Source organism: Lissotriton vulgaris, chromosome 2_2 (genome assembly GCF_964263255.1).
Source record: "Lissotriton vulgaris chromosome 2_2, aLisVul1.2, whole genome shotgun sequence".
NCBI classification, from domain to species: domain Eukaryota; kingdom Metazoa; phylum Chordata; class Amphibia; order Caudata; family Salamandridae; genus Lissotriton; species Lissotriton vulgaris.
In genome coordinates, this window is record NC_141688.1 from 279,853,236 (window position 1) to 280,429,951 (window position 576,716).

Here is a 576,716-nt window from a genome sequence, read left to right on the forward strand (position 1 = left end):
ACCCTGGTTGACAACTATAATTTCCTCCAGGGAAAATTCTACAGAGGAAACTCACTGGCACCCCCTCCCTACGTCATGATTGTTCTCCTCTGTGTGATTATGTAGGCCTTTACAATGGTCATACCTTTGTTCAGGTAAGAAAGTTGTGCCAATTTTTAGGGTATTAGTGTCCTGGAAACACAGGTTGTTTATTATTTTCCAGAACGCCATCATGTCCCTTCTCTCTGCTGCGTCCCTTAAGTCTTCCCAGGCTTGAAATTGAAGGGAGGGCTTCCTGCATTTAATCGCCTTGGTCTCACCATTAAATAAAGTAACCCTGGCAACGCACTACGCTACGCTCGCATAGTTTGCGAAGTTTGCGCTACTTCGCTCTACGCAAACTGCACGTAGCACAGTGTAAACACGCGTACTGTAACATAGCGTAGTGCAGTGGTAATTTTTTGCTTGCTCGTGGTCCTCAACGTCAAGTTGGCGACCGCGAGGAAGCAAAATGACTTTCCGGTGAGACTTTTTCCTTGTTCACAATCAGCAACATCAAGTTGCTGATCGCGAGCGTGAAAAATAAACCCCCCGGCGAGATTCTCAACACGGGTTTCTCATTGCAAGTAGTCGCGTATGCTCGCGACCGCTCGCGATGAGAAACTACCAGTCCGCGTTCAGAAAGCTGCAGCTTGAGTAAAAATATACTCGTGCAGCAGAAAACTACAGCTCGCACTGTGCAAGATGCCGTTTTCAATGATTGCACAGTGCCGGATGCTTGTCCGCACTGTGCAATCATTGAAAACAGCATCTTGCACAGTGCGAACAGGGTACTACGCAGTTCGCGTAGTGCTATTAGCAGCTCGCATAGTGCGAAGTGCACTTCGCGTAGATAGGTGTAGCGCTACTTTGCGAACTACGCCCAGGGTTAAAATAAAGCTCAACTACTTCTTTGTGTAGGCCTTGCTAGTTCTTTGTTGAACAGGCCTAATTGGAATTGAAGCCCTTATTGCCTATCTCTGCTTGTAGAATGCTACAAAAATTGTGCACAGCTATCTCCTACTCAATTTTGAAAAACAAATTTAATGGTGTTTGATAACTTTAGTCAAAACATTTCAAAACGCACTTTAGGCCGTCTGGACCATAAGTGGCTTAAAAAAAACGTAAGCCACTCCTCACACGCCCTATGCACCTATGCACCCTTGCTGATAAACAACTCTGGCTCAGAGGACACTTCTGTGTCTCTAAGCTGAGGAGGAGCAGATGAGTGTTAACTGCTGATCACATTACAGGCAGTAGCCATTGGGGAATGAATAGGAACAGTTGGAAGAACAAAGGGAAGTTTTAGCACTACCTCTTTTAACCTAGATATTCCAAGGAGGGCTTCTCCAGTTCATTCATAGGACCTTTGACCAGTTTTGCCTTTATTAGATGGGAGGAGAGTGCATCTAAATAGGGGAGTGGCCGAGGAGCTGAAGAAAGGCCTGCCTATTGGCAGCTGGGACCTGCCCTTTTAAAGCAGGCTATTAGATAATTTTAAAGAAAGTGAAAGAGGAAGTGATACAATAGAAAATGGAGGGACTGTCAGAAAATAGTTTTGGGCATTAGAATTTCTCCAGCCATTGGCGATTGCACAGGTAAAGCTGGCACCTCAAACATCACATCCCCAGATCATTCATGGACCCGGGAAGGCTCCATCTGAAGAAGACTTGTGACTCCTGACTACGGCTGAAAGAAGAAAACTCACACAAGGACTCCTGCTAGAACTGCTCGACAAAAGTGTGAGGATGGCGTCCAATTTACATGCTTCAGTAAACAAAAAGCAGCAGGACTCCTCACTCCAAGAGGGCCCAGGTGACCATAGAGGACTGTGCGCTGCAAGAGACTTGACTGAAGAGAGCGTTGGTGCCCCGGAGCCTGCTCTGCGGAGCGAGGGGCTGCGTTACTGTCCAGAATGACCTTTCCCACCAAAGGGAGGCAAAAGGCCTGATTTAGAGTTTGGTGGAGAGAATATTCCACCACAAACGTGTACACTGTCCGCCAGACTGACAATCCTCTCTCCTGACACAGATCAAATGTGAAAGGAATGTTGGGAAAGCAAATGTTTCTAACCACTATTGGCATCAAAAGAACAGTTTGTTCTGATAGCAGACATGGTGGCGTTCCACAGCTTGAATGCACTCCAAGAGAAAGAATGCTTAAGAGTTGTTGTCTTTCTATGTGTAGTGTCCCAGAGTGGGAAAACGTGTTAATGACAGTAAGCCTGAGTGTATGGTGCCTTAAGTGGGTGCCTTGTCATTGATAACAAGTTTGATTTAATTTGAGAATCTGTGGTAGGAAGACAATGCCATGTGGAGAGGACTCTTTCATATACAGATCACTGTCATCAACATAAAGGCTTTACACATATATCAACAGTCAAAAATGATAACGCCATTCAATTGAAGAAAAGCTCCCTTAAGGCTGTTAAATATTACGTTGTCTCAATCCTTGACTCAATAACTCCTTGATACCGATATCATTGACCAGATTATCATTAATAAAACAGAAATGACCATTGAGAACATCCACAGCACAAAAGAAAGAACCAACATCCAACTCACCTCTTCAAAACATTCCAAACTGCACCATATTACAAATGCCCACATGCCCAGACTTTGTGCTCATACTTGCACCATTCAAAACCACAGTGTTTGTGTTTGGCCGTCTCCCATCCATTATCATGAAAATTCTCATTAGGCATACACTTACACCCCTGCTAAACTAAATCAATGCCTACTTTGCTCAAGGTGTTTATTGCAGTACACTCACAGAGAAAATCCCACTACTGAAACAAGCCAATGTCTCCTGCAATCACCTGAAGAAGTCCCAGACATTCGCACACCTACCCTTCCTGTGAGAAACTAAAAACGCAGTCATAATCCAACTAAAAAACTGGATAAACAACAACTCTATCCTTCATAATTACAACCAGGCTGCACAAGGTGCTGTGGCACAAAGACCCTAACAATTCATGTTGTATATGATGCACTTGGCAGATGAGAGCAGCCCTTGTCTTCAAGCCCTACGGGACTCTCCACAGCATTTAACCCAGAAAACCATCCAACCCTACAAATAATCCTGTTTAATCACTGTGAGCACAACTAAGAAACAAACGACAAGTCTTGCATGAAGTGTTCATGAACTGTTCTTTTATTTTCTTTGATCAAAATCTTCTTCAGGGATAGGAAAACGTATACAATGTTTATCACAGATACATTTGTCCAATATTTCCAAAATTCACATAACCATAACCAGAAACCCAATAGTGATTCTATCTCGAAGATCCCCACATAAAGTACTTCAGACACCATATGTGTATATAAGCATTTGTTTGTGTAACAAAACTTTATACATTATTAGTGAAAGTAAATTTCTGTCCTATATGTGTGTCACATTAAGCTGAATGTCAATCCCATTTATTGCCTCAGTTAAACATCTGGGGTCCATCCATTATGTGAGAGAGATCCCAGAAATAATAGCACTAAAATGTGTCCACACCCTATCCATTAATTGACGCATTGGAAAAGGCGTACCCTTTAGTTATGATATACACAGGTAGTCATACCGACCTTTAAAAATCAAAATCCCTTCCTTAGTATCATTTTTATCCATAAGTCATAGATTTTTCACTGCGGTAATAAGGCCATTGATGTCTTTATCCCGTTGCGAGCTTCTGTCGGCCAACGGTCGTCACGCGCACTACCTGCGTAGTGCTGCGCACGTCCTGTGGCCGACTCGGCCCCACCCACTTGATTAAACTGCCGCACTGCAGCAGAATTGCCGCCGCGGTTAAGCGGTTATAATGCTGCAGAGTAGTAGGAGACCCAAGTTCATAATATGGCCACATCTTAGAAATGGAATAACATACTGCAAGCTCCCAAGATAAATTACTTAAGAGTTAGAGTCCTCACATTGTGACATCTTACAATCACACAAATCTACAAGACCACAGAAACCAACACAGCTCACCCAGTGAGCAATGGGAGACAGGAATAAATTAGAACTGTGTGTACTGTCCCCAAATCTGTACTTATATCAAAGATGAGCAGTGCACATTGGTCAAGTGACAGGATCAACAAAGCAGCACGTACTAAAATATTTCCAAAGACCGTTTCAAATCAATACGCAAATGGCCATACTGTAGGTGAGATATAAAGTATCATGACCGTAGTAAAATATATTTTGGTAAGAGTATTAAGGAGCAGATAAGGTTCCTATATAATGTTACTCAAAATGCCCAAGTCCTCGGCCTACGCCTCACAGCACTGAGCATACTGGCGTTCTACTCAGATGCCATTTTATGGATACAAGCATCACCATAGAAATGAAACAAATGTCATCCAGTAGACAGAAAACACTGCTTACATGCTAGTTTAGTCATTGTTCAAAGATGAAGTAAGGCTGGAACATGTCCAGCTTAATATTATCAATAAGTAAACATTAAAAGGCCAACAGGTAAGGCCAAAACTCCCTAAAATACTATTAAGGCAAAGATAAATCCAATAATATAGAGTTACCACTCTAAAACATTGAAATCATACTAACTACATGTAAAAAGCAATGTAAATATATGTCATCTACAGTGGTCATTGTTTAAGTTGAGTTAAACTGGCACCCGTTCAGCTTGGCATTAAAAATAATTTAGTCCATCAAGAGGGAGGATCTAACCTCACAACTCCAACAGTAAACAAAGGTTCACCAAATATAATTGTGATCAACTAACTCATGTAAAAAGGGAGTACTTATGTGTCTACGTTTACACAGAAGCTACTGAAAATTATAGTAAAGGCCAAAGTAAAATCACCCACCCAAAAGGGACAGTTATACAAAATTATGGGTACTGACAACTCAACATATGTGTTTCATCTACCCCAATACTGTCACTGTGGTGAAAAATAAGAAGCATTAAGCATGACTATTTTGGGAGCCACTCATTACAAAATAAATAAGTTTCGGTGGTGAACTCTCTCTACACTCCACGTTATGCAGAGCACGTGGAGTGCTCGCGCTCGTCAATGTCAAGTTGGCAAGCGAGGAAAATCCGCCTACCGGCGTCATTTTTCCTCATTCGCGATCATCAACGTCAACTTGGCGAGCGTGGAAAGTCAACCTCCCAGCTACATTTTTCAACGCGGGCAGTCGGATTTCTAATTGCGAGTGATCAAGTATGATTGTGATCGCTCATGTCGAAAACCATCCGTTCACGTTGAGAAAGTTACTGTTCGAGTAAAATATGTACGTGAGCAACATAAGGGAAGCAGAGCCCGCTAACACTGTGCATGGTGCTGTTCGCGATGATTGCACAAAATGGAACTAGACCCGGCACTGAAAATCACTGCGAAAGGAATTTATCTAACACACTCTGCTGCTTGCACAGCTACGCGTAGCGCGGCAAAGGTTACTTTGCACTTCGCAGAGTTCTGCTACGCAGAACTCAGCGAACTCCAGCCAGGTTTAACCCCTTTAACGCGACAATAATTTGCAGAAGACATATCCCTAGACCCTTGTTTTATAGGCGATCGTCACCGCATCATAATAGGGCGAAATACACATCCCTATACCCAGGGTTTCGAGGTGATCGGCGCCGCATCATATTACGGTGCAACACATAACCATAGAGTTAACAAAGACCAAACAAGGGAGGTACCCTATGAACCGATACGGGACAGGTGAACAAATCTTGAAAATAAAAATAGTCCCTAAGTTTGAGGATATCCCTTATGTCGTGGTATCCCTGGCCTTAGCTAATATGGTAAGACACCACCTGACTTAAAGAACAGCCCTATAGACAAATTACAACAATACAACTCAGCTTAACCTAGGCTGAGCGTCGGTTTCATTGGGTACTCAGTATTACATAAAGTCCTGCAGCATTCCAAACAAACTTATATACGAAAGTGATAAAAACAGTAGTTTATTTTAAAAAAAAAATCGTTTACAATACATGGTATCAATATTACATAATTATACAACAAACAGTTACAGTAAAAACCAAAAGTCGACGCGGCGTTTCGGTGTCTTGCATGAATAGGTACACCTTCTTCAGGACGGATTTTTTTAAAAACACTAGAAAAAGAATACCACAATTAAAAATAGAAACAGACTTTTGACAGAGTCCCAATTCATCCTGACAATTACAACTATACATTTAGGTATTAACCACTTTATAACACAGTATTTTGGTCTAATCTAGGAGAACTCGTATGGGTCTTACGAGTTCTAGACTTGTAACATGGTCATAATTACTTCCAAAGATAGCATCAGACCGTTGATAGTCTAACCCCTCGGCCCTTATTCCATTGGGACACAGTGTTCTCTTGGTGGGTCACATAGCATCATCACTTTTAATCATTTATCAATCAGTTGACTTTCCATATTTAAAGCTAATGGCATGCATTGATAATCTAGGCCGGTGCAGACAGTTTTTTTGACCTTGTCTACTGTTGTGGAAAACAGATTTTAAGTTGTCCCACTGAGTTCTCTCTTATGTGATGAAAAACACATGAGTGTCTTTAATCCTCAACTATACTTAGTTGTCTAACAGCTCCAATTCAATTTCAAAACACAATTTACTCACATACCTCCAAATTTCGATGGTATCTAGTTGCAAAGAGATATACTTTAAGACAACTTCTTATTCCTTTAGTTGCACATTTTCTGATTGGTGGATTCTATTTAAGAAGTTATCCACCTGCAAGGTAGATGGTGTGATATTTTATTACCTGTTCAATGAAAGGGAGCTAAACATTATAATACAATAATGGTACTGCCTCATACCTGGATCCAGATGTTTAAATGTACTGGATGTATTCACTGTAGTCAATGGGAACTTAGAAGTTAGATTTAGAAGGATTTAGGACACTTTCTGTTTAGCTAGGAGGAAACAACTAAAAACCTAGACACTTGGATAGTCAATACCCTTGGGAGCACCAAAGTACTTGCGTTACCTCACCCACGGACGGCGGATGCATAGGTGTGAAAATATGTCGGGTTTGGCTGTTTGAGTCCTATGGAGCCTTTGAAGAAAGATGCTGCAGGCGACCAGGAGGAAGATGTCCGGGTAGGCTGAAAGCAGAGGGGACTGAGTCTGGGTCACTAGCCAGTGACCGGGTGGAACCAGACGACTTCGAGGAGCAATCAGGTGCTGTCTTGTAGCTTGTATTTGCAGCCACACGAACCAGGAGGCATCGACGACGGCCAGGTGCTGGAGAGGAGCTGTCCCACAAAAGATATCGCAGATGGAGGGGTCAACTTCCGGAAAGGAGTCAACCGGCCTTGGAAAAGGCAACCCACGCAAGATACGACAAAGGCTTCTGCTGCAGACCAGCTAGGTCTGAGGGGTTTCACCTTTTCAAGGAAGCAAGGGCCAGTCTGGAGCAACCAGACCAGCAAGGTGATTCAAAGGGATTGTCGTCACAGAGGCTACTAGCCAACGGGCCCGCAACAGGACAACGCGTCGAGCAGAACACAAGCGGAAGGGCCCAACGCAGTACTCGTGGAGTGTGGAGGGCTGATCTTCGGTGCAGGTAGAGCTCGGATTCCGGGTTTCTAAGTCCCCAGTGTACAGCTTTGAGGATGCCTCAGGAGCTGCATAGTTAGCAAGTTGCAGGCCTTCCAAGATGTCCATTCCCACGTGTCTCGGTGCCTCCACGGATCTCAGCTATGCTGCAGTCGTGAAGAGAGGGTCAGAGAGGTTTGGAAGTCTGGGTCTTGTCAGGCTCTGTGCTCGGGTTCCAGCTGGAACGTCGACAAAGCAAGCCAATGATTTGCTGGACGGTGCCTGGTTGCCTAGGGTGGTCACTCCTTGGCCACAAGGAAGATTCTTTAGTCTTCAGCTTCAGCAGAATGTCGAAGGTCCAGAGTTTCGTGTCAAGTCTCGATTCAGGATTAATCTAAAGTCTCAGGACTCAGCTCCTATCTTTATACAACTAAAAGGGGCAGGATTACTTTGTAGGTCCCACCTATGGGTGGGACCAGGACGGGGGTGGTTATGATAGCGCGCGCAGGTCATCCGACTCTTTATTTTACCAGAACATACACACTTGGGCCCATAACGTGTTTACTAATTTTATAAATCAGGTAACCTACACGCTACTATTCAGCCATTCGAGTTTCCCTTCTATTTATTTTGTGTACCCAACGTAACAATCCTCATCACAGGTACCTATGATCACGACAGATCAGGAGCTAGCAGGGGTAAACAGATAATTCTAAACAAATAACTTGTACATTTGAATAATGACGTATACTTTCAATAACCATAAACACAGGAAGTTTTGAAATCTTTATCTAGTTATCAAAATGTATTTCCATATGCCATGAGACTGAAATTTACACAGATCAGACTATCAATGATTAAGAAGGTATAGCTATGAATCAAAACAAGCAACATTTGAGATTTTCAGGATTCTAAGGTTGGAAATAAGGAATATGCTATAATGTACTATAGACTTCTCAATGTTACTAAAGGCGGGTAAAGAAAGGGAACATACTAATCAAGGTGATTTCTAATATACTATAAGTCTAAGGAACCACGTTATTATTATTATTATTATTTAATTACTTGTTAAGCGCGGCTGCCACCCAAAGGGTATCCTGGCGCTGAGACTGCGTCTGTCCTGCGGGCATGCTACCAATTACATTGCTCTAGGGAACACAAAGGTCTTAAGATCCTTTTTAAAAGGGATAAAATCTTGTCTACCCCTCAGTGTCAACGGGAGGGTGTTCCAAAGAGTGGCGGCCGTAAAGCTAAAAGCACGTCCACCCATCCTCACTCTATTGATCCTGGGGACCGTCACCAGAAACGCAGAGGAGGATCTTAGGGGTCTGGCAGCCCGATACCAGGAGAAAAGGTTTTGGATCGGTACCGGCCCCTGTCCGTGCAAGGCCTTGAAGACGAGACAGAGCGTCTTGAAGGAGATTCTCTCTTGGATGGGTAACCAATGAAGGTCTGCTAATGCGCCAGAGGAAGAGGCAGATCGAGGGCGGGATAGAGCCAATTTCGCCGCTATATTTTGGATCCTCTGAAGCTTTAGAATCAAGGTTGCAGTAATCTAATCGACTAAGAATAGAACTGCGCACTACCTCTGCCCTTGCCTCCTTGGGGAGAAGCGGTAGGATCTTGCGTAGGGCACAAAGTACGCCCATACAGCCCGCTACGGTTCTGTTCACAGAGGCCTCAAGCTGCAGATTGGATTCAAACAAAACTCCCAAATTGCGGGCCGACTCACCAGCCTCTACCATACCTGGAATAGATGTAGGCCAAAAACCGTCCGGAAGCGGACGAGGGGTACGGTCTAAGGAGCAATGGAGAACCTCAGTTTTGGATCCATTAAATTGAAGCGAGTTGGCTCGCAGCCACTCTGCTGCGGCTGCCATGCAGCAGTGGAAGGCGTCTCTCGATATTGCCCTGGTACCCTCAAATGAAAAAAATCAATTGAGTGTCATCGGCATAATTGATGACAGATATGCCGAATTACTTTATCAGGGCAACCAGAGGTCGCAAGTACAGATTGAACAGGATCGGGCATATCGCCAACCCCTGACCCACTTGCTGCATGGCATAGCGTAAAGGTGGTAATGCCACTGCCTGCTATCTGTCACTGAGATAAGATGTTATCCATCTCAAGGCCAGGCCAGTTACTCCTGTGCTCTGGAGACGGTCCAGTAGTACTGCATGGTCCACCGTGACGAACGCGGCCGACATGTCAAGCAGCACTAAAAATGCTGACTTGCCCATGTCGACTCGCGCTCGTAGATCGTCCAACACGGTGACCAAAGCAGCCTCCAAGCTATGAGCTGGCCTAAAGCCAAACTGTGAAGTATCCAGGCAGGAGTTTTTTTCCAGAAAGCTGGTTAGTGTTTTCGTGACCCACTTCTCCACAACCTTTATTATAAAAGGCAGAAGCGAAATAGGCATGTAATTGGCCGGGCTTGAAGGGTCCAAGGAGGCCTTCTTCAGCAATGGAGTAACAATTGCCCTCTTCCAGATATCTGGAACTACTGCTGTGCTCAATGACTGGCAGCAAATGGTGTGGAGTGGTGGAAACAGCTCAGTTTGAAATGCCTTCCAGATCTTGTGAGGCATAAGATCAAGTGGTGATCCTGAAGACACACTGTTCGCCAGAAGGCAGAATTCCTCCAGGGAAGGACTAGGAAAACAGGACAGCTGGGTTTCCGCGGGAGGAGGTTCTGCGAGGAGGGGCAGAAAAGATGTAGGCTGACCAGAGATCTGAAGTCCACTCAGGATTTTCTTAAACTTCTCCTCAAACGCAGAGGCCACAGCGTCACACAATTTCTGGGAGACGGGGATAGCCGGAGCAGTACAAGATGGATTGGCTAGGTTGTTGACCGCTTTAAACAATGCCTGCGATTTGTTAGGGGCCTTGGCCAACGTGTCTGCCAAAAATTGAGCCTTAGCCTTCTTCAGCTGAATCTTATATTCCTGCAAGGTCGCTTTATATGCTACCTTATCTGCCTCCCTATAGTCTCTCCTCCAAAGTCGTTCCGCCTGTTTACAGCGAAGTTTGTGCTGTCCAAGATCCTCAGTGAACCAGGCATTAGTTCTTCTGGGTCTGTCCCTCACTTTCCTTAAAGGAGCCAATTGGTCCAGCGATGTCACAATCTGCTGGCAAAGGACCTGATAGCTTTCATCCACCCCGTCCTTCACCGTAAATGGGCTGGGCAGCAGGATGGGTCTAGTTGGAAGTTTCAGAAGATGAGACCATTGCCTACTAATCTTAGTGGCACCTGGGTCGCCTATCCTTAGTGGACCAGGCAGAGAGATAGACAGTGGAACTAGTGCATGATCAGTCCAGCATTGCTCCGTGACCTCTCCCACTACGACTAGATCTTTGTCGGCAAATACAAGGTCTGGAGTATGCCCTTTAACGTGGGTAGGTGCTGAGACCAACTGTGCAAGTTGTATGTTGCTACATGCTTGGCAAAGTTCTCTATATGCCAAATCTTGAGGGCCAGAAGGCCAGAGGTTGAAATCACCTAACACTAGTAGTCTAGTATGGGAGTTTGAGAGGTCGTAGATAAGATCAATCAATGGCTGAATGGCCGTGGTGGTTGATACGGGAGGCCTATAACATAATAGTCCTGATACCAGTGTACCACTGAGGGCCGTGATAGAAAAGCCCATGGTCTCGAATCCCGGTACATCCTTCACCTCCAACTGAGTGAAGGAGATAGAATCTCTAAATATGTAACCTATACCGCCCCCCCTGCCAGTTGTTCGAGGGGAGTGTTTTATAAGATAACCCGGAGGGCAGGCCCACCCAAGTTCCACAGCACAGTCAGACTTAGGCCAAGTTTCGGTAACGAAAAGGACATCTAAATGTAAAGAGTCTATCAGAAGAGCAATTTCCGCATGGTGTTTTACCAGAGATCGCACATTCAGAAGACCACAAGAAAGGACTAAGGAAGGAGAACAGTCCTTACCCCCATTGGTGTCCGACTGGTGATCTTGAGAATCTGCGGGAGGGTCCAACGTCCGGTAGGTGGTCGAGGTAAACGCACCTGAAGCGCCCGGGACGCGAACGGGCGCAAACGGGCTTACCTCTGGCGCATCTCCGGCGCGCACCCGCTGCGCGTCATAGCTGCGCTCCGACCGTCTACCCAGAATTTGTAGCCCTACATGTGGGAGGAGTGTGAGGGGAGGAACTAGTTCCCAACAAAGATGGTGCCCGTAAATCGGCTGCCACGAAGCCCTCTCAAAGATGGCGGCCGCAAAAGCCCCCCGGTCTCGGTCCCTAGCTGCCCTGATTCCTGCAAGTGCAGGGTGAAGAATCATATTTAATCACGTTAATCCTAAGAGTTTTCTATATCAACAAGTACTTATTCTCTAAAGGAGGGGAAATAATGGAACATACTGCATAAGAAACAGATTTTAGAAGGTTTGACTAAAGGTAAAGGGGAAAATATGGAACATGCTAGTAAATGCTTTGCATGAAGGCAACTTTTATATGAAGACAGAAAATAACATTGGCAAGATTGCTTTATTTGGAAAGTAGGAGAGAAAAGATGTAGAATAGACGAACACCCACACAATTATATTTAACTAAAACAGGACGGAGACTAACCCTGGCCACTGGTTAGTTGGGAAAGGCGGGAAAGGACACTCAAGGACTTAGGATGCCAGTATGCGAGCAGGTACAGCTCATGGACAGTCAGGACAGGATAACCCCAGGATTTGGATCAGGACCAGGCTCATCAAAGGGTACAACCAACACCTGCAGCTTCGGATGCAACGCCTGCGCTACGCCCTCTCTGCAAGGAATCTGCCAATAACCCCGATTGGGTTCTCGAATCTCCCAGCAAAGTGCTTTGCCAGCACTTAAGGTTTCTCCACCCCAGACTGAGTTTGTGGAAAATTACGGACAGAGTGCTCTGCAGCTCTCTGTATCAATCACCTATAGAGTTCGTAGGGTCAGTGACAGGTCAGCTACTCGGACAAGTCGGACAATTTCTCCAGCTAAAACTAGACTAGTTATACTGTTTTTGGGTCAGTGGACCACCCACAAATGTTGCAAATGAAAGGATCCCCAACTTCAGATTGGACAAGAGAGGTGGTTAGGTCATTGTCACCACCTAGAATTTGGTGTTCTCATAATTAATATGTAATATATTGAACCCACCCCTTACATTCCAGTTCCCATGGCATAGGAAGGTATAGTACAATAGGACACACATTAATATATCAAATTTGTATCAACTTCAGATACAGTCGAAGTCTTCTCCTGGAGCAGAAGTCGCTTTCCCAGGAGCATCTGAGCTTCGGCAGCCAGCTGGCTCAGTTCCACTCCTGCGCAATTCGTTTTCTCCCTCATCACATGGTTAGGGTGACATGGGCTTCAAAGATGGAGTGGCGCACAGCTCACAGGCCCCCAAAGTGTGTCACATGAAAAGTAAGCGAAAACAATTTAGAAACACAGAAAAATTGAATACACTGTATACCATGATTAACCTATATTACACCCCTTACTGTATAATAACTATAGCGTTAGGGTTTAGACAGAAATAAACAACAGTGCGAAAGCAGCGGTGGCAAGCGAGTTGCGTGCTAAAACAAAGTGGCCATTTTTAGTACTACAGCGCATGTGCGAAAAAATCCCTCCAGAACTGCGAGTGCGTCACATCACGTGAGTATAACCGACGCATGCGCAGACTAGAACCCTGCGAAGCAGCGATCAGTCAGTAGGCAAGCGTTGTTAGGATTAGAAACCACATAGGCAAGCGTCTTTGAGACACCCGCGTGTAGTGTAAAAGTGCAATATTAATACACAAAACAAGTATATTATAACATTAGTGATTATTTAAGGGTCATGAGTCCAGCAAGTCGCGTAACATGCAAATCCTTGCTCTATAAATCCCCTCTTTGATGATATTTACTATCATCACTATTTATGGAACCAGATGCCAACTTCTCTCTTTCACATCTCATTCATCACAATTTCAACAAATTTATTGTTTATCCTTTTTTCTGCATCCTTATTAGGATGGAAATTCTTTGCTCTTTTATATATTTGGTTTTTCAGCTCTTCTAATTCAAGTTCATCAACATTCCTTTTCATTCCTCTCTTATTCACAGCATACTTCTTTCTGCATTTTTGACATTTGCAGCAAATTATTATGATCAGCACAATTAAACTTATTCCAGCTATTGGCATCAGTATTGTACTCACAAGACTTTTACCTATGTTAGAAAACCAACTACCTACAGAGGAGAGACCATCAGTTAGTCTCTTCCAGGCACTATCAACCTCCAGTGGTTTGAGTTCCTTTTCCAAATTAGTAATATTTCTCACATATTTCTTAATTTCAACACTCTTATTAGGAATGTAAATGCAACAATGTTGCACTTTCAACATCCTGCAGACTCCGCCCTCTTTTGCCAATAAGGTATCAAGAGCAAGTCGATTTTGTAAAACCATTGATCTGATCGCAACCATTTCAGTATTGACCAGTAGGAAACCAGCAGCAGTGTCAGTAGATAATCGATCCACTACTGTAGACAATTGGTGAGTATTCAAAACCACTCCCACTCCAGGTATCAGTGCACTAAATATATCACCTATAATTTCTCCTACACTTTCTCTTCTACTACGTACTAAACCATTAGTATTTTCATTGCTTCCAGCGGCGTCATTCACATGGTATATTTTCGGGAAGACAATGCCAAAATAGCAGCTTCCATACCAGTGATCCGGCAATTTGAAATAAGCCTTGTTCCCACATATATAATAAATTCCGGGAAACACAGGTTCTGACCCATTTTTGAAACCCCAACCTCCAATTACCTTTGAATTGTGTTCGCATTCACTGGAACCGAGGAATATATTATTATAATAACTAGTCTTTTCGAAGTCCAGCAACAGTGCAGCATTAGCTTCACCATTTGAGGTGCTTTCCATGTTTTCTGCCCATTTAGGGGTTTTCTAACTTTTATCATTTGCCTTTCACTGGAAACTCTCCCTTCTTTTCTCTGCCATGTTTAAAAACATTTTCTCTTCTTCATGTAATGAACAGGTTAAATTATATCTGTGTGCTTCACCTAAATCTATTTCACCTATTGTTAGAAAGTATTCTCCCATATAACGAGTCACGTCACTCTTGGTGTGTACAATGTTCAGGTTTCCTCGAATAGGAAGTTCAGAAAATATTATGTCAGTGTTAGACTAGTAATACTGTAAAGTTCCTTCATAAAATAAGCTTGCAAAATTACTACTACAAATTCCATAGGTTAGGGGTAAATGGTGATAGGTCACACCTTCAGCTACAGAAGTGGGTAGCTTCATGCACACATAACAGTCCTCTATTTCCATAGCTTCTACATATTTCACTAGAAGGTTTGCGAATACATTTAAGTGTGTTCTGTTTTTGATCCTGTGATAATGTAGTCTTCCCTCATCTGATGTATCTAAGTCCATTTTTGTCTGTCTAAGGCTAAGAGTTCTCTCACATCTTTCTACATTTCGTGGTGTTTCTTCTGTTTGTATAGCTTCTGTGTCTTGGGTCACTTGTTTAGTAGGGTACAGGTTAGTGTCTTTACTTATCATGAACAGAATGGTAATTGTTAGTCCTATCCATAATATCAGGTCTACTGCTACACTACACAAACATACTTTGCAGCATGTTTTACAACAGTTTCCTCTAGGTCTTCCATTCACATTTGAATCAGACATTTTGGCTCAAAAAAAGATTTCCAACCCCTCTTTGTAACTATACACAAGAGGCTTACATAGTTTTCACTTTCAGGTTGGGTCTTCTTCTTCGGAACCCTGATCAGCAATCGATTCTTTGTCACTTTCGTCGCTTATCTCGAGATCTTCAAATTCTTCTAACACTAGGTAAGTCCACTCGGGACCCTTATAATTTTCGTTCTGTCTCTTTAGCCTGCTACTTCTTCGTTTGGCTTGGGTTCCAGTTCTCTCCCTTTCACTGGCAGCCCTCTTCCGGTCTTCTAGCTTTTCTTCTACAGTTTTCAATCTTAATTTCAGTATTTTTATGAATCTGGGTTCACTCTTTTTCTTTTTGAGTCTTTTAACTGGCACTGTGATCTGGCTTTCTTCACGTGCTATTTTATTTTCGTTCAGTTGTGGCTCATTTATTTCAACCCTTTCTTCTTCCCTTCCTGTCTGACTAGTCCCAGGTCTTACTTCAGTTTTTTCCGCCTGGTTTCTAAGCTGGCCTGGTTCAGGTGTATGCTTAGTTGGACTTTTGCTTGTTTCAAATTCCGTTTCCTGAACACATTCGTCTATTTCTATCTGATCCGGCCCATGCACTTCAAACTCTTGATTTTCTTCCGCATGGACTTCAGCTTTTATTTCTAACTGTCCCTTCTCAGTTTCTGGAGTAGTTGGATGTGTGTCAATAACCTGTCCTGTCCCTATCTGACCTTCCTCTTCAGAGTTGTCATGGATTTCGATTATCTGATTTTCTCCTCCTAGTCCTGTCTGATCCTCACTATCCCACTCTCTATCTAAGTAGGTGTATCTCCTGGTTCGTATTGGATCAAAGGTCAGATCATCGGCAGGGAACCACTCGTCTTGACTGGTGTCGGTTGTTCCTCATCAGCTATTTCAGGACCCACGTCTGGAGATCCCTCAGCTGCACAACCTACAGCCTCAGTTGCTTCTTCTTCTGTCACCCTCTTGGTATGATGGCATGTATCCACTTGGGCACGCCGGCACACTTCACCGCAGTTGTGGTGACAAGGATTACTTGTCTTAGTTTTCCCCACTTCAGTGCTAGGCAACTTGACCGGGTGTGTTTCTTAAGAGCGACCTAATCCCCTGGCCTCAGATTATGGACTGGAGTTGTTGGCCTGGCAACGGCGTGTTCTCCAATCTGGTGAGAGATAGAACGCACTTAGTCACCCAGCTGCTAGTACCAAATCATCAGAAATACTTAGCAGTTTGTGTCCTGGTACCCATGCCTGCTGCATCACTCTTCCCATTAGTATCTCATGGGGGCTCAGGCCTGTCTATCAATCTGGGATGCTTCTCGGTCCCATCAGGACAAGGGGTAAAGCGTCTATCCAATTCAATCCAGTTGAGATACACATTTTTCCCAATCTCGACTTTATAGTGCCATTCACCTGTTCGACTACTCCAGAAGCCTCTGGATGATATGCACAATGCAGTTTTTGATTAATTTTGAATGCTTCATAGAGCTGTGTCAATATGTCGTTGGCAAAATGCCCACCTCTGTCCGATTCAACTGTGACTGGGAAACCGAACCTAGGTATCAGTTCCCTTAGTAACAACTTGGCTACAGTAATAGCATCATTTTTCTTTGCTGGGTAGGCTTCCACCCATCTTGAAAATAGGCAGACTATGACCAATACGTACTTATATCCCTTGCACATGGGTAACTGAATAAAGTCAACCTGTAGTCTGATATAAGGACCCTCTGCCTTTCCAATTGTACTTGGTAACACTACTGTCTTCTTCCCCGGTTTAAACTGTTGACAAGTTAAGCCCCTCTGGCAAAGTGCCACTGCAATGTTTCTGAACTTCGAATTGTACCACATTTGTTTGAAAACATGGACCATCGCATCTCTCCCTATGTGTGAGTCTCCATGTATTAATCGGACCATAGGAGCAATCATGCTATCTGGTAACACAGGCAAACCATCAACATGAAAAACACCATCCTAACTCCGGGGTTGACAATCATCTTTCTCCCATCTTTCCTACTCTTCTGGTTCTGCAGCCTGTTGCAACCCTTTCAGTTCCTCCCAAGTTGATACATCCTCAAACACCATAAGTTGGCAGCTGTTTCCGACTCCCCCCAATTTGATATTCAATTACATTTTATGTCTCGCACAATATTGGGCTACTTGGTCAGCATATCTGTTGCCAGCTGTCACATCGTCATTGCCGGATTCGTGAGCAGCACATTTGACCACTGCCAATTCTTTTGGTAACTGAATTGCTTCCAGTAGGTTCTGTACCACTTTTCCATTTCTGATAGGGGTACCTGAGGAAGTCATGAATTCTCTTTGCAGCCATAATTGGCTGAAGTCATGCACAACCCCGTAACCATACTGGCTATCCGTGTATATGGTTACTCTCTTATTTTTCGCAATTTTATAAGCTCTTGTTAATGCAACCAATTGGGCTATTTGTGCAGATTTTACTCCAGATAGGCAAGAGGCTTCTATTGTTTTTTCTAGGGTAACCACAGCATAGGCAGCACTTAGACCTCCATCCTCATGTCTTAAACATGACCCATCTACAAAATATTCAAGGTCTTCTATTGGCAAGGCTGTTTCTTTTATTTTTTTTATGTCTGGGCGGGGCTTGGTGCTCAATTCCGTCAGATCAATGCAATTATGCTCGATCTCTCCCTCAACCTCGGCACCCTGTGTACTATGTAAGGTAGCTGGATTCAGTATGTTACATCGGGCAATCGTTACATTTGCTGCGCCCACCAGAATTCTTTCATACTTAGTCAGCCGACTAGGCGTGAGGTACTGGGTTTTGGTTCGGGTCAATAGGATCACAATAGTGTGTCGGACATACACAGTTACCGGATGTCCCATGACAATGGATTCACTTTGTTCAAGACTCGTGCAGGTGGCAGCTACTGCTTTCAGACATCCAGGCAATCCGGCAGCCACCGGATTTAAGGTGGCAGAAAAATATGCCACCGGACGTCTAGTTAGACCATGGATTTGAGTCAGGACTGAGAGTGCACAATTGTCTTTTGTGTCACAAAACAAGGCAAAGTCTTTTGAATAGTCAGGCATTCCTAATGCAGGGGCTGAACACAGACAGTTTCGTAATTTTATCCAGGATGTCATGCTTTCATCATCCCATTCAACTGGATCCTTAGCTCCTTTCTTGGTCATTTTTATTAATGGATTTGCCAGGACTGCAAATCCACAATCCACTGTCTACAATATCCTAGTACTCCCAGGAACATTCTGACTTCTTTCTGAGTATGTGGCAATTCCATGTCTCGAATAATCCTAATTCTTTCTGAAGTAACTTTCCGGATGCCTTTCTCTATCTGGTGCCCCAGATATTTCACAGACTTTTTACAGAACTGTAATGTGTCTGGTGATACTTTAATTCCTCCTTTACCTAAGTGATTCAATAATGCAATGGTATCAGTAACACAGTCGTTCCGACTTTTAGACGCCACCAAGAGGTCGTCTATGTACTGGACCAAAACCGATTCTCTATGCAAGACTAAAGATTCAAGGCATCTTTTTAAAATTTGATTGAAAATCGAAGGACTCTCGGTGTACGCCTGAGGGACATGATTCCAGACGTAGACATGACTGTCAAATTCAAATGAGAAAAGAAATTTGCTGTCTGGATGCACTGAGATGGAAAAGAATGTGTGACACAAGTCAACGACGGTAAACCATCCAGCATTCCATGGAATTTGGTACAAAATCACTGCAGGGTGTGGCACAATTGGGCAACAAGGAACAACAATCGTTTTTACCTTGCGCAGGTCCTGCACTACCCTGTACTTCCCACTAGGCTTTTTGATTCCATTTATGGGCGAATTACAAGGACTGCTCATCACTTCTTGTATGATGTTTGCTTCTAGCAACCTTTTTATTTCAATGGCAACTCCTGCTTTCACTTCTGCGTTCATTTTATACTGCTTGGTATTTGGGTAAACTGCATTTGGTTTTATGGCTATTTGAATCGGATATACATTTGCCATTAATCCTACATCTTTTCCGGTGAAATCCCACACCTCTGGTATCACTGTCTGTTGGAGCTCTTCAGGTAAGTCCTGTATGGTTAATCTCTTCATTTCTGAATCAGGCTTTAGTAACATTAATTTGTAAAGTCTATCTTCATCGGGGGTCTGAATTTCAGCGCCTTTTGGTGTGCAAAAGATGATACAGTTCATTTTGCACAATAAATCACGTCTTATTAAGTTTACAGGACTGGAATCACAGACGACAAATCTGTGCATTTCTTTAAAATTCCCTATGGAAATCTCCATTGGTTCAGTTACTGGAGTACTGATTATTTGATTTGACACGCCCACTACTTGGATGGCTTCTCCCGAGAGAGTTGAGTTTGGAACATCTGCTGTTCTCACAGTAGAACTGGTAGTACCAGTGTCCAACAGAAAGGTGACATCATTTCCTTCAACCTTTCCTTCAATGTATGGCCCTGTCTGGTCTACCGGTAAGGAGGTGCCAAGTACACACTCCTCGTCCTCCCCTCTCAGGCCCTGTCAGTAAGGTTCATCACAGAGGAATGTATCATTCAACAGGAATTGCGAGGTTGCTGCATTTCTATCATCTCTTCCTTCCCATACCTCGACTCCCTCATTCTGCTGAGCTTAGTTCTTATAGTTAGGTCTAGGGCTCGAGGCAACTGATTCTGTTTTACCTGTTGCTGGGTCTTTCGTGGTCCCTCTTTCTGCACCTGTGGAGTTAAACCATTAATGGGGACATTACCAGCCTGTAAATTTGGACATTCATCTCTCCAGTGCCCTATCTGACCGCACCCGTGACAGGGGAACTTCTTCTTGGCCTCCTCTCGACTCATTTTTACTCGGGGCTTCCCCCCTCCCCCAGAGTTTGTGTTCTGGGTATTATTATTCACTTTACTTAACTGTTTTTCTTCCTGTTCGGCCAGTTTCACTTGTGCCCACATGACCTTCTCCTTTAGGGCTTTTCTTTTGTTCTCCATCTCATCCTCGCAATATTTTGCGTACTTCAGAACCTCATCTATGGGTTTTCCCTGCCAACAGATTTTATTATCCCTAATCCACTGTGAGATTTCAGGTCTCAACCCCAACACGAATCGGTAAATGAAATGAGTCATATCCTTCATTTAAATGTTATCGATTCCACTGTAGGTTTTGAATACCTGTAGCAGTCGTTCATAGTAGGAGTGAACAGTTTCATCACGATTTTGGGTAGTTCTATCTATACGGGTACAATCAGAATCTTTTGCTGGCACTTTCTCTTTTAAGTATTGTATTACTTTGTCATATTTTCTCATCACCTCTGGCGAGGGAGCTCCGGTTCTGGAGTCTCTCTCATACTCTTCACTGGGCCAATCAACTGCAATTTTGCATTCTGTCCACAAATCTACAGGAACAACAATGTCGAAGAACCCATCCAGGTCCTTCAGGAGACATTTTTGGTCCTTAACGAATCTCTCGACCTGCCTATACCACTCTGCAGGCTTCTCTCGTATTTTGGGAAATAATTGGTAAATGACACAATATCCTGTTGGGACCATGGAACATGTACATATTTACCACCTGGTACTTCTCTCATAGGATACACATTTTCTGCCTTTTCAACCTCCTTTAGGACATATTCAGAAGTCTTTGGTCTGGCCTTACTGTCTTCCTTTTTCTTTGCCCACTTGGCTTTCCATTTGTGTAGATCTCCCCATTTCTGCAGCAAATTCAACAATTCTTTTATCTGTACCTTTTTCCCTAACACATTCATGTTCTCCAGGTCCTTATCTGAAAATTCGGTTCTGTATGGCTTTTTTAAGACTTTGGATTTGCTAACATCTCATCCCATATTTGCTGCAGTGTCCATTAGTTTCTCATGGAACACTCTGGTGTTTCGGGTAAGGCTCTTGCTTATAAACAGTAACTCCTCCTCACTAAGAGTGTTCAATCTGTCTAATCCCACATTTCCGGCTATTAGTTCCTCCATTTCTAATCTTAGTTTGTAAATATCTAAAGGTTTGGGCTGGGGAGTTTCTTTTTCTAATTCTCGGGTCCATCGATCTAGTTCGTCCGGAGTCACTACTGTGGCACTCCGGCTCCCTGAAGCTGTTTCTATCAGGACTTCCTTGGCCCTGGCCTGATTTCGCATCCGTGGTATACTACTTTCTGGCTCTCTTATGGGCAGATCCATCAGGGAGATTACAGATTCGCATTCGCTTGCCTGATCATCAACTATGAGAGGCTCTTTTCTGGGCTGGGCTACAGGTGGTGTAATGACTGGTGGTTTTGGACTAGCCGGTCTATCCCCATAAAGAGGAACAACGGGACCAATAGTCACTGCAATTGTCAGGGCTTCAGGACTGGGATTTATCTGAGCTATGGTCTGAATGAGTTTATTTCGCTGTTTTATCAATGCTTCCTTTTCTCGTTCATGTAAAACCCTGTCAACTGATGTATCATGTAATACTTGTGGAACTAAAGGAGGATACAGACTCGGGCATTTGGGGCTATCCCACAGGATCATTCTTCCCCGAACGGCCTATAATTTGGGACAGTAGGGTCAGGTCTACAAAATCCATCTCCACCAGTTTGCCTATTGCCTATACCGGCTGTATCTGTTTCACTAGCAATTCTCCTTCTAGGAGATCTGAAGAATGGATTTTTCGAGCTCAAAGACCTAGATTCCTCATCATATGGCGGTGGATTTTTCATAAACAAATCCTCCAAATATTCGTCTTCCGAATCACCCATAGCCATTAGGTGTCGGGTTTTCTCTGTGCTTTTTCCTCCCTCGGGCTAATTTATCCCAAATACTGGAAATAGTCCCTCGACCATCATATTCTGTCTCCACTGTTTCATCTTTCTCTCCTTGGTTTCTCGCTGCAATTTTGGATACTATTTGCTTACTCCTTTATCCATTCAGGGTCTGTCTCGCTCTAGAGCCTCAATTTCCCATTCCTCTAAAGCCTCTTACTGCGTTAATCTGGGTCTGGGGTGTAGGTCATTCATTCGGGTCCTCAAGTTAAACCGGATTCTACTATTAAAGGTACCATCAAGAGGAAACGCTAGGATTCCGTCATCTTCGGTATACTTTACCCAGTTCTCCAACCATACACAGGTATGATACCCTTTGTCAAACATCATAAATGATGCGGGAGTATTAGGTGGTGGAATAATCACACCCTCTCTAGTTCTGATAGGTTTGTCTTTCTTGAAATAATTCTTGATTTTGTCAGCGAATGACATTTTTCTCTTATTTCCGTACATATTGTAAGGTCTACCTTTTAACATCTGCTCCTTATGAAACCCTAGATTTTTCGGATCAGGTAAAAATTCAGGATACCACATACACCTCGTCAAGCTGTATTCAAGCTCAGAGTGCGTAATTTTGTTTATAAATGTGCTTCCAATGCTAGCGCTTCTTTCAATTTTCAACAACCAATCAACACGGAGGTTGCAAATAATTTTGACCAATAGGTGTGCGGCCTTTTCGCGGTCTCAGGCACCGGCACTCACCCCTCCTTTACAATACTAGCTCCGTGACACACCCGCCGCCTCAAACAATACCAGCGCGGCACGGAGTGATGTCAGCGCAGCTCCGCAACTGACTCCCTCACAAGGTAACGGAAACTTTGAATTCTTTTTCTTAAAGTGCAAGTGCTCTATTTAGTTTACAACGTATAACATTCGCCACTGTACTCGAGTGTCTAAAAGTAAGATTTGTTTTACTGCAAGTAAACCTCTTTCGGCTACTATTCATATACTACGGATAGACCATACTGCCTACCCTTCACACAAGCATTAGAGAACCCGCTACTTCTTTTGACTCATCCCCTCTTTCTGGGATATATACTAAGTCTAAAGTTTCACCAGCGAACTCCTTTGCTACCATTCAAGCTCCGATGAACCTACTACTCCTTCCGCGTGTGACTCTTACTAGGTTATATCACAACTGAAGTTTCATTAGCGATCTCGTTACTATCATTTATTCAATACTTCATACAGAAAACCCTAATTAGCGCTTCCAGTTCTGCCTAACCATGCACTAATCTTCCTCGAGCCACTGACCTCACCGCTGAGTGGATTCTACTCACCACCCGCTCTTCTACCCCTGGGGAATTTCCAGACAACATATAACAATCACTAACCATTTAGTAATAAACACTTACTATAGCAGCATTTCATATATTATAATTTTAAACATTTTTTAACATTTTTCAAAGCAATATTTCCGATCGGCTTTAGCAAAAAATATTTTTAGCAGCAATAAAATTTTAGCAGCACATGTTATAGATTCACAGTTTTTTCACAAAACATCTTATCTGCCTATCTTAACTAGTCCTAACCATTCCTCTGCTAACCAGAAAATTACTGATAGCGCGCGCAGGTCACCCGACTCTTTATTTTACCAGAACATACACACTTGGGCCCATAACGTGTTTACTACTTTTATAAATCAGGTAAACTACATGCTGCTATTCAGCAATTCGAGTTTCCCTTCTATTTATTTTCTGTACCCAACTTACCAATCCTCATCACAGGTACCTATGATCACGACAGATCAGGAGCTAGCAGGGGTGAACAGATAATTCTAAACAAATAACTTGTACATTTGAATAATGATGTATACTTTCAAACACCACAAACATGGGAAGTTTTGAAATCTTTATCTAGTTATAAAAATGTATTTCCATATGCCATGATACTGAGATTTACACAGATCAGACTATCAATGATTAAGATCAGAAGCAAGGTATATCTATGAATCAAAACAAGCAACATTTGATAATTTTCAGGATTCTAAGGTTGGAAATAAGGAATATGCTATAATGTACTATAGACTTCTCAATGTTACTAAAGGCGGGTAAAGAAAGGGAACATACTAATCAAGGTGATTTCTAATATACTATAGGTCTAAGGAACCACGTTACTCCTAGGAGTTTTCTATATCAACAAGTACTTATTCTCTAAAGGAGGGGAAATAATGAAACATACTGCATAAGAAATAGATTTTAGAAGGTTTGACTAAAGGTAAAGGGTAAAATATGGAACATTCTAGTAAATGCTTTGCACGAAGGCAACTTTTATATGAAGATAACATTGGCAAGATTGCTTTATTTGGAAAATAGGAGAGAAAAGATTTAGAATAGACGAACACCCACACAATTATATTTACCTAAAACAGGACGGAGACTAACCCTGGCCACGGGTTAGTTGGGAAAGGCGGGAAAGGACCCTCAAGGACTTAGGATGCCAGTAGGCGAGCAGGTACAGCTCATGGACAGTCAGGACAGGATTACCCCAGGATTTGGATCAGGACCGGGCTCATCAAAGGGTACGACCAACACGAGCAGCTTCGGATGCAACGCCTGCGGTATGCCCTCTCTGCAAGGAATCTGCCAATAACCCCGATTGGGTTCTCGAATCTCCCAGCAAAGTGCTTCGCCAGCACTTAAGGTTTCCTCCACCCCAGACTGAGTTTGTGGAAAATTACGGACAGAGTGATCCGCAGCTCTCTGTATCAATCACCTATAGAGTTCGTAGGGTCAGTGACAGGTCAGCTACACGGACAAGTCGGACAATTTCTCTAGCTAAAATTAGACTAGTTTTCGGGTCAGTGGACCACCCACAAATGTTGCAAATGAAAGGATCCCCAACTTCGGTTAGGACAAGAGAGGTGGTTAGGTCATTGTCACCACCTAAAATTTGGTGTTCTCATAATTAATATGTAATATCTTGAACCCACCCCTTACATTCCAGTTCCCATGGCATAGGAAGGTATAGTACAATAGGACACACATTAATATATCAAATTTGTATCAACTTCAGATACAGTCGAAGTCTTTTCCTGGAGCAGAGGTAGCTTTCCCAGGAGCATCTGAGCTTCGGCAGCCGGCTAGCTTAGTTCCACTACTGCGCAATTCATTTTCTCCCTCATCACATGGTTAGGGTGACATGGGCTTCAAAGATGGAGTGGCGCACAGCTCACAGGCCCCCAAAGTGTGTCACATGAAAAGTAAGAAAAACAATTTAGAAACACAGAAAAATTGAATACACTGTATACCATGATTGGCTATATTACACCCCTTAGTGTATAATAACTATAGCATTACGGTTTAGGCAGGAATAAACAACAGTGCGAAAGCAGCGGTGGCAAGCGAGTTGCGTGCTAAAACAAAGCGGCCATTTTTAGTACTAAAGCGCATGTGCGTAAAAATCCCTCCAGAACTGTGAGTGGATCACATCACGTGAGTATAACCGACACATGCGCAGACTAGAAACCTGCGAAGCAGCGATCAGTCAGTAGGCAAGCGTTGTTAGGATTAGAAACCACATAGGCAACCGTCTTTGGGACACCCGCGTGTAGTGTAAAAGTGCAATATTAATACACAAAACAAGTAGATTATAACATTAGTGATTATTTGAGGTTCATGAGTCCAGCAAGTTGCGTAACATGCGTATCCTTGCTCTATCAGATACACCCCCTTTCCTTTGTCCAGTTTCGCGCCATAGCTGGGGCTGGAGTGCCCCAGCAATCATTTTGAACTGGGGTATGTATGAAGCACCTAGTGTTTCTCTAATCGGGTGCATTGTATAGATGATATTTTTTTAATATAGAATGGAGGGGAAAGTGATCTACTCCAATATCGCAATTGGCTGAATTCATGCACAATGGACATTAAATTCAGTTTGAATCATAACTAAAACAGGATGACATTTCTGGATGTTGAGGTAATCGTCTCAGAAGGAGCATTACTAACGTCGCTCCATAGAAAGCTGATGGACTGAAATAACGCAGTACATTATACAAGCCACCATCCACAGATTCTCAGGGATAACCTACCATTTGGTTAGTGTTTGAGAATGAAATGGAATTGTTTGCAAAAAGCAGACGACATGTCCCACGCAAACAAATTATTGGTTAAACTGAAAGCACGGGGTTACCCGAACAGACTTTTAAAACATGCCATGGGTGCATGTTGCCACCAACCATGGAAGGATCGCTGTTCTTGTTTAAAGAAATCACATTGAAACATGATGTATTTTTAAACTGCAATACAAGAAATGTTATCTATGGCACATTATGCCCATATCCAAAATTGTATATTGGAAAGGCAAACCAAAAAGTGAGACAGCGAATAACACAGCATATCGAGGATCCGTAAAAAAACTGCTAATGCTCCATTAGTTAATCATTTGATGGATAACAACCATACCGAAAATGATCTGAGATGGACTGTATTATTTGAAGTGGAGAAAGACTCTTGTGGTAGAGACTTTGAGAGAAAATTTCTGCAGACAGAAGCAATGTTCATTGTTAAATTCAACATTGCTGTCAAGGGCCTTAATGAGCTATCTGAGATTTTATAACTTGTAAATGATTGTAAAAGACCACTTTATCTGATCTCTGATAATAATTTTCCCTCAATACTATAAATGAATGTGCATTCAATCAGATATAATGAAGGATTTATAGCTGCCATCCCTTGAGATTTTCCAACCAACTCCAATACATCCCCTCCAGGTGATGAACTTCCAGAACAATACTGCCAGAAACACAACTGTTTACCTTATTCCACCTTGAACCTTGTATTCACGTAATGACTGACACATGACTGTTAGAACAACTAAGTGAAATCCTTGCATGTGTTACACAGTAAAGGACATACCCCTCGCTATATGTGGCATTGCCTTTGCGAGTTTACGGCTAGATGTAGGTAAGAAAAATTTACCAATTCGAAAATTCCGAATTTTACTGATTCGGTATTTTCGAATAGGTAAATGCTATGTAGTTAAATAATTGGTAAACATTGCCGAATCGTGAAGATTCTGTATTTACCGAATCGGTATTTACTGATTTGGTAATTGACAGTCATTCCTATGGACATGAATGGCAAATACCGATTCGGTAAAATAGGGAAAGAGTCAAGGGTGGCAGGGTGTCACATTGACACCCTGTTGCACCCCTGAATAGTGCTTGTGTACATAAGTGGCACACATACATGTCCCAAGGGCATGTATGTCTACCAAATGGTACTGGTGTAAATGCACAGATTTGCATTTACAGAGGTATTCATCATTTACCACCAACTTATAGTTGGTGGTAAATACTAATACTAAGACTATAGGATGCTGCGTTTAGTTGTTTTTTCCCAAACAAACTGTGTTGCAAATGATAACACAAGCAATTGTCTTTCTTCTTCATTTTTCATTTCGTCTAATTTTTTTAGCTCTTCCCAGTTCTAGGTCCTGAAAAGAACCCAATAAAGTGACTTCCTAGGTTCAAAACGCATTGATCATAATATGACCTTTCAAGTGAAAAAACAGACTGTCGGGCCAACCTTCTTTTGCATGTTGGAATGAATGGTTGTAAAAAGATTGACTAAATTACCTGGTTGCCCTGGACGGTACACTATTTGGTCCTTGCCCAAGTGAAGGTTGTCAAAACCCCACTTGTTCAAAGCATTATTACCAATCTTTGGGCTCTGCCTTTTTTTCTTGATTTTTCAGTTTCGTATTTTTTAATTTTGAAGGTTTTGGAACTTGAGCTTGTTTATTCGTATGTATAATTTGTTGTCTATGTTTTGTCTTTTGTTGTCCAATAAGTGTGACGTCTAAATATATGTTAACAATTGTTTATGGATTATATGTGGTTTATGAAAATATTTGAGTAACCATGTTTTTGTGTTGACCATTAAAAAATTGTTTGTAAAATGGACCGAGAGTTTTCTTTTGAAAAAATAAAAAGAAATTGATTATCCAATCACAACTGAGTTTTACGTGTGAACTTATTGAATTAACTTTGACTGAGCATCAGTATTGGCATTACTTCTGTTTTGATATTGATACTATTGGCCTAGCCTTACTGATTAAGGGGCAAAACCCTCTCTAGTTGAGCATAATCACAGACTGTAGCACACACCATACGACCATGCTTGGAAGGAAATAGCAGATAAGTCTTTCCAGTTTTTTATTATTTGTTTAAAAGCAACAGCAAATATTAGATCAATAACAGTTGCATAGGTGGACAAGTTCCATTCATAATAATTGACTACCAAGAAATATAGTCTTAATTGGCATGAAAAATATGATTAAATTGAGAGCATACTTTTAACCAAAACTAATGAGGGTGAGGACATGTGAGTAGAGCATGGAATAGATTTGCATAAAAAGCTTTACACAACCAGCAATCAGAGGAGATAGGTGCATTTATGTTACTTAGGGATTTGGATGTTAAAAAGAGTGTAGAGTAGATAGATAACAGAGCATAAACACTATTTGCCACTCTAGATGTTTTAGTATTTTAATCCAACTTTTATTTCACATTGAGGTTGACAATGAGACATTCAAATATTGTTCCTATTGGAGTTCGATTGAAGACTTAGCACTCAAAAGAGGGGTTGCATGAAGAGCTCTGTATATTTTCATAGCTGGAAAAAAGGATAAGATAAGACTTGTAAGATGTGATTGGAAACAAACAGGAGTGCTAGGAGAGGAAAGAGACAGTAACATTTGTGAAATGGTTCCTGTGAGTTGGAGATATTTTGGAGTATAGGATTGTGGTAAATTGAAGCCAGACTAAACCTGCTGAAAAGGCAGCGTAGTATTTCCTTCAACGCATTGTTTGACCCATAAGAGTCCCTTAGCTCTCCAGGGTTTCCCGAAAACAGTTTTGCCTTTGATGGTAATTAACTTATTATATCACAAGGATGATTCTAAAATTGTGTCCCTATCAAATTAATATTAGGATGAAAGAGATCTAAAACATTTGGCAAATTAAAATGGGGTAATAAAGGAAAGTTCGAGTTTCACCCATAAATGAGAAGGATGTGTAATATTGTCTATAACTAAAAATCTAGATTTATTAAGGAGGAAATCAGTGTGATAAGATTAAACAAAATTAGAATATATGTCCTCCTAGCTCTTTAACTAGCTGAAATCTAGCAAGAGACATACAAGGTGTTTTATTGTTCCAGAAGAGTATATAGAATTGAAATAATGCTGTGGTATCCATACAGGTAAATGAGCTAAGTTAAAGCGGATAATAGATACTAAAATCAACTTGATGAGATGTGATTTTTGTGATTCTAAATTTAAATTAACAGATATTGTGTCTTCAATATTTTAGTAAACCATAATTCCAAAGGCAAACCATAATCCCACAGACAAAATTAAAGCATAAAAAGTCTTGTTTAAAGAAGAATTTAGTGAGAGGGAGAGTTTCACAATTATCAATGTTAAGTTTAAATCCAGAAACAATAACAAACTTGCTTACTTCGCTTAAGAAAGCTGGTAAAGAGGAAGCCGGATTAGATGACACAAACATTAGGATATGATCTGCATATACAGACATTTTAAACAGTTTGTCATCATATGGAAGGCCAGTAATTACCAAATTCTAACTTATATTGAGCAAGAAAGGTTCTAAAGCCAAAATTATTAGTAAAGGTGAAAGACAATATCCCTGCCTTACTCATCTATGCAGTGGAAAGGATTGTGATAGCGACCATTTACAAAAATAGAAGCTGACGGAGAGGATTTTGTTTTTTATTCTGTTTATTGATTTTCAACAACAAATTAAACCACAATAGAGTGGTTCATTACAAACATATAAAAGAACATAGGCCTATAAAATTCTTGCATTCTTCCTCCATGTTTAAATGGTATATTCACATTGCATTAGTGTATCAATAATTAAAAACAAAAGAAGTATATAAATGTGGCAATGGGTGTTACACAACAATACATCGCTTCGACAAATGGATAGGGTACAGTGACAGTTCCGCTAGGTCGACTTGAAAAGCTATTGACATGGTGGCGGTGTCAGGGAGACAGCGCCATCCATATTAGCATATCTGCGGGGACATGCCTCGCCACCACGGACAGGCAGGCGGTTCTCACAATTGGGGGCCCGTTGAGAGGTGGTGGTTGCTCATGGGGGGTACCATCTGCAGTTCCTAGCACAACATGGCACGAACTGTGCGGTGCCTGCCACGTTGTACATGGAACTGTATGACACGCCTTCTTGGAATTGCGGCGGGCGGTGCTGAGAGCACCGCCCGCCGCAATGTCAAAAATGCAGGATGCGCCCGCCAGTGTGACAGGCAAATCCTAATGTCACCAGCAGGACCCCTGCACCAATGGCGGGTGGTCCCATTCCACGAAACGATGGAAGGCGGACAAAGTCCACCCACAATTCTAGTGATGCCCTAAGACTATGGGATGCTGCTTTTAGTTGTTTTTTTCCAAACAAACTGTGTTGTAAATGATAACACAAGCTATTTTCTTTCTTTTTCTTTTTTTCATTTCGTCTAATTTTTTTAGCTCTTCCCCGTTCTAGGTCCTAAGAAGAACCCAATAAAGTGACTTCCTAGGTTCAAAACTCATTGACCATAATATACCCTTTCAAGTGAAAAAACAGACTGTCGGGCCAACCTTCTTTTGCATGTTGGAATGAACGGTTGTAAAAAGATTGACTAAATTACCTGGTTGCCCTGGACGGTACGCATATTTGGTCCTTGACCAAGTTAAGGTTGTCAAAACACCACTTGTTCAAAGCAATATTACCAATCTTTGGGCTCTGTCTTTTTTTCTTGATTTTTCAGTTTTGTAGTTTTTTAATTTTGAAGTTTTTGGAACTTGAGCTTGTTTATTCGTTCAAATATGTATAATTTGTTGTCTATGTTTTGTCTTTTGTTGTCCAATAAGTGTGACGTCTAAATATATGTTAACAATTGTTTATGGATTATATTTGGTTTAGTGTGGTTTATAAAAATATTTGAGTAACCATGTTTTTGTGTTGACCATTAACCACTTGGCTGCTAAGGGAGTGCAGCTCCTCTAATGAGATTTCCATTGAAATCAATGGAAACTCCATGACGAGTTACCCTTGTCATTAGCGCTGAAGAGGTTATAAAAATGTTTGTAAAATGGACCGAGAGTGTTTTTATTGATATGAAAAAATTAAAATAAATTGATTATCCAATCACAACTGAGTTTTACGTGTGAACTTATTGAATTAACTTTGACTGAGCATCAGTATTGGCATTACTTCTGTTTTGATATTGATACTATTGGCCTAGCCTTACTGATTAAGGGGCAAAACCCTCTCTAGTTGAGCATAATCACAGACTGTAGCACACACCATACGACCATGCTTGGAAGGAAATAGCAGATAAGTCTTTCCAGTTTTTTATTATTTGTTTAAAAGCAACAGCAAATATTAGATCAATAACAGTTGCATAGGTGGACAAGTTCCATTCATAATAATTGACTACCAAGAAATATAGTCTTAATTGGCATGAAAAATATGATTAAATTGAGAGCATACTTTTAACCAAAACTAATGAGTGTGAGGACATGTGAGTAGAGCATGGAATAGATTTGCATAAAAAGCTTTACACAACCAGCAATCAGAGGAGATAGGTGCATTTATGTTACTTAGGGATTTGGATGTTAAAAAGAGTGTAGAGTAGATAGAAAACAGAGCATAAACACTATTTGCCACTCTAGATGTTTTAGTATTTTAATCCAACTTTTATTTCACATTGAGGTTGACAATGAGACATTCAAATATTGTTCCTATTGGAGTTCGATTGAAGACTTAGCACTCAAAAGAGGGGTTGCATGAAGAGCTCTGTATATTTTCATAGCTGGAAAAAAGGATAAGATAAGACTTGTAAGATGTGATTGGAAACGAACAGGAGTGCTAGGAGAGGAAAGAGACAGTAACATTTGTGAAATGGTTCCTGTGAGTTGGAGATATTTTGGAGTATAGGATTGTGGTAAATTGAAGCCAGACTAAACCTGCTGAAAAGGCAGCGTAGTATTTCCTTCAACGCATTGTTTGACCCATAAGAGTCCCTTAGCTCTCCAGGGTTTCCCGAAAACAGTTTTGCCTTTGATGGTAATTAACTTATTATATCACAAGGATGATTCTAAAATTGTGTCCCTATCAAATTAATATTAGGATGAAAGAGATCTAAAACATTTGGCAAATTAAAATGGGGTAATAAAGGAAAGTTCGAGTTTCACCCATAAATGAGAAGGATGTGTAATATTGTCTATAACTAAAAATCTAGATTTATTAAGGAGGAAATCAGTGTGATAAGATTAAACAAAATTAGAATATATGTCCTCCTAGCTCTTTAACTAGCTGAAATCTAGCAAGAGACATACAAGGTGTTTTATTGTTCCAGAAGAGTATATAGAATTGAAATAATGCTGTGGTATCCATAGAGGTAAATGAGCTAAGTTAAAGCGGATAATAGATACTAAAATCAACTTGATGAGATGTAATTTTTGTGATTCTAAATTTAAATTAACAGATATTGTGTCTTTAATATTTTAGTAAACCATAATTCCAAAGGCAAACCATAATCCCACAGACAAAATTAAAGCATAAAAAGTCTTGTTTAAAGAAGAATTTAGTGAGAGGGAGAGTTTCACAATTATCAATGTTAAGTTTAAATCCAGAAACAATAACAAACTTGCTTACTTCGCTTAAGAAAGCTGGTAAAGAGGAAGCCGGATTAGATGACACAAACATTAGGATATGATCTGCATATACAGACATTTTAAACAGTTTGTCATCATATGGAAGGCCAGTAATTACCAAATTCTAACTTATATTGAGCAAGAAAGGTTCTAAAGCCAAAATTATTAGTAAAGGTGAAAGACAATATCCCTGCCTTACTCATCTATGCAGTGGAAAGGATTGTGATAGCGACCATTTACAAAAATAGAAGCTGACGGAGAGGATTTTGTTTTTTATTCTGTTTATTGATTTTCAACAACAAATTAAACCACAATAGAGTGGTTCATTACAAACATATAAAAAAGAACATAGGCCTATAAAATTCTTGCATTCTTCCTCCATGTTTAAATGGTATATTCACATTGCATTAGTGTATCAAGAATTAAAAACAAAAGAAGTATATAAATGTGGCAATGGGTGTTACACAACAATACATCGCTTCGACAAATGGATAGGGTACAGTGACAGTTCCGCTAGGTCGACTTGAAAAGCTATTGACATGGTGGCGGTGTCAGGGAGACAGCGCCATCCATATTAGCATATCTGCGGGGACATGCCTCGCCACCACGGACAGGCAGGCGGTTCTCACAATTAGGGCCCGTTGAGATGTGGTGGTTGCTCATGGGGGGTACCATCTGCAGTTCCTAGCACAACATGGCACGAACTGTGCGGTGCCTGCCACGTTGTACATGGAACTGTATGACACGCCTTCTTGGAATTGCGGCGGGCGGTGCTGAGAGCACCGCCCGCCGCAATGTCAAAAATGCAGGATGCGCCCGCCAGTGTGACAGGCAAATCCTAATGTCACCAGCAGGACCCCTGCACCAATGGCGGGTGGTCCCATTTCACGAAACGATGGAAGGCGGACAAAGTCCACCCACAATTCTAGTGATGCCCTAAGACTATGGGATGCTGCTTTTAGTTGTTTTTTTCCAAACAAACTGTGTTGTAAATGATAACACAAGCTATTTTCTTTCTTTTTCTTTTTTTCATTTCGTCTAATTTTTTTAGCTCTTCCCCGTTCTAGGTCCTAAGAAGAACCCAATAAAGTGACTTCCTAGGTTCAAAACTCATTGACCATAATATACCCTTTCAAGTGAAAAAACAGACTGTCGGGCCAACCTTCTTTTGCATGTTGGAATGAACGGTTGTAAAAAGATTGACTAAATTACCTGGTTGCCCTGGACGGTACGCATATTTGGTCCTTGACCAAGTTAAGGTTGTCAAAACACCACTTGTTCAAAGCAATATTACCAATCTTTGGGCTCTGTCTTTTTTTCTTGATTTTTCAGTTTTGTAGTTTTTTAATTTTGAAGTTTTTGGAACTTGAGCTTGTTTATTCGTTCAAATATGTATAATTTGTTGTCTATGTTTTGTCTTTTGTTGTCCAATAAGTGTGACGTCTAAATATATGTTAACAATTGTTTATGGATTATATTTGGTTTAGTGTGGTTTATAAAAATATTTGAGTAACCATGTTTTTGTGTTGACCATTAAAAAAATGTTTGTAAAATGGACCCAGAGTGTTTTTATTGATATGAAAAAATTAAAATAAATTGATTATCCAATCACAACTGAGTTTTACGTGTGATCTTATTGAAATAACTTTGACTGAGCATCAGTATTGGCATTAATTCTGTTTTGATATTGATACTATTGGCCTAGCCTTACTGATTAAGGGGCAAAACCCTCTCTAGTTAAGCATAATCAAAGACTGTAGTACAAACCATACCACCATGCTTGGAAGGAAATAGCAGATAAGTCTTTCAAATTTTTTATTATTTCTTTAAAAGCAACAGCAATTAATAGATCAATAACAGTTGGATAGGTGGACAAGTTCCATTCATAATAATTGACTACCGAGAAATATAGCCTAATAAGAAAAGCGTTAATTGGCATGAAAAATATGATTAAATTGAGAGCCTACTTTTAACCAACACTAATGAGTGTGAGAACATGTGAGTAGAGCATGGAATAGATTTGCATAAAAAGCTTTACACAACCAGCAATCAGAGGAGATAGGTGCATTTATGTTTTTTAGGGATTTGGATGTTAAAAAGAGTCTAAAGTAGAAAGAAAACAGAGTTTGAACACTTTTTGCCACTCTAGATTTTTTAGTATTTTAATCCAACTTTTATTTCACATTGAGGTTGACAATGAGACATTGAAATATTGTTCCTATAGGAGTTCGATTGAAGACTTAGCACTCAAAAGAGGGGATGCATGAAGAGCTCTGTTTATTTTTATAGCTGGAAAAGAGGATAAGATAAGACTTGTAAGATGTGATTGGAAACTTACAGGAGTGCTAGTCGAGGTAAGAGACAGTAACATTTGTAAAATGGCTCCAATGAGTTGGAGATATTTTGGAGTATAGGATTGTGGTAAATTGTAGCCAGCCTAAACCAGCTGAAAAGGCAGCGTAGTATTTCCTTCAACACATTGTTTGACCCATAAGAGTTCTTTAGCTCTCCAGGGTTTCCCGAAAACAGTTTTGCCTTTGATTATAATCAACTTATTATATCATAAGGATGATTCTAAAATTGTGTCCCTATCATATTAATAATAGGATGAAAGAGATCTAAAACATTTGGCAAATTAAAATGGGTTAATAAAGGAAAGTTTGAGTTTCACCCATAAATGAGAAGGATGTGTAATATTGTCTATAACTAAAAATCTAGATTTATTAAGGAGGAAATCAGTGTGATAAGATTAAACAAAATTAGAATATATCTCCTCCTAGCTCTTTAACTAGCTGAAATCTAGCAAGAGACATACAAGGTGTTCTATTGTTCCAGAAGAATATATAGAATTGAAATAATGCTGTGGAATCCATACAGGTAAATGAGCTAAGTTAAAGCGGATAATAGATACTAAAATCAACTTGATGAGATGTCATTTTTGTGATTACTAAATTTAAATTAACAGATATTGTGTCTTTAATATTTTAGTAAACCATAATCCCACAGGCAAACCATAATTCCACAGACAAATTTAGAGCATAAAAGTCTTGTTTAAAGTAGAATTTAGTGAGAGGGAGAGTTATACATTTATCAATGTTAAGTTTAAATCCAGAAACAATAACACACTTGCTTACTTAGCTTAAGAAAGCTGGTAAAGAGGAAGCTAGATTAGTTGATGCAAACATTAGCATATGATCTGCATATAAAGACATTTTAAACAGTTTGTCATCATATGGAAGGCCAGTAATTACCAAATCCTAACATATATTGAGCAAGAAAGGTTCTAAAGCAAAAATGAATAGTAAAGGTAAAAGACAATATCCCTGCCTTACTCCTCTATGCAGTGGAAAGGATTGTGGGGCATATTATCAAGGACAGGCGATACATTATCGCCGCTTTTATCGGCAGGAAACTGCTGATAAAGCAGCGATAATGGCCTTGATCATATGCTCTATGAATTCCAATCGAAGCCCATGTTAGATGTGTTCACATCTAACATGGGCTTCGATTGGAATTCATAAAGCATATGATCAAGGCCATTATCGGCGCTGTATCGGCAGTTTCCTGCCGATAAAAGCGGCGGTAATGTATCGCCTGTCCTTGATAATATGCCCCTGTAATAGCAGGCCATTTACAAAAATAGAAGCTGACGGAGAGGAATTTAGTAGAGAAACTAGATTAAGAAAATATGGACCAAAATCAAACCATTTATGCTTGTGGAATATGAAAGACCAGCACATACAGTCAAAAGCTTTCTCATAATCCAGAGAAACCGCTGGTAAGGAATGGGCATATCTATTGGATCTGCTTATTACATTAAAAAAAAGTTGGGTGTTATCTGTTAAGTTTCTGCCTTTACCAAACCCTGATTTTTCTCGACCCATCAGTTGTGGTAAGAGTAAATCAAGGTAAAGAGTAATGCTCTTTGCAAAAACATTATAATCTAAGTTAACTAAGGAAATAGGTCTATAACTCTTGCAAGTATGAGATATTTACCTTCCTGTGGGACAAGCCAAATTAAAGCGTCTTGAAATGTCCCATTTTCCAAGGTATTTGTCATAAAAAAAAAAATTTAAAAAAATACTCAACAGGATTTTTGACAAGCAAAGATAAAATTCAGTTATGAATCCATCTGGTCCAGGAGCTTTCCCTTTCATGAATAACTTCATGGATAAAAGACTTTCCCAAATAGTGATCTCCATCTCAAGGGGGACAAAATCAACAGAGGAGTCGTGTTCCTGACAGATAGAAGAGAACTAATGTGAAAGTGAGTTAAAAGAGGGCAGCGATTCAGGAGTATACAAAGTGGATTTTAGTTTGCCTGCAATATCAGCATCAGTTAGGAGAGGAGTAATTTGCTTGTCAAGCAGGGAATCCACACTAAAACATTTCTTTTGAACCTTGAGTTAGTTGGCTAAGAATGTGCCTACTTTATTTTGTCCACCATAGTATTTGGCACTAGATTTAAATAAATAAGAAGTGGTATCTTCTATAGAGAGTTTAATAAAATGTAATTTAGCTTTAAGTTACTGATCAACAAGGGATTTTGACTTAGAGGTATAATAAAGATTTTCTAAATATTTAATATGCTGTAAGAGTTCAGTTAACTTTTGATCATTACTTGTTCCTATTTTAGAAAAATAAGAAAAAACTAAGTCTCTAGCCGTAGTTTTGAATGAATCCCAAAAAAGTTGTGGAGATACATCAGGAACATTTTTAAGAATAAAAAATTCCTCAATAAAGGTTTCAAACTTTAAGAAAAAGATGTGTCTAAAGGAAGATAACTATTATACTGTCTTCTTTAAATCCCTTTAGTACAAGGAATAAGATCTAAATCTGCAAGGACTGGAGCATGGTCAGAAATTAAGATTGAGCCAATTGCAGAGTTTAAAAGTAGTGAAGATAAGGTTTTATAGACAAAGAGGTAATCAGTCCTCGACTGAGAAGAATGAACTGTAGAAAAGAATGTGTATTCTCTCAAAGTTGGGTTACAGAGTCGTCCTGCATCCACCAGAGAAAGTATTTGTCACTTTTGTGTTGGAGTATAAATAGCAAAAATAGTTATATAAATGCTATTAATGAGTAGCGTTATAATAATTCATCTCCCCTCTTCAACGCATTCTGGTGAAATTGATTGAATGTTGCATGAACAAAATGGCAGCCACAATGGCACCAGGTAATGGAGCCGAACTGCGCTGCCATATCAGGTGGGAAAAGTAGAGCTGGAGTGAGCAGAGTGTATCACTGGTTCTGTGGGCAAGTAGACGACGGTCATTTGCGCTTTAATATGTGACTGGACCATTTTTCTTTAGGAGCACTGCAGCGCTCCGTTCCTGCTTTCAGGAGTACAGTAAGTGAATCAGCTCTCCCTTACCCCCACTTCCCTTACAGGTCGAGCAACGTAGCTCCACAACCAAATCCTTTCTTTTACCATTTTTAAAGACTCATTGTCATTCCCTTCTACATTTTGGAACTCCCTTCAGGTAAATTCTAGATGCTAATTACTTTATAGCGCACTTTGCCCAAAAGCATCAAAACGTCCATCATCTTCTAAAAATCTTTTTTTTTATTTTCAACCTTTTCCTCCAACATTAGTACATTATTAGATGGGCCAGACAGATTAGAACTTACATCTGCGTACATTAATAAATTCTTTTTTGAGGTAAGACAATAGTCATTCACTATCTCTCACCCTCTCCTGCTCTCCCACTCGTTAGTTTTCATTACCACTTGGCCTCATTATTTGGAACTACTGGATGCTCAGTCCTATTTGATCAAACTCTAAACTTTTTTTACACTACCAATGGATATTAAAAGCACCACAAACACGCTCTTCTGGAACGGCCCACAAGACATCAGCCTTCACTCTGTCTCCTAAACACATCTAATGTTTTTATCACGCTTGCTTTGCACTAGTTCAAGTTTGCATCACCTTACATTCCACGTACTATCACTCTTGCTTTGCACCAGTTCACAGGTGTGCATCACCTTACCTACTATGTACTATCACACATGCTTTGCACCTTTTAACATGTGTGCATCACCTTACATACCACGTACTATCACTCTTGCTTTGCACCAGTTCACAGGTGTGCATCACCTTACCTACTATGCACTATCACGCTAGCTTTGCACTAGTGCACATGTGCTCATCACCTTACATACCACGTACTAGCACTCTTGCTTTGCACCACTTCACAGGTGTGCATCATCGTACATACTATGCACTATCACGCATGCTTCGCACCGGTTAACATATGTGCATCACCTTACATACCATTCACTATCACATTTGTTGTGCACCAGTTAACATGTATGAATCACCTTACATACCACGCACAATTGACCTTATTTGCAACAGTTCGCATGTGTGCATAACCTCACTTACTATACACTATGATGCTTGCTTTGCACTAGTTCACATGTGTACATCACTTTACATGCCATGCTCTATAACGCTAGCTTTGCACTAGTTCACATGTGCATTACCTTACATATCATGCACTATCAAGCTTGTTTTTTGTTTTTTTGTTTTGTTTGAAAGTACTTAATAGAGCGCACTGCGACAAGCGGCTTCCTGGCGCTGGGGTTTGACAGAAGCACACAGAAGCACACAGAGGCGGACCTGGGGAAATTTAAGAGGGATAAGTGCTTGCTTGGCACTAGTCCCCATGTGTATCACCTTACATGCCATGTACTGTCACACTTCGGTTGCACTAGATCATTTGTGCATATCACCTCATATACCATATACTATCACACTTTCTGTGGAACACCTGTGTGACCAGACCAGTGTACACGAGTCTATTATCAAAAAAGAAATAATAAATGTAACATATGTGTTTTAATACTTGTCAATCAATATTTTAGCCTTGAAAAAGCCCCTAGCCTGTACATCTATAGGTGGCAAAACATGTGGTGGGTCTCGGATGTAGTCCTTCTTTACACTTGACTATCAGATTACATTTGTTCTCATTGCTTGAAATGCAAGAATAATAATACATATGTTATATTATCTTTCTCCTTCTACTGTGATATACTAAAATAAAGAATGTAAAATATATTTGTATATGAAAAATGATTGCCGGACCTGTTTATGGAATGTCCACGAACAAGTGAAGGAATTGTCATAACCTCAGTGCTGGCATCTCCTATATGAATTGACCCATTCCTTGGTTTGTGTGTGTGTGTGGGGGTGCTCCTTCCAGGTCTTGAGGACCACTTTGATGACGTTATTACAAGGGTAAAGTGGGCTGGGCAACATATTTCAGGTCAGGGTGTGTGTGACACCTTCTTTGCTGGGAGGGGCTTCCAGGAACATTTTCATTTCCAGGTTTAAGGGGGGTATGTGCAACTTTTAGTCTCCAAGGCACCCTGATGAACAGGGCACCTCTGGGCAACAAGGGCCCAAAATGTATGGGTTAGGTGCAGCAACCTGGTAGCACCTCTTGGGGCAGCATCATTTCTGGTAAGTGATTTCTAGATGAGGACCAAATGGTGTATCACTTCCAGCCCCCTGGCACTGGATGTGATGAAGCTTCTTGGTAGTGACGTCCAGGACATGGTACTTGGCACTTTTGAGTTTGATGAAATAATTGCATTATTCTAACACTTACCAGGGTTTAATTAGATGTGCACTCATTTATACTTGGATGCTGTGACATCTTTTGTCTGTGGAATAGTGTGGAAAGGCCTACACATTTTTTTAATGTTACCTGCAGCCAGTTTTACAATATTTGTAATTTGTCTGGAGAGTTTGAGAACTAACTGGCAGAAAGAAATGCAGTCTTGTCTGCTTATAGACAGCTGATGGAGACATTGCTGAACTCTCCTGGCATTACCGCTGCAGCTACAGGTAATCACTGGAAATGTTTATAATTAGGGCTCCCTGTTTTTCGTTTTTACTGATTTCTACAGATAAATAATAACGGAAAATATTGTGTTTCCTGTGTGTATTCATTCATTTTCAAAGTTCAAAAATACGGATAATGTATTTTCTTTTGAGTGTTTCTCTTTTCTAAGATTAAAGACTTAGCTGCACATATTGGCAGCACAGGGACTAACAAAGCTTGCTAAACTTTGCTTAAACTATGCATATCTCAATATGTATTTGTGCTATTATGCAATTTTTTTATGTGGGCTTATTATTTTTGGCTGTGTAATGTGCTAACATTTGACAGGCATCAATATATGAGTGCATGTTTATCTTTTAAATAAATGTAGAAACATATGAGTTATCACCTCATCTGTTCACAAAACTCAAAATAAATATGGATAAATACCAATAAGATGGAAAAAAATAAATATGGATACATAGAGATGGAAATGTTTAAAAAATAAATACCATAAAACCAGGAGCCTTATTTATAATGTATCGGAATGGAGAAAAGAGTACTTAAACCTTTTCCTCTTCATTTTTCACTCTCCAGAAGTTTAAATGTTAAGTTATGTGTATTAAAATAGCAGTCAACTCACCACAGGAGGATATCCTGGCACTGAGCCGCGCCAGGGCCATGGCTTAGTGAAGAGCTAGGTCTTCAATTTCTTGTAGAATTCAAGAGTTGAGGTGGAGGATCTGATGAGCAGAGACAAAATGATCCAGGCTTTAAGAGTGAGTTAATAGTTTGTGTCTGTGATCTGCAGCTCATCCATTTGTAGCATGGCTAGCTTGGTGTTTCATCTTTCTCAGGTTAGTAAATTGAGACCCATTAGATTGGGCCACTGTAGAGCAGGGGTCTCCAACCTTTTCTGTAACAAGAGTTACTGATGTTCAATGAAAACCATCCGGAGCTGCTAGTATTATTAGTGTTGTAATAAAGACCACACCAGACAAGGCTGCATAAGTGGGAACTACATGCAAGATGAGTAGCAGTGCAGAGTTTCCAGCAGAAAGGTAAAAAAGATCTTGTTAATATCAAATGCCTGTACATGGGTAATACATAACCAATGTCCCTGGCACCAAGGTTATGTTGATAATTATAAGGCTGCCTAAAGCCTATAAAACATGTAACTCCATGTAGATGTTATTCTTTTTCGAAAGTCCCAATGCATTTCGGGTTTATTAGAAAACCCTTCGTCAGGGGATCAGTTGCATGTGTATGGAGATCTTCAAAGGTAGAAGTGTATCCACAGTAATCTAGAACACAACAATATGCAGTGAATATACTGCTATATTTGTAGGATTTTCACCCAGAGATGTGCTGTTTATATTAAAAAGAAGGTAGAAAAAGTAGAAAAAAGTAGAAAAGGGTGTACTCAACCTTATAGTGCCAATCAAGACCCTTAATTATAATGAAAAGCACGTAGCAGGTAATGTATAGAAAAGTACTAGAGGTCCCAAGAAGTCAAAAGAAACAAAGTTAATCACAGGGGAATGAGCTTGCCTGAGCACTCTGTGACTCGCCGTCTGTAACAAGAGGAAACTGCCAACTCAGGGGTGGGTCATGAAAATAATCTGTCAAAAATAAACTAACACTAGTGAGAAACGCGTATTCAAAAGGTGCGTTTGGGTAACATGAAAGGGAACGAATGTCGAGGCATGCTTACCAATGAACCTACAGGAGTTCTCGTCCATCAATACTCGGGGCGAGAACTTCAGGAGGAGTCAGTGAACGGAGTTCTAAGGTCTACTCGTCCGTCGATGCTCGGGGTGAGAAGTTTAGATAGATAGGATCTGAAAACAAATCCGAAGTGCACCGTTAGTAAACTGTGCGCATAAGAATACATAAAAAAGGTTTGGCGTTAATCAAGTGTAAAACCTACCCGTAGTGTAGAATGTCGAGGAGTCGGTGTACCTGTGTTTTCCCAAGCCGAGAGCGCATAGTATGTGTATGCTATCCCAGAATGCTACGCGGATTTAAAGGGGACTTACCCTACGATGAGAGGAACATGGGTTTTCCCACAGCTCTTCTTGTAGTTATAACAGGGAAACTAGGGTTGTTTTCTAACATAGGGAATAGCACGCAACTTCCTTACATACCCAAAAAAAACCCTATACACTTTCAGGAATCTAGATAAAAAAAAACTTCCATTATTAAGGTGTGCACCTGCACAACCAATTTTTGTTGATCAGGTGTTAGGCATTGATAACATGGGGGTGTGGATCTTAAAGCTGAATCCACCCCCCCCTTATTATCAAGGCACACATTAGCGCGTGAAAACAACGCTTGTTTTCATGCGCTAATGTTCCCTATTGCCGACTATCGCCAGATTTAATTTCGCCTACGTGTTGCGAGTTGATAATTAGGCGCTATCACAGCGATTAAATCCGGCGATAGTCGACGATATGGAAATATGCGATGTGCTTTTATTATCGCACATCTTATTATTATGCCCGAGTACTTTTCTCAAAATGTTAACTTATGAGTTCTGAAACTACACAAAAAGCTTATAATTTAGTAGGCTGGGTTGCTCACAGGAGATCTACTTACAGGTGGCTGGAGAGCAACCAGTAGCTCACGAGCTATTCACTGGAGAAGCCTACTGTGGAGCCTAATATTTATAGTCAGTTTTTAGAAATGGCAGAAAAGCAGTGCAAAGCACCATACGTAAAGCAATGCATTACCATTTATTGCAATGCGTGCTCTCCTAACATCTGCAGTTATTCTGTGTTTGTGCTAAATTTCAAAGGATCAAAGAAAAGATTTGAAAAAAAAGCCTCATATTGGAAAGTAATCCCATTTCCTCAGGCAGGCTCTTGGAATGCCTCACTGGAGCCTGGTCGTGCATGAAGAGTGCTACGATCCAGGCCTTGGGAGATCCTAATCAGAAAGAATGGAGGAGATGCTCTGCCAGACAGCTCATAAATGAAGGTCATTTTTATTCCTTGTTGTTACAAACAAATATAATTTGCAGCTGGGAGCGGATTAAGGCACTAACCACATAAACACCATATCATGGCAATTAAACAAATGCATTTTTGGAGAAACCGATGAGGTGGTCTAGTGGGATTTCTATGAAAACCAGGAAGTCGGAATCGATTGCTGTTATTGGCTGCCTTCACAATAAGAAAGGCGTACGTACATCACTTGTAAATAGCAAATTTAGCTGCTACAAAGCTATGGAGCTATACAAAAGGGGATGATGGACGGAGCGTTTGAGCAAATCAAACACTCACCCCCAGTCAACTGATCTGGGTTTAATCCATCACCATTCTTTGGCTCACTCAGCCACTCCAGTTCAGACATGGCCATATGCAAATCAGTCTGACCCTGTGCCTCATGGGAACAGTCCAGCCCGAACTGCCAAGCCATGTCTTCCCTGGACCAGAAACAAGCATCCTGGGACCGGTTTCGGATTCATAATCCTCATCAGCCAGGCTATCTTGAATCCAGTGGCCAAGTGAGCAAGGGACTCATTTCTGATCTGCATATGGCCATGTCTGAACTGGGGTGGCTGAGTGAGCTAAAGAATGGTGATAGATTAAACCCTGGTCAGTTGACTGGGGGTGAGTGTTTGATTTGCTCAAACGCTCTGTCCATCATCCCCTTTTGTATTGCTTTGGCCGCCATAAGTGTGGCAGGGTATGCTCAGACGTGAGTCCCTTGCTCACTTGGCCACTGGATTCAAGATAGCCTGGCTGATGAGGATTATGAATCCAAAACCGGTCCCAGGATGCTTGTTTCTGGTCCAGGGAAGACATGGCTTGGCAGTTCGGGCTGGACTGTTCCCATGAGGCACAGAGTCAGACTGATTTGCATATAGCCATGTCTGAAATGGGGTGGCAGAGTGGGCTAAAGAACGGTGATGGATTAAACCCAGATCTTTTGACTGGGTGTGAGTGTTTGATTGGTTCAGGTGCTACGTCCATTACCTCCCCCTTTTGTACCACAAAACTACGGGGGGAGGTACACATGGGGGTTCACAATAGGTAGAGAAAACAGTGTTAAAGCACCTGTGCTTCCCGCCTAAAATGAGCTGTGCAATGAAACCCACTGTTTGGTTCATTTAGCTTCCATGAAGTCCATTATAAATGGCGCCAAAAGTACACCTATAGCACAGTAACTTTAATGTCAGATGTAGGCCCCCAATGTGCATTAAGACACCGACATACGTGACACATATATATGTCTGCCATGAGTGCGGCTGTGCTCTGGCCGGGATGCAGTGTAAAAGAACTGCAGAGCTACATGACAAGAAAAAAATGCCTCAGCCAGATAGGCAGATCGTCTTTTATATATCCCCCCAGCCCCCATAATTTGCCTTGTAAGCCCACAGGGCAGACAGCTAATGTATACAAATAGGGCATAGTGCATATTGTAGCTAACGTGGTCTCACAGTTCAATCAATCAATCAATAATCCTTTATTTGTTATTTAAAAAACACCATAAAAGTACGTATTTATACATTTAAAAAAACAATTAAATACAATTCATAGAAATCACCTGCCCACTAGAGTTAAGAATAATGATTGACGAGCAATTAATTTAGCATAACCCTCTTGTATTCCTTAGCCTTAAAGCAACCTTAATAAAATGTATAATACAAAACAGCGTTAGAGGATCATTGGCCCTTTGCAAGAATGATAGGGCGACCTTGGCATGTCTAAACTTAGCCTGTTTTAAAATACCTACTAAGAAACTGCGCCCGGGTAATACATAAAATGGACATAATAATACAAAATGAAGGGTGTCCTGCGGAGACCGGTTGTCGCAGCCGCAGGCACCCTTCTGTTCAACAGTTAAAGTAAAACCTGGCGGATCGGCTAGTAAATGGTGTAAAAGGTTGGGACTAAAACGAGTAATTAAAAATCTGTCCTGCGCATTAGACATGAGAGCGAGATAAGGTTTCATACCCTCCACTGTATTGACCATACTGTGGGCGCAGACTGTGGGTTTACCTCCTTCCACTACTGCTCTACGTGAGGCTACCTGCTCCAGAAAGATTCTCTTAACTCTGGTTTTGTCTAGAGGGATATTTTCCGCTGGTTTTGTGAAGAGATCATTACAGCCAATTCCTTCAAGAGAAGTCTTCACATACTTTAACCATGGGATTCTCATTCCTTTATCCCTATCTAGGCAATCTCTGATAATTTGTCTACTCAGGTCTGCCTCATTGTTGGTCCAGGTCTTTAGCCAGGCCATAAGGGGTCTAACCTTTATCAAATCCTCAATATAGGGCCTGCCCAGTTCCTCATGGGCAATCAAAGCCGGTGTACTTTGTGGGGTTTCGAGTTCCTTCCTCAAATATTTGTTCTCCTCCAGCTGTAATTGCTGGGTATTTTACAAAACCCCAAACTTCTGACCCATAAGTCACTTTTGAGCAACATATTGAGCTGTACAAATTCATGATATGCTCCTGTGACCATCTACCCAGCCTACGCCCATAATTCATTATAGCACCGATCGAGGCCACTAACGTGGTGCACCGCTCTTCAGTTAGCATTTTAAAATGTAAAAGCCCATAAAATAACAGGCCAAGATAGGAAAAGGTTTGTACCTGTCCTAATTTGTGTGCACCTATTTTGTAGGAAAACTTCGTGCATGGTTTAGTACCAGCCAACATGACAAAGGACTTATTAGCCGATAGATCTAGGGTATCCATAAAACTAACAAACCCATCTATCAAACACTGAAGTCCCTTGGGAGTGCGGGCTAGCAGTACAGCGTCATCCGCTTACAGCAGCACTGGAACGGGTCGAGTGCCGACTCTTGGGGAATTCACCTTTATCTTGCCTAGCCCCTGATCTAAATTATTTATGTACAGAGAGAACAGAAAGGGATATATCCCTGCCTGACCCTGCTAGTACAGGGAAAAGGTTCTGAAGTGCCTCCCTCCAGGTTAAAGCGCACTTTAGCAGAGGTGTTCCAGTGCAGTGCTCTCAAAATATTTACCAAGCCCAGATATACTCCTAAACTGGTCATTAGGGTCCACAACTTCTCTCTGTTTACATGATCAAAGGCTACAGTGAGATCCATGAACCCTACATAGACTGCTTCATTTCTGACTATGGTATACTTACCCACCAATAAATAAAGGTTCAGACACTGATCCGTCGTCGATCTCCCTGTCCTGAATCCATAATGGTCATTGGTAATAATTTGGTGTTCCTCAGCCCAATCCATAAGACGCATTAGGACCAGTCTACCTAAAAATTTAGCTGTCAAGTCAATCAATGAGATAGGTTGGTAACACTGGGGGTTGTCCATATTCCCTTTTTTAAAAATTGGGACTATTGTTGGCGATGACCATGAACGCGGGAGGCCAGTTGCGACAGCCGCGTTTATCACCCTTTTGAGGATGGGGGCCCATAACTCAACGTTACTTAAAAAAAGGTCTGGTGGGATACCATCTGGACCAGGGCTTTATTTCGTGTTAAACCCTGGATGGCAACTATAATTTCCTCCAGGGAAAATTCTACAGAGGTAACCCACTGGCAACCCCTCCCTACGTCATGATTGTTCTCCTCCGTGATTATGTAGGCCTTTAAAATCGCCATACCTTTGTTCAGGCAAGATAGTTGTGCCAATTTCTGGGGTATTAGTGTCCTTCAAACACAGGTTGTTTATTATTTTCTAGAACGCCATCATGTCTCTTCTCTCTGCTGCGTCCCTTAAGTCTTCCCAGGCTTGAAATTGAAGGGAGGTCTTCCTACATTTAATCGCCTTGGTCTCAAAGTTAAATAAAGTAACCCTGGGCAATGCACTATTCTACGCTTGCGTAGTTTGCGCTACTTCGTACTACACAAACTGCACGTAGCACTGTGCAACCACGCGTAGACTAGCATAGCATAGTGCAGCGGTCAATTTTTGCTTGCTCGTGGTCCTCAACGTCAAGTTGGCGACCGCGAGCAAGAAAAATGACTTTCCGGTGAGACTTTTTCCTCGTTTGCAATCATGATCGTGAGCGTGGAAAATAAACCTCCCGGCGAGATTCTCAACATGGGTCTCTCATTGCGAGTAGTCGCGTATGCTCGCGATGAGAAAGCTGTAGCTCGAGTAAAAATATACTCGTGCAGCAGAAAACTACAGCTCACACTGTGCAAGATGCCGTTTTCAAAGATTGCACAGTGCCGGATGCTTGTCCGCACTGTGCAATCATTGAAAACAGCATCTTGCACAGTGCGAACAGGGTACTACGCAGTTTGCGTAGTGCTACGAGCAGCTCACATAGTGTGAAGTTCACTTCGCGTAGCTATGCGTAGCGCTACTTTGCGAACTACGCCCAGGGTTAAAATAAAGCACAACTACTTCTTTGTGTAGGCCTCGCTAGTCCTTTGTTGAACAGGCCTAGATGGAATTGAAGCCCTTATTGCCTATCTCTGCTTGTAGAATGCTACAAAAATGGTGCACAGCTATTTCCTACTTAATTTTGAAAAACAAATGTAATGGTGTTTGATAACTTTAGTCGAAACATTTCAAAAAGCACTTTAGGCTGTCTGGACCAGAAGTGGCTTAGAAAAAAATGTAAGCCACTCCTTACACGCCCTATGCACCTATGCATCCTTGCTGATAAACAACTCTGGCTCAGAGGACACTACTGTGTCTCTAAGCTGAGGAGGAGCAAATGAGTGTTAACTGCTGATCACATAGCAGGCATTAGCCATTGGGGAATGAATAGGAACAGTTGGAAGAACAAAGGGAAGTTTTAGCACTACATCTTTTAATCTAGATATTCCAAGGAGGGTGTAGCGACTGGATTTTTGGACCAGATGGGATCAGCTCCTGAGATCCCCTCTAACCCAGCCGGAACGTAACCACCTCCCTCCTCAGGACCATCTATCCAGGCACCTGGGTACCTACCTGAGGATGGGGAACTCGCAATATACAAGCTCATATCATCAGAAACACCACTAAATCTATAGGGATACTAAGAATACTCACTGATTACTAAGGACATCCATGCCCTACACCACACTCATACCTCATAGTCTCGCGACCACATGGGTCCAGACTAATCTACCCTGGGGCAGTTCTGATTATCTACCATTACACACTGATTCTCACTCAGTGCTCACTCGACACGTAATCTGGCGTGCCTACACACTGGGTTGCAGCCCCAGTGCTCACTTTTTATCCGGTCCGCAATCCGGCAGACCTACACACCCTCTATCTTAGGTGCTCTCATTCACACACGGTCCACAATCCGGCAGACCTACACACCGTGTCCCTCCGGTGTTCTCATTCACACACGATCTGCAATCCGGCAGATCTACGCACTGACCACAATCAGTGCTCTCACTAACGCCACTTACCAATGACGACCACTTTCCTATGAATACCTTCAGCTCTCTGTCTCTATGTTGGGAAGTCTCTCTCACTATTCACTAAGGGCTCGCTACTATAATAATATTATGGGATGGCCGAATTACTTAGTGTTAACAATTCCCTAGCTCAAGGGCTCCTTTTTCTCCCTACTTGTTCAGACTTACCGGATCAGGGGCAGCATCTGTTCTGGCTGTAACATCTGACTAGAAGAAAAGGTTACCTGTTCTCTGAAATAGGAGACACTGTTTGCAGGAATAAAAACGCTCTCTATCATAAAAACAACAAATACACACTAGTTCACTAAGAACTGGGGTCTCTTTTTATTTTAACAATGATAAAATGCAATACACAGATCTGCGGGGTCTCTATAACTAACAGGAACTTTAACACACCGCTGAAAGAAAAGGATTAGGCATACAGTACAAGGTTATCTGCGGGGACAGGAACTTTTAACACACAGCTGAAAGAAAAGGATTAGACATACAATAGCCTAGGGAATAAGGACAAGATTAAGGGGTAAGTATAAGAACGAGGTCACCTTGGGAGTTTGAAGTCTTGCTCTAGCTGTCATCTGGGCTCCTCTCTCGTCTGTGTCTTGGCTCATCTCAGACTCTCTCTCTCCTGCACTCTTGGATACACATCTGCGCTGATCACTTTGCACTGGATTTTTCTCCCCCACGGACTCTCTCCACCTCCCAACTTCAATCTAATGGTTTCTGCCACTCTGATAACTGTTCATTCCACTAGCTTGTTCACTCTGTTTCAATGTTTCTGTGCCAATGTCCAATTAACTCCAGCTGCTCCCACAGGTTAATCCACGATATAACTTCAGTCTCTTCTAAAAGGCATTACTTCAGACTCCAGCTATTCACAACTCCTCCTGATAAGAAACTGCGTCTGACTGCTTCCTTCAGTTCCAGCTCACTGACTGTCTGTTTGTCTTCTCTCTGTTCCAAGCATTTTCTGTCTCTTCTCCTCCTGCAATTCCATTCCTCCAACTCTACCAACACTCTCTGCTCCTCCAATTCAACTAACTGCAACTTCAGCTCAGCTCTCTCTCGCTCGAACTCTTTCTGCAACTCCAACAACTAACCAACTCCGCCTCTGCACTTCACTAATATAGAATGCTGTTTCCTCATGGAAAGTTCCAGCCATCAGCCTGCCGCCCATCAGATCCCTGCACCACTCCGCGTCAAGGACACACACCCAGCCGGCCGGCCTTTTGTTGTGTCTTCCACACAGAGAATAATACAGCCTACCGATAAGGGCTGGCCCAGACCGGTTCTCTCCAAGTGAACAACAGCTTTAACTATAAACTTTACCTTTACCCCTGAAGCCTCTCAGCTCCATCAAAATAGAGTCTGTCTAGTTCTGGACCTTGTAGGCCTAAGAAGGATGAAATAACCCTTAGCTCTGTCAGAGTACCTACATAAACCATACCAATGTGTAATATAAAGTCAGGACCACAGGATCCAGCCTCTACTATAAGCAAAAATGACAGGCCAAAGCCAATAGGCAATAGATGGCCTCTTCTATGTCTTAAAGAGAGGGCCTAAAAGGGCCAACACAAGCAAGGAATACATATCCTAGATGTGAGCAAGATTAAAGTCTATATCACTGCCAACTAGGGCCAAAAAGCCTGTCTAAACAGAGGGCTTCTCCAGTTCATTCATAGGACCCTGGACCAGTTTTGCCTTTATTAGAAGGGAGGAGAGTGCATCTAAATAGGGGAGTGGCTGAGGAGCTGAAGAAAGGCCTTCCTATTGGCAGCTGGGACCTGCCCTATTAAAGCAGGCTTCTAGATAATTTTAAAGAAAGGGAAAGAGAAAGTGATAAAATAGAAAATAAAGGGACTGTCAGAAAACAGTTTTGGGTAATAGAATTTCTCCAGCCATTGGCGATTGCACAGGTAAAGCTGGCACCTCAAGCATCACATCCCCAGATCATTCATGGACCCGGGAAGGCTTCATCTGAAGAAGACTTGTGACTCCTGACTGCGGCTGAAAGAAGAGAACTCACGCAAGGACTCCTGCTAGAACTGCTCGACAAAGGTGTGAGGATGGCATCCTATTCACATGCTTCAGTAAACAAAAATGAGCAGGACTCCTCACTCCAAGAGGGCCCAGGTGACCACAGAGGACTGTGCGCTGCAAGAGACTTGACTGAGGAGAGCGTTGGTGCCCAGGAGCCTGCTCTGCGGAGCAAGGGGCTGCGTTACTGTCCAGAAAGACTTTTCCTAGCAAACTGAAGCCAAGGTCCTGATTTAGAGTTTGTTGGAGAGAATACTCCACCACAAATGTGTACACTGTCCGCCAGACTGACAATCCGCTCTCCTAACACAGATCAGATGTGAAAGGAATGTTGGAAAAGCAAATGTTTCTGACCACTATTGGCATCAAAAGAACAGTTTGTTCTGATAGCAGACATGATGGCATTCGACAGCTTGAATGCACTCCAAGAGAAAGAATGCTTATGAGTTGTTGTCTTTCTATATATAGTGTCCCAGAGTGGGATAACGTGCTAATGACAGTAGGCTTGAGTGTATGGTGCCTTAAGTGGGTGCCTTGTCATTGATAACAAGGTTGATTTAATTTGAGAATTTGTGGTAGGAAGACAAGGCCATGTGGAGAGGACTCTTTCATATACAGATCACTGTCATCAACATAAAGGTAATACACATATATCATCAGTCAAAAATTATAACGCCATTCAATTGAAGAAAAGCTCCCTCAAGGCTGTTAAATATTACGTTGCCTCAATCCTTGACTCAATAACTCCTTGATACCGATATAAAATCATTAATAAAACAGAAATGACCATGAAGAACATCTACAGCACCAAAGAAAGAACCAACATCCAACTCACCTCTTCAAAACATTCCAAACTGCACCATATTACAAATGCCCACATGCCCAGACTTTGTGCTGATACTTGCACCGTTCAAAACCACAGTGTTTGTTTGGCCGTCTCCCATCCATTATCATGAAAATTCTCACTAGGCAAACACTTACACCCCTGCTAAACTAAATCAATGCCTACTTTGCTCAAGGCTTTTATTCCAGTACACTCAAAGCCAGAGAAAATTCCACTACTGAAACAAGCCAATGTCTCCTGCAATCACCTGAAGATGTTCCAGACAATCACACACCTACCCTTCCTGTGAAAAACTAAGAAAGCAGTCATAATCCAACTAAAAAACTGGATAAACAACAACTCCATCCTTCATAATTACAACCAGGCTGCACAAGGTGCTGTGGCACAAAGACCCTAACAATTCATGTTGTATATAATGCACTTGGCAGATGAGAACAGCCCTTGTCTTCAAGCCCTACGGGACTCTCCACAGCATTGCACCCAGACAACCATCCAACCCTACAAAAAATCCTGTTTAATCACTGTGAGCACAACTAAGAAACAAACGACAAGTCTTGCATGAAGTGTTCATGAACTGTTCTTTTATTTTCTTTGATCAAAAACTTTAAGTCAACACATGTTTCATCAGGTTCTTTTGCCTAGTCTTCTCCAGGGATAGGAAAACATATACAATATGTATTACAGATACATTTGTCCAATATTTCCAAAATTCACATAACCATGACCAGAAACCCCATAGTGATTCTATCTCCAAGATCCCCACAATAAGTTCTGCAGACACCATATGTGTATATATGCATTTGTGTATGCAACAAAACTTTATACATTATTAGTGAAAGTAAGTTTCTGTCTTATAGGTGTGTCACATTAAGCTGAATGTCAATCCCATTTATTGCCTCAGTAAAACATCTGGGGCCCATCCATTATGTGAGAGAGATCCCAGAAATAATAGCACTAAAATGTGTCCACACCCTATCCATTAATTGACTCATTGGAAAAGGCGTACCCTTTAGTTATGATGCACACAGGTAGTCATACCGACCTTTAAAAGTCAAAATCCCTTCCTTAGTATCATTGTTATCCATAAGTCATACTTTTTTCACTGTGGTAATAATGCTATTGATGCCTTTATAATGCTGCAGAGTAGTAGGAGACCCAAGTTCATAATATGGCCACATCTTAGAAATGGAACAACATACTGCAAGCTCCCAAGATAAATTCTGGTTACTGAAGAGTTAGAGTCCTCACATTGTGACATCATCCAATCACACACATCTACAGGACCACAGAAACCAACACAGCTCACCCAGTGAGCAATGGGATACAGGAATAAATTAGAACTGTGTGTACTGCCTCCAAATCTGTACTTATATCAAAGATGAGCAGTGCGCAATGGTCAAGTGACAGAATCAACAAAGCCACACGTACTAAAATATTTCCAAAGACCGTTTCAATTCAATACACAAATGGCCATACTAGAAGTGAGATATAAAGTATCATGAACATAGTAAAATATATTTTGGTAAGAGTATTACAGAGCAGATAAGGTTCCTATACAATGTTACTCAAAATGCCTGAGTCCTCGGCCTACGCCTCACAGCACTGAGTATACTGGCGTTCTACTCAGATGCCATTTTATGGATACAAGCATCAACATAGAAATGAAACTAGCTGCATCCAGTAGACAGAAAACACTGCTAACATCCTAGTTTAGTCAGTGTTCAAAGATGAAGTAAGGCTGGAACATGTCGAACTTAATATTATCAATACGTAAACATTAAAAGGCCAACAGGTAAGACTAAACCTCCCTAAAATACTTGTAAGGCAAAGTTAATTCAAATAATATAGGGTTACCACTCTAAAACATTGAAAGCATACTAACTGCATGTAAAAAGCAATGTAAATGAATGTCATCTAAAGTGGTCATTGTTTAAGTTGAGTTAAACTGGCACCCGTTCAGCTTGGCATTAAAAATAATTTAGTCCATCAAGAGGGAGGACCTAACCTCACAACTCCAACAGTAAACAAAGGTTCACCAAATATAATGTTGATCAACTAACTCATGTAAAAAGGGAGTACTTATGTGTCTAAGTTTACACAGAAGCTACTGAAAATTGTAGTAAAGGCCAAAGTAAAATCCCCCACCCAAAAGGGACAGTTATACAAAATTATGGGTACTGACAACTCAACATATGTGTTTCATCCACCCCCAATACTGTCACTGTGGTGAAAAATAAGAAGCATTAAGCATGACTAGTTAGTGATCCACTCATAACAAAATAAATAAGGTTCAGTGGTGAATTCTCTCTACGCTCCACGTTATGCAGAGCACGTGGAGTTCTCGCGCTCTTCAACGTCAAGTTGGCAAGCGAGGAAAATCCGCCTACAGGCGACATTTTTCCTCATTCGCGATCGTCAGCGTCAAGTTGGCGAGCGTGGACAGTCACCCTCCCAGCGATATTTCTCAACGCGGGCAGTCGGATTTCTAATACGAGTGATCAAGTATGATTGTGATCGCTCATGTTGAAAACCGTCCGTTAACGTTGAGAAAGATACTGCTCGAGTAAAATATGTACTTGAGCAACAGAAGGGAAGCAGAGCCCGCTAACACTGTGCAAGGTGCTTTGGTGATTGCACAATATGGAAAAACACCTGGCGCTGAAAATCACTGCGAAAGGCATTTATCTAACACACTCTGCTGCTTGCACAGCTCCGCGTAGCGCAGCAAAGGTTTTTTTGCACTTCGCAGAGTTCTGCTACGCAGAACTCACCAAACTCCAGCCAGGTTTAACCACTTTACTGCGGCAATAATTTGCAGAACACATATCTCTAGACCCTTGTTTTCTAGGTGATCGCCACAGCATCATATTACGGCGAAATACACATCCCTATACCCAGGGTTTCGAGGCGATCACCGCCGCATCATATTAGGGCGGAAGACTAAGCATGGGCGGAATTTGCGAATTCGCGTTACACGAATTCGTGGATTTCCCCTGGAAATCGCAAAAAAATCATCGAATTCGCAAATGTTTCCGCGAAGTCATGGATTTTTTTCGCGATTTGCCCTCGAGTACTTTCTTCTGGCTAATCCAGTAAGTGCTCCCTCATTGGGTAAATGTATAGTGCTATTACTACACTGCAGCTGCGTAAAGGCCCTTTACGCAGCTACAGTGTAGTAAAAGCACTATGTGTCAGATTTCCAAGCCGCTTGCTCCTCTTCTGCGCTGCAGTTGTGTCACTTTTGTGACGCAGTGGCAGCACACGAGATGCGACATGGTGCTGGGTATTAACAACGTGACGCATCTGAGAGATGCGTCACGTTGTAAAGCCCTGCGCCATCAGGAGGCGTTCCGGCGCAGGGGAGGGCGTTCCTGCGCAGAAACGCCTCCTAAAATTGGCTGAGTGAAATCCAATAGATTTCACTCGGTCACTTTGCTGGAGCTGCGTCGCGCTTGCGACGCAGCTCCAGCAATGCGCTGCTTTCACAGCACAGATGCGTGATGCATCTGTGCAGTTTTTGCCACATGGTGCGCCGCATTGTAAATGCGGGGCACCATGGGTGGCGGAGCTGCAGCGCACAATAACTGGCGCATCCCTGGGGATGCACCAGTTATTGTAAATCTGCCCCTATACATTTAGCCAACGAGGGAGCACTTACTGATTAGACAGTAGAAAGTACTCCAGTTGAGTGGAGGTATTGCACAAAAAGGTGGCATCTTCGTGGACAAACACGCAGGGCAGGATTCATTCTGCCCCCGTTAGACTCGTTTTTTGCGTCCTTCTGCCCTCTGTTAGACTCGTTTTTCCCTAGTTTTCTGCCCTTCTGCCTTCTGTTAGACTTGTTTTTCCCTTGTTTTTCTGCTCTTCTGCCCCGTTAGACTCGTTTTTTGTGCCCTTCTGCCCTCTGTTAGACTCGTTTTTCCCTTGTTTTTCTGCCCTTCTGTCCTCTGTTAGACTGTTTTTTGTGCCCTTCTGCCCTCTGTTAGACTCGTTTTTCCCTTGTTTTTCTTTCCTTCTGCCCTTTGTTAGACTGCTTTTTGTGCCTTTCTGCCCTCTGCATCACCCCATCATCAATCAGCGCTACCCCAGCAGCACTGAGCACCGCCATATTATCACTCAGCACCACCACATTATCACTCAGCACCACCACAGCACCACTCAGCACCACCACAGCATCACTCAGCACCACCACAGCATCACTTAGCACCACCACAGCACCAATCAGCACCACCACAGCACCACTCAGCATCACCACAGCATTACTCTGCGCCACTACAGCATCACTCAGCACCACCACATTATCACACAGCACCACCACAGCACCACTCAGCACCACCACAGCATTACTCAGCACCACCACAGCACCAATCAGCACCACCATAGCACCACTCAGCGCCACCACAGCATCACTCAGCACCACCACAGCATCACTCAGCACCACCACATTATCACTCTGCAGCACCACTCAGCACCACCACAGCATCACTCAGCACTACCACAGCACCACTCACCACCACCACAGCATCACTCAGCACCATCCCAGTATCACTCAGCACCACCACACCACCACTCACCACCACCACAGCATCACTCAGCACCATCCCAGTATCACTCAGCACCACCACACCACCACTCAACATCACCAAAGCACCACTCAGCACCACCACAGCACCACTCAGCGCCACCCCAGCAACAATCTGCGCAACCATTCAACAACAACTGGTTCAAATATGTTCTCTCAATGTTTCAAGTTTTATTACAAATGTCACAAAAAGATGTAAATATTTCACTTCTGTTTTTGGATTTTCGTCACGATAAAATACACTGAACATAATCTTCACAAAAGTTATTTACAAAAGTTTAAGCTATTGCCATTATAAATTAAAATCACTTTTATTTAAGTATTCATTATTTAAAAAAATTAAAAGCCATTGTAATTTGTAATATCAATACATCTAAGTCACGTATATACAAAACATGTTGCATTACAAATGCTATTCGTGTCACATTTGTGGAAGTTATAACTATTGGCATTGTAAATGACAAAGCGATTAATGTAGCTATTTTCAAAACCAACACATAAATAAAAAAAGTCATTTACAAGACCAATAGCTCAAACTTTCCTAATGCGAGACCTATTGCATTGCAAATGCTTGTTTTTATATCTGTCAGTGCTTCCTGTTGAGGTTTAATTTTCGTGACAGGCGCCTCATTGCCTACTTATAACTATTCTCTGACCCTGCTTCAAGGGTCAGAGCGGGGTCAGAGAATATTTGCAAGTAGGCAATGAGGCGCCAGGAAGCACTTACAGGCTTACAGCAGCAGGTGCCCAATTGAAGTTAATTTCTTTGTAACCCTTTTGTAAAAGGTTACAAAAAATTAGGTTCAACTTTTGCACCTGCTGCTGTAACCCTGTAAGTGCTTGGCTGAAAATTCGTCCCGCTGATTCGTGGATTTTACCGCGATTTCGCGAGATTCGCGGAAATTCAGCAAATTCCGCGAGCGGAACGAATTTTCAGCCCATGCTTGCAGAACACATAACCGTACACCATGGGTTACAAGGCGATCGCCGCCGCATCACAATAGGGCAGAACACATAAACCTAGGCCCTGGGTTTCAAGGCAATCGCCGCCGCTCTTTCAAGGCAATCGTGCCGCATCATAGGGCTGAACACATAACCCTAGAGCCTGGATTTCACGGGGTTGTATGACGTTACAACGCATACTTTTACAACACATACATTTACAATGCACTTTTTACAACGCAACAATTATTACAACGCATTCCATTACAATGCATGCCATTACAACGTATTTTTAAAAACTACCTTTAAACGCATTCCATTACAACGCAAACTACCTTTACAACGCATACCATTACAAAGCATAACATTACATTGCATGTATGGTAAGTATTGGATGGTGTAGGGGTAAAAATTACTATTCTAACTCCAGGAGGTGCAACAGTAGGGTAAGTGTTGGATAGTGTAGGGGTAAAAATTACTATTCTAACTCCAGGGGGTGCAACAGTAGGATAAGTGTTGGATGGTAATGGTATGCGTTGCAATGGTATGCGTTGTAATGACTGCGTAGTAATGAGATGCGTTGTAATGGTATGTGTTGTAGTGTCATGCGTTGTAATGTTTGCGTCGTAATGGCATGCGATGTAATGGATGTTGCGTTGTAAAAGTATCATTGTAATGGTAGTGCATTGTAAAAGTTGCATTGTAAAGGATGTTTCCCTTTTCAAGGTGATCGACACCGCATCATAATAGGGCAGACCCTGGGTTTAAAGGCAATCACTGCCGCCTTATAATAGGGCGGAACACATATCCCTAGACCGTGGGTTACAAGGTGATTGATTTACATCATAATAGGGCGGAACACATAATGCTAGACCCTGGGTATCAAGGCGATCGCCGCAGCATCATAATAGGGCGGAACACATAAACCTAGACCCTGAATTTCAAGGCAATCGCTGCCGCATCATAATAGGGCGAAACACATGAACCTAGACCCTGGATCTCAAGGCGATCGCCGCCACATCATAATAGGGTGGAACACATAATGCTAGATCCTGCTTTTCAAGGTGATCGCCGCCGCATCATAATAGGGTGTAACACATAAACCTAGATCCTGGGTTTCAAGGCATTAGCTGCCGCATCATAATAGGGCGGAACACAAGAACCTAGACCCTGGGTCTCAAGGCGATCGCTGCTGGATCGCAATAGGGCGGAACACATAACCCTAGATCCTGGATGTGAGAAGTTGGCCTGGTATATGTTGTTCACTATTCTAGTGATCACCTTGCACCCGTCCAAACAACCCTCATGGTGAAGGTTGTAAGTCAACCTTATAGGCCAGCTATCCTAGTGGTAGCGTGGACAGAACAGTCTTAGGCTAAAAGACTCTTGAGGGTGTGTAAAGCCAGCTGTTATACCATATGTAACCCCTTGAATATCAAATGAAAGCACACCACACAGGATATATATCAAATATAAATGTATTTATTTACTCCTCTGAACTCTTTATGAGATCAGAGGCAAAAGCACATAACAAGTTACTGAGAATATATAAAGTTGCACAATTTACAGTGAGGCCCTAGGGGGCGAAGCAAACGATATATTAAGGAAGTGGTATAAGTACCACGTCAAGAGAAAAGGAAAGGCCTAGGGAATCGCTGGGGCTACACTATCTGAACCTTAGTTTAGAAGTAGGAGGCCCACAGGCAGCGAGTGCAGTGTCTTTACACACACACGTGAGTGTTCTGACATGGTTTTTGGCTCTATTTCGGAGTGATGATGACTTTAAGCTTGCTAACATCTATAATCTGTATTCTTACCTTGTGTTGGCTCTTTTAAGCACTTTCTTCCAGACCCAGAAGAGGATAGCTGCTTTATATGATGATTGATCCCTTATTCTTGACTCTAATCCATCTATTGCCTATTGGCTTTGACATAATTAAGTGTCCTTTCATTATCCTGCCTATAGTAGAGGGTGGATCCTGTGGTCCTGACTTTATATTACATATTGGTATGGTTTGTGTAGGTATTCTGACAGAGCTAAGGGTTATTTCATCCTTCTCAGGCCTACAAGGCCCAGAACAAGAGAGACTCCATTTTGCTTTCTGTCCCTGCAGAGCTGAGATGCTTGCAGGGTAAAGGTAATGTTTATAGTTAAGCCTGTTGTCTGCTAGGGGAAAACCATCCAGGACTGGTTCTTATCGGAAGAATGTGTTTGTCTCTTTGGCCCAGACGTAACATGCAGATGGCCACTGCGGTTGCGCGGAGAGTTCTGGAGCTAGCACAGGAATTTGGTGGGAGGCAGCCCTCTGTTGGAAATTTCCATGAGGGGAGAGGATTCCATATTAGCGAATTGTTGTCAGTTTGGTTCTTGAAGAGAGAAGAGTAGAAAGTTTGCTGGAACTGAAGAGTATAGTTCAGTTCAATTGGTTTTCTGGAATGGAGAGAGAAGGCAAATTATTGCTGAAGCTGGAGAGAGCAGTCATATGAACAAAATTGGAACTATCAGCTGGGGCTGCCAGTTTATCAGAATGCATTAAAGCAGATGGAGGAGTTGACGCTGCCAGCTGGAGCAGTTGAGCCAGAGGAGTGAAGCTGTGGTGACGGAGGGAGAGAGAGAGAGCCCTGATTCCACCAGAGAGAGAGAGAAACATTCCTTCTAATAGGTGAGGTAGTCTGAACTAGTTTGCTTTACACTTACACCTTAACCTTGTCCCTACTATATGTTTAATCCTTTTTCTTTCAGCGGAGTGCAGTCTATTTGCAGTTCCTGTTAGTTACAGAGACCCCGCAGATTTGTGTATGTGTCTATTCCCATTTTATTGTTATTGTAATAAATATACCCCAGTTCTTAGTGAACCAGTGTGCATGTGTTGTTCTTATGATAGAGCTAACCTTTCTTCAAAAGGAAATAGGAGCGCTTAAATCAGGGAATAACTATTGCATACAGTGTGTGTCTCTTGTTCTTAAAGCGCAGGTAACCTTTCCTTCTAGTCAGGTGTTACAACCAGAACAGAGGCTGCCCCTGATCAGGTAAGTAGCCACTGAATAATTAGGGAGAGAGAGGAGCCCTTGAGCTAGGGAAATAGGTATACACTAAGTAATTCAGCCATTCCATAATATTATTGTAGTAGTGAACCTTTAGTGAATAGTGAGAGAAACTTCCCAACATAGAGGGAGAGAGAGCTGAAGATATTCATAGGAAAGTGATCGTCGTTGGTAAGCGGCGTTAATGAGAGCACCAGGTGTAAGCCTGGTGTGTAGGTCCGCCTGAAGGTGGACCGGGCTGTGAGTAAGAGAGCATCAGGTGGAAGCCTGATGTGTAGATCCGCCGGATTGTGGACCGGGCTGTGAGTAAGAGAGCATCAGGTAGAAGCCTGATGTGTAGGCACGCCAGATTGTGGACCAGGCTGTGAGTAAGAGAGCACCAGGGGTGAGCCTGGTGTGTAGGTCCGCCAGATTGTGGACCAGGCTGTGAGGAAGAGAGCACTAGGGCTGCAGACTAGTGTGTAGGCACGCAGGATTGCGACTTGCCGAGCGAGCACTGACTGTGGTCAGTGTGTAATGGTAAATAATCAGAACTACCCCAGGGTAGATTAGTCTGGACCCATGTGGTCGCGAGACTATGAGGTATGAGTGTGGTGTAGGGCAAGGACGTCCTTAGTAATCAGTGAGTATTCCTAGTAATCTCTATAGATTTAGTGGTGTTTCTGATGATATGAGCTTGTATATTGCGAGTTCACCATCCTCAGGTAGGTACCCAGGTACCTGGACAGATGGGTCCTGAGGAGGGAGGTGGTTACGTTCCGGCTGGGTTGGAGGTGCTCTGAGGAGCTGATCCTATCTGGTCCGAGAATCTGGCCGTTACAGTGAGTCAATACAAAGTCAATGGGAACTTAGAAGTTAGATTTAGAAGGATTTAGGATACTTCCGGTGTAGCTAGGAGGAAACAACTAAAAACCTAGATACTTGGATAGTCAATACCCTTGGGAGCACCGAAGTACTCGCGTTACCTCACCCACGGACGGCGGATGCATAGGTGTGAAGATGTGTCGGGTTTCGCCGTTGAGTCCTATGAGCCTTTGAAGAAAGATGCTGCAGATGACCAGGAGGAAGATGTCCAGGTGGATCCAAGACTGGATTGAAGATAAAGAGGACTTGAAAGCAGAGGGGACAGAGTCTGGGCCACTAGCCAGCGACTGGGTGTAACCAGGAAGGAACGAGACGACGTCGAGGAGCAATCAGGTGCTGTCTTGAAGCTTGTCTTTGCAGCCACGCGGACCAGGAGGCATCAACGGCGACCAGGTGCTGGAGAGGAGGTGACCCACGAAGGATCTCGCAGATGGAGGGGTCGACTTCCGGATATGAGTCAACCGGCCTTGGCAAAGGCAACCCACGCAGGATACGACAAAGGCTTCTGCTGCAGACCAGCAAGGTCTGAAGGGCTTCACCTTTTCAGGGAAACAAGGGCCAGTCTAGAGCAACCAGACCAGCGAGGTGGTTCAAAAGGATTGTCATCACAGAGGCTACTAGCCAACGGGCCAGCAACCGGACAACGCATCGAGCAGAACACAAGCAGAAGGGCCCCACGCAGAATTCGTGGAGTGTGGAGGGCTGATCTTCGGTGCAAGTGGAACTTGGATTCGAGGTCTCTAAGTCCCCAGTGAACAGCTTTGAGGATGCCTCAGGAGCTGCACAGTTAGCAAGTGGCAGGCTTTCCAAGATGTCCAGTCCCACGTGTCCCGTCGCCTCCACGGATCTCAGCTATGTCGCAGTCATGAAGAGAGGGTCAGAGAGGTCTGGAAGTCTGGGTCTTGTTAGGCTCTATGCTCGGGTTCCAGCGGGAACGTCGACAAAGCAAGCCGATTATTTGCTGGACGGTGCCTGGTTGCTCAGGGTGGTCACTCCTTGGCCACAAGGGAGATTCTTTAGTCTTTAGCTTCAGCAGAATGTTGAAGGTACGGAGTTTTGTGTCAAGTTTCGATTCAGGATTAATCTAAAGTCTCAGGACTCAGCTCCTACCTTTATACAACTAAAAGGGGCTGGATTACTTTCTAGGTCCCTCCTATGGGTGGGACCAGGACAGGTGGTGGTTACACCCCCTTTCCTTTGTCCAGTTTCACACCAGAGCTGGGGCTGGAGTGCCCTAGCAACCGGTTTGAACTGGGGTCTGCATGAAGCACCTAGTGTGCCTCAGGCAGTGTCTCAATCTATTTAGCCCTCCCTGACCAAATACACAAAGTCCTGTCTGGAGTGGTGCTCGCACCTCCCCAGGCAGGAAACCTTTTGTCCAAACCTCTGTGAATGGAAGGACTCCCAGCAGCTGGACCTCAGACTTGTGTCGGTGGCAGCAGAGTCCATTTTGTGACGCTGGGGCTCTGGTTAACTTTAACCGGGATAGTCAGTAATAACATGTCTTCTCCCTCTAGAAGAGTGCGATGCTACCCCCGTCGCCAGAATTGGTGAGTGGGTAGTATTCCACAGCGTATGACACCTTACATGACATGTTTGGATAAAGCCAAACCAAAGTTAGCATTTAACCGCAAGGATTATAATACACTTAAGCATATGGTATGGCGATATCATAGAACAGCTATAAGGACATGGTTCCGAAAGCTGCAGACAGGCTCAGCTCATGCTAGAGCGCCATCTCACACCAAGCACTCTGCCTCCAGGATTGTTAACACCTTGGCTGCTGTGGTTATTTTTCCCCTGTGCTGGAAAACTCTTGTTGCCATATATTCATGACGAGCTCAGCTCGTCATCAGCACACGACCACCGTGGCTGATGACGAGCTGAGCTCATCATCAGCATCAAAGGGGTTAAGGCCTGCCATAGGAGTGACTTGTAGGTTACTGTGTGTCTATATATAAGGGTAGATATATGAATACTATACCTAAGCAAGGGGTGATTACACGACCTTGCCCCAGCTATGTGATCAGCCAGTTGTGTCAGTTTGGATGGCCAGGCAGGGGTGGCATAATACATGCTGCATCCCCTGGTAGGCCTTGGTTACACCTATGCCCTGGGCACCTATGGCACACTTGTACAGGGGCTGATAAGGTGAACCAATTCCCAATTGTGGATGTACCTAGAGTACATGGTGTAAATTTAGAGAGAGTGTGTTGTATCTCTCTTATGTCACCCCCCAGTGACCCAGCGCGTGGTACATTCTCCTTCCCTGCGCGTGAGCTCCCTCTGAGTTCTTCCCTTCCCCATTGGTTCCCCCAACATTCCCTTCCTCCCGAGTTGACCTTCTGCGACATCATCTGTCACAACTGATGTTCTGCTGACCCACGCATCTCCACCGGTGCGGGGCTGTTATAATAAACCTTCTTTAGAACTGCAACTGCTTCGTGATTACTTTTCAACAGAGTGCATCTGGGCTGTGGGTCTGATCAGAAGGCCCACAGCCACATCTAAGTCAAAAATCAGAGAAGCAAAAGCAAAAAGTGGGGGGTGACCATAGGAAGCAGACTGTACACTGTTTTTCAAGGTGATCGCCGCCGCATCATAATAAGGCAGTACACATATCCCTAGACCCTGGGTTTCAAAACAATCGCCATCGCATCATAATAGGGCGGAATGCATAATTCTAGACTCTGGGTTTCAAGGCGTTCGCCGCCGCATCATAATAGGGCGGAACACATAACCCTAGTTCCTGAGTTTCAATGCGATCACCGCCGCGGTATCAAGGCGATCGCCGCCGCATCATAATAGGGCGGAACACATAAACCTAGGACCTGGGTTTAAAGGTGATCGCCACCGCATCATAATAGGGTGGAACACATAAACATAGACCCTGGGTTTCAAGGAAATCACTGCCTCATCATAATAGGGCGGAACACATATCCCTAGACCCTGGGTTATAAGGTGATCGCGGCTGCATCATAATAGGGCGGAACAAATAATACCGGACCCTGGGTTTCAAGGCGATTGCCGCCGCATCATAATAGGGCGGAACACATGAACCTAGACCCTGGGTCTCAAGTCGTTCGCTGCCGCATCATAATAAGGCAGAACACAGAACCCTAGATCCTGGGTTTCAAGGTAATCACTGCAGCATCATAATAAGACAGAACACATATCCCTAGACCCTGGGTTTCAAGGCGATCGCCGCCGCATCATAATGGGGTGAAACAAAAATCCCTATACCCAGGGTTTCAAGGCGATCGCCGCAGCATCATAATAGGGCGGAACATATGAACCTAGACCCTGGGTTTCAAGGCGATCGGCGCCGCATCATAATAAGGCAGAACACATATCCCTAGACCCTGGGTTTCTAGACGATCGCTATCGCACCATAATAGGGCGGAACACATAAACCGAGGCCCTGGGTTTCAAGGCGATAGCCGCCGCGGTTTCAAGGCGATCGCCGCCGAAACATAATAGGGCGGATTACATAAACCTAGGCCCTGGGTTTAAGGCAATCGCCTCCACGGTTTCAAGGTGATCCCCGCCGCATCATAATAGGGCATAACACATAACCCTAGACCCTGGATGTCAAGGCGATCGCCGCCGCATCATAATAGGGCGGTGCATATAAACCTAGGCTCTGGGTATCAAGGCAATTGCGACCGCATCATAATAAGGTGGAACACAAGAACATAGACCATGGGTTTCAAGGTAATCGCCGCCGCCTCATAATAAGGCGGAACACATATCCCTAGATCCTGGGTTATAAGGTGATCGCCGCTGCATAATAATTGGGTGGAACACATAATGCCAGACCTTGGGTTTCAAGTCGATCGCCGCCGCATCATATTAGGGCGGAACACATATCCCTAGATGCTGGGTTACAAGGTGATTGCCGCTGCTTCATAATAGGGCGGAAAACATATCCCTAGATCCTGGGTTTCAAGGCGATCGCCGCCGCATCATAATAGGGCGGATCACATAACCCTAGATCCTGGGTTTCAAGGCGATCGCCACCGCATCATAATAAGGCAGAACACATATTCCTAGACCCTGGGTTTCAAGGCGATCGCCGGCGCATCATAATAAGGCAGAACACATATCCCTAGGCCCTTGGTTTCAAGGCGATCGCAGCCACGGTTTCAAGGCATTCGCCGCCGCATCATACTAGGGCGGAACACATAACCCTAGACCCTGGGTTTCAAGGAGATCGCCACCGCGGTTTCAAGGCGATCAGCCCCGCATCATAATACGGCAGAACACATAACACTAGACCCTGGACGTCAAGGCGATCGCCGCCGCCTCATAATAGGGCGGTACACATAAACCAAGGCCCTGGGTATCAAGGCGATCACCACCGCATCACAATAGGGTGGAACACATGAACGTAGACCCTGGGTTTCAAGGCAATCGCTGCTGCATCATAATAAGGCGGAACACATATCCCTAGACCCTGGCTAATAAGGTGATCGCCGCTGCATCATAATAGGGCGGAACACATAAACCAAGGCCCTGGGTATCAAGGCGATTGCTACCACATCATAATAGGGTGGAACACATGAACTAGACCCTGGGTTTTGAGTCGATCGCCGCCGCATCATAATAGGGCGGAACACATATCCCTATACCCAGGGTTTCAAGGCGATCGCTGCCGCATCATATTACGGCGGAACACATACCCCTAGACCCTGGGTTACAAGATGATCACTGCCGTATCATAATGGGACGGAGCACATAATTCTAGCCCCTGGGTTTTAAGGAGATAGCTGCCGCGGTTTCAAGGCGATCGCCGCAGCATCATAATAGTGCGGACCGATCGCCTCTGCATCACAATAGATCAGTAAACATGAACCTAGGCCCTGGTTATCAAGACGACCGCGAATGCATCATAGTGGGGTGAAACACATGAACGTAGATCCTGGGTTTCAAGGCGATTGCTGCCGAGGTTTCAAGGCGATCATCGCTGCATCATAATAGGGCGTAACACATAACCCTAGACCAGAGGTCTTCAATCTGTGGGGCGCGACCCCCAGGGGGGTCGTGGAGTCCTGGGAAGGGGGTCGCACAGTTCCTGGCGTCGGGGTCGGGCTGATTGAGGGTGCTCACGGCAAACATTAAAGCCTCATTAACAAGTAAAGGTCCTTTGAAGACCTGTGAAGTACTCTGGTGTGCCTTTGTGTGTGTCCCTGAAGCTGTTTCAGCCGGGCTCACATACACGAGCTGGGGGGGACTGGGGCCGGAGGCTGTAGCCCTTTGACTTCAATGGACTTAGCTGTGGGGTTTATTTTTAACGTTTTATATAGCGCTAGTTTAACCCTTAGGTATCAGAGCGCTTTACAAACACACAGTAAACAGCAGAAGGACATTACAATCATTGGTTCAAGTCCCACGAGCCCTCAACCTGGCGCCTGTGCAGGAGAAATGTGGCTGAGAGTCTGTTCTTCACGGTAAGATGTTTATACAGCCTGTCTGATCCCCCCCTCCCCTCCGCAGGGTGGCACAGAGATTCCCTCCCATGAGAAAGGAAGAAGGAAGAAGACGCAGAGATACTGACCCCCCTCCCCTCCATGAGAGAGGCACAGAAAAGGTGGGTGGATGAATGGTGGGTGGATGGATGGTTGAAAGGGTGGATGGATGAAGGATGTATGGATGGATGGAAGGATGAATGGGTGGGTGGGTGGATGGATGTATGGATGGAAGGAAGGATGCAGGATGGATGGATGTAAGAATGAAAGGATGGATGCATGTGTGAATAGGTGGGTGGATGAATGATGAGTGGATGGATGTAAAGATGAAAGGGTAGATGGATGGATGAAGGATGGATTGATGTGTTAAAAGGTGGGTGGATGGAGGATGGATGGATGAAAGGGTGGATGGATGAAGGATGGATGTATGGACGGATAAAAGGTTGCATGGATGAATGATGGATGGATATGTGAAAAGGTGGGTGGATGATTGATGGGTGGATGGATGAAAGGGTGGCTGGATGTAGGATGGATGTATGGATGGAAGGATGAAAGGGTAGATGGATAAAAGATGATTGCATGGATGGATAAAAGGTTGCATGGATGAATAATGGATGGATTTGTGAAAAGGTGGGTGGATGAATGATTGGTGAATGGATGGATGAAAGGGTGGATGGATGAAGGATGGATGTAAGGACGAAAGTGTGGATGCATGTATGGATGGATAAAATGTTGCATGGATGCATGGATGGATGTGTGAAAAGGTGGGGATGAATGGTGGATGGATGGATCAAAGGGTGGGTGGATGAAGGATGGATGTATGGATGAAAGGGTGGATGGATATATGGATGGAATAATGAAAGGGTGGATGGATGAAGGATGGATGTATGGATGGAAGGATGAAAGGGTGGATGGATGAAGGATGGATGTATGGATGGATAAAAGGTTGCATGAATGATGGATGGATGGATGGATATGTGAAAAGGTGGGTGGATGATTGATGGGTGGGTGGATGATTGATGGGTGGATGGATGAAAGGGTGGCTGGATGAAGGATGGATGTATGGATGGAAAGATGAAAGGGTAGATGGATGAAAGATGATTGTATGGATGGATAAAAGGTTGCATGGATGAATGATGAATGGATTTGTGAAAAGGTGGGTGGATGAATGATTGGTGAATGGATGGATGAAAAGGTGGATGGATGAAGGATGGTTGTAAGGATGAAAGTGTGGATGAATGTATGGATGGATGGATAAAATGTTGCATGGATGCATGGATGGATGTGTGAAAAGGTGGGGATGAATGATGGGTGGATGGATGGATGAAAGGGTGGGTGGATGAAGGATGGATGTATGGATGAAAGGGTGGATGGATATATGGATGGAATAATGAAAGGGTGGATGGATGAAGTATGAATGTATGGATGGAAGGATGAAAGGGTGGATGGATGAAGGATGGATGTATGGATGGATGGATGGATGGATAAAAGGTTGCATGGATGAATGATGGATGGATGTGTGAAAAGGTGGGTGGATGAATGATGGGTTGATGGATGGACGGGTGGATAGGTAAAGGATGGATGTATGGATGGAAGGATGAAAGGGTGATGGATGATGGATGAAGGATGGATGTATGGATGGATAAAAGGTTGCATGGATTAATGATGGATGGATGTGTGAAAAGGTGGGTGGATGGATGGATGGACGGATGGATAGGTAAAGGACGGAAGGATGAAAGGGCGGATGGATGAAGGATGGATGGATGTGTGGAAGTGTGGGTGGATGAATGATGGATGGATGGATGGATGTGATGAGGTCTAACAGGCGCATTTATGTTTTTCGATAGTTGTTGATGATGAGGAGTACCAGTTTCTAGAATCTTTTGTCGGAAGGGGGTCCTTACGCCTAAAAAGGTTTTACAAGGGGGTCTCGGCATCAAAAAGTTTGAAGACCTCTGCCCTAGACCCTGGATGTTAAGGCGATCGACCCAGCATCATAATAGAGCAGTACACATAAACCTAGGCCCTGGGTATCAAGGCGATCGTGACCGCATCATAATGGGGTGGAACACATGAACGTAGACCCTGGGTTTCAAGGCAATCGCCGCCGCATCATAATATGGCAGAACACATATCCATAGACCCTGGGTTACAAGGTGATCGCCGCTGCACCATAACAGGGCGGAAGACATAATGTCAGACCCTGGGTTTCAAAGCGATCGCTACGCATCATAATAGGGTGGAACATATGAACCTAGACCCTGGGTATCAAGGCGATCCCTGCTGCATCATAATAGGGCAGAACATATAACCCTAGATCCTGGGTTTCAAGGCGATCACCGCCGCATCATAATAGGTCGGACCACATAACCCTAGACCCTGGGTTTCAAGGCAATCGCCGCCGCATCATAATAGTGCGGAACACATATCCCTAGATCCTGGGTTATAAGGTGATCGCCGCTGCATAATAATAGGGTGGAACACGTTAATGCCAGACCATGGCTTTCAAGTCGATCGCCGCCGCATCATAATAGGGCGGAACACCTATCTCTAGATGCTGGGTTACAAGGTGATTGCCGCTGCTTCATAATAGGGCGGAACACATATCCCTAGATCCTGGGTTTCAAGGCGATCGCCACCGCAACATAATAGCGCGAAACACATATCCCTAAACCCTGGGTTATAAGGTTATCGCTGCTGCATCATAATAGGGCAGAACACATAACCCTAGATCCTGGATTTTAACAGGCGATCGCCGCCGCATCATAATAGGGTGGAACACCTAACCCTAGATCCTGGATTTCAAGGCAATCGCCACCGCATCATAATAGAGCAGAACACATAAACCTAGTCCCTTGGTTTCAAGGCGATCGCTGCCGCGGTTTCAAGGCATTCGCATCATACTAGGGCGGAACACATAACCCTAGACCCTGGGTTTCAAGGCGATCGCCACCGCGGTTTCAAGGCGATCAGCCCCGCATCATAATACGGCAGAACACATAACCCTAGACCCTGGACGTCAAGGCGATCGCTGCCGCATCATAATAGGGCGGTACACATAAACCAAGGCCCTGGGTATCAAGGCGATCACCACCACATCACAATAGGGTGGAACACATGAACGTAGAACCTGTGTTTCAAGGCAATCGCTGCTGCATCATAATAAGGTGGAACACATATCCCTAGACCCTGGCTTATAAGGTGATCGCTGCCGCATCATAATAGGGTGGAACATATGAACCTAGACCCTGGGTCTCAAGGCGATCTTCTGCCGCATCATAATATGGCAGAGCACATAACCCTAGATACTGAGTTTCAAGGCAATCGCCGCCGCATCATAATAGGGCGGAACACATAAACCAAGGCCCTGGGTATCAAAGGCAGTCGCTGCCGCATCATAATAGGGTGGAACACATGAACGTAGACCCTGGGTTTTGAGTCGATCGCCGCCGCATCATAATAGGGCGGAACACATATCCCTATACCCAGGGTTTCAAGGCGATCGCCGCCGCATCATAGTATGGCAGAACACATACCCCTAGACCCTGGGTTACAAGGTGATCACTGCCGTATCATAATGGGGTGGAACACATAATTCTAGCCCCTGGGTTTTAAGGAGATCGCTGCCGCGGTTTCAAGGCGATCGCCGCAGCATCATAATAGTGCGGACCACATAACCTCAGGCCCTGGATTTTATGGCGATCGCCTCTGCATCATAATAGAGCAGTAAACATGAACCTAGGCCCTGGGTATCAAGACGACCACAACCGCATCATAGTGGGGTGAATCACATGAACGTAGATCCTGGGTTTCAAGGTGATTGCCGCCGCAGTTTCAAGGCGATCATCGCTGCATCATAATAGGGCGTAACACATAACCCTAGACCCTGGATGTCAAGGCGATCGCCCCAGCATCATAATAGAGCAGTACACATAAACCTAGGCCCTGGGTATCAAGGCGATCGTGACCGCATCATAATGGGGTGGAACACATGAACGTAGACCCTGGGTTTCAAGGCAATCGCCGCCGCATCATAATATGGCAGAACACATATCCCTAGACCCTGGGTTATAAGGTCATCGCCGCTGCATCATAACAGGGCGGAACACATAATGCCAGACCCTGGGTTTCAAAGTGATCACCGCGCATCATAATAGGGTGGAAAACATGAACCTAGACCCTGGGTCTCAAGGCGATCCCTGCTGCCTCACAATAGGGCAGAACACATAACCCTAGATCCTGGGATTCAAGGCGATCACTGCCGCATCATAATAGGTCGGACCACATAACCCTAGACCCTGGGTTTCAAGGCAATCGCCGCCGCATCATAATAGGGCGGAACACATATCCCTATATCCTGGGTTATAAGGTAATCGCCGCTGCGTAATAATAGGGTGGAACATATAATGCCAGACCCTGGCTTTCAAGTCGATCGCCGCCGCATCATAATAGGGCGAAAAACATATCCCTAGATGCTGGGTTACAAGGTGATTGCCACTGCTTCATAATAGGGCGGAACACATATCCCTAGATCCTGGGTTTTAAGGCGATCGCCACCGCATCATAATAGGGCGAAACACATATCCCTAGACCCTGGGTTATAAGGTTATCACTGCCGCATCATAATAGGGCAGAACACATAACCCTAGATCCTGGATTTTAACAGACGATCGCCGCCGCATCATAATAGGGCGGACACCTAACCCTAGATTCTGGGTTTCAAGGCGATCGCCACCGCATCATAATAAGGCAGAACACATATCTCTAGACCCTGGGTTTCAAGGCGTTCGCACTCGCATCATATTAGGGCAGAACACATAAACCTAGGCCCTTGGTTTCAAGGCGATTGCCGCAGGGGTTTCAAGGCAATCACCACCGCATCATACTAGGACAGAACACGTAACCATAGACCCTGGGTTTTTATAATAGGGTGGCACACATGAACGTAGACCCTGGGTTTCAAGGCAATCGCCGCCTCATCATAATAGGGCAGAACACATATCCCTAGACCCTGGGTTCTAAGGTGAACGCCGCTGCATCATAATAGGGCGGAACCCATGAACCTAGACCCTGGGTCTCAAGGCGATCAGTGCCGCATCATAATAGGGCAGAGCACATAACCCTAAATCCTGGGTTTAGAGGCAATTGCCGCCGCATCAAAATAGGGTGGAACACATAAACCAAGGCCCTGGGAATCAAGGCGATCGCCACCGCATCATAATAAGGCTGTACACATACCCCTAGACCCTGGGTTTCGAGGCGATCGCCGCCGCATCAAAATAGGGCGGAACACATATCCTATACCTACGGTTTCAAGTGGATCGCCGCCGCATCATAATAGTGCGTACCACTTAACCTCAGACCCTGGATTTCAAGGCGATCGCTGCTGCATCATAATAGAGCAGTAAACATAAACCTAGGCCCTGGGTATCAAGACGATCGCGACCGCATCATAATGAGGTGAAACACATGAAAGTAGATCCTGGGTTTCAAGGCGATTGCCGCCGCGGTTTCAAGGCGATCGCGGCCGCATCATAATACGGTGGAACACATTACCCTAGACCCTGAATGTCAAGGCGATCATAATTGGGCGAAACACATAATGCTAGACCCTGGGTTTCAAGGCGATCGCCGCCGCATCATAATAGGGCAGAGCACATAGCCCTAGATCCTGGGTTTAGAGGCAATTGCTGCCGCAACACAATAGGGCGGAACACATAAACCAAGGCCCTGGGTATCAAAGCGATCGCCACCGTATCATAATAGGGTGGAACACATGAACGCAGACCCTGAGTTTCAAGGCAATCGCCGCCGCATCATAATAAGGCTGTACACATACCTCTAGACTCTGAGTTTCGAGACGATCGCCACCACATCATAATAAGGCGGAACACATATCCCTATTCTCAGGGTTTCAAGGCGATCGCCGCGGCGATTTCAAGGCGATTGTCGCAGCATCATAATAGTGCGGACCACATAACCCCGGACCCTGGGTTTCAAGGCGATCGCTGCTCATCATAATAGCGCAGTAAACATAAACCTAGGCCTTGGGTATCAAGATGATAATTTTTCTAAATTTTCTCTATCGCCTCACGTATCAGTCCAGCAGCTACCTTCTGTGAAACCTTTCGAAGCTCATAGTCCACAGCATATAAAAAGCATTTATGACGTGGATTACTGGGACCTAATAAAATTCCCGTAAATCACAGTGTTTTTTCATCTCATCAGAATGTTGTTCCCATGGAAAGCATAATCTTCCCACGCTGTGTGTTGAGGCGTCTGCAGGTACTCCAAAATACAGCAGCACGCTTGGTCCTAAAACTCCCCAAAAGAGCAGCATCTAAACCCTCTCTTGCTGCTCTACATTGGCTCCCTATTAAGAAAAGGATCCTGTTCAAAGCACTCTTAATGTGTCACAGGATTATATGGCACAAGGCTCCACAGTATCTTCAGGACCTTGTGCATACATATGAGCCAAATAGAGCACTCTGCTCTAAGGGAACAGGCCTACTTAGAATTCCCCGTATAAAAAAAGCTAAACTGGGAGGCCGCTCATTTAGAGTGCTAGCAGCCAATAAGTGGAACCAACTCCCTGTTAGCCTTAGGCTAGTAGAAACAGAAGCTAAGTACAGAAAACTTGTAAAAACTCACCTATATAATCTATAGATTAGAGTCCACCTGTCACGGATCTTTCTCTTCTCCACAGCGCGGGGACACGCCGAGATGGTGTCACCATGCGATTTATAAACCTACTTTATTATTATTATTACAACTTCTGAGTGTTGTGTCTGCACATAAAGTGTGTCTGGTCTGTTTGTTCTAAAACCTTCATGCTAAAATATGTGCTTGACAACCATTAGTATTCAATGGCCATCTAGCCTCCCTTCTGTACTGGAATGTGAAGAGTTATCTATTACAATGTGAAGCATACTGTTGAGCTGTTCCTCTGTATGATTTTTGAATTGTTGCCAATGATCAAAATGTGTACCTGTGGAAATGTATGGCGGTTGCAAATCCTTTATTCTATCCAAGCCCAAGGAGAATGTTTGCTATACTGTCTTGTTAAGAAAAATATATTTCCGGTATTAGACATACTCTAAACAAAGAATTATTGCTTGAATTTGACAATCTTATATATATATATATTCACTGAAAAAACCATAGGTTAGAGACCATATATAGTTAGCTGGACATTTTATTGACATAAAACCAATGAAATTCCATATATAGTTAGTTGCACTAACTATATATCGCGCACCCGCAATCCACTGCTGATGATGTCACATATTACATCATTCATGACATGGTCAGTGACATCACTGATGACATCACTGATGACATCTCAAATGACATCACTGATGACATCACTAATGACATCTCAAATGACATCAGTGATGACATCATGACACACCAATACCAGTTACTACATACGCACTCACTGATTCCTACGTCTACACACACATTCACTCATTCACCCATACAATCACTCATACATACAGTCACTCATTATTACAACACTATCATATGCACTCATACACCTATGCAGACACTCACACACTGCCACTCATCCATGGAGTTACTCACACACCTAGTCAGTCCTGTACAGAATCAATCACACTTCCATTTCCTCATCTATACAGTTAAACACAGAACACCATACTTCAGTGACATCACTGATGACATCACTGATGACATCTCAAATGACATCACTGATGACATCTCAAATGACATCACTGATGACATCATGACACACCAATACCAGTTACTACATACGCACTCACTGATTCCTACGTCTACACACACATTCACTCATTCACCCATACAATCACTCATACATACAGTCACTCATTATTACAACACTATCATATGCACTCATACACCTAGTCAGTCCTGTGAAGAATCAATCACACTTCGATTTCCTCATCTATACAGTTAAACACAGAACACCATACTTTTCACACATATACTAACACATACTTACTCTCTTATACAATCACTGATACAAGTACACATTGATATGCACAGAGTCACACACCTCCCAGCCAGCCACACACACACTCAGTCTTCCATACATCCACTCATTCTTCAATATGTAAAACATATTTAAACTTTACAAAAACACACAGACACTAGATGATGTCATCAGTGATGTCATTTGAGATGTCATCAGTGATGTCATCAGTGATGTCATTTGAGATGTCATCAGTGATGTCATCAGTGATGTCACTGACCATGTCATGAATGATGTAATATGTGACATCATCAGCAGTGGATTGCGGGTGCGCGATATATAGTTAGTGCAACTAACTATATATGGAATTTCATTGGTTTTATGTCAATAAAATGTCCAGCTAACTATATATGGTCTCTAACCTATGGTTTTTTCAGTGAATTTTCAAGGTTTTGTAAATGCAAATTCCTAACTATATATGGTCTATAACCTATGGTTTTTTCAGTGAATTTCATTGGTTTTTTAAAAGCTAATATCTATAGCTGTAAAATATATTCTTTATTACGTGACGTATCACGTAGCCACGTGAGACGCCTCATGACGCGTCGCATAACCGTGACGTATCGGTTCTGCAGCGCAAACAAAACCCGTAACGTAAGCGTGCCGGAGCACGCTTACAGATATATATATTTTTTTTAACCTTAATTAGACAAAATCCACACGTGCACATATCTTGAGGCCTTGCAAAGGCACATCAAACAAACAGTCCCTACAATTTTGCCAAGTTTGCTGGAAATCTATTCCCTTCATTTTTTTTTTACTGTTTCTCTTGGTTTTCCCCTTGTTACGCTTACCGGGACGCTACCCGGTACGCGAACCGGACTCTCCAAAAACACAAGATGGCGGACTCCCATTACGCTGCCGGTTAGCTGCCCGGTTCGCGTACCGGGAAGCGCCTCTACCGCGAAAAATCGTGGGGGACTTTAATATCCCCCTCATCAATCCTAGGGGGTCAGGAGGGGTTTACCTTGCCGCCTTTCCTTCATTTCCCCCTTCTTTTTTCACCACATCTTGTCTCTTGAACCTACCAAGAGACAAGATGGCGGCCGCTCCGGACTGTTTACAATGTTGACAGCTACGCTGCCGGTTAGCTGCCCGGTTAGCTGCCCGGTGAGCTGCCCGGTTCGCGTACCGGGACGCGCCTCTACGGCGTAAAATCGCAAATTTTTTTGCCCCGCGGGGCACTTTAATATCCCCCTCATCAATCCTAGGGGGTCAGGAGTGGTCTACCTTGCCCCCTTTCCTTCATTTCCCCCTTCGTTTTTCACAACATCTTGTCTCTCGATCGTACAGAGAGACAAGATGGCGGCCGCTCCGGTTTGTTTAGAATGTTGACAGACACCGGAGAGCCAATCAGATTCGCTTCGCGAAGTTCCGTTACGCGTCAGGTACGCGAACCGGGGCGCTAACCGGAGCGCTGTCACAGATATATATATTTTTTTAAACGTTAATTTCTCAAAATCCACTCGAGCACATATATTGAGACATAGCAAAGGCACGTCGGGCAAACCATATCTACAATTTTGCCAAGTTTCATGTAAATCTATTCAGCCGTTCGAGCTAAAAGTGAGTCCAACCGCCCTATGGAAAAATGAATGGGAAAAACGCGTTTTGGGACCCCCCTTTGTTCTCGGCCCCCCCTTGACGAAACCCCACCAAATTTTCAGGGTGTGCCATGTGCCATTTTCCTGAACATTTCAGCCAATTCCGTCCACAAACGCCAAAGTTATTAGACATAGAATTTTCAGAAATCCCATAGAGAAAAAATCCTAACTATATATACCCACTGGCTATCGCCAGTAGGTAATATACATATATAAACATATGTAATCTGCATATCTATATAAATATAAATGCATGCATACATATACATATATGCATACATATGCATGTTATTTACATGAAAGTTTTAAAAACACTAATAAAAGCAAAGCTAAAAAGCCACCTCATTACAAACAGAATGGCTTTAACTTAAACGAGGGCGAGATCTATTGCATTTTCAATGCTTGTTTACTTTGGTTCTATCAAGAAGGCATTCAGATGTGTCACACATTTGCCATAAATTCTGAATGTTAGCACTCTAGTTGCTCATTAGATCACTGTAGTAAAGCTAGTGCTCACCAGGGAAGTCTGCTGCTAATCATGGTTTGCAGCCATTTTCCCGCATTTTTTATCCCGCAGACTTTCAGTCCGCATACCATTATCCCGCAAGGTCATTGAGCTCGCATAATATTATCCCGCATTTTTTCAAAACGCATGTGCATTTATCGCGCATGCCTTTACAAAGAATTACGTTTTAAAGGCATGTATGGTAAATACATTTGCGTTGTGAAAACCACGATGACGAGAGAGGTAAGTGGGTTTGTGTTAATTTTTTCGTGGGTTAGTGATTGTGTAGTGTAGTGTAGTGTTGTGTAGTGTAGTGTTGTGTTAGTGTAGTGTAGAGTTGTGGGGGTAGTGTTTTAGGGTTTAGGGTAGTGTTGTAGTGTTTGCGTAGTGTAGGGTCATGCTGGGGGTAGTGTTTTAGGGTTTTGGGTAGTGTTGTAGTGTTTGCGTAGTGTAGGGTCATGCTGGGGGTAGTGTTTTAGGGTTTAGGGTAGTGTTGTAGTGTTTGCGTAGTGTAGGGTCATGCTGGGGTGTAGTGTTTTAGGGTTTTGGGTAGTGTTGTAGTGTTTGCGTAGTGTAGGGTCATGCTGGGGGTAGTGTTTTAGGATTTAGGGTAGTGTTGTAGTGTTTGCGTAGTGTAGGGTCATGCTGGGGGTAGTGTTTTAGGGTTTTGGGTAGTGTTGTAGTGTTTGCGTAGTGTAGGGTCATGCTGGGGGGTAGTGTTTTAGGGTTTTGGGTAGTGTTGTAGTGTTTGCGTAGTGTAGGGTCATGCTGGGGGTAGTGTTTTAGGGTTTTGGGTAGTGTTGTAGTGTTTGCGTAGTGTAGGGTCATGCTGAGGGTAGTGTTTTAGGGTTTAGGGTAGTGTTGTAGTGTTTGCGTAGTGTAGGGTCATGCTGGGGGTAGTGTTTTAGGGTTTAGGGTAGTGTTGTAGTGTTTGCGTAGTGTAGGGTCATGCTGGGGGTAGTGTTTTAGGGTTTAGGGTAGTGTTGTAGTGTTTGCGTAGTGTAGGGTCATGCTGGGGGTAGTGTTTTAGGGTTTTGGGTAGTGTTGTAGTGTTTGCGTAGTGTAGGGTCATGCTGGGGGGTAGTGTTTTAGGGTTTTGGGTAGTGTTGTAGTGTTTGCGTAGTGTAGGTTCATGCTGGGGGTAGTGTTTTAGGGTTTTGGGTAGTGTTGTAGTGTTTGCGTAGTGTAGGGTCATGCTGAGGGTAGTGTTTTAGGGTTTAGGGTAGTGTTGTAGTGTTTGCGTAGTGTAGGGTCATGCTGGGGGTAGTGTTTTAGGGTTTAGGGTAGTGTTGTAGTGTTTGCGTAGTGTAGGGTCATGCTGGGGGTAGTGTTTTAGGGTTTAGGGTAGTGTTGTAGTGTTTGCGTAGTGTAGGGTCATGCTGGGGGTAGTGTTTTAGGGTTTAGGGTAGTGTTGTAGTGTTTGCGTAGTGTAGGGTCATGCTGGGGGTAGTGTTTTAGGGTTTTGGGTAGTGTTGTAGTGTTTGCGTAGTGTAGGGTCATGCTGGGGGTAGTGTTTTAGGGTTTAGGGTAGTGTTGTAGTGTTTGCGTAGTGTAGGGTCATGCTGGGGTGTAGTGTTTTAGGGTTTTGGGTAGTGTTGTAGTGTTTGCGTAGTGTAGGGTCATGCTGGGGGTAGTGTTTTAGGATTTAGGATAGTGTTGTAGTGTTTGCGTAGTGTAGGGTCATGCTGGGGGTAGTGTTTTATGGTTTTGGGTAGTGTTGTAGTGTTTGCGTAGTGTAGGGTCATGCTGAGGGTAGTGTTTTAGGGTTTAGGGTAGTGTTGTAGTGTTTGCGTAGTGTAGGGTCATGCTGGGGGTAGTGTTTTAGGGTTTAGGGTAGTGTTGTAGTGTTTGCGTAGTGTAGGGTCATGCTGGGGGTAGTGTTTTAGGGTTTAGGGTAGTGTTGTAGTGTTTGCGTAGTGTAGGGTCATGCTGGGGGTAGTGTTTTAGGGTTTAGGGTAGTGTTGTAGTGTTTGCGTAGTGTAGGGTCATGCTGGGGGTAGTGTTTTAGGGTTTAGGGTAGTGTTGTAGTGTTTGCGTAGTGTAGGGTCATGCTGGGGTGTAGTGTTTTAGGGTTTTGGGTAGTGTTGTAGTGTTTGCGTAGTGTAGGGTCATGCTGGGGGTAGTGTTTTAGGATTTAGGTTAGTGTTGTAGTGTTTGCGTAGTGTAGGGTCATGCTGGGGGTAGTGTTTTAGGGTTTAGGGTTGTGTTGTAGTGTTTGCGTAGTGTAGGGTCATGCTGGGGGTAGTGTTTTAGGGTTTAGGGTTGTGTTGTAGTGTTTGTGTAGTGTAGGGTCATGCTGGGGGTAGTGTTTGAGGGTTTAGGGTAGTGTTGTAGTGTTTGCGTAGTGTAGGGTCATGCTGGGGTGTAGTGTTTTAGGGTTTTGGGTAGTGTTGTAGTGTTTGCGTAGTGTAGGGTCATGCTGGGGGTAGTGTTTTAGGGTTTAGGGTAGTGTTGTAGTGTTTGTGTAGTGTAGGGTCATGCTGGGGGTAGTGTTTTAGGGTTTAGGGTAGTGTTGTAGTGTTTGTGTAGTGTAGGGTCATGCTGGGGGTAGTGTTTTAGGGTTTAGGGTAGTGTTGTAGTGTTTGTGTAGTGTAGGGTCATGCTGGGGGTAGTGTTTTAGGGTTTAGGGTAGTGTTGTACTGTTTGTGTAGTGTAGGGTCATGCTGGGGGTAGTGTTTTAGGGTTTAGGGTAGTTTAGTTGTTTAGTGTATGCTAAAGGCATATTCGTTCTAAAAGTTTTCGTTATTTTAATTTGCGGCCTAATAGTACATGCGGGATTTTTTTTGCGGACTGATGGTATGCGGGATTTCGTCATATATTCGCTAATCATACTTTCTATGGCAAAATGAACCCCCTCATTTTGTTCCTTTTTAAATTAAATGTTTTAAGAGTTACCACTTTATTCCAATCAAGATGGCTTCAGGTGTGCCATACCTTTGTAATAAGTAGGACTGTTAGCACTCTAGTTGTTCTTTAGAACACTCTGGGACAATCTGTCATTGGGCTATAGTTGGGCTACATCTGGCTGAAATTTGGGCTACATTTGGTGGCCATCTTTGGGCTACATTGGGCTACATTGGGCTACATTGGGCTACATTTGGGCTCCAACATATATATAGCCCAAAGTAGCCCAATATATATTTTTCAAAGTTAATTTTCGTAAAAACCACTGGAGCCTATATCTTGAGACATAGCAAAGGCACATCGGGCTACCAGTCCCTACAATTTTGCCAAGTTTGGTGTAAATCCATTCAGCCGTTCAGGCTAAAAGTGAGGCCAACCGCCCTATGGAAAATTGCATGGGAAAAACACGTTTTGGGACCCCCCTTTTTTCTCGGCCCCCCCTTGACGAAACCCCCCCAAATTTTCAGGGGCTGCTCAGAAACAAAATGTTCCATTTTCCTGAAAATTTCAGCCAATTCTGTCCTCATAAGCCAAAGTTATTCGACATAGAATTATCAAAAATCCCATAGGAAAAAAATCCTAACTATATATACCTACTGGCTATCGCCAGTAGGTAATATATATATATATATATATATATATAGCTACTTATACACAAAGTGAAACACTAATACATATATTTAAAAATTTAAACATTACTCACTAATATTTATTTTTCAGAAAGACACACATTCACTGGATGGTGTCATCAGTGATGTCATGAGTGATGTCACTGACCATGTCATGAGTGATGTAATATGTGATGTCATCAGTAGCGCATTACACGCGCAAGTTTTAGTGAGTCCAACTAACTATAACGTGGGAATTTCAATGGTTTTATGTCAGTAAAATTTCCAGCTAACTATAACTGGTGTGAAACCTATGTTTTTTTCAGTGAATTTCATATGTTTTTTAAATGCAAAATTCCTAACTATAAGTCTCACTTAATAAGTAAGACTGTTAACGCTCTAGTTGTTCTTGTACATTCTATCATTGGGCTATAGTTGGGCTACATATGGCTGATATTTGGGCTACATTAGTATTTTTTTGTCTCTGGTGGCCATCTTTGGACTACATTTGGGCTACATTTGGGCTGTAACATATATATAGCCCAATGTAGAACAATATATATTTTTTTTAAAGTTATTTTTCGTAAAAACCACTTGAGTATAGCAAAGGCACATCGGGTTACCAGTCCCTACAATTTTTCCCATTTTTAAAAATGTTTTTATTTTTTTATTTTTTTTCTTCCTAGGAGCGCTCCCGGAGAGCGCCCCGGTGACCGCCCCAGAGAGAGTCCTCGTTTGAAGCGCCCCGGGGCGCGCCCCGGGGAGCGTCCCATAAGCGCCAATATCGCGAACGATAACATGATCGTGACGTATCGCGTAACCGCAGGATGCGTCATATGACGCACAGCGTAAGCGCTTCCGGAAGCACGCATGCGTATACGATCGCAAAACGTTTTGACGCACTTACGCTATGTGCCCCGGGGCGCGCCCCGGGTCGCGTAGCGTAAGCGCGTTGGGTCATGTGACCTGAAAATAACACTTTTCATTGGTTCACAACACTTTTGGTTTCTAAATGATGAACGCCCTGCTCATGTGACTTGAAAATTACACTTTTCATTGGTTCAAAACACTTTTGGTTTCCAAATGATGAAAGCCCTGGTCATGTGACTTGAAAATAACACTTCTCATTGGTCCAGAACAGTTTTTTTTTCAAATGATGAAAGCCCCCTCCTTTTTTCTTTATTCTGACTTTGTCCTTTGACTGTAGAAGACCTGTTTGGTGATCTGTCTCTAAAATATTCTTCTTAAAAATGGCTACAGTAGCAGCAGCTGCTGGAGCATCTGCCCCACCACCACCACCCCAACCATCAAAAAGACCACCAGAAGATCACATTGGTGGTCAAGAAGAAGAGGAGGAGGAGGAGAAAGAGGAGGAACGCTCAAGGCAACTCCTGCAAAAAGTTCATCAGCCCTACAAACCAAAAGAGCACTTTGTATGGCAGTTCTACAAAATCCCAAGGGGTTTCAAAAAAGTCAACGCTGCAAAGGTGACTTGTTTGATTTGTGATGCAGAGCTGTCCAGGGGGAACCCTAACAAAAAATATTCCTTCGGGAATCATACCATGATTCGGAACATGATCCGTTGGCACCCAATCAACTATTCTGCTGCAGAGGTAAGGGACCTCTGCAGTAAGCTACCCCCATCATCATCTAGACCCTCAACAGCAAAAGAACCAACTCCATCGGGTTCAGAGGCAACAGAGACAATGCCTATCATACAACCCAAATTTAACAATTTTAAAATCATGTGCAGATATTGTGGTAAGTTAATTTGCTATGGTGAGCAAAGTGTTAAACTTATCATCTGTGCTGGGGAGAACCATAAGTGCCCGAAAAAAAACCAAATTTTTTGCACAATTTTTTTTGCTCCAGTTGAGCCATTTACAATTCCCTGTTTTTTGTTGCTCCCCCAAGAAAACACAAAAAAATATAAAACTGTTCAGAAAAGCCATAAAAAGTTAAAAATGTTCAAAAAACAAAAAAAACAAATAAAACAACAAAAAGAAAAAAAAACAGTTCTTTTCAGAACTACCTCCCATTTATATAAAATGACTTAAATTTTTAAACTCTGCCATTCTCTTTTCTCCCCGGTGCGCTCCCCGGTGCGCTCCCCGGTGTGCGTACCATGGGCTCCCCCTACGCAAATCGAAAAAAACATATTTTTTTTCCCCGCGGGGCCCTTTTATAGCCCCCACATGAAATCTAGGGTGTTAGGGGGGTCTACTCTGCCCCCTAATTGTCTTTTCCCCCTTTGTTTTGGCCACCTCTTGTGTCTCGATCATACCGAGACACAAAATGGCGGCCGCTCCGGACCGTTTGGAATGTTTACAGACACCCGAGAGCCAATCAGCTTTCCGTGCGCAAGTCGCGTAGCGCGCCCGGAGCGCTCCCTGGAGCGCGTACCGGGGTGCTGCCATAGATATATATATATTTTCTTGAACCTAAATTACTCAAAATCCACTGGAGCACACATCTTGAGACATAGCAAAGGCACATCGGGCTACCAGTCCCTACAATTTTGCCAAGTTTGGTGGAAATCCATTCAGCCGTTCGGGCTAAAAGTGAGGTTGACCGCCCTATGGAAATTAACATGGGGAAAACGCATTTTGGGACCCCCCTTTTATCTCGGCCCCCGCTTGACGCATCCCCCCCCAAACTTTCAGGGAAGGACCGGAGCTCGACGAGGTCATTTTGAGAAAATTTTCAGGCAGATTCTTCAACCGGCGCCAAAGTTATTCCAAATAGAATTTTCAGATTTAACATTGAAAAAAATCCTAACTATAACTACCTACTGGCGACAGCAGCACAGCACTTACCTGGGCACCAGAGGACAGAAGCCGACACCGCCGAAAGTCCAGGGTATAGCGCAGAGGCGCACAGGCACGGACACCCTCCAGTAGCCGCCACCGCCGAGAGTCAGCTGGGTAGACATCGGCGCCGCCGTTCCGGGACTCCAACTCCCGGCAGTCAACGCGGCGGCGCGCATCGCTGACGCTGCTGACCCGCGCCTGCACCAGGAGGTGCTTCAAAACGGCGTTGAGGTCCACGTCGCGGGAGCGCCCGGGGCTAAGCCCGGGCAAAGGGCGGGCCCTCTACGGCCCTCATCGGCACGAGTAGGCCAGGCTAGGCCACCCCCCTAAAAATTCATCACTGAGCACCTGGGATCAGTTCCAGCCAGCTCACTGACAGTGGAAGTGTTATTGCTTTTGGTTGACCGCCTCCCAAGTCCTAGTTACCAGACGGGGGTCGGTAAGTAGTCTGTATAGCTGCCACTGAATCGCCCAGGAGCTTGGAAAGAGGAGGGGGCCTTCGATGAGAAGTTTATAGCAGATATAACACCACTACGAAGCAGGAAATGAGTCTGCTGGATACCTGTATAAGGCGCTGAAGTAAGACATTTGCTTTTAAACCTTGAGAGTTACACTTTGTCATTTTATTGAGTTGTGGGTACAAGACTATCACACCCTTTTGTATAAATATGCCTAAAAGAAATAATCACATGGCATCTGAAACACCAAATAACACCATGGATAACTTCCTTGTTCAAGTGGTCAATAAGATAAACAGTGAGTGCAGACAGTCGTTGGGACTGAGTCAGTCACCTATTTTCCCTCCCATGAGCCCACCCACTTCCTCACAAACAAATGAGTCTCTGCTATTAGACTCTAATAATGATGCTCATGAAACAAACTCCCCAGTAAATGTCAGTATCGATACCAGCGCAGCAAATGTGGCGGATACTGAGCCACATGTGAACAATGATTCAGATACACATGCTGTCATTGTGGTTGAAGAAAAAGAAGAAGTGGAGGACGAACCACCTGTAAAGCGGGCCACGAGGGCAGTTAGAGCCTGTCGTAGATTACAAAACAAACGTGGGGGGCACGCTCTGGAAAAAATAAGGTTACGTCACCACCAAAGACAAAAAGCACTCGCCAGAACCATGAGGAGGACAATTTGAGGGAGATATCGGATGAGGACCTAATGTCAAGAATAGCAGAGCTGTTAGAAATAAAAATTCAGACACTTATCAAGCCACTTATTAGCAAGATTGATAAACTTTCTGCCGACATAAAAAAATTGGCAGGTCCACAAAATGTATTAGTAGATGTGATAGGAAATGTCTTAAGTAATGTTAACAAAGGCCATGATTGTCCAAAGGAAGATAACGAATCTGGGTCAACATCAGATGTTACCCCACCAGGGCCAACTCTTCCGGAATGCCCGCAAACTGGCCCCAATATCAATGATTTGCCACTAGAAGCCCCAATTGCTCAATTAACTGATCCACCACATGTTACAGTGCCTCCTAGTTCTGAAGAAGACTCAACACAATTTGTAGTTGAAGCATCGCCATTGGTGTTAGTTCTTGCTAATACACCAACCCTACCACCGGGTCAAACCGAGTCAACACCGTCACTAATAAGTAAGGCACTATACTGGCTGTCAAATAATATGCGGATAGCACAAGGGGGTGAACAGCGGCTGGCTGACGAAATCAAAATGGCAAGGAGGGTTAGATGGATAGGAAATAAGCAAAAAAAATGGAAGGGCGACTGTGTGGTACTAAATCTTTTAAATCCAGCTGCTCTTCCCGATATTCTATCCAATATTCTTCCACCACAAAGAAGAAGTAGTTCTATAATCCCCCTTACACTAGAATTCTTTTACAATGAGTCGCAAAAAGCCAACAATCATAAGTCCCTGAAGCCAGCTTGGTTAGCGAGAAATAATGGATGGGGTGGGGGACCTACAATGTTTGACATGAACTATGCTTCTAAAAATAGGGCTGGTCCATGGCAAGTTAATCAACATAACATTCCTTGTTTCACCACTCCAGGGCAAAATTGGAATTTAATGGGCAGACGAGGGCCGGGCACATCTGCTAACAATTGTGGGGCCTTTGGTAATGGCAACTACAACGGAGGATGGCCAGGTGTGTAGCAGAATTTATTATATCCCATTACCCCTGCACCCGTAGGCAATGGCAACCATAACGGAGGATGGCTAGGTGCTCACCAGAATCTAGCATATCCTATTACCCCTGCACCTAGATGGAATGTACCAGCAAATGGTTGGCGTCTTGGGGCCCCATCTTATAATTGGGGAGTTAGCACCTCAAATAGGTTCGGGGCCCTAGCTGGTCTAGCTGATTGCGATTGACTTGATGGAGGGGCTTTGGCAATGTCATATGGTATAGAATATACACATCCTAGTTTGCATCCTGAAGCTGTACCAAAGCAGATCGCACTTGTTAAAAATTCTCAACAGCCACTGCACTATGTTGACACAATGGCACAAACACAACACTTAGATGTAAATGGGTCTATTATACAACAGCAGGTAACAGGAAAACCAGGTGTTTTAGAAATAGCAAAAATAATCTGTTGGAATATTGCAGGTTTGAAAAAAAACCTCTCAGATCCGGCCTGGCATGACTATCTGGCTAGTGGGGATTTAATCATGTTCCAGGAAACCTGGGGGCTCGAGAATTATTTCAAGGTTGACTATAGATCTTTTTTTATCCCCGCAGTTAACACAAATGGGGGAAGACCTTCTGGCGGCCTAACAATATGGGTGAAAATCACAGGCGGCCTGTCCTTTAAGCAAATTGACACAAATAATCCCGACCTTCTATTACTTGAGTTAAAAAACACTAAGGGTTGTAGCATTTACGTGATCAATATTTACAGCAGACCACACCGATCGTGTAAAGAATCACCAGTTGTAACCCATTTGAGTAATATTGTGGAGGGGCTTGATCAAAATGCAATAATGATTATAGGTGGTGACTTCAATAGAGGTTTTAAACCTATAATAGGCCTAGAAGATATTCACAAGGACGAGGACAGTGTCAACAATATCTCCTTGGTTGACACAAATTATAAAGCACCTTGTACAGTGAGTGCCCTACAACTATTGAACTTAACTCTCGAGCTAGGCCTACGTGCCTGCAATGGGCGGTTGCCCTCAGACTGCCCCAGTAAACCAACATTTACCAGAGGGGCGAATCCCAGCCATTTAGATTATTTTATAGTTTCTCTGAATTCATGGCCCATGATCATCGACCTAATGGTGGATGACCGCACGGAAAGTGACCACTATCCATTGATTTTATCTGTCCAGACTCAGATCTTTAAAACCCTTGATAAAAGTGCTAAAAGCACTGTTTCCTTACCACAAGACCCTTTAGTGGCAAATAACCGTAGATCTCTGAAGTGGCCAGTGGTTTTAGGTAACACAACAATCATTAGTCAAATCTATAATGTATTTGTGAGGCACAGGTTTTAGTAAAGTTTTTAAGATAAATAACAAACCCATTGAAGAAGTCCCCAAGTTTAAATACCTGGGTATCATTTTAGACAGTAACGTTACATGGAAAACACAATTGGAGAACTCAAAATTAAGGCTGACTCAAAATCAGTGTCCGATTTTAAAGAGGCATAAGAATAGCCATTTTAAAGCAGTCTCACAGCCATTGAACTATTCAAGTACAAAGTGCAATCATCTTCACTTTATGGCGCGGATCTCTGGGCTTATGCTTTAAAGGATACTTTCCGAGTGAGGGAAAATTCCTTTATTAGGCAACTCTTAGGGATACCTGGGTCAACACCACTCACACCCGTATTATGGGACCTCAACTTTCGACGTACAGATGCTCTATTGGGTCCGCTTATGGTCCACTGAGGAGCTGACTGATTACAGAGAAGCATTGAAAGAGATACTGGCTATAAGAAATATCACGCATTTGCCATGGTTAGAGTACGTCAAAAAATGGTTTGAAAAACTAGGGCTAAGCGACTTTTGGTTTGACCCTGATTCTCTTACAAATAGTTCAAAAAGGATCTTGAAACAAAGGTACTGGGAATATATTAGAGACTCAGTGCTTTCAAACCCCAGAACAGGGACCCTAACCTCAAAATTTTTTGAATTAAAAGTGACCATGCAATTAGAGCCCCTTATGGACGAAATTTACCCTCCATTGGCCAAAAGCCTATACTTAAAGTTACGGTATGGTATTTTGCAAATAAAAGAAAGGACAACTAGCTGGAACTGCAATAAGGGGTTGGCCGGGGCCGCTGGCTCCGATATATGTGAGTTTTGCGAGATGGGGCTGAAAGAGATTGTGTCCCATGTTTTATTTATATGCCCAGCATACCTTAAAGCCAGGAAAAAATGACTAAAGCCAATCTGTAAAAAGCTAGGCCTCCGACAAATTAAGGTTGGGCTCAGAATTTTTAAGGGAGACACTGCCCAACCGATTGTGTTCAGGCTGAGCCGTTTGCTCTTATGCGTAGCCTTGATTAGGAAGATGAAAGACCAAAAAACTTAAGGAAATAGGCTAGTTTACCATGTTACTGTGTCAACTGTTAGCTGCTAAAGTGCTGCTTGCTTTACTGTTCTGGTGTACACTTTTAACAAAAACAGATGTTTAATTTATTGTTTTATTCTGTATATTTATTCAGTGTTCTTGTACATTAGAGGGGCCGACTAGGACCAAGTTACCCCCAAGTGGACAATCTGGGAAATTAATTGAATTCTATGTATTATATGCAAAGGAAGTGTGTCGATATTTTTATCCACCCGCTATTTTTATGTATTCAAACAAATTTTCTTTGTTTATTGTGATATGATGTATTATGATCAAATGTACTGTATCGTACGAGGTTTTTTAAACCGAATAAATATTGAAATGAAATGAAATGAAATATATATATATATATATATATATATATATATATATATATATATATATATATATATACACTGAAAAAACCACAGGTTTCAGGCCCTATATAGTTAGGAATTAATATTTAAAAAACCTTTAAAATGTACCAAAAAAACTATACATTTTAGGGGTGTTATAGTTAGCTGGACATTTCACTCATACAAAACCATTGAAATTGCTCCAATGTAGTTAGTTGTACTAACTATATTTCACGCACCCGCAATCCACTGCTGATGATGTCACATATTACATCATTCATGACATGGTCAGTGACATCACTGATGACATCTCAAATGACATCACTAAAACTTATAGAACTATATAGGGCCTGAAACCTATGGTTTTTTCAGTGAATTTCAAAGTTTTTTAAATGCTAATTCCTAACTATATAAGGCCTGAAACCTATGCTTTTTCAGTGAATTTGCTAGGTTTTTAAATGCTAATTCCTAACTATATAAGGTCTGAAACCTATGTTTTTTCAGTGAATTTCAAAGGTTTTTTTAATGCTAATTCCTAACTATATAAGACGTGAAAGCCCAACAGGAATCTCCAGTATGCACTAGGGTCCCCTAGTATTGCTGAGAGGTGTAATGAAGCCACGCCCCTTTTTACACCTCTCTGCAACGCAGCCCCCGTGCATGTTTGAAGAGGGGGAGTTAATTCCCCTTGCATACTGGGGGCCCCTGGGGGCCAACTAGCCCACCTGGAACCTCCAGTATGCGCCATGGGGCTGCATTGCACAGAGGTGTAATGAGGCAATCCCCCTTTTTACACCTCTCTGCAATGCAGGCCACTGGCGCATTTGCAGAGGGGGGGACTAATTCCCCTTGCATTCTGGGGGTCCCTGGGTCATATCTGCCCAAACGCCGATATTCCGTATGATTGAAAATAACTTTTCTTGAGAAACACTTGGATTTCGATTATCATGTCCTATACTTTGGAATTTTTGAAAGACTGACTTTGAGGATGCTATAAATTACTCAAGTCTGCCCGAATTGTGTGGGTAAAATTGATACTTAGTCACTTTGAATAAGAATGTACTTACGTCTTGTCTAACATTTGGAAGAAATATCTAGTTATATGACAACAGGATACTGACATAACTTGAAGGAAATAAGAACACCCTGAAGAAGTTCTGTTGTACTGATCGAAACGCGCTGGCTGGCTGTGGTACATAAACTTAAGGAAAATAAAAGCATTTGAATATACACTAAGATTCAGCGCTTCAATAAGGACTTTAAGTGATATGATTTGATTGGACTTATTGTGCAAATGGTGCTGTGCCAAACTTTGGAATATTCTCCACTACTCTCTACTTCTTACTCTCTACTGCTTCAATACTCTCTAATACTCACTCTCTACTACTCATTCTCTACTACTCTCTCTCTACTACTCACTCCCTACTACTCACTATCTACTACTCTCTACTACTCACTCTCTACTACTCCCTACTCTCTACTACTCACTTTCTACTACTTTCTCTCTACTACTCACTCTTTACTACTCAATCTCTACTACTCTCTACTACTCACTCTCTACTTCTCACTCTCTACTACTCTCTACTACTCACTCTCTACTGCTGACTCTACTTCTCACTCTCTACTATTCACTCTCTCTGCTACTCACTCTCTACTACTCTCTACTACTCACTTCCTACTACTTACTCTCTACTACTCTCTACTACTCACTCTTTACTACTCTCTACTACTCACTCTCTACTGCTCTCTACTACTCACTCTACTACTTACTCTCTACTACTCTCTACTACTCACTCTCTACTACTCTCTACTACTCACTTTGCTATTCACTCTACTACTCTCTACTACTCACTCCCTGCTACTCTCTCTACTGCTCTCTACTACTCTCTACTACTCACTCTCTACTCTCTATTACTCACTCTCTACTCTCTACCTCTCTACCTCTCTCTACTTCTCTCTCTACTAGTCTCTACCTCTCTACCTCTACCTCTCTACCTCTAGACATCTACCTCTCTACCTCTCTCTACACGCACACATATACACATATATATCTATGCATATATATGCATATACATTTATATATAAACATATATAATCTGCATATCTATATAAATACAAATATAAATGCATGCATACATATACATATATGCATACATATGCATGTTATTTAAATGAACGTTTTAAAAACACTAATAAAAGCAAAGCTAAAAAGCCACCTCATTACAAACAGAATGGCTTTAACTTAAACAAGGGCGAGATCTATTGTATTTTCAATGCTTGTTTGCTTTGGTTCCATCAAGAGGGCATTCAGATGTGTCACACATTTGCCATAAATTCTGAATGTTAGCACTCTATTTGCTCATTAGATCACTGTAGTAAAGCTAATGCTCACCAGGGAAGTCTGCTGCTGGTGTTCAAAGTGCATGTTTCAGTCTGCATGTCAGAATTTTTTTAATGAAATAGAAGAGGATTTGAGAAGCCACTCAAAATGTGCCCTAATTTTTCTTTCTGAAGCACTAATCATACTTTCTATGGCAAAATGAACCTCCTCATTTTGTTCCTTTTTAAATTAAATGTTTTCAGACTCACCACTTCATTCCAATCAATATGGCTTCTGGTGTGCCATACCTTTGTCATAAGTAAGACTGTTAGCGCTCTAGTTGTTCTTTAGAACACTCTTGGACCTTCTGTCATTGGGCTATACTTGGGCTAAATCTGGGTGATATTTGGGCTACATTTGGGCTCTTTTGTCTCTGGTGGCCATCTTGGGAGACTGCATGTCAGAATTTTTTAATGAAATAGAAGAGGATTTGAGAAGTCACTCAAAATGTGCCCAGATTTTTTTTCTGCAGCACTAATCATACTTTCTATGGCAAAATATACCCCCTCATTTTGTTCCTTTTTAAAAATAAATGTTTTAAGAGTTACCACTTTATTCCAATCAAGATGGCTTCAGGTATTCCATACCTTTGTAATAAGTAGGACTGTTAGCGCTCTAGTTGTTCTTTAGAACACTCTAGTAGGCTACAGTAGAACACAAAGGGGGGGATTCGTCAAGCGGGGTCCGAGATAAATGGGGAGTCCCAAAACGTGTTTTCCCCATGTTAATTTCCATAGGGCGGTCGAACTCACTTTTAGCCCGAACGGCAGAATGGATTTCCACCAAACTTGGCAAAATTGTAGGGACTGGTAGCCCGATGTGCCTTTGCTATGTCTCAAGATATGTGCTCTTGTGGATTTTGAGTAATTTAGGTTAAAAAAATATATATATCTATAGGCGCGCCCCGGTACGCGCACCGGGGACCGCACCGGGCGTGCCACGCGACTTGCGCACGGAGAGCTGATTGGCTCTCGGGTGTCTGTAAACATTCAAAACAGTCCGGAGAGGCCGCCATCTTGTGTCTCGGTAGGATCGAGACACAAGAGGTGGCCAAAACAAATGACCATAAGGGGGCAGGGTAGACCCCTCTGACCCTCTAGGTTTGATGTGGGCGCTATAAAAGGGCCCCGCGGGGCAAATTTTTTTTTTTTTTCGTTTTGCGCAGGGGGGGGGGGGGGGGCGCCCGGTATGCGCCCCGGGGAGCGGACTGGGGAGCGTACCGGGGAGCGTACCATGGGGAAAAAAGATTGACAGACTTTTCAAAAATTGTATGTTTATTAATTGTTCTTTTTGTTGTTTTTTTTTATTAACTACCAACATGTAGGTACCAATGCAGAGTCTAAAATTTAATATACACCGTCACCTTTGTAGATATCTTGCATGTTGTTACAGAAGTTTTTGTGGTATATGGAATTCATACCATAGTCTGTCAGGAAAGCAGAAACAACATGGAGGCAGGAGATGATAAAGAGATGTTAAATACACATTGGAGATAATATAGTGGGAGAAAGGAAGTAACTATGAGCAAACTTACTATGTAACACAAAAAAGTTGCACAGTATACTATAAGTCTTACTTAATATTATAAAAATTTGAAACTACTTGATGAATTACATATAAAATGAATAATGTCTCGTACAATTTTTGATTATTAAATATACATTTATTTTTCTGATTCTTTTTCAAAATTTAATAAAACTTCTAACAATATATTGTCTGGAATGTCCTAATTTTCATTCTGTGATTCTATTGATTCCACACACTGAACGAATTGATGGTCCAGAGACTAATCCATAAAATCAAAGTTATCATTCTCAGCAATTTTTTCTTCAGGGTTGTTGTCCAAAACAATTTCGAAAGAAATATTCTGTTCTCCTTCCATTTTGTTGCTGTAAATTGCATAAAAAATAAATATATCAGTAGAGATAGGGCACTGTTGGGTTTAAGTTCAGACAGGTACTTGTGAGTTTTTAACAGTGAAGTTATGTTTGGGCAGTGTATGGTTTCAGGCAGGAAGTAGAACTATTAAAAAGTGCCTGTGATGAAGCCTAAGTAAATTCATAATTATACCAGAGAAGCCTAACTCAATCAATAATTATAACAGAGAAGCCTATCTCAATCTCTAACTCTTACAGAGGGACAGTAAATAACTATCTGAAAACGTTTTCGAAAATTAATATAAAGTGCATAACATAGTTCTCCTTACAAATTAACAATTTACCTATTTCAAAGCAGTTGAAGTTTTCTGTCAAAATTCTTTCCAAATGTACCTTAGGTAGTGTTAGTCAGTTCAGTTTATAAACTTTATTCGACAGTTTTAAAAAACGTCATAAAAGTACACAAGATAAAATCGTACAAATATCATAACACAGGAAGAGTACATATCATCGTATGTTGTTTCGAAGACATACAAAAGTCAGTAAATGGGGAACACAGTAAAACAGCTAAAAAACCATACTCTTCCTTAGAGCAACAGATTTCAGGTTAAAAGTTGCAGTAAAAAAACACAAATCCGGGCTAGCAAGCGAAAATAACAGTTTCATGGCATTTGAAGTAGAGAACACAGAGTATTTTTTAAACAACGGTTTCAGGTAAACAATACGTAGGGCTTTATAGAGGGGGCAAATTAACATAAAAGGAAGGGTACTTTGTTTGGTCAGTCCATCACATGGACAAGCAGAAGTTGGATAATTTTTCATCTTTGGGAAGGCCACAAGATTGTGGACAATGCCAAGTCTAAGTCTGGATAGTACAAATTGGTGAGATTGTCTATAGATTATTTTAAGGTAGGTCGGCAAACCAAGACCCTCATTTACATTGGAAAAATAGAAAGCATGGGTTGAATAATTACGTGTATCTGCTTTCCGTTTACCGAGTTTTACCCTCATAAATTCTTCTTTCAACCCCTTTTTGGATAAAGAAGTTGCAATCTCGGGATCTTTACGTACATCCAAATGTAAGAGTTCCTTAAAAGTAGTGGTCACATACTTTATCCATGGTATATTCGCAAATTTATCCAAAACCAAACTATCTTTAATAATGCGCTTTGTGAAACTTGTTTCATCCTTCAGCCAAATAGACCTCCAAACCAGGAGGGGTCTCAATTCAATTAGATCGGCTATATGGTCCAACCTTAGTTCCTCGTGGGTCAGATAGTTGGATGCCGTAGGGGGTAAACAAAGTAGCCGTTTCAGAAACAAATTTTCCAATATTTGCAAGTCTTTGTTAGACCCGTACCCCCATACCCCCGATCCATAGAGCGCTATAGATAAACATCGGTGTCTATAAATATTTAACATTGCAGGAATCCTGCGGCTGCCCAATTTATTGGCAAAGCGAAAGACACCTAGAGAAGCCTTCCCCATCCTGGCTTTTATGTTAGTGTGTTCAGGTGCCCATGAGCCCAGACTATTAAAAGTAATGCCCAGATAACAAAAATTATCTACAGCCTCAATTCTGTTATTTTTAAAATAGAAAGACTTATGGTAATTCGCCTTTTTGCCACAGACCATTGTAAATGTTTTGCTGTTATTAATTTTAAGTTTTTTACCCTGAATGAAGTCATAAAAACAATTCATTAGCCGCTGCAAGCCAATTGGAGTTCTAGATAATAAAACAGTGTCGTCCGCGTATAACAACACTGGAATTGGTAGGCCCCCTGCTTGTGGTGCATCAGCCTGGACCTGTTTTAATTCATGTTCCATGGAATTAATAAAAAGAGAGAAAAGCAGGGGGGCCAGTACGCACCCCTGCCTAATGCCTGATTTTACCTTAATCTTGCTCGTGCACTCTCCAGCTGGACCATATCGAATCTGTGTGGACAAATTGGAGTATAACCTAGCTAGGAAATGGATAATAGCCGGGGGTGCCCCCATATCAAGAAGGGTTGTCCACAACAGGGAATGATTCACCAGATCGAAGGCACTAGAGAGGTCCGCGAAACAAAGGAATAGGGAACCGGATTTGGCCATAGTATATTTACCTATTAAAAGATTAAGGTTAATACATTGGTCAATGGTCCCCAAGCCCTTTCTAAAGCCATATTGTGATTGTGCCAGGATATTATTATCAGACGCCCACTCCTCCAAGCGTAACAATAATACTCGGCTCATAATTTTAAGGGAGGAGTCTAGAAGGGAAATGGGGCGATAGTTTTTGGCCTCCCCTCTATCTCCCTTCTTGTAAATCGGGATGATAATGGATTCGCTCCAAGTTGCCGGGGTGGAAAGATCAGTGGCAGCATTGAAGACCTGGGTCAATAGGGGGCTCCAGAGGGCCAAATCATGTTTGTATATATCTACCGGGACCCCGTCGGGTCCTGGGGCTTTCCCACCTTTACTAGATTTGATTGCCATGTCCACTTCTCGAATGGTGATTCCCAAAGGTTGCGGACGCAGCTGGGGGTTCATATGGGTTTTATCATAAGTCTCCTCAGGTGGATCGAAAATTCCTGAAAAATATTTGACCCAGCTCTCTTCACTTACTAATGCGGTAAGTACTGGGAAATCATCATTCTGGAGGAATGGGGCATTAATAGTACTCCAGAACAATTTAGAGTCCCGAAGGGCTGCGGCACAATCCAAATTATCCCAGGCTTGTTCCCGGAGTTCGTTTTTCCTACGTTTGAGTTCTGTGTTATAAGTTGACCTTAAGGTTTTAACCATTTCCCTATCTCTAGGGAGATTTGACAGTGCTTGTTTAAGAGTTTTTAGCGCTGTGGTACAAGCGCGGTCAAACCAGCCAACCTTGCCCCGTTTAGATGTATTCTTATTATTAGTAAAGATTCCATTAATTATAGTACCAAGATCCTCAAAGTCCGTTATAATGCCCGTAAGAGGGGCATTGACTTCCAGACAGCGAAGTATCTGTTTGAAGCCGCCTGCCACAACTGTGCTATGTAGTTTTTCAGATTTTTCGGTACACCACTTTATCCTGGTTCCATTAGGCCTACTTGGGACGATATTGTCGACAACCCTGCCTGTGGGCATAATTTTCGGGCCCCACATAAGAATATACATAGTTAGGGCATTGTGGTCGCTCAAACATAAATCCTTGGTAATTGGCACTGTACAAAATGGCACCAAAAGGGTTGAGATTAGCAAATGGTCTATGACCGACTCAGCGTCCCTCCCTGTTGGAACGATATTGCCCATAATGTCGAGAGCTGGTTGGTGAATAACTACATCAAATTTTAACAGAAGACCATTAAGGGCGGTCCCATATAGGGAGTGTTGGAAATGTGCTAGATTCTCCCCCGATTCCCCATCAAACCCACAAACTGGGGTTAGAGAGTGCGGGCATGTTCTAATGTTGAGGTCCCCTCCCCATATGATGTCATAAAATGAGTGGGGTTTGTTACAGATTTTATTTAAAAAGGCTTCCAATTCATCCACAACCAGACTACTGTTAGAGTCAAATGTATTATTGTAGTGATTGATCAATAGGATGTTCCTGCCCTTTTTAGCTTTTAGTTCCAGAATTTGTGAATGTGTGCCCACAATTGCATATGTACCAACAGTTATCGGGAGGTCAACTGATATCAAAACAAGCAGGCCCCCTTTTGCCCTCCCCATAACAGATTCCTGGGCAACACAATTGTATGAAACAAAACCATCGACATAAATTTCTGTAGTGGACCATGTTTCCTGTAAACATAAAATATCAAACCCAAGAACTAGTTCCCTCCACCCTAAAGCCGGAGCTTTCTGACGCCAGCCAGCTATGTTCCAGCTCACCATAGAATACCCTTGATCACTAGGGGGAGATAGCTCTTCTATGGGAGAGATCATGGTACCTCCTTTATCATCAATAACCTCAACAGGTGGTGAAAAGTTGGACTCGTTTGATTTATCATGAGTTGGGGGGGTCCAAACAGGTGTATTGCAGGTTATTTTATCTCTCATTGCTGGTAGGGTTTGATATTCCACAGTGACTCCGCTATCGGCAAGGTTAGTCTCGTTGGGTAGAGGGGGGACAGTAGTATGGACATTGGATAGTCAGTCAACTCCTTCGAGCCCATCAAGACAACCATATCGATTATAATCCCAGAAGATGTTCTGCGGGGTCTGAAATGGGGGGAATCTGGTGTGACTTGGGCGAAAAGGCCTTCCCCTACGTTCGACCCTAGTCCACTCGTTGCTTCCATCATAGTACAAGGGATTAGTCGGCGGTGGGGAGAAAAAGGAAACAGGGAGGGTCTGGATAGTGGAATCAGGTGACCTATTAACACCCGCACATATGTAAGATACTGTGCGTGTGTCTCTAAAACTGACAGTGATACAATCTCCCTTGATAGATTTAGGGGTTTTACCGATCCATGGTACCCTCCGCACCATGATAACTTCATTGTGCAGATGTACCGGCAAGGGGCGGTTCCAATTAAGCCATTTAATAACTTGATTTTTAAGGGAATTGAAAGTTTCGGTTTCACCCCTGGCTAATGGAGGTGCACCTGCCAGGATTACCATAAATCGGTTGGCCTCCGGTGGGAGGTTGGGTCGTCTCGTTCTTGGAGTTTTAAGATCTTCTGGTTGCGGCCCTTGGGTATCCAAAGACATAAGTGCGGGTGGGATATGCAAACCTTGAGGGGGGCCTTGAGTAGACTGTGGGGCAACTAGGCTAACCGAGCTAGAGGCTTGGGGAGCGGGTTGTGTGCTTACGGTCATAGAAACAGGGATTTGGGGCACAATAGTCGGAGGAATAATGTGGGGAGGGGGCAAACTAGGAGGAGGGCCAGAACTATTAGGCTTAGTTGAATTAGCTAAAAGTATAGCAGTTGATTTCTCTATATTAGACATTCTGAAATCAAGCCTATCTAGTTTGGCCTCTAGAGGAAAAATAATCGATTTAAGTAAGATTGCTAATTTATCCATAGACATATCATTACTGGATGAGCTCCCTTCCCCGTTGGAGTTCAGCAATAAGGGTGCTCCGTCTGTTCTGGCTGTTCTAGCTATTTTAGATGTCCTCCCAGTAGTTTTTCCCTTGCAATTATATTGTCTCTTCCGTTTCTTGGTGGCCCCTTCATTCCCCCCCTGAGTTGTAGGGATAGTAGGATTCCCATCATTAACAGCGGCAGAGGATACATTTGCACAATCAGATATATGGCTAGAATCAGCTATGGTGATGGAGGGGTTAGATATAACAGTAGAATCTATGCTTAGCGGGGGGGCTGAGTCTGGAAGCGGAAATAGGGCATCCGACAGAGGCAAGCAGTCAGAAGGTCTTTCAGGAGTTCTGGCATTAGCTAAAGGGCCCATACTCGAGCGTTTAAGAGACATTAGCTCCTTGGACAGTCGTTTCTCCAGAGTAATAATTTCTTTGTCAATGATGGTGTTAGCCCTAGTAAGAAACTTCTCCATACCTCCAGCGGCAGATTGAGATCCTCCTGCCAGCGAAGATTTGCTCCTCGTTTCCCGGCCAACCATGGTCCACAGACGATCAGGCAGCAGGAAGAGGTAGGGGGGTAGCCCGGTCCGGTCACTGCCGGTCACGAACGGGCACAAACGGGCCCGCTCTTGGCCCGGTCTTCGCCCGCTTCGTCGTCCGCGCGCGTCCCGCGTACGCGTTCCAGGCGGGGTTAAAATAGAGGAGGAGAGAAGGGGGCGGGAAGAGGAACCAGGTGCGCGCGATGGACGGCGCTAGCTCTTCTGGACCTCGCAGTCCCGCTCCCAAGGCAGATGATGGTTTCCGGTTCTCCCCCTACCGTGGTGACCGAGCCGATGTGCTCCCAGGTCATAGGGTAAAAGGAATCGAAGGCTCCGCTGTACTTCAAGCCCCCAGGGCGTCCACAGGCACAGGACAAGAAACTCCACGCAGTTCGAGCGGCACCCGCGTCAGCGGGGGCCGCGAGGAGTTTTAAAGGTATCCAGCAGCTCAGAGCAGGTCAGAGGGAGAAGGGGGCGGGAAGAGGAACCAGGTGCGCGCGATGGACGGCGCTAGCACTTCTGGACCTCGCAGTCCCGCTCCCAAGGCAGATGATGGTTTCCGGTTCTCCCCCTACCGTGGTGACCGAGCCGATGTGCTCCCAGGTCATAGGGTAAAAGGAATCGAAGGCTCCGCTGTACTTCAAGCCCCCAGGGCGTCCACAGGCACAGGACAAGAAACTCCACGCAGTTCGAGCGGCACCGGTAGTGTTAGTCAAAATGGCTGTGTTTCCCTCTCATTTTTCATATATATTCATGTACTTAACCAATCAAATGTCAGCACATAAAATTACAAAATGCAAGTAACATTTTAATTGGTTGAAAATTCAAACAGTTTCATATGTGTTTTTGTCTAGTAATTTACCCCAGAATATTTAGACAGGGCTACAGCCCAAATGGCTCAATGGAATACCACCAAATGTGGGTAAATGGTAGGGACTGCTATGTAGTAGGGCCTATTCTATATTTGGTGTAAGTGTCTCCAGTGGTTTTTATGTAAATTACTTTCCCACATTTTTTTGGAGAGCGCTTACCAGTGCGCGCACCGGTACGCGCACCGGCAGCGTTACGGGAGTCCTCCATTTTGTGTTTCGGTAGAATTGAGACACAAGATGGAGGACAAACAACGTTGGGAATGGGTCGAAGGGGTCACGGTAGACACTTCCTGCCCCTCTAGGTTTTCTGAGGGGGGTTTAGGAGGCCCGTTTATGTCCCCCCAAAAAAAACATTTTTAAATTTTTCACGGGGGGAGCCCCCGGTACGCGCACCGGGAAGCGTACCAGGGAGCGTACCGGGGAGCGTACTTTGGTGAAAAATAGTGAAAAAAGCCTGAAAAGAGCTTTTGGGTTCTGTGGCTGATTTAAGTACCTACAAGTAGGTTCCAATGCACAGTCTTAAATTCAGGAGGAATATTCTATTCCCCTCATCTGAGAAGTGAACACCATCTCCTCTGTAGATGTCTTGCATGTTGTAACGCAAGTTATTGTTGTATATTGAACCCATTCCATAGTCTCTCATGTAAGCAGAAACAGATGTATTCACATGTTTTCGTGCTTTCTCAAATTGTGGACAAAATTGGTTGGACCAGTTCCATTTCTGTCTTTGGCATATATTGGAATATACCAAGGCAGTTTGTGGAAAAAGTGTCATCAATTGATCAAAGGTGTCCTTTAAAAGCATTTCCAGACCTACCCCAGTCAAAGTGCCCAAGTGTCATCCTCATTTAGACTCCTTTCCCTTTCACTCATTTTCCTTTTACTTTCTTCCCTTTCCTGATTTCGTGTTGGTATCTCAAATTCTTTTAGTATCTTACTTATCTTCAGTAATTTGTTCTCCTTCTATTTCTTTTTCCCTCTTTTTTGTCTTTTGTACATTACTTTATTTCTGTTTTTGTATCTTTCACTCTTGCTTTATTTCTTAGTACACTTTTTTTGATTTTTTACCTCTTGACCTGTTTCTTCTATTTTAAAATATATATTTTACTAATTATAACTTGTTTTTTCTTTTGTCTTTCACAGATACAACGTGTGTTTTAAACATGCAAGAACGTTTTCATTAATTATATGGTAAGTGTGACTACAAAATGTATTTTGTCATCACCCTTTGCTTTAACCTCACTACTTTTCTCTCATGCTACCTCACCCCAGTTTCCTTACTCTGCTTCCCTCACCTATTCTTATCCTCCATGTTTACTTCTCTTTTCCTTACTTTCCTACCACATTCAACTTCTTTCAGTGCCCCTGCTCATCCACACTCCCTCACTTACCTTTTTTTTCTGGTTCACTTAGTCCCTTTCTGACACTCCTTCCTTTACTCTCTGTTCTTTCTTTCTGTCACTCCCCATGTCTTACCCTTATTCACTTTTATCCACCCTCTTTCACTCCTCTTTACTTACACTTTCTTTCCCTCCGTCACCGCTGTTCCTTTTCTCTGGTTCCGTCACTGCCTGTCATTCCCCATGCTTTACTCTCCTTCCTTTTACTTTCATCACCCATTCACATTCTCCCAGAACCTCTGCTTTAGTCTTCTTCCTCTTTCTTCTCTTCTTTTGCTCCCTTATTCATTTTCCTTTTTTCAGTTACTTCCTCTTATACCTTTTCTCTGTTTTACTATCTATTACAGAGTCCCTCTGTGTTTCTCCCTCTAGCTTTCTTTCTCTTTACACCACTCTCTTTGTCCCCATTCCTTGTGCTCACACCTTCATTATTTTTTATATTTTTTTGGGGGTGGGGGGCGCTGACGGAACGCCCCCCGGTACGCGCACCGGGGCGCACACTGGTACGCGCACCGGGAGCGCTCCAGGGTGAAACATAAACAAAAAAATGAATATACTTTAAAAAAAGATATTATATTAATATACAATATAGGATTCATTTTTAGAAAAAAAATACCTTTCCAAGCTATAGACATTTGCTAATAAATAACCTTAGAAATTCACTAAAAACACATAGGTATGAGGCCCTATATAAAGTTAGGAATTAGCAGTTAAAAAACCTATGAAATTCACAAAAAACCATAGGTTTCACACCAGTTATAGTTAGGAATTAGCATTTAAAAAACCTATGAAATTCACGGAAAAAACCATAGGTTTCACACCAGTTATAGTTAGGAATTAGCATTTAAAAAACCTATTACATTCACTGAAAAAACCATAGGTTTCACACCAGTTATAGTTACCTGGAAATTTTACTGACATAAAACCATTGAAATTCCCACGTTAAAGTTAGTTGGGCTCACTATAACTTGCGCGTGTAATGCACTGCTGATGACATCACATATTACATCACTCATGACATGGTCAGTGACATCACTCATGACATCACTGATGACACCATCCTTGTGACAGAGTGATAGACCTCCTTTCACTGTAAAGTAACCCATGAAACACATATTCAAAAATAGAAACTAACATTTTCAAAAAAGTGGAAATACCTATACCAGTTACAACAACCAATTCAGTAATTCCACCATTTATATACACATCCACTCATTCACCAACAGTTCAATATAGTCATTCATACATATACTCACTCATCATATGTAGTGATACACCTATACATCCGTTAACACACCGACAGTCTTCCAAAAGTTGCTCACACACATACTCACACATGCAAATACACTATTGAACATCCATTTTTTTGCATATACAGCTATACACACACTACCACCTTACTTCTAAGGAAACTTACACTCTTAGACAATCACTTATAGAAACACATACTTATTAAAACAAGAACTCTTTCAATCTCTCACTCTCACATATACTCACTTATATACATCAATACTCACATATACTAGATTAAAATATATGTAGTTACTGATAAAGACACTAGTAAGACAGTCATTCACTTACTAACACATACATATACACACTCATTCACCCATACAGTCCGGCACATATGCTGTCTTCAAAACACATACAAACAGTGAGTCAGTCATTGATGCATCTATGTGCAAGGTAACACCCCCACCAAATCATACAGACACTTATACTGATACTAAAAAAACATCTAATAACCCATATACACACACATGTAGCTACTCACCAACCCATGCAGCCACTTATACACAAAGTGATACACTTAATAAGCCAGGTAACCAATCAATTTCTTTTTTAAAGAACATCCATTAAGACACTTATTGAAACATTTATTCTTCCATCAACCTTTACATATACATATATAAAACATGTTTATTTTTCAGAAAGACACACATTCAGTGTTGCCCCAACACTGTGATCAAGACCTGCGGTCAAAACGCGTAGGTGAAGGGGGCTACCTGTGAGTCTCCGATTCAATAAAACCCAACTAATGCAACTGGGCGAGTGCGGACATTAATTCTTTGTTAGTGAACGATATATATATATATATATATATATATATATATATATATATATATATATAGTTAGGAGTTTCGGCTCTATATATATATTTTTTAAAAATTAAAATCACGGCGTACGCGTACGGAAATCTGTACAATTATGAGCACGAGCTGCATGCTGATTGGCTGTCAACACTCCTAACCAGGAAGTGTTGGCAGCCATCTTGTTTGTTGCGCGAATCGAGTGACAAGAAAACAGTAAAACAAAGTTGAGAAATTAGGAAAGGGGGCAGGGTAGAAACATTCTGACTCTATAGGCTTGCTCAGGAGGTGGTACATGGATCTTTAGGCTCAATTTTTTTTGTTTTTAAAACAAAAAAATTGCGGGGTACTCGTGCAGTACTAGTTCGCGGTGGAAAAAAAACTAGAAGTCAGTTTTATTCAATAGGTCGGGGGGGGGTAAATTTTGGGGGCATGTTCTTTCCATAATGGGGGGCTTGTAAGGTGCCCGAGCACTGGGGAACGCCACTCGTCTGGTTTTATTTTGAAGTATGCGGGGGTTACGGTTCTACCCCTGCAGTCAAGGGGAGTGGCACCCCTCGGGAATTAAAAAAAATATATATGTTTTGAGCTCTCACTGCCTCTCTCCCCGTACACGTTGCAGGGAATGCCACGTTTCTGGGGCAGTAATATGTAAAATGACCTTCCTGCTCCGGGTACCTGCACTGTCTGGGGCTTTTTATTAATGTTGGGAGGGCGTCGCGCAGCCCTCTTAGTGGAATCATTGATGGTCCTGTGGAGCACTATTTCTCAGGGCCGGCTCTTACAGTGTGTCGGGCTGCATACTCCAGGGACACTGCTGTTGGTATGGTAGGGCGATACCGTTGCTGCTCCCACTTTACCACAGCAAACCGTTTTTCTATTTCTAAGAGAGAGCAAGTTGATCTGCTCTCTCTTTCAAGTAGGAAAGGAGATTGGAAGGACGTGGGGAGCCAATTGGGATTGTGGGGGCATTGGGGCTAAAAGAAAAAAAAAGGTGGCTATATTATCAAGCAAGGGCGATACATTATCGCCGCTTTTGTCGGTAGGAAACTGCTGCTAAAGTGGCGATAATGGGCTTGATAATATGGCCTTGTTAATTCCTATAGAAGCTCGTATTCTGGTGTTAACATGGGCTTCTATGGGAAATAACAAGGCTGTATTATCAAGCTCATTATCGCCGTTTTATCGGCAGTTTCCTGCCGATAAAACAGCTATAATTTTAACACTGGTCCTTGATAATATGCACCTAAGTTTACTGGCTAATAAAGAGGTATATTTCTATGATAGTATGTACATCTTTCCGTTTGTTTTTTTGCGCAGCAGTTGTACTCTCTACGCATACGCAGCCTCATTTCGAAGCCCAACTTTTTTTTCTTTTTCTTCAAGTTCAACAAGCAAACCTTTCTTTATTTCAGGTATTAAATTTGCCGCTTTCTTTTTCCGGGTCGTGTGTGTCATCCGCTGCTGTACTTTTGTAATATATTAATAATCATACTTTATCTATTACCTATTTGAAACGTAGTGCTGAGGCACCAAAAGTTGATTACGTACTCCGTCCACCGCCATTTTAGTAGTTTTTCACCATTATTTTTTATTATATCAGTTACTTTCATTTTACCGTCCTCCTATTTTCTGTGATCAATGATATTTCCTGCCACAGACACCACATTGTTTGTCCTAGGCCTCTGATGTTATCAGACTTGGACACACGTATATGTAAAAACTAATTTGAAGGACGTAAGCCACAGCCATTACAACGCGTGTCCGTCAACACAAAGACATTATTAAGATTATGTGTTTATCATGCGTGGTAAATGCAGAGGAGTTTTAAAAGAATGTGTGGTAAAGGCATGTGTGGTAAAGCTATATGTGTGCTAATTGCTTCGTGGTGACGATCACGTGTGCCTATGACCGCATTATAATGGCTGTTTCCCCCCAGGACACTGCAGCAACCGGGTCTGGGCGTCATGGACTTCAGGGCAGTAGGCGGAGGGCCATGCAGCTCCTCATACAATATAGAATTCTTTGTGGGGTGATTGTTCCCGTGGTTTGAGGGGCGTGATTGGGGTCTGCACATTTAATTTTGAAGTGGGGTAAGTTTTGCACGGGAAAATGTGGCATGAAGTTTGTAAACGTGGTACAGATTGTTTCGTATAATTTTGATTTCTTTTGTAAGTTGTAGTCTATCCAGAGGAAATATAACTCAGTACTTTTCAATCCTAGTCTTGAACATCTTCCTATAGTATTTCAACATTATTTTTATTGTGGACCGTCATACCCCCCCACAAAATAAAAGAAGTATGCAGTATTTTTATTGACTTTTATTAAAACAATAACTGTAAACAAAACTTAATTATAACTATATTAGAAGCAACTAGAAAAATAACTTTAAAAAAGAACAATATTATAAACAAATTGTGAAATGGAGTCCAAAAGATGTCGGATTGGTAATCTGCAAAACAAAAAAGAAAATTAGAGTTTAGAATTATGTAGATGTTAGTAAATGAGCTGAAGCATTACAAGTCAAAGTAACTCCACGGTTTTACTTGTGCAGTGTGCCTGGTGTAATTCACTTCTATTATAATGCCGCCTTTAAGTGGTGTCTATATGGAAGTGCCTACTGCGTTACTGACAGAAAAGTCGCACAACGGGATTGTAAAATGCGGACTTATTTCTAATGCATTGTAATGAAGGCTTTGTAGATCTAGGCCTCTGTGCAAACCGTTGTATAAACACTGTGGTGAAACACTTCGGCCAGTTGAATTCACAACTTCTTTTGAACAATTCTTCTACATGTCCAAGCAGACAGCAGTGTCTATAAGTTTAAGAGAGAAAGATAAATGATGTCACAGAGAGTGAGAAAGAGAGAAAACAACATTAAAACTGTCTCGCAAAGTCTGGAGTTGACATTTTTTTTGAAAAGTCAGACGTAGATTTACAAGCTCCTTGCTTCACTTTCCCCATGTTAAAAGTGATAGAAAAGTGGCGTAATAAGTTTGTAGATCTGTTTGTCAGACTGTTGTAACCTATCTGTTGTCACTGCTCGTAGGAAATTATTCATTTTAGACAGAGAAGCTGCTGCAAACTACGCATTCTCTGCTTTCAGAAATAAAGGGAACACTACGGTTTTACTTGTGCAGTGTGCCTGGTACAATTCACTTGTTATAGTGGCGTGTTCAAGTGGTGTCTATATAGAAGTGCCTACTGCGTTACTGACAGAAAAGTTGCACAACGGGATTGTAAAGATGCAGACTTATTTCTAATGCATTGCAATGAAGGCTTTGTAGATCTAGGCCTCTGTGATTACCGTTGTTTAAACACTCGGCCAGTTGATTTCACAACTTGAGTTGGGCTGTTCTTCTACATGTGCAAGTAGACAGCAGTGTCTATAAGTTTAAGAGAGAAAGAGAAATTATGTCACAGAGAGCGAGAGAGAGAAAGAGAGAGTAAAGAACATTAAAACTTTCTCGCACAGTTTGGAGTTGAGATTTTTTCTTGAAAAGTGAGAGGTAGATTTTACAAACTCCTTGCGTTAGTTTACCCATGTTAAAATTGACTCAAAATGGCGTAATAAGCTTGTATATCTGTTTGTCAGACTGTTGTAACTTATCTGTTGTCATTGCTCGGAGCTAATTATAGGTTTTATAGAGAGAAGCTGCTGCACACTACGCATTCTCTCCTTTCACAAATAAAGGTAACATTACGGTTTTACCAGTGTAGTGTGCCTGGTACATTTCAGTTGTTATAGTGCCGCGTTCAAATGGCATCTATATGGAAGTGCCTACTGCGTTACTGACACAAAAGTGGCACAATAGGATTGTAAATATTGCGACTATTTCTAATGCATTGCTATGAAGGCACTGTATATGTAGGCTGCTGTGCTTGCCTTGCATTAACAGTGCGGCCATCGGACTTTACACCTTGACTTGAACTCTTTTTATATACGTCAAAGTTTATTCAATACGTTGCAGAGAATTCCATTTCTGGTGCTCGACGTGATTGCTTCTGAAGGATGTTTCGTGAAGGAAACAAAAGGACATTTTGATTAATCATATTAAACTGAGTTGCGAAACTACTGTTAAGAGTGAATTTTTATGTGGTTTTTAATATTCCGTACTTAGACTGTTGCAGCCCATTGAGTCTCAGAATTTGGAGTTGAGAGTTTTTCTTGAAAAGTCAGACGTAGATTTACAAGCTCCTTGCGTCACTTTCCCCATGTTAAAAGTGACAGAAAATGGCATAATAAGCTTGTAGATCTGTTTGTCAGACTGTTCTAACCTATCTGTTGTCACTTGTCAGAGGTAATTATACATTTCTACACTGTGAAGCTGCTGCAGACTATAGAGTCTTTCATTTCACAAATAATTTGTTGTTGTTTCGGAAAGAAAGGGCCATATTATCAAGCAAGGGGTATACATTATCAGCTCTTTTATCAGGAGGAAACTGTCAATAAAGCGGCTATAATGGGCTTGGTCATATGCCCTTGTGAATTCCCATAGCAGCCCCCCAGGTTAACACTAGAACCTGGGCTGCTATGGGAATTCACAAAGGCATAATATCAAGCCCATTATCGCCGCTTTATCAGCAGTTTCCTGACGATAAAAGTGTCGATAATGTATCGCCATTGCTTGATAATATGGCCCTCAATTCTTTGTCACCTAGTGCTATCGGGGGGATTGAAAGATGGTGCTGTATCTGTGGAAGAAGTATTCACTGTAATCAAGATAGTTAACTATTTAAATTCAGATAAGGTTGTATACAGCAGAGTGGAAATAGTATTGTCAAAAACGTTAAAAAAGGAAGAGAAACAATGTGAGAGAGTAAGGAACAGAAAGGAAAAAAGGACTTTAAAACGTGGGAGACAAACACACACGATAGGGGGGTGTATGTGAAGCCAGAGGCGCAACCACAGTCAAACTTTTCGGGGGGGAGGGGTGCCTTAGTTCAAACAAAAAGAAGAGTGTAGCTGCAGGGGCTGTGAGCGGGGGGATCATCAAAGCCTCATTAACAAGCAAAATGTCTTTAAAATACCTGTGACGTACTCTGGCGCAACTGTGTGTGGGCGCAGGAAGGTATGTCATCCTGATAGGGGGGTGTACGTGAAGCCAGAGGCGCAACCACAGTCAAACTTTTCAGGGGGGGGCTTAAGTTCAAACAAAAAGAGGAGTGTAGCTGCAGGGGCTGTAAGCGGGGGGATCATCAAAGCCTCATTAACCAGCAAAATGTATTTAAAAGACCTGTGACGTACTTGGGTACGACTGTGCGTGGCGAAGGAAGGTATGTTATCCTAGCTGAAGCCTTGTTAGCCCAATGTGTGTTTTGCGCACCTGCTGCATACTATAGATTGTCTCCTTTTACAGATAAGTTGTTGTTTCAGAAACAAGCTTCTTTGCTCACCTTGTGCTATTGCCGTCGTCATTGTTACAAGATCGATCGTGAAGTTGTACATCTAAAAGGAATTAAAAGAAAGATGTTATGATTGATAATTGTTGCTAAATTAATTTGGAGTTAGAAAATATTGCGGTTTTATAGACTTTCATTGTCATATTTGTACGTACCAGGGGGCATATTATCAAGAACCGGTGATAAAATTACCGCTGTTTTATCGGCAGGAAACTGCTGATAAAACGGCGATAATGAGCTTGATAATTCGCCCTTATTAATTCCCATAGAAGCCCATGTTCTGGTGTTAACATGGGCTTCTATGGGAATTAACAAGGACGAATTATCAAGCAGATTATCGCTGTTTTATCTGCAGTTTCCTGCCGATAAAACAGCGATAATTTTAACAGCGGTTATTGATAATATGTCTCTGTTTGTATTGTGAATATATTCTGGACATTTCAGTGATTATAAAAACATTAGTTCTATTGCGAAAAAAATTATACATGTAAATTAATAGATTATATAGGAGTGCATTCTTGTAAAATATTAAGTCGCATTTTTGTATTTAGTCAGCTACAACCCTTTGACTCCTTCTGATGCTTATTCAAGTGTCACTGCTCACCTTTTGGGAAACAACAATTCTTCTTGATGTAGTCACGATCTCCAACAAAGACGTCTCATATATGATGCCAAGTCTTGATATCTCTATGGCTAACGACATACTCGCGCTCCCATCATCATCATCATCGCAGGTTCTTGACCCGCTCAGTGCTTTGGGCACTACTAACTCAGTGATCAAAGAGGCCACGCATGTAGTGGTGGGCCCCTAGTTTGGTGCTTTGGGAACAACTCTAAAATGGCATACAACACGTGCGTTCCGTGCGTTCCGTCATTTTTATAGTTAGGGTCACGTGTGTAGTGACGAATGCCCTGGATGTGTGTGGTGTGGGTGTATACCAGCCATAAGGGAGTGTGTGTGTCGATCTGACAACTAGACCTGCAAATAAGAAATCACTACAATCGAAGTTTAGTACTTGTACTTTTGTTGTGTTTTCCTAGTACCGTAAGAGTGGCCTTCTTTTTTCTATGTGACGTTATAGAGTCAGCATGTATTTAGCTTATCTTGTGACACATTTTATTGTACAATGCATTTCAAAAACTACTTGTGGTAGGGTACTTTTAAATTAAACTGTGTACTCTGCTTACAAGTGTTTTGAGTGTAGAAGTATATACATTTTTTTCTATTTTGTATTCTATCATAATTGTGCTGACTTTTTTGCTTTTGCGTGCAGTACTATATTATTTTATAAATAAGAAACTGTTGAAATCATGTATGAAATTAGAATTGAAGCATGTTAGCTGCTCTCTGTGAGGAATAGCAATGCCGGCTCCCGCATGAAGTGGGGAACCGGCTGGGATCGTGGAGGCCTTGGGGCTCTTTCCATGATCCGCAACGTTAGATTTTAGCCCCGGGAGATGGGGTCCTTGGGAATTAAAGAAAATTAGTGATAAAGGCTATTTTTTATATGGTAAATTTATCGTTTCTATAACAAGCACGTATGGACGACGTGCAGCTGGAATATTGGTAGTCGTCCAGTAAGCGTACGTAAGCAAGAAAAATAAGAATAATTTTAGATATTTAACAAGTTTATGTTTTAAATGTTTTAAATGTTGGGTGGCTCTAAAAAGAGCCCTTGTGTTTATTGGGAGATTTTAGTACCTACAAGTAAGTACCGATGCAGAGTCTTAAGTTTATGAGGAAGACTCTGTTCCCCTCATCTGTAAAATGTACTCCATCTCTCCTATAGATGCCCAGCATATTGAAACGCAAATTGTTGTGGTAGATGGACCCCATTCGATAGTCTCGGAGAAAAGCAGAAACAGATTTCTTCACCTGTTTCCTAGATTTTTCAATCTGTGGACAATAGTGTTGGTACCAGTTCCATTTCTGCCTTTGGCATATATTAGAATAGAAAAAGTCAGTTTGGGGGAAAAGTGCCATCAATTCTCTAAAGGTGTCCTACATAAGCATTTCCAGACCTACCCCAGTCAAAGTGCCTAGGTCATTGCCACCACAGTGCACAATTATGAGGTCAGGGTGTTGGAGATGTAAAAAGGATTTCACCAATGGCATCAATTGATGCCTTTTTAATCCTCTCTGTCCAATCCATTTAATGTCTACATTTGGTAAACGTAGGTCTTTGTGAATTATTTTCTGTTGTGCGCACCTTTGACTCCAGAAAATGTAGCTGTGTCTTACAATCCACACTGTTAGCACTTTGAAGAGAGGTCTGGATGCACTCTGATGGTCTGTAAATGAAATGGCAGTTTGAACAGTAACATGTTTCTAAAATGGTGAACAACATGCAGTTTTGAAAAAAGAAAAGAAATGATTGGTTGTTTGACAACATTTTACAGAAAACTAGGGTGTATGTTTCGGTTTTTTAAAAGCCTTATTTTAATTGGTTAAGAAAAACTGATAGAACAGAACGTTACATAGGATAAGTTGGTATATTCTCAAGTCAAGAATACTTGCTGTTTTAATTTGCAACAATATATGATGAACTTTTCACCTGTGTGCTGAGTTAGGTGTTTCCTAAAGTGTTTCTGACAACTGAGGGACAACGTGGTTTTGCCAGATTCCTGGCAAGTGGTTCTCTTGCTGCTTTACCCCCTGATGTGCTGGTGCCGCTCGAGGCTACGATCACTGGGTGACTCCCTGACAGCGAGAGGAGCCGCCTGAAGACGCTTTTGCCTCTGCGGGACTGCGAGGACCAGCGGGCGCCGCGCATACAGATTCATCGCAGCTGGTCCTCTTCCCGCCCACCTCCCACCTGCATTAAAGGAACTGAGGGCTGGGCGTTCAGTGTACCACTGACAACTGAGGGACGACGTGGTTTTGCCTTATTCATGGCCAAGTGGTTCTCTTGCTGCTTTACCCCCACTCCTCGCGGCCCACGTTGCGCGGGTGCCGCTCGAGGCTACGATCACCGGGTGACTCCCTGACAGCGAGAGGAGCCGCCTGAAGACGCTTTTGCCTGTGCAGGACTGCGAGGACCAGTGGGCGCCGTGCATGCAGATTCGCCCAGCTGGTCCTCTGCCCGCCCACCTCCCACCTCCCACCTGGATTAAAGGAACTGAGGGCTGGGCGTTCAGTGTACCACTGACAACTGAGGGACGACGTGGTTTTGCCTTATTCATGGCCAAGTGGTCCTCTTGCTGCTTTACCCCCACTCCTCGCGGCCCACGTTGCGCGGGTGCCGCTCGAGGCTACGATCACCGGGTGACTCCCTGACAGCGAGAGGAGCCGCCTGAAGACGCTTTTGCCTGTGCAGGACTTCGAGGACCAGCGGGCACCGCGCATGCAGATTCGCCGCAGCTGGTCCTCTTCACGCCCACCTCCTATTATATCTAGACAGTGCGCGATGCGTACGCGGGACGTGCGCGGGACAAAGCGCGGAGCAAAGCCCGGGCAAAGGGCGGGCCGTTTGAGGCCGTTCGAGGACCTGAGAGACCGGGCCCGGGCCACCCCCCCCGGCCGGACCACCACCATCGTCTTACTTCCCACGGACCTGGCCCACTAAGTCTTCGTGATGAGCACCAGGGAAACAAGAAGTAAATCCGCACAGGCCGGAGCTGGAGTTCCCAAAGGTACTATCGATAACTATTTCGTTAAAGCTGATTCAATGTTGATAGACGAAATCTCCGTTCTTGAAAGTCGTATCTCCCAAGAATTTGACTGGGTAAGGAGATCATCAATGGGGCCAATGGCTCTGGCTAAAACCCCTAAAGGAAGCCCAGAACCTCTTAGCACCAATCAGAAGGGCCCAGAAATACAACAGTCAGCTACCAATCCAGACCTCACTATGGAGGGCCTAAATGACCTTGAGGATATGAGCCTCATGAACTTACCATCGATTCAAATAACATCTGTCCCAATCTCAACTTTTAGTAAGGACCTAGTTACTCCCTGCACTAGTGAGAAGCCCCCCGATTCACAGAGGGGAGCAAGGGAGGGAGCTATTCAAAAAAAGAAGAAAGGGGGGCAAACCAAAGGTGGTAGTAAGCCAAAAACATCTGAGCTTTAGCCTGTGAGCGATGCTGCTAGTTCTGGCGGTAACACTCTGGGGCAACCACCTATTAACATCAGGGATACCCAAACAACTACCTCTCTACCTGCAGATATCACCTCCTACTCTACTAATATTTCCATAGACTCCACGAATGAGGACATTACTCTTGCAGATATAGGCTCACTGATCAGGTCACTCCTAAGCCCCTTGGAAGCCTGGCTGATAAAGAGCGAAGCAAGGCTGGTCATTATAGAAAAATCAACAGTCCAGTTGGCAGACAGTCTTAAGACAGAAACCAAGGGTGCCAAAGGAGGGTCAGACAGTATGCCTAAAAAGAGCATAGATTACACAAATCTAACGAAGAAAACTGGTATACCCATCTCCCAAAATATAAAACCCAAACCTAATCAAACCTAACAAGATCATGCAAACCCCTGTTACTGTAAATAAAACCATATCATCCATACAAACTCAATCATCCACACAAATTCAGGCATCCATACCTACACCATCATCTATTAAACCCACAGATAAGCCCGCTCCTCCAGACTCAAAATCAAATCCATAAACTTACCACCTGAGGCGTACCCCTATACAGTGATCTTGGTGGGTGTACCTGAACTATCTCCCAATTCCATTGAAACGACAGCCTCTCTTACGAATAAAGTCATCAACTGGTTGTCTATATACAGACCCCTACCGCAAGGAACAACTAGCGATGTACTCATGGTAAGACGCGTCGCCTGGGTGGGCAACCTGAGAAAGACAACTAGGGGTGATTGCATTGTGGTCAGTTTTAGAGAACCAAGGACAGCCTCATATATTTGCAGTTGGGCCCCCGACGATCAAGGGAACTTAATCCAGGCTCTCCCTTTCTCATCCTTCTACCCATCAAGTATCTATCTATCAGAAGATCCAAGATGGGGGCACTATCAGGAGTTACTGGGAGAGTGGGAGAGCAATAGTATAGGAAGGAGGGAGCCTTACTACCATAGGAACATGCTGCCTAAATACCCCCCGTCATATAGAGAGGGCGAGGGTTGGGAATATAGCACTAGAAGGAGGGGGGGATGGGGCGGTAGACCGAGAGGAGTCCCTGGCCCACATAGAATGCACCACCCAGTCTAGCTTCCAACTTCGAACAGGTATAGCAGCCTCGAAATGGTCGACTGACTGGTTGACTGCAACGCCAGGGTGGTAGATCAGCTTGTTATAATAGATCATAGTGAGGATAGATCCATCCCCTGGGACCAAACCCAGCTAAAATAGAATTAAATACTGCTCCCGACATATTTAACCAATCCCAAGATCCTGCTAACTGCACAGTTGATGGTGGGAATAATATTAGCAACCTGGAGGTTGGACAGGGCGAACTGTCATAAAGCTTAATGACAAATCCTAATCCTGTCCCCACAGAGAACAACCTTTCTAATATTGAGCTACCACTCCCAAGACCTGCTGCGCTTAATATAATCTCATGGAACGTAGCTGGCCTCGGTAATAAAATGGAATGTCCTGAGTGGTTGTCATTTATCAGCTCAAAAAAGCATATGCCTCTTCCAGGAAACCTGGGCAAGAGAGGAGTTTACATGCCCAGGTTTTGAAGTCTTTTCAAAAAAAGCAAAATGGGGGGGAAGGGGACGTCCGTCCGGAGGGTTGGCAACATTGATTACCTCCTATTTATTTGGGCTTCAAGGCTAGGTGTTTAGCTGAGGATTCTGGGGATATATTACCTGTCTTGCTAGAATGGCCAAATTTGGCTAAATTGTTGGTCATAAATGTCTATTCGAGACCTGTGGCTACATCAGGTGAATCAAAAACGATTGAAGATCTTTCAGCTTTTCTGAGTGATATCCCAAGGGACCTTCCGCATATGGTACCAGGAGACCTCAATTCCCATTACGAGCCACTCTCTGGCCTGCTTGATGGACCTTCCGTAGAGGAGGATAATAGCTGGCTTATACCAGACACGGTGGCTCCCCCACCAAGAGCCTGGACCCCCTTGCATTACAGATAACTGCACTGACCCTTAACTACGGTCTAAGAGCATGTAATGGGCGCACAAAATCAGACAACTCAAGTAAATGCACGTTTAACAAACCAGGTAGTGAGTCCAGACTCGACTATGTTCTAGTTCAATTATCATGCTGGCCACGAATAATTGATTTTAGAGTACTGAGTAGAGAGGATAGCGACCATAATACCCTCGAACTCGAATATGCTATCCCAGGCATCGAGGATATGGGTCTGAATAATGAAAACACTGGGTTACTCCTAGAGAACAACAGGAGGAGAGTGAGGTGGGGGAAGCTGGTCACTAATGACATAAAGCTACCCAGGCTCTACGCCAGAATTACTCCACTGCTTGAAAAGGCATTCGGTCTTGCCGATAAATTAGATGATCGAGCCAACATAGAACTATTGGGGCAAACCCACAAAGAACTACTTAATACACTGGAGCTAGCCCTATTCTCTAAAGTACCAGCAAAATCCAAAGGGTTAAACAAAAAATCCTGGTATAATGCCACATGCAGGGACTCAAAACGAGAACTCCTATCTGCAATAAAGGCGCGCGGATGCCGTGAGATAATATAAAGGAAAAGACGGGCCTATAGGACTTTGCTTGCAAATGCTAAGTCGAGTGGGACCAAAAACACTGGGAAGATCTCTCCGGGGCACTAGCCAATAAAGTCTCACGTAAATTCTGGTGATTGGTTAACCATGGGTCAGAAGATCTCCCTTCTGCTATTGAACCTAACATTGCCCCTGGCCTATGGCAGGAGCACTATCAATCCCTATACGCAATGGAGAATGAGTCTCAAAGCAATACTAATTGCAGTATTCTGAGTAGTCAAGAGGGTGAACCATTCACGGAAAAACAAGTCTGTGCTGCAATTGCGGGGCTGGCAGGAGGAAAGGCACCAGGGTTGGATGGGGTTCCTGGGGATCTCTTTCAAGCAGGAACCAGAGATATGGGCACCGTATCCCCTGTTGATATTAAATGCGGTTCTTGGGGGGATGGAGGTACCCGATACTTGGCTGGGCGCAGTGGTGGTCCCAATATTTAAAAAGGGATCCCCTCTGCTCCTACCCAACTACCGCCCCATAAGCCTCATTGATGTCTCACAGAAGCTTTTTGGTAGATTAATATTGGATCGCTTGCAGAACTGGCTGGAGGAAACGGACACTCTCAGCCCGTATCAGGCAGGACTCAGGAGGGGTGTCTCCCCAATTGACCAAATATTTAGATTAAATCTTATATATTGGAGGACGGCACTCATCGAGGGCGGCACCTTTATACGGTCATTGTGGACATTCGTGCAGCCTTCGATTTAGTGCCAAGAGCAAAATTGTGGGAGGTAATGGCAGAACTAGGCGTCCCGAAAGACATCCTTGCAATCTTGATTAAATTACACCATAACAACTTCGCAAGGGTCAGATGTGGGAGAAGTGGGAAACTAACTGAAAGATTCCGCGTTCGCAGAGGGGTGAGGCAGGGTTTTGTGCTTGCACCTACCCTGTTTTGCCTCTTTGTGAACGGGGTAATCGCACATCTGTCCGGGATTGCCAGCACAGAAGCCCCAAAACTGACTGGCAGCAGGGTGCCCGATATTCTGTTCGCGGACGACACCCTGCTGCTATCTAAAACTCCGATGGGCATACAGAGAGTGCTTGATGGCTTCCTAGATTTCTGCACAGAAAGGGGCCTCGAAATGAACCCCCAAAAAAACAAATTTATGATCCTAAATCCCAAGTTTACAAAGCGTCCAAACCCTCTACTTGGTTCAGTACGTTTGGAAAGGGTTTATACCATAGAGTATTTAGGGATAACCCAAAACCAAAACCTGACGTGGGGGGCTCACCAGATTAAAGCTAATATGAAGCTGGCCCAGAAGGTGGGGGGCATTATGAGAATTGCGTCCAAGTCAACTTTCTGCCCACTGTCCCCCGCTATCCAAATTTACAAAACGCAGGCGCGGGGCGCTGTAATCTACGGGGGAGAGATGTGGGGTTATACCTCATCCTCAAACCTGCCGGTGACGGAAAACAAATTCATAAGACAGCTCACCGCCCTCCCACCAAGCACTCCACTCCTGCCTCTGAGACTGGATTTGGCTTTGAGGCCCATCACAGAAGAACTAGGGCTCAAACCCCTAACATTCTGGCGCCGCATTTGGAGTAGCCAAGACCTTATCTCCTATCGAGCTGAGCTGCTGGAATTTTTTTACTTTACCCAATGCCACCAAGACTCCTTGGCTAAATTACATTAAGACAACATGCGAGACTCTTGGAATATCAGAACTGTGGTCACACCCAGAAAGCACAAGTACCAGGATTCCAAGGAAAGCGCTCTCCAGAGCATACTATGAAAAAATGCTTACCCGAGTCCTGGCCAGTGCGCAAGAGAGTTCTCTGACACATCGTTTCATTGTAATTAAAGACTTATATAACCTTGAAAGCGTCTTGGATGTAATGGCTCCTGCTTTAACAAGAAAACTATTCCTGCAATGGAGGTATGGGACTCTCCCTCTAAAGACTTTCACCAAAGCATGGGCGGGTCAGTCTTCTACTGAGATGTGCCCTGCCTGTGCCCATAATAAGGAGAATGAAGTACATGTCATATTCTTCTGTCAAGCCTATCATAAAAGCAGACGACATTTGCTGGTCCCATTGCTTAAAAATCTTGGATTCAGAACATTCCTTCCTGCATTCAGAGTTTTAAAGACAGACTTATCCCCACCAACCGTGTTCGCCCTGGCTAAATTTCTAACAGCGATGTGGCATGCCAGATCTCGGTACACAAAGTTGGCAGGAGACTCCTGATAATCCTTCATGTTGATACATTGTTACTCTTGTTTTAGCACTATTAAAAAAAAAATTTAAATGATGTGTTTTTGTATATCTTTTATGATCAACCGATCGAAATAAAGATTTGAAATTGGTTTCTATGGTAACTGGCATATTGTGGAATGGAGAAAGAGTTGAAAGTTTTGTCAGTTGTAAAGGGTGCTTAGGGGAATTTAGAATGATCCCCAAGGTCTAAATCTTTGATGGCCTTTGTTGAGTCTTTGATGCAGGGCACGGAACGAAATTCGTTTTATTAATTTATTTGCTTACTTACCTGCAATCATCCAGATTCCCTTGTTTATCACCCCCATCCTGCCCCTCCCCCGCCCCACCTGCCTGCCCCACCGCAACTCCCTGCACGGGCCGCGGCTGAAAGACACGGTAGCGATCTAGTCATTTACCACAGACTTGTGGATCTATCTTATCTTGGGCTGCCACAAGACGGGGGGGGGGCTGAAGCCCTGTGAATTCAATGGGGGTTGCACACCTGCTGTCAGTTCATTTTCCTTATTCTCCTTCTTCAGTTTCTTTCTTTCAACTGTAAATTCTAGTTTTGCAACTATTTTTGGTATACTGAATAAATGCTATATGAAATGTGTTTAAAACAGACAAGAATTATTTGAGTGATTTGGAACCGTTTTTATGTAATGTGCAAAGTTGGTTTAGAGATCGAGAAATGGTATTAGCAGAGACACAGATAGTGCAGGTACAGAGAGAAATGGTAGATTACATGTGATACCGTCGTCATGTGTCTAAGATTACATTGCGAATTAAGTTTACTTTTTAAATGAATCTGGTTGAATAATTATGTCAGTTGATGTGTTAAGTTGTCATTTTTTGAAGTTAGTTAGTCTTCGTAAATTGTACTGGTACAGAATGTTAGGCATGCAGGTCTCTTACTTGCCAAAAGATGCAAGGTGTGGTGTTGAAATGAGAAAGGAATGTTTTTTCGTGCATACATATATATGGTGTATTTTTTGCTAGTAAAGGTAGTGAGATGTTATGAGTAGAGACACATATAGTGTAGATAGAGAGAGACATGGTAGATTGCATGTAACATCCTGGTCATGTGTATTAGATGAAACTGTGAGTGAAGTTTGATTTTAAATGAATCTGGGTGAATAGTTTGCTTAGTTGATGTGTTAAAAAATCAATTGTTGAAGTTAGTTAGGCTAGATGGTATGCACTGCTTGAGAATCTTAGGCAGCATTTTTGTTAGGCCTCGTCGTTGACAAAAGATACATGGAAATTCTTTTTGGCAAGTAAGAGCTCTAACAGACTGTGGCAGGGATTCCGTGCTTAGACAGAACTCTGCATAGAGGCATGGAACCTCAGTGAATTACGATGTCCCCAAACTCACCTTAGTACCCAGAAATCCTCCACCAGAGTAGCAATCAGTGACTTATTGGTCATCATAAACTGCCAATGCTTAGGGTACTCATAAACTTTCTCTCGGGGGCTAAATTTACAGTGTGGTTTGTGGCCGAGGGCCGCACTGGTGGGGGTGGGGTGAGAGGGGGAGGGGGCCGACTAAAGTAAAATGAAAACTTGTGACCATGAGGTTGTACACAGGTTCGTGGAGTAGATGCCTACATACATTGAGGTACCAGACTGAGCATACATAGATCTCTCTCCCTCCTGCCGTCTGTCTCCATTTATATCTCCCTCCTGCCTTCCGTCTCCGTCCCCCTCTGTTATCTCACTGTGTGTGTGTCTGTCCGGGCTGAGACAGTTTGCTCTGCGGGCACACACAGATAGTCGCATCAAAGTACTTGGCATTTATATAATTGTGATGCTTTGTTGAAGTGCCAGTGAATCTCCACTTTCACAATTACCGCTCGCTCGGCTCCACAGAGTAGAGGGTTTGTCGTATTTCACTTCTTAGTGCCTCTGCATCTCCACTCTGTTCTGTGGTGGCCGGGGGAGAAGTAGTTGTCAGAGTGGAGATGCAAGGGCGATAAGAAGTGAAATACGACAAAGCCTCTGCTCTGTGGGGGCCAGGGCAGCAGTGATTATCAGTCTGAGTGAGCGCTGCTGCGACGGTGTTTGGTAACACTAATAAATAATTTTTTTAGCTGAGGTACAATTGTCTGCATGATCCGCGGGCCGCCAAGAAAGGCTTGCCGGGCCGTCACCGGTCTGCGGGTCTTACTATGAGTAACTCAGGTCGACAAACCACAACATGAACTTAGTACACCTGAGGTTACGTGGAACACATGAATACTCTTTCAGTATACAATAATTTCAATCTAGAATATGGATTAAAAGAGGGACATTGCATATTTGAAATGTTTATTCGCTAATGCAGTGCTTTCAAGCACAGTATCTTATCTAATACAAGTAAACATATTATAAGAAACAAAGTAATCGGCATAGTTACTAGTCCATAGAACACAAACGGTGTAAGCATAGTATGATGCAAAATGAATAGGGTTTAACAAAACTTATTTCACAACCTCCCGAGCAAGTATATTATATTATATTATATCTAAGAAGGTCTCTTTTGAGTTTAAGTAGAGCGACCATAACTCAAAATCCTAGTGGTTAAAGATCACATCATTAGCAACCAGCTCTCTGCATGTGAAGCAACATCAAGTTTGTGTTATGGTCTTGTGAAAGGAAATAAAAAACGCACCAAAAGCGAGAACTTGGCTGCAGCTGCATGTATGTTATCTGTAGGGACGTTTGTAGATCAGTGCTCATAACAACTACTGTATTGAGATATCTTTGAAGGTTTCAGTACTCGCTGTACAGATACAGCTCGGCAAGCAAGGCTGATATCAGTGTAACAACATATTATTCTCGTATGAACCAAAAACATTTCACTAGGCGGAATAGTAAAGCAGCAGATGTGTGTCAGGCGCAAAAAAGCAGCAGAAAGGAAAAATGTTGTTTAAACTCATAAAAAGCTCATGCTAACTTAACACAGTAATCAGGGCACATTTATCCATATATTACCCTGCCTTGCTCCGAGCACGTATCAGATAAGATAAGATAAAATAACATAAGCGACTGAATTGTTGAAATCAGAGTTCAATAAAATGCTTAGTAGGTGAGGAAAAAAAATGTAGTCCACATAAAAAACTAAAATCTCACCAGCACGAAATTGTAATGTCCACTGTTAGTAAAGCCAATAGGTCAGTTTGTATAAAAAAAGTCCATAAAAGTACAGAAAAATAGTGAGAGAAAAAAAAATTATGACGTCAATGGCTTCCATAAGAGTCAGCCTAAAACTGAGTAGGCGAAATAAGCAGCAACCGCTTCTAAAAGGAAGTCACTGTTATCATCCGAAAACAACTCAGCCATCCAATTCAATAGAGGAAAAGAACATACATGCTCTTCAATTACCGGAGCCTCAAGTACCATCAGAGGACAACTCGGTGGGTTTTCAATGTAGCTGAGTGCCAAGAAATCTTGCGCCGCTGCGAATATATTCCAACGACTCAGAACTCCATGTATCACTGCAAAGGCCATAATCCCTCCGTCAGAACAAAGCAATTCATGATCAATTAAAGGATTCATGAGATGATTGTAATTCACTTCAGGAGATACCAAGTTGCAGAGACATAAGTCCAGGGCCCACATGAAATCACAGCTCAGGTAATGAAATATATGCTGCACACAGGTGAAATAGGAAAATCAAAATGATAATCCATATGATGCACTCAAAGTCGCGAGTGGCAGGATCCCATAGTACTCAAGCATCCTGTGGTGAAACAATCCTAAGTGCTCCAGCTCGTTTGCGAGACAGGACGGACATCCATTTTGCAATAAACAAAATAGGAACAAAAAACCAGCAGCCAGTGCTAGGAAAACAGGAAGTCCACAAAATAGACCGGAGAATATGGAGTGAAGGATAGCAGGAATGACTCCAAATATTTTCGGCAAAGAAGTCACTAAACCATTGCTCACTACTTACAAAAAAAATGAGCCAGCCCTGAAGTGGAGGATGCGTTAAAGATTATGTGAGTCAGCTCAGCAAGTTGTAAAGGAAGGTCACTATTTAATAAGGCATGTGAGTGTTAGCTAAGTAAAGGAGATATGTTCGCGTTTTTGTGACAATAAGGCTGTTGTTCATCTCATGTGATTGAACTTTGAATTCAAGGCCGGAATTCGCGGCCAGATGGAAACATCAAGGTTCCCATGCGGGGGTGGATAAAGTACATTCTTACAGGAAAGCATATGCTGAGTGACTATTACAACGTAAGTTGTGTCGTTTAATAACTCATAGCAATTCTCATTGTTTGAAAATAAATAAGCACCGTTGACGAATAAGGTAAAAGTCGGCATTATAGCAGGCACTGGTGTACCTTTGAAAACACATGCTACATTACAGTGGTTCTGGTTATATGACTCATGCAATTGGAAGTGCCTACACATCAACGAGTGATCCAGTGTTCTGTACACTCATATCTATTCAGATATAATTCTTTTCCGTCTCAAAGGCATTTATAAGTGAAAGGGAGCGACTTGGGTTCATGCAAGTGGGAGGTACTGAGCTGCTCGTATCTACTCATGTCAAAATAATTTATGGAATTTCAAAACTGAAAAAGCGCGAAAGGTAGAGTAATTAATCCGTGGATTAGCCACATTGCAGCTGTGGCTTCTGATACTAAAAAGGGCAAAGTCTCTAGGCGTTGAATATGGAACATCGAAAAAAATTGTGTCTCATGGAAAGCAAACGTTGTTTGTCAGTCAAATTTAAGGGTGCAAAGAGGGAGGAGACATTAACATAGCTTCAGGGCTTTACGTTGGCCGGGTCTTTTTGGGTCTGAGCACCGGCAGTTTTTTTAAGGCAGGCTCGAAACGGGTCTCTATCGGGCTCTGTTTTGAGCCCTGGCACAGGCAGACTGTTTTTTTTGCCAGCCTGCAGTGACAGCCTGCTGTTACTGCAGTTCAAGAAAAAGTGCCAGGGCATAAAACAGAGCCCGATACAGACATGTTCAGAAACTGCAGGTAGATTATGTGCGCGGCTGACGCTGCTGACACTGCTTAGTTGTGACTAGTGGAGAAGTGACAGCATGAGGTCATGCTAGGTGAGCGTAGTAAATGAAGGGAAATCCTTTCAAGAGAGTCATTTTCTGTGTGGATTTCCCTTCTTTTTCTGAAACTCAGGTACAGCAATATTGTTGTGGCGTCACCAGGACTGTAATTAGAAGTTTTCTGAAGATTATTGACAGGCCAAAATTTCTGTTTATTTAACTTGTGCAGCTATGAATCATTCTCAAAGCCAATAGTTATGTTAAGGTGTGCTTGTAGAGCGTACTGTCACCGTGGGTTTCCTGGCGCTGATCTGATGCTGAGGGGACAGAGGGATTTAGCTGGATTGTGGGAAAAGCCAAGTTTTTAAGGATTTACGGAATTGAATAATAGAATTGGAGGTTTTGAGCGGGGGAGGGAGAGAGTTCCAGAGTTTAGGAGCCAGATGTGCGAATCTCCGACCTCCAGATCTACAGAGTTTGATAGAGGGGACAACCAGGAGATTGAGGTGAGAGGATCTGAGATTACGTGAAGGACAGTAGGGCCTGATGAGGGATTTCAGGAAGGCAGGGCAGGGACCGGTTAAAGATTTGAAGGTGAGGCAGCCCATCTTAAAGGCTGCCCTCGAAATGACAGGGAGCCAATGCAATTTGGTGAGGAGAGGTTTGGCGGATTGCCATTTCGGGATCCCGAAGGCCAGTCTCGCCGCTTGGTTCTGAACAATTTGTAGTCTGAGGAGAAAAGATTTAGGCAGACCGTGATAAATAGAGTTCGAGAAATCCAAGCGGGAGAGGACAAGGGCCATGATGACTTGGATCAGGGCTTCGGGAGTCAAGAGATAGGCCACCTTCCTGATCCTGCGCAGCTGATGCATGCAGGAAGAGACCACCATCCCTATCTGGGGTTTGAGGGATAACTCGGAGTCAATCGTGACCCCGAGACTTTTCACCGAGGCCACAGGGGTGGGGGAGGGGCCAAGCTCTGCTGGCCAGAAGTGCGGACCCCAGTGGGTAGAGCTCTTACCCGGGAGAAGGAGCTCCGTCTTACCGGGGTTCAGTTTGAGTTGGTTCTGGCACATCCACTGGAGGATATGGGACAAGGCCGCCTGGAAATTAGGGATAGCAGAAGAAGAGTTAAGAGGAGAGATGAGTTGCAGGTCGTCAGCGTAGTTGAAGACGGTGACGTCCCACTGCCTCAGAGAGAAAAGAAGAGGTCGAAGGTAAAGATTGAAAAGGAGAGGAGATAAGGAGGAGCCCTGGGGGACCCCGCAGAGTGAGCGCTCCCTAGGTGCCCTAAAAGTGCCCAAGCTGAGTGTCTGAGACCTCCCGGTCAAAAAGGATTCGACCCATGCCAGCGCCAGGCCCTGGATGCCGGCCTGCTCAACACGGTGGAGAAGGATGTTGTGGTCCACTGTGTCGAAGGCGGCCGACAGATCTAAAAGTACCAGGGCCTGGGGGGTACCCTTGTCAGTGCAGTCTCTCAGAGCATCCAACACGGCCAATATCACTGCCTCTGTGGAGTGGCCGGGTCTAAAACCGGCCTGGTTGGCCTCGAGAAAGTTGGAGCTCTCGATGAACTGTGAGAGACAGGCGGTGACGTGAGCTTCCAGGATTTTAGAGAAATAGGGCAGGAGGGAGATAGGTCAATAATTCGCCAGGACTGCGGGGTCGGCTCCAGGCTTCTTCAATAGAGGCACCAGGACAGCCTCCTTGAAAGAGCTGGGCACCGTGCCAGAGGAGAGAGAGGAATTCAGCAGGGGCAGGATTGTATTGTATTGTAAGGGACATTTATAAAGCGCGCTGACACCATGGGTTTCCTGGCGCTGGCAGACTGCTGGGGGGGGACTGGGAGGAATTAGCCAGATTGAGGGAAGAGCCAAGTTTTTAGGGATTTACGGAAGAGGGTAAGGGAATTGGAGGTTTTGAGAGAGATGGGGAAAGAATTCCGAAGTTTGGGGGCCAGAAATGCAAATCTCCGGCCTCCAGATCTGCAGAGTTTGACAGGGGGAATGAGTAAGAGGTGCAGATGAGAAGATCTCAGGTTCCGAGAGGGGCTATAAGTCCTGATGAGAGATTTCAAAAAGACAGGACAGGAACCAGATAAGGATTTAAAGGTGAGGCAGCCGATCTTAAAGGCTGCCCTCGAGGTGACGGGGAGCCAATGCAGTTTTTGAAGGAGGGGTTTGGCGGATTGCCATTTCGGACTCCCAAAGGCCAATCTCGCCGCTTGATTCTGAACGAATTGCAGTCTGCAAAGAGATGTTTTGTGCAGACCATGATAGATAGCATTCGAAAAATCTAAGCGGGAGAGGACGAGGGCCATGATTACTTGCAGGAGAGCTTCAGGGGTGAGGAGATAAGCCACCTTCCTGATCCTGCGCAGCTGGAACATGCAGGAGGAGACAACTGTCCCCACCTGAGGCCCGAGGGAGAGACCGGAGTCAATAGTGATCCCAAGGCTTTTTACCGAGGCCACAGGGGTGGGGGGGAGGCCAAGTTCTGCCGGCCAAAAATGCGGACCCCAGTGGGTGGAGCTCTTACCCGGGAGGAGAAGCTCTGTCTTTCCGGGATTCAGCTTAAGCTGATTTTGGCACATCCACGATAGAATGTGAGACATAACTGCCTGAAAGTTGGGAATAGCAGAGGGGGAATCAAGAGGGAAAATGAGTTGCAGGTCGTCCGCGTAATTGAAAACGGTGACGTCCCACTGCCTCAAGGAAAAAAGAAGGGGTCGAAGATAAAGATTGAAAAGAAGGGGGGATAGAGAGGAGCCCTGAGGGACCCCACAGGGCAAGTGCTCCCGAGGAGCTCTGAAAGTGCCCAGGCTGAGGGTCTGAGACCTCCCGGTCAGGAAGGATTTGACCCATGCCAACGCCAGGCCCTGGATGCCAGCTTGCTCGACACGGTGGAGAAGGATGTTGTGGTCCACCGTGTCGAAGGCAGCCGACAGATCTAATAAAACCAGGGCCTGGGGGGTACCCTTGTCGGCACCGTCTCTCAAGGCATCCAGCACAGCCAAGATGACAGTCTCCGTAGAGTGGCCGGGTCTGAAGCCGGCCTGGTTAGTCTCAAGAAAGGTGGAGTTCTCAATAAACTGTGAGAGGCAGGTGGTGACATGGGCTTCCAAAATTTTGGAGAAAAAAGGCAGAAGAGAGATAGGGCGGTAATTCGCCGGGACGGCGGGATCAGCCCCAGGCTTCTTCAGTAGAGGCACCAACACGGCCTCCTTGAAGGAACGGGGTACCGTACCGGACGTCAGAGAAGAATTCAGCAGGGGAAGGATACAATCAGGTAAAGAGTGGCAGATATTTCGTAATATGATGGGGGGACAACAGTCGTCTGGGGATCCAGATTTAACGTGGGTGGCCAGTGTGGACAAGGCGGAAGGGTCTATGAGCGTGAAGAGAGTAAAAGAAAGAGCATTATGGGGGGGAGAGGCAGAGCCAGCACCAGGGGGGATAGTCGGAATGGTATCCTTGATTGAGGCAATTTTTTGAACAAAGAAAGTGCTCAGCGCGTTACATGATTCTTGTGTGGAGGCCTGAGTCGGAAGTGTCCTAGGATCGGAGGTAAATTCATTGAGGATTTTAAAAATCTCCTTGGACTTGCAGGGAGCAGATAAAATTTTGTCTGAGGCATAAGCTTTTTTGGCGGCGGAAATGGCTATTTGGTACTTATTCCGTGCAGCCACATATGCACTTCTGCTAGATAAGCAGTAGTCTCTCCTCCACCTGCGTTCGAGTCGGCGGAGTTCTATCTGCAAAGTCTTAAGGTGAGGGGTAAACCATTTATGGGAATGACAGTGTCGGGATCGGGGAAACTTGGTTAAAGGTGCGAAAGTATCGCTGGCTATAGTGAGCCAGTCAGAGACTTGTCCCTGAAGCTCGTCGGTACTTGAGTCTGTGGGAAACAAGGGACGGGTAAGAGAGAGATGAGATAAGAGTTTGGAGGAGTCGGCGACTCTCCACTTGCGTGCGGTGCCACCCTCCTGCAGTGGGGTCCTGATCTGGCCAACGGCCGAAAAGGTGGTGTCAATTAGGGAATGATCGGACCACACACAAGGTGTTATAAGTGGGTTGGAGGACTTGACCCCGTGAACCCAAATGTGGTCAAGAATATGGCCCCCGCTATGAGTGGTAGACCTGACTAGTTGTGTAAAATCCAAGCTCGAAAGGGCCTCGAACAGTTCGATGGCATGGTAGCCGGCATCCTCTTTCTGGAACCAGTAATTAAAATCCCCGATAATGATGGTACGGGGGGAAGAGGTGGCAAGGTTGGTTAACTGTTCAGTAAAGGAGGAAGGGAAGGAAGGCATGGGGTAAGGGGGACGGTAGAGTACCATAAGGGTAACTGCGCCTACCTCGGTCCCAAGACGGAGGACCAGATTATCCACATCGGGGAGGGTCAGATTGGCAGAGGCAATGATCTTAAGATTCTTCCGTATTACCGCTGCCACCCCTCCACCGGAGCGGCCTCCAGGGCGGTTGGTGTTCAGCAGAAAGTAGTCAGGAGGTAGTGCAGCAAGGATGTCGGGGAGGGAGTCGTCAGTGAGCCAGGTCTCAGATAGTAAAAGGATCTCTGGCTTCTCTGTCATAAGAAGATGGAAAATATCGGCTTGATGCCTGACCATGGAGCGAGTGTTGAGGTATAATACCCGAAGCTGCGACTCGGCAGGGACAGGAAGGGTGGGAAAATGACGACGGTCCAGCAAAGGGGAAGAGTGACCTGGGATCCCCAGTGAGGAGATCCTGGTCCAGGTCTCGGGAGATAGAGGGCAAGCAAAGGTTTGTAGTCTCATTAGAGTGGAGCGGGAATAAGAGATGGCAGAGGCAGCGTCCCTGGCCCCTGCGCCCGTCCGGCCGCGGACGGGCGCAGACGGGCTTAACTCTGGCGCAACTCCGGCGCGTCTACGGCGCGCCCGCTGCGCTCGTCCGCTGCGCTGACGCATGGGGGACGTTTAAATAGGCGAGTGACGACGGAGGTGGGAGGAGTCAGCAGGGTGGGATGGGAGGGGTAAAAATTGAGTGAATGGCGTCCAGCGCTAGTGGTCAGCGGGACAAAAGGAAGCTGCTCTCAATCAGCAGAGAAAAAGGTATTTAAAACGAAAACACAGCGCCCAGCGCGCGCAAGCCCTCTGCCACAGGGCTGCTCGACTGCACAGGAGTGCAAAGGGGCGGAGCCTAAATAGGAGAGTGACGACGGAGGTGGGAGGAGTCAGCAGGGTGGGATGGGAGGGGTAAAAATTGAGTGAATGGCGTCCAGCGCTAGTGGTCAGCGGGACAAAAGGAAGCTGCTCTCAATCAGCAGAGAAAAAGGTATTTAAAACGAAAACACAGCGCCCAGCGCGCGCAAGCCCTCTGCCACAGGGCTGCTCGACTGCACAGGAGTGCAAAGGGGCGGAGCCTAAATAGGCGAGTGACGACGGAGGTGGGAGGAGTCAGCAGGGTGGGATGGGAGGGGTAAAAATTGAGTGAATGGCGTCCAGCGCTAGTGGTCAGCGGGACAAAAGGAAGCTGCTCTCAATCAGCAGAGAAAAAGGTATTTAAAACGAAAACACAGCGCCCAGCGCGCGCAAGCCCTCTGCCACAGGGCTGCTCGACTGCACAGGAGTGCAAAGGGGCGGAGCCTAAATAGGCGAGTGACGACGGAGGTGGGAGGAGTCAGCAGGGTGGGATGGGAGGGGTAAAAATTGAGTGAATGGCGTCCAGCGCTAGTGGTCAGCGGGACAAAAGGAAGCTGCTCTCAATCAGCAGAGAAAAAGGTATTTAAAACGAAAACACAGCGCCCAGCGCGCGCAAGCCCTCTGCCACAGGGCTGCTCGACTGCACAGGAGTGCAAAGGGGCGGAGCCTAAATAGGCGAGTGACGACGGAGGTGGGAGGAGTCAGCAGGGTGGGATGGGAGGGGTAAAAATTGAGTGAATGGCGTCCAGCGCTAGTGGTCAGCGGGACAAAAGGAAGCTGCTCTCAATCAGCAGAGAAAAAGGTATTTAAAACGAAAACACAGCGCCCAGCGCGCGCAAGCCCTCTGCCACAGGGCTGCTCGACTGCACAGGAGTGCAAAGGGGCGGAGCCTAAATAGGCGAGTGACGACGGAGGTGGGAGGAGTCAGCAGGGTGGGATGGGAGGGGTAAAAATTGAGTGAATGGCGTCCAGCGCTAGTGGTCAGCGGGACAAAAGGAAGCTGCTCTCAATCAGCAGAGAAAAAGGTATTTAAAACGAAAACACAGCGCCCAGCGCGCGCAAGCCCTCTGCCACAGGGCTGCTCGACTGCACAGGAGTGCAAAGGGGCGGAGCCTAAATAGGATGCAGTCAGGTAGAGTAAGGCAGATATCCTGTAGTATGGAAGGTGGACAGCAGTCGTCCGGTGATCCAGACTTGACGCGAATGGCCAATGTGGTCAGGGATGCAGGGTCTAGGGGGGGAAGTGTGTGAAGGAGAGAGCATTATGAGGGGGGGAGACAGGGTCAGCGCCAGGGAGGGTGACCGGGATGGTGTCCTTAATCATAACAATTTTCTGTACAAAAAACGTGCTAAGCGCATTACATGATTCCTGCGTAGGGGCCTGGGTCGGGAGTGTCCTAGAGTCAGACGTGAATTCGTCAAGGACTTTAAAAATCTCCTTCGACTTGCAAGGGGCTGATAGAATTCTTTTGGAGGCATAAGCTTTTTTGGCCGCAGTGATCGCTTTTTTGTATTTGTTGCGAGCGGCCACATAAATGTCTCTGCTTGACGGACAGTAATCTCTCCTCCACTTGCGCTCCAATTGGCGAAGGTCCAGATGTAAGGTTTTAAGTTGGGAGTCGCACCATTTATGAGAGTTGCTGTGTCGAGAGCGGGGGAACTTAATTAAGGGGGCAAAGATATCGCTAGCTGACGTGAGCCAGTGAGAGATGTTACCATCTAGCTCATTGGTGCAGATATCGTTGGCTGTAGATATGATGTTACTTGTTGTATCATATTTAGATGCAATGATATGGGGCAAAATTTACAGTGTGGTTTGTGGCCGAGGACGCACTGGTGGGTGAGAGGTCAGAGAGGAAAGGGGCGGGGCTAAAGCAAAACAAACAGTTGTGACCATGAGGTTATACACAGGTCCCTGCAGCAGATGCCTTCATGCACTGAGCTACTAAACTCAGCATACATACATCTGTGTTCCTCTTTCCCTCCCTGACCATCTCTCTCTTTGTCCTGCCCTCCCTTTATATATCTCTCTCTCTCTCCGGCTCGCCCTCTGTATCTCTGTCTATTGTGCAGTTCCTCTCCATGTTACCTACCCTCTGCTTTCTACCCTTCCTCTCCCTCATGCACTCTCTCTCTATCCTGCTCTCGCTCTCCCTCCCTCTTTGTCCTGCTCTTCCTGTTCCTCCTGCTCTCCTTCTCCCTGTTGTCCTTTTTTCTGCTCTTTTTCTCCCTTCTGTCCTTCCTCTCCTTTCTGGCCTTTCTCACCCTCTTGCCTTCCCTCTCCCTGGTCATCTCTCTCTCCTTCCTGCATTCCCTTTGCAACTCTCTGTGCCTCCTGCTCTCAGTATTTCTCCTGCACTGTCTCCATGCTGCTCTATCTCTCTCTCCCTCCTACCCTTCCTCCTCCTCTCCATCTCTCTCTCCCTCCTGCTCTGCTTCTCCATGTCTGCGTCCCTCCTGCCCTCTCTCTCCCTCCTGTCTTGTTTCTCTGCTGCCCTCTCTCTCCCTGTGCCTCCTGCCGTTTGTCTCCCTCCTGCCCTCTTTGTTCCTCCTACTCTGTGACTCCCTTTCCATCTTCATTTCTCTCTTTTTTGTGACATCCCTCTCTCTCCTGACCTCTCTCTGCCTCCTGTTCTTTTTCTCCCTCTCCATCTGTGTCTTTCACTGCTGATCTCTCTCTCTCTTGCGCTCTCTCTCCCTCCTGCCTTGTGTCTCCTTCCTACTCTCCCTCTCCCTCCACCTCTGTCATTAGTTTTGTGCAAGTAGTGATTGTCAAAATGTTGGAAAGAAAACAAATCACTATAATTAGCAGAATCTAAATATAAATCTAGTAAGCAAATTATTCACCCAAAATCATTTAAAAAGAAGCTTAACTCACAGTTTGATCTTGGTGTTCCATGTTAATTTCTATTGGCAAGTAAGATGCCTAACAGATATGCTACGTAAGATTCTCTAGCAGTACATATCATAAAGATTGCATGTAGCATCCTGGAAATGTGTGGAAGATCACACTGTAAATGTAGCTTAATTTTAAATAAATCTGGGTGAAAAATGTGGTTATTTGATGTGTTTAAAAATCATTTCTTGAACTTAGTTAGGCTTCAGGATATCTACTGGTAGAGAATCTTAGGGAATATATCTGTTAGGCTTGTTATTTGCCACAAAAGCTGTATGTTGTGTAATAAATATGTGTTTCATATGTGAATAAAATTTGAGGTTTTTTCTATTTTACAGTGTTTGCTGCTGAAAAGCAAGACTCTTTAGTGTACTCAATAGAGTTTTCAACGTTCAAAACCATTTATAAAGGTGAGATGGTAATTTGTAAAGGGAATTTATTTTTGTGCAGATTAAAATAATAAGCAACATTTTTCAGAATATTTGCACTATTTCTCTTCTGTTGTAGCATTTTATCTTCTATTTGTACCTTGTCTGCATCTGCTTGCACTACATATGTATGTTGTCAAACTATTTTACTGTCTATTGGCACTATCTTTTTATGGGCCTGGTCCATGTGTTCTTTTCTTTGCAGTTCTGCTTCATATATCCTCTGACTGTAACAGTTTACTGTCTGCATGCATTAATTCTTGCTAAGTCTGCATTATTCTCTAACTCATGCTGTACCATCTGTCTGTACTCTTTCTTCGGTATTTGCAGAGGCGTATTATGATATGGCTGTTGGTGTGTTGGGCATCATCTCTGCATATCTGTGGCTATATCATCTGTCTGCACCCTTTTATATGAATTTGCAGAGGTCTATTATGATATGGTTGCTCATGCTTAGCATGAAATTTTGTACATGCTCTGGAATTCAGATGCTGAGTGTGCTGTTGAAAGGCAAAATCAACTGTCTCTGTGGCAAGTAGTAATCTGTTTAGTGAATTTTCATTTGTACATTGTGAGTCACACCTTCAGACTGTATACAGTTTGAATAGCTATTTATAGTGGTAATCTCAGAAAATCAATCCCTAGAAATAAATTATAAAGTCTTTCAACAGTTCTACAGTCCAGAAAACCTAAAAACAAATCTCACAGTTAGATCTCTTTTCACTGCAGTAATTATTTTAAAAAATTAAAAGGGATAGTGTTATTATCTAGGATCACAGTGTGAGTCTGTTTTCAAAGAAGAGGAAGGTGCTACCTTCATCTATGTAGTTAATATATTTAAAAGTATGATAATGTATGTACTTTAAAAATTAGTAAAGGTAATTTTTAGTTATCTATTCATAAAAAAGATATAATTTAGTCTTCATATTTTTTTGGAAGGACCAGCAAGATAATCTATTTCCTAAAATGGAAAACCATCCAGAGAGCGTTGATTTGCATTTTGAAATTGCAAATGCATTAATAGAGGAACTCATTGATGGAGTTTTTGAAGAGGATACTGAAAGTGGAAATGAGGATTTTATGGATGAGACTTTGGGCAGTGCTTATTTAGAAATGGTGGAAGATTTGGAAGGGGAAGAAGAGTATTTGGATGATGAGAATTTTGATTATGAATGAGATAAAGTACCTGTTGAAATTATGTTACAAGTGTTATTAGAGTATGAATTTTTAAATGAATAAATTTATTTTTTATAAAAAAACATTTTTCGAGTCAGTCTTCTTGTAGTATTCATCACTGATCTGCTTAATGAAAATGAGAATAAATGTTTTGATGAAGTGTGTTAGAGATTATAGTTAAAAATATTAATTGCACTATGATCACCTACAGCGCCTGAAAATCAGTGTACTGTTCTTAGCCTGAAAAATTATTATCAGAAAATACGTCTATAATGTTGACACAGCAATGGACTGTCATAAAGTTAGAAACAGTATTCACTACATGATTTCCTACTCTGTTCAGAGACTGTTGATTTGTCTTTATTTTACTTATAAAGTAAACCAGTGGTTATAATTTCTATGTTATATGCTAGCAGAGGTCTATAATTTTTTTTTTCTTTTTTCTTAACAGATTGTCAATTTGATCACAAACAAAATGGAAATGGGCGACCACTCGGTCCCCCCGAACGTATGGTTGGGTACCCCGATTCTCCCGGGAAACCATTTTGAGCGGGGGGCGTGTCTCGGCTGGTATGCCCGAAGCGGTGTAGCCGGGGCGCGCCTTTTCCCGCCCAGGAGGGGTTGTCCTAGACACCTACACCGATGGCCACGCCCAGTAGGCGTACCGGAGGAGGGTACACGCCCTCCCGAAGAAGGATAAATAGAGCGGGAATCCGAAGAAGCGTCCTCTTGTTCCTGTGCTTGGAAGGCTGCACCCACTCGTTGCTCGTGAGCCCTTGACGGAACAAGGAGCAATTTTGAGAACTTGTAATTCTTGTGTTTCTCTTTCAGTGGTTTACAGCGAAGGATCCAGGATTGTGTTGATCGACTCGGAGTGAATAATCGAAACCATGTCCGGCAAGAAGGCAGGAAAGGGTTCCGAGACTGACAAGATGCTTCGCATGTTGGTGAACAGAATGACGAGAATGGAACGAAGCATGGGACAAGTCCCAGCGCTTGGTCGTGATTTAGCGGGCGTCAAGAAGCAACTGGCCGCATTGAACAAGCCTGGTAACCCGAAGAAGGTAATAGGCCCGGCATTGCCGGGAGTCGTCCCCGAGGGTAGAGGGTAACGGGTCAAGAGGAGGGCGGTTACAGGGGAGGTTCCTGTCCCTGAGGTGCCCCCGGTCACCCCTGCCATACCAGCTGATGACCCAGTACCAACCCCAGACGCGGGTCAACCGATTCTGGTTGTGATTACGCCCGCTAACGATGAGGATATGCCTCCTGAATTGGCCACCCAGTTGGCCGCATGGCTCAATAAGAAGGCAGGGGGTGCTACAGCGCCCGGCGACACGGCCGAGGAGGCCAAATTACTAATTCAGCAGTTGCGGCAATGGCGAGATGCCGCAAAGGCGAATCTCCCTCTTGTTTCCCCACAGGTGACACCGGAAGGACCGGCAGCTGGTCGCGAGAAAACGGCGGGAACAACGACCAAACCGGGTAAGCTCGCTTTGCCAGTGGCGGGGGAGGGCTCATTGCCCTCAAGGCGGGAGAGGGTGGTTCAACATATCCCGATGGCCACGAAAGAATTGATATGGGCAGACAAGTATATCAATATGTTTTCGTTGTTGACTGACCATCGCGAGATGGAATATGCTAAAACACAGAAAGATTTGTGGCACCCGAGCGTCTGGCGCGCCAAGATGGCGGAGTTCAGGGTGGAAGAGACGATAACGAATTGGGCGAAGGCCTTTGCAATGTTTACTGCGATTATTGGTGAACGTAAGCCCGAGGTACTGACCGAACTGTCGTGTTATCAGGCACGTATAATGGATTTTTATGAAATGTATGAGGGGGACGAATGGAAAGGTTACGACATGAAATTTCGTAAAGCGAAAGAGTATGATTCCTCTCTCACATGGGATTGCCTCGATTCAATTTCTTGGCATAAGCAGCTCCTGCCTGGGACGGCAGGGACATCCTCGCCAGGTGGGAATGGGTCGGGGGTTTCCCGCCAAAAACCCGCGGTGCCCTTTCGAGCAGGCACCGGTGGTGATCACCAGCTGAAAACCGGCGGGAATGGTGGAAAGCGGGGGGTCTGTTGGGGCTTCAATAGAGGCAACTGTAACAGACCGCAAGGTACATGTAGGTTCAAGCATACGTGTGCGGGTTGTGGGAATTCCTCACACCCGGAGAGTTCATGCAGATCGAAAAATAGCGGGTCGGGAGGTAAGGGAGGGTCCAAGCAGGACTGAGGTGGATCGTTGTGTACAACTGCCTACTCCCGTTGATCTCATGGCTATGACTCCTTGGTTAAACACATACCCTGATTATGTCTCTGCTGGGGTCTTGAGGAAGGGATTCTTATATGGCTTCCACATTCCGGCAGGGGATTTTCGTGGGGAACCTTTTTGTAAAAACCAGCTATCAGCGCAACAGAATGCTAGTGTGGTGGAGAGAAAACTTGCTAAGGAAATAAGCCTAGGCCGAGTGGCTGGGCCTTTTCGGCGCCCGCCAGTGGCAGGCTTCCTCTGTTCCCCGTTGGGGGTGGTCCCCAAGAAGGACCCGGGGAGTTTGTCTGTCCCAAGGGGTTTCTCGGTAAACGATGCTATTGACCCAGAAGTTTGTTCGGTGCGGTACGCATCATTCGATGATGCCGTCACCATGTTAAATCGCCTGGGCCCCGGGGCACTGATGGCGAAATCGGATATTGAATCAGCGTTCCGGTTGCTCCCGGTACACCCACAGGATCAGCGTTTGCTAGGATTTGCATTCCAAGGGAGTTACTACATGGATAAATGCATGCCGATGGGTTGCTCCATTTCTTGTGCCTATTTCGAGAAATTCAGCTATTTTTTAGAGTGGGCATTTACCGAGGCTACAGGGCATAGGCATGTTATGCATTATCTAGACGACTTTCTGTTCTTGGGAGCAGCCGGCGACTCGAAATGTGCGCAGACGCTACAGGACTTTTGCATCCTCATGAGGGAGTTTGGAGTGCTATTGGCATCAGGTAAGACGGTTGGACCATCTACTTCACTCGAGTTTCTGGGAATTGAGCTTGATTCTGTGGAGGGATGTTTCCGTTTGCCAGTAGAAAAGGTAGCTACCTTTAGGGCTTCTCTGGGACTTTGCCTTGGTAAGGAGAAAGTGACCCTGCAGCAGTTACAGCAAACAGTGGGTCAGCTCAACTTTGCCTTGAGAGTGATACCAATGGCCCGCCCCTTTTCACGCTCTATTGCACAAGCTATGGTTGGTCTCAAGGAAGGACACCACCGCACGAGACTGTCAGCAGAGGTTCGCCAGGATATGCGCATTTGGTTGGCATTTCTGGCGGACTTCAACGGTCGAGTAGTGTGGAACAAGCCGCCAGCGTCTTCGGGCCAGCTAGGCTTGTGGACTGACTCAGCGGGGAGTGTGGGATTTGGCGCCATCTTTGGTAATCGATGGTCGGCGCAAACATGGCCGACGTGGTGGCACACCAGCGGTCTCACAGGTAACATAGGGTTCCTTGAGCTATTCCCTATTTTTGTTGCTCTGATGGCATGGCCGGACGAGTTCAGAGACCGCTCTGTGGTATTTTGGTCGGATAATATGACTGTCGTCGAATGCATTAACAATCAGGCAGCACGCTGCAAATGGATCTTGAGATTGTTGAAGGAAGTTGTGCTACTTTGCATGAGACTGAATGTACAGTTCAGGGCGAAACATGTGCCAGGTGTACTGAATCATGCGGCTGATGCACTCTCTCGTTCACATATGCAGGCGTTCAGGGGTTATCTACCTACAGCGGACCTAGCGGCGGCACCATTCCCCGAAGCACTCTGGCTAATCGGTGCCCCGGATTACAAGACCTCGTGGCAGCAAGCTTAGCCCCCAGGACGAGGAAGGCATACGAAGGAGCGTTTCGTTCCTATTGTGCATTTTTAGGTCCGACAGGGAATCAGAACTGGGGTCAGGAGGATTCCTTCCTAGGGTTCCTGTTAGCAATGCACAGGGAAGGCCGATCAGCGGCATCGGCCAATAGACACACGGCGGCCATCTCATTCATGGCGCAGGTACATGGCATTAAAGACCCAACGGGTTCCTTTTTGGCGAAAAAGGCCCTTCGCGGCTGGCAGCGCCTCGAGGGTCGCAAGCAAGACATGAGGCGCCCGATTGGCTTAGAAAGATTGTCCCTACTCATGGCGAGACTAGTCACGACTTGCTCCTCCCAATTCGAGGCAGTTCTGTTCCGGGCAGCTTTCGCATTAGCATTCCATGGGGCTATGCGGGTGAGCGAACTGGTCGCAAAGAATAAGAATGATGTGGAGGGAGGCTTGTGCAGGGATCACATCCTAATTAGGGGTGATTCGATGGTAGTCTCGATTGCTAGGTCCAAGACTGACCAGGGAGCTATGAGAAGCAGTGTGGTTGTCCAGCGCGTGCGAGGGTCCCCCACGTGCCCGATAATGTGTATAGAGGAATACTTGGTACTGACGGCGGATACATGGGGGGGGAGTTTGCTGAGGCACATTGATGGCACCCCACTGACGAGGTTTCAGTTCCAGAGGGTGCTTGCACTGACAATCGCTGCGGCGAGCATGGACCTGTGCGAGTTTGGGACCCACTCCTTTAGGATAGGGGCTGCTACGGAGGCTACAGCCAGGGGTCAGAGTGCAGAGGAAGTGAAACAGTTGGGACGATGGTCCTCGAATTGCTTCAAAAGGTATGTGCGATTGCACATGTTGTGAAGTCAAGTAACATGCACTCACGCTTCTTGTCTTCTGTTTGATTTACCGTTTCGCGAGCATTTCATGCAGGGCTAAATTTGCAGTCGACCCAGTACCAGGGGACCAGCGGTCATGGATCACCGTCTGAGGAGAGAGTGGTTTGGGTCGTGGGCCACTCATACGTGAGGCGGGCCGGGGACGTATTCAAAGCAGGTGACGTGACTCGCGCGGCTGGGGAATACGGGTACAGAGTGGCCTTCCACGGAAGGGGCGGGCTCTGTATTGACGAATTCGAATCTTTTGTTGAGGGTCTGTTAGGGCGGCAGAGGTCACCACCATCTGTAGTCATAGTACACCTGGGGGGCAATGACTTGGTGACACTGGGTAGACGGGTATTACTCGAGCAAGTTTTGTCTACCGTTAGATGGTTGGCAAAAAGAATTCCGGGGTGCACGATTGCCTGGTCCCACATGATTCCCAGGAAGGTATGGAGGGGGGGCCTTTCAGTGTCAGCACTGAACCATTCGGTGAAGAAGGTTAACAACAAAATTGGTAGATTGTTTCGCTCTGCGCAGTTGCATTGCATTCCTCATGGGTGTATTCGGGGTGATCACATGTATCTGAATGATGGGGTTCACCTGTCCCGGGAGGGGAATGTTTTACTCATATGAGACTTCATAGCATGGCTAAGGGGTTTGAGGACGCATGACCTTTAGGAGGAGTTTGGGGGGGCTGGATAGCCGGTCAACTATCCTGCCTGTGGCGGTAAGGTCATGATCGGTGAGCAGTAATTTCAAGGTCCCTAGAGGGGGGCGCCACCCACTATGGATGGGAGCGCCCGGGGGGAGGCGGCCATTGGCCCCTCCCACTGGGAGGCGGCACCCACTAAGGATGGGTCGCCTAAGGGGAGAAGGCCATAGGCCCCTTTCAGGGGAGGAGGCGGATATATGCCCCTCCTATGAATTTCCCGGGACCCGGTTATCCGCGACGGTGGATATGATAGAGAGTGTGGGGATGGGGGGGAGTCCACGCTGTCCTTCCTACAGATACCTCACACGGGAGCTCGGATGACCTTTAAGATGGCGTCGAGCGGAAAGGGGGGCCCCCAACAAGACAAGCGAAATTAGAGTTGGCAAGGAGGGTACAGTCCTCTGCGCGGCCGCCACTCACACCGTGAGGGCGAGAGTTTTTGGTAGTAGGGATCTGACACCGGTTAAGACCTTGCCGTTGGCCCTTAATGCTAGGATGTACAATTTTAATTTAGAAAGTATGCATTTGCAGGATGTTAGACTCGGCTAGGAAACCTTTGTATTAGAGTTTTGTTAAGGTTAGTCAAAGAACATGTCTTCATCGAAATGTATAAATGAAAATTGTACATGATTATGAAACTTTTATTTAATGTTTTAAATTTTGTTTCATATTTTAATAAATACGGCCGGGAGGGTGACTCCCTCCCGCCTTCCAAAAGTTCAGAACTGCGTCCGACTTCCCATCCTTGGGGATTGTGTTGGGAGGGGGTGACGGGCATCCCGGCCATATGGAAAGGAGCGACCACTCGGTCCCCCCGAACGTATGGTTGGGTGCCCCGATCCTCCCGGGAAGCCATTTTGGGCGGGGGGCGTGTCTCGGCTGGTATGCCCGAAGCGGTGTAGCCGGGGCGCGCCTTTTCCCGCCCAGGAGGGGTTGTCCTAGACACCTACACCGATGGCCACGCCCAGTAGGCGTACCGGAGGAGGGTACACGCCCTCCCAAAGAAGAATAAATAGAGCGGGAATCTGAAGAAGCGTCCTCTTGTTCCTTTGCTTGGAAGGCTGCACCCACTCGTTGCTCGTGAGCCCTCGACGGTACAAGGAGCAATTTTGACCCACCCACCAGCCCCTGATAGCAATGTTTGGTTTTGCAATAAAGTTTTTTGGCTCTGATTGACTTCTGTCTGTAGGATACTGTTTTTTCTTTTTAGGAGTAAACAGTTGTTGATACAATTAGACATGCTGATATTTTCTTCCTTAGTAGGTGAACAAATGTCGTATTTATTTTGGTCGGGCGGTAAGGTCATGATCGGTGAGCAGTAATTTCAAGGTCCCTAGAGGGGGGCGCCACCCACTATGGATGGGAGTGCCCGGGGGGAGGCGGCCATTGGCCCCTCCCACTGGGAGGCGGCACCCACTAAGGATGGGTCGCCTAAGGGGAGACGGCCATAGGCCCCTTCCAGGGGAGGAGGCGGCTATATGCCCCTCCTACGAATTTCCCGGGGCCCGGTTATCCGCGACGGCGGATATGATAGAGAGTGTGGGGATGGGGGGGGAGTCCACGCTGTCCTTCCTACAGATACCTCACACGGGAGCTCGGACGACCTTTAAGATGGCGTCGAGCGGAAAGGGGGGCCCCCAACAAGACAAGGGAAATTAGAGTTGGCAAGGAGGGTACAGTCCTCTGCGCGGCCGCCACTCACACCGTGAGGGCGAGAGTTTTTGGTAGTAGGGATCTGACACCGGTTAAGACCTTGCCGTTGGTCCTTAATGCTAGGATGTACAATTTTAATTTAGAAAGTATGCATTTGCAGGATGTTAGACTCGGCTAGGAAACCTTTGTATTAGAGTTTTGTTAAGGTTAGCCAAAGAACATGTCTTCATCGAAATGTATAAATGAAAATTGTACATGATTATGAAACTTTTATTTAATGTTTTAAATTTTGTTTCATATTTTAATAAATACGGCCGGGAGGGTGACTCCCTCCCGCCTTCCAAAAGTTCAGAACTGCGTCCGACTTCCCATCCTTGGGGATTGTGTTGGGAGGGGGTGACGGGCTTTCCCGGCCATAATCAATATGCCGACCAAAAATGAAAAAAGAAAGCACTATAAACGGACATACCATTCGAAGAGAAAAAAATTAGAAGAATTACGTAATCAACAAAGGACGGATAAAAACAAGAGTGCTCCTGGTAAGACAAGCAAGGATTTCATAAAAAAGTTGTCTCAAAGGAAACATTTTTGGATAATGTTGAAAAGGAAAAACAGTTGCCAGGATCTACAAGGAGAAATCAGAGAAAAAAGAAAAATGTTTCTCAACTCTGCGGTGAGGAAAATGTGTACAGTAAAAGACGTAGTAATCAATTTGCGGAAATTCAGGAAGCGCATGTTTTATAATAGAGTAGTTTCGAATTTATTAAAAAAGGAAAAACTTTCTATAAGGAAATCCGCTCTTTATAAGGAAAAAAAATATATTGAGGATGTTGTTGAACGCGCGTTTGAGACAAAAAGAAGTTATTTATTTTAGTAATTAATGGAATAAATACACTGAATAAGGCAATCACAGTTTTAAAATCTAAGAGTAAATGGAAAGGACACATAAATAGAAGTAATTTTTGTAAAGTTTTTTCTGGAAAATGGATGCATACTTCAAGTTCTGAGCCATTTTATAATGAAGAGAGTTACTTTCAAAGTAACGATTTGTTGCATGGAGTTGACACCAGTGGTCGAGCATATGAGGTGAAGGATGGTTGTCCTATTGAAAAAGAGAAAATTGTGCTTAGAAATGCAGAAGAGGTGATAGCTGATGAAGTTTTAGAGGGAAGTCCTAACGTTCCTGTGTACAGTTGGAATTGTAGTAGTATTTGCAGTGTATGACAGGATTCAATTGATTTCTTTCGCAATTTCTTACGTAAGTATACTAAGGAAAGTCTAAAAAAAAAAGATTGTAATGTTGCAAGAATTAGACCGTTGCAGAGTGAGAGAAAAAACATGTCTGAAAGGGCATTCTCTGGCTTGTCTTTGTAAAAAAATATGCCAGAGTGTTTTTCATCTACAGGATATTAGCAGTGCATCATAGCAAAATGAGGAAATTAGTGAGAAAGTTGTATTATGCAAAAAGCCCAGCACTTAAACTTAAACAGTTAAATAGTGCTCTTTTGCATGGATATGAATTAGATGTTAAGAAGTTTGGTGCAGAAATTGAGGTTAGTTACTTTGGTCCAGAAGAAGACAATGCAGAAACGGATACAGTTATAGCGGGAAATGTGGTAGAAAATGTCGGAAATTTTAATACTGAACATTTTGAACAGGAAATAACAAAGTTTAAGGTCGTTGCAGGTGAAAAACCAAATTTTCCTTGTGTGTGTTGTCGACGCAGTCATTACAAAAATCAAGCTAGGTTAGTTGATTTATATTTAAAAACTGAAGAGGAAAATAATAGTCAGTGGAAAGATTTTGCGACTTATTTGTTGGTAGAAAACTGTTTTGATTTGGGTTTTGATCAACGTATTTGTAAATATTGTTATAATAAATTAAATGAAAATAGAATGCCTGCTAGAGCTGTACATAATAATCTTGAGTTGATAAATATTCCATCTGAACTGAAGGATTTAAATACCTATGAGACTATTCTGATTCAATGTGTACATCCTTTTCAGGCTATTGTTCGTATGGAGCCTAAGACTGGGAAATTAAAATCTTCAGATTTATAAAGAGGATTCAAGGGTAGAGTTGTATATTTGCCACTTGATTTAAAGAAAAATTTTGAGACAATTGGTGTTGAAAATATAGAAGAGGAACCTCTAGTTATTCTACTTAATGGTGTACCTACAAAGAGTAAGAAAATCTGGCAAGATTTAGTGGATGTAAGAAAAGTCAAAAAGGCAATGTTGTATTTAGTCAAAAACAATAAATACTATAAAAATGTATACGTAGAACAAGAGTAAGTAAGTGAAGAAGAGGATAATGATTTGTCTATTGGACAAATTGAAAAAGTGGATCTGTTCAGAAGTGAAGAAATTTATGAACATTACAGTGTTCATCCACTGCATTCCAAAGTAGCAATGGGGAATGCTATTGAATTATTTCAGTTGAAAAAAGCAAAAGGAAGTCCTATTAGTGTATGTGAAGCAGGCTTGGAAGCTCGTTGTTTTCCACAGTTATTTCCAACAGGTCAAGGTGCACGATATGATGACCGACCTATGCAGATTCCTGCATCTGAATACCGGACAACAAGATTATATGCAGAAGATCCGAGATTTCGTCAATGTATTCCATATTTGTTTCATCTTATGTTTGAGAGTAACTTATCTGGACTTTCTTATGCAGTAAACCATATCTTTAAAAGTGGAGTGCATCTGCACAATGTTTCAGAAAAGGAATTTATGGATAAAGTGCAACAGAAAAACACTGTTTTGGATTCTCATCTAATTAATTTAATGGCATGTCAGCATGGTACTAATGAGTATTGGTACCATCGTCATGGAGATTTGAAATGCATGCTAAAAAACTTAGGAGCACCTACATGGTTTTTAACTCTAAGCTGTGCTTGGGAAGATTTACTTGAATTTCTTCGGGAGGCGAATGCAAATATAGAAAATATAGAGTACAAGACAACTGGAGAACTGTGTTCTTTGGATCCGGTTAATGTTTGCAGATAATTTAATCATAGATTTGAAGCTATGATGTCTTTTATTACAAACAAGAAAAATCCTCCTCTTGCCGAAGTTCTAGATATCTTTTGGAGAAAAGAGTGTCAAGCGAGAGGTGCTCCTCATATTCTATGCTATTATGGATCAAGGATGCTCCCAAATTTGGAACAGACACAGATGAAACTGTACTGACTTTTATTGAAGAATATTCAACCTGTGAGATAAAAGTACAACTGATAAGGACTTAAGAAGAGAAGTGTTACGATTTCAAAGCCATTGTTGTGGAAAATATTGTTGGCGAAAATTCAAATCAAAGGATAAATTCTATACCAAATGTCATTTCGGATTTCCACGACTGGTACTTTCAAAAGGAAGAGTCAACAATTTTATGTCATCTTTGCGACATAATATCACAAGAAGATCACCCAAAAATACCTACAATTTAAGAAGAAGTGAAGAGTACAAATACATAAATGACTATAACCCAGTCATTTTGTCCATGCGGAATGCTAACATGGATATTCAATATGTTGCAGACAACTCTATTGCTGTGGCTCGATATGTAACGTCTTACATCACCAAATCTGAAGAGACGGAACTAAAGGAAATGTGGGAATACATTTCTCATCAAAGAGCCTAAGTAAGAAATTGTATACCTACAGTTAGAAGATGTTATCTCATCGAGAAATTGGAGCATATGAATGTTGTGATCGATTATCATCAGCAATTCTTTATGCGAAATCTAGAACTATCCTGTGGGTGAGTTTAGGTCTTGCAGGAACACAAAACCGTTTTTTGAAACCTGTTAAAGAAATTGAATATTTAGCAGAGAAAGAACCAAACAGTACAGACATTCTGAAGACAAACATGTTGGATACATACTATCCAAATAGAAGTAATCTGCTTGAAAACATTTGTCTGTATGAAATACTTCAAAACTACACTTTTAAAAGGAATATTACAGAGAATATCGATAAAGGTGTATATGCTGTGATTGGACATGAAGGATGTCTGGTGAAACAAAGAAAAGGACACATGATTAATCACTGAAAACTGAGTTGCGAAACTCCTGACAAAAGAGAATTTTACTATTTAGCTGTTTTGCAACTCTTTAACTACAGAAGAGGAACTACTTGGTGAGTTTGATAGTTATGAAGATTCATTCAACGCATCTAAAAATAGTATAGAATGTCCTGTTTTTAGTAATTATCACCAAATGTTGAACGACGAAATAGAGCAAGAAGCAACATTTGCATCGGAGTTTGCTAGAGACAGTTCTCAAGATAGTCAAAGTTCTGCTTCGTTGAGTCAAGATCCACTGGGACAACCAATTATCCAAAATGAAGCAGCCAATGCCATGGATGAGGTGGAAGGAGCAATGGAGCAATCTCAAGAGGATGTAATAAACTTAGAAGAATTGGAAAAGCAACTTAATCTTGAGAAAAAACAGATATATGATGAAGTGACAGAGCAGATTGAGCATGGTTTTCGTCGTGAGAAAAAAGAATGCTCATGTATGTCATTTGAACCTGTACGACTATATGTAAGAGGAGAAGCTGGAACTGGTAAAAGTTTTCTGATTAAAGGAATTACCACATATCTATAGCAAATAACTCAGTCATCACTCTCTTGTGTTGTTACTGCTCCAACTGGATTGGCAGCACATAATATTAAAAGTATTACTTTACATCGTTTATTGATGCTGCCAGTTGATACATGAAAATAAATTACAATATCACAAGCTATCTGGAGAAGCTATTTGTGAAGTTTCTATAATCCTTAAAAAAATGAAACTTCTCATTATTGATGAGGTAAGCATCGTATTTAATGCTTGCCTTTGTGCATTTAAGAATGCAACAGATTCTTAAAACAGAGTATGATGTGTTATTTGGAGGCAAACATGTCATAGTTTTTGGAGATCTACTGCAGCTAACTCCTGTAAAAGGACAACCTGTATTTGAAACTGTTACACATGAAGACACCAGAAAGTGCCTGGGCAGTATTGGAAATGTTAATATATGGTTACATTTCAATATGCTGAACTCATTCAAAATATGTGACAGGCAAAGGATACTAAATATGGAAATATTCTTCAAGATATAAGAATTGGAAAACTAAGTGAAGATGTAAAAGAAACTTTACAAACACGATTACTTTCCAATTTGTTTCCCAATGAAGATAATGTCGCTGAGAAAATATATACTAAAGAAGCAGAAGATAAGTCAGTTATATGCTTGATGCTAACTCTACAAGAATGTTCGGTTTTCAATGAAAACATGTTGAAGTTAGAAAATCAACAAATTAAGAAACTGGAAGCTAAAGATAGAATAGAGCATGAAGGAAGTACTATTATTGTGTCAGAAAGGTTGAAGTTAAAATTGGATTCTCTACAGAAATCTATATCTAAAACTGCTGGCTTAGAAAAGAATCTGTATGTATCTTTAAATTGAAATTTACATGTGGGAAGAGGTTTGGTGAATGGAGCAATGGGTAATGTTGTTGGTTTTGTGAATTACCCAAATAGAGAGGAGATTGAATTTTTAAGAATCAAATTTGATGGAATTGAGGAAGTTCAACAATTCAGTCGTTGTTCAACTAGTTTTTTTCTTGTGAAAGACTTATATGTCAGTCGGAAACAATTTCCTATTTGTTTGGCATATGCAGTGACTATTCACAAATCTCAAGGTTTGCGCTTCGGTAAATATTGGAAGAACTGTGTTTAAAGAGGGTATGGCCTATGTTGCTTTATCCCGAGTTAGAACTTTATCTGGACTTTATCTAATTGATTTTGATGAGACAAAGATAAGTGCAGATCTAAATTGTGTGAAGGAGTATAATAGGTTAAGAAGAGAATATGCTCCAAGTTTACCTCAATATCCTTTCATTGAAAAGTGTGTGGTAGGTCGAAAAAGGAGATATGAGGAAAAATGTAGTGAAGTAGTAGAGAAACGAAGAAAAAAAGATGAACCTGTCATTGGTAGCAAAAAGAAAAAGGTTACTATTGAAGAGATTGTTGGATTTAAATTTGAAAACAGTTCTGGTGTCAACTGCTATGCAAATGTAGTGGTTAATGTTGTTTTTTTTCTTAAAACTTTACAGCAACAGATTGTAGAAAATCGGGAGCAAACATTTTGTTGTTCATTAAATTCTGCCTGTGAAAAATGTAGCAGTGATAATAGTGAAGTAGCAAGTGTTTCAGAACTACGAAATGTTTTAGACATATGTGCAGGACTAAATCAATTTTCTCAGAATATTCAGCAAGATTGCCAGGAATTTATTATGTATATGCTTACAGTTTTGGAAGATGAAGGTGCAGATATTGATAGTCTTTTTGGCCTTTCTTATAAATGGCAACATAACTGCGATAATTGTTCATTTTCAAGTAGTACTGACATACACGCAGAAAGATTTATATATTTAACATTACCAGACTGTAAAGCAGTGTCCTTTAAAAAACTAGTTAAAGATGTGCATCAAAACATGGTCTGCTCTCAATGTAACTCAGAAATGTTATCAGCATTATTTATCCATAGATATGGACAGTATGGCATTTTAATGTTCCAACGATACAGAGCTGATGGAACTAAGTTGCCAACTTTAATTAAAGATTTTGTGGCTTCACAAATATCTATTTCTAGAAGAACATTTGTAACTGTAGCAATTATCTTTCATGAAGGACCTTCAACATCATCAGGACATTACACAGCTTATTTGAAGTCTCCAACAGGCTGGACACACTGCAATGATAGTCAATTGACTTTTAAGAAATGTTTGCCTTTTGACAGAACAAATTCTTTTCTGGTGTTTTTGCAAACCAAATTTCAGTAAAATTACTTGCTGTAGGAAGATTAATGCTGTAAAGAAAAGAAACTCTGTTGTTTAGAAGTATCGTGCGACTGACGGTGTGCAAATTTAGAAATGAAACTTGTATTTGGCATAGTGATAGTATCAGGTACAGCTTTAATTAATGTTTGATGGTACAGAACACATTGGAACTCTTTATACGAAAGCTCGAGAAAAGAATGGTTAAGAGTACAATTAAGTAATGTGGAAAAATAAGGAGTTTACTCATGCTATTTGGCCACGCGGGAAAGCATGAGACAACAAAATGAGTACTTGAGATAAATGTTCTTAGAACATACTTGCACGGAAGTTTATTGAGAGATATTTAAAAGTAAGTGGTATTGTTTTATTAGTTTGTAACTGTTGAAGATGTAGTGTCCTTACTCAAGAAACTGCGAATTAGAAAAAAACATTTAAGATTTGTTTTTTTCAAGTAATTACATTATGTATACAGATGTTGTATGGGTTTTTAAACACAATCATTTTGATTGTGTTTTTTTTTGCCCGCTGTCATATGATGAGTAGTATTGAAATCACTGCTTATAGTGAAAATCAATATATTCTGAGGACAGCAAAAATAAACTATGTAATATGTTGTCCAAGTTATTTTGTTAGATTGGATTTAGAAATATTTATTATAATAGATTTGTTTATTGTCTTCCACAGATATTACATTTATAAGGTAAGTACGACTAATAAAAAAAACGTTTTCATTAGTTTCTTATTTCTATTTCTCCCTATAGTTCCCTCTCTCCCTCTCTCTCATCCTTACTCCTTTCATCCCCTTCCTTTGCCAGGGCCGTTCTCTCACGCTCACTCCCTTTAACTCATCCACATTTGGTTGTTTACTTTTCTTTCCTGCTTCCCTGATATCTTTTCTGTCACTATTTCCTTTACTCCGTCTATCTCTTCAGTTTGTTACTCCCGTTGTCTCAGGGTGACTCACCTTTATGGACCCTCTATCAGCTCTGTTTCCTCAATCTTAATTCCCTTTTCTTACCGTACCTTAATACTTGTTCCCTTACTCTGCTTCCATCACTTATCCTCATTTCCCATACTTAAATCTATACTTCAGTACCCTTACCCTACTTTATTTCTGTTTATCTGTCCCTCACAGTCCTTCCTTGTTTCTGCCCCGTTCATCTTCTGTTACTCACCTTTTTTTCACTCTGCTACTCTTAGTGTCCTTCCCTTATTTTATCTATCTGCTTAACAACTGTAACCTTAGTCTGTTTGTTTTAGAGACTGTTTCTTTCGTCTACTATCACTCATCATACTCTCCTTTTCTCCCTCACTATACTTTCCTTTACACAGTTATTCCTTCAGTGCCATTATCTCTTTCACTTAATTATTTTAGTCATTGATTTATATACTACACATTCTGTCTCTGTCTCTCTCTCCCTCACTCTTCCTTTTCTTTCACTTTCTGTTTCATTCACTCCTACTTTGTTTTGTTTTATGAAATGTAGATTATAACCCTATTTTTACTTTTCTTCCACAGATACTATGTTTTTTAAAGAAGTTTACTATTACTTTGTTACTATTTCTTAGGTAAGTATGACAAATAAAAATACTTTTCCATCACTGTCTTACTTCTTTTTCTGTCCTGGTCAAACCAGTGTCATGTTTTATGTGAGCATTTCCACACAGGACAAGAACCCCCTTAAAAAGTGATTCTATGAATCTACAACATTTTACTGGGTCACTTCACCAATGCTGATGTGTCAAAACATTGGAGCTATTGACGTAACTGTAAAGGTTGATGTACCATGTTACAGATAGAACAAGTTTGCAAAGTGCTGGAGTTGCGTCGTGCATGAACAAAAATTAAACACTGTGTCAACTTTCAGCCCTAGATCTGATACGCATCTGTTTATTCCTCCGACATGATAAAACCGATTTGGAAATGCGGTCCATCATGACTGGTACAAAGACTAACTTGTATGTCGTGTTTTTCCTGGCGCATCTATGCTATTTTTCATAGATGTGTTGGGTAATACAAATCTGTGTCTCTATTGTATTCCCTCTCTACGCTTTCCTTAGTCCCTTCATTCCTTTAATCAATTTTTAAATCAGTTATTTCCCACTTTTCACTTTCACCTACCTCCTTTTTATCATCCTCAAATCCCCTTCCTTCAACATCTTTCTATGTGTTTTACTTTCACTCCCCTAATCCTACTCTATATATCTCTCTTTCTACCTTAGTCTTCTTCCATATGTGCATCCTCAGTCCCCTTTTGCGACTCCTTCACTTTTACTTTCTTTTCCATACTGCTTTTCTCATAATTCTTAATTTCCCTTAATTCACTACCCCATCTTTAGACATCTTGGGGTACATTTACAAGTCCTTTATGTCTCTTTTGCACAGCGATTGCGTCACTTTTGTGATGCAGCAGCGGTGCAAAAGATGCACCATGGCGTGGACTATATACAACGTGATATATCTGTGAGATGTGTCACGTTGTAAAGACCTGTGCCTTAAGGAGGCGTTCTTGTACAGGGGGGGGGGGGCGTTCCTGCACAGAAACGTCTGGTAAAAGTGGGTGAGTGAAATCTAAAAGATTTTACTCAATCACTTTTAGGCCAATGCTATGTGATCACGCATGTGTTCTGTTTTTCACCATGGTGTGCCACATTGTAAATGTGATACATCAATGGTGGCGCACGGGTGGTTTTTCTTGTTGTAGGTTACTTGGTGCATCTTTGATGATTTGCAGAGATGCGCCATGTAACGTACATTAGCCCCTTTGTTTAGTCACTCTTTTACTTCACTTTCTTCAGTCACTACACTTCTTTTACCTCACTCATTTCGTCAGTCTCTTGCTGTATTTGTTGTCATTAATTTCATTTACTCATTTAAACACTACACATTCATTGATAGGAAAGATGACACAGGGGCATATTAGCAAGATGTGTGTTAAAGAACGCACATCGCACATTTGACTATCGCCGGCTGTCGCCGGATTTTTTTGCTGTGTTAGTTAGTGCGTTATTATCAATGCGAACACATAGGCGATAGTATATCCTGTGATAGCCGGCGGTAGTTAACATTAGCGCGCGTTGCTTTCATGCGCTAATGTGTGCATTGTTATTAAGGGGGGGTGGATTCAGTTTTGTGATCCACACCCCATGTTAACAATGCCTAACGCTTGATCAGAGCTGGCGTTGGAAGACCTACGATGAACATGTTTATCCCAGCTCTTTTTCTCTCAACGCCTGTCTTGGTGATAGGGTGTTTTAACCTCCAACCACATTTTGCATGTCATTAACGATCTGTGTGGCAGACATGCAAAGTGGTCTTATGGCAGGCATTGTAATGCCCTTTTTAATAAGGCGCTGTGGGGCATATTATCAAGGACAGACAATACATTATCGCCACTTTTATTGGCAGGAAACTGCTGATATAGCGGCGATAATGGCCTTGATAATATGCTCTATGAATTTCAATCGAAGCTAATGTTAGATGTAAACAAATGTAACATAGGCTTCGATTGGAATTCATAGAACATATTATGAAGGCCATTATCGGCGCTTTATCGGCAGTGTCCTGCCGATAAAAGCGACGATAACGTATCGCCTCTCCTTGATAATATGCCCCAAGTATCGCCACTTTCTTGGCAAATTGTGCTGAGAAAGCGGCGATACTTCAGCTTGCTAATAGAGCTCTTTTTGGAAAAATGAGTTAGTTCAGAAAAGTACTTTTTTTTTCTTTTGTTGTTTTATTTATTTATTTATTTTTGAAAAGTTTTATATTGTTTTTGATTTTTCCAACAGGCACCGAAATCTTCAACTGCAAAACTGTTCAACAGGAACAAAATAGATCGAAACTTTGAAAAAATGTATCTTCTCTGGGAGCATTGATGTTCATTAATTCTTTTCTCAATCAGAGTGAGGCTCTGCTCCCCGTACACAATAATTTGAGAACACAAGTTGCATTTCATATGCACTTTTGTTCAAGTTTGGTCTTAAGTCCAACTCTGCAGTGGATGATGCAGGTCGTCCTCCAGATCATGTGCAGGCCACAGCTGGTGGTAGGTGTGTTGCCAGAGCTCTTGTAGATGCCTGTGCAAATTGCACAGGGTGCACTTGTCTGACATGCCTCATCATTGTATGTATCGAAAAGGAATACTTTTTTTTGTTCCTCAGGATAAGTAAAAAATTTCCAGATGAAAGATTCCTTCCTTTTTGTTTGAGGCAGCCGATAATTTTCCTCAGATTCAGAAGATGAATTCTGTGTAGCAGCCATTTCACAAAAGCCTCCGGAAAGATGTAAAGGGTTCTTCTCCCGTGAGAGTAAAAAAGATAGTGAGGGAAGTAGTTGTTGAAAATTCCAGAACAGAAACTACTATGAACCAATAAAAAGTGTTGTTTTTGAGTCACATGACTTGACGTGCGCTCACCAGGACGTCTACGCGGTGGGATTACCTGGTCACGTACGTTCTTTGAAAATGGCGTATCGCTCTAATTAACATACAAGTTTCAAAACGTGAAAAGGAGGCAAGGTAGACACTCCCTGATCCCCCACACCTTCTCAGGGGATCCAAGAAGAATCTCGATAGACCATAAAACCCTTTTTTGAAAAAAAAATATAGCGGGGTGCACGCACCCGGTCGCGCACGGCAGTTTAAAATGGCGTTCTGCTCCATTTACATAAAAGTTTCAAAACGTAAAAAAGGAGGCAAGGTAGACACTCCCTGACCTACTACAGCTTCTCAGGGGTTCTAAGACGAATCTTGATGGGCCGAAAAACCCAATTTTCTTTGGAAAAATATAGCGGGGTGTGCGCACCCGGTCACGCACTCCGGTTTAAAATGGCGTTTTGCTCCAATAACATAATTGTTTCAAAACTTAAAAAGGAAGCAAGGTAGACACTACCTGACCCCCTAGAGCTTTTCAGGGACTCCCTAAACAACTCCGCCAGTCAAGAAAACTTTTTTTTCTGTTGAAAACATTTGCCGGAATTCATTGAAAAAACTATAGGTGGCAGCTACAATATAGTTAGGAATTAGCATTTAAAAAATCTTTGAAATTCACTGAAAAAAACATAGGTTTTACACACGTAATAGTTAGGAAGAATCATTCACAAAACCTTTGAAATCAATTGAAAAACCATAGGTTTTACACATGTTATAGTTAGGAAGTTATTATTATTATTATTAAATTGGTTTTGTACAGCGCCCAGTTACCCAAGAGCATCCCAGCGCTTTGCCACCAGAGAGTGTCAGAAATAGCGAGGACAGAAAAGATTAGCAGAAGAGGAAAGTTTTAAGTTGTTTTCGAAAGCGCAGAAGACATGGTTCCGCGCGCAAACATAGGGGGAGGGCATTCCAGAGGGTGGCCACGTCGACTGAGAATCTCCTTCCTCCTGATCAGGCCTTTTTTACCCTAGGGACAACAGTCAGGTGTTGCTGGTCTGAGCGTAAAGTTCTGCTGGCTTTATACGGGATCACCATCTTCTGAAGGACGGGGGGGCCTTTGCCTTGCAAGATTTTGTGTGCAAGGCATAGGGATTTAAATTTCACTCTTTCCCGTATTGGCAGCCAGTGTAGGGCCCTCAGTGCTGGTTTAGCAGAACGAGACATGGGGTTGTAAAGCATTCGTGCTGCCGCATTCTGAACTTGTTGGAGTCTGTTCAGAGTGCTCTCAGGGGCACCGAGGTAGATCGCATTGCTGAAGTCTAACCTAGACATAATCAGACCCTGGATTAGGAGCTTTCTAGATAGAAAAGGGATGAGTGGTAGTACCTTACGTACCGATCTGAGGAGACCAAAACAGACACCTGCAAGTTTGGAGGCCTGGGTTCTGAGGGAGAGATCTCGTTCCATCCAAATGCCCAGGCTCTTGTTCTCAGCCTTAGGTTCAGGAAGAGGTCCTAGGCAACTGGGCCAGGCCAAGCAGGGAAGAGCGGGATTTTTTGGTCCCATCAACATAATCTCCGTCTTGGACCCATTCAGTTTAAGTGCTGAGTCCCCCATCCAGGAATGGACCTGTGAGTGGCAGGCATGGAGTATCTGGGAGTTTTCCGAGGATTGGGAGAGGGCGAACACCAGATGGGTGTCGTCGGCATAGCTCACGATCTTGATGTTGAATGGAGCCACCACTTCCTCCAAGGGAGCCATATACACGTTAAATAGTGTAGGACTCAGGGAGGAGCCCTGAGGCACGCCACAGTGGAGGTGAGTGGATGCCAATCGTGCGCCCCCTTCCCACACCTGGAAAGATCTTTCGCTAAGGAATGACCTAAGCCAATTTAGCGCTGTCCCCCTTACTCCGGCGTCCGATAGTCTCTGGAGTAACACTCGGTGGTTAACAGTGTCGAACGCTGCACTCAGGTCCAGGAGGATCACTGCCATTGATCCCCCCGAGTCTAAAATGCAGCGGGCCTCCTCCATGACTGCCAGCAAGGCGGTGTCAGTGCCTTGGCCCGGGCGAAAGCCTGTTTGAGAGCTTTTTAACACACCATTGGACTCCACAAATTTGGATAACTGAAAGTTAACCAATTTTTCCGCGATTTTACTCAGCCCTGGGAGGAGCGAGATAGGCCTGTAATTGGCCATATCTAGGGGGTCTAGGGAAGGTTTTTTCAGGAGGGCTTTCACTATTGCGCTCTTCCACTTAGGTGGAACAATACCCGTGCCTAATGAGGCATTGATGACTTCAGTGATGGGCTCCACAATGGAGGGGGCAACCTGTTTAATGATCCTCATGGGGGCAACATCCCGAGGGGAGCCACTATTAATTGAACATAGGGCTTTAAGGACTTCATCCTTAGTGACTGGCCCAAAGGATTCCAAAGCTATCTGAGGACGACCCTCCCCCTCTAATAGCTCAGGTCCTATCTTGGGCTGGGGTAAAGAAATGAGGATTTTTTCGATTTTTGTGTGGAAGTATTCTGCCAGGTTATTGCATTTAACCTCCAAGTTCTCCGTGGGGGCAGAAGGTGTAGGAATCTTCAAAAGTTCTTTGACCACCAGGAAGGTTTCTCTTGAGGAGTTAGAGGCATTGCTAATTTTCTCCTAGAAAAACTGAGTTTTAGCCAGGCGGATGGCGGTTTTGTACCTCCTCATTGCCGTACGGTATTCCATCTTACTAGCTACCTCCCAGTTTTTTCTCCAGGAACGCTCTAATTTTTTGCGTGCCCTCCGCATAACCCTTAGCTCAGGTGTATACCAAGGGGCGGTGTGTAGTCTTTTCTCCCTTATGCCTGTCGATCTTATAGGGAGGACAGCATCTAAAGTGTTCGAAATCCATCTACAAAGGTCTGCTTCAGCTACGACAGGGTCCTGTGAAAGTGATGGGCGTGAGGCTTCCAGGCTACAAGTGAAGTTTTCCACTGATAGCCTGGCCCATGGTCTGTCAGGTGCACCAACACTAGAGGGGGGGATGCTTTCAAATGTAGTTTCCCAGGTAAAAGGGATCAGGAGGTGATCCGTCCATGGCAGAGGAATAGGGGGGGCTGCTTTCATGATGGAGATATTTGCAAAGATGGGGTCTAGCAGGTGGCCTTTGTTGTGGGTAGGCTCCAGGTTTATAAGGTCCATCCCATAAGTTTTAAGGTCATATAGGAGGGCAGTCACCAACCGCTCTTCCTGGTCATGAAAGTGGAGATTGAGGTCTCCCAGGGCAATGAAGTTTGTAGCAGAGGCAGCACAAACCATTACCGTTTCCATAAAAGAACTGGTAAAATTTCCAATATTTCCTGGGGGGCGATAAACTAACAGCCCCGACATAGCAACAGTAGGTGAGACTTGGAAGGAGAACTTAAAGCTCTCACAGTCTTCCACTTCGCCTTTCTGAATTCTGCAGGTCAGTGAGTTCTTATACAGAATGGCGACGCCTCCTCCTCGACCCAACGGTCGATCCTGTGAAAGAATAAGAAAGCCAGGGGGAAGGACGTTAACCATATCTGCTTCTCACCCTGCGTAAGCCATGTTTCTGTTAGAAACAAGATGTCTAACTCCTGTTCCAGAATGAGTAGATTAACCTCAAGCGAGTGCCTAGGGAGAGATCTACAATTCAAGAGACCGAGACGTAATGTGTATTTTCCCGCTGCTTGATTAGGGGGATGGCATAAGGCACAATAAGTAAAAGGTAAAGGATCTGTCTTGCACAGGGTACAATATGAAGGTGGCAGGGAGCGTAGATGAAGTAGTACTTCTCTGGAATACGTGCGAAGGGTACCTGGTAAAATCGGCAGAGTGTCTGGCCCTAGGCTCGGACGGGCGCAGACGGGAATGACTCTGGCACCATCAGCAGTGGATTGAGGGTGCGCGAAATATAGTTAGTACAACTAACTATATAGGAGCAATTTCAATGGTTTTTTAAATGCTAATTCCTAACTATATAAGGCCTGAAACATATGGTTTTTTAAGTGAATTTGCAAGGTTTTTTAAATGCTAATTCCTAACTATATAAGGCCTGAAACCTATGGTTTTTTAAGTGAATTTGCAAGGTTTTTTAAATGCTAATTCCTGACTATATAAGGCTTAAAACCTATGGGTTTTTTCAGTGAATTTGCAAGGTTTTTTAAATGCTAATTCCTAACTATATCAGGCGTGAAACCTATATTTTTTGTCAATAAATTTCAAAGTTTTGTAAATGCTAATTCTATTAGCGGATGAAGTTTATATATGTTATTATCCTTCTGGGACCACCTAAGCAGCCATCTTGTTTCTCAGGAGAAGTGAGGCACAAGAGAGCACAAAACAAGAGTGGAAAACGTGAAAAGGGGGCAGGGTTGAGACCCCCTGACCCCCTAACCCTTCTCAGGGGGTCCCAGAAGGACCACCAAGTGCAAAATATATATATATATTTTTTAAATCGCGGGGTACGCGCATGGTACGCGTACCATACGCGTACGGTGCGCGTACCCCGCGATTTTTTGGATTTTTTTTTTTTTGCCCTTGGGGGTCCTTTTGGGACCCCCTGAGAAGGGCTAGAGGGTTGGGGGGTCTCTACCTTGCCCCCTTTTCGTGTTTTCCACTCTTGTTTTGGGCTCTCTTGTGCCTCAGTTCTCCTGAAAAACAAGATGGTGGCCAACACTTCCTGGTTTGGACAGTTTGGAATGTTGACAGTCGACTGCCAGCCAATCAGAAACTCGCTTACGCACGTAAGGGTACGCGCACATATGCGTACGGTACGCGTACCGTACGCGTACGGTGCACGTACGGTGAGCGCATATAAATATATAATTTGCTCAAATTCAATTTTCTCAACAACTACTGGAGGGATTTTCACCAAATAAAGAAAAGGCACTACTGCATACCTGTCCCTACCATTTTGCCAAGTTTGGTGTAATTCCGTTCAGCCGTTCGCACTGTAGCCGTGTCTAAAGGTCCCATAGAAAATGCCATTTGAAAAATTTCAAATTCAATTTTCTCAAGAACTACTGGAGGGATTTACACCAAACATAAAAAAGGCACTGCTGCATACCAGTCCCTACCATTTTGCCAAATCTGGTGTAATTCCGTTCAGCCATTCGAGCTGTAGCCTTGTCAGAATGTCCCTATGGAAATTTACATGGGGAAAACACGTTTTGGGACCCCCTTTTTTCTCGGCCCCCGCTTGACGAATCCACCTGAAACTTTCAGGGAAGGAGCGGAGCACAGCGAGGCAAATTTAAGGAAAATTACAGGCAGATCCCTCAATCCGCGCCAAAGTTATTCCCAATAGTAGAATCTTCGGAATTTCCTATGGTAACTAGGTCCTAACTATATATACCTACTGGTGCCCGCCAGTAGGTAATATATGTATATATATTATATATATATATATATATATATATATATATATATATATATATATATATATATATATATATATATATATACTAGCAGCCCCAGCGTTGCCTGGGGGAAATGAGGCTTCAGGGCCAACCGCCTGCCCAGGCCCCCGCCAGCCCCGACATTGTCCGTGGTAGATTTTGAATGTATGCAGTATTTGCAAGGTCTCTGTAGAACCAAAAATGTCAAATCGGACCTTATCACAAACAATGCCATCCGGGATGGGAACTGTAGAAATATTTACAAGGGAGTGGTCTCATCGCACTTTGAGCGATGAAGAAAAAGGTTTCTATACCTTGCTTACCAGTACAATAGCAGAGCATTCTGGGAAATAAATAATGTCCATTCAACAGCAAAAAGAATACTGTCACAAAACCAATCCAGCTGACAAGGAAAAGCAACGAGATGGAAGATGGAACAAAGTATGGGGCATATTATCAAGAACGGAGTTAAGATTATTGCCGCTGTAGCGGCAGGAAACTGCTGTTCAAGCGGCGATTATGGGCTTGATAATATGCAAAGAGAATTGCTATAAAAGCCCATTTTCACACCAGAACATGGGCTACTATGGAAATTCACAAGGGCATATTATCAAGCCCATTATCACCACTGTAGCGGTCGCTAAAGAGGTGATAATTTTAACGCCGCTTCTTGATAATATGCCTCAAAGTCTCTTTGGGTTAAATAATAAATGCACGAGTTCCATGCAGTGGTTGGTCGGACAAATCTGAGGAAAAGTCATCAATGACGGAAAATTGCCAGAGACAGTCTGTGCAAAAATAGGTACCTCACCTGCTAGTGGAGAACTGGTTGTTAACTCCAAAAAGCAACGCTATTGTTAGAATGTGTTGTGGAAGACTGTGAATTCACATTTGGTATGTGTATGGTGTTGATAGATGTAACTGGACGTTGCAATACTTCAGTGTCAGATATTCCCTACCAGGGAACAGAAACTTCTGTGTTTGTTAATTCTTGCAAAGGGATTTTCTGGACGGTAGTGAGAGGAGGCAGGTAACTGCTATGGAGCCCTCGTGGTCTACTGTGTAGGACAGGTCACATGGTGCAGTTTGATTCAGGGAACTCAAATCTTTTCTGTACTGTGAGCTACTTATGTTCAATGAAACACATTTAGAGCTACTAATATTAGTGTTGTATAATTTCAATTTTGTTATCTGTATATTAATACACACAAGCAAAACCTTTCTGATGGAATAAGCTGGGCTGCACACAGATGAGCTACTCAGAGGTAGCTGGAGAGCAACAGTATCTCACGACCTACTGGTTGAAGACACCTGACCCTGCTCCAGCCAGGTTGCTCCTCACGCCGCGTAGCTCCACCTGACTACGCCCATGTAACCCCCCTGCTCCTGCCAAGGCCTTGGTCCGCCCGTATTTTCGCCTGTAACTGTGCTTTTTTCAATTGTGAGCTAGTGCTCTGTTTTCTGAAAAATGTGTGCTTCTGCCCTTTGTTTGTCACTTTTGTGCTCCCTGCTGTGCTTTTCTCCCTCCCCATGCCCTCTCGCCGGTCCTGCTTCCCGCTGCTTCAACCCCTGCGGCTCTGCCCCCCAGCTCCCATTTGTCCGCCGCCCCCACCCAGCTGCACCTCCCTCCCACCTCCCCCTCTTATGGCAGCCGCTATGTGCCACGCTGAAGGCGCGCCTAAGGCAAGCCCATCTGCACCCGTCCGCGTCTGGACCTCGCCCAGCGCCAGCACCCCTGGACCCCAAAGACACCACAACACCCGACTGCAGTACAACGCCAGCACCCTCCATGCACTAAACCCCAGATGTGAACACACCCAAGTGCCCTTCACCTGCCGGAACTGCAGTTTCTCCAGCATCTGACCTGCAAAACCACCAACCAACGAACCCAACCACCTGAGGTGCATCCTCCTCAACACTCGCTCTGCCCGCTAACAGGCCATCGAAATCTGGGACCTCCTCGACTCAACAGCCCCAGACGTCGCCTTCCTGATGGAAACCTGGCATACAAGATCGCCTGCAGAGACCGCACCAACGGAACAGGAGGTGGAATTGCCATCGTCCACAAGAACACCCTCTGCGTCTTGACCAGCAACAACAACACCCTCATCACCGACGAACACCTGCACTTCCAGATTCACACCGACCCCAACACCACCCTCAGAGGAACCCTTATCTACAGACCCCCTGGACACAGACCACAGTTCAGCGAATCCATCACCGACCTTATCAGCATCCACGCCCTCGCCTCCACAGACTACATCCTCCTCGGGGACCTGAAATTCCACCTCGAGAACAACAACAACATCAACTCCACCACCCTGATCGAAAACCTCGCCACCTCGAACTCAGACAGCTCGTGACAACAACCACCCACGCTGCCGGTCACATACTAGACCCCATCTTCTCCGCGAGCCCCCACGTCTTCTTGAACCACACCACCGAACCCCACTGGACGGACCACCACTGCGTCCATTTCACCTTCAGGAAGCCCACCAGGCACCACCGCACCCAACAGATGCCTCGTCGCGGCTGGGGCAAAATCACTAAAAAACAGCTAGCTACCACCCTCGCCCAGAGCCCACCAGCCGACTCCACAGGTGGAGCTAACGTGACACCGCCGCACTTAACCTCCGACAGTGGATCGAAGACTGCGCCAACACCCTCGCTCCGCTCAAAAGACCCACCGTCAGCCACACCAGCAAGAAAGCCACCTGGTTCACTGAAGACCTCCAGGCCTCCAAGCATGCATGCCGGAAACTGAAGAAGAACTGGCTACTCGACCGATCACCAGACAACTACACAGCCCTCAAGAACACCACCCGCAGACACCATCAACTCATCAGAAGCGCCAAAAGGACCGCATTCAGGGACCGCCTGGATAACAACGCACCCAACAGCAAAGAGCTCTTCAGCATCGTGAAGAAAGCCACCAAACCCCAGCTCCAACACCAACGACATCCCCCCTTCACAGGACCTGTGCGACTCACTGGCCACCTACTTCCATCGCAAGATCGCAGACATCCACGATAGCTACAATGCCACGACCGCCCATCCAACCACCGAGACCTCCACCCCGCGTCCACCAGCCGCCTGATCGTATGGTCCAATGTCAACGATAATGACACCATCAAAATCATGAACACCGTCCACTGAACACCGTCCACTCTGGAACCCCATCTGACCCATCAACATCTCCTTTGAGACAGCAACCTTCCCGGAGAGCTGGAAGCACGCCGAGATCAACGCCTCACTCAAGCAGCTCAAGGCGGACCCCAAGGACCTCAAGAACTTCTGCCCCATCTCCCTGCTCCCGTTCCCGGCGAAGGTCACCGAGAAAATCGTCAACAAGCTACTGACCAGCTACCCTCGAGGAGTACAATATTCTGGACCCATCCCAGTACGGCTTCCGCAGCAACCACAGCACCAAAACCACCCTCATCGCCGCCACCGACAACATCAGGACCCTGCTCGACAACGGAGAAACAGCAGCCCTCATCCTCCCGGACCTGTCAGCCGCCTTCGACACAGTCTGCCACCGCACACTCTGAACATACCTACACAATGTCGGAAACCAAGAGAAGGCCCTGGACTGGACCACATCCTTCCTCACCGGCAGAACTCAGAGAGTCCGCCTCCCACCCTTTCGCTCCACTGCCACCGAGATCATCTGCGGCATACCCCAGGGCCCTTCCCTCAGCCCAACGCTGTTCAACATCTACATGACACCGCTTGTCCACGTTGCCCCACAGCACAACCTCAACATCATCTCCTACGCTGACGACAATCAGCTAATCATCACCCTCACCAAAGACCCCCACACTGCCAAAACCAACCTCGACGAAGAAATGAAGGCCGTCGCCGAATGGATGAGGAAAAGCTGACTAAAGCTGAACTCAGACAAGACAGGTCCCCATCCTCGGCTCCACCCCTTCAGCCTGGGACGACTCCTGGTGGCCGACTTCACTGGGAACAGTCCAGACACCCACTGACCATGCACGCAACCTGGGGGTCATCCTCGACTCCACCCTCTCCATGACTAAACAGGTCAACGCCATCTCCTCATCCTGCTGCAATATCCTATGAATGCTCCGCAGGATCTTCAAGTGGATCTCGACCGAAACGAGAAGAACCATCACCCAGGCCCTCGTCTCCAGCAGGCTTGACTACGGAAATGCCCTCTACGCAGGAACATCAACCAAGCTCTTGAGACGGCTGCAATGCATCCAGAACACCACAGCACGACTGATCCTCGACATACCCCGCCGCAACCATATCACACCCCACCTGAGAGACCTACACTGGCTTCCCGTCAACAAGAGGATAACCTACAAGCTCCTCATCCACGCACACAAAGCCCTCCACAACGCCGGCCCAGTGTACCTCAACAGAGGGCTGAGTTTCTACACCCCTACCCGCAAGCTCCGCTCCTCTGGTCTCGCTCTTGCCACAGTGCCCCGCATCCGAAAAACGACTGGCGGCGGCAGATCCTTCTCCCACCTTGCCACCAAGACCTGGAACACCCTCCCCACCAACTTACGGCAGACCCAGGACTTACTGGCCTTCAGAAGACTCCTCAACACCTGGCTCTTTGATCAGCAGCACCACCCCAATCCCCCCCGGGCCTTGCGACCCTCATGGGTATGTAGCGTGCTTAACAAATGTCCTGATTGATTGATTACAAATCTTTTGTAATATTCTTTAGGTATTTTTTAATGAGAATTCTTTATTCATTTTTATCCTTTAGCACATGGCTTTTAAGTTGCATACTAAAGGAAGAAAAAGAATAAAGAATAATAATTTTAAGTCACTTACCAAAGGAAGAAAATTAAAGAAGAATTATAAAAAAAATGCCTAAAGTATTGTGTACTGTGAAGAATATGGACTGTATGTGTGTTTTTTTCTTTTTTGTCTGAACTCATACAAATACAAAGGACACGTTTTTCTAGAGAGCTTTACCATTATAGATTTAATCGATAAAATTGTGTTTGCGACTTGATTATAGTAAATTTTGTCAAATACCTCCTTTCAGACTCTATATTTTGGCAGAAAAAGCCAGTCGAAATGTCTAATGATGCTTTGTATTTTTTGCGCACAATATTGTTCGCTAGTGCTGCGCTGTGTGAATTTTATGCGAGTGCAACCGTTTAATTGAGTGTAGTCTGAGACTAAGCAGGCACAATGGTCTGGTTACGCTACCCGAAATAAAGGATGGTATATTGATGAGATACAAGACTCAATTATGCCTTCATATTCAAGCTGTGTTAGAATTTCTCTAACTTAGTATTTAGCTTCATGTTTAATTAGGTATTGTATTTACACGTGTGGGCTGGACCTTATGGCTATTATATTTTAAGGTGAATCTTCATCCCAGCCCACATAGTTGCGTTATAATACCAGGGCTTGTGCAAAAGCCCACTCCTTGACATTTGCTTGTTAACTGCAATAGGAACAAGGACAGAGAAGGATGGTAATATTATATTTTCCTCTAACTGGAATATTTGTACAAACTAAAGTGGCCAATCTTTTATAACTTTTTCTCTATTTTTCTTATTATCCTAGTGGTTTTTTTCAAATATTCTATGGCTTGCTTCTGGGTGTCCTCTTCAAAATGTATCTTTAATTGAGGTTTATTAAGTCTGACCCTCAAATTATCTCGACCTACAGATGTGTAGGTTTCAGAAATAATTTTAGGTAGTTTGCGCCCTTGGTCTGCCAAAGCGACCTGCACATGCCTTTGGCATACTGCCAGTGCTGCTGCTTCCCCTTGATTATTACTGAAAATGATTGAGGCTACTATGGTATAGTTGCCTCTCACTTTCATCCACAAATCCAGAGCAGGGACTGTCCCCTACTCGTTGTGCACATCAGGCAAAACAGATATGGATTGTGTACCATGAGTGTTGGTATAGATTGCAGCAAGTACTAGGCTTCAAGTGGCACATCCTTCTACCTGAGAAACCATCCCCGAAGGTCAACACATTGTGAGACTTCTGTGTTTATCTTGGGGTCCCATATGTGGAAACACTGCTTTAAGCTGATTTGTTTAGGCGCAATACAGTACGGAATCTTTCCATGTCCGTTAGGAACCTCACCCATAATTGCATAAATAGTGACTGGACTAATTGCTGAGATTACTAAATGTGGATGCGCTGCTTGAGCAGCCCTCGATGGGTGTGTTGTTATTGTTCACATAATGAACTGTGTTAAACGTTTGTATAATCTAACTAGATCGGTGTAAAGTGTGCACAGCTGTCCTGCTGGGAGTGCTTCTAATTGTGTGTATGGTGTGTAGATGGCTGGGACTGGCCATTTTGCCACATCCTTGCTGGGGATGTGGTAGGGCACACTGGATAAAGTTTGTGTGTTCCTGAAATGTAAATGCTATTTCTAAATCTTCATTAGGTCTGCAATTGTTAGGAATTAATGTTGTAGTGTATGTGTGAAACGTTCCAGTGTTGGTGTCTACTGCTGGAATTGTTACCCATTAACAGAATAACTGACCCCTCTTTGATCTCTACCACTAAGATAGTATCTCCGCCTGCAAGAGCGAGCCCAGAATGTTGTAACCTCTGTGTTACTACATGTCTGCAGTTTTGCGGTTCAACTGCTGGTGTTGCGTTAGCCATTTTAATAAATGGAATTCAGAGACATAAAACTATAGTGGGGTGATCCTTTGAACGGTTATTATGGGTTTCCTATTTTAGCTGAGAAAGACTTTTCGCTAACACCGTGGACGTTTCCGTTAAAAGGTGACTAGGGGCTTTGGGCAAATGTGAGAAAACTACTCAGGAAACAGATTAAATAAGTACCTGACCTATAACGTTGTTGGAGCCATGTCGTATGGTTCCTACTAATTTAATAACACTGTGTGTTTGCACAACATTAGTGTTAAAACTATGGAGACCATGTCCACTCATACCATCAGAATATGTTTACCTGGTTCCTTTCTAGCTCACATTTTGCCATCTGGACCCGTAAACCTATCAGGGTACCTGATAGTGTCTGAAACCTCAGAAAATAACATCCCTAATTCCCCAAAGCAAATCGTGGAAACCGTTCATCCTTTTGTTGTTATCTCAGGCATGCTTAAAGGGAGACACAAGGAATACGCAAACTGGCATTTTAAACATTTATTGAGCAATCAGCTTATTGTTTAAAATACGTCCGCTGTAATGATTAGTAGAAGGAAACAGAGCATTGTAACCAGCATAGCTAGAATGGTAAAAAAAAAGTAAATAATTCAACCATTATAATTATTGCATTGACTATATGAATAGATATAATTCTTATCCTACCCAGCACTACCTATCCTAGAAAACACAGGATGAATGTGTTTCTGCCTCATACCTAGGAGCGGTCCAGCTCCCCGTTTACCATTGTGCGTGTCTCCTGCGGATCCCAGTCTGGTGTAGAACAGGCTGCCATTCCTCACAGGATAGCACACTGGGATTGAATTGAGGAACATGGTGACCACTACAATCCATGGAAATGCTAGTCAGCGGAACAAAGCTTGGGTGAGTTTATATAATAAAAACTGGAACCATTTGCACTTTGCCTGAGTTCAAATCCAGCTGTCATTGTCAATTCTACCAATTCAGAGCTGTCTCCGAGCACACAATAGTATGGCAAGGGCAGTTTTTACGGTGTACATGGTCCTTGGACAGATTGTACCATGGTCTGATAAGGTGTCTAAGAAGAAATGTATATATAAGCAAAACAATTTCTGAGTACACTATTGCACGTGAGCAAAATGTGCTAAAAGTCATTGTCCATAAAGATGTCAGCTGGAAATGTGGACATATAAAAATAGGAACATTTGTGCATGGGCCCTATTAAACTCACAATAGCACAGACAGACGGAACAAGGGAATGCGCACAGTGGGAAGGGGACTTGAGAACATGGAGCAGGTAGGCCAAGACACTGGGTGTGAGACATCAAAACATCCAGGCAATGCAGCAGGCAGATGGACACAGAGACTGAAATCACCGTCAAAAGGCGATGGCACTTGCAGACACTGCTTACTGTTTACAAATGACCTCCACAGAAAGGCTTCTAGATATTCCTGAGACTTGCTGCAATACTGCTGTCCTCTCAAACCTACTAGACACATTTTCCTGCTGATCTTTCTTTTTTTCTAACAGGCAATTTAAAATCATGAATCAGGATAATGGAAGAGAACAGTCTAGTGATATGCAGTACTAAAGCATAATGGGTGTTTGTTATAATGCTCACCACCCGCTTGTCTGATCCAGTTCAACGGAGTCTGCAGGACTAAAACAGCAGTTGTTTCGAAGAATGTGTCCCCTTTCTGGTGAACAATACTGCATTTCCCCTTGTGCCAGCCAGAACGAGAAAGTAAGACATATGACTGATGTGTCCTTGCACAGGAGGTTTGAGACAAACATGACTACTGTTAGTGCATACAATGGAAACCCATTTCCATCTTTTATGATACAGCTCTCTTGTACTGTTACCTTAACTTATTTGTCAGTGAGCACTGGTTTGGGAAACACAGAGGCTCTTCAGAAAGTGCACCTGCAGGAGGTAGCATGTTTTAGAGTCTTCATGATTAGAAGACATTGTTGAAATTTTAGGGCTAACCACTTTCTCCATTGGTGTGATGCTGTTCTCTGTGCTCACAGACAGCAGTTTCATTGCAGTGAGCCTGTTTATCTGTATAATATGTTGACGTGCCCAAGCCCACAACAGAAACGAAGCTGGTGAGCCGATGATGTGGCAGTTCTTACATCAACTCCCACGGAGGCTATTCGAAGGGTGGAAATAGAGGCAAAAAATTTTGGAAGGGTTTCAGGGTATTCTCTGAATACTAATAAAACACAAATAATTAAGAATAATAATGCAGTATGTAATGACCATAGGGTTGTACAAACAGGTGTTTAACTTGGTATTACAATTGCCTCAGAATTGGACAAAGTGGTGGAATTGAATATAGTTCCTATTATAGCTAAGGTTCGAAGGGATTTATACAGACTGCATAACCTCCACCTCTCTTTAGTTGGCGGAATAAACATTATCAAGATGCTAGTGTTACCAAAGTTTCTATATATATTTAGGGCAATCCCACTGATGTTTGACAACTCCTGGTTTAAAAAGCTAGAAGACATGATTACTAGGTTTATATGGTCCAAAGGAAAGACCAGAAGAGCACTACGTTTCATGGCACTCCCAAGACAACGAGGAGGATGGGCACTACCAGATTTGAAACTATATTATTGGGCCGCCGCCTTGCAAAATATGGTGGGTTTAATTGGCGGTGCAGAAATGGAGGGGGATGATGAGTTAGGAACCCTGGCAAAATTTGGTCTCCTGCTGGGAGAAGATATTAACAATGTACTTGATATTTTGATTCTGCATACTATAAGAGAACTCGTTTCAAGACACATATGGCAGCATACAATATCTGGAAAGCCTTCAGTAAGAGATATGGCTTAGGTAAAAATAATAGATACACAAGAATGAAGAATAATTCAAATTTTCCGATCTAGCATTCACGGTTTGGGTACAAAAGGGAATTATTAAAATTGGAGATATGATGGGATCTGATGGTCTCATGCAGTTCTCAGAGATTCAAGCAAAATATGGGATAGAAACAAGGTATTTTTTTAAGTACCTTCAAGTAAGACGTTTTTTGTTAAATAAAAGAGGGGGAACTGCCGGAGTTGAGAAAAACAATATTTTGGAGCTGGTACAGGAAGAAATTGATTGTAGTATTAAAAGGTTTTACTATGAATTAATAGAATCAAAACAAGATGACTTGGAGAAATGGGGGGAAAGCTGGGCAACTAAATTAGATGCTGAAATAGATTGCTTTAATATATCATTAGAGTTGGGTCAGAATGTTTTGTGTTCTACAGCTTTCCAGGCGCAACACTACAAGACATTGTATCACCTGTATTATACTCCGGCAAAAATTGCTCAATGGGGAGCTACAACTGGTATTAATTGTGCAAGATGTGGAAGCCTGCAAGCTGATATTATACATGTTTTTGCAACATGCCCATCATTATCTACAATTCTGAATGAAATAGAGACTTATATGCAAAAGGCGTTGAGAATAACAGTTAATTTAACCCCCACTTTAATCTTGTTGGGTGTAACCTCCGACGGTATACAGGTGGAAGAACGTTATTTTATTTTTGTGGCCATGGCAATATTAAGGTTATGTATTGCATCAGCTTGGCTGGACCCAATACCATCGACATATCAACAATGGTTGGCAAGGATTTTAAATATATATAATTTGGAAAAAGCAATCTATGCTAGAAGGGGAAAGAAAGGGAGGAAACTGGGATTGAAAATATGGGAACCAATAACTAGATGGAAAGATGAGATTTAGGATAATTGATTTAGGATATTGAACTGTATATAGAGACGTATTGATGATCAATGTTAACAATTATTGAGATAAGATGTACTAGCTACAATGTATTTATGTTATAACTTTCTGATTTTCTATTATACCCTGGCCCTTGTTTATATATCTTTGGGATTCATGAATTTATTCCTCAATTGTGTATGTACAAAGCAAATTCATTTACATGTTATGTTGTGCTTCTTGCCCTCGGTTTAGGGGGTAAAATGGACAAAAAAACCTCAATAAAAAATATTAAAAAAAAAAAAAGAAACGAAGCTGGTGCACATGATCAGTCCAGAGCCTAGTGCTTGCCCATTAACCTGACACACACATCAAAGACCACAGGGTTCTCCTGAGCGAACTGTTCCACTGTATTCTTTTGAAGTCTGCCTGAGGATCGCATCTGCTGCTGCAAAAAACCAATCAGGTTGCCCAGGTTAGGCTTGGTGGCTGGAGATGTAGATGCTGTCTGCCTTTCCATCTGGCTCTGCCTGGTCCAGCTGACTCCTTCCTTTTGCCGCCATCTCGCCTTCTATCGCCACCAACACTTTACGGATCCTCTGCATTCCTATGGGTAAAACAGAGTGGATGCAGCAGCTTAGAAAGTTCTACATGCCATTTTACAAGATTTTCAACCATACCGCACTGCAGTCACAATCCTGGTCTACAGTGCGGCACCATTAATGGGACCTTTACCTGCGGTTAACCAGAGGCTTGTGTTACACCGAAAAACGGAGAATTAGATATCATTTGGACCAGCTTAAAAATTCGACACAATTTCACAATATTCTAGGGAGATGCACTTATAAACAAAAAGCATCCATTCCGGAACCAACATCAAGAAATCCCCAATTGGCAAAGATGATTTTCATCGACCAATTTAAACAAAACATTATTAAAACAGATTACTAGTGGCATTTATAGCCATATTTTATATGGCAGCTATCATGAAGCTTATATACATAAGAAGGGTCAGAAGGGAATATTTAATGACCATGCATTGCTATCATCCCTAACGTATAGCAAACTAATAAATGGAATAGCAATGGGTCAGATAAGGTAGAACTATCTAAAATCTGTGTGATCAAATCAAGTATACAGTCACGAAATCCACAAGGAGTAATTCGTGGTGAAAAATAATTTTTCCCATCAGATACCCATCCTGTACCGCCCTACATCATTTGGGAACCTTCACCCGAAGGAAGTGGTAAACATCCACTGTAGATTAGGTAGACTGTAGCCTAATCTGGTGAAAGGAAACTAGGATGTAGTGGCAAATTGAGTGGCATCAGGGAGTAGTCTGACTAGCAGTGCGAAACTTAAATGATAGTGGTGCTAAGTGCAAAATGAGTGAGTAAGATTGGGTTGTGGAAGTGGAAGGGGACAATTTTAATAGAATCCTATCCACACCCAAGGCTAAAAACAGAGCAAAGTAGTGTTCAACAAATGACTACTAAGATGGATTGTAGGTCGACATGTTTCTGCAGTTGGTGTAGAGTCAAACGATCTCTTCCTGCTTCATCAGGACCTTAACATAATGCTACTGCTTAGTGTACAAAAAGTGAGAAAAATAAATGAAATTCATACCTCCCACGAAGACAGCCCAGACGGACGTCCGGAGTACCGACGGACAGAGCGGTGCTCCATTTATACCTGAGCTGCAGCCAGGTGAGGTGGAGAGTGTATTCCCCACAAATTGGGTGATATGAATTTCATTTATTTTTCTCACTTTTTGTACACTAAGCAGTAGCATTATGTTAAGGTCCTGATGAGGTCATGTACTCAAACCTAGTCATCCACTGGTATACAGATTACAGGCACTTGATTCCCTCACAGTGATGAAGGAAGGGTACATGAATAGGACAGGAGGTATTCTAGAAGTTATGACCAGAAGGACAAAGAAAATTCAACAAGGCTCAGAAGAAGTAGAAAAACAGTCTGCAAGAAAAGACTATAGGAACAGGCCAAGACACCCACCTAATTGTAAACGATGAATTTTGTCGGCAAATATGAACCGAAACCAGCCCGGTTCACAGCACTCAAATGACTTTCCATATAAGAGAAAGACTTTGTTATCCAGGAAACGTCTCCACAACTTAACTTCCTCTTCAAATGTGACCGTCTGTAGGTACTGTCAGGTCAACAACAAAATAAAAGCAAAGATAAGAAATGATGGTAGGTGACAAGGATATTCCCTCTATAACTACTGTCAACATAAAAGCAAGGAGAGCAGTCTGGATATAAACAATGAAAACAGTGTTTAACCAAATGTATTTGTCACTCGACTGGACCTTCTACTTTCTGGGAGTAAGGTTAGGGGAATCCTATTGCATCGGTAAATCCCAATGGTATCTTTGGGATATATGTGTTTAATCTTACGTAATGAGGTCAGTACACAGTGGGCTCGATTCACAGAACTAACTTTAGACATAATCCTAAACTCACTACCATTTTGGTATTCACAGAAGGCACTTACACATCAATGAGTAAATGGCTTCTGTGAATACCAAAATGAGTAAATGGTAGTAAGTTTAGGATTTTGTCTTAAGTTAGTTCTGTGAATCGGGCCATATATTACTGGTGCAATCTAAAAAGGGACAACATTCTAAAGATATAATTGGCAGTTTACGTTATGGCTTAAAAGAGATGAGAACCCATGTAGCATCCTGGTAGAAATATAGGACTCCAACTACCCTTAACAATGCCATTAATACAGCTTTGGCATTCACCCCAACTTCTTCCTGGAACATTTTGTGCTGATCCGTCAAGCGGGGGCCAAGAAAACATTATAGTTTACTGAAGTAACTGTAACTTTGACTGCTTATGACCTCACATACTACATTACTCAAGACATTTTCTATGACATCACCGATAGCATCACTTAAGTTAACAATAACTGTTGAATTTTAGTGGTTTTTTTCTAGTTTATTATATTATGTTCAAATTGACTTCTTCATCAACTATAACTTTATTTTAACCTCAGTTTTTTCAGTGAATATATCATAAACCTTTTCCCTGTATACCCTTATGACATACATGCACACCCGTAATGTTCCGGACATGGTTGCACAAGATCAGCGCAAACATCTGAAAAGGCATTGAGCATAGTAGCGGACAGAGACCCCTACAGTGAAGAAGTTAAACATCTTCTGGAGATCCTCAGGTTGGAAAATATCCTATCCCCTTCTGGGTTTCACAAGTCTGTGTTCACCATCCAGATGTATCCCTAAGAACTGTAGATATTTCAATAGAGTCATGGCTAGCCCACTGAGAGGCTCAGCTCTGTCTGGAACTCCGGCTGTGCACAAGTACTGAAGCTCCTCCTAGTAGTTATATATACAAATAGGGTACACGTATTGCTTATCTTGTCTTAGGTTGGCCTTAAATAGCACCAGACATTGATAAAAACTCTTGGCAGTGCACTGAATGCAAGGACTTAATTCAGACTTACAGTTCTTTAGGTAAATCGGGAAATTAAATGAGACTTTTCCTCCAGATCGACTGGAAAAAAACATCACCTTGTTTCAGAGCTGAAATCCAGCTCTTTAGAATCACTCTACAACAACATGGCTTCCTTATGTATTGGTTTAATTTCCTTAGGATGAAGCTAGAACATCAGCCTCAGGACTTCTTCGGTACGACAAAGTAGATGCGTTCACCCCTTTGTTGCACTCACTAAGGATAACTGTTTTCACTGCCCATTATTCCAGATGTTGCTCCACTTTCTTCCTTGGTATACTCCACTGTTTATTACTGGTAGGAGGGGTCTGTGTTGCCCCCCCACAAACTCTGGGTTGTATAGAGCTGACTAGGTCCATGGGGATAATCTGTTTCCAAATATCAGTGATTCCCCTTACTTAGGTGTAAAAAGTTTGAATAAGTACTACTCAGTAAAAAAATTGTTTAGAATAGTGAGACCAGCAGATGTTTTGTACTGCTAATACTGTCCTCTCTGTTTCAAAGGGAAAGCAGAGAACAATTAGTAGTTGATAAATTGATGGATATCAGTTGGTGTTGAAAATCTTTTCATGTTACCCTTAAAGGGACAACATCCTGAAATGATGACCTTGCCTTTGGTTTGAACCCAGCTTTGATCACCCAAGTTTCAGCTTAAACTAACTTTGACTGCCCCCTGCCCATGTGATGAAAACACGCTACAGACATATTGACAAAAGTTGTTACTGCTTCGGTTACGGTCGTCTATCCCTCCTTAACGTGACGTAAATATAACATGTGAGTTTGTAAAGCACTTATTGGTTTCTTGGTGCTCAGTGACAGAGTTATCGCTACCCATCATAATGGAATTCTTTTTATCAGCCTCAAGAGAATGAAGGCTGTGTGGACACAAAGTCACAGACTTATCCCTGCAGTGAAGGCATTAACCCATTGAGCCATTATACCCGGCTATAACTGTGGCCTCTTTCAATTCCATTGTTAGGAGGAAAGACAGGTATTGGCAATGTTAAAATGTCTGGCCTTGGTAACTTAGGGCCCGATTCACAGAACTACTTTTACCACATCGGTGCTCATGATGAGCTCAGCTCGTCATGAGGCACTGTGGCGCTGTGCTCATGACGAGCTGCGCTCGTCATAATGGCCGTGGAATGCCCATGCGGGGATAATTCCCTTGCTGTGCTGGGCGTTCCACTAAACGGGCGTGGTCATGACGAGCTCAGCTCGTCATGAGCACAGTGCCACCGCGCAGCCTGACGTGCCGAGCTCATCACAAGCACCGCACCGCCGCGCGCCGCCCCTTTTCTCCTTGCGCACGGGGGAGATAGCCCCGCAGCGAAGGGGTTAAGACAAAATCCTACACTTACTACCATTTTGGTATTCACAAGAGGCACTTACTCATTTTGGTATTCACAGAAGGCACTTGCTCATTTCGGTATTTACAGAAGGCACTTACTCATTGATGAGTAAGTGCCTTCTGTGAATATCAAATGAGTAAGTGTCTTCTGTGAATACCAAAATGAGTAAGTGCCTCCTGTGAATACCAAAATGGTAGTAAGTTTAGGATTTAGTCTTAAGTTAGTTCTGTGAATCAGGGCCGATGTGTGAGGATTTTAAAACATTTTTTATTGCAAAAATGCCATCACACAAATGTGCTTGCATAAAAAGTTTTACATATAGAAACATTCAGTGATTTGGCTAAATAAAAAAGTGTTAAGCCTTTCAGCTTTGCCATGTTATTTCTAAAATATTATTATTGTTGTTTCTGAATAAGACAAGAGTAGATCATGTCCTAAGCAAAGAATCAAATCACACGCCACTATAACGCTTTAACGTCACTTTATCACTTTAAAACAACAAATATGAAAAGGAGACAGAAAAATAATGGAACTGACACAGTACAAAGAAAATACATAACCTCTATTTGAGGATAACATTAAAATAAATAATACAAAAAGCACACTCTTACTCTGTTATTGATGATACTGATGAGAAAGTAACTTTTTTAGGCATATATAAACAATGTGCATACTTTGTGCTGTCACTCATAGTAAAGGAAGCCAATGGTAAAGCGAAGGGCAATATAACAGACCTCTGTATGTAGTCCCAATGACCTTCTCTCTTTGTATATTATATAAGATGTGTGTGAAAAACAAAAACTTGGCAAACCAACTAAATCTTTCTCTAAGACCAGACGTATAAAACATTCATATACCTTTCACCCTTCTATCTGGCATTAAAAGACTGAGTAAAAGGTATTCATGTTCCTCCATTTTAATCTAAAACAGGGTCACTCTTTGGCTGTAATTTTGCAGCCACTACCATCCGTAAGACAGAAGAAAAAAGGGCTGATGTATGAACACATTTAGTGGTTGCAAACTCTGTGATTTGGTAAATCATATGGTTTGCAACTAGTAAATGTGGCTTTGGATTCCTCAACTCATTTACCCCCAGATGCATCAAGCGTCCGTTTTGCGATTCCTTATTAGCGATAAAAAAACGGATTAGCTAATAAGGAATAGCAAAAAGCTATGCATGAAGAAATCACTAAAAAAACTGTGATTTCTTAACATTCCGTAATTGCGACTCGCAAATTGCGGGTTGCAATTAAGGAATACCTCCCTATTCATTCCTATGGGTCTACAGGCCCATAGGAATGAATAGGAAGACAATCTCAATTAGAGAATCGCAAATTGAGATTGCAATTTCTAGGGTGCCAGGGTGTCAAAAGGACACCCTGTTGCACCCCTGAAATCTGCATATGGGTACATGGTTTTCATGGGGTGCATGCACGTGCTGTCAATTGTCATTGGGGATTGGCTTTTGCAGGCAGGGTTGACGTTGATGTCTAGTGGGAGCTCAATCATTGTGATTTTTTCTTTGAAGAAGTTGGCGAAGTTTTTGCACAATTCATTGGAGGCCTGCATTGAGGATTTGAGGGGGTTGGAGGTTTGTTGCTTGTTGCTTGATGATTTTAAACAGTTTGTTGGGCCTGTTTTTTGCATTGTCCAAAGCAGAGCAGAAAAAGGGGGATTTTCGCTGTTGATGTGTTTTTTGTACTTCCTTTGGGCTGCTTTGAGTTGTTCGAGTAGGCTTATGGAGGGCTGGCTCCTCCATAGTCTTTCTGTAGCTCTAAGTTATCTCCTTTCGTAATTAATGTCCGTATTGAACCAGGATCTAGAAGGGATGTTCCTGTTTTTTTTTTTAGTTTGGGGGGGGGGGCTACTTGGTCTAGAATGGATGTCAAGGTTGTGTTGTAGCGGGCAGTGAATTCTGTGGTGGAGACATCATTCGGGAAGGTGGTGAGGAAAGAGTTAACCCTTTCTACGAGGTCAGTCATGTTGATCTGATTGAGGTTTCTGGTCCATTTGGGAAGGTCTTGGGTGGGGGATTGGAGAGTGATCGGTTGAGTGAGGTGGAAGAGGATTAAGTGGTGATCTCACCAATCCACAGGCAGGGTGTGGTTTATCGTGATTGTGTCGCGTTTGGTGCTATTGACATCTAGGATTGCTCCTTTGCTGTGAGTTTCCTCTGTGCAGTGTTGGGTAAGGTTGTTGTGAGGCAGCTCATTAAGGTTCTGGATTAGCAGGTTATTTTCTTCATTCCAGTGTAGGTTGAGGTCGCCCAGAATCAAATTGTTCGCATCTCGGAGAGAGCAGTGGGCAATCAGGTCAGACAGGTGTTCAGTGAATGTGGTGGTGTTGCCTGGGGGGGGGGGGGGGGGGGGTGGTAGATAAGGTAGCATGTAGTTGGCGGAGGTCATCTCTGTTTTGGGTTTTTGAGTTTCTTCGCTCGTGGGGCAGTGGGTATGATAGTGCGGGTGGCTGGGGATCTGGGGGATTTCGGAAGGGCCTGGTCTTTTCCAAGTTCAGTGATCACCAGGATTTTGTATTGGAGGATGACAGTAATAGGGTTCTCGTACGAGGAGGCGAGGTCTGCCGCTTCACTCTCAGACATTGCAGCTCTAGTTCTTTTGGGTCTCTGTGTCTGCTTGGAGAGAGGAATAGAGATCAATCTCTGGTGAAGGGCCTTGGAGGACCTTTTTGTGTACAGGTGGGGAGGGAGGGTATATGAGGAGGCTGATGGGGCGGACGAGGTAGGATAGGATTTCGCTAAAACCCTGGATTATAGTTGCCCTCTGGGTGTCAAGCAGGGTGAGCCGCTGCCCAGTATCTAACTCGGTGTGGGTATTCTGGGCGCTTTTGTTAGACCTGGGGGGAAGAGTCCTCATTGTTGGGTTGCTTTTTTGTGGGTGTGTTGACAGTGTGGGTTCTGGGCGAGGCCATGAGTGCAGGGTTGTGTAGGGTGGTGTTGGGTGTCGGTGTTTTATTGCAGCTGGGTATGGGGAGGTGGTTGGGAGTCAGAGATTGTGTGTAGAGGTTGTTCGAGGTGGGTTGGGGTGGAGGGGAGGTGGCGGGTGGGGGTAAAAGCCGGGAGGGGGAGTTGTGGGGTCTTGTTCTCTCTGGTAATGGTGAGGGTGAGGTCGCGTGGTGAAGGGCGGGTGTAGTTACTAGGGAGCAACAGAGTGGTAGGTGAGTTCTAATGGCGGGTCCGCTTCTTCGGGGGAGGAGTAGGGGCGGGAAGGGGGGAGGGCGTGAGAGGGGGCAGTCCAGAGGAATGGAAAGAGGGCGTCAAAGGACTCTAGATTGTTGTGATATTTTTGTGATATTTGTGGGGTATTTGTAGAGCGCGACGTTCGCTCCGGAGGGAGCATCTTGGCGCTGGTGAACTTAGAAGAGCCGGTCCAGGAGGAATTAGATGGAAGCCTTCGAGTAGTCATCCGGGAGTTGTTGTTGGCTTGCATCAGGACTGAGCCGTTGGACTAGATGGTCACAGTGGTGTTACCAGTATGCATAGTGCGGTTTGGAGCTGATAATGTCAGTTTGCAGCTATGTGAAGTGTAAGTTGTTTTGGAGATATTGAGCTGCGATCTGAGAATGGAGTACCATATTTCGGGTCTTTCGATGTAGAAAATTAGATCCTTTTTTACTTGTCCTTTGGAGGAGCAGCGGTAAATGTCCGCGAATAGTGATTCAGGATGTTGTCTGATCAGTTTTTGCTTACAGTTTTTTCCGCTTTGGGTGAGTGGTTAGGTGGGAAACTGATCAAGAAGGAGTTTGAGCTGTGCGGTTTTAAGTGCTTCGCAGAAAAGGGGATGGTATGGGCTGACATGGCGGAAGGCATTGTGTCTAGGTAGGAAGGGATGCCAACTCCCTTTAGGAAAGGTGGGTAAGTTTTTCCAGAGCTGTCCTTAATATAGAGATGGGCTAGTTGTAGAGAGCAGACTCTGGAGTGGCGGCAGATTGAGGTGAGGGCGGTGGAGTTTGCTGGGATCACCACTGTGTGATCCCCAGTTAGATATTCACCTGTGTGGGGAGTTAGATGTTGTAAGTAATGTGCCTCTGGCGAACAACTTAGGATCTGGCACAGTAGGAAGGGTGGCTGCTAGCCATGAAGGTGCGTGGGCTTTTGTCACATTGATGATGAGGCCGCGAGGCAAGATTCAGGAGCGGAGGAAACTATTCTAATAGTGAGTGACTCACCGAAGTGGATTCAGGCGAGTTATGACCCCGGGCGTCTATCTTAAGGTCAGGCATATTGAGTGGCAGTCTCGGGTATACTTAGGCTCTCTGCACTATAGAGTTTGGGATGGTTCTCAGGGTAAGGCAGTTAAGAGGGCACCAATCTCCAGGTGCCAAAAGTAGACTGTGTGGGTTCCTTGGAGGAAGTCTTTGATGTACCTGAGACCTCCACCAGAGAAGAGCGGGCAAGCCAACAAGCCCTTGGAGGGAAAACTGCAGAGTGCCACACAGCAACATGTAGTCAGCACAGGCCAGCCACAATTCAGAAAGGGTGTGTAGTTTCTTTCATTGGCGTTAATCCTCCTTGTGCACAACAGAGTCCTCAGGCAGTGTGCACCATATAGTACCAGGTTCTCCAGTCCCACTTCCCAACTAGTGTTACTCTACCTTGCTGAAGTATGTCACCAGTAGATACTCTGGAGTGTGCCTGTGAAGGCAGAGGTAGTTGTGTACCTGCCCTGCCTTTCACCTACCACTAGCATCACCCCTCAGGACTAAACATATGGGGGCTTTAGTTGCAGTAAAAGGTCACCTCTGGACTGGCTAGTGATTTAGCAAAGCAAGCCTGAGCTTAAGTGCAATGGCACACACCCAGGCTTGTAATGTGTCAGGACTACAGTAGCGGTAGCAAGTCTAATGGGTATGACAAAGAAAAGGAGCCAGCATTTTAGGAACATAACAAGTTATCCACGATGGAGAAAAATACATTTAGTCACAAAACTTATAGTAAGGCAATGTATGAGGATATTAAAAGATTCTTGCCGGAAAATGGCCGCCACTGGCAGAAACCGTTAAAACTCAGGAACTAGTGTTTTTGGACTCGCAAGCAGGAGAGAGCCAATGAGCATGTTCCAAGTAGGAACTGCGCACTTAAACTGAACTCCTGTAGAAGACATAGTGTCTCCTCTCTGCGCATGGTGAATTCTGTGAGGAAACGAGTTTCAGTGACGCAAGTAGCATCTTAGTCCAGAGTTGTACTAGAGTTCAAGTGTCTCAAGCAAGCGCATGCGCAACGAGGGAGAATTTGACGACAGTGAGATTACTGCAGTGCCGAAGCATAAAGAATTGAGGTAACGCGTTGTGCTTCACCCTGGGTGACACAACTTTCAGTGTCCTTCCCATCTCCTCTAAAGGTATTTTGACTAGCGGTAAGCCGTATTGAGGCAGTTCATCTATGGAATATAAGGTATAGCACAATTTAACGTATTAAAAATGTGACTGTAAGGTACCTTTGTGAAATGCAGTAAGAGGAAGAGAGATAACGATTAATTTATCACTATTGATGAAACAAAATGTCAATAGAACATTAAATGCAGAATTACTGACTACAAAGTAAAGCAACATTGAGTTATCAGATAGAAGGATGCTGTATAAAAGAAAAGTCCACGACTATTCAGACTAATACGAGAGAGGAACAATAGCCTAGGATCAAGAGGGTAATTAACAGAGAGTTTTGATCCTAAAGAGTTAGATTCATAAAGGAATTGTATGTTCATGGTCTTTGTCTCCCTTTGTAGATGCAGTTCTAGAACACGCTCAATCAATTGGTTCCGAAGTTAGAGAGGACTCCAGTGCTCAACACGAAGGCTATCTCTCTCTCTTTTCCACTACCCCTTTCTCTCCTCTTTAGCAGAGACCCTAGAAGATTTTTTGGGTGGCAGTTGAGATGGTGGGTCGTTGAGACCATCGTCAGCTCCTGTGGATTTGGTCTTGTATGTGATATAACGGGAAGCTGGAAATATGTATAAAAACACCATAGGTGCAAGAGCGCACCCACAGAGCTTCAATGTTAGGCTTGACACATATTTCAAAACATCGTGTAAGCACCACTACCTACCATGTGTAGGAAGGGAGTGCACACTTCTGCACTGCGTTTACAGTGGGACTGTGTCCAGAGCCCTATGGCCACTACAAGATTATCAGCAAAACCCAGGAGGAAAAGGCAAAATGTTAAACAAAACACTACCTGAAGAGATTCGGATCTAACACCCTTCTAATCATATATTTTTATTTGTATACTTCGTGTATTTGCAGTACAGAAATAGCTTTTCATGATTGCATCAATGCTGTCAAATGGCTATCACAAAAAACCCAAATTAATTGAGACCATAATGTCAGAGCACGAATGCCTAGCAGCAGGTCAAAACACGTGTTTTTAGATTATCATTTATTTGTTACTGAAGCTTTATTTGAGAAACAAATACCTGGCCTCTATAAAGGACTTCTTAATTGGCTTGACGTAAAAGAATCGGAAAGGATTCAAAGACATAGCCTATGGCCATTCACTCATTAGCTGAGAGCTTACCAAACCAAGTATGGCTAAGTTACTAAAGTCTATGCTTATATCCTGCTATTCTATAGCTCAGCTGGACAACACAAAATATTTAGTAAGAGCATGAATGGCTGATAGAGGCTGAAGGACCATTGATAATAACAAAGGACAACAAGTCCTCCTACATTCCAATAATGTAATGTAATGGTGCATTTGTACCGCGCAGCTGTCGCTCCAAGGAGCATCTAGGCGCCACTGTTGACCAAAAGATCTATACTACGGTCAAATTGCTTATGGTAGTTAGTCCAGCTATCAAACTAGTGCTCTAGCACGGGTGTCCTGTAAATTAAAGTTCCAAGTTTTCAAAGCCTTTCGGAATTCTACTTCCCGCTCTAGTGCCCGAAGATGAGGGGGGGGGAGAGTATTCCAGGCTTTTGACCCTAGAACTATAGTAATTTACCTCCTCTCGTGCTGAGTCTGAAGGCTGGAACAGGCAGCAGATCAGCATTTAAGGACCGCAAGGTACGCGTAGGTTAATACCTAGAGAATTTTCCCCTTAAATACTTCGGCCCTTGGGAGTGGACGGCTCTAAAGGTGATAATCAGGACCTTGAACAGGACCCTTTTGATTATCGGTAGCCAGTGCAACGTATTTAATGCGGCAGATGCTGATGATCTATTAGGCCATTTCAACATCAGTCTAGCTGCTGCGTATTGCACCATCTGTAGTTTGTGAGTGACAAGTTTATTGGTCCCTGCGTATAGGATGTTACAGTAGTCTATCCTTGATGTCACAAGGGTGACCGTTACCGTTTTCCTAGCCACCAAAGGAAGTAGATCGAAAAACTTCCTTAATCCCTTGATGATACCGAAACAGGTCCCTACTACTGTCAGTGCCTGTTGCTTGAAAGACAGGGCGGTATCAAAATTGATCCCCAAATTACGGGCCGAATTGGTGGTATGAGGCGGTATCTCTGCCTTCTCCAGCCACCACAGTTTGGGGGCAAAAAATTGTTTTGTGGACCCATTGGCATGATCTCCGTCTTGCCCGTGTTACATTTCGAATCGTTTTTCCCCATCCAATCGAATGTAGCCATCAGGCAACCTTTCAGGTTTTCTTCCCAGTGCTGAGTATCTTTATCAAGGACCAGGATCAGTTGAGTATCATCAGCATATGCGCCTACGTCAATACCGAATGATGATATCAACCTGAAGAGAGGGGTGGTGTACACATTGAACAATGTCAGGCTCAGACTAGACCCTGGTGGTAATCCCGTCGTAAGTGATTTTTCCTTTGAACAGAAATCACCATGGGTGACCACTTGTCTCCTGCCACTCAAAAAGCTCTTGATCCATTCCAGGACCTTACCAGTAATGCCAGATGTTGCTAGCCGGTCAATCAAGATGGCATGACAGACCGTGTCGAAGGCTGCCGACAGATCTAATAAGATTAAGAGAGCCTTCTTACCCTGTTCCAGGGCCATACCAATGGTATCAGTGGTAAACAGGAGCGCTGATTCGGTAGAGTGCTGTGCTCTAAAGCCTGATTGATTAGGGTGCCAAGCCTCGCTATCCTCAAGGAACTTGGTAATTTGTTTATTTACGAAAGACTCCGTAATCTTACACAATACGGGGAGCAGTGAGATTGGTCGGAGATTGGATAAAGTGGTTGGGTCAGACAACTGTTTTTTCTGCAGCGGTTTAACCGAAGCTAATTTCCATTCTGAGGGGATTTTGGCTGTGGCCAGTGATGAATTTACAATTTCATTAATTGCGGGGTTGACAACATCAGTGATCAAGTGTAGGAGCGCAGGGGGGCATGGATCAAACGGTGAGCCTGATTTGGTCGGTAGTATTGACCGGTTCTGCGAAGAAGGCACTACAGGTCCACAGCAAGCTCTGGTCAGTAATCCTGATCAACTACTTTGCCTCTTCAATAACCTTGAAGAATTAATCCTTAAAACTAGCGTGGTCTTGAGAAGGGAATCCCCCCCTCTCACACATAGATACACTTTAGGGCGTGTAGACACATAGTCTGTATCACACGTCCACTAGTTTTAATTACACACACTTTTTAATCGTCCTGAATCGTCCTGAAGAAAGCCAGCATATCCATAAGGCATTGGCTGAAACATGTTGACGTACCAAGGACGTGGGAGGTCGTAACTCGCCTCTAACGTCCACCTGCCTTATTTTTAACCGCTGACGGAGGCCCAGGTATTAAAGTCTGTCCTACCTTCGGGTACTGGGACCCCCGCCAAGCCGTTTTAAACCCACATTCAAAACATTCTTCACCGCACACACAGTGATATACCTGCTCCGCTGTCACCAGGCGTCGTAGCACACCCGGGACACGTTAGGTGTCACTGGGTGGGCCCGATGATGAAGCATGCCACCAACTAGGTTGGTGGGTGAGGGCTTCATGAGCACACCTACCAGGTGCCACAACCGTCTGACAAAACAAAACTGAGTCACGAATACCTTTAAACTAGAATATTGTGTAAACAACCCCCTTCCCCCCCACCTCAGCTAGCCACTTTTTGATTAAATTATATATAATACGGGGATACGGGCTAGCTATCTGGTCCTCTCTCTCCCTCTTGATACACGACCCGACAGGGCTCAGACTAGACCCTGGTGGTAATCCCGTCGTAAGTGATTTTTCCTTTGAACAGAAATCACCAAGGGTGACCACTTGTCTCCTGCCACTCAAAAAGCTCTTGATCCATTCCAGGACCTTACCAGTAATGCCAGATGTTGCTAGCCGGTCAATCAAGATGGCATGACAGACCGTGTCGAAGGCTGCCGACAGATCTAATAAGATTAAGACAGCCTTCTTACCCTGTTCCAGGGCCATACCAATGGTATCAGTGGTAAACAGGAGCGCTGATTCGGTAGAGTGCTGTGCTCTAAAGCCTGATTGATTAGGGTGCCAAGCCTCGCTATCCTCAAGGAACTTGGTAATTTGTTTTTTTTACGAAAGACTCCGTAATCTTACACAATACGGGGAGCAGTGAGATTGGTCGGAGATTTGGATAAAGTGGTTGGGTCAGACAACTGTTTTTTCTGCAGCGGTTTAACCAAAGCTAATTTCCATTCTGAGGGGATTTTGGCTGTGGCCAGTGATGAATTTACAATTTCATTAATTGCGGGGTTGACAACATCAATGATCAAGTGTAGGAGTGCAGGGGGGCATGGATCAAACGGTGAGCCTGATTTGGTCGGTAGTATTGCCCGATGAGACTCCTCCAAAGTGATTGCCCGAAAAATCGCCAACTGGTTCACAGGACCGTTCTCCATACAGCTACCTTCTCCTGACTCTATGACAGGGACTGGAAAATCCTTCGTGAAGCCCTGTACTTTTTTCTCGAAGAAGTCTGCAATGATGTTACAGAGGTACTCAGAGGGCGGGATTTCTTGCACTAATGTTTTGGGGTTATTAAAGCTATTTACGATCTTAAAAATAGCTTTTTGTTTTTTGCTCGCAGTTTCTATTGCTGGAGTATAAAATTTGATTTTTGCTTGTTTGATAAGTGCATGATATGAACTCCTCGCTGTTTTGTAGTTACAGCGTTCCTCGTCACGGTACTCTTTCCGCCACCTATATTCGGCTCTCCTTACCTCCCCTTTTTTTACTTTGAGTGACTGATCAAACCAAGGGGCTGATAGTCTCTTATGGCCTGGCCTATTTCCACTTTTCATAGGGCCCGCCTTAACTTTAAGCTCAGACATCCATTCCCTAAAGGTGTTATTATCCGTTTCCGGATTTCCTATCAGATGGGGCCTACACTCACTGGCCATCACAGTCAATTCCGGGTGACCCATGATGGCTTTCCAACCTTCATTTCTAGCCAGGGTGCTTTTTCCCGACTGCTTACCTTTCACAGTACCTATAATGTTGTGCCAGTAGTTCACTGGGATTAATTGAAGGTCAGAAGAGAAATCAGGGACACTAATCATCCTCTCTGAATCCTCCTGAATATCTAGTGACAAAGGTCTAATGATAGTGGAAGGTGTCCTAGCCTATGACAAATGATTAGGGTATCCTATTTTTGGTTTAAACCACTAATACTGATACAATCCCACCAAAAGGGAAATAGCACCCACCAGTGTAAACATTGAAACAGTGATCAACACCTGCACAACTATAAACTAAATGCCATTCAAAGAAAGGAAAAGGACAGTGAAAGGGTAATTATTATTTATTCTTGAAGGGGCAAATAAAATGTAACTTTGTTATCCAAGGTAGCAGTAAAAAAGACAGGGCTAACTGCGTGAGTTTTGTTGTTTAGGGATGCCACTAAAAAATGGTTTCTTCTTCTTTTGCTTTTTCCAGTTTTGTGGTCTTTGGTCTAAAGATGTAGGGTTTAGAAGCATGTTTTAGGTCTTATTTAATCTTTTTATTAATTAGAGAATCAGGAAATATCAAATAATATGTGATATTTTGGCTATGTTTGATTCTTTCACTTTTAGGTGAATTTGCTGGTCTTATAAGAGTGTGTCCCAATATGTACCATCACATTTGCCCACAGACAGAGAATGGGTACTTCCTCATTTTTTAGTGGGTCAATATTGATTAGTGAATTGCCAAACACCCCAGGCTTTTTACCTGTCAATGCAAGGTGTATTAAAAGATATGTGTGAAAGGAGTGCTGTCACCAAGCATTTGGGATAGTGGTGAAAACATGACACCAGACCTATAAAAAATATGGAACCCAGTGTCACTTGGAATGCTGCTGCAAAAAGTTGATACCAAGTTCCACAATGATTGGGGTAATATTGTTTGTATTTGTAATGATTCCGCTACGTATATATGAAAAGGTTGTGTGATAATCTGTCAAAAGTGATACCTGAGCTGAAGTTCTTCCCTGTAAGAGATCCTTGCCACTTACTAGATGGTATGCTGAAAGCATCTTTCTAGTCTTCAGCGTAAATGAAGCATGCTATTGACTTCGTTGTCTATTCTGGTGCACGGTTTCATTATGCGTGGGAACTAAAACGCGAAAATGTTGCATGTTATTGCTTTGTGTGGCATTAAAGAAAGAGCCATCCCAGCTGTGGCATTTAGCCGGTGGTTCTCAGTTCTAGAGGCCATGAATACAATATTATCCATGTGGTGACCGCATGCAGAATGCTTGTTTATTGATTATGCCAAAGGCTAGAAACGTGAGGCTCTGCGATCGCATATTGATAGTGAAGTGAAAAAAGTACACTCTACTACATTTTTTTTAATAGGAAAACGTGACTATTGTATTGGACATAATAAAAAAAACTAGTGTCTGAAAGCAATCTTATTTACCAGTAAGGCATAGAAATGTCCCTTCACCAACCATGGCATTTGAAGTAAATGAGGCCTCACTGTGGTACTCTGAACAAGCACTAGATCCCTTCCGTAAAAGGGAATTTTTACCGGATTTTGAAAAGTACTGCCACATTTCGGCCTGTTTTTATAACATCTCAGGGCATATCCATCAGTTCAATGCTTATCTTCCAGGACTGTTCGAGAGAATCGCAATCTTCAGGTACACCAGTATTGGCATGGATAGCTATGTCAGTGGCCATAGTTAGCAAATTGTGTAGTAGCTGTTTTGACGTTCCCTGTCCTAAGTGCCAATGTTAAAAAGGTCTTTTCACAGATAAAAGTTTACATGGGAAAGAAATAGCGTGCGTGCATTACCACAGACTCGCTAAAGAAGTATTGTATGGTGTGCTACAATAAGTTTGATTTGTAAAAATATATTTGGACCTCATATACACTATACTTACACTGTCTATAAACCATAAACTATTAGTGCAGAAAAAAAGCAATAATAAAAGAAAAATATTCCATAAACCCTGGAAAAACACTGTTTTTGTTGTTTTGAATGGTTTGAAAATGTGTAATCACTGATAACCACTGTTTTTTTAAAGGTATTGAAATCACTGGAGAACTAGGTAACCCAACTATTATTGATTATTCAATAATTTTGAATGTGCTAATAAAATCTCTTTGCAACTATTGTGTAATACCGGGAATAGAAAGTGATCATAATATGCAAATTCCTTGGCACTACCATTGGACCATTTACAAGAAGTGAAAATAATCGAAACTATTCCAATATCTTTTTATTTGAAACGGCTGGTATGAAACCAGAGAAATGAAAAAGAGATATTGAAAGTCTTATCTTCCTTAATCAATAAAGCCCAAGAAGAAATTGCAGTAGGAAAATCTATGGTTGATTCCTGACCACGTCTCTGTTCAGCCCTTTTGGATCATTTGCCCCCCCCGACAACATCGAAAGGTGCGACCATGAGAATAAAAATGTCAGGATGGTTTACTAACCAGCTGCTTCATTTGAAAAGAAATCTCAATAGAGCAACTAGGGCATTTTGCAGAAAATGTAAAGGTTCAATTACTTTTTTAGAATCGCAACAACTAATAAAGCAAAGAAAACAATATAAAAATGAAATATGGAAAGCTAAACAAGCGTATTATGAAGGTATATTGACCAAATTACATAATTCAGGTAAAACAAGAGACTAAAAATTATTTTGGGGTATTATTAATAATTTTGATCTTGGTAATTAGAGAGGGAACAGTGCCAATATCGAAGAATCATGTTGGGCCTCTTATATCTACAATCTTTATGCTGCCCCCTCGGTTGTTCCTTCTGATTTCAAGAGTATTTCTCAAAAAATAAACACACTGGAAAGTAAAGAATAGAAAAAACCATATACAGAACACTACAACAAGCAAAGAAACCTAAAGGTTGATGGTTCAAGCTCTGATGCCTATGATTCATATACTCTACAAGACAATGACTTTTGGACGACAGATCGAGTTAAAAAGGTAATAAGTAAGATCAGATCTAACTGTGCGCCGGGTCCAAACGGATTTCCTAATTCTGTGTTTAAGTTAAATCTTAATTACTGGCCTGAGATTTTAACACATTTATTTAATGATATTCTCAAAACCGGAACTGTTCCTGAGTCATGGCAGGAAGCATTATACAGCCAATATATAAAAGTGGCCCATATGGTAATCCCGCTAATTATCGATTGATTACCCTAACGGATGTAGAGGCAAAAATATTTGCGAGTTGTCTTCTTGAAGACTTAGAAGCATGGGCATCAAGGAATGATCTAATCCCAATGTTTCAAACTGGTTTTAGAAGAGGAGAATCGACCAACATGAACTTGATTTTAATGACTTTATTGGCCGACAGGGCTAAATATCGCCATAAAAATGCGATTTTTTTCATACATACTGTTTTGTGATTTCTAAATAGCGATTCCTTAAAAATCGCTATTTAGAATTCGCAAAACGGAACTATGATACATATGGCCCTTAATCTTCCTTAATTGCGAATTCGCAAGTTGCGAATTCGCAAATAAGGAATAATTTCCTATTCATTCCTATGGGCCAGTAGGCCCATAGGAATGATTGTAAAATGCAATTCATTATGCGATTCGCAATTTGCTAATCGCAAAATGAGATTGATTTCAAGGGCGTAGGGGTGTCTCAAGGACACCCCTGCTGCACCCCTGAAATCAGCATGTGTGTGCATATGGCGCACATACATGCCCTGTGGGCATGTATGTGCGTCACATGCCACATTCAAAAATGCCAATTAGTGTATTTTGAAAAGAAATCGCAATTTACCACCAACTGAAAGTTGGTGGTAAATTGCGATTTCTTAAGCTAAAATCGCTACAGTAAAATGCTTCATACATAGCATTTAAGGAATTTCAAAATTGTGATTCCTTAAATGCTATAGCAAAATAAGGAATCGCAAATATTTGCGATTCCTTAATATGCGATTTTTTGATACATAACAATAAATGCAAAACAGCCTTTTGCGATTCGGAAAGGCCGAAATTCGGTGAATTTCGGCCTTTGCGAATCAAAAAAGGCTTGATACATATGGCTCTGAAACTCACCCTCCCTCCCAGAATTGATCAAAAATAGAAAATGAAAACACAAAGGCCTACAAGTGATTCAGACGGGTCTTAGGTTCATGCCACAGGTTTGTTAAGCAGTCCACCTAAAATATTGATGCCCATTCAGTTGGTAATTATATCTTCTCTACATTGATTCTGTTTGCCTGCATCACCTGCTGTGCTGCCTCAGATTTCCCTACGTTTTGTATCATGACTCATTGCGGTTCTCCTAGTAATTCATGCAGCACCTATGGAAGAGTTGAAAAACAAAGGTATGCATCAGTTCTTGAGGCCATGGGGAGCCAACACGACAGTTCTGATGCACACAAGAGAAGTGATGCATCGAATCCAAGACGGTTCTGGTCCGAGGGTGATGAGTCGGGAAAACTTGCTGCGCAGGTACGATGCGTGGAAAACCGGGATGCATCGGCAAATGATTCAGCAGGGTTGAGCGGACATGTCACACACACCAGAACATGTCCTACCTTTCACATACACTGTACCCCACCCAGGGGGGTACATTGGGCCTACCATAGGGATGTCCTACATGTAAGACAAGGGAAGGTTAGGGTCAGGCAAGTGAGTGCACTTGCCAGGTCGACATGGAAGTTAACAAACTTGTGCACAGACACTGCAGTGGCAGGTCTGAGATACCTTTTCAAGGCTACTCAGGTGGGTGGCACAATCAGTGCTGCAGGCCCACTAGTAGCATTTGATTTACAGGCCCTGGCACACTTAGTGCACTTTACTATGGACTTAGTAGTAAATAAAATAAGCCAATCATGGATAATCAATCACGATAACAATTTACACAGAGAGCATGTGCACTTTAGCACTGATTGGAAGTAGTAAAGTGCCCAGAGTCCTAAAGCCACCAACAACAGGTCAAGAAAAAAATAGGAGGAAGGGGTAAAAAGTATGGGGGTAATTCTGAAAAACTCCCGGGGAAACTTCAGGTGACACTGAACGACGCAGCAAGACTGATTTTTAAGCTGCCAAGAAGAACTACAGCCACCCCATGCTACAACAACTACATTGGCTCCCAATTAAGCAAAGGGTCAGGTTTAAGGGCCTGTGCATTGCACACAAAGCTCAGTATGGAGCGGCACCCAGCTATATAAAAGACCGATTGAAGCCTTATGTGCCTAGACATTGTCTTTGTTCATCTGGGAGAAATTTGCTGACCTGTCCGCGCTTTCACAGAGCTACACTGTGGGGGCGGGCTTTCTCTTTTGTGATCCCTCAGCTCTGAAATAAGCTACCAGAGAGTTTACGTGGGGAAGCTACACTACTTCCTTTTAGGAGGAAATTGATGACCATCTTATTTACCGAGGCATTTGGATAAGCTTACCCCACCTCTGCTCGATCGGTTGGCAGTAGGGGACTTCTGGGTTCAGTGTCATTTGGTAGCGCCTAGAGACCGTTGGTGATTTGGCTCTTTACAAATATATATTAACAATTACAATAACAAAAATAACTATCTTTTTTTTTGCGGAGTTTTATATAGCCCAAACTAGACCCGAAGGTATCAGAGCGCTTTACATGAGCACCAGTTTCGTTACAGATGGACATATTAATTTTTGTTAGGCACGGGGTGATTAAGTGATTTGCCCAGAATCACAGAATGTTGATCCTCCTTGCTGAAACTCGAACCCGGTTTTCCAGCTCTGAGGTCGACTGCCCTAGCCGTTAGGCCACATTCTCTCCCCATGTACAGTTTCAAATCACATGTCAGACTCGGTCGTCTTTCTCAACTCACTTCTAACTAATAGAGGTCAGTAATCAGAGACGTTATGCAGTGTCATGGGAGGTAGGCATCACCCGTTCCAGGATCATGCTTTATGCATGTCCACTCCTGCGCTGGCAAGATTTACACTCAAGGGGTAAAACCTGGCAAGCCGCTGCTCAGGGTCTCACTCACCTTACGGAAATCGATCCACAGATATAAACCTGCACTGCGGTTTAAAAAAGGGACACCAAGAGCCGCCAACTCCTCCGCCACATACGCTTTGGCTGCCCTCAGCCGGGCACGATTTGTTCTCAAGAAGACCTGATCGATCCAATCTAGATAAATGTAAACAATGCCAAACACATAGTATACTGGTTTATTGAAGATTTTCACATGACAAAAATGATAAGGTAATTTAAGAGACTGAAAAGATATAATCAAAATAATCAAGCAAAACCCGTATTGTGGCATTCAGGTCATTAACATACAAGCACAGCATCATAAAAAAATACAAAAAATACTTTGATTATTGCATACAACCAATTTATCTCCGCATGTTAATGCATTTGGTTGCAGAACCTCTATTTATGCAGTTAATGGGCTTTTGCAGTTCAGAAATATTTTATTAAAGAAGGTGTGAATAACCATTAGAAACATCATCAGTGAGAAGAGACCAAATTTAAGAAATCTTAGAATCCAACACGTCAATGGCCCAAAAGTTATGGAAATGAAAACATTATTTAAAGTTTTCATAGAGTACAAGTCAGAAAGCAACAGGTTAGTTTAAAAAAAGGACATCACATATATTGATAAACTATAAAGGTAAAAAAGTGCCAGAGGTAGGGAAGAGAAAGGGAAAAAAGAAGCCATGTTGTCTAGTAGGACTGTAAGACATGAAGGCAGCCCATGAAGTGTGAGTGGCGTCAGACACTGTTCTCGAGGCACCATTAAACACTGCACAATTCAGAAGATATATATGCAGGGTTGCTGAATGCTGCTTCCTATCAGTGAGGTGCTACAACCCCTTTTCTACCTCTGTTCCACTATTTTTATCCCCATCTTTCTATGGGTTTGAGCTGGATTAATGCAGTTAACTCAAATGCTCCCACTGTTTCAAGTATAAAGCTCAACCCAACCACTCATCTTCCCTTTAGCGTTACTCAACAGACTCTTGTGGGTGAGGAAGATCATCCCGCACACCTTTGGGTCTCTCATCTGACATGATACATAAGCCGTCTCACCCTCCCAGCTCTGTGGTGAGAGCTCTTCAATATGGGGTGGCAGCAGCAACCTTTTGCTTATCATGTTGTAAGGCAAATTATTGGGAGATGATCCTCATGGCAGCACTTGGCTCCCCAGTGGAGGCCCTCTTGGTTGGCTGAAGGCGGCTGCTTACTAGAGGTAGCTGCCTCTTGAGCGAATTGTCACGCTGCGAGATCTTTGGGTAGCGGCAGATCAGACTTTAGGTCGGTGGTGACAGACACTTGCTCTTCAGCAGCAGTAGCACTGAGTGATCAAACCCATTGTTGACTGCAAGGTGGCCCATTCTCACAGAGAAGACCTTCCATTATAGAGAATTCTTTTCTCCATGACTATGGAAGTGCCTTCCCAGTGTGTTCTTGTAGTTTGAGTGTCTGCCATTTATTGCAGTATTATCCTTCTACCTGTGTTTGGTACTCTTTTGTAACATGCACACGTCACTTTTCTCTTGTAACACACTGTTTGCTACATCTTACATTTTGTTTGCTTTAGATACTTGCACAAGTGCCAACATTGCCTATGTAACGTTTGTTCTTGTGCTGGAGTGTCTGCCAATTATTGCAGTACTATACCTCTACTTGTACTTTGTACGCTTTTGTAACCTGCACGCATGTCACTTTTTCCTCCTGTAATGTACCGATTGCTACCTCTTGTATTTTGTTTGCTCATAATTGTCACTTTTTCCTCATGTATTTTAACGTTTGCTTTTGTAATTTGTTCACTTGTAATTTTCTCCTCATGTATCAGTTCTGTTCCTATTGTGAAGCGCTCTGACACCTTTGGGTAAAGTCTGCGCTATATAAAAACGCATACAATAAAATTAAAATAAATGAAAAACAGAAAAATATACAGCTCACCTCATGAACAGTGCAAAAAGCAGGCCTTTTAACAACAGTGCTTAATGGCGAACGTCCTTCAGTACTCAGAGTTCATTTTGGTGGGCAGTCTGTCCTCCTACAAAGACCGACACATTCCTTCCTTCTTTTTGAAGACAAGTAGACTTTTACGCCCTTCAGGCTGATCCCTTGCTCACATCTTCGAGACTGGCGGTCAGGCAAAAACCATACTGATTACACAGCAAGTTTACAAATACACTGTCAAGCACTCCCTTATTCAAGGAGAACTAGAGATTGGAACAAAGTGGGTTGACATTTGCCACCCAGGGGATGAGGAAACTCTGTCTGAGGATTCAGAATCAGTTTGGGTTGGTTCTCTTTTAAATGTCATTTTAAGGCTGCTCCTCAGCACAGCCCTTGTGGCATGTAAGAAAGAAAAAGCCTTGGGTCATTCATGCTTGATAAAGTTTGGAGGCAAAGACTTTCATATTTTCAATTATTGAAACAAAGATGGCAGCACCCTATAAACTGTGTCACCTGTCTCTGGGAAAAAAATGAATGTTGTTAGGATATGTTCATCTCCCTCAAACGAAACCTCAAACTAACAAGTGTGGGAACCTGGCTAACGTGTTGGGCTAATCCTTAGTGAAGGCTTGACCCAATGCATGGTTCCACGTCTGAGTTGTGCACCTCACTTTTTATTTATGATTCTCAATCCCTACTCTATATTTCACTCCTATCCTGAGATCGTGCACACAGGTGTTGTAAAGGGGCTCAAAAAACTGTTATCGACAATGCAAGGCAATAATAGGTTTCAGTCTAAATGTAGGCTACGCCGTTCCACATATCTGCCTGAGTGATGGAACCTAAGGAAGCGGACCGTCTGGTTTGGGTTGGTTTGGTTGGCTACGATGGGACTACAACAGCAAAACTTGAGAGCAGTCAGTTTGGGGACTACACGTTAGCCTCTCCATTGGCACTAAAAGCCGACTCTCCTAGCCTTAACACAAGCCAAGAAGGCTTGTTGTCCCTGGGTGCAGTTGTAATGCTTAGCACCATTTTAGAATGTTCAGTCAGCAGAAGGAAGGCTTCTCTCCAATGTTGATAACCACAGATAAAAAGGTGGTGAAGATCAACGCTTTGTTACTGTTTCAGCAGCCGCCCTTTAATCAGTGAACCTCTCTGCTAGTGGTCATACCAACAACACCTGCAGGAGAATGAGTGGATATTCTTTTTAGGAACATTGGAGTTGGAATAATTACAAAATGCGGGCAGTGATACCTATTTTCAATACTTGTAGGGAAAACAGGAGACTCTACCTTATTTCAGACCTCTACACTCAAATCAGTTCCTCCACCTGGCTAGTCTCAAAATGCACATTTTAGCTCACTTACTGACAGCTGCCCAAACCAAAGGCTGGCTGTACTCAGTTGACCCCAGCCAGGTAAACGGGACATCTACTTCTTAGTACCAATCACAGAAAAACCCAAGAAGTACTTACATTTTATTGTGATAAATTGACAATACCAGTGCAGATATTAACATTTGGTGTCAAGTGACTTAAACATTGAAATCTCAAGTGTGGCATAAGGTATTGTAAATGGGGATACTTCAGATAAATATGATTCGAGGGGGGAGGGGATGGGGGTTGCGTTAGTGAGGACACAAACGTCAACACTTACCTCTGTCATGCAGCAGTTGTGCTATTTTGTACTGAGTGGTCCCACAGACACCATGTAAGTAACATAGGGAGGCCATGCCTTTGCAGACATCTTGGTTCTGGGAATACAATGTGCCAAAGCGAATCCCAGAAACTGCAAAGTCCTACGATAAGAAGTGAACAGAAGATTCATAAATTTGGAAACACGTTGACCAAATTACCATCCTTCATGCTCAAAATGATACTACCTCTCCCCAGCATATTGAACATCACCAGTGTATTAAGCAAGACACACCTTAGAATGGTACCTTGGATGGGGTTACTTTGTAATGCCTGGTCAGTACTTTTCCAATATTTAGCCATCGGTTACATATCACACCCAACAGCTACCCACGATAGGGTGGGCGGTATGTGTGTATATTTTTGCGTCTCTGGAGCTCACCTAAACAGTAGTGGGCTGTTATGAGTAACAGAACTGAACAGATGTGTGGTTGTAGAAATCTCATAATACTTTTACTATGTCCTGCTTGCTGTACAAGTGGTGGTATCTGATCTAATGAGCCCAATATACCTAAATATCCCTAGGCATTAATCCTCCTGAGTTAGGTTTTGTACCTTGTTCTTGTTTTTCTTGTCCCATAAAAAGAGTTCTGCAACTCCAGGAAACTGTTAATGTCACTCAGCTGGATCACAAGAGAGTCAATTATGAAAGTATACTAACAAAGAGGAAGACTGTAGCCTGGTGGGCTGCTGGGTTACAAAGGAAAGGCTAATATTTTTCTATGGAATATGCATTTAATTACACATGGCCCTGATTGCCATCAAACACCTAGAACGAGACGTTTTACTCTCCTCCTGTACCTGCCTTCTTGCTCATAATTTAAGTACTTTTATCCTCTCACACAGGCCCGAGCTGCCTTCTCACCTCATCTAGGGGTACAGAGAGCAGTAGGTGGGCACCAATGCAAACAAGTGTGACACTCCAGAGTTGTTTGAGGGTCCACTGCATGACTCAACAGGCCCTGCATCCCTGGCTAGGAAGGTGTGGCCTGGCACATGGAGCAGGGGCCAACCTGTTGAGTACATTTTCTACTAGGCTCGCAGTCCTAAAGTGGTGACCCGCAATGCTTAGCCCAAGTACTGCTGCATGGAAGTCGGGTAAGTACAGCTACCAGACGACTACTCTTCGACTCCAGACATAGTCTGGGCTGCTTTGGCTATTTTATGAAGACTGAAAATAAAGAAAGAAAAGAACATATAATGGCTTATTGATATTTTTTGATATTGTTCATTGAATATTCTGTGGTGTGCCGAACTATCTCTGTGAATTGTATACAGTGCCTAGGCACTAATTTTGGAGGCCTAGGGGTATATGGCCTCAGGTTCTTGGCACCCCTAGTTATAACGTGACCAAGACTCATTAGACTGAGTGCAGTTAAGTGTCCCACCCTATACCCCGTTCTAGTGCTATAAATAGTCTGGGCTGCATATATGGTCCAATGACAGAAGGCCTTGAGACATCTGCCCACTAGTTGCTTAAACACGTGTGACCCTAACCTGTCCATCCCATAAATCCACAAGGGAGGCCCATTTCAGGCCATGGAACGCTAGCATTTGGGAAGTATGAAAGACCACAGCCCAACATGATATGTCTGCGCAGAGCTCCTTAGCTTCTCTCGCAACTATCCAGCTCCTGCTGAAAAATACTCATCCTCATGCAAATCCACTCCACTGCAGACACACAGCCAATAAGTTCCTATGATATGCTGTCACTCATACCTCACTCAGGGGCATATCAACAAGGGCCAGCGATAATAATCGCTCAGCGCGCTTAGCGCGAGGATATTTATCACCGGCTATCGCAGGATTTTATCGCTGAGATAGCGTGCTATCAGCAGCACTTATCTCCAAAGCGGTAAAACCCATGCGCAAGCTGCCAAATATGCGATAATCGCTGGGAATCCAGCGATAATCGCACAACGTTTGGCGATAGCTTGATGATAGGGCAGGGCAGACTTAGCCATTATATTCACCTTCCATTGGATATAATGGCTCAGTCAGACTGAAAGCAGGCGTAAGGAAAGTAGCGCTAACCGCGGTTAGCGCTACTTTTCTTATCGCTACGCAGGTTAGCGAGCAGCTTGCTGATAGGAGAAATGGCGGTTAGCGACATTTCTCACGTTATTTGGGGGAGGAACGCCCACTTTGCATCTCATTAGAGATGCACAGCTGCACGTTCAGGGAAATGGCGAAAAGGCATGGAAACATGCGCTAACATGTCCATACTGATAGGGTGTTAACATTAACGCCTCTTTAGCGGCAAAAAGTGCTGCGAAAGCGGCGATACTGCCCCTGATGATATGCCCCTCAAATCTTTTATTCCTCTTCTTTTTCTTACAGCAAAGCAAGAGCCACATTACAAACATAAAGGAACAGGATATACATGTCACAACTTATCATCATCAACATAGAGGCTAGAGAACACCCAATAAAGTGCATGAGTGCATAGCAGCGATCTAGTTACTAAATATTCTTACATAAGGCCACAGAAATCTTGAACCATTTGCTACGAGTAGCACCAAGGAAATACAGTGCAACAGTGCAAAAGTGCGATTGCAGCAAAACCGCACTTAACTCCTCACAAGAATACCGAACAGCCTGATAATTGCTGAGTAATCTTGCACAAAAGCATGAAAATCTTGAATGGAGCAGCACGAATAGCAGCAGGATTATATACATGCCTAAAACATGCCTAAAATAATTCAAAATGAAGTGTCAACAGTGAAATAGCAAAAAAACAGTACTCATCCTGTTACATTAAAGTTGATTAATTCATATAAAGGGAAGAAAAATTTGCCCATATTGCCCTATATCTTCGGGTGGTTCTAACCCTCATTGCATAGGTTTCCTCAAATCTACACATTTTACTAGTCCAATGACCAATCGTTGGTAGAGTAGTTGCTCTCCAATTCTGTAACAGAAATGATCTTGCCACGGTTATCGATATTAGTATAACATACTGCTGATCTTTCTTAAAACATTTAACCTTCCCAGAAGAGCCAAATAAAACCAACATACACGAGGAGACAAGTGTAGTGGACATACAGCGAGAAATACGTATAAAAACTTCTTTCCAAAATTTAAATAACTGACTGCATTCAAAAAATATATATACTCAATCATCTGCATCCTGTTTATTACATCTGAAACATTGGTTACTCATTAGGGCAAACATCTTATGTACTCTCAAGGGCGTTTTATACACCAGCCATCTTGACAGAAAATGTATCCTTTTAACATTAGCACCCCACAACCCTCTGTGACTCATTTCGCAAAGCAGTGACCAATCTTTCTAATTACATTTACAGCCTGTCTCAGGATGAATATTCTCATGTCGATCCAAGACATCTTTTTCGACTTTTATACTCTGATGCAGCAGGCAGTACCATGTACTTACACCCAGCGTTTTAATTTTCCATCTGTCTAGCAATCTGACATGCAGAGTGCCATAATAATTTTTTTAAAGCTCATAATCTGAAAAAATTCACACCTGTACTGTTTCCCATGTAATTATTCTATCGATATTAAAGAAATTACCAAGTCGGACAAAGCCTAATTCTTCCCTTAGTAGTAAATGCCCTTTAGACAGCATTAAGCCACCTGCTGCATAAATCTTGAATAAGGATATAGGTGTGATAAGAAGGGATATCTCGTGATATAAAAAATACTGGATTCTATCTGATGATGCCACTAAGAACATATATTTGTTTTTTGGGTGGGAGTTTTGGTACTCGTAGAAAAATTGGTAATCTACTTGCACTCTTATTTATTCCTATGATTTAAAAAAAAAGGTTATAATGAACTGAATTTACTTCACCTATTTGAGATATCAGATTCACCAGGGACACCAGATAATACATCGCAAAATGTGGAAGTGCTAACCCCCCATATGCTATATCTAATTAAAGTGTTGTTAAATTTACACTTGGTTGTTTATTATCCCAAACAAACTTTCGGATCAAAACATCCAGCTCATTAAAAAAAGAGTTAGGAATTTTCAACAAGAGAATATTAAAAATAACAGTGGGAGTACTGACATTTTAACCATAGGAAGCAGTCCAAATAGTGATAAATGCAACAGCGGCCATTTATTTAGTAATCTTTTTTCCTTTCCCAGCATATTACTATAGTTTAATGAGTACAGATCAGCCTATTGGTTCGTAACTAGAAACCCAAGGTATCTAATGGGGCCGGACGATACATGCAGTAAACGTAGCGGGTGTCTGCGGGGGACAAATTATTTGTAAGAATTTCTGTTTTTGCTTGATTAACTCTGTATCCCCAAATTTTTGTAAATTAATCAATTTCTTCCAAAGCATTCTTTATGTTTGATCCCTCTGCCTTAAGGTACAAAATTATATCATCTGCATATAATTTAATTTTCAACTACTTTGCCATAGGGGGTATTATCTGCTGATTAGATCATATTTTTGGGGCTCAATATAAAGAGAAAACAGCAAGTGGACAATGGGCACCCGTGCAGAGGGCAAATATTAATATTCACCCTCCCTATTTCTGCTCCATTAATAATACTCTTGGCTTCTGCTTGGCTATGTAATTCTTTTAGCATACCTATCAGCTGGTATGGAAAGCCAAACTACTCTAATTTGAGAAATAAAGCATATCAGTCTACCAGATTAAAAGCCTCTCGGCATCCATCATGAGTGTTGCAGCTTCAATCTGATTGGCAGAGAAGTAATCAATTGTTTGCATTAAAAAATAGGTATTGGTGGCCAATAGTCACCCCAGCAGGAAGCCATTCTGATCTATATGTACCACTTGCTGGGGAGTTGGAGCAATTCTCTTCGCCAAAATTTTCATAAAAAACGCATTGTCTAATTAGTCTGTATTTAGCAGACTAATTCGACGATAAGAGTTGGGATCTTGTGGATCTATATCTTTTTAAGAAAGATAATCAAACACTTCTAAAATTCTTTAGGAACCACTCCATCTTAAATTTGGTTAAAAAGATTAGTTGAAAAAGGAAGTAGTTCATCTTCAGACCTCTAATACACCGCCACCGGAATCCTGTCACACCCACTGGCCTTAGCATCAGACATTTTTTTAAGCGCTTCTACAATTTCTTATTGTTTTATAATGTTGTTAGGCTGCTTAAGATGTTCCTCCGGCAGCTGTGGGAGCTCTAGAGATTCAAAATATGAGACTTGTGCATGCTCTACTATAATCTGCGTTTTCGTATAATGTTTTATTTAAATGTGTGAGAAAAATGTACACTATTTTATGATTATCTTCTTCTAATTGATTAGAGAATGGATCATTCAGCGAATCTATTATTTGGGCGCATTTCCCAATTTACAGAGTCCATGCTGAAAATGTGCCAATCTGCTGATTTTCCTTTTAGTGTTTTTTTTTTTTTTTTTTTGTCCTCATAGGCCACTTTGTCGTTACAGGGAATAAAACTCTAGCTACAGGAAGACATTTGTTTCTGTGCCATCACGAAGCCAGAGATTGGCTTCAATACCTCCCACGAAGTGGGCCTAATGTCTTAGTGAGGAAGAGCCCCGCACGAACCATCTCCATTCAAGCCCGATGTCGGCCGATAGTCCAATAACGTTGTGGCGTGGGGTGCCTCCCATTGGACATGGAGACTTAGGCTTAATCATCGGACCCGGGGAAAAAGAGAAAAAAAAAAAAAAAAAACCCGGGCTCTTTAGTTATCCCGTCTCCAGTCAACCAAAAAGTTCCAAAATCTCAGAGATCGAGCACTACAGGCTCTGGCCAGGTCTACCTTCGATACTTCATAAAGTGAAGACAACCACTCTGTATGGGTCGGTGAGTTGATATTAACCCAATTTTTGCATAGTTCTCTTCTTGCAATTAGGATAGCGTAATATAGAAAATCTCTTTCGAGTCCCTTGATGTTGTTATTTATCCCAAAGATGACTAAGGACCATGAGATAGAAATAGGGATTCGAAGAATTGATTCTAGTGATGCCTCAACCTCTTGCCAGAATGTCTTAATATTCGGACACTCCCAAAACATATGTAGGTCTGAGGCAGCTGGGAGGGAGCATTTACTACAGCACTTCCCTGGTTGAAACTTGGAGAGCTTTTTGGGGGAATAGTACGGTCGGTGCAGTGTAAATAATTGATTGCGCCTCAGCCAGGCAGGTTTAATGATTTTATAGAGAAGACTAAAAGATTCTACCCATTTCTCTTCTGCCTGGGGTTCACCCTCTCCACCCCAAAGTTTTACCGGAAGATGAAATTCGCCCTCTACCTCTTCAATAATGTTCCAGTAATAGAAAGCTACTTCTTTCCCTCCATAAGGTTTCTCAACTAGATTCTTTTCCAATATACTAACTCCACCAAATTTAGCCTTTGCCTTTCTATGAATTCGCATCCAGCTGGACAATTGTAGATATATATACCAAGATAAAGGTGAGGTTACCTTGTCTGAAAATAGTTCCCAATTCAATAAGGACCCTTCTACAACTAAGTCTCCCCAATGTGTTATTCCTGCTTCCCGCAAAGCGGTTTTGACAGTGTCGATGTATTGAATGGAGAGTCCTGAAAGGTCCCAGATCGGTGCGTATTTGGAGAAGTATGCTATCCCTAGCTTAGATTTGATTTGAGTCCATTCTTTAAGAGAGCTATATAGAATCTTTAGCCTGACTTTCTTGAAAAATCTCTGATGTCCAAACTTAAATAGAAATCCGTCCAATGGGAGAATGGAGCCCAGGATCATTGCCTTGAACATACGGCCATTTGGATTGTCTAGCGGGGTCTTTAATAACATTCTAAAATGAGTCAGATGGAACGCCCATGCATAGTATTCAAGGTCTGGCAAGGCAAGCCCTCCTTTTTCTCTCCTCCTTCTCAGCTTCTTCCAAGCCAGCCTAGTTGACTTAAAGCACCAGATAAATGAATTGATATTTTGTTGACATTTGAAGAGTGACTCAGCATCGAATGTTAATGGGAAACAATTAAAAATAAATGTGTATTTGGGGAGGATGGATATTTTCACCAGGCTGGTTCTCCCGTAGATGGTGAGGGGGATAAAAGACCAAGACTTCATGAGAGCTTTAGCTTCACGGGATATCCTGTCCAGGTTAGACTGGGTCAAAAAATGTAGATCATTTGTGATTTTGATGCCCAGATAGCGGATTGAAGGCCTGACCGGAAGTTGAAGCTTCCATATGTTCCAAGCCATTATATCTGTTTTTCCGGCGTTAATTTCGTACCCAGAAAATTTACCGAATTCCTCTGCTCTTTTAATTACTATGGGGAATGCCTGGACCGGGTCTGTCGTGTATATGAGAATGTCGTCGGCATATAGTCCGACTTTCTTCTCCCATCCGGAAAAAACAAAAGGCAAAATATTGGTCTCCTCCCTAATAGTCTGGGCAAATGGTTCAACATAAATGTTGAATAAAAGAGGCGAAAGAGGGCACCCCTGTCTTGTCCCTCTGCTTATTTCAAATGGATTTGTACGCATGCCATTAATTAATAGGATGGCTCTCTGGTTTTTATATAATAACCCTACCGCTCTGCAGAATTTAGGACCAAGTTGGAACTTCTCCATGGCAGCAGTTAGGTAGGACCAGTTGACCCTATCAAATGCTTTTGTAGCATCAAGTGTCATTATAGCGAGAGGCAAGGCAAAGGTTGACGCGATGTCTATCGCGCCAATCAGATCGTAGCTTAAGTCAGCCAGTTGTCAGCCTCTAATAAACCCCTTTTGGTCCTGATGGATAATTGTGCCAATCTCGCTTCCCAAACGTGCAGCCAAGACTGAAGAGAAGATCTTATAATCGTTGTTGAGAAGCGAGATTGGACGGTATGATCCACAGTCCGCAGGATCTTTGCCTGATTTTAGGATTAAAGTGATATTTGCCTCTCCCCAAGAGCTAGGTGGTACTTCCCCTCTAATTAGGATATTGTTAAAAAGGTTTGTTAGAATCGGGGCAAGAATTGGGTTAAGCACTCGATATAGCTCACCCGGGATACCATCAGGTCCTGCAGCCTTTCCTAATTTTAGATGTTTAATGACTTTTTCAACCTCAGCCTCAGTAATTTCTTACTCTAGATTTTCCCTCTGTGCCGTCGACAACTTCACCTTATCCAACCACTCTGTTCTTTTCTCGATATTAACACTAGTCGCATCTGTGTATATATCTTGAAAAAAGATGCTAAAGGCTTCCCCTATTTCGAGATCTGTCTTCCTGCTATCGACTTCCCCTACTAGCCTTACTTCTTTTATATGATTCCTAGCCTGGTTGGTTTTTATTTTCCAAGCCAGGAGCTTCCCTGCCGATTCACCGTATTCAAAGTGGGAGAGCTTGCTGACCTCGTTTACTCAGTCTCTCCTGCAGAAGTGTATTTAATTTGTCTTTTAGCTCCCTTTTCTTTTCCAGATTTGCCAATGGCTCTGGGTCTGCAGACTCTAAGAAGGCCAGGTCTTGCTCTATTTTTGTTATCTCCTCTCTGTATATCTTTTTCTTGTAGGATGCCCGATTCGTAATGTGCCCCCTTATGTATGCTTTCCATGACTCCCAGACAATCCCCAGGGAGGCGGAATCTATATTCCACTCCAAAAAGGAGGCAGTTTCAGTTGTAAGAAGTTCTCTTTCTTCTTCTTCCAATAAAATAGAGCGATCAAATGACCAAGAGGCATGAGTGGGCCCCTGATCTAACATTATCGAAAAGGTAATGGCAGAATGATCGGAGATGTGTTGCGGCAAATATGATAAGTTCTTTATTGAGTCTTTTATGGAGAAGCTAAACAGGGCGTAGTCTATACGTGATTTGTGTTTATATTTATGATTGTAATATGAGGCCCCCAAAGTTTTCCCGGCCCTTTGTCTCCACAAATCTTCCAACCCCAGATTGGACATAGAGTGTACAAGAGTTTCTCTCATTTTATTATGGACAACAGCTCTTGAAGTAGGAGTTTTATCTAATTTCGGATCTAGCACTAGATTAAAGTCGCCCATCCAGATTATTGGATCCGTGATGGTGATCAAGTGGTTTTGTAATGTATTTAGATAGGAGGGATCGTCCTGATTGGGACCATAATATCCCACCAGGTTGACTCGCCTCCCATCAAGCTGGACATTAGCCAGCAGCCATCTTCCGCTCGAATCTGTCCTCCAATCCGCTATCTGAGCCCTAGCTCCCTTTTTAAAAATAATAGCTACTCCCCGAATATTAGCATTATGGTCCGTAGTAATGAATTTGTCCACCCATTTCAGTTTTTTCATTATATCTGAAAACTCTTGTTTCTTTAAGTGAGTCTCGTGGATTGTTATGACCTGCGCGGGCGAGTCTCTAAGATATTGGAGGCTTTTATGTCTCCTGCCTCGCACACGTAAGCCATTTACGTTCCATGACAAAAATTTAATGTCCCTCATTATACTTTCGCTTTAACATTCGACTGTTCTGCTCCTCACATGATAGAATCTCTGCTGCTGTCTGTCTTTTATAAACTGTATTGGCCAGCATTATTGAGTATCTCTCCCTGGGCTCCACAAAATTAAATGAATTAATCCTTTGCTTATGAGGACTTTTTTGTGCTTTCACCCCCCTGGTTACCCCCCTTCCTCCCCTAGAAAACCCCCCCTACATACTCTGGCCAGATGGCTTGCCAGGTTGACGTCACCGACCTTGCCCCCCCTGATGCGCTCGTTCATAAGGTGGTTCACACTCTTTATTTAAATAGATGTCTTGGGTGTCATGGGTGTCGTAGTTGTTTTTATGAGGGTTGGACAAAAAAAAAAGCAACTGGTGGAGAGGAGGAGGGGACATTTAAACCTTTACCCCTCAACTCTGTGCTCTCACATACTACATCTGTTTTTTATTTTGTTATATGCATTTTCCAATTTCCAATTCTCCCCCCTACTTTTTTTTCCCTTTTTTAATTTTTACCTATTTATTTCTTTCTTTATTTATTATATATGTATACATATATATATTTTTTTCCCCACTTTCTCACCTTATCTCCTTTTTTTCCTTCCCTTTTCCCTTTTTTCCCTCCTATCTACCCTGTTCCCTATTCCTTTACTTCCTTCTCTCCCTTTCCCCTTCCTCTTTCTTCATCTTTTCCCTTTGTTAGTTGTCTAGATTGTTCCTCATTGGTATTTTTGCTTTCTATCTGAGGCTTGATTGGGTAAGCATCCTATACCCAGTGGTTTAAGAAGATTCTTTGATGGATACTAATAGTTCATCTGCCTCTAGGGGAGTCTTAATATTGTACATTTTATTATTGAACATAACTTTCAGAAACGCGGGGAATCTCATCTGCACAGTGGCTCCCAAAACTCTGAACTTTTCCATTCGTTGTCCCAGCTCCCATTGCCTTTCCAATGTAGTTTTAGACAAATCAGATCTCACTTCGAAGGAAAAATCTGAAGTGTTTTTGTTGATATGCTTTACTCCCTGTAACCTCTTCTAGCACAAAAAAATCTCTTAACTCCTCCTTAGCTTTAGAAAATTCCTGCTGGAGTGATTTAAGAAAGTGTTCCTCAGATGAGGCTACATTTATTTTTTATCTAGATTTGTCCACTGCCGCTTGCAAGACCTCAACCTTTTGCTTACGCTGTTTTGTAATCTGCTCAGATTACTAAACAGCATAAGCAAAACGTTGAGGTCTTGCAAGTTATTTCTTGTCTCCTACAGACTGCTTTGAAAGCCTCCCAGACCATAAAAAATGAAGGAGAATTTACAATAAATTGAAAGAATTCCTAATAAAAACTTTTGTCTCTTTCAATCAAGTGGAATCCTCCAGAAATAACTTATCAAACCGCCATTTTAGCTTTGTTCTAAGAATCGCCCGAAGCGAAAATGTGAAAGAGACTACCGAACGTTCCGAACAGGAGTTGGCTAGTATCTCACTCTTACTATTAGCCAGCAGTTTATCTGCCAGAAAAAAAACAATTGTGATGCTGTCCTGTATCTAGAGGAGTAACAAGTAAACTGTGAGAAATACGGATGTCCCATCCTCCAGGGGTTTACTAAAACAAAATCACATTTTATCGTACTTATCAATCTTGCTGTTTTAGGTTTCAATTTCTGCTTAGTTTTATTAGAGGTATCAAGACTCACATTTTTTAATTAAATTTAAATCGCACCAATAATCTATGCACCTTCTGATTGTATGATCATATCATAGATTTGTTCTAGCGCTCCGATATCATCATTAATGGTGTCATAATAATTCACCAAATGTAGCCCTATTTCCTCTATTTTAACCTTAATCCATAACCATCTTCACCTCTTATCCCAAAATACTGTTTTAACCTGCCAATCGAACAAATTAGATTAAAAAAATCCCAACTCCTCGTACCACAGCACTAGTAGCAGAAGAGAAGTAAGCTTATATTGAATATTGCTTTTGCAGGCTAATCTTAGGAACACTAGTGCAAAAATGAGTTTCTTGCAGAAAAATTACTTCCGGAGCAAATGACACTAACCATTTCAGAATAGCACCACCTTACCATGGATTCAGGAGCCCATCCTCATTGCATGAAAATATGTTAATATATTGTGACATCCCTTTTATTTTTTGAGGTATAGACCTGCACCAGCTTTATCTGCTGGATTGCGTCTTTCTCTCACTATCTTTTGCTATTCTACTGGACGTGCATTGTAGCACATTAGCTCTTGCCCTGCTCATTTTACGTCTGCCATTCCCCCCTTCCGCCTCCATACGCCCAAACCTTCCCCCGTCCTCTTCCCAGCACTGGAGGACTCCACACCAACCAGCCGTGGACCTTCCCGTCATCTATTGATGCCATCCATGGTGGTACACCTGTCCTCAAAGATGCTACCCTCCCGCCAAGAAAAAAAAAAAAGGAAGAAAAAAGTAAATTCCTACATTTATAATCAAAGGTTATGTGACCACTCATGCATTAGATCTTATTTTGAGATAAGTTTTATAGAAAAACCTTTGCATCTTGTACTGATTTTGACCATTCACCAACACTTTTAGTTTCGCTTGTTGTACCTTGGAGGCTTGCCCCCCGCCAGGCTTTTGAATTCTTGGATCATACCCTGTATAGCCTTGTGGCATCTAGCAGTTACTGCAGACAGATCGTGAAAAACCCTCATATGGACCTTTTCAGAAATAAGAAATGATTTTTGATGGATTGCCACAGCCAAGACGTGTTCTCTAATACGGAAGTCTTCAAAATTAACTAACATTGTCCAAGGGTACTTGGCATTGGAAGGATACTGGGCGGGACCCTATGTGGTCTCATGATGGATAAATCACTCAGGGCATTTGGCAATATGAATTTCTCAATGAGAGAGTTCATCAACTGGGGAACGCTCTGATTCTGCCCCTATGACTCACTTCCTTCTTGAATACCAATAAACCTCAAATTCTTGCGTCGCAAATTGTTTTCCAACATCTCTGTTTTAAATTCCAACTGTTGCAGTTTCTTTAGTTCTGGAATAATGATGTCATCCATTCTTTGATAGTGATTCTCATGAACGGAAATTCGTTGTTCAGCCTTCGAGAGTCGTTTAGGCAACTGCATCAGGGTATATTCAATCATGCACAGCCTTTGTTTAACTGTCGCTATATCAAGAGCCGGCTGTACTTTCAGCCCCCGGATCTCCGTTAGAACCACTTCCAATAGTGGTTGCAGCACCTCTGTAGTAGAATCCAAGTGCGGTTCTTCATTATCTGATCCCGGTGCTTTCTCTTTCATCCTTTATTCCTGATGTGGATCTGGTTGCTTGTCTTGCACTAAATGTTGCTCTACATTTCATGGCTCAGGAGCGCAAGCCAATCCTGTGGGATTTAATAACCTTTCAACTTCAGGTATGGCTGATGACAAGTGTGTCTGAATCTGGGTCAAATTTGGTAGTTCTTGTATATTTATTTTTTTGTTAATCAAATTTATTTGCATTTGAAAAACCAAACATAAAAAGGACAGTATATAATTGCATAGTAAATCAAAGTCCATCTTTGGCAGATAACAAAAAATCCAGCCACGATATAGAACCTCCGAGCATACCACTCCACCCGAGAAGCAATGTAACGAGGTAGGAGAGACACCAATCACGAAACTCAAGACAGTAGGTTTAGCCCTTTCCCCCACACTCGAAGACATTTTTCAGGACATCCCCAGGCCTCAAAAAGTGGTTCCTCCTGGGCCGCGCACCAATCCACCCCCCGTCGTCACTTTCGTATGGTGGTGGTTTGGCATGAGCCCAGACCGCAGCGATATCTCGCTTGGCCACCTTCACCAGAGTGCCCAGAAAGTGTTTGGTTCTTGCATATTTAAAATGGTTTCCATCTGCCTGAGCCTGTTTTAGGCATAACTTTTTGAAACAAAGGATAGTGTTTGAATTTCCCTGAGATAGCAATCAGCGTCTCCCCATTTATTTTACCGGGAGCTCGATAACTATAAACTAAAACTGAGTTTTAGCCACCTTTCGTGACGTCACTGCCTGTTGTGACGTCAGCGTACCCCCACTTCTTTTTTTAAAACTTGTGCCCTGTGCATAACGTTAGGAAGCATGAGCTCCTCCCTGCCCACTAGGTTGAGCCCACACAGCAACTCCTCGCACGCTGGGCCCACCTACCTTGGGGCAGTTGAGATGCCCTGCAACTTTCGCCAATAAACTGCTTGCTCAGTCCAGATGGCAATGCTCTCACAACTCTGCCTTTGCTTTCCCTTAAATAGGCACTCCTGCAGGTCCACACATGTGGCAGCAGAACATCTAGGGCTCGAGCTGTCCTGAAATGAGGGAGCGGGAGCCGGCATCCTTCCACAATCTCCTTTCTCAGCACAACATCCCAGGGCCGTAATTTACTTTTCCGGCAAGTTTTTTATTTTTTTCTCCTCAAATGTGGAAAAGATAGAACACCGCGGCTCCGCATTTCGAATCTGCCACTGCCGCCGAGAACAGTGCAGTAACGTTGTGTATAGATGGCGTACAAAGTGCACTCACCCCCAATACATTTACTCCCCCTCTTAATAGAGACACCTGAGTCTTGTTTGGTTTCCGCAGTGTGCAAATTTTAATTAAAATACAGTTTGAGGCCTTTCTTTATTGTAAACTCTTAAAACTTGTTTCTCAACATCACAGTATTCAAATACTCACACGTATATACATATTCATTCTATTTATAGCCCGTTCTCCAAAGGGGCTTTGCTTGACCTACGGGCAGTGCCAGCAGGCCTCGACCAAGTTAGCCTGCTCTCCTTAATTTAACCGCCCTCCGGTTAACAGAGCCGCAGGTAAATACTCTGCCACCACTTGTGGCAACCAACGGCTTCCAGGGGACTCCTGTTCTTCCCCGTAGGCAGACACGAAGCTCACTCCCAGATTCTCAAGAACGAGATGCAGGAAAGGGAAAACATGGCGGCTGCTAGCTAGAGCGGTGCGCTCGTCTTTGACGGAGCTCCTGGAGATATGCCCTGGCGCATGAACTAGCAGGGTTGGCTTTCTTGGTCCGTACGAGTAGCAGAACAGCGGAACAGTGAGTAGCTTGTGGATCCGCAGCGGAATTTTTGGAGAGAGCTCCGGAGGCTCTGTTGCTGAGCGAGAGGGAGAGGGGAGCAGGCGGGTGGAGCGCCGGGCTCTCGGGGCCCGCGGCGTGCTGCTGCCGCCTGAGCTGTGGGGCTGCGGTGTCCTGTGAACGGCATGGGAAAACGGGCTGAGGTGGACCGAGGCGTTCTTACTGAAGGCAAACCTAAGTCCCTAAACCACCGAGAAACTTTCGGTTCTGCAGCGGAGGATTGGAGGGGGATCCGGAGACACCGTAGCTAAGGGGAGTGAGAAGGCGGGCGGAGCTTCAGGCCCGCGGTGAACTGCAGCCGGCTGAGAACAGCGTGAGAGCGCTGTGTTTCAAAGAAACTCTTGTCCGGAGCGTGCAGAAGTTTACCGGTACATTGCTATTAAAAAGCGATCTATGTGTTAAGAAAGTGAGTAGGTATTCAGGCACTGGAGGAGGAGAGAGCTTGCAGTGGAATAACACAGAGCAAACACAGAACAGAACAAGAGAACAATAGTACTTGGTGACACCGAGGCTCGTTGTGCAGAGAAGAAAGGCATTAATTCTCATTTTGAATTCGAATTCGAGTTTGTCGTCACTGAGACATTGCCTGTAGGTTGAGATAATTCGAGCAGGCCCAGGCTTGGGTCAGGTTGCGCTGCTCTGCTCTGCTATACCTAGGAAGAGTTTTAAAACCAGACAGCACAAGGAAAGTACTAGCGCAGCATTAAAAACAAGCCTGGATAGAGCTACCAATGTGCTGGGTGGTGTTTTTTTCCCCTGCATCTTACCGCTGGGGTGACGCAGCCGTGGAGCTCAGAAGAAGCAGAAGGGCAGCGGTGTACAACATATCAGCAAAAAAAGTGGCAACAACTACTTGGTGCGGTAAGGGGGACCAGCAGAGGGGGAGGGCGTTGTCTGCTTTGAGAGGTGAGCTACAGTCTATTGATAGCCAGAACCCCATAGACATACAGGGCTATCACTGTTTGCAAAAACCAGACCCCATACCTAATACCTTTAGATTCAACGCCCAACAAACTTCTAGCCAGATATCAAGTGAGACTTCACATATAACTACAGCTAGAACCCTGGGGAAGCGGAAGGCTAAGGGTAAGGGAAAAGGTAGCAATAAAGGCAAAGAATTAGTTGCCGCTAAAGGTTCTAGTGATATAGCCCAAGTGCAGGGAACCGAAAAAAGCCTAGGGGAGCAGCCCCACGCAGAGTTTGAGTCTGAGTCTGAGGCTGAATTGGATCACGAGGTTACAACTGATACATTTCAACCTCCCGCCCGAAGGTTATCGAAGAGGGGTAAGGAACGTCAGTTGCGTTATACCGCTCCAAAGGAGCTGCCACATAAGGCCAGTTTGAATAAAGGGGGCTCCAAAACAAAAGCTAAAAATATCCCTCGAATCACACCCTCACTGAAGTCTTATTTTAAGGTCCTCCCCCAGGTCTTAAACAAAAATCAAGAGGCCCAAAAACCTCCCTGTCCACAAATTGTATCCACGTCAGGGGTGGAGGCTGGACTTATAACTCATACAGCCATACTCGGTAATCAGGGAGATAAGGAAGGAAAACTAGAAGCTGAAGGAGAGCCAGCTAGAGGTATAGAGATGGGGGACCCAGTAGACCGAGTTGCTGATGCAACTTTTCCTCTGGAACAGCAAGCCCTCACTGAAGCAGTGGGAAGTAATACAAAAGACCTGGATCAATGCAGTCGGGGCTGCGAAGATAATGGTGAAGATAATGGAAGCGATGATACCATTCAAGCCATACTTCTTAGCATGAGGAAAGAGATTAGAAATGGATTTGAGGAATCAAAGCGATGTTTCGAGGAATCCAGACTCACTCAATCAGAGATCCGTACAATGTGTGAAAATTTAGAGTCTAAAGTGGACGGTCTCTCACTAAGAACAGGGGGTCTAGAGAATTGTGTTGAAGAACTTAAGGCAAAACTGGAGCTTGCCGAGGGAAAGATTCAAACATTAAGACGAGAAGGCAATACAGTAAAAGAGAGGGTTGAATCCCTAGAAAATTTTTCTAGACGAAATAACTTAAGGCTCCTAAAAATACCGGAGGGGAAAGAAGGCCGAGACTTAAAGAACTTTGTCGCAACTATATTAAAGGACTCTAAATATGGACAAATCATTGTCCGAGATAGAAACAGACATTCAGAGGGTACACAGGGATCCGTTCCGTCTTAAACCTGGTAGAGATAAACCAAGGAAGATCCTGGTGAATTTCTTAACATATTCTCTAAAAGAGAGGATTTTGACTTCAGCCCTCAAAGCCAAGACTTTGAAAACTTTAGACTTCTCTTTTGAAGTGAGATCGGACCTGTCCAAAACTACACTGGATAGACAGTGGGAACTAGGCCAACGGATGGAAAAATTCAGAAGTCTAGGAGCTACTGTTCAAATGAGATTCCCTGCCTTTCTAAGGGTAATGTACAACAACAAAATGTACAATGTTAAGTCTCCCTTTGAAGCTGATGAGCTACTTGTCACTATTAGCGAACACGCAAACCCTCCGGACCAAGTGTGAAAAATAATATAAATAAATAACAGAGCAATCTGTTAAATGAAAAAAGAAAAGAAAAGGAATTAAAAGAAAAAAGAAAAAAGGGGTGTGAAAATAAAATAGATAAGAAAAACAAGAAAAAGAACAAACCCACAAAGGGAAAGGGTAAAAAAAAAGGGGGGGGGAGGAAGAAAGCAGGGAAGAAGGGGAAGAAGGGGAAGGAAAAAAAAAAAAGAAACAAAAAAAAAGGAGAAAGGAAAAAAATAAAATAAAGGGACAAATAAATAAAAGGGAAAACACAAAGTATTTACACTTGGGGGTGGATATATAATTTCGAGATTACATTCAGGAAAACTAAACAGTAGTTTGTGATAGATAAACATGAGTTAATCAACCTCGGAATCTTACTACAGATCTTAAAACCCCTAGCATATTTATTCTTAAAGGTTTGAAGTATAAGGTGCATCGGGATCTATCTCCAATCCCCATACTTGCGCCCAAATCCACCCTTGGCCACCCGAGTACCTTCACTAGGAATAAAATGCTATAAGACAACTACTATATAAAGGACCTAAAATAGGGCTTTAGGAGTTACCACTGCCTATATCTTAAACATAGTGACCAACAAAATAGATATTAGGGCATGGAGCAGGAAAACGTCAGAGACGACAAGCTGGCAATACATCAAACCAGAGTATGTTGGGGGGGGGTTTCCAGGGGAGGGGGGGCGGGAAGGGAAAGGCAAAATATAAAAGTCCTCATAAACCGAATTCAATAATCATGAAGAATATAGATCCATTAGTGTCTCAAAGCGGCTGTTTGGTCAAAATAGCAAAAGATAAAATTAACAACAGGCATTTTTTAAAAAAAAGAATCAGAGGAGGGGGGCGGGAAACTCCATTAAATATGAATGGCAGATATTAAATTCATATCCTGGAACGTAAATGGTCTGCGTGTTAGGGCTAGAAGAAATAGAATCTTACAATACCTAAGGGATTCACCCGAGCATATCATTGCGATCCAGGAAACACAATTGAATAAACAGGAAATTACAGATATACTTAAAAAGCTCAAATGGGTTGATAAATTTATAACTATGGACCACAACACCAGTATCCGCGGCACAGCTATCATCTTCAAAAAAGCAGCAAGGGCCCAGATTACGAGTCGGGAAATATCTATTGGCAGATGGCCGATAGTTAATGCTCAATTACATTCGAAGGATATTACTATTATCAGCTATTATGGACCTAATCAGGACGATCCTTCTTATTTAAACGTCCTGCAGAACCATTTGATCGCCTGTTCTGATCCCATAGTATGGGTGGGAGATTTCAATCTTGTCCTAGACCCAAAGTTAGATAAATCCCCTACTTCCAGAGCGGTTGCTCATAGTAATATGAGGGACACACTACTCAGATGTATGTCGAATCTTGGCCTAATTGATCTATGGAGGCAAAGGTCCGGCAATGCTATGGGAGTCTCCTACCACAACTACAAATACAGACATAAATCACGAATTGACTACGCTCTATTTAGTCGTTCCATTAAGGATCGGGTTAAAAATATAACATACCTCCCTCTACACCTGTCAGATCATTCTGCTATTTTTTTCTCTGTAAAATTAGATCAGAACTCTACTCACCATTCTTGGTCTTTCGACCGAACAATTTTACTGGAGGAAGAGGAGAAAGATTATTTGACGCATGAAACAGTCTCCTTTTTAGAGCAAAATTTAGGCTCTACTTCTCTGGTCATAGTATGGGAGGCTTGGAAGGCCTTCATTAGGGGCTGCATTACAGGAAGGGCCTCATACAGGAGAAAGAAATATGAAGAGGGAATTCGACATATTGAGCAAGAATTACTTCATTTAGAATCATTAGATCAGCTCCCTTCAGACAATCAAGAGGAGAAAACAGAATAAAAAGCCAAGTTAGACACACTACTACAGGAGAGAATAAATAAAAGATGGCAGGCAAGCAAACTTGCCCATTTCGAATATGGTGAATCTGCAGGAAAATTGTTGGCCTGGAAAATTAAGGCTGATCAATCTAGAAATTTTATTAAAGAAGTGAGGGTCGCTGGAGTAGCTAATAGCAGGTCAACAAATACGGCCATAGGGGAAGCCTTCAGTGAGTTCTTCCAGAATAAATACACGGAGGAACTGAACGTTAATGCAGATGAAAGGAACGAATGGCTGAATAATATAACTCTCCCGGAACTGGAGAGCTCCCAAACGGAAAATATAGATAAAGATATAACGGAATTAGAAGTCTCTAACACCATCAAGCAACTATCACAGGGCAAAGCCGCGGGACCAGATGGTCTCCCTGGAGAATTATATAGGGTACTTAATTCTACACTTACCCCAGTCCTTACGAACCTTTTTAATGACATAATGATCAGAGGGCAGGCACCACCAAGCTCCTGGGGTGAGGCAAATATAGCCTTAATATTAAAAGCAGGCAAGGACCCAGCCGAATGTGGATCATATCGCCCAATCTCGCTTCCCAATAATGACTACAAGATATTTACCTCAATTTTGGCTGCGAGATTGGGAAGCGAGATTGGGTCGATCATCCACTCTGATCAAAAGGGGTTTATTAGAGGCCGGCAATTGGCTGATCTAACCTATGATCTGGTGGGAGCCACGGACATTGCCTCAACTTTCGGCCTACTCCTCGCCATCATGACCCTCGACGCCACTAAAGCGTTCAATAGGGTAAATTGGGCATACCTAAATTCAATAATGAATAAATTTCATCTGGGACCCAAATTTTGTAGGACCATAGGCTTATTATATAACAGCCCTAGAGCTTCTCTATTAATAAATGGTGCACAAACAACTCCTTTTAAAATCAGCCGAGGAACAAGGCAGGGCTGCCCCCTATCCCCTCTCCTCTTTAATCTATATGTTGAACCGTTTGCACAATCCATCAGGGAGGATACCAACATTCCACATTTTACTTTTTCGGGCTGGGAAAAGAAGATTGGCCTCTATGCCAATGACATACTCAATTATACAACTGATCCTACACTGGCATTCCCCATAATTATAAAGAAGGCGGAGATTTTTGGGAAATTCTCGGGTTACGAAATTAACACAGGAAAAAACGAAATTATGGTTTGGAACATTCAAAATCTTCAACTCCCGGTAAAATCATCAATGAGGTACCTGGGAATTACAATAACTAAAGATCTAGAACACTTGGCGCAAAACAACCTAGCCCGTATTTCCCGAGAATCCCAAATTTTGATGAAAGCCTGGTCCTTCCTCCCACTTAACATCTATGGGAGAACTAGCTTTATAAAAACGAGTATTCTCCCGAAATGTACTTTTATCTTTAATTCCATTCCGCTAGTTTTTGATACCAAACAGCTTGCAAAATGTCAGCAGAATATTAATTCTTTCATTTGGGGATATAAATCCAGCAGATTAGCTTGGAAAAAATTGAGAAGGAGAAGAGAAAAAGGAGGGCTTGCATTGCCAGACCTGGAATATTACGCTTGGGCATTTCATCTGACCCATTCTAGGATGTTACTTAAGCTCCCCTGGGAAAATGCAAATGGGCTTTTGTACAAGGCAATGCTATTGGGTTCGGACCTACCAGTGAATGGCTTTCTCTTCAAGTTCGGCCACCAGAAGTTTTTCAAAAAAATCAGGCTAAAGACACTATTGAGTAGTTTGAAAGAGTGGTCTCAAATAAAATCTAAGGCCGGGATAGGATACTTATCTGAACATGCACCAATTTGGGACCTACCTGGACTAGCATCACAAGAAGTCAATACAGTCAAAAGAGTCCTGCTAGAGGCAGGGATCACAAAGTGGGGCGATATGCTGACGGAAAGATCAATCATGGACTGGGATATCTTCAAGCTAAAAGTAACATCACCACTCTCCTGGATAGTATATCTACAAATAGGAAGCTGGATTCGGACTCAAATTAAGAAAAAAGGAATGATGGGAGAGGAGAGTCCTTTAGAAAATATCCTAGTTGAAAGACCGGCGTGAAAAAAGGAAGTTGCACTCTTCTATTGGCATATTATAGAGGATGGAGAGCGAGATTTTAACCTCCCGGAAAAACTTTGGGGTGCGGAGGGAGAACCAGATAGAGAGGTTATTTGGGAGGAATCTTTCACCCTCCTTTACAAAATCATCAAGCCAGCATGGTTGAGGCGCAACCATTTCTTCACACTTCACAGAGCGTATTACTCACCTAAAAGGCTGTCGAAATTTCAAACAGGGAAGTGCTGCTGTAAATGCTCTTTACCAGCAGCCTCAGACCTTCATATGTTTTGTGAGTGTCCGAACATTGCCACCTTTTGGCATGAAGTCAGAAAACACTCGAATCTATTCTTGGTATCACTATCCCGTGCTCTTGGTCTTTAATTATTTTCGGATTAAACCACAATATTAAGGGATTAGAGAGAGATTTTTTGTTCTACGCCATCTTACTGGCAAGAAGAGGAATTTGTAAAAATTGGTTTAACATAAATCCCCCAACACATGCAGAGTGCTGTCTTCACTCTATGCTACATCAAAGCTGGATTTATCGAGAACATGCAGCCCTCGATCTCTTAAATTTTGGGACCTCTTGATCGATTGGAGGAGGGATAGTTAGACAACCCGGCGTTTTTTTGTTGTTTTTTTTTGGGTTTTTTTCCCCGGGTCCGATGATTAGGCCTAAAATCTCTCTGTCCTAAAGGGTGGTATTGTACAGCTACGGGACAACTGGCCGAACTGGTACGAAGGGAGTATGTCCGTCCAAGCTCTGTTGGCGACATTGAGGCTGACTCTCGGGGCACCTGGAGCTCAGCATTGGGCTCCGGGGGGCCACGGGGGGGTTGGTCCTCGTGTCTGAGAGTACAAGAGCATAGTTGGATCGACTTTTTGGCTAATGAGGACAAAAAAATAAAATAAAAAAAAAAACAACGGCTTCCAGGGTAGGGCTAGAGAATTCAGGGCCACCAGCAGGTCAGCCCCAAATCTCCCGCCAGCTCGGAGCCCATGATGATTTTAAGACCTATTCTGGGGTAAAAAATGGCACTGACCAAAGGTGTTCCTGTGATACCTCTTCTTGTCCAGGACCCCGCGACCGCGCCTAACTGAAGCCCTAATTCGGGGATAGGTGGGTGGGTGACTTGTTTACGCGACGTCCGCCTCCTGGGAGGTCAAATGGACAAAGAGGGGGTCATAAAGTGAGGTGCTGGCTTTTCAAGCCTCGCACGCTCCCACTACTTCCGGGTCATTCTGACCCTGTTAGTGACGCGCTTCCGCTTCCTGTTTTCCCTACGAGATCACTTCCAGGTCGTGCGACCCAGAAGGGATTTCCCTACTTATGTGGCCCTCTGACTGCCACTAACAGCGCCGCGCCCCTTATGTGGGGTGGCGTCTTGCAGGAGCGTAGGAGCATCTGACTTAAACCGGTGATAGGATCGCGTCCTCAGCGCTCAGCAGCCAAGCATGGGGTCTCCGCCGGCTGCTCTTCCCTGCTTTCCTTGTATGTACCTCACTCATATCACAAACAATGTGGACACACAAGTCTCCATACATATGACTACGAAAGGGATGGAGCCACCAGAGAGCTTGCTAGATTATTCCACAGACATGCACAAACATGACACTTGGCACTGTATGAAATTTCCATTCGCAAAAAGTGATCACAAATTGTGTACCGACTATTTAGACTGGTAAATAATTTTGCGAACCAACATATGGATTAATAGGTCGGTTCACAACATTCCAAATCATAGTAGGTAGTAATCTGGCCTGTGCCATCAATATCCATGACGTATGTCATCAATTGCGATTCAATACAAATGGATGCCTTCACAGGGATAGTGCCCTGCTGAGGTCGGCAAACCATCCTGTCTGTGATTGCATTTTAAATAAACTCGATTTATTTATTTTAAAAGCAGACCATTTTTCTTAAAGTAAACAGGGCTGTATTTAGAAAGCAACGCTATTGTTAGTTTGCTTGAGATTTGGCGGTGGCCCCATGCACAGCTTACCCCAACAAACTTTTTTTAACATTCACATGGGGAATGGGTTCCCCAAGGGACACTATCATTTGAGAATAGGTCAACACCTCCTTTGAGGTATCCGTAAAATTGTAATGTTTTAATACTGGATTTGGGTCTCTATTTGGCAGGGACACCATAAATACACAGCTTTCAAGTAACAATTCATTGTGGATTTCTAAACCTAATTTGCGATTCAGGAGCGTGTAACTGAATGAGTTTAATACATACTAAAAATGACCATATCATTTTTTTAATCTCAGGCTTTGAGACTGTAAAATGGCTTCGTACATCAGGCCTCTTGTCTCCTGCTACACTGTTACTTGCATCTCTAAAAAGAGGCTCAGATGTTCTGGATTGTTGTAGGAAAGTGCCCCTTCTTTGCATGGTTACCCCCCATTTCTTGCCTGACATCTGATGCCACCTGACTTGATGGGACCTGGGACCCTGCCAATCAGGTTCCCAGGGCCTGTGTTCTTTACCAGAATTGTACCTTTGCATTCATAAGTGGCACATCCTTGGCCACAGGTGAGCTTCTTATAAAAGGTACCATGGGCACTGTGACCAAAGTAGACCTCTGGCAGCTGCAGCACCCATTGTGTCACCCTAAGGGGCCCACACCTTAACATACACAGCCTGCCACAGCAGGTTGCATGTTTTGGTGCAGAGAAAGGTGAAGAGTCGACATGTAACATACCCCTGCGTGCCATCTTGAAGATGAAGACACTCAGCCAATTAGGAAGAGGCTCATGTCCCCTCCCACTGGAGGGTGGCATAATAGGGGGTTTACCCTCCCCAAAGGGGTGACCCTTTGGTCCCAACCAACACACCCCTTTAACATTCCTAAATTTAGTATTTAGGGGTGCCTCTGAACCTTGCCTCCTCAGATTAGAGGAAGCAAGAAATAGGACCAAAGAGCCGTGCTAACCCTGGAAGAAACCGAGGGCACCAACTGACTTGGCTCCTGCCCTTCCAGCCTGTCCCAATCACACCCTGCCTTCTGCGAAGAAACCGGTGTGTCCCGCAGCAGCGGACCACCAGAGCCCAGAGGACCACCCTGATCTCAACTAACAGACTCTGCCTCCCGACAGTACCGGATTTGCTCAAGCCACAGACTAAACTGTCTGAGTCCGTTCTCTGTGATTCTGCACCACTCTGGCCCATGGCCCAAAGTCAAGGTCCACCAAGCAATCCTAACTTGGGACCTGGTTACCACTGACCTGGTTACCACTGACCTCCCACAAGCATCAAAACTAAAACTGCAGCCTTTACTTGATGGGCCATGGTTAGCTCTGCTAACCATGGCCCAAGAGCAATGGGGTTCCCTCCTTCTCTACGTACAATTGTGAGGCACTGTGGCCTACCACCCCGGGTGGGGGTCCCATGGCTAGACCTTGACTCAAGCATGAGTTGCGCTTGTCTGGTGTTACCAACCAGCTGCGTTCTGGCAGGACTTGAGGACACCCGGTCAATAGCTCCCCCCAAGATGACACGCGACAAGCTGGAAGGCACCACCTCTAAGCATAGCATGATGGACCACTGCACCGGGACTGGGGCCCTAGCCACGGCTTCTGAGGAACTGGCGGAGGTGACACTAGACACTGTGACACTACTAGTGGCCATTACCTAATCCAGAGACTGTAAGACGCCAAGATTGGTGCAGTTGGCTCGGACATCACAATACTGCACCAGGATCTGCGCAACGTGGTGCCGAGACTTCCGGAGGCTCAGATCAGGGTGTCTAATGTGGAACATTCTGTCTCTACACTCCAAAAGAAAGTGGACACACTGGAAACGTTCATCAGAAGTCTTGTGACACACCTTTAGGTTGCTGAGGGGCAAGACCGCAGGAACAACCTACAATTTGTGGGCTTTCCAGATGACTGAGGGCGACGACCAGGTACGTTTCTCGCCAACTGGATAGCGGGATGGATGCAGGCTGGGTCCCTCTTCCCTTGATTTATCATCGAGCGGACCCACAGCGCTCTAGTCAAGATGCCCTCTACTGGTGCCCTGCTGCAGCCTGTCTTTGCAAGAATTCTTAACTTTCAGAACGAGACAATATCCTTAGACAAGCCAGGTTGCAAGAATCTCTCACCTTTAACTCCCAACACATTATGATCTTCCCAGACTATACCAGGTTGGTCCAATATTGACAAAACCAAAAGGGAATGATGGACGGAGTGTTGAACATTGCAAGCACTCACCTCCAGTCAACTGATCTGGGTTGAATACCTCATCATTCTTTAGCTCACTCCACCACCTCAGTTCAGACATGGCCATATGCAAATCAGTCTGACCCTGTGCCTCATGGGAACAGTCCAGCCCAAACCGCCAAGCCTTGTCTTCCCTGGACCAGAAACAAGCATCCTGGGACCGGTTTCTGGCCAATCATCCGTCATCAGCAAGGCTAGCTTGAATCCAGTGGCAAAGTGAACAAGGGACCCACGTCTGGGCATACCCTGCTAACTTAGGGCAAACAAAGCAAAATCAAAGGGGATGATGGGCGGAGTGTTGAACATTGCAAGCACTCACCCCCAGTCAACAGATCTGGGTTTAATCCATCATCATTCTTTAGCTAACTCCGCCAACCCAGTTCAGACATGGCCATGGCGTGGTGAGCAAAATTCAATTCTAGTTACCGACGCTAGTTCGAAGGGATTGGGCGCTGTCCAGAAACAAGTAAAAAATGGTAAAGAAGTGACCATCATGTTTCTTTCACGAACACTTGTAGGTCCGGAGGTACAATAATCCGTGATCGAAAAAGAGGCACTGTGTATCTTCTGGACCATCAAGAAATTGAAATAATTTCTCTGGGGTAGTTTGTTTATTGTTTATTCTGATCACAAGCCTTTAAAGGATGTGTTCTGCAAGAAAAGTCTTGATGCTGTCTCCTCCAGAATATGTAGATGGGTGATTGCTCTACAGGATTATGATTTTACTGTTAGGTACATACCCGGAGCAGAGAACCAAGTTGCGGACTGTCTCTCTTGCTTAGTCACAAAACAAAGTGAGGGTCTCTTAGCTGATCCAGAAGATCCTTGGGAAGACGATGACTACAAGGTGTGCGAGATTGTGAAATGTGTGATTTCTGAAGCAGAATGGAAGAACGCCATGAAGGATGATGTAGTCATGACTGAAATTTGCAAATTGGTTGCTGAAGGTTGGCCTGGAATCAAGACTCTTAGTGAGTGTGTTCTGAAGTTCTGGAACGTTCGTGATGAACTCTCTGTAAGTGGGGGTTTAATTTGGAGGGGCACAGACTCCTTCCTACCACACAAGTTAGATTGTAAATCATAATTTAGCTAATCAGGGTCATCAAGGTATCTCCAAAACCAAGGAGATGATTCGTTGCACTTCTGGTTGGCCAGGGAATGATATTCTTGTAGAGTTTGTGATAAGAGACTGTGCAAAGTGCATTGCTTGTGATAAGACTTACAAGACGAGAGTACAGTCTATGGTTATTCGTGAGGCGCCCACAAGGTGTTGGCAGCATGTGGCCTTAGATCTTTTGGGGCCAATCACTAATAAGGCGGGCCAGTTTTATGTCCTATTGTTGGTCGACATGTACTCAAGGTGGCCTGAAGTTAAAGTGACACAGAGCATTGAAAGTAGAGACGTTACAAAGTTCTTGGAGGAAATTTTTTATAAAGAGGGTCTCCCAGAATCCAGCTTGACAGACAACGGAGTTCAAATCGTGTCAAAAGAAAAGGAAGCATTTGTAAAACAAAAAGCGATCAAGCACAAGCGTTATTCTGTCTATCATCCAGAGTGTAATGGAATGGTACAGCAGTTCAACCGGGTGCTAAAAGAGTCTATTCAACTTGCTAAAGATCAGGATAAAGAATAAAGGTATGGTATAATGGAAAGACTGATGATTTATCGCGTGACCACTTGACCACAGGCAAAAATCCCTTTCGAGTTATTTAGGGGCCATACTCCTAACACTAACATGTTTCAATATTGGATGAGGGAGAAATGTGCTGTGAAAGAAGATGTCATGGACGATGAGTGGAAGGTTAATCAGGAACTCAAGTCAACCAAGATAAAAGCCAACTTTGACACTAGACATGTTGTCTCTCACACAAAGGTATGTGTGGGAGGTAGAGTGAATGTACGTTATCCTCAGTAGTCTGTTGGTGTTAAATTCTCTCCGCCTTTTAAGGTGGTGACGTTACATTGTGATGCTGTGAAACTTGATGATGGGTGCATTCGTACTCTGGGTAGAATTGCCCCCATTCGTTCTGGGAACTGCATTATACATGATGCTCTTGATGTTCCTTCCAAGGTTGGGCCTCCCTTACACAGTAGCTCCTGCATATGCAAAGCTCCCAATGCCCTGCCTGATATTTTTTATCCTAATTAAACTTTATGTTTAGTTCTTATAAATTGTTGTACTTCTAAGTGAACTGCTTTTTCATGTATTCTTGTTTTAGGTATCCAGGGAAGGTGTGTGGTATTTGTCTGAAATGCTGCTGCATGTCAGCTGACATGTTATTATGGAACTCTTAGGTGCCCTAGACTAGAATGTTTATGACAAAAGGCTCTGTAGCTAAGTGTTGGGAGAGTCTGTTATCCCTGGCTTGCCCTGTGGATAGGACGTTGTTGTATGAGGATCTCCAATAAAGAAAATAGCCCACAAATCCCCCTGCTTCAGTGTACTTCATTACACCACCCGTACCCAATCCGTGCACTGTTGAGTCTCTGCTTATGGGAGAGAGGTGCGGCCTGGGTGGCCCCAAGTACCTGCTTTTCAATCCACCTACCGCGGTGTTATTGCATCAGCAGACATCCAATCCTATCATGCGGTTTTGCACCTACAGGTGCTACACAACTGGTGATTCTCTGTCAAAGATGACCCGGCCTACACTGTGGAGCGCTGGGTAATGGGCGACAATTCCCTTCACTCGTATCTTTATAGAGTGCCGGAGCCTCAGGCCTTGTTGCTGGTGGTACAGGTGGTGATTCAAGTGTGGAAACAATCACTACGGCAGATGGGGTGGTGGGGCTGCCTCACGACAAAGACCCCGCTTTGGCATAATGATTTCCTCCCCCAAATGCCTACTTTGTCCGGGTTCCTAGGATGGGATAATATTGGCATATACTCTCTAAGGGAGGTCTTGGATGGCTGATTCCCAAATCCTTGCAAGAGCTTCAGAGTGAATTTGCCATGCCACGTAACCAATCTACAAATAAATACAATTACGCCACGCCCTCTTCCTAAAGCGAGACATTGCCAGGCTGTGGAAGGAAAACTCCTCTCCTACATGTATGGAAACTGGGCATGGCATTTTTCATGGGTCTGGAGCTACCAATTTTCTTAACTCTGGATGCCCACAAAAACACTCCAAGATTTGGCACAGATGGCCGGAGTTTCATGGTATACCTCCCGAGCATGAATCTAGATTGGCGATTGCGGCTCATCAGACAGATGTGTGATCAATAATGTGTTCGGGACATTGGGGTGCGGGAGGCAGATGTGTGCGCCCACTATAGCCAACATATACGTCGCACATTTCGAACATCAATACATTTTCAATGAGGTGGCTACATTTTTTGAATCTGTTTTTAGTTGGTCTAGGTATATAGATGATATCATTTTTATTTGGGATAACAACGAGGATGTTCTCCTCGAGTTTATCTCATGGTTGTACTTATGTGACGTAAATGTAAAGTTCACGCCCCAAATCAGTAGTATACAAGTGGATTTTTTGGATGTAACTATAAAACATGATGGGAGACAGCTATTTGTAGACCTATATGTTAAGCCTACAGCACGTAACACATTGTTATATTTTAATAGTTTTCATCCGAACAACCAAAAAAGCAGCATTCCCTTTGGACAGTTTCTTCGATTGCGAAGAAACTGTACCAAACTTGAAGACTATGACCTAAGAGCAAAAGACATGAAGGAAAAATGTATTTAAAGAGGCTACCCACACTGGCTGGTACGGGACACCTATAAACGGGCAAGATTCTATGATCGACCGCATATTTTATCAGGTTCTATCAATTCTAGCACAGACGATCTGGTTTTTGTCACACGCCATTCAATCCTAAATGAACAGATCAGACAAACCATCTGTTCATGTTGGCATTTACTAAATGTAAATAACAGTAAAGACGAACACATCAAAAAACCAATGTTCGCATTTAGAAAAAACAGAAACCTAAAAGACCTGATTGTCTGCTCTCATATGCCCAACAAAACAAAAGAACTTACCCAGCGTAGCATTACTAATATGACACCACTGGTTGGCAATTTTGAATGTGGCACTTGTATAGTATGCCCTTTGGCCATTCAAGCGAAAGAATTGCAATATCATGGACAAAAAATTGTAAGCAGATGTATGAGTAACTGTAAAACAAAAAACATCATCTACTTACTGATTTTCCCATGTGAAAAAGGATATGTGGGAGAGACCTCTCGTTCCTTAAATGCCAGACTAACAGAACATATGTCCGCAATACGTACCTCCAAAATTAACTTGCGAATGGTATCACATTTCCTTCAACACAACCACTCACCTGAAGATTTAAAGTGGTTTATATTGGAGAAAATGGTTTCTAAAGAGGGAATTGACATTGACAAACTCAGGAAGAAACGTGAAGTGTATTATATCTTCCTTTTAAACACAGTTCAGAATGGCTTGAATCAAGAAATACCCTGGGAAAATGCCATTATTTATTCGTTTTTCAATCAGAGACAAAAATTGAAACTAATGCTTAACCTCCAATTTCCCTAGACACCTGTGCCCTTCCTAATATGTCTTGGATGGAGAGGTCCTAACATTTGTTGAACACTTGCAGTGGCAAGGTGCATATGCAAATTAATAACTAGTTCAGAATATATATAGTTATATGTATCTACCACAATATTTACAAGTCTTTTGTTAATTGTACTCATGGACTATTCACTGTTTGCACTATGATATGCTCTCGATATAAGTGGATATATGTGCCTTCTGTACCAGAAATACTGTGGCTTTGGATTCTCACTGATTTGGACTCCTATTATTTACTTTGGAAACTGATGTTATCATGCAGACACACACTCTCCCCTCTCAACTCTAAATGTAGAATTATAGAGAGGATAGGTACATTTGTTATTAATGCACCATCAGGGCCATTATCAATTAAAAGCCAGAGTCGAGCTTTTCTTGAGTAAAAAGCAGCACGGCTTGTTGATCGATGCCTTACTTTTTGTTTATATGTAGTACTTTTATACCTACCTCTGACTGTTCGGAATCATTGTAGGGGCCCGCGCTATGGCCCCGTTGCTGATTCTGCATATACAGTACAGTGTACATGGTGTGTCCGGCGTGTCGAGCATCTGTACCTTCTCGGCATACGCTTTTCATCTTTTTTTGATCTGCGCGTACACGCATTTACATGCGTTGCAAAAGCTTTTTTGGCTCCATGATTAAACCAACGAGCGGGTTCAATTCGTTTACGAGGCTCACATGCGTGAAGTTCCTCCCCAAATTTTTCGAATTCATTCTCAACCATATTATTGGTTAGTAAGGACTACTGGCCCGCATATAAAGAGCACATTGCAGGTCGGCTCAGTTCTCATCTCTTTTCGGTGAACCCTCCTGTAGCCAGCACTATCGAGACGGAAGGCCACGCACATTATTAATCTCATCATCTAAGGTAAATCATGCGAGCCCTCTTCCTGCCAGATTAATGGTATGGGAATTATATAACTAATTGACCACCTTTGGTCTTTTACAGGAAAATACCACCGATTAAAGCTAATACGGTTGCATTCCAGTCTCAACATGTAAGACTCGGCGGCAATTATCAAACCACTCAAATCCATCTATTTAGGACTCAGGTAAAAACCTTGAAGCCCTTAAATTTGATCCTAAGTGGCACGCTAGGGGATAATACGCTATTATCTACTATATCAATTTAAAATTTAAAATTTTAAAATTTAAAATATACATACATCTGTTTATAGATAATGGCATTGGATCGCTTGAAGTCTACTCGCTACAGAAACCTTTTTAGCTGGCTCCATGATCGATCTGGGACCCCCTTGCGTACGTTATATGAGCTGCCTGGCATGTCTGCAGTTACTTGCCTCTTTATAGTAAATCATTACTCGGGTTTCTATATGTTTATCATACAATATGTAGGAGGAGTATCCGTTGCCGGCGTTTATACAGACCCCATAATATACGGTTGCATGATCCCACCAGGAATCCGAGGACGTACTCCATGAAATTGAACTTCCTGAGTAAGTGACTTGTTTTTGTTTATTTAATTAACCCCAAAATGCCGTTCTAACACTAGCAATCTCTTTAGAACTAGTGCCGACCACTAGTATTACTTAAACGAAAACCGTTTCTTAAATCCAACTGTAAGACATTCTATTAAATCGATTTCTACTACATTTAGTAAAAGGGTTGTATGAGAGCCATTGCCCCGCGAGGTAAGCAATGCTGTTTAATTTCTAGCAACGTTTTTAGATCAAGCGCTAACTGTCAACCCTCCCTAAACAGAAAGCGGTTCGTTATCTGCGAATCAAACGGCTCTATTTGAGCCATTGTTAGCACAGACCATCAGTTATTCCTTCGTTATGAAATCTATACCGAACCTCCCTCTCTCTCCCTTTTTTCCCTCACCAGTTTAACATCAATAGGTACCCACTAGTCCAGCAGTTTTTTATTGTTATTGATCTTGTAGGCATTATTTCCTTTAGTCATAGCTACAAATAAGTTTTTGTTTCCTACAGACAATACCTTCATGTTTTTACATTTGAGTCTGCCTTATTTATTGTGATATCTCGACTGAGCTGAAACCACAGTATATCACCAACTCTTATCTTGTTTTTGGTAAGAAAGCTTTTGACTTCTTAATACCCATAAATGGTGGAATCAATCTGTTAAGCCATAGTTGTATCCATGGACCATAATTGTCATGTTGATTTCCCCATTGGCCCATATGTACTATCAGACACAAACTAGTCAATTCCATCAAGATTTTTTAACCATAACTCTGCTGTAAATATGTGTACATAACTAGATATTTTTGTATTTTTCTACTATGTATGTACATAGATGTATATATTTTTATAAGAAATTTGTTTCTTTTCCTTATTCTCCCAAAACTATTTAATGTTTGAAGCCATACATCATCAAGTGAAATGTTTATCAAAAAGACGACTCCATACTGTAATGTATCAGGTTACGTATGTTGCAAGTGTATATATATAGTATATTGGTTTTATTTGAAATACCCGTATGTTTCATTTTGGTTTATAATTGACAGGCACTTGTACAGTGTAATTTATATTGCTATTATGTGTCTTGTAGAGTAGTGGACGGCTACCTGATGAAGGCATGTTTGCCGAAACGCGCGTTGTGGACATCTGCCGCACTGCCTGAGTCAACGTTTCTCATCTATCACAAAGGATTTGTATATATTTATGTCTGTGTATGAATTTATTCGGTGAACAGACAAAATATCGACTCCAAAATATCGACTGGACATAATATCGAGTTTTAAATATAGACTGGACAAAATATCGACTGGACATAATATCGACTACAAAAATATCGTTTTTCAGGTAAGTGAAGTAATATCGACTGTTTAAAATATAGATAGCAAAAATATCGAATTTTTAATAATATATAATATTTTATAGTGTATTTTTATGTAATAATATGTGTGAAAAGTGTGTATTAATGTAATAAAATGTTTTATTAAATGGAATTTGTTTTTTTAATAATTGCGTTGTGTAATTCTGTAGCGGGTTGTGGGTTTATAGGGGAATAGGGTGGGAAGTAATTTAATAATAATTAATTAATTAATATATGTTTGTAAATATTTATAATTAATAATTAATTGATAATTAATAATAATTAGTTAATTAATTAATATAATTGTGTACATATTTTGAATTAGTAATTAATTGGTAATTGATTAATTGTAATTAGTTAATTACATTAATTAGAGTACATTTTAATATATATAATTTTGTGTTATTGTTAAGTAATTAATTGGGAAAAATAATATTAATTAATTAAATAATTACAGCTAATGTGCTAATATATTTACTTTATTGTTATTGTTAATTAATAATTAATTGGTAATTAAATAATATTGATAAATTTTGGGTAAAGGAGTATTTTTAGGGTTCAGGGTCAGTTTTTAGTTTTTGGGTAAAGGGGCATTTTTAGGGTTCAGGGTCAGTTTTCAGTTTTTGGGTAAAGGGGCATTTTTAGGGTTCACGGTCAGTTTTCAGTTTTTGGGTAAAGGAGTATTTTTGGGGTTCAGGGTCAGTTTTTAGTTTTTGGGTAAAGGGACATTTTTAGGGTTCAGGGTCAGTTTTCAGTTTTTGGGTAAAGGGGCATTTTTAGGGTTCACGGTCAGTTTTCAGTTTTTGGGTAAAGGAGTATTTTTGGGGTTCAGGGTCAGTTTTTAGTTTTTGGGTAAAGGGGCATTTTTAGGGTTCAGGGTCAGTTTTCAGTTTTTGGGTAAAGGGGCATTTTTAGGGTTCAGGGTCAGTTTTCAGTTTTTGGGTAAAGGGGCATTTTTAGGGTTCAGGGTCAGTTTTCTGTTTTTGGGTAAAGGGGCATTTTTAGGGTTCAGGGTCAGTTTTCAGTTTTTGGGTAAAGGGGCATTTTTAGGGTTCAGGGTCAGTTTTCAGTTTTTGGGTAAAGGGGCATTTTTAGGGTTCAGGGTCAGTTTTTAGTTTTTGGGTAAAGGGGTATTTTTAGGGTTCAGGGTCAGTTTTGGGTTTTTGGGTAAAGGGGTATATTTTAGGGTTCAGGGTCAACAAATAAGATTGTAAATTTTTTTTTCATTATTTTCATTTATTATTTAATTATTATAATTTAATTTAAGTATTTTTAAGTATATTTTAGTCATTAAAATGTAATATTAATTTAATTTAACACTGTTTTTAATAAAGTCGATATTTTTTACATCTATATTATTGTTAACGATATTTTGTACTCGATATTTTTGTACTTACCTGTTTGTAGATAGAAAGTCGATATTTTGTCTGTCGATATTTTGTCAACGATATTTTTGCAGGTCGATATTTTGGCAGTCTATATTATTTCAGTGATCCAATTTATTCATATGTACATTGTTTGATCCACTTTATTATCAACTCTATAAAATTTGGAAAAAAGAAATCGTTTTAAAAAATAAATAAATATACTGATCAATATAAGTTTTTTCTGTTTATCATGTTATGTTAGAGTGCTTGTCTGACCTATGTCTATATCTAAGACATTTAAGGGTATTTGGTTAGGAACAAATTCGTCAAAGAACATTTTCTAGCGATAACTTTCTCTCACTGGAGGCAGATGCTGGGAGCATAGTTAGGATGTTTCACACTTGGTTTGATACAAAGCATTTTTGTCTATGATGTGCATGCTTATGTACACTGATATCTTTGGGCCATATTGTGTCAGAAAATACAATAAAATGTGTTGCGAAAAAGACACGTACCTTGCTGATGCCCCACATCACATGAGTTCTCATAGGATCAGGCAGTCTGAATGAGACAAAACACAGAGGAGTCAGCTTTCACAGAGGGAGTGGAGAAGCCAATGATTACTTAGCAAAGAAGAGTAAAGCACTTCCTGCACAAGGACTGGGCATTTCACTCAAAGAAGAAGGAAGAAGCACTATCAAGGCAGAGGCATGGAAAGCTATCTGTATAGTAGCTCTGCTACTAGAAGTACCTGAGTGCCTTATCTTTACTGACAGAGATGTGGGACTGCCACCTCTTGGGAGTGGAGTAAAATAAAAACAAAGATATTTTTGAACTGAAAACACCCTTTTACATGCTGTTATGATTGTTCTCATGCATAGCCAGGACCACATAATTTGCATCAAGAGAGAAACTCCCTTTAAGATATGAATTACTTGATTATAGCGGGATCTGAATAAATTGTGGCCTGTGTGGTGAAGGCTTAAGTTGTGGCCTGGAAAGCTGGTTATGTTTCTCATGTTGCCATGAACATAGAAAGTTGATAATTGTTGGAAAGTGGGTTATTGGAAGGGGCAAATGTAGGTCTGCAACTGGCAATAAGGCCACCAACACATGGTAGAACTCAGCATAGGTCTTAGAAAATTATTCCTATGCTCAACCCTTGGTAGCTTGGCTGCGAGCAGACAGGCTTAACTACAAAGATAGGTATGTAAAGCACTTGAAAACACAATTTCAGTAAATAATTAAGACACAACACACAATAAAAATCTAAAGCTAATTTATAAACATAGGTAGTATTTTTATCTTTTAAATAACACCAAACCAAAAAAAAATCCACTGTAGGGAACCAGAGATATGACTGTCTAAAGATTAGTCACTTTCTAGTGCTTAGAAACCAACAGTGGCCATTTTAGTCATTTCATTTTCTCTGATAGGGACACACCTTCAGAAATTGTTTTGGAAAGTCTCCCCACTGTGTTGTGCTGCCTTCCCCAGCAGGTGGGGTCCAGTTAGAACTCCTTCCTGAAGTTCTGCTTGTGGGTGCCAAAGTATCCAACACACAATCCAAGATTCTGGAATCTCCAAGAGGGTCCTTGAAAGTGTGAAACTTCACTTTCTCAATCCACTTGAACAAAACCTTTACCAATCCACTGGTACTCCAGGCTGGGAATTCTTTGTGGGGATGTCCAGGTGAGCTCTGTTAACCTGTAGCTTGCAGGAAGTCCACTCTTTAGTCCTTTTGAAGCAGGTTCAATCCACAGGGCTGTAGTTTCCAATGGTGCAAACAGGTGCAAACTCGGAGTCCTGGTCTTTGGAAATGCACTTCAAATTCTTCAGCGCAGACAGACCCTTCTGATTCTCTTCAGTTTCAAGCAGCAGATCAGGGGGGCTCTGTCCCTCTCAGATACTTATTCCAAGGTCTCTGGGTCATGCAGGAGGTCACTTCTGACCAATGGGAGCAGGGTAACTCCTCAAAGTTATGACCACATCCTGTAGAGTGTGGCATTATTTTTTCCCAGTGTGCATCAAATCTTCCAAATTCATAATGGCTGTTTTTCCAGCAAGGAGGTAAGAACTGGCTAAACACACCCCTAGAATGGCTAATTTACAGACTCTCCCCCACCAACATCTGCTCATACCTTCCTTAATCCTACCATTGAGGTTCCGTGACGATTTGAACCCGTGTTTTCAAGTTTGTCGGAAATACATAATATTAGTATCAGCGAACCGCAAATGATCCATTTAGCATATCCTGGTGTTTTCGCTACGCTACGAGCAAGAGCACTCCTGTTATGAACACATTTCTGATCTACCCATGGCATCCATCTTAGATCATGGCCGCCATTTTGTGTTTCCTTGCCCTCACATATGCAATAGCCTCTGATCACTTCATTTACTTCACTTTGATTAAGGACACGTAGTCTTAGCCGGAGATTCACCTCTTACATGACACGTACACCTTAAACCAGATCACGCTGTAGCTACATGACTCGACAAAGGCTGCCTCCTCTGCCCGAGGCCAGTCCTGCCAAACTGGTCTTCGTGTCCATTGTACCTGATCATGATTAGGCGGCCGAAGCCGGTAGCCTTGCCCATTTACAACCCACAAACATCTCTTATCCCGCTTTTCTATCTTCTGCACCTGGCTCTGCTCCTTTCCTTCTGGGCCTTTATTAGGGGGAGGTAACGAACTTTACGATGAGGCGGTCCGGCTCTTGAATACAATATTGACAAGGGATTGTGATGGACTGGTGGGAACCCCTCTTCGTGATGTTTGGTATCAGATATTATCGACAGTTCCTGTGTAACGCCAAATATTTATTGTTTAGAGACACAAAGGTTTGGGGATGTACTGACATGTGAAATATTTGCCTGAAGCACAATTTTTGGTATATAAGGAGCAACCCACTTTGTACAAATCGAACAGTCTCTTAGTTTCTGCCTGTGTGTAGATTCTGCGATTTCTGTGTCCCTGCAGTAATAAACCTTTGGTCTTTGACGCCACCATCGAGAAGCCCGTGTTTCTGTTCATTTGCGCACCAAGGCAGGTGGAACTCCGGGGTCTTTGGGTGTTGTTCCCTGACACCTCTGGACGGAACCAAAAAGTCCAGAACTCCACCATCTGCCTAAGGTGGTAAATTCAGAGCTGTAACTGACAATGGTCTTTGCTCTCCCCTCTGAAGAGCATAGTATACGACCCCTCCCCCTGGCCTGGCATTCCTATGGAACAGCGCACTGCCCTGCCAGCAGAGCGGGTTAACCCCAGGGGCTCGTTATCACCTCTTCAAGGCAATCTGGCTAATCTACCTAACTCTGACCAATCAGGGCAGACCACTGGAAGTCTGAATTTGTACCTACATACAAGAAAGTCATAACTTCTTGTATGTACACTTTAGGAGAAATTCAACAATATGATATTGTTGGATTTATTAATACCATTCTGGGAAGTCTTTGAATCGCATTTTTATCCCTCTTCTATCAACAGTTATTAATCAATTACTTTCTACCATGTCACCCTATGTTACAGGGAACTTGCAATGGTAAAAATGACTTTGGGCATTTTTCCAGAACCAGAACTTACAAAAACATATTTTATAAGTACTGGCCTTCTATCTACAGGAACCCCACCACATGTGCAACTAGAGGAGACTTTAGGGGTTCTGAATCTGTAGAAATATTGCAGATTCTCCCTTTGCAGGACACCTAGCATCAACATCGAATTTGAGCAGCACTTTATCACAATCTAGGGGGAGAAATGTGACATTTCACTTTACCCAGGGATATAAACTAATTTTAAATGGGTGTACCTTATAGATACCTGACCCCTCACCTTTGGGATACCTAGTGGAGACCCTGGGGGTCCCTAATATGCAACAACATTGTAGGTTATCCATTTTTAGGTGCCCCAAACACCAACGTCGAGTTTGGGCACAATTTACTTTTTAAAAGCAGTTCCGGCATCCAAGGCTGTTTTTAAACTGACCTCAGGCTTCAGCAGTGCACACATGCAAGTGAAGAAAAAGGCTGTTGGCCTTTAAACTAGCAAGCCCCAGGGTCCTGGGGAATTCTAGGTAGTTTCAACCCCCCTGTCCTATTATATACCTGGAGACTATAGGGGAGGTAATGCCAATCACAGGGGTACCCCACCATACCGTTGTGCACCCTAGTGTATGTAGGTGTCTTAACTGTATTGTAATGTCTCTTTCAACATAGCACTGGCCCTGTGCCTGGTTAGGCAGAGCCCAGAGTCAGTCAAAATCAGTTACCACCAGTAACAGTCAGCAAATAGTTGGGGGGTGCTCAGGGCACAGGATGACTTTGCAACAGTAATCATAAAAAAAAGATTTGACTTACTGCTCTATACTCAGAATGCTCAGGAACATTTCAGAATCCTCGAAGACGGACAACATGTAAATCTCATCCACTACAACGTGCAACTCGTGCCTGGAACAAGGACAAGAGAAAAAATAAGTGTGTCGTTCAACAGAATATATTTATATGGTCATATTAAGGTACAACGTGAGACTGGTCAAAGCACACAGACATTGTTGAAAAATGTCCTGAGGACCACCACGGCGCCCCAGCATGTAACAAATCATATTTTAATGCCGGTGCTGAAAAGGAACTTATGACTCAAACACCAATGTTTTTACCTGGTCTTTCTTGATGTTCTTCCCAACTCTGGGAACTCAAAAGGGACGAAACCGTTGAGGACACTGTCTCACAGGTGTAGAAAGCAGAGAGGCACAGGGAATACAAAAACAATGAGTGCCCTCGAATTGCATAACCAGCACGTCCCCAGAAGAGCCAACGGACCTCATACAAGCGTGCTGCCAAAGCATCATTCTAGCATCAACTGCTTTGCCCAAGCAGCCAGTGCTGTGTAATCCAGAAATTACAATTTATTTTGCAGAATACTGAATGTTTTGAGCCTGACAATTCCTTGGGGATGCTGATTAGACCTTCCTAACTGTCACATTAAGTGAGGGCATATCTCTCCAGAAAATAGCTGCTATTGACTGACCAAATAAACTATTCTTTTGGACTCCCTGTCTGGTTTGTAAGGAATGTACTGGGGTTCATTTTTCTGGTGGTAGCTAGACCCCCAAACTTTCTGGCATAGGATTCTATGTCGAGTTGTCAGGGTAGTCTGGCAGGGGTAAGTGGCTCTGGCAACCAGCCTGTGCACAAGTGGGGGAGAGGGGAGGAGGGGTGTGGTTGACAAGGCTTAGAGCAGGTGTCCAATAGGGTGACATTCAGTGCTTCACTACATGGAAGTGTTTGGATGAAATTTGTCCAGGTTGCAAAATGTCTGTCAGCCCCTTAGTTTTAACTTCTTTAATTGGCAGTTGTAAATCCAATACATTCGGTGCCTTTCTGATTACCACATCAAAGGAGGCACTTCCTTATGTTGATAGCTTATGAGGAAAACACTGCTCGGTTTCAAGAGAAGTGCCCAACCCACTGCCTCCTTCAGACCCATATATAATTTGTCATCATCGTAAATGCTGGGGAAGATAATCCCCTTCATCTCCTCGTCATCTCAAAAGACTGGTTGGCTCTAATTAAAGTCTGAACCGGAAAGTAGTAAGAGCTCTGAAGTGCAGCTCTGAGGCAAAGGCATATATTCTGTCTGACTTGGATAGGGGCCGAACTTGTGGATACGGCTTCTGGACACAGCCTCAGTTGGTACAGAGATTAATTCAGCTCAGTCAGAGAGGGATGAGGTCTTTCTCTGGTGCCGGTGGCTTTGGCGTCAGTCTCAAAGGGGCCAGTGTGTATTCTGCTGCTGGTATTGGAGCAGAACCAGAAGTGAGTTCATGAAGCAAGGAAAACATTGTTTACAACGCGTTGTGGAGAAGTGTGGCTCAATGGTTAGAGCGGCAGACCTTGATGCAGAGCGCTGGCCAGGGACCAGGGTTCGATTCCCGCCTCGGCGGGATCGGGCTTAAATTCCTCTGACCGGATATTCTCGCCTCAGTGCCGAATCTAAGCATGGGCCCCATGCTGCAACTCTGGGCAATAGCTTGCTTAGTCTCCACAATGGCCCCCGATACACAAGGGATGCCTGGTTTCACCATGGGATGCCCAGGAGTGGACACCTCACAAGGAAGAGCCAGGAGGGGTTCCCTTGTGGTAGGAGTACAAGCGCCGGGATGCTTACGGGTTACTGTTCGCGCTATACAAATACAACACATTTACATTTACATTTATGACCTTTACCACGCTGCCATTACAACGCAAGTCGTTACTACGACTTGCGCTGGATGGCGCTGTTGGTTAAGGAATATTGTAATTTTCTATTTCCACACCTACCCTACTGTTACGTGGAATGGTGTTAGAATAGAAAATTATAGTAGTCCTCAATCGGCGCCCTTCAACGCAAGTCGTTGTAACGACTTTCGTTGTAAAATCCGCGATGTAAAGTACCGCGATCAAAAAGATCGCATTGTACTATCATACATCCGGAAGCAAAGCCAATACAGAGGGAAAACTAGCCAGTGTTTACTATCGCTGATGGTTACTTGATTGGCGGCCTCTCTGAATTCGTGGGGCATGAAGGCAAACCTGAGGGTACCAGAAGAGTAGCAAAATTTCAGAACATGACTTCCATAAAGGCCTCAATGTGTTGCGACGTTGCTGATGGAAAGTTAGGGTGCATTGGGACAGATTCTGGAATTGATCCCTCGGTGGGGGAACCTCCTGGGGATCCTCAACAGTCTCTACAAGGCATAAATAGTGTTGTTTTAAGAGGGAACTTATTTCTCTTCCAAATGAGAAAGAAGTAGAATTTTGTGATGAAAAACTTGCTAACTGCTTGTAGGAAGGTGGCTACCTGACTATGGTTACCCCAGATTTTTTGCCTTGTGTTTAGCTGGTTTTCGACTTAGTAGGCCTGGTTCCCTGCTAATCAGGGCCCCAGGCTATCTGCTCTCTCTGTAAAATGGATTCCATGTACCCTAGGTGCATAACTAGATTGGCTTGGGTCACCTTATCAGCCCCTGTACAGAGCACTATAGGTGCCCAGGGCATAGGTGCATCCAAGGCCTACCAGGGGCTGCAGCATATCTTTTGCCACCCCCTGGCTGGCTATCTAAAATTGACACAACTGGCTGATCACTCAGCTGGGGCAAGGTGTACCTATATCTAAACCTATCTCTGGACACATATAAACCTGTGAGCCACTCCTATGGAAGGCCTTATCAATCCAGGAGGCAGAGTGCGTGGTTTAATGTGAGATGAAGCTCTAGCATGAGCTGAGCCTGTCTGCAGCTGTCAGAAACAACTCCCTAAGCTGTTCCGGGATAATGCCATACCATGTACTATTAAGTGCATTATAATCCTCGCGGTTATATAGCAACTTTGGTTTGGCTTTATCAAAACATGTTGTGTAAGGTGTCATACGAATTGGAATACTACCCCCTCGCCAGTTCTGGCGACTGGGGTAGCATTCCACCCCTCTAGAGGGAGACGACATGTTACTTTGCTAAAATGCGGTTGATTTTTAAAAGAGCCTCAGATCCACAAAATGGATGCTTCTGCCACAGACACCTGTCTGACCTCCTGCTGCTGACCAAAACTCAGCAGAGGAGGCCTGGACAAAGGCTTTCCTGTCACAGGGAGGTGTCACACCACCCCAGACAGGAGATAGTGGATTGTAGCAGGGAGGTTTGAAAAAAACCAGACAGTGCCTGGGGAGCACAAGGCTTCCCATTGCATAATCCGGTCAAACCGGTTCTGGGGCACACCAGCCCCAGCTCCAGGGCGACCTGGACAAAGGAAAGGGGGTGTAACCGCCCCCCTTCCTGGTCCCACCCATAGGGAGGGACCTAGCAGGAGATCCACCCCTCAGATTGGAAAAAGAGTGGGAGCAGTGCCCTAGCACAGCAGATCATCCTGAAATCAACTTTAAACTAAGAAGACGACTGGACTTCGACTTTCTGATGAATAGAAGACTGAAAAGCATCTCCCTTGTGGCCTAGGAGGGGCCACCCTGTGAACACAGGCACCACCCAGCACCTCAATGTCTGCTTTGCCGCCGCCTCCTGCCAGAGCCCGAGTGCAGAGCCTGACAAGTCCCAAACTCCCTAACGTCTTACAGCCCGATCCACAGTCCCTGCAAAGAAGGGACCCGTGGAGGCACCGAGAGACGTGGGACTGGACATCTTGGAAGACCCCCAAGACGCTGACTGCGCAGCACCCGAAGCACCCCTGACTCTGTGCTTTGGGGTTCGAGAAGCCCCACAACCGAACAGCATTTGCACTAAAGATCAGCCCTCCAGCATCTCCACGATATGCGTGGGGCCCTTTTGCTTTATGCCACTCGACGCGCCATCCTGGCCACTTGCCACGTGGTCAGCGGCCATCTTGGCAACGAAACCTATGATTTACACAGCGGGTCGGGTTGCTCCAGACTTGCCCTAGCTCCTGTAGAAAGGAGCACTCGCTCTGACCTTGCTGGTCCGAGTAATAAGCCTTTTTTACTTTCTGCGTGGCTTGCATTAGCCAAGGCCTGTTTGCTTCAATCAAGTTGCTAATACCGCTATCAGCTAGAGCCTTTGTGGGTCAGCTCGTGATTGACTCCTGGACGTCCTTGACCTCTTCGTGGCCACGTGGCTGCAGAAGGAAGCAACACCTCATCATCTGTTTGCACCCAACTTTGTCTGGTTCCAATCTGGTTCCACGGTGGTCACTGGTAAGTGACTTTGAACATTGTCCCCTCTACTTTCAGGTCTTCACCACTTCAGATACACCCTTGGATCCACCGGACACTTCTCCTTCACATCGCCTGCAGCATCTTCAGCTTAAAGCACCAAGAGCCTGCGTGTCAAAACTCGACGCCACTTCGACCCTATGCACCCGCTTCCTGTTGGTGAGGTAACATTGCAACGCTGGTGTTACCACACTGGTACACACCTCTAGGGTCTGTGTCTTAGGTTTTGTTCCTCTAGGTTCAGCGGAAGTATCTTTAAACTAACTTTGTGTAACTTTTACGCACCATTGACTTTGCATTGGTGCAAGCCGCACTTTACGTGCTGCACCCGAATCCCGCAGGCTTTTCCCGACTTCAGCATTGCTAGTCCAGACTGCTGCCAGCGATTCCATAGGCCCTAGGCCTAACCACTGTTCGATTGGTATCTCTTATACCACTTTTTTAGTATATGGTTTGAGCGGCCACCCGCCCTCATCCATAATTGTGCAACTTTGTATGTTATACTGTGCTTCTGATTTAACGCTTGTGCCCCTTTGCTCATAAAGAGTACTGGGGATTATTTTAGAAATAAACACATATATTTTCATAATATATACTTGTGTGGTGTCCTTTCATTTGATATTACAGGATTGTATGAGGTAAAACAGCTCGCTTAACACGACCTCTTAAGTTAAGCCTTTAGGCTGCTTAGTCCATGCTTCCCCTAGGATAGCTTGTATAACAAGGTTGACTTACAACCAGACACCATAAGGGATTGTTTGGACTGATAAAAGGTAGTTCCAGAATTGGAAACATCACATATCAGGCCAACTTCTCACATTGATGCGCAGCGGTGCGGATTTGAGCTTGCTGTTGTTTTACCATTGCAATCTTTGATCAAATTGAAAGATCACATCAAGTACCTTAGGTACATATAAATCAAAAGCTTAGCATATTAAGTTCTACTGAACTTAGTAGTTGTAGATTAAAGGGATTAGCACACCCTGACTACAACTCACTAGCAAGGTACAGTAGGAAAACACTTAGTGTAGGTAAGCGCACCACTTACACCTCACTAGCAGCCATGTCTGACACAGGAGGAGCTTCAGGCTCTGCCCCTGTGATAGTTGACCCCATCAAGGCAACTTCCATATATGACAACCTTAGCCACAAAGACTTGGGTGCCTTGTGCACTGCAAGGGGGCTAAAAAAGGGCAGAGGCCCTACCATTCCTTCCCTGATAGCCATCCTGGAAAAGGATGACTTAGATAAGGTGAGTCAGGCTCCCTTAGAGACAGGAGAGGGAGTGAACTCCCCTGAGAAAGAGATTTCTACAGAAGAAGAAGAGGAAGAGGAAGAGGAGGAAGAATGCTCAGAGATAGAGGAGCCTGAGAATCAGGATCAGAGGGTGACCCAGGTACAGGTTGGCAGGCTTAACCAGACCAACTTGGACCTAAATGGGAATGGAGAGGGCCAGCACCTCCCCAGATCCCATAACTTAATCCTCCCAGGCAACAGAAGGGTGAGATCTCCATCAGGGGACTCTCATGTTTCTAGTGTCTCAAGAGGATCTCAAAGGGGAATGACTTCCCCCCCAGAGGAAAGAGCATAGGGCCAGGATGAGGGCTGTCCAACTCCGGATAGAGAGGGAAGAGATAGCCTTGGCTCAAGCTAAACTTGCTTTAGCAAGAGAACAAAAGTTGTGTGGCTTAGATGCCACTGGTGGCAGCAACATTCCTAAAGAGAAAGACAGGGCCTATGATAATAGAAACCTGACAAAGATTGTGCCCCCCTACAAGGAAGGGGATGACATCCACTAGTGGATAACTGCTCTTGAGAGAGCCTGCATGGTACAGCAGGTCCCTGAAGAACAGTGGGCAGCAATCTTATGGTACTCCTTTTCTGAGAAAGGGAGGGACAAGCTCCTCACTGTCAGACATGAGGATGCTAAAAACTACAAAGTCCTGAAGAGTGCTCTAATAGATGGGTTTGGCTGAACCACTGAACAGTACAGGTTGAAGTTCAGAAACACCCAGAAGACACAGACTCAGGACTGGACTGATTTTGTTGATTGTGCAACTAAGGCTCTGCAGGGTTGGCTACATGGCAGCAAAGTACATGACTTCACAGGATTGTATAATTTGATTATGAGGGAGCAGATCCTAAGTAATTATCAGAACCAGCTCTTACACCAGCACCTGGTGGACTCAGATTTGACCTCTCCCCAAGAATTGGGAAAGAGGGCAGATAAATTGGTCAGGACCAGGATTAGGCCTAAGAATCAGGACAGTAACCAGAAGAAGGAGTCTACCAAGCCTCAAGAAAAGGGTAGGGATTAAATTAATGAAAAGACTTCCCCAGGGCCCCCAAACTCCAAGAATGGGGGTGGGTCCCAAGACACTTCATCAACTGAGAAAAAGCCCTATTGTCATGCCTGTAAACAGGTTGGGCATTACAAAACAGACAGCTGTTGTCCCAAGAATGGCAATAAAGAGAATATACCTCCAAAGCCAGCTCCAACACCTCCTGTTACTGTCAGCAGTAATCCCCCAGGAAGTGGGAGCACACCCAGGAATCTGGGTGGGTTTACTTTTGGAGCCCAGGTGGACCCGGGCCTATCCAGGTCCCCATCCCCAAATAATCTTGTTTATGAGATTGGCATGGGGTTTGCCAACTTCTCTGATTGCCCAAATACCTTGAGCAAATATAGACAAGAACCCATCATCAATGGTTTGAAAGTTGAAGCCTTTAGAGACACAGGGGCTAGCATCACCATGGTGCCTGACTGTATAGTCCCCTCTAAGGAACTTTTACCTGGTGCCACATACCAGGTAACAAACATTGATGGAATACAAACAAATCATCCCATAGCAGTAGTAAGTCTCAGCTGGGGAGGTGTCACTGGCCCAAAGAGAGTGGCAGTGTCACCAAACTTGCCTGTAGACTGTCTACTGGGTAATGATTTAGAAATCTCAGCCTGGGCTGAGGTTGAACAGGAAATCCATTCTAGAATGGTAAACTCCAACGGAAAGGTTAGTGGGGCTGTACTGGCTACAGCCCCAACCCAAGATGTCCTTCCTGAAAAGGTTGGTAGGGCTGAGCAACTCTCTGCCCCATCTTTAACAGAAGCTCTTCCAAAACAGAATAGCAAAGCTGTTATGATAACAGCAGAAACCCAAACTGGGTCTCCTCCTGAAAAGGTTGGTGGGGTTGTGATGGCCACAGCCCAGACTCAAACAGATACGGTTGTTGTGAAGCCTGAAATGATGGATCACTCCACCCAAACTGAGAGCATGGAGGAGGGAGAGAAATCTTCCCCTCACCAGACATTAGGACAGGATCAGGACTCCTCAGGGAACTGATCTTCCCCCTGATGAAGGAACTGCCCCAGAGGTTGTTGGGCCTGGCCTGCCAGAGCCTCTGATGGCAGTGAACCCTTCTCAGGTGGGACCCAGTCTGGAGCAGGTAACCTGCCCCTCTCTACCTTGCCTTAGTCAGCCCAGGGCTGCAGAGGACAAGAAGGACAGTGAGACCCAGAGGGCCCCCTGTCAAATAAAGCACCCCCATCAACAGATTAGGGGCACCAAAACTAGTAGCCCTAGTAAGGTAAAAACTTTAAAAACTCCTGAGGGAGCCCCCTTAAAAGTAGTTAGGGACCTCCCACAGATGGATTCTGTTGGGCACAGCCAAACCTGGGACCCAAAGGGCCCAAACCTGAACTGTCCCTCCAGCAAGCCAAACAGAGGGACCCAGCCTCCAGCTTTAGGTAGCCAGAGGTTGACCCTGAGAGCACAGTGCAACTCAGTTGAAGAGAGAAGGGCACGCATGGTGGAAGATAATTTGAGGAAGCTGAGTCCTAAATTAGTGGAGCCTCACTTCAAAACTCCATATCCAAACCAGCCTTCTAACTTGCAAAGACACACCCAAGGTAGTGATTCCCTATGGTGGAGACCCTCTGATACCCCAAGGGTGAGGGACTGCTAAGTGGACCATGAGACAGGGGGTACCCATGATAGTGCAGGTACTTTCTTATATGGCCACTCAGGTAATATAGGCTTACCTGGCCAAGGATAGCCTTATCTCCTTTCGTTTGGGGGGGGGGTGTAGGAAGGTGAATACCTGACTATGATTACCCCAGATTCTTTGCCTTGTGTTTAGCTGGTTTTCGACGTAGTTGGCCTGGTTCCCTGCTAATCAGGGCCCCAGGCTATCTGCTCTCTCTGTAAAATGGATTCCATGTACCCTAGGTGCATAACTAGATTGGCTTGGGTCACCTTATCAGCCCCTGTACAGAGCACTATAGGTGCCCAGGGCATAGGTGCATCCAAGGCCTACCAGGGGCTGCAGCATATCTTTTGCCACCCCTGGCTGGCTATCTAAAATTGACACAACTGGCTGATCACTCAGCTGGGGCAAGGTGGTGTAATCACCCCTTGCTTAGATATAGTATACCTATATCTAAACCTATCTCTGGACACATATAAACCTGTGAGCCACTCCTATGGAAGGCCTTATCAATCCAGGAGGCAGAGTGCGTGGTTTAATGTGAGATGAAGCTCTAGCATGAGCTGAGCCTGTCTGCAGCTGTCAGAAACAACTCCCTAAGCTGTTCCGGGATAATGCCATACCATGTACTATTAAGTGCATTATAATCCTCGCGGTTATATAGCAACTTTGGTTTGGCTTTATCAAAACATGTTGTGTAAGGTGTCATACGAATTGGAATACTACCCCCTCGCCAGGGGTAGCATTCCACCCCTCTAGAGGGAGACGACGTGTTACTTTGCTAAAACGCGGTTGATTTTTAAAAGAGCCTCAGATCCACAAAATGGATGCTTCTGCCACAGACACCTGTCTGACCTCCTGCTGCTGACCGAAACTCAGCAGAGGAGGCCTGGACAAAGGCTTTCCTGTCACAGGGAGGTGTCACACCACCCCAGACAGGAGATAGTGGATTGTAGCAGGGAGGTTTGAAAGAAACCAGACAGTGCCTGGGGAGCACAAGGCTTCCCCTTGCATAATCCGGTCAAACCGGATCTGGGGCACACCAGCCCCAGCTCCAGGGCAACCTTGACAAAGGAAAGGGGGTGTAACCGCCCCCCTTCCTGGTCCCACCCCTAGGGAGGGACCTAGCAGGAGATCCACCCCTCAGATTGGAATAAGAGTGGGAGCAGTGCCCTAGCACAGCAGATCATCCTGAAATCAACTTTAAACTAAGAAGACCACTAGACTTCGACTTTCTGATGAATAGAAGACTGAAGAGCATCTCCCTTGTGGCCTTGGAGGGGCCACCCTGTGAACACAGGCACCACCCAGCACCTCGACGTCTGCTTTGCCGCCACCTCCCGCCGGAACCCGAGTGCAGAGCCTGACAAGACCCAGACTCCCCAACTTTTCACAGCCCGATCCAACAGTCCCTGCAAAGAAGGGACCCCTGGAGGCACCGAGAGACGTGGGACTCCGGTCTTGGAAGACCACTGAGACGCTGACTGCGCAGCATCCGAGGCACCCTCGACTCTGTGCTTTGGGGTTCGAGAAGCCCCACAACCGAGCAGCATTTGCACCAAAGATCAGCCCTCCAGCATCTCCACGATCTGCGTGGGGCCCTTTTGCTTTGTGCCACTCGACGCTCCATCCTGGCCACTTGCCACGTGGTCAGCGGCCATCTTGGTGGCTAAACCTACAATTTACACTGCGGGTCTGGTTGCTCCAGACTTGCCCTAGCTTCTGTAGAAAGGAGCACCCGCTCTGACCTTGCTGGTCCAAGTAATAAGCCTTTTTCACTTTCTGCGTGGCTTGCGTTAGCCAAGGCCTGTTTGATTCAATCAAGTTGCTGACACCGCGATCAGCTAGAGCCTTTGTGGGACAGCTTGTGATCGACTCCTGGACGTACTTGACCTCTTCGTGTCCACGTGGCTGCAGAAAGAAGCAACACCTCATCACCTGTTTGCACCCGACTTTGCCTGGTTCCAATCTGGTTCCACGGTGGTCACTGGTCAGTGACTTTGAACATTGTCCCCTCTGCTTTCAGGTCTTCACCACTTCAGATCCACCCTTGGATCCACCGGACACTTGAGGAAATATGAAGTTTTATGGTCAATTATGTCCCCTATCGTAGACCCCAACGGCTCCATGTACGTGCTTCAAGTACATGTATGTTCCCTCCACTTTTAGTTATGAAGATGCAAATACATTCGCATCCAACGTTAACATGTCCTCTTCCAGATCCACCATGAATGGGTCAGATATTCCGTTCCTAAGTGTGCCTTGCCAACGTCTTTACATGGTGCACTTTTCGCGTTTTCCCTGGCTCAGGCGAGTTAGGCCCTGATTTCTGTCATCGAGGTCTTTTCCTGCCTTCTGTCTCTGGATGCTGCAGCCTGGACCTGCATCTGTATTCCTGACCTTTGTCTTACTCCCTGCACGGCTAGCGGTGTCAGGCTCGGCCTGCTTGCCTGCCAAGACTGTATTTTGCCTTCAAGTTATCTGCTCCACTCCTCAAATACATTCCTGTCTAGTAGTTTAGGTAAACATCCTTCCCAGCTGCAGAGTAAAGGGCCCGGCCTTTCTGTCTCCATGCAAGTAATTCATTGCTCCTGTTATCATGGTAGGCCCATGGCCCCACACTCAATGTAGACACGTAGACGCATATACACGCACTAACAGTCAGTATAGCCTCTGCCCAAGAGACCTTTCCCTCCAGATAAAACAGTTCTCCAAACACCCGATATTAGATATGATTTGGGATTAGGTTGTTCTGACACCGCAGACTTCTGTCTCCTCATGTAAGGCTAAATGTCAAGTCCCCTTCACCCTCCAGTTCCACGTCAATTGCACGTCATGCTGCTGCGCGCGCATCTCTGCCATGTATTTCTGCTGACACTGCAGGATTCTCTTATGGATCCACCCACTTGTGACACCTTTATGTGACGTTTCTAGTACACACCCTTGTACACACCTTCTGTTCCGCCTTTTTTCATTACGTATATGTTTTCTTATCTCTCCTCTCAGCTGCTACGCCTTCTGCATTCATCACCACTGTAATACATTGACTATATATATGATATTCTGTCAATAAAGTATTGTCTATCCCTTCCTGAACCTTCGTGGTGATGGAATGCGATTTGCCTGGTTCAAACCAATTCCTTTTTAAGGAATAAAACCCCTTTTGAAACCTCAGATGCCACGGATTCTGCCTCTTATTTTTTCTGAGTTATTCTTATTGAACTTTACCGCATAAATTAAGTATAGGTAATTTATATTTACCACATAATTGGCGCCCGAATAGGGACCCCTCCCCCACCTTACGCGCCGGCGGTGCGTTGCAGGCCCGGTCCCCTGCCACAGCCGGACGGACAACTACGCGTACCCGCAGGATTTCCTGTATCTCCCTCAGGCCAACGGAGGTGACTGAGGCTGCGATCGACACCCAGACGAGGCGGTGAGGAGTGCGGAGGATCCCGACCAGAGCCTAGCTGAGAGAGCAAGGTCCGAGGTATTCAGAGGCCCACCAGGTTCCGAAGTCCCGAAGTACCTACGCCACGAGTCAAGTCCAGTCCAGTATCAAGTTTCCGAGGCCTTCCGTTCCGTGCTTCCCGGTGAGTACCGTTGCTGGGGACGCATCTAGACGAGCGCATTAATTTGTGCCGGTCAAGACGGGTTTGGGTACACAGACCCGGTATGCACTGTTTTAGCGGTGTATCTGTACTGTTTAGCAGTATATCCGGTCTGCACTGTTTTTTAGCGGTGTATCTGTACTGTTTAGCAGTATATCCAGTATGCAGTTAGCTAGTTTCCATCTAATCATTATTGTTCATTTTTAAAAATGTTTCAGTGTATTTTAAATGTCGTGGTATGAGTGATTGTTCGAGCTTCATTTCTGTGATTATTGTATTTACTATGTTCAAGTTCGAGTAAGTATCAAGGTATCAAGTAGCAGGGTTCAAGATGCCTTTATTCTCCAAACTAAGACAAATAAAAACTAGAAAAGGGATACTCGAGGAAGCTGTTCCCATCCCACCCAGGGACACTCCCGGATATTTTATGTACCATAAGCACGGCCTAGATGCCGTATTATATCTTGACTTATGGGTGGACTATACCAAAGATTTAGAAGAGAACCAGAAATGGCCCGCTACGGGGACATGGGATGCCGACTGCATCATGAGAGTAGAAGAAGCATTATGGAAAAAGAAAGCCAGACAGTCACAGAAGGATGCCATTAAATTATGGCGTAAAGAATCGCATAGACGCACAGAGAAAGCACTCAGAAAAGCAGAGAAAAGTAGAGAGGATTCAGACCAAGCCCGTGAAAACGTATTAGTGGAGGAAGGTATACGAGTTAAAGCAGAACAAGTAGACAGACAACGAAATACTCTTATGAATGGTATGTATCCTCTTCTGACCGAGGGTTTACCTAAAGCCACCCAGGAAGTACCGAAAGACCTGCCACCTCCATTACTCCCGACTAAATTACACCACAAGACCGCAAAGGACATATTCCTTTCTTCCTATTTAGACGATGTAGCCCCCGAATATGTTAATATTCCGCCGCCACACACACCACCTGCTGACGGCACCCCACCCCGAGATAATCTGCACCCACTTCCGCAACAACAAACTCCTCCTCCCGGTCCACATCCTGCGCCCGTTCCACCAGCCCCAGTCCTTCCTGCACCTATTCTTCCTGGCATGAATCCACTAAATCCTTTCTTACCTGGCACCTCAGGAGGTGCGGCAGGAGGTTTCCAGACACCGCCACCAACACATCGAACGACTTATAGGGATTTAGCACAACAACGTACACCTCAAACAGTGAGTTACGACATATTTAAAGAGCTTCTTACAGACTGTAGATATGATCCAGTACCCGGTAAAGACGACAGAATGATGCTGTCATCAGTACGTCTGCGACGAGTTGCAAACTATTTAATGTTACTACCAGGCATGATTGAGCATCTAGACAGAATATATCTTTTTGTCCAAACGGGGCAAGGCCCGGAAAGTATTGGCGAGGCCATGGCACATCAGAAAGTTGACACTCAAAAAATGATATTACGTTTCTTCATAAACTGCTTGATAAGAGACCGAGATAGGCCCGGTGTAGACCCGGAAGAAATGAAAGCACTTAACAAATGGGGCCAGAATATAGCAGACGGAAAACATGATAAACAAAGTTGTATAGAAAATATGTATCGACGGATCCGAAAAGCAGTAGAACAAATACACAAAAGAAGACAGCCTGAAAGGGAAATAGATACAGACAAGAATGATTCCTCGGAGGAGGAACAACCAGAAACAGCAACAGGAACAGTGCAGTTACCAGCTAGAGAAATTATAGCATATGTAGGTAAGGGAAGATACTTTAATAATAGTATGCGTCCAGTACGTCCAGAAAGTAAGAGTTTTTCAAGCAGCCATGGCAAATCCAAAGACCCCTGAACACCTATTTCAGGCTACCGACAAAATACTTCAGGAACGAATGGGGTACCATGTATTCGATTCCATGGATGAACAAGAATTAGCCAGGTCAGCCGTACAATGGGCTGACAGTCCTGATAAATATAGTGATGACGCGTTAGCGCAAACGTTTTTGAATCTTTCCCTCCAGATAAAACAGTTCTCCAAACACCCGATATTAGATATGATTTGGGATTAGGTTGTTCTGACACCCCAGACTTCTGTCTCCTCATGTAAGGCTAAATGTCAAGTCCCCTTCACCCTCCAGTTCCACGTCAATTGCACGTCCTGCTGCTGCGCGCGCATCTCTGCCATGTATTTCTGCTGACACTGCAGGATTCTCTTATGGATCCACCCACTTGTGACACCTTTATGTGACGTTTCTAGTACACACCCTTGTACACACCTTCTGTTCCGCCTTTTTTCATTACGTATATGTTTTCTTATCTCTCCTCTCAGCTGCTACGCCTTCTGCATTCATCACCACTGTAATACATTGACTATATATATGATATTCTGTCAATAAAGTATTGTCTATCCCTTCCTGAACCTTCGTGGTGATGGAATGCGATTTGCCTGGTTCAAACCAATTCCTTTTTAAGGAATAAAACCCCTTTTAAAACCTCAGATGCCACGGACTCTGCCTCTTATTTTTTTCTGAGTTATTCTTATTGAACTTTACCGCATAAATTAAGTATAGGTAATTTATATTTACCACATAATTCTCCTTCACATCGCCTGCAGCATCTTCAGCTTCAAGCACCAAGAGCCTGCGAGTCAAAACCCGACGCCACTTCGACCCTATGCCCCTGCTTCCTGTGGGTGAGGTAACATTGCAACGCCAGTGTTACCACACTGGTACACACCTCTAGGGTCTGTGTCTTAAGTTTTGTTCCTCTAGGTTCAGCGGAAGTATCTTTAAACTAACTTTGTGTAACTTTTACGCACCATTGACTTTGCATTGGTGCAAGCCGTACTTTACGTGCTGCACCCGAATCCCTCGGGCTTTTCCCGACTTCAGCATTGCTAGTCCAGACTGCTCCCAGCCATTCCCTAGGCCCTAGGCTGAACCACTGTTCGATTGGTATCTCTTATACCACTTTTTTAGTATATGGTTTGAGTGGCCACCCGCCCTCATCCATAATTGTGCAACTTTGTATGTTATACTGTGCTCTTGATTTAACGCTTGTGCCCCTTTGCTCATAAAAAGTACTGGGGATTATTTTAGAAATAAACACATATATTTTTATAATATATACTTGTGTGGTGTCCTTTCATTTGATATTAAAGGATTGTATGTGGTAAAACAGCTCGCTTAACACGACCTCCTAAGTTAAGCCTTTAGGCTGCTTAGTCCATGCTACCCCTAGGATAGCTTGTCTAACAAGGTTTACTTACAACCAGACACCATAAGGAGTTGTTTGGACTGATACAAGGTGGTTCCAGAATTGGAAACATCACATATCAGGCCAACTTCTCACACTGCTGAAGAAAAAGTTGGGAATAACATCCATATTCACATGCAAAGGCCAGAAAAAAGGAATTAATGTCAGTGTGAAAGAGTAGCACTTAAATGCGCCAACACTGCATCTCAACGGAGGCGGAACAACAACAATGTGCATATTCACATATGACCAGTGGTAAAATAGTGCTGCACTGCGACAAGGGATTTTGGGGCCATATGTATCATTGTAATTCGCATTCGCAAAGGCCGAAATTCGCAGAATATCGGCCTTTACGAATGGGAATTCGCAAAATGATATGTATGAAGGAAAATCCAATGCAAAATAAGGAATCGCAAAATTTGCGATTCCTTATTTTGCGATTGCATTTAAGGAATAGCAAATTTTGTGATTCCTTAAATGCAATTTAAGAAGGCAAAAAAAATTGTTAAATGGCCTTAAGGAATCGCAAATTACCACCAACTTCTAGTTGGTGGCAAGTTGCAAATTCCTTTAAAAATGCACATTTTTGCATTTTTCAAAGTGCCATGTAATGCACAAACATGCCCTTAGGGCATGTATGTGCACCACATGTGCACCTATGCTTATTTCAGGGGTGCAACAGGGTGTCCTTTGGACACCCCTGCACCCTTGAAATTATTCTCAATTTGCGATTAGCAGATTACGAATTCGCAAATTGCGAAAAAATTCCCATTCCTTCCTATGGGCCTCCTGGCCCATAGAAATTAAAGGGAAAGTATTCCTTAATTGCGAATTTGCAAATTGCGAATTCGCAAATTAAGGAATATTAAGTAATCACTAAAAAAAATCGTTTTTCTTGATACATACCATTTTGCGATTCTGAAATAGCGATTTCTTAAAAATCGCTATTACAGAATCGCAAATTGGTTCCTTGATACATATGGCCGGCCTTAAGAGAAGCCAGACTGAAGTTCAGGTATTTTAAGATCTTGGAGAGCTGGACCTGATCCTTGCCCAAGCTCCCTAGGAAAAATCTGAGATCCAACTATCTCTGCTGGATATGCAAGGTCAGAGATAGTCACATGAGACTCATCTTATGGTTCTGTCAAATCTTGCCATGGACTTGGAGCCAGACTGAGTTCATATGAGACAATCCAGTGGTGAGTCTTACCATAATAGTGCAGCTTCTGACACAGCATGTATGATCTCTCATGTGAGGAGATAACTGCCACAGCAATGGCTGCCGCCAAAGTCTGCGTTTTAAGGAAAGTGAGAGCAGACTCAGTAACTACACTGACCGATGGGCCGAGATAGGATGAAAATGACCTTGTATGAACTACTGAATGCCAGATTGAATGATCAGCTCCTGAATTTTTTATGCCATATGGATCTGCTTTCTGGACAGTGATCAGAATATTTGACCAGCTGCTGAGAAGATAGGACTACGTCATAGTTATTTTTTCCTTCCAGAGTCATGATACTAGATGTCCTCATCGAACATAAAAATATATGAATTTAGTTAGTGGAGAAGTGTGGCTCAATGGTTAGAGCGGCAGACCCTGATGAAGAGGTCTAGCCCGGGACCAGGGTTCAATTCCCCGCCTCGGCGGGTCTTAGGCTCAAAATTCCACGGACCTGATAATTCTCGCCTCGGTGCCTATTCCAATCATGGAGTCCCACTCTGCAACTCTGGGCAATAGCTTGCTTAATCTCCACAACGGCCCCCACAACGCTAAGGATGCCTGGCTTCACCTTGGGGGTGCCCAGGAGTGGATGTCTCACAGGGAAAGCCAGGATGGGTTCCACAGCGGTATTCGTACAAGCGCCTTGAGACCCTTGCGGGTGAGTAGTGCGCTATACAAGTATCAATTTACAGTTACATTTTTTAGTTATACTTATAGGCTGTCGAGACGCTTTGTATGTTGGATTTATGCTAGTTTGATGTTCTCCTTCACTTTCAGTACGGGTCTGCTCTTAACCTAAGTGTTAAATCCCAGGATTGTATTGGTACACACTACAATATACAAGATCCAACCCTTTTGCTACTGCCTGTTCCATCCTCTGCATCAGACCCAAAGCCGCAGTCAAGGAACACAGTGATATATATTTTTGACCAGTTCTGAAACTGAGGTTTCTGTTCACCCATCCTCCGGTAACTTAATCACCGCAAGCTTACGATCCGCACTTACTGAGAATTCCTTGTTCATGGGAAATAACTGCTAACCGCTATCCCTATCAAGAGCGGGGTTCAGACACACTCATGTTTTTCACACCTTTAGAAAGCAAGACATCCCCTCTTTTTTAACGCTATCAATTATAAAATAAGTCTGCTGCACCACTCTGCCCCACCAGGCATTTTTGTAGGGCTGCCAGTCCCTTGTGGGGAAAAGTATGAGTTAATTTAATCAGTGACCTGCATACTAATCAATTTTTTATGCAGCCCATGCATTTCTTATATCATGATTGAATGCTGTGTTTCCCATTGGTTGTGTTACATGCTTTTTAATAGCAATGGTTTAACAAAAACAAAAGCCTTTCAAGACATTCCGAAGTGTTCTGCCACCAACTCAGCAAGTCATGTTTCGTCAACAGATTTAGAAATGTATTTCCTAGTTTCACTAGTGATTGAACGGTTGAGTGTCAGCTCGTATGTGGTAAACAGCCACATGGTTAATTACAGCACGCATCACAAACATTTAGGTCATTTGAGTATATTGGTATAGCAATTGCATGCATTCCACCTTGCCGCCTAACTTTGCGGCTTTGGGGTAAGTAGAACTCCATTCCCTGTAGCACAGCTGTAGGTTCTATGTAGGCCTTATCCGTAACTATCTACATATTAGGTAAACTGCCTCTTTAAAAAAATAAGAAATAAAATCTGCCACACAGCATCTAGACAAGAAACATATCCTGACCTGATGATCTTCGAAAAGCAACTAACTCAATTCTTTTTAATTACATGTGTGCCCTTTCTTCTATACATGTGTATATCGGATTTGACCTGGTGAAACTAAGAGATGTATCATGCATAGATGGTGGACTCCCTGTCCTAATTACTGCTGGCTGTACCATATGGATATTTACAACAAGGGGTGGTGAGGGACAGAGTCTCTGAATTAAGCAGAAAGCTCTCACCCAGTCAAGAGATCAGGGCTAGATCCAACACCGTTTTTTAGCTCACTGCACCGTCCCAGTTTCAGAACCTGGCTGTATGCAAATTAGTCTGTTCCTGTCCCAGTGCATGATGGGAACAGGGCAAACCAAACTACAAAAGCCAATTCTTACACTGGGAAGGAAACAAGCTCCCGGGGACCGGTTTCTGGCATTACAGCCGTCTTCGGCCCGGTTTGCTTGAATCCTGATGGTGCAATGAGCAAGGGTCTCACATCTGAGAATACCCTTCCACGCTTAGGGTGGAAAAAAATATTTACAACAAGGGGTGGTGAGGGACAGAGTCTCTGAATTAAGCAGAAAGCTCTCACCCAGTCAAGAGATCAGGGCTAGATCCAACACCGTTTTTTAGCTCACTGCACCATCCCAGTTTCAGAACCTGGCTGTATGCAAATTAGTCTGTTCCTGTCCCAGTGCATGATGGGAACAGGGCAAACCAAACTACAAAAGCCAATTCTTACACTGGGAAGGAAACAAGCTCCCGGGGACCGGTTTCTGGCATTACAGCCGTCTTCGGCCCGGTTTGCTTGAATCCTGATGGTGCAATGAGCAAGGGTCTCACATCTGAGAATACCCTTCCACGCTTAGGGTGGACAAAAATATTTACAACAAGGGGTGGTGAGGGACAGAGTCTCTGAATTAAGCAGAAAGCTCTCACCCAGTCAAGAGATCAGGGCTAGATCCAACACCGTTTTTTAGCTCACTGCACCATCCCAGTTTCAGAACCTGGCTGTATGCAAATTAGTCTGTTCCTGTCCCAGTGCCTGATGGGAACAGGGCAAACCAAATTACAAAAGCCAATTCTTACACTGGGAAGGAAACAAGCTCCCGGGGACCGGTTTCTGGCATTACAGCCGTCTTCGGCCCGGTTTGCTTGAATCCTGATGGTGCAATGAGCAAGGATCTCACATCTGAGAATACCCTTCCACGCTTAGGGTGGACAAAAATATTAACAACAAGGGGTGGTGAGGGACAGAGTCTCTGAATTAAGCAGAAAGCTCTCACCCAGTCAAGTGATCAGGGCTAGATCCAACACCGTTTTTTAGCTCACTGCACCATCCCAGTTTCAGAACCTGGCTGTATACAAATTAGTCTGTTCCTGTCCCAGTGCATGATGGGAACAGGGCAAACCAAACTACAAAAGCCAATTCTTACACTGGGAAGGAAACAAGCTCCCGGGGACCGGTTTCTGGCATTACAGACGTCTTCGGCCCGGTTTGCTTGAATCCTGATGGTGCAATGAGCAAGGGTCTCACATCTGAGAATACCCTTCCACGCTTAGGGTGGACAAAAATATTTACAACACGGGGTGGTGAGGGACAGAGTCTCTGAATTAAGCAGAAAGCTCTCACCCAGTCAAGAGATCAGGGCTAGATCCAACACCGTTTTTTAGCTCACTGCACCATCCCAGTTTCAGAACCTGGCTGTATGCAAATTAGTCTGTTCCTGTCCCAGTGCATGATGGGAACAGGGCAAACCAAACTACAAAAGCCAATTCTTACACTGGGAAGGAAACAAGCTCCCGGGGACCGGTTTCTGGCATTACAGCCGTCTTCGGCCCGGTTTGCTTGAATCCTGATGGTGCAATGAGCAAGGGTCTCACATCTGAGAATACCCTTCCACGCTTAGGGTGGACAAAAATATTTACAACAAGGGGTGGTGAGGGACAGAGTCTCTGAATTAAGCAGAAAGCTCTCACCCAGTCAAGAGATCAGGGCTAGATCCAACACCGTTTTTTAGCTCACTGCACCATCCCAGTTTCAGAACCTGGCTGTATGCAAATTAGTCTGTTCCTGTCCCAGTGCATGATGGGAACAGGGCAAACCAAACTACAAAAGCCAATTCTTACACTGGGAAGGAAACAAGCTCCCGGGGACCGGTTTCTGGCATTACAGCCGTCTTCGGCCCGGTTTGCTTGAATCCTGATGGTGCAATGAGCAAGGGTCCCACATCTGAGAATACCCTTCCACGCTTGGGGTGGACAAAAATATTTACAACAAGGGGTGGTGAGGGACAGAGTCTCTGAATTAAGCAGAAAGCTCTCACCCAGTCAAGAGATCAGGGCTAGATCCAACACCGTTTTTTAGCTCACTGCACCATCCCAGTTTCAGAACCTGGCTGTATGCAAATTAGTCTGTTCCTGTCCCAGTGCATGATGGGAACAGGGCAAACCAAACTACAAAAGCCAATTCTTACACTGGGAAGGAAACAAGCTCCCGGGGACCGGTTTCTGGCATTACAGCCGTCTTCGGCCCGGTTTGCTTGAATCCTGATGGTGCAATGAGCAAGGGTGGGGCAGTGAGATAAATAACGGTGATGGATCAAGCCCTGATCTTTGGACTGGGTAAGAGTGGTCTGCTCAATTCAGACACTCTGTTCATCACCACCCCCTTTTCTGTACCATATGGATGGCACTTTAATGAATGTAATGGTTTGCGATTACTGTACTCTGTAAATGAACAGCATGGTACCTGGAATAAATCCCCTTTGCTGCTTCTGGCGGCCAACAGCCGTCGCACGCACTACCTCCGTAGTGCGCACTACCTCCGTAGTGCTGCGCACGTCCGTTGGCCGTCCCGGCGCACCCACTGCGTGAAGCCACCGCACTGCGGCAGAATTGCTGCCACGGTTAAGCGGATCATAGATGAGATTCCAATGGTACTAAGTAGCTTTTGATAAAGTCTATGGCTTTCGTTTTCAAAACAAATTGCCTTACTTTATGCTTCAAATCAGGACAGTCTTTCTTCACCCTTGTACTCTATGACATCATGCAGGATATGCTGACCGTGCACACTCCTTACCGTTTAGCAAATTCCAGGAACTCCTTCATTTCTGCGAGTGAGTAAATATCCCCCAGTGGGTTGTGGGGGTTGATGAGGAACAGAGCCTTCACATTGGTGCCCTGAAAAAAAAAACAAGCCATTGATTCGCCAACAGACAGTACAATTTGGCCTACCCATTCTGACACTCAGAGTAGTGGAAACTAAAGAGTTGGGAATTCACTTATGCACAGTTTTGCCACATTTACTGCATAACCATTGGACCTGGCAATATCAGTTGCGGCTCCTCCTTTATGGTGAAGGAGCTTCGCCCCACCCCCTGCTGAAATCCAGCTGGGGCAAGGACAAAACACATGATAATAAAACTTTGTTATTATCATTTTATTTTGCGTCCTGCCAGCCGAGGGAGGGGTGGGGACAGCCACAGTGATGCAGCAGCTGCATCACCAGGAGAAGGGGGGAGGGGTGGGCACTGCTAAATGTGCATGATGGTTTAGCCGGACCCAGAGGGCCGCCTAGCCTTTCTCCACCCAGCTGCGTTGTACAGCTGGGTAGAGAAACAGGCATCCACTCTATGTCTGAGCGCCGACCCAAGGAATAGCATTCCCAGCATGTGAGCAGCGCTGGGATTGGGAGCTGGGAGCCTGCTCAGTTTGCACCAGGTTCCTGCCATGGGCGCAAGGATCGGGAGTAAGGCGGCGGCCTTCGGAGCAGGTAAGTGAAGTTTAATTTACTTGTTATGTTGTTTTTCTTGTGTTTCACCCTGCCCCTGCTGCACCACTTCAAAGTACTAGGGACCACTCCTGGCAAATATGCAAATAACAGCCTGTGATTGGACTTGTACAACACAAACTATAGGAGCGCTATATAAATATAGAGCTAATGAAAGGGGCAAAATAATGTATGAACACCCTTCTGTTACATCACAAATTGTCCATTCATAGGGAGATGAAAACCGGCTTGCCTAACCTAATATTAATTAGGCAGGTCATAATTTGAAACCCCCTGTGATTGACTACAAATGCAGGGATAAGGCCTATAAGGGGCACCAGTCCTCAGTCCCTGCATTCACATTCTCAGATACATTTTAAACTTGAAAATCAAATCAAATCAAATCAGGGACATTTGTATAGCGCATACATCACTTGACAGTCTCATGGCGCTTGCGGACGGCTCGTAATCAAATAGCCATGACTTCAGCTTCTTACGATAGCAGTTATGATCGGGGAGGTGCGCAAGTGTGGAGGAATTTTGTTCCATGATGCCGGCGCAAGAAAAGAGAAAGACCTGCCTCTTTTTCTGGCATTGCGGATTCTAAGAGGGGTAAGTAATGATCCATTACTGGATCTGAGCACCGTTTGTAGCTGATACCAACAAAGTTGTTTAGACCAGTATTTCAACCCGTTTCCATACATATGCTTGTGTGTCAAACAGAGGATCTTAAAAAGGATTTGTTTTCTCACCGGAAGCTATAGAAGGGCTCTTAAACAAGGAGAAGAGGAAGATCTATGGGAAAGATCTAGGACTAACCTGGCAGCAGTGTTCTGCAGGATTTGAAGTTTGTTTAAGAGATTTTCATTAATAGAAAGAAATAGGGCATTTCCTCAGTCCATTCGGTTTTTTATAAGTCCCTGGACTAATGGTTTCCGGGCCTCAGTGGGAATCCATTAAAAAACCTTCCACAAGCTGCTCATCACTCCAAAACAGGTACCAATAATGTGATTAATCTGTTTCTTCACGGACAATTGGTTGTCTATGTAGAAACCAAGGTTGCGTACCATTTCTTTGGGATTTGGCAGGGGCCCAGGTTTGTTGGCCACCAGTTGTGTGCCCAATGCTCCTGAGCCTTACCAAAAAGCATGATCTCTGACTTACCAACGTTCAATTGAAGGTGATTGGAGCTCATCCACTTATCAATATGAGACATACATTTTTGGAAACACTGTTTGGTTTCAACAGGGTCTGGGCCGATGGTACTCAGGATCTGTGTGACGTCTGCATAGGATATGACATCAAATACATTGGATTTGATCACCTTGGCCTGTGGAGTGATATACAGGTTAAAAAGGGTCGGACTCAAAATGGAGCCCTGTGGTACTCCCACCTTAACCGGTCTCTCACACGAGATACTGTTACCAATTTGGACAGTTGTTACTCGGTCGGCTAAATAGATCTTGAACCAATTGAGAGCATTTCCTCTGACACCTATCTCCCAGAGCCGATGTTCTAAAATGCTATGGGAGATGGTGCCAAAGGCGGCGGACAGGTCGAGCAGGACGAGGATGGCTGACTGATGAATGTTCAAGGCCAGCCTGATGTTTTCTGTTACCTCGAACAGAGCTGTCTCTGTACTATGTGCCACCCTAAAATCGGACTGTGAATGGTTGAAAAGTCCATGGCTCTCATTTGGTTTATGAGAGATTCTAATATTTTCCCAAAATAGGGAAGTAAAGAGATGTAGCTGTAGTTTAAGAGCAGTTTAGGGTCTGCAGTTGTGTTTTTTTAGAATCGGTCATACCCTGGCAGCCTTCCACATTTTAGGAAAATCAGCCTCTGAAAGAGATTTATTAAATAGACCAGTTAAACTTTCCAATAATACCAGTGCAATAATGGAGAACATTTTTGGAGGTACAGGGTCTATGGGAGAACCGGATTTTATCTTCTGCATGACAGTTGTAACTGACTTAAGATCACATTTGATTAATTTGTTGAAAATATGAGGGTGGTCGGAGGACATGCTAGGCACAACTTCAGAGTGGATGTTATTAAGTTGTGATGGGAAAGACTGATGGATGACTGAAATTTTATCTTCAAAGAATTTAGAAAGAGAATAAGTAAATTCTTGAGAGTTGATGCTTGATTGCTAGGAGCTGAAAATTCTTTCAAGATTTGATAAGAGTTCCTTAAAAAAAAATTCTGCCTTATTTAACCGTTTCAAAAGAAATAATTTTTTTGCCAGTTTGATGTCGGTCATATAGTTGTGATGGAATTTCTTTATATATTTCATGGCCTGCCATATTTTTCTTTTGTGCCATTTTCGCTCCACGGTTCTACATGAGAGATTTGTTATTTTTAATAGATCACAGGCCTCAGAGCTACCAGTGTGAAAAATCCTAAATATTTTAGGTATGTCTAGAGAACACGATCAGCGTTTCTCAAACTGTAGGCTGCCAGTTGATTTCTGGTCGGTCATTGAAGATCAATAAATAAAGATGCATTTACATTTTGTGTTTATCTTGTAACATTTGCGGTGATTCAAAGACAGGGATCAAATGACAGACTATATCTTCTGACAAATTACCGCAAATTCTTTTAACATGGGGATTGGTATTTATTTTTCTTTCTCTGACTACAAAGTTAGAGGAGTTTTCAAAGTAAACTAAGTGCCAATCTTACTGGGATACCAGGAAAGGCAGTAAGATGTTATTATTTTGTAACACTCAATAAAATGTAAATACTTGTAGATGAACGGTAGACATATTTCAGAATACATCAGCAGTTAGGAAAGCTTCAATTAAGTAATTCAAGTGTGATGGAAACAACGATTTTAGTGGAATGAAAACAAATCAAAACACTTGTACTAGATGATGCATAAATTATAAATATTCTCTGACTCCGGAATTACGCACATTATCATTTGCATGCTATATAGTTTTATCAGTAAAACTGTATGTCTGTGCAAATGTGGTCATTTCAATGGAAAAAATGCTGCATTTAAATGACAATATGCTACATGTGTAAACTCCATCACTTTAACTTCCATGCATGATAAAGCGTAGGTCGATTTTGTAGCTAGAGCCCAAGTTATGGTGTCTGAAAAAAGCAGAAACAGATTTATTATACTTTTTCCAAGCCTTGGCAATCAGTGGACATAATTTATTAGACCACTTCAATTTCTGTCTTTGGCATATGTTAGAGTACACCAAGACATTATAAGGAAAGGCATCATCTATTCAACAAAGGTATCTTTCAGTAGGATTGCCATTCCTACTCCAGTTAATGTGTCCAGGTCTTGCCACCACAGTGCACAATTATAAGGTCAGGGGCTGGTGAATCCACAATGGTTTTAACCAAAGGCAGCAACTGATAAAACTTTAATCCTCTCTGCCCAATCCAAGTGACGTCTAAATTAGCCCAGCCCAAGCACCTGGTAATATTCCTCTTTCTTCCAGCCTCAACAGCCCATTAGACATAGCTGTGGCCCACAATCCACACTCTAAGCATTTTGTTGGAAGGTGGAGTAACACACAGGACATGCCTGCAGTTGAATGTCACAGTTAGTAAAATAGAAGGCAGTGAAAATGCATGTGTGCTGGTGGTTAAAAAAAACTAAAAAATTGGGTGGAGGGAATACTCAAGTGAAATAAAAGTAGATAGCATTTGTAAATGATTCATAAATGGATGTGTACTTGTGGGTAATAAGAGGAGTAGACAGATAGTTATATGAAGGTGAATCTTTACTGATTTAGAATCTCCAATACTATTTTTAGTCCAATTTAGATAGGAGGGGATAATTCGTCTTATCAACGTTCTATTTTTGAGACTAATGGTTGCTAGTTCATCTTTGGAAATCGACTGCTTCTTATCCTCTGTTCTCTTGATCTGACCGCAAAGGGGGAAAGTTGCCCAACACGTCAATTGCCTTCCTTAGCACTCACAAAGGATTTGGAGGAATAGGGGTATAAGGAGAAAACAAAAGAAAGAAAATGGTGTCCATGAGGATTTGCTCTCTTTCTGAATATATCAGGGAAAGGAGTGAGGGACCACCGGTGCAGAGCCACACACAATCCTAAGGGGTTGATAGTGCAGGGAGTCCGGGGTATTTGGGGGATATCGAGAAAAGCGCTAGATAGCAGGCTTTGACCCCGCCCACCCCCTAATGCGCTCTTGTACCTTGTGAAGCCACGCTCCTCCTGCAGCGTGGCCCGGTGCTGCACCTTCCTAGAGGCCTCCTGGCTCTCTCGATGGTAACACTTCCGCGTAGAGTGAGTGCAGCATGGTACGTTTCCTCTGTCTCTGACTTCTCACCTTCTTTGGTTCCTCTACTCTCCAGCTTGCTCCGACGATTCCGGGTTCCACCTCTATCTCCTCAGGTCTTTCCTCTAATGGCCAACTCTCGAGAACGTCATCCTGACGTACTTCTTCTCCCGATTCCTGTCTCCAGTTAAAGGGCCATGTTCCAAATATCCTGTTTCTTCTTCCGACAAACCCCTTCTGGAACGTCGATATCCTTCTGGCTGAAGAGACATAAAGGGACTTGACCGGTGAGTCTTTTCTCCCCCTTCCTCATGTTTTCTTAATGAGTCTCACATGGAGATGGCCCCGTGACAGGATGTTTGATTGGGTCTGGTAAATAGAAAAAAATGTAACAGAGAGTTCGATATGCTTTACAGTGTGTGCAGTAAACCACACCTGCTGTAGTTTATTTTGTAACTAATCAATAAATAGTTTATCATATATGATTACTTAAAATCGTTACAATGTACAATTTAAAATATTTAGACATACATGGTTGGTAAAAAAAAATCCAACTAAATGCCACTCAATAGCAACGAGCCTTGCAATTTTAAAAATCCGAACGACATTAATGATGTGCATAAGATGTTAACTAAGAATTTGAACAATCTGCGAAAGTACTATTATTCAGATTTTGTTAAGGAACTCAGGCGACTGAATTTGTCAAAAGAAAATGAATTAACTAGGCCCTGTTAAGATAAAATGTGCCTATAAAAAGTGCAGAGTTTTACATTAAAATTTAAACAATCTACAAAATTTCCTATTATTCATGTTAACCCCTGATTGATTACGTTTTTAGTCCGCTTGTAACATGGGCTTGTGAAGTGCTGCCACACTTGAACTAACCCATGCCAACTGTGTTCATGCTTTTTTAGTTTCCTCTAAATCGGCTTGCCGTAAAGGTTTCCCTACTTCTGCCAAATATTTTACACCCCAGCAAGCCAAGATTATGGAGGATCCTGCCAACCAACGCATCACTGCTTGTCTGCAAGTGCGAATGTTCGATTAAATAGAAATTAGTTTTAAAAGCAATCTCCTCAAATCCTTGACTGCAGGGCATGCACATAGCACGAGAGTTAGTGTTTCATTACAAAAAACACCTAGGCGTCAGTGTGCTACTTGTTGATTGCTTTTCCAGGATGGCTGTAGGTCTTTCAAATCGTGCATGACCAACAGGTAATCTATAAAGCTCTTTTTTAACTCAACGCTAAAATTGGTTACTAAGTAAGCCTGAGGCTTTATTGATGTATAAGAGTTAATCACAATCCACCCATCCATGTCATTTGTATGTCAAGTTCCGCCAATGATTTTCTCAGATGTGCTCCCCATGAATTTGTTATGTCTTGACCCATCTGTTTTTTAATTTCTTCCCAGCATAAACTATTCAATGGCCCTGGCTCAGCTGAGCAGAACTTATGGCATAACTTCACGAAGCCGCTCATGCCCCGGAATTTCTGATTCTAGGGGCCGAATTCCAACCGAACCTGAGCTGGGGAGGCAGTCTTTAGTAGGTTAAAAATGACCTTGTAAACCTTCATCTGGAGTTCGTTTAACAGTTCAGCTTCTTTACCACACCAGACAACAATGTGGGAAGAATTTGTGCTGCCATCACTTTTAAAAGATGGGTATTATTCGGAAGCCCAATTTTTAATACAGTTATCTATATGCGAAGATTTACGTTTGCGTATTTGTTTTTAAATCCATTTTGTGTTACTTATATGTTGAACCCCACCCTAGTATGTTGTAACTAGTATTACCCTTCCTGGAATATGTTGTGAACTTGTGATCTACTGGTTCTAGTAGGCTTCTATGGAGAATTTGTAGATGGTGTATTGAGGATGCTAAAGAGACAGGTATTTTTTTTATAAATTGGAGAGGTTTAGGTTCAATGTTTTATATTAAGATTTAAAATTACATTAAATTACTCCCACAATCTACATATAAAAATTAAATGTAAAACCATTATATACAATATTAACATAATTAATTCATCACCTTTTAAATCATTCATATTAATTAACAATTTAAAACACGTAATTACACAATTAACACAATTTATTATTCTTTTTTAATTAAATAGATAATATTTATAATAAAATAAACATTAATTTAATATAATTAAACTACTTTTCACCCTGTACCCCTATAAACCCACAACTCCCAACAGTGCCAAAAATAATGAAAATGAATACCCACTAAACTTTTTACAAAGAAATTAATCAGTAAAAATACCTAAACAAAAACATATATGTCATATACATATCAAATATATAACAAAATAATTACTTACCCTAAAATTGATATTCTTGACAACAATATTCTTGCACTCGATATTTCCATTCCACAATATTTTGCACTTAAAAATAATGTCAGTCGATATTTATTATTTTTTTATTCTTTCTCATCACCCTTGCATGGATTGTGAATTGGTATGTAACTGGTGTGTGACTTGGTGTAGGATGGCTTTTATGGATGGGTGAGTGGCTGTGTGGAGAGGCTGATTGGGTGAGTGAGTGAGTGTGTTGCTTTGTAGGTGAAAAAAATGGGTGTGTGAGTAGCTGTATGGGTGAATGTGTGGTTATGTGATTGGCTGTATAGGTGAGTAACTGGTTGTATGAGTGGCTGTATGGGCGAATGGCTGGTTGTATGAGTGGCTGTATGTAGGAGTGAGTGGGTGTGTGAATACTGGGATAGGTCTGTAAATGTATATGTCAGTGGTTGTACGGGTGTGTGAGTAGGTGTGTGAGTGGTTCTGTGTATGATGTCATCAATGATATCAGTTGAGATGTCATCAGTGATGTCACTGACAATGCCATGAATGATGTAATGTGTGAGGCCATAAACATTGCATTGCGGGGGCATAACTTATAGTAAGCTCAGGTAACTATAGCTGCTGATTTCTCTGGTTTTCTATGAGTGAACTCTGACACTAATTATTACGTCCATGCAACCTTTGTTTTTTTCTGTGAATGTCCATGGTTTTTAGGTCGAGCCTAAACAGCGCTTCCGCTGTAGGCGATCTGTTATCTCTACTTTGTGGGGTATGACTCCTACCATGTTTTGGATAGGCTTTTGAGTGTGTCATTTGAAAATCGTTGCCTGCAAATGGTTAATGGTGGCTGCATGTCCCACCTTTTCTGGGAAGTTCACTCCCATAGAGTATTGCTTTGGGAGCGAGCAGGGATGCCATGCTCCTTGCCTGCCTTTATCTTCTTGCTCTTGCGGATGCTTTTCTGCAATTGCGTACAAATGTTTTTTGTTTGCTTTCCAACTTTATCTCTAGTACCAATTTTATTTGTCACAAAATGCTGCGTAGTAGGTGCATTGCCTCACGTATGGCACCATTGAAAGCAAGCAAAATCAACAATAAATAAACATTTTGGCAAGTAAAAAAAAAAAAATATATATATATATATATTACCTACTGGCGGTCGCCAGTAGGTAGTTATAGTTAGGATTTTTTTCAATGTTAAATCTCAAAATTCTATTTGGAATAACTTTGGCACCGGTTGACGAATCTGCCTGAAAATTTCCTGAAAATGGCCTCGTCGAGCTCCGGTCCTTCCTTGAAAGTTTGGGGGGGATTCGTCAAGCGGGGGCCGAGATAAAAGGGGGGTCCCAAAACGCGTTTTCCCCATGTTAATTTCCATAGGGCGGTCGATTTCACTTTTAGCCCGAACGGCTGAATGGATTTCCACCAAACTTGGCAAAATTGCAGGGACTGGTAGCCCGATGTGCCTTTGCTATGTCTCAAGATATGTGCTCCAGTGGATTTTGAGTAATTTAGGTTCAAAAAAATATATATATCTATAGGCGCTCTCCGGTGCGCGCACCGGAGAGCGCTCCAGGCGCGCCACGCGACTTGCGCGCAGGAAGCTGATTGGCTCTCAGTTGTCTGTAAACATTCTAAACAGTCCGGAGCGGCCGCCATCTTGTGTCTCGGTAGGATCGAGACACGAGAGGTGGCCAAAACAAAGGGGGAAATGACCATAAGGGGGCAGAGTAGATACCCCCTGTGCCCCTAGGTTTGATGTGGGGGCCATTAAAGGGCCCAGCGGGGTCTCACCTTTTTTTTTTCTCGATTTTCGCGGGGGAAGCGCCTGGTACGAGCACCGGGGAGCGTATCGAGGAGGGTACTATGGAAAAATAATCACTTCAAAAAATTGTATGTTTATGTTTTTTTTTAATTTTTTAATTTTATGTAAGTACCTACATGTAGGTACTAATGAAGAGACTTAAATTTAATGTTCACCATTTTCTTTGTAGACATCTTGCATGTTGTTATTGTATTTTTTGTGGTATATGGAATTCATAACATAGTCTGTCTGGAAAGGAGAAACAGATCTTATAAGCACTCCCTGCGAATTTCTAGGGGATCATGGGTAGTCTATCCTGCTCCCTTATGAAAATGAGGTGTAAAATATTCATAGGAGATAATATAGTGGGAGAAAGGTAGTAACTATGAGTAAACTTACTATGTAACAGAAAAATAGTTGAACAGTATACTATAAGTCTCACTTTATATTTTAAAAATTTTTGGTAATACTTTATGAATTACATATAAAAATGAATATTGTCTCAAACAATTTGAAATTATTAAATATAAATTTATTCCTCTGATTCTTTTTCATAATTTAATAAAATTTCTAACATAATATTGTCCGGAATTTCCTCATAATTATAAGTACATGATTCCATTTCTTCCAAACATTCTATTAACTGTTCATCCAAAGAGTCATCCATGAAATCTACTTCATCTTTTTGGTCTTCTGGTTTTTCCACCTTTATTTTGATAGAAGTAACATTTCCTTGATTTTCTCCTTCCATTTTCTTTCTGAAAATTGCATACAAATTAACTATATTAGTAGAGTTAGGGTACTGTATACCAGAGAAGCCTAACTCAATCCATAACTATTACAGAGAAGTCTATCTCTATCTATAATTTTTACAGAGGGATAGTATATAACTAACAGAATATTTTTTCAGAAATTAACTTAAAGTGTACAATATACTTTCATAATAACAATTTACCTTGGAGAAATCAGTTGAAGTTGTCAGTGTAATTTGTTCTCAAATGTACTTCTGGAAGCAGTAGTCAAAATGGCTGTGTTTCCCTCTCTTCTTTTATATATATTCTTGTACTTAACCAATGAAACGTCAGGAAATAATCGTAGAAAATGAAAGAAAGTTTTTAATTGGTTGTAAATTCTAACATTTCATATGTGTTTTTGTCATGTAATTTACCTCAGGATATTTAGTCAGGCCTACAGCATAATTTTCTCAATGGAATTCCTTCAAATTTGGGTAAATGGTAGGGACTGCTATGTAGTAGGGCCTGTTCTATATTTGATGAAAGTGTCTCTAGTGGTTTTTTTGTAAATTGCTTTCCCACCTTTTTTTATCGAGCGCTTACTGGTGCGCGCTCCTTTACGCGCACCGGCAGCGTTACGGGAGTCCTCCATTTTGTGTTTCGGTACAATCGAGACACAAGATGGAGGGTAAACAATGTTCGGTATGGGTAGAAGGGGGCACGGTAGAGACTTTTTGACCCTCTAGGTTTTCTGAGGGGGGTTTAGGAGGCTCATAAAGGTTAAAAAAAAAAAAATCTTTCATTTTCCACGGGGGGAGCGCCTGGTACGCGCACCTTTAAGCGTACCGGAAAGCGTACTTTGGTGAAAAATAGTGAAAAAAGTCAGAAAAAGATAAACGTTTTGAATGATCAGAGGTAGGGTAGCTCTGAAAAGAGCTTTTGGGTTTTGTGGTTGATTTAGGTACCTACAAGTAGGTTCCAATGCACATTCTTAAATTCAGGAGGAATATTCTATTCCCTTCATCTGAGAAGTGCACACCATCTCCTCTGTAGATGTCTTGCATGTTGTAACGCAAGTTATTATTGTATATTGACCCCATTCCATAGTCTCTCATGTAAGCAGAAACAGATTTATTCACATGTTTCCGTGCTTTCTCAAATTGTGGACAAAATTGGTTGGACCAGTTCCATTTCTGTCTTTGGCATATATTAGAAAATACCAAGGCAGTTTGTGGAAAGAGTGTCATTAATTGATCAAAGGTGTCCTTTAAAAGCATTTCCAGACCAACCCCAGTCATAGTGCCTAAATCATTTCCACCACAGTGCACTATTAAGAGGTCAGGTTTTGGCAAATGCATAAAGGTTTTCACCAATGGTAACAATTGGTGACATTTTAATCCTCTCTGGCCAATCCACTTGATTTCCACATTTGATAAATCAAGGTTGTGAAAATGTCTGCTATCTGCATACCTTTGAGCCCAGTGGATGTAGCTGTGTCCAAGGATCCAGACTGAAAACATGATGAGAGATGGTTCTGATGCAGTCAGATGATGTGTGGGAATGAAATGGCAGTTGGAAAAGTAGGAGTTTACAAAAAAATAATTGTGGAGTTTCACTGCTTTTGAATCAGAAGCAATGATTGGTGGATTCAGATAGTTGAAAACTTAAAGTTAGGGTGCATGGTTGTGTTGTGTTAAAGAAGCAATTTGAATGGTTAAAAAAAAGTCACTAAAAGCTAAAATACTCTGGATAGGCTGGTGTATTGAGAGGTCAAACAGCCTTGCTGAGTTAATTTGCAACATTGTACAATAAACTTTTGAACCTGAGAGTTCAGTTAGGAGGGAGTTGCTATGGAAACAGATAGAAAGATCTGAGAGGGGGAAGGGTGTTGGTTTGAAAATAGTGAGGGAAAACTTTTGATTGGTTGAATTAAGGCATATGTGTACAAAGTTAGAGATTTTCTATGCCAGTCTGTGGTTTCAGTGTATTGAGTGCACACTTTTTGCTCTGCTAAAGAGAAATTGGTGTGTGTGTCTGACACTGTTTTCAATCTTCCAAAGCTTTTGTAAAGGTAAGTAATGATTTATTTAATTTACATGAGACTTGTTTGCTCTATGGAGAATATTTATAAGCAGATAGTTATGTTTTAGAAGTCAAATGGTATGCTAGTATATAAGTTCTGTGTTGTGTTTCTTATATGTTATTGAAAAATCAATTTTTGGGTGTAATTGATTGGTATTTGCATTTGGCCCTTTTTTATGATTGCCTTGTGCAGCTGATGCATCACTTTAAACATGGGTAATAAGTGATGCACTGGTGGCGCAAGGCCTTCATAAATAAGGCTCTGACTTTGTTTGCTGTTGATTTGATTTTGGATTTTTGATAATGCTTGATATCAACATTTGAAAGATAAAGGATTTGTTTTTGGGGAAACAGTGATGTTTCAAAAGTGATATTCTGTGCTTGTACATAGGTTGTGCGCAGTAATTTTTAAATGTTATTCAAAAATCGATTTTTGGGTGCAATTGATTGGTATTTGCATTTGGCCCTTTTTTATGATTGCCTTGTGCAGCTGATGCATCACTTTAAACATGGGTAATAAGTGACTCACTGGTGGCGCAAGGCTTTTATAAATAAGGCCCTTACTTTGTTTGCTGATATTGAGTGGTTGTACATAGGTTCTGCGCAGTGTTTCTTACATGTTATTCAAAAATCGATTTTTGGGTGCAATTGATTGGTATTTGCATTTGGCCCTTTTTTATGATTGCCTTGTGCAGCTGATGCATCACTTTAAACATGGGTAATAAGTGACGCACTGGTGGCGCAAGACCTTCATAAATAAGGCCCTGACTTTGTTTGCTGATATTGAGTGGTTGTACATAGGTTCTGCGCAGTGTTTCTTTCATTTTATTCAAAAATCGATTTTTGGGTGCAATTGATTGGTATTTGCATTTGGCCCTTTTTTATGATTGCCTTGTGCAACTGGTGCATCATTTTATACATGGGTAATAAGTGACGCACTGGTGGCGCAAGGCCTTTATAAATAAGGCCCTGACTTTGTTTGCTGATATTGAGTGGTTGTACATAGGTTCTACGCAGTGATTCTTACATGTTATTCAAAAATCGAATTTTGGATGCAATTGATTGGAATTTGCATTTGGCCCTTTTTATGATTGCCTTGTGCAGCTGATGCATCACTTTAAACATGGGTAATAAGTGACGCACTGGTGGCGCAAGGCCTTTATAAATAAGGCCCTGACTTTGTTTGCTGATATTGAGTGGTTGTAGATAGGTTCTGCGCAGTGTTTCTTTCATGTTATTCAAAAATCGATTTTTGGGTGCAATTGATTGGTATTTGCATTTGGCCCTTTTTTATGATTGCCTTGTGCTACTAGTGCATCATTTTATATATGGGTAATAAGTGACGCACTGGTGGCGCAAGGCCTTTATAAATAAGGCCCTGACTTTGTTTGATGATATTGAGTGGTTGTACATAGGTTCTGCGCAGTGTTTCTTTCATGCTATTCAAAAATCGATTTTTGGGTGCAATTGATTGGTATTTGCATTTGGCCCTTTTTTATGATTGCCTTGTGCAACTGGTGCATCATTTTATACATGGGTAATAAGTGACGCACTGGTGGCGCAAGGCCTTTATAAATAAGGCCCTGACTTTGTTTGCTGATATTGAGTGGTTGTACATAGGTTCTGCGCAGTGATTCTTACATGTTATACAAAAATCGATTTTTGGGTGCAATTGATTGGAATTTGCATTTGGCCCTTTTTTATGATTGCCTTGTGCAGCTGATGCATCACTTTAAACATGGGTAATAAGTGACGCACTGGTGGCGCAAGGCCTTTATAAATAAGGCCCTGACTTTGTTTGCTGATATTGAGTGGTTGTAGATAGGTTTTGCGCAGTGTTTCTTTCATGTTATTCAAAAATCGATTTTTGGGTGCAATTGATTGGTATTTGCATTTGGCCCTTTTTTAGGGATCGCCTGCTGTGCGCATGAGCACAGCTGGAAGCTCTATAGGGGCTTATCAAGTGTTTAACCACCACTGGCGATTCCACTGGCGATTCCTTTGAGTGCACGTGCTTTTTAGGTGATTGCGCAAGCGCAAGCCCTAAAAAGCGCGTGCACAATGCCACCAGCCACCTGCCTGCCTGCCTCGCATTACCACATCAAAGGCAGCCCTCCCAGCGCATTTCTCACCCGCTAATTATTCACGGCCGGCCGGCCGTACTTTCAATTTCACGGCCGGAGGCCGTGTCTCCTTTTAAAACGTGTTTAACTTGTTTATAGCTCTTGCTATGTTAGCCCCGTCTGTTTCTAAGCACTCCTAATGTGTCCAGTACAAGATTACAGGTTTATGGAGATTGGGAGGCCAAACATTCTATTTCATTGCAGTTCAACAATCAAGTTGCTTAATTTGTGCATTTGATTTGCCAGAAGTAGAAATAGCAAGCAGAGAAGGGTTTCCCCGGGGTGCGGTAGAGGTATGCTAATCTGACACAACATAACACAGTATTGTCAAAGCACTCTTATAGAAACTAGGGGCTTCATTTAGAGGGCAGAATTGAATGACAACCTCAGAATAACTCGTAGATGCTCGGCTCGCCCTACGAGAAGCTTACATCTTCTCACACCTGACTCAACACTGCTGACACTAATACAGTCGTCTGACACGCCATGATGGAACATGCTTTCTGGCTACATGCTTCAGTTCAGATCATGGCAAGTGTGCGTCGAATGCGCACACTTTTCCTTTTCTATACTTTCTCATGTGCATCAAAATACATTACGTATTTCGGCACAGGGCATTCACTCGGTAGTGCAACATTTCACCTGCACTCAGAGTATTTTTTTACCCCTTCTCTCGAACTGATATTACAGGCACAGAAACATATATATTCATTGCCTCGAGGTCGTTGCTGAGACATTTTTACACATACGTGAATCAAATAATTAAAAACGTGCACCACTGTGACCCTGCCACGTCATTCCCACCATTTCACGCAAAAGTTTGAACACTGGCAATAGTTACAGCTAAACGTCATCAACAAACCTGCTATTATGAATTTTGCACCAGGCCTGAAAGGCAGTAATTAAAAGGGAACCACTGGTGTACTCACAATCACAATGATGGAGATCCCCTCGTTCACAATCCAGTTGCTCATGTCTGCTGTCACCGTCTGTCTGGTCTGCCCGCACTGCCCGGCTCCTCTCTGCAGCTGCAGTTCTTAAGACTCACGAGGAAGTGAAAATGGGTCCCCCGCTGTTGCAGATTTCCCCTTTTTTCTCAACACGAAACGATCAGTGCAGTTGGCTAAAGAAATGTTGCAATGCTATGAGGAAATCTTTGCGTTGCTTTTAATCCTTTTCTGAAACCAGGGTGTCGTGCTTGATTGCCCCAAAGTACCACGCGCGCCTCATTGCTGTATGTCTGTAGGTAATATTGCACCCCCCCCCCCCATCTGTGTGGGATTCCTCATGTGTGTAATGTGGTGCTTCTGTGTGGTGGTGTGTTTGTGAAGTCTGTTAGGGGTTTGTGCGGTGAAAGAAATACACGTTAAGGAAGGAGGCAGCTGCCCACACCTGATGACTGGCACATTAAAGAAGAAGGCAACTCCTCGCAGTGATCATGGAGAGGCACACTAAAGTAGGCAGCTTATCACAGTGATCACTGACAGACACATTAAGGATGGAGGCACAAAAGCAGCGCACTCAATGAAGGGCATTAAGACATTCAATCTTGAATGGAGGCTTTACAGTCAAAACCCTAATGTAGAATAAGGTAACGCAATATGTCATTACCAAAGTAATCAAAAATACATTCATTACAGGTACTAATTTAACAGACAAATAAGGACTAGCAGCATTTCTACATTCGACCCTCCAAATACATGCCAAGTCCACACTGTGGATCGGTAATATTTTCTAAATATAATAAAACACCGTTAACTACACAGCACATGGAGTTCATTTAGTAACTGTAAAACGGACCGTATGTATGTAGCAAGATGACAAATTCTATATAACTCCTCGGGAACCACTTAATTTACAGGCTAAAAGGGAGCAAACCATGCAGTAGGTGAAACGGAACTCTATCCAGTGATGGTGCAGAAAACGCAAGGCACTCAGGACCCAAACATGCCCAGGGAGGTGACAATTTACTACAGCCCTTTAAAAATCCCTCCAACCGATATGGCTTCATTGACAGAAACTGGAAGGCCAGTAAGTGGTCAAGTTTAGCAATAAAAGCAACTCATGGGAACACAATTAAATCAAAATACGTTTGGGGGAAGCTCAAAATGGAGATCTGAAACCACATGCAGGGGGGTGGTGCTTGAGGAAACCAGGACTGGTTGAGTTAGCAGTAAACAATATATTAGAAATATCACTGTGGCAGCTACCAGGAATCCTGACATTTATTTAGCTTTGTGCAAGCCATCTGTTACCAGAGAGGCCCAAAAGACTCTGTGCGGACCATAGAGGTGTGCGCTTTGCTTAATAGTTATATCTTAAGTTACACAGCTACAGAGAGGGGTACAGAAAACCAGTGTCTAAGATTAAGGAATGCATGCAGGCTCCCTATGAGGACAGACTGCTACAACCAGCACATGTGGTAGTTTCATAATTATCTCCAATGTTACACAGACTGCAGCACCGATGCACCCAACACACAGCTCCACTGATGCACCCACCATCCAGCTCCACCAATGCACCCACCACACAGCTCCACCAACACAGCTCCACCGATGCGCCCACCACACAGCTCCACTGATGCAACCACCACACAGCTCCATCGACAGCTCCACCGATGCACCCACCACACAGCTCCACTGATGCAACCACCACACAGCTCTACCAACACAGCTCCACTGATGCACCCACCACAGAGCTCCACAGATGACTCCACCACAAAGCTCCACTGATGCACCCACCACACAGCTCCACCGAGGCACCCACCACACAGCTCCACCGAGGCACTTACCACACAGCTCCACCGATGCACCCACCACACAGCTCCACCGAGGCACCCACCACACAGCTCAACAGATGCACCCACCACACAGCTCAACAGATGACATTTATTTAGCTTTGTGCAAGCCATCTGTTACCAGAGAGGCCCAAAAGACTCTGTGCGGACCATAGGAACGTGTGCTTTGCTTAATAGTTATATCTTAAGTTACACAGCTACAGAGAGGGGTACAGAAAACCAGTGTCTAAGAAAAAAGGAATGCATGCAGGCTCCCTATGAGGACAGACTGCTACAACCAGCACATGTGGTAGTTTCATAATTATCTCCAATGTTACACAGACTGCAGCACCGATGCACCCAACACACAGCTCCACTGATGCACCCACCATCCAGCTCCACCGATGCACCCACCACACAGCTCCACTGATGCAACCACCACACAGCTCCATCGACACAGCTCCACCGATGCACCCACCACACAGCTCCACTGATGCAACCACCACACAGCTCTACCAACACAGCTCCACCGATGCACCCACCACAGAGCTCGACAGATGACCCCACCACAAAGCTCCACTGATGCACCCACCACACAGCTCCACCGAGGCACCCACCACACAGCTCCACCGAGGCACTTACCACACAGCTCCACCGATGCACCCACCACACAGCTCCAAAGAGGCACCCACCACACAGCTCCACAGATGCACCCACCACACAGCTCCACCGATGCACCCACCACACAGCTCCACCGATGCACCCACCACACAGCTCCACCGAGGCACCCACCACACAGATCCACCGAGGCACCCACCACACAGCTCCACCGATGCACCCACCACACATCTTCACCGAAGCACCCACGACACAGCTCCAGCGATGCAGCCACCACACAGCTCCACCGACACAGTTCCACCAATGCACCCACCACACAGCTCCACTGATGCAACCACCACACAGCTCCATCGACACAGCTCCACCGATGCACCCACCACACAGCTCCACTGATGCAACCACCACACAGCTCTACCAACACAGGTCCACCTATGCACCCACCACAGAGCTCCACAGATGACCCCACCACAAAGCTCCACTGATGCACCCACCACACAGCTCCACCGAGGCACCCACCACACAGCTCCACCGAGGCACTTACCACACAGCTCCACCGATGCACCCACCACACAGCTCCACCGAGGCACCCACCACACAGCTTCACCGAGGCACCCACCACACAGCTCAACAGAGGCACCCACCACACAGCTCCACAGAGGCACCCACCACACAGCTCCACAGATGCACCCACCACACAGCTCCACCGATGCACCCACCACACAGCTCCACCGATGCACCCACCACACAGCTCCACCGAGGCACCCACCACACAGCTCCACCGAGGCACCCACCACACAGCTCCACCGATGCACCCACCACACATCTTCACCGATGCACCCACCACACAGCTCCAGCGATGCAGCCACCACACAGCTCCACCGACACAGTTCCACCAATGCACCCACCACACAGCTCCACCGATGCACCCACCACACATCTTCACCGATGCACCCACCACACAGATCCACCGAGGCACCCACCACACAGCTCCACCGATGCACCCACCACACATCTTCACCGAAGCACCCACGACACAGCTCCAGCGATGCAGCCACCACACAGCTCCACCGACACAGTTCCACCAATGCACCCACCACACAGCTCCACTGATGCAACCACCACACAGCTCCATCGACACAGCTCCACCGATGCACCCACCACACAGCTCCACTGATGCAACCACCACACAGCTCTACCAACACAGGTCCACCTATGCACCCACCACAGAGCTCCACAGATGACCCCACCACAAAGCTCCACTGATGCACCCACCACACAGCTCCACCGAGGCACCCACCACACAGCTCCACCGAGGCACTTACCACACAGCTCCACCGATGCACCCACCACACAGCTCCACCGAGGCACCCACCACACAGCTCCACCGATGCACCCACCACACATCTTCACCGAAGCACCCACGACACAGCTCCAGCGATGCAGCCACCACACAGCTCCACCGACACAGTTCCACCAATGCACCCACCACACAGCTCCACTGATGCAACCACCACACAGCTCCATCGACACAGCTCCACCGATGCACCCACCACACAGCTCCACTGATGCAACCACCACACAGCTCTACCAACACAGGTCCACCTATGCACCCACCACAGAGCTCCACAGATGACCCCACCACAAAGCTCCACTGATGCACCCACCACACAGCTCCACCGAGGCACCCACCACACAGCTCCACCGAGGCACTTACCACACAGCTCCACCGATGCACCCACCACACAGCTCCACCGAGGCACCCACCACACAGCTTCACCGAGGCACCCACCACACAGCTCAACAGAGGCACCCACCACACAGCTCCACAGAGGCACCCACCACACAGCTCCACAGATGCACCCACCACACAGCTCCACCGATGCACCCACCACACAGCTCCACCGAGGCACCCACCACAAAGCTCCACCGAGGCACCCACCACACAGCTCCACCGATGCACCCACCACACATCTTCACCGATGCACCCACCACACAGCTCCAGCGATGCAGCCACCACACAGCTCCACCGACACAGTTCCACCAATGCACCCACCACACAGCTCCACCGATGCACCCACCACACAACTACACTGATGCACCCACCACACAGCTCCACTGATGCTCCAACGAAGCTCCACCAATGCACCCACCAAACTGCTCCACCGGTGCACCCACCACACATCTTCACCGATGCACCCACCACACAGCTCCAGCGATGCAGCCACCACACAGCTCCATCGACACAGCTCCACCAATGCACCCACCACACAGCTCCACCGATGCACCCACCACACAGCTCCACTGATGCACCCACCACACAGCTCCACCGATGCACCCACCACACAGCTCCACCGATGCTCCAACTAAGCTCCACCAATGCACCCACCAAACAGCTCCACCGATGCACACACCACTCAGCGCAACCACAGCATCACTCAGCACCACCACAGCATCACTCAGCACCACTACTGCATCACTCAGCGCAACCACAGCATCACTCAGCGCAACCACACCATCACTCAGCACAACCACACCATCACTCAGCGCAACCACACCATCACTCAGCGCAACCACACCATCACTGGTTCAAATATGTTCTTTCAATGTTTCAAGCTGTTTTCAAGCTTTCACGCTTTATTACAAATCACAAAAAGATGTTAATATTTCATTCTGTTCTTGGATTTTCGTCACAATAAAAAACACTGAACATAATCTTCACAAATGTTATTTACAAAAGTTTAAGCTATTGCCATTACAAATTAAATAAATTATTTCAGTATTAATTATTTAAAAAAATTAAAAGCCATTGTTATTTGTAATATCAATACATCTAAGTCACGTAAATACAAAACATGTTGCATTACAAATGCTATAGGTGTCACATTTGCGAAAGTTATAACTATTGGCATTGTAAATGACAAAGCCATTAATTTAGCTATTTTAAAAAAAAAACATAAATAAAAAAAAATCATTTATAACACCAATAGCTCAAACTTTCCTAATGCGAGCCCTATTGCATTTCCAATGCTTGTTATGATTGCCTTGTGCAACTGGTGCATCATTTTATACATGGGTAATAAGTGACGCACTGGTGGCGCAAGGCCTTTATAAATAAGCCCCTGACTTTGTTTGCTGATATTGAGTGGTTGTACATAGGTTCTGCGCAGTGATTCTTACATGTTATTCAAAAATTGATTTTTGGGTGCAATTGATTGGAATTTGCATTTGGCCCTTTTTTATGATTGCCTTGTGCAGCTGATGCATCACTTTAAACATGGGTAATAAGTGACGCACTGGTGGCGCAAGGCCTTTATAAATAAGGCCCTGACTTTGTTTGCTGATATTGAGTGGTTGTAGATAGGTTCTGCGCAGTGTTTCTTTCATGTTATTCAAAAATCGAATTTTGGGTGCAATTGATTGGTATTTGCATTTGGCCCTTTTTTATGATTGCCTTGTGCAGCTGATGCATCACTTTAAACATGGGTAATAAGTGACGCACTGGTGGCGCAAGGCCTTTATAAATAAGGCCCTGACTTTGTTTGCTGATATTGAGTGGTTGTACATAGGTTCTGCGCAGTGTATCTTTCATGTTATTCAAAAATCGATTTTTGGGTGCAATTGATTGGTATTTGCATTTGGCCCTTTTTTATGATTGCCTTGTGCAACTGGTGCATCATTTTATACATGGGTAATAAGTGACGCACTGGTGGCGCAAGGCCTTTATAAATAAGGCCTTGACTTTGTTTGCTGATATTGAGTGGTTGTACATAGGTTCTGCGCAGTGTTTCTTACATGTTATTCAAAAATTGATTTTTGGGTGCAATTGATTGGTATTTGCATTTGGCCCTTTTTTATGATTGCCTTGTGCAGCTGATGCATCACTTTAAACATGGGTAATAAGTGACGCACTGGTGGCGCAAGGCCTTTATAAATAAGGCCCTGACTTTGTTTGCTGATATTGAGTGGTTGTATATAGGTTCTGCGCAGTGATTCTTACATGTTATTCAAAAATCGATTTTTGGGTGCAATTGATTGGAATTTGCATTTGGCCCTTTTTTATGATTGCCTTGTGCAGCTGATGCATCACTTTAAACATGGGTAATAAGTGACGCACTGGTACGCGAGGCCTTTATAAATAAGGCCCTGACTTTGTTTGCTGATATTGAGTGGTTGTACATAGGTTCTGCGCAGTGATTCTTACATGTTATTCAAAAATCGATTTTTGGGTGCAATTGATTGGTATTTGCATTTGGCCCTTTTTTATGATTGCCTTGTGCAGCTGATGCATCACTTTAAACATGGGTAATAAGTGACGCACTGGTGGCGCAAGGCCTTTATAAATAAGGCCCTGACTTTGTTTGCTGATATTGAGTGGTTGTAGATAGGTTCTGCGCAGTGTTTCTTTCATGTTATTCAAAAATCGATTTTGGGGTGCAATTGATTGGTATTTGCATTTGGCCCTTTTTTATGATTGCCTTGTGCAGCTGATGCATCACTTTAAACATGGGTAATAAGTGACGCACTGGTGGCGCAAGGCCTTTATAAATAAGGCCCTGAGTTGCTATTGTATAAACTTAAATATGTTGCAATTTATTGTTTATATTGTTTGCTTTTTAACATGACTTTGTTGTTTGCTAATAGTGGTCTTTCATGTGTTTTTTTAACAGAACAACAGATTCAAATCAACTTCTGAAAAGCAAGCAAAAATGCCTTCAAGGCATACCATACGGAAAAGGAGAACATCAACAACAGAGTTTATGGAATCCTCTTCAACAACTACTTCAAAAAACACCAGAAAAGTTTCTGGTAAGCCAATTAAGTCTTTTCTTCGCAACATATGTCGTAGAAAAAAAAATGATATTGCTAATGTGAATATACAGAAAAAGTCAACAAATCTAAAAAGGAAGGAGAGGCCCACAAAAAATGTCTCGATTGGAGCAGGAGAGAAGAGAATGGATAGCAATAGAAGGGTAAATCTTTTTAGGGACATTCGTAGGCGAATGTTTCGCAATAGGGTAGTTTTAAATTTGCTAACAAATGATAGGAAAAGTAAACTGAGAGCTGCTTTTTACAAGAAAAAGAAAAGTGTAGAAAAGATTGTTGATCAGGCTTTTGAAGTTAAGAAAAAATTATGTATTTTAATAATCAATAGAATTAGGATACTTAATAAGGCCATTGATGTTTTCAAATCGAACAGTAGATGGAAAAGAATTATTAATCGGAGTAATTTTTGTGAAGTATTTTCTGGTGAATGGATGCATAGTTCAAGTTCTGAGCCTTTTTTCAATGAGGAGAGTTACTTTCAGGAAAATGATTTGGTGCATGCAGTTGACACCAGTGGTCGAGCATATGAGGTGAAAGATGGTTGTGTGATGGAAAAAGAGAAACTTGTATCTAGAGATGCAGAAGAGGTGTTAGCTGATGAAGTTTTAGGGAGACGTACTAAGGGTCCAGTGTACACATGGAAATGCAGTAGTATTTGTAGTGTGCGACAGGAATCAATCGATTTGCTTAGAAATATCTTACGTACATATAGTAAGAAAAGTCTCAAACAAAAAATGAAGATCCTGCAAGAGTTAGATCCTTGTAGAGTGAGAGAAAGCACAGGTTTGCATGGGCATTCACTAGCTTGTCTTTCTGGAAAAGTTTGTCGGAGTGTTTTTCATCATTTTAGGATGTTAGCAGTGCATCATAATAACGTGAGGAAATTAGTGAGAAAGTTGTATTATGCAAAAAGTCCCGCACTTAAGCTTAAACAGTTAAACAGTGCTCTTTTGCATGGATCTGAAATGGATGTGAAGACTATTTGTGAAGAAATTGAGTTTTGTTATTTTGGGAACAAAGAGGACAGTGTAGAAATAGATATAGTAATGGATGGTAATGCAGAAGATAATGGACAGATTTCAAGTATTGAAAAGTTTGATGAGGAAATTATCAAGTTTAAGGTGAAAGCAAGTGAAAGGCCTAATTTAACTTGTGTGTGTTGTCGACGGACTTATTATAAAATTCATACTAGGTTAGTTGATTTATATGCAAAAAGTGAATTGGAAAATAATAGTGAATGGAAGGATTTTGTAAGTTATTTGTTGGTGGAGAATACATTTGATTTGAGTTTGGATCAGCGTATTTGTAATTATTGTTTAAATAAATTAAATGAAAATAAAATGCCTGCTAGAGCAGTTTATAATAATCTTCAGTTGATAGATATTCCTTCTGAATTGTTGGATCTAAATTCTTATGAATCTATTTTGATTCAATGTGTCCATCCTTTTCAGGCTATTGTACGCATGGAGCCTAAGACAGGGAAATTGCCTCCATCAGATTTACTGAGAGGATTAAAGGGAAGAGTTGTTTATTTGCCTCTAGATGTAAAGAAAAATATTGATACAATTGGTGTAGAAAGAGTAGAAGAAGATCCTTTAGTTATTCTAGTTAATGGAGTTCCAACAAAGAGTAAGAAAATCTGGCAAGATTTAGTGGATGTTAAAAAAGTCAAAAAGGCAACGTTGTATTTGGTCAAAAACAATGAGTACTACAAAGATGTAAGTGTTGGAGCAGAGGAAACAGCTATAGAAGAAGATAGTGATTCTTCAGTTGGTCAAATTGAAAAAGTTGATGTGTCTAGAACTGAAGAAATATATGAACATTATACTGTTCATCCTTTGCATTCAAAAGAAGTAATGGGAAATGCAATTGACTTGTTTCAAATGAAAGCAGCAAAAGGAAGTCCCATTAGTGTATGGGAAGAAAGTTTGGAAGCTCGTTGTTTTCCACAATTATTTCCAACAGGTTGTGGTGGACGATATGATGATCGACCAGTTCAAATTCCTGCAGCTGAATACCGGACTCTAAGATTATATGCTGAAGATCCAAGGTTTCGTCAATGTATTCCATATTTATTTCATCTTCTGTTTGAAAGTGATTTGTCTGGGCTTTCTTATGCAGTTAATCATATATTGAAAAGTGGAGCTCATTTTCAAAATGTTTGTGCAAGGGACTTTATGGAGAAAGTTAATCTGCAAGACAGTATTTTGGAATCTCAGCTAATCAATCTCATGGCATGTCAACGTGGAACCAACGAGTATTGGTTTCGTCATCATGGAGAATTGAAATGTATGCTAAGAAACTTAGGAACTCCTACATGGTTCCTCACTCTTAGCTGTGCTGAGTATGCATGGGACGATTTACTTCAATTTCTACGAGAGGCAAATGAAAACATACGAAATATAGAATTGAAAACACCAGGAGAACTGTGTTCTTTAGATCCAGTGAATGTTTGCAGATATTTTAATCATAGATTTGAAGCTATGATGTCTTTTATTACCAACAAAAAAAATCCTCCCCTTGGAGAGGTTTTGGATTTCTTTTGGAGGAAGGAATATCAAGCGAGAGGTGCTCCTCATATACATATGTTGTTGTGGATTAAAGATGCACCCAAATTTGGATCAGATTCAGATGAAACAGTGATGAGTTTCATTGAAGAGTATTCAACATGTGCTGTTCCAAAATCTACTGAAGAAAACAATTTAAGGCAACAAGTTTTACGTTTTCAATCTCATCGTTGTGGAAAGTACTGTCGTCGAAAATTTAAAAACAAGGAAAAGTACTACACGAAATGTCGTTTTGCATTTCCTCGACCAGTGATTTCTAAGGGAAGAGTAAATAATTTAATGTCATCTCTACGACATACTGTGACGAGGAAATCTCCCAAAAATACATATAATTTGAAAAGAAATGAAGAATCTAAGTACATCAACGATTACAACCCAGTGATTTTGTCCATGTGGAATGCTAACATGGATATTCAGTTCGTTGCTGACAACTCTATTGCTGTGGCTCGATATGTGACATCTTACATCACAAAAAAAGAAAAGACAGAACTGAAGGAAATGTGGGAGGACATTTCACATGAAAAGAGTCTAAGCTAGAAATTATACAGTTTCAGTCTGAAGATGATGTTGCATCGAGAAATTGGAGCATATGAATGTTCTGATCGGTTATCATCAGCAAGTCTCTATGCCAAATCAAGAACAATCATTTGGGTGAGTCTTGGTCTTGCTGCAACACGAAACCGAGTTTTGAAATCTGTACAAGAAATTGAATATTTGGCGGAGAAAGAACCAAACAGTACAGATATTTTGAAGACAAATATGTTGGATACATACTATCCAAATAGAAGTACTCACCTTGAGAACACTTGTTTGTATGAAGTTCTTCAAAACTACAGTTATAAGAGGAACATCACAGAAGATATCAATAATGGAAAATATGCACTCATTGGCTATGAAGGATGTCTAGTAAAGCAGAAAAAAGGCCATTTGATTAATCATCGAAAATTGAGTTGTGAAGTTCCAGACAAAAGAGAATTTTACTATTTAGCTCTTTTGCAACTCTTTAAGCCATGGCGTACAGAAGAGGAACTACTTGGAGATTTTCTCTGTTATGAAGACTCTTTTAATGCAACTAAGGATACCATAGAATGTCCTATTTTTCTAAATTATCTGCAAATGTTGAATGCAGAAATGGAGCAAGAAACCACAATTGCTGAAGAGATAGCTAGAAACAGTTCTCAAGATAGTCAGAGTTCTACTTCATTGAGCCAGGATCCACTAGGAGGACCAATTATCCAAAATGAAGCTGCCACTGCCATGGATGAGGTGGAAAGAGCTATGGAACAAGCTCAAGAGGATGGAGTTAACTTAGAAGATTTGGTAAAGCAACTAAACATTGAGCAGAAAAAGATATATGATGAAGTCACAGAGCAGATTGAACATGGATTCAGACATGAGGAAAAAGAGTGCTCATGTATATCGTTTGACCCTGTCCGACTGTACGTAAGTGGAGAAGCGGGGACAGGAAAAAGTTTTCTAATTAAAGCCATTGCAAGTTATCTGCAGAAAAGGACTGATTCACCACTGTCTTGTGTTGTAACTGCTCCAACTGGTCTGGCAGCACATAACATTAAAGGGATTACTCTACATCGTTTATTGATGCTGCCAGTTGAACATGATAATAAATTGCATTACAACAAGTTATCTGGAGATGCGTGTTCTGAAGTTTCAAGAGTCTTGAAGAAAATGAAACTTCTTATCATTGATGAAGTAAGCATGGTCTCAAATCTAATGCTTGCTTTTGTGCATTTGAGAATGCAAAAAATTCTTAAAACAGAGTATGATGTGTTATTTGGAGGAAAACACATTATTGTTTTTGGAGATCTATTGCAGTTGACTCCAGTAAAAGGACAACCAGTGTTTAAAATGCTCACACATGAAGATACCAGGAAGTCCCTTGGAAGCATTGGAAATGTTAATATATGGCTAAATTTTAAATATGCTGAACTGGTTCAAAATATGCGACAGGCCAAGGATGAAGATTATAAAAATATTCTACAAGATGTAAGAATTGGACTGAGCTTGGGAAAAAAGCTTTGCATAGTCGATTAATTTCAAATTTGTATCCAAATGAAAACTTTCTTCCAGAGAATATTTTTAAAAAAATGACTGAGAAGAAATCTGGGATATGTTTGATGCCAACTCTGAAAGAATGTTCCATCTTCAACAACAAAATGTTAGAGTTAGAAAATGAAGAGATTGTGAAACTGGAAGTAATAGATAAAATAGAGCATATGGGTGCAACAATTGTTTTGTCTGAAAATTTGAAAACTAAATTGGATTCATTGGAGAAAAGTATTTCAAAAACAGCTGGTTTTGAAAAGACTCTGAATGTGTGTTTAAATTGTCGTATCATTTTGAGAAGGAATTTAAATGTTGAAAGAGGTCTGGTAAATGGAGCAATGGGTTATGTTGTTGATTTTGTGAATTACAGAAATAGAGATGGAATTGAATTTTTAAAAATAAAATTTGATGGCATTGAACAAGTACAACAAATAAGTCGTTGTTCTGCTAGATTTTTACTTGTAAAAGACTTATATGTTCGCCGAAAACAGTTTCCTGTTTGTTTGGCGTATGCGGTGACAATTCATAAATCTCAAGGTTTAAGTGTAGATGGTGCTTTAGTGAACATTGGAAGATCTGTATTTAAAGAGGGTATGGCATATGTGGCATTATCACGAGTCAGAACGTTATCAGGATTGTACTTGATTGCGTGTGATGAGACAAAGATTTCTGCAGATCTAGATTGTGTTAAAGAATACAACAGATTAAGAAGAGAATATGCTCCACATTTGCCTCAATATCCTCTGTTTGAAAAACGTGTGGTAGGCCGAAAAAGAAGAAATGAGGATAATTGTAGTGAGGTAGTTGCAAAAAGACAAAAAGTAGAGAAAACTGTAATTGAAAACGGGAAGAAAAAGAATTGTGGAGAAAATGTTGTTGGATTTCAGTTTGAAAATAGTTCTGGTGTCAACTGCTATGCTAATGTAGTGATTAATGTTGTTTTTTTTCTTAACAGTTTACAAGAACAGATTGTTGAAAATCGGGATCAAAGATTGTGTGGTTTATTGAATTCTGTGTTTGAGAAATGTAGCAGTGGTACAGCACAAATAGAAAGTGTAACAGAAATTCGAAATATTTTAGATATGTGTTCTGGTCAAGATAAATTTTCACAGAACATTCAGCAGGATTGTTAGGAATTTTTAATGTATATGTTTGGTGTTTTGGAAGATGAAGGTGTAGATGTAGATAATCTTTTCAGTCTTTCTTATCAATGGCAGCATGACTGCCACAATTGTAGTTCATCAAGTACTACTAGAATAGACACTGAAAGATTTATATATTTGACTTTACCAGACTGTAAATCAGTGTCATTTAAAAATCTAGTTAAAGCAGCAGATCATAATATGGTGTGTACCCAATGTAACTATCCAATGGTATCCACATTATTTATACAAAGTTATGGTCAGTATATCATTTTAGTTTTCCAACGATGTAGACCTGATGGAACTAAATTGACAACTTCTATTAAAAATTTTGTAGCTTCTCAGTTATCAATTTCAGGAAGAACCTTTACAACTGAAGCTATTATTTATCATGATGGATCTTCGACAACCTCAGGACATTATACATGCTACTTAAAATCTGAAAATGGATGGAGTTACTGCAATGATTCTCATTTAACTTATAAACAACGTTTGCCTTATGACTCTACAAATTCTTATCTAGTGTTTTTAAAACCAAAGTTTTAGTAAAGGGAATTGGCCTTTGAAGACGGGAATAGATAATAAAAGTTAGTTAGTTAGTTAGTTAATCTAATATTTTAAATTATTTATCTCATGTAGATACTTTAAGTGGATCTCAAAGTAAAAAATACTGATATATCTGACACAAATTGGCCGTGAGGAAAGTGTAAGATATGATGTTGTTAGATCTTTTTTCATAGGAAGTCGATGAAATGGAAGTTATAGAGCACAGCAGACTTTTTTTCCACCAAAAGGACCTTCACTATCTGCAATTTGGCCTCATGGAAAAGTAAGTGAATCAAAGATTAGTGTACATATATGAGATGTATGTTTGAATGGGTTTTTTTAAACACAATCTTTTAGATTGTGTTTTTTTTTCCCGCTGTTATATGATGAAGACTTTGATCTCACTAATTTAAGTGAAATTCAATATATTCTGAGAACAGCAAAAATAAATAATGTAACATATTGTAGAAGTTATTGTGTAGTTTGCATTGTGTAATTTATATTGTGTTCACATTGTCTTACACTCATTTTCTTTTTCACCCTTATTTACCTTTCTTTACTAATTTACACTCTTTTTTCATCGCTGTTTCTTTAGTGCACTTCATTCACAACTTCTCAATCTAATAGGAACTGTCTGCATTTCCTCTGTTCCTTCCACCACTTTTTATCTTTTTCATATTCTCACAGTACCACTGCTTTAGTTTCCTAACCCTCTCTTTCTTTTTCTCCATTTTTTTTTCTTTCGCACTCATTGTACTGTAGTTCACTTAGTTCTTCCTTTTGTCTTTCTGTGTACTTACTCTCTCACTCCTGTTTTATCCATCGTTCTATACTAACTTCATTCCTTTCATCCCTTCACTCTGTGACTTCACTTCACTCACTCTCAATCATCTTCTATTCCTCTTTTTTATTTATAGTTTCTCAATCAGACTTCTCTCCAATTCACAAATTTTTCTTTTATTTCCTTATCTTTACTGATTTTGTTTTGATATCTTACATTCTTTTAGTATCTTATTTATCTTTAGGAATTTGTTTTCTTTCTATTTCTTTTTCCTTTTTTTTCTCTTTCTACATTACTTTCTTTCTGTTTTTGTATCCTTCACTATTGCTTCATTTCTTAGTAAACTTTTGTAGATTTTTAAACCTCATGAACTGTTGCTTCTATTTTATTATATATTTTTAAGTAATTATAACGTGTTTTTTCTTTTATCTTTCACAGATACAAGTTTGCATTGATTATATGGTAAGTGTGTTTACAAAATCTTTTTTGTTATCACCTTTGGTTTTATTTTCACTATTTTTCTCTCACCCTACCTCACCCCTGTTTCCTTACTTTGCTTTTCTCACTTATTCTTTTCTTCCATGTTTACTTCCTACCACATTCAACTTCTTTCAGTACCTCTGTCTATGCACACTCCTTCACTTACCTTTTTTACTGGTTCACTTAGTCCCTTTGTGACACTCCTTCTTTTACTCTCTCTCTTCTTTCGCTCTATTATTCCCCATGTCTTACCCTTATTCACTTACATGTACCCTGTTTCACCCCTCTTTGCTTATATTCACTGCTATTTACTTTCCCTCCATCACTACTATTCCTTTCCTCTCATTCCGTCACTACCTGTCATTCACATGCTTAACTGTCCTTCCTTTTACTTTCATCATCCATTTACATTCTCCCAGAACCTCTGCTTTAGTCTTCTTCCTATTTCTTCTCTTCTTTTGCTCCCTTATTCATTTTTCTTTTCTCAGTTACTTTCTCTTACACTTTTTATCTGTCTTACTATCTATTACACAGTCCCTCTGTGTTCCTCCCTTTAGCTCTCTTTCTCTTAACACCACTCTCTCTGTCCCCATTCCTTATGGTCACTCCTTCATTAATTTTTTTTCTTTTTTTTTGTTGGAGCGCTGACGGTACGCGCACCAGGGCGTTCACTGGTGCGCGCACCGGGAGCGCTCCAAAGTCAAATTTTTTTTAAAAAAGTAAAATACTTTTTTAAAATAAAAATAGTATCTTAATATACATTATAGGGTTCATTTTTAGAAAAACATACCTTTCTCAGCTAAAGACATTTGCGAAAAAATAAGCTTAGAAATTCAATAAAAAGTACATAGGTATGAAGCCCTACAAAAAGTTAAAAATTAGCATTAAAAAAACCTATGAAATTCACTGAAAAAACCATAGGTTTCACACCAGTTATAGTTAGGAATTAGCATTTAAAAAACCTATGAAATTTACTGAAAAAACCATAGGTTTCACACCAGTTATAGTTAGGAATTAGCATTCAAAAAACCTATCAAATTCACTGAAAAAACCACAGGTTTCACACCAGTTATAGTTAGCTGGAAATTTTACTGATATAAAACCATTGAAATTCCCACGTTATAGTTAGTCGGACTCACTATAACTTGCGCGTGCAATGCACTGCTGATGACATCACATATTACATCACTCATGACATGGTCAGTGACATCACTCATGACATCACTGATGACACCATCCTTGTGACACAGTGACAGACCTCCTCTCACTGTAAAGTAACCTTTGAAACACATATTGAAAAATAGAAACTAACATTTTCAAAAAATTGCATATACCCATACCAGTTACAACAACCAATTCAGTAATTTCACCATCTATATACAAATTCACACATTCACCAACAGTTTTATGTATTCACTCATACATATACTCATTCATTATATGTAGTGATACCCCTATTCATTCTGTTACACACCGACAGTCATCAAAAACTTACTCATACATATACTCACACATGCAAATAAACTAATAAACATCCATTTATTTGCATATACAACTATACACACATTAGCACATTACTTCTAAGGAAACTTACACATACTTACTCTCTTAAACAATGACTTACAGAAAGACATACTTATTTAAACAGGAACTCTTTCAATCTCTCACTCTCACATATACTTACTTATATACATCAATGCTCATATATACAAGATTAAAACATATGTAGTTACTCATAAAGACACTAGTGAGAGAGGCATTCACTCACTAACACACACATATACACACTCATCCACCCATACAGTCCTGCACATATGCTGTCTTCAAAACACATATAAATAATGAGTTTTTCATTCATGCATCTATGTGGTAAGTAACACCCCACCAAACCATACAGACACTCATACTGATACAAAAAAAACATCTAATAACCCATATACACACACATGTAGCTACTCACCAACCCATGCAGCCACTTGTACACAAAGTGAAACACTGATACATATATTTAAATATTTAAACATTCCTCGCTAATATATGTATTCACTAAGATACACTTAATAAGCCAGTTAACCAATCAATTTTTTTTAAAAACCATTCATTAAAACATTTATTCTTCCATCGACCTTTACATATACATATATTAAACATATTTATTTTTCAGAAAGACACACATTCACTGGATGGTGTCATCAGTGATCTCATGAGTGATGTCACTGACCATGTCATGAGTGATGTAATATGTGATGTCATCAGCAGTGCATTGCACGCGCAAGTTATAGTGAGTCCGACTAACTATAACGTGGGAATTTCAATGGTTTTATATCAGTAAAATTTCCAGCTAACTATAACTGGTGTGAAACCTATGGTTTTTTCAGTGAATATATATATATATATATAATTTCAGGCATGAACGTAGGGGCATATCATCAAGGTGCCGCGATAAAATTATCACTGCTTTTGCGTCCGTTTTCGAGCGAAAAGCAGCAATAATTTTATCGCACTATCAGCATGGACACGCTAACGAGTGTTCCCATGCCTCAGCGCCGGTTTCCCTAACGCCCATCTTTGCATCCCAATGAGATGCAAAGTGGGCGTACCCTACCAAACTAACGTGGAGAATGTTGCTAAGCGACTTTTCTCCACTTATCAAGGTAATCGCTAACCTGCTTAGCGATTTTAAAGGTAGCGCTAACTGCGCATAACACAGGTTTCCTTATGCCTGCTTACAATCTGACTTAGCCATAATATCCAATGGAAGGTGGATATTATGGCTAAGTCTGCCCTGCCCTATCAGCAATGTTCCTCTTTCTCTGTGCGATTATCGCTAGATTTCCAGCGATAATCGCACGATTTGCAGCTAACTCTGGAATTGTTATCGCTTTCGAGATAAGCTTCGCTGATAGCACGCTATCTCAGCGATAAAATCCAGCGATAGCCGGCGATAATTATCCTTGTGCTAAGTACGCTTAGCTATAATTATCGCAGGCTGTTGCTGATATGCCCCGTAGTCCGTCAGAAAACATCTGTTTGGGTAGGAGGAGCGAAAAGGAGCAGGAGGGAATGTTGCTTTCGTCAAGACTTGAGAGTTCAGGGGTTAATTCTTTCAAATACGTGTTTTGGCAGTTTGTGGCCGTGGGTCAGCTGCACGGGGAACAAGAGGCCAGGGAGCAATGGTATATTTGAGCTAGAATTGGCTGTACAGGCTGTGGTGGCCGTAGGAGGTAAAAAGTAGCTCAGTGAAAAAACGAGGCTGGTGCAGAGCCGCTAGCCTGCCCTGGCGAATAAACGGAAGGCCAGTTTGTGTCCGAGCAGGACTTTTCAAATTCCATTGCCTTTCATTTTTAAGAGACCGCAGTTAGAAAAATATAGCGGCATATTATCAATGACGGCGTCCCTAACTGCCGCTAAAGCGGCGATAATGGTCTTGATAATATGCCCTGGAGAATTCCAATTCTATTGGAATTCTCCAGGGCATATTATCAAGACCATTATCGCCGCTTTAGCAGCAGTTTTCTGCTACTAAACTTGTGATAATTTTTAACGCCGTTCTTGATAATATGCCCCATAGTTCATTTGCGGTAGTGATTGACGGTGCATCAATAATCCAGTGGCGTTATAGCACTGTATATAAATAAAGTATTATTATTATTACGGAAATGGTGGCTTTTCTTGATCGTACCACTCGATGTGTTTCTGGGCCCGTGAGCCCTAATTGGACTAGCAAGGAAGGGGGTGTCGTTTTAGTGCCTCTGTGAGATCCTGAGCTTAAATGTCGCCTGTGGGTTCACAGAAGTCTGTGACTAATCAGGGTTTGTGCCTACTCCTGGAGGGACGAAGGGGGAGGGGTCATAAGTAATACAGGAAAGAGATGGGTTAGTAGAGCAGCTGAATTCCCAGGGTTTCAGCACTTTGGGAGAAAACGGGATAAAAGCTTTCTCCAGTGCTAGGCAAGTGGCATAACGGCCAGAGCTTCCACATTTGGAGCTGTGGAACCGGGTTCGCGTCTCGGCGTCGGTACGACATCCTGTGATGGTGAGCAAATCACTTAACTTCCCAGTGCCCACTGAAAAGAATGCGTCCGTCTGTAATGGATCTGGCGCTCTGTAAAGCGCTCTGAAACCTTGGGGTCGAGTTAGCGCTATATAAAATTGCAGGCGAGTTGTTCATCATAGACCCGGCTTTGGACTTGAGCCTGTCCCACTGCTGAGAAATGGGAAGTGGAAAGGGCAGGCTCTGTTTGGGGATTAGTCAGTTTCCATTATATTTTGGGGTCCTAGTTCTCCGGGCATAATATCCCAGCTCACATGTGTCTTGGCGCAGTAATCAACGTCATATCTTTTCTCTCGCACAGCATTCTTATGGCAAATTTCTCCTGGCACAATATGAGAGGCATTTTCTTCTGCTACCATTGTGTTTCCCGTACAATTATTGAATAAGGGACCTTGCCACATATCCAAAGATGTAGTATCTATTGCGTATATTGCAGAATTCTGTGAATCATTGTCTACATCATAAATATTAAATATTACTTTAAAAAGTGTCACTCATGGTGGAGTGCCTTGGAAGATTATTTGTAAAGGTTAACTGGTCATCTTTCAGTTGCTGATTGACGCATTCCGGTATCGAACACATGCTAAGAAGGCGAATTAAACCTTCGACCAGACAATATGTGAAAATGACAAAATAACAAAATAATACGGCGGCCATATTATTCTGTATACATACGCTTTGTCGCTGTATTTAGCCATTCCTACCAGATAATTTTGCCCTCCACTGCCTCAAAAAAAATCTGTCCCTGCATATCGGCAGTTTTTTTATCACGATGCAGCCTTTTGGTGTTATAGAAGCCAGCAGGAATTCCTGGGTTCTGTTTGCTAACTTTCAAGTGGTCAGCTGGACAGAGGATGGGAGAGAGGACCAGACGAGGAAAGCAATGTATCCATCTAGAGGGCAGTAAAAGAGACGCAGTTACTGGTAGCCTTGCTTCTTGTAAACAATGACTATATGCACAATCTGCGTGTTTAAGCACCGCTAACGCGGTTTCAAAACATATAAATAAAAGGCATTGTCATTTACAATGCAAATAGCTCAGACTCTCGCAAATGCGAGACCTATTGCATTGAAAATGCTTGTTTACCTAGTATTCACATACGCAGAGTGGTGGAGAAAGGGGGCATGGCCTCCAAAGACCTATTAGCAATCTCGATGTCTGTGACTTACTAGAGATAGGAGGGGGGTAGTTGGGACCTAAAGAAGTTTCCGGGGGCGAACTACCCCTCCTGTTACCTCCAGTAAGTCTCACTTTGGAATTGCGAGACCTGTTAGGAGGCCACGTCCCCTTTCTCCACCACTCTTCAAAAGCGCCTCTTGGCGCACTACTAGTAGGGGGCTAGGTCTCCTTGGCTATTGTGAGTCCTTGGGGGAAAACTACCCCTCCTGTTACCTCCAGCTAGTCCCACAAGGCAGTTTTTAGTGGCCACTCCCCCTTTCTCCACAACTCTACAAAAGAGCTTCCTGCCGCTCTACTAGTTGGTGGTTGAAGTCCCCTTGGCGCTTGAGAGTCCTTGGGGGCCAACTAGCCGTCCTGTTACCTCCAGTGAGACCCACACAGCTGCACTCTGCAAACATACTCCTGGCATACTCCTGGTTGAGGGAAGAGGTCAATGTATTTCCTGAGGCCCTCAGGAGGCAAGGGGACATTATTCCCCCACCAGCAGTGCGCCGAGAGGGGAATTTGCAGAGTGGTGGAGAAAAGGGGGTGGCCTCCGACCACCTTTCAGCAATCACACTGTGTGAGTCTTACTGGACATAACACGCAACTAGTTGGCCCGTAAGGACCATCACCAGCAGAGGGGACTTCCTCTCCCAAACAGCAGCATGCCAGAAGGCGTGTTTGCAGTGTGGTGGAGAAAGGTGGTGCCCTTTTTTTCTATTCTTCCCGGCTGATTTCTACCCTTTCCGGCTGATTTCAGCCCTGGTAACACCGTTCCCTAGGGCCTCGCCTTTTTTTTAATAAAAAAATTAAATAGGGAGTGGGTAGGTACTGCCTGCTCCCCAGGCAGATTTAGGCCCCCGGGATCCCATTCCCCTGTGCCAGGCCTTAATATATATATTTTCTTATTCGAAAGGGGGGCTATCCCTAGGCAAACTTTGGCCCCTCAACCTCATCCCCCTGGGCTATGCCACAACATTGCGGTCTACGGGGAGCCTAAAGACCCACACGGTCCTTGCCTGCTCCCCGGCTCCTGCGGGATACAGCTCTGCTTTGCTGACAGGCAGCTCCCTGGGTCCCAAAGCTAATTCTGTTTCCCAACTCGCTTGACAGCGAGCACGGAAGCAGAGCTGCTCTGCTTTCAATAAGCCCCTTCTTTGTAAAGTTTGCCCCGGGAAGGTGGTGATCCCCGGGGCCAAGAGTCAGCAACATACCCCCTTCATGTTTGTGTTTGTGACCTGGGATGCCTGGGGAAGGCGGAGCCCCCACACGTTAATCTTTATGTTAATCCCGGGAAGGTGACGGTCCTCTGGGCTGCAGGGGGGACTGGACGGGTCCCCCCACATTCTTGATGTAAAGTTAACCAGGGAGGTGGCAGTCCTCTGGGCAGCGGGTGAGGCTGTAGGGCCTCCCCAGAACATTTATTTTAAGATTGTATGTGCCCCGGGGAGATGACGGTCCCCGGGGCTGAAAGGGGGTCGCATGCTCCCGCAATATTTATGATTGAAGCCCAACGAAGGTGGCATTCCCTGGGGCAGTGGGGAGACCCTACGGCCTCCCCCACATTATTTTTTAATTTCTTCTATGCCCTGGGGAGATGGCGGTTCCCGGGCCAGCGTGGAAGCCGCGAGGCATCACCGCATATAATTAGATGACTGCTCCGTAGAGGTGATGTTCCCCGGGGCTTTGAACAGGCTGAGGAGGGGGGCCCATGTGCCCCTCCTAGAACCTTGCCCACCTAGGGGCCTAATTAAATAAAACGTGGAAGACCACGCTTTGTTTTATTTTCATTTTCTGCTGGAGACATGAATCCAGAGTGACTCGCATTAAAAATTCAATTTGAAAAATATGCTTTTTTGGCCCTGGGAGTCCCTGTGGTACCTCTCCCGGAGGCCTACGGGGTCAGAGCGCTTCTACCCTGTCCCCTCTTCTAAAAAAAACAAACAATTCTTGTGACTATTCGACCGAGTCACAAGATGGCTGGGGTTTGAAGTATAGGGAGCCAATCAGATCTCACGCACAAGATCAGGGGGGTCGTCGATCCTCTATGGCCTCAGTTGTATATCTGAGAAATCTTTAGATTTGTCAGCTACTACTGAACGGATTTACACTATTTAACAATAGGAGTGCATTCTGGACCAAGAGCTACATTTTTGCCGAATTTGGTGTAATTTTGTTCAGCAGTTTGGGCTATTGCCGTGTCTACAGTTGTAGCAGGGTTTCCGTTCTCCCACAGAACTGTGCATAGAGATCTAGAACCTCAGTGAGTTAGGATGATCCAAAACTCATCTCAGTGTCAGAAATCCCCTTACCTAGCTAGCTACAGTGTCTCATGGATCATTATGGAATGATCCATGTCTTAGACAAACCAGAACATGATCTTTAGAATACCTCAGGAATCGTGGAACACATGAACACTCTTTCGTTATATAATCATTTCAAACCAAAACTGAGAGTCAAAGAACACAAGTGCAAGTTTGAAATATTTATTATTCAATGCAAAGTTCTCAAACGCAGTATCTTGTATAATACCAAAATGCAGATTATAAAAATCAGAGTCAGCAGCATAGTCACTAATCCATAGTAAGCAAAAGGTGCTAGCATGTTATAATGCAAATTCTATAGAAATCTATATCACCTATATTTCGCGCACCCTATCTAGCATATTATTTTATATATATGAAGGTCTCATTCGGGCTTTAGCAGGGCGGCCCCATACCTCTCAATGTCAGTAGGAGCAGATCACATCAACAGCTACCAGCTCTCTTCATGCGCAGCACCAAGTGTTCTTGTTCATTCCGTGTAACTCTATCTTAAACCCGCGTAGAGCCCAAAATGTTGGCATCAACATTATTTGTGTTATGTCTAATGTGGTGCGAGGATCAGGCCTCCCAGCAACCTTGTGTTAGGTTAATCTTAGAGTGTGCGGCTCTCAGTGTGCAGACAGTTGTACCAAGTGTACCAGGCGAAGCTGATAGCATAGAAATAACATATTATTCTCAAATAAACCACCTCACCGCTTCTAGGGTGAAAGCTACAACAACAAGTATGTGTCGTGTGCAAAACTGAAGCCGAAGGCAAACCGGCTGTTTAAACATGTAATACACTCATGCTAACTTAACGCAATATATGTAATGAAGTATCCATATGACACCCCCCCATTGGTCCGAGCACCGTCAAACATAAGGGAAAAGGCAATACTAAATCAGACACAACAATTGAAAGCAAAGTTCAATAATCTTGAGCTAAAATAAGCTAAAAATATGTATGAATGAATATGTATGAATGCCTACAGTGGCCTCAAATCTAAAAATAAAAACAAAACTTTTGAACCAAAAGTCATCCGCCAGGTCTCAAAAATATGAAACGTAGGACCAGGTCTCATCAATTCAAATGTTTGTAAGAGAAAAAACAAGGCACTTATCCGATTTCCAAAGTCATGTGCCACATTGACGTTATCCCCAGCGACATCACGTGATTGTACTCTCCATCAGCTGAACATAGTTCATCCCTCCAATTCAGCGAGGGGAAAGTCATATTTCACAACAAAGCATTCCTCCCAGGCATCTCACGATTGGAAAGTATATGCAAAGAAAGTTGCAACAGCCTCCAGCATGAAATCACTGCCATCATCCGAAAATAGTTCAGCAATCCAATTTAGCAATGGGAAAGAACATACGTGCTCCTCCAGCATCGGATCCTCCTGTAACGTCAGAGGACAACTCGGTGGGTTCACCAGATCGCTGTGTGTCAGAAAGGCATCCGCCGCTGTAGTGATCTCCCATTGGCCCAGAACTCCATTTATCGCTGCCAAGGCCATAACTCTTTCGCCAGAACAGATCAGCTCGTGAGCCACCACGGGACGCATTAGCTGATCAAAATCGACGTCAGGAGCAGTCCTCAAGCATAGGCACAAATCAATGGCCCAATCGAACTCACAGCTCAGGCAGTGAAACACAGGTTGGACACACGTGAAGTCGGTGAACCGAAATGACAATCTATAGGCCGTGCTTAATGCTGCAAGCGGCAATGTTCCATAGTAATTGAGCATCCGATTACGGCACAGTGTCAGGAGGCGTTGAACGGCGTCTTGCGCAGGATGGGCATCCATGTTTTATGAAGAAAAACACCAACAGAATGCCTGCGGCTACAGCCAGCAACACAGGTAGTCCACCAAACAAACTCGAAAAAATAGTGTGGAAAAATGTGGGAATGATACTAAAAACTTTTTCAAACGTAGTCACGAGGCCACTGCTTACTAATTTAAAAAAATGTGCAAGCCCAGTCGTTGAAGAAGCGTTAAAAATCTGGTGCACCAGCTCACAGAAATGAAACGGCAAATCAGTATTTAAAAGCGCCTTCACCTCTGTGCGGGTGTTAGCTATGTGAAGGACATAAGTTTCCCGGGCCGAACTCAGGGTCACTTGTTTTTGAGACAAAAGGGCCCTTATTCTGCTTAAACCATTGAATTTTGCTTCCAAGGTTGGAATCCGTGGCCAGATGGAGACATCTGAAGACCCATGCGTGGGTGGGTATAGAACATTCTTGCAGCACACCACACGCTCTGATACAGTTACCACATAAGCCACACCAATTAATAAACCACAACATAATTCGTTGTTTAAAAGTAAATAACTACCATTAGCTAATAATGTGAATGTGGGAACCACTGCTGGAACTGGCGTGCCTTTTAAAACACATGCTAAATTTGGGCGGTCCTGATTACAAGAACTGTGTAACTGAATGTGTCTGCATATTAATGAATGGTCAGGTGACTGTGTGCATTCCTCACCATTAAGATTCACTTCTTTTCCATCCTTCAGACATCTGTATGTGTATGGTAATGACCATGCCTCGTGTAGGAATGCATTGCCTAGTGGTTCATATCGTCCTATAGCAATATACCGCATACAGTTAGTAAATTTATATAAAGGAAATGGTAATGTAATTAAACCATGAATAAGCCACGTGGCAGTAGTGGTTTCAGCAACAGAGAAAGGCAAGGATTCTAGCTTCTCAATATGTAACATAGAAAATGATGCATCACGCATTGAAAGCATACGCTGTTTTTCAGTAAGATTAAAAGGGGCGAAAAGGGATGAAACGTTCAATGAGGTCCAGGGAACTCGACCTGCCTTAATTGTCTGTAGAGTCCAGGCAAACTGCATTACAGAACGCAATTGATTTTGACCATGGTATAACGTGGACACTTCATCATGTACAATATCAACAACAGAAGAAACAATATTATCCAATGTGTAAATCCTGGAAGAAAGCATGTTAATACTGTTATCGACTACTGCAAGCACTTTTTCCAAATTTGCTTGATCAATCGCTCTCAGGCGTTTAGCTGCCTCAACTTGTGAAAATTTCCAAATTTCATTGTATACAGCATAAAGAAAGCGTTTAGATCTACCCCTAGTCGGGCCTTTTATAAAATCATTTAGCTCTATATTCTCATTCAACTGGGACAGATGCAGTTTAACTGCAGCCAAAGTGGAATGATGTAACCAGTTCTGACACAATTTGCCTACTGAATAAGTAGTAACAGTGTGATCTGTTTCAAACCTGGGATCTGGCCTGATGTGCGTAAAACCTTCAGACAAACCCAAAAACCGACGTTGGCAAGCATCAGAGCTTCTTTGCCACAAAAGCCACCCCTCCGGATCAAAACGGGAAATATTAAAGGAGGAATTCTGCAAAAGTGCTTGTATCCCACTGATGGATATTGTAGTGAAATTACTCCAACCTGAATATTCTTCCAAGTCAGGGATAGTAGGGGTATTTAATTTTTTAGATGTAGCCAATCCAAAACATGTTGTTTGGGAAATAGTAGAATTTAAAAACAATATGTGATTCGGGATGAGACATGCACGATGCAAAGCCTCAGTGCCTCGTACCTGCCAATCTTTGGTACCCCAAACCGTTTTAAGGTCAATAGCATCCTTCCATAACTCATCACCATCCACAGATAACCTTTCTAGAAAGGACTTTGAATACAGCAATTTTGTATCAGTAAGTCTAACTTTGGGCATGAATTTCTGGTTCACTTTAAAATAAAACGACTCAGGATTTGATTGATTAAAATCTGTAAAATAGGAGTATTTTCCCAGAAATGTACTTGAGCTCCCCTGTAAAGGAGTAGGGCAATGTTCCCACTGAGTGTAATTCACAGGAACCCTCCTGGAACTTGTCTTGTGTAAGAAATGATTTCCATAATGTTGATAACAAAACAAATCACCATAATTGACAGAATCTAAGTACAAATCCTCAGCATCAAAGGCCGCATAATATTTCAAATCAGAGAACAATGCTTCTACGGCCTGAAGATCCCAATCATCAGAACAAATATTTTGCTTAATCACATCTCCCATGTTTACTCTAAGCACATTAGGAACATTAATAACTTCTGTGGGGCCATGTATCTGAAACCTAACCGCATCCCACACAATCCCATCAAGGACTGGCCAAGCAGTAATCTCTACTGAATGTAAGTCTCTCTTTAGTCTGTGTGCTGAATGTGAGGAGGAAAGAGGGGCCAATGTTCCATTAAGGTACCGAATTCCTGTTCTTTCTTTCACATAATGGCCATCGATCAGTCGGAAAAAATAAAACACAAAACCAATTGACATAAAAAGATAAAATAAAAATAGTATCAGCCAAATGTATGTCCAAGGTGGAATTAAAAAATGTTTTTTAAACAATGTGGCATATTTTGTAATAGTCGATGGTTTTTTCGAAAGTTCCGAATCAGAGTCAAAAGAGAATCTGGATTGGTTAGCCAAACGAGCTTGTAAATCGGACATAGATAAATCAGCAGGATCTGCATAGGTCACCTCATCAATGTTAGTAACAGGAATAGTATTTAATAAAGGACTGGATATGGCAGGCATCTCGAGGGACACCTCCTGATCTGCACCAGATGTAATAGCCAGCACAGAGTGCCTCACCATGGAAGGACAGGATACAGCCGGTGTCATGCTATGAAGAATCGGCCACCCTGTGTGTCTTGACATTGTCAATAGAAATAAATCTGTTTTCTTTACGACCTGGAAGTGGTGGTAAAATGACTGTTCTTGTGCCCTTCACTCCAAGAACCCGAACTGGTGCACGATATGAGGGACCAAACTCTTTCTTGTTATCGATCTTCTCTCGAACCAGTTCTCCAACTTGGGGTAGCCAGCCAACTACCGGGATCTGCAACGCATCATCCGACGTGGAGGGCAAGTGTTCCTTTGCAAGACTGTCTCTGGTCTTTTGTAGATCCTGTAAAACATTGCAATGTTCATCTACGTCAAAGGCCGCGGCCTGGGCCTGGCAGTCTGCACCATCAAGGTCAGGTACGTACATCTTGATACCAAAGAGCATTTCGTATGGGGTCCGCCCACCCAGAGACCTTCTAGGGAGATTATTAAGCGCACGCTGCACGCCATAGAGGTGGGTCAGCCAGTTTCTACCAGTGCCTATAACACGGGCTGTCAAAGATTGCTTTAAGTCGCGGTTCATTCTTTCTACTACAGAATTGCCCTCAGGCCTGTAGGGACTTGAAAACTTCACCTGTACTCCCAACGAAACCATAGCATCCTTGTACGCCTTAGAGGCGAAAGCCGGACCCTGGTCCGAATGGAAAGTACCACAAGCAAAGATTCCCACAAAGACACGCAAATCCTTAATGACAGTTCGCGAATCAGCGCTTCGATGCGGCCATACCCATACAAAGCGTGTGCATGAGTCAACTGCTACTAAGATGTATTTATACGCAGTATCAGAAGAAAAAGGACCGCAGTGATCCAAATAAACACAACCAAGTGGTTTATTAGAGATGTACAACTGTGTCTGAGGCGGACGCGCAGCAGTAGAAGGCTTGATCTGCTGACAAATGTCACACATAAGGACATAATCGCGCGTCTGTTTGTACAGTCCCCGCCACCAGAACCTCTGTTGTAGCTGAGATACAGTGGCTGAGACGCCCGCATGCGCAGACGCCACACCTTCATGAGCCGCTGTAATCAGAGAAGCTCTGCGATCCGAGTTGGGAACTAGACGCTCTCCAACTTCAGGAATTTTCACATAAGGAACCTTATCGGGACTTAAGTGGTATGTGTACTTCGAAGGGAACCCCGCAGGATATTTACCTCCCTTCTCCGTGGCAGCAACAGCCGCCAAGATGTCATCATCTATTTTGCTTTTGGACCTCGTGACTGCTGCAACTAAGTATTTTGATACCGCTGACTTCGCTGCTTCATCAGCAAGCGAGTTGCCAACAGCGTGGACCCCTACGCGCTGGTGGCCGAGAGTATGAATCACAAACACGAGCGGCAGTTTCTCTTTAAGTTCCGCCACTCGGACCCAGATCATTTTATGTTTTATTGTGCTACCCTTGGAATCACGAAAATCATTCTGAATCCAAAAGAACAAGTTCTCATTGTAAGACTGGACACAGTAGTAAGAATCACTTACGATTAAAGTCGACACACAAGGATCAGCGTACTCCAATGCGAGCATAAGAGCACGAAGCTCTGCTAATTGTGCGGTGCAGTCCCCTAGCGTTTGCGTGTGCACAACACTGGACTTGAACTCATCGTTCACCATGGCACTGACTACAATGGCGCAAGCGGAAACGTAGGCGTGTTTAGAGCCATGCGCAACCTGCGCCGAACCATCCGTGTAAATGATACAATGGAAATCCTCCAACGGCCGCATTGCTAAAGGAGCAGGATGAACAAATTCATACTGTAAATACTCCTGCGACCGTAAAGCGGCGTCAAAAATAAACGTGACATCCTGAGATGTCAAGGATGTAGCCCACTGAATCCACCGAGGGTGCAAAGCTTTAGAATTCGGTACACTGGCTTTCGTGACCGCCTCCAAGGCTGGACACGGGGTGACAACCAACATGCGCTTTCCCTGCGACAGGGCACGTTCCTTAAGAACTGCCATCTGCACAGCCGTTAAAACTTTCTCCACAGTGGAAAAACGCAGTTCAGCCGAAGTGTATAAGTGTGACTTATAAGCAATAGGTACAGTATCCCCTTCATTAAAAGTCAGGTACGTGAAACCCACCGTCCCAGGGATAATTCTTATCACCAGGTTGGTCTGGTTATCACGAGTCTGTAAGTAGTCAGAAGCGAGCATATCAGCCTGCAAGGACTGCAGAATGGCTGAATGCTCAGGCAGCCAGCATGATTTGGAAAAAGATGGTTGTACCAAGGCATATAAAGGCTTGATACGCTGGGCATATTCCGGAATGTATGTCCTCCCGAAATTTAAAAAACCCAGTAAAGACTGTAATTTTTTCAGCGTTGTCGGAGAGCGCAACTGCGCGCACTTCTCCAGGAAGTGAGGAGCCAATCCCTTTCCTTCATGGTTAAGTTCATAACCTAGAAACAACACTGTGTACTCCGCAATGTGTGATTTTGCTAAGTTAAACTTGTAACCCATGTCTGCAAAGTTACAAATTATGCTGTTTACTCGACACAGATGCACCCAAAGTTCGTCGTCTGTGAGATAAATGTCATCCACATACGAACATGCAACTGGATCGAAACTCTCTAAAAGAGAGACTATTCGGGCGGAAAACACTCCAGGACTATTTTTATATCCCATTGGGAGTCGTTTAAACATTTTTTGTACGCCGCCGCACGTAAAACTGGTCCATTGGGAACTTAGACCATCTAATCTATGTGCATAAAAACCATTGGAAATGTCAAGCGTGGTTTTGAACCGTTTACGCTCAAGACTATTCACTAGGGCAGAGCCGTGAGTATTCTGTACTGCACAGTTACGGCAATGCGAGTTCAAATGCCGGTAATCCAAAACCAGACGATATGATTTTATAAGCCGCCACAATTATCCTTGCCAACTGACGGGGTTTCTCGGCTTCGGGAATTAACGCCAGAGCATTGGCCACTTGAATGTTCACTGCATCCCCCTTGACATTCGCAAGGATAAGACCGCAAACTGTCTCAAACGAGCCGCTCAGGCGCATACCCAATTCAACCGCCGACTCCGGTCCGTGATCGTCTTGTACACGTTTAAGGACCGCAGACAGGTTAGACACAGACGGGGTGCCATAGCACCTCGAGTAAACCGCTGCGAAAGTCTTACCCCATGTTTCACAGTCAGCAAGTTCAGGGGCTAAATCCTTCGGTAAACTAAGCGTAAGAATCCGGTGTTTTTCACCCGGAGTCGTATTAGGAAACACAGCCTCCAGCTGGTCGAATTTCTCGGCAAGCCAGTAAGGAAAATCATCCTTATTCTCTGGCTTTCTGCCCATTATGGAATTCACCAAGACAGGACTGATTTTCAAACCAGCCTGTTCCGCTCGAAGCTGCGCACCTGCGGGGGCTGCGCCATGAATATTACGACCAATGTAATGAACAAGCGCTCTAATCACGTCAACCGCGACATCATGAAGACGCCGCAGATCACCCACATTACAAGTGGCGCGATTAGGATGAGGAGTAAATCCACCCAAGGCGGGCCAGTTTGTGCCCGGAATGGACAACGGACCTAACCTCGGAGCCGTTAAAGAATGGGGTAGGACGCCACCAAACCAAACTCCGTGCTGCCAAACATCTATAGGTACTTCCAGTGCCCTGTACGGAGCATAAGCCGCCGGAACAGCCGAGGCAGTGTATGAATGGTAGACACCCGAATTAGCGTCTACTTCCGGAAATGTCACCCAGGAATAAAACAATTCGTACGGGTACGCATGTTCCGCACTCACCACTAGAACCACAGCCAAACCTTCCGCAGGGACATTATATGCCCGCAAGTGGTCGCAAACCGCGACGCGGCTATGCTGCGCTATGTCCACGGCCATGTTAGCACAGGAAGTGAAAAAAGACAAAGAACACTTTGTAGCACAACTGGGTAGTAATTCAAAGAAACCGTTTACAGAAGAATTCAAGCTTGAAAAGACCTATTCCAAAAATAGGTAGGTTTTCCGACACCACCGTTTACCGGAAACGGGAATGAAGGTGTCAAGGTATGAATGATATACTACTCGAGTGTCATGAAATAAGGCCAACCAATCCGTTGGGCGCCATGTAGCAGGGTTTCCGTTCTCCCACAGAACTGTGCATAGAGATCTAGAACCTCAGTGAGTTAGGATGATCCAAAACTCATCTCAGTGTCAGAAATCCCCTTACCTAGCTAGCTACAGTGTCTCATGGATCATTATGGAATGATCCATGTCTTAGACAAACCAGAACATGATCTTTAGAATACCTCAGGAATCGTGGAACACATGAACACTCTTTCGTTATATAATCATTTCAAACCAAAACTGAGAGTCAAAGAACACAAGTGCAAGTTTAAAATATTTATTATTCAATGCAAAGTTCTCAAACGCAGTATCTTGTATAATACCAAAATGCAGATTATAAAAATCAGAGTCAGCAGCATAGTCACTAATCCATAGTAAGCAAAAGGTGCTAGCATGTTATAATGCAAATTCTATAGAAATCTATATCACCTATATTTCGCGCACCCTATCTAGCATATTATTTTATATATATGAAGGTCTCATTCGGGCTTTAGCAGGGCGGCCCCATACCTCTCAATGTCAGTAGGAGCAGATCACATCAACAGCTACCAGCTCTCTTCATGCGCAGCACCAAGTGTTCTTGTTCATTCCGTGTAACTCTATCTTAAACCCGCGTAGAGCCCAAAATGTTGGCATCAACATTATTTGTGTTATGTCTAATGTGGTGCGAGGATCAGGCCTCCCAGCAACCTTGTGTTAGGTTAATCTTAGAGTGTGCGGCTCTCAGTGTGCAGACAGTTGTACCAAGTGTACCAGGCGAAGCTGATAGCATAGAAATAACATATTATTCTCAAATAAACCACCTCACCGCTTCTAGGGTGAAAGCTACAACAACAAGTATGTGTCGTGTGCAAAACTGAAGCCGAAGGCAAACCGGCTGTTTAAACATGTAATACACTCATGCTAACTTAACGCAATATATGTAATGAAGTATCCATATGACACAGTTTCTTATGGAAATTAACATGGACAAAAAACGTTTTGGGACTCAACCTTTTTCTTGGCCCCTGCTTGATGGTTCATCCCACAGCAGCTTAAGTGAGCGTCAATTAGTTTTGAAAATTTCACAAAGATTTGTCAAACAATGCTATAGTTATTTGCAAATATTGGGTCGGGGTGCGCCATGACTCGCTCTAGCTTTCTTTAAAAGGGCTCATTTCTTGTGCGCAGATCTCTATTTTCACCCTCTGAGGCAGGAAGCCGGAGGTTCTTACGCTCTTCTCCTCCCAAGACTACCAGCAGTGCTACGCTTGATCAAAAAGCATTTTATGTTCGTTTTTAAAAGTTAGTGTGTTAAAGCTGGTCGCCTGATTTTAATAAGCGCTTTATCTGGGAATTGATTCCTCACCTCCCTTTGCCGCCTGGGCCACTCTCAGCTGAGTGTTGACGCTGAGAGTTGGTCCCGGGGAGGCGAGGGTAGGACAGCGGCCATATTGGGTCGGGGTGCGCCGTGACACGCTCTAGCTTTCTTTAAAAGGGCTCATTTCTTGTGCGCAGATCTCTATTTTCACCCTCTGAGGCGGAAAGCCGGAGTTTCTTACGCTCTTCTCCTCCCAAGACCGCCAGCAGTGCTACGCTTGATCAAAAAGCATTTTATGTTCGTTTTTAAAAGTTAGTGTGTAAAAGCTTGTCGCCTGATTTTAATAAGCGCTTTATCTGGGAATTGATTCCTCACCTCCCTTTGCCGCCTGGGCCACTCTCAGCTGAGTGTTGACGCTGAGAGTTGGTCCCGGGAAGGCGAGGGTAGGACAGCGGCCATATTGGGTCGGGGTGCGCCATGACAAGCTCTAGCTATCTTTAAAAGGTCTCATTTCTTGTGCGCAGATCTCTATTTTCACCCTCTGAGGCGGGAAGCCGGAGGTTCTTACGCTCTTCTCCTCCCAAGACTGCCAGCAGTGCTACGCTTGATCAAAAAGCATTTTATGTTCGTTTTTAAAAGTTAGTGTGTTAAAGCTTGTCGCCGGATTTTAATAAGCGCTTTATCTGGGATTTGATTCCTCACCTCCCTTTGCCGCCTGGGCCACTCTCAGCTGAGTGTTGACGCTGAGAGTTGGTCCCGGGGAGGCGAGGGTAGGACAGCGGCCATATTGGGTCGGGGTGCGCCGTGACACGCTCTAGCTTTCTTTAAAAGGGCTCATTTCTTGTGCGCAGATCTCTATTTTCACCCTCTGAGGCGGAAAGCCGGAGTTTCTTACGCTCTTCTCCTCCCAAGACCGCCAGCAGTGCTACGCTTGATCAAAAAGCATTTTATGTTCGTTTTTAAAAGTTAGTGTGTAAAAGCTTGTCGCCTGATTTTAATAAGCGCTTTATCTGGGAATTGATTCCTCACCTCCCTTTGCCGCCTGGGCCACTCTCAGCTGAGTGTTGACGCTGAGAGTTGGTCCCGGGAAGGCGAGGGTAGGACAGCGGCCATATTGGGTCGGGGTGCGCCATGACACGCTCTAGCTTTCTTTAAAAGGGCTCATTTCTTGTGCGCAGATCTCTATTTTCACCCTCTGAGGCGGGAAGCCGGAGGTTCTTACGCTCTTCTCCTCCCAAGACTGCCAGCAGTGCTACGCTTGATCAAAAAGCATTTTATGTTCGTTTTTAAAAGTTAGTGTGTTAAAGCTTGTCGCCTGATTTTAATAAGCGCTTTATCTGGGAATTGATTCCTCACCTCCCTTTGCCGCCTGGGCCACTCTCAGCTGAGTGTTGACGCTGAGAGTTGGTCCCGGGGAGGCGAGGGTAGGACAGCGGCCATATTGGGTCGGGGTGCGCCGTGACGCGCTCTAGCTTTCTTTAAAAGGGCTCATTTCTTGTGCGCAGATCTCTATTTTCACCCTCTGAGGCGGAAAGCCGGAGGTTCTTACGCTCTTCTCCTCCCAAGACTACCAGCAGTGCTACGCTTGATCAAAAAGCATTTTATGTTCGTTTTTAAAAGTTAGTGTGTTAAAGCTTGTCGCCTGATTTTAATAAGCGCTTTATCTGGGAATTGATTCCTCACCTCCCTTTGCCGCCTGGGCCACTCTCAGCTGAGTGTTGACGCTGAGAGTTGGTCCCGGGGAGGCGAGGGTAGGACAGCGGCCATATTGGGTCGGGGTGCGCCGTGACGCGCTCTAGCTTTCTTTAAAAGGGCTCATTTCTTGTGCGCAGATCTCTATTTTCACCCTCTGAGGCGGAAAGCCGGAGGTTCTTACGCTCTTCTCCTCCCAAGACTACCAGCAGTGCTACGCTTGATCAAAAAGCATTTTATGTTCGTTTTTAAAAGTTAGTGTGTTAAAGCTGGTCGCCTGATTTTAATAAGCGCTTTATCTGGGAATTGATTCCTCACCTCCCTTTGCCGCCTGGGCCACTCTCAGCTGAGTGTTGACGCTGAGAGTTGGTCCCGGGGAGGCGAGGGTAGGACAGCGGCCATATTGGGTCGGGGTGCGCCGTGACACGCTCTTGCTTTCTTTAAAAGGGCTCATTTCTTGTGCGCAGATCTCTATTTTCACCCTCTGAGGCGGAAAGCCGGAGTTTCTTACGCTCTTCTCCTCCCAAGACCGCCAGCAGTGCTACGCTTGATCAAAAAGCATTTTATGTTCGTTTTTAAAAGTTAGTGTGTAAAAGCTTGTCGCCTGATTTTAATAAGCGCTTTATCTGGGAATTGATTCCTCACCTCCCTTTGCCGCCTGGGCCACTCTCAGCTGAGTGTTGACGCTGAGAGTTGGTCCCGGGAAGGCGAGGGCAGGACAGCGGCCATATTGGGTCGGGGTGCGCCATGACACGCTCTAGCTTTCTTTAAAAGGGCTCATTTCTTGTGCGCAGATCTCTATTTTCACCCTCTGAGGCGGGAAGCCGGAGGTTCTTACGCTCTTCTCCTCCCAAGACTGCCAGCAGTGCTACGCTTGATCAAAAAGCATTTTATGTTCGTTTTTAAAAGTTAGTGTGTTAAAGCTTGTCGCCGGATTTTAATAAGCGCTTTATCTGGGAATTGATTCCTCACCTCCCTTTTCCGCCTGGGCCACTCTCAGCTGAGTGTTGACGCTGAGAGTTGGTCCCGGGGAGGCGAGGGTAGGACAGCGGCCATATTGGGTCGGGGTGCGCCGTGACACGCTCTAGCTTTCTTTAAAAGGGCTCATTTCCTGTGCGCAGATCTCTATTTTCACCCTCTGAGGCGGAAAGCCGGAGTTTCTTACGCTCTTCTCCTCCCAAGACCGCCAGCAGTGCTACGCTTGATCAAAAAGCATTTTATGTTCGTTTTTAAAAGTTAGTGTGTAAAAGCTTGTCGCCTGATTTTAATAAGCGCTTTATCTGGGAATTGATTCCTCACCTCCCTTTGCCGCCTGGGCCACTCTCAGCTGAGTGTTGACGCTGAGAGTTGGTCCCGGGAAGGCGAGGGTAGGACAGCGGCCATATTGGGTCGGGGTGCGCCATGACACGCTCTAGCTTTCTTTAAAAGGGCTCATTTCTTGTGCGCAGATCTCTATTTTCACCCTCTGAGGCGGGAAGCCGGAGGTTCTTACGCTCTTCTCCTCCCAAGACTGCCAGCAGTGCTACGCTTGATCAAAAAGCATTTTATGTTCGTTTTTAAAAGTTAGTGTGTTAAAGCTTGTCGCCTGATTTTAATAAGCGCTTTATCTGGGAATTGATTCCTCACCTCCCTTTGCCGCCTGGGCCACTCTCAGCTGAGTGTTGACGCTGAGAGTTGGTCCCGGGGAGGCGAGGGTAGGACAGCGGCCATATTGGGTCGGGGTGCGCCGTGACGCGCTCTAGCTTTCTTTAAAAGGGCTCATTTCTTGTGCGCAGATCTCTATTTTCACCCTCTGAGGCGGAAAGCCGGAGGTTCTTACGCTCTTCTCCTCCCAAGACTACCAGCAGTGCTACGCTTGATCAAAAAGCATTTTATGTTCGTTTTTAAAAGTTAGTGTGTTAAAGCTTGTCGCCTGATTTTAATAAGCGCTTTATCTGGGAATTGATTCCTCACCTCCCTTTGCCGCCTGGGCCACTCTCAGCTGAGTGTTGACGCTGAGAGTTGGTCCCGGGGAGGCGAGGGTAGGACAGCGGCCATATTGGGTCGGGGTGCGCCGTGACGCGCTCTAGCTTTCTTTAAAAGGGCTCATTTCTTGTGCGCAGATCTCTATTTTCACCCTCTGAGGCGGAAAGCCGGAGGTTCTTACGCTCTTCTCCTCCCAAGACTACCAGCAGTGCTACGCTTGATCAAAAAGCATTTTATGTTTGTTTTTAAAAGTTAGTGTGTTAAAGCTGGTCGCCTGATTTTAATAAGCGCTTTATCTGGGAATTGATTCCTCACCTCCCTTTGCCGCCTGGGCCACTCTCAGCTGAGTGTTGACGCTGAGAGTTGGTCCCGGGGAGGCGAGGGTAGGACAGCGGCCATATTGGGTCGGGGTGCGCCGTGACGCGCTCTAGCTTTCTTTAAAAGGGCTCATTTCTTGTGCGCAGATCTCTATTTTCACCCTCTGAGGCGGAAAGCCAGAGGTTCTTACGCTCTTCTCCTCCCAAGACTGCCAGCAGTGCTACGCTTGATCAAAAAGCATTTTATGTTCGTTTTTAAAAGTTAGTGTGTTAAAGCTTGTCGCCTGATTTTAATAAGCGCTTTATCTGGGAATTGATTCCTCACCTCCCTTTGCCGCCTGGGCCACTCTCAGCTGAGTGTTGACGCTGAGAGTTGGTCCCGGGGAGGCGAGGGTAGGACAGCGGCCATATTGGGTCGGGGTGCGCCGTGACGCGCTCTAGCTTTCTTTAAAAGGGCTCATTTCTTGTGCGCAGATCTCTATTTTCACCCTCTGAGGCGGAAAGCCGGAGGTTCTTACGCTCTTCTCCTCCCAAGACTACCAGCAGTGCTACGCTTGATCAAAAAGCATTTTATGTTCGTTTTTAAAAGTTAGTGTGTTAAAGCTTGTCGCCTGATTTTAATAAGCGCTTTATCTGGGAATTGATTCCTCACCTCCCTTTGCCGCCTGGGCCACTCTCAGCTGAGTGTTGACGCTGAGAGTTGGTCCCGGGGAGGCGAGGGTAGGACAGCGGCCATATTGGGTCGGGGTGCGCCGTGACGCGCTCTAGCTTTCTTTAAAAGGGCTCATTTCTTGTGCGCAGATCTCTATTTTCACCCTCTGAGGCGGAAAGCCGGAGGTTCTTACGCTCTTCTCCTCCCAAGACTGCCAGCAGTGCTACGCTTGATCAAAAAGCATTTTATGTTCGTTTTTAAAAGTTAGTGTGTTAAAGCTTGTCGCCTGATTTTAATAAGCGCTTTATCTGGGAAATGATTCCTCACCTCCCTTTGCCGCCTGGGCCACTCTCAGCTGAGTGTTGACGCTGAGAGTTGGTCCCGGGGAGGCGAGGGTAGGACAGCGGCCATATTGGGTCGGGGTGCGCCGTGACGCGCTCTAGCTTTCTTTAAAAGGGCTCATTTCTTGTGCGCAGATCTCTATTTTCACCCTCTGAGGCGGAAAGCCGGAGGTTCTTACGCTCTTCTCCTCCCAAGACTACCAGCAGTGCTACGCTTGATCAAAAAGCATTTTATGTTCGTTTTTAAAAGTTAGTGTGTTAAAGCTTGTCGCCTGATTTTAATAAGCGCTTTATCTGGGAATTGATTCCTCACCTCCCTTTGCCGCCTGGGCCACTCTCAGCTGAGTGTTGACGCTGAGAGTTGGTCCCGGGGAGGCGAGGGTAGGACAGCGGCCATATTGGGTCGGGGTGCGCCGTGACGCGCTCTAGCTTTCTTTAAAAAGGGAAGGGCCTCTCCGCGTAGCGGACGCGTTTGCAGACGCGCCGGATGCCCGCCGGAGTCACGCCAGAGACCAGCCCGTCTGCGCCCGTCCGCGCTGAGTCAGCGCCAGGCGCCAGTCATCCTGTTCCTGCCACCTGCAATTACGGCGGTAAGATGTGCTACTCTAAAGCAGAGTTGCTGGGTCTTCAGCACTCCACCTGTTCTTGTGCAAGACGCAACCCAGCCCATATATTACATCCCCTACTACACCCCTCCCAACTCTGCTCCACAACTAAAACTAAACCCAAACCGCCCCAGGCCCAGGCTCTCAGGCTAGGTCACCTAAATGTTAGATCCATGCAGAAACATCATTTAGAAATCCATGACCTCTTAACAGATCACTCTCTTGATGCCCTGTTCATGACCGAGACGTGGCTCCTTGACAATATGGACTCGGTCTGCAACCTAGCTACTCCTACGGGATATACCATACACACTGTGAACAGGAGCACGGGAGGGGGCGGGTTAGCGCTCATAATCAAATCTCATCTTGACTGCCAATTAATTAAGGTGGACATTAAGGGCAGCGAAAGCGCCCGCTTCTCTATCAAAGCCAACCCACAGTTCAGCGCAACTGGCCTTCTGATCTACAGACCCCCTGGCGCAGACGCCCCATTCATTAACTCACTCTTACAGTATCTGGGCACTAATATTACCAAAACAGCTAACTTTACGATCATAGGTGATCTCAATTTACATCTTGATAGAGACACCGAGCCCAAAGTTGCCACCTTTCTTGCGGATCTCGCCGCCTTCCAACTCAATCAACTCGTAAGTGGTCCCACCCATAGAGCGGGACACCTTCTTTATCCCATCTTTTCAAACATTACGAGTGGATCCACAGACCCGCCTTTTCCTATGACCTGGACAGACCACCATCTAGTAATACTGTCTATCTCCTGCAACTCGAGCCCTGCAGCAGTGCCCACTCCGTCAGTTCAAAAACGGCCATGGAGAAAACTTCGCCTTGAAGACTTACACAATCTCCTGGTGTTAAATCCCCCTCCCCCAAGTGAAGACCTGGACGTAGGGTATGACCAGTTTTGCCTCTGGATCACCCAGGCACTTGACACCCTGATCCCTGCCAGATGGACCAAGGTCCGTACCCACACGGCTAGTCCCTGGTATAATTCTGAATTAGCAACTTTGAAAAAGGAATGCAAAAAAGCGGAGAGGGGTTGGAGGAAAAATTACGATGCCAACCTCAAACAGAATTATGTCCTACTCCAAAAAACTTATCACCGTAAGGTTTGCAGAACAAGAGCGGCATACTATGCAAATGAAATCAGCAATAGCTCCAACACCTCAAAATCTGTTTTTAAAATCTTGAAAGACCTTACTGCGAAAAAAACTGTCATCACTACCACTATTTCCCCGGACCTCTGCGATAACATGGCTAATTTTTTCACCAATAAGATTAAGAAAATCTATGACACTTTCCCAAAATGCCCGCAGTCATCGGCCACTTTGGACCCTACCAGGCCCTCTCTCTCCTCCCTTCCTACACTTGAGCGAGAGAGTTTTCAAAAAATCGGCAGACAAATCAAATCTGGCTCCCCGGCGGATCCCCTAAACCGGATACTTTCTGTGAAGCGCACGAACTTATCACAGAACACATTCGAAACATTATCAACTTGTCTCTTTCTACCGCCAGAATTCCTTCTAAATGGAAACAGGCTTGGGTTTCCCCCATCTTAAAAAAACCCACCTTAGACCCTACGCTTCCTGAGAATTTCAGGCCCATCTCCCTGCTTTCCTGGCCTGCCAAAATCATCGAGGCACATGTCAACAACATTCTGACCAATTTACTTCGCACCAACAACATTCTGGATGACTCCCAACACGGGTTTAGAGCTGGTCACAGCACCGAGACAGCCTTGCTCAGTGTTACAGAGGACCTCCGTACCATTCTTGACACCGGCGGAACGGCAGCACTAGTCCTGTTGGACCTTAGTGCTGCCTTCGATACGGTGTCACACGAGGTCCTTCTGACGAGACTGGAGGAAATTGGAATTACAGGGATAGCCTTGGGTTGGTTTAGAGACTTTCTTTCCAACAGGTCTTTCAGAGTCTCCACCCCCCCTTACATCTCTAAGGAGCATAATATTGGACAGGGAGTGCCGAAGGGCTCTTCCCTGAGCCCTACCCTGTTCAATGTCTACGTCCACCCTCTGGCAGAGGTGGCTAGAAAGAACGGACTAGCACTGGTATCCTATGCTGATGATACCCAGTTGGTGGTGGCTCTTAATGACAATAGTGGTCTGGAGGCTCATCACTTCAAACAGACACTTACGGACATCACCAACTGGATGACGGCGAATTTCCTCCAACTGAACGCCGGGAAAACAAAGATACTGCTCCTGGGGAAAAACACCTCGTCTTGGGGAGACAACTGGTGGCCTGATGTCCTAGGCCAACCTCCCAAGCCAAAGGAATGCGTCAAAAATCTGGGAGTCTGGGTTGACTCGGCACTAAAGTTCACTCACCACACAAAAAAAGTGGCTGCCACTTGCTTCGGCATTTTACGTAACATCAGACCCATTTTGAAGTTCTTTTACTGCCGCACTCGCCAGCTAATCGTTCAGGCGACCATTCTTTCTAGACTGGATTATGCCAGCTCTCTCTTACTGTGGGCATACCTTGCAGAGAGTCCAGAATGCGGCAGCCAGGGCCCTGGTAGGTCTCCCTTGCCATTCCACGGTATCCGGAGCCTTGAAAAAATTGCACTGGCTCCCGGTGGGTAAAAGGATCCAGTTTAAGGCACTGTGTTTAGCCTTTAAAATCCTCAAAACCGCTTCCCCCCCAATGCTGTGCCCCCTCCTGTCAGAGTACATTCCGAGGAGGTCGCTCCGCTCAGAGGGACAACATCTCGCGATTATCCCCCGCACCAGACTGGCCAGAGTAGGCGGCCGATCCTTTAGCTTCCTAGCTGCCAAGCTATGGAATAGTCTTCCCGAAGTGATCCGTGGTATACAGGACCTTTTAGCCTTCAGAAAGGCCGTCAAAACTCATCTCTTCCAATAATTCTTACATCTCTCTGTGCCTCTAACCCTCTGCAATCTGTCTGCTTGCAGCGCCGGGACGCCCCTTTGCTGGGGCAGCCGCGCGCTATACAAATCACTATAACATTAACATTAACTATAACAAATGAAAAAACACTTTTACTATGGAAACTACAACCCAACTATAACTACCTACTGGCAACCCCCAGTAGGTAGGATATAGTTATATATATGTATTAGAGAAAGGTTTTTTTTCAAAGGTTTTAGCGTGGGCATTTTTAAGATGGATATTGGATTTGAGGTGGCAAGGGTAATTTTAGGGTTCATGGTGGGTACAGGTTTTTGTGTGGCAACAGTAATTACAGGGTTTTGGTTGGTATGGGTGTTTGGGTGACAAGAGTAATTTTAGAGTTTAGGTTGGGTATGGGTTTTGGGGTGACTTGGGTAATTCTAGGATGTAGTGTGGGTACGGGTTGAGGGGTAGTGTGCCTTTAAGAATATATGTTTAAACACACCTGCACATTCATATGCATTCATGCCTGTGTAAATATATACATAGATGTATTATCCATACTAATATCATAAAGAGAGAGCCCAAACCTTTGAGGCGGGTAATTTCAGGAACCACAGCACCAATCACAACACCCAATACAGCGTTGGAAAGGGCAGTTGCAGCAAAAGGACAGAGGCTATGCAGACGCCCATCCATATACATTTAAAAAGGTATAAGAACCGTGCCAGCAAAGTAGTCCCTTGTGGGCGTGTATGCTTTGTGCTGTGGGCGTGACAAACGCTGGGGGCGTGACAAACCCTGGGGGCGTGTGGTACGTTCCGCCCTTCATGCCATGTCTCATACCGTGTGCTAATCCCACCCTGCTCCCTTTCAATACCCCTACACCCCATAATCATAACCCACCCTTACTCCTTAAAACACCCCAACACCCTTAAACACAAACCCATCTTAACCTTATAAATATACCCTGTACCCCAAAACCCAAACCTATCCCTAAACCCTAAAAATACCCCTGTACCCCAAAACCCAAACCTAGCCCTGAACCCTATAAATACCCCTGTACCTCAAAACCCAAAACTACGCCTGAACCCTAAAAATACCCCTGTCACCCAAAACCCAAACCTAGCCCTGAACCCTAAAAATACCACTGTAGCCCAAAACGCAAACCTACCCCTGAACCCTAAAATACCCCTGTACCCCAAAACCCAAACCTTCCCCTGAACCCTAAAAATACCCCTGTATCCCAAAACCCAAACCTAGCCCTGAACCCTAAAAATAACCCCGTATCCCAAAACCCAAACCTAGCCCTGAACCCTAAAAATACCTCTGTACCCCAAAACCCAAAACTAGTCCTGAACCCTTAAAATACCCCTGTACCCCAAAACCCAAACCTACCCATGAACCCTAAAAATACCCCAAAACCCAAAACTATATCTGAACCCTTAAAAGACCCAAACACCCCAAAACATATACCTCAGTACCCCAAAAACATATACCCCTATACCCATACTTACCTTATGCAAACATTTAAACATGCTTTTACCATTCATGCATTTACAACGAATTTCGTTGTAAATGTATGCGTGGTAAAAGCATATAAAATGTAATGCCATGGTTATAATGGTATTGCGAAGTCATGGTACTTTCGTGATGAAAGTATGCGGAGTGATGGTATGCGGAAAGAAAGTTGCGGAATAATGGGTGTTTACACTCCCCCGGTAAGTACATTGGTGGTACGGCGGCTCACATCTCCAGCAACATACTAATATTTTTTCACCACCCATTGAAAAATGCACTGGTCTCTCTCATTGATAGCCAGCAGCGACATACACTTTTAGACACACCTTCCGCCACAAGTTCTAGAATTGCGAACTTTAGAGCTGGGGAGCTACGTTCGAATCTCGGCATCAGCTCAACATCCTGTGATTCCAGGCAAATCGCTTTGTCTCCCTGTGCCTACCACAAATGAATGTGTTCTTCTGTAATGTAAATTGTGCTCATGCCATGTTGTCGAGTTTGCGCTATATAATATTGCAAGGAAAAATAAAGTAGGGAAACTCGAGTTCACACACTACTGAACGCGCACTCTTTAGTGCATCAGCTGCGCACTGTGAATCGGAGCGTTTCACAGGCCTGTTACAGATAAGAAATGCTATCAAAACGAAATCCTACAAAACAATATACTACTGGCCAGCAGCAATTCATACCTGGACAACGTCGGGACGGGCTGCTAGTTTGTATATATATATATATTCACTGAAAAAACCATAGGTTATAGACCATATATAGTTAGGAATTCGCATTTACAAAACCTTATTTTACTCACACAAAACCATTGAGATTCCATATATAGTTAGTTGCACTAACTATATATCGCGCACCCGCAATCCACTGCTGATGATGTCACATATTACATCATTCATGACATGGTCAGTGACATCACTGATGACATCACTGATGACATCTCAAATGACATCACTGATGACATCTCAAATGACATCACTGATGACATCACTGATGACATCTCATTTGACATTACTGATCACATCACTGATGATATCATTCATGTGATAATACGATGAACCTCTTCAGACTCTAATATAACCTTAGATACAATCAGTGTAAACAGACACTCACAGACTGTCACTCATCCATGGAGTTACTCACACACCTAGTCAGTCATGCAAAGAATCAATCACACCTCCATTTCCTCAACTATACAGTTATACAAACTTTACTTATTCAAACATATACTAACACATATTTACTCTCTTATACAATCCCTGATACAAGTTCGCAATGATCCATACAGCCACTCACACATTCACTGGCTCTTATGCACAGTTATTTATATATGTCAACTCTCACATGTACTGTGTTTTACATATGTACTTACTTTGACATGTAGCACTGAGATATCCATTCACTCACCAATACACTCATGCACACAGTCAACCGCCCATACAGCTGTTTCCACATGCACTTTTGAAACCATACATCTAGTGAATCAACTGCTCACACATCTATGCACAGAGTCATACACCTCCCAGCCACCCACACACACACTCAGTCTCCCATACAAATACTTGGGCAACCAATCAATAACCCATATAGTTACTCATATAGCTACTTATCAACACATGCAACAGTTTACAGAACAACAGACATAATGATGCACAAATTAAGAAAGTTTAGTCACTAACCCATGCACTCAGTTAGACACATTTAATCACTCACTCATACAGTCAGTCATGCACCTACTAAATCCTTCATCCAGACACTTATACATCCACTCATTCTTCAATATGTAAGACATATTTTAACTTTACAGAAACATACAGTCACTGGATGTTGTCATCAGTGATGTCATCAGTGATGTCATTTGAGATGTCATCAGTGATGTCATCAGTGATGTCACTGACCATGTCAAGAATGATGTAATATGTGACATCATCAGCAGTGGATTGCGGGTGCGCGGTATATAGTTAGTGCAACTAACTATACATGGAATCTCAATGGTTTTGTGTGAGTAAAATAAGGTTTTGTAAATGCGAATTCCTAACTATATATGGTCTATAACCTATGGTTTTTTCAGTGAATTTTCAAGGTTTTGTAAATGCTAATTCCTAACTATATATGGTCTATAACCTATGGTTTTTTCGGTGAATTTTCAAGGTTTTGTAAATGCTAATTCCTAACTATATATGGTCTATAGCCTATGGTTTCTTCAGTGAATATATATATATATACATACATATATAAACATATATCATCTGTATATCTATATAAATACAAACATAAATGCATGCATACATATACTTATATGCATACAGATGCATGTTATTTACATGAAAGTTGAAAAAACACTAATAAAAGCAAAGCTAAAAAGCCACCTCATTACAAACAGAATGGCTTTAACTTAAACGAGGGCGAGATCTATTGCATTTTCAATGCTTGTTTACTTTGGTTCCATCAAGAAGGCATTCATATGTGTCACACATTTGCCATAAATTCTGAATGTTAGCACTCTAGTTGCACATTAGATCACTGTAGTAAAGCTTCTGCTCACCAGGGACGTCTGCTGCTGGTATTCAAAGTGCATGTTTCAGTCTGCATGTCACAATTTTTTTAATGAAATAGAAGAGGATTTGAGAAGTCACTCAAAATGATCCCTAATTTTTCTTTCTGAAGCACTAATCATACTTTCTATGGCAAAATTAACCCCCTCATGTTGTTCCTTTTTAAATTGAGTGTTTTCAGACTTACCACTTCATTCCAATCAAGATTGGTTCTGGTGTGCCATACTTTTGTCATAAGTAAGACTGTTAGCGCTCTAGTTGTTCTTTAGAACACTCTGGGACATTCTGTCATTGGGCTATACTTGGGGTACATCTGGGTGATATTTGGGCTACATTTAGGCTCTTTTGTCTCTGGTGGCCATCTTGGGAGACTGTATGTCAGAATTTTTTAATGAAATTGAAGAGGGTTTGAGAAGTCACTCAAAATGTGCCCTAATTTTTCTTTCTGCAGCACTAATCATAATTCATATGGCAAAATATACCCCCTCATTTTGTTCCTTTTTAAATTAAATGTTTTAAGAGTTACCACTTTATTCCAATCAAGATGGCTTCAGGTGTGCCATACCTTTGTAATAAGTAGGACTGTTAGTGCTCTAGTTGTTCTTTAGAACACTCTGGGACATTCTGTCATTGGGCTATACTTGGGCTACATCTGGGTGATATTTGGGCTACATTTGGGCTCTTTTGTCTCTGGTGGCCATTTTGGGAGACTGCATGTCAGAATTTTTTAATGAAATAGAAGAGGATTTAAAAAGTCACTCAAAATGTGCCCTAATTTTTCTTTCTGCAGCACTAATCATACTTTCTATGGCAAAATATACCCCCTCATGTTGTTTCTTTTTAAATTAAATGTTTTAAGAGTTACCACTTTATTCCAATCAAGATGGCTTCAGGTGTGCCATACCTTTGTAATAAGTAGGACTGTTAGCGCTCTAGTTGTTCTTTAGAACACTCTGTGACATTCTGTCATTGGGCTATACTTGGGCTACATCTGGGTGATATTTAGGCTACATTTGGGCTCTTTTGTCTCTGGTGGCCATTTTGGGAGACTGCATGTCAGAATGTTTTAATGAAATAGAAAAGGATTTGAGAAGTCACTCAAAATGTGCCCTAATTTTTCATTCTGCAGCACTAATCATACTTTCTATGGCAAAATATACCCCCTCATGTTTCTTTTTAAATTAAATGTTTTAAGAGTTACCACTTTATTCCAATCAAGATGGCTTCAGGTGTGCCATACCTTTGTAATAAGTAGGACTGTTAGCGCTCTAGTTGTTCTTTAGAACACTCTAGGAGGCTGCAGTAGAACACAAAGGAATCAACTGACAGTCTCTGTCCTTGTTGGATGTACATGTTTTACTGAGAATGTCAGACTTCATTTTCACATGACTGAGAAAGATAATGTGAATTTACAGAAAATATGCTTTCAGTTTAGCTTATAGATCCCCTTCCAAACCACTGTGGGAAAATCATGAGATATTAGTTTTCTTTCAAACAATATTCATGATATCACAGCAGAAGGTTTTTTCACATGGTAAAATCACCTTAGAACCCACCACAATTCCTAAAACGAGTATGGTACCATCAACAAATGATTTATAATGTAACTAAAGTCCTAAAACACACTATTAACTACAATGCTTTTTAATGAGGTGCTATCATGTATATTGGTCCCAAGATGGCTGCCAACACTTCTTGGATGAAGTGCTGACAGCCAATCAGATCAGATGTGTGGTTAGGCTCCGCCCAGATATATATCTTTTTTTGAACCTAAATTACTCAAAATCCACTGGAGCACATATATTGAGACCTAGCAAAGGCACATCGGGCTAACAGTCCCTACAATTTTGCCAAGTTTCGTGCAAATCCATTCAGCCGTTCGAGCTAAAAGTGAGGCCAACCGCCCTATGGAAATTAACATGGGAAAAACGCGTTTTGGGACCCCCCTTTTTTCTCGGCCCCCCCCTTGATGAAACCCCCCCAAATTGTCAGGGGCTGCTCAGAAACTAAATGTTCCATTTTCCTGAAAATTTCAGCCAATTCCGTCCACAAACGCCAAAGTTATTAGACATAGAATTTTCAAAAATCCCATAGAGAAAAAATCCTAACTATATATACCTACTGGCGACCGCCAGTAGGTAATATATATATATATATATATATACATATATATATATATATATATATATATATATATATATATATATATATATATATATATTCACTGAAAAAACCATAGGTTTCACACCAGTTATAGTTAGGAATTAGCATTTAAAAAACCTATTAAATTCACTGACAAAACCAGTTATAGTTAGCTGGAAATTTTACTGATATAAAACCAATGAAATTCCACGTTATAGTTAGTTGGACTCACTATAACTTGCGCGTGCAATGCACTGCTGATGACGTCACATATTACATCACTCATGACATGGTCAGTGACATCACTCATGACATCACTGATGACACCATCCAGTGAATATGTGTCTTTCTGAAAAATAAATATTAGTGAGTAATGTTTAAATATTTAAATATATATATTAGTGTTTCACTTTGTGTATAAGTGGCTACATGTGTTGGTAAGTAGCTACATGCGTATGTATATGGGTTATTAGATGTTTCTCTTAGTATCAGTATGAGTGTCTATATGGTTTGGTGGGGGTATTACTTAGCACATAGATGCATGAGTGACTGACTCTCTGTTTGTATGTGTTTTGAAGACAGCATATGTGCAGGACTGTATGGGTGGATGAGTGTGTATATGTGTTTGTTAGTGAGTGAATGACTGTCTCACTAGTGTCTTTATCAGTAACTACATATGTTTTAATCTAGTATATGTGAATATTGATGTATATAAGTGAGTATATGTGAGAGTAAGAGATTGTAAGAGTTCCTGTTTAAATAAGTATGTGTTTCTATAAGTGATTGTTTAAGAGAATAAATATGTGTAATTTTCAATACAAGTAAGGTGGAAGTGTGTGTATAACTCTATATTCAAATAAATGGATGTTCAATAGTTTATTTGCACGTGTGAGTATGTGTGTGAGTAACTTTTGGATGACTGTCGGTGTGTAACAGGATGTATAGGTGTATCACTTCATATGATGAGTGAGTATATGTATGAGTGACTATATAGAACTGTTGGTGAATGACTGGATGTGCATATAGATGGTGGAATTACTGAATTGCTTGTTGTAACTGATATGGGTATCTCCATTTTTTTTAAATTTCAGTTTCTATTTTTGAATATGTGTTTCAAGGGTTACATTACAGTGAAAGGAGGTCTGTCACTATGTCACAAGGATGGTGTCATCAGTGATGTCATGAGTGATGTCACTGACCATGTCATGAGTGATGTAATATGTGACGTCATCAGCAGTGCATTGCACGCGCAAGTTATAGTGAGTCCAACTAACTATAACGTGGAATTTCATTGGTTTTATATCAGTAAAATTTCCAGCTAACTATAACTGGTTTTGTCAGTGAATTTAATAGGTTTTTTAAATGCTAATTCCTAACTATAACTGGTGTGAAACCTATGGTTTTTTCAGTGAATTTCAAAGGTTTTTTAAATGCTAATTCCTAACTATAACTGGTGTGAAACCTGTGGTTTTTTCAGTGAATTTCAAAGGTTTTTTTAATGCTAATTCCTAACTATATAAGACCTGAAAGCCCACCAGGAATCTCCAGTATGCGCCAGGGGACTGCATTGCAGAGAGGTGTAATGAAGCCACAACCCTTTTTACACCTCTCTGCAACGCAGCCCCCGTGCATGTTTGAAGAGGGGAAACTAATTCCCCTTGCATACTGGGGGCCCCTGGGGGCCAATTAGCCAACCTGGAACCTCCAGTATGCGCCTGGGGCTGCATTGCAGAGGTGTAATGAGACTATGCCCCTTGTTACACCTCTCTGCAACGCAGCCCACTGCCGCGTTTGCAGAGGGGGAACTAATTCCCCTTGCATACTGCGGGTCCCTGGGGTCAACTAGTCCACCAGGAGCCTCCAGTATGCGCGAGGGAGCTGCATTGCAGAGAAGTGTAATGAGGCCACACCCTTGTTACACCTCTCTGCAATGCAGGTCACTGGCGCCTTTGCAGAGGGGGGACTAATTCCCCTTGCATACTGGGGGTCCCTGGATCATATCTGCCCAAACACCGATATTCCGAACGATTGTAAATGACTTTTCTTGAGAAACATTTGGATTTGGATTATCATGTCCTATACTTTGGAATTTTTGAAAGACTGACTTTGAGGATGCTATAAATTACTCAAGTCTGCCCGAATTGTGTGGGTAAAATTGATACCTAGTCACTTTTAATAAGAATATACTTATGTCTCGTCTAACATTTGGAAGAAATATCTAGTTATATGACAACGGGATACCGACATAACTTGAAGGAAATAAGAACGCCCTGAAGAAGTTCTGTTGTACAGAACGAAACGTTTCGGCTGGCTGTGGTACATAAACTTAAGGAAAATAAAAGCATTTGAATATACACCAAGATTCAGCGCTTCAATAAGTACTCTAAGTGATATGATTTGATTGGACTCATTGTGAAAGTGGTGCTGTGCCAAACTTTGGAATATTCTCCACTACTCTCTACTACTTACTCTCTCCCACTCTCTACTACTCACTCTCTACTGCTCTCTACTACTCACTCTACTACTTACTCTCTACTACTCTCTACTACTCACTCTCTACTACTCACTCTCTACTACTCTCTACTACTCACTCTACTATTCACTCTACTACTCTCTACTACTCACTCTGCTACTCTCTCTACTGCTCTCTACTACTCTCTACTACTCACTCTCTACTCTCTATTACTCACTCTCTACTCTCTACCTCTCTACCTCTACACCTCTACCTCTCTACCTCTCTCTACACGCACACATATAGACATATATGCATATATATATGTGCATATGCATTTATATATATGTATGTGTATATATAAAAAAAACAACTAAACATTTTTTTTTCTAATCAGCTACTTTTAAAACCGTCATTCTTTTTCCCCATGGTACACTCCCCGGTACGCTTACCGGTGCGCGTACCGGGCGCTCACCCCGCGAAAATCAAAAATTTTTTTTTTTGCCCCGTGGGGCCCTTTTATGGCCCCCACATCAAACCTAGGGGGTCAAGGGGGGTCTACTCTGCCCCCTTATGGTCATTTCCCCCTTTGTTTTGGCCACCTCTTGTGTCTCGGTCCTACCGAGACACAAGATGGCGGCCGCTCCGGACTGTTTAGAATGTTTACAGACACCCCAGAGCCAATCAGCTTTCTCCGCGCAAGTCGCGTGACGCGCCCGGTGCGCGTACCGGTGCGCTTACCGGAGCGCTGCTATAGATATATATATTTTTTTGAACCTTAATTACTCAAAATCCACTGGAGCACATATCTTGAGACATAGCAAAGGCACATCGGGCTACCAGTCCCTACAATTTTGCCAAGTTTGGTGGAAATCCATTCAGCCGTTCGGGCTAAAAGTGAAATCGACCGCCCTATGGAAATTAACATGGGGAAAACGCGTTTTGGGACCCCCCTTTTATCTCGGCCCCCGCTTGACGAATCCCCCCCAAACTTTCAGGGAAGGACCGGACCGCCATGAGACCATTTTCCTGAAAATTTCAGGCAGATTCGTCAACCGGCGCCAAAGTTATTCAAAATAGAATGTTGAGATTTAACATTGAAAATTATCCTAACTATAACTACCTACTGGCGACCGCCAGTAGGTAATATATATATATATATATATATATATATATATATATATATATATATATATAAACAAGCAAAATCCCAACCGCTCCTAGTAGCGGTTCGAATGGGCGCAGACCTCCACTCCACAAGATGAATTTCACGATGTTGAATCATCGAGCCATCACGCCAAATCAGATGTCAGCAGTGCATTTTTTATTTAGCAGAATGTAAGAGCAAGTGCCCTCCCTGATGCGTCAGGAGTATGCAGTAAAATAAATGGTGATTAAAAGCCCAAGCGCCTAAAGAAACAGGCCGCATGGGTTTTACAAAAAAGCAAACAAGCATTCAATTGAATGTCGCATCAACCATTGATACATACATACACAAAATACATAAAGACAGAATTAAAGCATAGTGCTCTAATATTATGAAACCGGCCAAGTGGTCAAAAGTGCAAAGTATCAAATGACGAAACGAGTCCATTAAGATATAAATAAAATCTAACCGACTCGTCATTAGCGCTAGGAAACCCCAACATAAATCCATTCATCTTCACAAAATAACAACAGAAGGACTATAGCAAAGGAAAATTAGTATCAATTGCTAGTGCAAAGTGAGGTTCCTAAAACTAATGCACAACACATTGGCATAATACACAATTTCTTATCACAGAGTTGCTTGAATGCTAAAGTGCAAATGCTTAGATAGACCATAAAGTAGAATGTTAAATACATGGAATATAATAAGCGACAGGACACTCATATGAAAACCTACACCAACAGTCCTTTAAAAAAAAAAATATATATATATATATAAATATATATATATATATATACCCCAATTGTATACCATTCAGCAAAAATTCATCAACAAAATCAGAATCCAAATATCAATATATCACATGGGAAAAAACCAATAATGTGTATAAATGAGTGATCATAATCAAAGGGAGCACATTTCATTGATCAAAGTTAGGGAAAAACTACATTCATTACAAATAGTGGTGTAATTCATCAAACGTGTTTAACCCATTGGGGGATCTGGTATCAAGCAGTAGAATAAAGAAAGCTTCTCTTTGGCGAAGAAGTTTCTCGCGATCACCACCCCTGCCTAGATTAGCTACAGAGCACAACAAAGTATACTTCAGATCTTTCAGTTTTTTGTCATGCACTGCTTTACAGTGGCGTGCCACAGGATAATTCATATCTGAATTGGCTATGGCCTGGATGTGTTGCAAAATTCGTTGATGTGCTTGCAACTTGGTGCTCCCAATGTAGGAAAGAGAACATGTGCAGGTTAGTAGGTAAACTATAAGATCACTGCGACATGTAAGATGTTCCTTTATCGGGATGACTCTGTCATTGAAAGCAGATGTATAATGCGTTCCGTTGACTGCAAAAGTGCAGGCACGGCACGAAGTACATCTATAAAAGCTAGGTCTGTTAAGCCAAGTAGTTTTAGGTTGAAGCTCTGGCTGGGTTCGATCTAAGGAATCTTTCATAGAGGGAGCCCTCCTAAAAGTGATGGCCGGTGTTTTGGGCAGAAATGGACCTAGAATAACATCTGTTAGTACTATAGGCCACTCAGATCTGATGATCTTACTAAGCTTGGAAGCTTGAGAGCAGTATGTGGTGATGAATCGGGCGACTAGTCACATCTAAATTCGTTTTGATTTTAGGAGTCAAAAGTGCCTCTCGGGGACGGGATAATGCTTTATTAAGAGCCCAATCTAACACAGCTCTGTTATAGCCCCGTCGAAGGAATCTTTCCCTAGATTCCAATAGGTACTGTTGGGTGACGTCTGGGCTACTGCAAATGCGGTTTATCCTGATAAACTCACCCAAGGGTATGCTGTTTATAGTATGTGGGGGGTGGGAACTGCGGGCATGCAAGATGGAATTGCCCACAGTGCTTTTCCTGTAAAGTTTTGTCTGGATGGTGTAGTTATCAATGTAAACCAGGACATCCAAAAATTCAGCAGAAGTAGATGAAATATTGGCAGTGAACTTAAGGTTCCTATTGTTTACATTAATTTCATTGACAAAAGCAGCTGCCAGTTCTTGTGATCCCCTCCAGACGATAAAAATGTCGTCAATGAATCTCCAATAAGACACAAGGTGAGGAAGCCAACGTGCATGAGTGACCCCCAGAACATGCTCCTCCCACCAGCCAACATGTAAACATGAATAGCTGGGGGAGAAGCATGAACCCATGGCCAACCCGCGTTCCTGATGGTAAAAATCCTTGTCGAATTGGAAATAATTATTGAAAAGGCAGATACGAATCATATCTAATAACATGAGATTATGGTCCCTCATGGTAGCCTCTCGAGAATCTAAGAAAAACTGGACAGCTTCCAGACCCTGTAGATGGTTGATGCTAGTGTAAAGTGCCTCAATATCCATCACCAGGAAACATAAATCAGGACCCCACGTGATGTAACTAATCTTAACCAAAAAATCAGTGGTATCCTTAAGAAAAGACGGGAGAGAAATCATATGGGGCTGTAAGAAAAAATCCACATATTTTGAAATATTCTCATTCATGCTACCTTGGGCTGAAATAATAGGACGACCTGGTACTGGGACAGTGCACTTGTGAATCTTGGGTAACAAATAAAATAAAGGTGTAATAGGATGCAATACATTTAGAAATTTTGTTTCTTCTTTTGTAAGTAAGCCACGTCTATACCAGGCATTGAAGTCTTTCCTGGTTTTCTCGTGGCTATTAAGCATTGCAAATTTAGTAGTCTTTGAATAACAAAGGGGATCACCTAGTTGGCGGGCTGCCTCAGAAACATAGTCAATTTTCGCCCACAGTACCGTGTTTCCCCCCTTGTTCGCACTCTTCACTACTACTTGATTGTTACCCTGGATTTTTTTTAACAAGTTTAACATATTGCACATTATTAAAATCACATTGTTTTTTCTTTCCCAGTACCGACCTATTAAGTGTCTTCAGTTCTGCAATAACCCTGTCACTAAAGATATCAACAGCGTCTTTAGGCATCAAAGGTAGAAATGTGGATTTGCCCCGAAAAGCCGTAGTTGGTGATTGATTGACAGTGACAACTTGGCTGACTGTCGGTTCTGTTTGTGAACTTTCTGCATTAGCTAAGGAAATCAAAGTTTGTAGACCTTTTAAATTCCTTACTTGTAATGTCTCCTCATCTACTGATGTCACTGATTCAATGGCACGAATATTGGGATTTTCCGGATGTAACAGGAAATATTTTTGTAATTTGATTTTCCTGATAAATTTAAAAACATCAATACGTGCCTGGACATAGGAGAAGTTATTCGGTGGACAATAAGAAAGTCCCAAGGAGAGGAGCTGTTCCTCCGCTTTGGAAAGCGTCATATCAGTCAAGTTGATTACTGTGTTATCTTCTATACTCGTTATTTGTACCAATTCCTGCACGTTCTGCCTCGCCCTCCACCTCTTTTTGGCAATTCGTTTCCTGTGGCGACATTTTTGGCTGCCACTTTGCCTGCTTGTGGAGGATTGTTCCGTGAGCGCAGAGAATATCTCCGGTCCTCGCTGACAAAATTTAATTCGTCAACTACTGAAAAAGTTGTGAGGTCAGAAGCCCCTACATCAGTGGAAGGTAAACTCTCCTCAGAGCCGGTGAATGAAGCTACTGATTGATTATCATCGTTAGTTACAGCAGCAACTGAAGGAGTAGTTGAATCAGTTGACCCACCTGGTTTGTGCTGGACAGACATTGCTTTACGTTTGTATGAGTCGTATTTACGAGAAAACGTAAAAATACGCCCTGTCGCATAGTCTTGTTTGTCTCTCGCAAATTTATGAATTTTAACAGAATTAAAGCATAGTGCTCTAATATTATGAAACCGGCCAAGTGGTCAAAAGTGCAAAGTATCAAATGACGAAACGAGTCCATTAAGATATAAATAAAATCTAACCGACTCGTCATTAGCGCTAGGAAACCCCAACATAAATCCAGTCCATCTTCACAAAATAACAACAGAAGGACTATAGCAAAGGAAAATTAGTATCAATTGCTAGTGCAAAGTGAGGTTCCTAAAATATATTATATATTATATATATATATATATATATATATATATATATATATATATATATATATATATATATATATATATATATATATATATATATATATATTCCTGCTCCGGCAGTTCTTCTGTTTTCCAAGGTATTGGATTGGCCCGCCTTTGTGTTTGGGAGAAGATAGGGCGGTTGCAGTGAGGTTATTAACTTCACGCTGGGCGGGATGCATTGCCATTCTTGCACCTGCCTAAGGGAATCCTGACCTTGGTGGCTGAAGCGGTTTTGGGGACCCGAGGATGCACTTGGATTTTAATTTAAACAGGAAATTGGTCTTACAAACATCGCAGATTACCCTGCATCCCACATAACCACTTGGACATTATAAAAGCAATCCCCGCTCACCATCTACCTGGTACAAAGTGTATTCTTGGAGTACCAGTTCACAAGAACTCAGTGAACTGTGAATGGTGAGCGAACATTTGAGGGGCGGAGTGGGCTCTTACCAATTGTAGTGCGGCAGGACATGTTTAATGCGGTGTTAGAAGCCTCCTGAACACTTTGGCGCTGACGAAGGCCGTCTAGGCGGAAATGCATTTGCCATACATCAAATAAAGGTGCTTCCATGGTTCCCCTGAGTGGCCTCTGCTCTTTCGTCCGGAGGAGTTCTTTGGTGATATATATAAATATATGTTTAAAAAAAATATATAATGTGTGAATACAAACCAAGCATTTATACCTACCTGTAAATTTCTTTTAGCATGCATATGCATTCACCATGCATGCTTTTATCACATGAAGTATTTTACAGGAAAACAAAAAATATATATAGATATATATATATATATATATATACAAAGGCTCCAGATACACCGAAACCGTGGGTCACTCTTGGTGTCGGATGCCGTTAAACGTGGAACTGCACCCATGAGGAAGACTTCAATTCAGCAATTTCTGATAGCATGGACAGATTTTTAGAAAGGGGATATAAACCGAATCTTCTACTTGACACTCTGAGCCGTGTAAAGAAATTGCCACGAAGTGCTTTGTTCGTAAAGAAAGAACGACCTATTATAGAAAGAAAATTTCGCATTTCGAATTCCGCTAAACTCAGGACAATCATGACCAAACACTGGCATATTCTGAAAACGGATCACATAGTGGGGCCAGATATACCCTCAACACCACAACTTACCTTTAGGAAAGCTAGATCTTTAAAAGACCAAATGGTTCATAACTATTTGGAACCTATACGCAACACCAAAGGTACGCTAAAGGATGCAAGGGGTTTCTTCCCTTGTGGGAAGTGTAAAGCGTGTGCTTTCAGTAAACGCACACTAACCTATCAAGTGAGGGGGTGTCGCGGTGGAAGAAAGATCAATAAGTTCATGTCCTGCCTGACAGACCATGCCGTATATTGCCTTATGTGTCCCTGCCAACTAAAATATGTTGGGAGTACAATCAACCCTGTAAAATTGCGAGTCCTAGAACACATGAGAGCGATAATGAACAAGGATTTCACCTACCCTGTTGCTCGACATTTTGCAATTAAGCATAATAGCAACAGGGATTTGTTGAGATTTTTCTGTTTAGACTGTGTCCCGGAAAGTCCAAGGGGAGGGAACATACTTGACTCTCAGTAGACTTGAATCCCGTTACATTGTTGATCTCGAGACTAAGGCGCCAGGAGGTCTTAACATGGGAGAGGAAATGGCAACTCATCTAGGATGAGTTATTCGCTTTGTTTAAATTGAACAATGGATGAACTGGATGATGTGACTTTTGAGACAAACAAATATGAACTCAGTAATGATTTAGAAACCACAAAACATAGAAAATGTTGAAAATCTGTGGTGGGTGGTGGCTATTTATGTCTGTTGGGTTCTGAAAATATGACGGTTAACTCAAATCATGTATATGAGGGGTGTCCTCTGAGAGGGACGAGGCAAGTGCAACTCCATGCAGCCATCAGGCTGCAATTGCCGATACATGGCAAGATAACAACCTGGATGATACCATTCAAGCAGACATGGTTTACAAACCATGTTTGTCATTTTGACATTTATATAATCAGTTTCACTGCTGAGCCCAATCGAGAGAACACCCCACAATAAAGATAAAATATGAGAAAATAGTGCCATGGGCGGTTTAAGCCGATACACGGCCAAAATGTCATACTACCATTTTTAAGAACAAATTGAAATTGCGTTTGAATATTGTACATAATTATGGACTTTGAAACCGTTTTGACTTTCCAAAATGGCGCTACCTCATTGAAGCTGTGATGAGTCCGTTTTTCATTTTTGTAACCTATTGTGGTTTTAGAAAATGGCGCGGCGTGATATTCACTGTTGAATCACTGACGAAGGGACGCTGTCCCGAAACGCGTTTGCTTGAAAAATCTTTGCTGCATAATCTGAGCCCGTGATTGCTGTTTCTTTGTTCCCGACCCGGCTGGGTATGGGCAAAGGAGATTGGAGCTGTAATATATATATATATATATATATTACCTACTGGCGGTCGCCAGTAGACAGTTATAGTTAGGATTTTTTTCAATGTTAAATCTCAAAATTCTATTTGGAATAACTTTGGCGCCGGTTGACGAATCTGACTGAAAATTTCCTCAAAATGGCCTCGTCGAGCTCCGGTCCATCCCTGAAAGTTTGGGGGGGATGCACCAAGCGGGGGCCGAGATAAAAGGGGGGGTCCCAAAAAGCGTTTTCCCCATGTTAATTTCTATAGGGCGGTCGACCTCACTTTTAGCCTGAACGGCTGAATGGATTTACTCCAAATTTGGCAAAATTGTAGGGACTGGTAGCCCGATGTGCCTTTGCTATGTCTCAAGATATGTGCTACAGTGGATTTTGAGTAATTTAGGTTAAAAAAAATATATATATCTATAGGCGCGCACCGGTACGCGCTCCGGGGAGCGCTCCGGGCGTGACACGCGACTTGCGCGCAGAAAGCTGATTGGTACTTGGGTGTCTGTAAACATTCGAAACAGTCCGGAGCGGCCGCCATCTTGTGTCTCGGTAGGATCGAGACACAAGAGGTGGCCAAAACAAAGGGGGAATTGACCATAAGGGGGCAGGGTAGACCCCCCTGACCCCATAGGTTAGATGTGGGGGCTATAAAAGGGTCCCGCTGGGCAAAAAAAACCCTTTTTTCTTTTCGATTTGCGCGGGGGGAGCCCCCGGTACGCGCACCGGGGAGAAAAGAGAATGGCAGAGTTTAAAAATGTAAGTCATTTTATATAAATGGGAGGTAGTTCTGAAAAGAACTGCTTTTTTTTCTTTTTTGGGGGGGGATTTTCAGAACAATTTTATATTTTTTTGTAGTTTTTCTGGGGTGAAACAAAAGACAGGGAATTGCAAACAGCTCAACTGGAGCAAAAAAATAGAAAAAAATTAAGGTTGATTGCTGCAGTGATGGTTGTCTGCAGCTCGATTAAGTAAAGTGATGCTCTGCTCACCATAAGATATAGTTTTGTTGCGATATATGCAAACAAATTTAAATTTGGAAAACTTGGTTTGAACATTAGGGACCATCTCCCTAGCCTCTTCACCCGATGGAGTGGGTTGGTTGGAGGTGCTGGAAGTAGAAGGTTGGGGAGGGTTCTTGGTCAGTTGCCTGACTTCTGCTCTTGAATAATTGTTTGGGTGCTTCCTCTGCATGTGCCTTATCATCGTGTGGTTCCCAAACGAATGTTTTTTGTTTGGGTTCCCTCTTGACAGTTCTTGGTCACAGATGAGGCACGTCAACTTTGCTGCATTTTCTTTTTTGGCACCCCTTGGCATTTTGAAAAACTCCCAAATAAAATGTTCTTTGGGTTTGTATGGGGGAGTGTCCTCAGGCAGAAATTGCCTCTCCTCCCGCTCCTCTTCGTCCTCCTCTTCTTCATGACCACCAATGTGGTCTTGTGGTGGTCGTTGTGGTGGTGGTGGAGGTGGTGGTGGTCCAGATGCACCTGCAGCTGCTACTACTGAAGCCATTTCTCACAGAATGCAGGTCTTCTTCACTTAAACAACAAAGTGAAAATGAGGAAATAAGGTGAGGTCTTTTATCATTTGGAAAACAAAACTGTTGTGAACCAATCAAAAGTGTTATTTTCAGGTCACATGACCCGACGCGCTTACGCTACGTGCCCCGGGGCGCGTCGCGTAAGCGCGTTGAATGCTTCCGGGTGCGTTTATGCCGTGCGTATCACGCGGACGCGGCTACGCGATACGTCACGATCATGCTTTCGTACGCGACATTGGCGCTAACAGCACCCTTCCCGGTTCGCGCACCGGGTCGCTTCAAACGAGTACGCTCTCCGGGGCGCTCAATGGGGCGCGCACCGGGAGCGCTACAAGGCAAAAAAAATTAAAAATAAATAAATACATTTTTTAAACAAAGGGGAAAATTGTAGGGACTGGTAGCCCGATGTGCCTTTGCTATATTCAAGTGGTTTTTACGAAAATTTACTTAAAAAAAAATATATATTGTGCTACATTGGGTTATATATATGTTAGAGCCCAAATGTAGCTCAAATGTAGCCCAATGTAGCCCAATGTAGCCCAAAGATGGCCACCAGAGACAAAAAAAAACAAATGTAGCCCAAATATCAGCCATATGTAGCCCAACTATATCCCAATGATAGAATGTACCAGAGTGTTCTACAGAACAACTAGAGCGTTAACAGTCTTACTTATAAAGTGAGACTTATAGTTAGGAATTAGCATTTAAAAAACCTATGAAATTCACTAAAAAAAACAAAGGTTTCACACCAGTTATAGTTAGGAATTAACATTTAAAAAACCTATGAAATTCACTGAAAAAACCATAGGTTTCACACCAGTTATAGTTACCTGGAAATTTTACTGACATAAAACCATTGAAATTCCCACTTTATAGTTAGTTGGACTCACTATAACTGGCGCGTGTAATGCACTGCTGATGACATCACATATTACATCACTCATGACATGGTCAGTGACATCACTCATGACATCACAAGGACATGACTGTGTCATCCTCTCCTTCAAGACGCCAAGGTTGGTGGAGGCTGTTTTGAGCAGTGCCAGGCCCACACATGTATCTGCTACCACCGTTTCCTCTCTCCCCTTAGGCTATATTGATCAACCTAGCTTGTCACCGCATACTAATCGATCAAAGAACCCATTTGCTCTGACACCATCAATCGACTTCAACATTCCAACAAAGAATCGGTTTCAGAATTTATCAAATCTTGATGGGCTAGATTAACTTGGTGAGGAGTATTCGGGGGGTTCTGTGGGAGGATCAGAGATTGTTACCTCCCCATACAACTCTGAAAACAAGATATTCACTCAAGAATCTAGTGGGGTAAATACTCCACAATTTGATTTTATTACACAGCTAACTACTGGCACTACCTCAGTTATTGTCAGGGCTAGGGTGGCTTGCGGTCTAGGGCCCGCCCCACTCTGTAGCGTGCCCTTGTGTGGCAAGATGCATCTGGCAACATTGGGTGGGCGTTGGTGGCTGATGTGTGCAAAGCCTGCTGCAAAACACTGTTAGCCCCCATTGTAGAACTGTCATTCAGTGTTTGAGTGTTCCTGTGTGTTTAAACCTGTGTTTTCTCCCTCTCCGCCTAATGCGTGAGGTTTTGCACCCTGAAAGCGTCCGCGTAATGCGTGAGCTTTCCCTGTCAGGTCGCATGCGTGAGCTCGCGCTTGGGCGTTGTCACGTTATCTTACGCGACCGCGCCCAAGCTACCGTGCTCACTATTCCTAGCGTTTCAGAGAGGAAGCAGGAGGTTCTTGTTTCTCCGCTGCGCTGTTTATCTTTTGGCCTTCCAGGAGCTGATTTCTATCGGAGGCGTCAGAGAGGTTCCAGGGGGCGTGGCAGCATGCAGTTTCTTCGGCGATCGTTCTGCTGAGTTGAAGAGAACGCCGAGGGTGTTCAGAAGCTTGTCTGATCTTCATTTTAGTAGAGTAGGTCGTACTCTACAGGTAGGGGAGAGAACTTGAAGCTAATTAGCCATATTACTGTGGATTTACAAATAAGGAAGTAATTAATCTAAACCCAGTTTGCATATTGAATGTCACAAGTCTCTGATTCATTTAGTGTATTATCTTTGCGCAATACTACGTTCCCCATCTAAAAACTGAGTAACAACCTTTGAACTGTTTATTCTTTGATCATTACAACGCGCTATTGTATTGCTAATTTATGGAACAGTTTTGGCGCAATTCATAAGAATCTTCATCAAGTGATTTCTCATGTGAATGTGTGAATACTTTGTTTTGATTGTGTTCTGAGTAGGAAACTCAGCAAATTGTCAGCACCAATCTATGCCCAGGGTAAAGAAATCTATTTACTGGAAAGGCGTGTTATTTCGTTTCATTGAAGAAGAATTTCTGTTGCTATTTACAATAAAAAGTCGCAATTTACAAACTATAAGGAAAAGGCTAGTACTAGTGATTGTGAACTAGTGGCAAGGGCTCAGAATACAGTTAGTCTCTGTTAATTGCAGGGATTTTGGAATTCTTTTTGTTGCTGAGGCTTTAGTTAGGAAAACTCTCAGTTTTGATTTAAAGGTTTAAAGGTTCATAGTCTGGTATTAGGCTTCAAAGTATTTGTTGTTTAACTTTTCCTTTTCAGATCTCCTTCCCTGCTGTTCCCTTCCTAATTCCCTTTCCCCCCCGCTTGATCACTCCAAGATTCTGTGTAATTATTACATTCGGAATTGGAGGTATCGAGAGGTGGGTCCTTATAACTTCACGACAGACCCCGAGGAAGACTTCGTCTGACAGAATAGTGAGCCCACGAATTATTTTCCTCCCGGTCTGATCGTGAAGTCATAATGACTACCATCAATGATTTAATGTCGGCTATTGTGCGTATGCAGGCAGATTTAAAAGAGACTATGAATGCAACCACTGTATTAGCTGCTAAAGTAGATAATATTCAACTGCAAAGAACCCCTCTTCCAGAAGATATTCAAGACACTGGTGCTGGTAGGGCAGCTACAAACATTGCCGTTACTGTTCCACCCCAGATCCCTTTAGCAGCTCCCGAGCGTTTTTCTGGGGATTCTTCCAAGGTACAGATCTTCTTGACTCAAATAGAACTACACTTTGCTTGCAGACCAGCTGCGTTTCCAACCCCTCAGTCCAGAATAGCATTTCTAATTTCTTATTTAACTGGAGATGCAGCAAACTGGGCAGTTCCTTTGGTTAGACAAGATGATGCCTTGTTATATAATTGGAAACGCTTTGTTGAAGAATTTGAAAAAGTTTTTGATCGACGTACTGTGACCTTATCTGCTGATCGAGAACTACTCCAATTAAAACAAGGAAACAGGGATCTAGTTGCTTACTTGTCACATTTTAACAGATTAATAGCTGAAACTTCTTGGCCAGAAGAAAAGAGAGCGGCTCTTTTCTATCAAGGGTTAAAAGACGATCTAAAAGATGTTCTGGCGCAAATTGACCCACAACCAACAGTGTGTTCTGAATTGATCAATCTAACCCTACGTTTAGATCATAGACTCTCTGAACGAAGATCAGATAGGAAAAGAGTTGATAAACCTACTTGGAGAACGGAAACTAAATCCAGACCTCAATTTGCGCATTCTGAATCTAGTTCTGAGCCAATGGAAATCGGGACCCTTAGACAACCTTTATCTAAAGAAGAAAAAGACAATAGGCGCAAGAATGGACAATGCCTTTATTGTGGTCGCAAGGGTCATTTTGTGAAGGATTGTTTGACGAAACCAAAAGGCAAGTTTCCAAATTTCAGTAAGACAGCAGCAATAGAAAAAACCGATCAGAAGTCGGAAAACTAACTTGCCCAAGATGTTTTAAGGGAGATCTCTTGGGAACCATTGCCTTCCCTTCAGTCAATTCATGTGTGTCCAATTACAAAGCACATTTCAGATTAGCTGTCCAAATTCGGTTAACTCATGAAACGTGCCAAATGGAAGTTCTAATTGATTCTGGAGCAACAGGTAATTTTGTAGATTTAGAAACTGCTCAACGCCTGCGAATAATCTGTGAACAAAAGGAAACTCCGGAGATTGTTCAAGCAGTTGATGGGAAAATACTTGCTGGAGGTCCAGTAACCATGCAAACTACTAAAGTGACTATGTACTGTGAAGATGTGAAGCAACAGTTGCATAAGGAAGAAATACAGTTTGATGTTATTCAAGCACCTCAATATGGCTTTATCCTCGGGATGCCTTGGCTTTGTTTACATAATCCGTTTATTGATTGGCAAAAGAGAGAACTGAACTTCCTGTCTGAATACTGCCATTCTACTTGTTTAAAAACTTCTAAACCAACCATAAGTCAATTGGCCACTGCTGAAGAAAAAGAGACAGTCCTACCTAAAATTTATAAGGAGTATGCAGAGGTTTTTAGTGAAGAAAAGGCAGCCCTCCTTCCACCGCATCGTAGCTACGACTGTCAAATTGATCTCGTGCCTGGTTCTAGTGTCCCAAATTGTCGAATCTATGCTTTGTCTGAAAAAGAGAATCAACATTTAAGAAAATACCTTGATCAGTATTTAGAAAATGGCTTCATCCGCCCTTCCAAGTCCCCGGCAGCATCTCCGTTATTCTTCATTCCTAAGGCAAACGGAGAATTAAGAACTTGCATTGACTTTAGGGCCTTGAATAAAATCACAATCAAAAATAAATATCCTTTGCCGCTCATTCCCGTTCTATTGGACCAAGTCAAGAGGGCAGTGATCTACACGAAACTGGACCTAAGGGGAGCCTACCATTTGGTGCGCATTAGAAACGGTGATGAGTGGAAAACTGCATTTAAGACTCGTTATGGTTTATTCGAGTATTTGGTAATGCCATTTGGTTTGTGCAATGCACCAGCAGCTTTTCAGTTTTTCTTAAATGATGCCTTAAAGGAATTTTTAGACCTTTTCGTTATCGTCTATATAGATGATATCTTGATTTACTCCGATTCAGTAACAGAACATGAAGAGCACGTCAAAAAGGTGTTGAGCACTCTCCAGTCGCACAACTTATATTGCAAGCTATCTAAATGCGACTTCCACGTTGGAGAAGTAGAATTTCTTGGGGTTCTCCTTACACCAACTGGCATGAAAATGACTGACAGAAAAATTAAGGCGGTTGCTGAATGGCCTACTCCAAGATCAGTCCGAGACATACAATGTTTCCTGGGATTTGCAAACTTTTATCGTCGCTTTATTGATCATTTCTCCTCTGTGGTAGCTCCCATCACACGGTTGTTGAGGAAAAAGGTGAAATTCGATTGGACTCCTGAAGCTGAAAAAGCCTTCCAGACCCTGAAGAAAGCTTTTACGGAAGCACCAATTCTAATGCATCCCAATGTCGAGGAACCTTTCATTGTAGAAGCTGATGCCTCTGATGTAGCCATTGCAGCCATCTTATCTCAAAGGCATCGCACTACCGGACAAATGCACCCAGTCGCCTATATGTCTCGAAAACTAAATCCAGCTGAACAAAATTACATTATAGCCGAAAAAGAACTATTAGCTATTCTTGAAGCCTTTAAAGAATGGAGACATTATGTAATGAGTGCAAGATTTACTGTGACGGTGTATACGGATCATAGAAATTTGCAGTTCATGAGTTCTGCCAGAATGTTAACTCCTCGACAACTGGGATGGATTTATGTTTTTTGCTGAATATGATTTTATCGTGACTTATCGTCCTGGTCAAGACAATAAAAAAGCTGATGCTTTATCCAGAAAAGACTCTTCTTTGCATAGATTTGAAGGAACACCGCAATCAATAATTGACCCTGACAAAGTAATCTGTGTACTATCTGCAGATCAATTTTTGGAGAAAATTCACGAAAGTTTTCCTCCTTCTCAGTGGAAACAATGGTTGAACCCAAGTTGTAATCAGACAATCAAAGAAGGGATACCTTTTCATGGAAAACAGGTTTATTTGCCTTCCAAAGAATTGCAAGAAACTGTGTTCAATTGGTTACATTCGCACCCCATGGCTGGGCATCCTGGTTCCAAAAAATCTGTGGAAAAGATACAAAATGTATTTTGGTGGCCTACTCTACAAAAAGATGTGATTAAGATGTCTCAAGACTGTGAAACCTGTGCTAGATTCAAAACCGATCACACTAAACCAAAAGGTTTGTTACAAACACTGCCAACGCCATCTGAACCATGGAAACACATTTCTTTGGACTTCATTACCGATCTGCCCTCTGTCAACCAACATTCAGTGATTCTAGTGGTCGTTGATAGTTTAACGAAGTATGCACATTTTATTGCTTGTAAACGACTGCCCACTGCTGGTCAATTGGCTCAACTGTTTCTGCAAAATGTGGTACGATTACATGGCTTGCCTTCAGTTTTACTTTCAGACCGTGGTTCACAGTTCTCCTCAAAGTTTTGGCAACAATGGTGTCGAAGTTTGCAGATTACCTCTAACATGTCCACCAGTTATCACCCACAAACTGATGGGCAAACCGAAAGACTGAATCAGACATTAAAACAGTACTTAAGATGTTATGTTGCGGATTCCAAGAGATCTTGGTTGGATTTACTTTGGGTTGCAGAAATTGCATACAATACTTCACCCCATTCTTCCACTGGATCTTCTCCTTTTGAGGCTCTTTATGGATATGTACCTAATACTATTCCTTTGACTCTGCCTAAAGATATGTGTGATACACCAGCAGTAAGAGACACTGTGCAACTCATGCAGACAATACATCAACAGATTCACAAACGCTTATTGCACAGCAAAGAGAAGTATAAAGAACAGTATGATAAAAGACATCGTCCAGGTCCGACGTACGTTCCTGGGGATAAGGTCTGGCTGTCCACAAAAAACTTGCACTTTAAGCATAAAAGTATGTTTCAACCCAAATTCATTGGTCCATATCCAGTGCTTCGTCAGGTCAACCCTGTGACTTTTAAGTTGTTGCTACCTAGATCTTTGCGGATCCATCCTGTGTTTCATACTTCCCTTCTGAAACCTGCTGGTCAAAACTTGGCTCCTCGGCCAGCTCCGGTTTTGGTTCATGGTGCGTGGGAGTTTGAAGTGCAAAACATACTGGATTCCAAGCGTAGAGGCTCCAAGTTATGGTATCTTGTTTCATGGAAAGGATATGGTTCTGAGAACGATTCTTGGGAGCCTGCTGAGAATATACATGCCTCTCGCCTGTTGCGACGTTTCCACCTCCTTCATCCTTCGAAGCCGGGCCCTAGACCGCTCCTGGGAGGGGGGAATACTGTCAGGGCTAGGGTGGCTTGCGGTCTAGGGCCCGCCCCACTCTGTAGCGTGCCCTTGTGTGGCAAGATGCATCTGGCAACATTGGGTGGGCGTTGGTGGCTGATGTGTGCAAAGCCTGCTGCAAAACACTGTTAGCCCCCATTGTAGAACTGTCATTCAGTGTTTGAGTGTTCCTGTGTGTTTAAACCTGTGTTTTCTCCCTCTCCGCCTAATGCGTGAGGTTTTGCACCCTGAAAGCGTCCGCGTAATGCGTGAGCTTTCCCTGTCAGGTCGCATGCGTGAGCTCGCGCTTGGGCGTTGTCACGTTATCTTACGCGACCGCGCCCAAGCTACCGTGCTCACTATTCCTAGCGTTTCAGAGAGGAAGCAGGAGGTTCTTGTTTCTCCGCTGCGCTGTTTATCTTTTGGCCTTCCAGGAGCTGATTTCTATCGGAGGCGTCAGAGAGGTTCCAGGGGGCGTGGCAGCATGCAGTTTCTTCGGCGATCGTTCTGCTGAGTTGAAGAGAACGCCGAGGGTGTTCAGAAGCTTGTCTGATCTTCATTTTAGTAGAGTAGGTCGTACTCTACAGGTAGGGGAGAGAACTTGAAGCTAATTAGCCATATTACTGTGGATTTACAAATAAGGAAGTAATTAATCTAAACCCAGTTTGCATATTGAATGTCACAAGTCTCTGATTCATTTAGTGTATTATCTTTGCGCAATACTACGTTCCCCATCTAAAAACTGAGTAACAACCTTTGAACTGTTTATTCTTTGATCATTACAACGCGCTATTGTATTGCTAATTTATGGAACAGTTTTGGCGCAATTCATAAGAATCTTCATCAAGTGATTTCTCATGTGAATGTGTGAATACTTTGTTTTGATTGTGTTCTGAGTAGGAAACTCAGCAAATTGTCAGCACCAATCTATGCCCAGGGTAAAGAAATCTATTTACTGGAAAGGCGTGTTATTTCGTTTCATTGAAGAAGAATTTCTGTTGCTATTTACAATAAAAAGTCGCAATTTACAAACTATAAGGAAAAGGCTAGTACTAGTGATTGTGAACTAGTGGCAAGGGCTCAGAATACAGTTAGTCTCTGTTAATTGCAGGGATTTTGGAATTCTTTTTGTTGCTGAGGCTTTAGTTAGGAAAACTCTCAGTTTTGATTTAAAGGTTTAAAGGTTCATAGTCTGGTATTAGGCTTGAAAGTATTTGTTGTTTAACTTTTCCTTTTCAGATCTCCTTCCCTGCTGTTCCCTTCCTAATTCCCTTTCCCCCCCGCTTGATCACTCCAAGATTCTGTGTAATTATTACATTCGGAATTGGAGGTATCGAGAGGTGGGTCCTTATAACTTCACGACAGACCCCGAGGAAGACTTCGTCTGACAGTTATCCCATTAATCAACCTTGTAGTGAGCCCTCCCGAAATCTGCCCTGAACCAATTGGATTTCTGTTCTGGAATGCGTCAGGTCTCCGAAACAAAATTAATATTCCAAAATGGTGAGAATTTTTCTGAGGACTTCAATGTTATATGTCTTCAAGAGACTTGGCTCATGCAGCCCCTGCACATAAATGGTTATAAAATATATCATGTTCCTGCCTCCCCTACATCACATGGAAGATCAAAAGGCGGGTTATGCATCTTTGCTTCTAACAATCGACAACCTGTTAAAATAACTAAGGAAGTAGTTGATCCTTATTATCAAATAATTGTATGTGAAAGTACTGGCCTTGCATGGCTACCAGTGATTTACTTCTATAATAATGCAGCCATATGTGATATAATAACAAACTTGTGAAAACTGGATTAAGACTTGGCAAAAGTAGTAGTAGTAAGAACCTGTTAATTCTCTGGCGGTGGGACTTTAACACCCGACTATGTAGTCTAAGTCTACCTTCGGGAAAAATATGTGGCATGACCAACTAAGATGATGTTGGCCAAACACATTTGATTAATAATCTATATGGGGACTAGCTAAATGAACTGATATTTAAATTCAATTTGGCATTCTCTAATGAAAAAATATTAGCATATGCCCCATTTAGGTTTACTTTTAACAGGAGAAATGCCCACAGCGTCATGGACTACACCTTATTATCTAATGATTGCGCCGCTCATGCTTTTAATTTTAATACTCATTTTACCTCATTAAGCGATCAATTCCCTCAGTCTGTCCAAATTTCACTTGTGTTGCTATACCAAGACCACAGCAGCCACATTAGAGCCCAGACTGGAGGGCTTGAGCTAGCAACTCTCAATTCCTACTCCCTGTGGTGGCAACAGAATATCCCTGAGGGGTTTTTAAGACAACTAATCTGAAGTAAAGGGGAAGACTTTGATATCTGTGTAGATGAAACCGAACACCCAAAAGCTATTATTAACACCTTTTTGGCGATCACACATTGGTTGAAGAAGTATCTCATTGTTACCAGGAAACAAAAAAAGGAGAAAAATGGATGGTTTGGTTCATCCTGCACCACGGTTATATAATGACATCTTAGTCTCAACCCAAACCTCCCTAATTCTTCAGTTTAGTTTAGAGGACGTCAACAGAGCACTTACTGCTAGTAAAAGTGGAATAGCACCTGTCCCTGATGCTATCCCAGTGGTTATATGGCATGACAACGCAAGCTTTTACCCCGCATGCCATTACAACGCGGGGATTACAACGAAAGTCGTTACAATGACTTTCGCTGGAGGGCGCTGGGTAGTGGAATAGTTTAATTTTCTATTCCAACTCCAGCCCACGTAGACAGTAGGGAAGGTGTTGGATAGAAAATTAAACTATTTCCTATCCAACAGCGCCCTCCAGCAAAAGTCGTTGTAACGACTTTCGTTGTAATCCCTGCGTTGTAATGGCATTGTGGGGTAATCCCTGCGTTGTCATGGCTGTTCACTATCCCAGTGGACCAGTATAAAGCTAACATCACTTTCTGTCGACCCTTATTAACTTGTATTAATGGCCTGTTGTAAAATAGGCTACCTTCCCCTGTGGGCGAAATCAATAACCGTACCTATTTATAAAAAGGGAGCCCAACATAATCCTGCGTGTTAAAGGCCGATTTCCCTGCTTGGCTTTTTTGTGAAGCAAGTGGGCCAAATTATTCTGAACAGGCTACAAGAGTGAGCAGAATCAAATGATATTTTGTTAGACCTTCAGTATGGGGTTCGCACTGGGGTTGGGACAATTTGAACACGGACTCAATTTAGGCATGTTAGTAGAAAAATATACTAAGATTAAGGATAGGAATTTATTCCTGAGAGTTGTCGCCCTGTACTCAGCATTTGATTGTGTCATACACTCTAAGCCATGGACAATTATGTCTGACATAGGAATTGAGACACCGATCATTAGTTTCCTGAAAGACATCTATACAGGATCCAAAACTAGGGTTAGATACAGCATCAGGGGAGAATGCACACAGCTCTTCTGCGTGGAGAGAGGGGTAGGCCAGGGCTGAGTCCTAGCATCCTTTCTTTTTTCCTTATATATAGTTAATGTAGGTGCGTCGCTGACTTTACATTCTAAAGACCTTCCTCAGCTGGGTCATCATTCAGAGCCGGCCATCTTCTATGCGGATTATGCCGTTCTAATGGCCTGAACTCCCCTTGCCTTTCAGTCCCTACTTAACACCTTTGTTGAATTTATGCAGGATCACAACTTGCTAGTTAATCAGTCTCAAACATTTATAATAAAGTGTGGCAGGAAAACCGCCACCTGCTGTGATAATAATCAGTGACACTAATATAGATATTAGAAATAGCTTTTCATATCTAGGTGTCCTGTTCGACAAAGAGCGTACATGGATCTGTGCTATATCTACCATGCCCCTATTATTTACAAATACTAGCATGGCCTTACAAGGTTTAGCCAGTAGGTTGGGCACAAACCCCCAAGCAGAGATGATTACGCTTTATATGGCCAAATGTATTAGCATAGCATTATATGGGGCGGGGATATGGGGGCATACAAAATGTACAGCACTGCTATTGGAGGAGAATCTGTTTTTGAGGGATCTACTTGCCACCCCCAAAAGCACCAATACTAATGTTTGTTATGCTAGGTTGTGGGTCCTGTCTCTTATTGACGTAATAAGGATGCAACCCATATTACTTTGGCATAAAGTCTGGACCTCAGGAAATACCGCCCTAAACCATACTTTTATTGGGGAACTCTTAAAATCAATGCTGTTGTTATACATCCAATGTTTTTGGCGAGTCTTGGGGCATCCAGATTACTTTGAGAACCCTGATTACTTGGTAGCTATTAGTAGAACAACATTAAAAAAGAATGCACTGTGCACTTAGAGAACCTTAGGTTGACCGCTGAATTATTAAAACGCTCTGTTTTAAAAATCTAGGGGCATATTACCAACAACTAGGGATAACTATCGCTATGTTGGCTTAGCGGCAATATTTTTATTGCTGAGCTGCAGCGATTTTTATCGCTTAGGGACCTTGCTATTATCAAGGTTTATCTCCTAAGCGATAAAAATCGGCCGAAATACATGAATATAGCTGAAAAGTCAGCGATATTCATGCATTACCGAGCTAATGCTCTTAGCCATGTTATCCACCTCCCATTGGATAACATGGCTAATAACTGCTCAGGGGCAGGTGTTAGCTTTTGGAGAAAATCGCGCTTAGCGCGAATATCTCCAAAAGTTGGTAATAGGAGATAGCGATGTTAGCAACTGTTTCCAGTCGCTAACTTCTTGGCACGCCCACTTTGCATATGATTAGTGATAAATATCACTGACATGCAAAGCGTGGCCCAAGATGGTCGCTATCTCCTACTAGCTGTCGCTAACTAGTGTTAGCGACAGCTAGGTAATAGGGAGATAATTTATCTCCGCTTTCTTGGCTTTTAAAGCCAAAAAAGCAGAGATAAACCCCCTTGATAATATGCCCCCTACTTATTTTAACTGGTCGTGACATGCAGCTATATCTGAAAGATATATCTAATTTAAGGCACAGATTCGTCCTTACTTGTTTTAGAATGGATATTTTCCATTGGCTGGTAAGCTTCCCCGAACCAAAGGGTTAGTCACTAATTTTAAGCCCTTGCCCTTTCGACGGCATGATGCCTCAGAGCACCATGTACGGGGTACTTTTTTTTGTAAATGTTATAACCAATGGAGAAAACGTTACATCCTACCTTTTCTAAGGTCCATACAGTCACATATTGTCAGCCCGCATATCTTCTCTTGCAATCACTGCCTACTGTTGAGCTTTTTTGTGGAATGTTGAGCTGTTCTTATGCCAGAAAGAATATTAGATAGATGATATTACTTTTTTAAAATATTTTTCAAATGATTAACTGATACACAACATTTTAATAATACGTTTTTTTAATTATTGTTGTGAAATATATTATACATCATGGATCTAAAGAAATCTTCAAAGGCTGCTATTATGAAATATAACAGAGGACTATCAGGAAATAGTTAGGCAGGATGGCACAGTGGACCCTTAGTTGAGGTTTTTGCACTTCATCCTTTTCACTTTTCCTCTGTGTTAAAGTAATTATGTAAAAGCAATGTATGGATGCTATAAATAAAGGATATTAGGGTCTAATGATTATATATATGTTGTGATCTTAAAATGTATTGTCAAATCTCAGATTTTAATAGTATTTTATGTATCTTTTATTGCACTTTTATGGTCAAATTTATTTAGGTAGAATAAAGTTGTTACTGACTGACTGAGTCATATACTGTCAGAGCTATCATGTTGCACTTAAATATTTTCTCAAAGCATCACAAGAAGTATGCAACATCAGGAAGCATGACAAATAGGCAAAGCAACTGCTGTGACTGACCCCATTCTACTGCAATGGGCTAGGTTTGCTTCCCGAATGATCTCAGTGGCCAGAGTACTCAGAGGAATACTTTGTGGAAGTAATGCTGCTGGACATGTACGAGCAAGAGGAAATCCTGGCCTGGTGCCTAGGCATGGGAGAAGGGAAAACATGCCAGAATCTGCTGATGAAGTGATAAAGGCAGGGTAGGATACTCTTCAGTCCATGTATGCGAGTTAGAAAGCCTAGGAGTGCCTGCCAAGGTATCAGTACACCAACAGTGAAATTATGTCATCGAAGTATTATTAGATATATTAGTGTTAGTATTAGATAGGTCTCCAGCTCTTCGTCAATCTCCGTCAATCTCCATCCTTCTCACCTTTAGCGCCATGAAACCCCTGGGTGACCGTGCGCTTGATAAATTTCGAATAACATAACATAACAAGAAGTATCATATGTGGAGTTTGGCAATCTGATCTGGTAGAATAAGTCATCATACACCAGAGAAAGATGACAGGCCCACCCAGGCTTTAATACCGCAAATCGTTATAAACCCTTTCAGAATACATCCCTTAAGGTTTCGACACTGTGTCTGAGGACATGCTTGATACTAGGCCCAGGTTTGGTGGTCCTGTACCTACCTTCTGATATTTCTTAATGAATTATAATAAACGTATCCTGTGATACGGGGTCTCCTATGCTTTCTTTTAGAGAACTTGTCCAGGAGGTCTCACAAACACCCAACAGCACGGGCATCTACTGGGCACATATTACAAACCATTTGTCAGACTGTACACATGGGTTGAACCTTGAGCCTTCAGGCTTAGACTGCCTGAGCGAAAGAAGCAAAGAGGCAGCCAACAACAAGTAGGACATTGTGGTTAAAGGTCTACAAGGTGGAACTGATGACCACAATGAGAGGTTCAGTCCGCACTAGTTTACATAAAAAGGGGAAAAAGCACAAAAGAAGGGGGCATCGCCCCACCTACATGTCAGATCTGGGTGTTAGAATTGAAAATAGTACCAAGATGTAGGGGAATCTTTTTAGCAGTGTACAATACCATTAAGGCCTGGTACATCCTGCTCAATTCTTTTAAGACTAACATGGAAAGCTCACTCACCTCAGATTTTGCTTTCAGTAAAGCTGTTTCCAACTTGTGGACAGTCAACTGAAATGGGCGAGTGGTGGTGTCGCCTATCTGTGTAAAAACAGAAGCACTCTGCATAAATATAACACTTTGTTGTAACAAGTGATGGCTCAGCAAAGATTGCAGTTCTGGTGCAAAGACTGACATTGTTAGAATAGGTTGATAAGGTTAAAGTGTGAATAGAAAGATGTGAAAAGGTTACTTACTGCCAAAATGGCTCCAATGCATCAGTATGTCAGACAAACATGCATAACTGCTGCATTCTATGTAAAGTGAGGGGCAAAGTATGTCCTCCAGATGAAGCTTTTTTTTATAATTCTCCAATATTAAAGGTCCTCAAATACTGGCCCTGCTTTAGTTGAACGTTTTTAGTTTATCCATGTAAATAAAGCAATGAGAACTTTAAAAAGCATCCACATAATGCCCTCGCCCCTTCCTCGTATTTACCAAGCAACAAGAAAATTAAGGTTCTGAGTAATTCAATAAAACATGCATTCTGACCAACCACTATCAGTCTGCTTCATTCACGACGAGTGATGTCTAGTGTAGTAAAGTAAGATCTGCTTTTATGGTTACCCCCACTTTTTGCCTGGTGCTAAGCTGTTTTTGACTAGTCTGACTGGGATCCTGCTAACCAGGACCCCAGTCTCTCTGCTTTCTCCCTTAAATTATTATGATAAGTAATTAGGTACACCCCAGATTGGATACCGGGGCACCCTTATAAGTTCCTAGTATATGGTACCCATGTACTCTGGGCATAGGTACCACAGAGGTCTCTAATGGGCTAAATCATGTATTATCTTACCAAAGGGAGACTATGCAAACTGTAACTACAGGCCTGCAATTGCAGCCTCTGTAAGCTGGTGCTAGCACCACTTACAAAAGATATAGGTTTCCAATATCTTGGGTCACTGCATTAAAACGTACAAGTTACCTCTATAGCAGGACTTTGCAATACTGAAGGCAGGGTGCTTGGTTCTAAGCTTGAGGGTGCCCGTGCATTAGCAGGAAACCCCTATAGCCTACGAAGTCGAATCTCCCTGGTTGTAAGTGAAGCAGCCATATACTATATAGAATGGTACCGCGTAATTACGCGATGACCATCTTGAAAACGGCTGCAACAAATCCTATCATATTTGGTATCAAATATGTTGGAATCCAAGCACTCGAAGAGCCCTCGTTAGGCTCTCAGTGCTCCTGATACCAGTCTTCTAGACTGGTGCAGGGTGCCCACTTACATTAGTGAACATAATAAACCAGGCTAGCCTCTCACATCTAGGTAACTGGGTTATATGCACATGGATATGTGTCCTCTGTGAACTAAACTGAAGCTACCAACACTGATCTCTAAGACAAGCAAATGGACTTTGGTGCTAATTAGTCTATTTATTACTAAAAGGACATAATATTAATAAAATTTAAAATTCCAAAAAGCTAGCATCTTAAGGCTCAGTGACTCTTTTCTGCAAGTACTATCAGTCTGCTTCATACACGATGAGTGCTGTGTAGGAAACTGTGTAATATTCACATGACTATGTGTCCACTGTGTACTAAACAGAGGCTACCAGCACTGACCTCTAAGAGAAGTAAATAGACTGGTGCTAATTAGTCTCACTTCGCAGCCAAGGAATTCCACTGCTGGATCTCCTGCCACCCCGCCAAACAACACCCTCTGTAGTCCGCCTGGCTCACCACAGAACTACAAGAAACCAGATGCGCCTACAGATGCCTAGAGAAAACCTGGTGAAACCAGAAAACCTCAGAAGCACGGTTTAACCACAGGAGTGCCCTGAAGGAATACCACCAGTGCATATGAGACACAGACCTTCATAAGGGACACAGTCCAGACCAACGCAACCAATGCCAAGGAACTGTTCAACGTCATAAAGCAGTTCCCCAAACCCCCTAGCAAGGTCACGGACATCACACCTTCACCGGAACTCTGTGACAAGCTCAGCTCCTACATCCATCTCAAGATCAAGGCCCTCTACGACAACCTCAGCGAGCAGACGCCAGACACCACCCCCCTAGGCACCGCCACCGACTAACCAACCATCATGACCTGGAATCCCGCCACCGTCAAACACATCACCTCTACCATGTTGAAAACTCACTCAGGAGCACCTACGGACGCCTGCTCATGTTCCACCGGGCCCCCACCGCCATCGCACCCGAACTAGGATGGAGTGTACAGGTCAAACCCCTCCTTAAGAAACCTAGGGCCAACCCAGCCTGAAGAGCTACCAGCCCGTCTCTCTCCTCCCCTTCGCAGCCAAAGTCACTGAGAGACGCGTAAACACCCAGCTGTCCACCTTCATTATGGAGTACTCCATCCTAGATGCCCCCAATCTGGATGGCTCCCTGTTGAGAAGTGGGTCACCTTCAAACTCCTCACCCACACCTACAAACCCCTCAACATTGGATCCAAATACCTCAACAAGAGAGTCTCCTTCCACGCACCCAAGAGGAACCTCTGCTCCACCGACCTCGCCCTGACAGAGGTCCCCCGCATCCGCAGAAACAGAGCAGGCGGGAGAGCTTACTCCTATATTGCAGCCAAGGCCTGGAACGAGCTCCCTAAGAACATCAGACGCTCCCCGACCCTACACACGTTCAGGAAGGATCTCAAGACCTGGCTCTTCAACTGATCCGGAGCTGCACTCCCCTTCCCCCCACCACCAGTGCCTTGAGATCCTCAGGGGTGAGTAGCGCGCTCTACAAACCCCTGATTCATTATTAAGAAAATTAAATAATATTGATCAAATGCCAAATTCCAACAAGCAAGTGTCTTAAGGCTCAGTGACTCTTTTCTACAATAACTACCATTCTTCACACATCAATATTCAAATGAGAACCTACACATTTGTTATGTTATGTTATGTTGATTTGTAGAGTGCTCTACTCCCCTGTGGTAAGTGTGTGGTCTCCTTGACTTAGTTGAAGAGCGGGGTCTTCAGATTCTTGCGGAAAACTAGAAGTGAGGAGGAGGCTCTTATGTGTTGAGGGGGGTCGTTCTATGTTTTAGGTATGATAAGGGAGAAAAAGCGACCTCCTGATCTTCTCTTACATATGTGGAAAGTGTGTGTGAGTGAGAGTGAGGCAGAACATAGGTGTCAAGGGGGTTGATGAAAGTGTATGCAGCTGTTTAGTTATTCTGGTCTAGTGTTGTGCATGGCTTTGTTTGTATGTGTCTGTGAGGTGTATGAATTTGCCGCAATTGGTTTTGGCATGGAAGGTTGAGTGTGAGTCTTGTTTTCACGTCAACAATAGGCAGGGTGCCCGTCCAAGGAGAAGGAGGATGCTGATGCCGAAACACTGCTTGCTGCTAGTTTTTGTTTTAATGGAGTTTTCACGGTGGGAGCCCCAACGAAGGTGTCGTCCAGTTGCAGGCGCACATGAGCGCGGCCGGGTCTTGGCCCCCCACAGTGTTCCCACTGCCTTTGTTCCTCACCGACCGTGCTGTTGCTGGAGAGTTGAGCAGTGTTCTTGCAGAGTACCTGAAGAGCTGCAAGCCTAAGCAGCATTAGTGAAAAGTGTCCCCAGTGAGTGTGCACAGCGAGCTTTCTGGCCGTGTCCATCAGGCATCCTTGGATATCAGACTTCAGCCACCAGAGAGAGCAAGAGGTACAGAGGAGGGGGGAAGGATTGGGCTGATTGGACTGTATGGGCCATTAAATTAAGCATAGAGAGACCACAAGTTACAAGAACAAGGAGGGGAAATTGTTATTTGGGACTGTTAATTGAGTCCATATTAGTGACATACTAGTGCTGCACAGGACAGCCAGACATACCAGTGCCGCTCACAACTGCCTAGGACAGCCCAAGAAAGCCCATGACAGCCCAAGACAGTCCTCCAGTTATGCGTTCAGGCCGAGATTGAGGGTGCATAACCCAGGAAAAGTAGATGCAGACTAAAAGATCGCGCCAAGAGTTACAAAAGTCTGACACCACTTCTGACACCACTTCGGAATCGGAACAGTTTCAGAGCGAATGAAACCCTAAGGGCTATGAGTGGAGCAAACGTATTGGCCATTAGCTTGCCATTTCCAACAGACAACAGCTAACTGCAAATACCATCACCTCAATTAACACAGACACTGAAGGGATAGCCACCGACCCTAAAAAAATAGAGGAATCTTTTAGGAAATTTTACGAGAAGCTTTACCTAGAAGAAGTCAGAGGTTCACCCGAAGATATAGGAATTAAGATCAGAGATTATCTAGAGGGGATACCGGCAGCCAAACTGAACAGTGACACGCATGACGATTTGGAAAACCCCCCAGACTGGGAAGAAATCGCGGCTGCTTTGGCTAGCCTCCCGGATGGTAAAGCCCCTGGGCTCGACAGTATTCCTGTCGAACTCTATAAAATTTTCTCAGCTCAGATAAAAGATATCTTCACATCCCTTGATGTCCAATGTGTGCTTCTAACACCCCAAGATAGGCCCCAAGTGGCCATATTAAATATCTATTCAAGACCACTCAGGAGTAGCCAGGAATCAGATACTATTGAAACACTAAAGCAGGTTGTACAGTCTCTCGACCCCCAGATCGGCCAAATAGTAGGTGGCAATTTAAACTGCCAATTTGAGCACCTCGTGAATTCTTATGCAAGAGAACAGGATGATGAGGACCGGTTCTGGCATGTTCCTGATCCGCTAATCCTGACTGTTAGAGCATGGACCCCATTGGTCCTGCAAATCAAATCCTTCTCCCTTTCAACGTCTCTGCGGGCGTGTAAGGGTAGAGTGGAGTCTGACAAACCGGGATCAGCCACGTTTAATAGATCGGGGCAAACCTCCATTATTGACTACATTATGATGGAAGTTAGGCATTGGGATAAATTGTTGGAATTTAGGGTCTACCCAAGGCAAGACAGCGACCATATTGCCCTTGTCTTAACACTTGGACTAACAAACACTGCTCCTTTGCCCAATGACCCATTGTTGCCAATTTTAATTTCAAATAATAGGCGAAGGGTAAAATGGCCCTCCTTCCAGGACTCCCCCACTAAACTTGCCAAAATCTACTAGATAGCAACTCCGTTGCTAGTAGATATGGGAGAGGTAGCCATTGAAAATATGAATTTAGACTCACAGGTCAGAGCTGTGGAAATCTAGAAACGGCTGGCTGCCAGGCTGGTGGACGTGTTTAGTCCCATGGGAAGGGATAAAGCTCCCCAGGTCAGAACACATCCTTGGTATGATGTCGCTTGTAGGAAATCTAAAAAAGATTTGCTATCTGCGATAAAAACCAAAGGCAGAACTAATATTAAGAAATCCCGCCTCGAATATAAAAAAGGCTATTACCAGGGGAAATCACCCTGAAGGAGGTTGAGACTGCAATATCTAGTCTTATACCAAACAAGGCCCCTGGCCTAGATAAAATCCCCGGGATTTATTCTGATCTCAACCCAAAATATGGGCACCGTACCTGGTTGTTTTATTTAATGTAATCCTTAGGGGAATTAATCCGCCAGATACCTGGCTCGGTGCTGAGATCGTTCCCATTTTTAAGAAAGGCTGCCCATTAATACCATCAAACTATAGGCCGAAAAGCCTTATCGACACCACACAGAAGATCATGGGCAGGGTCATTTTATATAGGATTCAGGGGTGGATGGAAGAAAATAAAATACTAACCACACTCCAGGCCGGGTTCAGGATGGGTATTTCCACTCTGGATCAAATATTTCGGCTGCAGGTCTTATTCAGGAAGACGGTGAGAATGGAGGGTGGCAGCCTCTATCTCATCTTCGGGACCTGCGGGCCACCTTCGATTTGATTCCAAGGGAAAAAATGTGGAAAGTCCTAACAGAACTAGGTCTCGCATCCTATCTATAGAACATCTTAATTAGGCTTCACACTAGTAACTATGCCCAAGTCAGGTGCGGGAGGAACGGGGATCTCTCGGCTCGTTTTCCAGTTTTGAAGGGTGTACGCCAAGGGTGCGTTTTAGCGCCAACGCTATTCTGTCTTCACATCAATGGCCTTGTTGACCACCTACTTGATGTAAGTGAATATGACGCCTCTAGGTTGGCTGCCAGGAGGGTGCCCACTCTGATGTTTGCGGATGACACTTTGATGTTATCCAAAACATCATCGGGCATCCAGCGCACCCTGGATGGCTTTTCAGCATTTTGTGCTTTACGGGGTTTGGAGATTAACTTGGACAAGACCTAGTTCATGATTTTCAACCCCCCAAAGCAGACGCGCCTGAACCCCATTCTTAATGGTTCTGCCCTTAAGAGAGTTAAGACCTTTGTCTACCTGGGCATTACCCTGACGGAAGATTTTGACTGGGGCTCCCAAATTTCCAAATAAGCTCTTAGGCTATCCCAAGTAATGGGGGGCATTAACAAAATCCACAGAACCTCAGATTTCAAGCCGGCAGCCCCGGAATATACTGACGACAAGCTAGAACGGCCTCAACGTACGGTGCAGAACTCTGGGGTCACAGAAATATATCTAATCTCCTGAAGGTTGAGCAGGGTTTTATGAGGAGCATTTTGGACTTGCCAACTAGTACATCACTCACTCCTCTACAACTTGGCCTTGGGTTGGAATCCATAAAATAAATAGTATCAGCACGGCCCTTGCTCTATTGGTAGAGGCTTTGGACAGTGCCTGAACTAGCTCCATATAGGGAGGAATTCCTAGAGGTTTGGGCTTTGCTAAAAGGCAAGAACATCCCGTGGCTGTGTCATATTAAGTCTCTGAGTTTTCAGATTGGCTTGCCTCAGCTCTGGGAGACCCCGGATGTATGTTGCCCGGGGACATCCAAACTAGAACTCAAAAGTCAGTTGAGGCAGCAGTATTCATTAGCCCTACAAAGCTCAGGTTCCCTAGGAAGGCTTTGAGCAGAGTTCCTCCTGGTGAAAACTGAACTGCGAGCGGAGGAATTTTTAAATGTAATTTATCCTCGCCTTGCTAGTCAGCTCTATATTCAGCTAAGGCATGGCACTCTACCACTTAGAGCATTTACCTGCAAATGGGCCAATCCAAAAATGATTGCTTGCCCGGCATGCAACTATAAATGTGAAGTTGTCAGCCATGTAATGCTTTTTTGTGCTGCTTATGAGGTTATAAGAAAATGTTGTCTGATTCTGCCGTGTAGGAACCTAGGGTTCAGATATTGTAGACAGGCTTGCAGGGTTTTAACGTTTTATACTCACCCTCCCATTCATTGTCTTTGCTGTCTCTCGCTTTCTAATTGGCATGTGGCGTAGAAGGAAAAGTTTTGGATAAATTTCTGTGTCCCAACATGTTTTATTATGAATTTTAACACTTAATTCTTGATAACTATCTAGTTTAATCCATTTTTAATACAGGTCTGTTATTTATTGCTTCTTTTATTGATTGTGCATCTGTGTATGTATTTTATCTGCACTTTTATGGTCAATGACCGAAATAAAGTTATCAAATGAATGAATGAATGAGTCTTGGCATTCTGAGCGGAAGGTGAGTCAAGCATGACGATGCCTAGAGAAAACATTTTGGGTTGATACCTACTCACATCTTCACAGCCTTTGTTATGCCAATCCAATGAGGACTTTGTAAATATAGACTTTTCAAAGAGCCACTTCAATAAACTAATGTATGGAAAAATGTCTGGCATTTGCAGCCGGAATTTAAACCTGCTGTAGGTGATTTTGCAGTCTCCTTGGCCTGTGTTTAAAAGCTGAAAAGACTATTGTTACCTCTTCGCTGGTGGTGCTGTTCTGACTGCAATAGATGGGGCACAGGTCATACCTTGCTATCTAAATGAACATAAACCATCTTGACGTTACAATAGAGAAAGATGCTCTTCTTGATCCCGCCATAGAAGGGAGTGGCAATCAGCACTGCATCTAAAACACAATACAAGGAAGAAGGGTCATTGTAAAGAATAAGAAAAATGAACACTGATGGCAGATCAATACATACACATTTCTTTTCACACAGATTATATTTGAATATGGAATCAAAATATCGAATACAAAAATATAGAATTACCAAAATATCGATGCCAAAATTTAGAATGCAAAAATATCAAATTCCTATCTACAAACAGGTAGGTACAAAAATATCGAATCAAAAATATTGTTTTAAAAAATATAGTTAGTCAAAATATCGATTTTTTTTAAATGTCTTAAAAGTAATTTAAAATTAATGAAATAATAAATATAATTAACTAAAACATACTTAAAAATACTTAAATAACTTTAACATTATTGAATAATTAATTTATTATCACTGCAGTGAGTGCAACAGTAGGGAAAACGTTGGATAGAGTAGGGGTAAAAATTACTATTCCCACTCCAGTGAGTGCAAGAGTAGAGAAAGCGTTGGATAGCTTACGGGTAAAAATTATTATTCCCACTCCAGAGAGTGCAACAGTAGGGAAAACGGATAGCGTAGGGGTAAAAATTACTAAATTGATATTATATTACTTACCTTAAATTCGATATTTTTCAGCACTATATTCTGTCCATTCGATATATTGTCCATTCTATATTTTGACTTCGATATTTTGGTAATTCGATATTTTGAAATCGATTTTTTGTCTGTTTACCTTGAATATGTCCAGAGAAGACTCTATTATTGTTGTTTTTTTAATTTCTTTTTAACATTTTCATACACTAAAAGAAGATAGACAAGAAGTAAAGAGAGTACAGTGGTATTTTGCATTTTATGTGAGAAGCCAATAAAAACCATTTGTAGAGTTCATAAACAGCACTGTGGAGGCATTACAGATCAAATCAGCAAAATGTATTGCATAGTTCAGATCAGCAAAAGTGATCAGTAATAGCAGTTGTGTAATGCTTGAATATTTAGGTGGTGATGCTATACTTCTTTTGTGCGGGAAAGGAGAGTGGAAAGAAAAGTGTCAGAAAGAGAAATAGTCAAAAATGAAGACGTGAGGAGGGTTGGAGGGGAGTACGGGTGGGATATCCCAATAGCCTAATTGTGGGAGGAGGGTTTCTGGGTGAAATTCTGCTCAGGAACAGGTGTTGTAGTTTTTGTGTAAGCTTCTTAGGATAACCAAAGCAATCTAGATTTATTGTGGTTGAAATTTTTGTTTCAAATATTGTCTGAATGTCTGAGGAAGCATACCCAGGCCCACCAAGTGCGGTGAGAAATAGATTTGAAGTATTTTCCAATCACATTGTTTTGACTCTTTTTTTTTGTTTGAATCTTTTTATTGAGAGTGCAACGAAGAAGTACAATACATGGCAATCAGTTGAGGAGGATAATGGAAAGGTTTCACATGCAAGGCAGTGCAATAGGCATGTACAGCATCAATACTTTACAGCACATTTATCCCGTATCTTGGCTGTCAATGCTAAAAAGGAAAAGGATCATAGAAGCCGTACAATTTTTCCTCAAGCTGCTGCAAGTGTAGAGATTGTTGTCCATCTCAACAGAGTGATGTGTCGATAACAGTGAGGGAAAAATCTCCATCATGATTGATGCATTATACCTATCTCATAGTTGTGTCGCACCATGGGATGTGCATGTGTGTCGAACTGAGCATTGGAGAGGCAGGTCTGTACCTGACTCCGTCGCGAATGTAGCGGGATTCGGTTGTGTGTGCTGGTAAGTATCTTGCGCCAATCACACAGTGCGTCGCATCTTGTCCCTAGATTGGTCTAGAGGACCCTTCATGTGGAGTGTCCCTCAGCCATAAGTGTGTGTGTTGCTAGTCTCTAGTGAAACTGCCATGTGTCTATTTCTTAACCATCGGCTAGTAGAGCAACTAACTTGTCCCAATATCAGTTTTTCACAGAACATGCAACTGGGGTAACTGGGGGAAGAAACCAGGTCAGGGGCTAAATGTGAAAAGACAATAATAAAAGAGGAAACTCAGGATAAAAATACACAATACCAAACAAAAAAGAAAAAAAAAACAATAAGAAAGGGGGAGGACCTAACGCAGAGGTCAGTCCAGTGAGGCGTCCAGTCAGGTATCATGTCCGTGTGCGTCGGTGAAGGCGTGCCATCGTGTCCAGGCATGTGGCAGCATGGTAATGGAGGAAGACGGTTCCGCCCGAAGCAGGAGCATGGCGCGGTATCGGTGCATGGAGGTGTGCATGTGGGCGGGGGGGGGGGTGGATCAAAGCTAAGGATCAGTAAAAACAGCTGCTGTTTGTGTCGCGCGCGTGGCATGCCGGTTCATCCTGGTGTCTTGTCATGTCCTCTGAGTGACTACCCTCAGTGTGTCGCTGATACAGTAGGGTCGTTTGATGAGGGCGGCGTTTGGGAGACTCCCAGGTCAGTATACGCCTGGTAGAAAACCTTCAGGACGTCTTTCCAGAGCTGTGCAATTGGTAAGGCTCTCTAGCCCCCTGTTTCCTCCCTGCGTAGGGTCACTTCCTCCACCATCGCCCTTTTATTAAAAGAGGCGTATCAGTTGCGGCGGATCTTCATTTTTCCAGTGCTTGGTAATAAGCCGCTTGGCGGTGACAAGCCCCAGATCCCAAAACCTGGATTGAACTTTGGTGTGCTTCGTTCTCTTAAATAACCCCAGCAGACAAGCCTCCCACCTGTATGGCAGTTCCTCTCCGGCCCCTTTCGTTAACAATGTCGTCACTGCTGTCCAATAGGTGCACAGCCTTCTCTTAAACAACCCCAGCAGACAGGCCTCCCACGTGTATGGCAGTTCCTCTCCGGCCCCTTTCGTTAACAATGTCGTCACTGCTGTTCAATAGGTGCACAGCCTGGGACAAGCCCAGAGCATGTGCAGAAAATCCGCATCTACCATTGAGCAGCACGGGCATGCAGATGAGTCCAAAGCAAAGTATCAGTTTATTTTGTCTGGTGACAGGTATGCTCTGTGAGTAATGTAGAATTGGATGATATTAAAGCGAGAATTGCGTGGGATGTTGCTGGGCCCCTCCAGAATTCTCTCCCATTCTTTGTCTGACCAGTCCCTGCCTCTATCCATCGCCCATTTATCTCTCAACGGTTGGAGGGTGCAGGTCGTATGCGATAACAGCGCCTGTGCCAACCAGTGTACCACATGGGAACCCTGTCCCATGATGTGTAAATAGTGCATCAATTAGTGCGTCTGTGGCTCCTCAGATATGTCCCCCCAAGTTTTCGTGTATGTGCACACCATGCACGCATGTAACAGGAACTTTCCCGCCAGTATGTCCGCATTCTCCGTCAACCTATCAAACGGAAGCAGGGCGCCATCTGCATAGAGGTCAGCCATTGTTTCTATCCCGGCTTGTACTCAGCGCTCTAGTGAAGACGCTGCCACCACTCCTCCATCCTTGGGGGTGCCAAGCAGTGGGAGGGCAGGGGCATAGGGTATCACTGCCCGTGTGAGCCACAAGCAACGTTTATAGTATCTATATGCTACGGCTAAATGTATCTGCGTCGGTCGAGGTGCCTTGGCCAAGGGATGAAACAATGTGAGAATCTGAGTGTGCGTCAGGGTTAGGGTGTCCGAGGTCGTGTCCGCCAGATGTTTCCCGGCCAGCCAACCGACCACCCATTGCAGTTGGGCCGCTAGGTAATAGAGCTCTTGATTAGGGACCGCCAGTCGTCCTGCCTTCATTGGGGTGTAGAGCTTTCGCAGCGCCACTCTGCGGCGTCCTGTATTCCAAATTAGCGCCCTGACCATGGTTTCCAGTTCCCGGAAAATGCGGTTCGGGACATATACCGTTATATTAGAATAGTAGAATAAGAGTCGCGGCAATACGATCATTTTCGTCAGAGTCACCCGACTAGGGACGTTTAAGGGGAGTGTCTTCCAGAAGGCCATTTGTGCTTGCAGGGAAGAGACAGCTCTGACCAGGTTACCCTCTAGTATATCCTCCGGGTTCGGTAGATGTGTATCCCCAGGTAGCGGAAGGTAGTGGTGTGCCAGGCCAGGCGTTCTCTGCCAAGTCGCACCTCACATTGCTGCATGTCCGGGTTGAAGGAATACACCCCTGACTTTCCCCAATTAACTTTAAGCCCGGAAAGGGTTGCAAAGTCGCGCAGTGTGTCTGCGAGCCCCTGTGGTACTTGTGTGAGGTCCTTTATATATAGGAGTAGGTCATCCGCATATAGCGAGACAGCATGGGTCCCATCTGCCAATGGGATGCCCCACACTTCTCCCTCAGCAACTCCGCCAATGGCTCCATTGCCAGGGAGAAAAGCAGCGGCAACAGAGGGCAGCCCTGTTGTGTGCCTCTCTGAACTCTTATAGTCGCGGACAACAGGCCACCAGTGCGAACCCAAACTATCGGCGCCTGATAGAGTAAGCTGACCATGTCCGCGAATGCCTTACCTAGTTTAAACTTTTGCATCGCTGCCTTGATATAGGGCCATTCTACGGAGTCGAACGCTTTCTCTAGATCAAGCACTAAACATCCCGACCTCGGCCATTGTGTCGCTGCATATTCCTGCACCCTAAATAGTCGGCGGATGTAGTAGGAGGTGCTGCGTGTAGGTACAAACCCGTTTTGATCAGAATGCACTAAGGCGGGTGTGATGGGGGCCAGCCTCTGCGCCAGGGTGGACGCTAAGATCTTATAGTCAGTGTTAAGGAGAGCAAGACGCCGATACGATCCCAACTGCTACTCATCTCTGCCAGGTTTTAGGAGGGAGATCAAGGTTGTTTCGTTAAGCGTGGGCAGGAAGGCGGAGTCCTCCATCGCCGTTTCGTACATCCGGATCAGTTCCGGGATCAACAAATCCAAATATGCCTTATAAAACTCCGCTGCAGGCCGTCCGGACCCGGGGATTTGCCATTGAAGAGCGCGGCTATGACTACCCAAAGTTCCTCCGACGCTATGGGTGCTGCTAACTCAGCGCGCTGTGCCTCTCTCAGTGTCGGTAACGGTATGGCCACTAAGTAGTCAGCGATGTCCTGAGCGGGGGCTTGCAAGTAGGAACGATATAGTTTCATAATGTGTAGTGAATGCATCATGGATCTCGTGTTGTGTGTAGTGTATACCGCCTCTGTTTGTTTCTATCGCCGTCACCGGCTGCGCTCGATCTTCCCTGCTAATCAGCCAGGTCAACAACTTGCCAGATTTGTCACCCCTGTTGTGTGTTTGTGCCGAGTGTGCTGCATAGTTAAGGCAACGCAGCCTTTCTAGCAGCCTTTCATGTGCAGCCCCGGCCTCTGGCACTTTGCCCCCTCCGTCTCCAGCTGTTGCCTGTTCCTTCAGTAGGAGTTCAGTCTCAACCCTAGTTAAGTCTCTCTCCAGCTGTTTCCGTATGTTAACCTGTGTGCCTAAACAGTGGCCTCATCACTCCTTTGAACGCATCCCATTCTATCTGGGGAGTGGATGCCGTGCCCGTGTTTTCTTCAAAGTAATGAAGTATCTGCGCGAACAAGGAGTCCCGGAATGGGGTGGACGAGCGTGTGCCCATGCTAGGTCTAGAATGTGCGGGTTATGGTCCAAGTGGGTGCGACCCATATAATATGTGTCAGTTACGTGTGGGAGCAAGTCGGTCGTGAGCATATATCTGTCCAGCCGCACATGCAGATCATGCATGTTTGAGTAAAATGAATATACCCGGGTGTCTGGGTTCCGGTAACGCCAGGCGTCGCACAGAGCCCATTGTGTCGCCCAGGTCGTGAATGCCCTCATAGTCCCCAGTGCAGGCGCACTTGGGAGAGGAACGATTCACTGCGGCGTCCAAGATGCAGTTATAGTCCCCACCCAATACCCAGGGGAGACCGTGCCATGGGGACAGGACCGCAGAAAGTGTCGTGAAAAACCCTTGTTGGTCCGTGTTGGGGGCATATACCGATGCCTGCACTATTGGGCGCCCATCCAGCCGACATCGTTTTGACTCTTAACATGAGTAGTAACTCAAATAGTAGGAGTTCTGCCTAGTTAAGTGAGTGGGTAGGACCAGGGGCTTAAGCATGTGAGGTTTTGGTCCATAGTTCTTTTACAGTGGAATATGTTGTTTATGGTTTATGGTTTATGGTTTTGTTGATATCTTCCCAGTACGAATGGAGCAGAGGACAAGGAAATAGCATGTGTTCGAGGTCACCAACCATGGTTGAGCAGCTCTAACATTTGTTCAGCGTTAATAGGCCCTGTCTAAAGAGTTTGTCCGAGGTCCAGAAGGATCTATGTAGCAGCCAGTATTTACACTGTGAGATGATGTGGGGGATTTTGAATTTAGTAATATGTTTCCTTATTTGGGACCAGTTTTTCTCTGCAAGATGAGTATAGCCTTCTTTAAGGAAGGAGACTGACAATTTGTTTTGAGATTTTTGTATCGCATTGGGATTTGTGAAGGATTTGCTGGTACTGAGATGCGACTAAAGCTAGTTTCTTTAGAATGCTTGGATTTTGTGGGTTTAGGAAGGATTGATTATGGTTAATCTTAACTCTGAGTTTGAGGGAGGTGTAAAATTCTGTGTCAGGGATGTTGAAGGATTTTTGTAGGAGAGAGAAGGGAACCAGATTGGTTCTATCGATCACATCTTTAATGTATAAAATGTTATGCGATGACCAGGTATGCTAGTGAAGGATTTTACTGTCAATTTTCATTTTGTGCCATATGGAGGCATAGGAAGAGTGTTACGTTTGACAGTGCATTTGCTATCCCATTTGCTATGCCAGTTTTGTTTCCCTGATTAAACTTGAGTTTTGTATGGGCTTAAAGTGATTAAGCTAGGGGTGTGAATGACGAGAGCAGACCTATCTCGATGTCTGCCAAGATAGGTGGGGGAGCAGAGGGTTTGGGTGAATCCAATGTATAGCTTGTTTGAGTGAGCAGTAGTAACTTACCCCCACAAGCATCAAGGAAGGCTTTTGCCATTACTTAACTGTGAATATTAAGGAATCGCAATTATGGAGTTACAAAAGTATATGCATGTAGAAATCGCTAAAAAAATACCAATTCCTACACATTCCTTAATTACGAGTTAGAATTAAGGAATGGCTTCCCATTCATTCCTATGGCCTTTCCATTAATTTCTATGGGCCTACAGGCCCATAGGAATGAATGGGAATTGCATGCGTAATTTGCGAGTACCCATTAGGTACTCGCAAATTGCGGATGCAATTTCAAAGGTGCAAGGGTGTCAAAAGGACACCCTGTTGCACCCTTGAAATTGTAATGGTAACCCATCTTACACACACACATACTCCAAGGGCATGTGTGTGTGTACCCAGGAACTTTGAAAAATGCACTTTAGTAAATTATTCAAAGTTTTTGTAAATTACCACCAAGTTTCATTTGACGGTAATTTGCGTCCACTAATAGCAAAATAGATATTTTAAATGTCATCATGCATTGGATTTAAGGAATCACAATTTGTGATTCCTTAAATGCAATTGCAACTTAAGTAATTGCAAATTTGCATTTACCTAAATTGGGATTTTTGAGTTTGGGATGATGCATCCCAAATGCAAAAATGCCGGTCACAAAGGGGATGATTCTGTAAATCTCCCTATTTGCGACCAGTTTTTAGTTTGATGTATGTGGGAGTTAATCCCACATAGATGCTTCTTAACCCCTGCGCTGCTCATGACGAGCTCAGCTCATCATGCAGTACACTGGTCGTGTGCTCATGACGAGCTGAGCTCGTCATGAACAATGGGATTCAAAGAAGTTCAGCACCATGGACAAATTGCCTTAGCATTGATGTGGTTAATTGCAGGTCAGCTGTAAGGCACGCTGCTGATATTGCTGATCTCATACTTACGCAAGAATAAGACCTCCTAATCTTAACTGAAACTTGGCTCAACGTCATTTCCTCACCAATTTTGGACATGTTAGTCCCCTCCGAATATGACATGATCAGATTGGATAGACCTGTAAATGTTGGGGGCAGCATAGCATGCATCTTTCATTCAATTCCCAACCTGACACATATGCACACTGCTTTGATGTCCACATGTGAACACCTGAACATTGAAATGTGGAATAATGATAACATAGATTGTACACTCCACAGGATCTATCACCCCCAGGTTATAATCTTCTTTTTCTTGAAAAAAAAATGGAGACCATATCCTGTAACTCTGACCAGCACCCTGACCATATCTTCCTTGGGGAGTTCAACTAAGATAGGGAACAATGCTAATGATCCACTACTGTGCACCTTCAAAGCTTTTCTCTCTGGCCTAAACTTCACCCCGTCCTGAAATGGACCTACCCACAACAAGGGCTTCACCCTCTTATTTCTCATCTTGGAAAGGGTGTTGAATAGACAACGACAACCTCGTTAGGCCAAACAATGGTAACGCGATCTGAGGAGAATCAACGTAAATGAGCTAACCTATATTAGTAATAACCTACTTTCTCCGCTTCCTCACTAGACAAATCTGCATGACCTACTGAACATTACATCCACTCCATGACAGACATATATGACTCAATTGCTCCAGAGCAACTCAAAAGGACTCGCAGCAAACTTTCTAAACCCTGGTTCAATTGCTCCCTTAACGTGGAATGACGTAAACCAAGGCTGGCAGAGAGATCATGGAGAAACTCTCCTTCCATAACAAACTTCAAGCAGTTGAGGATGACAAGATGTGCCTATAACAAACATATCCGTAGTGCCAAAGCCGATCACTTTAGGTCACAGCTCAACCATGCCAAAAACAGACCGCAAACGTTTTTTCAAAATCACCAAACAACAAGCTAACCACTCAACTAACCAACACTCTGCACTCAAGGACTCAATCCCTAGCAGTGAGGAGTTATCTGCACACAATTGAAAAGATAAGAAATGTTGAATTAGAACTTCAACTCACCTCACCAAATATGCAGTACCAGACCCAGCTCACTCCCTCTCCATGGCTACCTTGCCGGGTTCCTGTCCTTCTGGCTGTATGGATTATACTCCAATAAATAATGTGCTGTGGAATACCTTTATACTACCAGGTGATGCAGAGCCACTCAAAACTCAAACTTCATTAATACCTTCAAATCATTTCAATGATCTTTTGTCCTTCGAAGTTCTTCAAAGTGCGTAGATCTTCCATTCTCTCACTCAGGTCTCAGATTGTCCATGAATATCTTGTGTAGGGCATCCTTCCTGATGGCATCAAGATAGGTCAAGTCACCCCCATCCCAAAGAAGCCAAATGCAGACTTAACTGATCCTAACAACTTCCGGCCACTTTCTAGTATCATAAATTTAGCTAAACTACTTGAGAAATGCATGCACACACAACTCTGTAATCACATCGAACAGTTTCAACTCCTTGACCAACACCAGTCAGGCTTCAGATTGGGACATAGCACCAAAACTGCTCTAACACACAGTTTTGATGATGCCCTGGGACTACTTGACCAGAATGAGCCTAGGGTACTTATATTTCTTGATCTTTCCTTGGTGTTTGACATGTTAAACATGATAACATGATTGATCTTTGTAAAAAGGAGGGGGATTTTGAGTCCAGTTTTAAATTGGCTTGCCTCATTCTTACATAATAGAATGCAAAGAATCAAAGTCAAACCTTCCCTTTCAAATAGTATGCCGCTCTCAATTGGAGTGCCTCAAGGATCAGCACTCTCTCCCACACTTTGCAACTTGATCATCGAACCTCTCACCAAAAGTCTGAACTGCTCAAACATACACTTCACATGTATGCCAATGATACTCAATGTACATGAAAATATCTTCACCGGATGATATCAAAACTCTTAATTGTGCACTTGTGAAAACTCAGCATTGGTTAACTCACAATCACCTAAGGCTAAATACACTCAAGACGGAATTCCTCCTGATTTCCCCCCATAATAATTCTACCTCCATTCATGATTGGCTCAAACAACTAACAGCTCACAACTGCACTCCACATGTTGTTGAGTCCACTCGATCATTAGGCATACCTCTGCACAAACACCTGAGGTTGTAAGACCACATCAGTGACACAACTAGAGGAGCCACTCACCAACTCAACACATTAAGGAAAATCAAACTGCTCTGGCTTCCTGTTGACATGCAACGAGCAGTCCAATCACTAGTTATCTCCAGTTTGAGTTACGGAATTGTGACTCTGGCAGGGCTACCGAAAGCTAGACTGGCCCCTGCCAGACTCATCACTGGATCAAAAAAACAGGACCCCATCACACTACCCCTAATTCAACTCGAGTGGCTCTCTCTCGAAGCAAGTATTTGGTTCAAGATAGCCTGAATGATGCACAAAGCGCTTTATTATGACACTACAGTTTATCTGACAAATAATCTTGAACTATCTGGTTTCAATTAGGCCCTAAGAAGCACTAACACTCTAGTGTTGAAACCAGAAACAGTCAAAAAGAAGAGAACTTATAACAGCTCCCTCTCTGGTCTTGCTCCTAGAATGTGGAACACGCTTCCCCCCGAAATCAGAGGTAACCCTTCTTCCGCCTCGTTCAAAAAAAAAGTCAAAGGCTTTGCTCCTGAAAAGTTACCTAGAACAATATACCTTAAGCCACCCAAACGAATATGTATTTCTTGTTTACAGCACTGGTGTAACATTCAACTATGCAATTTTTACTGCTTTATATCTATTATGCTGCAGGATATTCTTTTCTCGCATTTTGTTTGCTTAGCTATTTATACGTTTAGTATTTATACCTTTACCTGCTTATCTTGTCTGATTCTATGTAAAGTGATCTGATACCCTGATGGGTCATGTTTGCGCTATATAAAACGTTTCAAATAAATGAATAAATTATGCTATTTGAAGTTTGTTGAAGCTCTGAAGACAAACTCCGCCTTTCTCCTTATCCAATATTAAGCCTTTGGTTGAGATTCCAGGCAAAAACCTTTTCAGTGCCGAAACAAATGGAGTCATAGACTTGATGAGCAGTTTGAACAAGGTAGTAGAAAGTTGTAGGGGAAGCATGCTTATAATGAAGTTTACCTTCGGCGCTTTTGGTGCAATCTAGTCTGGCCCACCATGTTGTCTTTGGATGGCCAAGTCTCAAAAAGGTCCTGTATGTTTTTTAAGGAGATTGTATTCAATGTGTCTGTGAGTCAGGCAGCGATTTACAGAGTTGAAAGCCCAAGTATTTAAGGTGATGCTTTTGCCATTTGAGGTTACAATTACAGAGAATTGTCGGGGTGCAGAGCAGGTTTAGGGGTGAAGACCTCTATTTATTGTGTAGCCCAAATCTTAGGCATAGGCATTAATCAGGTTTAGGATTTCAGGTATGGCTGTGTCTGCATCTTCAGAGAAGATAAGGACATTGCCAGCATATGGTGCCACCTTATAGGTTTTAGAGTCAAATACGGTGTCTATTATGGTGGTTTGTGTCATAGTGAGGTTAGGAGGGGCTCAACGGCTAGGAGAAAGAGTAAAGGAGAGAGATGGCTATCCTTGTCTTCCGCCTTGGGATAGTTTGCACCTCTCAGAGAGGGAACCCGACCGTTTACTCTGGAGTTGGCTGATTGGTTGTCATATATACCATCCGTTCAAAGCATAGTCCTAGGTTGAATTTACTGATTACTGCTCTTAGGAAAGGGCAAGATACTTTGTCAACAACCTTTTTGTCGTCCAGGGCCATAGCCATCTCTGGAAAGTGAAAGAGGGGCTTTTTCTAGGACATGTGCAAAGATTCTGATATTAACAGAGGCAAGTCTTCCCTTTATGAAAGTAGTTTGGGAGGGACTTTATTAGTGAGAGGAGTCATTTTTCCGATCTTGTAGCTAGTATTTCTGCATAGATTTTACAATCTACATTAAGTAGGGATTCTAGGCTATAATGCTTTTTAGTGGGTCATAGTTTTCTTTGTGGATAACTATTATTATAGCCAATGAGAAGTTTAGGCCTGTTTTGCCACATTGGAGGAATAAAAATCAGAGGAATTTTAGGTGCAGCGTGATTTGTGACTAGACAATTTTGTAGAAGCTACCTATGACGCTGTCAGGCCTTGGTGCTTTATTTTAAGTGATTTCGATCACTGTATCGATTTCTTGTATTTCGAAAAGGTTTGTGTAGGGTGTTCTAGTCTTCCTCTTTGAGTGACGGGAGATGGTTGTTTTGGAGGTATTGTTCGCAATCTGACATATCTGGTTGCAAATCTGGATTACATAGGGGAATATTAGCAAGCTGAAGTATCGCCGCTTTTTCGGCGAATTGTGCTAAGAAAGCGGCGATACTTCCAGCGCCCTATTAACAAGGGCAAGCTAATGCCTGCCTCTAGCCCACTTTGCATGTCAGCGAGAAACATCGCTAATGACATGCAAAGTGGGTGTTCCCACGTCCAACCACATGTAAAATGTGGTTGGAGGTGGGAACACCCTATTACCAAGGCAGGCGTTGGGAGAACAAGACCTGCGATAAACTCATTTATCGTAGGTCTCCCAACGCATGCTCTGACCAGGTGTTAAGGCATTGATAACATGGGGGTGTGGATCATAACGCTGAATCCACCCCCCCATATTATCAAGGCACACATTAGCGTGTGAAAACAACGTTTGTTTTCATGCGCTAATGTACCATATCGCCGACTATCGCCGGATTTAATTTCACCCACGTGTTGCGCATTGATAATTACGCGCTAACATAGTGAAAAAATCCGGCGATAGCCGGCGATATAGAAATGTGCGATGTGCGTTATATAGCGCCCATCTAGATAATATGCTGGCTATGTTGTAATTCACTGTTTCTGTTTTCCCTAATTTGCTCTTGATTGCAATAATCAAGGAGTTCTGGCTTTTGACCGTGAGGTAGGGTGTTAGTGTAGGAAGGTGGATACCTGACTTAGTTGGCCTGGGGTCCTGCTAATCAGAGCCCCAGGCTATCTGCTCTCTCTGCAAAATGGACTCCATGTACCTTAGGTACATCTACAATTGGGAATTGGGTCACCTTATCAGCCCCTGTACAGTGTACTATAGGTACCCAGGGCATTGGTGCATCCAAGGCCTACCAGGGGCTGCAGCATATCTTCTGCAACCCCTGGCTGGCTATCCAAACTGACACAACTGGCTGATCACTCAGCTGGGGCAAGGTGGTGTAATCACCCCTTGCTTAAATATAGTATACCTATATCTAAACCTATATCTGGACACATATACACCTATAAGTCACTCCTATGGCAGGCCTTAACAATCCTGGAGGCAGAGTGCTTGGTTTTATGTGAGATGGTGCTCTAGCATGAGTTGAGCCTGTCTACAGCTTTCGGAACCAAGTCCCTTAGCTGTTCTGGGATATTGCCAAACCATATACTCTTAAATGCATTATAATCCTCGCAGTTACTTGCTAACTTTGGTTTGGCTTTATCAAAACATGTCATGTTAGGTGTCATACGCTTTGGAATACTACCCCCTCGCCAGTTCTGGCAATGGGGGTAGCATTCCACCCTTCTAGAGGGAGAAGACATGTTACTTTGATTAAACACGGTAAAATCTAACCAGAGCCTCAGCATCACAAAATGGATGCTGCTGCCACAGACACAAGTCTGGCCTCCTGCTGCTGACCGAATCTCCGGTACAAAAGGGGGTGGTGATGGACGGAGCATCTGAACCAATCAAACACTCACACCCAGTCAAAAGATCTGGGTTTGATCCAACACCGTTCTTTAACCAACTCTGCCACCCCAGTTCAGACATGGCTATATGCAAATCAGTCTGACCCTGTGCCTCAGGGGAACAGTCCAGCCCGAACTGCCAAGCAATGCCTTCTCTGGACCGGAAACAAGCTTCCGAGGACCGGTTTCTGGCATTCCAGCCGTCTTAAGCCCGGCTTGCTTGAATCCAGTGGCAAAGTGAGCAAGGGATTCACGTCTTAGCATACCCTGCCACACTTATGGCGGCCAAAGCGGTACAAAAGGGGGTGGTGATGGACGGAGCATCTGAACTAATCAAACACTCACACCCAGTCAAAATATCTGGGCTTGATCCATCACTGTTCTTGAGCCCACTCTGCCACCCCAGTTCAGACATGGCTATATGCAAATCAGTCTGACCCTGTGCCTCATGGGAACAGTCCAGCCCGAACTGCCAAGCCATGCCTTCCCTGGACTGGAAACAAGCTTCCGAGGACCGGTTTCTGCCAATCCAGCCGTCTTCAGCCCGGCTTGCTTGAATCCAGTGGCAAAGTGAGCAAGGGACTCACGTCTGAGCATACCCTGCCACACTTATGGCGGCCAAGGCGGTACAAAAAGGGGTGGTGATGGACGGAGCATCTGAACCAATCAAACACTCACTCCCAGTAAAAAGATCTGGGGTTGATCCATCACCGTTCTTTAGCTCACTCTGCCACCCCAGTTCAGACATGGCTATATGCAAATCAGTCTGACCCTGTGCCTCATGGGAACAGTCCAGCCCGAACTGCCAAGCCATGCCTTCCCTGGACTGGAAACAAGCTTCCGAGGACCGGTTTCTGGCATTCCAGCCGTCTTCAGCCCGGCTTACTTGAATCCAGTGGCAAAGTGAGCAAGGGACTCACGTCTGAACATACCCTGCCACACACTTATGGCGGCTAAAGCGGTACAAAAGGGGGTTGTAATGGACGGAGCATCTGTGCCAATCAAACACTCACACCCAGTCAAAAGATCTGGGTTTGATCCATCACCGTTCTTTAGCCCACTCTGCCACCCCCTCTGACCGAAACTCCGGCAGGGGAGGCCTGGACAATAGGTTTCCTGTCACAGGGAGGTGCTACACCACCCCAGACAGGAGATAGTGGATTGGGGCAGGGAAGGCACAAGGTGTCCCAGGCAAAGCCCAGTTCAAACAGGTGCTGGGGCACTCCAGCCCCAGCTCTGGCGTGAAACTGGACAAAGGGAAAGGGGTGTAACCACCCGCTTCCTGGGTCCCACCCATAGGAGGGACCTAGCAGGTGATTCAGCCCCTTGATTTGGAATAAAGGTAGGAGCTTTGCCAGTGCACATTAGATCATCCTGACTGAAACTTTGAAACGAAACTCTGGACCCTTCGACATCCTACTACTCGAAGAAGACTGAAGAATCTCTCTTGTGGTCAAGGTGTGGCCACCCTGTGCAAGCAGGCACCATCAGCGCAACAAGACTTCCTTTGCCGTTGCTCCCGCCAGAGCTCGAACGACAGAGACCGACAAGACCTGGACTCCCAGACTTCCAACAGCCCGATCTACAGTCCTAGCAAAGCTTAGACCCGTTGAGGTGACGTAAGACGTGGGACCGGCCATCTTGAAAAGTCGATGAAGTGCTTCCTGTGCAGCTCCCGAGGCACCCTCGAAGCTGTGCATTAGGGTTTGAGAAGCCCCAGCCCCGAGCGGCTCTTGCACCCAAGATTACCTCTCCACACTCGCTGAGTGCTGCGTGGGGCCCTTTTGCTTTTTCCTGCTCGACGCGTTGTCCGGTCACTTGCCCGTTTGCTAGTGGTCTCTGTGACGACGAACCTTCAAATTCACACTGCTGGTCTGGTTGCTCCAGACTGGCCCAAGCTCCCCTGAAAAGGAGCTACCAATCTGACCTTCTAGGTCCAATCCAGAAGACATCTTCGATTCCTGCAAGGGGGTTCCATTTGCCAAGGCTTGGTGACTCTGAATCGAGTACCGACACCGCCGACAGCTAGAGCCTTCGTGTGACAGCCCGTGACTACCTTCTGGACGTCATCGATCCTTCCTGGTCCACGTGGCAGCGTAGACAAACACCTCAACATCACCTGATCGCAACCCGACATCGCCTGGTTCCTTCCTGGTTCCTCGCTGGTCACTGGCTAGTGACCTGCACTCTGTCCCCTCTGCTTTCAGGTACTCTACATCTTCGATCCGCCCTTGGATCCAACCGGACTCTTCTCTCCTGGCCGCCTGCAGCATCTTTTCCTACTGTCTCCATAGAACTTCACGACGAAACCCGACACACTTTGGCACCTATGCACCCGCCTCCTGTGGGTGAAGTAACAATATAACTCTGGTGCTCCTATAGTGGTTTACACCTCTAGTGTCCTAGTTTTAAGTGGCTCAGTTCTAGTCCAGTCGGAAGACTCCTAAACCTATAACTTTCTGATTTTTACGCACCATTGACTTGTATGGTAAACGCGGTTGCCTATAGACACTGCACCCGCATCCTGTGGCCCTCCTATGACCTAATCTTCGTTAGTCCAGTGTAGGCCCAGCGATTTCCTAGGCCCTAGGCCTGTTCATTGTTCGTGACGTGGTACTTATACCACTTTCTTAATATATGGTTTGAGTGGCAACCTGGCCTATCCATAATTGTGCAGCTTATTGTATGTTATACTGTGTTCTTTGTTTAACGCTTGTGCTACTGTGCTCATAAAGAGTATAGGGGATTATTCTAGAAATAAATACATATATTTTGTTATATATAACTTGTGTGGTGTCCTTTCATTTGGTATTTAAAGGATTGCATATGGTAAAACAGCTGGCTTCACATGCCCTCTTGAGTTTAGCCTAAGACTTCTTTTGTCCATGCTACCCCTAGGATAGCTGGTCTATGAGGTTGACTTACAACCAATCATCATAAGGGTCGTTTGGACTGGTGCAAGGTGCTCATTAGAATAGTGAACATCATATAATTCCACGGACTCGATAATTCTCGCTCCGGTGCCTACTCGACTCACGGGTTCACACTCTGCGACTCTGGGCAATAGCTTGCTTAATCTCCACAACGGCCCCTCGCGGCGGGATGCCTGGCTTTCACCTTGTGGATACCCTGCCGGGGTATCTCACAGGGGAATACCAGGACGGGTTCCCTAAGCAAGCGCATAGATGCCTGCGATGTGGGCGATTTGCGCTATATAAATACATGTACATTTACATTTACATTTACATATACCAGGCCAACTTCTCACAGTTAGGAATTTCCAGGCTTTGTTGAATTCACCTAGTTTTGTTGCTTTGTTGGTGTTCAGCTATAGGTGAGCTCACTCGCCTATTAGGTTATTGTACTAATATTTTAGGGTTTTTAATTTGTTGATCATTTGGGTGCCGTTTTTGGAAACCAGAACACTCTCAAGCTGTTTTACTTTAGATGCCATTTCTTCAAGTTTTTTGTTGGCTGTCTTGTTTTTGTTGTTCATAATACTGTTCATTTTGTCTCTGATTGTTGCTTTTATGGCTTCCCAGGGTGTTTCTAGAGAGGTCTCCGGGGAGGCTATATCATTAAAGTAGTTAACGATTGCAACACATATTTCTTCTTTTCCGAATGGGTCACTTAGTAGCATCTCACTGAGATGCCATAGTCTATTTGGGTTTTGAACGTTGGATATTGGTATGTCTAATGAAATACAGGCATGGTCCAATTTGGGATTGGAGCGGGAAGGTGTACGTTTCTGGTTAGTCAGGATGTAATCCATCCTTCAGTGAGAGCTATGTGGGCGGGAGTAGAAAGTGGGATTGAATAGCCTCCATTGGTCAGTTAGGTTGTGTGATGAGCATAAAGTTTTCATTTGTTTGTGGGATTCCCCTGGTCTAAGTTTGCAGGGGGATAGTCTGTCTAGCAATAGGTCAAAAATAAGGTTATAGTCTCTTCATAATAGTATATTAGAGCCATTAGGAATCTCATTTAGTCTTTATTTAGTTTGACCAGAATGAGAGGCAGTCGGAAGAGGGCATTTAAATATTTACGATAAAAAATTCCTTATTGTTTTTGGATATTTCCGAGAATTTGAATTGAATTTTAAAATATTTATAGAGCGCACTTATACCAAAATCGGTTTCATGGCGCTAGATGGCAGAAAACCAGTGGGTGCGGAGGAAGGGTTATATAGCTACAGATCTGGAGAACAAGAATGTTTTAAGATGTTTGCGAAATTCCAGGTAGGAAGATGACAACCTGAGAGTAAATGGAAGTGAGTTCCAGAAGGAGGGAGCCAGCACTGCAAATCTGGCCCCACCGGACTTCTGTTTTCTGAAACGAGGGACTGACAGAAAAGCCAAATGAGTGGAACGGAGTTCTCGGGAAGGAAGGTAAGGGGAAATGGCTTCACGCAGGAAGACGGGAGCGGTCCCTGATCTGGCCTGGTAGGTGATACACCCAAGCTTAAAAAGGGCCCTCTCCCTCACTGGGAGCCAATGGAGAGATTGCAACAGAGGGGTCGTATGATTAAACCTGGGGAGACCGTAGATCAGGCGGGCCGCCTGATTCTGAATCTGTTGAAGCCGGCGGAGCAGATAAGCCGGCGCTCCATTGTAGATGACGTTCCCATAGTCGAGGCGCGAAAGCACCATGGCCATGAGAATGAGCTTGAGTGCAGCAGTTGAGAAGAAGCGGGCAACCCTTCGAATAATCCGCTGAGATGACTCGTCTGCCTTCTGTATCATCTATATTCTGCAGGACTTTAATGTCTGCCAATCTGGCAAAGACGGTAGCATCTCCAATTTTCTTGTCAGAGTCATGCGAGAATGCAAATTTCAAGTACCACTTATTTAAGAGTTTGCAGGCTATATCCATATCTATTCTTGCCTCGTGGGGTAAGAAAATATTACCATTCAACATATGGCAGTATTCAATCGCCTTCCTCCTGTTGACAGGGTGGTTTAGCCCTTTCGTGTTTAACGAGAGGATCTTTAGAGTGTTGTTAGGCATTATATATATGTACAGTGGGGGCCGGGGGGCGGACCTTGCTGGCAACGATGGCGGACGCGTGATTCCCGAGCTCCGCGCCGCTGCCCAAGAATATTAATTAATATCCTACATCGGCTGTAATTTGCAAATTATAAAGAGCACCAGCAGACACCTACTGAGCTCCGGTGTGCAGCGGGAGCCGGATCGGAGCACTAAAGACCAGTTATGCTAGCCGGCGCCGAAGACGAACTTGGCCAAGAACGAGGCCACCAGACCGTGACCTCGCGTACACCCGACGCCGAGCGACGTGCAACTACGTGCGGGCAGGAGAGCTGACTGGGCCCGGTGAGCGTCGCGTCCCTGTCTCTGTGCAGTGTATCAGTCAGAGATGTTGGGGGGGAAAGCAATAGCCACCTGGAACACCCCTCCCCTCCCTCAATATAATATAGCTTCTGGAGAGCGGACGGCCCTCTGAGGTTTCAACATGCAGATACCTGCTTCGCAGTAGGGGGAAAGCCATAAGGGCGATTGGAGGTCTGCCACACGCAGCACTACCTAGCCGGGAAGACCCAGTAAAGAGGGGTACGCAGTGGCACAAAGATGATTTCTTGGACCGACACGGAGACTGGCAATCCACGCCACTATTCCTGGGCAGCTAGCCGCTATCTACGCTACGCACAGTGAGTAGCGAAATCCTGGGGTCCCCACTTGGCACGCCTGATGGGCCAGAACAAACTCAGGGCTAGAACTCGAACACAATGCGCATTCTAGCAGGCCATCAGCCCCCGACTATTCACCTGAGATTCCGGGGGACTGATCTTGCTGGACTGAACTTGGTTACGGCCTGGCAGGGAAGTGCGCCACCGATGGGCTGAGATGACAGAGACGCAGTCGAGGCCCTGACGCCCTGGGTGGGCTCTGCAATCGGCCAGTGCACGTGGATGCCTGACATCTCTGGCGGACCTAGGAGTTTACTAGTAACGTGCTTGCAACCTGCAACCGGGTGGTCTATACAGCGGTGTCCCCCATTGAAGGCCTAACCCGATAGGTGCCAAATTTCACGACAGCGAGTACGAGAGGTCTGCGCGACTGGCAGCCGCCATGGGGAAGGGAGACAAGACTCAGAGCAAACTCCCTTTTGAGAACCGTCACAACAAACCACCTGTAGCTCAGGAGGCGGACCATGCTAGCTCGGCAAGTGGCGTGGGGAACACTGACTACTCTGACATCAAAAACATGCTCCTGGTGATAGAGAAGGGCCTACAAGACAACATGGCCTCTATTGGCATTAAAATAGACGCCCTCACTTATCGAATGGATCACATGGTGGAGCGCGTAGACAAGCACGCGGAGCGCTTGGACATGTCTGAACGACAACTCACAGAGGCCGAGGAGGCTCAAACGGAACTGGACGTCGATAACAAGAAAATAGGAAAACTTATGCAAACGCTACAGGAGAAGACTGAAGATTTGAATGCCCACTCCCGACGCTCCAACATACGCATCACGGGGGTTCCAGAGACGACACAAACTGGCTTAATGGAACGGTTTGTTGAGAAACTCCTTGTCACGTTGTTGGGAAACAACAACTTTTCACAAATGTTCATAGTGGAGCGCGCACACCGCTCGCTCAGCCCTCGCCCGGCAGCCCCGCCATGACCCATCATCGCCAAGCTCCTAAATTATAGAGACAGGGATGTGGCCCTCCGACTGGCCAGGGATAAGAATAAGTTGCAGTTCGAGGGCTCTGATATCTCCCTATATCCTGATTTTACGGTGAAAGTACAGGAGGCGCGCAGGCACTTTGCCCCATTCAAGAGCCAGCTCCAAGACCTTGGACTAGATTATGCCATGTTGTACCCCGCAAAATTGAGAGTCAATCGGCAGGGGCACTCACACATTTTCATAAAGCACTGCAGCAGACTTTGAAGGGATGGTCTAGAGAACACCGCAGAGAGACCAACAACCAGATGGAAGGAGTAGAAAAGCGGAGCCAGCTGGAGGAGCAAGATTGAAATGGCCCTACTTCCGGCAAGGTGTGCCCTAGTGCGCACAGGGTACTCAGATCATGCAGACTGTGCCGCGTCCTGGGCTGACATTGAGGTTAACACCCATTTTGCTCCCGGGTCGGAGGCTGGCAGAGCTCTTCCGACGTAGGACTGATGACCAGATGGAACTGTTTGTGGGTGAGAAAACTCTGATGCATATGTCATGTACTATGCTAGCCCAGTGGGATGGTTTGTAGTATGCTGGCTGACAATGCGACTGGAGACGTAGGGTAGGCGGGAGAAACTGCTTATGATATATAACCCTGGCCAGCACAGTTCACCTGATGATTAACGCTAGAAAGTTACTATTAGCCGAAGTAATGATGCGGGGCAGCGCAAATTGGGGTGGGGTATAGGCTAGCACTGTAACCAGCTTACTTGTTGATTGCCTGGTAACCTCGGCCCCAGCGCTAACAGCACCCTGAATACCCGATGGGGGATTCAAAGATTTGGCATAAAGTAGGGCAGGGGTAGGGGTTCATACATGAGAGGCCTTGTTGTGGTTGGTCTGCTGTGGGAGGGGGGTTGAGGGGTTTTTGGTGAGAGTATGTTCAGTAGATGATGGGGGGTTCTGTATCTGACTTTCAACATTATACAAGTAATGGACGCAAACGTGACATTCCCTCTTAGGGCTCTCGTGATTTCTCTTAATGGCTGACATGACTGCCGAGAATTCCACTGCGCATGCTCCCAAGCTCAGGGCTCTCACATGGAACGTACGTGGCCTGAATGACCACCAGAAAGTCAGAAAGGTCATTAGTTACTTCAGCGACAACACATAGATATAGCCCTTCTTCAGGAGCCCATCTCCTAATGTCCAGTACTATGCTCCTAGAGGGTAACACAGCAGCGGCAGGCTTCACTTCGCACGCCAGGGGCGTGCTAACATGGGTGAACCCGAAATCGAAACTCACTATACAAAGTCTAAGAGCAGACACTGAGGTTAGATTTGTCATATTCAAGTGTACCGGACCTGGTTTGGAGTTTGTGATCATTAATACATATGGCCCCAACTATGACTCTCCTGAATTTTATCAGGTCCTGGCACCCATGGCTAAGCAATATGACATAGACCGCCTCCTATGGGGTGGAGACCTCAACCTGACTCTGGATCCTGCGTTAGACAGGTCGGCTGGCCCTCCCCACAGGCCCTCGGCAGCTGCCTTGGAACTGAGGAGTGTAATAACAAGTTTGGACCTGACAGATGTATGGCGGTTCCGAAACCTGAAACAGGGGGGATACACACACTACTCCGCTTATCACGACATCCACACCAGAATAGATTACTGGCTGGCACCCACTACCAGACTAGGACAGATTAGGAACTACAAGGTACTGCCTAGAACCTTGTCTGACCACTCGCCGGTGCTCTTGGAGATGCGCATCCCCGGAAAGACCATCCCGCCCTTCACGTGGAGATTCCCACCCTATTCCCTTCTGGATCAGGTGTTCAAGGGAGAGCTTGCAGAAGCTATTGACGTATGTTTTGAGACCAATGTGGGCTCTGTAGACAGTTTCCAAGTGGTCTGGGAAGCATTCAAGGTATATATAAGGGGTGTGGCAATGTCCAAACACTCTGGAGTACTCAAATCCATTAGACAGAGACTGGTGGACCTAGAACGACAGCTGGCTGCCCTAGAGGGGAGACAGAGTGGGCAAGCGGACAGCATGATAAGTGAGGAGATTAAGACACTACTAGCTGAATATCAAGACGAAGCAGACAGGGAGGTGAAGCATATGGGGAAATACGCTACAGCTAGGATATATGGGGAGGGGGAAAGACCCAGCGCAGTACTAGCCAGAATCTTAGTGGAAAGAGGGGGCGACAACACATCCCTGAGGTAAAGACCGCATATGGAGAGGTGATCACTGAAGAGGCCGACATTGCAAAGGTCTTTAGGGCCTACTATACTGAGCTATACACATCCAAAAGTGGAGACCTTGAGGACAATATTACTGACTAACTAAACCACATTGACATACCCACATTGACGAACACGCACAGGGAATTCCTTATGCTGACCATAGAAAAGGACGAAATCCTAGAGGCTCTTTCCAGTATGAGGTCTGGCAGCGCACAGGGCGCAGACGGCCTCACAGCGGGGTTCTACAAGACCTTCAAGACCAGCTGCTTCCGCACATATCTGCTCTTTTTAACGACATTTGCGTGGAGGGCAGTATGCCACAATCCATCAGAGAGGCTCTGCTAGTCACGATACTGAAACCAGGCAAACCACGTGATGAGTGTAGCTTGTACAGATTCCTCTCTCTGATAAACATCGACACTAAACTGTTTGCTAAAGTGTTGGCTAACCGCCTGGCGCTTCTTGTGCCAAAATTGGTTGCGCCCGAACAGGCAGGCTTTATCCCCAGCAGAAACTTAGTGTACAACATCCGGACGGTACTGGGCGCGATACAACATGTGCGGCAGGACAGGAAGGCACTGGCAGTGTTCCTCGACATGGAAAAGGCCTTCAATTTAGTAGAATGGCCATTTATGTGTCTTGTACTGCACCGAATGGGCCTAGGACAGCCATTCCTACAGATGGTAGGAGCACTATATCACTGACCGAGAGCCAGGCTCCGGATGGACGACCTGGTCACTGACTCCTTTTCCATCAGTAGGGGCACCAGACAAGGGTGCCCACTTTCGCCCCTTCTGTATGCCCTTGAGGCAGAACCACTAGCCTGTGCCCTTTGGGAATACCACGGGAATGAAGGCATAGGTTTCCCCACGTACAAGATTGTGGTGTCAATGTATGCAGATGACAACAATCACACTTCGGTGCTTAGAGAGGTGGTGCCTTTCGGTGCCCTATCGGGCCTGAAAGTCAAATGGTCTAAGTCATTGGCCTTCCCCCTGACCCCTATCACGCAGAACATCGAAATGGAGTATCCATTGCAGTGCACTACTGACACGGTCAGGTACCTGGGGGTGCACCTACACACAGATGCTGAGGTTCTATTTAGAAGCAGAAAAAAGAGGGGGGTGCCCACGCCTTATATCATAGTAATACAGTTATTTCATCAAGACCAAATACAAATTAATTAGACCTGGTCAGGTACTTTTATTTATACCAATTATTCGTGTTATTTTTTTATATCCTTTTTTTTAAACTTATTTTTCATAGGCGAAAAAGAATATACATTTAAAACATATACAACATAGCATTACAAACTAAGCATTTAGCAAAACAGGACATAAATCAAAAAAATCAACAGTGCATCCAATTAACACAAAACATTAAACATTCCAGAAAGCATTACAAAAAACATTTCATTCATATGTACAAATCAATTTTGCGCTCTATCCAAATTATTGGGTGAAGCCATGGTGGAACCGCCCAAAGTTCCGGAACTTACTAATGTTATTAAGGCCGATTCTCCCCCAAAACTTCTGTCTAACCTATATAAATTGTCCCAAGCGGACAGGGAACACACGTACACAAAAGTGCGGCTGGCGTGGCAGACAGACATGCAGATGGTCATTGACGACGACATGTGGCGCTACTGCTGTATTAACACCAGGAAGTTCTCCCTTAATGGCAGACACAGGCTGGTGCACTTTTAGTTTCTTAACAGGGTGTACTATACACCGGCTCGACTATGTCGGTATGGCCTACGAGATACTGCAAACTGTGAGAGGTGTCATGCCCCTGATGCAGGCTTCCTTCACCTTGCATGGCAATGCCCTAGCATATGGTATTTCTGGGACAAGGTCTTCACTGATATTAGCAATATTGCAGAAATAGACCTTACACCTGAACCCACACTAGCCCTCCTGGGGTACCCGAATAAACTTCCCAGGGCTGCGCGGCGATTGGTGGATATGGGACTGCTCATGGCCCGGAGGGTTGTGCCATGCTGTTGGATGAGAGGCCCCATCCCCACACCTAAACGTTGGGCGCACGATATGATGTATTGCTGCACACAGTCTGAGAAATACAGTGAGCTTCTGCCACCCACTAGTAGACCAAAGAATTTTTGGGGGCTATACCAGATATACCTGACCAACAAGAGAGACACTCACACCACTGAGGAGGTACAGGAGCGCTGGATGGCTTTGGAGTGGGGAGACGCACTGCTGAGGCGCCAGGGGCTGAGAATGCTTCTGCACCACCTGGCAAGCCCGCCCACTGAGCGAGAAGAGGGGGTTCATTATTAGCGCCCTTATTAATGTGTGCTTTGTGATTGCCACCTGCCCAGCTATGGGTTGTAGGCTAAATGGCTGTGTATACACCGGAGAGGGAATAGTCATGTAATTATCCATGTTAGCGATGTGATCAAGGTCAGATTGGTGGGAGGGGGGGTTTGATGACTGTAATTTTTTTCAATCTGTTAATCCAATAAAGAAAATAAACAAAAAATTATATATACAGTGGGTGCCTAGTTAGAGTTTGAGAGGATCTGAAACACAAGAGGTGTAGTTAGGTTGTGGTATGTCACGTGGGGTGTAGGGTAGAATGGACTTGAGCGCTTAGTATTGATGTATACCCGGGCGGGGGGAAAGGAGGGGAAGGGGGCAGGGGGGGGAATAGAAAAACAGGGATCAGGAAAACAAGAAAAGAGAGAAGATAATCAATAGAAAAATATGGGGCATATCAGTAAGGCCTTTATTTTTTAACTTTAAAGTTAAACTTAGGTCAAACTTAAGTTAGGATTTTGTCTTAAGACCAAAACTTAATCAAATTTAAGACAAAATTCTAACTTCACTACTCCTAAATGCCTTTTATAAATACTGAAAGTAGTGAAATTAGGATTTTGTCTCAGATTACTTTTGTGAATCGGGTCCAAGGAGGTGATGAACTGAGTGCTGAAACATTTCAAACACTCACCCCCAGTCACAGATCTCGGTTGAATCCATTGTTGTTCTGTAGCTCACTTTGCCACCCCAGTTCAGACACAGCTATGTGCAAATCAGACTTGACCCTGTGCCTCATGAGAACAGTCCAGCCCAAACTGCCAAGGTCACTGTCCTCACTTTGCCACTGGATTAAAGCTGGCCTGGCTGATGAGGGCTGTTAGCTTGACACCAGTCTCAGGATGCTTGTTTTTGGTCCGGAGAAGACATTGCAAGGCAGTTTGGGCTGGCCTTGCAGCCCAAACTTGGCAGTTCGGGCTGGACTGTTCATGTGGAATAGGGTCAAGATGATTTGCATATGGCTGGGTCCATCATATAGGGTGGAGGTATATTCATAATAAGGGCCTCCATTTTCTTGACCTTCGTGTGGGCCAGCTATTATGACAGAGGCTAAATGGAGAACGCACTAGTACGCACAGATGTTTGAGTGGAATGGATGCGCCTGGGAGTGGAATGGGTGCCCTAGGAGTGCAAGGTCGTGTATCACCGATCAAAGCCCTCCCCTCAGCCCCACACCAACGGTGCATTCTTTGGAGGCAGCAGAGATGTTGATTCGGTGCAGGAGGAGAGGCTGGGATGAAAGTTAACTCTACATAACACATGCCTCTGAGAGAGTCTTATGCTAGGCAAGTCTTACACTGGGCTTCATCGCAGGGCCTCCTTATTGCTGCCTCAAGTCAGTGCTAAGTGATGATTGATGGGCGCGCCTGGGTGCATACTGCATCTCTATCTCATCAATCTCTATCATTGTCTATTGCTCAGGAGGAGGGCTGCACATATGGGTTGCAATATAGGGGAAATATGCGAAGGGATGAGAGCTTTACCACCTTGGTAGGTGAGCGTATTTTCCCTTCATTCAAAGGGCTGTCAGGCCTTCGGGAGATTGGATCGCAGCGGGTAAGAGGATCTTTTTGGCGCAGCAAATGCCATTTTCTTACCCCAGCAGACATGATGAGAGTTCGGGTGATCGGATATTAGTCAGCGTAAGACAGAGGGCTAAGGAGCTTTGAGGGCTTTATTGCCCTTAGAGGGTCATCTGGAGCACTTATCTGTACCATTGGTGGTGGATGCTGATGGATTGATGGACATAAATATAATCGTGTATATATGTAACTCTAACCACTAGTATCGGTAGTAGACTTTTGTAATTACTACCATTCTTTTGTGAATTTAGAGTTTTTCTGTTTGTTTGTATCTTTTATGTAACTCATGTACTCTGAAGTCCTTATGTATTGTAACTGGTCCTTTTCTAAAGCGTTATAAAACACTATAAGAGAGGAGAGGGGGACAGGGAGCATTAAGGAAACAAGCATTTACAATGCAATGGTCTCGTCCTTGTAAAAGTTAGAGCTATTGGCATTGCTCATGACATTATTTTTGTTTTTAAAACATATAAATAAATGGCATTGTCATTTACAATGCCAATAGCTTAATCTCTCGCAAATGCGAGACCTATTGCATTTGCACCCACACAGACCCACACGTACAGAGCCACCCACGCACCCACACACACACACACACACACAGAGCCACACAGAGCCACACACACACATTACAGAGCCACACAGAGTCACACACAAGCCGGGAACGGAGGCACAAAAAGCGGTTTAAAATCCGGGAACAGAGGCACAAACAGCAGATCACAAGCCGGGAACAGAGGCACAAAAAGCAGATCACAAGCCGGGAACAGAGGCACAAAAATCGGATCACAAGCAGTGTACAGAGGCACAAGCAGGGTACAGAGGCACACGCAGGATACAGAGGCACACACAGGGTACAGAGGCACAAACAGGGTACAGAGGCACAAAAACCGGATCACAAGCAGGGAACAGAGGTACGACAACCGGATCTCAAGCAGGGAACAGAGGCACGAAAACCGGATCACAAGCAGAGAACAGAGGCACGAGCAGGGAACAGAGGCACGAGCAGGGCACAAGCAGTGAACAGAGGCATAAGCAGGGAACAGAGGCACAAGCAGGAAACAGAGGCACAAGCAGGGAACAGAGGCACTAGCAGGGCACAAGCAGGGAATGAGGCACAAGCAGGGAACAGAGGTCCAAGCACCGGATAACAAGCAGGGAACCGAGGCACGAACACCAGGAACAGAGGCACAGGGAACAGAGGCACGAGCAGGGAACATAGGCATGAGCAAGGAACAGAGGCACAAGCAGGGCACAAGCAGGGAACAAGCAGGGAACAGAGGCACTAGCAGGGCACAAGCAGGGAACAGAGGCACAAGTGGAGTGGAGAGGTGTGGCTCACTGGTTAGAGGCGGCAGACCCGAGTGCAGAGAACGGCCCGGGACCAGGGTTCGATTCCCGACGCGGCAGGGTCTTGGACCAGGATCAGCGGACTGATAATTCTCGCATCGGTGCCTACTTCGACCAGGGAGCACACTCTGCAACTCTGTGCATTAGCTTGCCTCATCTCCACAACGGCCCCACACAAACGCCGGGGATGCCTGGTTTCACCTTGGAGACCCCCAGGAGGGACTATCTCACAGGGAAAGCCAGGACGGGTTCCACAGCGGTCTATAGCGCTACGAGGCCTCCGGGTAGCAGTGCGCTTTACAAGACACAACAATTTACAATTTACAATTTACAAGCAGGGAACAGAGGCACAAGCTGGGCACAAGCAGGGAACAGAGGCACAAGCAAGGAACAGAGGCACAAGCAAGGGACAGAGGCACAAGCAAGGAACAGAGGCACGAGCAGGGAACAGAGGCACAAGCAGGGAACAGAGGTACAAGTACCGGATGACAAGCAGGGTACAGAGGCACGTACAGGGAACAGAGGCACGAAAACCAGGAACAGAGGCACAGGGAACAGAGGCACGAGCAGGGAACAGAGGTAAAAAAAACGGGAACAGAGGCACGAAAACCGGGAACAGAGGCACACACACACAGAACATATACAATATCGCTGCTCCAAGAGCCCGTAAGGTTTACTTGTGTATTTATAGGGCGCAGAGAGAAATAGAGCATACATGTCTAAAATTGAGTGAATATAATAGGCATAATTTAGAAACTTTGAAGGCCCCTTCCACAGAACTCAACAATTCAGTCACATAATTAAAACATTTCCAATATTAGTTATTTACATCAAAATCATCGCAAGTTCATAAGTACTGGCTGATGTTAGTCTGTCAGTTGTGTTACATATCTGTTGCAATAACAAACATTTCAGAATCACCAAAATATTGTTCAGATGGCACACTTAGGAAATCATAGAAATGTAGTTTACATGTTTAAGCCACGCTCCTAATTACATAAACCAAGCTCCATTTAAAGACCACCCCAGCCACTATTTTCACCCCGCTTAAAGCCCTGAGTGGAGTAATACTACTGAGAACGAATGCTTCTAGTGGTGCGCCAGGTTTAAAGTAGGAGTAAACAAAATAAATCATGAATAGTATGGGGAGATGATTTGTTTCCAAAACATACAGAACCAGTTATAAATCTAGTTCTGTCTAAAGAAAACAACAGCTATATTCACCTACTTTTACGTTTTTGTTCACAATAAATAAACCAAACGGAAGACGGAACTAGTAAAGAAGACAAAAGGCAAATGTAAAAGGCCTTACGTCTTCGGGAAAAGCACGAACTCATGTACCACGTACTCGAGTCCTCTTGTCGTGCACAAGAAAAATGCAGATTGACAAAGACTTTTTCATACATGCAAACATTTGGAAAGCAGCAAAAGGGACATTTAAAAAATTAGGATATATTTACCCTATTGACTTGTATTGAAAAGGGGCAATTTAACGAGAGAGAAAGACTTGAATTAACCTGTTTTGACTTTAAAATTCGGCCATCTCCGGTCTGAATCCGGTATCTCGGCAAGTACACACGTCTTTTTTTAATTGCAATGAATTTTGTTAATCGAGCAATAAAGACTTTATTCAAGTTCTAGACGATTGATTGTAGCTAATTACACAGTGAAGCGCCCACATATATAACTACCTGGATTGCGGGTGGTGATGTGCGTGTGTGTGTGGGTGTGTGTGTCAGATTACAATTAGACTGCAACCCCAGTCCACGTCCCCAGTGGGCCCCACAAGAAAAACATAGGAAGCAAAATATGGCTTTTCGCCAACCATTGCTAAAGTCAGGTTGAGTTTAATAGACAATGTCAACTTAATAAAGCCAATTAAAATGGAACAAGTGTCCTAATTTTCGGGGTGAAAGAGGCATCACCACATGCTAAGAACAGCCACTTGCTAGCACCCGCGAGTTTTTAAAATTAATTAAATGTTATCTTTGATACCGCGTTTCCTGTGCTCTTTTCATTCACCATTTTTTTCTTTCTTCTATTGCTTTCCTATTGGTTGTTAATTCTTGTGCTGTGGCTTTCGCTGATGCAAAACGCCCCTTTGCTCTTCGGGGCGGAGCGCTCCTAATAGGTGTTGAAATGAAAATGAACCGCAATACTAACATTGAAAAATTCTGCAGCACATCTCATGATCGGAGTCGCCTACGGCTCTTAAATCCAGGTTGATAAGTATCGGCCCCAACATCGTTTTTGACGTACTGTGATCAACAACCTAAGGGATACACTGAGATCATTTTAGCTAGGGTTCAACTCACTGAGCTATCTTATGGGCTATTATTACCTGCACTGAATAGACACATCACAAAGAGGCGCGCGCGCACACACAGATGTCATGAAGCGCCATGAAGCATTCTTGAGTGCACTACTGCTTTGTAAAAACGAAATTACAGAAAAACGCTCAGTGACTGGTCATGAACAGGGTGCTTGTGCGAGTGTGATCGGAGGTTTCACTGGTGCTAAAGGCAACACGCGCACTGCACTCTGGTCTCTTTGTTAAGGGGTCGGGGGCACTCCTGGCTCAATGAGGGATTGGTGTAGGTGAGCCCCACGGGTGGGCCTGCTGGAGCTTTGGGTACTTAAAGAGTAGAGCTGTGGGTCCTGGGCAGTCCCCTATGTACTTGGCTGGGCCCTGGAGGGCACTGGGTGAAGCTGTGACCTTTAGGTTATGGTAGAGCTGTAGTCGGCAATGGGTGGAGCTGTGGGCGCTGGGTGGAGCTGTGCCTATCGTATGGAGCAGGAGCTACGATCACTTCGTGGAGGAGGTGGGCGCCGGTTGGAGCTGTGGGCAATGGGTGGACCTGTGGGCTCTGAGCACTAGATGGAGCTGTGTACATTGAATGTATAGAGCTGTAGGCCCTGGGTCACTGAGTTGCAGATCATGGATAGGTGGAGGGGAGTGCGGTATGCTGTGGGCAGTTAGAGAAGCTGTAGGCCTCAGGAGGTGCTGTGGGGAGCATTTAGTCGAGCAGTGTGCGCTGGAATGGATCGGAGCTGCAGGCCCTGGGTGGAGACGCATGAACTCACGTTCTGTGGCTGCCTTACATGGCGCGCGCTCTTCATGAGGCCCTCATGATGAGGGTGACCACGTTCAACTGGCACGCGCGGTGAAGGCTCCGAATTTCAACAGTCCGCACCAATCGCCCCTTCCCAGGAGTCTTCCGTGGGTGCCGTGCCAGTCCTCAGCGCTTCGTGCAGCCAACAACCCTGAAAGGGACTGACGGCTCGTACCACAGCTCGCGCCAGTCACATGTGAAAGGAAACTAGAATTTCTGCCCGAACCTCCACGGTAATCAGCGTGTTGCAACAGACAGGAGGCACTTTGGTGATGGTGATTAACAACAGGGAGGTTTCAAAACAAAAAAACACATGCTAGCAGGTTGAGATGTGAAATTCCAGGGGGCCTTATTTATGAAGGCCTTGCGTCAGTTTTGCGCCGCCGGTGCGTCACTTTTTGTGACGCACCAGCGGTGTAAAAAATGCGCCTTGTTTCGCCATATTTAAAAAGTGACGCATCTAGGTAGATGCGTCACTTTTTAAATCCCTGCGCCACATTATACCTGCGTCAGGTATAATGTATGCAGAGGGGGCGTTCCCCCGCAAAAAGCCTCATAATAGTGACGCAGTGAAATCTATGAGATTTCACTGCGTCACTTTTAGGACACTGTTGCGTCAAAATCTTGCGCCTGCATCACAGCAGGCGTAAGACTGAGGCAGGCCCTTTCACATGGGGCTTGCCCCATGTGAAAGGAGGCATTGGTGGAGTTGCGTCACTTTCGTGACACACTCCAGCAATGCGTCACTTTTGCTCTTACAGACACGTCAGAAATACTGACGTATCTGTAACACCTTGCGACATGATGCGTCATACATTAAATATGACGCATCAGGAATCAGGAATGTCGTAAGGAGTGCGCAGTGAAAAGTGACGCATCGCTGTTTTCACGCAGCGATGCGTCACTTTTCATAAATGAGGCCCCGGGGTTTTTGCCGGAAGCGGAAAAAGACCTGCACATTTGCTTGCGTGACTCAATAGAACATTGTGGCAGAGGGTTTGGATGCCTTTCCAAGGGGGCAGCATGTTTGTTTTTTATCTAAAGGTCAATTATTTCTAGCGTGAGAGTGCCCCCCCTACGCTCGTGCCACTGAAACTGGGAGAATGCTTCAGAAGATGATTACAAGTTTGTTAAGGGCGCAACACAAAGATCATAGCAGAGCACAACTTAATAAAATGTACTCTTTATAAAGTGCAGGCAGTGAAACTGGATTGTTGTCCCTGCCCGATTACCGGAATCTCTCAAGTAAGCCTGGGCCAAATTTATATTACCCCAGAGTAGTCTCCGTATTCCATGTTACTCGGGGCACAAGTCCTAAAACAAGCGAAGGATAACGTAGTGAGCGTGCGAGCATGCACCTCAGCTGTACCATAGTTGCCAAGGTTTCAGATTGCTATGTGCGACATTTTCATAATTTATGTGTAATTATGAGTGACATGTAAAGAATTATGAGTGACACTTTCTCCGGAGCATAATTAAGCAATGAAGACGAGGGAAACATATAAATATAAATTACACGAGCCCTGCCAAGTACCAAGCATCAGTGGTTTGACTAACGCACATAGCTGCCAAAATTTAGCATGCATAATAATTACATTTTTATGTGTATACTCTACTTGTGAGTGGCATTTACATCTATCATGTGACACTTTAAATAACATTTTATCAAGAGAAGTTAGGAAGAAAACGTGTATGGGACGAAATAGCAAATCATCCATGTATTGTAATACAAAAGCGCTTCGGATCCCGTGGATAAAACACATCCAAAACACTTGTATGGAACTAGGGCTTTCTGACTTATGGACTGATCCTGCCAGCGCCGCATTAAATATCTCTAAAAGATCTCTGGCCAATGCAAACTTTGAACAAAAACGAGTCAGGGCCGTAGACAGCCAGGCTGAAGGGTCACTATCCTCGGTATTTGTACAAAGTAAGGACCTATATAGGTTTGAGGGGGTCCTGGACGCCATTTCCCCAGTGCTTGCCAGAAAGCTCATCCTCCAATGGAGATACGGTACGCTGCCCTTTCGATCTTTTACTAGCTCCTGGTCATCACCACCTTCCACCAAGCAGTGTCCGGCCTGTGATGCCACGGAGGAAACTGATCTACATGTGGCCCTCTTCTGCCCAGCTTATAGGGTTGCAAGGAAATACTGGCTTTTGCCACTGATAAGAAACATGGGCTGCAGGGAATATGCCCCAATGTATAGGATTTTAAAATCTGATGTCTCAGGCCCAACTGTGTTTGCTCTGGCTACATTTTTTACTAATGTCTGGCACACCCGCAATCGCATTTTAAAGACCCGGGTTTCCCCCTAATTTTAAGACTACAGTTTTAAGGTACTTTTAGTAATACTCATTCCAATGTTTTATATTGTAAATGCACTCATTTATTATGTTGTATTGTTTATCTTTTATGGCCAAATGGCCGAAATAAAGATTGGAAATGAATGAATACATAGATTAGATCACCAAATCCAACAAAGGACAGTTTAGGATTTCTAAAGTTGGAGTGCATGAGGTCCCAGAGTACTGTGGTTAATTTAATTTTTTTAAATAAAATGTAAAATATATTTTATTTCATTAATTGCAACGGCTAACCGCTGCACCATCATTAACAACCTTAAAAACCCCTTACTGCTCTCTGGACCCCCTCCCTCCTTCAAGGCCTCAAAATAAACAAACGAGGGACAGAGCAGGGGAGGGGGCGATAACAGGGCTTCAGAAAGGGCAATAACTACAACAGAGGGGGCAATAAGAATGCATCAGAGGGAGCATTAACAGGGAATAGACCGGGCAAAAACGCATCAGAGGGGGCAATAATGAGACCTCAGAGGAGACTTTAACAGAACAATAGAGAGGGCAACACTGGCATCAAAGTTGGCAGTAATGAGGCATCGGAAGGGGTATTAACGGACAGATGGAGCAGGCAATTACGGCATGAGGCAGGACAATAATATCACGGGTAGTGGGTTAATTACAGGGCAGTAAATAAAGAAATCATACTACTTTCGAGAGAAAATATTACTGCATCTGAGGCGGCCTTAAGAGGACATCAGGGGGTTAACATGGCATCAGAAAGGACAATGATAGGGCCATACAGGTGTAACAGAGCATCAGTGGCAGGAATAATAGCAAATTAGATAAGACAATAACAGGGCCTCTAAGACTGAGTACAAAGGTGGTGCTTCAGATGGGGTAATAATAGGACATCCAGGAGAGGGCAGCAGAGCAAATCAGAGGGGTTATATAGTCATCAAAGGGGCAATAAAAAGGCATCAAAGAGGATAATAATAAGGCGCCTGCTAGGGGATCCAGACACAACAATAATATGGCACCAGCGAGTGCAAACACCATATACCGGACACAATAATGAGGCATCATAGAGAGCAATAATGAAGCATCAAGGTAATAGAGCATCAGGACAACAAATAACATGATCCATCTTATAGACTAAAACACAGGCTCTGGGCTGGTACCTATTTGGCCCACGGCCCGGTCGCAGATGAGTCTGAGTGTCCAGAAGCTGTACGGGGGATGACGCTTGCAGGCAGCGACGCACTCTGGTCTACAAGGGCTGGTTGCGGCACTGCAGACAGGCTGAGCTCAGGCGAGGACGCTATTTCAGTACTGTTTGCCACCCTGCCTGCGGCCTCCACACAGTGATCGGGGCGCTGCTGTCGTAGACTCCTCATGAGTTCAGTGGGGGACTGTGAGGCCTGTAATACTTTCCTCAAAGCTGCGGTAGCATAGCGGCCCGGGCCGGTGCGAACTGCCTGCAGGAGTACTGCGAGAGGTGCCACCATTGAATTTGTGGCACCGCCCGCAAACTTTCATACAGCCCGAAACCACCTCAAATCTCAGCATGAGCCGCACAGGGACCCGCGACCGCAGAACTGCAGCACACTGCATGATGCCCTCTGCAGTCTTCTCCCAGACTGTGTTCCTGAATCGTCCCCCTCCGGCCCGCACAACATTGCGACCGCGATAATTATCACCAAGATGCCTTAGAAACTAAGGCATCTTGGTGATAATTATCGCCCTTTTCGAGCTGTTTCTTGCCAATAGCACAGACCCTAATTAAAATGGAGTCTGAAGGCATCTTTGGCCCCAGCCTCTCTACCCGGCTGATGTCATCGGTGGAGCCAGGCGTACTACAGCTTTATCAATTCACGTTAATGGAAGTGGCTGATGGGCACACTCATATGGGGTGCCCATATTATAACTGCGAAGCGCATCATGCTTTTCCGTAAATGCCCTCAAACAATAGGTAATTAAAAATTATTATTTTGGGATTTATTGACCTGACTTTAGAAGGTCATTTAGAACAGCATTTGACTTTTACAGAATGATTAACTGCATGAATGAACAACGAATTCTCCTAGGGGATGAGTGTGCTATTAAACAAGATAATCATGTCTCCAGCCTTGAATGGGCAAGTTATCAACCTTGTAACAAGGAGGCCTCATTTTTTGTTTCTTATTTCTTCGTAGTACCACATTGTGCAGTGCAGAGCAAATCACTGGAGATACCTCCACACTAGATCCATTATCTAGCAACAACTAAGAGAGGGTGGCACAGGTTTAAAAAAAAGTCATAACAGTGAGCTGTATAAAAAGTGAGCCAGTACAGGATGATGAATGAATGGATTCTCTGGAATGTGCCTTGTGTCCAAGCTTTGCTTGTGCTCAAAGATCTCTCCTATGCAGTTGCCCTAGTAGGTGACCTATTTGAAGTTAGTTGTGGCATTTGAGCCGTTGTCTGGTATCAAGGAACACATTTATGTAGGCAGTCATGGAGCACAGCACTTGACATGCGATTGATATCCTTGCAACTCATGGGAGCTAGAGGAGCGGGTTAATGGGTCTATATATAGAAACTCTAGGGCAAGCAATGGGAACTCAGCGCTATTGTTAGCGGCAAAATGTAATATTGGTATTTGCGCGGCACATTAAGAATAATATTACATTCTGCTAATGAGGAAACCGACAAGCCAAAAAACAAGCACATTAAGAATAATATTGCCTTCTGCTAATGAGGAAACCGACAAGCAAAAAAACAAGCACATTAAGAATAATATTGCCTGCTGCTAATGAGGAAACCGACAAGGGAAAAAACAAGCGTGCAGTGCTGTTCTGCTTAATAGGAGAAATAGGGGGGGAGGCAAGACACGAAAAACGGCACAATCAGGGGGGGCAGCTAGACACGAAAAACGGCACAATCAGGGGGGGAGGCACGACATGAAAAATGGCACAAGCAGGGGGGGCAAGAAAAAACACGAGCTTACCTTCAGTGGCTGCTTCTGGTGGTGGAATCACGTCTCCTCCTGCTCCGCGCTGGCACCCGTCGCACAATGGCCGACAATGCGATGCCAGCGTGTTTTGTAGACGATGATGTCTGACCAGACTCTCATGAGTCACGAGAGAAGAGTAGGCACGCCGGAAGCTCCAGGAGAGGAGCATCATTGCGTCATTCTCTTTGCCCGCCCCATCCACACATAATGTCCAATCCGAGCAAAGGGCTAGGCGAGCTACTCCCGTGGTCTCACGCGATCGACCGGTTGAAGACCCCGGGCTTAGATGCACGGCGCCATGTCATTGTCAGTGTGGCTATCGACGGTGGGTGACAGAAATTAGTGTGTCTGGATTAAGCCGCGCGGCGCCTCGGTAACAAATACATTACGGGCGCACACTCAAAGTCACGCTGTGCGCGTTTCCACGGGCCGTGAGCATGCACATCTGACGTATAGGAATGAAACTCGTCATCAAGAAGCCAGCCGGAAGATTTGTGGTGTGTGAGCTAGCGGGGCTCCCGTGGTCATGGAGAGCCCCGCCTGAGCCGCCGACCCTACACACCTGAGGAGGATAGACCGGCCTGGAGAGCAGCGGGGGAGTCCTGAGTCAGCCCGGTGAGTAGGGGGACTGGTGTTTGGTGCATCAGGCTAGCGAGACAGGAGGTGGGCACTTTGAGTGTGTGTATGTGCGTGTGTGACTGTGTGTGTGTGTGCGAGTGAGCAGGTTGGGGTGTGTGGGTGTGTGTGTGTGTGTGTGTGTGTGAGCGTGTGTGTATGCAGTGTGTGTGCCTGCGTGTGTGTGTGTGTTTGTGTGTCCGCGCGCGCCACTGAGAGAGGCATGGCTGACTCTGACTGAGATGTGCACGGCTCGGGGGGGGCTGGGGTTGGGCGTGCGCGCCCACGATGGGAAATCTACGCGCGTGCCCCGGTCTGTCTCCCTTCAGAGGCATCTCGGCTGCAATAGGTCTCGAGGACGAGACCTAAAAAGGTAAGTCCAGTACTTTTGCTCCCAAGGACTAGCATGTATTCACTGGCTGGTAACTGTTCCTAAACAAAAGCTATAACCTATTAAGGTTACATAGAAATAGAAGAAAATAGTGGTTGTCTCTATATGAGATACGAGCCGGATGAAGTGTCATGCTTCATCATCAGGCCTCGCTCCTCGTGGGGGTGGAGCTGCTGTCCTCTTTGACGGAAAACTTTTTAGGAGACACCGCAGTTGTGCATGCGGGTGGGTGGGCCTAAAAGGGATAAGTGCAGGTGTATTAAAATAACCCCCCCGCCCGGTACCCTGAAGTCAAGTTTTTATAGGTAAGCATGAAAAAATGTATACAGGGAAGAAGGAGCACCTCTAGTAACAAATATAGTAGAGGTCAGGGTATTACTCTGCTGCTCTCGGTGCCCATGTGTGTTTATGAATCTGTAATTTGGTCAACATGTTTTGGTCTAGGAAAAAGGTCCCTAATGATCCGAGTGCACTTCGTCAGGACCGTGCAATGTGCGTTCGTGAATAAAAATAGGAGCAGGGAAAAATAACACCCTATAGTCCCATGATACCTCTATTATGGTGAGAATACATCATAGCGTTCATGGGAACATCTTAATCGTGTTCAAGTTAACACCTGATGGAGAAAAACAATAGGAGTGGAACACAAAAATATAGAGACATACAAAAGTAGCAGTGAATACATTTTTATCCATATACAACTTAATTACAGCAGCTGCGTATTGGGTTACGACATGCATCTTGTTGTGGCAAGTGCAGGATTACATGCCCTTGACATTGTCATAGTGCCACATTTGCATGTGTTACAGTATACTAATGTCATTGTCTATAGTACGTGGGGAGGTCCTATGCACTGGCCTCGTGTGTGCACGTCATGCTTTCCCCTTGTGATTCATTCAAACACACTTGTTTGAATCATGGTGGCCACCGATTCTGTTGTGTACATAGAGCCATCGATAAGTGAAAACAAGGAGGTGTGGTTGTAATGGTTTACTTAGGCAGTTCATTGCACGGCTCGATAGTGCAACCACTCTTTATCAGTTATACCAATACGTGACTCATCGTATCTGTGAGGAAACACACTTATTCAAAGCATTCATACAAATTACTCCTTCCAATAGAATGGAGTGCCTCCACGGCGAATCCCTGTGGCAACGAAGGGGGATATCTGCGGGACAATGGTTATAGACATGAATCCAACACGATGCCAGACGTAACTGTGTTCCTGATTGAGAGTCAGCAGAGAAATACTCACAATGCTCCCCTTCATAATGGCCCAATACCTTCCCTGCCCTGCCACCGGTTGGAAGCTGGAGAAATGAACCAAACTGGTCACCAGGTTAAAACAGTGTGCTCAGGGAAGTTTTGGGATTGAGCCTGGGGAGTGGTCTCGTAGACTTAGTCAGCTAATACAATGAGTCTAGCTGACCAAACGTACTAATGCTGTCGGCCATGTTGGATTCATAGAGTGCATGACCCAGTATCACAAGTATGCTCTTGATACTAATAGGGGGCATGTGTCATTAGATGTTCGCGCATATGAAATTGCTGGACTCGAAAACATAAATAATAGTTATGAAACCTAATTAAATGTGAGCAAAAAAAATTCTTCTTCTTTAAAATGTGAAGCAAACAAAAAAGTTGTTTTTGGGGGTAAAAAAGGACAGAGATGGCTGGCAAGGATGTAATGTCTTCCCAGAGGTTTTCCGGTATAATTCGTGCTTTGATGCATTTTATGCTTTGAATACCATAAGTCTTTAGTCACATATGATGACTAGGGATGTATATGTACAGCCTGTGCTTAACAGTGTATTGTGATCTGTGTTGGTCTAGGGTGTGTGGTCTCGATCACAATACCCTTTGACACCAGTGTGTGTGTCGCCTTTTTTCTCAAATATCGGAATGCAAACACCAAAACACTTCGGTATGGTAGTAGGTTGTGGTAATGCGCTAGATGTCACTATACCCTTCTCTGGCCAGTATGGAGTTGATCACGTGTTTACAGTTATTGGTTATAGAGCCATATTGTGCTCTTAATGACAAATACTATGACTAGGTAATCAGTGCCTTCACTGGCCAGTATGGTGCTGATCAATCATTAATAATTACTGGTGACTGACTTCCTCTACCTCAACTTCCACCTGGAAAAGAAAAACGACAGCAACACTACCACCCTTCTGGCCAACCTGGCCAACCTCGGACTCGAACAACTTGTCAATACCCCCACCCACTATGCCGGACACACGCTCGACCCAATCTTCACCTCCAGCAAGCACATCTCCTTCAATCACACCACAGCTCTCCACTGGACTGACCACAGCTGCGTTCACTTCAACTACAAAAAGACCATGACCCACAACCCCCCACAACCTATTTCCCGAAGAAACTGGAACAAAATTACCACCGACCAGCTCTTCACATCGCTTCACCAAAACCCTCCCGCCAAATCATCGGACCCAAACCAAGCTGCCACCAACCTCACACAATGGATCACCCACAGCGCAGATGAACTAGCACCCTTGAAAAGCCATCAAATCAAGTAAGGTAGCAAAAAAGCCCCCTGGTTCAAAGATGACCTTAAGAAATCCAAGAAGTTCTGTCGTACCCTCGAGACAGCCTGGAGAAAAAACCCAACCACTGACAACCTGACCACCTTCAAGAACGCCACCCGCAAACACCACCAACTGATCCGATCCACCAAGAAATCAGCATTCAAGGATCGTCTTGACAACAACGCCCAAAACAGCAAGGAACTATTCAACATCGTCAAAGAATTTACCAACCCCACCGCCGGCACCAACGACATCACTCCCTCCCGAGACCTCTGCCACTCCCTAGCCTCATTCTTTAACAACAAAATCGCCGACATACATAACAGCTTTGGAAACCAGTCCGAAGACCAGTCCACTCCACCCACCTCCGAACCAAAACCGCCCTCTAACATCCTTTGCGACTGGAACCCAATAACCACTGAAGACACCATCCGCCTTATGAACTCCATCACTCGGGATCGCCAACCGACCCATGCCCCCACCACATTTTCAACAAAGCAGACTCCATTATCGCACCCCATCTACGTGACATCATCAACTGCTCCTTCAACTCCGCTACCTTCCCGGAAAGCTGGAAACATGCCGAACTCAGCGCCCTTCTGAAGAAACCCACAGCAGACCCCACTGAACTTAAGAACTACCGTCCCTTCTCGCTCCTCCCATTCCCTGCCAAACTCATTGAGAAAGCCGTCAACAGTCAGCTCGCCGCCTTCCTCAAATCCAACAAATCCCTCGACCCCTCAGAGTCCGGCATCTGAGCCAAACACAGCACCGAAACCGCCCTCATCGCAGCAACAGACGACATTCGAACTCTAATGGACAACGGAGAAACAGCTGCCCTCATCCTACTTGACCTCTCTGCAGCCTTCGACACAGTCTGTCATAGCACCCTCATACAACGCCTTAGCAACGTTGGAATATAAGGAAAAGCATTGGACTGGATCATCTCGTTCCTCGCGGGAAGAACCCAGAGAGTCCGCCTCCCCCCTTTCAGATCAGAGGCCACCGTAGTCATCTGCGGCGTACCACAAGGATCATCACTCAGTCCCACCCTCTTCAACATATACATGAGTCCCCTCGTATCCATTGCACGCCAACACAACCTCAACATCATCTCCTACGCTGACGACACCCAGCTGATCCTCTCCCTCACCAAAGACCCAAACACCGCCAAAACCAACTTACACGAAGGAATGAAAGAAGTAGCCGAGTGGATGAAGAACAGCTGTTTAAAACTGAACTCGGACAAAACGGAAGTCCTCATCTTAGGTTCATCCTCCGCTGCCTGGGACGACTCATGGTGGCCACCAGCCCTGGGAACCGCACCCATAGCTACGGACCACGCACGTAACCTGGACATCATCCTGGACTCCTCCCTCTCGATGACCAGACAAGTCAACGCCGTCTCATCATCATGCTTCAACATCCTACGCATGCTCAAAAAAATCTTCCGCTGGATCCCCACTGAAACAAGAAAGACGGTCACCCACGCACTGGTCACAAGCCGACTGGATTACGGAAACACCCTTTACGCTGGAACCACAGCCAAACTACAGAAAAAACTCCAACGCATCCAAAACGCCTCAGCCAGACTCATACTGGACATCCCCCGTCAAGCTCACATTTCCAGTCACCTGAAAGACCTCCACTGGCTCCACGTCAACAAGAGAATAACGTTCCATCTCCTCACCCACGCACACAAAGCCCTCTACGACCTAGGACCCGAATGCCTCAACACGCGACTGTCCTTCTACACCCCCACCCGCCAACTACGATCGTCCAATCAAGCCCTCGCCGCAATTCCGCGCATCCATAGATCCACCATGGGGGGAAGATCCTTCTCCTACTTAGCGGCCATGACCTGGAATTCTCTTCCCACCCACCTTCGCCTTCAGAAAGCAACTAAAAACTTGGATTTTCGATAAGTAAAGTACCTCCCCCCCCCCCCCCCCCTCCCCCCAAGCGCCTTGAGACCCTCTGGGTGAGTAGTGCGCTATACAAATTTTCGAACTTGAACTTCTAGTTCTTCTTGGGACACGTTCTGCCCCTGGTATCTCATCATTCAATTCCCATGTGTTACATTTCAACCGGAACAAACAGTGTTGTACCTGCCTGTACAATGTGCTAGGGGTCCAATTAGAATTGGATTCAATGTTGGTTCATCTGAGACTATTAGGGGCATGGTTCTTCTCAAGAAGGAGACTCTGTAGCTTTGTGCTGGACTTCTTGCATCCTATAGTGCTCTTGCGTTCACTGATGCAGACTTTTATGGGTCTTGTAGTCATCCCTACGTATTGCATGTCGCATGGGCATGTCATCAGATATATACAATTCCTTGTGTTACAGTTTGTGTTTCTTTTTTGGACCCAGGGTCTAGCCAGACCAAGGTCTATTTGTTTAGATACTCCTGTTAGTGGATACGTGGAACAGGACTCGCATGGGTAGTGTCCCTCAACAGGTGGCAATGCCCACAATATAGGTTGAGTGCTGTTAGATAATTTAGGTAGTGTATGAACCAAGAGGTCCTTACAGTTCTTTGTTCTTTTGAACGAGAACAGAGGAGTTAGACCAGGTCTGAATGCTCCAGTCACTAGAATGGTCCAATGCTTTTTATTCAGTTTTTGTATTTGATTGGAGTTAGGAGTAAATGTGGTTACACATGTGAGTGGATCAAATTGGGACTTCTCCTTCACTTCAAACAGTGCTTCCCTGTGATTATTCCTAGCCTGTTTATGTGCTTGCTGTATAGTCCCCTATAGGTAGTTGCGAGCCATCAGGTTGTTTGACAAATTAGTAGATTGTTTCTCAAATTCACAAATTGTGTAACAGTTTTGGCGCAGGCGCAAAAACTGCCCCACCAGGAAGTTATCCCTGAGTGCTTTGGGGTGGTGGCTCTCGTAGATCAGGAGACTATTGCGGTCCAGTGGTTTTTTGTAGTTTGTTGTTAACAATGTTCCTTTATGCAGGGTAATCCAGAGGTCCAAGAATGCGATGTTCTCCTTTGATATTGTCCCTGAAAATATTAAAAAAGGGTCAAGGGTGTTCAGCCATTCACAAAATGTTGTGCACTGGTCTCTATCTCCTCTCCAGAAGAGCAGAAATAATCAATATTAAGTCGCCAAATCATTATTTTCTCTCTGCAGGGGTTGTTTTCGCATAGAATGAATTTGTCTTCAAAATTTGCCATGTACATACAGGCTAGACTTGGTGCAAACGTGCTTCCCATGCTGGTCCCTTGGATTTGATGATACAGTTGTTTTTGGTAAGCAAAAAAGTTTTCCTTGAGGGCCAATGAGGCACACTCACAGATAAATAAGACCGGTGTGTCATATGGCCATGGGTCAATGTTCTGTAGCATGGTCTCCACCACCTCCAGTGTAGCGTCCCGGGGGATGTTAGTGTAGAGTGCTTCGATGTTTCAGGTGACCAAAAGGGTGATTGTTCCTGGTTCGGCGAGATTTTCGATCAGATTGAGGACCTCTGTAGTGTTCCTCAGGTAAGTATGGGGTTTTCGTGACTATTGGACGTAGAAAAAAGTCACAGAACTTACTCAGTGGCTCGAGGAAAGATTCAATGCCTCACACTATTGGGCGTCCTGGGGGAGGGTACGTCCTTTTTGCCCTGCGCTCTGACACCTTTGGGTAAAGTTTGCGCTATGTAAAATCGTATTAAGTAAATAAAAAAGTCAATCTCTCCCGGCTGCCAGAATTTGCACTTCAGGTGCCCATCTTTTCTGGGCTTTAAGCCATGCCTCCCTTTACTGTTGATTTTAAGAGGGTCTCTCCACCCCACCAAGAGTATGTGAGTGCCAATGCAGCAGATCGCCTTAGTGATACTATGTCCAACAGTTTTACTATTAGAGTGACTACTATAGCTTTGCTTCCTGCATTGCAAAACTAGAGGTTTGTGTTGTATATTCACACATATTAATCACTAACTGATAAACCATTATTCAGATGTAATCAGAGTTTCGTCAAAATTAGTAGATAACTTCAGCAATCTGAAGCCACTGTTGTTTTCGTACCACCTAAATTTATACATTTTCCAAAATTCACACATTTGTCTCCAAGACAACTCAGAAAGTCTTATTTGCATAGCACTTAAAATGCAGTTTGTGCACTGCAAACACAGTCATTTATTGGTACCAGCAGAAAACACTCCTGCCTTACCCCTAGGATCACAGAGAACTGAAGCCAACGCCGAAAAGAGTGATCCACAGCCATTCATCACTACCACCTAAGGAACAGAAAGACAAAGAGAGTGATGAGAGTGATTGACAGATAAGTAAATGGATTCATCACCATCCTGCAATGGAACAAGAATGCAGAGAAGACTCGTTGGCACTGGCACAAGGGTACCGAAGCATTTTCTATCCAGTGATCTAAAGCGGGATAGCACAAACGGTGCATTGTCAGTGTGCTCTCTATCAACAAAGGGATCATAATTCTTACACCAAAGAATGTGAAGGGTGGCGGACGCTTGTGACGGTGGGATCACACAAACAGTTAACCATGAGGTCATAGGCACTATTCCAAATCCATAGGGGAAGATTTACAAGAAAGTGATGCAACTGTGCATAACCCTTGGTCACCATGGATACGCCCTATTTACAATACAGCGAACCATGGAGCAAGGATTGACTGATGCGTCAGAAATTCTGACGCATCTGTTGGCAGAACACTCATGCATTGCTGGAATCGTGTCGCAAGCATGACGCAACTCTAGCAGTTCTTGTTGCGGCCTATTCCCAATACACTGCGTCACTCCTTATGCCCGCTTCAAGCAGGCGTTAGGTTTTGACGCAGTTGCATCCTAAAAGTCACGTAGTGAAATCTACCTGACACAGGTAAAACGTCAAGCAGGGCTTTACAACGTGACACATCTTCCTAGATGCGTCACGCTGTTAATAAGCTGCAACTCTTATGCCACTGCTGCGTCACAAAAGTGACGCAACGACAGCGCAAAAGTGACGCAAGGGGCTTGTAAATTTGCCCCATAATGTTTTTATCTCTTTTAAGGTTAAACTCTCTAAACCAACCTGACTGCCTCTGAAATTCCTGCTAAGTCTATCAAGCGGTACAAAAGGGGGTGGTGATGGACGGAGCACATGAACCAATCAAACACTCAAACCCCGTCAACAGATCTGGGTTTAATCCATCACCGTTCTTTAGCCCACTTTGCCACCCCAGTTCAGACATGGCTATATGCAAATTAGTCTGACCCTGTGCCTCATGGGAACAGTCCAGCCCGAACTGCCAAGCCATGCCTTCCCTGGACCGGAAACAAGCTTCCGAGGACCGGTTTCTGACATTCCAGCCGTCTTCAGCCCGGCTTGCTTGAATCCAGTGGCAAAGTGAGCAAGGGACTCACATCTGAGCATACCCTGCCACACTTATGGCGGCCAAAAGCGGTACAAAAGGGGGTGGTGATGGACGGAGCATCTGAATCAATCAAACACTCACACCCAGTCAAAAGATCTGGGTTTAATCCATCACCGTTCTGTAGCCCACTCTGCCACCCCAGTTCAGACATGGCTATATGCAAATCAGTCTGACCCTGTGCCTCATGGGAACAGTCCAGCCCGAACTGCCAAGCCATGTCTTCCCTGGACCGGAAACAAGCTTCCGAGGACCGGTTTCTGGCATTCCAGCCGTCTTCAGCCCGGCTTGCTTGAATCCAGTGGCAAAGTGAGCAAGGGACTCACATCTGAGCATACCCTGCCACACTAATGGCGGCCAAAAGCGGAACAAAAGGGGGTGGTGATGGACGGAGCATCAATCAAACACTCACACCGAGTCAAAAGATCTGGGTTTAATCCATCACCGTTCTTTAGCCCACTCTGCCACCCCAGTTCAGACAAAGTCAAGCAAGCAAATATTTTTGTCCACCCTAAGCGTGGAAGGGTATTCTCAGATGTGAGACCCTTGCTCATTGCACCATCAGGATTCAAGCAAACCGGGCCGAAGACGGCTGTAATGCCAGAAACCGGTCCCCGGGAGCTTGTTTCCTTCCCAGTGTAAGAATTGGCTTTTGTAGTTTGGTTTGCCCTGTTCCCATCATGCACTGGGACAGGAACAGACTAATTTGCATACAGCCAGGTTCTGAAACTGGGATGGTGCAGTGAGCTAAAAAACGGTGTTGGATCTAGCCCTGATCTCTTGACTGGGTGAGAGCTTTCTGCTTAATTCAGAGACTCTGTCCCTCACCACCCCTTGTTGTAAATATTTTTGTCCACCCTAAGCGTGGAAGGGTATTCTCAGATGTGAGACCCTTGCTCATTGCACCATCAGGATTCAAGCAAACCGGGCCGAAGACGGCTGTAATGCCAGAAACCGGTCCCCGGGAGCTTGTTTCCTTCCCAGTGTAAGAATTGGCTTTTGTAGTTTGGTTTGCCCTGTTCCCATCATGCACTGGGACAGGAACAGACTAATTTGCATACAGCCAGGTTCTGAAACTGGGATGGTGCAGTGAGCTAAAAAACGGTGTTGGATCTAGCCCTGATCTCTTGACTGGGTGAGAGCTTTCTGCTTAATTCAGAGACTCTGTCCCTCACCACCCCTTGTTGTAAATATTTGTGTCCACCCTAAGCGTGGAAGGGTATTCTCAGATGTGAGACCCTTGCTCATTGCACCATCAGGATTCAAGCAAACCGGGCCGAAGACGGCTGTAATGCCATAAACCGGTCCCCGGGAGCTTGTTTCCTTCCCAGTGTAAGAATTGGCTTTTGTAGTTTGGTTTGCCCTGTTCCCATCATGCACTGGGACAGGAACAGACTAATTTGCATACAGCCAGGTTCTGAAACTGGGATGGTGCAGTGAGCTAAAAAACGGTGTTGGATCTAGCCCTGATCTCTTGACTGGGTGAGAGCTTTCTGCTTAATTCAGAGACTCTGTCCCTCACCACCCCTTGTTGTAAATATTTTTGTCCACCCTAAGCGTGGAAGGGTATTCTCAAATGTGAGACCCTTGCTCATTGCACCATCAGGATTCAAGCAAACCGGGCCGAAGACGGCTGTAATGCCAGAAACCGGTCCCCGGGAGCTTGTTTCCTTCCCAGTGTAAGAATTGGCTTTTGTAGTTTGGTTTGCCCTGTTCCCATCATGCACTGGGACAGGAACAGACTAATTTGCATACAGCCAGGTTCTGAAACTGGGATGGTGCAGTGAGCTAAAAAACGGTGTTGGATCTAGCCCTGATCTCTTGACTGGGTGAGAGCTTTCTGCTTAATTCAGAGACTCTGTCCCTCACCACCCCTTGTTGTAAATATTTTTGTCCACCCTAAGCGTGGAAGGGTATTCTCAGATGTGAGACCCTTGCTCATTGCACCATCAGGATTCAAGCAAACCGGGCCGAAGACGGCTGTAATGCCAGAAACCGGTCCCCGGGAGCTTGTTTCCTTCCCAGTGTAAGAATTGGCTTTTGTAGTTTGGTTTGCCCTGTTCCCATCATGCACTGGGACAGGAACAGACTAATTTGCATACAGCCAGGTTCTGAAACTGGGATGGTGCAGTGAGCTAAAAAACGGTGTTGGATCTAGCCCTGATCTCTTGACTGGGTGAGAGCTTTCTGCTTAATTCAGAGACTCTGTCCCTCACCACCCCTTGTTGTAAATATTTTTGTCCACCCTAAGCGTGGAAGGGTATTCTCAGATGTGAGACCCTTGCTCATTGCACCATCAGGATTCAAGCAAACCGGGCCGAAGACGGCTGTAATGCCAGAAACCGGTCCCCGGGAGCTTGTTTCCTTCCCAGTGTAAGAATTGGCTTTTGTAGTTTGGTTTGCCCTGTTCCCATCATGCACTGGGACAGGAACAGACTAATTTGCATACAGCCAGGTTCTGAAACTGGGATGGTGCAGTGAGCTAAAAAACGGTGTTGGATCTAGCCCTGATCTCTTGACTGGGTGAGAGCTTTCTGCTTAATTCAGAGACTCTGTCCCTCACCACCCCTTGTTGTAAATATTTTTGTCCACCCTAAGCGTGGAAGGGTATTCTCAGATGTGAGACCCTTGCTCATTGCACCATCAGGATTCAAGCAAACCGGGCCGAAGACGGCTGTAATGCCAGAAACCGGTCCCCGGGAGCTTGTTTCCTTCCCAGTGTAAGAATTGGCTTTTGTAGTTTGGTTTGCCCTGTTCCCATCATGCACTGGGACAGGAACAGACTAATTTGCATACAGCCAGGTTCTGAAACTGGGATGGTGCAGTGAGCTAAAAAACGGTGTTGGATCTAGCCCTGATCTCTTGACTGGGTGAGAGCTTTCTGCTTAATTCAGAGACTCTGTCCCTCACCACCCCTTGTTGTAAATATTTTTGTCCACCCTAAGCGTGGAAGGGTATTCTCAGATGTGAGACCCTTGCTCATTGCACCATCAGGATTCAAGCAAACCGGGCCGAAGACGGCTGTAATGCCAGAAACCGGTCCCCGGGAGCTTGTTTCCTTCCCAGTGTAAGAATTGGCTTTTGTAGTTTGGTTTGCCCTGTTCCCATCATGCACTGGGACAGGAACAGACTAATTTGCATACAGCCAGGTTCTGAAACTGGGATGGTGCAGTGAGCTAAAAAACGGTGTTGGATCTAGCCCTGATCTCTTGACTGGGTGAGAGCTTTCTGCTTAATTCAGAGACTCTGTCCCTCACCACCCCTTGTAAATATTTTTGTCCACCCTAAGCGTGGAAGGGTATTCTCAGATGTGAGACCCTTGCTCATTGCACCATCAGGATTCAAGCAAACCGGGCCGAAGACGGCTGTAATGCCAGAAACCGGTCCCCGGGAGCTTGTTTCCTTCCCAGTGTAAGAATTGGCTTTTGTAGTTTGGTTTGCCCTGTTCCCATCATGCACTGGGACAGGAACAGACTAATTTGCATATAGCCAGGTTCTGAAACTGGGATGGTGCAGTGAGCTAAAAAACGGTGTTGGATCTAGCCCTGATCTCTTGACTGGGTGAGAGCTTTCTGCTTAATTCAGAGACTCTGTCCCTCACCACCCCTTGTTGTAAATAAAGTCTATCAAGCGGCACGCGCTGCTTGGACATGCACACGGAACTTCACATTTCCTTACCAGAACACTGTACTGAGCAACTGCTTTTCAGAAAGTAGGCATACTTCAACCACAATTATTTCCCAACAAAGAGGAGAAAGTGCCAGCAGTACTCCAGCAAAGATTTCCGACCCAGATTTATTTTCAAACAAATATATTCCCCTTCCTTAGGCAGGATTCAGGACAGAGCTCATTTCAAATTAAACATTCCAGCCCTGTACCTAAAAGCGGGGTCTGCTTCACTGGGGTCAGCAGAAGCACCCGGCAATAAGTACGATCCCCTCAGAAGAAAGCCTAGTGTTACAAAGTAAGACCTCAGCGGGAGCTTCCTCTCCCTGAGTTTGGTGCTGTTCTTTTTTACTAGGAATAATGTCACCTTGCTTTGTTCTTATTTCGGAGGCATGCTAGGGAATGTACCCTCAGCCTGTGTCATTTTAGAGAGAAACAATGTAGCGGATAAAGGACAGCAACACATTATCTGTTAACAGAGTGCGACTATCACAACTGCATAATTACCTTTGCAAGAGGAATTCAAGAGCTACGGGACCCAAACACACCACTGCAGGAAAAGAGAAAGAGAATTAGCAGAAGAACTGAGTTTTCATTGCTTTTTAGATGGGCATCAGTGGAAAAGAGTTCAACAACGGACTAGTCATGTTTCCGTTGTTTTACAGATTACCCTTGAACCGGGAGCCTTGACTCCGCTGGTTTGCCCTACAGGAGCCTTAATTACTCTTCCTCTAGCTCCCGACTTCCAGCACTTGGATTCTCCCGCTATATAGTTGCCTTAACTCTGACTTCCGTCACTTAGAATCTCCTGGTTGTATTGATAGATTAATTTCGTCTTCACACTCTCGCTATATAGATGACTCCCGTCACTTAGAAAGCATTGATAGATTAATCTCGTTTTACACTGCGCCGTAATTTCCACGTTCACGTTTTGCAAACGCACCTCCGTGAAATCTCTCTTCCTCCTTGACACCTACATAACTCAACCATCAGCACTACGGTTTTATCCCCCGTTTTTCCCTTTTCACAGAATGCATGCCCACCATTCTCACGCTCTGTAAGTGCGTACATGTGTTATCCTTTAATTTTACTCCTTACTTGCTGTTTTTTGGTATTCCCCCCCCCCTCCCCTTCTCTCCCCTGAGGCAAATGAGGCTTTTTTACTATTAGGCATACATTTAATGACCTGATGAGATCCGTATATTGTGATAAACGGATCGAAACGCCGTCGACAACTATGTGTACCTTACACATATGAATTAATATATATGCCCTTGTAAAAGTGTGAAGTTGTCTATAAATGTTCTGTTTTACATTCAAAAACTGTGCGAATTAACAAGTTTAGAGAACACTAAGCTTTTGCCTACAAGCTCTTTTGTTTTTGTTTTTGCATTACTCTGTTCTCTTTTATGTTCTTCCCTTCTTTTTTTTCCTCTCCCCTATGTGATATACTGGGTGCAGGCTTGTGCCCTATCTTGTATACTATGTGCAAATGTTTTCCTACATTTATTGAAAAGTAAACTATTAGACCTCTGCCCGGCTGGGTAAGTCAGTTTCAAAATATAGCAAGGACTCTGTCTATATTCATTCATTAAGTATTGTTTGTAAGGGACCACTGTTGCCTTAATAATCTAATTCATATCAAGCGCACTCAAAGCAGAGGATTTTAAGAAGGCTCAACTCACCAGATGCGAGAAGCCTCAATTGAGTACATAGGGCTGGTATTTGTGTTAGAAAGATTGGCTGGACTTGAAGGAGGCTCTATAAATATTGCTGAGTCTTAAAGAGAGTTCCTTAATTCATCTGTAGCAAATGATTTGTTTGTTCGAGCCACCAAGACGTTGATGGTCTTTTTCTGAATTCTCTAAAGCCTAGTAATCAAGGATGCAAGAAGTTCAAGGTACAAAACAATACCATAGTCAAGGCTAGAGAGAACACTGCCACCGACACAATCTCAGGATCAACACAAAAATGCACATGTAAAGGACATGAACTGATAGAGACATCTAGCCACAGATTTCTTAACTGAGAATTCCCCCAGGCGACAGTCGGGATTCAGAGATCTTTTAGTGGTACCTCTGCACGCCAGGTTTCAGCGTTGCATGGCTCCGCCCTGACATCATCCACGGATATAACATCAGTGTGTGGTCCTGAAAATTCTGGACTCAGGTGTACTGTGGTACCGAAATTCTAGACTTGTGTCATAAATATCGGAAAATCATGACGAATCTGAGACTAGCAGACCGGTAATTACTTAAATACTAAACATAAGCATTTTCGTCATGTTCGAGTGACGAAATCACCCTGATATCGTGGTTTTCGTCATGAACCCTCGGGTTCCATTTTGTGAGCGGCAGCCATTTTGTGATTGCCCTCACATAGTCAAATAACTAAGGCCGAATTCGATCTGAAGGACACGTACACCTTTCCTGACTCCTCTGTGACCTGGGCAAGCTGACTCCACTGCCACAAGCCAAACCTGTTCGGGCAGTTCCTTTTCCCAGTGGCCGAGTGAGATTAGTATCAAGGCACAACATGTTGTAAACCATTCATCGCACACAAACTATGCCTAATCTCACACACACCTGTCCCTGTTTCTTGATTTATGACTTGCTCTACGAGGAGGAGGTGCCTGTTTTTATTGGGGGTCCGTCGATATCTGATGAAAGTTCTGGGCCTTGCCGGATAATTGATTATGGACTGGACAAAACGAAATGTGGGCTTGTCATCATGACTCTGCTTTTTCTTTGTTGCGAAAATGTGTATGGTCAACTGTAAAATAAGGAATGTTTGCCTGTAGCTTATTATTTTGTATAAAAATAGAAGGCTGGCTTTGTAAATTCGAGCAGTCTCCTGAGAACATACATGCTGTTGTACTTCTAGGATACCTGTTACTGGCTGCAGCCAATAAATACGATCTTTGACTTCGCCTAGAAGACTCTGTGTTTCTGTAGTCTGAAACAGGAAGGACTCGAGGTCTTTGGGTGTTCCCCTGGCACCGCCGGGTCCATAAAAACCCGGTACCTCAAGTGGAGCCATATAAGTCCCTCCCGGTGCACTGATGTCCGTTTTCTGCTGTGAAACTTTTCCGCGCCAGAAGACAGAGCCACCACTAAAACTAGATGTGGGAACAATGTGCCAAATTGATCAAAACATATTTGAAACAAAAGGTGCGAAGCATCAGAAATGGATTTTGTGAAAATTCCCAAGAATTAAATTGAAACAAGGGTTCGAGCAATTACTCACCCCACAGAAAAGCCCTGCATAAGGGAAGGATCATAACCTCATATGAGACAAGCAGTAATGGACAGGAATGCCACGGTAAATGTCAACAATCTTGCAACAATAGAGAGTGTTCAATAATGCACACAAAAGATGATCCATTGACAGTGTCAGAGGCAAAGAGACACCCACCACCCCCACACTGGAAGGGTGCAAGCGTGTGGATGCATATATGAAGCTACCACCCAAATTTGAGAATGGGTGGCAAAAGTAACAAGTAACACAGGATAATACCTCCTGACGTGGTCAAAGATGTGAAGCAGATCAACCATTAATTGAGACAGAGATCACTGGCAGAAAGACCAGTTGGCGTAACAACCCAACCTGAAAAAGTCCTCGTACAGTAGGCTAGATTATGTCTCTACTAGATATATCGTTACTAAAGGTAAGTAACTTGTCCATCTGATAGTGGCATCTAGCTGCAGATTCCTTAATTTAGAATTAGATACCATAGCTATACCCCATTTAAGGAGGGTTTACAATGCCTATCCATCCTTCCCATTGTGCGAGGACTTTTCAGGTTGAGTTGTTACCCCTACTGGTCTTTCTGCCCGCGATCTCTGCCTCAATGAATGGTTGGTCTGCTTCACATCCTTGACCACGTCAAGGGGTCTTATTCTGTGTTACTTGTTACTTTCACAACCCATTCTAGAATTTGGGTGGTAGGTTCATATATGCATGCACACTCTTGAATCCATCATCGTTCTTTAGCTCACTTTGCCACCCCAGTTCAGACACAGCTATATGCAAATAAGTCTTGATCCTGTGCCTCACGGTAACAGTCCAGCCCGAACTGCCAAGCCATGTCTTCCCTGGGGCGAAACAAGCATCCTGGGACCGGTGTCAGGCTAACAGGCTTCATCAGGCTAGCTTGAATCCAGAGGCTAAGTTAGCAAGAGACCCACGTCTGGGCATACCCTGCCAACTTAGAATGAACAAAGCAAACACAATGAGATGGTGGACAGACCTCTGAAACTTCTCAGACACTCACCCCCAGTCACAGATCTGGGTTAAACCATCACCGTTCTTTAGCTCACTTCGCCACCCCAGTTCAGACACAGCTATATGCAAATTAGTCTTACCCCTGTGCCTCATGGGAACAGTCCAGCCGAAACTGCCAAGCCATGTCTTCCCTGGACCGAAACAAGCATTCTGGGACCGGTGTCTGGCTAACAACCCTCATCAGGCTAGCTTGAATCCAGTGGCTAAGTGAACATGGGACATGTATGGGCATACCCTGTCAATTTAGGGCAAACAAAGCATACACAAGCAGATGATGGATAGACCGCTGAAACTTTTCAGACACTCACCCCCAGTCTCAGATCTGGGTTGAACCATCACCGTTCTTTAGCTTACTTCGCCACCCCAGTTCAGACACAGCTATATGACAATCAGTCTTGACCCTGTGCCTCATCGGATCAGCCTAGCCCGAACTGCCAAGCCATATCTTCCCTGGACTGGAAACAAGCCTCCTGGGACCAGTTTCGGGCTAACAGCCCTCATTAGCCAGGCTAGCTTGAATCCAGTGGCAAAGTGAAGCAAGGGACCCACATCTGGGCTTATCCTGCCAAGACTTATTTGCATATAGACAGGTCTAAACTGGGGTTGCATGCAAGCAAAAAAAATGATGAATTTAATCAAGATCCCTTGACTGGGGGTGAATGTTTTGATTTTTTCTGCATTCCGTCCATCAACAGTGTATCTTTTGCTTTCTCTCCCTATGGGCGCTGGATATGCCCAGACGTGGGTCCCAGGCTCACTTTGCCACTGAATTCAAGCTATCCTGGCTGATGAGTTGTGAAACTTCGAAACCAGTCCTAGAATGCTTGTTTCCGGTCCGGGGAGGACCTGGCTTGGCAGTTCCCATGAGGCACAGGGTCAAGACTGATTTGCATGTGGCTGGTCTAAACTCTATAGTGAGGAAAAGAATGATGGATTTAATCCAGATCTCTTGACTGGGGTGAATGTTCTGATTTGTTCTGCATTCCGTCCCTCAACTGTGTGTCTTTTGCTTTCTCCCCCCTAAGTGCGCTAAGTATGTCCAGACGTGGGTCCCAGGCTCTTCTTGCCACTGGAGTCAAGCTATCCTGGCTGATGAGGGATGAAATCCCAAAACTGATTCTAGGTTGCTTGTTTCCGGCTTGGCAGTGCGGGCTGGTTGTTCCCATAAGGCACAGGTTCAAGTCTGATTTGCAAATGGCCAGGTCTAAACTGGTGTGGCACAGTGAGCAAAAGCATGATGGCTTTAACCCAGATCTCTTGACTGGGGATTAATGTTTTGATTTGTTCTGCATTCTGTCCATCAACTGTGTGTCTTTTGCTTTCTCGCCCTAAGTGACCAAGGTATGTCCAGACGTGGGTCCCAGGCTCATCTTGCCACTGGATTCAAGCTATCCTGGCTGATGAGTTGTGAAACCCCCGAAACCAGTCCTTTGATGCTTGTTTCCGGTCCAGGGAGGACCTGGCAGTTCGGGCTGGACTGTTCCTATGAGTCACAGGGTCAAGACTGATTTGCATATGGTCAGGGCTTAACCGGGGTGGCATGGTGAGAAAAAGAATGATGGATTTTACCCAGATCTCTTGACTGTGGGTGAATGTTTTGTTTTGTGTTGAATTCTGTCCATCAACTGTGTGTCTATCACTTAAGGACAGTTGATAGGAAATCAATACTTCCACTCGGTTCTGCTGCCCTTGTTGAATGTATAACTTCTGTCAAGAAATACTCTGCAGGCTCTCTTTCAACTCTTGAATAGTAGCTAAAAGGAGATAGTCAATTGCTTATCGCTCCTCAGAAGTGCATCTCATTTGATGAAATATTCAAACAAGGCAGAGAGTCAAGGATTATCAATCGATCAATCAGTCAAGAATTTGTAGAGCGCAAGACTTACCCGTTAGGGTCCCAAGGCACTGGGGGAAAAAAGAGGGGGCACTACTGGTCGAACAGCCAGGTCTTGAGCAGCCTTCTGAAGGTCAGCAGGTCTTGGGTCTGTCGTAGGTTCAGTGGGAGGGTTTTCTAGGTCTTGGTGGTGAGGTGTGAGAAGGATATACCGCCGGTGGTTGTTCTTCAGATGCGAAGGTTGGTGGCGAGGGCGAGGTCGGCGGAGCGATGCTGGCGGTTGGAGATGTAGAAGAAGAGTCGTCTGTTGAGGTAGGCTGGACCAGTCTTGTGGAGTGCCTTGTGTGCGTGGATGAGGAGCATGAAGGAAATCCTCTTCTTGACGGGGAGCCAGTGCAGGTTTCTCAGGTGGGGCATGATGTGGAAGTGGCGTGGTACGTCGAGGATCAGGCGTGCAGAGGTGTTTTGAATGCGTTGCAGTCGTTTGATGAGCTCCCACGTAGAGGGCATTTCCATTGTCGAGTCTGCTACTGACGAGGGCCTCATGCTCTCATGTCCAGGTAATTACCTGATGCTGCGAAAATATTCACACATGGCAGAAAAACTAGGATTGTTATCTTTCTCATATTACCTCACAGAGGTCTGCTCGGTAACACACCAGGAAGTAGCATGTCCCTCACTGTGGTCTGCACTGTCCCACACCAGTAAGCAACATGTCCCTCACTCAGATCTGCATTGTCCAACACCAGGAACACCAGGAAGTAGCATGTCCACCACTGAGGTCTGCACTGACCCACACCAGGTAGCAGCATGCCCCTCAATGAGATCTGCACTGTCCAACACCAGGTAGCAGCATGTTCCTCGTTGAGGTCTGCACTGACCCACACCAGGTAGCAGCATGTCCCTCACTCAGATCTGCACTGTCCTACACCAGGAAGCAGCATGCCCCTCACTGAGGTCTGCACTGTCCTACACCAGGAAGCAACATATCCCTCACTGAGGTCTGCACTGTCCCACACAAGGAAGCACCATATCCCTCACTGAGGTCTGCACTGACCCACACCAGGTAGCAGTATGTCCTTCATTGAGGTCTGCACTGACCCACACCAGGTAGCAGCATGTCCCTCATTGAGGTTTGCACGGTCCCACACCAGGATGCAGCATGTCCCTCATTGAGGTCTGCACTGACCCAAGCCAGGAAGCAGCATGTCTCTCATTGAGGTCTGCTCTTCACCATACCAGCAGCAGCATGTCCCTCACTGAGATCTGCACTGTCCAACCCCAGGAAGCAGCATGTCACTCATTTAGGTCTACACTGTCCAACACCAGGAAGCAGCATGTCCCTTCCGCTCAAGCATTCCCTGACAGCTCGGATGGCGCTCTGACATAGCTTTGATCGCCAGCGTTACTACTCTAGTTCGCACTACCGAGGGTTGACCGACGGGCTACCCTCCGGAGTCAATCCCCACCCCACCAGACCCCCATGGCCTACAATCCCTTGTCTTGATAAAGACCCGCCGCGACCACCAATTGGGGCGCATCAGGGTCGAAACGTCGACGCTCATACTTGGCCAAGATACCTCCAGGAACTTGAACATTAACCATCTACTTCCTTGGAATACTAACTTTGTAATACTGGCCTTTCAACATAAGAAAACCCCCCTTGCCCCCGTCCATTGCCCCCCCCCCCCCCTGGTTCAATTGTAAAAAAAATTGTACATACCTGTCACTATATGTAATTCACTAGTCACTTTGTTCACCACAGTCACTAATCACTTGTTTTAACAATCTCGTGACAAATACGGAGTGAAGTAAATTCCTGTGTATTGTTTTTACTATATAAAAACTTTTTTCTCAGAGAGGTGTGCTTTCCTGTGTCTTGAGCTGTTTCAGCCTTCCTTGAAAGTAATTACTGCTACCACCCGACAGAACCATTTTTGTTGTTAATCACGCTTACCCAGGTACTGAGGGACACAGGGTTACCCCTTTTTTGTAAATCATCTACACCAGGAAGCAGCAAGTCCATCACTGAGGTCTGCACTGACCCACACCAAATAGCAGCTTGTCCCTCATTGAGGTCTGCACTGCCCCACACCAGGTAGCAGCATATCCCTCACTGAGATCTGTACTTCCAAAACACGAGGAAGCAGCATGTGCCTCATTGAGGTCTACACTGTCCAGCACCGGGAAGCAGCATGTCCCTCACTGAGACCTACACTGTCCAACACCAGGAAGCAGCATGTCCCTCATTGAGGTCTGCACTGACCCACACCAGGTAGCAGCATGTCCCTCACTGAGATCTGCGCTGTCCAACACCAGGAAGCAGCATGTCCCGCATTGAGGTCTACACTGTCTTACACCAGGAAGCAGCATGTCCCGCATTGAGGTCTACACTGTCCAACACCAGGAAGCAGCATGTCCCTCATTGAGGTCTGCTCTTCCCCATACCAGGAAGCAGCATGTCCCTCACTGAGGTCTGCACGGTCCTGCACCAAGAAGCAACATGACCCTCACTGAGATCTGCACTGTCCAACACCAGGAAGCAGCATGTCCCTCTTTAAGGTCTGCACTGCCCCACACCAGGTAGCAGCATGTCCCTCACTGAGATCTGCGCTGTCCAACACCAGGAAGCAGCAAGACTCGATACTCCCTTGTGACTGGACTGACCATCACATCATTACTTTCCAAATCCCGGACCCCATTACTCAACTCCCTACTCAACCCATGAGAACCAAAATCTGGAAGAGAAACCTTAAAAACGTAAGATCTTACCTCACAGCCCTATATAACTCAAACCCTCTTAGTCCTCCGGAAGACCTAGCTGATGTTCAGGAGCTGACTAATCACTACTTTCACTCAATGAACAACCTCCTAGACAAAACTGTCCCACTACAACAGAAGAGAACCTCCTCTAAAAATTCCCAACCATCGTTCGATGGGAGGCTAAATGTTGTCAGACGCCCTCTCAGAATAATCGAACGACGCTGGAGAGCCACTCCCTCAACCGACCTCCTCAAACTTCTCAGTACCACCAGGAACTCTTACTTTAGAAAAATCAGAAAATCTAAAACCGATTTCTTCAGATCTCAACTAGACCTAGCCAAGAACCGCACCAAAAAACTTTTCGATCTGATCAAAGCTCAAGCCAAGAACCTTAACATCAACCCTCTTGCTACTCCCTCATGTGGCAAATTTGCCTCCTTCTTCGCTTCTAAGACAGAATCCATGAAATCAGACCTCCTCAAGGACCTTATACCCATCTTGGACCTGAAAGAGAGGCCATCACTGTCCCTTGCTGATGCCCCAGCCAATGATCTTCCACTTTTTAAACTAAGAAACAATGCATTATGGTCCCAATTCAACACTTACATTGAAGAAACCATTCTAAAAACGCTTAACGCGCTGAAACCATCCAATCACTTCACTGACCCGCTCCCGGCTAACTACTTAAAAGACTTCACTCCTCTCTTACTTCCCCTCTGGACCAAGATCATTAATTCTTCCCTTCTGCAAGGTTCCATTCCAGACACTTTGAAAACAGGGCAGGTTTCGCCTATCCTAAAGAAACCCATAGCGGATTCCACCGACCCTAATAACTATCGTCCGATCTCCAACATCCCTATGTTAGCTAAACTCCTTGAAAAATGCGTTAACATACAACTGAACTGTCACATGGATTGTTTCAACCTGCTGAACCAATTTCAATCTGGTTTTAGAGCAGGTCACAGCACAGAATCAGCCATGACTCATATAGTAGATGACGCTCTGAAAATCCTCGAACAAATTGATGCCTGTCTGTTAATCCTACTCGACCTGTCATCAGCTTTTGACACCGTCAAACACGACAACCTGCTGAATCTCTTGAAACACAGAATGGGTTTATCTGGCAGTGTATTTAACTGGTTCGCCTCCTTCCTCCAAAACAGATCCCAAAGATTCAAGGTCAACCAATACATTTACATTTACATTTGTCCTTCCCATCGTCTGTTACTCTGGGCGTTTCTCAAGGCTCCTCCCTCTCCCCCAACCTTTTCAACCTTTTCATGGAACCCCTCACTGATCTTCTCAGCCTCTCCATCCAATTCCACATGTACCCTGACGATACCCAAATCTACATCAAAATTCTCTCTCTGGAAGACATCAAATCACTCAACTCCATATTACAAAAAACCCAAATCTGGTTGACCGAAAACCACCTGAAACTTAACTCCATCAAAACGGAATTCCTTATAATCGCCCCCCCAAACAAAGTTCAAACTATCACAGACTAGGTGAAGCACCTAACAGCTTTAAATGGTCAACCACGAGTGGTCGACTCAGCAAAATCTCGGGGGGTAACGCTGGACAATGACCTCAACATGCAGAAACACATCAGCGCCTCAACAAAGGGAGCCAACTTCCACCTTAGGACCCTACGAAAACTGAAACTCTATCTACCCGCATATGATTTTAAACAAGCTGTTCAAGCCTTAGTTATACCTCGCTTGGAATACGGAGCAGTAACCCTTTGTGGACTCCCGAGGTCATCGACAGCCTAGAGAGCTAAGAGAGCCACGATCAATTCTGCTGCGAGATTCATCACAGCCTAGAGAGCTAAGAGAGCCACGATCAACTCTGCTGCGAGACTCATCACAGGCTCTAAGAGAAATGCACACATATCTCCAAACTTGAGAACCCTCAACTGGCTACCGTTTGAATCCAGAATTCATTTAAAAATCGCTTGCCTGACACACAGGGCTCTCTACCACAACACTCCACTTTATCTAGCTCAGAAACTGATGCTCTCAGCGGGCAGCAGAGCTTCCAGGAGTGCCAAGACTCTTCTCCTACTACCGCAACGGGAAGAAGCATGTCCCTCACTTTAGGTCTACACTGTCCAACACCAGGAAGCAGCATGTCCCTCATTGATGTCTACACTGTCCAACACCAGGAAGAAGCATGTCCCTCATTGAGGTCTGCACTGTCCTACAACAGGAAGCAACATGTCCCTCACTGAGATCGGCACTGTCCCACAAGGAAGCACGATATCCCTCACTGAGGTCTGCACTGTCCCACACAGATAGCAGCATGTCCCTCATTGAGGTCTACACTGCTCCACACCAGAAAGCAGTATGTCCATCACTGAGGTCTGCACTTACCCACACCAGGTAGCACCATGTCCCTCAATGAGGTCAGCACTGACCCACACCAAGAAGCAGCATGTCCCTCACTGAGGTCTGCACTGACCCACACCAGGTAGCAGCAAGTCCCTCACTGAGATCTGCACTGTTCAACACCAAGAAGCAGCATGTCCCTCATTGAGGTCTGCTCTTCCCCATACCAGGAAGCACCATATCCCTCACTGAGATCCGCAGTGACACACACCGGGAAGCACTATATCCCTCACTGAGGTCTGCACTGTCCCACACCAGGAAGCACCATATCCCTCACTGAGGTCCGGAGTGACACACACCAGGAAGCACCATATCCCTCACTGAGGTCCGCAGTGACAAAAACCAGGTAACTGAATGTCCCTCACTGTGATCTGCAGTGGATTTTACCAGAAGCAGAGTGTCTCTCAAAGAGCTCTGCAATATTTTTCTCCTTGGGCATTAATGCTTCTCACTAACAGCAGCACACTGACTCCCCTCCTGCACTTCCCTCATCAACCACAATGAGCTTGAAAACTCTACCTCTAAATTTGCTGTACACTCCCCTAACTTTAGAAATAACCTTCCATCGCAACCTCCGAACTGTATCGCCCATCTTTTCCACCATTGTTTATATATTATTACCATGTATGCCAATTGTTTATATTAATTTCCATGTGTATTGTTTATAGAGTTTGCTATTGCATACTCTGTAAAGCGCTCTGATACCCTCGAGTCAAGTTTGCACTATATAAATCTCGAAAAATGAATAAATATTATCCGTTCTGTTGCAGGCTGCAGGCAGTGATTTGCATTGCTCACAAGGCAGCCTCACTGAATGCATTATTGCTGCTTAGATTCACTGCCTACAGAGCTACTCGTACTAACACATCATCAGTTTTTAGCACTTCAAAGCACCCCACCTATTTATATACAATGATTAGTCAATCTTTATTCTTTGCGGTTGTGTTTCTGTATATATTAGGCCCCGGGTATGGGGACAAATAAATATTATGAGCAGCTCTTCGACGGGTCAATTGAGGTTTTCTTCACTGAAAAGTTGTATGACAGACAAAGCTGTCCATGGTTTTTGCTGGTGTTAGACCTGGCACCTTTGGCGTGGGTCCTCCTTCCATTTTTGCAGGTGCCTCATGTGTTTTTGCTGGTGTTAGATGCTTTGGGCACTGTGCCACTGCTGTCCAGTGCCACAGTACGAGTGCTCCCTGTTGTAAATTAATGTATTGATTAGTGATTCCATGATTGGATGTCTGGTTTACTTGTCAGACCCTAGTACAGTGCACTAAGTGTGCCCCGGGCGTGTAAATCCAAATACTGCTGGTGGGCCTGCAGCACTGGTTGTGCCACCCACAGAAGCAGCCTTGTAAAATGTGTCTAAGGTCTGCCATTGCAGAACCTGTGTGAAGTCTTGTACTGGCATGCTGACTGGGCAAGTGCACCCACTTGCCAGTCCCTAAACCTTCCCTTTTCTTCATATCAGTCACCCCTATGGTAGGTCCAATGGCAGGGTGCATCGTAAGTATAAAGTAGGACAGGCCCTGATGTGTATGGTAATTAGCCAAGCCCAACTAAGAAATTTGGCCACCCCACACACTAAGGTTGTGCTAGGATCAGCCTTAAGTATTCTAAGTGCAACGGAGTGATCCCTGGTTCCAAGCAACAGGAACACAGGTTTGAGCCATTTCTGTCTGGGTTTTTTGTAGGCTGGGCATACAAAGAAGACGTGAGCAATGTTTTCAATGACACCTACACGGGTTGGGCAATCATCCGAAGTTTGATGCGGTGGCTTCCACTTACTAGTACAATCATGAAGAGGAAGAGTGCCCATCCAGAACTGGATAAAAAGGTATCTATCTCTAGGTTTCTTAATAAAGTCTAAATAGGGCTCCAGGCGAGGCTTAGGCTTGTGCTGACAGAATGCCTCAGACAGCTTCCATGGTTTGGGTCCCTCTGCTCTTGATCATCAACCCATGCCCAATAGGCCCGCTTAGTTTTAGCCTTAGATAGCGATGCTTCTTTATATTAGCTAACCAACTAATTTTATGAGCTCCTTGAAGGTTCATGACCTCTCTTAGGCCATCAGCGTACCTTGAAAGCTCCGAGGTACGCCGTAGCCGGGCCCAATCTAAAAGAGGGCGCAGAGCAGCTAGGTCCTTGATGGAACGGCGACCCAGATCACTCAAGAGTGGCTTAGTAGGGGTACCCCTTGGGAGCGAGACAAGCTCCCTAAAGAACTTGTTCTCTGCGATAACTAGGGCATCAACACAATCAAAGCCCCAAAGCTCTGCGCCATAGAGGGCACAGCCTACAGCTTTTGCAGCATAAATGTCCAGAGCAGGAGCAGTGGGCTTAGAGGTGGATTCATGATGTTCCCTCCCTAGTACTCCAACTACCCTCTTATGGCTTAGCGCCATTTTATCAATATGTGGCTGCCATTTAAGTTTATCCGAAATTCTAATCCCCAAGTAGTAGAACTCTTTTACACGTTCCAGAGACACCCCGTCAAGAGACAAGGTAGATCTCGACGATCTACTCGGATTAAAGTAAAGAAGCTTTGTTTTAGATGTATTTATGACAAGGCCCCTCAGCTTACAAAACAAACAGAAGCGGTCCAACAGCTTCTGCAATCCTGCGGGAGTTTTTGATACTAACAACGTATCATCCGCAAAGAGTCGTGCGGGGACTTTATCACCCGCCAAGACCGGGGTGTCTGCACTAATTTCGAGCAAAAAGGAAATTACACCATTCACAAATAGCGTGAAAAGTTTCGGGGCCAGTACGCAACCCTGGCGTACCCCTCTGTTCACAGTGATTTTATCCGTTTTTTGCTCCTGTGATCCCCATCTAATACGGGCATAATTTCTGTCATGCATACAAGACAGGAGATTCAGAATGGGTGAAGGAATCCCCATCTCTTCCAGGACCAGCCATAGACAGTCTCGGGGGACCAAGTCAAAGGCGGTCTTCAGGTCAATAAATGCCTAATAAAGACCGCCTTTGCCAATGGTAACCACCTTCCAGTGTAAGAGTACCAACCTAAATGCCTGGTCTATCGTGGTTGTACAAGCCCTAAAGCCCGCCTGAAAGGGTGATATAATACTGTTCTCATCTGCCCACAAGAGAATCCTCTCAAAGAGTAACCTGCCAACCAATTTCTGCCCAGCATCTATAAGACTTATGGGGCGGTACTAGGCAGGGTCCCCCCTGGGTCCCTTCTTGTATATAGTAATCACTTCGGCCCCCTTCCAAGAATTCGGGACCGGTGAGCCTTCCAACAAGGCATTCATAAGGATTACAAAATAAGAGGCCCAACCTTCGTTGTTAGCTTTAAAAAGGTCACCCGGTACACCATCCTGTCCCGGGGCCTTGGCGGGTACAATCTTAGTTAATGCAGCTGGTACCTCTTTCTTGTCTACTCTAGGGAAAGGAGCCTGAGCAGAATCAATAGCCGTGGCACCACAAAAGGGTCCTGGAGTACCGGACTGCTCATCACCCCCGTACAGTTTCCTAAAATGCTTAAACCACTCTCTATCCGTTATATGATTGGGGATTTGATCCAGGTACTAGCCATTGGATCTTCTAACTAAAGCCCAAAATAGCTCACCATTTTTAGTTTTGCTTGCAACTCTAAGACTATCCCAATGTGATTCTTCCCACTCCCTCTTAGCTGCTCTAATGGCTTGTCTATATTGTAATCTGGCCAGCCGAACAAAAACTTGATTACTAGATTTAATAGCAAGAATCAGACTATTTCTTCTCATTCTGCAATTTCTATCAAACCACTTCTGCACTGGCTTGACAATCGTCGGGCTCTTTTTACTGGGAACTACGAACAGTTTACCAATCTGACCTATAGTATCAGTATAAATAGTTTCTGCTGCTGCAGACCCAGCCGCGTCCTTACATGCTGCAGAAAGCCTTAAAGTCTGCTCACTAAGGATTTCTTTCAATGCACTTAACCTTTCATCGTCCATTAATGAACTTTGGCCACTTAAGAAACCTATTACAATTGGATGGTACAACTGTCTTAGTTATTAATTTCACGCTAGTGGAAGGGGTGTACTCCTTCCTCTGCCACAGATTCACCATTGTGATGGACAGGGGGTTATGATCACTATCTACTGATGGTATAATGACCATATCCTCCACTGACCTCCATGCCCTCCTATCCACCATTATGTAGTCAATTCTGCTTTCACACGATACCCTGTTATATGTCTTTGCCCCCGAGCATCAGAGATAGGACACCCATTTACAGCTCTTAGTCCTGATTCAATCATTAAGGCGTTCAGTTGAATGACGACCGGTGACCATCTCTTCACAGGCATAAGCGACAGAGACGGAATACCCCATCTGGCATCTTCCTCACAAACTCCAAGAATGTCATCTGCTGCCAGAGGCTCAAACGAACAATTTAGGTCCCCAGCGACCAGAGCTAAGGAATCGGGAGAACACAACTTGAGCAAATCGGATAAACCGAAATAGTGGAGGATTTCGCCCCCCCTTGGGTGCCTCTAGCATATACATTGAATAAATTCCCAGGTAGTAATGCCATTCATACCCTTGATGGAAAGTCTCATAACATCCAATGTTGAGCAAGTATGGTGAATAATCTTAAGGTTGAGGTCTACCCTTACCCATGCCATAAGCCCTCGACCAATCGAGATAGCACATACATGAAAACAAGAAAAACCCGGCTTGTACAGAGGTTCAAGGCACCAAGTTTCCTGAAATAAACATATAACATACCCATCAATAATATCGTTCCAATCCGGTAATGAGAGCTTATTTCGCAGACCTGCCACATTCCACGAGACAAGTTTGAGATTATTGATGTGATCATTACAGGAAATTGGAGCACATGGAGTTTGAAATAAATCCTGATTAATGATGTTAGTAACCCTCAGAGGTTCTAAAACTGGAATTAATAACTCTGGGCCCAAAGACTGTGGTGGTACAGAAGGAAGGGGGGAGCAGCTACCCAGGGGGGAAGAGGAACTAGTCAGTACTCCTACTCTATCCTGGAGTCAGTCAACAGCCTTCAGACAGTTGAAACGATTTTGGGTAGGAATGGAGTCCATGGATAGAAAAGGCCTTACCCAACCCCCTGGGGTGGCCCCCTCCCATTCTGCTGCACCATTTTCCAGCCGTCTGCCAATGAAGTAAAATGACCTTGGGGATAAAAATAGGTCAGTGGAAGAGAGCGGATAGTCACACCTGGGCTGGGGCATCTCCAGTTACAAATATACTCGACAGATCTAGGGTCGTTAAAATTAATCAGAATGCAATCCCCCCTTATATTTTTGGCCAAATGGCCAACCCATGGAACCCTCCGAACCATAAGTATTTTACACACAATGTGTAAGGGCAGCCGTCTGTTTATGTTTAACCAATGAACAACCCTGTTCCGCAGTGTTGTAGGGTACTCCACCTTTTGCTTACCCAGTTCTGGCACTCCTGCTAGAATTACCACAAATGAACAAACCTCCGGGGGTAGATTTAAAATATTTTTCCCCTTTGGAATCTGGGCAATGGACACCCCTCCAACCTCACTGTCCTGAGGTACATTACGCTGGCATGATCTACTTACATTGGCAGCTGCTATATCCTTATTAAGGGGTGTAACTGGAGCCCTATGGACAGTGTTCAATGCTACTGCATCCTTGAGGACAACCAGAGCATTTGTTCCACTGGCTTTAACTAGTGATTGAGTAGCAATAGGAGTAGCATCCTTTAGCAGGGAATCTGTGATTCCCTTAAAGTAACGCTCAATCCTTTTTAGGTGCAATTCGATCTTGCTCAATCTATCCTCCAATGGACGTAGGAGAAGTCTAAGTGTATCATATATAACAGTTGAATCAGGGTCCGTCACCCCTTCCCTGACACCTTGGCTTAACCTCCCACCTGCGGCCTGATGCACCATTCTAGTGGGTGTGGGATCTACTGTGCCCAAAACTAGGCTTGCAGAGTCCCCCACAGAGGGCTGCTCCAGAGTAGCTGGAATTACTCTAGTATTTTTTGGGGCTTTCTTTTTCCTTCCACCATTGTTGGTTGACAGCCCTTGCTTATACTTGGGAATTGGCCCAGGGTCTCTCCCACGCAATTGTCTAGTATTGTAAACCTTAACTACATTGGGCACAATGGGCAGCTTGTGGGGAGATAGCAATAACGATTCAGAAACCGCGGACTGTCCATCAGAGGAAACATGAGATGTATCACAGGATGGTAACTGTGAAATGGGGAGTTCTATAATTGGTGAAGCACCAATACCACTATTAGGACCTTGATGGACAGGAGTACGTACGTTTGCAATATGTCCCATTGAAGACCTTCTTGCAATAGCGAGGTCCTGGGAAACTCGTCGCTCCATTATCGTGATCCCCTCATCGATGACACCGTTCATTCTCGTTATAAACTGGTCCATAGTTCCCGTAAGGTTGGCAGTGTCTGCTCTCCCCTTGGCCTCCTTGGGGGGCATGAATATGAACCCGGCAAGTCAGCAACAATAATAAAATGCGAAGTACTCACAAGTCACAGCCGTATATGAGCAGCAGAAGGGGTTGGCCCGTCCCGTCGTTTTTCCGGTCTTAAACAGCATAAAACGGGCCCGCCCTTGGGGTGAGAGGCGTTCCCCTGTTTTCACGCGCCTCCGGGCGCTCTGGTGGCATCACTCGTGCGCCGTGGCTGCCGGGGCACCTGGGGGTTGAAGTCCCTGCCCTCACAGCGGCGATGGTGCTGGCGCTGCAAGCCGTTCTCCTCATGGCAATAGAGTGCGGGACCCAGTATAACAGCAAGCCGTTCCCCTCACGGCAGAGAATAATTCTTACAGGGTCCTCCTCCTCCTCCTCACGAATAAACAAGGCTCACAGTGAGTGCTCGGCGCTCCCCTGTTTTCACACACCTCCGGCGCTCTGGTGGCGTCACTCGCACGCCGTGGCCACCGGGGCACCTGGGGTTGAAGTCCCTGCCCTCACGGCGGCGATGGTGCTGGCGCTGCAAGCCGTTCCCCTCATGGCGATAGAGTGCGGGACTCAGTACAACAGTGAGACGTTCCCCGCACGGCAGAGAGTGATTCTTACAGGGTCCTTCTCCTCCTCCTCACGAATAAACAAGGCTTCCCATTTTCATTTTTCACTATTGCCAGGCTACCTGTTCTCCATAGGCCAGAATGGGCTGTTAGATTATTACATGTTTATAATCCTAACATACTTAGAAAACATGGTAGAAATTAAGGTTTAGTATGCCTGGACTCAGAATAATAAAATACATCTTTTAGTGAAGTAGATTTTAATATTCTGTGTTTGCAAATACCACTTTTAGGAAGTAGGTATTTGCTTGCCTAACCTTTCAAGCCTGCCTCTGCTAGTTGTGTATTCCTTTGTCTGGTTTTGTGAGTGACAGGGCTGGGGAATTCCAAGAGACAGGATAAGTCAGCCCAGTGGTGAATAGAGAGATCTGCATCTAGATGGGAGGGAGGAGTTGCACCTGAACCTTGAATAGAGCTGTGCCTGCCTTCCACAATGCTGGCTCCACCTCCTGGGGTGTAGCTGATGTCTCTGCCCTGCACACTGAAAAACAAGAAAGAGCCCTGTCATCATAAGTGCTCCAGGACTGTACTTGCCATCCACAATGCTAGCTCCACCTCCTGTGGGGCGTCTGATGTTTCTGCCCTGCACTGTGAAAGGAAAGGATTTTGGGGTATAAATATTGGGACCCTGATCCCATGAAATTAGAGCACTTTTGGACTACAAGAAGAAATCTTTACTGAGGAGAGGAACCTGAAGAAACTGAGTAGAGACTATTCGAAAGCTGAAGTGCTGCTTGGGGGATTGGCCTGCAGTGGTTGCCTTACTGCCAAAGGAAGGAGAAAGGAACTTTGTGTACTTTGCTTTCAACTTGTGAAGGATCTCCAAGGGCTTGAAAAAGAGTTTGCGTCCTGCTGTAGTCTCAGGGATAACTGACTTCCACCCCCAGCTCCCCAGAGTTCTTTTGGAAGCGCCTGCTGCTGTTTTGGGCCTTCTGAGATACTGCTTGTCGCAAGGAGCTGTAAGTGCAACTCAGCAAGAACAAAGCGTGTCGCCGTCGCTGGGCCTGCCGTCACAACTCCGAAGGAGGGTGTCGCTGCTGGAACTCTCACACTGCACCGCATCGGAGAGAAGCATGCCGCAATGAAGAGGAAGCGTGTCGCCGTCGCTGCTGCTGCCGTCCCAACTCCGAAAGAGGGTGTCGCCGCTGTAGCTGTCACATTGCACCGCATCAAGAGAAGAATCTCGCAACGAGGTCGGAGTGTGCCACCATCGCTGTGCCTGCCGTCACAACTCCGAAGGAGGGTGTTGCTGCTGGAACTGTCGCACCGCACCACATCGAAGAAGAGCACCTTACATCCCCTGAGAAGCGCGCCGCTGTCGGAGCTGCTGCCGTCGCATCGTGGATGTCGCTGCTGTAGTTATCGCATCGTGCAGAAGCTTCACGCATTGTGGGAGAAGAGTGTCGCTGCTGGAGCTGCTGCCGTCGCATCGCCTAACAAGGGTGTTGCCGCTGCAGTCCACGCATCGAACCGAGAACTTCTCGCATCCCCGAGAAGCGTGCCGCATCTAGTAGATCTTCACGTCTTTATTTCTTTGCACCTGAACTTTGCCGTATTTCCCTCGCTGCGACCTATTCGTAGGACACCCCCGCGCCGCACGTCCACCAGCTGTCGTGTGTGCCCCCCCGCCTGCCGCTGCTCTCAGCCTCGCTGAGCCTTCCCGCCTTCGGGCCACGCCCCCCGCCGCCGCGCGTTGTTTCCCGCTTCTCTGCCTTTGTGTTGCTTCGTTATTACATTGTACTGTATTTTTGTTTTAAAATTCTTTGTCTTCCTGTGCTAGTTTTGTTGTCCCCCCCTGTGCTGTTGTCCCCTGCGCCCACCCGCCCCGCTCCCCGCCTCCCGCTTCCTGCCACCAGGAGTGTGGACATGCCCCCTTCCTCCCCGCTCCCGCCTCCCAGCTGCTCCGCCCTCCCTGCACTTCGCCATAAATGGCGACCGTGCGCACGCGGAGCGTTGACGCGCAGCGTGCGCGCCCTAAGTGCGCCAAAGGTGCGCCAAAGGTAAGCCCGTCTGCGCCCGTCCATGCCTGGACCGCGCCCAGTGCCAGGACCCCTGGCCACCGCAGTCACCAGCCCACCCGCCGGACCTAGGACGCCACCGAACTCTACGCACTCAACGCCGGTAGAATCCCGGGCTGCTATAGAGCCACCCCGAGACGCACCCACGGACCCTTCTGCTGCCACTCCTGCAAGTTCACCTGCATTCGGACCTGCACCACACCAGCACCGACCAAGCCGTACTCCAGCAGCAACCACCTCAAGTGTATCCTGCTCAACACCCGCTCCGTCCACAGACACACCGTCGAGCTCTGGCACCTGCTCGACACCACAGCCCCAGACATCACCTTCCTCACGGAAACCTGGATGAACGCCTCCTCAGCGCCCGACATCGCCATCTCCATCCCGGACGGCTACAAGATCATCCGGAGGGACCGCATCAACCAGACAGGAGGAGGCATCGCCATCATCCACAGGAACACCATCCGCATCACGACCAACACCGACAACACCCTCGCACCCGCCGAACACCTGCACTTCCAGATCCACATCAACCCCAAGACCACCCTCCGCGGCACCCTCATCTACAGACCCCCGGGACCACGCACACAGATCAGCGAAGACATCGCCGACTTCATCAGCCCGCACGCCCTCCCCTCCTCTGACTACATCCTCCTCAGGGACCTCAACTTCCACCTGGAGAACAACAACGACCGCAACCGCACCACCCTGCTGGCAACCTCGCCAACCTCGGTCTCAAGCAACTGGTGACCACCCCCACCCACTACGCCGGACACACACTCGACCCCGTCTTCTCATCTAGCAAGGACATCGCCTTCAGCCACGCCACCGGACTCCACTGGACGGACCACAGCTGCGTCCACTTCAGCTTCAGAAGGACCACGATCCACCACCACCAGCAACAGGTTGCACGCAGAAGCTGGAACAAGATCACAGCCGACCAGCTCGCGACCTCCCTGAGCATGAACCCTCCCACCAGCGCAACAAACTCAAGCCAGGCGGCCACCTACCTCGCAAAAAGGATCAGCAACTGCGCAGACGACCTCGCCCCTCTGAAGACCCCGCCTAGCAGACCCGGCAGCAAGAAAGCCCCATGGTTCACCGACGAACTCAAGAGCTACAAGAAGAACTGCCTCGATAAAGCCTGGCGCAGAGACCCAACACCAAAAAACATCACTGCCTTCAAGCTCACCGAAAACACCACCAACTGATCCACGCCACCAAGAAAACTGCATTCAAGGAACGACTGGACAACAACGCACACAACAGCAAGGAACTCTTCAACATCGTTAAAGAGCTCTCCAACCCCAACGCCGGAAACAACGACATCACCCCTTCGCAGGACCTCTGCAACTCCCTCGCCTCCTACTTCCACAACAAGATCGCGGACATACACAACAGCTTCAGCTCTCAACCGACGCACGCCACGACTGAACCACCGCCCCCCACCACCACCCTCCGCACCTGGACCCCGATCAGCACCGAAGACACCATCCGCACGATTAACTCCATCTACTCCGGATCTCCGACCGACCCCTGCCCTCACCACGTCTTCAACAAGGCCGACGCTGTCATCGCACCCCACCTGCGGGACATAATCAACACCTCCTTCGACACCGCCACCTTCCCGGAGAGCTGGAAGCACGCCAAACTCAGCGCTCTACTAAAGAAGCCATCAGCCGACCCCGCCGACCTCAAGAACTACCGCCCCATCTCGCTGCTCCCGTTTCCTGATAAAGTCATCGAGAAGACAAGCAGCTGGCCACCTTCCTCGAGACGAACGGATCCCTCGACCTCTCGCAGTCTGGCTTTCGGGCCAACCACAGCACCGAGACCGCCCTGATCGCAGCTACCGATGACATTCAAGGCCTGCTCGACAATGGCGAAACAGCGGCCCTCATCCTCCTAGACCTCTCCGCGGCCTTCGACACTGTCTGCCACCGTACCCTAGTACAGCGCCTCAGCAACGTCGGAATCCAGGAGAAGGCACTGGAATGGATCACCTCGTTCCTCGCCGGAAGGACACAGAGAGTCCCCGTTCAGGTCAGAAGCCACCGGAGTCATCTGCGGCGTTCCTCAAGGCTCCTCGCTCAGCCCAACCCTCTTCAATGTCTACATGAGCCCCCTCGGAGACATCGCACGCCAACACAACCTCAACATCATCTCCTACGCCGACTACACCCAGCTGATCCTCTCCCTCACCAACGACCCCGCCACCGCCAGAACCTACCTACACGAAGGGATGACAGACGTAGCCAAGTGAATGATGAGCAGCTGCCTGAAACTGAATTCAGACAAGACGGAAGTCCTCATCCTGGGATCTTCACCCTCCGCCTGGGACGACTCCTGGTGGCCCCCCGCCCTGGGCAGCGCACCCAAGCCAACAGACCACGCACGCAACCTAGGCTTCATCCTGGACTCCTCCCTCTCCATGACCAGACAAGTCAACTCAGTCTCCTCGTCGTGCTTCAACATCCTGCGCATGCTACGTAAGATCTTCCGGTGGATCCCCACCGAGACCAGGAAGACGGTCACCCAGGCCCTCGTCACCAGCCGTCTGGACTACGGCAACTCCCTCTACGCCGGAACCACCGCCAAAACTCCAGAAGAGACTCCAGCGGATCCAGAACGCCTCAGCACGACTCATCCTGCACATCCCCCGTCGCAGCCACATGTCAGGACACCTGAGAGATCTGCACTGGCTCCCGGTCAACAAGAGTACCACCTTCCGTCTCCTCACTCACCCACACAAAGCCCTACACAACCAAGGCCCAGGATACCTCAACAGCCGCCTCAACTTCTACGCTCCCAAATGCCAGCTTCGATCGACCGGCCACGCCCTCGCCGCCGTCCCCCGCATCCGAAGAGCCACCACAGGGGGAAGGTCCTTCTCCTACCTCGCCGCCAAGACTTGGGACTCCCTCCCGACTCACCTCCGCCTGACCCAGGACCACCTCGCTCAAGACCTGGCTGTTCGAGCAGTAGCGGACCCCCTCCCCTAGCGCCTTGAGACCCTCCGGGTGAGTAGTGCGCTATATAAATGCCTTGATTGATTGATTGATTGATTGAGTGGGGTGCTATTTCCACCTCTGGGAGTTACTGGTGCACCAGGTATTAGTACCTCCAGAAGGAGGGACAAACAAAAAGCCATTTGCCACCAGGCTTGTAATTGCACTCTATAGTGCTTCTTTGAATAGCTATTGCTTCACATTGTATATCTGGTCAAGATCTGATTAAAGTAAAAACATGGCGGCCCAACTGCAAACGTAGTAAATGAAACCCTGGTCGTCTCCTGTAACAGATCATTCATCACATTTAATTGCAACAAAAAGTCATAAAAACGGTTCTGTCTTCTAACCATAGTTATTTAGTTCCATTGGACCAAATACAGGGCCAGATAGATCTGAGCATTACCTTAGACTTGAGAGCAGACTAGACCTAGTCATCCACGTTCACCTGTTGGCAGGCCCGCTCTCTGCCCGAGAAAGAAGGGTTGTGAGAAAGGGTAAGAGACTCACCTCTGAAAGTCTCTTCTGTACCACCTTAACCCATCAATCAATCAATCAAACTAAGTTTATAAAGCGCATGGTTGCACTCAACAAGGTCCCGTGCCAAGCAACAACATAAAAGTGAGAGATCAAACAATGTTATCAGATGGAAAGAGCCACGTCTTGAGCTCTTACCGGTAGATCTTCTCGGATGATTCAGCCGAAGCCCCATTGGGAGTTTATTCCAATAGGAGGCCGCTAGGAAACAGAAGGAGCGGCCCCCATCTGGGCTCGCCTCATGGTAGGAGTTTGAACCAGACCCGTACCGCCAGATCTTAGATCTCGTGTAGGAACATACGGGATGAAAAAATCATGTAGCTAGGATTCTTCTGCAGAATACGGTGGCTAATACACATAGCTTTAAATAAAACATGTTTCTTCAACGGAAGCCGGGGCATACCCATATCCTCTTTGAGCATCTGATGCTGTCCCCTTCCCTCCAAGGAAGATGCACCCTACAGTATGTAATGTTAATATGGACAGCTGGGGGATCTAGAGCTAGTTCCCTGGATGTGCTGTATCTGGGGAGGTGCCACACAGCCTGAACTTAAAGAGCAGAGGTGCTGCCCTGGAGTGAGAGAAAAGCACAAGCCGTAACTGAGTCCTGCATGTAAGACAACTGAAAGATTTACCTTGAGTTGTCTTCACTCTGGACTTAGGTACTGAAACCAGATGGCCTTTATTAAATGTGTATGGCATGAAGACCAATGATGTCTATAGACATGGATGGTATCTGTCGGTGAGCTTGCACTACCCCTTAGCGTGTCACACTAGGCGAGATCCACAATGTACTGATTTTAGTCTTCACTGTACAGTTACCTGCAGCTGATTGACATGATTCCACAACTAATCCAAACAGCACTCTATGACACACATTTCCTGTGGCATTCACATTTAAAGGCGGGCAAGGACTCCAACCCTAAACTGGTGAATCCCCAATTGATGGCATGAACCAATTGTTGACGTCAAAACTGGAGATGGCTCAAACAAATTCGATATTGACCACCCATTTGAAAGCTACTGGCCTATAACGTTTCTCATCTCTGGGTAGCCCACTGTGGGTGTCAGTCCAAATTCTGAATATCCATTGTTCTCACCTTGACCACCTGCTACCTGAACTGGTCAATTCTAAAGTTTGTCTGGTGCCTTATCCACCAACCACCCTTGGTCCTTTTCAATGGATGATAGGAACTTTAGACCCGTTCCCCCTTCGGCTGGCAATACTAACTCAGTGCAGAGTACTTTTGGGTATTGGCAGAATCTCTACACTAATGGCTAAAAGTTCTGAGTGAAACATCCCTGGACTCAGAGAATGTCTTAACTGATGTGAAGAGTCATGTTCACAAAAGGGAGAAAGTGTGTGTTTCCATCGCAGTGAGATATCATAGTTCACCTGGGGCCTGTACCAACAGTAGTAATTATCTATAACTACTTGCCTCAACTGTTCTGCCTGTAGCTACGACTGAATGTAGCTACTGCTGGTAATACCTTCTGCCCCAGTAGATGATTAAACCCTGAACCTCTACACTCACAGACTGATCATGGTCTCACAAAGTTATAAAGAGAGTTATGAAAACATTGATTTTTTTCCTGTGGAATCAGAGTTCCATTAGAATCAGATAATTAACATTCCAAACATTTTTACAAATGTCCTGTTGCATTTTTTACTATGTTTTAAGATCTGTAACATTTTTCCCCCACTAAGGGTTCGACTACGATGTGGTACGGAAAGGCACCCAACGGCATTTGATCAGCCCAAATCCGATTTGGAACCCGCCTTTCAGACCCACTGTTGAAAAACGAGGCAGTATCTGAGAGGCCTGCACAAATAACATAACTACATTTGTCCTTCAATGGGAACCAAACATCCAATTGTAGCGCCTGACTTTCAGATGGTAGCGTTGCAGAGCAGTCTGAGGCTTACTCAAGGGGGGTGGTGTGGGCTAGTAACACTCAATAATTGATTGTCCAGTCTGTACTTTGCTTTATAAAAGTAAGAGTACATTTATTAAACACACACACTACTCAATACTATGCACCAATTTACAGATATACATAAGCTGTTGGAATTACTTCGTGACATTGCATAACATCTCCACCCCTCCCGCAGGGGGATGGGGTCTTGTACCACCACTCCTGTATATGCACATCATCTTGCTCCCGAAGCAGTTAGTTGAACATAAACTGAAGCGAGGGCCCTGTGCACTGGCACCATCCCAGTGGCGATCCACCCCATTACCTCAACAAGCATTTAAAAAAGGTAACCCTACCTTGGTAACACATAGCCCTGACTGAGCATTTCCTACTGACTATAAAGTATACACCTCTACATCTTAAGGGCTAGTAGTCTGGGTTCTTCACCTAAGCGCAGCAGCAAGAATACATGTTTAAGCATTACATTTGTGGATCATTAGAATTAATTTCAATTACATCCCCTAAATGCATCACCAATGAAATCACAGGATTACGCATATACAGCAAGACACAGCAGGAATGTCTGACAACATAACCCCACTTTGCTTATGACATCACCTTACACAGGCACTACACATTACATATGTGGCCTTCAGTCCCTCTAAAAGAAATAACATTAGTAAATGCACTACAGGTGCAATTACACCTCTTCACCTCCAGGGGATGCCTTTCTCCAGACATTCCCAACTCAGCCTTTCACTCCTTGATTCACTTCTCAACCCTCCTCCAGCTGTAGAACTAAAGTTGCAGCCCAAGAGGAGTTAAAACGCCGGCTGAATCATTGAGGGGTTATGCTTTTTAAGTCCCCATGTGACCTAGGGAGGAATTTCTCTTCGTGCTGAGGGAAGACTGCGCTTCTCCAGCAGCTCCCCCGGCGCCTTGTTCACAACTGTGGGTGTCCCCTCTCATCTGGGGGCCACCAGGCACCGGAAACGATGGTTACCCCTTATGCCTTGCAAGGCATTATGGGGTGCTTCAGGCTCCTTTCTATGCATATTATAACAGCGGCTCTCCCGCTGCTTCGGGGAGAGCCCCGATGTAGGACTCCGGCCGTGGCATCCCTCGTTGGAGGCTCCTGTCCCTCCTGGACCCCCAGGTGAGTGTAACGGCTCGGGGAGCCCACGCCCCGCCGCCTTTGCCAACTTTAGGGGGCCCGGTCCCACCCGGGCCCCTGGCCACACTTTCTTTCTCTTCCGGGGTCCCGGTCCCACCCAAGACCCCCATATGCCTGCCCAGTGGAGGGTAGTTCAGGGAGCCCACCCCCGGTGGCTCCGCCGGCTCCCTGCTTGTCCAGCACCCTCGCATGCTGCAGCGGGAGCCGGCTTCCTCTTCTAGTTAACCCGCCCCGGCGGGCAGACACTCGGATCTTTTCTGGCTCCTCTGGCTTTCTGGGGGAGCGAGAAGGAGCTCCCCACCTCCTCGTCTCACACATGGCTCGGAGTTGGAATCCCGGGCCCCTCCTCCCATTCCCAGTTTCGGCGGGGGCCAGGGTGGGCTCCTGGCACCCCGAGGAGGGTGTTTATGTCACGCTCCCCGACTTTTCTTCTTGTGGAGGCAGCCCCTGGGACCTGACCTACCCCGTGGTCATTTTCTGAACCGGCGGCAGAGCCCCATGCACTTCGTCGTTGGTTGCTCACCTTCTGAGGGGCATATCTCAGCCCCCAGAGGTCCGATCTTCCTGCTTTTGGCCTCTTCTTGCTCCTTGTGGCATTCCCTAGCCATTGATGGCACTCTCCTTTGACCTCTGTCTCTCTGAGAGGGGGGATTCAGCAGGGAGCTGTCTTGATGGCTCCCTGCGCCAGCCTTTCGCCTGCTGTCCTCCTGGGCCTCTCATCTCCCTGCGCTGAGGCCCCTGCTTCTGCGCACTGGTCCTGGACTCTCCTCCTGGCGCTGTTCAGAACCCTGGGGGCAGTCGGGGGGTTCCTCCTTCCAACTGCCCATTGCGCCAGGCTCAAGAACCTTCTGCCTCAGCAGACCAGACCCCAGAGAGAGCTTCTCTTCCTCTGCAAGCACTTTTTAAATGTTGAGTAGGGAGCAGGCAGGAAGTCTCTGTTTGTCCAATCAAACAGCGACACATCACTTCACTCCCCCTGCTCCCTCCTTCCTGCCCAGGCCTCTGGGTTGGTTCAAGATGGCGTTGTCCAGGGTCTCTGAAAAAGCCCCTTCCTCCCTTGCTGCCTTCCCTCCTTGTGCAGCCTGGTGCCTGTCACCCAGTGCTGATGGATGAGCCTGTAGCCCCATCCATCTTCTCTTCGTGGAGAGGAGGCCTTAGCTTGTGGAAAAAAGGTTATCAATCCATCCTGCTGAGGTCAGCCCTCAGCCAGGCCCTGGATATGGCTGACTCAAAGAAATATAGCATTTCTTTTTTTTTTTTTCTTTCTTTTTTTTTCTTTGTAAAAATAATATTTTTTGTCCTCATATATGCCACCAGTAGCTAATTACTCTGAATAGGCGCTCTTCAGGCCACTGACACAAACCTTCCTTTCCAGCCCTCGTGTTTGTGGATAGCCAGTGAAGATTGCCCAGAGGTAGGGTTGTTACCCGTCCAACTTCCTCTCGTGATGGTACTTGCTACATAGGAAGGACAGGACCACAAGACCTCTGGCATAATCATTGGACATTTAGTTTATTTCTCACTCCAGGCATTCAAGGCTGACCACATGCTAGCAGACTTTTCTCCCCCACATAATATATCCAGTTTACTCACCGCCATGATTTTTTTAAGGCAGTCTGCAAATGTCGGAGGGAGTACCGACTTCCACACTTTACAGATCTCTCTTCTAGCGATCACTATTACATAAAAAATAAACTGTGATAAATTGCTATCAAAAACATAATCAGATGGGAGACCAAAAAAAACCAATCTAGGAGTACATATGATTGAAAGTGAAAGTACCTCCTCCAAAAACTTACACACGTGTCCCCAGAAGTTACATATATTAGGACATTCAAAGAACATATGTATATCATTTGCATCTTGAGACTTACATCTGGGACAGGAATATTGAACTGCAGACATCTTGGAGAGTTTCGCTGGAGTCCAATAGGCTCTATACATTGTATATAAATGATTTCTTCTTAGATTAGAAGGTTTAATTATTTTTTGAGACATAGAAAAAGAGTCTGTCCACAGTTTTACTAAGTTGTCTGAAATCTGAACCGTAGAAGGGTCCCATAATTTAATGATCTCTGATTCCAGATTATCCTTATTGTCTAGTAAAATTTTATACCATTGAGCAGTCTCCCCTTTCCTTACTCTATTACTACTAATTAAGTCCAACAGGGGGCTCTCATCCTCTATATCCCAAGTTTGGCTTCCCCACCAAGCCGACAGTTGGTAAAACTTAAATCTCGTAAGAGTACCCCCGGTTAAACCAACCAAGAATTCCCATTTTAATACTTTCGACGCATCACAAAAGTCCCCCCATCTAGAGAGACCAGCTCTCTTTAACGGGAGAGCTAGTTGATCCATCAAACAATCCGGGGTACCAGGGGAATCCCAAATCGGGGCATATGGATGATAATAATGAATATGTAGCAACTTACAAATCTGTTGCCAATTATATAAGGCCGCCTTCAAAAGCTTCAATCTAACCTTTTTTTAAAATGTTTGATCTCCAAACTTAAACAGAAAAAAGTCTGCACCATATGGGAGGTCTAGCAGCATAGCCTGAAAGAGTATACCGTGAGAAGTAAAGTCCAATTTATTGGCTAAAAGTCTGACATTTGTAAACTGGAAGGCATAGCAGTAGAGTAATAAATCTGGAAGAGCAAGGCCACCTAGCTTTAATCCTCTCCTCAACTTCTTCAAAGCTATCCTTGGAGATTTTATCGCCCAAATAAAAGACCCTATCCTACCTTGCAAATGACGAATATCTTTTTTATTAAATACCAAGGGAATAGAATTAAAAAGGAACGTTACCTTTGGTAAGATGATCATTTTGAATAAGTTCACTCTACCATAAATGTTTAAAGGCAGGGAGTTCCATCTAGATAAAAGTTTTTTAATCTCTTTTATCACGGCTTCCCAGCTGGTCTTGGGAATTTCTTCTAGTTTGTGGGTGAGTTGAATACCCAGGTATCTCATCTTAAACTTAGCTTCTGGAATAGGGACTGGATTGTTCCAACACATAACATCAGTTTTATCTCTATTAATACTATATCCCGAAACAATACCAAAATCCTCAGCAAGTTTAAATAATCTTGGCATTGCTTCTGATGGATTTGAAGTATAAAGGAGAACGTCATCTGCATATAAAGCTGTCTTGATTGTTAATTCTCCGATTTTAAACGGGATAATTATTGGATCTTGTCTTAAGGAACAAACAAAAGGCTCAATATATATGTCAAACAATAATGGAGACAAGGGACATCCTTGCCTTGTTCCTCTACAAATGTTCAGACAGTCTGACAAACCACCATTTACCAAGATCCTTGCTCTCGGGCCCCTATATAAAGTTTCAACACCATTAATAAAAGTCTCAGGGAAGCCGAATTTCATCATCACTTTCCATAGGAAAAGCCAATTCACTTGATCGAAGGCTTTGGCTGCGTCTATTGCAACAATAGCGAGTGGTTTCTTCTTCTCTATTGCATAGTCTATAGCACCAATTACTTGAAATGTAAGTTCATTCAATTGGCGACCAGGAATAAATCCCCTCTGGTCAGGATGGATGATAGATTTTATGACGTTAGCCAGTCTGCTTGCTAAAATTCCGGAATACATTTTTAGATCAGAGTTCAAGAGTGAAATGGGTCAATACGACTCTATTTTTTCCGGATCTTTATTTGGTTTCGCAATTAGTGAAATTGTGGCATCTAACCAAGAAGACGGTATTTGTTCTCCCTGAATAAAAATTTTGTTAAATAACTTCTGTAGTGGAACTAAAATTTTCTTCAATGTTCTGCTAATAGATCTCTATTGGGAGTCCATCAGGACCTGCGGCTTTATTTCTTGCCATCTTCTTCAGTTGGGATCTGATCTCTCCTTCAGATATTTTCTTTGCCAAGAGAGCTATATCTGTATCGCTCAGCTGTGGTAGATCTCTCAAGATCGACAAGATTTCTAGTTCCTCAGCTGGCCGATTAATTTTTTCTTGGTAAAGTTCTTCGTAGAAAGATCTAGCTTCCTACTTAATTTCTCCGTCTTCTGACAAGGCTACACCGGTCCCGCGTTGTATCAGGGATTTGATATTATTTCTGGTTCTCTCCGTCCTAGCTTTCCACGCTAACAAAGATCCGCAATTCTCACCATATTCAAAGTTGCGTAGTTTACTTAGTTTCCATTTATCTTTCAGTATTTTTTCATTTCTTAATCTGAAATTTATTTGTAGATCTAATAATTCCTTTTCCAGTCTTGGTACATTAATTCTATCATCAGAAATAGCAGAGAGAAGCTGCTGTTCTTTTATTTTAATCAAACTGAGCTCCTTAATATCCTTTTCTTTGTTGAGCTTCCTATTTAAGGTCATTTGAGAGCCGTATATTCCTCTTATAAAAGATTTAAGTTCATCCCAAATAATATGATCCGGAGCTGATTCATTATTGAACTCAAAAAATTCTAATAACTTTTCCTTAATTTTAATATTAAACACTTCATTTAGCAAAATAGTCCTGTCCAATGTCCACCTATATTCTGAAAAACTCTTTTGGATATTGATGTTTAACTCAACCACTGAGTGATCTGACAAACCAATCGGAATGTAAGAAATAGAATGAATATTCGCTAATAACGATCGATCAAGCAGGAAAAAATCTATTCTAGAGAACTGATGGTATTTTTTACTATAAATGGAATATTCTCTTTAGGTGCCATGTTTGACTCTCCACACATCACACAACATATAATCTTTCATAATGTTCTTCAAAGTTGAGAGGGATTTTTTTGGACAATTATATTTAACTTTCGAGGTGCGATCTACTGCGGGATCTAGTAGTAAGTTAAAATCACCTCCTAACACGATAGGGATTTATACTGAAGCATATATTTTTCTAGTTTCTGTATAAAACAAGCATTATCCTCATTCGGACCATAGTAAACCCCACATAAAAACTTAACTGTACTTATTGAGACTATTGCAGCCAACCACCTTCCTGACTGATCTGTGGCCCAATCATGCACATCAATTCCTTTATTGGCGCTAATATGGCATTTCTGGATGACCCAACAGCAGTGCAAATATGACTTTGGAGTCTGCAGAATATGCCTTCTCACATCCGTTACAGTGGACTTTAGTGCGTGTCTGGAAATGTAGGCCTTATGAAAGTTACTCTAGCCCATGGGCTCCACATGCCAGTGGGTAAATAATGAAGTGAAAAACAGTAAAACACACTGACTTTCCCTGGCATGTTCCTTCCCAGTGTATAAAGCCTATTCGATGTCACCACCCAATTCTGCATAAGTCCTGTCACACCATTTACTTTGTAGCTGCTTCTGGGCAGCGCACGCTAGGAATCTCCCCTGCGCAGCCGGTACACAGGTGCACACGAATGTACACCTGTGTCTGCATGTAACCATCCCAGTGTCCCTTACTCAGGCTGCTGCGCAGTGGCCTAGTCAAGCCAGGGGGACATCAGTAAAATCCCCATGCAGTCTCTTTCATTATGAGTTCACTGTGGGTGAGTCCAACTTATGAAGCTCCCCCACAGTAAAAGCTCAGCAATTAGGTGCTCAAAAAGCAAAAAATCTGGGTGGCCCAGAGTGTCAGAGCCACCTTCTAACACCGACTCAAACACTTTTCTGAACGACCAATCACGATGGTAGTAAAGCATTCAGACTGTCCCACTCAGTTCTTTAAGACATTGGGAGTTACCTAGTCGGTAGAGGCCGAATCGTAGTGGTCTACCGACTACGGTTCGAGCCGAGCGATTAGGATGTCAGATTCGGACAATCTTTCCAAATCAGTAGTTCTGACATGGCTGTCGGAATCTGACTTTGGGGGCCCATAGCAGGCCCCCCTTCACCCAGGGCCCTCCGAATCGGGCCAATGGGGGTACCGATGGGTCCCCACTACCCATGCAGGCACAGTGTAGCAGGCACCATAGAGTGCTTGCTTAGTTTAGGGGTGAGTATGTATTCCTCTCATGAAGAAAGACAGCCGACACGTGTTTCACCCTATAGATGGGACTATCGCCACATACCGGTTTATACGGAGGACTTTTGAATTCTGGAGCATGCCAGAAAACTGAACGTGGTACAAAAGGGGGTGAACGTGACATCAATTATTGCTGTGTATTTTCCAAACAATTGTGGAAACCTGTAAAATGTAAACAAACGTACTTAGCCTTGAGAAAGCCCTGGCATTACATAGGGTGAAACACGTGTCGGCTGTCTTTCTTCATTGTTTTTAATAAATAGAAAATTTGGATAAACCCAACGAAATTGAATTGAATCTTTTAACAGATTTGATATGATTATGGCTTCTGTTCAATACTAAACCACAGTAAGGAAGGATTTACCCTTACCATCCATCTAAATGAGAGGAATTCATACTCACCTCTAAACTAAACCTGTTATTCTTTGAAGCTCCTTAGGGTCCGGGGCTTCGAGTATGGCTCCTTCACTTCCTTGAAATTTATAACAATGATACAGGCCTGAGATCCCTGGACCTTTTCATCTTTGTTGGAACCATAGAGTGCTTGCCACAGTGTTCAAGGTTTTCGCTAACCACCCTTTTTTTGTCAATGGGAGCCTGTTTTCTCGTCAGGAAGCATTGAAATCATTCGGTCAGACGCGCAGAACCTGATTCGGTCGGAAACGATTCCGACACCGATTCTGTCGGGAGAGTTACCGGACAACATGGTAATCGGCCCCTAAATCGAAAATATGCATCTGGAATGACCTTGTAAAAAATCTGCCAGTGCATAAATCTCACGAGGCTTCTTGTTCCTGAAGAGTCTCCAGAAAGGGATGGAACAAAACATTATAAATACATACTTGTGGAACTGAAACTGAAAAATTGGAAATGAAAAAGATTTTTGAAGCTCGGTCTAAAAAGCACAGTAAAGGTAAAATAAAAAAGGCAACGGGGAAAAAAAGACAGAAATATTTGTGTAGCGTTTGTTTACAATTTAAACTTAAGCAGTAGCTCAAACAATATGACCTTACTGTGCACCAAGAAGAAAAACAAGAATTGGAAATCCAATTGGTCTTGCATTTGTTTGTGGTAAAGCTATTGGCATTGTAAATGGCTGTGTCTTTTACTTATGTGTTATGGAGTGTATGTATGTGGTGTGTAGTGGAACTATGTGGGTTGAATTGGATTAGTTAGTTGTGTAATTGTGTGGATGTAGTTGCGTGGTGTGGAGTAGATTTCTGTAGTGGCATTATGTGGTATGGTGTGCTTTGGAGATATATGGTTACCAATTTTGTGGCATTCAGTGTAGTGGCATTATGAGTAGTGGGATTGGGTGGAGTGGTAACTTGTACAGTTTAATTATGTGGTGTGCAGTTGAATTTTGCGGCACGACGTGGAATTGTGTAGTGTGAATTGGATGTATGTGGTGTTGTGGTGTTGTATTATGTGGTTTGGTGTGAAATTACATGGTGTGGGTCGGAAATGTGTGGAGCTGAATTGTGTGGCATGGAACTTTGTGTATAACTTTGCGTTTTGGTGACGGAAAAGAACAAATAAGTAAGAGCTAAGCATAAGAACTATTAGGTTTTTTTTAAAAAAGGAAAGAGTTAGGCTATTGGCATTGTAAATGTAAATGTCTCTTACCTATGAGTTATGGATTGGAGTGGATGTCTGTGTTGTGTACCAATTATGTGGGTTGCAGTGGACTTTTTAGTTGTGGGATTGTGTGGTGTGAAACGGTGTGGTGTGGATTTGTGTAGTGGAATTATGTGGTATTGTGTGCAGTTGTATTATGTAGATTCTAATTATGTATTTTTGAGTACATTGGAATTATGTTGTGTGCAAATGTGTGTAATGGAGTGTAAGTGTGTGGAGTGGTATTTTGTGCTGTGGAATGTTATGAAGTGGAGTTTAAAGAAGACATTGCGTACAATTGAATGACTCTTTTAAAAAATAATTATCAAAAAAGGTCTTCTAGTTTTTTTTGTCCTTGCAATGCTGGCAATCTCCTCCTGCCTGTTGTAATGCTTTTTTGTTATAGCTTTCTTTGGTTATGCAGGGACATAAACAATAGGAGGGTGGAGATTGAGAAATACTATCTGAATTACAACATGAGCAGTGGACTGACACTAGGAGAAAATCAACAGATGCCAGATTCTGAGGGCAAACTGAGGTGGTGCTGAGTAAAGATGAAGTGGTGCTGAGGTGGTGGTGTGCTGGTACAGGTGTGATGCTCAGGTGATTCTGAATGAAACTCAGGTATTACTAAGTGATGCTGAGGCAGTTGTGTGCTGGTGTGGAGGTGATACTGAATGTTACTGAGGTGGTGTTGAGTGATGCTGAGGTGGTGCTAAGTGACGCTGTGGTACTGAGTCATGCTGAGGTGGTGGTGCAGCGCTGGTGCTGAGATGGTGCTGTGTTGAGGTGATGCTCTGCTGATGCTGATGTGTTGGTGCTGCATGGGTGCTGAGTTGCTGCTGAAGTGGTGGTGGTGAACTGTTGCAGAAATGGTGCTGTGCTGATGTTTATGTTGTGCTGTGCTGGTACTGAGGTGGTGCTGCACTGATGCTGAGTTGGTGGTGCACTGATGAGCTAGTGCTGTGCTGATGCCGAGAGGGTGCTGCGCTGATGAGGAGGTACTGCTGTGCTGATGCTGAGATAGGGCTGTGCCGATGCTGAGGTAGTGGTGTCCAGGTGGTGCTGCACTGGTGCTGAGTTGGTGCTGAGGTGGTGGTGGATCACTGATGAGTAGGTAGTGCTGTGTTGATGCTAATGTACTGTGCTGATGCTGAGTGATGCTGAGGTGGTGGTGATGTACTGTTTCTGAGGTGGTGCTGAGCTGGTGATCAGGTGGGGCTCGGTGATGTTGAGTTGGTGCTGTGCTGAGGTAGTGGTGCGCTGATGCTGATGTGGGCTGCATTGGAGGTGGTGCACTGATGCTGAGATAGTGCTGTGCAGTGCTGATGCTGAGTGGGTGCTGCACTGGTGGTGCACTGAGGAGGAGGTGGTGTTATGTTGATGCTGAGACGGTGCTCAGGTGATGTTGAGGTGAGGCTGAGTGATGCAGATTCCCTCACCACCACTCTTTAATACTGCACCTTAAGGTGCCAGAGCCACTAATGTTCAAATGCATTTAATTAGTTTTAAAAAGCCACACATACCAGTGTAGGGTGTCAGAGCGCTTTGCATCAGACACACATTGCACAGACACAATCAATCACAAGTGAATAAATTAGTGTAAAGGAAATATTACTTAACAAAGAGGACTACGTGGATTAGGAGTGAGGTTCTTTAATTTTGACTCCATATTACATTTGTCGCCATTTTGTGTTGCCTTTACACAGGCTGCTCGATGAACGAAGCATCTCTGCCCTTTTGGACTGCAACGTGTCGAAAACCCCCTAGCTGGCCTAACTAATTCTTGTCTGGACTACCTAATCCCCGTATCAACTATTTGTTAGCCTTTAGTATTCTTCTCTTGCCTATCTTATCTTTTTGGCCTTTGCTATTCTCTCCCTGTGTTTTCCTATTTTACAACCTTTCTTTTGGAGCATACAGACATGTCCTGCCATTGCAACACTGAACCATGGGTACCAGTATTGATTAACTTTGGGGGCTGGATAGTACACAACATGTAAGCAGAGAGCATTCTGGATGCACAACACCTTGTTTTCAAACTCTTATGATTGGCTAAAAATGTTGTGCATTGGGTGTATGTATGTACAGATGTAGTTTGGCTATAACAGTTTTTGAGCCACGGAGTAAAGTGGCAGTCTCCTGAGAACCTACTTGGTGTACTTCTTGGACAACTGTGCTTAGCTGCAGCTAATAAACGTGGTCTTTCTATGCCAACAGAGTATTCCGTGTCTCTGTGCAACAAGGCAGGTGAACTCGAAGATTTCAGGCGTACCCTGCGCCGCCAGGCCCAAAGGCCCGGTCCTTCAGGAGTCACAAGTCATGCATATTGGTAGGCAGCATTTCTAAAGAGTGCTTGAGCCCTAGAACACAAACTCAGAATTAAAAACAGAACACCATAGTTGGGGTTTCTCTAAAATCAAAAAGAAACAATTTACATCCAGATGAACCCTTTTTGCTAATTTAATATATCCTCTAATCTTTACTTTGCAGTGCATGTAGTTCTTTGATGACAGTTATAAATTCACTGTTCTGTTAGGATTTTAACTTATAAGCTGCAAGAAACAGAAGAGCAGTAACCCATTGACCTATTTATATTTTATGCACTTTGCAATCTGCATGGTATACTTTCTATGCAGCTGGCATATTAACCCTTTGGCTACCTTGCAATGATTTAACACTACTTCCACTAGACAACCCTGATCTCTCCAGCAAGAACACCAATCACCAGAGGTATCTTGACATTTTTATCATGGAAACTGTAGGAGGCCACGAATGTGTGGATTGCTTTTAAAATCAAATAAACTCAGGAACATTTCCCCTCTGAAGTCAGTATCCAGTGCGATTGCACAGCCCTTGTGCTGGCCCTGGGTTCTTGTTCTGCTTTTATTTAATGTAATACATTCAAATGCACATTTTAAAGGGGAAATTTTTCCAAGAAAATATTTTGGCCTCAGTGCAAAACTGATGAGGCGAAACCTCCAACTCCTCAGCCGGCAGCCAAGCACAAATACTGGAGAGGAGAAAAAAACAATGGCAGCATGCCTATTAGAGTATCATTTCAAGCTGTGTTTAAGTTTTGGTTTAACTTTTTACATGATTTAGAGCTGCAGTATCTAGAACGATTGACTGGCTGCTGCTGGCTTCGGACAGGAAGGACAAGACATGAATGCTGCAATAAAATGTGAGCAGTTATGTCTGAGCACCCACAGTGTAACAAGAGGTTGAAAACATAATAAAATACCCCGCCACCCCACGAGCAGATCAAAAGAACAAAGTGTAATGATATTGTACTAAGACCTTGCTCCTTGTAGGAAAAAAGGAGGGACCGATAGGCATGACTGGCCACAAGTAAGCAAAGATTATTAAAGGACATTGAAACAAACAAATGAGAAGCAAGGAATGGCATTTGGCCCAGAGAGAAATATGTATGCTAAAGTACATAAGAGGTTGTACGCTTACGCTCGACCTGAAAAAGTACTGAGCTGACAAGAGCTGTGATGTGGCAGCATGCAGCGATTGAGAAGGGAGCACATATGGGGCTACTTACAGATCAAGTTTCTAAGCATTTTAAATACTAGGGCACCTCACGCCGGTGCAGTGTAATCAGCGGCATGGATATTAAAAGTTTCTTTGTGGTGGGAAAGTAGTAATTAATTTATTCACAAGTTTGTGAGAAGTAATCAATGTTTTACAAGAGCTTTTCTGCCAATACTGAATTTTGAGAAACGTCAAACAAGTGAGGCTCTAAAAAAATATTACACAAGATGAAAGGGGTAATGCAACTAAGGAATGTAAAACTACAAGGACTCCTGGGAAACAACCTGGACAGAGACTTAACAAATGACTCACGTTTTCCGCATTCAGGGGAGCAGGTGCCTTGCAGTAATATGTCAGGAAGCGGGCCACCTCTTCCCTTACACTGCAAGGAAATCAAAAAGTTAGGTGGTTAGGATCACTTCTGATTCTATTAATTGCTAGAAATTTAAATAAGATGTTTTTTAAACACTCTCTCTAGTTTGACAGATCGGTCTCCCACATTAGCTGATAAACTTAAAAAGGACATTAACTTGCCTTTATTGTTCTTTTTTAATTAGATTGTAAATTGAATTTGTTTCCTGCTGTTTGAAATGATTTTAATTAATCAACAAATAAATAAACTTCTACCCACTTGCCTGACCCGCTTCCCAAGTAGGCAGATTTTCATAAAAGTGTTTATTTTGTAATTACTGATCTCTAGAGGCTTTCTAGAAAACCATGGCATGGCATGACATCAACCTACAAGTGGCTAATGGACAACAGACGGTTGATGAAGCAAACGAGCAGCAGAGGAAAACACTTTCAACTCTTTAAGTCTAAGGTGGAAACATGGAAATATTATTAATCATTGTTTATTGCATGTAAACTTTTTTTAGACTGTTATCAAAAGGGGTTTTCGTTGTCTCCACTATTCTGGTATCCGTTATAAACATCTTAAATACATTTGCCATTAAATATTAGACTTATTGATATGTTGGTGCTAGAAATGACATTTAAATTTCATTCACTAGAAGCGTCCTTGGGGAGCAGTTCTTACCTACAGTATTTTTAAATCCCACTTTACACCAGCATTCCGCCTCATTGTTAAACACGAAAATGAAGCGGAAGGAGACATAGGGGCATATTATCAAGAACGGCGTTAAAAATGATCGCCGCTTTAGCGGTAGAGAACTAGTGCTGAAGCGCCGATAATGGGCTTGATTAATATGTCCTGGAGAATTCCAATAGAAGCCCATGTTCACACCAGAACATGGACTTCTATTGGAATTCTCAAGGGCATATTATCAAGCTCATTATCGCCGCTTTAGCATAAGTTTTCTCCTGCTAAACCGGCGATAATTTTTAAAGCCGTTCTTGATAATATGCCCCTTAGTGATTTGCCCAGGATCACATTAAGTGATTTGTTACGACGCAGGGAGTGCAATCGCAGTCTCCTGGTTTCAGACACTAGACTCCATTTACCCATTTACCAAGATTCAATTTTTGCTTTTGCTCACTTTCCCCAGTTATACACCTGCACATCATATCTGGGACAACTCCACACAGTGGTAATAGGGAGTCCTGTGCAAATCAAGGTCTTTTTTGTCCCCGTGGATAAAACATTTTTCCCCATTGAGAAGTCCCCTGCACCCCACCAAATCTAGAGAATCTTTTTCTTCCCACATGGAAAGGTAGCTACTCAAGGCCTAGGCATAGGTACATCTTCAACAAATTCTTGTGTGGAACAGGGTTGGATGCCAGCAAATGTGCATGTTGGTTGGGGTCGGAAACTTTTAAGATAAACAATGCATTGGAACGCCCACTTCCAGCAGTTGACAGATATTAAATATGGAAAGTTTCTCTGCCATCATGGCAGAGATATCTGCAGTGGTAAATACATTTAAGCTTCACTTAACTCTAATGTGAATTCATGGCAGATGTAAAAAAAAAATACATTTGGTTGTAAATTTATGTTTATGAAGAGGGCCATAACCCTCACAATTACACTTTACGTACGTTCATGGGTATCTACCAAGTGAGCAACGCACATAGGGCTGAAGGGGTTTCAGCCCCCTCTACCCTCCCTCCCCCGTAGTGTCTCAGCCCGGGCTTCTGCAGCTCGAGCTGCTCTGGGTTCGGCTGGGCAGTGTCTGGAGTTTTATCTCCGGCATCGAGTTTTTCATGTCTTTAAAGACAGTTTACATTTTTACATACCTTTGTAAACTGTTTAACAACACTTTTTTCTGGTTCTAGTACCCTCTGAGTCCCCACTCTGCCTATTCCTTACATTTGTATTTTACTTTTACTGTCATAGTGTGAGAATGCATTTTATGAAAAGGATAATAGAGTATTGTTGCCAAAAGTAAAATACTAGCCATTTGTTGTTTAAAGAGCCTGCAAAAAGCCTTGCCTTGAGACTAAATAGGATTATAAATAAAATTGTGTGTCTTCATTTGTAATATGACTTTTCGGTCTTTGTTCCCTTTATTTATCAGTCATGGATCATTCAGGCATCTCTAGAACACAATTAAAAATGCTTTCTATTTATATTTGCTGTTCCAATTATGTATAGATAAGTGCTGAAAATAGGCTTTAGGTGACTGCTTATTTTTGTACAGTCTGAGAAATCAATATGATGAGCTGGCAACCCTAATCAGAAGACTAGAAGTTTGTTGCAGGATGAGCACAATATTTATTTCCTCCACCCTCGATCCCTGAACAGGGCCGGACTGGAAACGCAAACCGGCCATGGCAATTGAGTTGGACCAGCTGAGGGGATAGAGGGGGTTGAATGTGGAAAACACTGCACCTGCTTTTGGTACAGGGGTACCAATATTGCAGCACTGCTTCGAAACCAGCCCCCTGTACCCAAAACGACCCCACCAGTCCAAAACCAGCCCCCACCCTTCCGGCCCTCAGAGAAACTGCACATAACCCGCTATGGCCAGCCGGGCCCTGTCCCTGAATAATGCCATAATAGCAATAGTTTTACTTATATCTGAAACCCTACGTCAGCCCTCAATACCATGCTGAGTTACTTCAAGTGTCTGGTAATGCCCCCTGCCCTTCACTTTCACTGATCACGATGCCCTAACACCATTTACCCTGCAGTCATATTGCCACTCACCATGAAGTCACACCATTCTCCCTCCACTTACCCTGCTGTCACATGAGCACACAGCTCACTTTGCATTCACAGTGATCACTCTGCACTCACAGTGCAATTGTGCAAGTCACCCTGTACCTCATCCTACAGTCACATTAGCACACTAGTCACCCTGCACTCATGGGACACTTCACTCACCAGTCCCCCTCAGTGCTCACTCTGCAATCTCACTCATACAAGCCCATCACTAACCATACACTCATTCGTCCCACTCTGCACTCACATCCGCACCCAAATACATATTGGTGACCTCACACCCTGCAGTCACTCCTCTCACACTGTTGTATCGCTCACCATGCACTCACAAGTGCACTCCTGTCACGAACCCAGTTAAAAAGGTTAAAGTGCCTGCTACAAAGAATGTGTACAATGCAGATCACTGAACTGAATGTGAGTAAACTATGAGTAGCCCTATAAAACAAAATGAAATGTTTGTCATAAAGAGGCTATAGAGAGATGAGGTACATTGTAGCCGAGTGGTAGTGAGGGAATTCTCATGTTGAAGGAGTAAATGTGTGTGGGTATCCAAAAAAGATTGTTGCACAGTGCACGGCCTATGCTAAGGCCAGCCCTGGTTGGAAGTCATAGCCCCCCTCCTCCGAAGTTTGGGTCTAGTTGCGCCCCTGAAATCAACAAAACAACAACAGAAAATGTGACCGCAACAGATCAGTCAATGCAACACTTTAGGAAACTAATGACTCCAAAACAACCTGGCTTTTCAGCTAAACAGCCTCAGTAAAGTTCTGTAATTATACCTCCTTTTTTCTTTGTGTGTTTGTGCAGCACTGCTCTCAATGGTCGTATCACTGGAAGCAGCTCCAACTTAGGAACACCATTCAGAGAGAACTTAGGACAGGTGACTGTGGATGTGGAAAAGAGAACTGCAATCCTTCTTTGGGAGGCAGCACCTGAGTGCTTTTCAGACTGCATTGAGTGGTACGGACAAGGCTGTTGGCTCCAAGCAGCCCCTCTCTCCCATTGGTGGTGACCAGAAGGATTCGTCTGCACAAGTGCAGATCCAGGCAGTTTGCTCACTTAGTGCTCTGACAGGGGCCATTGTGAACCTCCCGAATTATGCAGGGTGCACAATGATGTGGTGTTACTTGAGGCTGGTCTAGATTGAGCGTGACAGTCTGTATTTTGATTTGATTTTTAACTCTGATTTTCAGAGCTATCTCGGGGCCTAACTCTTTGTTGAAGGTTTTCCAACCACTTAGACTAAGATGTTCTGCAACACACAGAGGCGGGGAAGGTAGCTCTTGGACAATCACGGTGCTTTGTGTTGTTTAGATGGCACAAATGAGTGGTGCTGGCACCCCCATGCAGGAAATGATGATTATGATAAAAGATACACATTAAAGATGGTGCTTCATAGGCTCTGGACTCATCAATGTAGCATGCAATTTCTGCAGCCTTGGTACCACTGGTCAAAGTATTGTTAAAATTGACCTGTAGGCAAGTTATGTTACTCCTTGTCCGACGACTAACAAATTAAGAAGCTCAAAAAATGCTAAGAGCGAGAGGGCAAAGCAGGTGGCATTAAATATTTAAGCTAAGCTGAAGGATGACCCTCCCTTAAATCGTTGTCCACTTTTGAAAGTCGCCTTCCTGCCTAGCAAAGGACTGTACCCAGCACCTTCTGCCTGGGAGGATGTGAGTACCAAGGTGTGGGGTGGCCATGATATCCCTTGAAAATGTACTCCTAAGGATCTCAAATCCTCTGAGAAGGGATCAGACAAGAATTTTTCTTAGATTAATTTGGCGGGTGAGATTGAAAGTCACACCCTTGGATTCCGGTCAAAGGTTTGTTAAAGATGACATATTATGTAATTCAGCACTAGGTGGAATACACTCCAAGAGGCAGGGTCACGGAGGATGCGGGGAAGGGATTTTCAATCCTGCTTACTGGTATCATCCTCAGAGTTCTCAAATTGGGTCCTCTTGGACAAGGTGAAAAACATTTTTGCACATACGATTGTATTAGCCTTTATAAAGAAGTGTGGAGCAGGCTCATGACGGAGTGCGTACCCCTTAGTTGGGCAACCAGGTCCACTCCGATGTCTGCAGGTCGCCTAAAGTTGGATCTGCTCTCAAATAAGAAACACCACTGCTCGTATGAGAAAGTGCTATTTAAATTATCTAAGAAACAGATGCCCAGAATTCTTTGTATAATGCCTCCTTTCCTAAACAGTTTGGGAAATAGGTAAAAATGTTTTCTGGATAAAGCTCAGGTTTACTTCCATAAAGCATTTGGCCCTAGGAGTTTTGGTTTGGAAAACTGGCCCCAGGCTCTTGGCCGGGGGCCAGTTTTCCAAAAGTCTCTACTTTGGGCAAGGTTTTAGAAAACCGTACCTATAGCAGGGTTTGAAGGACTGAGGTGCCTTCTTTACCAGATTCCCAGTGGGACAATGTTTGAGGAAGCAGAGATTCAGAGGACTCTACTGGAGAAATTAAGAAGGGTTTGCAGGTGAGTATTCTGCATTTTTCCTCTCTAAATATGGTAAGGTTGTTAGAGTTTACTTTCAATTCGAAGCTGGTCAAGGCATTTTGGCATTTTTTTCAGGACAATGAGATCTCCATGAAAGGGAAGGACGTCACTAGTGGCCATGGAAGTTGTCAATGAGTACTAACGTTTTCCTCTAGTGGATGACTTATCATCAACCACACATGACAAAGTCAAGAGGCTGGATGGGTTTTTTGCAGCATGGGGTGTTCCTTCCGTTCTTAAATCTGGCAATGGTCCAACCCTTCAATAGCAGGGAGCTCAAAGACTTTCTTAGTTGTTTAAACATCAAACATCAGAACAGTAAACCTCTCTGGCCCCAGAAAAATGGTGTTGTTGAATGATTGGTGAGTACTTTGAAAAGGGTGGGTCAGCATGCTGCGCTGGAAAGCATTGACTTCAAACAGCTTTATGCCCAACCCTACTTGGCCGTTCATTCCTCATTCCATAACAGGAGAAAGTCCAGCCACCTTGCTATTTGGGACAGCACTTGAAATGAAGATACCATAATAGACCACTGGTCCGTCTATAGACCCTGACGAGACTCTTGTCACTGGCACCTCTCGCAAAATGTTGCGCCAATAAGTAGTGAAACATTCAAAACATAGGGGCATATTATCAAGGGGGTTTATCTCCGCTTTTTTGGCTTTAAAAGCCAAGAAAGCGGAGATAAAATTATCTCATTATTTCATTATTACCTAGCTGTCGCTAACACCAGTTAGCGACAGCTAGTAGGAGATAGCGACCATCTTGGGCCCCGCTTTGCATGTCAGTGATATTTATCACTAATGACATGCAAAGTGGGCGTGCCAAGATGTTAGCGACTGGAAACAGTCGCTAACATTGCTATCTCCTATTACCAACTTTTGGAGATATTTGCGCTAAGCTCGAATATCTCCAAAAGCTAACACCTGCCCCTGAGCAGTTCTTAGCCATGTTATCCAATGGTAGGGGGATAACATCGCTAAAAGCATTAGCTCGGTAATGCCTGAATATCGCTGATTTTTCAGCGATATTCATGCATTGCGGACGATTTTTATCGCATTTGCGATAAACCTTGTTAATACCAAGGTTTATCTGCGACATTTTTGGTTAGAGACATTTTTGTCTCTAACCAAGCAACAGCGATAATTATTGCTATTGCTTGGTAATATGCCCCTATAGTCTTCGAGAAAGGAGAGCTAGTTCTTGTCAAGCAAAAGCGGACACACAAGACTGATGCTTCGTTTGTTGCTGAACAGCTAAGAGTTGTGGCGAGCAAAGGACAAATGGTAACTGACCAACAACCCGCAAAATCCAGAGACTCGTCACACTTAAAACATTTGCCGCAATGTTCATCGGCTCCACGCCATATGCGTGAGACAAGTCCACTTAATTTCCAAAGTCAAGCATCTGACTCTTCTCCAGAGATGCCAGAGGAAGGTGCTGCTCCTCTACCTCGTACAACTAGAACCGAAAGACTGGTGTGTGCACCTCAGTGACTCATCAAGGAGTTTTAATGTGTGTAAATATATATATATATATATATATATATATATTCACTGAAAAAACCATAGGTTTCACACCAGTTATAGTTAGCTGGAAATTTTAATGACATAAAACCATTGAAATTCCACGTTATAGTTAGTTGGACTCACTATAACTTGCACGTGTAATGCACTGCTGAAGACGTCACATATTACATCACTCATGACATGGTCAGTGACATCACTCATGACATCACTGATGACACCATCCAGTGAATGTGTGTCTTTCTGATAAATAAATATGTTTTATATATGGATATGTAAAGGTCGATGGAAAAATACATGTTTAAATAAGTGTCTTAATGGATGTTTTAAAAAGAAAAAAATTGATTGGTTAACTAGCTTATTAAGTGTATCTTAGTGAATACATATATTAGCGAGTATTGTTTAAATATTTAAATGTTTGTATCAGTGTTTCACTTTGTGTATAAGTGGCTGCATGGGTTGGTGACTAGCTACATGTGTGTGTATATGGGTTATTAGATGTTTTTTTAGTATCTTTATAATTGTCTGTTTGATTTGGTGGGGGTGTTACTTAGCACATAGATGCATCAATGACTGACTCACTGTTTGTATGTGTTTTGAAGACTGCAAATGTGCCAGACTGTATGGGTGAATGAGTGTGTATATGTATGTGTTAGTAAGTGAATGACTGTCTCACTAGTGTCTTTATCAGTAACTACATATATTTTAATCTAGTATATGTGAGTATTGATGTATATAAGTGAGTATATGTGAGAGTGAGAGATTGAAAGAGTTCTTGTTTTAATAAGTATGTGTTTCTATAAGTGATTGTTTAAGAAAGTAAGTATGTGTAAGTTTCCTTAGAAGTAAGGTGGTAGTGTGTGTATAGCTGTATATGTAAAAAAATGGATGTTCAATAGTTTATTTGCATGTGTGAGTATGTGTGTGAGCAACTTTTGGAAGACTGTCGGTGTGTTAACGGATGTAAAGGTGTCTCACTACATATGATAAGTGAGTATATGTATGAATGACTATATAGAACTGTTGGTGAATGAGTGGATGTGTATATAACTGGTGGAATTACTGCATTGGTTGCCGTTACTGGTATGGGTATCTCCTTTGTTTTGAAAATTTTAGTTTCTATTTTTGAATATGTGTTTCAAGGGTTACAGTGAAAGGAGGTGTGTCACTCTGTCACAAGGATGGTGTCATCAGTGATGTCATGAGTGATGTCACTGACCATGTCATGAGTGTTGTAATATGTGACGTCATCAGCAGTGCATTACACGCGCAAGTTATGGTGAGTCCAACTAACTATAACGTGGAATTTCAATGGTTTTATGTCAGTAAAATTTCCAGCTAACTATAACTGGTGTGAAACCTATGGTTTTTTTCAGTGAATTTAATAGGTTTTTTAAATGCTATTACCTAACTATAACTGGTGTGAAACCTATGGTTTTTTCAGTGAATTTCATAGGTTTTTTAAATGCTAATTCCTAACTATAACTGGTGTGAAACCTATTTTTTTTCAGTGAATTTCAAAGGTTTTTTAAATGTTAATCCCTAACTATAAGTCTCAGTTTATAAGTAAGACTGTTAGCGCTCTAGTTGTTCTTTAGAACACTCTGTGACAATCTGTCATTGGGCTATATTTGGGTTACATCTGGCTACATTGGGCTACATTGGGCTACATTTGGGCTCAAACATATATATAGTCCAGTATAGCACAATATATATTTTTTTCAAAGTTAATTTTCGTAAAAAACACTTGAGCATATTTCTTGAGACAGAGCAAAGGCACATCGGGCTACCAGTCCCTACAATTTTGCCAAATTCTTTTTTGCATATATTTAAAAAATAAAAATTTTTTTGCCTTGGAGCGCTCCCGGTGCTCGCCCTGGTGAGCGCCCTGGAAAGCGTAGTTTTATGAAGCGCCCCGGGGCGCGCACCGGGGAGCATCCCGTAAGTGCCAATATTGCGAACGAAAACATGATCGTGACGTATCGCGTAGCCGCGACCGCGTGATACGCACGGCGTAACCGCACCCGGAAGGACTCGAGCGAATACGATCGTGCAACGTAAACATCCGACGCGCTTACGCGACGCGACCCGGGGGCGCGTCGCGTAAGCGCGTCGGTCATGTGACCTGAAAATAACACTTTTAATTGGTGCAGAACAGTTTTAGTTTTATAATGATGAAATCCCTGGTCTTGTGACCTGAAAATAACACTTCTCATTGGTTCAGGCCTTTTTATTTTCCAAATGATGAAAGACCCCACCTTTTTTCCATATTCTGACTTTGTTCTTTGACTTAGGAAGACCTGTTTGTACCTCTCTGTACCTTTTTGATCTTTGTAATGGCTTCAGTAGCAGCAGCAGCTGGTGCATCTACACCACCACCACCACCACAACCACCAAGAGGTCCACCACAAGATATCATTGGTGGTCTACAAGAGGAGGAAGAGGAGGAGGAGGAGGAAGAAGGGAGAAGATGGCTTGATGAACAAAATACCCCTTACCAGCCAAGACCCCACATTATATGGGAGTTTTTTTCCATCCCACAGGGGAAAAAAAAGTAAATGCAGCCAAGGTAACTTGCAAAATCTGTGGCGTGGAACTTTCCAGGGGAAACCCGAACAAGAAATATTCATTTGGAAACAACACGATGATATGCCACATGCAGCACAAGCATCCAATAAATTATTCTGCTGCAGAGATGAGGGAACTGGCCAGTAACCCTCCCCAATCCACAAGCACCACCTCAAAAAGGAAGCAACCCACTCCGTCGGCACCAGAGGAAAGTGAGACGATGCCGAGCATTCAGCCACGATTTGCAGATTTCAGAATCATCTGTAAATATTGTGGGAAGACCATCTCCTACGGAGAACAAACCGTAAAGCTCATCGTCCTTGCTGGGGACAACCATAAATGCCCCAATAAACCCTAATTATTTCTTTTCTTTTTTTTTTCCTCCAGTTGAGCCATTTTAAATTCCCTGTTTTTTCGTTTCTCCCCATAAAAAATACAAAAAAAAAAAAAACTGTTCCGAAAACCCAAAAAAAGTACAAAATGTTCAAAAAAACAATTAAAAAAATATAAAACAACAAATAGAAGAAAAAAAACTGTTCTTTTTAGAACTACCTCCAATTTATAAAAAAGGCTACAGTTTCTAAAAACTCTATTATTCATTTTTCCCCATGGGACGCTCCCTGGTCCGCTCCCCGGTGCGCGTACCGGGCGCTCCCCCCGCGCAAATCAAAAAAAATATTTTTTTTTTTGCCCCGCTGGGCCCTTTTATGGCGCCCACATCAAACCTAGGGGGTCAGGTGGGGGTCTATCCCTGCTCCCTTATGGTCATTTCCCCCTTTGATTTTTCCACCTCTTATGTCTCGATTTTACCGAGACACAAGATGGGGGCCGCTCCGGACTGTTTCGAATATTTACAGACACCCGAGAGCCAATCAGCTTTCTGTGCGCAAGTCGCGTGGCGCGCCCGGAGCGCTCCCCGGAGCGCGTACCGGGGCGCTGCCATAGATATATATATTTTTTTTAACCTAAATTACTCAAAATCCACTGGAGCCCATATCTTGAGACATAGCAAAGGCACATCGGGCTACCAGTCCCTACAATTTTGCCAAGTTTCGTGGAAATCCATTCAGCCGTTCGGGCTAAAAGTGAGGTCGACCGCCCTATGGAAATTAACATGGGGAAAACGCGTTTTGGGACCCCCCTTTCATCTCGGCCCCCGCTTGACGCATCCCCCCAAACTTTCAGGGAAGGACCGGAGCTCGACGAGGCAATTTTGAGGAAATTTTCAGGCAGATTCGTCAACTGGCGCCAAAGTTCTTCCAAATAGAATTTTGAGATTTAACATCGAAAAAAAATCCTAACTATAACACTACCTAGTGGCGACCGCCAGTAGGCAATATATATATATATATATATATATATATATATATATATATATATATATATATATATATATATATATATATATATATATATATATATATATATATATACATATATATATATATATATTACCTACTGGCTATCGCCAGTAGGTATATATAGTTAGGATTATTTGTCTATGGAACTTTTGAAAATTCTATGTCTAATAACTTTGGCGTTTGTGGACGGAATCGGCTGAATTTTCAGGAAAATGGTACATTTTGTTTCTGAGCAGCCCCCGAAAATTTGGGGGGGTTTCGTCAAGGGGGGGCCGAGAAAAAAGGGGGGTCCCAAAACGCGTTTTTCCCATGTTAATTTCCATAGGGCCTTTGGCCTCACTTTTAGCTCGAACGGCTGAATGGATTTGCACGAAACTTGGCAAAATTGTAGGGACTGTTAGCCCGATGTGCCTTTGCTAGGTCTCAATATATGTGCTCCAGTGGATTTTGAGAAATTAACGTTCAAAACAAGATATATATCTGTAACAGCGCTCCGGGCTGCGCTCCGGTCCGCTTACTTTTCGCGAAACGGAACTTTGCGCGCAGAAAGCTGATTGGCTCTCCGGTGTCTGTCAACATTCTAAACAGTCCAGAGCGGCCGCCATCTTATCTCTCGGTAGGATCGAGAGAGAAGAAGAGGTGAAAAACGAAGGGGGAATTTAATGAAAGGGGGCAAGGTATACCTCTCTTGACCCCCTAGGAATGATGTTGGGGTTATTAAAGGGTCCCGTGGGGAAAATAAAAAAATATATATTTTTCACGGTAGAAGCGCTTCCCGGGCCGCGAACTGGTGCCGCAAACTGGTAGCGAAACGGGAATTCGCCATTTTGTGTTTCGTTTTAATTAAATTACTAGGTATAAGGGGGTGCGGGAGACGTATCCTGACCCCTTATGTTTTCTGAGGGTGGCTGAGGAGGCTCATATATGTTGATACATGTCTTCCAGCGGCTGTGCGTGAGCTTTTTTTTTTTTTTTGCTGCGTGACGTCTGTTAACGTTCGATTCGATGGAAATCAGGAAGTGTTGACCGCCATTTTGACACTGCGAGTAAATATTTTGTTATAAATGAATCCTTATTGATAAACATTGTCTGCGCCATCTTGCCTTTTTGTCCAATGCCACAATTTTGTCGTGCACGGCAGCCATTTTAGATGCCTTGACCAGACCCACTCTCTGCACGCTGTCGATTCTCAGCACGGCTCCCCACCCTCGCAAGCATCTCCCCCACGCACTGGTCACCCCCGCTCTCTCTCTCATGCATGGGCCATATACTTCTCCCCATCTGCGCTGCTCTTCCCTGAGAATCACACCCTGTGCCCGCCCGACACCTCCCTTTCACCCTATTCACTACCGCACCCTCTGACACTCCTCTTCCTCTGTGTCCGATTGTCCAGGCCGGACCCAGGCTATCACCTAGCCCTGCGGATGTAGTTTATGGCCCCAGCTGTAGAGAATCCAGACATACCAACCCTCCCGATTCAGGCGTGAGACTACTGATTTCAGTGCTAGTCTCCCGCCTCCCGATTTCTGCAAGCAAAAACCCGGGGGCATATTACCAACAACTAGCGATAATTTTTGTCTCTAACTTGTTTAGAGACAAAAATTATCGCCGCACATCGGCGATTTTTATCGCAGATAAACCTTGCTATTAGCAAGGTTTATCGCAAATGCGATAAAAAATGGCCGCAATGCATGAATATCGCTGAAAAGTCAGCGATATTCATGCATTATCGAGCAAATGCTCTTAGCCATGTTATCCACCTCCCATTGGATAACATGGCTAAGAACTGCTCAGGTCAGGTGTTAGCTTTTGGAGATATTCGCGCTTAGCGCGAATATCTCCAAAAGTTGGTAATAGGAGATAGCGATGTTAGGGACTGTTTCCAGTCGGTAACATCTTGGCACGCCCACTTTGCATGTCATTAGTGATAAATATCACTGACATGCAAAGCGGGGCCCAAGATGGTCGCTATCTCCTTTTAGCTGTCACTAACTGGTGTTAGCGACAGCTTGGTAATAGGGAGATAATTTTATCTCCGCTTTCTTGGCTTTTAAAGCCAAAAAAGCGGAGATAAACCCCCTTGATAATATGCCCCACGATTCCTCGGGGGTTTCAGCTGACAGGGCTTGGTATTGTGTTACGTGGTAATTTTTCCAGGAAACGTCAGAGGGTCGATGCAGGGGTTCTAGAAGGGGTGATAAACCATTTAAGCCTCATGAACAAGCGCATGGTCTTTTAATGATCTGTGAAGTACTCGGGGCGGCGGTGTGTGTGTGTCCTCTTTCAGGAGCGGGCGGGGGGGGGGGCACTGCCAGCAACTTGCCAGGCCAGGCAGTGTTCAACACTTGCATCACCCTTTCTCTGCCTGCTATTGCGCTCCATGCTTCGGAAAGGTAAGAAAAAGAACGTGCATTTGAGTTTGAAATGTCCGATCCTGTAGCAGTACACTTGCAAAGCCCACACATGACAATAACCCGATTCAAGGCCCCATTCACCCGATTTTTTAAAAATATATAGCACTCCAATAAAGTGGGATTATAAAACTTTATTAACTTTTAAATATAACGAACGGAACAAAAACTGTAACAAACATTTAAACATTTTTGACAAAAAAAGCAACAATGGTCAGAAGCTGTCTTTTGTGCGAATAGTCCCAAGGCAGCACAACGTGCTGAGTTCTGGACGGCACCCAGGTGATGTCACCTGGGTGCCGCACTGGTTTTTGGGATCCTACAATGCAGCAAAGAAAAACAGCGTGGGGCGTCCCGGGTGGTGCGGAGGAGGCCTCGTCAGTAGCGGTCTGTTGTGCGAATAGTTCCAAGGCAGCAGAACGCGCTGAGATGTTGATGGCACCCAGGTGATGTCCAGTAAACTGCTGCACTGGTTTTGGTATCCTACAATGCTGCTCCGAAAATTGGCGTGGGGCGGCCCGGGGGGGGGGGCGTGGGAGAGGCGGCGTGAACGGGCCTCCCCAGGTGGCAGCCATCCAGCTGAGTTGCGCCCGCTCTTGCGGCTACAGCGTCTCGCTCACCATGTTGTTGATTTGCTCCCACTCTTGCAGTGCAGCGATAGGCGGCTGCCACATGACTCTTAAAATGGCGGACGGCTCTTCGGTTTTGGGCCTGGTCCACTAAAATGGCCCTGGGACACCTTGGAACTCGGACGCTTGCCTGCTAGGGCTTGGGCTCCATTCTCGAAAGCGTCCCCTCAGCCGTGAAGATTCTACAAAAGTCTTGGGGGCCCCCCGACTCCCGCAGGCTTCTGGTGGGGAGCGGCTGCCATGTCTGCTCGTGGAATGGCCACGACGGAGCTACGAGATGGTAGTGCTCTCATGCTGACGCCAGCTTTAGTCTGAAACATCCAGAAACACTGTAGACTACCAATTCGATCAGTTCCGGTAGCGCCCCAACATGACCCGGTAGAGAAGAACTTGCCCTCCCCTCTTTGACTGATGGTTCTTGTTGCCTGTCCCCTCTGTTGTCATTTAACAGAACTTTTTGGACTGCTGAAAGGGGTTGTGTTCCGAACGCTGGTTGGTGGAGACATTTTGACTATATTCTTGACCTACGTTGTCGCGTAATGCGTTATATGACACGCCGCGTTAGCGCACCCGGAAGTGATCCGGGGCGCGGCGCGCAGCGCGTAACGTAAGCATAACAGGTCATGTGACTTGTTAATAAAACTTTTCATTGGTATTATTATATTTTAATGATGAAAAGCTTGGAAATCCTTCATTCAGACATTTATACATCCACTCATTCTTCAATATGTAAGACATATTTTAACTTTACAGAAACATACAGTCACTGGATGTTGTCATCAGTGATGTCATTTGAGATGTCATCAGTGATGTCATCAGTGATGTCACTGACCATGTCATGAATGATGTAATATGTGACATCATCAGCAGTGGATTGCGGGTGCGCGATATATAGTTAGCGCATCTAACTATATATGGAATTTCAATGGTTTTATGCGAGTAAAATAAGGTTTTGTAAATGCAAATTCCTAACTATATATGTTCTATAACCAATGGTTTTTTCATTGAATTTTCAAGGTTTTGTAAATGCAAATTCCTAACTATATATGGCCTATAACCTATGGTTTTTTCAGTGAATATATATATATATATATATATATATATATATATATATATATATATATATATATATATATATATATATATGTGTTTGTAATTGTTATTTAACAAAGGGGCAAACGTTGTATCCTGTATTTGTATGTGTGAGGCCTCTAGTGGTCTTCGCAAACCAGATGTGGCGTGGTCTGTTACTTGTCTTGACTGGGGAGGAGAATACAGCAACAATGTTTTTCATTGGTCTGATGTAGTAACAAAAGCGAAGTAAGAAAGGTTAATTTTCATCTGTATGCCCTGAAAAGAATCTAACTTTTTTATTATGAAATCTTCTGAATATGCATATGCTATCCCAACATATGCCAGCTGCTGCTGAAGCCTGCCACCTGTGACCTCATTGCATGCTTTATGCAGCTCCTTGCAGCTGGGACACATTTCATGCCTACAGACACCTTGATGGTGCCTCAATCACAGTATACCATAGACCCACACAGGTACTGACAGCTACTCACAACATGTGGCCCTTCCAGTCTGCGTACTGCAGAAGCGGGGGTTCAATGTGGTTCATGTCGCTCTGGGTCAACTTCATTATGCAGCAGTCATGAGAAAAAAGAGGAAAAAGTCAAACAAATATGCAACCAACAACACTGTCATGTGCCCTGGATGGCCTTCAAAAGTGGATTTCTTCAGTGGCTTATACAATGAAGCATGTGCAGTACACGGGCAAGATTCCATTGTAACCTAACCGTCTTATGTTAAGATGTATTTGGTTTTGTAGTACAACCTTAGTGTCACTTTAACTGTGCGTTTCACTAGGGATATTGCAATACATCATTGGTTACCGATAATCGGATTATAAATATAACAGCAAAAGATTACACTAAAAAACAAAGGAATGACACAGTAAAGTAAAATATGTAAAGGACAAGTATGTAGCATAAGTGTGGGGTTCAACATGGACTTGGTGCTTTTAGAAGCTTGCTAATGGAACATGAGCTACAATAAACAACAAACTCGCGCAGTATTAGAAAAGGATTCAATTTAGTTCATGACTCTCGTGCAAACTTGCAACAGGAATGCAGACCTTACCCGCTTGGACATTAGGTCAAAACAAAGCGCATTTTCACTGAAGCCAAGACTGATAATACCCTAGAGAAATAGAATAAAACACGAGTTATAATACTCTAGTTTGTAGTATAAATTCAGCAGTGGTGACACATTAACATGAAGCATAATGAAACTCACAATAAAATAAAAAAAAATCCAAATGGTCACACTGGTCAATTGAGAGCCCATGGGAAATCCCCGTGTGAGGGTCTTTGGTGAGCTAATAACAGTCTGGATGAAGACAGGTAACTTCCTAATCAGCAGAATCATAACTGGAAATCTGGTACCAGCAGTCACAGGCTACAGTTATCTGGATTCTATGCCATAGTGAATAATGCCACTGATTTCAATAGAAAAGAAATCTATTCCAGTCCCAAAGAAGACTCCTAATGTAAAAATGTACTACCTCCTGGTTTAGATGTTATGTTTACCCTTGAAACAACAAATTAACAACATGACACGAAAATCAAAACATTTATTGGATAAAGTGGATTAGGTGGTAGTATTAAAGGAAATGAAGACTATATTAAAAAAAAGGCTGCATGGTTTGTAGGATAAGAGTACTGGTTAAAACGGTGGGGTGATAGTACTAAATCAGCACAAGCATAACACATATTTACAAGGAGGTGCATCCAAGCACGCGTTAAATGTAATACAGTAGCGAGTTGCACATATAAGCTCTTTCTACTAAACACTGGATGTATTATGATGGGTTGTCAGTGAAACAATGCATTTTAGCTATTAGTCAGAAACAGTGGTCGAAATATTTTACAAGTCAACTATTCATCAGGTGCCCCCATCCTAAATAAAATTCTCAAGTGTATATGCAAAGCAGATTTGACCTTCTATTTAAGACCATTGTTAATTTTTTTACTTGCTTGGATTCCTCAACTACCCCTGAGTCTAGGAGACTTGACTAGGAGTCAAGGTTTTTGTAAACATTTCCTTATGTGATAAAGATACTAAGCAGTTCACAAGTATCCTCTTGGAACAATCGGTAGCTTTAGTCAACGAAGCAAATCCTTTGCGCTTTTTCAGGCATGTGTTAGGAAAGTATGTGAGAGCTTGGATAACATCACTATTTTAAATATGTTGGCCTAAAAACCAGTTGAGAGGCGCAAGCCTCACACTTTCAGGCACATACATCAACCTTTTTTACGGGGGAAAACGGTGCGATTCGCAAAAACCGTTCGTTTGCGCCCGCAAAAAGGGCCTCTGCGAATGCGTGAAACTGAAAGGCTCTCGCAATTTTAGAAACCACAATTTATTGTGATTTCTTAAATTAACAATTGCATTTAAGGAATAGCAAATTGCGATTCCTTAAATGCAATGCATGATGGAATTGCAAATAGCAATTTTGCTAATAGGGGGCGCAAATTACCATCAATTTGAACTTGATGGTAATTTGCAAAAACTTTGAAAAATGCACTTAAGTACATTTTTCAAAGTTGTAGGTTACACATACACATGCCCTTGGGGCATGTGTGTGAGCAACATGTGTGCACAGTTCAATTTCAGGGGTGCAACAGGATGTCGTTTTGACACCCTTGAAATTACATGTGCAATTTGCGAGTACCTATTGGGTACACGAAAATTACGCATGTAATCTCCCATTCATTCCTATGGGCATCTATGCCCTTAGGAATGAATGGGAAGGCATTCCTTAATAGCGACTCACAATTTGCGAGTCGCAATTAAGGAATGTTTGGGAATTGCACATTTTATAGCGATTCCTACATGCATAGGCTTTTGCGATTCCTTAATAATCATATTTAAGGAATCGCAAAAGCCTACATTGATGAATGTGGCCGCTAATGGCTGTTTCTTAAATGCTTTGGTTTTACAAATCATCCCTAGCTATAATAACAGTAAAAACATAAAAATACATATAAAACCATAAATACATCAATTTTGTTGAGTAATAGGAGATACTAGCAGTTTGCTACAAGTAGGTGTGCAAGTATGCAAATGTTAAACCAATTTCACCAATATGGTCAAATACAGATATGTCAGTTTTGGTCAAACAGTGTACTTAAATACTCTAAAAACTATAACTACGATAGCATCTTAAAATTCTATTTATAACATCAATACGGGGAATATACAGAGACATGATGTAACATTTTTCAATATACATGCCTAATACTTAAAGGTGTTGGAAGATAATTTAAAGTGCAAAGACATCTTGCAACAAATTCTTTTCAAATTAATATTAAATCGAGCTCGGACGAATCCCATGGGAAAAATTCAAGTAGTAGCCCAAATGATGCACAATGCATTCATTATGCAATACTGTTTACATAGCAGCATACATGTTATCAAAAATGCAAGTGCGTAAGTGCTGTGCAAATTCCATACATCCATTGATCGTTTATAGAATCAGCAAGCCAGTAAAATATAATTCAGAATATACCATGATTTCTTCAAAAGTATAATACGAGGATCCTGCAATTCTAATCTCTGAATATGTAGTAAATGTTGTCTACCGTGGATCCTCTTCAACATACCACCACCTACTTCTTCCCATTAGTTCTTGTTTAAAATATATTTTAAATTTTTTTTTTAAAAGAAATACATTTTAAAACACACTTGTTCGGGGGGGGGCAAAAAAAATTCTGGGCCTCCTTGACTGTGGCAATGTTATATTTAAAATACAATGGTCTAATGGCTTCAGTAAGCAACGTCGTAACGGTTGTATTAAGGGACAAACTAATAAAACATCATTTAAATCCTGTACCCAGCTTCCACATATATGGCAAAGTCTATCCTGACTTGCTAATTCCTCCCTTGCTCCTCTAATTCATAAGGGCAGCTGATTCATCTGTAACAAAAGGATAGTTCTGCGCCCTCCGTGCCGGAGATTCCATACAGCAGACGGTTGAGGTTGTTTATAAACACTACTCCGAGCTATTACATCATTACCGAAATGACCCAGACATGGAGCAGTATCTCTTTTACAACTGACTTCTTAAATGGTCTTCTTAATTAGCAATTTCAAAGCTTGTTTTGATGAAGACCCTATGCTGCTATACCCAAAATCAAATAAAAGTGAAGCTTTCACATGATACCTAAAAACAACGCTTTTTAAAGACAGGCTTACAAATATGACCTGCCTAAGAGCTGCCTGTAAAGGGTTTTTCAGCGCTGTTCATTAAGGCATTACCCCATCTCAAACATGCAGCCATTGCAAACGCATAGGTCGAGAGGAGTCCAGAGTCAAGCCTCATTGCTGCTATGGGGGAGGCTCTATTCAAATGACAGATCTGGCACCAAATATTGCCCTCAACTTTATCAAAATAAACCCACTGCTTTTCATCCACTAGTTCACAAGCGTAACTCTGGGCAGGCGGGACTTTAACTTTATAGACCGATAAAACATTTTCAAAATATCTTGGTCTGCAACATTTGTAGAATCTACCAATAGCGCATTCCTGAGATATTGCCTTACTTTGACACTGGTCAATATGGTCACTACTCATTGTAAAAAAAAATCCCAGATACAGGTACAATTTCACAACATCAATTTTGCCTTTCCCTAGGAACCAATACCTATTTTTCCTGACTCTACACCCCGATGTCTGAAAATCATAATTTTACAGATTTCTATGTATATTTTCCAAAAATTATTATCACATAGTGTACCAGCTCCTTTAGGCGCCTTTGAAGTCCTTTCGGAGTTAGATCCATCAGAATGGCATCATCTGCTTAAAGAAGACATCTCAATTTCATTGTACTTAATTTTGAGGGGTCCCCTTTTCACAGCCCCACCCTACTCGGCAAGTCATTGATATAAAGAGAGAAAAGAAGAGGGGCTAACAGTCACCCTTGCTTCAGCCCTTTACGTGTCTCTATTTTTTACGACAGGCCCTGAATATCTCCATCAAAACCTGAGTGCAGGTTGAGGAGCGCATTGCTATAATCAGTCTCAGCAAATTTATAGGGATCCCATTGCATCCAATTTCCTCCACAGCGTCCCCCAGTCTACCCGGTCGAAAGCTGTGGAGAAATCTATAAAGGCAGTATACAGGGCCTTTCCCTTCCCTATTGGATATTTTTCAATCAGGGTTTGCAAGGCGGTAATATTATTTACTGTGCCGTTATGCTTATGAAATCCTGCCTGCTCTGTCGGACAAGATTATTTCTGAAAGCCCACTCTTAAAGTTGGAGAAGGATACTTTTAGCGAATACTTTTCCGGTTGCAACTAACAGTGCGATGTGCCTAACACTGGCAGTGGACATTCTAGGGCCCTTTTTAAATAATGGAACCACAATACTTCCTTTCCAAGAAGATGGAATAATCCCATATGTGTAGCAATAGGAAAATACTGGGAAAGGAATTGAGCCCATGCAGAGCTATTAGGAAATCATAAGGTCCCATCGCACCTGAGTACCTTGCCTTACCTCTATTTCTTTACAAGAAGGGGAACCATAGTCATTCCCCACATGGATCTCCTTTGATGCCTCATACTAGGACCTGGCCTGGCCACAGTATTTGGCAATTTCCGGCCAGTATTTGCGCAAATCACCAGACCAAGAGACCTCTCTCAGTTTAATCCAGTTGCAATCCTCCACATTTCTTCTTTCTGACATCCTAGTCCTCCTTCTATCTGCTTTAGTCTACTAATGTCCCTTTGCCTAATCAGAGAGGATTGCTTAAATTGTTCCCTTACTTGTGCATTTATCTCCTGATTTAACTTTTTTACCACCTCCGAATTAACCATGGATTGCTTAGTTCTTCTGGCCCGATTTTCCTTGCCACAGGATCTAAATAAGATAAGGTTTTTTTCATACCAAAAAATTGGATTTTCCTATATAGGACCACAGCTCACCTTTTCAACCCACCTACCTAGACATATAATGCTATTATTCAACCTAAAGGTACGTCCATTTGTTTCATTGTACGTGATTCTATTGTCTCTAGAATTCCAGGGCTCTAAAGTCTTGAGCCCCAAATTAACTCCCACAGATAAAATACTATGGTCACTCAAGTTTGTTCCCAGTACCTTAAATTGGAAGCAGGCATAAAAAAAACGGGGAAGAAGCTACCATGTAGTCAATAAGTGACTGCCCCCAAGAGGCGTGGACAGTAAGGGAGGCTGGGGAATCCTCTGGGAATCTCCCTTTTAAAATAACAAAATCATTCATTCTCAATCAGTGCAAAAAATGCAATCCTCGATTATCTGACCTAATGTTATCCAGCAACATTAGCTCAGGGATAGTCCACACATCCTCCAGTTCTTGGTTACGATAGACTAGGGGAGGAACAATTGGAGATTTTTGTATTGCTATCTCCCACCATCAATATCATTGTACATTCTTCTGAGATACTGATTTTATGGATAAAAGAGAAATTGGACTCAATCAGGGAATCAGACACCCTTCCATGGGGAATATATACATTTACCAGTAAAAGGGACTGATACTGACTAAGGGGGTCATTAGGATGGAGGATTTTCCGCATCCTCCGGGCCGGCGGAAGCCACCGCCGGCCCGGAGGATGCGGAAAATCCTCTGCGGACCCACCAGGACCCACCGCCAAATTAGGATGGCTGGTGGGTCCTGGTTTAGGTCCGCAGCTTTTCCGCCGCGGCTGGCTTACAACCGCGGCGGAAAAGCCCTAAAATGGTGAAGGTGTCTCTTAGACACCGTCAGCCAGATTAGGATGCGCTTGGGAACATGCTTTTCCGCGGCGGCTTTTCCGCCGTGGAAAAGCATGTGTAACTGCACTGCAGGGGCCCATTCCGGGCCCCCTAGGTGTAGTGGGAGGTGGGGGTGCACATGGGGGTACCTATGGTACCCCCCTGCATTTGCGTGCACAATGCAGCAGGCACCGCGCAGTGCCTGCTGCTTTGTGCACGCAAATGCGGTGCTTGCATTTTTAACATTGCCGCGGGTGCAGCTTGAAGCTCCACCCGCAGCAATGTTAAAAATAGAGGATGTGACCGCCACCCTGGCGGTCACATCCTAATCTGCACAGAGGGAACGCCGCAGCACATGCGGACGTTCCCTCATGCTCTGGGGTCGCGGACGGACTCAAGTCCGTCCGCGATCCTAATGACCCCCTAAGTCTCCCATTACCCAGCTTAAGCTTAATGGTCATGCAAAAGTTAGACGGATGGGAGAAGAACAGGCCTGACCTCACTGGACTACCCTCCTCTGGACAAGTAGAAACTATTAGCAACTGGCTGAAAGTGGGCTGTGACACCATCGCCCCTCTAAGGCGCATTTTGTCTAAACGTCTCAAAGACGCCAACCGCTGGTTTTCGGATGATCTAAAGACCCAGAAACTTAACCTCCGCCGTGCGGAACGACAATGGAGATGGAACTATTGCCCTGTTTCCAAAACCCATTATACTGATCTTCTTGTACAATACAAGAAATCCATTCTGGAAACAAAAAAAACCTATTTCTCATCCAAAATCCAGTTCGCGGAGAACCGGCCAAGAGAAATATTCTCCATCGTCCAAGAACTCGCTTACTCTGACAGAGCCTCACTCAAACCTACCCCTTCACAACCACTATGCGATTCTCTTAACTCCTTCTTTCTAGATAAAATCAGTAAGATCAAAGCCAAAATTCCCCCGCCTTCCGTAGACTTCACCGACCCCTGCTACCCACCAGCCATAGCACATCTTGACTCAATTCCGCCCCTCACGATTGACTCACTCTCTTCCATCCTTCCACTGGTTAAATCCGGCTCCCCGCTGGATCCTTGCCCTGCCCATATTTTGAGACAGATCTATTCTCACTGTCCCTCACCACCCCTAACCCTTCTCAATAGTTCGCTGTCCCAGGGCATTGTTACCCCAGCATTAAAGTTGGCAGTGATCGATCCGATCCTAAAAAAACCAGGGGCGGATCCTTCGTATCCAGCCAACTTCCGCCCCATCTCTCTTTTGCCTTTCTTGGCAAAGGTATTGGAACGGCACGTAGTAAAAATCCTGAGTGAGTTTGTGGAAAAACATGGTGTCTTGGCCCCGAGACAGGCCGGTTTCCGCCCGGCTCATTCAACTGAGTCCGTAATAATATCCGTTCTGGATAACTTGCGACAAGGAATGGATACCAATCAACCTCAGGCCCTGATCTGTTTGCATCTTTCCGCCGCATTCGACACGGTGGACCATACCATCTTACTTTCACGTGTCGAGGCGGCGGGAATCGGAGGGTCAGCCCTGCTATGGCTATCCTCCTTCTTGAGAGATCGGACTCAGGCAGTTCGTTTGGGAGAGTACTCAGCTGAATTTCAACCCATCCAGTGTGGGGTTCCCCAAGGATCTTCCTTATCCCCCCTTTTATTTAACCTTTACATTGCCCCCCTTATTTTTGCTTTACAGCAACTGGAGGTCTCTGTGTACAACTACGCAGACGATCTCCAGCTCATCTTTTCCCTCTCTTTTTCCCCCGACTCAATAACCAATTTCCAGTTCGTCATGACCTTCATCCAGGACTGGATGAATTTCAACCACCTGAAACTCAATCCCGATAAAACGGAGTTGGTGTTGACAGGTGGTTGCTCCAGTCCTTGGTCCCCTTCCTTTTGGCCCCCTTCCCTAGGCTCCCCACCTACTCCTGTTTCTTCCGTTAAAACTCTTGGGTTTAAAATCAACAACAAACTTTCCCTACACTCTCAAGTCTCCGCCGTAGTATCTTCAGCTTTCCTCTCCCTCAGGACAATACGTAGAGTCTCACGGTTCTTCTCCTCCGAGGCGCTCAAGCTTATACTTTTGGCCATGGTAACTTCCCGCCTGGATTACGGCAATGCCCTCTATAATGGCATGCCCGACTACCTTATGAAGCGTCTGCAATTGGTACAAAACCAAGCCGCTCGGCTGGTTTTCAACTTACCAAAATCACAGCACGTCACACCGCTTCTCCACTCACTGCACTGGCTCCCTGTCCGGCAACGTGCCTTATTCAAGCTAGGCTGTACCATCTTTAAAGCCCGGACAGGCGCTGCCCCTGCCTTCATCAACTCAGCTGTACAAAACTACACTCCTTCGAGAAACCTCCGATCCTCTTCCCACCACCTCCTCGTGGTCCCCCGCTTCAAACGGAAGAAGTGGGGGGGCTCCAAGTTCTCGACCACTGGCCCAACCTTTTGGAATTCCCTTCCACCCTCCTTGAGAACCTGCACCCAGTACCCTTTGTTCCGCAAAGGCCTCAAGACCTTCCTCTTCACCCAATCCTTCCCATCTTAAAAAGGTCAGACTCCCCATCCTTTCAACCCCCTGAGTAGCAGTAGACAGGTAGCGCCAAGAAACCGCTGGGTGTATGAGCGCTTTAGAAAACCTTTTAAACTCAAACTCAAACTCAAACAGGGGGTTCCAATTTATCGTGCAATTAAGTAAAATAGCTTAAGCACCGCTTGCATGACCCTTTACTGAGTGTTTTGCTGCACAGAAGAAAACAAGAAAGTTCACAAATTAAAATATGCGCAGCACCATGTTTCCTGTAGACAGATTATAATTAGACCATGTTGCTTCAGGGTTTCTAGATAAGAGCGCTGGTTTACTTGCCCGGCCATGTTCCGGGACAAAACTTTTTTTCGGAGGGCTACCTCTGCAGCATAGGGATTGTTTTCTTTTCTTTAGTAGCATTCAAGGAGCAAGCTACCCAACTCCACTGTTCCACTTCCTCCTCTCCTCTAATGGTCCATGATGTTTTTAGCCACTGGTCCTACCATGTTAATCACTCTTTTTCCTGAGGTACTACCAACCAAGCCTTTTGTTATCTTTCAGATTTACGGCCCCCTTAGTGCTGGGTAACGCTCCACCAATGTCCTGAAGATCATCCCAATGGGACACACATGGGACAAAAACTGGCTCCTGAAATGGAAAAACATCAATCACATTTTTTCTAACAAGCCAATACTAACATTGTGATTATTACAGAGCTAAAGGTTTTTCTGGCAAGTGGGAGTTCACATCTTGGTACTAAAAAAACACGCTCAATTGCTTTTAACCAATCTCAGATCTTCAATTTCACATATTAGCTGCTAGAGAAGTTTTTATTAAAAGGGACCAGTTCTCTGTCAAATAGTGACACAAAGACCAAGGTATTTACTGCTTGTCTTGGCCTTTGTACTACACATACCCTATCACATAGCCTTGATTCAGACACTGGCTCTGGCATTTGTGATATAGGGGTAGTGAAGGCAGGTCCTCCCACACACATCCTCCCATGGCTGGGATCTAACCATACAGGGATAGAATCTCCACCAGTGGGGTTGGAATGGAAGCTATCCCTTACCTGCCCTACCTCTGACAAAATACCAAGAAAAGGGTTCTGCCTCCTATCAGTAAGGCTGAGCCCAATTATCAATAAACAACATACGAATTGCCAATACTGATTTACCTTCACTGTATTACTTTCACCGGGATACAAGAAACCATTCACTGTTGCCCAAAGGTAATAACCTTACTCTTTATTTTTTAGAGGAAAGGTTTTTCTTTTAATTCTTTTAATTACTTGTTTCCATTATATTTCATTATAAAATATTCTCTACAATGTTTCAACCATCACAACACATAAAGAAAAAATCTATTACAATTACACACAAAATAATAACATACAATGAATGTAGTCACCTAATAAAGAAGTACTGTAATTCAACAATACATAACACATTTAAGACAAACACAGAGCCAGACAGGTGAATTTCTATTTACAAGGTTTCAACTTTCTATTCAGGACTAGAAACAAACCGTCCATACAATCAAGAAGAGAGAAACTCTGAACTGTATTTTTATACAATCATTAGTTCAATTGCTAACTAATGTATTCATTGAAAGAAACAGTAAGAGGGTTACATTTTATGGACACTGTTTGAAAAGAAACTGGTCGACGCATTTCGAACCCCCATTTAATCTTGGGGTTCTCCTCAGGTCCACAAAAGCTATGGGGCAGATTTACTACTTCTGGTGTATCTCTGCTAATCAGCAGGAATGAGCCAGAAGAGTTGCAACGCATCTGCCCACCCGTGCGCTACCACTGATGCACCACATTTTCTATGCGGCGCACCGTGGCGTACGGATGGGCAGATGCGTGGCGCAACCCCCAGCGAAAATGCGGCGCATTGCTGGAGTTGCGTTGCAAGCGTCACGCAGCTCCAGCAAGGCTCGGGGTGCCCCTATCCCTAACATGCTGCGTCAATCCTTACGCCTGCTTCAAGCAGGAGCGGGGTTTTGACTCAGCATGGCCGTAAAAGTGACTGAAAAGCCACTTTTGCGAGGCGTTCCTGCGCCGGAATGACCCCCCCCCCCTGTGCTGCCACGCCCTATGTAGTGCAGAGGTTTTTAAATGTGACACATCTCCCTAGATGCATCACGTTGTAAATACCCCAGAGCATGGTGCTGCCTTTGCGCCGCTGCTGCGTCGCAAAAGTGGCACAACAGCGGCGCAAATGTGGCGTTAGGGGCTTGTAAATCTGCCCCATCTCTTTGTGAGATCAGCCGATCTCGACTAGTACCCCTATGTGCAACGCAATTGTTTTTGTTTGATCAAATCATTCTTGGTTGTAATGGAAAACTGTTCAGTGACTCCAGGTAAAAGAACTCTGTTTTAGATTGATGGCAGGAAACTGAGCCACTATAGGTATGCCCCGAGTGAATCTGGGCTGGCGCGTCTCTCGTGCGTTCACAATGTCTTCTACATTTTACAATCGCGGGAGGTTGCACTCGAATTGACCATATTGCTTCTGGGGTTTGTTCGCATGACAATTACGCCACGCTACGTAACACAAATAGTTACCTCTGACAAAGGATTGTATGTCTTTACTACAGTGTTCTGAAAGTCTGGGTTTATCTTTATTTTATGAGGCACGAAATCCTGATTTGTCAATATTTTGTGGTACACCCATTTAGAGCACAATCCACCCCTATTATGCCCCCTTTCTCCCAATCCCTTGTACCCTTCTTCTAGCCCTCTACCCCTCTCTAGTGGTTCATCTTTCAAAATAATATGTGATGGTAGAGGATTTGCATCTGGGTACTCAGGATTCTGAGCAGCTGGGGCCCTATGGCCTTAAACTCACTACCTTTCTGCAGCAAGGAGGAATAAACAAGCTCCTCAAATAGAGTTGGAAATTGTACCTCGTTTGGCTTTGGTTTTAATATGCGCCGGGTCTACTTCTTCTTCCCCTTCATTATTTTAGGGCTATTAGCTTCTATCTGAGGGGCAGCTTCCCTTGGGCGAACATCCTCTGACTCCACCATAGGTTATCTAATTACTGAGGCATCACTTGTTTAAATGGTATCGCAAGGGGCGTGGCTTGCAGCCAACGAAGATGGCCACAGCCTAGGAGAGCTCTGCGATCAAAGGCGGTTCTCGCAATTAATCCTAGCAGAAATCCAACGGCCTGCCACACTCCAACCAGCCACAATCCAAACACGGGAGTGACACTGAATCATCCAGCGCACAGTCGGTGAAAGTTTGGGCTCCATATTGCCGACCGACAATGACTTGGACCATGTGATATGATCACGTCATAGACGCCGCGAAGAAGCCGGGGCCTCGTGTGACCTGATCCCCACCCGAGGTACCGACGAAACTGGCCTGACTAGCCGGACCACAAAGGACGCCAGACTACCGGGAGAGCCTCCCAGGCAACCCGGTAACAGACGGCGAGACGCCGCACACAAGACAACGACTTTCTCAAACGGGGGCGCTAATACCAGATGCCATGCAGAACCCTGCAAAGACCGGATCGCTCAGAAGCAATGCAGCGCGCACAGAGGTGGGTGCGATCAACGTGGCCTGGGCCTAGATCCCCGGGCCGGACGCTCTCCCCATCCACAAAACCGTAGCAGCCAGCACCACTGTCCCAATTACTGCAAAGGGATCAGGCGGCCGAATACAGGGGGAAGGTGCCCCACCACACTGAGACAATTCTGTGAGTATGGGTGATACTGAAGGCGCCAAATTAGCATACGTGTTACAGCGCGGCACCAGGAAGATCCCAAGCGGAACGGGTGAGGAAGCATTGACACCTGAGCAAGGTCCAGACACTGCACACAGGACATATCCGGTCGCTAAAACCCGAAAGGCAATGTGTCAACAACATTCCCGCAGGCAGCGGCGATTACTGCTCTCTCTTCACCCTCCTGACAGGGGTGTTAGACACTATGGGTGGACGAGGTCAGCGTGTGGTGCAAAACAATGAACTGGACAAGTATGCTTACCACAAATACCAGCCGGTCACGACAGAGACACCCATAAATAGTGGAGATGGCCCACAGACCACGAAGGGAGTTCTCCTTGTAGGACATAATGGCCACCCTTCATCAGATGCAAATGTACATTGGCACATTATCCACAGACAGCATGCAGTTGCGCACAGATGTCTCCAAGATGAGCACCAGAGTAGAGGACGTTGAAAATACTACAGGGGCACTCACCGGAGAAACAGCGACTCTGCAGCGACAAGTCCGCCAATTAGAACTGGCTGCCAAGCAAATGGCAGAAAAGATGGATGACCAGGTGGGACTCTCAAGGTGTAATAATATACGACTGGTTGGGGTGCCGAAGAGTGTCTGGGGACTGGCTATGGACCTCTTCGTACAAGACCTCATCCAGACGCAACTGCAGCCACGCGGTCTATCAAGCTTTTTCTCCGTTGAAAGGGCCTACAGAGTGCATGGTGGAAGACCCAGACCAGGCGCCTCGCCCTGGCCCATACTGGCACGCATATTCAATTTCCGAGATCGGGACATGATTCTACAGGTGGCACATACTGCCACCACAATACAGGTTGAAAACAGTACTATGACACTCTACCTGGACTACACAGCAGGGGTGACCAAGAGGTGGCGTAGTTTCCTAGAAGTCAAGAAAGAACTGCGTAACCGGGAACTGAAGTACGCAATGCTATTCTCTGCCTCTAAGAATAGAGGTGGAGGGGAAAACCTGTTTTTTTACAACACCGGAGGAGGCCCACGAATGGCTGGAAGGATGGCGCCCGGCCGCAGGGCCTAGACGACAGGGTCAGAAACAAAGGATTCATGCCATGTCGTCAGGAACGTCAAACATAAAGGAGACAGCCTCCTCCCTGGGAACGCCACAGAACGTAGATGAAAACTCAGAATTAGGTCACGACTGACTTATTGTGAAATGAGATGGGGGGGGGGGCGAATCCCCCAGAGACAATGGCGCAAAGACCCGACAACACCATCTTCTGTCGTGCGAACTCCATCAAATGACTGAACATGTGTACTTACATTTCCCTGTGGTACCTGGTATAGTTGCAATAGGACTGAGCTGGCAACACATGGCTGTGGTAAAATACAGGCTTAATGGGATGAGCCTCCAGAGATCGCTAAAGGGCTCTCCCCCCTTACGCAAGTACAAAGTTTTGAAGATTAAGCACTCTGCTAAATTGTGGTGGCAGGTAGTTCTGAGTCCGCAGTGCAGGGAGGCAGGGAGCGGGTGGGGGGTAGGGGGCAGTTAATTGAGGTATTATTTGGATTGTCACAGATGCATTATTATTTATTTTGTGGTGATGGACTTGATGACATATATGATGGTGATATGACATCTGACATCATGGACAATATAGGGCGCTCTCAACACTGACACTGATGATAACCCATACGACCTAACAGATATGAACACGGACACTCTCATCATTCTGCCTTTGCTCCTTGGGGCGGCACCACCTCCCTTCTCTGTGTTATCCTAGAATTTAAATGGACTGGGCGACAGGATCAAGAGGGGGTTGGTCCTCCAATACATTAAACGCAGGGGCCCGGCAGTAGGGCTGCTACAAGAAACGCATTTGACAGGTGCAGCATGTAAGCCCCTAGACCGTTGAGTTAATAAAATGGCAGCATACTCGGAATTTACCTTGGGCTCCCGGGGCGTAGGAATCCTGGTTCATAAAAGCTTCCCACTGATAATAACAGGATACCGGACAGACGGCCAGGGAAGATTTGCTACAATATCATGCACATGGGAAGGATGACCATACAATCTGATATCTGTGTATGCCCCTCCACTACTGCACCAATCAACCTTCCCGGTCCTGGGAAACTTCCTGTTATCACTCTCACAGGGGGAACTCATTATAGGGGACGACTTATAGGTAAAGGCCTACTCAAAGTCACGGAGCAAAATTTTATAGAAAATAACCACTTTGTATCCTCCCCAACGGTGCTGTTTGAGGCATATACAATCGTATTGGGGCCCATGCAATTTCACTAGTTACACAACACAAAAAGACACAAAAACAGCAGAACAATATTCTGGAACAAGGGGTTGCTCAGGCGGCAGCCGATCACACCGCAGGCACAAATGACGATACAACACATAAGCTGCATTAGGCACAACGGGAATACAGGACCTATTCATGGGAGTAGGCTAAAGCCAAACTCACCAGCACTCAACATACTAGTTACGAGCTGGGGGACAAAGTCGGTAAGCTTTTGGCTTGGTTGGATAGAAAGGAAAGAGCAAGCCGATGCATTGCACAACTTAGATTGGAAAACGGGACCACGACCACAGACCCCAGATGTATCGTTGACACACTAGCGACCCACTACGAGAAAATATACACACCCACAGCCACAAACACTATAGAGGATAATCTAAGACTTTCTAAAGGACAAACAAATGCCTAAACTGTCTTGCTCTGCAACTCAGACACTAAAGACAGATCTGACTCCAGGCGAGATTGAGCTGGCAATAGGAGCACTACATACCGGAAAGGCCCTCGGACCCAATGGTATCCCAGTAGAACTCTACAAAAGGGTCGCATGTCGGCTCGCACCTCACCTGCTTAATATGTATGCAAACAGTTTGGAACAGGGGGAGCTTCCTAGGGATCAGTGCCCTGCCACAATAGGCACAATACATAAACTGGGCAAACCACCACAAGAAAGCATGTCCTACCGGCCTATAACATTAATAAATACAGAAGTTAAAATACTTGCAAAAGCACTGGCCATTAGACTACAGCCATATCTTGCAACGGTGATCCACCCGGATCAATCCGGATTCATGTCGAACCGCAACACGGCGCTGAACCTCAGACGACTACACAGTGTCATAGAGCGAAACCAAAGGGGTTGATGGCGGAGCGTTTGAGCAAATCAAACCCTCACCCCCAGTCAACTGATCTGGGTTTAATCCAACACCATTCTTTAGCTCTCTCCACCACCCCAGTTCAGACATGGCCATATGTAAATCAGTCTGACCCTGTGCCTCATGGGAACAGTCCAGCCTGAACTGCCAAGCCATGTCTTCCCTGGACCAGAAACAAGCATTTTGGCACCAGTTTCGAGTTCATAACTCTCATCAGCCAGGCTATCTTGAATCCAGTGGCAAAGTGAGCAAGTGACCCACGTCTGGGCTTACCTCACTGGCCAGGCTTTCTTGAATCCGGTGGTAAAGTGAGCAAGGGACCCACGTCTGGGCAATCCCTGCCAAATTTGGGCGAACGAAGCAATACCAAAGGGGATGATGGACGGAGCATTAGAGCAAATCAAACACTCACCCCCAGTCAACTGATCTGGGTTTAATCCATCACCATTCTTTAGCTCACTCCACCACCCCAGTCCAGACATGGCCATATGCAAATCAGTCTGACCCTGTGCCTCATGGGAATAGTCCAGCCCGTACTGCCAAGCCATGTCTTCCCTGGACCGGAAACAAGCATCCTGGGACCGGTTTCGGGTTCATAACCCTCATCAGCCAGTATATCTTGAATCCAGTGGCAAAGTGAGCAAGGGACCCACGTCTGGGCATACCCTGCCAACTTAGGGCGAACAAAGCAAGGTTAGTGGAAAAGGTGAGGTAAGGACACTTGAGACACTGAGGCTCGAGGCTCTAAGGTGTTTACCTGCACTGGGCGAGACTAGCAGGAAACAGGCAGACAGGTAGCCAGGAGGGCACTCTCCAATGGGGGGCCAGTTCTCCTTGTTCCTTCCACTCAAACCCCTGCCTCACCCCTGTCTTACGGTTGCCATTGGTGTCAGCGCTGATGTTCCAAGTTCAAGGATCTATCACTCCCACATTCTCCCTGCAATGCGGTGCAGCCCCCTCCCCCTCAGTGCAGCTATTGAAAATCACCGCTGTGGTTGGTGGTCGGCCACTAGGGTTTGGCTAAGGCTGCACTAGGCTCAGGCAGGGTTTGGCTGCGAGCACAGCCTAGCAGCCGCAATAACCATGCCTCAGTTTCGGTTACCGATCACTGCGGCTGCTGCTGCTGACTCGGCCTACGGCTGCCTGTAGAACTTGCTAGGTGTGCTTGTTAATACGGGGTGCTGGTTCCGCGATTACGGAGGATTTTGAGGCCCAATTCGCACACCACCGCACCCTTTTCCCTTGAAATCAACATTGGTTGCACCAATTTGTTTGTCAAACGTGTCATCAGTGAACCGCAGCATCAGACTGAGACTTTTGAAAAAGTAAAGTCCAGCTTTGACTTTCAAACTACTCACCCATGCTCAAAAATCTCTCCACAACACCGGACCAGCGTGCCTCAATGAACAACTCACCTTCTACATCCCTCACCACCAGGTTTGCTCCGCTGACCTCGCCCTCACCACCGTCCCCCCCATCCGTCGAGCGACCACCGGCCGCAGATCGTTCTCCCAGCTTGCAGCCAAAATCTGGAACACCCTCCCCATCCCCCTACGACAGACCCAGGACCTGCTGGCCTTCAGGAGACTCATCAAGACCTGGCTGTTCGAGCAGTAGCAGCATACCCCTCTCCCCACCCCCCCCCCAGCACCTTGAGACCCTCCCGGGTAAGTAGTGCCCTCTACAAATGTACTGATTGATTGACATCATCTTAGACTAATCCTCAACTTTTGATAGGGTTAATCATCAAATATTATGGTTGAAATAAATTAATTGGTGATTATCTGACAGACTCCTGAAGGTCATTCAAATACACTTTAGTTCGTGAGTATCTGTAAAAGTTGGGAATTTCTCTAGAGTGACCAAAAAATTGCAACAAATTATTGTCTGAAGTGGTGTTGCTTGCTTTCACTTCTGTTTAATTTATCTGTAGCTGACTTTGGAGAAGTCCTTTAAAAAAGTTAAAACCTTCCTGCCGAAAATTGGAGACCAGCACATCCTCCTACTTCAGCATGCAGATGATACTGTCATCCTGGACACAACCCCGTTTCATTTCCAACAATCACTTGGTTCACTACGCAAGTAGTGAACCAAGTTCCCCTGTACTGAAATCATGTGTGCTACTTTCGGATTCTGAAGCTAGAAACAAGAAACTATGTGGCATTGATTCATATGAAGTAATAACAAAGACAGAGAGTGGAGGGTCCAAGGGACTGAACTTAGAGACCTGCAAGGAGAAAATCCCCGACTTACATAAATATATAACACAAAAGAAACCTTGGGTCTGTAGTGATGATGTGTGCTGGTTGTGACAGATTATGTGTAAGTATCAACTCTCCCTAGGGGAGAGAGATCCCTTTAGGACGATTACCCTCACTCACCATAGGTGACATGCATCTCCTCTCAGTGGAAAAACCTAGTCTAAAACCAGCTGTCTAAGTTCCATATTGCTGTTTTCACTGCTTTTTATCCCTACCAGTAGGAGCAAGCTAATAAAGTTAGATCCATTTGCTATTCATTTGGTAGTTTTAAATCACATTTTCTTCTTTGCTTTGCGCTGCGGTTTTTGCATCTAACCTCATTCACCACAGGACTTTAGGATCCCAGAGAGTGAAAAATGAGGGCTGTGCATAGCTCTTCCCTGATTACATGGACACTTTCATTAAAGTGTTGCTCACCCGCTGGATCAAAATGAATGCTCTGCTATTTCCCTACCACTCTCCAGTAAAGTTATATTTTTTTGTAGTATTTGTTTGTAGTTTGTAGTAGTATTTGTATAGCGCACCGAATCAATCCCCGAAGGTGTATGTCATGCGCTTGTAAGCATACCGCTGTGGAACCCTTCCTGGCATTTCCCTGTGAAGTGCCCACTCCTGGGCACCCCCAAGGTAAAGCCAGGCATCCTAGTGTTGTGGGGGCTGTTGTGGAGGTTAAACAAGCTATTGCCCAGAGTTGCAGAGTGGGATCCATGATTAGAATAGGCACCGAGGCGAGAATTATCAGGTCTGCGGAAAATTGAGCCCAAGACCCACCGAGGCGGAGAATTGAACCCTGGTCCCGGGCTAGACCTCTGCATCAGGGTCTGCCGCTCTAACCATTGAGCCACACTTCTTTGTTTCATTGCTTTAGCCTCACACCTGCCCTGCTTTTGTTAAAAGAAAGTCTGAAAAGGTTCATGTTGAGGCAATGAGTGTCTGTGAGAGGGAAGGAAGAAACACTATTTACTGTGTAATGTATTTAGTAAAATACGACTGTCCAGAGCAGAATGGGAGCGTTATGCAGAGGTCACTACAAAGGATCAAGGAACACCTGTGCAAAAGAGCGGGGTTTGCAGAAAACCCTACTTACAAGAAGGCCAGTTAAGGGGTGAAGTGTAGGCTGGAGCACATGGGAGCAGATGCCGTGTCTCCAGACACGGCACCTGTATTGTTTTGTGCACAGAGGGGACATTACTACAGTGTTTCCATTTAATAAAATGCAGGTTAGCCTTAAGAAAAGGTGCTTAAGGTCATGATGTGGACAACAGAAGACATGCTCTACTGCCAATTCTTTAAAATAGAAAATTACAAATTTTACTTGGTCATTTTTAAACAATTTTTTAATTCAGAAACCGCTTAAATAGTCTTTAATAATTCTGTACTTGTAACTAGAGTAATATTAAAACGGCCAGAATACATTAAACGAAGCCTGATCATCTCGAAAGAGTCAATTATCACTTTTCAATAAGTAAAAACCTGGGCCTTGTGAGTGTGTTTTGCCAAAGAAATTGTCTGTGTTCTTTGCATTTGACATATTAATAAAGGAAGCCTTTCTGAGAAGTGGACAGAGAGTACACAACAACTCATTGACCTGAAACACCCTCCCCACCAACCAACGGCAGACCCAAGACCTACTGGCCTTCATAAGACTACTCAAGACCTTGCTCTTCGATCAGTAGCAGCATCCCCACCCATCCCTCCCCCCCCCAGCACCTTGAGACCCTCACGGGTATGTAGTGCGCTTTATAAGTGTCCTGATTGATTGATTGATTGATTGATTGATTGGAAGAACAGGAAGCCTGCAAGTATATGTTTGCACTCTAACGCCCAATAATGTAACACAACGTAACATAATATGGTACAATATGCACATGGTCTTCTGAATTTGATCAGGTAGGGTAAAGAAGGCTTATCTGTTTCTTTAAAAGAATGAGCATCTTGGCCTAACCAAGTACAAGAAATTAAGTGGCAACTCGGGCAGGCCTGCATTTCAGTTATGTGTGCCTTATAACACGTCAGAATGCTTCTCTACTCATTGGCATTTAAAACAATCAGCTAGGATCCAGAGACTGCATCAGACATACTCACATTTGGATTCTTATCCTCGTCATACTTGTCTATGTTGTAGGCTTTGGCACCTTCTTGAGATGGTCCTTGTAAGCCACAGAGCATGTTCCCTCTTGCAGACAAGAAGGGGCTGTTCTGGAACTGGCTGCTTGTGTGAAGGTTGTTCTGTGTGCTTGGCACAATTGCCCGGGCTTCCTGAGAGATGTTGCCCTTCAGTCCTGAGCTGGCCATTTTGGCGAAGAGCTGCACCAGACCCTGGCCTACAGGATGAGTGGTGGCAAAGGAGGTGGGGATGGTGCCCTGCTTCAGGATTGTGAGTGTCTTTGTAAAGACTTTGAAAATATGGAACTTGTGATCACGGTCCTTGTCAAGGCGTTGCTGCTCCAGCTACAAGCACCAATCCTCCATCTCAATGTCCAGCTGCAGTCGCCGCTCTTCCAACTGAAGCGGGCCGTCTACCAGGGCCGGAGGTGAGTGTAGAGTCTTTAACAGAACCTCATCCAGGCACTCCTTAGTCCTAAGCCCCTTCCACTACTTCTGCCGCTTGTGGAAAGCACTGAAGCATGGATGGAAAACTGCACCGTGGAGGACAGTGGACTAGGCCAAGTGGTCTTTCTAAAGCCTAACAGAAAGAAAGAGTGTAAAATCAGCATGTAAATAATGTTCTCAAAGAATCACCAAAAACACACATTGATAGTTTGTGGCAGAGTCACACAACTGAGAGGCACAAACACATCTGACACAGTCTGAAATCAAAGACTCCAGCTTTTATCAATGCTCCATGGAGCAAAGATGACTTTGTGGACCCTGCACTGTGTTGAGTGAGGTGTTTGCTTTGTATACTGAATAACTACCAATTAACAGTTGCAGCTCCATTGGAAAACTTCAGACAGATGGAGTGAGAGTGCAGAGCACATTCAGCATACCCAGAATTAAACTTTATATAGTCCGAAACTAGACTATACATTAATAATTTAAAAAAACTAATTAACTATGAATAGCTAGTACAGTTATATATACACTCTAAGGGGCCATTATGATATCGGGCAGATTGCCTCTGCCAGGCTAGCGGTAGCAATCCGCCCGATATCATAACCAGATTTCCCCCCGCCATATTAGGATGGCGGGGGGACCATGGCGGACGGAAAGACCGTTCACCGCTTTTCCGCCCCAGTCGCCTTGCGGCCGGTGCGGAATAGGAATAATATGGTGGCGGTGTCTAATAGACACCGCCAGCCATATTATGATGTCTGGTTTCAGTGCCTTTCCGCGGGGGCGATGCCGCCACGGAAAGGCATGGGGTCTTCACTCTGGGGGCCCCCTGCGGGCCCCCAGACTGAAGTACAGGTGTGGGGTGCACATGGGGGGTACCTGTGGTAACCCCCTTCGATGTCATTTACAAAGCGGCAGGCACGGCGCGGTGCCTGCCGCTTTGTAAATGACAATGTGAAAGTGCATTTTCAGCATTGTGGCAGGCGGTGCTCTCTGCACCGCCCGCCACAATGCTGAAAATACAGGATGTGCCCGCCACTGTGGCGGGCACATACTAATAGCACCCTCGGGACCCCCGCCCTTATGGCGGGCGGTCCTGATTTACGATGGGATGACGGGCGGGCAAAGTCTGCCCGTCATCCCAATGAAGCCCTAAGTATTTGAAAAGGTCTCCAGCGAAGGCTTGATGATGGAGTTAATCTTTATAAACTTACATAGTTTGCTAACTATTCAAAACTCTGCAGGCAGAATTGGATATGACCTATAATATTACACAACCTAATGGAGCTTGTTTTTAGGTTTCGCTGGGGGGCGGAGCCGTTAGGCTCCTCCTCCAGAGAAATCTATTGAGTACAGTAAGGCACTATGGAACACGCCCCCCCGTCCAATTGGCTAGCTCCATAAATGGAGCCTAGCCATTGGACGAGGGGCCTGTCCATCAATGCCGGACCAGACACGGGGGCGTTCCCGACATTCTTTGGCTTTTGCCGACGTCACGCGACGCCGGGAACGCCCCCGTGTCTGGTCCGGCCGGGCCGTGCTTGCTGCTGTCCTGCCTTGTGTCCCTCCTCCCGCCGTCCCCACGTTTCCCGCCTCCCTCCCGACGTCCGTGTCCTTTCCCGCCCCCCTCGTCCTCTCCCGCCCCCCTCGTCCTCTCCCGCCCGACCCCCTCGTCCTCTCCGAGGTTTCTCTGAGGTTTCTTCAGCCGGCCGGCCGGCCGGCCAATCCTAGCGCGGCCGGCCGGAAGTGCCCGCCCCCCCGCCGCCCAGGGGAAGAAGGAAGACGGCGGCCCACAAGAAGTATGGCGGCCCACGCGGGGCTCCCGTGGCCTGCCTGGAGGGAGCCCCGGAAGAAGCGGAGGACGTTGCCGGGCAGGTGTTGCCGAGTAGGACAGCTGCAGCCCCGCGCCTCCGCCCACGGTGAGTGCTGTGTTGCTCGGGTGTTGCGTGGCTCCGCACGCAGGGTGCACACAGCTGCTGCAGCGGCACGGATCCCCTGAACGGTGTGAGGCTCTCTCTACCGCCATGGGATGCGATCACACGAGCCGGGCCGGCAGAGGTACCCGGGGGCTCGCCACAGGGAAGGGATGATTGTGAGAACACGGCCCTGCTCGCACAAGGCCTGATTCGAGCGGAAAAGGCAGCCTTTTCAAAAGTATTATTTTTCACACGAAATAAGAAAAATATATATTTCGGCCTTTTTCCGAAATCTCACTCTGTGCGTAGGTGCTGGAAAAGAGGCGGGATCTCCGGTTCTGTTGGTAAAGGCATCAGAGGGAGTGAAACACTCACATGCAAATGTAGGGTTGTAGGGGACGCCTACGGGGAGGCTCTTATTGAAGGGCTGTAGGGGCGTGAAATGTAAAGCCCTGTACCTGGCGCGAGCGGAAGGCAGCACAAACAGGCACACTTTCATTTTGTATTGCACCACAAAGTTCAATGTTCATCCCAGGCAAGGCAACACAATGCACACAGTGCACCACAATACATCATATCAAATATAAAGCACGCATGCAATCCACGAAACACATCACATGCATGAAGCACACTCGTTATCATTATGCAAAAGTCTACTTACAGTGCTGTATTATGTGCAGGACACATTCCTCAGCACTAGACGTGTGACAGCGCACAGAATACAAGCAGGTAGTGCACACTCAGAGTGCGCACACAGCCGAGCACATGCTAACAGCATAGAAGCCTGCATGAGAGAACACAACAGGAGGTGACACAACACAGGAGACAGGAGGTGAGGCTCTCTTTCTAGAACCTTTTGACTTGTTCGGGAGGTTTTCCATATAGGTGACCTATACATTTGCTTATATTTATTTATTTATTTCATGCATTTTTATATACCGCGGACTTTACCCGAAGGTGTCAGATCGCTGGCTCGGTGGGGCTCGTCCCCGAGCTGGGCCGGCGGCGGTTCGGCGGTCCGACGACTTCTTCTTTCATTTACAAGAAGTGCAAATGCTGGCGAAACACGCCCTGCATCATCTGGTCGCGGCGGCATAAACTCGGAACTGTCTGCACAATTTCTCGCTTGTCCCTTGTAGTAAACTTTTCAGAGCCAGATGAGTCATTTTCCAAAGCTGAGCGATTGAAGAAGGGCCCTGTGTTTAAATAAACCGTACATCAACGAGGCACTTTCAACCAGGGAGTTAGCTGTGAGAGCCGGAGAGCCAAGGGTTCGACACGAGGACACGCTAACCTCGAGGTCAGAGGGACAGAGCGGCCTGCCTGCTGCAGGTGAGTGGGCGTGATGGTGGCCAGGGGGTGTGGGAGCAAGGGCTGAGGCCCTGTGGCAGAACGGGAAGGGGACTGCTTGGAACACGGAATGGAAGAGACGGTCTGTCAACCTCTTCTATGTGACCCAGACACTCTCTCATTTAGACCCATTCCCATTTTTATTCATAAGCGGCCTGCTGTCTTCCTCAAAATATCTCTCCGTTCCAGTGTATTTCCCTGGAAAGTGTCATTATTTATGAATTTTGAGCGGTCTGGATCCCCCCTGCTTCTTCGGGGGGGAGGGGTTTACTTTTATGTTTCTAAGTTGTAGTAATATGTGCATGCTTTTGTGTCATGCAGCGGGAAAATGGGTCCATAACGTGCATGAAGTATTTTTTTAGTAGTATTTGATGCAATAGCCGTGTGTCAACAGGAGCCTCTCTCTTAAGATATGCATTTCTATAATTAACACTGCACCTCTTTGCATTCAGGCAGAATGCTTAGTTGTTTAATATAATGGACATAGTTTCACCAACGTCTGAACAGATGTGTCAGGAGTGATTTGTGGGCGCTTTATATTTTATCTGTTTAGGTTGGCCCTTTCTTGGTGTGATGTACAATCCTGCAAGGGCTGCGCCAGTGTTTACTTGTATGTTGACAAGTTTGTGTATTTGACCAGTGGTGAAAATCATAGCAGTCACGTGGTCTTTACTTGTAGGCCAAAATAAAACAACGAATGGGCGGTGGCGCAAGGCCTTCATAAATATGGCCCCAAGGTTCTTTAGTAGGCGTGTATTTTTTTGCACTTTGACGTTTTGGGATTTCAGTGCTTCCTTCATTGGTAGTGGACTGGGTTTTCTCCTCCTTCCTGCTCTCTCTCTCCTGCCATCCCTCTCTTTTCTGCCTTCTTACTCCCTCCTGCCCTCCCTTTCCACCTCTCTCTTCTGCTCTCTTTCACCTTCTTGTCCTCCATCTCTCTCCTGTTCTCTCTTTCCTGTCCTCTCCTCCTCTAGCCCTCCTTCTCCTTCCCGCCCTCCCTCTCCTACCTGCCGCCCTCTCCTTTCTGCCCTCTCTCACACACTCCTACCTTCCCTCCTGTCCTCCCACTCCTTCTTGCCCTCCCTCTCCCTTCTGCCTATTTTCCTTCTTGCCTTCCCTCTCTCTCCTGCCCTCTCTTCCTTTTGACCTCTCTTCCTTCTTACTCCTGCCCTCCCTTTCCCTTCTGTCCTCTCTTGCTCTCCCACTATTTTCTGACCTCCCACTCCTTGCATTTTCGCCTTCCTACCCTACCTCTGTATCCTCCCCACTCTTCTTTGCATATGCCTTCTCAACATGCGCTATCACTGCACACAGCCTCTCAACACACGGCCTCTATGCACATGCCTCTCTCCATATGATCTCTCTGCACAGGGCTGTGTGTAGAGAGGGCAAGTGAAGATAAGGCATGTGTAAAGAGGGCGTGTGCAGAGAGGGTGTTTTCCAGAGAGGCACTCCATATTTCTGTGTAAAGTAAAACACATCAACGTTTTACACATAATTCAAAGAAGTTAGAAAAGACCATTTGTCAAAAGCAATACCAAAAGCACAAACTTTAACAAAGGCGAAACCATTGCATTGTAAATGCTTGTTTCAACATGCAAGTCTGAAAAGATAAACGTATGGACTAGAACTCTCAACTGAACCCCTCAAGCTGAACTTCTGAAGCCCTCATGTTCATCTAATCCTTTGAATTCATAGAACTTGGAAGAAGAATCATGAAGAATGTCACTCTGCTCAGTTGGGACATGTCCACAGCGCTTCATGTAGAATCAAGGGCACATTGAGAACTGGACAAATGCAGCATTTCCCAGTCCAAACTGGACGCTCCTGCAATCTTCTCAAAGGCAAACATGTCCTCCAATTAGCAAGCACCCCTCCCACCAAAGACCACAAGCAGCAGAAAGTCATCACAATGTAAACAAGCCGGGATGATGATCTCCTCACAATTTTTCTATCAGCTGTCCACCTCCATTGAAATGGACGAGGTACAGAAGGACTGGGGAGCAAGCATTGACCACATCATCTCAAAAATAGTTGCAATAGAAAATAAAGCAAACTCTTGCAACTTCACAACCTTCATCATCACTCATACTGAGCGAGACACAACAATGGTCAAATTCTAGACCCCACCACTGCTGACCATACATCGAATAAATGCCATCTTACCAGTAAGAGCGCCTAGTCTGACTGCTTTTCAATTCCTTTCCAACCAACAAATTCACGATCATCTTCTCCTTTCAAAACTCGACCTAGAAAATCTGGAAGCACTCACTGCATAATCTGACTGCCCATGCACACATTGTTCAGAAATTGTCTCATTGCTTTTACACAGATGATGATGATTGCATGCTATCTGCAGAACTTGTCCTTGGCAGTCCATGTCCTTACACCTCTTGAGCCCAGTAAGCCACGATTCTGCAGCTGTTAATATAAAAAAGATAGATTTGCAACATAGAAAACAATTCTCTAATTCTTCACACAAAACTTAAATCCTTGTTGGAGAAATACAAACATGATAACAGCTTCCAGTGTCAAGTTGTTTGAAGGTCAAATGGAGTTATCACTCTATCCAGCATCCAGACAGAAAAACCTTTACTGCAGACTGCATCTCTCACAGTTTGAAAAATGGTCCTGGACTTTAACTCAGAGATGTAGCAAATTACTAAATTACTTTGCTGACAAGATTTTCACCATCAGGAATAACTTTCCACTCAATCCACACTCATCTGCAACGCCATCTCCTAAAACCGCAAGGAAATTGAGACTAATTGTTATAATAGGCAAAGAGAAATTCTCCAGATCTTCAGAACCAGTGCCGGTGGATCCAATAAAAGTGAATTTATTTTAAAGAATGTCACCTTTTTGCCATCAGTTGGCATTGGATTAATAATGATTCTCCTACTCCTTCCCAACAAGTTGAAATAGTCCTCTATTTTGTATTTTCTTTTTGCAACATTTACTTGTTAGTTTTCATTTAATACAAACAGAAGGTATATGCAGTCAAGCACAGTAAAGAAAATCCAGGCCCTACATCCACAGAAGGGAAGGTACATGCCAATCAGAAGCCCATCCTACAGGTGCCAAACAAAGAACAAGTGAAGGAGGACAGTACGAGTGGCACTTCTCAACAAAACCCTCACCCAGCTCACATTGCCTCACGGGCATGTTCCAAGAGGTTGGTATTAGTAACCAAAACAACCTTTTGCAAGGGGGTCTGGGAGTGAATGAAGGAGGCAGGAGAAAGGGAAACTGGGATCAAGGGCATAGATAAAGGGGCACCCTGACATTGACAATATCATGCAGATGGAGTATGCTCAAGAAGCTTCTTTGGCAAACTCCCAAATCAGTCAGCGCCTGAATACCCTCGCGGGTGGTTAGCAGTGCTATTTAAAACCTGTTTGATTAAATGATCTGCTTTTCCAAGTTTGTAGGGGACATTTTTTAAACATAGTGAACCCCCATGGGTATACAAACAAGTAGTCCACTGAATCTCTACCATAAACACATCTAATCATGCATTGCACATTTTAGGAGGCCGCTACTGGGCTTAAAATATGTGAAAAAAACAAACTTGATGCAGGCATTGAACACTTCTAGCAAGTACTTACGCATAGAGTATTTCTTCTTAAAGCTTTGACTTCTGTTGACCTGCTGAATTACAACTGGAAGCCACAGACCCCCCCCAAGTCATTTCTAAGATTTCATGAATAATACAGAAAAACAAACAAGACACACTATGTGCACGCAGAACATTTATGTTTCTCTGCACTTGCATGTTTATATGAGATGAACTAACCCCCAGATTCATCAAGAACACATTTTGCGATTCCTTAATAGCGAAAAATACAGATTCGCTATTAAGGAATTGCAAAATGCTATTCATCAAGAAATCACTTAAAAAATAGCGATTTCTAATAATTCCTCAATTGCGACTCGCAATTAAGGAATATCTCCCCATTCATTCCTATGGGCCTAGAGGCCCATAGGAATGAATGGGAAGACATTCTCAATTTGCTAATCGCATTTACCGATTCGCAAATTGAGATTGCGATTTTAAGGGTGCAGGGGTGTCCAAAGGATACCCTGTTGCACCCCTGAAATTGATGTGTGCACATATGTTGCGCACACACATGCCCTTAGGGAATGTTTGTGCGCAACATGAAACTTTGAAAAATGCACTTTAGTGCATTTTTCAAAGTTTTTGCTATTTACCACGTAGTTAGACTTCGCGGTAAATAGCGGCCCCAGATTGCGAATTCGCAATTTTTAAATGGTTTATGAATTACATTTAAGGAATCTCAAATTGAGATTCCTTAAATGCAATTAATCGCAATTTAGCGATTTCTAGATTTGCGATTTTTGCATTTGGGATGATGAATCCCAAATGCAAAAATAGTGCTCGCAAAGGGCCAGATTCTCAGAATCTGGCCCTTTGTGAGCCGATTTCGGCTTGATGAATATACCTGTATACACAGTGAAGGCCACAGGTCAGACAAGAAAGAAAAAGAGAAAGCGAGGACTATGAACTGGGTGTGTTCCTTCCCCCTACTTTATACTGAGAAAAAATGTGGACAGACCCACAGAAGAATCCTTAAGCAAGCACGACTCTTCTATAGATCTTGGAGTGCTAGGAACCACTAGGGTTTTGAAAAAGTACCCTCAACCACCAACCTTGTTGGTGGCATGTTTCATCAATGGGTTCCCAGCTGGCCAGCCCAGTGCAGCCCAGCTGTGCTTCGTTGCCAGAATTACAGCGCAGCGCAGCGTTTTTGTTTTTGTTTTTGTTTTTATGTGACTGCTGCACAGAACTTTGCAGGCAATATTAAAATGAATGGCTCCATAAGAGTAACATGCTTGTGAAGTTTTTTTCCAGAAAACATGTTTATGTTATGCACGACTTGCAGGAGTCAGGACTGCTGACTATGTGCTGAAGGTCAGGCATACCCATTGCTGCAGTCAGGACTGCTTACTATGTGCCGGAGGTCAGGCATACCCCTGCTGCAGTATGGATTGCGTACTATGTACCGGAAGTCAGGCCTCCCCCTTGCTGCAATCAGGATTGCTTACTATGTGCCAGAGGTCAGGCATACCCATCGCTTCAGTCAGGACTGCTCGCTATGTGCAGGAGGTCAGGCGTACCTCTTGCTGCAGTCAGGCTTGCTTACAATGTATCAGAGTCTGGCATACCCCATACTGTAGTCAGGAATGCTTACTATGTATCGGAGGTCAGGCATACCCATTGCTTCAGTCAGGATTGCTTACTATGTGCCTGAGGTCAGGCATATCCATCGCTTCAGTCAGGACTGCTCGCTATGTGCAGGAGGTCAGGCGTACCCCTTGCTGAAGTCAGGATTGCTTACTATGTATCGGAGTCTGGCATACCACTTGCTGTAGTCAGGATTGGCAACTATGTGTGGGAGGTCAGGCATACCCCTTGCTGCAGTCAGGATTGATTACTATGTACCGTCGATCAGGCATACACCTAGATGCAATGAGGATTGCTAACTATGTGCTGGCGGTCAGGCATACCCATTGTTGGAGTCAAGACTGCTTACTATGTGCCAGAAATCAGGCATACCCCTTGCTGAGGTCAGGATTGCATATGATGTATCGGAGGTCAGGCATACCCCTTGCTGTAGTCTGGATTGCTAACACTTTATCTGAGGTCAGACATACCCATTGCTGCAGTCAGGACTGCTTACTATGTGCCGGAAGTCAGGCATACCCCTTGCTGTAGTCAGGACTACTTACTATGTGCCGGAGGTAAGGCATACCCTTTGCTGCAGTCAGGTATGCTAACTATGAGCAGGACTTCAGGCATACCCCTTACTGCAGTCAGGATTGCTTACTATGTACCGGAGGTCAGGCATACCCCTTGCTGTAGTCAGGATTGCTTACAATTTATCGGAGGTCAGGCATACCCATTGCTGCTGTAAGTACTTACTATATGCCGGAGGACAGGCATACCCATTGCTGTAGCAAGGATTGCTGACTATATATCAAAGGTCAGGCATGCCCCTTGCTGCAGTCAGGATTGCTGACTATGTATTGTAGGTCAGGCCAAGTCAAGTCAAGTCACACAGCTTTATTCGATCTTTATAAAAACAGACCATAAAAGCACATAATATCATAAAATCTACATGTCAAACATATAAAACCTATGTACAGTGTTAAAAAATAATTAAACAGTTTTGCCACAATCAAAATAATCCATTCAGATAAAACTTTTAAAATCCATTAAAATCTGTTAAAGTTTAGATCAATCATTATTGTTAAGGGATCGTCCCACCAGTTTCCTCTTTCTGAAACATGCCCACAGGAATGAGGCTACCGCAGAGCATACAATTAGATCCGATAGGGCCTTAAAAAATACATAGCCACCCAATACTTTTTAAAATTATGATACCTCATATTTTTCTTTCGTCTGAATAGTTTTTGCAAAACAGTAATATGCGTGGGTCTGACTGCCCAGCAAAGTTATTGCAGGGACAAGGTGTCTGGCAGTTTGTATCTCTTTGCCGGATACCCCAGGAGTAACAGGATCATATTGAATCAGAAGCGCAATAGAATAAATCTATGCTGCACATTATTAATGCAAGATAGATAATTGATACCCTCCCCATGTCTTGGAGGAACCAGATCTTAGGCAATGGAAGAGTAATGAAAACATTTCTTTCCCCTTCGATTATAATTTGCTCTCTGATTGAATACGTCTGTTTTCCTTTTCTTTGTGATCCTTTTGCAGGAATCAGGGTCTTTAAACAGTTCTCCCAGCCCTAGGGCATTCAGTTGGACCGCTACATGGTTTAACCACCCAATCCTTTTATAGTAATACAACAATCCTTGTTAATAGTTTGTGTCAGGTGCACCGTAGACCTCTGTAACAGCAGGACTGGTGCCAATCTGGTGCCAATCTTATGCAATCACTAAGGTAAGGTAGACCCAGTTTGAGATGCAAAATATAGTTTGGGATTGGTTGCGGTAAGGACAGTCTGTTTTTAAAGAAGCTGTCTTCTACTTGCTGTAACTGATCGACATTATCCAGCCCCCAGACTACTGCCCCATAAATTTCAGCATACTTTGTTTTTGCGATGTAAATATTTTTTATTGTGTCCAGGGGGCTATCTCCCTGCTTCTTTGCAAATCTTTTGACTGCATTGAGACTCCTTTGCATGCCCTGGGCTCTTGCCACCACTAAGTTGGACCATGTGTGATCCTTATCAAAAAGGACTACCAGATATGAGAAGGAATCGACAACCTCAATTTTCTTTCCTGCCAGCTGAAAGTGGGGGTATTTCTCTCCTCTGGCAGCTACTTCCACAATTATTCAAGATTTAGATTCATTTACTTCGAGTGAGACCATAAAAGTGGAGTAAACCAAGATTAGCGATTGCAGGACTAACCTCAATCTGGCTATCAATACTGCGTTGTCCGCGTATGCCAAGATTCGGAGAGAGTCATGATCGAATTAAGGCACGTCCAAGGGTAAAACAGACAGGGAGGACTCAACCTTGTTTGTGTAGATCGGCGGTACTCAAAGTACGGCCCGCGGGCCAGTTGCGGCCCGCCAGGTCACTCCATGCGGCCCCCGTGGAAAATAGCAGGCACGGACTCCACACCATTTTCTCACCCGGAGCCCCCGCCCTCACCTGCCTCTCTGACGTCACTTGCTCACCCTGCCTTTGATGAGTCAGCTTGTACTCCCTGTTCAATTTTAAAGTGGCGTGTACACTCCCCCCTTCTGCCATACCGAACACAAGCAGTGGCATTGGCGTACAGCTGACGTATAAAGGCGCTTATCGGTGGATTAATGGATCAATCATGGACCACAGCCTCGAATGGGAAACACAATCAAAGGCTGTGGTCAGCTCCATGAAAGCCATATAGATCTTCCTGCCTTTTGCCTTTCTATATTTCCCTACAGATAAGGAGAGGTTTAGTCATTTATCCACCCTGCCTATTCCCCTACGGAATTCATATTGTGCCTTCATATTATGGGTTTCAGCCCATGCCTCCATTTTGGCAAGAGGACCCGTCCCATGAGTTTGGCAGTAGTGTCGAGAAGGGATATAGGACAATAGTTCTTTGGTAACCACCTCTCCCCTTTTTTGAAAACAGTTACAATTATGCTCTGATTCCAGGATGAAGGGGGACCTAGTATCTGAATACTATTGAAAATAGATTAGTAGGTCACGCATACTCCTGCTGCAGCAAAGGATTGCTTACTATGTGTTGGACATCAACCATACCCTTTGCTGCAGTCAGGATTGTTTACTAAGTGCTAGTTGTCAGTCTTAACCATTGATGCTGTCAGGAGTGCTTACTATGTACCGGAGGTTAGGCATACCCCTAGCTGCAGTCAGGATTGCTTAGTATGTATTTGAGGTCAGGTATAACCTTTGCTGCAGTCAGGACAGCTTACTATGTACCGGAAGTCAGGCCTCCCCCTTGCTGCAATCAGGATTGCTTACTATGTGCCAGAGGTCAGGCATACCCATTGCTTTAGACAGGACTACTCCTAGTCCCATAGGTCAGACATACCCCTTGCTGAAGTCAGGATTGCTTACTTTGTGCCTGAGGTCAGGCATACCCATTGCTTCAGTCAGGACTGCTCGCTATGTGCAGGAGGTCAGGCGTACCTCTTGCTGCAGTCAGGCTTGCTTACAATGTATCGGAGTCTGGCATACCCCTTGCTGTAGTCAGGATTGCTTACTATGTATCGGAGGTCAGGCATACCCATTGCTTCAGTCAGGACTACTCCTAGTGGCAGAGGTCAGGCATACCCCTTACTGCAGTCAGGATTGCTTACTATGTGCCTGAGGTCAGGCATATCCATCGCTTCAGTCAGGACTGCTCGCTATGTGCAGGAGGTCAGGCGTACCCCTTGTTGCAGTCAGGATTGCTTACTATGTATCGGAGGTCAGGCATACCCATTGCTATTGTCAGGAGGTCTGGAATACTCCTACTTTGTAAAAATAAACACTATCTCGACTACCACTGACTCCTATATTTATTAACTTTTCAAAGTCACATCAAGCGAAGTAACTAATTCTGAGCTACTGCATACCTGTTCTCCAGTCTTACTCCAAGTGTTGCTGCGAGGCCCTTTGTTCATTCTTAAGAGGTGCATAGATGGTCTCAAACATGTAAGAGCGGCTGTCCTCGTACTTCACACTCCTTTCCAGTTCTGCTGTGTAAACTAAGGCTCCATCAAAAGTGAGGTTTAGAAAACTGAAACTGCAATGACGAGAAGAGGAAACAAAGCTGGTCAATGCCCCAGTGGCATGTACGAGGGCTACTTCGGGCAGACCCAGCCAAGGGCAGCAGCCACACATTGTATTGATTGAGTGCATTATATGGGACGTGCTGCTGGTGGGACCCTGGCAAAGGCTCACCCATCAAACATGAAGCCTCTGTGACTGAAGAACATGATCGATTTCCTATGAGTGTTTACTAAGAATACGGGGCCTCATTTATGAGAAATGACGCATCGCTGCATGAAAGCAACGATGCGTCACTTCTGAGAGTGCACTCCTTGCGACATGATGGATGCGTCATATTTAGTGTATGTCGCATCATGTCGCAAGGAGTTATAGATATGTCAGTATTTCTGACATATCTGTAAGCACAAAAGTGACGCATCGCTTGAGTGTGTCACAAAAGTGACGCAACTTTAGCAATGCGTCCTTTCACATGGGGCAAGTCCCATGTGAAAGGGCCTGCGTCAGTCTTACGCCTGCTGTGAGGCAGGCGCAAGATATTGACGCAATAGTGTCCTAGAAGTGATGCAGTAGAATCTCATAGATTTCACTGCGTCACTTCTACAAGGCTTTTTGCGGGGGAACGTCCCCCCCCCTGCATACATTATACCAGATGCAGGTATAATGTAGTGCAGGGGTTTAAAAAGTGACGCATCTGCTTAGATGCGTCACTTTGTACATATTGCGCACTACACGCCCTTCCTTGTTGAGACATTTTCCTTGGAACCCTTTGCTTGCTGGTGTTCACCAATTTTTGACTTTGATGCTCCTGAGGGCGGTATCGCGCTGAAACATTACAGATACATTTTAGTTCTCCTTTGTGCATTGTGTTTATCGGTGCTGCCTTTTTGAACTCTGTTTCCTTGGTGCGCGAGGTCGCCCTGAATCTCTGCTGTCACCTGACTTCCAGTGAATGTTCTATCTGAGATGAGTTGTTTTCCTGGAATTTGCAAACCTAATTACATCCGTGTTCAGGCTCTCTGCATTCTGTAGAACTCAGCCAAACACATATCTACGATATTGCCTGGGAGAGGCAAGGCGAAGTAAGGGGCATATTACCAACAACTAGCGATAATTATCGCTATGTTGGCTTAGCGGCAATATTTTTATCGCCGAGCTGCGGTGATTTTTATCGCTTAGGAACCTTGCTATTATGAAGGTTTATCTCCTAAGCGAGAAAAATCGGCCAAAATGCATGAATATCGCTGAAAAGTCAGCGATATTCATGCATTGCCGAGCTAATGCTCTTAGCCATGTTATCCACCTATCATTGGATAAAATGGCTAAGAACTACTCAGGGGCAGGTGTTAGCTTTTGGAGATAATCGCACTTAGCGCAAATATCTCCAAAAGTTGGTAATAGACAATAGCGATGCTAGCGACTGTTTCCAGTCGCTAACATCTTGGCACGTCCACTTTGCATGTCATCTATACTACTATTATAAAGAGAGAACTCTCACCTTTGAGCCAGGTAAATTCGGGAACTACAGAGCCAATCTACACACCCGATACATCCTTGAAAATGTCAGGGTGTGTAGATGGACATAGGCTACATAAAATTTAAAAAAACGTAAATTAAAAAAATTTACTTTAAAAACAAAGAAGTCCTCTGAAAGATCCGCCGGCCGCGACGTAGCGCTGGCCGCGACGTGCTGCCCGCGACGTGCGTGATGACGGAACATGGAACGGCGGTGATGTGAGGAGATCAGGTAAGGCATTTACAAACACTGAAAATGTCGGGGCGGGAGGTGATCGGTGTCCGTGAACAGCTGCCCGTGACGTGCGTGATGACGGGACATGGAGCGGTGGTGATGTGAGGAGATCAGGTAAGGCATTTACAAACATGTCGGGGCGGGGGCGGGGGCGGGAGGGGGAAGTGATCCGTGTCCGTGAACATGTCCGTGTTTCCAGAGAAGGAGAAGGAGGAGTCCCGTCAGCTGCAGCAGCGGAGCAGAGCTGACTGGCTGAGGGCGGCTGAGAACTGAACGGAGCAGGGTGGAGGAGAAATATGTCAGCACCGAGGGTCGGGGCTGCGGGGGTCGTGAGGTACATCACACCTACCTCTGCTCGCTCCGCCCCGGCCAAAAAATGCAGCCCCCAGCCCCCTTCTATCCCAGGCAACGCTGGGGCGCGCTGCTAGTTAGTGATAAATTTCACTGACATGCAAAGCGGGGCCCAAGATGGTCGCTATCTCCTCCTAGCTGTCGCTAACTGGTGTTAGCGACAGCTAGGTAATAGGGAAATAATTTTATCTCCGTTTTCTTGGCTTTTAAAGCCAAAAAAGCGGAGATAAACCCACTTGATAATATGCCCCTAAATCCTTGATTACTGTGAAATCTGTCTTCTGTTTATTGCTTTAAGGTGTGATTGAGCTGTATCCTTTTTTTTTAAACTTTTGCTCATATGATTTGATCTCCGATTTTTAAAGCCTTATATAGCTCTATGATGTAATAGAAACTGTTGACATTCCACTTTTACCGATTCTAAGTGGGAAGTTGAAGGAGTACTTTGCAAGATTTTTTTTTCTACACTGCACTGGATCGTCGGAGGTCAGTTGTCATCGAAGAGACGTTTGCCTTCACAATAGACTCTTGATAAGGCCACTTTCTGCCTGAAAGAGATTCACCTTGACCAAGGAGTATTTCTGGTGATTATGTTTTGTTTTGCCATTTGGATACAACGAGGCTTTTCACAAGATCTCCCAGTTATTACCCTAGTGAGTATGTAGAGATACACAACCCTGGTCCTGGTTTTGTTTAATGATTCAGATATTTGGTGATCATATACAGTTATTTAACATCTCTCTCTCTGCTCTTCTCTATTGCTACAGGCGAACTATCCTCAGCGTCATACCTCCTTTGCCTTTGATTGGTCCAGACGTTCCCTAGTGGTCCTGCCTCGTCTCTTCACCCTCTGGGGATAGTGCTCTCTTCCTCCGCCTATTGCATATAGCGGAGAGAGGCCATATCTCAAGGGAGAGGAAAGGCTCAAGCTTTGCTCCCATGGATATTGGAGTTTCTGCTCTGAGACTTGACCCTCCCTCTGTGGAGCAGACGAACCGTTCATTTGTAAGGAGTGGGACGGGCAGACAGGTGAGGAGGTGATGAACATCATTTACATTACAATTGGTCACATTCAGTTTTTAACCGGTACGCTGCAGGTGTCGGCCAACGGCTGTCGCGAGCACTACCTCGGTAGTGCTGGGCACGTCCGTTGGCCGATGCGGCCCTTCCCGCTTAATAGAACGTTCCGCACTGGGGCAGAATGTTGGCAGCAGCAAACAGGTTAAACACAAGGAGAATAAGGTGTGGCATCAGGGTCTACGACCCTGACAACACTAGCCATGGCCGAGGGGCAGGAAGGGAACTCAGGGGTGGAACGTGAAGTGGCCAGATTACACATGTACAAGGAACATGGTATGAAAAGTAGGCACTCTGGGGTAGAGAGGCAACAAATAAAGTGCCCTACCTGGCTGGACCTGCCTGGTCTCCTCGTCTCATTGCAGCTAGCTGGGGATACAACAGCTGTTGAACTGAAGGGGGGATCATGAGGCTGACTGCAAAGAAACAAGGGCCGACGGAACAGATACCTGCATTGGCCAGGTAAGAAAGGACCCCAACCAGCTGCCTAGAGACCAAAGGAAAGCCTGCAAGACCAGATGCAGAATGGAGTGGCGCAGCATAGATTGAGGTGACGTAATATGCAACATTGTGGAGCACAAGTAAAGTAGCGTAGAGTGCAGTGGCATAGAGTAGATTGTTTCAGAGTAGAGAAGAGTGAAGTGGTGCAGGACAGAGTGGAGAGGTGTAGAGTAGAGTGTAGTGGTGTACAGTAGATTAGAGTGTCACATATTGCAGTGGTGTAGTGTGCAGTAGCATAGAGTGCAGTGGTGCAGAGTAGGGGTAGAGTTCAGTGGCAAAAAGTGCAGTCTTGCAGAGTAGATTGTGATAGATTGCAGTGGTGTAGAGTGCACTGGCGTAGAGAAGAGTGTTGGAGAATAGAGTGTTGTAGAGCGCAGTGGAGTACAGTACAATGGGGCAGAGTAGAATAGAGAGCCATAGAGTTCAGTGACATAGGGCGAAATGATGTTGATTGGCATAGTGTGCATTATTGTGTATTAGCATGGAGTAGAGTAGAGCAGGTTAGAGTGCAGAGGTGTAGAGTGCAGTGCCATAGAGTGCAATGGTGCACTGTAGATTAGAGTAGTGTAGAGTGTAATAGTACAGTGGCATAGTGTTCAGCGGCATAGGGTATTCAGGTAAAATATAAAAATATATATTGTGTGACATAAATATAGTTTTGACATACATATTGTGTTTAAAAATATCATGTGTTTGTAATATCGTGGTATGTAATATCGAGGTGAAGAATATTGAAACTAGGCAACGTATTAAATATCATTGGTAAAAATATCATTGTTAAAAATATCGTTGTATATAATATCGATATTTTAGTAAAATAGTGTAAAATGTTTGTTCATTTTTTATTTTTAATAGTAAGTTAACAAAAATTACATTTTTTTAATGTAATGTGTTTGTTTTAATAAATCTAATTTTTAGTTTTTTTTAAATATCATTTTAGGAGTGGGATGTTGGGTAAATAGGAGATAAGGTTGGGGAGTAATTCAAAAGAAATGTAAAAACAAATGACAATTTTTTTTCATATAAGTTGATAGATTTTTAAAAGCTATAGGAGCAAGATGCTGGCTTTAAAGGGGATAGAGGTAGGGAGTAAATTTAAAAAAAATGATAAAACAGCTGTAAAAATTTAGATACATTTAAATATTTATTAAAATTGTATTTATTTGGATGCTGATTTTAATTAGATCGTTGGTATTTTAGTAGATATGAGTGTTAAATTGTAATTAAATAAAAAAAATATTATTGAAAAAAATTATATGATGAAGATTGGGATGCTGGTATAGTAGGCTGTTGTTGTGGGTAGCACTTTGAAATTGTTCAGAAGTTTTGAGTAATTTATAATCAAAGATGTATATTTTATTAAAAATTAATTAAATGATAGATATTTGGGGCCTCATTACGATGTTGGGCGGAAAGCCTCCACCTGACAGTAGAAATTTCCTAGACCGCATCGGAACCCTTCCGACTGGCTCAGTCGGTGTACAATCCACCCGACCGAATACAATGTTCGTGGTCGGAAAGTAAACTGCAGGTCATTCCGAATCAGTTCCGACTGGCTCTTGGAGTATTCATGTTGGTCAAAACCGCTTCGTGAACCTCTATTGAGTTTCTGACCGACCGATCACAATGCTGATTTCCAACAGCCTCTGGGAGTTGGCTTGTCCGACACGAAAAGGCTGTCGGAAAGTGATTTTGAGGGCCCTTACCATACTCCCTTTATTCTGTGGCTTCCAGCTGGGGGCTTAGGGGGTACATAAAAAACCCCACTGTAAAACCCTGCACTGTGTTGCAGGGAAAATTGGGTTCCCGCAACAGGTGCAGGGTTTTACACACAACCCCATTTCCCCACAGAAGCCTGTGTTTTCAGGCAGAACACAGGCTCCCATAGGGAACAATGGAACTTCGACCGAACAGTGTTTGATACATTGTAATCAGTCAGACGTAATCACCTACAGCGAGTTGGTCTGTCCCAGAATCTTAGACTCGTTGGACGGAAAGTTTCCACCCGACATCGTAATGAGGTCCTTGGTTATTAGTGTTAAGGATTTTTAGAAATTATGGGTGGTAAGGTTTTTTAAAAAAAATGTTTGTGTAAATTAAAATGTATTTCAATTTTGTCCTACACATATGGGTGATAAGTTATTACATTTATTTGCTTTTTTTTTCAAAACAAAGTTTTATTATGTTGTTGAACAGATGTCTGACATGCACAGTGCCCCGGACTCCGGAGAAGCTGTGAGCATTAGTGGAATTATCACATGAAGACAATTAAACAACAGTGTTTTCTTCTATGCAAAATAAAATAAAAAGTAACATTCCAACATCCCCCCTCCCTTCACCCTTCCACCCTCCCCACTCAAGACCCTCCCCCACCCCCTGCACAGTGACTAGCCAGTCCATATACAAATCAGATGACACAAAACATTTAGTGTGTACTCCTCATCCCCCGGGATCAATGATCAATTGTCTTTCTTCTGCTTCATCATTCGCTGGCGGTTCCAGCCAGAGTCCTCTATAATCCGCCCACCTCTTCCAAATCTTGTAATGTTTCCGGGGATAGCCCCTGGCCTCAAAGATCGGGCGTTCCAGTCCCATATAAAAATCTAGTCCTTGGTTCCAGACTCCCACCAGAGGGGCCCTAGGATCCTTCCAGGCTTTGGCCACATCTCTCTTAGCCACTGTGAGGCCCAGAAGCAGCAAATGGTGTTTGTAAATGTTCCCCCCCACTTGTTCCAAGACATGAAGTAGTCCCAGCTGTGGCGAGCGGGGGAGCTCCCAACCCAACACTTCAGACAGGCAGTCCCACACACCCGACCAAAACCTTCTCAGTCCGTCACACGACCATACTGTATGTATAAACGTTCCTATCTCTCGACCACATCGCAAACACTCTGGGGACGCAATCATGCCAGCCTTCCATAGCTGCTCCCTAGTATAATAGGCCCTATGTAAATATTTGAACTGAATAAATCGCCAGCGTACCGCGATTGCTGCTCCTCTTGGAGCCTCAAGCGCTTCCCTCCAGTCTTCCTCCTTAAGCGCCCCAACATCACTCTCCCACTTAGTCCGTAGGCTATCCAGGGAAGAGGAGAAGTGTTTGGTATATGTTAGAAATTTTCTTACATTCCAATTCCCCCATAGCTTCCAGCGGGCTTAATTCAGGCAGTGAGTCCAGGCTGTATAGGGTGGATGTGATAGCATGACAGAATTGTAAGTATCTAAAGAATTGGGACTGGGGCATGTCGAATTCCTCCCGCAACTCCTGGAACGACTTGAGGGCCCCGCCCTTGACGACGTGACCTAGGGCTGATATACCAATTGTGTCCCAGCCTCGGAACTCCTGCAGGGCTGCCAATGCCGGCAGCAGTCCGTTCTGCCACAGCGGAGTTTCCCTCATTAGTTTGTTCCACCACCCCATGCGGCGAAGTGTTCCACGCCATATATGAAACACCATTTGAGTAACCACTGGGAGCCTCTTCCTCTTAGTTGGTGAATAAAGTATGGTGTGTAACGTGTCAGGGTCCATTAGATATCAAGGGCGTAGGTCGGGTCACCCCGGTCTCCATACCACCACTCATTTAGTATCAACAAATGAGAGGCTTGATAGTAGGACAAAATGTCTGACGTCGCTAAGTCACCACAATACGTAGAGAGGAAACATGTGCGGAGTGCAACTCTTGCTACACCGCCGGCCCCGAGAAACTGACCGAGTGCCGAGTTCACCTGTCTGAACCACTGCATTGGAATAGAGTATGGGTGGTTTTGCAGTTGATATAATAAACGTGGGAGAGCCACCATTTTAAATATGGCCGATCAGCCGTATACGTTTAAGGGCATGCGGGACCATGTGGCCATGTCGGATCGAATCCGATCCCACACACGTATTACGTTGCGTGTCCAAGATATCCCACGCAGATCTGTTAGGAAAATGCTTAGATATTAAGGCCTCCCGTCGCCTCCTGCAATGCGGCCGCCCAAGGCCTCAGGCCTCGGCGCTCCCCCAGCACACACAGCACAGACTTACGCAAATTCAAGCGGAGGCCCGAAACCTCCCCAAATATTCGCATAATATCAAGGACCCGCGGGCCGGATTTATTTAAATCCGCAAGGAAAAATAGAACGTCGTCAGCATAGAGTGGATTCTATCGGAAGGCCCTTCCTCCCATTCGACACCTCGCATCTGTGCATCCATTCGCACCAATGCTGCCAGCGGTTCCATGGCCAGGGCAAATAAGTATGGCGACAGGGGGCATCCCTGTCTGGTGCCCCGACCTATGGGAAACGGGTCAGACACCGCCCCAGCCACTCTCACCGATGCCGTTAGGTCCGTATATAAGAGCTGTAAATATGATAGGAAGTGGGGCCCAAGATTTAGGCGGGACAGAAGTGCATGGAGGTAGACCCAGCTTACTGAGTCAAAGGCCCTATCTATATCGTATCTATATCGGCCAGTAAAAGCGCCGCAGGGATCCCTGCTGCTCGGGCTGTTTCGACTACCACCTGCGCGCGTCGAATATTGTGTCTCGTTGCTCTGTGGGGCATAAATCCGGCTTGATCCGGGTGGATCAGGTCTGTAATGTACGGGAGTAGGCGGTTGGCAAGGGCTTATGCCAATAATTTTGCTTCGGTGTTCAATAATGATATCGGTCTATAGGACTCATGCTGTTCAGGGGACCTCCCCGGTTTACAGAAGGCAACTATCTCAGCATATCGCCAGTCCTTCGAGAGTCGGACACACTTCCTGGCCGCTTCCAGCGCTCTTCTATAATACGGTCCTAGCTGGATGTGGAATTTCTTAAAGAATTCACAAGGGAACCCGTTGGGTCCAGGGGCTTTGCCAACATTTAATTCTCCGAGGGCAGTGTTTAGCTCCTCCGCAGAGAGAGGGATCTCCAAGAGGGCACGCCTTTCATCTAAAATCGCCCGTGGCGGAAGGTCCGCAAGGAATTTGTCAACATCTTCTGCTGGGAGGGACTCTCTGGGGCATACTGGGCAGCATAATACTGTGCGTAGCTGGCCGCTAGGGCCGCCGGGTCTTTCATGGTCGTCCCCTCACTATCGCGGAGACACGGTAAGGACTGCACATGAAAGGTGCTTTGGCAAAGTCTATATAGCATCGAGCTGGATTTATCGCCCCATTGATAGATCCTACTCTAAGTCGCCAGCCACAACTGTTTAGCCTCATCCAATAACTAGGAGGCATACGATTGCTGAAGCAATAACAACTGACCCACACTTTCCTCACCTCCTCTAGTATTACATTTTTCTTCCTGTTCTCTAACCCGATTCGCAGCCTCCATTATGTCCTCCCTACGTGTCTTACGAGCAGCCACACACCAAGCAACATCTACACCGCGGAGTGTAGGTTTCAGGGCCTCCCACAGGGTCATATCGTCAGTGTCCGACTTGTCGTCATAACTCCAGTAGGGAGCAATAGCCTCTCTCACGTGCGTCTGATAGGTGTCCAGTTGCAAGTGCCATGTGGAAAGACGCCACCGGAATGGCTGTCGTCTCTTATCAAGAAGTATGTCAATCGCAATTGGGGAGTGATCTGACATCCCCCGCGGCAGGATAGAAGTGGAGTTCACCCTCCCAGTCCAGGAGTGGGGGACAAACAGATAATAAATCCTGGAGAAACATATGTAAATTCACGACTTTGGGTGTGTTGGTGTCGCCATGCGTCAACCCATTCCATCCCTCTTACCATGCCATTCAATTTAGTTGGTGTGTCTGCTGGCACATCTCCCCCTAGTCTGACGATCCATTTGTGCATTCATCACATCGTTCCAGTCACCACCCACTACTGCCAGAGCTTGTGGTATCCCAGCCCCCACATTAAATATTTTTTCAATAAGAGCACCTTGTAGTGGAGGTGGGGCATACACACTACCAAAGACAACCACCTCGGTGCCTATCTTGCCCTGGACAAATACGTATCTGCCCTGTGCATCAACCCAATGAGCCTCATGAACATAGGACAACCTGCGGTGTATCAGGACAGCCACTCCCTGAGATCCCTTACAAAACCAAAATGAAAGGCCTGCTGATATTCGTAGCGCTGTAGACTAAGAGCCTTGCTGACCATGAGGTGAGTCTCTTGTAACAATAGTACATCAGCTTTCTCTTTCTTACCCTGTCGCAGAACCGCGCCCCGCTTTACACTGTCTAGCATTCCCCGTACATTCCAGCTCACAACTCGCAGCAATGCCCTCTGAGGACCTGTCTCTGGAGTATCAACCGCCATCTATAAGCAGAAAGAGGAATGGCCCAGGTGTCAGAGACCACACACATAAACCATGTTTCCCTAGGACTTGATCAAACACTGTGCAGATGAGAGCAAACCCCCCCCTTTCCATTACCAGACACACCCTCAACTAACCCCCCGCTACCTCCCCATTCCTAACTACCCCCAGAACTCCCCCACCTCCCCATACCTCAGCAACATTGAAGTACCTGTCGCGGTATAGAGTGTCTCCGGCCCCAATGGGAGGTCAGAGACCCACTATCCCAATGGATCCCCATTAACTACCCACTTAGTCCCAACTTACCCCCCACTAACAAAATCTTCTGAACTGAGGGGTCGTGTCCGCCCTCCCTCTGTCGTCCCCCAACCCGCGTCCCCTAACCACAAAGTTACTTGTTCATAAGGAGCATCAGGCAGCACACATGTCCAGGTGGGATCCAATCCCCTCCCCGGGTCTTGGTCTGAAGACCGCCATACACCTTCGGAGTTCATGATTCCGGGTATTGAGGGTCTGTATCTCCGGTGGCCTCTGCAGCCCCATCCTCTGGAGAAGGATTCTTCTTAGTTCGTGATCTCCAATTACTTCTGCGTTGCGATCGCCGGGGGGTCCGAGGTGGCCCCGCCGTGGAGGATGAGTCTGAGTCTCGACCCGGAGGGGTATGTACTCTGATCCGGACTGTCTCATCTGTCCAGGCAAAAACTTCTTCTGGAGTATTAAAGAATTGGGTCCGGGACTAAAAGACCACACGCAGGTGGGCTGGGTAAAGCAAAGCATACTGGATATTTAAGCCCCTCAATCGCGCCTTGGCCGCGGTAAAGGACTGGCGTTGTTGCTGTACCAGCCTGGTGTAGTCCGGAAATATCAACCAATCAATCAATCAATCAGTGTCACTTGTAAAGCGCGCTACATACCCGTAGGGTCTCAAGGCGCTGGGGGGGGGGGGTGCCGCTACTGCTCGAACAGCCAGGTCTTCAGCTTCTTTTTGAAGGAGAGGTGGTCTTGGGTCAGGCGCAGGTCGGGAGGGAGGGAGTTCCAGGTCTTGGCGGCCAGGTAGGAGAAGGACCTTCCTCCTGTAGTCGCTCTTCGGATGCGGGGGACGGCGGCGAGGGCGTGGTTGGCTGATCGGAGGTGGCGTTTGGGAGCGTAGAAGTTGACTCGGCTGTTGAGGTAGCTCGGGCCTTGATCGTGTAGGGCCTTGTGTGCGTGGGTGAGGAGGCGGAAGGTGATTCTTTTGTTGACGGGGAGCCAGTGAAGGTCTCTCAGATGTCCGGAGATGTGGCTGGTTCGTGGGATGTCGAGGATGAGTCTGGCTGAGGCGTTCTGGATCCGCTGGAGTCTCTTCTGGAGCTTGGCGGTGGTACCGGCGTAGAGGGCGTTGCCGTAGTCCAGTCGGCTGGTGACGAGGGCCTGGGTGACGGTCTTCCTGGTCTCGGTGAGGATCCACCAGAAGATCTTCCGTAGCATGCGTAGGATGTTGAAGCACGCCGAGGAGACGTTGTTGACTTGCCTGGTCATGGAGAGGGAGGAGTCCAGGATGAAGCCCAGGTTTCGTGCATGGACTGTCGGTTTGGGTGCGGTGCCCAGGGCGGGAGGCCACCAGGAGTCGTCCCAGGCGGAGGGTGAGGAGCCCAGGATGAGGACCTCCGTCTTGTCCGAGTTCAGTTTCAGACGGCTGGTTGTCATCCACTCGGCTACCTCTTTCATCCCTTCGTGCAGGTTGGCTCTGGCGGCGGCGGGGTCGTTGGTCAGGGAGAGGATCAGCTGGGTGTCGTCGGCGTAGGATATTATGCTGAGGTTGTGTTTGCGTACGATGGCCGCGAGGGGGCTCATGTAGACGTTGAAGAGGGTGGGGCTCAGAGATGATCCTTGGGGGACGCCGCAGATGACTTCGGAGGCCTCTGACTTGTACGTTTTGTGGTTGTCAAATATTAGAGGTTCCTTTATGCGCACTTCTTGCAGGATAGTGTCGCAGTCATGGTAATTGAGCAGCTTGGCTATCACCGGTCAAGGGCGAGCTCCTATCGTGGCTTTTGGATCAGTGCTCGGTGCGCGCTCTCAATAATAAAACAGCACGAAAGGGACTTCGGAGGGAGCCACCCCTCCAGTCGACGGGTCAGGAAGGCTTCCATATCCCCCTTCTCACAGCCCTCCGGAAATCCCACAAAACATAGATTGTTTCTCCGAGCACACCCTTCTGCATCCTCAGCTCGCAAGGCAAGGCAAGGCCCTTCTGTATCCCCTCCATGTTGGCCACTTTCTACTTCAGGGTAGCCATATTGTCTTCCACTCCCGTGATTCTGTTATCAGTTTCTGTAATGCGGGCCACAGCGTTTTGCAAACCCACCCTGGCGTAGCAAAGTAACGTCGGCCCCAACTGCCCCTATTTTTGCATCTAGCATGTCTGTTATCACCGCCGTGAGGGCGGCATTATCCGGGCCGGACACTGGAGGGCCAACCGATGCTCCGGCACCCCCAGTCAGCCCCGTAAACCTGTCTATCGTGCCTTGTTTCGAGGTATTTCCACTGTTGCCACACCTCGTCATGTTGGCCTGTGAATATAAGTACTGGTGCTATAGGAATATTGATCAGGATATTAATGTCTACTTCTAAGCCAGTCTGTGTGTCCGCTAGTTTTGATATATATATATATTAATTTACGTGTGAGTTGGGTGACCAGCCCAAAAAGTGGGTAATGGAGCTTGTATTGTTATCAATTCCCGACATCCCGGGCGGTCAAAACTTCCTCATAAAGATTCAGTCCAAACTACAAAATTTGGCAAAATAGAGAGGAACAAGTTGTCACTGTACCACTGGTTTGCTTTTTATAACCCCTCTTTTCTTTGCTTAAAAACACCCAGCAATCAGTGCTTTTATCCACAAAACACGCATAGTCAAGGTCCTATACTGGTTTGTACAAATCGTTATTACCCACTATCTAGTCGTGGTGTACAGGAATGACTGGATGAGGCTTGTGTGGTTTAAAGTAACAATAGAGATAGGTCCCGAATGGCAGCAAGAACAACCATGCTGGACAAATTAATAGGGTGAATGGAACAACTTGCCAAATAAAACAATTCCTGGAACACAGCTGGGACCAAAAATAAGCTCATAGATAAGGAGTGGATAGGCAATATTAAATCAGTACAAGTGTTGTATTCCCCGGAAATATAGCACACACAAACACTACACATCGAGGCTATGTTCCAATTTCCACCCCAGCTATACCTTTACTATAAGGACGAAATAAGGGAAGACTAGCAATTAGTATCTCTACAACAGCACAGCTTGTATTAAAAAAGGTGTACAGTGATTCCCCTTATTTCCATCTCGCATCCCTAGTAGTTGACAACAAGCAAAATTTCATTCAAATAAATTATTATAAAAAATGTATAATGCAACCCATATTAAGGTTGTGAAGGACCGAGCAAAAGAACAGAGCAATTTTGTAAATGGTGATGACCCTGAATACAATTAAATCTGGTTGGGATTCTTTAACACATATAAGTGTAGCCTCTCATGGACGAGTGTATGTGGCTTTATGGATATCACAGGGATTAACCACCATAATTTTCCCCACGACAGCTATGGGGAACGGCTAAATAAGCTTCAAAGCTAATTCAATCTAGAAATACTAATATCTAATGATGATGAGGGTGACAAAACAAAACCCACTTTTCAAAGCAGTGGAATGCCAACGTGTATTGGCCACATTATAATGTCAAATAAAGGCCTGAAGCATTTCGACTCACTTTAGACTGAATTTACAAGTTTTAGTGACCGCGTTTCTTTAACGCTGACTTTAAGTGTTAAAATAGGCAGAAGCGGGGGAAAATTGCTGGCACCTAATATACCTGTAGCTGGGAAAAATCTATTAGTATAAAATGGACTGGGATAAATGAAAAACTCTATTAAAAACAGTGGTTAAAGACAACAAAGAAAGCTGTTCTGTATGCACCAACATTGACTACTATCCAGACATGGTTGTGACTGCATATGGTAAAATCACTATGGTCATAGCCTCTAATCTAAGAAGGGATAGCACGGTGAATAAGAAGCATACTAAGGGAAGGTGTGATCACAAATGTACCCGGGCCTATCAGGAATTAAAAAAGCCTTACATGTGAAACCCAGAGACAGGTCAGAAGTTAAGGGGCTTAGATTGAAATATTACCTAGCCTTAAAATGGAGGAAGGTAGATGTACAAGAGCAGGCTTGGTGAAAATTGAACCAGGCAGCGGATACAAGAGACTCCATAGTTTTGGAAGGTGGTAAATTCACCCCTATGGAAAGATGAACAATTCATATGGCCAAAACAGTTATTGCCCCCCTGTGAAGGGGCAACACATTTTCATGAAATATTTAATGCCCCTAATAATCATACAGGAAAGTCCACTATTAAAGATCCTATTCCTTTACACCAGATGAATCTAGATGAGGTAATCTTGGCAGCAATAAATAAAATGAAATGTGGAAAGGCCCAGGGACCTGATGGGGAAGCCGAGATGCATATAAAAGACACACAATGCTAAGGGCACCCATTTTAACAAAGGTCTGCAACGCAGGTGCCCAAGGCTGCGCCCCCCAATACATGGACGGATAGTATTATCATCCCAATTTTCAAAAAAGGCCATTGCCCCCATATCCCTGCTGAACTCCACCTAAGTTAAAATAATGGCAAGAATAGTACTTGAGAGACTGGAGGTATGGGCTACTTATAATTAAATCTTGACAGATTCCCAATATAGCTTCAGGGGGGAAATGGGGAGGGTGGAACAATGCATTCATTTGAATCTATTTATAGGCAAATATACTTTAACCAGGGAAGAACACATTCATCTCTGTTTTGTTGATATAAGTTCTGCCCTCAATTGTGTCAACTACGATACACATATGGGACACAATGTCTGAAATGGGTGTCCCAGTTGACATTGTATCACTCTTGTCACAAGTATATATAACACTGACTGCAAGAGTAACACATGTGAGGGGACAGTGAGTGTACCCCAACTTTCAGGGTCTCTAGGGGCTTTAGACAATCCTGTGTCCTTACACCGCTCCTCTTCTCGATGTATATTAATGGGATAGACAAAACCCTCCAAGAGTTGAACACTGATGCCCCAAGACTAGACACTGCCCAACCCTTTTGCTCCTGTATGCAGATGGTGCCATTTTATTATCTAGAACTAACAATGGCTTACAACAGCTACTCGATGCATTTGTCTCAACAGGGACAAAGGGGATTTAAAACTAAAGCTGACAAAGACGTTCGAGATGGTGTGTGGATCTGGGAGGGTCAGGTAAAAAGATCACTTTGTGAGGGATTTTAAATTGGCTTAAGTCCACAGATTCTCCTATCTGGGTATATTGTTTTCCCATTACAGCAACTGTGGCCCGCATATAGAGCAGACAAGTGATAAATTAATCCATACGGAGGAAGCTATTTTTAGATTTTCTAATAAGATAGTTAGTGGACCCATTTGTGACATGCTCAAACTATATAGCAGTAAGTGTATACAAATAGCAACAAATGGCGCATAGTGTGGGGTAACGCCAACACACTTACATTACAAATTTGTGAAAATGCATTTTTTTCTCGCTTGTTGGAAGTACCAAGGTCTACCTCTGTGTATATTTTACATAAGGTATTGGAGGCATCCTATGTTGCTAATATAATACAGGTGCAAGCTTTATGCTCCTGGTTAAATATTTGGTGTAAGAAGGGAACATAGCTAACCAGGGCACTAATTGAGGATTGTTTAGCTTTGACCCACTATAAGAAAATCCCATGGTTGGTCAGTATGGATAAGTTACTCAGAGAGGTGTACGAAGACCTGCCAGTGATAAAACCTGCAGGAATATTGAAATATGGTAAGAAAAGAGGTTTAAATGATTTACATGGAAAAACAGCACCAAGACAGAGATAGCAGAGAAGAAAAAAAAAACAAGAGTGTCCAGATATGTGTTAAGTATAACAGTCTCAGGGTTACCTGAATACCTAGTCAAAGTTACCAATGTGCAAAATAGAATTTTACATGACTTAGGCTATGGCTGGGCACAATTCACGAACTGGTGGTATTCCCAAGACATGAAAAATGGAAGAAAGCAATTCATAGGTGTCAATGCGATAAGAAAACTACTGAGTCTACGATGCACTTTATGCTTTTTGTAGGTTTTATTAAGACAGACATTTTTAAGACGAATATTTGTAACTAAGAAACTTTTTTTTATAAGGATGCAATGATCACCTTATGTACTCTAGAGAATAAAATAGTGTGCCGTGAGGTTTCAGGCCACATCACCCCAGCTGTAAAAATAAGGAACTCCCTTGCACATCTGGATAACCTGGTTTATGAAGATGTTTGGAAGTTGTTTTTTAGAACAATAAGCTTTTTTAACATCGAGACACTCTGAGGTTTTTTATAATAATATTTTTTATTAATTATTTTATTGAATTTGTTTTTTACATGTGTATCGCATCATGTTTATTATTAGATTCTATGACCCGATTTTTATGTACTTTTTTGGAACTCTAAAAAGATTCTGAATAAAGTTATTTTGAATTGAATTGTAAGTTTGCAATTTTTTTAACACTACTTTCATTTATTTATTCTGTTGTAATATTTTTTTTCTTTTTGTACTGTGAAAAATTATCTGTATTAATTGTTTATTTTGTATATTGTTTTTATTTGAATGGTTTGAGATATTTATTTACAATTCATGAAATATATTTTTATATTTGAAATACATTTGAAATACATTTGAAATGAATAGGGGTTTATTATAACATATGTCTTGTCATTTTTCAAAAAAAAATTCAAATATTTTTATAATTAGGGTATATATTACATTTTGCGATCATGCTGATTGTTTGAAGTATTCATTTCTAAACATTAAAAATATTTTATTGGTAAAAACATTTAGACAATATGGATTGTTGTGTTGTGCTTTATTTAAGTTATTTTGTGTTTAAATTCAGAAAACAGATTTTTTGATCTAACTTTAATTGTTTAACATTGTGTTAAAATTTAGGGGGTAAAAACTTTTTTTTTTAAATGTTTAGCATTTTTTATGGTTGGATTTATGTTTGGAGTGAGAATAGTATATATTTCAAGTTTAGTATTCTGCATTTAATTTAATTGGTTTATTTCGGAGTTAGATTAGTAAGTAATGTATGTTTATTGTCAGGTACTTTCCCTAAATTAAGTTATTTAGAACAGTAAATTAAGTATTGTTAGAGACCTGCCAGTGATAAAACCTGCAGGAATATTGAAATATGGTATGAAAAGAGGTTTAAATGATTTACATGGAAAAACAGCACCAAGACAGAGATAGCAGAGAAGAAAAAAAAACAAGAGTGTCCAGATATGTGTTAAGTATAACAGTCTCAGGGTTACCTGAATACCTAGTCAAAGTTACCAATGTGCAAAATAGAATTTTACATGACTTAGGCTATGGCTGGGCACAATTCACGAACTCGTGGTATTCCCAAGACATGAAAAATGGAAGAAAGCAATTCATAGGTGTCAATGCGATAGGAAAACTACTGAGTCTACGATGCACTTTATGCTTTTTGTAGGTTTTATTAAGACAGACATTTTTAAGACGAATATTTGTAACTAAGAAACTTTTTTTATAAGGATGCAATGATCGCCTTATGTACTCTAGAGAATAAAATAGTGTGCCGTGAGGTTTCAGGCCACATCACCCCAGCTGTAAAAATAAGGAACTCCCTTGCACATCTGGATAACCTGGTTTATGAAGATGTTTGGAAGATGTTTTTTAGAACAATAAGCTTTTTTAACATCGAGACACTCTGAGGTTTTTTATAATAATGTTTTTTATTAATTATTTTATTGAATTTGTTTTTTACATGTGTATCGCATCATGTTTATTATTAGATTCTATGACACTATTTTTATATACTTTTTTAGAACTCTAAAAAGATTCTGAATAAAGTTATTTTGAATTGCATTGTAAGTTTGGAATTTTTTTAACACTACTTTCATTTATTTATTCTGTTGTAATATTTTTTTTCTTTTTGTACTGTGAAAAATTATCTGTATTAATTGTTTATTTTGTATATTGTTTTTATTTGAATGGTTTGAGATATTTATTTACAATTCATGAAATATATTTTTATATTTGAAATACATTTGAAATACATTTGAAATGAATAGGCGTTTATTATAACATATGTCTTGTCATTTTTCAAAAAAAAATTCAAATATTTTTATAATTAGTGTATATATTACATTTTGCGATCATGCTGATTGTTTGAAGTATTCATTTCTAAACATTAAAAATATTTTATTGGTAAAAACATTTAGACAATATGGATTGTTGTGTTGTGCTTTATTTAAGTTATTTTGTGTTTAAATTCAGAAAAAAGAATTTTTGATCTAACTTTAATTGTTTAACATTGTGTAAAAATTTAGGGGGTAAAAACTTTTTTTTAAAATGTTTAGCATTTTTTATGGTTTGATTTATGTTTGGAGTGAGAATAGTATATATTTCAAGTTTAGTATTCTGCATTTAATTGAATTGGTTTATTTCAGAGTTAGATTAGTAAATAATGTATGTTTATTGTCAGGTACTTTCCCTAAATTAAGTTATTTAGAACAGTAAATTAAGTATTGTTAGAGTCCGCTATCTCCCATGATTTAAGCAATATTGGAGTGGGATTAGTAAAATAGGTATGTTTAGTATCAAGTGCCTTCTGTGACTCAAGCTATATTGAAGTGGAAATAGTAAATAATGTATGTAAAGTGTCCAGCGACAGAAACTGTTTATCACGCTGCACACTGAAACGCCGTCCGTGATTTTAAAACGCCGCTCTGGCACCTGTTTGCTTTTAGGAACGTATCAGTCGTTCTAAAGGGCTTCTGATTTATAGTTGTTATAACTCTGTGGGATCGCCTGATATAGCGGGATTGTGAATTTTTTAAACTGCTCCTTGCACATTTACTTTTCCGCATTGCTTGCACATAAAAATTGAATTTCATCACTCACCATTTGGGTGAGCCTCGCGCTGTCTCGGCTCCCGACCGCCATCTTGGGTGAGGGGCCAGGGACTCCTAGACGCTGCCAAGACGCCATCTTGGTTAGCGCACTAGTGTTGCAGGGATTCCTGCCAAACACTATTTAAAGATCCGGAATACAAGCACGCAGCGGGCGCGCCACTGGCGTGCCGGAGGCGCCCCAGAGGCAAACCTGTCTGCACCCGTCTGCGCCAGTTCGCGCCACGACGGGCCCAGGGTCCAGGACCCCTACTCAACTCCATATCTATCCCAGTGAGACCCTTCTGGCCCTAAGAACTGGTGACGAGGTGCTAGATAGCACTAATCTAGCCAGGCTACGAGAAGAGTCACTTCTGCGGGGAGTGAAAGAACTCATACTAGCTCAGAAACAGCCCCATACAATCCAGGGTCTAAAAGTAGGTGTGCTAAAAACACGATCTTTGCAAAAGCAACAACTGGAAGTGTTCTCTCTCCTTCTTGATGGGGATATTGACATTTTAGCCCTCACAGAAACCTGGCTGGGGGCATCATCTACCCCTGACATTTTGGCCGGATTACTGCTAGAATATGACGCGCTGTGGTATAACCGACCCGGGGAGTGCAGAGGTGGGGGAGTTGCAATATTATTTAAAAAAAATATCATGATGATACATATTGTCGCCGAAAACTGCGACAGTGCAGAGCTACTGGGTATAAAAATTTCCCTGAAATCTTCCTGCATTGTGCTGTTAGTAGTGTATCGCCCACCTAAAAGTTCCCCAGATTTTAATGAAGCCTTTCTGGAGTTCTTAACAGATCTGGGATCAAGATACAAATATCTTCTGGTGGTAGGGGATTTCAACTATCATTTGGACAAGTCTTCCAGAGACTCTGCAGAGGCAGGGTTCGAAACTAACCTGTCCTCGCTCAACTTGTCACAACTGGTCATAGGCCCTACCCATGTCAAGGGCCACACTCTTGACCTGATTTGGTCCTCTATGCCTCGGGTAGAGATAATTGATGTTAGTCCTTGTGTTTGGTCAGACCACTCCCTGATTAAATGTTGGGTTCCTTGTGATTCTTTACCTGTAATATCTGATCCTCATTGGAGGAAGGTTAGATCCTGGAAGAAGGTGGAGGCTGAACCTCTGGTCTCTATGCTTCTCTCTACCCCATCCCGAAATATGAGTTAGGGAAACCTAGACCAACAAACTACAGCATTAATGTCTTGGTTTCAGGCTGTTCTTGACACTCTAGCCCCTGAACGGATAGAGAGGACCAGAGCAAAAGGAAAAGGAGCCCCCTGGTTCGATGTCTCCCTAAGAGAGAAAAAACAAGCTGTGCTCCAAGCAGAGAGAAGGTGGAGACTAAACGGTATGCAAAGCTTTCAAAGCGCGCGTTACCACGACCTACCATTACAACGCGGGCGTAACAACGAAAGTTGTTACCACGCATTGCGATGGGGGGGCGCTCAAGGATAGGAAATTATTTAATTTACTATCCCAACACCTTCCCTACTATCCACAGGGACTGGTGTTGGAATAGTAAATTAAATTATTTAATTTTGCGCCCCCCCAGCGCAATGCGTGGTAACAACTTTCGTTGTTACGACCGCATTGTAATAGTAGGTCGTGGTAACGCGCGCGTTCTAACGTCATACATCCAGACTAAATTATAGCCTGGCAGAGTCCGAAACCAACAAGGCACTTCTGTCTAAATATAAGACTGATATCCTTTTGAGGAAGGCAGCCTTTTATGAGGACAGAATCGGCTGTGCCGGGAATAAGCAAAGGGAGATTTTCTCCACCCTAAGGGAACTAACGCAGATGGAAGGTAAAGTCCCAATAAATGATCGCCCGGACTGTGACACCTTCCAGAAGTTCTTTCTTCAGAAAGTGCAGGATATCATCATGGACATTACAAGAATTCCGACCGACCTCATGTCACTAGACCTACTCAATCCCCAGGACTTGGCCTGGAATCTGAACAGTATTCCACGTTTGGATGAAGGGAGTTTGGTGGCAATTGGTCACCAAATCAATTTAGGCTCCAGTTTGGACCCTTGCCCTCCGAGAATATTCCGAATGGCCTGGCAGGGTTTGAAAGGGAAGTTGCTGAATCTATTGAATGAGTCACTGGATTCAGGTTACCTGCCAGTGAATCTGAAGGAAGCCAGGGTTATCCCCCCCTGACAGAAGCAGGAGCAGATATCAAGGCTTTAAAAAACTATAGGCCCATCTCCCAACTCCCGTTTATAGCAGAGAACTTGGAAAAGCAAGTCTTGAATACTCTGGCCTGCTACTTGGAGGCACATGCTCTACTCCACCCTAGACAGGCAGGCTTCCAATCACAACACAGCACGGAGCTGGTGATGGCCACGGTTGTTGACGATCTGAGAATCAGGGCTGATAATAAAAAGCCTTGTGTCCTGATTCTCCTGGATCTGTCAGCAGCTTTCGATACGGTCAGCCATGCCATCTTGCTGAACCATGTTTCGAAACTAGGAATAACAGGGCAAGCACTCAAATGGCTCAAATCCTTCCTTACTGGCCGTACTCAGAGAGTGCAAATGGGAGATCAACTATCCGCCGCTAGTGCTGTGACCTGTGGCTTCCCCCAGGGGTCTGCACTGTCTCCTCTGCTATTTAATATTTATCTTCAACCTATAGTGGAGGAACTAACGCACAGGAACTGTCAAGTTTTTAACTATGCTGACGGCACTCAATTGTTAGTCCAACTCGAGAACACTAGCCAGGCGCAAGACACAGTAAAGAATCTACTAATATTTACAGTTAACTGGATGACAAACAACCTTCTGAAGGTTAACGCAGAGAAAAACGGAGGTGCTGGTCATCACTAAACAAGATAGTCCCTGGTGTGAGCTTTTCTGGCCCCCAGAATTAGGTGAGGTTCCAACTCCGGGAAGAGTAGTTAAAAGCTTAGGATTAAAAATTGATGCAGACCTGTCCATGGCCCCTCAAGTCTCCGCGGTGGTAGGCTCCTGCATTGGCCTGCTTAGGCAACTCCGGAAACTTGTACCTATCCTCTCTAGTCCCTACACTGCTATCCATTGTGTCCGCCACGGGTATTTCCCGGCTGGACTATGGTAATGCTCTCTATTTAGGTCTGCCGCAGAAACTCCTTAGGAAATTGCAGGTGGTGCAGAATGTTGCGGCTAGGCTGATTTTTTCCCTACCGGGGAGATCTCGAGTGACGTCCCTTCTTCGGAAGCTACACTGGCTGCCTATCGAACATAGAGTGCAGTTTAAATGTCTATGTATAACTCATAAAGCCATCTATGGAGAAGCCCCTAATTCCATTAAAGATCATCTGAGGAAGTACACCCCGGGCAGAGCCTTGCGCTCTGGAAAAGCATATAAACTAACTCAACCACGATTTAATCTTAAATCTAAGGGTGGTAGAGCTCTGTCGGTCCTCCTTCCGCAAATCTGGAACGAGCTACCTGCAACCTTGCAAGGGGAGCCAGCATTACTGTCTATCAGAAAGGAGTTAAAGACCCACTTGTTTAAAAAAATAACTCCAATACTCTAACCGTCTGTTTGGTTGCGGATGGCCCTCTGGTTGCAGTATGTTGTGTACTTTTTCTGTGCAAGCACTTAGAGACCAGAGGTGATTTGCGCTATACAAAAATATAGTAACATAACATAACTGCGCCTTCCCGGACTTAAGATATATTGGAGTGGAGATAGTAAATTAAGTATGTATAGTGTCCAGCACCTTTCCTGACTTAAGCTATATTGGAGTGGGAATGGTAAATTATGTATTTTTAGTGTCTAGTGCCTCAACGCAGTCTCCTCCTCCTGCTTCAACACCCTTCGCATGCTTCGCAGGATCTTCAAGTAGATCCCTACCGAAACTAGAAGGACGGTCACCCAGGCCGTTGTCAGCAGCAGACTGGACTACGGCAACGCACTCTACGCAAGAGCCCCGGCCAAACTCCTGAAATGACTCAAACGCATCCAGAACGCCTCCGCACGCCTGATCCTCGACATCCCCCACCGCTGCCACATCACACCCCACCTGAAAGACCTGCACTGGCTCCCCATCGACAAGAGGATAACCTTCAAGCTCCTCACCCACGCACACAAGGCACTCCACGACACCGGACCAGCGTAACTCAACAGACGACTCAGCCTCTACACCCCTGCTCGCCAGCTCCGCTCTGCAGACCAGGCCCTCACCCCCGTCACCCGCATCTGAAGAGTGACTGCCGGCGCAGATCATTCTCCCACCTCACCGCCAAGACGTGGAACACCCTCCAAAACCGCCTACGGCAGACCGTAGACCTTCTAACCTTCAGGAGACTCCTCAAGACCTGGCTCTTCGAACAGTAGCAGCACCCCCCCTAGCGCCTTGAGACCCTCACGGCTATGTAGCGCGCTTTACAAATGCTATGATTGATTGATGGATTTATTGAATGATTGATAGTTTTCAGCACCTACCCTGACCTAAGCTGTATTGGAGTGGGAAAGGTAAATTATGTATGTTTACTGTCTAGTGCCTACTGTGACTTAAGCTATATTGGAGTGGGAATAGTAAATTATGTATGTTTAGTGTCCAGCGCCTTCCCTGACTTAAGATGTATTGTGGTGGGGATAGTAAATTAAGTATGTGTAGTGACCAGCGCCTACTGTGACAAGCTATATTGGAGTGGTAATAGTAAATAATGTATGTTTAGTGTCCAGCGCTAAATTTTGTATGTTCATATACATTTATATTACATTTTAACATGTTTTATAATGTAAATTGTTTTGTAGTTGTTTTGATCAATATTTTTTATATAGATTAAATAATTTTATAGAATGTATCTTATTATTTATTATGGTATATATTTTACAAACATGTCAATTCATTATAATGTATTTATTTGTATGTTTCACATTTTGTATCTATGTTAAATTTTATTATATATTTATATAATATTATTTAATAATATATTTTTCAATAAATCAAATCAATATGAAAAAAATGCATTTCAGGTACATTTATTTATGCATATATTTCTGGCTTAAATGTGATTTTCAATTGTATAAATTGTTTTTAAAGCAACAGAAATAATGTATAATATATAGTAAAAATATTATACATTATATAATATTATTTACTAAATATTGTACACTTTCTTAAAAATAATTACTAACATTTTTTTAAATAAAAAAAGTTAAACATTTTAAATATATATGTTTTTATAATAGTTTTATTTTACATTGGGTTCTGTGTGAAATAGTCTTTTTGCCAGTTTAATTAGGCAGCCTTTTTTTTGTTGGTCTAAGTGGATTTTGTATTCTATTGTTGTTTTCATTTGGACTGCTTTGGACAGAGAAGCTTGCTGTTGGAAGCTGTGTCGTATTGGTTAAAGTAAGTTTATTTCAACTTATTTCTAAGGTAATTTAACAGCATGGGGAGGTAGCATGGTATAGGATATGAATTATGTTATTTTTTATGTTGTTACGAAGTGCAGTGTGTTTGAACTAATATGTGCAAGAGTGTTAGTGCATCGTATTTCTAATGATATGTGGGGCGGACACCGTAGCATTTTAGACCAGCCCTACCATAGGTTCGGTGGTATCGACGGCATGATGATATTTCAATTGCCAATAGGCGCAGTCACAAACATCCATTTTCCAATTGAACATTGTGTCGTGGCCGCTGTCATTCTAATAAAAAAAACACAGTTGATGGACAGAATGTAGAACAATGTCATACATTCACCCCAGTACAAGGATCTGGGCCTAAATCCATCGTTTTTTTCCACTCCACACCACACTGGCTATATGCAAATCAGCTCTGACCCTGTGCCTCATGGGAACAGTCCAGTCCGAACTACCAAGCCATGTTTTTCCCAGACCGGAATCAAGCATCCAAGGACCGGTTTCTGGCTATCAGCCTTCATCAGCCTGGATAGCTTGACTCCAGTGGTGTGGAGAGCCTGGGACTCATGTCTGAGTATACCCAGCACACTCGGGGTGAAAATTGCAAAAAACACAGTTGATGGACAGACTGTAGAACAATGTCATACATTCACCCCAGTACAAGGATCTGGGCCTAGCTCCAGCGTTTTTTTGCACTCCTCACCACCCTGGGTTAGACACTGGCTATATGCAAATCAGCTCTGACCCTGTGCCTCATGGGAACAGTCCAGTCCGAACTACCAAGCCATGTCTTTCCCAGACCGGAATCAAGCATCCAAGGACCGGTTTCTGGCTATCAGCCTTCATCAGCCTGGATAGCTTGAGTCCAGTGGTGTGGAGAGCCTGGGACTCACGTCTGAGTATACCCAGCACACTCGGGGTGAAAATTGCAAAAAACAAAGACAAGGCTTGGTAGTTCCCATGAGGCACAGGGTCAGAGCTGATTTGCATATAGCCAGTGTCTAACCCAGGGTGGTGTGGAGTGCAAAAAAACGATGGATTTATGCCCAGATCCTTGTACTGGGGTGAATGTATGAAATTGTTCTACATTCTGTCCATCAACTGTGTTTTTTGCAATTTTCACCCCAAGTGTGCTGGGTATACTCAGACGTGAGTCCCAGGCTCTCCACACCACTGGAGTCAAGCTATCCAGGCTGATAGCCAGAAACCGGTCCTTGGATGCTTGATTCCGGTCTGGGATAGACATGGCTTGGTAGTTCGGACTGGACTGTTCCCACGAGGCACAGGGTCAGAGCTGATTTGCAAATAGCCAGTGTCTAACTCAGGGTGGTGTGGAGTGCAAAAAAACGATGGATACAGGCCCAGATCCTTGTACTGGGGTGAATGTATGACATTGTTCTACATTCTGTCCATCAACTGTGTTTTTTGCAATTTTCACCCCGAGTGAGTGTGCTGGGTATACTCCGACGTGAGTCCCAGGTTCTCCACACCACTGGAGTCAAGCTATCCAGGCTGATGAAGGCTGATAGCCAGAAACCGGGTCTTGGATGCTTGATTCCGGTCTGGGAAAGACATGGCTTGGTAGTTCGGACTGGACTGTTCCCATGAGGCACAGGGTCAGAGCTGATTTGCATATAGCCAGTGTCTAACACAGGGTGGTGTGGAGTGCAAAAAAACGATGGATTCAGGCCCAGATCCTTGTACTGGGGTGAATGTATGACATTGTTCTACATTCTGTCCATCAACTGTGTTTTTTGCAATTTTCACCCCGAGTGAGTGTGCTGGGTATACTCCGACGTGAGTCCCAGGTTCTCCACACCACTGGAGTCAAGCTATCCAGGCTGATGAAGGCTGATAGCCAGAAACCGGGTCTTGGATGCTTGATTCCGGTCTGGGAAAGACATGGCTTGGTAGTTCGGACTGGACTGTTTCCATGAGGCACAGGGTCAGAGCTGATTTGCATATAGCCAGTGTCTAACCCAGGGTGGTGTGGAGTGCAAAAAAACAATGGATTTAGGCCCAGATCCTTGTACTGGGGTGAATGTATGACATTGCTCTACATTCTGTCCATCAACTGTGTTTTTTGTCATTCTAATACGGTAGTCGGATTACCATGTCGAGCGGAAAGCCTCTGACCACTGGCTTGAGGCTTTCAGTCCGTCATTGTATTGAGACCCATAGTGTTTTAGGTTACTATTTATGATTAATTGAGTATGTGTTGAGTAGGTTTTTTTTTTTTCATTGAAATCTGAAGTTTTAAAAGTATATATGTGCGGGAGGGATATGTTTTTTAAAGGAAATGTACATTAATTTATTATAAACTAATAATTATTTTCCTTTTCCTTTATTTTTCAGGTTTTATGGTGCATTACTTCTTTTTTTATTCTATTCTTTGGGTTTTTTTTGGTTCTGTGTTACAAAGTAATATGTCTGAGGATTTATTTTTGCACAGTTGTATTTTTCAATTTTTGGGGTTAATTGTAATTTAAAAAAATAAAATTTTGAAGGATTACTGTCCTATTATTGTTCTTTGGATAAAGGTCTGCAGCTACAAAAGAGTAAGTCATTTTAATTTATTTAAAGTGGGTGGAAAATGTTATTAATTTATTTGTGATTTGTAGTTTAAATTGAGCTGAATTCTTTTATTTACTATGTTTGGATGGTTATGATGAATTTATTTGGTTATTTTATATATAAATATGAAGATATTTTTTAGTATTTTCTTTTAAGTTAAACATACTTTTATGTCAAATAATAATGAAATATTAAATAAATATGTTTTGATCATGTTAATATTTTAAAACTTAAATTTTTTTATGGAGTAAGGTTTTGTTTTTGTTATTTCTTGGTTAAGGATATTATGTACAGTATGGATTTTGCTATTGTTTCTAGGCATTCCAGACCTTAAGTATTTGGATACAATCTAACTTTGTATTGTACATGCTCATACATTGTTTTAGTTTGTTTAGTTAGTTTAGGGGACAGTTGTGTTACGGATTGGTCTAGTCTTAAGTCCTAACTATGACTTTGGCTGTGCTGCGCTGGCTCTCCATCGACAAAGCACTGCCATTATGAGGAAAGCAAGGTTGGGGGGCCGTTCTTTTAAACACCTGGCTCCCAAGCTTTGGAATGCCCTCCCTTTGTCGCTGCGCGGTACCTCGAACCTGTTGGCCTTTAGAAAAGGCCTGAAGACGTGGCTCTATGGACAGTGAGCTAATGTTTCTTTTTTCGTTCCTCCCTCTGCCTTATGTTAGTCTGCTTTGGGTTTGAAAGCGCCGGGACACTCCTTGGAGTAGCCGAGCGCTATATAAGACACCCATTAACATTAACATTAACATTAAGTTGAACTCGTGTAAGGTGGATGGCCTGTTCCCTTTCCCATGTCGGTTAATGTTAATGTTTATGTTAATGTTAATGTTAATGATATTTGTAGAGTGCACTGTTGCCCAAGGGCGTCCTGGCGCTATAGTTGATGATCCCCTGCAGGCACAGTCGGAATGCCAAGACTTTATGTGTTGAACAACCAGGTTTTTATGGCTTTTCTAAAAACAAGCAACTCCGTTGTATCTCTAAGTGAGATTGGGAGGGCATTCCATGCCTTGGCCGCACCCACAATGAAACTTCTACCACCCCAGTTGGCTTTCTTTGCCAGTGGAATCCGTAACAATCAATTTGGCACCCAAGGAACGTAGAGATCTGGACGGGGCATACCATTCTGTATTTTGGATCAGATGTTTAGGACCCATACCATGTAGTGCTTTATGGGTTATGCATAGGGCCTTGAACAACACACGTTTCCTAACCGGCAGCCAGTGTAGCTTTTTAATTTCTGCCGAGATGGCTTTGTGTTTTGACGTGCCCGATAGCGGTGCCTGGAAAAAAGGTACCACAATGAAAACAGCAAAAAAAGTTCCAGCACGGAAGAGAATGTGAGGTCCATGCTGTGTTGGAACTTTGGGGGATTAGAGACAGGGGGGCGCATATTGTTTCCCCTGAATGTATTCCAATGGCAGGGAGGTCATGGGAGCTCTGTAGGGCCCCCTATGTTTCTACACTGCCAGTGTTTTCATGGTGGGGCTCCCTCCATGAAATGGCCGGCGGTGCACGAATTCCTAATATGCTCAGTGTGACTGTGCCAGTCCTGCTGAGCATATAACATTGTGGCACAGCTACAACTCTGCCAGGGTACAACTGTTCCCTGGCGCAGCCGGTGGATCTTTGCTGCTACGGTGACATGTTGCCGTAATATGGCAGCTGGATCACTCTGATTGCGGCACTCATAATCAGGCCCTTAGTTCTAGGTAGCTTTGTTTTTTTGTATAGCTTCTAGTAGTTTATGTTGGGTGGGTTCAATTCTTCCCATTGTGGATTGAAAGGCCTTTATGCTATCCTTCCACTGTGTTGTTGATTTTTGATTGTTGAGCTATGGTACTGGCATACACATTCCACCACAGAATATGGAATTTTGGTTAGCAAAACACACAAGATGATGGACGGACTGTTGCACAATGGGAAAACATTCACTCCCAGTTACAGATCTGGGTTAAATCCATCGGTATTTTGCTCACCAAGCCACCCCAGTTCAGACATGGCCATATGCAAATCAGTCTTGGCCCTGTGCCTCATGGGAACAGTCCATCCCGAACTGCCAAGCCATGTCTTCCCTGGACCGAAATCAAGCATCCTAGGACCGGTTTCTGGCTATCAGCCGTCGTCAGCCAGCATAGCTTAACTCCAGTGACGTAGTGAGCACGGGACTCACGTCTGGGCACACCCTTCCCACATAGGTTGAACAGCAAAACACACAAGATGATGGACGGAATGTTGCACAATGGCAAAACATTCACCCCTAGTCACAGATCTGGGTTAAATCCTTGGATGCTTTTTTCCAGTCCAGGGAGGACCTAGCTTGGCAGTTCGTACTGGACTGTTCCCATGGGGCACTGGGTCAAGACTGATTTGCATATGGCTGGGTTCAAACTGGAATGGCATGGAGAGCAACAAAACGATGGATTTAGGCCCAGAGCTCTGTACTGGGGTGAATGTATCACATTGTTCTGCATTCTGTTCATCACCTGTTGTTTTTTGCATTTGTCACCCCAAGTGGGACGGGTATGCTCAGACGTGAGTCCCATGCTCTCCATGCCACTGGGAGCAAGCTATCCAGGCTGAAAGCCCGAAACCAGTCCTTGGATGCTTGTTTCCAGTCCAGGGAGGACCTGGCTTGGCAGTTCGGGCTGGACTGTTCCCATGGGGCACAGGGTCAAGACTGATTTGCATATGGCAGGTTTCAAACTGGAATGGCATGGTGAGCCAAAAAACTATGGATTTAGGTCCAGATCACTGTACTGGGGTGAATGTATGACATTTTTCTGTATTCTGTCCATCACCTGTTGTTTTTTTACATTTGTCACCCGGAGTGGGAGGGGTATGCTCAGACGTGAGTCCCGTGCTCTCCATGCCCCCGGTATCAAGCTATCCTGGCTGATGAGGGCTGAAAGCCCGAAACCAGTGCTTGGATGCTTGTTTCCAGTCCAGGGAGGACCTGGCTTGGCAGTTCGGGCTGGACTGTGCCCATGGGGCACAGGGTCAAGACTGATTGCATAGGGATGGGTTCAAACTGGAATGGCATGGTGAGCAAATAAACGATGGATTTAGGCCCAGATCTCTGTACCGGGGTGAATGAATGACATTGTTCTGCATTCTGTCCATCACCTGTTGTTTTTTACATTTGTCACTCCGAGTGGGACAGGTATGCACAGGCGTGAGTCCTGTGCTCTCCATGCCACTGAAAGGAAACTATCCAGGCTGATGAGGGCTGAAAGCCTGAAACCGGTCCATGGATGCTTGTTTCCAGTCCAGGGAGGACCTGGCTTGGCAGTTCGGCTGGACTGTTTCCATGGGGCACAGGGTCAAGACTGATTTGCATATGGCTGGGTTCAAACTGGAATGGCATGGTGAGCAAAAAAACGATAGATTTAGGCCCAGATCTCTGTACTGGTGTGAATGTATGACATTGTTCTGCATTCTGTCCATCACCTGTTGTTTTTTGTATATGGAATTTTGGTTGCCATCTGTAGGAGAGTAGGGTCTGCTATCCTATGGTCACCCCAAATTTTTGCTTTTTGCTTCACTGGTTTATGACTTAATGTGGCTGTGGGACTGCTAATCAGACCCACAGCCTGCTGTTCTCTCTCTAAATTACAGCCAATGCACCCTAGGTGCATTACGAATTGGAACTGGTTCACCTTATTGGCCCCTGTAGCAGTGTACCCTAGGTACCCTGGGCATAGGTGCTTCCAAGGCCTACCAGGGGCTGCAGCATGTTTTGTGCCACCCCTGGCCTGGCCTCCATATTTGACACAACTGGCTGATCACTCAGCTGGGGTAAGTTGGTGTAATCACCTCTTACTTAGGTATAGTATCCCTATATCTAACCCTAAACTGGACACATATGTTCCTATCAGCCACTCCTATGGAAGGCCTCTTCAATCCTGGAGGCAGAGTGCTTGGAAATATGTGAGATGGTGCTCTAGCATGTGCTGAGCCTGTCTGCAGCTGTTCGGAACCACTCCCTTAGCTGTTCCGGGATATTGCCATACCATATACTCTTAAGTGCATTATAATCCTCGTGGTTATATGCTAACTTTGGTTTGGCTTTATCAAAACATGTCGAGTAAGGCAGCATACGATTTGGAATACTATCCCCTCGACAGTGCTGTCGACGGGGATAGCATTCCACCCTTCTAGATGGACACAACATGTGTGTAGCCTTAACCCCGGTTAAAGTTAACCAGAGCCTCAGCATCACAAATTGGATGCTGCCACCACAGACACAAGTCTGACCTCCTGCTGCTGGGAGTCCTTCCATCGAGGGAGGCTTGGACAACGGGTTTCCTGCCTTGGGAGGTGCGAGCACCACCCCAGACAGGATTTTGTGTATTGGGTAGGACAGGGCTGAATAGAAACAGACATGCCCGGGGCACACAAGGTGTCCCCGTGCATAAGCCAGTCCAAACCGGTCCTGGGACTTTCCAGACCCAGGCCTGGCGAGGAGCTGGACAAAGGAAAGGGGGTGTAACCGCCCCCCTTCCTGGTCCCACCCAGAGGAGGGACCTAGCAGGTGATCCACCCCTCAGATTGGGAATAAGAGTGGGAGCAGTGCCAGAGCACCTCAGATCATCCTGAATCAACTTGAAACTAAGAAGATGACTGGACTTCGACATTCTGCTGCACAGAAGACTGAAGAGCATCTCCCTTGTGGCCTAGGAGTGGCCACCCTGTGAACACAGGCACCAACCAGCGAATCAACGTCTGCTTTGCCGCTGCCTCCCGCCGGAGCCCGAGCCCAGAGCCTGACAAGACCCAGACTCCCAGACTTCTCACAGCCCAATCTACAGTCCCTGCAAAGAAGGGACCCGTGGAGGCACCGAGAGACGTGGGACCGGACATCTTGGAAGACACCCGAAGAGCTGACTGCGCAGCATCAGAGGCATCCTCGACGTTGTGCTTTGGGGACTGAGAACCCCCACCACCGAACAGCCCTTGCACCGAAGATCAGCCCCCCAGCATCTCCACGATCTGCGTGGGGCCCTTTTGCATTGTGCCACTCGACGCGCCATCCCGGCCACTAGCCACGTGGTCAGCGGCCATCTAGTCGATGAAACCGAAGAACTACACTGCGGGTCTGGTTGCTCCAGACTTGCCCTAGCTCCTGTAAAAAGTAGCACCCGCTCTGACCTTGCTGGTCGAGTAACAAGCCTTTCTCGATTCCTGCGTGGCTTGCATTAGGCAAGGCCTGTTTGCTTCAATCAAGTTGCAGATACCAACAACAGTGAGAAGCCAGCGTGGGACAGCTCGTGACCGACTCCTGGACGTCCGCGACCACAGTTGTCCACGTGGCTGCAGAGAGAAGCTACACCTCCACGCCATGTTGTAAATATGTTTGCACCCGACATCGCCTGGTTCCAATCTGGTTCCACAGTAGTCACTGGCTAGTGACTTTGAACATTGTCCCCTCTGCTTTCAGGTCTTCACATCTTCAGATCCACCCTTGGATCCACCGGAACTCTTCACATCGAGCCGCCTGCAGCATCTCCAGCTCCAAGCACCATCGACCAGCGTGACGAAACCCGACATTACTTTGACCCTATGCACCCGCTTCCTGTGGGTGAGGTAAATCAGCAACGCCAGTGTTCCTACACTGGTACACACCTCTAGGGCCGGTGTTTCAAGTTTCAGCTTTCTAGGTCACTCGGAAGGTTCTGAATTAACTAACTTTCTAACTTTTACGCACCATAGACTTTGCATTGGTGAGTGCGTGCACTTTAAACACTGCACCCGAGTCCCGCGGGCCTGTCCCGACTTAGTCACTGCTAGTCCCGAACAGCTCCAGCAATTCCCAAGGCCCTAGGCCTGTTTCCCTATCGATTGGTATCTCTTATACCACTTTCTTAGTATATGGTTTAGGTGGCTCCTAGGGCTCATCCATATTTGTGCAACTTTTGTGTATTTTAAATTGTGTTTTGTTTAACGCTTGTGCTTCTGTGCTCATAAAGAGTTCAGGGGAGATTTGTAGTTAATAAATATATATATATATTTTCAGTATATATCTGTGTGGTGTCCTTTCATTTGCTATTCAAGGGGGTTGTGTATGGTAATACAGCTGGCTACACATGCCTTTCAGAGTTTAGCCTAAGACTGCTGTGTCCACGTTACCACTAGGATAATTGGTCTATAAGGTTGACTTACAACCGATCATCATAAGGGTTATTTGGACTGATACAAGGTGGTTCCAGAATAGGAAACATCATATATCAGGCCAACTTCTCACATTGGTGAGCAGCGGATTGGGATCTGAGCTTGCTGTTGTTTTACCATTACAATCTTTGAGATTATCATTTGAAAAATCATACAGGTACCTGTTAGGTACATATAAAACAAGACTAGTATACATAAGTTCCACTGAGCTTAGTTTTTGTAGAGGATAGGGAGTAGCACACCCTGACTACAACTACTAGATAGGTTTAGTAGGTAAACATCAGTGTAGGTAGATTGCAACACATCCACCACACTAGAGCAATGTCTGGAGCAGAGGGGTCCAATGGACTTACTCCTGTTGAGAGTGACCCTCCAAGGGCACCATCCAAATTTGCTATCTTTTCCTTTAAGGAATTAAGGCAGCTTTGTGCCTTAAGGGGTCTGAAGACAGGGCCTTCCCCTACTACAGACCACCTTAGAGAGATCTTGGATCAGTCTGAGACTCTAAAAACCTCTAAAGCAGACCCCAAAGGGAATGCTGAAGGAGGCACTCCTTCTGAGGATGACAATGCTGATGCCCCTGTCCCTATAGTCCTTGTAGATGAGGAAGTCCCCATCACTGGAGCTCCTCAGGTAGATCCAGAGGAGGAAGAGGAAGAAGAGATAGAAGGGGGGAGCAGTGATACTGATGATGGTAGAAATAGCCAAGTGCTAGTTAGTAGGCTTAACCAGGCTAACCTAAGTATATTTGGGACTGAAGCAAGGATGACCTTGCCCAGGCACCCAAGTGGACTTAACCAGGGGCATAGGAGGAGGATGAATCACTCAGGTGAATCCAATACCTCCCAGGCCTCTAGAGTCTCTCATGGTCACTCCAGAAGGGAGATGACTAGTCCTCAGAGAAGGGAACATGAGGCCAAAATGAGAGAGGCTGAATTGAGGATCCAGAGACAAGAATTAGAGGTTGCCCTGGCCCAAGAGAAACTTGCTAGAGTAAGACAGCCTAGAGAGAGTGGGGTAATAGACCCCACTGGTGGCAGCAATATCCACAAGGATAAAGACAGGTCTTTTGATAACAGAAACCTGAGAAAGATTGTGCCCCCCTACAAAGCTGGGGATGATATCCACAAATGGATGACTGCACTTGAGAGAGCCTGCAAAGTACAGCAGATCCCTCAGGAGCAGTGGGCAGCAATCTTGTGGCTCTCCTTTGAAGGTAGAGGCCGAGACAGACTCCTCACAGTTAGTGATGGGGATTCTAGAAACTACCTGGTCCTGACGAGTGCTCTGATTGATGGGTTAGGCTTAACCAATGAATAGTACAGGTTAATGTTCAGAGATACCCAGAAGACACAGACTCAGGACTGGTCTGAATTTGTTGAGTGTGCCACTAAGGCTCTGGAGGGATGGTTGCTGGAAAGCAAGGTTACAGACTATGAAGGATTGTATAATTTGCTGATGAGAGAACAAATTTTAAATAATTGTCGGAACCAGCAGTTGCATCAACATTTGGTTGACTCAGATTTGACCTCTCCCCAAGAATTGGGAAAGAGAGCAGATAAATGGGTTAGAACCAGAGTTAAGTAAAAGAACCAGAACCAGAACCAGGGTGGTGACCAGAAGAAAACAGACCAGAAGGGTGGGGAGCAGAAAGCTAAAGACCAAAAGTCTTCAACAGGGCCCCAAACTAATGCAGAGGGTGGGTCCCAAACTTCTAAGAAGAAGAAGAAAGAAGGTCAAAGAAAACCCTGGTGTAGTACTTGTAAAAACACCTCTCACTGGACAAGTGAGTGTAAAAAGGGTGGAGCCCCCAGCACTGCAGCCCCTAAGGCACCTGCACCCACTAGTACAGCTAGCAGTGCTGGTCCACAAACCAAGGGGGTAGTGGGTATCACCTTGGGAACTGAAGGAGATTCTGACCTAGTCAGAAACCTTACACAGGCTGTTCTGATTTGGGAGGGGGACATAGATTTGACCCCTACCATAAGTCCCAGTAATCTGGGCAAATACAGACAGACACCTTTGATTAATAACAAAGTGGCTCAAGCTTACAGGGACACATGTGCCAGTGTCACTATGGTGACACCTAACTTTGTGGACCCTGGACAATACATGCCAGGTGATAATTACCTGGTGACCAATGCCAGCAATGTCACCACTACCCATAGTGTGGCAATTGTTAACTTTTCCTGGGGAGGGGTAACTGGCCTAAAAAGAGTTGTGGTTAGTGCTGATCTCCCAGTTGAATGTTTGTTGGGCAATGACCTGGAGAGCTCTCTATGGTCAGAAGTTGAGTACAAGACTCATGCAGAGATGTTCGGGATATCATCACATGTCCTTGCTGTGACCAGGTCACAGGCCAACAAGTGCCTCTCTGAACCTCAGGCCTTGGATCCTGGAACAATGGACCAAGCACCTTCCAAGAAGAAGAACAGGAGGGTTAAGGCTGTGCCTTCCCAACTGCCTACAAGTGAGGATCAAGCTTCACAGGAAGCGGGTCTTGAGACCCCTGAAGGAACTGTGTCTGAAGAACTTGTACCTGACCAGGTTGAGTTTCTGGGGACAGGGGGACCTTTTAGGGCAGACTTGGGGCAGGCTAAGTTAACCTGTCCTTCTCTTGAACCCCTCAGACAGCAGGCTGCTGCTGAGGCTGCTGGGAATGCTCAAGGTGCCCATAAAGTTTATTGGGATGAAGGACTCCTTTATACAGAGGCTAGAGACCCCAAGCCTGGTGCAACCAGGAGGTTGGTTATACCTCTGCAATTTAGGGGTTTCCTTCTCACCTTGGCCCATGATATTCCTTTAGCAGGACACTTAGGCCGGGACAGGCTTGTCCCTTACTTTCACTGGCCTCACATGTCTGCAGACACCAAAGAGTTTTGTCGCTCCTGTGAAACCTGCCAAGCCAGTGGTAAAGCAGGTAGCACCACAAAGGATCCCCTGATACCACTACCTGTGGTGGGGGTTCCCTTTGAAAGAGTGGGGATTGATATTGTAGGTCCAATGGATCCCCCTACAGCATCTGGGCACAGATTCATACTGGTGGTGGTAGACGATGCCACCAGGTACCCAGAGGCAATTCCACTTAGGACCACAACTGCTCCTGTTGTGGCCAGGGCCTTACTTGGAGTTTTCTCCAGAGTGGGGTTTACTAAGGAGGTAATATCTGACAGAGGTGCCAACTTCATGTCAGCATATTTGACAGCGATGTGGAAGGAATGTGGTGTCAACTACAAGTTCACCACTCCTTACCATCCACAGTGTAATGGGCTTGTTGAAAGGTTTAACAAGACCCTAAAGGGTATGATAAAAGTATTACCTGAAAAGCTCATGCGCAGATGGGACATCCTTCTACCCTGCCTTTTGTTTGCTTACAGAGAGGTCCCTCAAAAAGGGGTTGGCTTCAGCCCCTTTGAATTGTTGTTTGGGCACCCTGTAAGAGGACCCCTATGTTTGGTGAAAGAAGGATGGGAGTTACCTCTCAAAAAGCCTAAACAAGACATAGTGGACTATGTACTTGGTCTCCGCTCCAGGATGGCTGAGTACATGGAAAAGGCATCCAAAAACCTTGAGGCTAGCCAAGAATTACAGAAAGCTTGGCATGACCAAAAGGCTGTCTTGGTTGAGTTTCAGCCAGGGCAGAAGGTATGGGTGTTGGAGCCAGTGGCCCCAGCATCACTCCAAGACAAATGGTCTGGACCCCATACAATTCTAGAGAAGAAGGGAGAGGTTACCTACTTGGTGGACCTAGGAACTCCCAGGAGTCCCCACAGGGTGCTCCATGTCAACAGACTAAAGGCATATGTCAACAGGGAAGACATGGGCTTGCTCATAGCTACAGATGAGGGACAGGAGGAAGAGAGTGACCCTCTCCCAGACCTGCTCACTCAGAACCCTGAGGATGGCTCAGTTGATGGTGTGGCCTTAGATGGCAGCCTCACTGAACATCAGCAAAATGACTGTAGACAAGTTCTGCAGGCATACAGGCATATGTTCTCATTGACACCCAGTCAGACTAACTGGTGTACCCATGTGGTGGACACTGGTGACAGTCTCCCTGTAAAGAGCAAGATTTACAGGCAACCTGATCATGTCAGGGACTGTATAAAGACTGAGGTGCAAAAGATGCTGGAATTAGGTGTCATTGAGCCTTCAGAGAGCCCCTGGGCTAGTCCAGTGGTTCTGGTCCCCAAACCCCACACCAAAGATAGCAAGAGAGAGATGAGGTTCTGTGTGGATTACAGAGGACTCAATGCTGTCACCAGGACAGATGCACACCCTATTCCAAGGGCAGATGAGCTCATTGACAAGTTGGCTTCTGCCAAATATTTGAGCACATTTGACTTGACAGCTGGCTACTGGCAAATCAGGTTAGCTGAGGAGTCTAAAGCAATTTCTACCCCTAGTGGGCATTATCAATTTGTGGTGATGCCCTTTGGTTTGAAAAATGCACCTGCCACCTTCCAAAGGTTGGTGAATCAAGTCCTTACTGGGTTGGATGACTTTTGCGCAGCATATCTGGATGATACTGCTGTCTTTAGCTCCACCTTGGAGGATCACCTGGTCCACCTGAAGGAAGTGCTTGAGGCTCTGCAGAAGGCAGGGCTCACTATCAAGGCAGCAAAGTGCCAGATAGGGCAGAGCAAGGTTGTATACCTGGGCCACCTTGTAGGTGGAGGCCAAGTTCAACCACTGGAGAGTAAGATCCAGACCATCAAGGACTGGTCCCCTCCAACTACCCAGACTCAGGTCAGAGCTTTCTTGGGTCTGACTGGGTACTACAGGAAGTTTGTTAAGAACTATGGGTCCATTGTGACTCCTCTTAACGATCTGATATCCAAGAAGATGCCCAAAAAGGTTCAGTGGACAGTAAACTGTCAAAAGGCATTTGATGATCTGAAGAAGGCCATGTGCTCTGCACCTATCCTGAAGAGTCATGACTACTCAAGAGAGTTCATTGTCCAAACAGATGCTTCTGAGTTGGGAGTGGGAGCAGTGCTTTCACAGCTTAATGTAGATGGCCAGGACCAGCCCATTGCTTTTATTAGCAGAAGGCTGACCCCCGGAGAAAAACGTTGGTCAGCTATTGAGAGGGAGGCCTTTGCTGTGGTGTGGGCCCAGAAGAAGTTGAGACCATACTTGTTTGGCACTCACTTCAAGATTCAGACCGACCATAAGCCCCTCTTATGGCTTAATCAGATGAAGGGTGAAAACCTCAAACTACTCAGGTGGTCCATTTCCCTACAGGGGATGGACTTTACAGTGGAGCACCGCCCAGGGACTGACCATGGCAACGCAGATGGTCTCTCCAGGCATTTCCACTTAGAACATGAAGACACAACTGGTCAAGGTTAGTCTAATGTCCCTGCGTTTGGGGGGGGGGGTTTGTGTAGGAGAGTAGGGTCTGCTATCCTATGGTCACCCCAAATTTTTGCTTTTTGCTTCACTAGTTTATGACTTAATGTGGCTGTGAGCCTGCTAATCAAACCCACAGCCTGCTGTTCTCTCTCTAAATTACAGCCAATGCACCCTAGGTGCATTACAAATTGGAACTGGTTCACCTTATTGGCCCTTGTAACAGTGTACCCCAGGTACCCAGGGCATAGGTGCTTCCAAGGCCTACCAGGGGCTGCAGCATGTATTGTGCCACCCCTGGCCTGGCCTCCATATTTGACACAACTGGCTGATCACTCAGCTGGGGTAAGTTGGTGTAATCACCTCTTACTTAGGTATAGTATCCCTATATCTAACCCTAAATTGGACACATATGTTCCTATCAGCCACTCCTTTGGAAGGCCTCTTCAATCCTGGAGGCAGAGTGCTTGGAAATATGTGAGATGGTGCTCTAGCATGAGCTGAGCCTGTCTGCAGCTGTCGGGAACCACTCCCTTAGCTGTTCCGGGATATTGCCATACCATATACTCTTAAGTGCATTATAATCCTCGCGGTTATATGCTAACTTTGGTTTGGCTTTATCAAAACATGTTGAGTAAGGTGTCATGCGATTTGGAATACTATCCCCTCGACAGTGCTGTCGACGGGGATAGCATTCCACCCTTCTAGAGGGACACCACATGTGTGTAGCCTTAACCCCGGTTAAAGTTAACCAGAGCCTCGGCATCACAAAATGGATGCTGCCACCACAGACACAAGTCTGACCTCCTGCTGCTGGGAGTCCTTCCAGCGAGGGAGGCTTGGACAAAGGGTTTACTGCCTTGGGAGGTGCGAGCACCACCCCAGACAGGATTTTGTGTATTGGGTAGGACAGGGCTGAATAGAAACAGACATGCCCGGGACACACAAGGTGTCCCTGTGCATAAGCCAGTCCAAACCGGTCCTGGGACTTTCCAGACCCAGGCCTGGCGAGGAGCTGGACAAAGTAAAGGGGGTGTAACCGCCCCCCTTCCTGGTCCCACCCAGAGGAGGGACCTAGCAGGTGATCCACCCCTCAGATTGGGAATAAGAGTGGGAGCAGTGCCAGAGCACCTCAGATCATCCTGAATCAACTTGAAACTAAGAAGACGACTGGACTTCGACATTCTGCTGCAAAGAAGACTGAAGAGCATCTCCCTTGTGGCCTAGGAGTGGCCACCCTGTGAACACAGGCACCAACCAGCGAATCGACGTCTGCTTTGCCGCCGCCTCCCGCCGGAACCCGAGCCCAGAGCCTGACAAGACCCAGACTCCCAGACTTCTCACAGCCCAATCCACAGTCCCTGCAAAGAAGGGACCCGTGGAGGCACCGAGAGACGTGGGACCGGACATCTTGGAAGACACCCGAAGAGCTGACTGCGCAGCATCAGAGGCATCATCGACGTTGTGCTTTGGGGACTGAGAACCCCCACCACCGAGCAGCCCTTGCACCGAAGATCAGCCCCCCAGCATCTCCACGATCAGCGTGGGGCCCTTTTGCATTGTGGCACTCGACGCGCCATCCCGGCACTAGCCACGTGGTCAGCGGCCATCTTGGCGACGAAACCGAAGAAATACACTGGGGGTCTGGTTGCTCCAGACTTGCCCTAGCTCCTGTAAAAAGGAGCACCCACTCTGACCTTGCTGGTCCGAGTAACAAGCCTTTCTCGATTCCTGCGTGGCTTGCATTAGGCAAGGCCTGTTTGCTTCAATCAAGTTGCAGATACCAACAACAGTGAGAAGCCTGCGTGGGACATCTCGTGACCGACTCCTGGACGTCCTCGGCTCCCGGTGTCCACGTGGCTACACCTCAACGCCTGTTTGCACCGGACATCGCCTGGTGCCAATCTGGTTCCACGGTAGTCACTGGCTAGTGACTTTGAACATTGTCCCCTCTGCTTTCAGGTCTTCACATTTTCAGATCCACCCTTGGATCCACCGGAACTCTTCACATCGAGCCGCCTGCAGCATCTCCAGCTCCAAGCACCATCGACCAGCGAGACGAAACCCGACAATATTTCGACCCTATGCACCCGCTTCCAGTGGGTGAGGTAAATCAGCAACGCCGGTGTTCCTACACTGGTACACACCTCTAGGGCCTGTGTCTCAAGTTTCAGCTTTCTAGGTCACTCGGAAGGTTCCGAATTAACTAACTTTCTAACTTTTACGCACCATAGACTTTGCATTGGTGAGTGTGTGCATTTTAAACACTGCACCCGAGTCCCGCAGGCCTTTACCGACTTAGTCACTGCTAGTCCCGAACAGCTCCAGCGATTCCCAAGGCCCTAGGCCTGTTTCCCTATTGATTGGTATCTCTTATACCACTTTCTTAGTATATTGTTTAGGTGGCCCCTAGGGCTCATCCATATTTTGCAACTTTTGTGTATTTTAAACTGTGTTTTGTTTAACGCTTGTGCTTTTGTGCTCATAAAGAGTTCAGGGGAGATTTGTAGTTAATAAATATATATATATATTTTCAATATATATCTGTGTGGTGTCCATTCATTTGGTATTCAAGGGGGTTGTGTATGGTAATACAGCTGGCTTCACATGCCTTTCAGAATTTAGCCTAAGACTGCTTTGTCCACGTTACCACTAGGATAACTGGTCTATAAGGTTGACTTACAACCGATCATCATAAGGGTTGTTTGGACTGATACAAGGTGGTTCCAGAATAGGAAACATTATATATCAGGCTAACTTCTCACTCCATCTATGTCCAGATCTGTGTAATCACCCTTCTGGGGTTTCCTCAAAATAGTCAAGTAGGAGAGTTAGTTTATCTTCGTTGGCTTGATTGCAGGTGCTTTCAATAAGAGGTTATAGTGATTTGTTATTTCAGTTATGGGGACTTAGGATAGAGCTAATAATTTCTTAATGTCATATGCAAAGTGGCTAATCGTTGCATATTCGACCATTTGCAGCAGATTAGAATGTCTGGCGGATATTAACCCTTGGCGTAAAACTCTGCTCCGCTCGCGGGGTTTGTTAAGTTTTGGTAACTCTGCATTTCGAGTACAATGTGCAATTACCCAAAATCCCTACACTCCACAACAGAGCATAGTTTTTTTTGCCTTTGCGGGAGAAAAATGTGTTTTCCCACACTTGGGAGCAACTTACCAGGTGCCTGCAATCACCAACAAGATTTCCCATCAATTCACCAGCACCACAAGATTTGCTAGCCAGCCACCGGTCCTGAAATAGTTTACGATCGTGAACACGTCATTTGGGCTTGCCATTTGACTTCTGACGGAAGGTTTCTGTAGAACGCGATCCTGGAACACGCAGAATCTGCAGTCTGGAGAGGGTTCTCTCCAGAGCTGGCTCCTCCCAGTGCATTGTACATCTCCTGTTCACTTTTCATTTGGATTTGGAGCTGGAAGGATCACTCTTTGTATCTGCTGCAATATATATATTTGGATTTGAGGACTTTTGAATTTGAAATTTCACAAGTAATTTGAAAAATTGGTGTTGTTTGTTTGATTGGGCCACGCACCTAGAATATTTTGTACCTGTTTCTGTGGTGTTTTTTGAATTTAAACATCATTTAGTGCATGGATGGCATTGGATACCAATGCAAAAAGTTGTTCTTGGGTATTTAACTTTTTTGTATGTGTGTTAAATAAATCCCTTAGTTGGACGTCTGTGGTTGTTGTAATTTGCAAACCTTTTTTAGGCCTGTTGATTTTTGTGTTTGGCATTTTGTGTTTGGCAGCTGTGTTGTTTAGCAAGCCTGATTTGTCTGGCCAATGTGTGAGTGTGTTTGTAATAGTGGGCCAGCATTTGCCTTAGCTAAGCCTCCTCATGTGGCCAGCAGTAATTTTGGAAAGTTTGTGTCCAACTCCATATAGGCCTGCTTGAGTTCATTGTTTTCCAGGCCTCCTGCTTGTTGTTATTGTGACTTGTGAATGACCATATAGCTGTTGGCTATTTTGTTGTGGAAGTTAGTCTGCTTTACTGCTTTTGCCATAGGCCTGCATGTCTTTCATTTGTTCCTCTTGGCTTATTTCTTCCATCTATTGTCAGATGCAACTCCCTGAATGCAGCATCTCACGTGATGCACAATCCCAAACCGGGTCTGTTACATTTGAATTTTTGTTGTTGTTCTTCATTCATATCCTTTCTGAGTGCACTAACAGTACATCATGAAAGCTCTTGTTGTTGTCAAAGTTCCACAAAAGGCTTGTGCTTTTTTTAATAACTGAGGTAATACATTTAATATTAATAACACTAACAAATGAGACCACACAGTTTCAGATTATATGTGTTTGTTTGTACTAATAGCAATTGAACCACAACAATGAATGCCACGTTTCACTGATGTTCTGCTTGCTGCTTTGCTTTAAGGTGCACAATAGAGGCGAAGACAACATCCTCCATTGCACTGCCAGACAGAAGTCGTGCTGGGTACAATGTCACGTAAGATGTGACCACACACATCTCTTCACCTTGTACCACTGCGTGCTGCTGACATCTTTAATATGGTGGTACAAAAGGGGGTGGTGATGGACGGAGCATCTGAATGAATCAAACACTCACACCCAGTCAAAAGATCTGGGTTTACTCCATCACCGTTTTTTAGCCCACTCTGCCACCCAGTTCAGACATGGCTACATGCAAATCAGTCTTACCCTGTGCCTCATGGGAACAGTCCAGCCCGAACTGCCAAGCCATATCTTCCCTGGACCGAAACAAGCTTCCGAGGACCGGTTTCTGGCATTCCAGCCGTCTTTAGCCCGGCTTGCTTGAATCCAGTGGCAAAGTGAGCAAGGGACTCACGTCTGAGCATACCCTGCCACACTAATGGCGGCCAAAAGCGGTACAAAAGGGGGTGGTGATGGACAGAGCATCTGAATCAATCAAACACTCACACCCAGTCAAAAGATCTGGGTTTAATCCATCACCGTTCTTTAGCCCACTCTGCCACCCCAGTTCAGACATGGCTATATGCAAATCAGTCTGACCCTGTGCCTCATGGAAACAGTCCAGCCCGAACTGCCAAGCCATGTCTTCCCTGGACCGGAATCAAGCTTCCGAGGACCGATTTCTGCCATTCCAGCCGTCTTCAGCCGGGCTTGCTAGAATCCAGTGGCAAAGTGAGCAAGGGACTCACGTCTGAGCATACCCTGCCACACTTATGGCGGCCAAAAGTGGTACAAAAGGAGGTGGTGATGGACGGAGCATCTGAATCAATCAAACACTCACACAGGGTGATGGATTAAACCCAGATCTTTTGACTGGGTGTGAGTTTTTGATTGATTCAGATGCTCCGTCCATCACCACTAGCTTTTGGCCGCCATAAGTGTGGCAGGGTATGCTCAGACGTGAGTCCCTTGCTCACTTTGCCACTGGATTCAGGCAAGCCGGGCTGAAGATGGCTGGAATGCCAGAATCTGGTCCTCAGAAGCTTGTTTCCGGTCCAGGGAAGACATGGCTTGGCAGTTTGGGCTGGACTGTTCCCATGAGGCACAGGGTCAGACTGATTTGCATATAGCCATGTCTGAACTGGGGTGGCAGAGTGGGCTAAAGAACGGTGATGGATTGAACCCAGATCTTTTGACTGGGTGTGAGTGTTATATTGATTCAGATGCTCCGGCCATCACCACCCCCTTTTGTACCGCTTTTGGCCGCCATAAGTGTGGTAGGGTATGCTCAGACATGAGTCCCTTGCTCACTTTGCCACTGGATTCAAGAAAGCCATGCTGAAGACGGCTGGAATGCCGGAAACAGGTCCTCGTAGCTTGTTTCCAGTCCAGGGAAGACATGGCTTGGCAGTTCGGGCTGGACTGTTCCCATGAGGCACAGGGTCAGACTAATTTGCGTATAGCCATGTCGGAACTGGGTTGGCAGAGTGGGCTAAAGAACGGTGATGGATTAAACCCAGTACTTTTGACTGGGTGTGAGTGTTTGATTGATTCAGATGCTCCGTCCATCACCACGCGCTTTTGTACCGCTTTTGACCGCCATAAGTGTGGCCGGGTTTACTCAGGCGTAAGTCCCTTGCTCACTTTGCCACTGGATTCAAGCAAGCCAGGCTGAAGACGGCTGGAATGCCAGAAACCGGTCCTCGGAAGCTTGTTTCCGGTCCAGGGAAGACATGGCTTGGCAGTTCGGGCTGGACTGTTCCCATGAGGCACAGGGTCAGACTGATTTGCATATAGCCATGTCTGAACTGGGGTGGCAGAGTGGGCTAAAGAACGGTGATGGATTAAACCCAGATTTTTTGACAGGGTCTGAGTGTCTGATTGATTCAGATGCTCCGTCCATCACCACCCACTTTTGTATCGCTTTTGGCCGCCATAAGTGTGGTGGGGTATTGCTCACTTTGCCACTGGATTCAAGCAAGCCGGGCTGAAGACGGCTGGAATGCCAGAAACCGGTCCTCGGAAGCTTGTTTTCGGTCCAGGGAAGACATGGCTTGGCAGTTCGGGCTGGACTGTTCCCATGAGGCACTGGGTCAGACTGATTTGCATATAGCCATGTCTGAACTGGGGTGGCAGAGTGGGCTAAAGATTGGTGATGGATTAAACCTAGATCTATTGACTGGGTGTGAGTGTTTGATTGATTCAGATGCTCTGTCCATCACCACTCCCTTTTGTACCGCTTTTAGCCACCATAAGTGTGGCAGGGTATGCTCAGACGTGAGTCCCTTGCTCACTTTGCCACTGGATTCAAGCAAGCCGGACTGAAGACGTCTGGAATGCCAGAAACCGGTCCTCGGAAGCTTGTTTCCGGTCCGGGGAAGACATGGCTTAGCAGTTCGGGCTGGACTGTTCCCATGAGGCACAGGGTCAGACTGATTTGCAAATAGCCATGTCTGAACTGGGGTGGCAGAGTGGGAAAAGAACGGTGATGGATTAAATCCAGATCTTTTGACTGGGTGTGAGTGTTTGATTGATTCAGATGCTCCGTCCATCACCACCCCCTTTTGTATCACTTTTGGCCGCCATAAGTGTGGCAGAGTATTGCTCACTTTGCCACTGGATTCAAGCAAGCCGGGCTGAAGACGGCTGGAATGCCAGAAACCGGTCCTCGGAAGCTTGTTTCCGGTCCAGGGAAGACATGGCTTGGCAGTTCGGGCTGGACTGTTCCCATGAGGCACAGGGTCAGACTGATTTGCATATAGCCATGTCTGAACTGGGGTGGCAGAGTGGAAAAAGAACGGTGATGGATTATACCCAGATCTTTTGACTGGGTGTGAGTGTTTGATTGATTCAGATACTCCGTCCATCACCACCCCATTTTGTACCGCTTTTGGCCGCCATAAGTGTGGCAGGGTATGCTCAGACGTGAGTCCCTTGCTCACTTTGCCACTGGATTCAAGCAAGCTGTGCTGAAGACGGCTGGAATGCCAGAAACCGGTCCTCGGAAGCTTGTTTCCGGTCCTGGGAAGACATGGCTTGGCAGTTCGGGCTGGACTGTTCCCATGAGGCACAGGGTCAGACTTATTTGCATATAGCCATGTCTGAACTGGGGTGGCAGAGTGGGCTAAAGATTGGTGATGGATTAAACCTAGATCTATTGACAGGGTGTGAGTGTTTGACTGATTCAGATGCTCTGTCCATCACCACTCCCTTTTGTACCGCTTTTAGCCGCCATAAGTGTGGCAGGGTATGCTCAGACGTGAGTCCCTTGCTCACTTTGCCACTGGATTCAAGCAAGCCGGACTGAAGACGTCTGGAATGCCAGAAACCGGTCCTCGGAAGCTTATTTCCGGTCCAGGGAAGACATGGCTTGGCAGTTCGGGCTGGACTGTTCCCATGAGGCACAGGGTCAGACTGATTTGCAAATAGCCATGTCTGAACTGGGTGGCAGAGTGGAAAAAGAACGGTGATGGATTAAATCCAGATCTTTTGACTGGGTGTGAGTGTTTGATTGATTCAGATGCTCCGTACATCACCACCCCATTTTGTACCGCTTTTGGCCGCCATAGGTGTGGCAGGGTATGCTCAGACGTGAGTCCCTTGCTCACTTTGCCACTGGATTCAAGCAAGCTGTGCTGAAGATGGCTGGAATGCCAGAAACCGGTCCTCGAAAGTTTGTTTACGGTCCAGGGAAGACATGGCTTGGCAGTTCGGGCTGGACTGTTCCCATGAGGCACAGGGTCAGACTGATTTGCATATAGCCATGTCTGAACTGGGGTGGCAGAGTGGGCTAAAGAACGGTGATGGATTAAACCCAGATCTTTTGACTGGGTGTGAGTGTTATATTGATTCAGATACTCCGGCCATCACCACCCCCTTTTGTACCGCTTTTGGCCGCCATAAGTGTGGCAAGGTATGTTCAGACATGAGTCCCTTGCTCACTTTGCCAATGGATTCAAGAAAGCCGTGCTGAAGACGGCTGGAATGCCGGAAACAGGTCCTCGTAGCTTGTTTCCAGTCCAGGGAAGACATGGCTTGGCAGTTCGGGCTGGACTGTTCCCATGAGGCACAGGGTCAGACTGATTTGCATATAGCCATGTCTGAACTGGGGTGGCAGAGTGGGCTAAAGAACGGTGATGGATTAAACCCAGATCTTTTGACTGGGTGTGAGTGTTTGATTGATTCAGATGCTCCGTCCATCACCACCCCCTTTTGTACCGCTTTTGGCCGCCATAAGTGTGGCAGGGTTTGCTCAGATGTAAGTCCCTTGCTCACTTTGCCACTGGATTCAAGCAAGTCAGGCTGAAGACGGCTGAAATGCCAGAAACCGGTCCTCGGAAGCTTGTCTCCGGTCCAGGGAAGACATGGCTTGGCAGTTCGGGCTGGACTGTTCCCATGAGGCACAGGGTCAGACTGATTTGCATATAGCCATGTCTGAACTGGGGTGGCAGAGTGGGCTAAAGAACGGTGATGGATTAAACCCAGATCTTTTGACTGGGTGTGAGTGTTTGATTGATTCAGATGCTCCGTCCATCACCACCCCCTTTTGTACCGCTTTTGGCCGCCATAAGTGTGGCAGGTTTTGCTCAGATGTAAGTCCCTTGCTCACTTTGCCACTGGATTCAAGCAAGTCAGGCTGAAGACGGCTGAAATGCCAGAAACCGGTCCTCGGAAGCTTGTCTCCGGTCCAGGGAAGACATGGCTTGGCAGTTCGGGCTGGACTGTTCCCATGAGGCACAGGGTCAGACTGATTTGCATATAGCCATGTCTGAACTGGGGTGGCAGAGTGGGCTAAAGAACGGTGATGGATTAAACCCAGATTTTTTGACAGGGTGTGAGTGTCTGATTGATTCAGATGCTCCGTTCATCACCACCCCTTTTTGTATCGCTTTTGGCCGCCATAAGTGTGGAGGGGTATTGCTCACTTTGCCACTGGATTCAAGCAAGCCGGGCTGAAGACGTCTGGAATGCCAGAAACCGGTCCTCGGAAGCTTGTTTCCGGTCCAGGGAAGACATGGCTTGGCAGTTCGGGCTGGACTGTTCCCATGAGGCACAGGGTAAGACTGATTTGCATATAGCCATGTCTGAACTGGGTTGGCAGAGTGGGCTAAAGATTGGTGATGGATTAAACCTAGATCTATTGACTGGGTGTGAGTGTTTGATTGATTCAGATGCTCTGTCCATCACAACTCCCTTTTGTACCGCTTTTAGCCGCCATAAGTGTGGCAGGGTATGCTCAGACGTGAGTCCCTTGCTTACTTTGCCACTGGATTCAAGCAAGCCGGGCTGAAGACGGCTGGAATGCCAGAAACCGGTCCTCGGAAGCTTGTTTCGGGTCCAGGGAAGACATGCTTGGCAGTTCGGGCTGGACTGTTCCCATGAGGCACTGATTTGCATATAGCCATGTCTGAACTGGGGGGGCAGAGTGGGCTAAAGAACGGTGATGGATTAAACCCAGATCTTTTTGACTGGGTGTGAGTGTTTGATTCATTCAGATGCTCCGTCCATCACCACCCGCTTTTGTACCGACATCTTTAAGATGGCCCTATAGAACGAGACCAGGTCCAATTACCAAGAAAGTTGCCAGTGAGAAGAAGGCAATGCCACGTACCAAGACTGATACGTCTCCCAAGACCTTTGTTGGGAAACCAAAAATTGCGCCTGCAGCAGCGGTGTCTGGGAAGCATGCTGGGAGCAGCCCCCCACATCACTGGACCCACCCCACCAACCTAGGCCCAAGTCCATATCTGTCACAGAGGCAGCCAGTCTAGTCATGAGTCCGACGAGCAGTTATGTTGAAATTAAACTAATCGTTATCGAAAAGTAGTACCCAATCAATGTAGGAAACTCAGATAAGTGGGCAACAACAGCCACAACCACCCACCATAGTAGTTGTTCCTCCTGTAGTAGGGGCAGTTCAGGAGATCGAGCTTCCTACACAGGAAGAAGAAGAGCAAGCCACTCTTTCAGAAGATCCATTGTCTTCAAGATCCACAGCAAGGAAAATGAGGGTTAGTCCATCAACTTCTTCTGCAAGCCCCCCTTCTGATGATCTAGATGCCACTTGGATGCCACCTCAGTCTGAGAGTGAGACACGCCACGAGACAAGGCTAGAGAAAAGGTAGGTTCCAGACAGCCTTATATTTTAGGAGGTAGATGTAGAAGAGGAGGATGATGACGTGCTAGTCATCAAGGACATTAGTCCTGCCTAGTGGAGACCAACATTACCTCATCCCAAATTGCTGTGAGGGATGGGGCACGGATACCACTAACACAGATACCACCAACACCAACTCCAGCTTCCATAGTTGATCAGCAGCGACCTAGATCCACCACAACAACCTCCGTAGAAGTAGATCCTGCAGAGAGTCAAACGTCATGCCCACATACCAGTTCATCAGATATTGCAAATGGCACCAACAGTGCCAGACAATTGACCTACTCAGTTTGGGACTTTTTTTGGTTAGCAAGAAGGAGGTGAACATTGCTAAATGCTTCATTTGTGGACAAGGTTGTTGTGGTCTACTCTATTTTTCTTTTTCCTCCATGTAATTTGGGGTAAGCTTGGTACAAACTATGGTACCGGAGGTCAAAAAAATCAGCTGAGAAAAAACCACTTTATCCAGTGGGAGGCGCAGCTTAGTGGCCAAAAAAACTGCATGTGTTGTTCGTGGAGGGCATAAGACAGTAGAAGATCCGATCACTGTGAAAGATGAGCAGTAGGGAGAAATTTTCTCGGTTACACAAAGCATTCCTGACCCAGCAGTGCAGCTGTACCACCCACATCATCAGCAACAGCATCACTATGGCACGTGAGTCAGACTGAGACACCAAGGGGTCCAAGGCAAGAGAGTACCACAATGAAAAACATGCATTAAGTATAACATCGGGTGTCAAAAAGTCACCTGCATCAGTAGCACCAGAATAGAAAAAAATCCATGCTACCATTCTCAGCATGTTTAGGTCGGAGGGGCAGTATGAACACAAGCACCCACCAGCACATTTGTACAACACGTAGCTGGCTAAAATGTTAGCGCTGGACCTCCCCCCTTTTTCATTTGTGGAAGGGGTGGGTTTTCTTGAATTTGTGGCAGCCATCTGCCCGAAATCGAAGGTTCCGAGCCAGTCCTATTTCGCCAGAGTTGCTGTTCCGGCACTACACCACGATATGCTGGAATTGCTTGAATAAGCTTTGCAGCAAAGTGCTGTTCACACTATCCAACTGACAACATACATGTGGACCAGTTGCCATGACACTGATTTCATGTGCATCACTACACACTGGATCTCTTTTGTGGGTCTCAGAGAAAAGACATCTGCAGGTGCTGACACTGCTGTGATTTTTAATGCCGCTCAGAAACATGCAACTGTAGCCATGTTCGCCATGAAGGAATCTCATACTGCTGCAAACATTTTGGAAGACTTTGACAGCAAGGTCTTTGAATGGTTGTGACCAAGATGGCTTAACATTGGTTTTGTTGCCACAGACAATGGCAGTAATATAGTTAAGGCCATGGTCGATGGTGTGTTTGGCACACTGCATTAATATCATTGTTCAATACTTTCTGAATAAAGAAGACATAGTCAGCAACTTACTGACCACCTGCCGAATCAGCCATTCTTTTAAAGCCCGGTAGCAGCTGTGGATCCTTCAACGTGATAATAGAATACCAGTTAAAGCACTCATCCAGGAGGAGCCAACATGTTGGAACTCAACTTATAACATACTTGAACGTCTGATTGAGCAGTACAGACCAATCAATAATATGTCATGCAAAGAGGGGGTGCAACAGAGATAGGCAAGGATGGCTGGGTGTTGATTGCGCTGGGTTATTGTGATAATAGTAATATGACTAGTACAGAAAGCCCAAAGGATAAGGTCTAGGCCACCACTCTATAACCAAACAGGTATGATAAAATCAATACCTTAAAACATGAACAAAATGTATATCCTCAGCTAACACGTATAAACAGATATAAATAAGCAATTGACAAATCATATATGTCTTCTCTTCTTATTATTTATTTTGGTTTTTTTTGCAGTGAATCTTCTCACAACACTCTAGCCGTGCCAACACGTGATTCGTCCTTGGTGCTATTGGACCACAGACTTCTTCAGGGCTCGAACAATGTAATATGAGGCTATCAGTCAATGTTGTCCAATTTACAACAATGTCACATTATTCACCATGTATGCTTAACTGTGCATATTCATGCTATAACAGTGAGCATAGACCATAGTATGTCAGAGTGACCAACTATTATTACCTAAAAGTTCTGGAGAAATGGTGCTAATGTGCCAAGGTGACAGATTTTGAGAACGTGACTGGTGAATAGTGTCACCCCAAAGAACATAAAAATAGGAGGAAAACACCAAGCTTTGTATGATATTTATGATATCCACCTCTGTGTGTAGCTACCACACATTAAAACAAATTAATGCCAATCCATGTGTAGACCATAACAAAAAATCAAATTAGAAAAAGTGCCCAAAAAAAATTAAATATAAATATAAAATAAGTCTATCTCACCTAAGGTGTCTCACTTATTATGCATATGGTGCAGTGCTTGACTGGATATTTCCAAACTTTCCAATACCCTGCCAAATTCAGTGTTTGGGACAATATTAAAACCATGTAATGTATATAACCATGTAATATCAAGGACCATAAGGTTTTACCCCCTCTCTACGCCCATATTTCAAGGTGATTCCACAAGTATTGGAGATCGGTCAAGAGTGTGCACCGGGAGAATTTTGTTCTACACAACCACGGCTTGTGAACAACAAAATGGCGCTGTTAGCACAAAGCCAGGAGCTACATCTGGAGCTAGATCTGTTGCAGGAGTTCCCCAATGGCCCTGTGGGGGAGACACAGGATCCATGTACTGACACTCATCTGCATTCAGATGGGGGGTCTGCAAAGGGGCATATAGAGGGGCATACAGCTTCATCAATTCATGAAATGAAAGATACAGCTATAGGTTCGGTACACACTTTGGCTTTATCCCCTCCCTTCCCGCCTCCCTTCCCGCCTATCTCTTCTCAAAATGAAACTCTGGTTGAAGATCATGTAACCAAAACAACGGAAACTGAGAGTATCAGTAGGAAGAGTAAAGAGTCATCAGAGTCAACAGACGGATCTCTACTATCGAGGTCTTTTTTTCCCCCCGTTTCAACTGAGGGTGCAATGTTTCCTACCCACGAGGATAGAGAGGCCTTAGACTTCAGTACTAATCCCATCTCCGCAGCTTCGATACAGCTGATGTTTGCAGCACTATCACAGAGATTAAGCGAGGTTTTGAGGAGTCCGCCTTCAATCAAAGAGAAATAAGAGCCCTCTGCGAGTCCCTTGATGAAAAGATTGTTGGCCTCTCAGTAAGAACTCAATCTTTAGAGGAAACGGTGGGGCAGATATCTATGCATGCTGAAAGTGTTCAGGATGACATATTGAAATTGAGAAGAGAGGATACTGCTTTATCAGAAAGATTAGAGACTGTGGAAAACAATGCTAGGCGTTGTAATATCCGAATCCTAAATGTACCGGAGGGAAGCGAAGGAACAGATATTAAAAACTACACTATCTCGTTGCTAAAAGAATCTCTTAACCTTCATGTTTCAAATGAAGATCTTGCAACGGATATTCAGCGAATCCACAGGGATCCATTTAGGCGCAACCCACAAAGAACCAAGCCAAGGAAAATCCTGGATAATTTCCACACTTATACCCTGAAAGAACAAATCTTGAACCTAGCATTAAAACAGAAATCAATACCAGGCAAAGGATTCAACTATCAGATACGTTCTGATCTGTCCAGATTTACCCTCGACAAGCAATGGGAGTTGGGCAAAAGGATGGATGCTTTCCGCGGTCTGGGTGCTACAGTGCAGATGGGCTTCCCTGCTTCCCTCAAAATAATGCATGACAACAGAATGTATAATATTCGATCAGTACAGGCTGCAGATGAGTTGATACTGTCTCTGGGAGGTAGAAAGCAGAAAAAACAGAGTCTACAGGGCGAGTAAGGACCCATAGGTCATACTAGCTCACTTACAAAATCACTAGACTTTCACTTAAAAGATTTTCCCCAATAATGCTCGGGTAAAATATCAACCTTCCTAGGATGAAATGGAGTTAAAAAAATATATATACATATAATAACAAAGGGGAAGAAAAAGACAAAAAACTAAATAAATAAAAAAAAAATAACATAGAAAATAACACAAGATACAAAAAAAAAAAATTATATATAGACAAAAAAGATAATAAAATAATACACAGAAAAAAAAGGGAATGAATAGGAACACAAAACCTTTTTTGAGGCACTCACAAGTGGGGCTCGGGAGGAGTCGGGGCACTTACTTCCGGTAATTCCGGATAGTGAGTACAAGGATTTCCCAGGGGAGGGAGGGAGGTCTAGGAGGGCACAGGGGGGGTTGGAGGGGAGGGGTGAAAAAATAATAAAATATTTATCTTTAAGAGCGCTCCAAACATCAATACTATCTTTTAGGGATTCTAACTCCAAGAAGCAGATAATTAGCAGTTTGTATAATTGGGCGGTATTTCCTATAATTGCCTATCCCCTGTGCTATGACGAAGCTTAACATTTTTTCCTGGAATGTTAATGGTCTCCGAACCAAACCCCGTGCAAATAAAATTCTCCAGTATTTGCGGGATGTTGAGGCGGACATTATCATATTGCAGGAGACGCATCTTGTCGAGAGAGAAATGCTCGAGCTTGTCAAGAAAAATAGATGGTTGGATACTTCTGTTTCTACCTCCCAATCGTTGAACATAAGAGGCGTTACTATCCTCTTCAAAAAATCCATGTCTATAAAAATTACTCAGCAAAAGGTTGACTCTGGTGGCAGGTGGGTTATTGTGGCGGTCGTGATAGGAGTTGTAGCACTAACACTAGTCTGATACTATGGGCCAAACAGGGACGATCCTTCCGTGTTAGAATCCTTATTTTTTCATCTGCTGCAATTTCCCGAGCCTGTCATAATAACCGGTGACTTTAATATTGAACTGAATCCCATATTGGATAAGTCTCCGACAAGTAGACAACAGCCCCTTTCTAAGTCTAGAAACTGTTTACTAGGCTGTATGAACCAATATGACTATATAGATATCTGGAGACTAAGAAAGGGGCAGAGACAGGGAGTTTCCTTCAGGAACCTTAAATACCGGCATAGGTCAAGAATAGATTTCATCTTAATTAGCCGCAACCTGGCTTACTCAGTCAAAAATGTAGATTACCTTCCGTCGCATCTCTCTGAACATTCAGCCATGAAGATGGAACTAGAATGGGGAGATAAACCCCCTAGAAGGACGTGGTCTTTTGATCGGTCCCTCCTTACCTCACTGTAAGATATAGAGCAAATACAATCAGAAGCAAAAGCTTTCTTTGAAATAAATGCTGGTTCAGCAGCTCTGGGTGTTATTTGGGATGCCTTCAAGTGCACTTTAAGAGGGATCATAAAGAATAAGATCATATACCGAAGAAAGTTGTAACTGGAAGAGGTGGCTACCATTGAAGAGAATATTAAAGTTACTCAGGCGGATATCGAAAATAGCAGTAACGACAGCAATCACGATCTATCACTGAAACACGCTAAAATGACAGAATTGAAGAATGCTATAACATCAGTTTTAGATAAAAGAATCATGTAGAGATGGGAGGCGAGCAAACTAGCTCACTTCCAATATGGGGAGGGGGCTAGAAGGCTCCTGGCCTGGAAAGTAATATCGAACCGAGTGCAAAATCATATCGATTCAGTGACAACTGATCGCGGCACATTCACAAATGATGCTGACATTAGAGAAGTTTTTAAAGATTTCTTCCAAACAATATATCAGGAAGACCTGAATGTCACCTCTGAAGATGCTGCCAATTGGTTAAAAGATTTATCTTTACCATCTTTGTCTGATGAACAGAATAATTTCTTAGATAGGGATATAAGGAAGGAAGAGGTAGAACAGGCCATTCAGGGAGCTAAGGGAGGAAAGGCTGCAGGAACTGACGGTTTACCATCAGAAATCTATAGAAACCTGTTATTTGTGGTGTCCCCGGTTATGGTGGAATTGTTTAATAAGATCTTGAGGGAGGGAGAGGCAACCCCAGCATCCTGGGATAGCGCCTCGATAATACTAAACACGAAGCCTGGTAAGCCCTTATCTGATTGCGGTTCTTATCGGCCTATTTCAATTCTAAATGCCGACTATAAAATCTTGGCAGCAATATTGGCTAAAAGGCTCGGTCAGGTTGCACCAGATATACTAAACCCTAACCAAAAAGGTTTCTTAAAGCGGAGGCAGTTGTTCGAGCTTACATATGACCTGGTGGGAGCTATAGAACTGGCGACTAAGGAGACTCTGCCCCTTTCGGTTCTCACCTTGGACACCACCAAGGCCTTCATCAGGATAAATTGGCAATACCTGTCGGAGGCCTTGCTGGGGTTCAACGTGGGAATTAAATTTAGTAGAGCAGTAAATCTGTTGTATGGAAACCCCTTAGCTTCTATTTTGATTAATGGAGGTTTGTCCAAACCATTCAGGGTTACGAGGGGAACAAGACACGATTGCCCCTTGTCACCTTTACTATTTGACTTATACATAGAGCCGTTCGCACAAAAACTGAGAGAGAACCAACAAATTATACCATTTGTTTTTTGTGATTGGACCAAAAAAGTGGCTCTTTATGCAGATGACATCATGATTTTCACACCAGATATAAATACAGCGTTCCCGGTGATTATAGATCTCGCCTTGGAGTTTGGAAAGGTGTCAGGATACGAGGTGAATGCCTCGAAAACAGAGTCAATGTCCTGGAATGTTGACCCAAACAAACATAGCGTGACATCAAGAGCTAACTTGAGATATCTGGGGGTAGTCATAGATAATAATATAGACACAATAGCGGCCCTAAATTTTGCAAAAGTAGCAGCACAGTGCCGAAAATTGATGAGAGCATGGGCTCATCTCCCTCTCACTATCTTGGGGAAGGTAAATTTAGTTAAGATGTCCATACTGCCAAAGTTCACATTTTTATTTAACTCAATACCATTATATTTTGATCCTAAATTAATTGTAAAACTGCAGAGTGAGATATCCTCCTTTATATGGAACAATAAGAATCCAAGAATAGCGTGGAAAAAGATAAGGCGTCGGAGGGAGAAGGGCGGGCTGGCAGGCCCAGACCTACAGGCTTACGCATGGGCTTTCCAGCTAACACATGCACGCATGCTTTTCAAAACACCAGCTGATTCAGGCCTGGGCCTTATGTTTCCTACCTTACTGAGGTGTGAGGGAGTTGGGCAAGCCAGTTTCCTTTTTTAGGTTGGAGATCCCAAATTCTTTAAAAAGATAAAGCTGAAGATACTACGGGGATGGCCAATACATGGTACGGAGTGAGATACTCGATAAATCTAGGATACTTTTCGAGCAGAGCTCCAATATGGGACCTACCTGCACCCCCTCATTGGGCAGAAGATGTTTTAGCACTACCACTCAAAGATGCAGGTATCACATCCTGGGGAGACTTATTTTCTGATGGATCTTTGCTTCCATCGAACTACTTTACTAACAAAGTTGGTCCGAGATTTTCTAGATTCAAATATCTACATATTTCAAGTTGGGCCCAGGCGCAGAATACACTGCCCTCACTAAGCAGCAAATTCCCTTTAGGGGGAGTGAGCGAACTAGAAGTATGCCTGCTTGATAGACCACCTATAAAAAAAGAGATCTCCCTCTGGTACAATAAGATCATAGAGGAATCAGACGGCAAATTCTGCCTTCCATCACAACTGTGGGCGGAGTCTATGCCAGGAGTAGATGTGGAGGAACTTCGGCTAAATTCATGTAGAGTACTGTGGGATCTGGTTAAGCCTGCTTGGCTCCGAAGGAACCAAATATTTACAATACATCGAGCTTATTACTCCCCGCAGAGACTGTCAACATTTTCACAAATAGGGCCTGTCTCCTGCCCAAGATGCGGACTGGTGGCGGCATCAGACATCTACATGTTTTTTGAATGCCCACAAATCACTCCGTTCTGGGATTCTATAAGCAGTGAATTGTCATTGATTTTGGACTATCAGGTCACCATCGACTTGGGCTTAGCCATCTTTGGTCTAAGTGGAAACACTCGTAATGCTGCTACCAACATAGTGTTTTATTACATTCTGGCGGCCCGCAGGGAAATTTGTAGACACTGGAAGTACGCTTTGCCACCTACCTTCTATGAATGGCGTTCTTCAATTCTCCAGATCTCGAAACTTGACTTGGCAAGGGGAGGAAACCAGGCGAAAAGAGCCTTCTGGAAGTAGTTGGAGAGGCCACGTTGATACCTGTTTTTTTTTTTCCCCAGGTCCGTTGATTAATGCTGACATGGCTCACCTTCCGGCTCCGCCACAGTTGTGTCGTTGCTTAAAAGGGCCTCGTTGTTTCGGGCATTATGGTCTAACAGAGTTGCCCGCATGTTAGAATCTCATAGCCAGCCAGCTGATACTGAAGGGGTTTTGTTCATCATCCCTCCTACGCTATCCCTGCCAGCTGAAGCTGAGTCAGTACAGAGGCACGGCTTGATTTTCTGCTTTGCGGTAGTCTTCTGTCTTGACAGTTTGGAGTAAATGAAAGCAAATGAGGATACAAAAAAAAAAAAAAGAATAGTGGCTAGACTCTTGGGTAATGCATGTGAATACTTTTTGTACTTCCTGGTTTTGGTCACTCCTTTCCCTTTCCTATCCAGTGAAATTTTGTGATACTCTCAATAGGATTTCTCTGGTGTGCCGACGGAATTTTAACAAAGAAAGAATTGATGTATTGGAATGAGCGCGAGATTCGTACTTATGACTAAGTGGGCTTTAAGATGCCCCCGAATTACATTTAAAGATAGTCAATTACGTTCTGACTATAGTTGTAACATTTTACAAAGTGAGATCCAAAAGTACTCAAATATAATGATAAAATGCCGTAGTGACTATACGAATATCTGAATCAAGATGATTTGAATAATATATGGACTACATACGAAATACTAGACTGTCTTACACAAGATGGCGAGTGCAGACCTTGGCAATGCCTCTAAACCAAACACGTGTAGTCCGCTTTCTATGCTTATGATTATCGTACGGGTACTTTAACATCTGAAAAACATGGCGCGGATGCTAGTCGCCAGTTTTCTATTTCTGTAGGAGACAATACTCCGTCCTTCGGTGATTTCAAGTTTGACTACTCACAAATACTATATAGTTACCGATCTTATATGATCATCGTTAACAACTTATGTGTTTAGGTTTACCTTTAACTACTATTCATGTCGAGCTTAGGAGAAGATGCTCGTGCATTAAAGTTATTAGCCTTGACGTATATGTCCACTTTGGATATACTTAACCGTTTCTCCGTAAATGATGTAACAATTGAATGAAGTTATCGTACTGTTTGTCGCGTTCAGGCTTAGATTATCGATCCTATGCGATACTGTTTAACAACTAACAGTTTCGGGTCTACTTCTGTCTAACATGCTCATACATTAATTCCGATTTTAATTACACTAGTCTTGATAAATTTGATCACCGTAATTCAGTTTCTTTTCCGAAAAGAATGTGACATCGGTATTGGGTCATTTAACTGTTGCTCACGTTCAGGCTCAAATACGAGCGCTAGATGCGTGAACTAAAAGGTGAATTTTAATGGCAAACAAATGCGATTGATAGTCCGTTTATAAAATTTGGTCATACACACTCATGTGGTAATATTTCCACAAACTAACAAGTAAAATAACAAAGTTTTAAATTACGACAGTGTAGGCAACTTGGTAGAGAAATCGTCAGGTTTTACATGTACAAAAGAGACTCTATTATAAGTATAGAGTGGAGAATAGACTTACTCTACTGACATGGTGCCTTCTGTCCTATTTTCTTTTAGATTAAACTTACGATCGCTTCTCACACTTGGAGCTTGGACTCTTATTTATAATTGAGGTGTTACGGAACTGGGAAACACACACTCCTGAGTGAGTTTTATATTTCATGATCGATGAGGTAACAATATGGGACCTTATGGTCCTTGATATTACATGGTTATATACAAAACATGGTTTTAATATCGTCCCAAACACTGAATTTGGCAGGTTATTGGAAAGTTTGGAAATATCCTGTCAAGCACGGCACCATATGCCTAATAAGTGAGACACCTGGAATTTAGCTTAGGTGAGATAGACTTATTTTATATTTATATTTAATTTTATTTTGGGCACTTTTTCGAATTTAATTTGTTGTTATGGTTCTACACATGGATTGGTATTAATCTGTTTTAATGTGTGGTAGCTGCACACAGAGGTGGATATCATAAATTCCATACAAAGCTTGGTGTTTTCCTCCTATTTTCATGTTCTTTGGGGTGACACTATTCACCAGTCAAGTTTTCAAAATCTGTCACCTTGGCTCATTAGCACCATTTCTCTAGAACTTTTAGGTAATAATAGTTGGTCACTCTGACACACTATGGTCTATGCTCACTGTTATAGCATGAATATGCACAGTTAAGCATACATGGCGAATAATGTGACATTGTTGTAAATTGGACAACATTGACTGATAGCCTCATATTACATTGTTCTAGCCCTGAAGAAGTCTGTGGTCCAATAGCACCAAGGACGAAACACGTGTTGGCACGGCTAGAGTGTTGTGAGAAGATTCACTGCAAAAAAAAACTAAATAAATAATAAGAGAGGACATATATGACTTGTCAATTGCTTATTTATATCTGTTTATTCATGTTAGATCAGGATATACAATTTGCAAAGAGGGGATGCTACTGTGAAAGGCATGAATGGGCCCTACTTAAATGCCTGACGGAGATGCTACTTCCTTTCTAGGTCTTCACACGTGAAGTCAACAAGGAGGACTGTACTATGGGCCAACCTATCCTATTGTTGCACATGCTACTCGAGATTTAGAGTACAGTGCCATAGAGTACAGTAGTGTAGAGCAGAACAGAGTGATGTAAAGTGTAGTGGTTTAGAATGTTGCATAGTAGAGTATAGTGGAGTACAGTTCACTGGTGTAGAGTGTATTGGTTTTGTGTAAAGTGATGTAGAGTGTATTGGCAGAGTGCTGCAGTGTAGAGTGCAGTGGATTAGAGTGAAATAATGCAGAGTGGTATACAGTGGTGTGGAGTGCAGTGGTCTAGAGTAGATTGTTTCAGAGTAGAGTGAACAGGCATAGAGTGCTGTGATATAGAGTAGAGTGCAGTGGTGCAGAAAAGATTTTAGTGGCTTAGAGTTCAGTGGAGTTGAGGGGAGTGATGCAGAGTAAAGTGGAGTAGAATGTAGTGGCAGAGAGTGCATTGGTATAAAGTGGTGAATCAAAGAGTGATGCAGAGTAGACTACAGTGACATAAAGTGCTGGGACATAGAATAGAGTGGCATTGAGTTCATTGGCAGAGGGTGTAGTGTTGCAGAGTAGACAGTCATTGAGTGCAGTGGTGTACAGTAGAGTGCGTAGAGTGCAGTGAAGTAGAGTAGTGCAGAGTAGAGTAGCATAAAGCGTGTAGCATAGAGTACAGTGATGAAGAATATAATAGAATGCTGTAGAGTGCAGTGGAGTAGAGTATTGCAAAGTAGAGTATAGTGGTGTAGAGTGCAGTGGTGCAGAGTACATTGGTGTAGAGTACATTGTTTTTCAGTTAAGTGGTGTAGGTAGAGTGCATTGGCATAGAGTGCAATGGTGTTGAATGCAGGGTTGCAGAATAGAGTGGCATAGAGTATTGTTTCAGAGTAGAGTGAAGTGACTAAGAGTGGAATAGTGCACAGTAGAGTGGAGTTGTGCAGTAGACAAAGAGTGCAGTGGTGAAGCACAGAATAGAGTGTCATAGACTGGATGGCATGGAGTGCACTGGCATAGAGTTGAGGGGTACAGAGTAGAGTGTATTGTTGCTGAGTAGAGTATCATAGAGTGCAGTGGTACACAGTAGAGTAGAGTGGGGTAGAGTGCATTAGCATGGACTGATGCAGAGTTGAGAGGGGTAGACTGAAGTGGCAAAGAGTGGCATGGTGTAGAGGAGATTGCATTGACACAGTGTGGAGTGACATAGAGGGTGGTGGCATAGTATGAGTGGGCAGAATACAGTGTAGTGGCTTGGAGGGTTGCAGAGTAGAGTGGTGAGGGGTAAAGTGGAGTATGCATGGTGTGGTAGTGCGTTGCCATTACATGCACATTTTCAATTGAAATGACTATTACATTTGTACAGACATACAGTTTTACTGATAAAAGTATACAGCAGGCACACTTAAATGTGTGGAAATGTCATCACCTAGTGTATTCATTTGTTTTCATGGTATTAAAATATTTGTTTCCACCAAACTTCTGAACTGCCTACAGTAGCAATCATGATTATCACAGAAATCCACTCACTTGGAAGTTAGAGAAAGAAAACTAAACACCAAGGTCCCTCGTAATACTGTGCCTGACAGTTGACCTTTGTCTTTGAATGCACAGCAAATACGACAAGATAAGAACAAGATTTAAAGGTCTGTTTACAGAAAAGGAACACTCGGAAGTATACTGTAAATAAGGTTTGGACCAAAGAAGTGACAAGCCCAAGCAGGACACACTAAAACAAATAAAGCCAACAAATAAAAAACAAGAAAATGAGAGTTACAGAACAAAAAGCGACTGGTAAGCAATGGGCGGAAAGCATTCCCAAGGAAGCTTTCTAAGTGTTCCCAAGATGTTGCACAGTAGCTGTCTGGTAGGCCACGACCTAATAAAAGGAAACTTTGCACTGCATATCATCAGATTCAATTAGTTGATGTTTCCATGGATCTGGCGTCCTTTAATACACCATTTGGGATATTCAAGTTCACTAGTTTGCCCTTTGGACTTATATCAGCCTTCCTCAGTCTTCCGAAGGTCAATGAAAGATGTGTTAGGATTTGTTGTAGTCAAAGGTAAAGATATACCAAGACAATGTATTGATTTATTGGTCTAACCAAGAGTAACATGTTAACAAGCTAAGACTGATTTTGGAGCTGTTCAGGGCTAGAAGTTCTAACTTTGAGAGTAAATAAATGTAAGTTTAATCAAGCAGAAATATTGATACTGAGTATTGTGGACATATGCATTCCAAAGATAGTGTAAAACCTAAAGAAAAATTGATCCTCGCAATTGTTGATTTATACTTTACTGTTAATAAGGAAGAGTTAATAACGTTCCTTGGAATGTCGCAATTACAACACATTTTTACTGGGTTTTGCTAGCTGCAGTCCCAAAATGAGAGCACTGTGAAAAAAGGGTTTAAAGTTCAGTTGCTCTCCAGTTTGCGATCTTGAGTTTCAAGATGTTAAGGGTGATTACAAAAATGGTCCATTCTTACAGAGTTTGGATATTAAGAAGCGTTATATAGGAGTTGAAAGCTTTGCTCAAACAAGTGAAGGTGGGGGTAAAGAAAAACATTCTGTTAATCTCCAGAGGCTTGTTAGAACTAGAAACCCGATATTCTTTGATTGAGCGTGAGGCACTTTGCATTTACTGGGCCATAAAGAAACTTAAGAAGTTTCTTTAGGGAATGAATTTTGTAGTAATAACAGACCATAAGCCCCTTAAAGATATGCTTTTATAGAACATTTTAGATGCCAATTTCAAAACAATTTGCAAGTAGGTAGTAGCTTTCAAAGACTGTGATTTGAAAGTCAAATACCCCTCTGGGCAGAAAACAAAGTCACTGATTATCATTTGCTTTTGTTCCCTGACCACTGTGATGCTCAGCCTGATAAGGAGGATGATGAATGGGATCTAGATTTGTTCAAAGTGTGTGAGATCACTTATGGCATAATCAGCGAGTTTGAATGGAAGTTTCTTTTGAGTGAAGACGTAGAGTTAAAAGAAGCAATCGAATTAGTCAAGAAGGGGTAGAACACAAGAAAAGGTGTGAGTGAGTGTGGACTTAAGTCTTGGAAAATGAGAGAAGTACTGTCTGAGAGTGAAGGCTTGCTGTGTAGAGGTACTAAATTGATTCCCCGCAGTAAATTCAGAAGCAAAATTGTTCAGTTACATCATCAAGGTCACTTGGGAATCTCTAAAACTAAGCAGAGTATCAAGTTACATTTCTGGTGGCCTGGAATAGATACCAAAGTTGGGCGTATTGTAAGGGATTGCATGGAGTGCTGTTCAACTGACAAGAATTGTAAAACCAGAGCTCAACCAATGTGGGTGGGGGAACAGCGTTTACAACGCAACTTTTACCACGCACTACCTTTACCACGCGACTTTTACAAGGACTTGCGCTGGGGGGCACTGTAGGACAGGAAATGGTTTAATTTACTATCGAAAACCTTCCCTACTATCCACGGGGACTGTAGTTGGAATAGTAAATTAAACTATTCACTATCCAGCGCCCCCCAACGCAAGTCGTTGTAACGACTTGCATGGTAAAAGTTGCGTGGTAAAGGCATGCGTTGTAAAAGCAGGCGTAGTAATGACATACATCCTGTGGGTGCGAGTGGCCTGATAACTGTGCAGCAGGTAGTAGCCTTAGGTATTCTAGGACCAGCTATTGGTGGGACTGGCCAAACGTATGTGCTGGTTGTGATGGATATGTGTGCAAACTGGCCACAAATACGTAACATGCAGAACTTTGAGACTGGCAGTGTGATTGCCTCTCTCAGAGACATTTTTAGCTGGAAGGGATTTTCTTAATGTATTTAGACTGACACTGAATGGTGTTCAGTTAGTTTCTAAAGAAACTGAAGAGTTTCTGGTCCTTAGGGGAATAAAGCATTTATATTGTTCTCCTTATCTTCCTGAAACCAACACAATAGTGGAGAGGTATAATAGTGTCTTAAAATAATCTATTTAGATTTCAAAAATCCTAAACAAGGATTGAAAGAAAGACTTATTTGAAAGAGTCAAGCTTTATTATTTAACACCCCACTCAGTCATGGGCAAGGTACCCTTTGAAATGTTTTAGAGCAGGAAGTCTAAAAACTATGGTGAAACCTTCCTGTATCACATGCCAGTCATCCACAGAGATGTTGCCAGACAATGAGGAATGGGAAATAAATCAACAAAAAAAGATGTGGAAAAGAAACAACATTTGATGAGAGAAAGACTGTCCATTAAACAAAAATAAAAGGGGGCTACATGGTAAAAGTGAGGCTTTCCCTGAAAAATTGAGCTTTAAAATGTCCTTCTATTTTTATTGTTACTAAGGGCCTCATTACGTTCGCCCGACACTGTTGTGGTTTGGAATACTGAAAGCATACCAAAACAACACGGACTCAAAAAAGTGAGAATGCCCAACCACCCTCATGTTTGGAATGCCCATATGCTCCAAACTATTGCATGGATTGCCCCAAAAGATGACCAGAAACTCGAAGCCTTGGAGAGAAGAAATGGAATATGAAGACATAGGCAGGCACCCATAGTGGAGCACAGGTAGTAACCCCAAAGGAATGGGAAAGGGTGGTGGTCAAACACAACAAAGGAAGAAGTTGGACAAGCCCTGAAATCTGGAACCACTACGGGTGGCAGAGAGGAAAGGCAACATGATCACCATGACCTGACTTGGTAATCTAGCACATGGAAGCCATCCAATTTAAGACCATCAACTGTATTCCTGCAGCGAGATCATTACAAAGGACCCAGGGTCAGAAGAGGAGATGTCAGGATCCATCCCGAGTAGAAGAGCTGAAGATCGGATAACTCGGCTGCAGCAGTAAACAAAAACACGCTCACAATGATCCATAAACAGAGCCGTCGACTGATAGAGGAGATATGACAGCTGTTAGTCTAAAAAGGGGGAGACATGGAGTAAATCTAGGACCTCGTCCACTAGTCCATCACCAAGGTACAGGAAGTGACCTCTAGGGCACGAACAGATCACATAATAAGGAAAGGGCATGAGCAGGAAGCATGCAGGAGTAGAGAGGCAACAAATAAAGTATCTTACCTGCCTCTACCCGCCTGGTATTCTTGTCTCATTTCGGCTCCAAAGGGATACAACATAAGTGGTGTATCCAGAATCACAGGATATTGTGCTGACGCAGGGACTGTTACCTGGTCCCTCAGTTTCAAATTCGGCAGCTCTGTATATATAGGGCCACATCCTCTGCCCTCCAGAGTTCTCTAAATGCAAATGCATCTTGTGCTTTCCTTGCTTGCAGCATTGCCACAGGTCCTCCCTACCCACTTTTAAGTTAGCTTTCATTAGCAAGATCAATAAGTATTAAAATCTGTTGACTTTGCTAGTGCTGGTATGAATGCTGATGAAGCAGATGAAGCTACCAAACTGAATTCTTAATGTAGTGTTTTGGAAAACTGATTGTTGCTCCCTTGACATGCCACATGGTACTATGGCAAACGCCTTTTGCGAGGGCTACCTTGAAACGTGGTCCATGCAGTGAGCCAGGCTTTGTAGCGGCAAACCGTTAACCAGTTGAAAGAGAAAATCTACACCCTGTGACTATCGATATTTCCTGGGAAGAATGTTTTGCTTCTGGACTTTGCTTCAACCTTCTGTGTATATATATATATATATATATATATATATATATATATATATATATATATATATATATATATATATATAGATATATATATATATATATATATATATATATATATATATATATATATATATATATATATATATATATATATATCTATATATCTATATATATATATATATATATTTATATTTATATATTTACATATATATGTGAGTTTAAGAATTAGATTCTCCCTACTCTAGGAAGTAGAAGGTACTAAAATAACTTCTTTGAGTAATGACATTGCTATTTATCTCACCAAAGGGTAAATGCAGAGCACACAGAGGATTGTGTTGTGTCATGTGCGGCACATTACACACATCCTTTACATATGTACAATTACCACTGGAAGATTGTAGAAAAAAGAACTTGCACCCATGACCCAGTGATTAACCCAGCAACCTCGTGGGTCTGGGGGTCAGCGGGCTGGCTAGTCCAGCCATAACCCTCTGCAGCAACCTCCGAACCCTGGTAGTCTGACCTTTCAGGGTCAGCAGAGGCCAGTGGGAGGCAGGATTCGCCATCACCTCCCCCACTGGCACATTATCATGTTGGACAGGTGGGTATTGCAGATAGTCTGAAAGGGCTACTCCCTCCCCTTTGAGACCACCCCTCCCTCCATGCCACCATCCTAACATCGCATGTCGGAGGATCACTTGAACCTTCTCTACAAGGAAGTTGCAGCTCTCTAGGCCAAGGAAGCTATTGAAAGGGTCCTTGTAGCAGAAGTAGGTTATGGTTGCTACTCCCACTACTTTCTGGTACCCACGAAGGACAAAGGCCTCCATCCTATTTCAGACCCAAGCACCCTGAACTGCTTCCTCCAGAAAAAGTTCAAGATTCTCACTTTGGCTCAGGTCCTGTCTGCCCTCGAGCTCGGAGACTAGATGGTAGTGTTGGACTTGCAGAACGCATATTTCCATATCCCCGTCCTGCCAGCACACTTCTGTCCGGTGTGCTGAAAAAAATCAAGTGCAACCGGGCCCAAGTCATTCTTGTGGCTCCAGACTGGGCACGAAGAGTCTAGTACTTGGAGCTCTTGAGCATGGCCATCGATTCTCCAATCAGACTGCCTATTCTGGAGGATCTTCTGTCACTGCAGCTCACTTTTGATGATGGCCAACAGCAGAAAAGAGTCATTTTTGCTCTAATGGTTAGCATTTGCAATGGTGGGGGAGAGGGGTAGGCATGTGTGTGTATGTGTGGGAAGGTTGTGTTACTATCCTTGTGTGGACTCAGGTGTGATAACACACTAAGTAAACTAAATACACTTCTGTAATATGATTACCAGCATAGATGTAAACACATTTTTTAATTGCGAGACAGAATAGTGGTTACTGGCTACTTTTATCAAAACGAACAGACTTTTCAATTTCATCTGATCCTTCTTTTTTTATTACAGCATTTTTTTGGATCACTTGAAACGCAATAATATGCACATTGTGTCCCAGATATATCACAAAGCAGGAAGCGCAGCTATGCATGTAAATCACAGCACTGGTGAGTGAATGAAAGACCATTTCAATACCACATGTACGAAGAGATACACACCAACAACCCCAGTGGCTGCAGTCAGGCAAGAAAAAGTATTTTTCTAGCACCATGCTAATGTCGAGCACAAAGCAAAGTGAAGTGTTTTTAATGGGATTTTTATTTGAGGTATATCTTCCAGTACAAATGTTGACATGCACTGAGTAGGGCACATACAATCTATAATGTTGCTGCTGTGCAACATGGCTAAAAACATTCACAGAGCCAATAGTTCATGTAGGTGAGATCTATTGGCTTCGTCCAAGCTCTATCTTTACTGAACTTAAGTGACTGACTGATGACTTACTCTATTGAACTCTGTTCATTATTTCTGGCCAAAGTGTTGTGACCCATCCACTGTTGTGTGTCCATTCATGTATGTATCTCAAAGATCTGTTCACACATGGAAATGTGTCCCTTCTGCAGAACATGTATCAAGTTTGTTTCATGTTATGTTATGTTATGTTAGCAATTTGTTGAGCGCAACAGCTGCCCCAGCAACGAGGCGTCCCGGCGCTAAGAACCAAAGCATAACCAACTGAGGAAAAGGGGGGGAGGGGGAGGGGGAGGGGATTACAGAGGAGGAAAGAGATGCGTTTTTCCTGCTTTGCGAAAAGCAGACAAGTTGGTGAGGTGACGAATGTGGAGGGGCAAGCAGTGCCTTAATATATCAACACTATTGTTGAAAGGATACGTCCATTTTAAAGACTGCCCCCTCCTGCCTCACACTTTTAAGTGAATTTTAGACCTCTGTGTTAAGTAAACAAATTATTTAACAGACTGAGTTATGTTTGCTTTCTATAAGTCAGATCTGTTTATTACTACACCACAGCACTGTTATATTTCTGTAAAAGTTATATTTGAAGTATATTCTCGCTCACACATTATTTACTTTGTAAGATTTTTAATTGGAGTTTACCATTGCTTGGTAGCAGTGAACACCTTTATGAAATGAGGATTTCGCTTTCTCATGTTTTTTTCTTTTTGTACTCAGCTAGTAAATAAAGTTAACTATTCACTTCTGGAAGGCTATGTATATATATGGTGTTCCCCCTGTGCTTTCTTCATAGCATTGAGTGTTGAAATAAATACAGGGATATGAGTACTTGGCTCACTTATATGTTCATGGATATAGGTATGTAATACTTAACTTGTTCAATTAACGTCAGCGGGTGGATAAGAGCCATCCTGAGAATACATTTAGAGTTAAGAGTAACATTCTGGTTCAGTTTGTAAGAATCTAAACTGGTGTAAAAGTCCCATTTATAACGTTTGGGTGCCATTGCACCTTTTCCATGGGTGCCTGTCTCAGACACACAATACTCCTGTCCTACCTTGTTTTTTTTGCATCTTGCATTAAGTCTGTGTTGCGTTCCAATGTGTGGTCGTTGACCACTAGCACATGGAAGTACTTCCTGATGTGACATCAAAAAGTGAATAGAATATACAGAGCGAAGATTTAAATGAAAGCGTATATTTATGGCTGTTTCTATTCTTTCCAGAGGTCTAGATGGACAAAGCTTCTATTATTTTGTTCTGCCATTCGTTATCAGAACAATTGTCTCCCACAAACTGAGGGGCATTTTAACAGCGGAAAGCGATAATTATCGCTGGCTGTACTTAGAGATAATTATATTATCGCATGCTATCCGTAGTATTTATTGCCCAGGCAGCGCGTAATTAACAACGTGTTACTCCAGTGTGATAAAAATTCCAGAGATAGCAAGGTTATTGCCCTTTCGCAGGAGACCCACTGGGTGGTATCAGCACAATCCACCCCCTATGTTAGGGATGGCTAAGTCAGGATGTTAGCAGATGTTAGATTTTGGCAAAAACGTCAGTTTTCGCCAAAATCTAATGTGTGCAAAAATCATGTGGGCTGCCTTGTAAATATTGCAATGTAAACATCAGCAATATTTGCAAGGTAGTCCATCTGGGGTATGCCCAGTAACGCTCACTTTAGATCTCATTGGAGATGCAAAGGGAGGCGTCAGGAAAAAGGGGGCTAATATGCGATTATACCCTCTTGTAAATAGGGCACTGGTTTATCTCCTCTTTTTTGGCTTTGTAAGCCCTTGTAAAGATGCCCCTCATTACCCCTTCCACATGTGTGTTGTATCTCTATAATTCATTCCTTTATAATAGTAGTTTTTGTAGTAAGGGGAAATACAGGGGTAGTGGACCAACCTCTGGGAAACACAGAATAACAAGACACACTACTGTTACTGGGTACCTGCAGATAACCACAAGCAATTGTCGCAGCTTTATCTATTGCCTCAGGTTCACGCCAGCCTAGTAGGCAGAATGCAATGCAATGTATTGCAGTGGCCGGATGGCTCCCTACAGTCTTCAGTCAGAGGCCCATCATCCTTGGGATGGTACAGATGAGCCAGCACGCCACCAGAGCAAACCCAAGGCACAATCTAATTCCTGAAGGTAGAAGCAGGAATTTAGTTGTTTTAGTGCAAGGAGAGAGGTGGTTGTTCTAGGCTACTAAAAAATTAGATAACAGCTACCGTTCTCAAGTAATTGCAATTGTAATCAGGCTGCAGTGGCTCCGTTGGTTCTAGCGTTTTCTCATCCAAGTTCTACATACCGTAGCAGTTTATATCCTAGGGAAAGTGCAATGGATTTCAGTGCTGTAGTGCTACCAGAGAGCTCTTTATACCCCCCAGTTTCGCTGTTTTGCAACAGGTCAAACGAAGAATTTGCAACAGCAATAACTCTCTTGGACAAGACCTATTGCCTTTGCCAGTGCTTGTTTTACATTGTAACACTCATTGACGCAAAAAAGTTTCCAGTGTCATAGAAAATATATGTGACTCAAAAAGCAAATGAGTCATGTTTAACAAATCATGCCCGTACGTATATTTTCCTTTTTTGGTCGAGCATTCGAGACCTCTTGTATATACTTTAGTATATACTTATATGTGTAGGTACTTTGTGGGCTCTGGAGATCAGCCCTAGGACTTGTCTGCTTTCGCTTAGGGACTTTTCTTTCTGTTCAACTGCCTCTATTTAACTGTCTTGATAGAAAACCACCAGTAGAGGTCAGTAAACTACCAGAATTGCTTTCTGCTGAAATTTTTCTGGCAACTGCCTCTATTTAACTTTCTTGATATAAAACGACCAGCAGAGGTCAGTAAAAAACCAGAATCACTTTAACATTCTCTAGATTCCAGTCCATAGAAATAGTCTTCCATGAGCATCCATAGAGAATAATATTTTTTTTCAAATCTTGTATTTTCAGTGATATGACCACAGAAGTCTCTGATTTTATATTAAAAACAGAGCTTTAAACTATAGCATTTCCCACTGGAGAAGGCACATTTTTTTCTCCATGTGTTCCCATACCTGGTGTGTCACGCAGTTTGGTGCTTACTTTCCCTCCATGTTAAAGAACAGTAGATGTTTCAGCACCCTGGCTATTGTGCTGCATAGCTAAATACATATAAGGTACCCAAGGCGAGACTGATTGCTTTGCAAATGCTTCCTTTATATTGTGCTTCGTACTGCGCCTTTACCATTTCTAAGGCTTGTGCATAATATAGCATAACAGGTGTATTTGACCTGCAGATCAGTGCATACTTAAGTGGCAAGAAATGATCTTAGTGAGCCGACCTGATGAGTGTTATTCGCCAGCAACTGCATGTCTCAAATATTAGATGAGAACCAACATGTTATTAACATTGTCCTGTTTACCTCCTTGAGTGAAATAGTTTGATTAAATGATATAGAATATTGAACTCAGCAGGAAATAGACATCCAGATACAAACGAGGAAGAAATTGTGTGCTTCTTTAATTCTATACATCCTACGTATTTTTTAAACTTATTTTCATTAACAAGTTTACCTTGCGATCACTGTACCCGGCGCCTGGAAGAGCTTCTGTCGTTTACAAAACGGTCCTACTGAAAGAAAGTTATACATTTAATATGAACTTTATACCTTTCGTCCTGAGGTACAATTTAAAATTCAAGACCTTGAAAACATCGTGGATGAAATGATTGACAATTGATAATCTATAGATAGTCTTTGCAAAATATTTCCAACTTGCAGAACAGTGCGTGTGAATTTAGCATGATTAATCAGGAAAACAGAATAAAACAATTTTATTAAAAATGAGTGATTTTTTTCACCCTCTTTTAATCGTATATTAAAATGTAACTTTAGTTACATTTGGCATGTGGTCACAGCTGGACCTTGATCACTTGACAACGCTCATAATTTATTTCACCCCCTTTTAAAGTGACAAGTGCAGATTTCAATCGGAGAATTGCAATAGACATAGAAAAAATAAGGTGTTTATATACATAATGTTTTATACATCCATATATTTGTAAAATATTTGATCTACTAAAATGGTTAAAAGAAAGGAGAAAGGAAGACCCCAGTTGGTTGATTGGTCCAATGCATAATTCAGTGGTCCTCAACATAGTTCAACATTTGCAACTTCATAAAAAAAAGTCTAAAATGTTTCATTCATGAGTAAAAACAGTGTCATTAAAAAGTATGATTAAAACTCTTAATTTCCATACAATTCAATTGAATAAATATATAAATACATACATATTCACTTAAAAATCAATTATTGGTATTCTCTGAACCAGGGGAAGACAATTGTATTATGTACCGATAACATTAATTATATCGATCAGAGAAGAGCTGATAGAGCTACCTACTTGGGAGTTACTATTAGCCCTGATATTAAGCTAATAAATGCTCTTAACTACAACCCTCTTATTGATAAAATCAAAAAAGATTTGGAAACGGGTTAATGGTTTACACTTATCAACAATTGGAAGAGGCAACCTTCTTAAAATGAATGTACTGCCTAGGTGCTTATATCTGTTCCGTGCAATTCCTTTTGCAGTAGAATCCAAATCCTTAAAATCCCTTGCTCTCTGATGAGTAAATTGGTATGGCAACAAGGAAAAATCAGGAGATCCCATAAGCTATTATCATTACCGAGAGATAGAGGTGGGCTTGCCATTCCTAATACAAGTCTATATCATTGGGCAGCACTCTTTAAACTACTGTCACCTATGTTTAACTATAGCCCTGAGATAGCTATTGTGGACCTTAATATAACACCATCAATTGATGATTTGGTTCTCGTAAGAAATGTAAATGGGCTATTTTTGCAACAAACAGAAGCCAAACATATTAGGAAGCTATGTAAATTTGAAATCGTAAATAGTGCTTGGAAGGTTTGGGCTAGGATTGCTAAACACATGAAAATTACGAAATTTAATAGACACACTTCACTATGGCAACCAAGGGCCACTCATGGTTTCTCCCATGATGTTATAGCTAGGAAATGGCAAAGACTTGGAATCTGCAGAATAAAGGACTTTCTGTTAAATAATTTTGAAACTAAGTTTATAGATTTAAAGTATAAATATCATTTATCTAATGGTGATTATATTATAGATGTACAAATTTATGCTTATCTCAAAGCCAAAGGAACAGCCATAAGTCTAACAAGAGTGGATATTATAGAAGCTGTTAATAGGCCAAATATAAAAATAGGATTACTATATGATATTTTACTAACTTACATCCAAGATGATTTGGAGAAAACTGAAGTAAATTGGGTAAGAAAAATTAGTAATCCTAATGTTGATGTTTATAAAGTGTTGGAACTAAGTGATTCTTTGTTTATGGCTAGTAATCTCAAAGCTCAGACGTATAAAACTGTATTTAACCTCTACTATACTCCTGCTAAACTATTTATTTGGGGTAAAAGGGAAAATGATCTATGTCCTAGATGTTCGCAGGGCCCAGCAACACTAATACATATGTTTAGTAATTGTCCAAAGCTTGATCATATTAAAATAGCTATTAGTGAATTTTGGCTGGTGATATTTGGGAGTAAACTCCCAGAATCCGATACTTTGTTTATGTTTGGTTACGACTCCTCGTTAGTACTCTCAAAACAAGAGGAACACTTGCTATTTATTGGAACGGCTGTCCTTAGAATTATTTTGTCATCTCGTTGGAAAGAACTTGAACCCCCTAGCTTCCACATGTGGTTAGCCCGATTCTTAGCAGTTTTTAGCTATGAGACAGCTATTTATGCTACAAGGGGAATTAGAGCAAAGTAATATGGTAATTCAATATGGCACCCAATAACAAATTGGAAAACTGGTGTCATAACTGTGATCTAAGACAATGTATTTGATATATACGAATTTTTGGTGTGTATATTATGATTTACAATTTCATGTCGCTTCTTTTAATAGCCATAGCTATTCAGAATTGATATATCAACTGTATTTGTATTATTTGTAAATAAGTTATGGTACTTCATCTTCTTTTCTGTTTATACGGTCTGTTGGAATCTGGTGCAATAAAAAAAAATCAATTATTGGTTTATCAATATGATTTTTTGAGGTAAGCAAAACTCCATTTGGCAGTTAAAATTTGTGCATATATGCATAGTTTCGCGAAACATTGACAATTTCCTACTTCCCCTTTATCTTGACATGAATGGAAGCCAATCCAGACTCCCCTGAAGTCTGTCTATTGCCGTCTCTTCGGACCGTTTCAATAAAGTGCAAATGCTACGTGATACAAATGAAACAAGAAAAATTTGCAGATTCCATAAACAAAGATAATGGAAATAAAACCCTGTTTGTTTAGTTTTTCTTTTAGTAAAATTGCTTTTGGAGTGTAGATGAAGAAAACACTATACCTGTGGTTTAAGTTGGTCAGGCGGCCTCACTAGGTTCCGATAGTCGTTTAGATATTAAACAGGGCATTTGATTGACTTGAGCATAAACCCGACATTTAATTTACAGATATGCATACAGGTCTTCGGTGGTGTTCAGACCTCCCAGGGTCTTGCTGTCAAAGTTGAGTATGTATCTTGTTTCCAACCTTCTCAGCTGCCCTTCTCTATTTCTTCCTCTCCTATTTAGGGGGATAGTGTCAATCAGGTAATACGAGAAATTGTTAAGGTTATTTTGATGTGTTTCCTTAAAGTGTCTTGCAACAGGGTAAGTGTGATCGTTGTTATTGACCGCTCTGATTTGTTGCAAAATTCTCTTGTGGGCAGGGAGCTTAGTGCTGCCCACATATTTCAGGTTGCAGGAACACTCTAAGATGTAGATGGCACATTCTGTTTTGCAATTTATTGGTTTGTTAAAGTTCAAAATGTTATCACTAAATGCTGACCTATAGGTCTTAGTGTTGATGCCATATTGGCATGTCTTACAGCTTTCACATTTTGTAAACCCATATTAAAGCCACCATTTTCTTTGCTCCTTAAATTCTGGGCTGCTACTTACTAAACTGTTATGCATGGACGGAGCTCTTTCATAGGTCACCCCCAAATTACATGGTAAAGTATCACCAATTACTGGGTCACTTCTCACGATTTGCCAGTTATGTTGCATGATCTTCTTTATTTCTCGTTTCTCGTCAACCTAACTTCTGGTACCTGTTGCTCTACATTTTACTCTCTTGTCGTTATGGTATGTACGATCTTTAGTATTGGATTTTGTAATAGCTGCTTCTATTGTCTTCCTAGGGTAACCTCGTTCCAGAAATCTCTTTTTACTTCCTAGTTGTGCGGCAGTTAAATCTGACAAGTTACTACATACTCTCTCTAGTCTGGTCATTTCTCCATAGCGAATGCTCTCAATTAGATGTCGGGTATGGAAGCTAGTAGAATGCAACACAAATTACCCGCTGTCTCTTTTCTGTAAATTCTAGTTTCGATGTTGTTATGTGCTATATACTTTTCTACATCCAAAAAGTGAATATTTTTCTCACTGATAGTCGAGGTGAATTTTAGGTTCATATTGTCTTTGTTTACAGCAGCTAAAAATTCATTCGCTTTTTCCACAGTTCCTTCCCATACAATGACCAAGTCATCTATGAAACGAAAATATGCTTTAACATGTATTCTTTGTGTACCACCCCCAAGACCCGCTTCTCCCACCAGCCCATAAATAAACAGGCATAGCTGGGGGAGAAGCTGGCTCCCGTTGCTACTCCGCGCATTTGCTGATAATACGTTTTGTCAAATAAAAATACATATGATAATGGCAAAAACTGATCATACTTATCAACATTGTCTATGTGGGGATAAATTGGTCTAATTAGTTCTTAGATAAAATTAAAGGCACATAGTCTATCTTTGTGATTTATACACATATATAATGACACCACATCGAGAGTCATTAACAAATAATTTCCCTTCCAAACAAAATCCTACATTTTCAAGATGAAATCACTAGTATCTCTTATGTAGGATGGTAGTTTTTTAACGAGATCTTGTAGAAAATAGTCTGCAAACACTGAAGCATTTTCCAGTAGACAGTTCTGTGCCGATATGATCGGCCTTCCTGGTGGCTTTGCTGCATTTTTGTGGATTTATGGGATAAAATAGATGTTGGGTACCTTGGGGTTGTCGTTTCTGATAAACTTGTATTCATTGGTTGTCAGGAGCCCCGCACTTTTTCCAGGCTACCAATTTACCATAAAACTCGTTGTACATTCTCCCAAATGCCAGGAAGTTGCTTGTGCGGTAGCACTCCCTGTCATTCAATTGGGAAAAAGCCTCCAACACATATTCTTGTCTCTGACATGAAACAACATGAAACAACATTGCCACCTTTATCTGAGCCTGGGATGAGGATATTGTAATTTTTTTAAGCTTAGATATTAGTTGATGATATTGCATATTTTTATTATTAATTCTTCTTTTTTGATTTTGTATTTTGAAATTCCGTTTCTTGATATCATGTATTACATTCTCGAAAAAATGTCAATTTTGTCCCTAATCATAACTGGAGTACAAGTTGATTTTTTCTTGAAAGGGTTTTGGTGTCACTGATAGGTTTAGGCTAAGCATGGGCGGAAAATCCGTTTCGCTCGCGGATTTTGTGGATTTTCGGTAAATTCGCAATCCGCGAGATCCGCGAATCTCCCGCAAAATCCGTAAATCCGCGAGCAGTGGATTTTATGGCTTGCTCGCACTGTTCGCGTGAGTTCGCGGCTTGCCAGTACAACTTCGCACCCCGCGAGTAAGTGCTAAATTGCAGAAATACGATCTTAGCAAAACTGAAACTACTTACCAGGTTCAAAAGTTCAGGCTCATCATTAGTAGCCATTTCCTGTAGTGCTTCCTGAGGGGCCCCTCCAGAGTTCAGTAGCCAGTTGCAACTATTATGTGACCCTGCTCTGAACCTCAGAATAGTTACACATATGCCACAAAGGTCCTGAATTACAGCTAAGGGAGACAAGCAGGAGCCAGGCTGGAAGTTAAAATCCATTAATCAGCCCCTAATTCATTATTGTCAGTTGGGGCAGAGTAGGTGTTGTAACTAATTTTGCAACAATGAAAGCACTTAGCAAGTGCAAAAGATCACTAATCAGGAAGCACTAAGGAAGCAGGTGCCAGCTAAAAAAATATTCTGTGACACATTAATCAGCCCCAAATTAATTCAGGTCACTTGAGGCAGGGAAGGTGTGCTTTGCTTTGCCGAAAATAATGTACACTGGACAACCAGAGGGTGTGGTGATGAAACAGAGGGTGGCATGGGGGGGCCAGAGGGTGGCATGAGTAGTCAGAGAGTGGCAGTGGTGACAGAGAGTGGCAGTGTTGAAGAAGAGTGTCCCAAACAGGCTGGACACGTAGAAACAACAAGTTCGCAAAACTTGCGACCCGACAGGTAAGTTCGCAAATTGCGAAATTGTAAAATCCCTCGCAAACTGGCAGAAACACGCGCGAACACAAAAAAAAAAAAATCCGCAAATTCGCGGGAATTCGCGGATTTTGCGGATTGCGAGTTCGCAAATCCGCAAAATTCGCGAACGCGAGATTCGCAAAATTCGCCCATGCTTAGTTTAGGCTCGGAATTTCAGTCTCATTGTTTCCTCTTGTAGAGCAACAAGAGTTTCCAAGAGGGTTTGTTCAGTAGTTTTTTCTTTTTCTGAATTAGAAATTCCATCAGATGGGGCATTTTTACTTGTTTTTTGTTGTTGTAATAAAAAATGATGCTTTTTTAATTTGAGCTTGCAAATTCATTTATATATGTCCATTCTAGTGTTAGCGTAATCAAAAGTGGACTCTGGACAGTAGGATAGACCAAATGCTAAAATTTGCTTCTCCCCTCTGTTTAAATTAATGTCCGTTAAGTTTATCACAGTCTTTTCTATTTCCTCTTCCTTGATTACCTGTACCTGGGTGCTAATGTCAACTGCATTCAGAGGCTGCAGCATATCCAAAACGCAGCAGCCCGCATGGTTCTGATGCTACCCAAGAGAGTCTCCTCTAGTAGGGCCGTGGTTGCCCTGCACTGGTTGCCAATCAAGGAGCGAATCCTGTTCAAGGCTCTATGTGTAAGCCATAGAATTCTACACAGGAAGGGGCCCACTTGTCTACATAACCTTCTGACCGCGTATACCCCATCACGCCAACTGAGATCCAGCGGAATAGGGCAGGTCAAGATCCCTGCTATCAGGAGGGCTAGAATGGGCAGACGCTCTTTCTGTTTCCTGGCGGCTCAACAGTGGAACAAACTCCCAGGGTACCTTCGGCTGGATGCCTCGGAGACAGTCTTCCTCAAGAACTTGAAAACCTTCCTTTTCCCTGCTTAAAACATTCCCCATGTTTCTCTGAATAGCTTTTTAGGTGGCAGGGTTTTGAATGGTGGGGAGAGGGCGTGGGCAGCTTGCCTCTTGGTGGAAGATACCTCAGAGCGGGGACACACTAGCCTAGTGTAACTAGGCGCTTTACAAACTGGCATATTATTATAATTATTATTATTATTACTTGCGGTTCCACCAGTCGTGGCCCCGTTTTTTTTTAGGTTGGCTTCCCTTTTTGCCTTTTGTCTCTGCCGACGGCGGCGGTTTCTCTTTTTCCCGCTTGCTTCCTTTGTGTCCTCGGGCAGAGTAATTGCATCCGCACCTCTGCTAAAAAATCAAGCTCTTCTGCTGGCGATGGTTTCGGGCGCCCTCCACTTGTGGATGTTGAACTGTTTAATTTTACGCCTCACTTTCGATGGCTGAACTCAAATCTGAGTATGATGTTTATATATATCTGAACAAAAACCAGCGCATATCCTTCTGACACCAGAATGCAACACAGCGATCAATGTATCTTCCTCCAGAATTATTTTATTGGCATTTTCTGAGGGCTATAACCCGTTTCGGCAAGATCCCCTGCCTTGATCGTGTGTGTATATATATATATATATTCACTGAAAAAACCATAGGTTATAGACCATATATAGTTAGGAATTAGCATTTACAAAACCTTGAAAATTCACTGAAAAAACCATAGGTTATAGACCATATATAGTTAGGAATTCGCATTTACAAAACCTTATTTTACTCACACAAAACCATTGAAATTCCATATATAGTTAGTTGCACTAACTATATATCGCGCACCCGCAATCCACTGCTGATGATGTCACATATTACATCATTCATGACATGGTCAGTGACATCACTGATGACATCACTGATGACATCTCAAATGACATCACTGATGACATCTCAAATGACATCACTGATGACATCACTGATGACATCTCATTTGACATTACTGATCACATCACTGATGATATAATTCATGTGATAATACGATGAACCTCTTCAGACTCTAATATAACCTTAGATACAATCAGTGTAAACAGACACTCACAGACTGTTACTCATCCATGGAGTTACTCACACACCTAGTCAGTCATGCAAACAGTTATACAAACTTTACTTATTCAAACATATACTAACACATATTTACTCTCTTATACAATCCCTGATACAAGTTCACAATGATCCATACAGCCACTCACACATTCACTGGCTCTTATGCACAGTTATTTATATATGTCAACTCTCACATGTACTGTGTTTTACATATGTACTTACTTTGACATGTAGCACTGAGATATCCATTCACTCACCAATACACTCATGCACACAGTCAACCGCCCATACAGCTGTTTCCACATGCACTTTTGAAACCATACATCTAGTGAATCAACTGCTCACACATCTATGCACAGAGTCATACACCTCCCAGCCACCCACACACACACTCAGTCTCCCATACAATTACTTGGGCAACCAATCAATAACCCATATAGTTACTCATATAGCTACTTATCAACACATGCAACAGTTTACAGAACAACAGACATAATGATGCACAAATTAAGACAGTTTAGTCACTAACCCATGCACTCAGTGAGACACATTTAATCACTCACTCATACAGTCAGTCATGCACCTACTAAATCCTTCATCCAGACACTTATACATCCACTCATTCTTCAATATGTAAGACATATTTTAACTTTACAGAAACATACAGTCACTGGATGTTGTCATCAGTGATGTCATCAGTGATGTCATTTGAGATGTCATCAGTGATGTCATCAGTGATGTCACTGACCATGTCATGAATGATGTAATATGTGACATCATCAGTAGTGGATTGCGGGTGCGCGATATATAGTTAGTGCAACTAACTATATATGGAATTTCAATGGTTTTGTGTGAGTAAAATAAGGTTTTGTAAATGCGAATTCCTAACTATATATGGTCTATAACCTATGGTTTTTTCAGTGAATTTTCAAGGTTTTGTAAATGCTAATTCCTAACTATATATGGTCTATAACCTATGGTTTTTTCAGTGAATATATATATATATATACATACATATATAAACATATATCATCTGTATATCATCTGTATATCTCTATAAATACAAACATAAATGCATGCATACATATACTTATATGCATACAGATGCATGTTATTTACATGAAAGTTGAAAAAACACTAATAAAAGCAAAGCTAAAAAGCCACCTCATTACAAACAGAATGGCTTTAACTTAAACGAGGGCGAGATCTATTGCATTTTCAATGCTTGTTTACTTTGGTTCCATCAAGAAGGCATTCAGATGTGTCACACATTTGCCATAAATTCTGAATGTTAGCACTCTAGTTGCACATTAGATCACTGTATTAAATGTTTTAAGAGTTACCACTTTATTCCAATCAAGATGGCTTCAGGTGTGCCATACATTTTTAATAAGTAGGACTGTTAGCGCTCTAGTTGTTCTTTAGAACACTCTGGGACATTCTGTCATTGGGCTATACTTGGGCTACATCTGCGTGATATTTGGGCTACATTTGGGCTCTTTTGTCTCTGGTGGCCATTTTGGGAGACTGCATGTCAGAATTTTTTAATGAAATAGAAGAGGATTTGAAAAGTCACTCAAAATGTGCCCTAATTTTTCTTTCTGCAGCACTAATAATACCTTCTATTGCATAATATACCCCCTCATTTTGTTCCTTTTTAAATTAAATGTTTTAAGAGTTACCACTTTATTCCCATCACGATGGCTCCAGGTGTGCTATACCTTTGTAATAAGTAGGACTGTTAGCGCTCTAGTTGTTCTTTAGAACACTCTGGGACATTCTGTCATTGGGCTATACTTCGGCTACATCTGGGTGATATTTGGGCTACATTTGGGCTCTTTTGTCTCTGGTGGCCATTTTGGGAGACTGCATGTCAGAATGTTTTAATGAAATAGGAAAGGATTTGAGAAGTCACTCAAAATGTGCCCTAATTTTTCATTCTGCAGCACTAATCATACTTTCTATGGCAAAATATACCCCCTCATGTTGTTTCTTTTTAAATTAAATGTTTTAAGAGTTACCACTTTATTCCAATCAAGATGGCTTCAGGTGTGCCATACCTTTGTAATAAGTAGGACTGTTAGCGCTCTAGTTGTTCTTTAGAACACTCTGGGACATTCTGTCATTGGTCTATACTTGGGCTACATCTGGGTGATATTTGGGCTACATTTGGGCTCTTTTGTCTCTGGTGGCCATTTTGGGAGACTGCATGTCAGAATGTTTTAATGAAATAGAAAAGGATTTGAGAAGTAACTCAAAATGTGCCCTAATTTTTCATTCTGCAGCACTAATCATACTTTCTATGGCAAAATATACCCCCTCATGTTGTTTCTTTTTAAATTAAATGTTTTAAGAGTTACCACTTTATTTCAATCAAGATGGCTTCAGGTGTGCCATACCTTTGTAATAAGTAGGACTGTTAGCGCTCTAGTTGTTCTTTAGAACACTCTAGGAGGCTGCAGTAGAACACAAAGGAATCAACTGACAGTCTCTGTCCTTGTTGGATGTACATGTTTTACTGAGAATGTCAGACTTCATTTTCACATGACTGAGAAAGATAATGTGAATTTACAGAAAATATGCTTTCAGTTTAGCTTATAGATCCCCTTCCAAACCACTGTGGGAAAATCATGAGATATTAGTTTTCTTTCAAACAATATTCATGACATCACAGCAGAAGGTTTTTTCATATGGTAAAATCACCTTAGAACCCACCACAATTCCTAAAACGAGTATGGTACCATCAACAAATGATTTATAATGTAACTAAAGTCCTAAAACCCTCTATTAACTACAATGCTTTTTAATGAGGTGCTATCATGTATATTGGTCCCAAGATGGCTGCCAACACTTCTTGGATGAAGTGCTGACAGCCAATCAGATCAGATGTGTGGTTAGGCTCCGCCCAGATATATATCTTTTTTTTAACCTAAATTACTCAAAATCCACTGGAGCACATATATTGAGACCTAGCAAAGGCACATCGGGCTAACAGTCCCTACAATTTTGCCAAGTTTCGTGCAAATCCATTCAGCCGTTCGAGCTAAAAGTGAGGCCAACCGCCCTATGGAAATTAACATGGGAAAAACGCGTTTTGGGACCCCCCTTTTTTCTCGGCCCCCCTTGATGAAACCCCCCCCAAATTGTCAGGGGCTGCTCAGAAACAAAATGTTCCATTTTCCTGAAAATTTCAGCCAATTCCGTCCACAAACGCCAAAGTTATTAGACATAGATTTTTCAAAAATCCCATAGAGAAAAAATCCTAACTATATATACCTACTGGCGACCGCCAGTAGGTAATATATATATATATATATATATATATATATATATATATATATATATATATATATATATATATATATATATATGATCGCTCCAAGGTTGTCCACCTTACGGAGCAGCATCTACAAGCGGATACCCGTCCCCACCTATACAGGTGGGGACGGGGGGCCGACATGAGTGATGTTACTGACCATGTCATGAGTGATGTAATATGTGACGTCATCAGCAGTGCATTACACGCGCAAGTTATAGTGAGTCCAACTAACTATAACGTTGAATTTCAATGGTTTTATGACAGTAAAATTTCCAGATAACTATAACTGATGTGAAACCTATGGGTTTTTTAGTGAATTTAATAGGTTTTTTAAATGCTAATTCCTAACTATAACTGGTGTGAAACCTATGGTTTTTTCAGTGAATTTCAAAGGTTTTTTAAATGCTAATTCCTAAATATAACTGGTGTGAAACCTATGGTTTTTTCAGTGAATTTCATAGGTTTTTTTAATGCTAATTCCTAACTATAAGTCTCACTTTATAAGTAAGACTGTTAGCGCTCTAGTTGTTTAGAACACTCTGGTACATTCTGTCATTGGGCTACAGTTGTGCTACATCTGGCTGAAGCTAGGGAGACATGCTCCATCATTCAAACCAACTTTTGAAATTTTAAAATAGTTTGTAAATTTTGTGGTCAAACGATTTGCTATGGTGAGCATTGCATCACTCTTATTAATCGTGCTTGGGAAAACCACAAGTGCAAAAGGAAATATCAATTTGTTGCCCTTTTTTTTTCTCCTGTTGAGCCCTTTTGAAATGCCTGGTTTTTGTTTCTCTCCTTAAAAAATACAAAAAAAACAAAAAATGTTCAGAAAAACCAAAAAAATCAAAAAAAGTTTAAAAACTCCCCCCAAAAAATATAAAACAACAAAAAGAATAAAAAAAACAGTTCTTTTCAGAACTACCTCCCATTTATATAAAATGACTTAAATTTTAAAACTCTGCCATTCTCTTTTCTCCCTGGTGCTTTCCCGGGTGCGCTCCCGGGTGCGCGTACCAGGCGCGCCCCCGCGAAAATCGAAAAAAAAAAAATCTTTTTTGACCCCGCGGGGCCCTTTTACGGCCCCCACATTAAACCTAGGGGGTCAGGGGGGGTCTACCCTGCCCCCTTATGGTCAATTCCCCCCTTTGTTTTTGACACCTCTTGTGTCTCGATTTTACCGAGAGACAAGATGGCGGCCGCTCCGGACTGTTTCGAATGTTTACAGACACCCGAGAGCCAATCAGCTTTCCGCGCGCAAGTCGCGTGGCGCGACCGGAGCGCTCGCCGGTGCGCGTACCGGGGCGCGCTTACAGATAGATATATATTTTTTGGAACCTAAATTACTCAAAATGGAAAGGGGCGACCACTCGGTCCCCCCGAATGTATGGTCGGGTGCCCCGATCCCCCCGGGAAGCCATTTTGGACGGGAGGCGTGTCACGGCTGGTATGCCCGAAGCGGCGTAGCCGGGGCGCGCCTTTTCCCGCCCAAGAGGGGTTGTCCTAGACACCTACACCGTTGGCCACGCCCTGTAGGCGGTCGGAGGAGGGTCCACGCCCTCCCGGAGAAGAATAAAGGAGCAGCAATCCAAGGAAGCATCCTCTTGTTCCTGTGCTTGGAAGCTGCACCTCCTCGTTGCACGTGAGCCCTTGACGGAACAAGAGCCAATTTTGAGAACTTTTTAATTTTGTGTTTCTTCTTTCAGCGATTTCGAAGCTTCTTGACCTAGGACCTCGAGGAATATCCGTGAACGATGCCTGGCAAGAAGGTCGGAAAGAAGGTTGGAACCGACCAGATGCTTCGTATGCTGGTGAAGGACATGGCGGACATGAAGAAGCAAATGGCGGCAATGAATGGTGCGGGTGGACCGAAGAGAGTCATCGGACCAGCATTGCCGGGAGTGATCCCTAACGGGAGAGGTAGAAGGGCCAGGAAGGGGGCATCAGGAGGGGAGGCTCCGGTTCCCGAATCACCTCCAGCGAGCCCGGTCACTCCGTTCGAGGCCCCAGTTCCGGTCCCGAACGCGGGACAACCGATCCCTGTGGTGGTCACTCCCGTGAACGAGGGGATATGCCTCCTGAGCTGGCTGCCCAGTTGGCGGCATGGTTGGGCAGAGAGAACGAGGGGCCACGGCTGATGAAGCCAGGTCGATAATGAAGCAGTTGCGGCATTCGAAAGATGCTGCGAAGGCACCTTGTCCTCTTGTTTCCCCGCAGGTTCCCGTGGAGCAACCAGTATCGGGCGTTGGTTCGGCAGCGACAACGGTCACAGCTACTGGTTCGGGTAAGCAGTCATTGCCGATGGCGGGGGAGGGGTCGTTACCCTCAAGGAGGGAAAAAGTTGTGCAACATATCCCGATCGATGTGAAAGAAAGGATTTGGGCAGATAAATATGTGAACATGTTTTCCTTGTTGACCGATCACTATGAGATTGAGCATGTGAAAAATCAGAAAGAGTTGTTGCATCCTAGTGTATGGCGTGCAAAGATGGCGGGTTTCAGAGTAGATGAAACGATCGCCAATTGGGCCAGGGCGTTTGGAATGTTCACTGCAATTATGGGGGAACGTAGGCCCGAATTACTGTTGGAACTCGCCGTTTATCAGACACGTATCATGGAATTCTATGAATCATACGGGGGCAATAAATGGTGTTGTTATGAGAGCACATTTCGTAAGTCCAAGGAGCACGACTCATCCCTGACGTGGGATTGTTTCGACTCCATTTCCTGGCAGAAACTTGAGAGGTCGAACACGGCGAAGTCGCCTACTTTGGGCGGGAACGGGGTTGAGCCTTCCCGCCATTCTTTGGGGGCGCCCTTTCGAGCGGGCACAAGCAGTGATCAGAACGCGAAGAATAATGGGAACTCGGGTAGGAAAGGGGTCTGTTGGAACTTTAACAGAGGCAAGTGCACTAGGCCACAGGGGACATGCAAGTTCAGGCATGAGTGTGCAGGGTGCGGACAGTTCTCACACCCCGAAAGTTCATGCAGAGCCAAGAATGGTGATACGGGAGGTAGAGGAGGCGCCAAACAGGTCTAAAATCGACCGAGGGGCACCATTACCTACTCCTGTTGATATCATGGCACTGATCCCTTGGCTGAACGAATACCCTGATCATATCTCCGCCGGGGTGTTGCGAGACGGTTTCTCATATGGTTTCCGCATCCCAGGCGGGGGATTTTCGGGGGGAGGCACAATGTAAGAACCAACTATCGGTTCAACAAAATACGGCGGTGGTGCAGGCAAAGATTGGAAAGGAAGTGGCCCGAGGTCGGGTTGCTGGACCATATGGCATGCCACCAGTTGGCGATTTTGTTTGTTCACCGTTGGGAGTGGTCCCCAAGAAGGACCCGGGTGAGTTCAGGTTAATACACAATTTGTCTGCTCCTAGGGGTCTTTCGGTGAACGATGCGATTGACCCGGGAGTTTGTTCGGTGCGGTACGCTTCCTTTGATGAGGCCGTCGCCATTTTGAAACGCCTGGGGTCCGGAGCGCTGATGGCTAAATCAGACATCGAGTCAGCGTTCCGGTTGCTCCCGGTACACCCAGATGATCAGCGTCTCCTAGGTTTTATGTTTCAAGGACGCTATTACATGGATAAATGTTTGCCAATGGGTTGCTCCATCTCTTGTGCGTATTTTGAAAAATTCAGTAGTTTTTTGCAGTGGGCATTCACAAGAGCCACGGGCTTTACACAGGTTATGCATTACCTTGATGATTTTCTGTTCCTGGGGGCAGCCGGGGACACGGAATGCGCACAGGCTTTGAGGGAATTCTGTACTCTTATGAAGGAATTTGGCGTGCCACTGGCACCAGGTAAGACGGTAGGGCCATCTACTACACTCGAGTTTCTGGGAATTGAGCTCGATTCTGTAGAGGGGTGCTACCGCTTGCCCAAAGGGAAGATAATGAAATTCAGTGCCTCGCTCGAAATGTGTCTCGGCGAGAGAAAAGTAACTCTCCATCAGTTACAACAGGCTGTGGGTCAGCTTAACTTTGCCCGAGGGTAATACCGATGGCTCGCCCCTTTTCCCGTTCTATCGCACAGGCCATGGTGGGCCTCAAGGAAGGGCACCACCGCACAAGACTGTCAGCAGAGGTTCGCCAGGACATGCGCATATGGCTGGCATTCCTGGTGGATTTCAACGGTCGTGTTGTGTGGACCGAGCCACCAGTTTCCTTGGAGGAACTGGGGTTGTGGACCGACTCGGCAGGGAGTGTAGGTTTTGGCGCCATATTTGGCAATCAATGGTCGGCACGAACCTGGCTTGTGTGGTGGCACGATAATGGACTCACTGGTAACATTGGGTTTCTGGAGCTGTTCCCCATTCTGGTGGCCTTGAAAACTTGGCCAGAGGGGTTTCGTGATCGCTCTGTGGTGTTCTGGTCTGATAATATGACCGTGGTTGAGTGTATCAATAATCAGGTAGCACGCTGCAAATGGATTTTGAGATTGCTGAAGGAAATTGTCCTGCTATGTATGAGACTAAACGTCCACTTTAGGGCAAGACACGTGCCAGGGGTACTAAACCAGGCAGCTGATGCACTCTCTCGTTCCCATATGCAGGCCTTCCGGGGTTTTCTGCCCTCAGCGGACTCAGTGGCGGCACCATTTCCCGAAGCTCTCTGGTCTCTCGGTGCCCCGGATTACAAAACCTCGTGGGAGAGAGTCTAGCACCCAGGACAAGGAAGGCATATGAAGGGGCGTTTTTGGGTTCAGCTATGGGGGAGCACTGGGGGCAGGAGGAGTATGTCCTGAAATTTCTGGTATCACTACATCAGGCAGGCAGATCAGTGGCTACGGCCAATAGGCACCGGGCCGCCATTTCCTTCATGGCGCGGGCTCATGGCATCCAGGACCCCACATCGTCCTTTCTGGTACAGAAGGCGCTGCGTGCGTGGCAACGCCTTGAGGGTCGTAGAGTGGATGAGAGGCACCCGATAGGTTTGGAAAGATTGTCCCTTTTAATGTCCGTACTTCCTGCGACATGTTCATCTCAATCCGAGACGGTGCTGTTCCGGGCCGCTTTTGCATTAGCATTCCATGGGGCTATGCGGGTAAGCGAACTGGTAGCGAGGAACAAGCAGGACACGGGGGGAGGTCTGTGTCGAGAACACATTCAAATTAAGGGCGAGACAATGGTGATCTCGATAGCCAGGTCCAAGACCGATCAGGGAGCAATCGGGGACAGTGTGGTAGTCCTGCGGATTCTGGGATCTCCCATGTGCCCGGTTAAATGCGTTGAAGAGTACTTAGCGCTGAGGGCGGCAGCATGGGGGAGAAGCTTGCTGAGGCAAACCAATGCCACCCCACTGACGAGGTTTCAGTTTCAGCGGGTGTTAACAATGGCAATCGCGGCGGCGGGCTTGAACCCGAGCGATTTTGGGACCCATTCCTTCCGGATAGGGGCTGCTACAGAGGCTACAGCCAGGGGTCTGAGTGTTGAAAAAATGAAGCGGTTGGGGCGTTGGTCCTCAAACTGTTATAAAAGGTATGTGCGTTTGCACATGTTGTGAAGCTAATGTCATGCACTCACGCTTCTTGTTTTCTGTTTGGTTTACAGTTTCGCGAGCAGGCTTTGCGGGGCGGACTGTGCAGTTGACCCGACACCTGGGGACCAGCGGTCAAAGATCACCGGCTGAGGAAAGAGTGGTGTGGGTCGTTGGCCACTCAAACGTGAGGCGCGCCGCAGACGTATTCAAAGCAGGTGACATGATTCACGTGGCTGGGGAATACGGGTACAGGGTGACCTTCCACGGAAGGGGCGGGCTCTGTATTGACCAGTTTCAAAGTTTCATTGAGGGACTGTTAGGGCAGACGAGGTCACCGCCATCTGTAATCATAGTGCATCTTGGGGGCAATGATTTGGTGACCATTGGTCGACGAGTGCTTCTCAAGTTAATTTTGTCCACAGTAAGTTGGTTGGCAAGAAGGGTTTCGGGGTGCACAATCGCATGGTCACACATGATTCCTCGGAAGGTGTGGCGGGGGGCCCTCTCTGTGCCAGCTTTGAACCAGTCAGTAAAGAAGGTTAATAACAAATTGAGTAGGTTGTTCCGTACAGGTAAATTGCAGTGTATTCCACACGGGTGTATCCGGGGGACCATATGTATTTGGCGGATGGGGTCCATTTGTCCCGGGAGGGAAATGTCTTACTCATAGGAGACTTCTTAGCTTGGTTAAAGAGTTTACGTAACCATGACCTTTAGTAGGAGCTTTGCGGGGGGTCCGGATAGCCGGTCAACTATCCGGCCTGTGGCGGTAAGGTCATGATCGGTGAGCAGTAATTGGAAGATCCCTAGAGGTGGGGCGCCACCCATTATGGATGGGAGCGCCCGGGGGAGGCGGCCATTGGCCCCTCACACGGGGAGGCGGTACCCTTCTAAGGATGGGACCGCCGAAAGGGAAGGCGGTCAAGACCCCTCCCTGGGGAGGAGGGGCTACGGGTCCCCTCCTTGGAATTTCACGGGGCCAGGACATCCGCGACGGTGGATGTGGTAAGCAGTGTGGGGTGGGAGGGGGTCTACGCTACTTTCTAGACACCTCACACGAGTCCTCGGACGACCACCAAGATGGCGTCGAGTAAGTATGGGCCCCCGTTAAGACAAGGGAAATTGGAAGTTGGCACAGAGGTACAGTCCTCTGTGCGCTCGCCCCTCACAAGTAAGGGGGGGAGTTCTGGTTTTAGGGTTCTGACACCGGTTACGACCTTGCCATTGGCCCGTAATGTTAGGATGTACAATTTGAATTTTGAGAAATGCATTTACAGGATGTTTTAGAATCGGCTAGGAGAACCTTTGTATTAGAGATATGTTAAGGTTAGCCAATAAACATCGTAATGTATAAATGAAATTGTACATGATATGAAACTGCTATTTTAATGTTTTAATTTTGTTTCATATTTTAATAAATACGGCCGGGAGTGTAACTCCCTCCCGCCTTCCAAAAGCTCAAGAACTGTATCCGTCTTCCCATTCTTGTGGATTGTGTTGGGAGGGGGTGACGGGTATCCAGGCCATATGGAAAGGGGCGACCACTCGGTCCCCCCGAACGTATGGTCGGGTGCCCCGATCCCCCCGGGAAGCCATTTCGGGCGGGAGGCGTGTCACGGCTGGTATGCCCGAAGCGGCGTAGCCGGGGCGCGCCTTTTCCCGCCCAAGAGGGGTTGTCCTAGACACCTACACCATTGGCCACGCCCTGTAGGCGGTCGGAGGAGGGTCCACACCCTCCCGGAGAAGAATAAAGGAGCAGCAATCCAAGGAAGCATCCTCTTGTTCCGGTGCTTGGAAGCTGCACCTCCTCGTTGCACGTGAGCCCTTGACGGAACAAGAGCAAATTTTGACCCACCCACCAGCCCCTGATGACAGCGTTTTGTATTGCAATAAAGTCGATTGATGATGATATTATCTCTTTTTCAGGTTGTTTCTAATAAAGTTTGATGTTTTGATATACAATAAATAGTTGCTCTTTTAGCATGAACTCAGGCGAGTATCGCAGCTGTGATGAAAGAAGTGTATTGTAGAGATAAAAGTTTATACTTGAAATGCTAGTATAACTGTATATTTAGTTCTAAGTAGATTAAACAATGTCGTATTTATTTTTTGGTCGGGCGGTAAGGTCATGATCGGTGAGCAGTAATTGGAAGATCCCTAGAGGTGGGGCGCCACCCATTATGGATGGGAGCGCCCGGGGGGAGGCGGCCATTGGCCCCTCACACGGGGAGGCGGTACCCTTCTAAGGATGGGACCGCCGAAAGGGAAGGCAGTCAAGACCCCTCCCTGGGGAGGAGGGGCTACGGGTCCCCTCCTTGGAATTTCCCGGGGCCAGGACATCCGCAACGGCGGATGTGGTAAGCAGTGTGGGGTGGGAGGGGGGTCTATGCTACCTTCTAGACACCTCACACGAGTCCTCGGACGACAACCAAGATGGCGTCGAGTAAGTATGGGCCCCCGTTAAGACAAGGGAAATTGGAAGTTGGCACAGAGGTACAGTCCTCTGTGCGCCCGCCCCTCACAAGTAAGGGGGGGAGTTCTGGTTTTAGGGATCTGACACCGGTTACGACCTTGCCGTTGGCCCGTAATGTTAGGATGTACAATTTGAATTTTGAGAAATGCATTTACAGGATGTTTTAGAATCGGCTAAGAGAACCTTTGTATTAGAGATATGTTAAGGTTAGCCAATAAACATCGTAATGTATAAATGAAATTGTACATGATATGAAACTGCTATTTTAATGTTTTAATTTTGTTTCATATTTTAATAAATACGGCCGGGAGGGTAACTCCCTCCCGCCTTCCAAAAGCTCAAGAACTGTATCCGTCTTCCCATTCTTGGGGATTGTGTTGGGAGGGGGTGACGGGTATCCAGGCCATATCCACTGCAACACATATCTTGAGACATAGCAAAGGCACATCGGGCTACCAGTCCCTACAATTTTGCCAAGTTTGGTGGAAATCCATTCATCCGTTCGGGCTAAAAGTGAAATCGACCGCCCTATGGAAATTAACATGGAGAAAACGCGTTTTGGGACCCCCCTTTTATCTCGGCCCCCGCTTGACGAACCCCCCCCCCCCCAAACTTTCAGGGAAGGACCGGGGTGCCGCGAGGCCATTTTGAGGAAATTTTCAGGCAGATTCGTCAACCGAAGCCAAAGTTATTCCAAATAGAATTTTGAGATTTAACATTGAAAAAAATCCTAACTATAACTACCTACTGGCGACCGCCAGTAGGTAATATATATATATATATATATATATATATATATATATATATATATATATATATATATATATATATATATATATATATATATATATATATATATATATATATATATATATATATATATATATATATATATATATATATATATATATATATATATATATGTATATATCACCAGAACGATTCCTCCATAAAAGAAACCCAGGGGACACAGCGGGGAACCATTGGGAGCTTCTTTAATTACTTTGCTGCAAGGCACAATGCATTTCGGCGCAATGCCTTCGTCAGATGCCGCCAGCCAAAATGAAGTTCCTTCTCCACCCTCCTTTGTACTCCTTAGGCCCTCCCAGTAGTAGGAGGTCAGCAGGCTCCACCCAAAACGATATCAGCTGCTTGCCAATGTCCAGGACTACAGCTCCCAGCATCCCGTGTTGCGGTGAGTACTGTGTATGTATATATATGTATATATATGTATTCACTGAAAAAACCATTGGTTAAAGACCATATATAGTTAGGGATTAGCATTTACGAAACCTTAATTTACTCCCACAAAACCAATGAAATTCCATTTATAGTTAGTTGCACTAATTATATATCGCGCACCCGCAATCCACTGCTTTCGTAAATGCTAATCCCTAACTATATATGGTCTTTAACCAATGGTTTTTTCAGTGAATTTTCATGGTTTTGTAAATGCAAATTCCTAACTATATATGGTCTATAACCTATAGTTTTTTCAGTGAATTTCATTGGTTTTTTAAAAGCTAATATCTTTAGCTGTAAAATATATTCCTTATTACGTGACGTATCATGTAGCCACGTGAGACGCCTCATGACGAGTCGCATAACCGTGACGTATCGGCTCTGCAGCGTAAACAAAACCCGTAACGTAAGCGCGCCGGAGCACGCTTACAGATAAATATTTTTTTACCTTAATTGGACAAAATCCACACGTGCACATATCTTGAGGCCTTGCAAAGGCACATCAAACAAACAGTCCCTACAATTTTGCCAAGTTTGGTGGAATTCTATTCCTTTAAATTTTATTTTACTGTTTCTCTTGGTTTTCCCCTTGTTACGCTTACCGGAACGCTACCCGGTACGCAAACCGGATGCTCCAAAAACACAAGATGGCGGACTCCCGTTACGCTGCCGATTAGCTGCCCGGTTCGCGTACCGGGAAGCGCCTCTACCGCGAAAAATCGCAATTTTTTTTTTATTTATTTTTTGCCCCGCGGGGCCCTCTAATATCCCCCTCATCAATCCTAGGGGGTCAGAAGGGGTCTACCTTGCCCCCTTTCCTTCATTTCCCCCTTTGTTTTTCACCACCTCTTGTCTCTCGATCCTACCGAGAGACAAGATGGTGGGCGCTCCGGACTGTTTACAATGTTGACAGACACCGGAGAGCCAATCAGCTTCGCTTCGCGAAGTTCCGTTACGCGTCAAGTACGCGAACCGGAGCGCTGCCCGGAGCGCTGTTACAGATATATATCTTTTTTTGAACGTTAATTTCTCAAAATCCACTGGAGCACATATATTGAGACCTAGCAAAGGCACATCGGGGTAACAGTCCCTACAATTTTGCCAAGTTTCGTGCAAATCCATTCAGCCGTTCGGGCTAAAAGTGAGGCCAACCGCCCTATGGAAATTAACATTGGAAAAATGCATTTTGGGACCCCCCTTTTTTCTCGGCCCCCCCTTGACGAACCCCCCCAAATTTTCAGGGGCTGCTTAGAAACAAAATGTGCCATTTTCCTGAAAATTACAGCCGATTCCTCCATTATTAGACATAGAATTTTCAAAAATCCCATAGAGAAAAAATCCTAACTATATATACCTACTGGCGACCGCCAGTAGGTAATATATATATATATCTACATATATACATATATATATATATATATATATATATATATATATATATATATATATATATATATATATATATATATATATATATATATATATATATGTATGTATGTATGTATGTAGATATATATATATATATATATGTACAAGAAGGGCGGCACAACCGGATACTTTTTGAAAGTTACTTTATTTCACCAACACTCCACTGACGCGTTTCAGCCTCACAGCTTTTCTCACGGTCAGTGAGTCCTTTTTTGCTTTTTCTTTATATACTGCCCCACTTGAGCCGTTAAGTGGCATTGTGGGATATGTAGTTTTAAAGCAAAATATTTGTTAAAACATAAATGACAGACAAAGGACTGGTGTGTTTACATAACAAGTATAGTACTTAGCGTCCCAAGTTATGTTCACTCAGGGAATTAATTTGTCAATTTAGTTAAAGTAATTCTTAAAGTTCTGTGTAAAGGGTTTAGTACCCTAGTTTTTATGAGATTTTTGCAGAGTTCATTCTCACTCCAGATGTATGTGGAGATCTTCTCCGAAGTTCATGCCTTTGGGCTGTTTTGTTCGGAATCGGACAATGAAGCGTGATTCCATTTGTCGCAAGAGACGGACCGTGTCCCCTCCTCTTTCTGTTTTAGTTAGCATTTTCAGTCCATAGAAATTCATGGCTCGCCAGTCTCCATTTTGGCAGGTGCTCAAATGTTTGGCTGTCGCGTACAACAAGTTCTGATTTTTCACTGCTCGTATGTGTTCCAATATTCTTTTCTTTAGCATGCATGTGGTAGACCCTATGTACTTCATTCCACATTTGCACTCTATTACATACACCACATTTTTTGATGTGCATGTAATGTACTGCTTGATGGGCATGATTTTTCCATCTGGTTCCAACACTGTCTTTGTCTTTTTGCCTATCTTGCAAGCTTTGCACGTGGTACATGGCTTGAAGCCTACATTTTGTTCCATCCACCATTTTGGTTGTTCTTTGGTTTGGAAGTAGCTTTTCACTAATAGGTTTTGCAAAGACGTATTTTTCTTGTACGTGATGGAAGGATGTTTCCCCACCAGGGGTCCCACATCTGGATCACTACTTATTAGATGCCAGTATTTGTTCATTTTTTTGGCAATGATCCCGCTCTCCTTGTTGTACGTCGTTACAAATCTCGGTGGATCTTTATCTTGTGGGGGTTTTTGTTTTTCAATGAACGTTTCTGCTCTGGTGATTTTATCTGCCATTTTTTTGCAGTCTTTTAATACATAGTCCTTGTAACCTCTTGCTTGGAATCTCAATTTGCTTTCCAGTATCTTCTTTTCGGCGTCTTCTGGTTTGGAACAGTTTCTTTTCAATCGTATGTATTCTCCATACGGAATGCTTTTGAGTAGCGATTTTGGATGAAAACTGTTGCCATGGAGTACACTGTTGGTTGCCGTTTTCTTTCTGAACAGTGTAGTTTCCAATTTGCCTTCTGAGACATAGACCTTGGTGTCTAGAAAGTCTATCTCATCACTGTTTGTTGAGCATGTAAATTAAAGGCCTTCCTCATTCAGATTTAAAGTTGCAAAGAATTTCTGGAATTGTTCGTTGGTGCCATTCCAGATCAGAAAGAGGTCATCGATATATCTGACCCATAAAATGATACGATCTAGTTCTTCTTGGTCAGTTATATTCCAGGCTATCATTTTCTCCCAGTATCCCATGGTGATATTAGCGTAGTTGGGAGAAAATGAAATCCCCATGGCTGTACCGCACTCTTGTCTATACAGATTGTTATTGAAAAGAAACACATTGTTTGTGAGACATAGATTGAGACATAGATGTATCATTTGTAGAAGCATCGATGTGTGCTCCATTTCCTTTATGCTTCGTTGCTGTAGGAAATATTTGCATGCTTTTAATCCAACATCATGTCTTATGGATGTGTACAGCGACACAACGTCTATTGTCACCAAAAGATAGCCTGGATTCCACGAAATGTCCATTAGAATTCTCAAAAAATCACCAGTGTCTTTCAGATATGATGGCATGCTCTGGGCAATGGGTGCAAGAAAGGTGTCCACATATCTCGATACTTTTTCGTACAATGAATCACAGGAGGACACAATAGGTCTGCCGGGTGGATTAGTCAAAGTTGTATGGATCTTCGGCAGGAAGTAGATACACGGAGTTGGGTTGTGCACACACTGTCGAGCGCTCTCGTGCTTTAATGGATCGAACTGCTGGGATATATATATATATATATATATATATATATATATATATATATATATATATATATATATATATATATATATATATATATATGTATATATATGTATGTATATATATATATATATATATATATATATATATATATATATATATATATATATATATATATATATATATATATATATATATAGCAACGAACTCTCTGAACCTCCACAGCAGCGCAACAGCAACAGCAGCGGCAGACAGAGGGATACAGACCCAAATAGCCAAATAGCGATGGCAGGAACAAATTTATTTTCTTACTTCGTGATGTGTTTTGAGCACAGCTGTGCCCTTGTTCACACACAAACAGCCATTTCACCATAACTTTTTAAACTGCTGGGTGTGCACCTACCCATGTCACAATACCATAGATATAGTAGAAACCTTCATCAGTGCTGTTGACATTTTATCTTTACCGGATAAAAAGCTTTCATTACTACATGTAAACTGAAATTTATAGCCATTCTAATTTGATGAAACTTTAAAATATAGTAGAATTGATATTTTCCCAGAAAAATGGTGGAATAAAACAGGCTTAAAAACGACACATATTGTGTCGGAATCTAAAATCCAGATATTGCGAAGGGAAGGAGGAGCTTTGAAGGAGAGGGTCGAGTCACTTGAACACTTTTCAGGAAGGAACAATGTGCGGATTTTGAAAGTCCCTGAGGGGAGAGAGGGGGAGGACTGAAAGGCGTTTGTGGTTTCGTTCTTGAAGGACTCTTTAAATTTAGATGAAACAACAGAGTTTCTAGATAGAGACATTCAGCGGGTTCATCGTGATCCCTTTCGCCTTAATCCAGGAAGAACAACGCCACGAAAAATACTGATAGACTTTCAGACCTATACTTTGAAAGAAAAGATCCTGAATCTAGCCTTAAAAGTGAAGACGCTTAAACGTCCTGATTTTTCGTGTTAAATCAGGTCAGACCTCTCCAAAGTTACATTAGACCGGCAATGGGAGCTGGGCCAGAGGATGGAAAAACTTAGGGTATCCGGGGCCAAGGTCCAGATGCGATTCCCCGCTTTTTTGCGGGTAATGTATAATAATAATAAGATGAATAATTTTCAATCCCCCTATGAAGTAGACACATTTTTAGGAAAAATGGGGGAGAGCTCGAGGGGGAGGATCTAACAGAAACGGCCAGATAGGTCTTTCATATATCTCCCGTTTTTTTGTTTTCTTCCTTTTCCTATTGTTTATAAAGATATATGGTAAATCA

General features: G+C 44.1%; 1 protein-coding gene across 1 annotated transcript; it reads right to left on the bottom strand.

The window, feature by feature from the left end:
* Positions 1–165,673: 165,673 nt before the first annotated feature.
* On the bottom strand, positions 165,674–467,981 carry LOC147729309 (1-aminocyclopropane-1-carboxylate synthase-like protein 1). The gene is made up of 14 exons (XM_086959912.1): positions 467,772–467,981; positions 448,333–448,392; positions 447,756–447,826; positions 432,375–432,444; positions 389,045–389,111; positions 345,086–345,183; positions 337,309–337,386; positions 249,523–249,623; positions 228,329–228,418; positions 224,488–224,533; positions 189,970–190,111; positions 186,384–186,526; positions 167,214–167,367; positions 165,674–165,804 (listed from the first exon to the last, which is right to left on the bottom strand). The coding sequence occupies exons 1-14, from the start codon at positions 467,979–467,981 to the stop codon at positions 165,674–165,676; spliced, it is 1,461 nt and encodes a 486-aa protein (XP_086816038.1).
* Positions 467,982–576,716: the final 108,735 nt, after the last annotated feature.

What these genes read in the sequence shown, in the direction of transcription:
- LOC147729309 (XM_086959912.1), bottom strand. Translation starts at nt 467,981, where the DNA reads ATGGCCAGCTCAGGACTGAAGGGCAACATCTCTCAGGAAGCCCGGGCA. An exon ending in GACTGGAAGGGCCACATGTT is followed by an intron (nt 432,445 to 447,755) that starts GTGAGTAGCTGT and finishes ATTTCCTTGCAG; the next exon opens with TGTAAGGGAAGAGGTGGCCC. An exon ending in AGCATTCTGAGTATAGAGCA is followed by an intron (nt 224,534 to 228,328) that starts GTAAGTCAAATC and finishes TGTCTCATTCAG; the next exon opens with ACTGCCTGATCCTATGAGAA.